A 563,675-nucleotide genomic window follows, 5' to 3' on the forward strand; every position below is an offset into this window, starting at 1 on the left:
TGAAGTGGTGTAATATTATCTGAAGATAGACTGTTAACAAATTAATAGTGCATATTATAAACCTAGAGCAACTACTAAGAAGTAAAATTTAGAGATACAGCTAATGAGTCAATAGTACAAATAAGATGGAATTACAAAAATTTTCAGCTGGACGTGGTGGCTCACGCCTGTAATCCCAGCACTTTGGGAGGCTGAGGCAGGGAGATCACTTGAAGCCAGGAGTTCAAGACCAGCCTGGCCAACATGGCAAAATGCCATCTCTACAAAAAACACAAAAAATTAACTGGGCATGGTGGTGCATGCCTGTAATCCCAGCTACTTAGAAGGCCAAGGCACTAGAATCGCTTGAACCTGAGAGGTGGAGGCTGCAGTGAACCGAGATCAGGCCACTGCACTCTAGCCAGGGTGGCAGAGTGGGACTCTGTCTCAGAAAGAAAAAAAAAAAACATTTGTCTACCCAAAAGAAGTGACAAAAAAGGAATAGATAGAAAGAGTAGCTGGGTGCCATGGCTCACATCTGTAATCCCAGCATTTTGGGAGGCTGAGGCGGGCAGATCACCTGAGCTCGAGAGTTTGAGACCAGCTTGGCCAATATGGTGAAACCCCATCTCTACTGAAAATACAAAAATTATCCAGATGTGGTGGTAGATGCCTGTAATCCCAGCTACTCTGGAGGCTGAGGCAGGAGAATCGCTTGAACCCGGGAGGCGGAGGTTGCTGTGAGTCGAGATCAGACCACTGAACTCCAGCCTGATGACACAGTGAGACTCCATCTCAAAAAAAAAAAAAAAAAAAGTAGAAGACAGTAAATGGTAGATTTAGGCCAGGTGCAGTGGCTCACACCTGTAATCCCAGCACTTTGGGAGACCGAGGCAGGCAGATCACCTGAGGTCGGGAGTTCGAGACCAGCCTGACCAACATGGAGAAATCCTGTCTCTACTAAAAAAATACAAAATTAGCCGGACATGGTGGCACATGCCTGCAATCCCAGCTACATGGGAGCTGAGGGAGGAGAATCGCTTGAACCTGGGAGGTGGAGGTTGTGGTGAGCCAAAATTGTGCCATTGCACTCCACCCTGGGCAACAAGAGCAAAGCTCCATCTCAAAAAAAAAAAAAAAAAGGTAGATTTAGCATGAATACTTTATAACTACATTAAATGTAATGTTCTAAAAACACAAACTAAAAGGGAGAAATTATATATTAATATATATTAAGCTAGCACTAACCAAAATAAATCTAGAAGTGGCTGTATTAATATTAGACAAAAGGAGCTTTCTTTTAAAAAAATTTTTTTTAAGAGAGAGGGTCTTACTTTGTCACCCAGGCTGGAGTGCAGTGGCATGAGCTCAGCTCACTGCAGCCTCGATCTCCTGGGCTCAAGTGATCCTCCCACCTCAGCCTCCTGAGTAGCTGGGACTACAGGCATGCACCACCATGCCCAGCTAATATTTTGTATTGTTTTGTAGAGATGGGGTTTTGTCATATTGTCCAGGCTGGTCTTGAACTCCTGAGCTCAAGCAATCGGTCCACGTTGGCATCCCAAAGTGCTAGGATTACAGGCGTGAGTCACGGCACTAGTGGAAATAAGCTTTCTTTTTAAAAATTTTCTTAATTTTTTAAATCGCTAATTTATTTATTTATTTTTTGAGACAGAGTCTCGTTCTGTCACCCAGGCTGGAGGGCAGTGGTATGATTTCAGCTTACTACAACCCCCGCTTCCAGGGTTCAAGTGATTCTTGTGCCTCAGCCACCCCAGCAGCTGGGATTACTGATGCATACCACCATGCCCAGCTAATTTTTGTATTTTCAGTAGAGACAGGGTTTCACCATGTTGGCCAGGCTGGTCTCAAACTCCTGACCTCAGGTGATCTGCCCACCTTGGCCTCCCAAAGTGCTAGGATTACAGGCGTGAGCCACCATGCCAGGCCTGAAATAAGCTTTCAAACAAGAAATATTACAGAAATAAAAGGAAGATTTCATAACGATAAAATTCAGTTCCCCAAGAAGATTTTAAAATCTTAAATGTGTATGTACCCAATAACAAAACTTTGAAAAACATAGAGCAAAACTGTTAGAACTTAAAGGAGAAATAGAAAAAGCCACATTTAGAGTTAGAAATGTCAACACTCAATTTTCAGTAATCAATAGAAAGTGGGCCAGGAGTGGGGTCTCATGCTTGTAATCTCAGCACTTTGGGAGGCTGAGGCAGGTGTATCGCTTGAGCCCAAGATTTTGAGACCAGCCTGGGCAACGTGAAGAAACCTGTCTCTACTAAAAATACAAAAAAATTAGCCAGGCGTGGTGGCGCATGCCCATCGTCCCAGCTACCCAGGAGGCTGAGGTGGGAGGAATGCCTGAGCCTGGAAGGTTGAGGCTGCAGTGAGTCCTGATTGTGCCACTGCACTCCAGCTGGACAACAGAGTGGAATCGTGTCTCAAAAAAGAACAAAAACAGGCTGGGCGCGGTGGCTCACGCCTGTAATCCCAGCACTTTGGGAGGCCCAGGCGGGTAGATTATGAGGTCAGGAATTCGAGACCAGCCTGGCCAATATGGTGAAATCCCCTCTACTAAAAATACAAAAATTAGCTGGGTGTGGCAGCACGCGCCTGTAATCCCAGCTCCTCGAGAGGCTGAGGCAGGAGAATCGCTTGAACCCAGGAGGCGGAGGTTGCAGTGAGCCGAGATCGCACCACTGCACTCCAGCCTGGGCGACAAGAGTGAAACTCCATTAAAAAAAGAAAGAACAAAAACAAAAATAAACAAACAAAAAAGAAAGTGGATGAAAAATCAGAAAGCATGTAGAAGACTTCGAAAACTCTGTCAAGGCTGGGTGCAGTGGCTCATGCCTGTAATCTCAGCACTTTGGGAGGCCGAGGCAGGTGGATCATGAGGTCAGGAGTTCAAGACCAGCCTGGCCAACATGGTGAAACCCCATCTCTACTAAAGATACAAAAAATTAGCCGGGCATGGTGGCGCATGCCTGTAGTCCCAGCTACTCAGGAGGCTGAGGCAGGAGAATCGCTTGAACCTGTGAGGTGGAGGTTGCAGTGAGCCAAGATCACTCCATTGCACTCCAGCCTGGGTGACAGGGCGAGACTCCTGTCAAAAACAAAGAAAGAAACAAACAAAAACAAAACCTCTGTCAGTCACTCAGTTTGCATTTATAGAATTTTTCACCCAACAATAACATAATACATATTCTTTTCATGTGTACATAAGATATTCACCAGGATAGAATATATTTTCAGCCATAAAACAAGTATCAATAAATTAAAAGAATTGAAATTATAGTATGATTTCAGATCAAAAGATAATTGTATTTAAAGAAACCAAAAAAATTATCCAGAAAACCCCCAAATACTTGGAAGTTAAGCAACACCTTTTTAAATATCCCAAAAAGAGGCCAGGCACGGTGGCTCACGCCTATAATCCCAGCACTTTGGGAGGCTGAGGTAGTTGGATCACTTGAAGTCGGGAGTTCAAGACCAGCCTGACCAATATGGTGAAACCCTGTCTCTACTAATACAAAAATTAGCCAGGTGTCATGGTGGGCACCTGTAATCCCAGCTGCTCAGGAGGCTGAGGCATGAGAATCACTTGAACCTAGGAGGTGGAGGTTGCAGTGAGCCAAGATTGCACCACTGCACTCCAGCCTGGGTGACAAAGCGAGACTCTGTCTCAAAAAAAAAAAAAAAAAAAAAACCCAAGGAGAAATCATAAGGGAAATTGGGAAATATTTTAAGCTGAATGAAAAAGAAAATACAACATATCAAAATTTGTGAGATAAAGCTAATGCAGTGATTAGAGGTAAAGTTTTTTTTTTTTTTTCGAGACTGGAGTCTTGCTCTGTCACCCAGGCTGGAGTGCAGTGGCACAATCTCGGCTCACTGCAAGCTCCGCCTCCCGGGTTCATGCCATTCTCCTGCCTTAGCCTCCCAAGTTGCTGGGACTACAGGCGCCCGCCATCATGCCTGGCTAATTTTTTATATTTTTAGTAGAGGTGGGGTTTCACCATGTTGGCCAGGATAGTCCCGATCTCCTGACCTCGTGATCCGCCCGCCTCGGCCTCCCAAAGTGCTGGGATTACAGGCGTGAGCCAACGTGCCGGGCCGTTAAATTATTACTTTCCTCCTCTACAGATTTTCCTGTTAGGGACATTTCACGTAAATGAAATCATGTATGTGGTCTTTTGTGACTAGCCTCTCAGCATTTAGCAGAATGTTTTCAAGGCTCATTCATACTGTAGCATGTATAAGTGCTTCATTTCTTTTTATGGCTGCTACTGTTTGAATGTGTTCCCCAAAAAGCATGTTTTGGAAACTTAATCTCTAATACAACAGTGTGGGGAGGTGGGGCCTAATGGGAGGTGTTTGGGTCATGAGGGCTCCACCCTCATGAATTGATTAATGATAATTACAAAAGGGCTTATGCCTGCAAGTGCAGTCTCTTGCTCTCTCATGCTCTCTTGCCCTTCTGCCTTTTACCAGGGGATGACACAGCACAAAGGCCCTTGCCAGATGTGAGCCCCTTGAAGATTTCCCAGTCTTCAGAACTGTGAGAAATGAATTTATTTTCTTTGTAAATTACCCAATCTGTGGTATTCTGTTTAGCAACACAAAGCAAACTAAGACAATGTCCAAACAATATTCCATTGTATGAATATACCCAAAGTTGTTTATCCATGTATTAGTTGATGAACAATTTGGGTTGTTTCCACCCTTTGGCTATTATGAATATTGCTGGTATAAATATTCATGTACAAGTTTTTGTGTGGACACAGGTTTTCATTTCTCTAGGAGTGGAATTTCTGGATCATATCATAACTCTATGTTAAAGTTTTATTTTATTTTATTTTATTTATTTATTTATTTTGAGACTAAGTCTCCCTCTGTCGCCCAGGTTGGAGTGCAACGGCATGATCTCAGCTCACTGCAACCTCCGCCTCCCAAGTTCAAGCAATTCTCCTGCCTCAGCCTCCCGAGTAGCTGGGATTACAGGCATGTGCCACGATGTCTGGCTGATTTTTGTATTTTTAGTAGAGACAGGGTTTCACCATTTTGACCAGGCTGGTCTCGAACTCCTGACCTCAGTTGATCCGCCCACCTCAGCCTCCCAAAGTGCTGGGATTATAGGTGTGAGCTACTACGCCTGGCCTGTGTTAAACTTTTTGAGGAACTATTAGATTATTTTCCAAAGTAGTGTCACCACTTAACATTCTCACCAGCAATATATGAGGGTTCTGATTCCTCCATATCCTCACCAACACTTGTTATTTTTAATCTTTTTGATTATAGCCTTCCTGGTGTGTGTGTAATTATATTTCATTGTGGTTTTGATTTGTATTCCCTAATGTCTAATGACATTAAGCATCTTTTAATGTGTTTATTGGCCATTTTGATATCTTCTTTGGAAAAATGTCTATTAAGATCTTTTGCATTTGTAAATTATCCAACCCATTTGTAAACTGTGTTCTTTTTATTATTGCTATATGAATTTAAAAAAAAAAAGTTCTGCTGGGTGTGGTGGCTCACGCCTGTAATCCCAGAACTTTGGGAGACCGAGGTGGGAAGATCACTTGAAGTCAGGAGTTTGAGAATAGCCTGGCCAACATGGCAAAACCCTGTCTCTACTGAAAATACAAAAAATTAGCCGGGTGTGGTGGCACATGCCAGTAATCCTAGCTACTTGGGAGGCTGAGGCATGAGAATCACATGAACCTTGGAGGCAGAGCTTGCAGTGAGTCGAGATCACACCACTGCACTCCAGCCTGGGTGACAGAGCAAGACTCTGTCTCAAAAAAAAAAAAGTGTTCTACAAGTCCCTTATCAGATATATGATTTGCAAAAATATTCTCCCATTCTCTGAGTCTTTAGTTTCTTGATAGTGTTTTTTGAGAACAAAAGATTTTCATTTTGATGAAGTCCTATTTATCTGTTTTTTCTTTTGTTGCTTATGTTTTTGGTGTCATATCTGAGAAAATATTGCCAAATCCAAGGTCGTGAAGATTTAGCCATATGTTTTCTTGTAAGAGTTTTATAGTTTTAGCTTTTTTACTTTTTATTTTTATTTATTTTTTAAACTTTTATTTTAGGTTCGGGGGTACATGTGAAGGTTTGTTACCTAGGTGAATTCGTGTCATGGGGGTTTGTTGTACAGATTATTTCATCACCCAGGTATTAAGCCCAGGACCCAATAGTTATATTTTCTGCTCCTCTGTCTTCTCCCACACTCCACCCTCAAGTAGACCCCAGTGTCTGTTGTTTCCTTCTTTGTGTTTATGAGTTCTCATCATTTAGCTCCCACTTATAAGTGAGAAGATGAGTTAATTGCTTTTTAGTACCTGTGTTAGTTTGCCAAGGATAATAGCCTCCAGCTCCATCCATGTTCTTGCAAAAGACATGATCTCTTTCTTTTTATTTTTTTTCTTTTTCTTTTTGAGATGGAGTCTCGCTCTGTCGCCCAAGCTGGAGTGCAGCGGTGCGATCTTGGCTCACTGCAACCTCCACCTCCCCAGTTCAAGTGATTCTCCTGCCTCAGCCTCCCGAGTAGCTGGAACTACAGGCATGTGCCACCACGCTTGGCTAATTTTTTTTTTTTTTTTTGAGATAGAGTCTCACTCTGTCACCCAGGCTGGAGTGCAGTGGTGTGATCTCGGCTCACTGCAACCTCTGCCTCCTGGGTTCGAGTGATTCTCCTGCCTCAGCTTCCTGAGTAGCTGGGACTACAGGCGTGTGCCACCGCACCCAGCTAATTTTTTATTTTTAGTACAGACAGGGTTTCACCATGTTGGCCAGGCTGGTCTTGAACTCTTGATCTTGTGATCCGCCTGCCTCAGCCTCCTGAGTAGCTGGGACTACAGGCGTGTGCCACCACACCCAGCTAATTTTTTATTTTTAGTACAGACAGGGTTTCACCATGTTGGCCAGGCTGGTCTTGAACTCCTGATCTTGTGATCCGCCTGCCTCAGCCTCCCAAAGTGTTGGAATTACAGACGTGAGCCACTGTACCTGGCCAATTTTTATATTTTTAGTAGAGATAGGGTATCACCATGTTGACCAGGCTGGTCTTGAACTCCTGACCTCAAGTGATCTGCCCACGTCGGCCTCCCAAAGTGCTGGGATTACAAGTGTGAGCCACCCACCATGCCCGGCTGATCTCGTTCTTTTTTTTTTTTTTTTTTTTTGAGACGGAGTCTTGCTCTGTCGCCCAGGCTGGAGGGCAATGGCGTGATCTCAGCTCACTGCAACCTCCGCCTCCCAGGTTCAAGCCATTCTCCTGCCTCAGCCTCCCAGGTAGGTGGGACTATAGGCATGCGCCACCATGCCCAGCTAATTTTTTTTTTTTTTTTTTTGTATTTTTAGTAGATATGGGGCTTCACCATGTTGGCCAGGCTGATTTCGAACTCCTGACCTCAAGTGATCTGCCCACCTCAGCCTCCCAAAGTGTTGGGAGTACAGGCGTAAGCCACCTCTCCCAGCCCATCTCATTCTATTTTATGGCTGCATATTTTTTATTTTTATTTATTTATTTATTTTTGAGATGGAATCTCGCTCTGTTGCCCAGGCTGGAGTGCAGTGGTGCAATCTTGGCTCACTGCAAGCTGTACCTCCCAGGTTCATGCCATTCTCCTGCCTCAGCCTCCAGAGTAGCTGGGACTACAGGTGCCCGCCACCACGCCTGGATAATTTTTTGTATTTTTGGTGGAGATGGGGTTTCACCGTGTTAGCCAGGATGGTCTTGATCTCCTGACCTCGTGATCTGCATGCCTTGGCCTCCCAAAGTGCTGGGATTACAGGCGTGAGCCACTGTGCCCGGCTTATTTTTAAAATTTTTATTAGAGACAAGGTCTCGCTTTGTTGACCAGGCTGGTCTTGAACCCCTGTCCTCAAGGGATCCTCCTGCCTCAGCCTTCCAAAGTGCTGGGATTGATTACAGGTGTGAGCCACTGCGCCCAGCCAATTTTATTTTTTACATTTAGGTCTTTGATCCATTTCGAGTTAATTTTTATATATCATGTGACATAGGAGTACAACTTCACTCTTTTGCGTCTGGGTATCTAGTTGTTCCAACCCCATTTATTAAAAACAATATTCTTTCCCCATTGTATAGTCTTTGCACTGTTGTTAAAAAATCAATTGAGCACAGAATCATGGGTTTATTTCCAGAATGTCAACTGTATTCCATTGAACTATATCCAGCCGTAGGATAAATGCACCTGGTAGCAATAACAAGCATAACCTTCCAATGAGCCTTTATAGCAGATGCACCTGAATGTGTGTTCTGAGCTAGGGAATTCAGGAATAGCCAACCTGGAGATTTGTTCCTTGTCTGTGAGTAACATCTACATCTCCAGCCAGTCTCATGGAACATGGGCCATACAGGGGCTTGAGGCCCTGAGTTATGGGTTAAATGAAGGTTGCCAAGTGGATTGTTAAGGGTAGGGTATTAAGTGCAAATGCTGTATAAATTACAAAGTACTTTTTGCAAGTGGTTGTGGTTTTCTTGTCCAGCCCACTGCCACTGGATTCTCTCCCCTGTATGTAATCCCCCTAATAAAACCCCATGTCTCATTTGCTGGCTCTGGGACTGTCTTTGGCCTTTTGAACCTGGTGCCTTCCCAACTGAGGTTAATAGGGGTTCACCACAATATCATCCATATGTCAGTACCACACTGTCTTGATTATTGTTGCTTTGTAGTAGGCTTTAAAATTGAAGTGTGGGCCTTCCAACTTGGTTCTTCTTTTTCAAGATTGTTTCATAATTTATTTTTAATTCAAAGCATTTTTTTAACCTTCTGTATACCAGGAAATATGTGAAGGGAACAAGACAAGAATGGTCAGTCAGGAAGGAGATGCACTTAAAAAAATTAACAATGTGGTGGAGATTCTGATAGGGGAACTATCGATGTTTATAACAACATCACAAGGGGATTTAGCCAAGTCTGGGAGTTGTAAAACTGTGACTGAAGAAACAAGACTGAGAGCTGCTGGGCGCAGTGGCTCACAACTGTAATTCCAACACTCGGGGAGGCTGAGGTGGGCAGATCACCTAAGGTCAAGAGTTTGAGACCAGCCTGGCCAACATGGCGAAACCCTGTCTTTACTAACAATACAAAAATTAGCCAGGCGTGGTGGCACCCGCCTGTAATCCCAGCTACTTGGGAGGCAGAGGCAGGAGAATCACTTGAATCTGGGAGGCAGAGGTTGCAGTGAGCCGAAATTGTGCCACTCCGTCTCAGAAAACAACAACAGCAACAACAACAACAACAACAACAAACACCGAGAGCTGGGAGAAGGAATAAGAGATAACCAAAAGAAGAGGTGAATATACCACACACCACATTCCAAGTAGGGGGAATAGCTTTCTTGAATCGTGGAGTTGAGGTATGGCTATAACAAGGGAGAACAGGGTTCAGAAAAGTTTTAGCAGAGAATGCAAGACGAGAGCGGTAAAAGTTCAGTCTGAAGAAGGAGAAGCAGAGACCTGCTTTTGTTTTGTTTTGTTTTGAGACAAGAGTCTTGCTCTGTCGCCCAGGCTAGAGTGCAGTGGCGCCATCTCAGCTGACTGCAACCTCGCCTCCCAGGGTCAAGTGATTCTCCTGCCTCAGCCTCCTGAGTAGCTGGGATTAGAGGCGCCCGCCACCATGCCTGGCTAATTTTTGTATTTTTAGTAGATATGGGGTTTCACCATGTTGGTCAGGCTGGTCTCGAACTCCTGACCTCGTGATCCACCTGCTTCGGCCTCCCAAAGTGCTGGGATTACAGGCGTGATCCACCACGCCCAGCCAAGAGACCTGCTTTTTATTGCGAGGACGATGAAGAGTCATTTTCAACATTTAAAGAATGATGGGGGAACATAATCATTTTACATTTAGAAGGGTCGCTCTGGCTGTAGAGTGGAAAATGGCTAGAAATGCAGAATCCTGAAGGAAGGGACACAATTAGGGGTCTTTTGAAGGAAAAGATGATGCAAGTTGAACTGTGATAGTGGCAGGAGCATAGAGAGGAGTGGGAACACTGTGAGACACTTCCTAGGAAGTGTTTACAGGACTTGATTATTCCCCAAAGGTGAGAGGTAAGAGAGAGAGGAATGGAAGCTGGCTCCTAATTTGTGGTAATATGAAACTTTGAGCATGTTGTAGCTTTTGAATAATGTAAGCCCCAGATTAACAAAATTAAAAATGGGAAAGTGGAGTCTTTTCTATTTTCCAAAAATCTCCCAGGAAACAAAATTATGCCTGTAACTTGTGTGGTCTTTAGCTATTGTGCATTTTTTTTTTAAACCACTTTTGAGTGATCCTTATAAACACACAAATGCCGGTGCAAACGGGGAACATGAAAACCAAGTGAGAGGTTGTGACTGCAGGCATTCCAAGGCAACCCAGATGGTGTTCCTGACAATAGAACAGTTTCTCTCCATCTACTGTTGTCTCCCACCTAGACTAGGAGAGCTTCGCAAGCAGTCTTCCAACTTCCAGTCTTGTCTTTTCCAATTGTTCCGTCCATCACTGCAGTGCAACCACAATAGTTTTTCAAAAAGGCATATCTCAGACTGTCATCCCCTTTATATAAAACTTTCCAATGGCTTCCTATTGCCATCAGGACAACATTCAGACACTCAACATCGTTGTTTCTGCATAATCTGGCGCCTGCCTGCCTGCCTGCTTGATCTCTTGCTACTCTCTACCTTACATGGTGCTCCAGCCACACTGAACTGTCCTCAGTTTCTCTAACAATCCGTGCTCGCTCTCTCACGTCTTGGTTCTCTTTTACTGCATCTTTCTTTGCCTACTATTATGCCTACTTGTGTTTCAGGTCCTGCCTTAGACATCACTTCCTCTGGAAAGCTTCCCTGACCTTTCAGATCTGCGTTAGCGACCTCCTTTTGTGTAGCATCGTTGTATGCCTTGTGTCAATCAATTTGATGGGGTCCAGCTTTCTTTTGGTCTGGTTTGGTCTAGGGATAGATTTTAGACTTTCAGAAAAAGTGAATGGACTGTGTTTCTGTAACCGAGTATCCCCATTTTTCTACGAGATAATTTAATTATTTTATTATTTTCTCTCCTCTTCCTTTTCCCCCTGTTCCCTGTAACCTACGTAGCCCTTTAGAAATGCAAATATAACCTTTCCTCTCCCCTCACCAGACATTCCCTGCAAGTTCATCTAACTGTGAGCTCTAAGAGGGGTCTCTCCTCGAGAGCTGACAATCAATTTGCAAAGTAAAGCATGCCCCCAGGGAACTCTCATCTCCAAGGGGTCACCTCGGAAGTCACACCCACTAGGAGGGGATGTGAAAAGCATGCCTACTTGGCCACTTTTACAACTCGCTTCTGCCAGGAAGGCGCCAACTCAACTGCCCGGTAGATAACTGCCTGGAAGCAGGGGCATCCCACCCTTGCTCATTTCCTCCCCTCCCTTATAAAAATGCCCGCTCTCTACTCTAAAGGTGAAGTGGCACGTTTAAAGCCAGGACGTTTTGTGCCCCTTTCCCCAAGCTAGCTTGGGAATAAATTACTTTTTTTGGTAACAGACTTCACTCTTGTTAATTGAACTCTATATGCAGCAAGTAACCAAGCTGCTTTTCAGTTACATGTTCTTCAAATAGCCCTGGAGGGATATGGATTCTCTTATGTGTTGGGTAATACAAAGCTGCTATATAGCAACTGGCCAGTATGTGCTCCACAGTGATTCTAGTTTGCCAAGAGGTGATTAGTCTGAAGACAGAGTTATGTACTTTTGTGATGGCTAAGGAAATGAACAGGGAATCAGATCTTACGAGAAGGCTGACCCACGTCCACTGGAGAGAGGAATGGATGGCCAATCTCCAGAGCTCCCATATGAAGTTCTACTCCATATTTTTAGCCTGGGATTTTTTTTTTTTTCATAGCCTGTGACATAGAAGGCAACCTGGACAATTTTTTCTTCTTCCTCCTCCTCCTCCTCTTCTTCTTCTTCTTTTTTTTTTTTGATACAGAGTCACACTCTGTTGCCCAGGCTGGAGTGCAGTGGCGTGATCTCGACTCACCACAACCTCCACCTCCAGGGCTCAAGCGATTCTCGTGCCTCAGTCTCCTGAGTAGCTGGGATTACAGTGGGATTACAGCCACACACCACCACACAGGGCTTTTTTTTTTTTTTTTTTTTTTTAAATAGAGATGGGGTTTCACCATGTTGGCCAGGCTGGTCTCGAAGTCCTGACCTCAAGTGATCCACCTGCCTCGGCCTCCCAAAGTGCTGGGATTACAGGCGTGAGCCACCGTGCCTGACCTTTTTTTTTTTTTTAGACGGAGTTTTGCTCTTGTCACTCAAGCTGTAGTGCGATGGTGCGATCTTGGCTCACTGCAACCTCCACCTCCCAGGTTCAAGCGATTCTCCTTACTCAGCCTCCCCAGTAGATGGGATTACAGGCGCCCGACACCATGCCCGGCTAATTTTTGTATTTTTAGTAGAGACGGGGTTTCGTGTTCGCCAGGCTGGTCTCGAACTCCTGGCCTCAGGTGATCTGCCCACCTCGGCCTTCCAAAGTGCTGGGATAACAGGCATGAGCCACTGCTCCTGGCCCCTGGACAATTTTTAAAGCAGCTATATCGAAACTTCCTTGTCAACAACAAACAGTTTTTAGTAAATCATTCATAAAATAACCCGCATCGAATAGCTCTACTTCCTGCCATTTTCTTTCAACACAAAATTTCTGCAAAATAAACTCCAAGATAGATAAATGAAGAAAACTGTTAGGTAAAATCGTTATTTATTTATTTATGCCCTATTAATTTTTTTGTAGAGATGGGATTTCGCCATATTGCCCAGGCTAATCTCAAACTCCTGGACTCAAGTGATCCGCCTGCCTCAGCCTCATAAGTGCTGGGATTCCAGGCGTGATTGACTGTGCCTGGCCTTGAAATGGTTATTTATACACCAGTAAAAAGTCACCCAACTGCTTATCAAAAGCAATAAACATGGAGAAAATTGAAAGGAAGAACAATTGAGATCTAATGCTTCTTTCTGGTAATAATTACCCAGTGGGCCAGTTATCTCTCTGGGCCACTGCCATTTGGAGAAAGTATTTGTAATGAAAGAACACCTGCCCTTCTGATCGTTTTAGAAGATAAGCATACATCACTCAAACTCATATCAGCCAACACATAGCTGGTTTAAAAAATAAATGAGGAGAAAGGAAAGGAGGAAGAAAACACTTTCTTCTATAACTTGCTGGAAACCCTTAGGATCTCCTCAAAGAGTTCACCTCTTTGATCCCAAATCTCATAATAATAGTGCTGTTCAGATTCTGTACAAACCTCAAGGAATGGTGCTCCCACTTGAGCACATGCAGTGTAACCTAAACATATTCCCAAACGCAAGGTCAAAAGCCCAGGCCAAGAAAATGCAAACCTCAAAAAATCCAATAAACTGTGTTCTCCATGAGATAGCAAAGGGTATAACAATGCCTGTGATGGAAGAAACACATTTGAGAAAGTCCTGCTGCTTCCTTGCTTCCTTATAAACACACACACACACACACACACACACACACACACACACACACACACTCTCACTTTCTTTCTAAGGGGCAGCGTTTTGAAGACAAGTCTGGACTGGGCTGAGCAAAGAGCTGGAAAGTACAATAAGATCCTGGAGGAATAACTCACCATGAGGATAGGACACAGGGCTGGTGGGCTGGCTTCTGAACTTCCACATAGAGGGGAAAACAGATTGTTGGTTCAGGGTCTTAGAGAGGGGCCTCTTGGAACAAATACAGTTGGCTGGCAAGCTTGAGTGCAGGGAAAAGATTTTTCAAGTGCATCTGAAAGCCAGTTCGATGAGAATCTTTTTTTTTTTTTTTTTTTGAGACAGAGTTTCACTCTGTTGCCCAGGCTGGAGTGCAATGGTGCGATCTCGGTTCACTGCAGTCTCTGCCTCCCAGGTTCCAGTGATTCTCCTGCCTCAGCCTCCCGAGTAGCTGGGATTACAGGCATGCGCCACCACACTCGGCTAATTTTTTTGTATGTTTAGTAGAGATGGGGTTTCATCATGTTGGCCAGGTTGGTCTCGAACTCCTGACTTCAAATCATCTACCCACCTCAGCCTCCTAAGGTGCTGGGATTACAGGTGTGAGCCAGCGTGCCTGGCCTTTCAATGAGGAGAATCTTTAACAGACTGTGACATGGAGAAGGACTACTGTGGCCTGCAGAGGAGTTGGCATAAATAGCATTAGCCACATTGACAGTAGGACAGGAGTATGAGCCACATGGCTTGAGTCTGCCTGGGTTTCAGCAGGCAGCTACACCAAGCCTCCTGCTTAAATATTAATAGCACCAACAATAGCACAGTGATTCCAGAGTCATGAGCTGCTGGGGCAGCTGTTGTGATACAGCCCTGTTCAGGGGTACTTACCTGAGTTCCAGCCCCACTGAGAAGACAAGCTACTTCCAGGACATTGTTGGGACATGTTAGAAGGACTTTACAGCATATTTCCATATGTATCAGGGAGAAACAATGTGCTGAAGGATGATTCTCAAAGGCGGAACTTCACAAACTTTTAAACATCTTGGCACATATTAAATAGCACATTTAGATTCTGCTCATAGCCAGAGATAGCCATCTTGGGAGCTCAGGCTGGTCCAAGCTCCATTTGATTATCTGAGGGCTGAGGGATTCAATATTGAGATTAGGGCAACCCATTTGGGCACATCAGTTAGAAAGCTGTGCTTAATGAACCCAGTAAATTCTTTGTGGGGAGACAAATATAAAAAAACAAGGACATTTTCAGCAAAGCATAGATTCTAAAATTTGTTTTAAAATTTTTTTTCGGAAACTCTACTTACCTTGGAAGTAATATTTTTTTTTTAAAAAAAGAGATGAGTAAAACATTTTTACAGATCAGTCTTAGCCATGTCCCCATATCTCAAGAACTTTCCAGGGTGGAACCATGGCTAATGGTTAGAAAATGAGAGGGGGCCTCTCCTCCCAGAAACCTGCCCTTCTACACCATTCTCAATAGTTAGATGGAGAGTCTGTCAAATGGAAAGAACCACCCAGCATGAGAACAATGGGCGCATCAAATACCCTTTAAGGGATGACCTTCACTGCAGCCAGCTTCTTCCAGGCCTCCAAGGTAAGAAAAGAGAGCTGGAAGTACTAACATCTAAGAGAATCCGGTGATTCTGCAAGTCAAGGAGGAGAATCATTCACAAAAGTGTAGAAATAACTGGTTTAGAAGTGGTGCCAAGAAGAACTTGGGTGCTTAACTTCTACTGCTCCCCCTCCTTTCAGAGCCTCTGAGAAGGTTCAACGCCACCTGCTTCCTGACCAGTGTCAAATCCGGGCCATTACAGTCCCTGAACAGACCCTCCTCCATGCTATCTCCACCCTCTGTCTTGTGGCCTGATATTGACATTTTTGCCTAAAATCCAACTGGAGTCCTTGGATTTTCTGACAAGCAAAATTTTAATATAAATACTAGATAGTATAACATGTCAATAACCAATAGTTTTTAAGCAGATGAAGTATGCTGTCCTTACCATGGAACTTATGGTCCTGAAGAGGCTTCACATTTGAGTTGCAAAATCTTCTTAGAGGAAATTCTCCTGAAAGAGCCTTGTAACTGCTCTGGGACATCTGTTTTCACAGGAGGCCAAGGGAGCAGGTGCATGAGCAGCTGAGAGGCAATGTCTTGTTTATAATGTAAACCCTCCATGGTTCACACTCCTCCAGACCCAGATTCTGGCCGAATAGCATGAAGATGAGTCATCAAAGAGGGATAAAGGAAAAACAAAGGGGAAATGAAGCAATATAATGGAGCAAAAAGAAATAAAATCAATACAACCAAAAATATCTAAAATGGACCCATAGGAGCCTAAAAGGATAACAGATTAGGATGGCTAGAGTCAATATTTGCCAATTCAACTTTAAGAATTAAAAAATGAGATATGTTGGAAGGCAAATTTCCAATGTCTAATAAAATTTAGAATACTCATACCTTTTGACCAAGAAATATACTTCTTAGAATTTATTAATATATACCTATGTAAGAGACACAGAGTATATTATTAATAAGATGAATGTATGGCCAGGCATGGTGGCTGAGGCAGGAGGATCACTTGAGTCCAGGAGTTTTGAGACCAGCTTAAGCAACATGACGAAACCCCCATCTCTACAAAAAAATACAGAGTTTTTTAATTTTTATTTTGTAGAGATGGAGGTCTTACTATGTTGCCCAGGCTGCTCTGGTTTAGAAGTGGTGCCAAGAAGAACTTAGGTACTAAACTTCTACTGTTCCCCCTCCCTTCAGAGCCTCTGAGAAGGTTCAATGCCACCTGCTTCCTGACCAGTGTCAAATCTGGGCCATTATAGTCCCTGAGCAGTCCCATGTTATCCATTTAGTTTCCTTCAATCAGGTTCTGTTTCTCAGACTTTCTTTGTTTCTTATTAACCTGTCATTTTTATGCCAGGCACGGTGGCTCATGCCTGTAATCCCAGCACTTTGGGAGGCCGAGGCGGACGTATCACCTGAGGTCATGAGTTGGAGAGCACCCTGGCCAAACACCAGGGTAAACACCATGGTAAAACACCATCTCTACTAAAAATACAAAAATTAGCCAGGTATGGTGGTGCTACTTGGGAGGCTGAGGCAGGAGAATCGCTTGAACCAGGAGACGGAGGTTGCAGTAAGCTGAGATAGCGCCAATGCACTCTAGCCTGGGTGACAGAGCAAGACGCCGTCTCAAAAAAACAAAAAACAGAAACAAACAAAAAAAAACCTTGTCATTTTTAGAGTACAGGCTACTAACCATTTAATTATCCCCTGGTTTGGGTAAGTCTGATGTTTCTTCAGGATGTATGCTTTTTTATTGCAAGGAATACCATAGAAGTAATGATGTGGTTTTCTCATTACATTACATCAGGGGCACAGGACTTGTACTTCATTATTGATGATAACTTTTTTTTTTTTTTGAGACAGGGTCTTACTCTGTTGCCCAGGCTGGAGTACAGTGGTACTATCATGTCTCACTGCAGCCTCAACCTCCCCGGGCTCAGGTGACCCTCCCAGGTCAGCCTTCCAAGTAGCTGGGACTACAGGTGCACACCACCACACCTGGATAATTTTTGTATTTTTTGAAGGGATGAGGTTTCTCCATGTTGCCCAGACTGGCCTCAAACTCCTGGTGTCAAGCGATCTGCCTGTCTTGGCCTCCAAAAGTGCTAGGATTACAGGCATAAGCCTCCAAAAGTGCTAGGATTACAGGCAGAAGCCACCATGTCCGGCCCTGATGATAATATTTATCACTTGGTTAATGTGTTCACCAAGTTTCTCCACTATAAAATTAATTAATAATTGCATTGTGTTCACTGATTAATAGTTAATTAGTACGTTGTAGTAATATGCCTTAATACTTTTACTATAAGGTAGAACATTCTCCCCATTTATTCATTCATTTTAAAATTTATATCACTATGTGTTCACATACATTTATTTTACTCTGAGGTTTAATCTGTAACACTTTTTTTTTTTTTTTTTTTTGAGATGGTGTCTTGCACTGTCGCCCAGGCTGTAGTGCAATGGCACAATCTTGGCTCACCGCAACCTCCACCTCCTGGGTTCAAGCAATTCTCCTGCCTCAGCCTCCCAAGTAGCTGGGATTACAGGCACATGCCATCACCCCCAGCTAATTTTTTGTATTTTTAGTAGAGACGGGGTTTCACTGTGTTGGCCAGGCTGGTCTCGAACTCCTGACCTTGTGATCTGCCTGCCTCAGCCTCCCAAAGTGCTGGGATTACAGGCAGAAGCCACTGCACCCAGCCTCAATCTGTAACTATTACTACAAATAGTTAAATATTGTCCAAATTGTCCCGGATTTGGCCAGTGGGAATTTCTTCAAACTGACTCCTATGTCCTTTTGACATGTACCCTTAAATCTTTTTGTTTTCCTTTTAGACACAGGGTCTTGCCATGTTGCCCAGGCTGGAATGCAGTGGTTATTCACAGATACCATCCCATTACTAATCAGCAAGGAAATTTTGATCTGGTCTATTTCTAGTCTGAGCCAGTTCACCCCTCCTTATGTAACCTGGTGGTCCTCTGCTCCCAAGAGGTCACCATATTGATGTTAAACTTAGCACAGTCACCTGATTGGCATAGTGCACTACAACTCAGAACTCCTGGACTCAGTCATCCTCCTGCATTAGTCTCCTGAGTAGTTGGAACTACAGGCACACACCACCATACCTGGCACCCTTCAGTCTTTGAGCTCTTCCTTACTTTCTGGCAAAACAAGATACGCCCAGGTCATCTTGTATTTTCCCTGTCACAGCCATAGAGACAGCCATTTTTCCAAGGAGTACTGGTTCTTTTTATGTGACAATGGTATTTAGAAACCAAGATCTGGATGGTAGGTGTGTTCACTACTACCAGTGTGTCATTCCATCTAGGAACCCTTTAGGAGGAGCCTGAGTGACAATCGGTTTTACCGTTACATTTCTTCATTTTGCTCAGTGATACCTCCAAGATTGCTGTCTATGCCAAATAGCTTCTATTTGCCCCACCATATCCAGTTCCAGCCTTCTCTGTGTTGCTCTCTGCCCAGGAGCCTGAATGGTATGGACCATAATGATCGTTGCCAAGTCCACTGTCATTCTGATTGGGTTCAGCCAGTGCAGAGCCTCAGTAAGAAAAAAAGAAGAAAGAGGAGAGGAAAGTCGGGGTATTTATCACCTTGCCTCCTTCCCCACCAGGTGTCTTTGAATTGGCTGTGTCCCTCGACTGGAAGACCCCATTTTTCTCAGGACCTCTAACTCTACAATGTTCTCTTCTCCCTGTTCCTGGTAACTGCACCCCAAACCCTACTTCAGGTAGTAATCTCCATGATTCTCCTGAATTCAAACCTTCGTAAATAAACCCTCCTCAAATGATCTGAGTTAAAATGGCCATCTGTTTCTATTGGGATGCAGACACCCTCTGGGTAAAAATATGAATACTCCAAAGTTGCTTTCCCTGTTTCCCAAGATATGTGGTGGGCAATGATTCAAAAAAAACAAGGCTTCTTGTGAAGCTGCAACTCTGGTATGAAAGCCTTCCTTTTTCAGGGCAAGGGTTGGCTAACTTTTTCTGTAAGGTTGCCAGACAGTAAATGGTTTGGGCTTTGAGAGTTATATAGTCTCTGTTGCAGCTTCTCTACTCTGCCATTGTAGTGCAAAAGCAATTACAGAAAACAGGTAAACAAATGGGCTTGCTCCTGACATACAAGGACCACTCCTGAGGTGTTCTAATTCAGTAAAATGTTTGTTGTAGGATTTTTGTTAGAGATTGTTTATACAATCAAGGAGCACATTATTTGTAAGCTTCATTTTACGGTTTGGGAAACTGAAAATTATTGAAGTCAATGGTTTGCCCTATGTCTTATAACTATGCAGTGGAAGTAGCAGTAATACTCGGATACCAAATTATTTGTTCCCATTACCATGAAGAATTTCTTTGAACAAGGTATTATGAAGGTAATATTATTCTGGAGAACAGTTGATAGAATAGAGATTTTTGAGGCTAAGAGGGTCTAAGGGTTTGTTGGAAATCATACCATCTATTGGTAGGCTTAGTTCTAGACAGGATGTATCATTATATGGTTGTGTATATTATAACAGTATGACCAGAGGAAAAAGTGAGACATTTTGATTGTCTCCCTAACTAGGTTCTTTGCTATCACAGAGCTACTGAATCAAATCATTCTGAAGGCTGCTCTACCTTTAAAATTTCCAGTTCTGTTATAATTAAATAGTTTGAGTTGGGCTTTCTGTCTTGCTACTGAAAGCATTCTAATAGACAGTCAGAGCTTCCTGCTGTTTATTGATCAAGAAGCCAAAAGAAAATATTTAGCAACCAGACGCTATTAAGTACATAATACCATAGATATATGCTTATTTTATCCTGATTTTTCTTTCTGAAATGCTATAAACTTTTCAGCTTAAAATCTCACAGCAAAAGTGAAAGTGTTTGTTTTGCATATTCAGGAAAGCTCATTAAATATTTTTAATTACTCAGATATTATTTAACTTGTAATATACTTGAGTATATGTGTTGCATGAAAACTATTCATAACTTAGAGTGAAAGCAGGATATATAAAATTATGTTGAAATATCTTTAAATGAATTTTATAGTCTCCCATTAATTTGTCCATCTAGGCAGTCATGAACTATTTATTGAATGTCCACTAAGTGCAAGCTAGAACCAGTGGAATTAGAGCAGGCAAAGTGTGCAATCCAAACACAGCAAGAAGCAGTGAAGCTCCAGTATGGTCATTTTATGACCATTTTATCACCTTCTTTTTAAAAAACTAGTATCTATTGGTGAAATGCTAACTTGTTATTTATAAAATGAATTTAGGAAGGGGATGATTGACAGTTGTCACAGCCTATTTTGTGCTGCTATAACAGGGTAATTTATAAAGAACAGTCATTTATTCTTACAGTTCTGGAGGCTGGAAAGTCCAAAATCAAGGCATTTGGTCTGGTGAGGGCCTTCTTGCTTTCCTCACACAGAAAGCAGAAAGGCAAGCTAGCGAAATGCTGCATGAAGCCTCGTTTTAAACGACCTTAAATCCATTAAAGATGGAGCAGCTCTTATGGCCTAATCACCTCTTAGAGGTCCCATTCTTCATACTATCACATTGGCAACACCTAAATTTTGGAGGGCACCCATTCAAACCGTAGCAATGGTCCCCCTCCCCCTTCCCCTCCCCTCCACTTCTCCCCTCCACTTCTCCCCTCCCCTCCCCTCCCCTTTCCCTTCCCTTCCCTTCCCTGTTCTTTCTTTTTATTCCTTTTTCTGTCCATACATGTTCTTCCACCACGTGGCTGCACTGGAGTCTCTGAGCCTACTGATGCTCAAAAGGCTGCCTGATTTAGGAATCATTCGTCAAACCATAGCAATGGCTTTTCATTTGTTTGCAAGCAAAGTAATGGCAATTCTTTTTTTTCTTTTCTTTTTTTTTTTTTTTTGAGACGGAGTGTCGCTCTGCCGCCCAGGCTGGAGTGCAGTGGCGCGATCTCAGCTCACTCCAAGCTCCGCCTCCCGGGCTCACGCCATTCTTCTGGCTCAGCCACCCGAGTAGCTGGGACTACAGGAGCATGCTGCCACGCCCGACTAAGTTTTTTGTATTTTTAGTAAAGACAGGGTTTCACCGTGTTAGCCAGGATGGTCTCGATCTCCTGACCTCGCGATCCGCCCGCCTCGGCCTCCCAAAGTGCTGGGATTACAGGCTTGAGCCACCACGCCCGGCCATAATGGCAATTCTACAGTGAAAATACTCTTGCAATTCCAATAAGAAAAAAGTGGAGGTGGGGGCGGGGAGGGTGGAAGTATTCCAAATGTTTTTAATGCTTTTCCTAGTCTGTTAAGTTTCTTTGTTTTGTTGGAATGCCTAAGTCAATGAATTCAGTATTGATTCATTTCAAAGGCTTGAAGGCTTGAAGCCTTGAGAGAATGAAAAGAAGGAAAGATTTTCCTCGACTGTAGTAAGCCTTGAGGCATAGAAACTGTAGTCATGAAAAGCACATCAGAGACATCTTTGTTCCTTGTTAAAACCTGTGGAAAATAACTCTATGGCTAGGGTTGAAAGGCATATTACTGATTAGTGAGAAGATTTATCATTTAAGCAGGATTTCTTAATCCCACCAAAGTAAACTAGACTATATCATGAGCATGCTGGAGCCCCACTGCTTCTTGCTGTGTTCAGTTTACACACTTTGCCTGCTCCAATTCCACTGGTTCTAGCTTGCACCTAGCAGACATTCAATCAACAACAGTTCATGACTGACTACCCAGACAAATTAATGGAAAATTGTATCATCATTTGAGGATCTTTTTAATGTAATTTTTACTGTAACACTTCCATCAGGCTTGTTAAGTATTTTAGTTCTGTGTTTTTTTTTGTTCAATTATAAAAAAATAAGTGGTATAGTAAAAAGGCACGAGTTCAAAGAGTGTTTTGATGCAGGGTGTGGTGGCTCATGCCTGTAATCCCAGAACTTTGGGAGGCCAAGACAGAAGGATTGCTTAAGGCCAGGAGTTTGAAACCAGCCTAGATAACATAGCAAAACTCCTGCTCTATGAAAAATTTTTTTAAAAATTAGCCGGGCATGGTGGCATGCATCTGTAGTCCTAGCTACGCAGCAGGCTGAGGTGGGAGGATCCCTTGAGCCCAGGAGTTCTAGGTTATAGTGAGCTAGGATCGTCCCACAGCACTCCAGCTTAGGCAACAGAGCAAGACTTAAAAAGAAAAAAAAGTGGCCGGGCGTGGTGGCTCACGCCTGTCATCCCAGCACTTTGAGAGGCTGAGGCGGGCGGATCACCAGGTCAAGAGATCCAGACCATCCTGGCCAACATGGTGAAATCCTGTCTCTACTAAAAATACAAAAATTAGCTGGGTGTGGTGGCACGCACCTGTAGTGCCAGCTACTTGGGAGGCTGAGGCAGGAGAATTGCTTGAACCTGGGAGGCAGAGGTTGCTGTGAGCTGAGATTGTGCCACTGCACTCCAGCCTGGTGACAGAGCAAGACTCCGTCTCAAAAAAAAGTGTTTTGATACTGCTGTCATTTAACACTTTACTTAATGTAATACATACCTCGCCAAAATAAAAGTTATGGCAGTAGCTGATAAAAATTGTAACATTTATTGAGTTGTTACTGTATGCCAGGCAACAAGCTGTATTCTTTGCTTGAAAATTTAAAATTCAAGCCTGGCCAACATGGTGAAACCCTGTCTCAGTTAAAAATACAAAAAAACTAGCCAGGTGTGGTGGCACATGCCTGTAATCCCAGCTACTTGGGAGGCTGAGGCGTAAGAATCGTTTGAACCCAGGAGGCGGAGGTTGTAGTGAGCTGAGATCACACCACTGCACTCTAGCCTGGGTGACAGGGTGAGACTGCCTCAAAAAGAAAAGAAATTGTAAAATTCATACCTACAACAACTTTCTAAGTAGGTAGTATTATTTTCCTTGTTTTATAGATGACAAAACTATATAGGTTATATTGCCTGTGAAGCTATATAAAATATATGCATTTACATAGAAGGACATTAATAAGGAAAATAAAGACATTAGACCGAGCGTAGTGGCTCATGCCTGTAATCCTAGTACTTTTGGCAGCTGAAGCGAGAGGACTGCTTGAGCTCAGGAGTTCCAGACAAGCCTGGGCAACATGGCAAAACCCTGTCTCTACAAAATACAAAAATTAGCTGGGTGTGGTGGTGCCTGCATGTAGTCCCAGCTACTCAGAAGGCTGAGGTAGGAGAATTGCTTGAGCTGAGAGGCGGAGATTGCAGTTAGCCGGGATCATGCCACTGCACTTCAGCCTGGGCGACAGAGTGAGACCTGATTAAAAAAAAAAAAAAAAAGTGTCACACTGAAGATTTTTCCTCTGTTATGGAGCAGGCAAATCCCCCGCACCCCACATCAGCTCTCAGTGGATTCCTCCTGAATGGCCAATGCATTGTTTAATCAGCTCAGTGGACTAATCAATATTTAGATTTTAAAGCTCTCATTCCTGACCAAATGTCAACAAACAGAATAGCAAAAATGTTTTATAAAGTTTCTCCTATATGATTTGTATTGATTAGCAAATTTCCATCACTTAATCATTTTTGACAGTAAAAGAAATCTTCAGGAAATGTCCAACAGACATTTTATTTTCAGCAGTGAAGCATGTAGGAAAAATAACATCTCGTTCATTACTCATCGTGTCGATGGTGCGTAAGGGAAGAGTGCTTCACAAACCAGTGTGGGCACTACGCAGTTGCTGGTACAGACACAAATAAAGATAAATCTTCTCAAAGGAAATTAAGTGAAGCCAGTGGGCCATTAGCTAATACTCTTGGAACACTTTATCCTAGTCATATAGAGAAAGGATTGAAAGATGGACATTTAAGATCTGGCAAGATACGCAAGGTAATCATCCAAAGTAAAGCTGTTTGTTACATCACTTCTCTATTTTTCTGTAGATTATATATTACATCTATTGAAATATATGAAGAGCTAAGCAAAAATTGTACCAGACATAAATTCCTTAATTGAATTATGAATATAGAATTGAAGTGTGGGATGTATATAAACAGGAACATCATGTTGGAGTTAAAAGCAGGACATTAATTATTTTTCAAGCCATAAACATGAAGGAGCTCAAGAAGGAAAGCCACAGAGAGAGACTGAAGCTTCGAATCAACCAGATGAACAAATAATGGCCTCAGTATTTGAACTGCACAACAGATGGAGTACTTTCTCTTTTTTACACATGGCCTTCCCTGACTGCTTCCTCCTCTGAGATATGTAATTTTTCCAGGGCTGAATCTTCCTAAGATGGCACTATCAGCAAAAACAGGGCAGCCCACTGACATTGACAGGGCTTACTTTTTCTCCCTGACATAAGGTTCTGTTGTTTGTTGTTTCCCCGAGTGACATGGTGACATGGGCTTTTTTTTTTTTTTTTTTTTTTTTTTTGAGAGGGAGTCTCGCTCTGTCACCCAGGCTGGAGTGTGGGCACAATCTCAGCTCACCGCAACCTCCACCTCCCAGGTTCAAGCGATTCTCCTGCCTCAGCCTCCCAAGTAGCTGGGATTACAGGCACCCATCACCACACCTGGCTAATTTTTGTATTTTTAGTAGAAACAGGATTTCCTCATGTTGGCCAGGCTGATCTCGACCTCCTGGCCTCAAGTGATCTACCCACCTCGGCCTCCCAAAGTGCTGAGATTACAGGTGTGAGCCACCACGCCCAGTGACACGTGATTTTAGAGTTCCAGGCCAAAGGGCATATTTTCATCCATGTCTGCATGTATTTCATCCACTTTCAACTGCAAGTGCGGTTTGAACTTTGTTCACATGTCCCTCTCTACTCCAGTGCTGGTGAAATGTTTTCACCAATTTCTAGTGAGAAAAATTAGAGGTATTTGCTTGAGCAGAATTTGTCATTGTTTCTTACATTCCTGTAAGTGGGCTTAAACTCCACACTTTAAATATTTAAAGCAAGAAATCAATCTCCATCAGTATTTTCACTGAAGTAATAATAATAAATAAGATATAGTAACCGAAGTAAGTTATTAACCCCTTGGCAAAAGACACATAAAACAGTTTCAAATTAATAAATGTGTTAACTGTCCTTCTCAGATGGGGCAGCAGTCCCCTCTGGTCTTTATTCCAACACATATAGTTTTGCATTTTCATACTGGTTTGTCTTAGAAATTCTCTCAGGGATAAAGAATTGGGTCTTTGTTTAATTATCTGTAACAGCTGGTGTAATGCCAAGTAGGTACTAAATTTGTCTTGAAGGTGATCAGTCTGACAATAGGTAATAAGTATGGCTGCTGGAGCTTGAGACAATGTACAAAATAAATCTATGTCTGATGCACATTTATCAAATGTGGTCACCACCATCAGTGTAATAACCATGCCCAAAACAAAACACATCTGTTCATACAAATTGGCAGTGTGTGCTTCTGGGCCCAAGGCTCATGTAGTAAAGGATGGAGGCTGCCATCTGGGCTCAAGACCCAGAACTCAGGTTCTAATTTACAAAGCGCGCAACTTGAGTGTTCATGCACCATGTGCAAGCCTGAATTCCCTCATATGTTAAATAGGCACGGGTGCTAGGCAGAATGATGACCTGCACCCCCTTCCCAAAGCCATGGACATCGTTGGGAAGTGGAGGCAGGTCATCATTCTGTCTAGCACCCGTGCCTATTTAACATACAGGATTCCCAAAGCCTGTACATATGTTACTTTGCATGGCAAGATATTTTGCAGTTTTAATTAAGGACTTTGCAGACATTATTAAGAATTAAGGATTTTAAGATGGGGAGCTTATCCTGGATTATCTGAGAGGGTTTAGTGTAATCACAACGGTTCTTTTTTTTTTTTTTTTGAGATGGAGTCTCGCTCTGTCACCCAGGCTGGAGTGCAGTGGTGCGATCTCGGCTCACTGCAACCTCCGCCTCCCGGGTTCACGCCATTCTCCTGCCTCAGCCTCCTGAGTAGCTGGGACTACAGGCCCCCGCCACCACGCCCGGCTAATTTTTTGTATTTTTAGTAGAGACGGGGGTTTCACCATGTTGGCCGGGATGGTCTCGATCTCCTGACCTCATGATCCACCCGCCTTGGCCTCCCAAAGTGCTGGGATCACAGGCGTGAGCCACCGCGCCCGGCCACAGGTGTTCTTATAATACAGCAAACAGGGAGGCAGGAGACCGACAGGAAATGCAATGATGGAAGCTCAGGTCAGAGTGATGCAGGGCCCACAAGCCAAGGGAGGTGAGTATTCTCTAGAAGCTAGATCAGGCAAGGAAACAGTCTCTCCTACAGCCTCCAGGAAGGCCATGCCATACCTTGCAGATCCATTTTAGACTTCTGATCTCCAGACCTTCAACAGAATACATTTGCGGTGCTTTCAGTCACTAACTGTGTGGTGATTTGTTACAGCAGCAGTGGGGAATGAATACAGGTCATTAATACTTCCTTGCAGGGTTATGTACAGATTAAATGAAAACAGCCATTTAAGACATCATACTGGGTTGGGCGTAGTGGCTCATGCTGTTATCCTAGCACTCTGGGAGGCCAAGGCGAGTGGATCACCTGAGGTCAGGAGTTCGAGACCAGCCTGGCAAACATGGTGAAACCCTGTCTCTACTAAAAATACAAAAAATAGCTGGGTGTGGTGGCACATACCTGTAATCCTAGCAACTTGGGAGGCTGAGGCAGGAGAATCGCTTGAACCTGGGAGGTGGAGGTTGCAGTGAACTGAGATTGGGCCACTGTACCCCAGCCTGGATGACAGAGCAAGACTCTGTCTCAAAAAAAAAAAAAAAAAAAAAAAAAAAAGACTTCATACTGAGCTGGTGCGTGCCTATAATCCCAGCTATTCAGGAGGCTGGGGCAGGAGGATTGCTTGAGCCCAGGTGTTCAAGACCACTGTTGGTAATATAGTCCCTGTCTCATGAAAAACAACAACAAAACAAAACACAGTGCCTAACACACAGAAAGTGTGGAATAAATGCCATTATCAGTTAATGAAGCTTTTGGCTCTAGTGACATAAAACATAACTGCAGATTTTCTGTCTCATCTATATATGTTGTAGTCTCAAATAGTAGAAAAGCAACTGTTTCTCTTGACTGCTTTATGCTGAGCTGTGTCGAAAACAAAATGAGGGCAGGCGCGATGGCTCACGCCTGTAATCCCAGCTCTTTGGGAGGCCAAGGCAGGTGGATCACCTGAGGTCAGGAGTTTGAGACCAGCCTGGCCAACAGGGGGAAACCCTATCTCTACTAAAAATACAAAAATTAGCCGGGAGTGGTGGTAGGAGCCTGTAATCCCAGTTACTCGGGAGGCTGAGACAGGACAGGAGAATCGTTTCAACCCAGGAGGCGGAGGTTGCAGTGAGCCGAGATTGCACCACTGCACTCCAGCCCGGGCAACAAAGAGTGAAACTCCATCTCAAAAAAAAAAAAAAAATAAAAGAGGGACAGGGTTACATAAAACATAACCCATAACCCCACAGAGCTCTTCCAAAGCTCCACACAAAAAATGTAAGGAAAAAAGGTAATGTATCTAAGAGCAGAGGGAGGACCTGGAATTCATTGAGCTACACACTTTACACAATGGAATGTCTGCAACAAGCCTATGAGGTAGGATTCCCTAAACTCAGAGAGCTTAAGTAACCTGCCCACCATCACACAGCTAGTAAAATGTAAAGTCCACATTCAAATTCCTGTCTGCCTGAATTAAAAGCTCATGATTTTTCTGGAATTCCTTTAGACTTTATAATAGAAAATGAAGCATAACTTCTATCTTGAAACACCTGTTTCTTTTTTTTAAGACATGTTAATATATCTTTAAAAAAATGTTTTTTACAGAGTCAGGGTCTTGCTCTGTTGCTCAGTCTGGAGTGTGGTGGCTTGATCATAGCTCACTGCACCCTCAAACTCCTGGTCTCAAGCAACCTTCCCACCTCAGTCTCCCAAGCAGCTGGGGCCATGGGCCCATGCCACTGCACCAGCTAATTAAAAAAAAAAAAAAGTTATTTTCTTTGCAGAGACAGGGTCTCACTATGTTTCCCAGGCTGATCTCAGACTGCTGGGGCTCAAGCGATCCTCCTGCCTCAGCCTCCCAAAGCAGTCTTAATGTCCCTTTACTATCATTTTGTGCAGAATCGTGTCCCAAGTTCATCATACAGTGCTATGGTGATTGATACGCTATTTGCAGGGCAAATAAGAGTAGTAGCAGTAGTAGTAATAATAATTCATTTCTTATTATAAAGCATTTTTACAGTTTTAAAATAATTTTTGAAACATATATCTTGATCTTTTCAGGAGTCTTATGACTCCTGACAGGCAAGTCTCACTATTGTTTACTGTTGATAAGAACTCTGAAGTTTGGCCCAGCACTGTGGCTCACGCCTATAATCCCAGCACTTTGGGAGGCTGAGATGGGAGGCTCACACAAACCCAGGAATTCGAGACCAGCCAGGACAACATGATGAGACCCCATCTCCTTAAAAAATAAAAAAATTAGCCAGCCATGGTGGTACGTACTCGTGATCCCAGCTACTCAGGAGAATTAGGCAGTAGGATCACTTTTGAGCCCAGGAGGTCAAGACTGCTGTGCACCGTGTTCACGCCACTGCACTCTAGTGTGGGTGACAGAGCAAAACCCTGTCTAAAGAAACAAACAAACAAACAAGCAAAAAAAAATCCTGAGGTTCACAGACTGCTTTGCCCAAGGCTCACATCCAAATGACATACCAGAAACACATACTCTGCTTCAAAATTTTATACCACATCCATTACACTGGTCTTGGGGAGTGGTTACTCCTTATGGTATGGAAACTGATTTGCAAACTATTTCCAGCAGACTGCCTCAGCTGTGGTCAGTTGGCAAGTATGCATTTAGGCAAACGAACCCACTTGCAGTGGGCTGAGCCCTGGAGTCAAAGCTGTATCTTCTTATGCTGAGAAGGCTTCTTCCCCAGAGGGAACTGGAGATTGCTTCCAAGGGGTTGAGAGTTAAGTTTTTCTGAAAGTCATTATGGGCTTGGTTTTGTTTTTCATTTTTTCCCATACCTCCCTCTTCACAGAAAAGTCATAGTGTTTTATAGCCTGCTTAAAACTCTGTGTTCTCTGTAATAGCTGTAAAGTCTTCACTTAATTATAGTAGGCTCTTCTATTATTTTTCAGTTGCAATGGTGTAAAAGAAAATAAGCCCTGTTTCCCTTTGAAGTTATTTTGTGCAAACATAGTAGTTTCTCCTCTCTCTCCAAGTTTGGTAGCTTGGATTCATTTGTTTCCAGGAATTTTTCTTTATACAATATAAATGTATGCCTACAGCCTTGAGCTAATTACACTGTAGCCAATTCCCTTCCTTTGTCATTATTTACCAGTCCCCTATCTTTTTTTCTAGAACATATATATAATTAGTTAAATAAGCACATTTAGTACTTTGCTTCTCATGTAAGTTCACGTTTTTCTAAAGTGTGGATAAATTGTTTAGAGAACTAATTTTGCGTTCACTTGTTTATGATTACAGGTGTTATTTTTGTGCCCCACCAATGCTTCTTGTATGTTTAAATCTTCGTTGTTGTCGTTGTTGTTGTTTTTAACTATTTGAAATTCACAACTCACTGAATTTTGTGTCTGGTTTTATTTTGAAAAAATACTCATATTTCCAATTTTTTCTTTCGCACCTATTTGTATGCTGAGCATTCATTAATGCAAACCATCTGATTTCTGAGCATTTTTATGGATAGAAATTTTGATTATATTGGTGATTTAAAATTGTAGAACCTGAAACAAATGATTTTTTTACTACACATACACACATTTTAGCTACTCAAAGTGATAATATACCATTAGTGAAGCGTGTTAAAAGTATGCTACTTACTTTATTCATTCCAGACCGACTTTTTTTTCACATTTTACCATCTCTGAAATTGATATGTGTCTTAAAATCAATGTGGCAAGAACACATGATTTAATTAACTGCTTCTTCTTTCTTGGCAGTATGACCTAAAAGAATGCCAAATTTTCAATTTGGTAGCATCTCAGATTTGATTAGATACAATATGTACCAAGACTACTATTGTACATGTTTTACAAAGTCTCTCATTTAATCCTCTAAAAAATCGCATGTCATAGACACAATTATTCTTCACATTTCACAGAAGAAGAAAATAGATGATGGAAGTTGCTGCCATCATGTATCAGCTACACCATCCTCTTGTAGCATGTTGATAACTATTAGCTCTCATGGGGGTGGAGGAAGCCTTGATTTGTAGCATTTGTTAATTTCCATGGTGTAAATACTCTCACTGTGGCCAATCTCAAGATACCAAGATGAAGTCACTGAACATAGCATTGGAAAGATAGGCATGCAGTTCACTGATGTTAAGCAGATGTGAGATGACTGCAGCATATCATATATGTTACGTATTTTTTCTGGGTTATCTCTCACAAATCCTTGTCTTTAGTGCCACTCATATGCCAGAAATGGCAATATCCAACTCTCTATTGGTCACCTCCACTGGGATGCCCTACTTGTTCCTCCAATTCAATGGATAAATAGTACCTTTCTTACTACCGACATTCTGCCTAAGAATCATAATTGAATGCAGGAAAAGGAAATCTAGAATTGTAATAATATGATGCCTAAGAGCTGTGAAGGGTGTGAGATTTTATTCTACTTGCAAGCTAACAAATTAGACTGCCTATTTTACGGATATTGTCACAACATTCCAGAATCAAAGGACTTTATTACTCATAGAAAAAGCAGTAGCCCTAGTATTGACTTTTTTCAGTAGCCTGAATCTCAATTCCTACCAGGTGATGCAAAGAGTGCCTGCATGTAAGATGGTGGCATTACAGGAGAGGAAACCAGAGTTCAAGGCACCTGAATCTTTTTTTTTTTTTAATTTTTGAAATGGGGTCTCGCTCTGTTGCCCATGCTGGAGTGCAGTAGTGCAATCATGGCTCACTGCAGCCTCCACCACCTGAACTCAAGTGATCTTCCCACCTCAGCCTCCTGAGTAGCTGGGATCACAGGTACACACCACTATGTCCCGCTCATTTTTAAATTATTTGTAGAGACGAGGTTTTGCTATGTTGCCCAGACTGGTCTCAAACTTCTAGCCTCAAGTGATCCTCCTGCCTCGGCCTCCCAAAGTGCTCAGATTATAGGCAGTGCCACTGTACCTGGCCCTGGCTGAATTTGTGAATGAACCATTTTTTTTTTTTTTTGAGACAGTCTTGCTCTGTCACCCAGGCTGGAGTGCAGTGGCACGATCTTGGCTCACTGCAACCTCTACCACCTGGACTCAAGTGATCTTCCCACCTCGGCCTCCTGAATAGCTGAGATTACAGGGCATGCACCACCATGCACGGCTAATTTTTGTATTTTTAGTACAGATGGAGTTTCGCCATGTTGGCCAGGCTGGTCTTGAACTCCTGGCCTCAAGCGATCTGCCTGCCTTGGCCTCCCAGAAGTGCTGGGATTACAGGCATGAGCCACCGTGCCCAGACTGAATAACCATTCTTGATTGAACTCTTTCCATTTGAGCAACTAAGCTCATTGGGCTCTTCTCACCTTGTTAGTCTTTGAGTTGATGTTGACCTGGGCACATATGACCCCAGGGTTACCTGAGCTATATCAAATTATACAAATGTTGATCAGAAACTCAGATGCTAAATCCTGGACAGAAAAAGCCAATTGAACTTATCCAGCAAGGTACTGAGGATTCTTCTTTCACAATAAACCGGAAGGTCAGAAAATGGCCCCAAAAGTTGGGTGAAGTCTCCTAATAGCCATACCTGATATACTTCCCATAAGAATTGATTGGATGGCCTGGTGCAGTGGCTCACACCTGTAATCCCAGCACTTTGAGAGGGAGGCTGATGTAGGTGGATTGCTTGAGCCCAAGAGTTTGAGACCAGCCTGGGCAATATAGTGAGACCTCGTCACTACAAAAAATACAAAAATTAGTCAGGTATGGTGGTGCATGCCTGTAGTCCCAGCTACTCAGGAGGCTAAGGTTGAAGGTTTGCTTGAGCCCGGGAGGCAGAGGCTGAAGTGAGCCTAGATCATGCCTCTGCACTCCAGCCTGGGTCACAGAGGGAGACCTCATCTCCAAAAAAAAAAATTAAAATAAAATAAAAATTAAAAAAACTAACTGGACCGTAACTCAAACATGTGGAGAATATGTATATTTGGGATAATGTAAAAAATATTTTTCAATAACATTTGAGAGCTAAGGAATGTGCAAATGTAACCGTGGCATGAGCAATCTAGACATACCCTTCGGATTTTAACTCCATGGGAACCTTCAAAACCCATTGCTTACTGCAGCCTCATCCTTGACCTGGTCACAGAAGTTTATCGCACTTATTTTAGGGCAATAGCTGTCACTGCAAAACTTGTCAATACTTCTCCTGAACTAGTTCTAGGCTCCCTATTTGACCTCATGTTTCCTCCTGCAATACAGACATTACTACTGACTGAGAACATACAGCAATTTCATCCAGACAATGAAGTGTTCTCGCTAAAGAAATAAGTGTGTGAAATAATGCATATGTTAAATATCTTACATATACCAAAACTTCACGTTGTACATCATAAATATATTTAAGTTTTGCTTGTCAATTTAAAAATAATAATAATAAATAAAATAAAACTCAGCAGACAACTTTCGCACTTGGTAGAGCTGGTCAACTAGGTACCAGAAGTACCTAATTGACCAACTAGGTTTGAGCATGCTTTGCAAACAAAAGATCTCGGATGGAATCCCCATCAAAAATGAAGAACAAATTAAGGAACTTTAGGTGCAGCCCTACTATCTGGAAAGGGAGCTACTATAAAGGTTGAGGCCCATGCAGAAAGAGAGACTTTGTAAGCTAAAGAAATGCTCCAGCAGCATTTCCTAATAAGAAGCCTTAATCAAGGTTATGATTCCAGGTAAACCCTCAAAAGATAAATCTCAAAGAGGCCATTACAAAATATCAATTTGTAGTTTCTTGTTTTAAAGAGGAAGAATAGAAAAAAATCTGGTTACACCCTTCACACACATAATCTCTAATCCTTCCAACCAGGCTGGTGGCCTCAGATGATTTCAAATGAACATTAGCTACATTTCTCCATGAAACTACTCCTTATGGTACAGAAAAATTGGTTACTATCTCAAATCAACATTGATGGGGAAAATTTTAAAAGATGGCTGAGGTTATTTGCAGGTCATGTGTCACCTGTCAACAACATAATTTTAGAAAAATTGTAAGGGTGGGGCATAGCCAGGAACCAAAGCTTCAAGGGCCCTTTGAGTGTCTTCCTGCATCTATTTCATTCTCTCCACGGAATTTGAATATATTTTAGTTATTTTGAATCTATTTTCAGGATGGGTTGAAGCATTTCTATTCTAAAGAGTTACAGCCCTTATTGTTGCTAAGGAAAATAAAAGCCCACTTGAGTTTAACCTGAGGTAAACCAAATTTTACATCGAGTGACTGAGACAAGCTTTACAGGAAGCATTGTATAAGAACCTCGTCAGGCATTACCTCTTACTCAAAAACTATACTCCTCCTACCACCCACAATCGTGTTCTCTTGTTCTGAGTTGAGCAATTGGGGTTCCTGGTTTTGAAGCATTTTACAGGTAATGTTAATTGCTCTTGTTTTTGTCATAGTGGTCATCATGCTGATCTACTGTATTCTCGTCAGAGTCTTAAATGTATCCATTCGGTCACTTTCTTGCTGGACGATCACAATGATGATACAACAAGTCAAGATCTCTCAATTAGCTATGGAGACAACTGGACAATCTCTAAGAAGTAAAAACCTGGATTTCCAACATTTTGTGAGCTGGGGAACTGCTCAAAAATGAGAGACCAAAATGGGACTGAGAGACTGAATATAGAAATGGATAGTGATCCGGCCGGGCACAGTGGCTCACGCTGTAATCCCAGCAGTTTGGGAGGCCAAGGTGGGTGGATCACTTAAGGCCAGGAGTTTGAGACCAGCCTGGCAACATGGTGAGACCCCATCTCTACTACAAATATAAAAAATTAGCCAAGCGTGGTGGAGCGTGTCTGTAATCCAGCTACTCAGGAGTCTGAGGCATGAGAATCACTTGAACCAGGGAGGTGGAGGTTGCAATGAGCTAAGAATGCACCGCTGCACTCCAGGCTCGGCGACAGAGTGAGACTCTGTCTAAAAAATTAAAAAAAGAAATAGATAATGATTAGACATCTATGATGAAGAACTCTGGCCCACAACCTGTTCAGGAAGCCAAATCACAACCTCTGCAGCAATCAGCACAGAACTGTCAGGACTGGGTCAATGACTGCCAGCTTCTGTTTTTTTTGTCCTCACTTCTAATTCATGACCAATCAGAGAAAGTCAAACAGACTGACCATATCACTCATGTGATTAAAACCCTTCACTTGTGACTACACATGACTTTCAAGGTTTAAATCATACTTCTTAGCACATCTTGTAATTTCTACTATATTCATCAGCATTTTTTTTTTTTTTTCTTTTTTTGAGACAGGGTCTTGCTCTGTTACTCAGGCTGGAGTTCAGTGGCACAATCACAGCTCACTACAGCCTCAACCTCCTGGGCTCAAGTGATCCTTCCACACCAGCCTCCCAAGTAGGGATCACAGGCACATACCACCGCACTAATTTTTTAATTTTTTGTAGGGGTGGGGTCTCCCTATGTTTCCCAGGCTGGTCTCAAATTCCTGGGCTCAAGTGATCCTCCCACCTCAGTCTCCCAAACTGTTGGTATTACAGGTGTGAGCCACCATGCTCAGCCATCAGTTTTCTTTTGATTACAAATGATAGACACTTAACTCAATGTAGCTTAAGTAAAAAAGGGAATTACCGGTTCACCTAACTGGGAAGAACAGAAGTGAACTATCATTCAGGCATAAGTGGATCTAGATGAAGCTAATAGGATTTGGCCATGGTTCAAGGTGGGGAGAAGCAGCTAATGTGATCTTCTGGGTGAGACCCTTGGGCCAGTTCAATGTAGTATTGTTACGGTTTCCACTGATGATGTATCACTGGGGTTGATGTTTCACATGGTTGTACTGAGAATGGTCATAAACTTCAGAGGGTCTAAGGTTTAAATTTTACAGTTGCATGCTGGTTCAAGGGCAGGATTGATGTTTAGAGTCAACTGATATTTTCAGGTCTTAGGAAAGTTGTTAGGAAAGGTTGGGGAGTCTGGATGTGGGGGAAGCGGAGGGAGGAGTCTATGGAGGGGCAGAAGGAAAGAGATCAGGAGGATAAGGCAGAAGAGGGAGGGCTGGATATAGGGAAGCAGCTGAGAACAAGCAGTGGGGAGGCATACTAGGGAAATGAGTCTAGATTGTTATTGCTTAAGTTTGTCAAATTCCTCATTAGCTTTGGCCATTTAGTTTTTTAGTGAACCAATTATTGAATCCAAATTTCATTCAGAGGCCTCCACATACCAATAAAAAATTACTGCCCATTGGACATGAGAAAGTTTATTTCTCTTCTTTTCTAAGGTTCCTCTCAAATGAACAATACTGCTGAAGTCAAATGTTTCCCCAGAGTGGCCATTGAAGGACCTTGGTGAAGTCATGCATTTAGAAAGAAGTCATAAGAATTAGGGTTATAATGAGAGTTCCAGTAAGAAGTTTTTCCTGGAAGAGGAGAAGACCTAGACTTACACAACCCCTGGAGAGGGGGCAACAATTACTTAAAAGTAATGGTTTTGCACTTTGTGTCTCAGGCCCCAACCTGACAATGGACCACCTCTGAATGCAGACCCCACAATCTGTGCCCCCTAGTATGCAGAAAAGCAGAGAGAAAAACAGCATTCTGTCTGGATCAAAGCCAAGCTCCTGGGAGAAAAAAATCATGACAAAGACAGAAGTGACTTATTCAGTTTTATTGGTAATCCACAACAAAATTTGTCTGAATAGCTACCATTTTGGTGAGAACCACAAATGCCCCAGTCTGTGAGGATGATTAAAAAAAATTGGCTAATAGGACCTATGTCTGGGCTATACCTTTTGATTCTCCTTTTATGTCAAATAATCCTTTTAGACAGCATAATACAAATTGAAAGCACAAACAAGAGCAAAAAGGATGAAAATAAATGGAACTGATTAGGGGCCAGGTGCGGTGGCTCACACCTATAATCCCAGCACTTTGGGAGGCCGAGGCAGGTGGATCACGAAGTCAGGAGTTCAAGACCAGCCTGGCCAACATGGTGAAACCCCCGTATCTACTAAAAATAAAAAAATTAGCCAGGCGTGGTGGTGCACGCCTGTAATCCTAGCAACTCAGGAGGCTGAGGCAGGAGAATGGCTTGAACACGGGAGGCGGAGATTGCAGTGAGCTGAGATCGTGCCACTGCACTCCAGCCTGGGTGACAGAGCAAGACTCCATCTCGAAAAAAAGAAAAAAAAAAAAAAAGGAAATGGAACTGATTCCGTGAAGGATGCCAAACAAATGGAGATGAATAAATAACCTGGGTACCAAACAGAATAAATGGCCAAAGAACTCAATGTAAAAGAGCAGAATGTAAGCCTAGTGCTGATTTACCATGTCATCATGGACTCAAAGGCCACAAGCAGCAAGACACAAGGGGCCTTCCTGAAGCCACACCTGACTGAAGGCTGGCATCTGCAGCAGCGGGAAGTGCAGCCTGTGTGTTGTGAACCTCCAGGAAAAATGTAGAAATAAACAAAGATGCCCAAATGAGAACAATCAGAGGCTGTTTATTCAGAGCCTGCTCTATCCAGGTTGTCAGCCACCATCATTTGTGTTTGGCAGAGACTCAAAGGCAGCCAGGAGAAGGGGAAGATTTATAATGAAAAAACAAAACAAAACAAAAACACCACCAAAGGCTTCCAGTATGATTTGGTTAGGGGTTCTTGGCATGGGGAAGCTGGGAGCAGGCCAATTAGCAGTGAGCATCTCCTATGATTAGTTTGAGGAGCATATTTGGCTTCCTCTGGTTGGTCCTGAGTTGGAAATAGGCAAAAAATAGGAAACCTGACAGTTATGGGCAAAGTCCTAACTATTCTGGGTTGATTGCTGCATAGGCTATGGTTTGGCTTTCTGATCTGGTTGACACAGGTTGTGGGACAGGGTTCTATGGTCATATACAGTCTGGCCATTGTCTGGAATTCCTGCTTCAGCCTCCCAAAATGCTGGAATTATAGGTGTAAGCCATCGCACCCAGCCTCCAATGTCCATTTGTATATTCAGTTTCTTTTCCTTTTTCTTTTTTTGAGACAGAATCTTGCTCTGTCGCCCAGGCTAGAGTGCAGTGGTGCCATCTCAGCTCACTGCAACCTCTGCCTCCTGGGTTCCAGTGATTCTCCTGCCTCAGCCTCCCGAGTAGCTAGGATTACAGGCATCCACCACCATGCCCAGCTAATTTTTGTATTTTTAGTAGAGATGGGGTTTCACCGTGTTGGCCAGGCTAGTCTTGAACTCCTGACCTCAAGTGATCCACCCACCTCGGCCTCCCAAAGTGCTAGGATTACAGGCGTGAGCCACTGTGCACAGCCTCAGTTTCTTAATAGTAATCTGACGCCCCTTAAACTCCACTGGGCCAGGCGTTGTGGCTCATGCCTGTAATCCCAGCACTTTGGGAGGCTGAGGAGGGAGGTCAGGAGTTCAAGGCCTAGGTGACATAGCAGGGCCTTGTCTCTACAGAAAATTAAAAAATTAGCCAGATATGGTGGCACATGCCTGTAGTTCTAGCTACTTGGGAGGCGGAGGCAGGAGGATCACTCAAATCTGGGAGTTCAAGGCTACAGTGAGCTATGATCACGCCACTGCACTCCAGCCTGGGTGACAGAGTGGATCCCTCTCTCAAAATAAATAAATTAAATGAAAATTTAAAACCTCATTGTCTACACAGAAGTCCACTCCACCTATTGAGCAAATGTCCCTTCCCGGGCTGCCTGAAACATGGCCAAAGTCAGTTCAAAATAGTCTGGCTGTTTCCTATACCACAAAGTAATTTTGAGGATTCAGGTTTGGTTGTCTCTTCCTCAATAACTATAAGCCCTGGGCACTTACTGATCCTCTTTGGACTCAACTCCTATTCCAAGAAAATGGACATAACAATAAAGTTATTTCCTTGAAGGCAAAGGACCAAACCAGATGTTCACATACAGAAGTTTCTAGCCCCAATTCACATGACTATTCCATAATTTTTTGATTCTAGGTCTGTCCTTTGGGATGGGACCAGGCTGCTGGGTTAAATAGGAAGTGTTCAGATGTGGTTGTTTCTTTCTCCTGACTGAAGCTGTGACAATGCATTAATTCACCCTCAGAGCCATTTTGTGGTGTAGTGAGAAGAGCTCTAAACTTGAAGGGAGATCTCTGGTGAGTTACAGTTCTGACATTTAAGAGGTATTTGATTTTCAGTAGGTTTCCTTATATTCTTTGTGTCGCAGTGTCCTCATTTGCAAGATGTCATTCTGTCGCCCCAAGGTTGTGAAGAGTCAGAATGTTAGTAGGTATCCTCACATTGATCTTTGGCTTCATTAAAATTGCAATATTGAATATAATGAAGTGTGAATTGGAGAAAATAATTCAACTTTTTTCCAGTGCAGAATTCAAAACCTTAAAGAAAATGTAGAGAACCTGAGGAAATATTTTTCAGGCAGTTCATCCATAGGCCAGCAAGTGTGATTTCCTAAGTCCCATGACTAATGGGGAGACCTCCGCTGGTTTATTGGTAGAGACTGGAGGGAGAGTATTTCTTTCCCATATCAGCAGAAGTAGCTCTCTGGTAGGTCATTTCACATCTGCATCTAGTCATTTACTTTATAAACCTCCTCCTTCTTTGGCGGTTTCCCTCGAGGGGAAGCAAGACAGAACATAATTGAGGGAAAGAGAGATTCTCTTTAATGATGCATCATTTTTGTTTTAATGTTTTCATAAAGAAAAAGCACTTATACTATTGTGCATCTTGGGCTTTAGGAATAAGCCCATAAAAGGACTTCAATATTTTTATTTTCCTTTTTTAGGGCTGGAGAAAAAGAGCTGGGCTTAAGCTACACCATGAGCAAAGCTTCCTTTGGAGCTACTTTGAAAAGATTTTGGTGACAGTGCCATAGTATATCATTACAGGGTCATTTGGAGTACATTTTTGGCTCTCTGAGGAGGCTCTGGGGTCAACGTCCTAACATGTGGGGAGTGGAACCTTTTTCTCCTTATTGTTAAACTCCAATTTCATTGGAAGGTAGGTTTAGTCTTTAACTTCCTGGTTGACACTCCTTAGTTCTATTCTGATTCATATGGATGATTTATGATACAGGTCGAAAAGCCCAGGAACGTTCTAGAACATATGATTGGCGAGGACCCTCAGTGGTGCCATCCACATCTTCTCTTCTGGACTGGGAATGTTGGCAGCTGATGACCCTCTGGGAAGTTCCTTGGTGAGACCTGCCGTCAATCTTGAAAAGCCACCTTGCCCAAGATCATTTCCTGAGGGCAGCCCACTTCCTAGGGTGGGTCAGCATGGGGGTATAAAGGCAGGGCCGTTTGCTTCAATTTGGGACAACTCTGAAGAGACACTGTGGCTCCAGAGCTTCTGGAGGAATGGGATGAGGCCTCTGTTGTGACTGCATCACACACAGTCCATTCTTCCCCCATTGAATCCTTCTGGCTTCTCTTCCCAACAGGTCGGATCCCAGGGTGCTCACCAATCCACCCCCAGCACTCAAATCTCCATCTCACAAGCTATGTGACAGGGACCCTGACTGCAACAATGGACAAAACATTTTGGCCAGGCGTGGTGGCTCATGCCTGTAAACCTAGCACTTTGGGAGGCTGAGGCAGACAGATCACTTGAGGTGACTGCACTCCAGCCTGGCGCGATCTTTTTTTAAATTTTGACTCTATCTCAAAATTAAAAAAAAAATTTTTTTTGCATAGGGGAACCATATTAGTCTATCTTTCTCATGCCCCTACTGAGAATCAAGCTTCCTCTCATTTTTATTTTTATTTTAATTTTTTAAGACAAGGTCTCCATCTGTCACCCAGGCTGGAGTGCAGTGGTACAATCAGGGTTCACTGCAGCCTCAATCTCCTGGGCTCAAGTGATCCACCCTCCTCAGCCTCCCGAGCAGCTGGCATCACAGGTGTGCACCACTGTGCCTGGCCCAAACTTCTCTTAAATTCATTTTCCTTATGGAACAACAACAGCAACAACAACAACAAAAACTTTTGAGAGAAAGTTAGGAGTTACATCCCACCAAGAGAGCTGCCTTCAGAAAATATCAATTGTTAGGCAATTTTACAGTATTCAGTGTCTTCTTCAAACTTAAAAAAAATTCTACAAATTATTTTTAAAATATAGAGATGGGGTCTATGTTACCCAGGCTGGTCACATCTTCTTTAAACTTGTTTGACATTTTTTCTGACCCTCTCAAACAGTTACCTGTTATTTATAATAATTAATTGGAAGCGAATAAAGGGCAAGTATTGGATAACTCTTTTTTGTTGTGTTGGTAACATATACACAAGATAAAATTTACCACCTTAATCATTTAAAGTGTATAGCCCAGTGGCATTTAGTACATTCACAGAACTCCAGAACTTTTTCATCATCCCAACTGAAACTCTGTACCTGTTTCTTTTCTTTCTTTCTTTGGTGTGTGTGTGTTTTTTGTTTTTTTTTGTTTTTTTTTTTTGAGACAGGGTCTTACTCTATTGCCCAGGCTGGAGTGCAGTGGGGCAATCATGGTTCACGGCAGCCTTGACCTCCTGGGGCTCAAGCAATCCTCTTGCCTCAACCCCACAAGTACCTGGGACTGCAGGCATGCGCCACCACACCCAGCTACTTTTTGTATTTTTTGTAGACATAGGGTCTCACCATGTTGCCCAGATTGGTCTCGGACTCCTGGGTTCAAGCAATCTACTTGCCTTGGCCTCCCAAAGTGTTGGGATTATGGGCATGAGCCACCATGCTCAGCCCGTACCTATTAAACAATGTAGATTACTGTTAATATGATAAGCTCAGTGTTAAAAAATATATCAAGAACAAACTAAAGAGGATAATAAAAATAATCTGAGCCTACCATCAAGAAGTAACTATTATTAACATTTGTCAATGTCTTGCCAGATATCTTTCTGTGCATAAGATCGAATATGCAAATCTATTTTTTCCAAAAATGTGATCACAATCTGCTTTGCTTTCTCATCACAAAGAATGTTTTGTCCATCTTCCTACGCACCATAGATTTTCAGAGCTGAAAGGAAAATTGGAAATAGTGTCAGTAAGGGTCCTTATATTTCACTGGAAATGTGTGGGGCTTGAGAGCTCTCTTCAAAGAACAAACACAGAGATTTCATGGCTACTTCAAGGATTCAGGGAAATAGCAAATAGCTTCTCCCTAAAAAAAAGTTTGTGCTACCTAGTATATTCATGCAACCTAATTTGTTTTTTTAACTTATTGTCTCACTAATTTATCAGTCTTTTTATTTTTACTTTCCAGTTTTTAGTTTTTTATAGTTATACATGTACATATTTTAAAGAGGCAAACAAGGATTTTTGCAAAAAAGCAAAAAACAAAACAGAAAAACCCAGCAGTCCACCCTCTTACCCTTTGCATTTTCCTCCTTGAAGGCAACCACTTTCAAATCAAAATCATTTAGGTTTTCTGTTTGTTTGTTTTTGACAGAGTCTAGGCTCTGTCGCCCAGGCTGGAGTGCAGTGGCGCGATCTCGGCTCACTGCAACCTCTGCCTCCCTGGTTCAAGCCATTCTCCTGCCTCAGCCTCCAGAGTAGCTGGGATTACAGGCACCCACCACCACGCCTGGCTAATTTTTGTATTTTTAATAGAGATTGGATTTCATTATGTTGTTCAGGCTGGTCTTGAATTCCTGACCTCAAGTGATCTGCCCTCCTTGGCCTCCCAAAGTGCTGGGATTACAGGCATGAGCCACCACACCTGGCCTAGTTTTTTTTTTTTTTTTAAATAACTTGCATATATTGATAATTCCAGTTTTCGGCATTATCCACCAGTTTTCCTCTATGAATGATGAGGATTCATCCTTTCTATTCACCCCTCAGTATTACTCATTCCTAACTTTCTTACCTGCTCCCATTCTGTCTTTTCAATCTAAGAAGAAAATAAGGTAGAAATCACTTTTCTTCAGTAAATTAAGCCTAATCCTCCATTGTCTTCTAGTTTTGTTGTCCATGACTCCAAACCCATTGTTATTCCTTTTACTTTGAATGTGACCATTTTTTTTCCATCTCTACAACTTGTGGGGTCTTTATCTCCAGTGTTCTGAACTTTATAAATTTGTGCTGTGTTCTCAGTGAGCCCGTTCAATCTGGAAATCCTTCAGTTTGGGGAAATTCCCTGAATTATTTCACTGATAACTTCTTTTTTTCTGTTTCTTCCATGTCTTTCTCTTAGCCTCTTTTTTGGATGTTAGACCTCTGGGATCAGTCTTCTGATTTTCTTATATGTTCCCCTTTATTTTTCATACCTTTGTTTTTTGGTCTTCTCTCTAGAAAATTTACTTTATACTCCAAACCAACCATGGAGTGGCTTAAAATAGCACAGAGGTATTAACTTATGGTTCTGAGGATCAGGAGTCTAACATGAGCCTCACAGGACTAATGTCAAGGTATCTAGGACTAACAAGGTATGTTCTTTCTAGAGGCTTTTGAGAAAAATTTGTTTCTTGCATATTCAGGTTGTTGCAATTCGGTGTCACATGATTGTATGCTAAGGTCCTGTTTTCTTGATGGTGGTCAACTAAGGGCTCATTCATCTTATAGAGGTCACCCGTACTCCTTGGCCCATGGTCCCCTTTTCTCCATCTTCAAAGCCAGCAAGAGTGGGTCAAGTCCTCTCATGCTTTCGAAACTCTCCTGCCTCTTTTTCTGTTGTGGCATCTCTCAGTCACAAGATTCTCAGCTCTTAAGAGCACATGTAGGTGGGGTGCAGGGGCACACACCTGTAATCCCAGCACTTTGGGAGGCCAAAGTGAGCAGATCACTTAAGCTCAGGAGTTTAAGATCAGTCTGGGCAACGTGACAAAACCCTGTCTCTACAAAAACATATGAAAATTAGCTGGGTGTGGTGGTGCTCATCTGTAGTCCCAGCTACCTGGGAGGCTGAGGTGGGAGGATTTTTTCGAGCCCTGGAAGTCGAGGCTGCAGTTAGCCAAGATCATGCCACTACATTCCAGCCTTGGTGACAGAGTGGGACCCTGTCTCAAAAAACAAAAACAAAAGAGCACATGTTATTAGAGTGGGTCCATCTGATAATCCAGGATAATCTCCCTCTCTCAAGATCTCTAACCTTTATCAAGTCCGTAAAGTCCCTTTTTGCCAAAGGTTCTGGGATTAGGACACAGACATCCTTGGAGATCTTTATCCCAAATGATACCTACCACAGGAGTTTTAATGTCTGCTATAATATATTTAATTTCTAACAACTGGTTTTTCTCTGAATGCTCCATTTTTTATAGAGCAAACTATTTTTGTCTCATGTTTAGGATATTTTCACTTATCTCTCTGAATATAATAACAATAGCTTTAAAGATCTGTTTGTTTCCTTCTCCTTGTATAGTTTGTTTCCTGTAAGTTGCCTTTTTATGGTGCTTATTTTGGTCTTTATCTTCCATTAAGGGACTTGTATTAGTTGGGTCCCACGCTGCTAATAAAAACATACTGGAGAGTGGGTAATTTATAAAGAAAAGAGGTTTAATTGACACACAGTTTCACATGGCTAGGGAGGCCTCACAATCATGGTGGAAGGCAAAAGAGGAGCAAAGTCATGTCTTGCATGGCAGCAGGCAAGAGAGAGAACATGTGCAGGGTAACTCCCATTTATAAAACCATCACATTTTGTGAGACTTATTCACTTCCACAAGAAAAATATGGGGGAAACTGCCCCCATGATTCAATTATCTCCACCTGGCTCCGCCTTTGACACATAGGGATTATTACAATTCAAGGTGAGATTTGGGTGGGGTCAGAGTCAAACCATATCAGGGTTTTTCTCTGGATCATGGCTGCCTGCCCTGAGCATGAAGCAGCTGACTGGTCTCTTTAGGTACATGGGCAAGACTTGTGACCACAGATTTGAGGGTAAGGTGATCTGGTTTATCCAATGTCAACATTTTTAGTTCTTTACTCTTAGGTTGGTTAAATTCCTGAGAGATGGATCTTTTGGTCTCCTGCTTTCACAGTATATGCCTGGCTGTTTGCATCCTGAGAACCAAGCAGAGCAAGGCTGGAGAAACAGCATTCATGATGTGAACTGCTAATGAATTTTTCTGCCTGTATTAGGAAATCCTCAGCCTCAAATGTACTTAGTCTTCTAGTAAAGAGATTGTCAAATTTCCCTCTCCAGAGAAGCCACTTTAGTATTCTTGTAGAATAGGGAAGGGGATGGGACCCAACTTCTTAAGTAAACTTTCAACCAATCCTCTTGTTTTGAGCCTCACTTTCTTTCTACATCCACAGATACCTGATGCCAAGTCCTGAGGTTTTTGGAAGTGCTGCAATGGAAATTAGGTTCTTCTTGGCTTTCCCCACTGCCAGTTTAGCATTTGGCCTTCTCAGATTCACAAGATCAATTATCATTACGTAGACACTCACATTCTCTTTGTCCTTGTGAGTTTATCTCTTTACTGTAATTTTAGCAGCATAGGGAGGAAGTAAGAATGAATCTATGTTGAGAATTTACAAGAACCTCTTAATTTTTTACTTCAGAAGGGTGAGCTTTATGGTACATGAGTTATATCTCAATAAAAAACATTTTAAAAATAAATAAGGCTGGATGCTGTGGTTCACGGCTGTAGTCTCAGCTACTCAGTAGGCTGAAATGGGAGGACTGCATGAGCCCAGGAGGTTGGGGCTGCAGTGAGCTGCACATCAGTGCAGTGAGCTGCATTGATCTTGCCACTGTATTTCAGTCTGGGCAACAGCTGAGACCATGTCTCAATCAATCAATCAATAAAAATGTGTCTGATATGCCATCTTTATCCTAAAGTATGACTCCATAGTTTAGAGATGAGGACAGTGAACCAGAGAAGCTTAAGTGAGAGGCCCAAGATAGTGATGTTTTCTTTTCTTTCTTCTTCTTTTCTTTTCTTTTTTCTTTCTTTCTTTTTTTTTTTTTTTTTTGAGGCAGAGTGTTGCTCCGTTGCCCACACTGAGTGCAGTGGTGCAATCTTGACTCACTGTAGCTTCAACCTCTCGGGCTCAAGCAATTCTTCTGCCTCAGCCTCCTGAGTAGCTAGGACTACAGGCACATACCACCATGCTTGGCTAACTTTTGACTTTTTGGTAGAGACAAGGAGGTCTTACTAAGTTGCTCAGGCTGGTCTCAAACTCCTGGACTCAAGCAATCCTCCCACCTCAACCTTCCAAAGTGCTGGGATAACAGGTCTGAGCCACCACACTCAGATCCATAGTGATGTTTTTGTTTGTTTTTGTTTTTGAGACAGAGTCTCACTCCATCGCCCAGGCTGGAGTGCAGTGGTGCCATTTCTGCTCACTGCAACCTCCGCCTCCCGAGTTCAAGCTGTTCTTGTGCCTCAGCCTCCCAAGTAGCTAGGATTACAGGCATGTGCCACCACCACTCCTGGCTAATTTTTGTATCTTAGTCGCCATGTTGGCCAGCCTAGTCTTGAACTCCTGACCCCCAATGATCCTCCCTCCTTGGCCTCCCAAAGTGCTGGGATTATAGATATAAGACACTGCGCCTGGCCAGATAGTTTAAAGTGATGGTTTAGATAAATCCACTCCAGAGTTTTCAGTTGTTTCTGGTCTTGCAGAGTTATATTTTGGTGACAGTGGCACAGAATTTTGCTCTTCATCAAAGACCCTGGGCACTTGCCATTCTGGCCTACACCATTTCTGCCAGAGGACCATTGGCATTCTGGAAAACTAGCTATCTTTGCAGGGGTGAAATGGTTTGTAAGACACTGAGTTGAACACCAGTGTAAAAATTTAGAAATATTGTTAATCACTTAATTGTTAAATATACATATCTCTAATGCATTTTATGCCCTGGAGTAATCTTAGAGAGAGATGAAAAGATTAGAACGGTGATGGTGGAGACTCCAGGAGAAAAGGGACAATGGCTCTCCCAGCACTCCCTTCCCTACCCAGTTCCCATATGTAATTTGATAAATACACAGAATCCAGAGTGGCTTAAAAACATACAAGAAAGATTAAGTGTCTATGGCTTTTCTTAATGTAGCCAAAATCAATAGTGTGAGATCGTTTCCTGTTAATGTTTAGGTATTTACGTGTCCAACCTCCATTAGTGTTAAGTACTCTTTCCTGCCAATACCTGTTTCTACACATTTTTAAAAGTTGTTTATTTCATATTCACAGTCAGTCTCTTACATGGCTAAGAGAATACAATAAGATGGCTATTCAATTATCTTAAGCAAAAAAATGTTCATTACCTGACATTAAATCAATTTTTCTCCAAAACTTGTTTTTGATCTCTTGGGCCCCCTAACCTTCATCCCTTTGTTTACTACCATGATTCAAGCAGGAAGAGTCTATCTTTCTCCTGGATGATGATATAATTTTCAAAATTGTGGTATCATATGCCTTCATTTGTTTGAACAATCAGAGAGCCAGAACTACCCTTTGACATAGGTAGGGTAGTCAGATTTAGCAAATAGAAATGTAAGACAACTTGCTAAGAATTTAAGATAAATAATAAATTTTAGTATAAGTATGTTGCAAATATTGTAGGGTATACTTTTTTGGGTTTTTTTTGAGACAAAGTCTTGCTCTGTCACTCAGGCTGGAGTACGGTGGTGCAATCTTGGCTCACTGCAACCTCCACCTCCCGAGTTCAAGTGATTCACCTGCCTCTGCCTCCTGAGGAGCTGGGATTATAAGCATGTGCCACCACACCCAACTAATTTTTTGTATTTTTAGTAGAGACAGGGGTTGATCACGCTGGCCAGGCTGGTCTCGAACTCCTGACCTCAAGTGATCCACCCGCCTTGGCCTCCTAAAGTGCTGGGATTACAGGGGTGAGCCACCACTCCTGGCCAGGGATATACTTACACTAAAAAATTACTTGTCATTTATCTGAAATTCAAATTGAACTGGGTGTCCTTTTCTCTTATCTGGCAGCAACCCTAGACCCAGGCTACCTGAAGCCCCTCCACTGGGCGCCCTGGGTCCCATAGAGACTTCCCACTTTTATTCTCCTTGATGAGCAGTCCCTAGCATCAAATATCTACCCCCTCTTTATCAACAGTGCATCTGATACCTATAACTACAGAATCTCTTGCCTAAACTGGCCAACATCTGTTGTCAAGGCTTTCAGCTTTTCTCCCAGGACAGTCCTTTTGAGTGCAACCCTAGAATGGAGGTATGGCCAAGGCTCGGCTGATGGGAAAGGGTGGATAGAGGTGGGATATGTCCTAAGGCATCCACGCACAAGGGAGTGGGCCAGCCTGGTGCAGGACAGAGTCAAAGTGAAAGGACAGAGCCAGAAGAGAAAGCCAGGGCCTCCATTTGTATCCTCGCCCCAGGCCCCACAAATATGAGGGGTAAGACTACAGAAAGCATCCCACTTGTCACACATTCTGTGTGATTTCTGCTGGCTATCGGTCAAGGAAGATACATACAACAAGGGCAGAGTATAGAGTTTTTCCACTTACATAAGTCGGTTTCTATCTATCCTTTTCAATACCTTCATTTGCTTCAATGCATTTGTTTCGGGGGAAGTTTACAATTTCTTGTAAAAATTTCACCAACAAATGAGTATTTTGAAAAAAGAAACTTAAAAAAAGAAACTTAAAAAAAAATCCACGTTCCCATCAACAATAATAACACCACAAAGTAAATCTAGTGTTTCTTTCCTGTACTGAGCCTTTTAAATGTGGTTCAGCTCAATGCACCCAGGTGCTCTGTTTAAGTGCTAGCCATTCTCCAGAGATTCCTCAGAGTGCTAAAACATAAGACCTGTTCATTTCAGAAATAACACAGCATAAATTGTAAGCACAGATTCTGTCAGAAGAAAACAAATGAAGTAGTACGAAGACACAAGAGAAAAGCAGGCTTTTGTAGAAATACATGTAGTAGGAAGATGTAAGAGAAAAGCAGGCTTTTGTGGAAATATCATGTACTAGGATATTTATAGTATGAACAGTGCTCATTTAACCTCAAAGAGAAAATTAAGTTAATCTATCTCTAAGGCTCAGGATTGCATGTATCCACCTACATGGGTGCATGCCAGAGTGCATTTTCTATATGGCACATTCTATCAGTTGGGATTGCATTTGGCTCCATCTAACAGAAAGCCAACTACAGTGGCCTTACAAAGTCAGGCATTTATTTTTTTCCTGTAAGAAGCAGGTCTCTGATGCCATGGATTCTTGGGTTCTTTCTGCCGTCCTTGGCTTGTGAATTTCTTCCTCGTGTTTGCAAAATGGCTATTGCCCCTCTAAGCAGGAATGGGAAGGGTGAAGGGCCAAGTAATGCTGCCAAGTCTGTCTTCTTTTTAAATGCTTTCTTGGAGATTCCAACTAGCACAGTTTGCTCACATCTCATTGGACATTAATGAGAGAGACCCACCTCCAGCTGCAAGGCAGTTTGAAGTGCCCAGTGTTTCAGCTGGGCACATTGCCACTCCAAACAATATTTAGGTTATCTTAGGAAGGAAAACAGGAAAGCTGTTTATCAGGTAGGCTATTTGCCATCTCTGCTGCATGTGAACTACTCTATAAGCTCTTCAAAAGACAAGACTTTTTTTCCTTTCAGCATACATAACAAGTTCATCACTATACAGTAAGTTAAACAGATACAAACAATAAATATTTGTAACGGACACTCATGTTCAAGTGCTATTTATTTGTCCACAGATTAGTACATTGAGAGATTGTCTCTCCAGATGTTTATCTCTATACAATAGATCTCAGCATCAGCTACTCAAAAATTCTTTACCACATACAGAATTTTCTGCTGATGCCAAAATTTACCTTTATGTTACATTAAAAAATTTAAAAAAAAATCATATTGCACCTTTTTGGGCTCAAGCAATCCTCCTGCCTTGGCCTCCTGAGTAGCTGGGTTTACAGGCAAACACCACCATGCCTGGTTTAAAATTACAATATTTATCAATTGCATGGTAGAATTAAAGGATGCAGAGATGACCAAAATAATCTTTGCCCACCTGGAACTTTTTTTTTTTTTTTTTTTGAGATGGAGTCTCACTCTGTTGCCCATGCTGGAGTGCAGTGGCGTGATCTCAGTTCACTGCAACCTCTGCCTCCCGGGTTCATGCCATTCTCCTGCCTCAGCCTGCTGAGTAGCTGGGACTACAGGCGCCCGCCACCACACCTGGCTAATTTTTGGTATTTTTAGTAGAGACGGGGTTTCACCGTGTTAGCCAGGATGGTCTCGATCTCCTGACCTCGTGATCCGCCCGCCTCGGCCTCCCAAAGTGCTGGGATTACAGGCGTGAGCCACCGCGCCCGACAATTTTTGTATTTTTAGTAGACACAAGGTTTCACCATGTTGGCCAGGCTGGTCTCAAACTCCTGACCTCAAGTGATCCACCCGCCTTGGCCTCCCGGAGTGCTGGGATTACAGGCGTGAGCCACCTTGCCAGGCCTGTTTTTTGATTTTTTTAATAGGCCATTTTAAGGACTTTACCACCTGGAGCTTGTAACCTAATAGGGCTGTGAAACATACACTGGTAGCATCCTGGCACCAGTGCTGGGGTGAGTGCCACAGGAGAGGAGCCAAGTGCAGTCAGAGTAGAAGGACTCAAATAGAAGAGATCACATCTGGTTGAGTCAAACAGTAAACGTCACCAGAAGACACTGGAAGATGCAGGCTGGAGAGAGCTACACTTTACATACAGCACGACAGTATAGAGATATTAATAGCATGGAGTCACTTCAGGTAACTACAAGTAATTTTAAAACATCTGAATAAGTGCTTCTTTGTTGTCTGTGGAGTGCTACACAATGCTTCGGCCTAAACGTCAAGCAACACAGAAAAGAAGCCCCACTTCATTTGCAGCCTCAGATGGCTTACGAAATTGAGACACCACCTGAAGACCATGACCCATACAATCAAAGTGACTTCATGGAAGACGAGTAACTGCAAAACCCTGTGAAAACAGATTGTTAACGCTACTAATGAAAAGAACTGGATTGTTACGGGAACCTCAAACTGTCCTTTGATCAACGGACATGACGCCTCAACACGCATTTTCCAAAGATCTCTGCTGATAATTCTGACCTTCGGTTAATTTAATTAATTTCATTTGATTTAATTCATTTTAGTGTTGTCCGCAGTCCCGCACTCAAAACAGATTTTTATTATATGAAAATCTTCCTAGCTTGTCACCTAAAAAATCCGCATTCTGTGGAAAAGACTATATAATTTTTCAAGAGATTCTTTGCAATTTTCACCTATGCTGGTTTATGACCTAGTTAGAGAAGACATCATAGGGCATTATTTAGGTAATAAAACACAGAGAGAAAAGAGCCACTGGCATTTCTAAATAACGTTCCTGTGTTTCCTACTGTAAGTATAGGAATATAGGAAAGTAGGTGTTCGCAGATGCAGAGAAAGGGCATCTCCAAGGCCTCGGAGGAAACTTTTGATTTTATAAATAACTTGATGGTGGAAGGCAAACGCCATCCCGGTTCCCAAGCAGGCTCCACGCAGCCTCCATGGCCGAGTCCATCTCCTCGCCGTCCTCTTCCCTCCTCCCGGCCGACTTCCAGCCGGTGCGGGAGTCGGGGTGCGCCCGGCCCTCCTAGCGCTGCGCCGCCCGCGCCGACGTGGCGGAGCGCACAGGTCGACCGGGTCAGGTGGTTGGGTGACGCCCCGGGAAAGCGCTCCAGGCCGAGGGCGGGCGGCGCCGCCGCGCCCGACGCCTCTGGGGGTGGGGACTTCGCGGGAGTCGCCGGCGGAGGCGAGGAGGAGCTCTACGCGGCGCGGCGGGCGATCCGAGCCGGGACGGGCTGCAGGCGGGGGTGCTGCAGAGGACGCGAGGCGGCGGGCTGGAGACATGGACCGCGGCGAGCAAGGTGAGGGCGCGGACCCAGCGGGCTTGGGCTCGGGCTTGGACTCGGGCTTTGGCTCGGCGCGGGGCTGAGCGCGGCCCGGCGGCTCGAGCAGGTGCCGAGCCTCCTGGGCCGGCGCCGCAAGTTGCATCTCCCGGATCCGGATCTGGCATCCTGGGGCCCTGGAAGGAGCGGCTCTGGCGGGGGCAGATGGGACTGCATGTGTGAGTGAGTGTGAGTGTGCGTGTGTGGGGGAGAGGGAGAGAAGGTTCTGGGAGGTGGCGAAGGGGCTAGCGTCAGGGGCTGGCGGCCGTGATGCGCTTTGGGTGGAAAGCCGCGTGAAGGGAGCACGGCGCAGCCAGCTCCTGTAAGTGACTGGAACCAGGAACAGAGGACAGTGAGTCGCTCTCGTCCCTCCAGGTGGGAAACCCCTCTCTCCCTCATAAATTAAGACTTTCTGCCTTCTTCTAAGTTCAGGTGGTTAAGATTTTTGGTGGCGTATGAGCCCATGGGGGGTTTGGGAGGCAGATATTTATCATACTAGAAACCCCCAAATTGTGGAGTGGTGTCTGTGGGTTTGAGGGAAGAGAGCTTTTCGTAGGAAGGGTGAAATCCCACAACACAAAACCTTCAGTCTAATTTACCATAGCGTTGGGTGCACTTGCTTCTGAAAACAGCTCAAGTGAAATTACCCCCAAATAGAGCAATAGTAGGGCATGGTTTTCAGATTTAAATAGTTTCATCCTAGAGATTTCTGCTGATCATAAGCCTGTGACTGTACACAGATGTGTGCGGCACGCTTTTAAAAAGATACATAAATGCTGAAAAAAGAAAACAAGGTAGGTAATCTTGGGAAGTGAGGATAGGAATCACTCCTGTTTTGAGCCCTGACACAAGTTTTCGTGTATTGCTTATTTTCCTCCAGTATGTGCCGTCATGTGTGCATTTTTATGTAAATCAAACCATATTCCAAATATACTATCTTGTACTTTATTTTTTTCAGACTCTGGTTGTTTTTTTGTTGTTGTTTTTTTGAGTCTCCACCTGTAGCCCAGGCTGGAGTGCAGTGGCGGGATCTCAGCTCACTGCAACCTCTGCCTCCCTGGTTCAAGTGATTCTCCTGCCTCAGCCTCCCAAGTAGCTGGGATTACAGGCGTGCGCCACCACAGCCCGGCTAATTTTGTATTTTTAGTAGAGACAGAGGTTTCTCCATGTTGACCAGGCTGGTCTCGAAGTCCTGACCTCAGGCGATCCACCCGCCTCAGCCTCCCAAAGTGCTGGGATTACAGGTGTGAGCCACTGGGCCAGGCCCGTACTTCACTTTCATTTACTTGTAAGATAGACTCCTTGGAGTCTTTCAACTCTTTCCTCGCTCCCCTTCAGATTAATTTCACACTTAACACAAGTGCTTACAAACATTACATACAATATGCTTTATATGTGTTACCTATGTGTGTATATATATATTATACATTACCTGTATAACGTATATATACACATACATATTATTATCTAAATTTTAAGCTTCTTGAGGTTAGAAACATTTCATCTTTGGTTGTCCTTAGTGGGGTAACATGATGACTTGCACATAGTAGACATGCAAATGTTTGAGTTAGAAAGCTTGTCACATGTCTTGTATATATTGTTAGCCGGCTTAGGGGCCACCAGGTAAGTCAGCATTATGTCTGTCTGGCTTTCAATGGGGGCGACGCAGGACGGGGGAGACATGACGACAAACATGCCCATGTGTATTTGTGTACAAATCTGTTACTAATCTGTTTTACACTGTCGTTTGACATAATGATGTTTTTAGAATAACTATGTTTGGTACTTGTCAAAGTAAATTAAATGGCTGTGTTTTACTTACGTGAGTGGAGTAACTAGTTTTAATAGTGTTTGTGTTCTAGCTTGGGTGGTAAGAATCAACAGTCATTGGTAGCACTGCAGTATTCCAACTTCTTGTGTAGTTTTTATAGGACTAGTTTAAGTGTCTAATTCTAAGACATATTTTTTTCAAATCTTTATCTTGTAAGATGAGTCTTGTCCTGTCTATAATTTTCCCATATTTTCTTTGGGTGAGGTGGAGGACTCTGCTCCGAATGAAAGAGGAGGCACTGCCTTGGGAGGATCAGTTCATTTACTCTGAAGCTTTGCTGTGTTAGAACAATGTGGCCAAGGCTGGGTGCGGTGGCTTACACCTGTAATCCCAGCACTTTGGGAAGCTGAGGCAGGCAGATCACTTGAGGCCAGGAGTTTGACCCCTGTCCAACAAGGTGGAACCCTGTCTCTACTAAAAATACAAAAATTAGCTGGGCGTGGTGGCACCGGCCTGTAGTCCCAGCTATTCAGGAGGCTGAGGCAGGAGAATCACTAGAAACCGGGAGGCAGAGGTTGCAGTGAGCTTAGATCAAACCACTGCACTCCAGCCTGGGCGACAGAGTGAGACTCTATCTCAAAAAACAAACAAACACAAAACAAAACCACCTGGCCATTCCTTACTCTTGCTTCCATCTGCCTACCTGCCTTTTCATCTTTATGTTACCAGTGCACACAGTAGGTGCTTAGAAATATGTGTTGACTGCCTAAGATGAGTGAGGAAAGTGTCCAAGAGCAGGCCCCAGCCATGGTAACCTCTGTGTCCCTCCAAATCCATCTCTTGTTTCCCACTTTCTCCTGTTCTATTTTCCCTGTCTATTCTTAAGAAGCAGAACTTAGCCAGAGAAAGTTGCTGATAAGGCAGTGCTGGGCTTGGAGGGTAACTTTACATGGAAGATCTTAGAACTAGTAGAGTGGATGACTCAGTCTTAAATGAATCTGGAGCAAGACTCCTGCCTTAAACTGGAAAAGGCAGAACCTGGGATTTTAAACCTGGTGTTCACTAGCAAACTGTGTTGGCTGAAATAAGGTTTATCAAACTCTGTGATTGTCTCCTGAATTGTGATTTTGGCAACATATTTAAAACCAAAGCAGAAAATTTTAGGATTTGTTGAACTTTTAATAGTTTTTAATGTACATGGAGTTTTCTTACATTTGTCCCTTAAAAAATCCCTAATGAAACTCTAGTTGCAAAATTAAATGCCCTACCTCTTGTCTTACATGCATTTATCTATTGAAAATCCCTCTTTCAACCTTCTTATGTGAAGTTATCAAAAAATCTGTTCTTGCTACTGATTGTACTTAACAGAGCTGTAAAGTTTTAAAATAAACACTGAGTTTTCCTTATGTTTTCAACCACGAGTATTCTAATGCTCCGTAGTATCAGGCCCAGATTCTGTTGTTTTTCTACTTTCTCTCATACCTAGGGCTTGAATACAATACTCTGCTTACAGTGAGAGTTCAGTGAACATCATATGATTTAAAATACGTTAAAATGCATAATGCCTTTCAAGAGTTTCCAAGCATTAAGCTCAGCGCAGCACATTTACTGTGTGTGGTATTTCCTACTTTGATAGAGCAGTGTTGCTAACTAGAGCATACATTGTGTAGAAAACCCTCCTGACTACCTTTTATGGAGCTGAATAAATATGTATACTTGAGTGCTCTCATGTTAGTCATAACCTTTAGTTTAGCACTGTTATATAGAAGTGACAGTCATGTAGCCCACTACACATTATACTAGTTTGAATTTAAACAAAGCAAAACAACTTTATAATTTTAAGGGGAAGAGGAATGGTTCCTGAGGCCAAAAAACTAGAGAGGAAAGGCTTCAAAAAAAGAATAACACAATAATATGTCACTATCATTTTAACATTGTAATTGTGCCTTAGAAATAAATAACAGAAATGTGGGGTATCATTTATTTAAAAATAAAGCAAATGTAGAGAATAATGGATAATAATTTTGAGGGTCTACTCCCAAGTCTCTGGGTGTGACCCACCCCACCCAGGCTGTTAATTTATTTGGTCAACAGTTTCTCGATTTCCATATGGTGCTGATGTCTTTGTTAGCTCTTCTTCACTTCCTGCATTTATTTTTATGTGGCAGGCTGCCTAGTCCCTAGGGGAAAAGCTGAGTGGTAGGAGGGGTTGTGATCTTTTAGCAAGATTTCAAAACAGAATAATGTATGCATGTAATAAAAACAAATACACTCACTCACAGTGCAAAACCAAAAAGAACACCCAAATCCCTGGAACTTCTGTGCTACTAAGTCTTTTGTTGTAGGCTAAGATTATTTTCCTTTTGGGGTTAATTATTTCTGCCTTAATTATTGACTGTTGTGAAATCTCTCTTCTGAGACATTCCCAAATTTTATTTAAACTAGTGGGTACCAGCTGTCCTGAAACCATAATTTTAGCCATGTATTTTTATTAGAAAAATGTTTCCAGGGGATTAAGGAATTTTAATATTTAGTGGAAGTTTTAAAAAAGTTAGAATGTAAAAATGCCTTTTGGAACCTAAGAATAGTTGTCTATTTTAGAAAAATCAGAAATATTGATGGAGAAAAAAGAAAATTACCCATAATCCTGCGCTGAGAATGAGAAATCATAGTTAGCATATTAATTTATACCTGTTCATGTATCTATGCTTTAAACAAATCACAATTTTATTATTTTTTTTTTAACGGTGTCTCGCTCTGCCACCCCGGCTGGAGTGCAGTGGCATGATCTCGGCTCACTGCAACCTCTGCCTCCTGGGTTCAAGCAGTTCTCCTGTCTCAGCCTCCCAAGTAGCTGGGACTACAGGCACATGCCACGACACCCAGCTAATTTTTTTGTATTTTTAGTAGAGATGGGGTTTCATCATGTTGGTCAGGCTGGTCTCGAACTCCTGACCTCAGGTGATCTGCCCTCATTGGCCTCCCAAAGTGCTGGGATTACAGGCGTGAGCCACTGTGCCCGGCCAACAAATCACAAAATTTCATATTGAATATTGCATTTTATAACTTGCCCTTTTAAAAAAACCCTAAATGTATTTAAAAAATACACTTTAATGGCCGCATGTGGTGGCTCATGCCTGTAATCTCAGCACTTTGGGAGGCCAAGGCGGGCGGATCACCTGAGGTCGGGAGTTTGAGACCCGCTTGACCAACATGGAGAAACCCTGTCTCTACTAAAAATACAAAATTAGCCGGGCGTGGTGGCATATGCCTGTAATCCCAGCTACTAGGGAAGCTGAGGCGGGAGAATCACTTGAACCTGGGAGGCGGAGGTTGCAGTGAGTCTCTCTCTGTTGCCCAGGCTGGAGTGCAATGGCACCAATTTGGCTCACTGCAACCTTCACCTCCTGGGTTCAAGTGATTCTCCTGCCTCAGCCTCTTGAGTAGCTGTGACTACAGGTGTGTGCCTCCACGCCATAATTTTTCTATTTTTTGTAGAGATGGGTTTCATCATGTAGTCCAGGCTGGTCTCGAACTCCTGGCCTTAAGTGATCCTCCCGCCTCAGCCTCCCAAAGTGCTGAGATTACAGGTGTGAGCCACTGTGCCTGGCCTAGAGCAGCTCCATTTTTAATGGCCATTTGTATGTATTTATTTATAGATGTAACATTTTATATACTGTTATAGACAATATTTAACTTGTTCCCTGTTGATGAACATTTACATTTTGCCTTGTAGGGGAGGAAAAATTTCTCCCTACCCTTTTAGGGTTTCTGGCGAGGCCTAGGAATTAAACCAACATGAGATAGATTAACAGGAGAAAAGCATGCAAATTTTATTTAGTGCTTTTTACGTATTACATACCTTTTACCCTCACAAGAGGAATGAAGACTCAAGGAAGTGGCTTGGCCTGATTGATTATATACTAGGTCAAAAAAAGAGTGGCAGTTGTGGAAAAGTAACTAGGAAGGTAAGGTTTAGTTTAGCAAGCTTTCTTTATGCAGATTTCTTTGGGCTTGGACTTCCTGTGATAAGAATGTTTCTTTCTTCCTGGTAGAGGGAGGACATCTTTCATATGGGAGCTTCATCTTCTGCTTTCAGGAAAAAGAGAGGAGGTTTGGGTGCCCTTCTTACACCTGCTGTTTTTCAAGTGCCTTTAGCCCAAAATAATCAGCATGCTAAAGTGGAATGTTGTGGGATGCTGTGTCCTGAACTCCTTCACCCTGATATTTTGCTGTTAAAACAAAGCTGCAGCAAATGTATGTGTATGCAAGTCATTCCATAAAAATGCCAGTGTGTCTGTAGGAAGAATTCTTAGAAGAATGTGGCTGTTCAATTTTGATAGTGCCAAATTCTGCTCCATAGAAGTGGTGCCAGTTATACTTCCACCAGCATGTGCGAGCGTTTGCTTTCCCTTGCCATGTGGCCAGGATGTTGCCACACTTTTCCATCGTTGCTTGTCTTATAGGGGAAAAATGGTTTCTCAGTATATGTCTTACTATATATATTTAATATAAAGGTAGTTTACTTCTTTTGATATGTTTACAATCTACATGGCATTTTCTGTGAAATATCTGGCCATATCTTTTGCCAATTTTTCTATTGTATTTTATAGAATGTACCCCCTGTTTATGAGATGAGTTGTTAATTTTTTTTTCTAGTTTGTTATGCCTTTTTTGACTTTATAGTGATTTTTTTTAACCAAGAAGAAATACTAATAGCTCTTTTTTTTTTTTTTTTTGAGACAGTGTCTCCCTCTGCCACCCAGGCTGGAGTGCTGGAGTGCTGGAGTGCTGGAGTGCAGTGGCATGATCTCTGCTCACTGCAACCTCTGCCTCCCAGGCTCGAGCAGTTCTTCTTGTTCAGCCTCCCAAGTAGCTGGGATTACAGGTGTGTGCCAGCATGCCTGGCTAATTTTTTGTATTTTTTAGTAGAGATGGGGTTTTGCCATGTTGGCCAGGCTGGTCTCGAACTTGTGGCCTCAAGTGATCTGCCCACCTCTGCGTCCCAAACTGCTGGGATTACAGGAGTGGGCCACCATACCCAGCCTAACTAATGGCTCTTTTCATTTATGGATTCTAGCTTTTGAATCATTTTTAGAAATGCCTCCCTCACTTTGAGTTTATGCTTTTATGGTTTTATTTTTTACGTTTAAATCTTTCCTCAATCTGGAGTTTGTTTTGATAATGAGATGTGAGGTATAAATCTTAACACCTCCACCTCCAATTGGCCACCCAACTGCCTAACACCATTGATTGACTAATGGCTTCTTCCTCTATTGATTTGAAATACCACTGTTGTCATGTACTAAATTCTTACATTCTTTTCTTTTCTCTTTATCTGTATGTTCATTGCCGGCAGCTAAACCTAGTTTAAGTTTTTGTAGCTTCATAAAATGTAAAAATGTCTGGAAGGGCTAGTTTGCTCTGATTACTCTATTTTTTTTTTTCTGTCAGTTTTTTTCTAGGTATTCTTGCCAGACTATTTCCAAACGAACATTAGAATCAACTTATCTAGGTGAAAATTCAACAAAAATCATGCTGGCAGATCTTTTTCTCCTTCTCTCTCCTCCCCCCTTTCCCCTTTCTGTCTGTCTGTCTGTCTCTCTCTCTCTCTCTCTCACAGTTAGAATTTGGTCTGTTTCTTTATTCAATACCCCAATGTATGTTCATTAGGGTTATACTGTATACACTACACATACAGTTTTGTTTTTTGTTTTGGATATTATTTGATAATAAGAATTTTACCACATCATTAAAAAAAGTTTCCCCAAGCTATAATTTTTGATGATTGCACTCTTCCACTATTCAAATGTTTATTTAACTCTTTCTCTCCTGGAGTAGGTTTACATTCCATTTTAGCTATGATACTGCTTTAAGAGAAATTGTTTTAAGATAAATTTCCATAGACAGGTCAAAGGAGGTGAATATATTTAAGCTTTTTGATGCCTGTTACTGAATCTCATTCTGGAAAACATAACTGTCAATGCCCTCTTTTTCTCATGGTAAAAAAATACATAACAAAATTTACCATCTTAATCGTTTTTAAATCTACAGTACGATAGTGTTAACTGTATGTACCTTGTGCAACAGATCTCTGAAACTTTTTCATTTTTCAAAATGGAAACTCTACTCATTGAACAGCAGCTTCCCAACTTCCCCATTCCTCCATCCCCTACCCCTGGTAACAATCATAGAAGCCGTGATTTTATGAGTTTGACCACTTTAGATACCTCATATAGGTGGAATCATGCAGTATTTGTCTTCTTGTGATGCTTATTTTACTTAGCATGATATCGGGGCTCATGCATGTGTAGCACATGACCCAATTTCCTTCTTAAGGCTGAATAATATTCCATTGTATGTATGTACTACATTTTCTTTATTATTTATCTATCAGTGGAAATTAAGGTTGCTTCCACATCTTGGCTGTTGTGAATAATGCTGTAATGAACATGAGTGTGCAAATATCTCTTTGAGAGGCTGTGTTCCCTTCTTTTAGAAATATACTCAGAGATGGGATTGCTGGATAATATGGTAATTCTGTTTTAATTTTTTCAGAACCTTCATACTGTTTTCCATAATAGCTTTACCAATTTACATTTGCACCAACAGTACACAAGGATTCCAGTTTCTCTCCATCTTTATCAACACTCGTTATTTCCTGTTTTTTTGTTTTGTTTTGTTTTGTTTTGTTGTATTTTGAGACACAGTCTCACTCTGTCACCCAGGCTGGAGTGCAGTGGCTCAATCATAGATTACCATAACCTTGAACTCCTGGGCTCAAGTGATCCTCCTGCCTCAGACTCCCAAGTGCTGGACTTACAGATTGAGCCATTGTGCCAGGCTGTTTTGCCTGTTTTTGATCAGATTAGTTGTTGAGTTGTACGACTTTTTTATATATATGTTCTGGATATTAACCCTTTATTGGATGTTTGGTTTGCAAATATTTTCTCTTATTACGTAAATTGCCTTTTTATTGTCTTTTTTTTCTTTTCTCTTTTTAAGAGACTGAGTCTTTCTCTGTTGTCCAGACTGGAGTGCCCTGATGCAATTCTAACTCATTGTAGCCTTGAACTCCTGGGCTCAAGGAGTCCTTCTGCCTCAGTCTCTCTAGTCATTTCCTTAAAAAAAAAAATTACAGAGCTTGTAGGCTTCAATTTGTCTGTTTCCTAGAGAGGTTATAGATGTTATTATCCATTTGTATTTCCTCTAGAGATTGTTACTTATCTACTTTGGGATCTTAGCGTGTCTTGCCTTCTCATTGTTCTCTGCCACCTTCCCTCTATGGCAAGTATTTACTTTTTCTATTTTGCTTATCATTTTGGTTATGTTGGATCTTTCAATGTTATTTTTATTAGCAAAATACAGTATTAGGAGCAAATATTTTCCAGGTGACATTTTGGGGGTAATTTGCATGGCTTTCTGTGGCTTTCAGTACTTCCTTCTTGGTGTCTTTTCTGTTTAGACACTTGTAATTGGTACTAAAAATAGTGATTTCAGACAGGCTATTAATTTACATGCCTTGGCTCATAATCATGGTGAGTGTGTTTTACGTTACAGCTATACAAATGTAAATGTCAGTTTTAAAAATTATTTAAGGCCGGGCGCGGTGGCTCACACTTGTAATCCCAGCACTTTGGGAGGCTGAAGTGGGCGGATCACTTGGGGTCAGGAGTTCGAGGCCAGCCTGGCCAACATAGCGAAACCCTGTCTCTACAAAAAATATAAAATTAGCCCGGCGTGGTGGTGCATGTCTGTAGTCCCAGCTACTCAGGAGGCTGAGGCAAGAGAATCGCTTGAACCCAGGAGGTGGAGGTTGCAGTGAGCCAAGATCACGCCTCTGCACTCCAGTCTGGGTGACAGAGCGAGACTCTGTCTCAGAAAAAAAAATATATATATATATATAAATGTGTTCTTGATAAAGTTTTGGATTGGGAACTTATTAACAGGATGAAATTTCACCCATTGTATCCTTAGTTTATTTGGAGGCATTGTGGTATGGAAAAGGAGCTTATGGTCCAATCAGGAGGGCTTAAGAAATAAAGATGATAGTTTATCCAACCCACTAGAATGTGTACTTGGCTAGAAATAGTGTCACTAGAATAGGAGACTGCCTTACATTTTATTCCCAGCTTGCAGTTCAAGTATGAATGTAGTAGGTACTCCATAAATATTTCTCATATTGCACATATATCAATCAAAAAGACTTCTAGCATTAATAGAGTCAGATGGGTTTGGATAGAAAAGACTAAGAATTAAAGAAGGAACATGGTTTGGCAGGGAGATAGGAATATATGTTCTAAATATGCTTATAGTCTTACATATAATCACTGAAAATCTGTCTGTGAATATAAGCTAAATTGGTACTTTGCTCCTAAGGCAGGTATGTAAGAATGTGTGTGTATACATAGGTAGAAGAGACAGTGTTGGTTAAATTTTTATTCTTGAAAGGATATTGGATATAGTGCTCAATAAATACTTCATAAACACATTTTCAGTGCTGTTCTATTGAAGTTAGTTATTTACTTCTTTTTTTCTTTTTCTTTTTTTTGAGACAGAGTCTCGCTCTGTTGCCCAGGCTGGAGTGCAGTGGAGTGCACTGCACTGATCACTATCGAGGCTCACTGCAACTTCTGCCTCCCAAGCTCAAGCAATTCTCGTGCCTCAGCCTCCCAAGTAGCTGGGACTACAGGCGTGTGCCACCATGCCGGGCTATTTTTTTTTTTTTTTTTTTGTATTTTTAGTAGAGATGGTGTTTTGCCTCGTTTGCCAGGCTGGTCTCGAACTCCTGAGCTCAGGCAATCCACCCTCCTTGGCCTCCCAAAGTGCTAGAATTACAGGCATGAGCCACCGCCCGTGTCCAGCCAGTTATTTACTTCTAATGCATTCTGAGCCTAGGAGACATGGATGGTCTTAGCACATGTTAGTAGTAGTTTTTAAAAAACACATTTGAGAAGGGCAAGCAGTATGTTGACAGTAGTGGAAAGTGCTTGCTACTAGTAAACCAGAACAAAAGTTCTGTAAAGAGGGAAAAATGGAAACATTTTGCCTGCCTGAGACATTTAGCAAATGGATGATTAATCTTCCATTTCAGTATGGAAGTTGGAATATTCCATATGGAAGTTGGAATATTAAGTATGGAATATTATTTTATGAGAACCCAGAATGAGAATGATGACGATGATACCACATGGCCTTTGAGAACTCTTACTAATTTTCTACATATTATCTTGTTTCAGTCTTTCAGTGCTGCAGGGAGGTAGGACTGGTACATTTTCATTTTATGTATGAGGAAACATAATCTGAATGATCACGACTTCCCCAGATGTACTCTGCTGGATGTGGAGAGCTCTACAAAAGCTTCATTCCAAATCTGTTGTCTCTAAGAGAATAATCTGGAGTCCAAGAAAAATTTAAACTACTTTTTTTTTTTTTTTGAGATGGGGTCTTGCTCTGTCACCCAGGCTGGAGTGCAGTGGTGCAATCATGGCTCACTGCAGCCCTGACCTTATGGGCTCAAGCAATCTTCCCACCTAAGCCTCCTGAGTAGCTGGGGCCACAGGTGCACATCACCACGCCTGGCTAATTTTTTTATTGTTTGTAAAGGCAAGGTCTTACTATGTTGCCCAGACTGGTCTCGAACCCCTGGACTCAAGTGATCCTCCTCCCTCGGCCTACCAAAGTGCTGGGATTACAGGTATGAGCCACTGCCTGGCCTAAACTACATTTTCTAATCAGTTTATAGGGCTAGGAACATCTCATACTTTTTAAAGAAATGTCTTCTTTCCAAATAATTGAAACAAAGTTGGAATCGGAAGTAACAGAGCTTCAGCTTTGCATTACAATTAAGTTTTCCAGCTGGGGTTTTACTGGGTCATTTTTAGTAATACAACTACTGTGGTTACCAGCAACAACATTTATTGTTTTCTGTGTGTCAGGTTCTGTCTAAATGCTTTTCATGTTTTATTTTTGAAAAATTTCAGAACATACCCTGTGAGCAGATGCTAACAGTATCCCTGCATTACAAATGAAACAGGGCATGAAGGGACAGAGTAATAACTTTTTCAGGGGCACACAGCTTGGTGCAGACAGATCTGGGATTTTGATCTGTGATGTCTGGCTAGAGAGTACATGTCCTTACCCAGCCTATACCTATACTACATAAAAGTTGCAGACAATCTTCCTTTTCCTTGCAAAGGTGTTGTTCAAAAGCACAGTACAGCTGTGGTAGGAGCCATGGAAAGGAGCACCAAGCAGTGTATCTATACCAGAGTCTGGCCTGTGTGTCTGATCTTATGCATCAGAATTAATTGTAAATTAGTTCAGAATACTGAACCTGAAGTCATATCGAGGTTCAAAATTTGGCTTCATCATTTTCTGGTTGTGAGACATTGGATAAGTCACTAAACTTCTCTAAGGCTGATATCTCACATATGCGTGAAAATTAGGTACAAATCTGTTACTAGTACTGGTGCTCAATAGATACTGATTTTTGAAGCTGAATATTAGATACTTCTGTAAAATGCTAACTCAGTGGTTCCCAGTTTAAACGAAACATTTTATTTCTTTAGAGACAAGTGTGATATTGGACATAGTGCTCAATAAGTACTTCATAAACACATTTTCGATGCGGTTCTATTGAAGTTGGTTATTTACTTCTTTTTTTTTTTGAGACAGAGTTTCGCTCTGTTGCCCAGCCTGGAGTGCAGTGATGCGATCTAGGCTTTGAGCCTGCTCTCAGGCTCATAGGCCATTCTGAAGAAACAAACATACAACTAGGCTGCTGTAGTAGAGTAGATGTTGTGAGAAGTTTATAACCCTGGCTGAGGAGGAAGTGAGCAACCCTGGCTGGGGTCTTCAGAAAAGAATTGCCAAAGTAGGTGACCTTTGAACTTGGACTTGAAAGCTGCTATTGACTGAATGTTTGCATCTCCCTCACCCCCATTATCCACCACTCTGGCAGTGGTAGATAATGCTGAAAGATTTGGGTTCCATGGATGGGGGTCGGGGGTGGAGTTGAGGAGAATTGGGGTGGGGTTGAAGAGGAGTGGGGTGGGGAGGAGGAGAATGGGAGGGCTGGTACAATGGATTCCAGGCCTGCGGGAATGGGGGAATGGTAAAGGGAAGGCAACCGGAAAGGGAGACTGCTCTTTGGAGAAGTCATGGGTGTTTTAAAGGGAAATTTGGATTAAGTGATGAGAATTTGCTTGGCTATTCCCAAGCAAATATTCCCAAGCAAATAGACTATAGATATTAAATTTGAATGTTGTTTTTAGTTCCTGAGTAGAGAGGATGAGTAGTTTGGCATTTGTGTGTGTTTGTAAAATGAGAGCAGAAACTAGAGGCAAGGGAGAATAACTGGATTTGCTATGCCTGTGGATGCCACTGGTTTTAGTTAAGATGCTTTTAATGCAAAATGTATTTTAATAGTGATATCGTAGAGTTTGACCTTCAAGAAGCTCAAGTCTGTAAGCAATAATTCACTTTAATGTGTAAGAGCCTTGCAGAGAATAAGAACATATTAAATATTTGCAGAATGAAAGTATTATACTTTCCCTGGGTGGTATGATAGCCAGAGAAGCAGTTTAGTCTAGAGGTGACATTTGGGTGAAATTGTAGTAATGCTGTGATTTTAGAATTTTAACCAGTGATTTCCAAGGGCCAACCTGAAGCTTGTTTTCATCGTGGAGTGTCTTGGCTATGGGACTGATTTGTGCAGCTTCTAGATTTGTTAACTATTCTCGCTCGGGTTTTTTTGAGAAATGATTTTCATTCCAGAACAGCAGTTCCTCGACCTGAGAGTCGGTCAGTGCTTTTCTTCAGGTCATTGTTGAGGGGGAAACCTATCGGCCAAGCCTGCCTCTCCTGGTGACTTTATAGTGGATTGACACTGCTGATTGTGTCAGGGATTCAGTGAAAATCCTGACTGATGGTAAAGAGGGCATGGCAGATTTCTCTTGGTTTAGGAGTTTTATTTTTCCCAGCATTACCATCCTTTCCCAAACTTATTTCCTTTTTTTTTTTTAGCCTTCAAGAGGGGCCTCTGGTTCCAGGAGACCTGTCTTCCCCTTGGTTGGGCTCTGTCTGGGGTTGTGGTCACTGCAGATGACATTCTCTTGACTGGATTATTAATTTCATGATGATGACTATAGATACTAAATTTGAAAAGTAGTGAAGTCTGATGAGGCAACCAGCTTTTCAAAGTGCACTTTGTGAATTCCCTCCAATCCAAAGTGGAGCGGGAACCTCAAATCACTGGTTAGACTTGGTATTATTAAATAATCAGCTCCATTTTGGCAAAGAGTAGTCTCCCTTTCTGGTTGCCTTCCCTTTACCATTCCCCCATTCCTGCAGGCCTGGAATCCATTGTACCAGCCCTCCCATTCTTCTCCACCCCACCCCACTCCTCTTCAACCCAACCCCAATTCTCTTCTACTCTACCCCAATCCACGGAGCCCAAATCTCTCAGCATTATTCACCACTGCTTCTTATCACCAAATCCAGTATCTACTCTTCCCTCTCAACCTGCTTGGCATCCCCACAGCCTTGGAAAGTCCAACACTCCATTTCTTAATTCGTACCTTCCTTTCCCCCTGAGATGTTCACATTCCATGCTCATTTCTCCTTGTTTCTCCTATTCTTTTTCCTGGGCCGTCTAAACAGCTTAATAGCTTCAAATATCACACGTCCTTAGGTCTCCTAAACCTTGATATCCTGCCCAGCTCTTTCTCTTAGAAATCCATATGTCAATCCTGAATCTACCCACATCAACATCCCACAAAGACTTGGTGATGGTTTTAAAACATGTTCACACATTCGTTGATACTCCTCCCTCCAAAACGTGTTCTGATTCCCCTCTCCTTGAATATGGGCTGGCCTTTGTGACACATTTCTAACTAATAGAATGAGACGGAAGTGACACCATGTGACTTCTAAGGCTAGGCCATAAAAAGCCACACAGCTTGTACCTGCCTCTCTTGGAACTGCTGCCTTGAGAACCCTGAGCAAACATGTAAGAAGCCTGGACACCCTGAGTCTGCATGCTGGAGGCCAGGCAGACAGAGGCAGGTGCCAGGAAACCTCAGTTGCTAGGTCTTCCTGGTGTCAGTAGCCCCTCATGTGAGCGGGTGCACCTTCAGATGCCCCCAGCCTCAGTCTTCAAGTCCCCCCAACTGAGGCTGAGTGGAGCAGAGAATAGCTGTCCCGACCAAGCCATGCCCAAACTGCAGTAGTGTGACCATAATAAATGCTGTTGTTTAAAACCACTGAGTTCTGGGGTGGCTTGTTACGCAGTATTGGATAACTGGAGCAGACCTTAAATATGATGTACCCCCCAAACAAATGCATCATCTCCATCCCTTCATCTGCTCTTCTTTCTATATTTTCTTTTCTTTTCTTTCTTTTTTTTTTTTGAGATGAAGTTTTCCTCTTGTTGTCCAGGCTAGAGTGCAATGGCACAATCTTGGCTCACCACAACCTCTGCCTCCCGGGTTCAAGCGATTCTTCTGCCTCAGCCTCTCGAGTCGCTGGGATTACAGGCACACGCCACCATGCCTGGCTAATTTTGTATTTTTTGTAGAGACAGAATTTCTCCATGTTGGTCAGGCTGATCTCGAACTCCCGACCTCAAGTGATCTGCCCGCCTCGGCCTCTCAAAGTGCTGAGATTACAGGCGTGAGCCACCGCGCCTGGCCCTTTCCATATTTTCTATCTCAGTAACTTCTCCATTCAATCTGAAAGATTTTCTCTACTTTTCCTTTTCCTCAGATGCCTCGAGTCCCCTTCCACTGCTCAACGTCTGACTATTCCAACCCTGAGCCTTGCAGAAGTCCAGCACTCACACCCCATGACACCCCCTACCTGGTTTGAGGATTCATAAATGCCTTTTTGCCCTCTCATACCTCCGCATTCTTGCACATGCTGAATCTTCTTTGTAAATTTCTTTCCTTGCTGTTCTCTTTATTCTCTCACCACCTCAAATCACTGGAATAGGGAGACCCAAGGAGAGGGAGAGAGATGGAGGAACGGCCAGTCAGTGGAGCAGTCAGAACACACACAACATTTATTGATTAAATTTGCTGTTTTATACAAGCATGGTTATGGTGCACGAAAGCAATTACAATAGTAACATCAGGCCTGGAGCAGTTGTTTATGCCTGTAATCCCAGCTACTTGGGAGGCTGAGGGAGGAGGATCGCTTGAGCCCTGGAAGCGGAGGTGTCGGTGAGCCAAGACTGTGCCACTGCACTCCAGCCTGGGTGACTGAGTGAAACCTTGTCTCAAAAAAAAAAAAACAAAAAACCAAAAACACAAAAAGCCAACCAACCAACCAAACAAAACAACCCCAAAAAACAGTTATAATAGTAGCCTCAAAGGTCTCTCATCACAGATCATCATATACATAATTTATGTATGATTTATATATTATATTACATTTTGTTCTACAGGAATAATAGAAAAAAACCCTGAAATGGATTTCCTACTTTGTTTATTAGTTAATTTCATTACTACTTCAAAGCTAATGTAGGTGTTGTGTGTGTGTGTGTGTGTGTGTGTGTGTGTATGTCATGATTCAAAGCATAGAAGAAACATTTTGAATTATTAATTGAGAATTTAAAAAATCATACTTCATTAGTTTAGCTATTTGAGTTTCTCTGTATGAATTTTGGGCTGAGGAGAAACATATAGAAGCCACAGCAGCTTTCCCTTTTCTTGATTCAAAGGTGTCATAATTTAAAAACTTTTTAGAAGATGAGGAGGACGTTTGATTTTTTGTTCTCACTTAAAGGGAGAGGGAAGTAAGCGGTGAGTCAATTGCAATTCAAATCCGGTGCCATCCCAGGACATAGACCTCTGTCGTATTGTCACGTCCACCTTGGGCTTTGCGCACTTAGGCCACCAGGGAGGGTTCGACTCCAGAGAGCCTCACCTGTGTCTAGAGCTTGGGGAGGCTGCGGGCTGGGCCTGCCTCTTCCACAAGAGTCCTGGGAGCCCTCCTGATACTCCCCATGGGGGACAACAGGGCCCCTTGCTTCTCTGTCTCTCTTGCTTCTCCTGACCAAGTTGCCTGCCCATGCAGTCACCCTTTAGCTTTTGATGATAATATTATTTTTTAGAATTTTAAAGGTGTGTTCATTTTCCCACCAACACTCCTACTTCATAACCTTATTTTGTGCAGTGAACAAAAGAAGATGTGATTGTGTCCTTCACAGTGGGGCAGGTTCTGCTCATCCTTTTTGTAGACGTTGGAAAAGGTGAGTGAAAGGGCGCATAGGGAGAGATGGGGATGGTTTGGGCCTTTCTGCTGTTGAAGAGTTTGAAATTCTTAGTTCTTTTCAACCAGTTCTATGTGGAAAGAAAGGTATTTTATTTGACAGTGATACTAACATTGAAGGAGTGTTTCCTAGGGCCTGGCTCCCGCCAAGCATCTATGGGCAGCAAATGCCCTGTTTGTCCCTCACATCAGCTCTGGGCAGATATATTTTCCCTTTTCCTGTTTTACTGATGAGGGAGCTTAAAGTTTAGGGAGATTAAGGACCTCCCCAAGATCATAGAGTTTATCACCAATATTTTACTGCCTCTCCGTAATATAGAGAGCTCTTATCTTAAATGAATTGGTTACAGATGTAAATTTGCCAAAATGGAGGTGATTTATTTAATAATACCAAGTCTCAAATGTTGGGGGTTTTAACTTTGAATTATTGAGTTAACCTCTAGTAGAATGTTATGATGCCAGTGTAGCCAAAAAAGAAAAGAGAAAAAGTCTTGCTTTTGTTGATTTTTAAAAGTGCCTGGGACCTAGGAGGGGAGAGGGTAATGATGAGATGTGGAAAGTGCTGGAAGGGAAGCATTCTGCTTACCCCTGTCCAGCCTTCTTGAGGGATCATTGCTCCCTTTGAGGAAATAGTTTTTCCTACCAAGGCAATACACTCTGCTTATTCCGAGGGAAGCCAATGGACAGCTCACCGTGCGGGCCACATGTCTTGGAAGCAACTGTGGTGCCATTAACTTCCTTCAGTTCCTGGAGCGTTGCAGTCAAAGCAGCTGTACTTAATGTAGTTCGTATTTTCCTGCACTTGAAGTAATTCTTTATCATTTTTTGCATAAGTTATATGTAACCTTAGTGGAGAAACCTGTGAAAGCATAGAAGTAAGACATTTCTTTGTAATAAAATCCTAGTAACCTCAGCACTCTCCTCCGACATTTGTTAGTGCCTAAGAGTCTTCTTTTATTTAATATACATATAAATTCAGGGTCAAATATGCTATCAGAAACAATTCTAACGAAGGTAAAAACTAATTTTATTCACAAATGTTTTGGTGTACCCTCCCTTTCTCCCCTCCCCAGCACACACCCCGTCAAGTTGATATTCAGGTTCTTAATCACAAGCATTTACTTGCCACATAGGCTGTCTTTGGCAGGCCTATCAGTTTCCTCAATTCGAAGGAAACCTGAGATCTGCTTGTGCCTGGCTTTTTTTTTTTGAGCCGGAGTCTCACGCTTTCGCCCAGGCTGGAGTGAAGTGGCGCAATCTCGGCTACTACAACATCTGCCCCCACCAGATTCAAGTGATTCTCTTGCCTCAGCCTCCCGAGTAGCTGGGATTATAGGCTTGCGTCACCATGCCCTGCTAATTTTTGTATTTTTAGTAGAGACGGGGTTTCACCATGTTGACCCGGCTGGTCTCGGACTCCTGACCTCAGGTGATCTACCCGCCTTGGCCTCCCAAAGTGCTAGGATTACAGGCATGAGCCACCGCTCCCGGCCGCCTGACATCTTTCATGTGAGAGATCTTTGGAGCTAGATGCACCAGTTACTCTTTTGGATATTAAATGGTAGTGGGTGTTTTTTGTTGTTGGGAATGAGTGTTGAGGAGGAAGGGTGTTTTCATTACAGCATTTCACACCTCCTTTGGTGCTGCCATTCGAGTTTGCTTCTGCCCATGTGATTCTGTCAGGTACTATCAAGGGTTTGGCCTGGCTTCTTCATCCTCCTGCTGAGGATATGGCTGGCCTCTCTCCCCGGTCAGCTCTCTACCTGTGGGTAGGAAAAGGTATTCAAGATTCACCTCCTGCTCCTGGGGTCGGGGGGCATGAAAGGCAGGTCTGATCTTCTCCCTTTCTCGAGCTGTTACTGGCTATTTAGAAAAGTCTGTTCTAGAAGGTGCGTCTAAAGCCTGGGTGTTGCCTTTCTAGCGTTGCAGTATTCTATTTTTGAAGTGATAGAGAGGTGCAGGGCTCTTGTTTATATTGAAAGCTGCTTACCAGGAAGTACTTAGGTCTCTTCTGACAAAAATCAACATAAGTGCGATTAACATTGTCTTGCTTTTAACTTAATTTGCTTTCTAATTCATTTAGCAATGGATATATTACTAAATGACCTTGTAATATATCTTACACCTGTCAAAAGACAAAATTACAACAAATTTAGTTATAGATCTAATTGGCATTTATTCATTATTTGGTAAGTGGGCAGCCTCCATTCTATAAAAGAGACTGAGCTTCCACTGGGCAATGTCAGAACAGTGCCTTTTATAAGGGAACAAAGAAACAGAACAATAGAAAAAAAAAGCTGATTGGTTAACAACAAGTTACTTCAGGTTACTTCTTTTAAGGGTTAAAGCAGAAGAGACTTTCTTATTATGCTGATTCTGGTAGTTTGGAATCTACTGTTTCCAGAAAAAACTGATCTTTTTTTGAGGATCTACTGCTTCTTTAAAGTTTCAATATGATTATGTGGCAGTAAGCATGAGTGACTCACTTTGGTGTGGTCTGGCTTTTGGGTCCTAGTGCAGGAACTTAGTCCAAAAACAGTGGCCTCCCATAATATTTGTTTAATATACTTTAAAAATCACTTTGTCTGTTTCTTCAAGTTTTAAGCCTATTCTTTTTAGAGGTAAAATATACTTTTGTTATTTCTCTTTCCCATTATAATAGTCTGTTCTCACATTGCTAATAAAGACATGCCTGAGACAGGGTAATGTTTAAAGGCAAGAGGTTTAATTGACTTACAACCTCACATGGCTGGGGAGGCCTCACAATCATGGCAGAAGGTGAATGAGGAGCTAAGTCATGTCTTACATGGTGACAGGCAAGAGAGAGCATATGCAGGAGAACTTCCCTTTATAAAACCATCAGATTTCATGAAACTTATTAATCATCACAAGAACAGCACGAGAAAGACCTGCCCCCATGATTCAGTTACCTCCCACCAGGTCCCTCCCACGACACATGGGAATTATGGGAGCTACAATTCAAGATGAGATTTGGGTGGGGACACAGCCAAACCATACCTTTCTTCCCCTGGCCCCTCCCAAATCTCATGTCCTCACATTGCAAAGCCAATAATGGCTTCCCAACAGTCCCCCAAAGTCTTAACTCATTTCATCATTAACTCAAAAGTCCACAGTCTAAAGTCTCATCTGAGACAAGGCAAGTCCTTTCCACCTATGAGCCTGTAAAATCAAAAGCAAGTTAGTTACTTCCTAGATACAATGAAGGTACAGGCATTGGGTAAATACAGCCATTCCAAATGGAAGAAATTGGCCAATATGGAGGGGCTACAGGCTCCATGCAAGTCTGAAATCCAGCGGGGCAGTCAGATCTTAAAGCTACAAAATGATCTCCATGTCTCACATCCAGGTCATGCTGATGCAAGAGGTGGATTCCCATGGTCTTGGGCAGCTCCACCCCTGTGGCTTTGCAGGTACAGCTTCCCTCCCAGCAGCTTTCACGGGCTGGCGTTGAGTATCTGTGGCTTTTCCAGGTACACAGTGCAAGCTATTGGTGGATCTGCCATTTTGGGATCTGGAGGATGATGGCCCTCTTCTCACAGCTCCACTAGGCAGTGTCCCAGTGGGGACTCTGGTAGGGGCTCCAGCCCCACATTTCGCTTCTGCACTGCCCTAGCAGAGGTTCTCCATGACAGCCCTGCCTCTGCAGCTAACTTCTGCCTGGACATCCAGGCGTTTCCACACATCCTCTGAAATCTAGGCAGAGGTTCCCAAATCACAATTCTTGACTTCTGCATACCCACAGGCTCAACACCAGGTGGAAGCTGCCAAGACTTGGGGCTTGCACCCTCTAAAGCCACAGTTGGAGCTGTACCTTGGCCCCTTTTAGCCATGACTGGAGAAGCTGGGACACAGGACACCAAGTCCCTAGGCTGCACACAGCAGGAGGGCCCTGGACCTGGCCCAGGAAACCATTTCTCCCTCCTAGGCCTCCAGGCCTGTGATGGGAGGGGCTGCCGTGAAAGTCTCTTGACATTCCCAGGAGACATTTTCCCCATTGTCTTTATGTTTGTCTAACGTTTGTCTCCTCATTACTTATACAAATTTCTGCAGCTAGCTTGACTTTCTTCCTAGAAAATGGGTTTTTCTTTTCTACTGCAAGTTTTCCAAACTTTTATACTCTGCTTCCTCTTGAGTGCTTTGCCACTTAGAAATTTCTTCTGCCAGATACCCCAAATCATCTCTCTCAAGTTCAAAGTTCTACCATTATCTCTAGGGCAAAAAGCCACCAGTCTGTTTGCTAAAGCACAGCAAGAGTCACCTTTGCTCCAGTTCCCAACAAGTTCCTCACCTCCATCAGAAACCATGTCAGCCTGGACTTTATTGTCCATATCACTATCAGCATTTTGATTAAAGGCATTCAACAAACTTTCCCACATTTTCCTGTCTTCTTCTGAGCCCTCCAAACTGTTCCAACCTCTGCCTGTTACCCAATTCCAAAGTTACTTCCACATTTTTGGGTATCTTTACAAGCAGCACCCCACTATACCAGTGCCAATTTATTAGTCTTTTCTCACACTGCTAATGAGGAGACATACTGGAAAGTGGGTAATTTATAAAAGAAAGAGGCTTAATTGACTCATAGTTCCACATGCCTGGGGAGGCCTCACAATCATGGTGGAAGGTGAATGAGAAGCAAAGTCATGTCTTACATGGCAACAGGCAAGGAGAGCGTGTGCAGGGGAACGGCCCTTTATAAAACCTTTATAAAACCATCAGATCTCATGAGACTTACTATCACAAGAACAGCATTGGAAAGATCCGCCCCCATGATTTAATTACCTCCCACTGGGTCCCTCCCACAACACATGGGAATTATGGGAGCTGCAATTCAAGATGAAATTCGGGTGGGGACACAGCCAAACTATATCACCTATGTAGTGGCAAATCATTTTTTTGTTTGGTTTTGTTTTAATAATTGGATATTTCTTTTATATGAGGCTGTAACAACACTTTTTGCTTCATCTTCTCTGTGTAAATAACTTAAGCTTCTTAATGGATACAGCTAAAAATTTGGCCTTGTTAAAGGAGGAAAAAAATAGGCTGAATAGTGGGAAGTGAGCAGAACTGTGTTTGCTTTTAGGTTAAAAAAAGAAATGATTTTTCTCTGTACAACGGAGAAACATGGCCCAGAAAGTGGAATGGCATACAGCTGTTTCTTTGTAGTTCTTCAGTCTTCAAGCATGGGCTTTTGCTTGTATCAAAATATAAGTGGGTTATGATGACCTCCCAGAATCCAAGAGAATAAAGCTTGAAATTGGAGTAACTGATGTTCCCCAAACCCCAGAGTGAGAATGTGCTTTTATTTAGCATTTTCTCTTCAGCAAAATCTGAAGAGTGCTTGTTACAGAGAGCAAAACTTTTACTTGATCTTTTGTCAGAAAGTTAAAGAATATCTAGGCTGTTTTAGATACTGGCTTTAAAACTGTTGTTTTGTGTTATGTCAAGGGTGATGCCACACACTGTTGACATCAAATCCACCAAAATCTCACTTAAAAACAATTTAGGGCCAGGTGTGGTGGCTCTTGCATGTAATCCCAGCATTTTGGGAGGCTGAGGCAGGAGGATTGCTTGATCCCAGGAGTTTAAGACCAGCCTGGGCCACATAGGGAGATTCTCTCTGTACACACACACACGCACGCGCGCGCGCGCGCGCACACACACACACACACACACACACACACACACACACACACACACTTAGCCAGGAATGGTGGTGCACTTGTAATCTCAGTTACTTGGGAGGCTGAGGCAGGAGGATCACTTGAGCCTGGGAGGTTGAAGCTTCAGTGAGCTGTGATTGTGCCACTGTTTTCCAGCCAGGGTGACAAAATGAGACCTTGTCTCAAAAAAAAAAAAATTTAGAAGTGGAAAATTTGTAAGTTTTAATAAAATACCACTTACTTTTTAGCTCTGGTTTGGAACCTGACTTACAGCAATAGTAGGGAGATTAATAAGGTTACCTCTTAAGGCAGTGTCTCAAATGAAAATTGAGTATAGTTATCTTATTTTTAGATTTATAGATGTCTATAAACCTTATTTTAAAGTGAGTTCTTGACTACTCTTGTGGCGTTTATTTTATCTTTACAAGCATTGGCAGTAATGGTTGATTTCACTTCTGATTATGAAGTTAGTAGGAAATAAAGTACAGGGGGTGTGGGGGGTGTGTGTGTGTGTGTGTGTGTGTGTGTATGTGTGTGTGCACATTTTCCAGGCCCCACTGTCTTGAAGAGGCTTGATTAGGGATTAGAATGGTAGTGGCTAGAGGGCCTCACTAAGGTTTGTTCCATAGGTCTCAGAGCTCCCTTTTTTGTCGCCTTTGCCCTGCTGCCCTGCTCAACAACCCCTGCAAATGTAAGGATGATGGTGGGGGCTGGGAGCTGGGGTGGCCGCTGCCACATGTAGTGCTAAAGAATCAACAAAACAGGACAGCAAAAGACTATGCAAATAGTTTAGCTTTCCCAAACAAGGTCTTCATTGTTCGTTCTTTTTCATCGTTTGGTAGCTAGCTGTCCTTCCTACTAGTGTTGACTGTTTGTCATGTACTCTCTCCACCAGAGTCACCAGTAAGACCAGCTGAACTCTGTTGAGAGTTTTGGAGTAAAATTCTGATTGGACGTGTTTTTTTGTGCTTTTTGTGATCGGCAGTGTTTCAGTAGCTCTTAGTTCCCAGAACCTCATTCTCCTATTCTGTCAGCGAGGTCTCCCTTATTTTTGCTGAGATGCATGGTTAACCATTTCCCCAGGCTCCTCCCTAGCACCTGCAGTATCTTAAAAATGGTACTTTTAACTTCCAGGAGCAATACATGAACACAAGAGAATAGATAAAGATAGGCAAGAGTGTAGATAAAGAGAGTTGTGCAGAGACCTCATCTGGTGCAAGTCTGGCCAGCCTTTTCTTAGTGATTTTTATGCCTGCCCATGTAGGCCAGTGGTTCTCAAGCTTGTTAAAACAAGACCTCACACCCTCAGAGCACTTGTTAAAACAGACTGCTGACCCCACCCACAGAGTTCTGGTTCAGTAGGTCTGCGGTGAGGCCTGAGAATTTGCATTTTTAGCAAGTTCACAGGTGATGCTGATACTGCTGGTTCAGGGACCACATTTGGGAACACTATATAGCATGGGATTTTTTTGTGTGTGCCTTTTAGAAAATCAAATGCTGTCATGCTTGTGTTTCTGTATTTTTCATCAGCTCCATGTCATGGAGCACTTTCTGTGCTAGTACATATTGATCACATCATTATTTTTAACTGCTACATAGTGTACCCACGTATAAATGTGCCTTAATTCTATTAATGGATACTTGATTCTTTCCAGCATTTTTTGTTAACTATTATAAATAAATCCTGCATTGAACATCTTTGTTTATTCCTCCTTTATGCAGCTATGTTTGTCTAGGGTAATATGGAGAAGTGAAATTGATGAACATGTGCACTTTTTGTTCTATTTTTGTTTTAATAGATAATGGGACCATCACTCTATGATGCTCACCACATTAATGCCCAGCCTTAGGTAGTTTGTTTTATTCTCTGCCTAAGCTGAGGCTAACCTGGAGTTGCTAGGAAAATCATAAATGTGTTTACTAGACCCTTTATAAACTGAACCTGAAATGGGCTTTGGGCTGCTAGCCAGTTTTTCTAAGTCTTTTTGTAGACTAACTAAAAGCAGTGATAGTCAACTGTTTTTTTTTCCCCTACCAGCACACCTGGTAAATAAGAATTGCCCTTAGCAACAATGGCTCACTTAGGTGAACTTCCAGGGGCTATACATCCAAGTATATTTTTTTGCACAACTTCAGTGCTAGACTTTTCCAATCTGGATGTTCTTACCTCATGTTAGATTCCGTGTATGTATAGCCAAATACAGCATTCTTTGTCCCCTCTGCCTTCTAAACCAGTTTGTCCTGTTTCTGTTCTGCGCAGTGATGTGTGTTAGGTGAGTTGGGCTGTAGGCAGGGCAAGTGGGTGTTACGTCCTAGCATTACCCTTTTTAATTTTTTGGAATTCATAAATTAAAATTGGGTGGGGGAGAGCTCACACTGAGTTGTCTACTCCTTGTTTTGCCAAGTTATTAAAATCAACTAACAAAAAGCCACCATGTTTTTATAGATATGAGATTTTTAACACTCCTCCTCCCCTTCCAAAAAATCAGGAAAAACATTATCTCAGAATAAAGGGCATTACTTTTAAATTTAGTTTCAGGAACATTGTGGGTTTTTTCCCTCCTCCTTTCATCTCGGACAAGTGAAAATGCTGCTATTGTCTAGAGTTGCCCTAGGTTGTAGAGAAACTGAGTCATTTCTTGAAGAAAAGATTTGATGTCTATATTACATATTCCTAATTAGTTCGCTATTAGTTTGTCATACTGCTGATGATGTTCCTGTCTAATAGTAACTTCTGGGGCATGAAGTGGGCCTGGAATGTGCAGTACTCCTGAAAGAAGAAAAATTCTTACGATTCCTTCAGTCACCCATTCCCATTCCCGGAGCACCTGCTATGTGCCCAGCACTGAGCTGAGTCCTGGATACAGAGAAGCAGGGGAAGGTGTTCTTGCATTTCGGCTGCTCCTTCATAGTCTAGCTTCTTCAGTAGCACATAGGCAACTTTCCCGTGAGAATGTGTTCGACCTTTTGTGGTGCAACTGCCATGCCCGCTCAAAGATCACCTGCCATCAAAATCTTCACATAGATTCATCACTTCTGGCCACATGCTGGGATTAAACAAGATTACTGTTATATCTTTGAGCCTTGTGGGAGAATCTGCTTTTCACTTAGCTGTTCATGCAGGGCAGGGTGAAGCAAAGAAATCCTTTCTCTTGTAAGGAAACTTTGATATCTCTTACCTACTTCTGTGCTTCTGCTTTGGGATGTGAAAATACTCTACTAAGTGGCAACAAAATTTGCACCAGTTTTTAACACCAGTGCTTCCCAGTTAAGAGTGACCCTCCAGGAGTTCTTCAGCTGAGCCTGAGTTAGTTGCTCATTTTGAACCTCATGTGGTGTGTAGAAATGAATTAAAAAATAACCCACAGAGTAACTCATTATAATCTTAATCCTTTCCACACAACCAGGATATAAGGGCTTATTAGGCTTTAAATAGATACTATGCTTATTAGATTTTTTTTTTTTTGGTTGTTATAACTTACTGGACAAGGTGCTACAGGGAATGAGATGACCTACAAATTTAGACAATCCTTGAGTTTGGTTAGAATGCACACCGAATACCATGTAAAAAATGCACACAAGAAGCCATGTCAAGGAGACAGTCCAACACCTGTCTGCCCCAAAGAACTGGTTGTGGTCTCCCTTTCTGGGTGTATTTCAGTGACTCTGATAGAAAAGGTGTTTTTGAAGGAGGGATGGGTGGCTGTGAGTTGTGTGTGCCTCCCATGAACTTCCCTGGGAAGACCACTATTCAGAAACCTAATAAATATTTAATGTAAGAGGAGGCACCTATCTGTTATCTTTCATAGCGCTGAAGGGCGTGCTGCAGTTGCTATGGAGAGGCAGGTGCTGGCTCAGCTGTGTGACAAAGATAGGCCCTCAGGAACAGGAGCAGGAGCAAAATGTCATTCAACCTCAGCTAGAAGTGCCTAGTTGGTTCTGATGAGTATTGATTAGTTTTTTTATGGGCTGTCCCATATTCTAATATATGTAACTTTTTAATTGTTCAGTGTTTTTTAAGGCACTGTTTTATTTTGTCAGAATTTGGCTTCTAATTGCACAATCCTAGCCTTGTATGTTGGTAATATTAAGATGTAATTTATGTACTAATTGGAATATTGTGATATTCTTCATAGTAGGAAAAAGAACAAAATATTATGATATATGTAATATTACAAAATATTACACAAATTTTTCCTGACAGAGATTACTTTCATTTGAAGAAGATGAAAGTTCTGGTTGATTCTCATTATACCTTCAACATTTTTAGAAGCTGATTACAGAATTTGTCATATAAAATTAAAATTTTTGTTGTATAAGAGGTATCCTTTGGGGAAAAAATTTAAATTTTAGAGTATTTTACATGGATTTCACCTTACAGATTCATCAACAAACAAACTAATGTGACTTTTGTGATAGTTTAAAATGTTAATTTTTATGTTTCATGAACATTACAAGAACATAAATGGCATTTTTCTGTAAAGTGTTTTGCATATTTGTCTGCTTTGATGTTTAATATGGTGGAATGTATTAAAATCTTAATAAATGTTTAGCTTCCTGTTGCAATGGAACTGTCAAATCATTAGTAAGTTTTTCATTGTTTCTACTTTCTTAGTTCCCTAAGTTAGGGTTATGTGATACTAAGTTCTAGAAATGATAATTTTTGATTGATCAGTTGGTCGCTTTTAAAATGATGGACATTTTGTTAAACTATGAAGCTTAAAAAAAGAGAGAAATGAATCCATGGCTCCTGCACGTAAGGAAGGTGTAGACAGGTGGCGGATGCTAGCATATGAGTTAGCTACAGTAAGCTATTAATATATAGGGTGGTGCTGTGTATAATTAGCTCACTGTGGGTGGCTTCCTGCCAAGTTTTAATGAGTTTTGGTCAAAGAGAAATGTATGTCCCAAAGGAGCCAAACTTTTAATTGGGGTTATATGTAAGTCTATCAGTGAAGTTGAGGGTTATGTTTTCAACCCTGGACCCTCATTCGGGATTTGTAGCAGTAAAGGCAAATAAAGATGACTTGACTTTGGGTCCTTATGTTAGGGTTTAGACCTTCTCATTCTGGATACAACTTCTCGAAGCTTGGCTCCAGAGAGGGGAAAAGAAGTGAGTGATTTGACAAGCATTGTTCTTGGTGGTATATACAAACTCCTAGATTGATCATATTTCATCTTTTCAGCAGTTGCCTTAATAATTTGTAGTAATTTTCAGATGGGAGATGTGAGAGTCCATGAAGTAGGTACTTTCCTCCTAGTTCATATGGTTCATAGTGGAGTCAAGATCCAGACCCCATCTATTTAATTCCCAAGTTCATGCTTTGTGACCATGGTCACCAGATACTTAAGACATGGCAGCTGATTTGGAGGGTGTTGCTCTGTTGATTGGTGAACTACCTACTTTTACCTCACTTCCCCTGAGTGTGTGCATCCTTGCATGCACATGAGGATATACATGAATGTGTGTGCGAGGTCCTAGCTCTTGCTGGATTCTGGGCACAACAGTCAGCAGTGTCATCAAGTCAGAGTTTCTATAGATTATTCCTCCTTCCCTATTCTCTTTTAATGGGACTGTAAGGGAGAGTGTAGGGGTAAGGAAGGGAAGGTTGAGTTCTGCCCAGGACCAGTCTGACTGTGCTTTGTTTTTGTGACAGAGCCTCACTCCGTTGCCCAGGGTGGAGTACAGTGACATGATCTCCACTCACTTCAACCTCCACCTCCTGGGTTCAAGCAATTCTTGTGCCTCAGCCTCCTGAGTAGCTGGGACTACAGTTGTGCGGCACCACACCTGGCTTATTTTTGTACTTCAGGCTGGTCTCGAACTCTTGGCCTCCCAAAGTAATCCAAAGGGATTATAGGCATGAGCCACTGTACCCAGCCTGATTGTAATTTTTGTCTTCCCCTTTTTGCTGACCCGCTTTATTTTCCAGATGTGGTCCTTGACTAGAGACAGCCTCTTCACAGTTAAGCCTTTATTACTGTGGACCAGCCCAACCTTAATTTAATGTCCAACAGGATCACTTCCCAGTTTTTCCTGTACACAGGTGCGGGGTAGATGAGAATCTCTGATATGACTAGGCTAACTGCTCTCCATGAGAAGATACAGACCCGATTTGTGCCTTTGGGAGCTCATGGTTAGTATGGAATGCAGGCATATGAGCCTTAATTGCAACACATGACAGAATAACGTCACTGTTAGAGACTGACCCATGCCATTTAAGAGAAAGAAGTGATGCTGGTGAGTGAGATTCCAAAGCATTTTCATAAAAGACAAGCCACTTTCCTTGGATCTCAACTTTTCAGAATTTTGATAGGCCTAGGGAAGAACATTCCAGATGAAGATGGTGTGGCTATTATCTTAGTATCTATTGCTCCATATTATCCCGAAACTTAGCAGCTTAATAAAATATTTTTTTATTTTTATTATTATTATTTTTTTGAGCCAGAGTCTGGCTCTGTCGCCCAGGCTGGAGTGCAGTGGTGCGATCTCAGCTCACTGCAACCTCTGCCTCCCGGGTTCAAGTGATTCTCCTGCCTCAGCTTCCCAAGTAGCTGGGACAACAGGCCCGCACCACCATGCCCAGCTAATTTTTGTATTTTTAGTAGAGACAGGATTTCACCATGTTGGCCAGGATGGTCTCGATCTCCTGACCTTGTGTTCCGCCCACCTCAGCCTCCCAAAGTGCTGGGATTACAGGCGTGAGCCCCCGCGCCCAGCCACATTTATATCTCACAGTTTCTGCAGGTCAGAAATCTGGGGCTGGCCAAGAAAGTGGTTCTGGCTCTGGGTCTTCCATGAGGTCGCAGTAGAGTTGTTGGCTGGGGCATCAGTCATCTCAGGGCTGGAGGATCTCCTTCCAAGCTTACTTGGGTGGTCATTGACAGCAGGTGCCAGTTCCTTACCCCAGGGACCTCTCCATAAGGCTGTTCACAACGTGGCTTCCCTCAGAGCAAATGATGCAAGAGAAAGAGAACCCAAGAGCTGTATTATTCTGTTGGTCACACAGACCAACCCTGGTGCCACGTGGAAGGGGCCTACCCAGAGGTGTGAATGCCAGTGATATTGGGGGTCATAGAGATGACCCACTGGGTAATGAGTAAGGAAAGGTACAGGGCGTCTGTAGCTGGAATTTAGGGGATTCGGAGTGATGTCTGGGAGGTAAGGCTGATGTGTCGTGAGTTGTATGGAGTATGAATGTGATGTGGAATTAACCTTCAAACAGCTTAGTCTAGTAGTGGAGTTACATTTTGTATGTAACTGTGGGAAGTGACACATGCACAGAGCCACAGATGATCCACGTGTTGCTAACACTGGGTGGTGTGGTTCATCCATGCCTCATAATGTCATGATTGATACTCTTTCTACACACACACACACACACACACACACACACACACGAGTTGTATTGCCCCTGAAAATGCTCCTCTTGGTCTGTTCTTCCTGCCGGTATGACAGAACTTCCTGAGATTGTTGAGTTTAGGGTTAAATCAAATCTGAGATGAGCCACTCGTTAGTTTGGTAGTGTTTCCCCATCGTTTTCCTGTTGCTAAGTGGTGCAGGAGTAGAAGCTGGTGCAGTAGTTTCCTAGAGTGCAGTGCAGCTAACCCTTTTATGTACATCGTATTGTTTAGAATTTGTTACCACCTTCAACCAATTCATATAAAAATAGATTACATGTGGGAGTTGTATTTGTTTGTGTGTGGTGTGCATCCAAGTCAGTGTTAATTTTAAGTGAGTGTCCTGCACTCTGGGTGTTTTTCGTAGCTACAAGGAAGCCTTAACCGTTGTTACTTACAATGGATTACTTTTCAAAAGTTGTTTAATCTCTTTCAGGTCATTAATGGCTTGGAGACTAATAAGCAAAACCATTAAATACTACTTTATGTCTGAAAAAAGAGTTAATGTTCCTGTAAAAGCGAGCTGTTTTCTTTAGTTAACAAGGTGGAGCTGGTGTTCCCAGTGGTTCCGGTTCTAATAAGACTTGATGAGTTGGAAATGATGTTATTCTGGAGACAACTGTGGAGTAATTAGAATTTTACCTCATTTTAATTAAAAGATTCTAACTCTAACCTACCTTCCCAGGCATTTGGGAAAGGCGCAGGTAGGTCTCCTTGCCAGTGAGGCTCCACTACTCACTTCTGGGGGTGACATCAGGAGAACCCAGGACTTGGGCCTTAGTGAGGTCTCACGTTCTCACCACTAAACAAAGAGAAAGCATTTATACAGGCATCGAACCAGCGTCTGTGTGTCACAGCTGGACTGGTGCTGAAAAAATCACCAGGGCCTTAGCATAAAACAAAGGCTGCTTTATTATGTTGAGAGCATAAATAGGCTTCTTTTCTTTTTTCAGTCAGATATGAAATTAGAGTTGCTTACTGCTAACATGGAGCCTGCTTGATTGAGCTGTTTTGCTCACTTCTGCCAGATAATCAGAAGAGCCGGGTGGGGTCCCCTGGCTGGGTGACTGGAAGTCAGGCATCCATCCCCCGAACATCAGGCTCCCCATTTGTAAATGTCTTGTATTCCTGTCAAGATGGTTAGGAGGATTGAAAAACGCCATTGTATTTTATTTGATTTTGATAATACACTTAACATGAGATCTAACCTCTTAACAAATTTTTAAGTGTATGATGCAGTATTGTTAGCTATAGCGTTCGAGTGCATTGGGAGGCGCTATCCAAACGCAACCCCTTCCCTGCCCTCCTCCCCACCCCCCGTTTATTGCTACTTGTTATTTTCATGGTTGTGCTGAATTTTTCCCCAAGGCAAATCTTTACCTCTGCCCTTGAAGTTGCATATGCCCCAGAGTGGGTAATTATTAACTGTATTAATCTGGACCATATACTGTACAGTCTTTGGATAACCTGGGCAGTTTATAATTTTAAATGTTTTAAAAGTTTGCAAGTCTGAAACTCGGAAAATTTTTTTTTTTCATAAAAATACTAGCCTAGGCTGCTGATGGATGTGGGTTTCTTTTTGGGGTATGAAAATTAGATTGCGGTGATGTTTGCATAACTCTGTGAATATACTAAAAACCAGTGAACCATACTCTTTATAAAAAAATAGTGAATTTTATAGTATGTGAATTATTTCTCAAGCTGCTATTAGAAACAAAACACTGTCCTAATTGTTACTGTAAAAATACCCTTATTTTCTCCCCTCCCTGCCAGTGTCTTAGGCAGAACAGCCATTCAGTAAATACAGGTGGCTGAGTGTTGAATAATATAGTTGAAATAATCCACGTGGCACAAATAGATGAGAGTGGAAGTGGGGGCTGCAGTGTCAGTTGTAGAAATCTCGCGGGAGGGAGACTCATGGGGTGGCTGAGACGGTGGCTCCTTTGTCAGTGGAGGCACTGGAGGAAGAAGACCCCACTAGCAGGAGAGGCTCTGGGTCGGAGGGGCTGCCATGATCCTGGAAACAGGTCATCTGGTTGGCTCATGTTTGAAAGTTGAGAATACTAATATTTTATGGTCCAAATTTTGGTTACCTTGGCCTTGTAAATCAGGAAGCCGTCTGATGACAGGGTGAGCCTAAGGTGGAGAGGGGAGGATGTGGTGAGCCACAAGATCTCAATGTTCAGAGAGCCAGTGTCCTTAAATAGTGAGGTGAAGAGCTCAGTTAGGAACCAAAGCCAAAAATGAGCTGAGGCAAGATGGTAGAACCCAGGCCTGGATCTGAGCAGTTGTCAAAAGTCTGGTTACAACATTTGAGAGTGTGGTGTTCAGCTACCTTTTTGGATTCAGTTTTAGTTTTTTATTTGCGTATTCTTTTTCTTTTTGATAAATCTCTATGAGGACTACATTTTCAACTCCCTAGATGCATATAGTCCTGTACTCAGATATAATGTATCTAATCTCTTCCCAGATTTATAATAGCAAACCATAAGCCACTTTGAGTTGTGTTCCAGCACCTGCCGAAGCAGACGACTAAATGATATGAACCCCATTTTCTTCCTAAGAGGGCATTCAAATTCTCTTCCTCTTGGATTTTATGAAATCAGATTTCAGATGGAAGATTCTGTCACTTGGCCTCTTATTGTCAAAGACAGGCACCTTTTAACGCAGACTTCTACTGAGAAATAATTAGAGACAGGGTCTCATGGCCAGGCGCGGTGGCTCATGCCTGTTATCTCAGCCCTTTGGGAGGCTGAGGCGGGCAGATCACCTGAGGTCGGGAGTTCGCCACCAGCCTGACCAACATGGAGAAACCCCGTCTCTACTAAAAATACAAAATTAGCCGGGCGTGGTGGCACATGTCTGTAATCCCAGCAACTTGGGAGGCTGAGGCAGGAGAACTGCTTGAACCTGGGAGGCGAGGTTGCAGTGAGCCAAGATCGTGCCATTGCACTCCAGCCTGGGCAACAAGAGTGAAACTCTGTCTCAAAAAAAAAAAAAGAGAGAAGAGACAGGGTCTCATGGTCTCATTCTGTCGCTCAGGCTGGAGTGCAGTAGCACAATCATGACTCACTGCAGCATTGAACTCCTGGGCTCAAGTGATCCTCCCGCCTTGGCCTCCCAAAGTGCTGGAATTACAGGCCACCCTACCTTGCTGAAATATTTAAATTCTGAAGGACCAAACTATCCCCTTCTCAAAGAACAATATGAACTAGCACCGTTATAAACTTGGTACTGCTGTAAGAGTCCTACTCCTGAGGGCTTCCACCCATCTTATTTTCATACTTATGAAAAATAATACATGTTCAAAGCAAATGAATCCAAACAGTATGCAGTTAAAACTCAAACTCTCTTAGCCTAGACCCATTTCTCCCAGAGCGGCTGTTATGATCAGCCTCTGGGTGTCCTTCCAGAAATGTTTAGGCAGGTAATGTATACAATCACTTTAAAAGTTCAAATGGGAACATGTCATACACATTATTCTGTACTTTGCTTGTTTTAACTGACATGTATCTTGGATATTTAAAAAAATCTAACATATAGATAGTTTCCATTTTTTTTAAAAAAAGCTTTATTGATATATAATTTGCCATAAATAATCACCATATAGTTTACCTTAAAATTCACTTGTTTTAAATGTACAATTCAGTGATTTCTAGTAAACTTACAGAGTTGTGCAGTGATCACCACAATCTAATTTTAGAATATTTTCATCACCCTGTGTCTATTTACAGCCACTCCACATCCGTGCCCCCAGGCAAACACTTATCTATTTTGTTTCTATAGATTGATTTTATTACTCTTTTTAATAGCAACCTGTGGTCCATTTTGGAAAAGTACAAACATGTATTTAATTGTGCTTTATCCAAGCACATTTAGCTTTTGCTGATGTTTTATTTTGCTGCCTGCCTACTTTAAAAAAAATTGGAAAAGATTGAAATTTTGTCTTTGAGCCATACTTGTTAAGAGTGATAAGGGAGTTTTAGCTGAAGTTGTTTGTAGATTTTCCAGTCATTACCTGTGGAACTAGGAGAATTTTGGGGCCTGGATAATTATTTGTATTTGAATAGAAACTGCCTGAGGTTGTTCTTGATTAGATGAAAGCCCCAGCATTTATTGTGTATTTTATGGATGTGGGTGAAGTGGAACTAAGTATTTACACATGATTGGGGTGAAGGGGGATTTATTATTTCAGTTTTTTGCTTTTGTCTCTACCTAGGAGGATTTTAGGAGCTGTTGAGTGTTCAGAAGTATGTCTTAGGATATATTCTCCATACTGTTTCTTGGGACCTTTTACTGCGTTGTGGATTTTGACCAAGTGTTTTTTTAAGAAGAACAAAGTAGTAGAACAGTATGAGACCAAAATGTCCTTCATGTTCTAATGGTGAGCATTGTTTTCTTTTCTTTTTTTTTTTTTTTTTTTTTTTGAGACGGAGTCTCGCTCTGTCGCCCAGGCTGGAGTGCAGTGGCGTGATCTCAGCTCACTGCAAGCTCTGCTTCCCGGGTCCGCCATTCTCCTGCCTCAGCCTCCTGAGTAGCTGGGACTACAGGTGCCCACCACCACGCCCGGCTAATGTTTTGTATTTTTAGTAGAGACGGGGTTTCACCGTGTTAGCCAGGATGGTCTCGATCTCCTGACCTTATGATCCACCCGTCTCGGCCTCCCAAAGTGCTGGGATTACAGGTGTGAGCCACCGCGCCCGGCCATTGTTTTCTTAAACGTCAACTTTTGTTTAAATGTGTGTGTGAGTGTGCTTGTTTTTTTCTTTTTTTTTAACCTCAAAGACTGAAATTTTTTTTTTAATTAATTAATTTATTTTTAATTATACTTTAAGTTTTAGGGTACATGTGCACATTGTGCAGGTTAGTTACATATGTGTACATGTGCCATGCTGGTGTGCTGCACCCACTAACTCATCATCTAGCATTAGGTATATCTCCCAATGCCATCCCTCCCCCCTCCCCCCACCCCACAACAGTCCCCAGAGTGTGATATTCCCCTTCCTGTGTCCATGTGATCTCATTGTTCAATTCCCACCTATGAGTGAGAATATGTGGTGTTTGGTTTTTTGTTCTTGTGATAGTTTACTGAGAATGATGATTTCCAATTTCATCCATGTCCCTACAAAGGACATGAACTCATCATTTTTTATGGCTGCATAGTATTCCATGGTGTATATGTGCCACATTTTCTTAATCCAGTCTATCATTGTTGGACATTTGGGTTGGTTCCAAGTCTTTACTATTGTGAATAATGCCGCAATAAACATACGTGTGCATGTGTCTTTATAGCAGCATGATTTATAGTCCTTTGGGTATATACCCAGTAATGGGATGGCTGGGTCAAATGGTATTTCCAGTTCTAGATCCCTGAGGAATCACCACACTGACTTCCACAATGGTTGAACTAGTTTACAGTGTGCTTGTTAAGTAGTAATTATCAAAAATGTTGGAAAACCAGTGCCTTAAGAGTAAGGGTATATTCAGGCTTCCTCTTTGTCAGAGCTCTAACTCTCCTGGGGGCAAGTAGGCTGGGGCAGATAGGGTGAGAAGACTCAGGTAGTTCACCGAGATAAAACTTTGTTGAGGTTGGCTGGGGAAGTGAGCCAGTTGTCTTGGGAAGTGGGAGGTGAAAATGAAACTCCCTGTGTAACCACTTTTCTCTATCAAAAATAATAAATTATTTCAAATGTTCTAAATAAGGAGGCTTTGGATAGATTTTAGTCAGCTTGTTAGCTGTTCAATTCTGGCAACAACCATGTGTACATCTAGACTAGGGAGAAGTTTACAATTAAATTCACTGGGTCTTGTGGTTGGAAGTAACCTGAAGGGATATCTATGCAAGTTTCCATCCTGTGTGTGCATCCCTTCTGTAATACCTCTGCCTGGCCGTTCAGCATCTGCACTTGCGTACGTCTCCTGGAAGGGAATTCATGAACTCTCTTGGGATCCCAGTTCTTGTCAGCTTCTTCATGTTGAAACCCTCAGGCTTCATATATCTCAGGGTTTGGATTGGCATTAGTTATCTATTGCTGTGTAACAAATTACCTCATCATTAAGGGGCTTAAGGCAACAAATATTTATTATGTCAGGAACAAGTCAGGAGTCTTGGAGCAGCTCATCTGGATGGTGTGGCTCAGGGCCTCTCGTGAGACTGTGGTCAAGTTGACAGTTGGGGCTGTCGTCATTTGGAGGCTGAATGGACTAACGGATCCACTTTCAACACGGCTCCTGCACGTAGTTGCTGGCAGGAGGCCTCAGTTCCTACTGTGTGGACCTCCACTTGGAGCTGCCTGAGTGTCTTCATGACACACTCTCTCTCTTGGATCAGAAAGGAGACATTAGTAATGCCAAGGATACTCCTTTACTCCCTTCACAAGTGGGCACAGATATGGTCCTTTTTCCACCAGCTCTAGAAAGAAACATGCAGAGATGTTTGAAGGCAAGAAGACAGTGGCCTGCATGACTTGGAGCTTTTCTTAATTGTAAGTCAGAGATAATAATTAATGTCATGCCTAGTTCAGAGAATTATTGTGTGACTCAAATGAGATGATAAGCATTAAGACATTGGAAACTTTAGGTACTATATGAATGTTTTCTTATTGGGGCAAACCATTTTCCTCTTGTAAAGGTGAGCCCAGGGACATGTCTCTCCCCCATCTCTATACTATCAGTTCTGATCTTTGAATGATTGCAGTGCCCCTCATAGGGTTGGGTAAGGACCAAGGCAGAGAATATGTAGATAATGCAGCACAGTACCCGGCACATAGTAAGCATTCAGTTAACAGCTACAGTTACTGGTTTTGAAATAGATATGCCAGGCACTAAAGAAAATCAATTGATAAATGAAATAACTACTGCTCCTAAGCTGTGGCCATGGATTAGAATCACTGTGTCTGCCATGTCACTGACTCTACAGAATATTGTATATGGAAAAATGGTTTTTATTATTTGTTATTTTCTATATTTGGATGACATTTCTGATCTGAATTTCAACCGTGACTTCTAGTCCTCTGTATCTTCTTCTTATTCTGACTTGCTACAATATGAACTTCATCCTTTAAAAAAAAGGTGACCCTATTATTCTTCCTTGTGGTGTTTTGAATATCCTCCCCCTCCTTGCCCAGCTTCCCTCAAATGTGCCAACAAGTTTTTTCTTTTCTTTTCTTTTCTTTTTTTAGCATCAGTGGTACCATCAAGTTCCTGGACTCTTGAACTTGATGAAATTGAGATAGTTTCTGTAGGGCTCCATTTGGAATTGAGGAGCAGGTGTGGTCTAGACCTAAGGTCCAGTGGTGGGAGGAATGGAAAGAAGAAATGGAGCCAAAGGAAACTGAGGGAAGGATTGATGGTTCTCTGGCTCAATGAGTGGATGGGTCAAAGAAATAAAATGTTCGTAATTGGTTTTAAGCCTGGGCAACTGGAGAAAGTGGTGGTAGTGTTAATAAGAGACCAGGAGGAACACAAAGAGGAAAGAATATCTGGTTTTGGAGGGAAGAAGGAAAATTCAGTTTTGATTCTGAATTTGAGGGGGGTTGGCATCCACCAGACAGCTAAACATGGAATACGGCCCATGGGTGGCGGTAGCAGTCCTTGCTGCTATTCCTGGAACCTCTCAGAGGGTCAATCACAGGCTGTCACCGTTTGCCTAAGTGGTATCCTAAGAAAATGTCTGAAGTGGTCCAGGAAGAGGGGCCTATAATTATTGAGTAAAGGTAAAGGGAACAAACATTATTAGACTGGTGCTTTTGAATGTCATATTTATTCTTAATAGCAACTATATGAGTTATATGTGCATACCTGGTTTTACAAATGCAGGAAAAAAGGACCAGAGTGACCAGGTAAGCTATCCAAGGTTATGCAGCTAAGAGGTGTTGGAGCCAGGATTTGAACTCTACACTCAGTTTTCATCAATGAACAAATTTTCCTTTTACATCAGCATCAGAAGGCATTATGGCTGGCTGACCTGATAGAGAACTAGCAAGTATGGACTCAAAAGTGGCATGGGGACCCCTTAGTAATTAATTACTGAGGGTAACTAATCTCCAGGTAACCTTTTGCCCCTTCCTTTCTTCCAGCCATTGGAAGAACGTCCTCATGTGGTACAGTGTCAGGCAGGAGACTCATGTTTCTTTCTCTGAATCAATAGTGGGTGGCACAGAACAACAAAAGGACGTCTGCTTTTAGATCCTGGGCTTCCAAATCTTCTGGCTCCATCAGCTCCCCTTCCCTCTTGGGACCTCTCCTGTCCTCACCCCGGTATATTGTAAACCCAAGAAATACTATTCTCTGGGTCCACCTGCCCATAGGATCCTGAACCTTCACACAAACAATAGTAGTCACAATTCTAACAACCAATTGTGGAACATTTACTATATACTGAATGATTTGCAAACATAGAAAAGTTAATTTTCACGGCAACCAAATGAAATAGATTTTCGGCCGGGCATGGTGGCTCACACCTGTAATCCTAGCCCTCTGGAAGCCTGAGGTGGATGGATCACTTGAGTGCAAGAGTTCGAGACCAGCCTGGACAACATGGAAAAACCACGTCTCTACCAAAAAATTTTAAAAATTAGCTGGGACTACAGGTCCTGGTATATTGTAAACCCAAGAAGTGCTGTTCTCTGGGGCCACCAGCCTATTGTATTATGTTGGTGTGGAGGAGGGAGGATTGGTATACAGATAAATTTGCCCATAGGCTCCTAAATCCTCACACAAACAGTAGCAATCACAATTTTAACAACACAACTTTAACAGGTGCTACAGGTGCTACCTGTAGTCCCAGCTATTTGAGAGGCTGAGGTGGGAGGATTGCATGAGCCCAGGAGATTGAGACTGCAGTGAGCCAGGATCACACCACAGCACTCTATCCTAGGCGATAAGAGTGAGACCCTGTCTCAAAAAAAAAAAAAAGAAAGAAAAATAGATTTTTATTATCTTATTCTCATTGATGAGGAACTTCAGGTTCGGTGAGTTGAGATTTCACCATTTCATACATCTAATCGGTAGGAGAGTTGGGTTTGCATCCCTAGTTCTTCTGACTTGACAGCTGCGTTCTTAACTAGGATGCTGAATTGCGTCTTCATAGAAAATCTGTCTCCAAACCAAAACCTTTTCCACCCACATCTATTAATAGTTTTACGCTATTCAGTATAGATGGCTGCCACGTGGAGCACCTGTAAAGGGATGTGTGGCTGTGACCGGCCACTGAGTATCTTAAAGTGTGTGAGCTCATAGGTATTATTGTAGGGTATCTGGTCCCAAGGTATCTTGGAAGACTAAATGTGGCCAAATTTCAACAATGTTGGAATGGAATGAAGGGTAGAGGAAGTGAACTATTAGTAGTGGCCCAGGACTCTTGCTACAAAAGCCACCAGGCATAACTGGTTCCACCTATAACTGGGAAATTCAGCTGGAGTCTTGCCAAGGAGTAGCTAGAGTGGAGGGATTGGAAGACATACTGATTTTTTGAAGATACCTGGATACAGTTGATACCAGATTAGCACTTAAAAGGGAGTCAGTATTCCTCAGAGTACCAATTAATATTTGAGAGTATATAATATGCTAGGTATTTTCCTTTGAAATATGTATACAGTGATTAATAAAGCAGATTTATTAGAATAATAGTTTATTAATTCCTAGTAGAAGTATAACAGGCAGATGGAATCGTTGGACTGACTGGTCAGTTTGTTTCTCTTCAAGTAGCTTAGCCATTCTGGATATTTCAAAGAGTTGTCTTTGCTGATTTTTTTCTCCTGATCTCAATACCAGCCTTTCTTCTTGGCTCTCCTCTCTATTCTGACCACGCTGGCTCTTTAGGTCACCTTCCTGAGGACCAAAGCTTTAAATACCGTTCAGTCACTGACTCCTGAAGCTAAACCTCTACCCCTCACCCCACCCACACTTTAACAATTTCCGGAAGTCACTGTGTGAAAAATAACCCTATGCACTTGAGAAAGGTCTGTGTAAATTACTTTCTTCCTAGATTGTTCTCTTTAAAAATTGGTTTTAAGCATTTGGGTTAAACAGTAATTTTGTTTGAATGGTGAAAATAGTTTAAATACGTTAAATGATTCCCCTTTTTGTTAACGGAGCCCTGAAATCAGGTATTTTATTTCCCAGCCTTTAGTTGATATTGTAGTGCATTGAAGACTCTTACTGAACAGAAAATGCCAGGATTTATATTCCTGGTGAGTTGGATTGAGGGAAGGTTGGTCACCAAACAGTCCAGCTGGTAGCTCTGCATCTTAATATCTAAGTCACGCCGCAGAATGTTATTTTAAGCTATACACTTATGAAATATATTTTCTAGTATCTTGTTGTGATTTCTTGACTCTGTCTTGTCCATCTCAATTTAAGATCCAATTTAACTAAAAATTCCTGCTGTGGGCAAGAAGAGTGCTCTGGGTGGAGGGCACAGCATATGAAATGTCCTGAAGGTTAAGTAGCTCTTTGGAAAACTGCTCATCAACCAGATGGTTACCATGTAGAATATGATGGGACTGGTATGCAGAAATCAGAGGGCTAAAAAATCTGCTACATTTAGGAGTAAACGTGGTCCTAAGAGCAATCGGTCCTTAAAACCACTGAAGGATTTTAAGCCGTGTAATGACATGATTTGGGTTTTGTCTGCAACCAGACATTGCAAAGTAAGTTAGAAGTTTTTAATGGTGGTTTCATCAAGCCTCAAATACTGACTTCTGTGATTTTGTCTGTGTCTGTTCCCTTTTTCATCCTTTCCACCCCATCTCTATTCCAAACTTGCAAAACTTTCCCTCCACCTCCTCTTCATCTCAGCAGATGCTCTTGTCTTCTCTCTCTCAGCAATCTGAGCAATTCGGTGTGACCTCTTGGGCTTCTTGTCACTTTCCTTCTTCAGAATATAAAACTCGTGACCTGGCTGACCTCTTATCCAGGATGATCATTTAGAAACAAAGGAGAGTGGCCGGGAGCAACAGCTTACGCCTGTAATCCCAGCACTTTGGGAGGCCAAGGCCGGTGGATCATGAGGTCAAGAGATCGAGACCATCCTGGCCAACATGGTGAAACCCCGTCTCTACTAAAAATACAAAAATTAGCTGGGTGTGGTGGCGTGCACCTGTAGTCCCAGCTACTCAGGAGGCTGAGGCAGGAGAATCGCTTGAACCTGGGAGGTGGAGGTTTCAGTGAGCTGAGATCGCGCCACTGCACTCCAGCCTGGGTGATGGAGACTCCGTCTCAAAAAAAAAAAAAAAAAAAAAGAAATGAGAGTTAGGATTTGAGAGAAGTCGGGGGAGGATGCCACGGTTCTCCTTTCTAATTGCTAAAGTCAGTGAAATCAGCTAAACAAACTATGGAACATACATTGTGGTTCTCAGGGAAATGTAAAACAACAACATGCAGGTAGAATACAAGAGCAAAGAAGAGTGATGAGCACTTAGCTATGGCTCAGCTGACAAATTCCAGTGCTGACGTTGCTATCCGGCCAGCATTCTACGTCCCGTGTAGAAGGATTTGTTGTTCATGTCAATGTCTTAGCAGATTTGTAATGCTTGTATGGGAATTTTAAATGTAAATTTCATGAGCATACAACTTTTAATATAATCATGCTGTTAACTTAATGTAAATTTTAATACAAATTGTATGCCTGTGTAAATATACTATTTTATAATTAAACATTTGTTCAATACTTTGTGACTGGTTGTGATTTTTAAAATAATAGCAATTATTTTTTAAAAATTTTAAAAAGAGCTTATGTTCTGAGGCAAGCAGATATGAATAGTGGGGAACAACCAATAATTTTTTCACTATTAATAAATTCATGTATATCTAATATATAGAAGATGAGAACTAGGAAGTATCAAGCTTGAATCTTGCTTATCCACCAAATTCTTGAAAATAAGTGAATGACTATGTCAATCAAAATTTACCTTCAAGTTAGAAGACATTCAAGCAAACTTCAAAGGCTTAATGTTTTTAAAAAATCTTGTAATTTATATTTTTGTAAATAGTTGAAATGTAACATTACAGAGAATGAAATCATTCTGGTACTAATCTAGCATTTCTTCCTGAAAAAAAAAAATCCAGATGCAAAAATGATCAAGAGAAATTTAGAAAACATGAAACAAATGAAGAAGTGAATTCTTTAAAAATTACTGCAAATTTTGATGGAAATGGTAATACTGTCTGATACAGTATTACATCTTAATATCTAATATTACCAGTATTAGTATCTGTCTGATGCTGTTTATTAATTTTTTTAATACTTAACATTTAAATTTATTTTATTTTATTTTATTTTATTTTATTTTATTTGAGACAGGGCCTTGCTCAGTTGCCCAGGCTGGAGTGTGGTGGCGTGATAATAGCTCACAGCAGCCCTGACCTCCTGGGCTCAAGCAGTCTTCCCACCTCAGCCTCCTGAGTAGCTGAGAAGTATGGGTGTGTAGCACTATGCCCAGCATTTTTTTTTTTTTTTTTTGTAGAAACAGGGTCTCCTTGTGTTGCTCAGGCTAGGGGTCTTGAACTCCTGAGCTCAAGCAGTCTTTCCACCTCGGCCTCCTAAAGTGCTGGGATTATACGCATGAGCCACTGCTCCTGGCCAATGATAAATTATTATCTATTCACTCAAGACAGACAGAAAAATAGAATGTACTTGAAATTTTTAGTAAAATATCTTACTTATTAAGGAAAGAGTTTACCATTATGAGGTGATATGTTGTTTTCCTTCTATGAATAAAAGTAAAAATCAGAATAAAAATATACAAAAATAAATTTAAAAAATATACAAAATGAACAAATTTCAAGTGAGATAATAAAGGTTGAAATGGACATTATGAGATAATTGTTTCTTTTGTTTACTTAGTAATGTGATAAGACAGTCTATCGTACTGTGGACAGCTGGCAATTTAAGATAGCCTTTGACATTTTCAGCAGCTATCTAATTTTCATTAGCTGCTTGTTAGTAAATGTAAAAAAACAAAACAAAACAGAAATACAAACCAAAACCAAGGAGCACAGAAGAGTACAAAGTGAAAAACAAAACCATTGCTATCTACTTCCCTGATTTTTGAGTCCTATTTTTGAGAGAGAACCACCATAATGTTTTAGTATTTACCTTTATATTTATTATGTATCTCCATGTATGTGTGTGTGTGTGTGTGTGTGTGTTTATTTAGAAATCACAAGTGGGACCTGTATTTGTCAGATTCTAGATTATAGGATAATTCCTGTAAAAATCTCAAAATTTCTGTTTCTTTGCATAATAAAATTTGAACACTTGCTGGTCTGATTTGCAGTGTCTTTATTTGGGTTTTTCTTCTTGGCAGTGCTCCATTAAATGGAAACTCAGGAACCCAGGATCTGTCCACATGGTGGCTTTACTCCCACCTGTTTGGATGTGAAAAACAGAATTCGAATTATAGAATTAGAGAAAAAGAACCAAGAGCTCTATAGCCAGGCTGCCATCTTTACCTTTTGAGTTTCTAAGTAATTAAATTTGTGAAGATATGAACATCCTGTCAATTTTTTGTCATTCTGTCAGTTTCACTCTATAGTTAACATTCATGCATTTATACAATGATTGTCAAATTATCAAAATATACATGAATGTGAACGAAGTGAAGTTATAATACACAGGAGGATGATAATCCATCAAAAATATTCAGGCCATCAGTTTGGATGAGAGAGCTGGAGAGTGTTGAAATGTTTCAAGTTGTATCAAAAGATTCTTTACATTTATAGTTAGCTGATGAGTCAATTGGTTGTTTGACAGTGGTTTCTAAACCTGAATTTCTTTTGTACAAAATTTCTTTTAACATGGTATCTTTCTCTTCTTTTTTTTTTTTTTGAGACATCATCTTGCTCCATTGCCCAGGCTCTAGAATACAGTGGCATGATCTCAGCTCCCTGCAGCCTTGGCCTCCTGAGCTCAGGCGATCCTTCCACCTCAGCCTTCTGAGTAACTGGGACCACAGGTGTATGCCACCATGCCTGGCTGTTTAAAAAATTTTTTTGTAGAGACAGGGTTTCTCTATGTTGCTCAGGCTGGGCTCAAGCCACCCTCCCACCTCAACCTCCAAGTATTGGGTTAAAGGTATGAGCCATTGTGCCCTGCCTGATATGCTATTGTAAATGAAACTGTTGTAAATAATTTAAAATCAAAATTATGAACTTTTGGCTGGGCGTGGTGGCTCATGCTTGTAATCCCAGCACATAGGGAAGCTGAGGCAGGTGGATCACTTGATGTCAGGAGTTCAAGACCAGCCCGGTCAACGTGGTGAAACCCCATCTTTACCAAAAAATACAAAAATTGGCTAGGCATGGTGGCGTATGGTTGTAGTCTCAGCTACTTGGGAGCCTGACGTGGGAGAATTACTTGAACCCAGGAGGTGGAGGTTGCAGTGAGCTGAAATTGCGCCACTGCCCTCCAGCCTGGGTAACACAGTGAGACCCTGTCTCAAAAAAAAAAAAAAAAAATTATAAACTTTTATCTTCAAAAGCAAAAGCATTGTTTACTGTTTCAGTCAGAGAGAAATGATGAGTAATTAAAATCCATTTGTGATGAACAGAGAATGTTTGCAAAAAAAAAAAAAAACCTCAATGAGTATTTCAAAATGAAAAGAAAAATAAAAAAGCAAAAATATTTTTCCCTGTGAAAGAAAAGAATAAAACCAGAATAAGTTACAGAATTTGAGATAGTACATTTTCCCCCTTGCTTTCTCAAAATAGTATGTAATTCATAATCTTATGCTTGAATACAAATTTATGCTTAGTTTTTCAGAAATTAATTGGAGCAAAATCAAAATAAATGAAACAAAATATAGATATTAAAGCAAAGATCAAATATGCAGGTGAATTTTACAGACTCCATAAATCTGAGTGTGGACATTTATACAGACTGCAGCTTATCTGTGATTGTGTCACCATATTAATGCTGGCTTCTTATTTCCCTGAGTGAACATACACCCCTTGCTGTGAGCATTCAGGACAGCCTGTTGAGAGTGCTCACGTCCTCCTCACATACTCACTTAGGCCGTGTGTGATGATTCTGGGGTGGGATTTCATAACCAAAGTGTTAGAGCCTACAGCTGTCAGTGGTTTTATGTACAACTTTGTTGCGTTACCTTAGAGACTGACAAGGTTTAATAGTTTATCTCTAAAAATTGTATTCTTAGGTAGCTGAATTGTCATATTTCCTATTTAAATTTTAATCACTTAGGAGTCTTTAGGACCTTAAAATTGGGTGTGATGTTGACACTATTGGGTTGACATAATGAATGTTAATGAATTATAAAAATACTGTATTTTATTGATTCTATAATCAAGACACATCTTGTAGTAAGTGGCATCTTAGGTTGAATGAACTGCAGTAGTCTCTCTTTTTTTTTTTTAAATCAAAAGGCCAAATTAATTGTGAAAAATGTTAACTTAAAATTTCTCAGAACTTTTGGCTTCTTAATTGCCACTGGAAAAAGAAGTATCAGTATCATCGCCAGCTGTGCAAGGCTTGCATGTTTGTTTGTTTGTTTGTTTGTTTTTTAATGGGACAGTGTCTCTCTGTCACTCAGGCTGGAGTTGAGTGGCAGGATCGTAGCTCCCTGTAACCTCAAATGTGCCACAACACCTGGCTAACTTTAGTTTTTGTAGAGAGGGGGTCTTGTTATTAATATTTTGGTTAGGCTAGTCTCTCCAACTACTGGCCTTAAGCAGTCCTTCCACTTTGACCTCCCAAAGTGCTGGGATTATGGCATGAGCCACTGTGCAGGGCTGAGGCTTGCATCTTCATATCTGTTGGACTCTGTAGTCCTTCATGCTCTTGCTCCTTGGCTCCCTCTTTCTTGAATCTCCACTCTTCCCATCTTGATAAACCATTACCTCTGAGTCTAGTGGTTTCTTAACTCACTTGCACATTAGAATCATCAGGGAAGCTTTAAAAAAAAGAAACTGATGCTGACTGGGTGATAATGATGTGTCAGTCTAGGTTTATCGATTGTAGCAAACATTACTGTGGCATGGGATGTCAGTATGAGTAAAGGAGGTTGTGCATATATGGGGACAGGGGCTATATGGGAACTCTCTGTACTTTCTGCTCAATTTTGCTGAGAACCTAAAATACTCTAAAAAAGAAGGTGGTTTTTTTGTTTGTTTGTTTGTTTTAATGGTCAAATGGTCCTGGGATCAGAATACGTGCTAAGCATGGCAAAAAAGATGATCAACATCATTTATATAGCGCTATTCTTAAAAAAAAATTCTTTCTCCCCTAGAGTGTTGTTATTTTTATGCTATTGAAATTCATATAAATGTACAGCTAGCATATATCATCTAATTTAAGACACTATCAATTGTAAGCCACACTACTAAGATAGAAAATTGCTAATTAAACTATGCCATACTGTGTGTGTATGTGTATGTGTAAACGTATGTATACACACTACTGATGTCTGGGCCCAGACTAAGACCATTTCCTTTAGTCTATGAAACTTGCCAGGCTGGGCAGGGTGGCTCACATCTGTAATCCCAGCACTTTGGGAGGCCGAGGAGGGTGGACTGCTTGAGCCCAGGAGTTCGAGACTAGCTTGGGCAACATGGCAAAACCCCATCTCTAATCTCTACAAAAAATACAAATATTAGCCAGGCACGGTGGTATGCACTGGTAGTCTCAGCTATTTGGGAAGCTGAGGTAGGAGGATCACTTGAGCCCGGGAGGTCGAGATTGCAGTGAGCAAAGATTGTGCCAGTGCACTCCAGCCTGGATGACAGAGTGAGACCCTGTCTAAAAAAAAAAAAAAACAAAAAAAGAGAGAGAGAGGGAAACATGCTGATAACCCCTTCTTTGGCTACAGGTCTCTCTCTAGTATTGCCTAACATGTTACCTCCCTTTTTCCTGCACAGTTCTCCAAAGAGGGATGTGTTCTCAGTCTTCACTTTCTTACCTTTTAGTCATGTTCAGCTCAGGTAATTAGGCTTTTCCTTTGTGAGTTTCCTGACATGCTGTCGCTGATAATCACCAGTAACCACCTGCTTGCCTTTCCTTCCTTACTAGACATTCTGTTGCACTGGACGCTGTTGTCCATTCCTTTTCTTGAACCTCTATTTCCAAATCTTTCCAGATGTTGAACTCTCCCAGTGTTTCTCATACCTCTTTGACCAGTACCAAGAATGTAGAACCAAGACTACATTCTTGGTCCATGCTTTATGACAGTTTCCCTGCCTCTCTGTGCCCTCCTTCAGAGAACTTATACATTTTCAAGTTTTCAGCTACAATTCTGTGCTCATGATTTATAAACCGTTTCTTTGGTTATTCCCGCCAGCATCAGAATCTTATTTCCAACTGCCCACGCAGCACATCTACTTGGATATCCCATAAACTTGACCGAGATGGAATTATTATTAGTATTTCTTTTCATAGAGATGAGGTCTTACTGTGTTGCCAGGCTTGTCTCCGACTCCTGGGCTCAAGCAATCCTTCTGCCTTGGCCTCCCAACTGTTGGGATTACAGGCGCAAGCTGTTGTGCCCAGCTGGAATATATTTTTCTTTAAACCTACGTTCTCTTTCTTGGTCGGAGGTACCATCTCCCACCTTGTCTTGAGAGTCATTTTTCCCTTTTTTTCAGCCTCTACATACACTCATTTAATAAGACCTACACATTTTATTTTGACTATTTCTCAGCATTTGCATTCCCCTCTAAGACACCAGCGTCTTAGCTCAGGACCTCATTTTCACATAGATTCTGCAGAGCCCTCCTGCCTCTTCTTTTGGCCCTTTCAAATTGGTCCTCCACAGTCACCAGAGAGACTCATCTAAGATGCAGACCTGAACTGTCACCTCTCTACCTTATCACCAGCACTTACCTCCTTTCCTCCCACTCCCACTGTCCTTGTCTCAAGTCAGCTGGTGCCTTTCTGCTCAGAGGACCTCAGTAGTGCTCCTGAGCATGCTTGCAGTTCCGGCTTTCTTCCTACTCCCATGCCCCACTGCTGACCTGCTTCTGCCATGGCATGCCCTTGCTGTCCTAGAGGCAGACGTCAGAATTCTCAGCCTGGCAGTGAAGGTTTCCCAAACTATTGTCTGTGGAATTGCCATGTCCTTGTTCATTACCATGCATTCAGCCTGAATCCTGCTTCTGACTGAACACCTTCTTCCCTCTGTGTACTCCAACTGTCACCGGATGGTGCCGTGCAGTTCCAGGCTCTTGGTGTCCTGAACAAAGAATTGGGCGTGACACACACAAGTAGCAAAGCAAGCAGCAAAAGTTTATTAAGCACTGTATTACACTGTTGGAGAGAGGAGAGTGGACTGATCTCTGCGAAATGAGATCAGCATCAGTTTGATGTACTTTGGGTATTTGTATGTGTTTTTTTTTCTCTTCTCTTCCCAAGGCTGCCTAATCTTTAGCCAGACTCTGCCATTTAATTGATAGGTGGACTGCTTACTTTGGCCCTTATGTGCTTGTGTGTTGCCTCCATCCCATAATATACAGTCCATATGCATGAGCTTTAATGAGCTGATTATCATATGGGGTCATGTTAAGGATACTTTTTCTCTCTGATGCGCATGCCCATCTCTGAGGAGCCAGCCATGGGGTCTCTTTACTCACTTTTCAATCTTGTTTTTGTTTTGGCTGCTCAGCTTCTGCTCATGTTTCTTACTCACCTACCCATTCACCTTGCTTCTGCTCTCTGCTTTTACTCATTCTGCCCTTTATCCAACTTCCAGTTCCCTCTGTTTTCCTGCATCACAGCTTGGTTTGTCTTACTTTCTATTTTGTTTTGAGATGTGATGTGTCACCATAGAGAAAGCGCTTATGTAGTAAGACCTGATTCCTTGTTCTCTTGAGATAACTTTTGTGAGATTTTAGCTAAATTAAATAATTTGATTTTACCTTTCTCATCTATAAAATGACAATGATAAAACATCATTGCACAGGAGTTTTTTTTTTCTTTTTGAAGGCTTAAGTAAGCAAAGCAAAGGGGAAGTAGAAAAAAATGTAAGGTAGAAGTAATAATGATAAACATAATTTCTTTATTAATTACGTAATTATAATTTTTGAAGAACCCTTTTACTGTGTCTTATTACTACTAGCTGTAGAAACTCAGCTGGAAATCAATGAAAAAACCTTGTAAATGAATAAAGAAAGGGATAAAGCCAGACTGGAGCCCTGGTTTATAAACCAGGCTACCTGTGGATGAAAGGAGATAAAAGGGGACCATCTGATGCAGGTTTTGTGTCGTGAAGGCCACTTGGTTAGGCTTGGGATTGGATTGTTTTGGAATTAATTCCAGGCATTTGCACTAAGAATGTAATCACAGTAGGAACTCCCTGTAACAGATGTACAGAGTTTTGTGGGAGATAATTATATTAGATTTTCCATGTGGCTCCTGAGGTTTCAGGGGATTAGTTTGGATGGTCTGTTTGGGCTTGACTACTTTTACACAGTGTAGTTGTTAGTTTGCTGTACGGTATTCATGGGGATTAATGGCTGCATTAAGTAAGAGTAACCCTAAAACTCTCTGAGAGCTCGTTATAAAAACATTCAGTCAAAATCCTGTCTCCGTGACCATAATCTTTTAATTGAATTGAATAATGTGGCCTCTTATCCTGCACGGAGAAGGGTCTTGTCACTTTCATGTTTACTGGGGGCTCCTGTCACATCTTGCCTTTGCTGGGGCTGTGAAAGGGTGGCAGTTTTGCTGTGTTCACCTTAAATAACCCTTAGTGTTAACATGATTATTTGTTCTTGGTGGAAAATGGTAGAGTGTTGACTTTTGATGTCTTGATAATGATCTTGGATATGTTCACAAATTTCTGTGGGTAGAGGACGGGAAAACCAACATAAATAAGTTTGTATTTCAGGCTGATTTTTTCTTTTTCCTTTTTTTTTTTTTTTGAGACAGAGTCTCACTGTCGCCCAGGCTGGAGTGCACTGGTGTGATCTCAGCTCACTGCAACCTCTGCCTCCCTGGTTCAAGCTATCCTCCTGCCTCAGCCTCCCAAGCAGCTGGGACCACAGGCACATGCCACCATGCTCAGCTAATTTTTTGAATTTTTATTAGAGATGGGGTTTCGCCATTTTGGCCTGGCTGGTCTAGAACTCCTGGCCTCAGGTGATCTGCTCACTTCAGCCTCCCAAAGTGCTGGGATTACAGGCCTGAACCACCCCGTCCAGTCTGATTTTTTGTTTTAAATGACAAATGAATATTATCTCTATGTTAAAGGCAACTGAAGAAAGCCTGCTTAGTGTGAAATATTTATCTTAGATTTTTTTTAGCCGAAATGATTTTAGTAAACATTCTGTTTATATTGCTAACGGAAGAAGGCCAAATGACAATGTTGATAAAAATGCAAGCCATTTCAAAGATTAAAGCAGCACTTCACTTCTATGCATATATTGTGTTTTAGTCCCATCAATAGCTTTTACAGGATCAACCTGTCATTCAACCCATCCATTCTTTTCTTTTTCTTCTTTTCTTTTTTTTCAAACAGAGTCTTGCTCTGTCGCTCAGGCTGGAGTGCAGTGGCAGCTCACTGCAACCTCCGTCTCCTGGGTTCGAGTGATTCTCGTGCCTCACCCTCCTGAGTAGCTGGGATTACAGACGTGGACCACCATGGCCAGCTAGTTTTTGCATTTTCAGTAGAGACAGGGTTTTGCCATGTTGGCTAGGCTGGTCTGAACTCCTGACCTCAGGTGATCCACCTGCCTCGGCCTCCCACAGTGTTAGGATTACAGGCATGAGCCGCCGCGCCCAGCCTATTATTTTTTTTTTAGAAATATTCATTCAATTCCAATTTTGTTGTTCTTAGATACCATCTACTGAGTCCTTATATATATACATGGTACAAGGTATGTAAACCTCTGTCTGTTGTAAATATTTTCTCTCAGGCTGTCACTTGTCTTTTAACTTGTGCTATTCTATCATAACAGAGTTTTAATAGTATATAGTCAAATTTGTCAGTCTCTTCATAACTTTTGAGTTTTTTATCCCAGAGAGATCCCATCAGTACCCAAATTATTAATGTTCTGTAGTTTTTCTAACATTTTAATTGTGTATATTTTCTAATGTTTTCTGCTATAGCTGTTTATTTCATCTGGAATTTCTGGCTTGAATTAGGGAAAGATTTATCTTTTCTCCACTCATATAAAATGTAACTATTTTCATACATTAAATTCCTTTATATTTGTGGATCTATTTCTGGACTTGTTTCAAATGTTTTGTTTATTCTTATGCCAGTACTGTGTGGTTTTAAAGGCCATATATTCTTTTAATTTTAAAGAAGCTTATATTTTCTTTCACATGGTGTGAAACAAATTTTACATGAACAGCAAGGTATAAAGTAAAAAATTGAAATCCCTTTTTCTTGAACTCATTCACCATAGTTTCCCTTCCCAAAGTAAACTACTGTTAAATTTCTTGACTTTTTTTCCCCCAGAAAACTGTCCATGTACTAGCACATACACAAAGCCACGGGTAGAAGTTTACAATGGGATAGTATACACATTATTCTTTGCTTTGCTTTTTAAAAAAAATAACATCTTTAAGATATAATTCTGAGAACCATACAGCTCAATCTATAATTCATTGGTTTTTAGTGTATCCAGATACTTGTACAACATTCACCACAATTTTAGAACATCAACCCAAAAGGATACTCCTTACCCATTAGCAGTCACTCCTCATTCCTCTCCCCACTTCCTTACTCCCAGCCCTAGGCAATTACTGATCTACTTTCTGTCTATAAATTTGCCTATTTTGGATATTTCATATAAATGGGTTTATACATATGTGGTCTTTTGTGTCTGGCTTCTTTCACTTAACATGATGTTTTCAGGGTTCATCCATGGAGTAGCATCTGTCATTACTTAATTTCCTTATTGCTGAATAATATTCCCTTGTATACATATATCATATTTTATTTATTCAGTCATCAGTTGATGGACATTTGGGTTGTTTTTACTTTTTAACTACTTTGAATACTTGTGTATATTTGTGCATTTTTTTTGTACAGACATATTGTTTTCATTTTTCTTAGATATTTACCTAGGAGTGCAATTATGGGGTAATACAGTAATTTCTATATTTAACCTTTTGAGGAAATGCTACACTGTTTTCTAAAGTGACTGTACTGTTTTACATACCTGTTAGGAGTGTATGAAGATTGTTGTTTCTCTGGATCGTCACCAACACTTATTATTGTCTTTTTGATTATAACCATTCTAGTGGGTGTGAAGCATGAGGTGGTTTTGATTTGCATCTCCCTGATGTCTAATGATGTTGGCCATCACTGTGTGTGCTAATTGACCATGTGTATGTCTTCTTTGGAGAAATGATTTATTCAGATTCTTTGCACACTTGAAAATTTGGTTGTCTTTTCATTATTGAATGGCAAGAGTTCTTTTTATTTTCTAGATACAACCCCATCATCAGATAGATGATTTTACAGTATTTCCTCACATTCTGTGGGTTGTCTTTTCACTTCGTTGATGGTGTGCTTGAAGCATAAAAGATTTTAATGTTGGTGATGTCCAATTTATCTATCCTTTTTTGTGCTTTTGGTGTCCTGTCTAAGAAACCATTGCATGATCCAATGTAGAGTTATATCTGTGTTTTCCTCTAAGAGTTTTATAGTTTAAACCCTTACATTTAGGTCTTTGATTCTAAGTGTATGGTTTGAGGTAGGGGTCCAGTTTTATTCTTTTGCATGTGGCTATCCATTTTCCCCAGCACCATTTAATGAAAAGACTATTTTTCCATGTCAGACTGTCTTGGCACCTTGTCAGAAATCAATTAACCTTAACTGTGAATGTCTATTTCCGAACTCTGAATTCTATTCCATTGACCTATATGTCTATTCTTATATCTATAACACATTATCTTGATTACTGTAGTGTTGTAGTGAAGTTTGAAATTAGAAGGCTTGAGTCTGGGTTGGGTGCGGTGGCTCACACCTGTAATCCTGGCACTTTGGGAGGCCAAGGTGGGCGGATCACGAGGTCAGGAGATCGAGACCATCCTGGCTAACATGGTGAAACCCCGTCTCTACTAAAAATACAAAAAATTAGCTAGGAGTGGTGGCACGCGCCTGTAGTCCCAGCTACTCGGGAGGCTGAGGCAGGAGAATCACTTGAACCTGGGAGGTGGAGGTTGCAGTGAGCCAAGATTGCACCACTACACTCCAGGCTGGGCAACAGAGCAAGACTCTGTCTCAAAAAAAAAAGAAAAAAAAAAGAAAAAAAAAGAAAGCATGAGTCCTCTAAGTTGTTCTCTCTTTCAAGATTGTTTTGGCTACTTTGGGTCTGTTAAATTTCTATGAGAATTTTAGGATCAGCTTGTCAATTTTTGTCAAGAAGTCAGCTGGGATTTTGATAGGCATTACATTGAATCTGTAAATTGATTGAGAGGTATTGTCATCTCCACAATATTAAGTCTTCAGACCCATGAATATGGATGTCTTCCCATTTTTTTAGACTTGCCATTTATTTAAATGTATTTAATTTCTTTCAGCCATATTTTGTAGTTTTCAAAGTATAAATTCTCTTATTAAATGTATTCTTTTCAATGCTGTTGTAAATACAATTTTGTCTTAATTTCAATTTTAGGTTATTCATTGAAATTGTATAGATACGTGATAAGTTTTGTGAATTGATCTTATAAGCCTGCAAACTTGCTGAACTCATTTATGAGTTCTAATAGTTTTTTAATGGATTCCTTATTATTCTATACATGAGATTATGTTACTGCAAATAGAAGTTGTTTTACTTTTTCATTTCCAAAACGGATGCCTTTTAGTCCTTTTTCTTGCCTAAGTGTCCTGGCTAGAACCTCCAGTTCAATGTTAAATAGAAGTGATAAGAACAAATACCCTTTCTGTTCCTGGTCTTAGGGGAAAAACTTTCGGTCTTTGTTAACTAAGATGTTAGCTGCGGTTTTCCATAGACGCCCTTTATCAAACTGAGGAAGTTCCTTTACATTCGTAGTTTGTTGAGTGTTTTGATCATAAAGGGTGATGAATCTTGTCAAATGCTTTTTCTATGTCTCTTGCATCTATTTTGATGATCATATGTTTTAGTCCTTTATCTATTGATATGATTACATTGATTGATTTTTGGATGTTAAAACAAACTTACATTCCTGGGATAAATTCTACTTGCTCATACTAAATAAACTTTTTTTTTTTTTTTTTTAACATTCCTAGATAATGGTTTGCTAGTATTATGCTGAGGACTTTCGTGTCTGTATTTATTAGAAATACTAGTCTGTCGTTTTCTTGTGATATCTTTGTCCGATTTTGGTAGCAGGGCAATACTGGCCTCATAGACTGAGCTGCATAGCGTTTCCTCCTCTTCTATTTTATGCTGAAAGTATTTGTGAATAATTGGTATTCATTCTTCTTTAAATATTTGGTAGAATTCACCAGTGAAGCCATCTGGGAGTAGGCCTTTGCATGTGGGTGGTTTTTGAATATCTTTGCTTGTTAGAGGTCTTTTCAGATTTTCTGTTTATTCTTGAGTCAATTTCAGGATTTTGTGTCTTTCTAGGAATTTGTCATTTCATCTAAGCTAACTAATCTGTTGGCACACAGTTGGTCATGGTATTACTTTATAATCCTTTTTATTCTGTATGGTTGGCAATAATGATTGCTCTTTTAATTCAGGATTTTAGTTCTACCTTGCTTTTTAATGCTTTATATTTTAGAGATCTTTATGTAAAAATTGAATTCATCTTTTAGTGAGCACATAGTATTCCATAACTAACCTATTTATGGTCATTAATGTTATGAATAATGCCACAGTTAATATCTTTTGATATATTGTAGGGTACTTTTGGTGATAGTGTGTTTCTGAGGGTAAATTCTTAGCAGTTGATTTGTTAGGTCAAAGGGATATAATGTTCAATATTAGTAGATATTGACAAATTATCCTTTATAGAGTTTGCACTATTTACATTTATTTTTCTATACTATGATATCCTCTACTTCTTTGTCTTTTATTGGGTTATTTATTTTAACAAGTTTTTGTTATATTAAGAAGAAATTAGCCTTTGTCATATGTCTTCCAAATATTTTTTCCTTGTTTATAGTTTCTTTTGACCTTGTTGAACATTTTTTGCCATACGGAAGTTTTAAAGTTTTGTGTGGTCAGAGTTATCCTCCATTTCCATTCTGGCTTCTGGACTGGTATCACTGCCATGTATCACACGGTATTACTGCCATATAAATAGGCTCTGTTAGGCTTCAAGAAACAAGTGATGGATTTTACTGAATTCGTAGAGAATAAGAAAAGTAGGACTAGCCACACGGTTAAGTTTATGTTTTGGGGATACAGCAGTCTTCCAGGAGTTAGTCTGTAAGGTCTGCTCTCTGCAGGGAGCTTGATTGAAAATCTAGTCGTTGGCTGTTCAGAGATGACATTCCGTTCCTCTCTTGCCTCCCTTCCTTCTCTCTAGGTGACATTCTACTGTTATGGTTCTGCTGCCTTTTCCGCCGCTTGTATGACTCTTGATCTTTCTTGTTTATCGAAGCCTTATAGCTTCTGCTCTCTTGCTCTGCTTTTCGTCATCTCTCTGTAGGTCATTGTGGCTTCTGTGCCCATTGGTAAGTACTGACTCTTGGTATCTCCACTTTAGACTCCTGTTCAGAGGAGAGATCAGATTGGTTTGTCAGGTCACTGTTTTTTATTCATTGTATACCACTGCAGACGGGCGGAGACTTTCTGCCAAGCCTGTCTTCAGTCTGCAGATTGGCTGCTCTTTGCACTCTCCAATTGGCCTGGGCTTCAAAAGTGGGCCTAAGTGGTCGAATGTAGGGCAGCCCTCTGTGTTTAAAAAAGTCAAAAAGCTTAAAAAGGTGCATGTGGCAGAAATTTTCAAAAAACAAAAGGAGCATTATAAGCAACAGGCCCCTTCCATTGTCTGACTTGTAAAATGTGCAACACAATAGGCAGCTATTCTTTCTGTACAGATGTACCTCAAATCCCAGGCCATCAGGGCCCTCAGTTAGCTAGCGTCAGTGGAGGGGTACGACTCAGACACAATTAACCACAACATATGGAAGCATGGAAGATGGCACTTGGCAGGAACTAAGCCTTAGGAGTGGAGCCTGTCACGCCACTGAATTCAGGGATGTGTTTGAAACAGACACCGTTTCAGAGACCTTGGAGAGTAGTTTCTCATTCACGATAGGCATCACGTTGATAGATAAAGATATTGTGGTATAGGCAAGGCAGCCAGAAAGGGCTACATCAACAGAGGCACAGGGGCAGGAAAGCAGGAAGTAAGGAAATGTCAACTCTTGGACTTCTGAGTCTGACTTAGGAAAAATTAAGGATGGAAAGGTCAGTTAGGGCCTAATTTTGGAGTGTCCAGATTCCCTGAGAGCATGCTTGGATTTTATTTGATTAGTAGTGGGGAGCTATTGAAAGTTTTGAGCTGGACAACGACATTAATTAACTAATTAATTCAACAAATATTTATGTGTGTCAGGCACTGTTCTAGGCATTTTGGGGTATATCAATGAGTGAAATAAACCAGAAAAAAATTCCTGCTTCTAAAACTTATGTTTTAGTTGAGGAGGCAGTCAATATTACTATGTGTAATAAGTATATCATATAGTATGCTAGGTAATATATTCTGTTGAAAAAATTTAAAAAGTAGGGTAATGGGGAATGGGTGTATAGGTGGAGGTTTAGGGGGAAAGGCAGAGTTGTGATTTTATTTTATTTTTTGAGATGGAGTCTCACTCTGTCGCCCAGGCTGGAGTGCAGTGGCACGATCTTCACTCACTGCAGTCTCCACTTCCTGGGTTCAAGCAATTCCCCCACCTCAGCCTGCTGAGTAGCTACAGGTATATACTGCCACACCCAGCTAATTTTTGTATTTTTGGTAGAGACGGGGTTTTACCATGTTGGCCAGGCTGGTCTTGAACTCCTGGCCTCAAGTGATCTGCCTGCTTCAACTTCCCAAAGTGCTGGGATCACAGGTGTGAGCCACCATGCCCGGCCTGTGATTTTATATATGCCTCTTATTTTTATTTGACACATAATTGTATATATTTATTAGATACAGAATGATACTTTGATATCAGATACAATGTGTAATGATCAAATCAGGGTAATTAGCATTTTCATCACCACAAACATTTATCATTTCTTTGTGTTGTGAACATTTAACATCGTCTCTTTTAGCCTTTTGAAGATATAGAATAAGTTATAGTTTCTACTCTCTACTTCCATGAGGCCCCATTATTTTTAGCTCCCACATATGAATGAGAGCAGGTGGTTTCTGTGTCTGACTTGTTTTGCTTATCATAATGTCCTCCAGGCTCATCCATATTGCTGTGAATGACAGGATTTCATTCTTTTTTATGGCAACATAGTATTCCATTGTGTGTATATGCCACATTTTCTTCATCTCTTCATCTTTTGATGGATGTTTAGGTTTATTTCATATCTTAGTTATTGTGAATAGTGCTGCAGTAAACATGGGGATTCAGGTATCATTTTGAAATACTGATTTCCATTCCTTTGGATAAATAGTAGTAGGGTTGGTAGATCATATGGTCATTCTATTTTTAGTTTTTTGAGAAACCTCCACACTGTTTTCCATAGTTACCGTACTAATTTACAGTCTCACAAACAGTGTATATGAATTCCCTTTTCTCTGCATCATTGCCAGCACTTGTTTTTTTTTCTTTTTGACAATAGCCATTCTAACTGGGGTGAGATGATATTTCATTTCATAGATGTGATTTTAAATAGGTGGTCAAGGTAGGGTTTAGTGAAAAGGTGCCAGAAGATAGAACCTGCTGCAGGTTGAGCATCCCTAATCTGAAAATTTGACATCTGAAATGCTCCAAAATTTAAAAGGTTTTGAGAGCTGACACCACAAGTGGAGACTTCCACACCTGACCTCATGTGACAGGTTGCTGTCAAAACTTGGTTTCATGCACAAAATTATTAAATATAGTGTATAAGTTTACCTTCAGGCTATATGTATAAGGTGTATATGAAATATAAATGAATTTTATGTTTAGACTTGGTTCCCATCCCCAATATATCTCATTAGGTATATGCAGATATTTCAAATCTGAAAAAATCGGAAATCTGAAATACTTCTGACCCTAAGCATTTCAGATAAGGGATATTCAACCTGTAGTTCATTAGGGAGAATATTATAGAAAGCCAGGTCGAATATTGTTGAATGGGGTTGGGGGGTGCTGATGAAGAGTCTAGAGGCAAGAAAACCACTGAAGATTTGTATGAACTGATAAGTCGCTTCAGTGTTGGAAGTGAAATTTTTTTCCATTTGGTTTATATTTTTCTACCTCAGCAAAGAAGTCCAGCAGTTAACTAGTCCAATAAGCTCTACATTGTTTTTTTAGACTTGCGAGATACGATTTCTAAACTATTGGTATTCTTTACTACTAAGAGTCTTGTGTTTCTTTATTTATGGACTACTCATACCAGAATCACTTGGGGGTACTAGTTAAACATAGAGATGCCTGGGCCCTGCCCCAAATCTTGGAGGAAGAGCAAGATAGTGGCCAAGAACACAGGCTCAAGGTAATCAGTCTGGGCTCAAATCCTGGATCTGCCCTTACTTGACTGGGTGGTCTCGAGCAAGATACTTACTTACCTTTTCTGTGCCTCAGTTTCGCCATCTGTAAAATGGGAATAATGATAATATCTACTTCATAGAATTATTGTGAAGATTAAGTAGATTAATTTATGTGAAGTGCTAGAGCACTGCTTATCACCTGGTACACACTTAGTGTTAGCTACAGTTGTTTGTATTCAATCATAATCTCTGAAGGTGAGGCAAGTAATCTTCAAATTCAACAGTCACCCTGGGTGGTTTATTTGTCCTTGTGCTGTGGGAAAAACTGTTATTACTTCTGGAGCCATGGTGAATTCTGTGAGTGGTCCACACATCAGGTATGGTGACTTAGTTAGAATATGAGCCAATTAATGTTTTGATTTCACACATATGAAATGGTTTATTTAACAACAAATGCCACTGTTTACTGTACATATTGCATGTTAAGCATATTCTGTTGCCATTCACAACAACCCTATGATGTAAGTAAATATTAGTCAGATTTTACAGGTGAGAAAACTGAGGCTTACACTGATGAAAACTTTCCCTAAGTGACACAGCCTGTGAGCTGTGCAGTTGTCATTGATCCTTGGCTCTGCCTGACCCCAGAGTACTTGTTCCTTCTATATCTTCTAGTTATTCAACCTTTTTATCTTGCAAACATATATATTTTATAGTCAGATGCATTTGTACAAATTCTTTACCACTATTGGATAAAAACCTCACTGGGCATGATTTATTAATGGTAAGCTAGTCGCATCATTCTATATGATCAAGATCTTAAAAAATTTTGTCTTTGTAAGTGTAGAGATATAGGAAAAACCAAAGTTCTTTTCCCATTCTAACATAGTCACTCAGTACCGCACAGAATGCTTCTGTTACCAGTACATGGGGGTTTTTCCCTACACACTAACCAAACAGTTCTGCAGCAGACATCAGCTCTGGTGTCTCCTCTAATTCAATTTAATTCTGACTCTATCTAGAGGTAGTGTCAGATCCCACTGCTTGAGAGCTCAGTCCCATAAGACTGTCCCCCACTTCAGATGCCAATCACAAGTCAGGGCCTCCAGAATATGGAATTTCTGACTGACCAGTGGTTAAAGAAAAACTTAAGCACTTTTAAACCATTTATTTTTATTTTTTACTTTTATTTTTAGAGACAGGCTCTTGCTCTGTAGCCCAGGCTGGAGTACAGTGATGATATCATAGCTCACTGCAGCCTCGAACTTTTGAGCTCAAGTGATACTACCACCTCAGCCTCCCAAGTAGTTGAGGTTACATGTGCACACCACGATGCCCTGCTAATTTTTATGTTTTTATTTTTCATAGAGACAAGGTCTCACTATGTTACCCAGGCTAATCTTGAACTCCTGGCCTCAAGTGATCCTTCCACCTCACCCTCCCAAAGTGTTGGAATTACAGGCGTGAGCCCCCACACCCAGCCGAAACAGCTTGAGCATTCAGCAGTTGATGGATAGGGTAGCAGCAGACCACAAGGGAGTGTCACTCCTCCAGGAGGGGCAAGAGGGGAAACTTTTATGAAGTATTTGCAGAAGCAAGACAAATAAACCAATTTTGATTGGTTAGAGTGGAAAGTTCCTAGTTAGAGATTAGTTGGTAGTTTCTGATTGGTGCAGTTTCTGGTTTTAATTTACTGTTTACATTGGGCTTTGGTTTGTTCGATTAGGGATTTAAAGTGACAAGAGCTACCCTACCCTAGTCTAATGGCCTCTCAATTGGAATGTTTTTTTTTAAGTTTCCTCCTTTTTTTTTCATTTATTTATTTATTTATTATTATTATAAGTTTTAGGGTACATGTGCACAATGTGCAGGTTAGTTACATATAAGTTTCCTCCTTTTGGTCAGCCTCTCATTTATAAACTTGGACGTAAGTGCCACTCTCTGTCACCATCATGGCTAGGTTGTCTTTGTCTCAGTGTGGAACTCATAAATCATGACAACAGGCTCAATGAAAAACAATTCCTTTTGTTGTTAATCTCATTTTTTTTTCTAATCACAGTGAGACAATCTGGTATGCTGTTGATGTTTTTGAATACACATTTAAGACCCTTGAGAGAATACAGTGCACCAGGAAGATTATAATGATGACTACCAGGAGGATAATACTGAGAGACTTAGCTTCTTAGTTAAAGTCCCCACGAACCAAACTAACTAATATTTCTATGGAAGCAAAAGAAAAACAAAGCTTAATGATAAGAACAAACCATAAATTTGGTCTCTGAGTCCAGAGGGTGATTAGTCAGGAAGATTTCTAGATTTGAGCTCTAAGCATATTTTCCTGGTTTGCAGTTTGAATGCCCCTAGTTATGGCAGTGGGCATTTTGGTGAACTCCCTGAGTGGTCCACACATCAGGCATGAGGGTTGTCCTCTGAACTTGTATCAGGTGTACATCTCCATCTTGCAGGGTTTCAGGAGCAGAGCAGTTCTTGTTCAGAGTGATTCCAAGTCAGAAAAGTGAGAGAAAATTGGATGGAGGAACCTAGAAGAATTGAGGATTCAGTGCAAACTACAGGTAGATAATAAAACTTGAAAACAGTTAATAGGGCTGCAGTCTAATAACAGGTGTACTATTGTTTCTTTCTGAAACATAATTTTCTCTCTGTAGTCATCCTTGTTTCTACCAAAGATAAATGGGCCAGGCATGGTGGCTCACACCTGTCATCCCAGCACTTTGGGAGGCCGAGGTGGGTGGATCACCTGAGGTCAGGAGTTCGAGACCAGCCTGGCCAACATGGTGAAACCCCGTCTCTACTAAAAATACAAAAATTAGCCAGGCATGGTGGCAGGTGCCTGTAATCCCAGCTACTCAGGAGGTTGAGGCAGGAGAATCGCTTGAACCTGGGAGGCGGAGGTTGCAGTGAGCCGAGATTGCACCATTGCACTCCAGCTTGGGGGACAAGCTTGAGACTTCGTCTCCAAAAATAATAATAATAATCAGTGTAAGACTAATTTGATTGCATAATAAATTTTATCTCATCAGACTTGGCCTGATTATGTAAGTGCAGTAAGAATAGTGATTGACCGCACAGGTTCTTTTTAAAGTTTGTTTTGCTGGAACTTTTGATAGGGAATCGGATTGGACTTTTAAAAAAACCTCTTAAATCTAGGAAGCCAAACCAAGGCAAATTTTAGACTTTGCCTGCAGTACCTATATATTTGGGTGAATTCTTCTCTTCTCGTAAGGTCCCCCAAATATCTTGAGGTTCCTGGGTCTGCTGGGAACTGATAGCTTTTACTCACTCACTGTGAGACTGGGAACACTTTTAGCCAGGCATTCTATGCACACTGTCAAATATGACCCTTGGTAATATAACCAATGTTTCCAATTGTGTCTTGTTATAAAGAGAACAGATTCTTTCTGAACTTATGCAAATAGTTATATTGCCATAAAAAAAATCTTCACAAGTAGCTTTCCAAGTTCCCGAGGATCAGGTAGAGAGGAAAAGTAAATACTTCAATCTTTATTCACAAAAGTATACTTTTCCAAATTGCTGCAAGCAGTAGATAGCTTAAAAGGTAAAATGTTTCTTAAAACTTTAAAGAACCGGCAAAACTTCCACATATAAAGTCATAAAAACATTATTTTCATCAGTTATTCAGTCCTATGTAATTAATTCTTGTTCTGCATGATCTCGGGATAGCAGTTTCACAAACTCACCAGTTTCTTTATTAGAGTTCTGAGAATTCTTACCCACTTTCATGGCATTATCTTAATTTAAAGTTATCAGAAACCTGTATATCCAGAGTACTTGTCAGAGTTCTTTCCGTGAATGTCTTTGAAGAAGAAGCAATTTTGGACTATAGCTGATTGCAAATGCTTTTAGAGAAAAATCAAAACAATAACTGCCTGTGGATGACAAGACTTAAGATGGCCATAGTTAAATTCTAATGAGGTTTCATTATAATAATGCAACTGACAAAAAAATCTGGTTATTTTCTGTGACATACAACATTTTAAGATAATAATCAAGATTATGACTGTAGACATTTTATAAAACATAATTTCAAAAAGTTTTAAACTTTTATTCCATTTATATTTAATTCACTCCTTCTTAAACAAATATACTTGAATTGCTCATGAAAAATGTCATGAGATATTGAACAGAGTTAGCCATTGAAAGAGTTCAGGAAATGCCACCCCAAAATTTACTGCTTTGGAATATTGATTGCTTTGAGCCGAAAGCATTTGAAAAATAACAAATGCAGGGAGTGGCTTTTTGGGACTCCTTTGTCTGCCTAAAGACAGGTCCTCCAAAGAAATTCAGCTGTCATCCATGCCTTCTCCCATGCCATCATCTTAATGTTATTTAATTTTTCTTGACAAATCAGGCAGGTATCACAGTTTTTTACTTCCATGACTGACGTGCATCAAGATCAAGCAATTCATTTTTACTGCGCATTTTCCTCTTAGGTTGGATTTATGGTTTTATGATCTTAAACATCTAGCAGAGCCAACACCAATCTGTCTAACCAGCAACCCAGGAAAAACTTGACAATTCTGAGAAACTCCCATTTTATTTTACCGACAATTTAAAAACTAGCTTTATTTACCACAGACTTATATAAATCATGTGAACTTATTAAAAAAAAACACACATTTGGGTCAGTGTCTACATTTCTGAGAGTTTTAGAAATAATTTACATGTATGCTCATTTATCCCCAAGCCAATTTGAATAGATCTCCATTAAAGGATTTTATAAATTGGTTTAGTAATACCATCTGAAAATATCACATATGTGGGTATATATATACAGACGCACACACACACACAAACATTCATACAAAGACAGACAGAAGGAGATAACATCTGGTTTGAGTCACTTATTAAAAGTAGTCCAAAGGTCCTTCTTGGTTGTTGGTTGCTCCGCAGTTGCTATAATTACAAGGCCATTAATTTGGAAACCTTTTGTTTCTCATCTTGCTCTGAGGTCCTCAGCTAACTTACTTAACCCTGTAGCTTCCTTATCCTATTCCTCTCTCTCTTTCTTGTTTGGTAATGTTGTGGGGAGACTCCATTTGCAAAAAGGACAGCTAGGATTAGCTGAATTGATGGAATGCTTGGAATGCTGTAGGAAAAACAAAAGGTCCAAGTGGGCTTTGAAATTGGTAACAGATTCATTTTTCTTTTGTCTGCAGGTCTGGTTTAGTGCAGGTGGGAAACACTTCAGGAATGGCTTTCAAAAGCTTATTTATGGCCGGGCACGGTGGCTCACGCCTGTAATCCCAGCACTTTGGGAGGCTGAGGTGGGCGGATCACGAGGTCAGGAGATCTAGACAATCCTAGGTAACATGGTGAAACCCCGTATCTACTAAAAATACAAAAAATTAGCCAGGCATGGTGGTGGGCGCCTGTAGTACCAGCTACTCGGGAGGCTGAGGCAGGAGAATGGTGTGAACCCGGGAGGCAGATCTTGCAGTGAGCTGAGATCACGCCACTGCCCTCCAGCCTGGGCGACAGAGCGAAGCTCCGTCTCAAAAAAAAAAGGTTATTTATGTTTTTTTTGTTTTTTTTTTGTTTTGTTTTTTTGCTTTTTATGGTCTATATATGAACCAAATTGGGTCTCATGGCCACAGATATCATCTTCAGAGTGATACCCTTCTGCCTTTTGCATCCATTTTGGCTTTCCTCATGTCCTATCCACATGAGTTTACTGGGTACAAAAAAAAATAGAACGAGTAAGACCTACTATTTGAGGCTGGACACAGTGGCTCATGTCTGTAATCCCAGCACTTTGGGAGGCCGAAGCGGGTGGGTCATGAGGTCAGGAGATCGAGACCATCCTGGCTAACACGGTGAAACCCCCTCTCTACTAAAACTACAAAAAATTAGCCGGGTGTGGTGGCGTGCACCTGTAGTCTCAGCTACTCTGGAGGCTGAGGCAGGAGAATGGCGTGAACCCGGGAGGCGGAGCCTGCAGTGAGCCAAGATCGCACCACTGCACTCCAGCCTGGCGACAGAGCAAGACTCTGTCTCAAAATAACAACAACCACCACCACAACAACAATAAACCTACTGTTTGATAGCACAACAGGGTGACTACAGTCAACGATAACTTAATTGTACATTTAAAAACAACTAAGAATATAATTGGATTGTCCTTTGTGTTATACAAAGGATAAATGCTTGAGGGGATGGACACCCCATTCTTCATGATGTGATTATTATGCATTGCATGCCTGTATCAAAACATCTCATGTACCCCATAAATATATATACCTGCTTTGTACCCAAAAAAGTTAGAAAAATCTAAAAACTCACAAAAAAATAGGAAAAAAATCCATGTTTACCTAGGTTGCCAAGTTCAGAGCAAAACCCATTCATGAATAGGGCAGACAAAGCATTTTCTCTGCCAGACAGGGATACCTTTTATTATTGCTCTGAGGTTAAGATTTTGATCAAGACATAAGGGTACATGGCGAAACCCCATCTCTACTAAAAATACAAAAGTTAGCTGGGCGTGGTGGTTAGCACCTATAATCCCAGCTACTTGGGAGGCTGAAGCTGGGGAATCGCTTAAATCCGGGAGGCAGAGGTTGCACTGAGCCAAGATTGCACCACTGCACTCCAGCCTGGGTGACGGAGCGAGACTCCATCTCAAAAAAAAAAAAAAAAAAAGCAGACCTAGGATGGGTGTGGTGGCTCACAGTTGTAATCCTAGCATTTTGGGAGGTTGAGACGGGAGGATTGCTGAAGTCCAGAAGGTTTGTAGCAGGACGAGCCGCAGACAAAACCCCTCAGACACCGACTTAAAGAAGGAAGGGCTTTATTCGGCCGAGAGCATCAGCAAGACTCATGGCTCAAAAACCGAGCTCCCCAAGTGAGCAATTCCTGTCCCTCTTAAGGGCTTACAACTCTAAGGGGGTCCACATGAGAGGGTCGTGATCAATTGAGCAAGCAGGGGGTACGTGACTGGGGGCTGCATGTACCGGTAATTAGAAAGGAACAGAACACAACAGGACAGGGATTTTCACAGTGCTTTTCCTTACAATGTCTGTAATCTATAGATAACATAACCGATTAGGTCAGGGGTCGATCTTTAACTACCAGGCCCAGGGTGTGGTGCTGGGCTGTCTGCCTGTGGATTTCATTTCTGCCTTTTAGTTTTTACTTCTTTCTTTGGAGGCAGAAATTGGGCATAAGACAATGTGAGGGGTGATCTCTTCCCTTAGGTTGAGGCTACAGTGAGCTGTGTTCATGCCTCTACACTCCAGTCTAGGTGACAGAGGGAGACCCTATCACAAAAAGAAATGAATTAAGTAAAAAATTTTCTTTTTAAAAATTTTTCTTATTTTTTATTTTCTTGAGACAGTGTCTTCCTCTGTTGCCCAGGCTGGAGTGCAGTGGCACATCTCAGCTCACTACAGCCTCTGCCTCCCAGGTTCAAGTGATTCTCCTACCTCAGCCACCCAAGTAGCTGGGATTACAGGTGTGCGCCATCATGTCTGGCTAATTTTTGTATTTTTAGTGAAGATGGGGTTTCACCACGTTGCCCAGACTGGTCTTGAGCTCGTGAGCTGAAGTGATATGCCTCCCTTGGCCTTCCAAAATGCTGGGATTACAGGTGTGAGTCAGCACGCCCAGCCTAAAAATTTTCTATTAAAAAGAAGCAGACCTGGTTAATCTGAGAACCTAACTATAAATACTCATTTAGTTCTTTTTCCTTCAGGGCATGCAGGTAAACAAGCAAAAAAAAAAAAAAAAAAATCAGCAGACTCAGAGTAGACAAGAGAGGTTAGAAACCTCTACATGCCAGTAAAAAATACTTCTCATTTCTGGTTTTTTTTTTTTAAATAGAGATGGGGTCTTGCTGTGTTCCTCCGGCTGATCTCAAACTCCTCAGCCTCCCAGAGTGCTGAAATTACAGGTGTGAGCCACCGTGCTTGGCCCTTCCCACTGTTTCTGAGATGTTCAAGATCATGTGTATGTAGGTGAACAATTTTGTTTAGGTAAAAACTTCCACTTTGTAGCCACTAAAATTCTAAATTGCTTTTGGTAAGATTTGCCCATTCTTTTAGAAGAGCTTAGGTTCTGAGATGCTATTATGAGAAGCACTTGAGACTATAACATCCTTCTCCCCACACCCCCAAACTGGGAAGGAGCTGAGAGACCAAAGAATAACTTGGATAAATCTAGCTTGACGGCTAGATGAGTTTGTTAGGACTTAACCTTCAGGACACTCCTGGATGGTGGCTGGACAGCTCTAGAGATCCACACCACCTCCCATTTCTAAGCTGCTTTTAAGTTAATTTTCTGGCCCTTTGTCAATTTTGTGTGGTTTTCCTTGATATGTCCCCAGCTATGCCCCAGGATGTTTAGGTTCTCAGGGACACGTGGTCCTTGGCTGGGCGCAGTGGCCTTGGTTCACTGCCTAGCATTTGGGGTTCAAGCAATACACATACACTCTTAAGTAACCTGGTAGGGGACCAGTCACACTATAGATGGAGTCCCAGACTCTGGATTTAAATAAACTCATTATTTCCAGTCTTTGTGGAACCTTTCCTAGTGGAGGTCTTTTGCTTAACCCAGTTTGGTTTTTGTCTGACCTAGTTGGACACCTGAAGCCTCCCTGCAAAACCCAGTCTTGTTTCTGCTGTGACTTCCAAACCTAGTCTGGAGCAGAAATGTTAAAATGAACTTGGAGAACTTGACGCCAGTGTTAGAACGCACGTATCTAAGTCTGCTTACTGGTGATGACCTCCAAATGTGCAGGGAGTAAGCACAAGGGGCTCTTTTGGGTAACTGTATCTGTTTGCTTGTTGCTCCCAGAGGTCATTATCATGTAGTGTCCATTGGATCCCACTTCTGATATCAGATCTGATAAAAGAAAATCTTAAGCACATTTACATTTTCAGCAGTTTAGTTGAGCATTCAGCAGTTTGTGAATGGGGTAGCATCAGACCACAAGGGGCTAGCACTCTGCCCACAGGGGCAAGAGGGGAAACTTTTATAAAGTATTTGCAGAAGCAACACAATGAAACCAATTTTGATTGGTTAGAGTGGAAAGTTTCTAGTTAGAGGTTGGTTGGTGATTTCTGATTGGTGCAGTTTCTAGTTTCAGTTTACTGTTTGCATTGGGCTTTGGTTTGTTCACACACGAATTTAAAGTGACAGAGCTAGTCAGTCAGACTCAATTAGAATTTTTTTTTTAACATTGCCTGTAAATTGGGGTTTCCATGACTCCCCTCCTTGGGTTTGATCAGTTTGCTGGAGAGTGGTTCACAGAACTCAGGGAAACACTTTACTGATGTTTACCCATTTATTAAAAAGGATATGCCAGAGGATAAATATGCACAGTTTGATGGAAGAGGTGCATAGGGCGAGGTGTGGGAGAAGGGGCATGGAGCTTCCATGTCTCCTTTGAGCATGCTGTTCTCCAGGAACGTCCATGGGTTCAGCCATCTGGAAGCTCCCAGAACTGTTTTGTTGTTGTTGTTGTTTGTGGAAACTTTATTACATAGGCATGGTTGATTAAATCATTGGCTGTTGGTTAATCGATTCAACTGTAAGCCCCTCTCCCCTCCCAACAAGTTGGGAGTGGGACTGAAATTTCCGGCCCTCTAATCACATGGTTGGTTCCCCTGGCCACCAGCCCCCATCTTGAGGCTATCTAGGAACCCCCAGCTACTAATCATCTCATTAATACGCAAAGACACTCTGATCACTCTGGAGATTCCAAAGATTTTAGGAGCTCTATGTCAGGAAACGGGGACGGACCAAATATATATTTTGCAATATCACAACACGATGTTCTAAAAGGCCTTTTCTATTTGCGAGGTATTTTTCTGCTACCCTCTGTAGCCAGCCTCCAGCATGGTTTGTGATGATCTGGTCTTCACACTTGTGTAGTTGCCTCCCACGTGTTACCAGGTTTAGTCTGTGTGACCAGTAGAATATAGCAGAAATGATATGTCACTTCTAAGATAAAGGACAGTGGCTTCCATCTAGGGGTCTCTTTCTCTGTCAACCACTTTCTCTGGAAAACCAGCTGACATGTAGTGATCAGGTCCATAAAGAGGTCAACATCGGGAGGAGAAAAAGCCTCCTCAGTAGCTACCTGAATGAGCTTGAAAGTGAGTGAGCTTGGAAGCAAGCCTTTGGAGATTACAACCCTGCCTGAGGGCTTGCCTGCAACCCCAGGGGAAATCCGGAGCCAGAACCACTCAGCTAAGCTGCTCCCTCATGCCTGACCTTCAGAATCTGTGAGATGGTAAATGTTCAATGTTTTAAGCTGCTGAGTTTTGGAGTAATTTGTTTTAGATAACTAGGACATGCTGCAATTCCTATTGTGAGTCGAGTTGTACTCCTTCATTCCCAATGCCCTGGAGCCCCTCAATGCGTGCACACAGGCTTAGTTGCATGCGCTCTCTTTCTGTGTCTGCCTTCCTCCTTCTCTGTTTCTCTTTCTCTTTGCCTCTCTCCCACACACACAATTTCACCTGGTTGCTGACACGGTTTGGGTGTTTGTTCCCTCCAAATCTCATGTTAGAATGTGATACCCCCCGGTGTTGGAAGTGTGGCCTCATGGGAGGTGTTTGGGTCATGGGGGGGATCCTTCATGAATGACTTTGTGCCCTCCCCTTGGTAATGATCGAGTTCTCACCCGGTTGGTTCACATGAGAGCTGGTTGTTTCAAAGAACCTGGTCCCTCTCTTGTTCCTTCTCTCACCATGTGATGCGCCTGCCTTCCCTTCACCTTCCGCTATGAGTGGAAGCTTCCTGCGACCCTCACAGAAGCGGATGCTGGTGCCATGCTTCTGTACAGCCTGCAGAACCATGAGCCAAATATAAGCCTATTTTCTTTATAAATTACCCACTCTCAGTTATTGCTTTTTAATAATGCAAACAGATTAACACAGTTGCTTCTTTTTTTTTTTTTTTTTTTTTTGAGCTGGGAGTCTCACTCTGTCGCCCAGGCTGGATTGTAGTGGTGCCGTCTCAGCTCACTGCAACCTCCACCTCCCGGGTTCCAGTGATTCTCCTGCCTCAGCCTCCTGGGTAGCTGGGATTATAGGCACGTGCCACCACGCCTGGCTAATTTTTGTATTTTTAGTAGAGACGGGGTTTCACCATGTTGGTCAGGCTGGTCTCGAACTCCTAACCTCAGGCGATCTGCCCGCCTCAGCCTCCCAAAGTGCTGGGATTACAGGCGTGAGCCACCGTGCCCGGCCTTAATTCTTTATTATGTTTATCTGTTATCTACATTATTTCTCTTCTCATACATCTTTTCTTCTCTTTTAAATATCTTGTTGTCTAGGTCCCTGCTGCCAATACGTTCAATAGTAAATATCTCACTGTAACACTTGGTATGGCAACACTCTGAGCTCAGGAATGATGTAATGGTTAAATGTATGTGTGTACTTGACTGTGCCATGGGGTGCCCAGACATTTGGTCAAATATTTTGGGTGTGTCTGAGGCTGTTTTTGGATGAAATCAACATTTGAATTGGTAGACTGAGTAAAGCAGATTGACTTCTCCGAATGTGGATGGGCCTCATCCTATCATTGAAGGCCTGATTATAACAAAATGGCTGGGAAAGAGGGAACCTCTCGCTGACTGTCTTCCAGCTGGGACATTGGTCTGAGTCTCCTGCCTTTGACCCAGGCTTGAACTAGAATCTAATGCCACAGTTTCTTCTGGGTCTCCAGCTTACTAACTGCAGGTCTTGGGACCTCTTACTTAGCCTCCGTAATTGTGAGATATGAGAACCCTGACTGTACAAATGACCTAATAAACTTTGGCTAGCTAGGTGACTGGAAAGTGCTGACTTAGTAAGTAACTTCTGAGATGCCACCTGCTGAAAAGTCCTTTATCCAGCAGCCAGTATGAACCTGGTTTCAGGTAGGGTTTTTCAGTGAGGCAGATTCTAGTTTCTGTTCCGAAAACAATTGGTTTTTAGAGAGAAATGCTGAAGGTGCTGTTGCCTTTTTGCTTCTCTTTGTCTGCTTGTTCATAAGCAGCAGAGTACAATCTGTAAAGGGGAGTATGAATAGTGTTTCTGTTTTTGTTTAAGAGTAAGAAATTGCCAGAGAAAATAATTAGGGCTTGGATCAGCTTATTTAAAGCAATCATCTTCACACTAAGATATTACTTTGGTTTATTTCAGAGCTTGTTTCTGTGTGTCACTTTGCCCCCTTCTGCATGTGCCCTTTGATTTTCAGTTCTTAAAATTTGGAGGCGAGATTTCCCCAGAGGATTATCTTTCTAAATCAAATCCTCTTTATCAAGAATCTAAATTTAAAATTGCATGTTTTGATAAACATGCAGGTTAAATGTTTAGAACACTACTTAGAGAAGATGCTGGGGTCCACGCCTGCCTTCTTAGAAATCCACAGAAAGGAACTAGGGCTGCCAGTATTTATTGTATCATTGGGCCATAATAGGTTTGTCATCTTGATAGGCTGTTTTCACCAAACATTTGCCAAGAAAAGAGACTTTAAGAATTAAATGTAGGCCTTAAACTTGTTCTACTTCTGCATTCGATAGATATCTGTTTCTGTTTCGTTTTAAAAAGATGTTAGACCAGCTGGGCGCACTGGCTCACGCCTGTAATCCCAGCACTTTGGGAGGCCGAGGTGGGTGGATCACTTGAGGTCAGGAGTTCAAGACCAGCCTGGCCAACATGGTAAAACCCCGTCTCTACTAAAAATATAAAAATTAGCTGGGCGCGGTGTCACGCTCCTGTAGTCCCAGCTACTCAGGAGGCTGAGGCAGGAGAATCACTTGAACCTGGGAGGCGGAGGTTGCAGTGAGCCGAGATCACACCACTGCACTCCAGCCTGGGCGACAGAGTGAGACTTCATCTCAAAAAAAAAAAAAAAAAAAAGATGTTAGACCACCATCCAGTTTTGTGAACCTCCTTCACCTGTGGTGGAAGGTTCTTTGCAGATGGTAATACCCTCCCATCATTTGCAGCATCTCTAGCTTGGCCAGATATTCAAAACACTATGTTTTTTGTTTGTTTGTTTGTTTTTTCATAAATGCCAAGAATTTAGCTACAGTTGGTCAGGCGATTGTCTACTTTGCATTAATAATGGCATTTGATATTATAATAGGGCCGTTATTTCCTTTATTATGAGCTTAGCCTTTCCACTGGAACTGCTGGAATACCTTGGGAGATATTGTGGGTTTGATTCCAGACAGCCATAATTAAAGCAAATATAGCAATAAAGCGACTCACACACATTTTTTGGTTTCCCAGTGTATGTAAGAGTTATGTTTACACTATACTGTAGTCTTTTAAATGCACAATAGGCATTATGTCTAAAAAGTTGTGTATGTACCCTCCCCCCCCCAAAAAAAAACAAAAAAACAAAAAAATTGTGCACTTACCTCAGTTTAAAAATACTTTATTGCCAAGAAATGCTAACGGTCAGTGAGTCTTCAGTGAGTCCTAATGTTTTTTGTTGCTGGAGGTTCTTGCCTCAATGAGAATGGCTGCTGACTGATCAGGGAGGTAGCTGCTGAAGGTTGAGCTGGCTGTGGCAATTGATGGGCTCTTCCTTTCACAAAAAAATTTCTCTGTAGCATACAATGCTGTTTGATAGCATTTCGCCCACATTAGAACTTCTTTCAAACCCGGAGTCAAAACTCTCAAACCCTGCTGCTGCTTTATCAACTAAGTTTATGTAATATTCTAAATTCTTTGTTGTTATTTCAACAGTGTTTACGGCATCTTCACCAGGAGTAGATTTCATCTTTGCTCATCTATAAGAAGCAACTCCTCATCCCTTCAAGTGTTATCATGAGATTGCAGCGATTCAATCACATATCCAGGCTCCACTTGTAATTCTGTAATAGTTCCCTTGCTATTTCTGCCACATCTGCAGTTATTTCCTCCACTGAAGTCTTAAGCCTCTCAGAGTAATCCATGAAGGCTGGAATCAACCTCTTCCAAACTCCTGTTATACTATGTTTTAACCTCCTCCCATGAAACATGAACTTTCTTAATGGCATCTAGAATGGTGAATCCTTTCCAGAAGGTTTTTAATGTACTTTGCCCAGACCCACCCGAGCAATCTCTGGCAGATTGGCCACAGTAGCCTTACAAAATGGATTTCTTAAATAATAAGACTTGAAAATAGGAATTACTCATTGATCCATGGTATGCAGAATGTATGTTGTATTAGCAGGCATGAAAACATTCATCTCCTAGTACATCTCCATCGGAGCTCTTGATGACTAGGTGCATTGTAAATGAGCAGTAATATTTGGAAAAGAAATCTTTTTCTGAGCAGTAGCTCTCAACAGTGGGCTGAAAATATTCAGTAAACCATATTATAAACAGATGGGCTGTCATCCAGGCGTTGTTATTCCATTTCTAGAGCACAGGCAAAGTAGATTTATTTAGCATCATTCTTAAGGGCCTTAGGACTTTTGAAATGGTAATGAGCATTGGCTTCAACTTAAGGTCACTGGCTACATTAGCTCCTAAGAAGAGAGTCAGCCTGTCCATTGAAGCATTGAAGCCAGGCATTGACTTCTCCTCTCTAACTTTGCAAGTTCTAGAGGGCATTTTCTTCCAATAAAAAGCTGTTTCATTTACATAGACAATCTGTTGTTTAGTGTAGCTACCGTTTTAGTTTGTTCTTGCATTGCTGTAAAGAGCTACCTGAGACTGGGTAATTTATAAAGAAAAGGTTTAATTGGCTCACAGTTTCACAGACCGTACAGGAAGTATGGCTGGGGAGGCCCCAGGAAACTTAGAATCATGGTGGAAGGCAAAGGGGAAGCAGGGACGTCTTAGATGGGTGGAACAGGAGGAAGAGAGCAAAGTGGGGAGGTGTTACACACTTTTAAACAATCAGATCTCTTGAGAACTCACTATTGTGAGAACAGCAAGGGAGAAATCTGCCCCTATGATCTAATCACCTCCCAGCAGGCCCCTCCTCCAACACTGGGGATTACAATTTGACATGAGATTTGGATGGGGACACAGATCTAAACCATATCAGCTACCTTCATAAATTATCTTAGCTAGATCTTCTGGATAGTTTGCTGCAGCTTCCCTATCAGCACTTGCTGCTTCACCTTATACATTTATGTTATGGAGATGGCTTCTTTCCTTAATCCTCATGAACCAACCTCTGCTAGCTTCAGACTTCTGCAGCTTCCTCACCTTTTTTAGCCTTCATAGAATTGAAGAGCGGTAGGACCTTGCCCTGGATTAGGCTTTGGCTTGAGGGAGTGTTGTAGCTGGTTTGAACTTCTATCCAGAGCATTCAAACTTTGTCCATATCAGCAATAAGGCTGTTTTTGCCCTCTTATCATTCATGTGTTCACTGGAGTAGCACTTGTAATTTCGAAGCTTCAAGAACTTTTTCTTTGCATTCAAAACCTGGCAGGTGCAGGTGGTCTGGTTTTTGGCCTATGGAGACTATTGACATGCCTTTCTCGCTAAGCTTAATCATTTCCAGCTTTTGATTTAAAGTGAAAGATGTGGTACTCTTCCTGTCATTTGAACACCTAGAGGCCATCGTAGGGATATTAATTGGCCTAATTTCCATATTGTTGTGTCTCATCAAATAGGGAGGCCTGAGGAGAGGGAGAGAGATGAGAGAATGGCCAGTTTGTGGAACAGTCAGAACACAAACATTTATCGATTGAGTTTGCCATCCTGTATGGGTGTTGTTTGTGGCATCCCAAAACAATTACAATAGTAACATCAAAGGTCACTGATCACAGATGACCATAACAGATATAATAATAATGAAAAAGTTTGAAATAATGAGAGAATTAGCAAAATGTGATGCAGAGACACGAAGTGAGCATGTGCTGCTGGAATAATGGCACTAATAGATAGACTTTCTGGACACCGGGTTGCCATAAACCTTCAGTTTGTAAAAAACATACTGTGAAGTGCAATGAAGTGGAGTACAGTAAAACAGGAGTATGCCTGTACATGTAAACATGCTTTCTTTGGTGCTACTTCAGATACTTAGGAAGCCTTGACCATAGTCCAAGCAGATGAGTTTTGGTGCTTGAGTATTTTACCCCAGGCAGACTAGGAGAAGTTTGTGTGTGTGTGTGTGTGTGTGTGTGTGTGTGTGTGTTTAATTGATAGTCTTTATTTATTTTGAGACAAGTTCTTGCTCTTGTCACTCAGGCTGGAGTACATTGGCACAATCACGGCTCACTGCAGCCTTGACCACCTGGGCTTAAACAATCTTCCCACTTCAGCCTCTTCAGCAGGTGGGACTGCAGGTGCACACCACCATGCCCAACTAATTTTTGTATTTTTCATAGAGACGGGTTTTTGTCATGTTACCCAGGCTGGCCTCAAATTCCTGAGCTCAAGCAGTATGCCTGCTTTGGTCTCCCAAAGTGTTGGGCTTAGAGGTGTGAGCCACTGTGCCTGGCCGATAGTATGTATGTATGTATGTGTGTATGTAGAGATGGAGTCTCACTCTGTTGCCAGGCTGGAGTGCAGTGTCGCGATCTCAGCTCACTGAAACCTCCACCTCCTGGGTTCAAGCGATTCTCCTGCCTCAGCCACCTGAGTAGCTGGGACTACGGGCGCATGCAGCTACACCCAGCTAATTTTTGTATTTTTAGTAGAGACAGACGGAGTTTCACCATGTTGGCCAGGATGGTCTCGATCTTTTGACCTCATGATCCTCCCACCTTGGCCTCCCAAAGTGCTTGGATTACAGGCATGAGCCACTGCACCCGGCCTAGTCTTTGTATTTTAGGGCAGTTTTGGGCTTACAGAAAATTGAACAAATAGTGCAGAGTTCCTTCACGCCCCTAGTTTCCCTTATTATTAACACCGTAAATTCATATGGTACATTTGTTACATTTGGTTAATGCTGAGTCATTATTATTAACTAAAGTCTGTAGTTTTTATTAGTGTTGTCCAGTTCAATGGATTTTGACAAATGCATAATATGTAGCCACCATTGCAGTATCATACAGAATACTTTCACTGCCCTAAAAATCACCAGCACCCCAACCTAGTCATTCCTGCTTGCCTCCCCCTCAGCCCTTGGCATCCATTGATCTTTTTACTGTCTCCATAATTTTGTCTTTTCCAGAATGTCACATAGTTGAGATCTTACAGTATTTTGGCTTTTCAGATTGGCTTTTGTCAGTAATATGCATTTAAAGTTTCTTTGTGTTTTTTCACAGCTTGCTAGTTCATTTCTTTTTAGTGCTGAATAATGTTCCACTGTCTGGATGTACCACAGTTTATTATCCATTCACCTACTGAATGACATCTTGGTGGTTTCTTGTTTTTGGTGATCATGAATAAAGCCACTATGACCATTGACTACAGGGTTTTGTGTGATCATAAGTTTTCAGCTCATTTGGGTAAATACCTAGGAGTGCAATTGAAGGATCTGCAATAGACTTTTGACCAGGTGATATATTCCTGGTCCCAGCATCTCTCCTCCTGCTGAAAATTACCCTCCTTATTGTGACAACCTAACCAGGCCTGCCTCTCCCAGGGCTTCCTCTTCTTCACTTAGAGCATTTTCTGAACAAGTCTGGACACAAAGGTCTTGCTTATATTTTCAGGAAAGAGTATTTAAAATACTTCTTAATCATGGTTCCAACTTATTTCAACTCTTATAATTAAGTGATCTTTTTTTAAAATTGTGGTAGAATATGTGTATATAAGATACAATTTGTGATTTTAACCATTTTTAAGTATACAATTCAGTTGTATTCATTATATTCACATCATTGTGTAACCATCGCCACTATCTGTTTCCAAAACTCTTACCTGGGGATATGATCATTTTAAAAGAGGAATTTGAAGAAATACATCTGAAGCTATATTTGGCAAAATGTTTCCATCAATAACTCCCAAAATCTCAGTGGCTATTGGCAACAATCTTTATGTCTCCCTCATGTTTTATATATATATATATATAAAATTGTCTTTTGTCTAGAACTTAGTCACATGGCCACATCTAACTGCAAAGGAGCCTGGGAGGTGTAGTCTAGCTACCTATGTAAGAATAAGAACAAATTGGCTTGGCGATTTGTTAGCATTCCTGGCCATATTAAGTAAGATTATTAAATCATACGCATTGTTAACTTGATCTTTCAGAGATGACATGACAGTAATTGTATGGTTTCATAGATCTGGCTGTGTTTCAGGAGAGCATTTTTCCATCCCATGCTCTCTTTCCATCTAAACTTTAATTATCTTATCCTTTTAACACTGAGAGGGCTTCCTGGAATAAATAAAATTATATGCCTATTTTGATAAATACCTGTTTGATAGCGATGTTTTATAAAACTCTGAGAAAAGTCAACAAGGAGCCTTCACAGTGATTAATACAGCAGTTATTATGGTCAGATGTTAAAAAACATCTCATGTCTTCAGTCTTGTGCCAAAAGGCAAAGAAGCAGTTTTGAAGCTTTCCACACACTGATTTGGTTTCAGGATAATGGGCTACTATTGAGTTTACATGTAGCATTGGTCTTCTGCTATTGTCTTTATAAAGGAAAGTATGTGAAATTTGGAATTGGAAATGTCATTTCTTAACCAGAGTAGCAGGTTCAGATGGTGATGCTATCACTTCTGGCACAGGACTCTTGTTTCTTAATAAAATTTAATGAAAAATTGACAAGATTTGTGCAGTGTATTTTTTTTTAATGGTTGACCCACTGAATGCATCTAATTAGCTTATTACAGTTTAAAAGCAAGTTTAGCTGCCTAAATGTATGACTTGGTATTTTGATCTTGTTTGTTAGGTCTCAGCTTGCTGATGATAGAAGTTTGTGGTCCAATATTAATTTTAAATAAGTGCCTACTGTTCTCTAGAAACTCCCATTCCCTTAAGGAAAAGTGTTTCATATGAGCCTCTCATTGCCAGGAATAGCTGTGTAAGCATTGTGGAAGTTTTTTCCACATTAAAATGTAGTCCACCAGTTCATTTATTCCTTTTAGGGTTGTGACAGTCGCTTGTGTTTATGCACCCCTGTAGAGCTGTCTTTAAACTCACTCAGCAAATTGGAAGCATTTAGCTTTGATGACACCTCTTTAATCTTCCAGTAATCTCACCATAGAGACCACTGTACTCTCAAATACACTGTTAATACTTTTAGTAAGAATGGCCTGCTTTCATTCTCTTATTACTGAGCCATTATTCTGGACTTTGTTTATTATTATTATTATTATTATTCCAGACTCGAAATAATTATCCCGTTGAAAAGACCAAGCATGTGCACACCCTGTTGTGACACAGACAGTTTTGTCCTATCTGAACTTGCCTGCTTTGTGAACTGTTAGGGTCTCAGAAAAACAAAAAGCAAAATCTTTTATTTTTAACATGTAATTTTTTATAGTTTTTATATTTTTTAATTGAGACAAAATATATGTATATAATTTACCATCTGTAGCATTTGAAATGTACACTTCCTTGGTAATAAATATATTCTTTATTCCCCCTTCCACCTTTATTCCATCCTTTATTCCTACCCCCACCCCTGCTCAACTCCTCCTCTTCCCAGCCTCTGGCAGTAATTTAGTTTAAAGTGTGAGTGACAATCTCACCTCTTATAATTATGTGATCATTTTTTTTTTTTTTAAATTGTGGTAGAATGTGTATAACACGGAATTTGTGATTTTACTCTCTCTTCACAAGATCTACATTTTTTAGCTCCACTTGAGTGAGAACATGTGACAGTTGTCTTTCTGTTCCTAGCTTATTTCACTTAACATAATGACCTCTAGTTCCACCCATCTTGCTGCAAATGACAAGATTCATTTTTTTATCGCCAAGTAGTAATAAATTGTGTATATATACCACAATTTTCTTTATTCAACTATTAATGAATATATAGGTTGATTCCACATCGTTGCTATTGTGAATAGTGCTTCAATAAACATGCACGTGCAAATATCCTTGACATCTGATTTCTTTACATTTGGGCAAATACCCAGTAGTAGGATTGCTGGATCTATTAATATGTTAATTCTGTTTTTAGTTGTTTTGAGAAGTCTCCACACTGTTTTTCACAGTAGCTGTGCTGGGAAGATGTGTCAGTGGGTGGGGGGAGGATAAAACAAGGTTAGTTAATGGTTACAAACATACCTTAGAAGGAATAAGTTCTAATGTTCGATAGCAGTGTAGGATGACCATAGTTAACAACAATGTATTGTATATTTCAAAATAGCTAGAAAAGAGGACTTGGAATAATGCCAACACACAGAAATGACGAATACTCGAGGTGATAGATGCCCCAAACCCCTAATTTGATCATTACACAGTGTAAGCATGTGATAGAGTATCATATTTGTGCCCCCATATACATGTACAAATATTTGTATCAATAAGAAATATATACAAAAAGCCAAACCTTTTTAGCTATAAAATCTGTCTCTTATGTTCAAATATATATAGTTAGAAAGTGCTTGAGTCCTGTAACATCAGTATTCAGAGTTTACTCAAGCTTTCATCCTCAGGCAAACTTAGCAGCTGTTATCTAAAGCCAGACTTGCAGCATCAGAAATCACCTGGAGCTTGTCCAGAAAGCAAGAGTCTTGGGCTCCACCCCAGACTTTCTAACTCAGAATCTGTAGTTCCACAGGCTCCCCTGGTGGCTCTGGTATGTAATAAAGTTATTTGAGAAGCACTGGCTGGAGATCTTTTACCTGAGCCTGTAATCATGGAATCACCCATCAGTATGTGGAGTGACCATAACATTTCAACTCAAACTCTATTTCTAAAATGAAAAAATCTGTCTATTGTATCTAATTACGTATATGACAAATATCAAGCTCTCTTTCCACTATTTTCTGGTGTTCTCATGATCTGACAATGACAGTGGCAGGAACATGTACTAAGATGACCGAAGTGAAAATAGTAACGCTCTTGTGTATTTTTTTTTTTTTTTTTTGAGATGGAGTCTCTGTCGCCCAGGCTGGAGCGCAGTGGCGCGATCTCGGCTCACTGCAAGCTCCACCTCTTGGGTTCACGCCATTCTCCTGCCTCAGCCTCCCAAGTAGCTGGGACTACAGGTACCTGCCACCACGCCCAGCTAATTTTTTTGTAATTTTAGTAGAGACAGGGTTTCACCGTGTTAGCCAAGATGGTCTTGATCTCCTGACCTTGTGATGCCCGCCTCAGCCTCCCAAAGTGCTGGGATTACAGGTGTGAGCCACTGCGCCCAGCCTCTTTTGTGTATTTTAGAATCCAGTCTGTGACTCCTTGTGATAGAGAATTCAGGCATTCTTGAGACTTCTCAACAGATTCTGACTTTCCCAGGTACAGGCTTATCCAGACGACATGTTTGGAGATAGGTTGAGAGAGGGAATGACATCTTATCCTTATTATATGTCACTCTTGCTCTTCAGTATTTGAAGGAAACACTGTGTGAAGAACAAAAACCTTCTGTCCTGGCTTCTGACATTAACTCAATTTTAGTTATTTTGAGAGGGCAGAAGAATATTCTAAGTAGACTGTTAGGGGTTCCTAACAGGTGAGAATTTCTTTGCAAGTCAGTGGGCCAAATAAACGATTTCTTTAAAAATACAAATCCATTTTATCACTTAAGAGTATTTACATTTAGTTCCAAATAATTTGTATATGCCTGCTAGGTTATGCCTTTTTATTCTAGAGAAGAGGCTCCAAAGAGGATAGTTTTTTTTTTTCTTTCTTATAATACTGTGCTATAATAGTCTTTTTTCCCCCATTGGGATGGAAAATAAAGGAGAAAAGAAGTGGCATTCCCATAGGGAATATTTCCTAAATTTCTAATGCAAAGTTTCTAATCTGAAAACTGCCACATATTTTTAAAAGAATGCCAACATGATTTAATCTAGTTTTATTCAGTTTAGGAACTGAAGTGCCCCTGGGTGAGGGACAGCATCCCTGAGCCTTCGTTTGCCCCGGTCCGCCCCGCCCCTCCCCATCCCCACTGTGCTTCCTCTTCTGCATTGTCTTCTTTGCTCTTAAACACACACATTTGAAAACTTTATTTATTTTTTAAAGAGATGGCACCATCGTAGCTCACTCTAGCCTTGAACTCCTGGGCTGAAGTGATCCCTTCTGACCCAGCCTCCTGAGTAACTGGGACTACAGGTGTGCACCACTGTGCCTGGCTAATTTTTATTTTTTATTTTTTTTGTAGAGCCAGGGCCTCGCTTTGTTGCCCAGGCTGGCCTTGAACTCCAGGCCTCAAGCTATCCTCCTGCCTCGGCCTCCCAGAGTTCTGGGATTATAGGTGTGAACCACCATGCCTGGCCTAAAATACTTTTTAAAACTTCTTTTCATTCGCTTCTTCCCTTTCCTTTCCTCCACTGCCTACCACTTCTGCTTATCTGACATCCACCATCACTCTCACTAAAACTTCAGTGCGAGATCACCAGACCCCAAGTCCTGTGGCTTCTTCTTGCGTCTCTTTAGCATTTGATCTTATCCACTTTCTCTCCTCCCTTGATTCCTGTGACATTGGTCACTCAAGGTTTTCTTCCAGATGTTTTGCTTCTTGAGAGCAATGGAATTGGAATCCTAAGTTTTACCACTATTCTAGCTCTGTGCCTAGGGCAAGACACTTAACTTTGATGTGCCTCAGTTTTGTTGTAAGATAAGGGTAGGGAAAAACTTACCCCATAAAATTGATGCAAAGTGCATAGAAGAATGTCTGGCACATAGTGAGGGTTCCTTAAGGATAAGTCATACTTATTGTCATCATTAAAGGTAATTTCTTGCCCTTTTTAGGCTCTTTGGCCTGCATGCTGATTGTAGGTGTTCACTAATTTTTCCACTCCTTTTCATAGGGCCTCTCTTCTCTTCAAATTTTTTTTTGACGATCTCTGGGTTTCCCACATTTTATATCTTAGCCCCTAACTTTTTCCCTGAGGGTAGGAGTTTAGTTTCTAACCTCAGGCTGGCCATTTACTCCAGAAGTCTTGTGAGCTCTATTAACCAAATCTGCCAAAATGCAGCTCATTCTCTTATCACCTAAAGTCTCTTCTCTCTCTTCCTCAGTCCTGCCTCTCTTTTGCCACCATCTTCATTAATGCTGTCACTGTCCTTTACAACTCCTGCTGGGGTATCACACGTTGGCTTCTCATTGCCCGTCACCCAGGTCCTCCAGTTGATCTCCAGCATCTGTTGATTGTCTGTTCATGGTGTCATGCAGTGTGTCTTTGCTTTGCTGTTCCTGCTTCTGTTCCATGCAGGGCACGTGCCTTTTGTATTAGTTGGTTTGGGCCGCAATAACAATACCATAGAATAGGTGGTTTGAACAATGGAAATTTATATTTTCACAATTCTGGAGGCTGAAAGTCCAAGATCAAGGTGCCGGCAGGGTAGATAGGTTTCTGGCGTGGGCTTGCTTCCTGGTTGGCAGACAGCTGCCAGGCGCGGTGGCTCACGCCTGTAATCCCAGCACTTTGGGAGGCCGAGGTGGGCGGATCATGAGGTCAGGAGATCGAGACCATCCTGGCTAACACGGTGAAACCCCGTCTCTACTAAAAATACAAAAAATTAGCTTTGTCCTCCCTGGCCTTTTTTCTGTGAAAAAGGCCTTTTGCGTGAGCATCCCTAGTGTCTCTTCTTACTAGGACAGCAGTCCTATTGGATTAGGCCTCACCCTATGACCCTGTTTAATCTTAATTACCTCCTAAAGACCCCATCTCCAAATACAGCCATATTGGGAGTTAGGGCTTCAACACATGAAGCTGGGGAGACACGATTCAGTCCAGAACACCCTTGGCGCTGTTGCTGGGTAGCTGTCCTGACTTCCCTCTCCCCTCGGCAGTCCAGCTTCAGACAGGGGTGAGAATGATCTTTCTGACACATGGCTTTGGCCTCTCCCTCCCATTCCTAATTACTCGACTTGGCTCCCCACGGCCTAGATGCAGCGAGAGGAAAATGACCACTGTAGGGTCCTTCATTTCCCAGTTCCTTACGCTCACTCCTCTGGAAATTGGAGATAACATGACTAACCTCGTGTTATTGAAGGATTAAATAAATTCTAATGAAGAATTGTTGCTTTAATCTGATGATAACCAAATTCCTACTCTCCAGCCTCCATTCGAGTTCTTCCATCACCTTGTTACTCCAAGTGTGATCCCATGTGGTTCCAGGGCCAGCAGCCTCCCATCACCAGGATGCAGACTCTGCATCACAGCAAGATCCCCAGGGCCATTAGATGTGACGGACTGGCTTATCCTTACTGCCTGGCTCTAGGCTACAGCCACAGGATGGAGAGGACAGGGACTTGGAGGCATGTACCAGGCTTCAAACTGCAGCTCCTTTACTTGCTAGCTCTGTGCCCAAAGACAGGTTTACAGGAACTGTCCTTGTCTTGTTTCCCCTCTGAAAAATAGGGAGAGGCAGAGGTTTACCTCACAGAGGTTTTGAGGATTGGCTGAGAAATTTTGTAAATAAGAGAGCACCTACCCTTGTGATTTTAAATTGAATTTCATACTTAAAATCAAGTACTTTTTAGTTGGAGTCAAGGTTTGTTTATTGTGGCACAGTGTCGGGGAATGAAGGGGTGTGGGGTGTTCATTAACCTCTCAGCCTCTCTGCCGTCTCACCCTGTGTGACAGGGTCCCCACCGGTCTCCCTCTGGGAAGATGTGACCAGCATGGGATATGATGGGGAGACTTCTTTTCTGTAGAAGGTAAACCAACTGCTGCTTCAGTGGAAGGTGGAGAGAGCCCTTCCAGCTCTCAGAAGGGGCCGGGAGCCGGGATGTGCCTGTGTGTCTGTGGCTGGAGCCCAGTCCCATTAGGCCCTGCCCCCGTGATTGCTGTGAGAGGTGGTTGCCACACCCTTTCTCCACAGCGCCCTCAGGGCTGCTGAATCTAAGGCAGAGGAGTTCTTGTTTTTTGTTTTTGTTTTTTAGCCCTTTTCAAATTTACAGAAGGATTGCAAGAATAAGAATAGTGTAAAGAATACCTGCTCCTGTGTTACTTTGCTGAAGATAACGGCTTCCAGCTCCATCCATGTCCCTGCAAAGGACACGCTCTTGTTCATTTTTATGGCTGCATAGTATTCCATGGGGTATATGTGCCAACAACACAGGTGTGGGGGAGGGAGAGCATAAGGAAGAATAGCTAATGAATGCTGGGCTTAAGACCTAGGTGATAGGTTGATTTGTGCAGCAAACCACTATGGCACACACTTACTTATGTTACAAACCTGCACATCCTGCACATGTACCCTGGAACTTAAAAGTTGATGGGGGGGAAAGAAGGACACCTGCATTCTCTACTCAGAGTCACTGTTAACATTTAGCCCCATGCGGTTGACCAGTCTCTCTGTGTGTGGATGTCTGTACACATGCATACTCTTATTTTCTGAGCAATTTGAGAGGAAGTTGCATACATCATGACGTCTGCCCCTGAATACTTCAGTATGTATTGCCATTGCCTAAGAAAGGCAATATTCTCAGCACAGTTGTCAACGTCAGTAAATTTGATTTTTTTTGTTGTTGTTGTTGAGACAGAGTCTCACTCTTGTTGCCCAGGCTGGGATGCAGTGGCACGATCTCAGCTCACTGCAATCTCCGCTTCCCGGGTTCAAGCAATTCTTGTGCCTCAGTCTTCTGAGTAACTGGGACTGCAGGCACGTGCCCCCCCAACCAGCTAATTTTTGTATTTTTAGTAGAGACGGGGTTTCACCATATTGGCCAGGCTGGTCTCGAACTCTTGATGTCAGTTGATCTGCCTGCCTTGGTCTCCCAAAGTGCCAGGATTACAGGTGTGAGCCACCAAGCCCATCCAGTAAATTTGAAATTGATACAAGACTTTTATCTAATCTGAGGTCATATTCCAGTTTTTTCAATGGACCTAGTAATGCCAGTCTCCTTTAATGTGGATTTTCACAGTCTTTGTCCTTTATGACATTGATGTTTTTGAAGAATGCAGCCCCTCCTCTTTTAAAAACTAGAACCTTCCAGTCGGGCTCGGTGGCTCACACCTGTAATCCCAGCACCTTGGGGGACCGAGGCGTGTGGATCACGAGGTCAGGAGATCGAGACCATCCTAGCCAATATGGTGAAACTCCGTCTCTACTAAAAATACAAAAATTAGCTGGGCGTGGTGGTGTGCGCTTGTAGTCCCAGCTACTCAGGAGACTGAGGTTAGGAGAATCACTTAAACCAGGGAAGCGGAGGTTGTGGTGAGTCAAGATCACGACACTGCACTCCAGCCTGGCAACAGAGTGAGAGTCCGTCTCAAAAAAAAAAAAAAAACTAAAAAAAAAAAAAAAAAGCAAAAAACCCCGAAGCAACAACAAAACCCCAACAAAAACTTGTTTTGGATTTGTCTGATGTTTCCTCATGATTCGATTCAGGTTCTGCATTCCAAGCCTGAACACTACGTAGGTATTCAGAGCGGTCCATCTGCCTCTCACTGGGGTATGGCCATCTCTATCCTTCAGTCAGGGTGGGGCTTTTCTCCATTATACTGTTACTACACTTGATCTCAGCCAAAAGGCCAAGAAGTGATCTCCACTCTATGTTTTTCCTTCTGGCAGCTAGTTAATCTGTGGAGAGGCACTTTAAACATCATTTAAATATCTTCTTCCTCAAAATTTCTCCCGAGCTTTAGCATCCAGTGATGATTTTTGTCTGAATCTTTACAAGGATGGTCAGGGTGGCATTCTTCTGTAGTTCTTCCTTCTCTCTATTTATTACTTTCTTGGACTCTTGGATTCCTGTTTTTTCCAGTGGTTTATAATCCATGACTGTCCCTAATTTTTTTGGCGGCCTGATTGTCCCATATTGGCTAGTTTGAGCCCCTTCCAGCCAGCTGCTGTATCACCATGACACATCTGCATTCCCCAAGTATCTGCGGCCTGCCTCTCCTGGTGGACAGCCACATTGTCTCCCTTTGACGTGCCCTGCAAGTAAATATTGTGTTTCATAGCTTTTAAATCAGACTGTCCTTTATATGTCTTTCAAGTTTGTGGAGAATTTACACTGACATATTTGAGTGATGAGTTAACAGGCAGACAGAAACTTAATTTTCTTTATAGTCATTTGTACCTACTACCATTTCCGTTTGCAATGACATGAGTCGTCTCCGGTTATTACCCTGCAGTACGTACGCACTTTACTGGCTGCACCGAGTTGACTTCTGAACTGCCCTTGGGCTCCCTCTGCTGGCATAGCAGTGCGTGAGCACTTTTCTGGGGTCATGGAATGGATTTCTCTTTCTGCCCATTTTCTTTCTTTTGGTTTGTGGTTTTCTCTCTCATAAATTATTACACAAACATGGACCATACAATACAACCTGCTTTCAAACCTGATTTGTTTGCTAACTGTATCAGTATCTTTCCATATAAAATTCATAAATATTTTTATATAATTATGTCAGTGTTACCATATTTTTCTATTACATGAGTGTTCTTTTTAGCATTTAAATAATCCATTTTTAGTAGGCATTTGTATTGCTTTTTTCCATTTCAGGTAGCATCTAAAGTGAATGTCCCTTGCATGTATACTATTCATATGTGACTTAATAAGTAGAGCTTGCTAAATGGGTAGGAACTTACAGGAAAAGGGGAAACTCTAGTTTGAGAAAATTGTCTGGGCTAAGTTTAGGATGTGTTCAACAAACAGGAAAGTCAAGTTTGGCTAAAACATGGTTGAGTAATAGTGGGAAATATGGTCAGAAAGTAGGTATGTTAGGACTCTTTCTACTGAAATGATGAAATTCAACTCCAGCCACAAGTGGAGCAGAACAAAATTGTGTTTGTTTTAATAACTGGGAAGCCCAGGGTAGCTGGAGGCAGGGGCTTAGATGCTGCTGCCCCATCCCTTACCTGTCTGTTTCTGTTTCTCCTTCTGTCCCTTCCCAGTCTCAGCACTGAGTCTCTTGCCCATTGGCCTGGTAAGGGAAGGAGCTGCCAGCCCCACCCAACAGCTCAGGTTACAGAGAGAGTCACTTTCTTCCATTACTCACAGAGTAAACATCAGGGAAGGCCGCTGATTGACACTGTCTGGGTCAGATGTCTATCTTTAGGCCAGTCCCTGTGAACAAGGGGATGGGGTGTCTGCGTGGAAGAGATCTGAAGCACAGGCCCATGCCTGGGGCCAGGGGGTGGGAACTATGGACCTCTCTCCCCACTGAGAACCCCAGGGAGCAGGTGAGGTGAAATTCCTCTAGGGGAAGAGGGGCAAAATTGACAAGATAGCAGATGTCTACCATACTGCAGTGGGGCCTGGTCCCTCCCAGAAGGAAAAACATAGTAACAATAGAGTGGGTCTCACCCTCCACCTGGGTCTCAAGTAGGGTGTGGATGAGGACAATGGAAATGAAGGAAAGGTTAGAAGGCCTGTGGTACCAGTTGGTAGAAAGCTCTTGGTGCTTTCTCCATATGGAGTGAGAGTGCTTGGATGTGATTCCTTCAAAGTCAGGTCTAGGAGACTCAGGATGCCTAATCTAGAGGTAAGAACATTGTGAGGAAAGCCAGTGAATTCAGTCTTGTGCATGCTGACTTTGAAGTACTTTTGGAAGAGCCAAGTGGAATTATCCACAGGACAGGACCAAATCTTACCTGGTTCTTCCCCAGGCCGACTAGTCCACAGCAGGAAATAAAGAGTTGCCCCGATGCCAAGGTGTACTAATCCATTCTCACACTGCTATGGGAAATACCTGAGACTGGGTAATTTATAAAGGGAAAAGGTTTAATTGACTCACAGTTCTAGATGGCTGGGGAGGCTTCAGGAAACTTACAATCATGGCAGAAGGCACCACTTCACAGGGTGGCGGGAGAGAGAATGAGTGCCCAGCGAAGGTAGAAGCTCCTTATAAAACCATCTGTTCTCCTTATAAAGATCTCTTAATAAAACCATCAGAGAACTATCTCATTCACTATCAGGAGAAGAGCATGGGGGAACCGCCCCCATGATTCAGTTTACTCCACCTGGTCCCGCCCTTGACATGTGGGTGTTATTACAATTTAAGGTGAGATTTGGGTGGGGACACAGAGCCAAACCATATCACAAGGCTTTCTCCTCCTTGCTGGGATTGTACCCTTAGCCTCTTTCTGAGTCTGCTCTCTTTTAGCCTCTTTATGCCTGCAGTGCATCCTTATACCATTTCTAGAGTCATCTTTATAAAACTTATACTCTCCGTATGACTCATAAATCCTCAGTTTTTTTTTTGCACAGTATATTAAGTATAAAATTTGTTAAAGTCTTTAATGGTCTGCGCCCAAGCTACATTTCCATTTTGTATGTCTTTCAGTTCCCTTCTACTTTGTATTTGGCTGTTGAGTTAACTGAATTTTTGCCATTCCATTAACCCATCCCATGCTTTTCCCACTTCTAGATTTCACTTTTCTTGTAGGCTAGAATGTCTTGACTGGGATCTGACTGGAGATAATGAGAACAAAAAGTGATTCAAAGAGCCAGAATGTTGCATAAAAGTCCTAAGATTGTATCTAAGCAGGTAAAATAAAAATTTTAGGCAATTACTTAAATTTGAAATGCTCACATTTATTAATAAGGCATGTAACATCTACATGAGCCATCATTTGCTTTTTTAATTCCACATTGGTTAGGAGCCAAACCTTCAGGGCAGGTATCCGGTAGAGCACCCTGGAGAGGCCCTGGACAGGCACAGGCGCCTGGCAGGGGGCTCTTCACATGCTGTGTGCTGCTGCTGGGAGAAGAGGGGGCCAGAGACTAGGGGGCTTCTAAGAAGAGGTGGCATTTCTGCCTCAGTGTTGAAGGATGAATAACTTTGACAGGCTGGAAAAAGGTGACATTTCAGGTAGAGCGTGTCGCATGGATGTAAATACCAAAGGTCAAGGACATGGGTTTGAGAGATGGTGAGAAGGATGGAGGTGACTGTGGCTTGCATTCTATCCATATCACTATTAATTACCTTCTAATGCCTTTGGCTCTAGGCGGTAGAACAAGTAAAGTAATGGAGAAATACTTTTTCTACCAATATTTAGTGACCAAATGCAGAGTTATGGAGAGGGCCAGGGACCTCATGAACCATACTCTTTCTAGTCTAGGGACATAACTCCAATGCCTTTCCTGTCCCAGTAAGAGGCCATGGATTTCAAGAAGCCAGACAATCCATTCTTTCAGATGATGATAAAAAAGAAACCATTTATTTTATTTCTAAGTATAGAATGAAACATTTATAGTTGCCCAAATTTTGGTACCTTTTAGGAGAAAAATACAGATTTTTTTGTTGTTAAAAATAAACTTAAAAAAAAAAAAAAAGACTTACCATAGTCTGGGCACGGTGGCTCACACCTGTAATCCGAGAACTTTGGGAGGCCGAGGCAGGAGGATCACCTGAGGTCAGGAGTTTGAGACCAGCCTGGCCAACATGGCGAAACCCCATCTCTACTAAAAATACAAAAATTAGCTGGGCATAGTGGGTGGTGGGTGCCTGTAATCCCAGCTACTTGGGAGGCTGAGGCAGGAGAATCACTTGAACCCAGAAGGTGGAGGTTGCAGTGAGCTGAGATTGTGCCATTGTACTCCAGCCTGGTCACAAGAGCGAAGCTCTGTATCAAAAACAAAACAAAAAAAGACCTACTGTAAATAGAGTACAACATGAGACTAACAAAAATAACAAATAAAATCATCCAGCATATATTCTGTATGTAAAAAAAAAATCACAAGATGAATACAGACCATCTTGGTGCATATGTATTTTATACACTAGACACATACTGATGCTTTTAATGCTTAAAATATATTAGGTTTCATACTTGCTTCCAATCCAAGGAGAGTATATCTGAGCTCTTTTTTTTAGATTTGAAAACCGCCCTTTAGATTAGATTAGAACACTGCCTTTTTTTTGTTATGCAGTAACAGATCATTGCCCACCTGAAGGCGAGTCACCTTTATTTTTACCTCCTTAGTAGAACCAGCAGGAGCTGCAATTGCTGTTGCTTGAGCGAAGGCCACAGTCAGCATAGAAAGGTTCTGCTAAGAGACTGTGTTAAAGGAAATAAATTTGGTGACTTAGTTTTGTTTTACAAGCTAGCTGTGGCCCAGTCCTTCTGCAGGGTGGGCATGCAGGTTTATTGCAGCTCTGCAGAGCCATGGCCTTAGACAAACAAAGAAGGTGTGGGAATACCCGGGAGCTTTCCATTCAAAGTAGATTCTTCTCCTTTGAGTGCATGTAACTGAAGCACCAGCTTTCTAAAAAAAAAAAACAAAACAAAAAAGAGAGAGAAAAGAAAAGTCAGTCTGAAGTTTTTGTGACACTCAGCCAGACTCCACATTAGATAAAGTAATCATGGAAATACAGCTTTATTTTTATACCAAGTTGTGCTTAGAAAGCTGATTGCTAAACCAGGAAGCTTGGCTTTCAGAATTTTACTGTAATCCAGGGTGGAAAAAAAGTATCACCCAGATGGCATTTGTGGGAGATTACTGACTGGTAATCCCTCCTTGTCCTGGAAGATTAAGTCTGCCCTGGTGTAGTCATGGTCAGCTGATTTATTTATTTATTTATTTTAAATAAATTGTAGTTTCTTGTTGTAAGTCAGCCAGTGTCTGATGTTTGCCTGAACTGTTTGTACATCTGGGCCATATTGCAGAACCCTGCCCTTCTTTTGTTGACTGAGGAAAGCTCGCTCCCTGCCCAGGTTTTTCATTGTTGATCGAAATTAACACCAGGTGGTGAATAGAGCCCCTCCTAAGGTTGCTCAGGATAAATCATTTATTAAATAGGTCTGCTTATCAGGAGGGGCATGAAGGCTCCCAGAAGGAAATGCTGGCACCTGGGCCCAGAAGCCAGGGCCTCTTAACTCCTGGGGTTGATTTCTTCAGTGAAGTTGCACCCTACAAAGGGAATATGGCCAAAGCGGCACTCAACTGAAGGCTGATATCAGGCGATTAGACAGCCATGCGTTCTGCGTTTGTCTGGAATGGATTGTAGAGAGATGGACTTATATGAGGACTACCAGTCTCCGTTTGATTTTGATGCAGGAGTGAACAAAAGCTATCTCTACTTGTCTCCTAGTGGAAATTCATCTCCACCCGGATCACCTACTCTTCAGAAATTTGGTAACTACTAATTTTGTAAAGTTGAGTTTGCTTGGAATAAAACCTAGACATAACTTGGGGTTTGCCTGGCTTTAAAATTGTTAGTGTAAAGATGTACCAGGGTGGTGTTGGGTTGTAACTAGCTAATAAGCTATTCTAGATTCAAAGTACAGAGATAGATGGCTCATTAAATATTTAGAATATGTGTATACTTAGAAGTTAGATTTTAAAGTTAGTACTATTTATACGATCACTAGACTTCTCCATTGATAGATATTCCAAGCTCACTTTGAGTTTGTTGAGCTGGTAAATAACAAAAAAGGAGGAATCTGAAGTCCTTGGTTTCTAGTTGCTTAGGTAATTTACGACAACTTTCCTGATTTTTCTCTTTAGTAAAATGATGGTTAAGCACTGACTCAGTTCAAGGTCTTGCTAATGACTGTCCTGGGTTTTGTTATGGAATATTGAGAGCAACTTACAGAAATTGCTAGGCAAGAGATTTTTTTTTTTTTTTAAAGAAAAACTAGAAATTGCTGTACCTTTAGAAGCAGTTATTCCTTCATACTTACCAGTATGAGATTGCTTTGAAGGCCAGGAGCACCATCAGGGAGGCCCTTCCTTTATTGGCACAAGGCAGCAGAAAGCCAGAAGCAGCTTAGCCATCCTCCCGGCTGGGTCCCTCATCTCATAGCCAATGCTGGAAACTGGTTAAATGACCTTCTCTGTAATTTGCCAAATAAGCAATCAGGTTTTTCCAGAAGAAGTTAATTTTTTCCTTATTAATGAAGAACAGGTCACATTTTGTTCATTTTAAGCTGAAAAAATGGGTAACCTAGAAAAAAACATGGTAAAGGTGACAGCATGAAACTTAGTTTTAAGTATTTTAGGTTTGTGTATTTGCCGACAGTAGGGATGTGTGAAGCAGCATTCCTCTCTTGGTTGCACCTGGTAGCCATCTTTCCCCAAAAGTGGCTGGGATTTCCAGGAACAGGAAAATGTTGAATATAACAGAGAAGGGGTAGAGCTGGTCTGTAGAAGTTGGGGGCAGGAGGCAGCAGCTTGATGTCTGCTGGGGGATTCTGATTGCCAGGAAACTTTCTCCAGTGCTGACCTTGCCTTGCCCAAGTGGCCCCCCTCGGACCTCTGTAATAAAGGGGCCTGGGCTCCCCCTTTGCCCAGCCCCCTTCTAACTTATAAATTTTATATATAATTTAATAGGGGCCACACAGAATGGGGAAGTTAGAGCTTGATAATGGACTGAAGCTCAAGTGACTTGTGGGGGAGGGAGGGAACCTTTGAGAAGCTGGGGCTGTGGTTTTGTGACTTCAGGTGGACCTTGATCAGTGTGCAAGCATCCAGATTCCCAGGAAGATTGACACTGCTTGCTTCTTTTAGTTCCCTTCTACCCTTCTTGTCTCTTGGTTTCACCTCCTTTCATTTTCCAAGTTACGGTCATGGCTGCCTTGGGATGTTTTCTGTCAAAACCAGGGCAGTTGTAGGGTTGGGTGTGCCTCTAGGCAGATTCTGAAAGATTATCTTCACAATTCCTGTTAGCTGTTCGAAGGAACCTGGGGTTGTGAGATTTAAAAAATTATTAAAATCTAATGAATAACAGTAATGAAAAACAAACTCATGTAGCTAGGTTTAGTAGTTTGCATTAATTGAAAGAAAAGAGGGTGAACAAGCATTAAAACAAGCAGAAACCACCCTCAGCAGTCATCTGTAAGAACACAGTGATTCTAAAATGGCCAAATAAAAGTGGGGGCCTGGAAGAGTGATTACTCATCTCTGTGCCCATGACCCCTCAGGGCATAAGAAGTCTGCACACCTGTCTGAACATCAAACATGGTTGGTCGATGGAATGAATAATGTGTCCTCTGTGTGTTTGCACTCTTTGTATTTCTATGTAGAAGCTCTTAGGACCAATACATTATGAATCCATTAAAAGTTCTTGTGGCTTTTGGCCACTATGTATTTTCTTAATCGCCAGACAAGTAATACAGACAAGAAGGACTGATATAAAAAGGGATCCTACCCGGAGAGGTTGGGAATACTGGTTTGAAAAGAATGAAAAATATCTCTGATATTTATCCAAAATGCCATCATGGGACAAATGGGAAAGTAATGAGATTTTATCTATGGGCAGGATGTTCCTAAGAAGTAATTAAAGCGAAGGTGAGGATGAGGACAGTGGCTGAAACAAAATGAAGCCTTTTATTAGGGAGTTTTAAACTCCTTTGACACAACCAACCCATATTCAGAAATGCCTTATACCTCCTTACCCGCAATCCTCACAAATATAAGAATCTATCAATAACTGATGCAAAATTTGATGAACCAGAACTTCTCCTTACTATGTGTGATGTACTCTGACATTTTATACTATTTTATGCCATTTCTTCTTTTAAAGTGCTCATCTGGTTCTGCTAACTGGATTTTACAACCCATAGTGTGAAAACACCAATTTATAATAGTTTCAGAATCTGGAACATAAGCTTTGTTTGTCTTTTTAGTTCACCTCTGTTTCCCCAAGCACCAAGAATAGTGCTTGACATTATATGGCTCAAAAACTTTGTGGAATGCATGAATGAATGAATGACACTGGTAAGGAGTCGTTCACACTCCAGTTCATTTTACGGATGTGAAGATTGAGGCTGAGAGACATATGTGATGTTCTCAACTCACAAAATTTAGTTAGGCTAAGATAGGACTAGCACTCATCTCTTAATTCTTAAGCTAGTGGTTTGGTTTTTTGTTTTTTTTAGACTGCAACATCTCAGCCTCTCTGGTAATGGATATTATAGAACAGATTAACTATTCAAGGCTTAAGTTCTCCTTTGGTCAAGTGTTTTACCGTGGGAATAATTTGTTGATACTTTATACGCCACTTGGATCTCAACATTCTATTCCATCTTTGGGCTGAACATTATGAGGACCAGGGTCTCACAGCTGGGGTCTTTTGTTGCATTATCTCTTCCATTCTGTGAACACCCATAAGGATAATATCCCAAATGTTATTTACATAGCATCTATCTTCCTCTTAAGAATTTTTTTTTTTTTTTTGAGACGGAGTCTTGCTCTGTCGCCCAGGCTGCAGTGCAGTGGTGCAACCTCGGCTCACTGCAACCTCTGCTTCCCGGGTTTAAGCGATTCTTCTGCCTCAGCCTCCCAAATACCTGGGACTATAGGTGCGTGTCACCACACCCTGCTAATTTTTGTATTTTTAGTAGAGACGGGGTTTCACCATATTGGCGAGGCTGGTCTTGAACTCCTGACCTTGTGATCCGCCTGCCTTGGCCTCCCAAAGTGCTGGGATTACAGGCGTGAGCCACCGGGCCGGGCCAGAATTTTCTTTTTTAAAAAAAACTTTTGGCTGGGCGCAGTGGCTCATGCCTGTAATCCCAGCACTTTGGGAGTCCGAGGCGGGCAGATCACTTGAGCTAATGAGTTTGTGACCAGCCATCATAGTGAAACCCCATCTCTACCAAAAGTAAAAGAATTAATCGGGCATGGTGGCACACGTCTGTGGTCCCGGCTACTTGGGAGGCTACTTGGGAGGCTGAGGTAGGAGGATTACTTGAGCCCAGGAGGGGATTGCAGTGAGCTGAGATCACACCACTGCACTCCAGCCTGGGCGACAGAATGAGACTCCATCTCAAAACAAACAAACAAAAAACCCTTTTATTTGAAGTTCAGGGGTGCATGTACAGGCTTCTTATATGGGTAAACATGTGTCATAGGGGTTTGATGTACAGATTCTTTCATCATCCAGATACTAAACCTGATACACAGTAGTGATTTTTTTTCCCCTTTTTTTGCTCCTCTTCCTCCTCCCACCCTCCACCCTCTGGTAGGCCCCAGTGTCATTGGTTCCCCTCTTTGTGTCCATGTGATCTCATCATTTTGCCCCCACTTATAAGTGACAAGGTGCCCTGTTTGGTTTTCTGTTCCTGTGTTAGTTTGCTAAGGATAATGGCCTCCAGCTCATCCATGTTCTTGCAAAGGATAGGATCTTGTTCTTTTTTATGGCTGCATAGTGTTCCATGGCATATATGTACCACATTTTCTTTATTCAGTCTATCATTGATGGGCATTTAGGTTGATTCCATCCTTTGCAATTGTGAATAGTGCTACAATGAACTTATGCATGCATGTGTCTTTGTGATAGAATGGTTTATATTCCTTTGGGTGTATACCCAGTAATGGGATTGCTGGGGAGAATTTTCTAATGTACAGGAAGATGCAGACTTGGCTTATGGCACCTTTGGTTATTTCTATTGACTTAAGGAAATATGAGCAATGGAAAAATCTGACATTTTAGTTTAACACGATCATATTTGAAACTCTAGAAAGACTGAAAAATCAAACTGAAATTCCTTAGCTCATAGTTCTTTTCATTCTGTTTTACCCTTTTTGATTTTCACTCTGTGTCATTCTCACTTCTTTTTAGAGAAGTGGTTACCACTTCTTAAAAGTTTTTCATGATTGCATCAGTCTTAAATAGCAAACATGGCTATGGTTTACAAAATAAAAACTGGAGTCAAATTGAAGAGATGTAGAATTTCCTTATTCCTAGAGAGGAAATTTAAGGATGGAAGAGACTTCCTCTCTGGGGATTCTGAGATTTCTGCATGGCTGATCTTTGTCACTCTTTTCTGGAATGTCCCAGTTACTAGTTTTATACTCAATTTTGGGGCAGAGGAGCAGAGCAGTGGGGAGAGGAGATGGCTCTGAAGAAATTGACTGAAGATTTTTTCTTTTTTAAAAAAAAAAAATGAAAGAGATTTAAGGGTCCATTTAGAAATACCTGGAAGGACCAAGTAAAGCATTTGCAAATACTGTGTTTTACCTTGAGGATCGTTTCTTCTTTGTACACTCTTTCTGTGAAGTGAAGCTTTGGGAGGTGACCTTCTGTCTTGGGTGGGGACATTGACCACTGTTCGGGGTCCTGCTTTCAGAGCTGAGTCCCAGGAGCACTTTGCACCCGATGTGGCTCCCCAAGCGCTCCTTTCCCTTTTTGTCTTAGTGCAGCCCCTCCCCTCCTGCTCTGTTTCCTTTACTCTTTAATAACCCAGACATTGGCCAGGCGTGGTGGCTCACGCCTGTAATCCCAGCACTTTGGGAGGCTGAGGCGGGCGGATCACGAGGTCAGGAGATTGAGACCATCCTGGCCAACATGGTGAACCCTGTCTCTACTAAAATACAAAAAATTAGCCAGGTATGGTGGTGGGCGCCTGTAGTCCCAGCTACTCGGGAGGCTGAGGCAGGAGAATTGCTTGAACTTGGGAAGTGGAGATTGTAGTGAGCCAAGATCGCACCACTGCACTCCAGCCTGGTGACAGACCAAGACTCCATCTCAAAAAATAAAAAAAATAAAAAATAACCCAGACATTGTCCCCTTACGCTTGTGAGGAGCTTGGGTCTTCCCTTAAATGGAGTGGATCAAGTTTTCTCAGCCTTTTTCTTCCCTGCTACCTTGACTGCAATTACCCAACTCATTTTCCCCCTAAGGTTTTACTGTTCTTGCCATGGGCACACATGGGAAAATTCCAGCCTTAAGAATCTAAAGTTGTCACAGCCTGAGCTGCTGCATCCCTCTCTTCTGAAGGCACTCAGTGGCAGACAGCAGGTACTGGCTGTCGTGTCCTCTTAGATGCTCCCTCGCCTTAAGTCAGTGGTTCTCAACCACAGTTTTGCCCCACTGTGGGCATTTGACCATGTTTGTAGATACTCTTTTGGTTGTTACAACTGGGTGTGGGTGTGGGGCTGCTACTGACATCTGGTGAGTGGGCCTGAGATGCTAGGCAGGAAGATGCCCAGGGCAGTCCCCGCCACAGTCATCCACCGCATGACGCCCGTGGTGCCGTGCCTGAGAAGCGCTGCCTTAACTGGATGCTTAATCTTTTGGGTCTCCCGAAGACAACCATTGTGGTGTGGGGACTTGCAAATATTCCTCCCACTTCTGGGATTTTATTACATCCAGAAACAACAAGGCACAGAGAATGGGAGCCCCAGGCACGGACTTAACATGGGGAAAAAACATCCTGTGATCTTTTTGGATGTTACCACTAAAGATACTTTGAATTATATGTTTAAATCTCTTTTTATGCCTCTAGGTTTAAAAAGGAGGATGCATATTTCCTCTTGTTTGTGCTTAAATAAAACAGTCATAGATACTGAAGTTTCTTACCGCGACTCCGGTCTTAAAGTTATTGGTCCTGCTTTGAAGACTTGTGTAGGAAAGGCGTGTGCAGCTTTATTTTCCAGAGATGCTTCCAGGGCTCAAATATATGTTAACAGATTCTTTCTTGGGTAGGCAGTGTTAACATTCAGGCTAAATAGCAGATATCTTAGACTCCATTTTGGCATCTTTTTCCCTCCCAGTTGAATTTTTTTGGGGGCAGCTGACATATTCTTTCTGTGATATCATTTTTGTCCCACCTATGTAACCATGGTACTTTTGACTGCACACTCTTTTCCTGTAATATGAAGGTAGGTGACCTGCGCCCAAAAGTGACAATCTTTGGACAGATTATGTATGAGATGGAAGTCATATTTCTTTAGGAAAGTGACATTTCACATCTGCTTTAAATAGAAAAACCTTTCTAGGTAAAAACAGTGAAGTGAGAATGCAATATATAAAATAAAAAGCTCGAGATAAAAGGAGAGAGAATGAAGGGAGACTGGGTTCTTATCTTTCCTTCTAACTTGACTGTATAACTTCCTATAATCCATTTATCCACAGTGTTGACACACGTCTGCTGTGTGCCAGACACTGTGCATCAGAGACCCTGCTAAGGCTAAAGACACAGGATTGGAGCATGAAGGCCAAGTATTGCCCAGCTGCAGTCTGTATTCTATACAATAGACTGGACCGTAGGTTCTTATTCCCAGAGCCAAGAACTGTTTCTCAGCCAAGGTCACGGGGTCCAGGGGAGATCCCCCAAGAGTAGGAGACACTTTTGACTTATTTAAGTGAGTGGGACCTGGAAATAGGGATGGAGTTTCAGGCAGAGAAAATAATACGTGCAAAGACACATGAAAAATAGTGTGTTTTAGAGATAGCAGAGATGGTTGTACAACATTGTGAATATAATTGATGTCACTGAATGACACACTTAGAAATGGTTAAAGATGATACATTTTTGTTGTGTATTCTACCATAATAAAAAATTAAATGGGCCAAAAAGTATGGGAGGTACATTTAAACAAATTTTTTTTTTGAGTTAATACCTTTATTTCTTTCCTTCTTTCTTTCTGTATTTCTTTCTTTCTCGCTCTCGCTCTGTTGCCCAGGCTGGAGTGCAGTGGGTGATCTCGGCTCACTGCAGCCTCCACCTCCCAGGTTCAAGTGATTCTTGTGCCTCAGCCTCCCAAGTAGATGGGATTACAGGTGTGCGCCACCACACCTGGCCAATTTTTGTATTTTTTAGTAGAGTTGAGGTTTCACCAGGTTGGCCAGGCTGGTCTCGAACTCCTGGCTTCAAGTGATCCACCTGCCTCGGCCTCCCAAAGTGCAGGGATTATAGGCATGAGCCACCACGCCTGGCCAAGTTTATATATATGTGTGTGTGTGTGTGTGTGTGTGTGTGTGTGTGTGTGTGTGTGTGTGTGTGTGTGTGTGTGTGTATGTGTATATATATGTGTGTGTATATATATGTATATATGTGTGTGTGTATATATGTATATGTGTGTATAGATGTATATATGTGTGTATATATATACACACATATATATGTGTACATGTATGTATACACATACACACACACACACACACACACACACATGTTTTTTAGATGGAGTCTCTCTCTGTCGCCAGGCTGGAGTGTGGTGGCGCAATCTCAGCTCACTGCAACCTCCACCTCCCAAGTTCAAGAGATTCTCCTGCCTCAGCCTCACGAGTAGTTGGGACTACAGGTGCACACCACCACACCCAGCTAATCTTTGTGTTTTTAGTTGAGATGGGTTTCACCATGTTGGCCAGGATGGTCTCGATCTCTTGACCTCTTGATCCTCCTGCCTGGGTCTCCCAAAGTGCTGGGATTACAGGCGTGAGCCACCGCGCCCGGCCTACATTTCTTAAAAAAACAAAAAAAGCATGTTTTTCTGGAGGAACTGCAGGTTGGAGGGTATAGTGGGAGTGTTGTGCTGGTGAGGGCAGTAGCAGGAGATGGGGCAGGTGCTGGGGAGTGGGGCCAGATTGTCCAGAGTGAGGAGCTTTGCAAGAAGCTGGGAAGCCATCAAAGGACTTAAAGCATGGGAGTGGCGTCGTCAGATATGCACTCTAGAAAGCTCTTTGTTGGGGCAGGTTGAGGAATATTTGCAGATGTCAGAGACTGGCAAGGAGCTTAGGGGTAGGAATCTAAGCAACACATAGTGACAGCTCAAACTAGGCAGGAGGGCAGGATTGGAGGCAAGGAGTGAAGTGGATGTCCAGAGAGTGAGATGGAGCCATGACGTCTCAGAGAGGTAGGAAGAGAAAAACCAGGAGGGAGGAGAGGAATGGAGATTTCAGACTGAAGTGCAATGTCAGATGGCCTTGGCGTGGCTAGATGAGGGTAGTGACCCAGAAATGTCCTTAGTGGAAGGGAGGTGGAAGGGGCAGCAACAAGGTTGCAGGGGGTTGAAGAGTAATGGGCAGTGAGGAAGTGAGACCTGAGAGCCAAGACTCAGGGAGGACGAAAGGAGAGAGAAGCAATTGCCAGGACAAGTTATAGGGCATGGAACCTGGGGGAAACAGCAAATCCTTGTGTGTACCCATTTTTTGCAGGTAAGGGGCTTGGGGCTCTTTGAAGATAAATGTGATTAAAGAAGATCAACCAACTAGTCAATGGCTGAATCAGTGTTTATGCCCCTTTCCATCGGAATTATTCTCCTGGGGCTGCGGTAGCCATTCTGGGTGGCTTATCACCCGGTTCTGGAGGTTAGAAATCTGAAATGAAGGCGTTGGCAGGGTCTTGCTCCCTGTGAAATGTGCAGGGCAATGAATCCTTGCTGCCTCCTCACTTCTGGTGTTTGCTTGCAGACCTTGGTGTTCCTTGTTCTGTAGTGATGTCACCCCAATCTCTGCATGTTCTCTTGTGCTTTGCGCTCTGTTATCTTCACATAATCTCTTCTCTGAGTCTCTGCGTTCAAATTTCCTTCTTATAAGGACATGAACCATTGGATTAGAGTTCACTAATCCAGTGTGACCTCATCTTAACTTGATTACATCTGCAGAAATCCTGTTTCCAAATAAAGACACATTCATTGTTGTCAGGGGTTAGGAAATTGAAGACATCTTTAAAGGCAGCAGAGTTCAACTCACAACGCCATCTAATTTCAAAGCTCATCTTGTCTTTTCCTATTCTTGTAAAAATCTGTCCTCAGTTTTCTCATCTTTATATAATGAAGCATTTGACTTAAACCAGGGGTCCCTAACCCCCAGGTGGTGGACTGGTACCCATCTGTGGCCTGTTAGGAACCAGTGAGTGGCAGGCTAGTGAGCATTACCGCCTGAGCTCTGCCTCCTGTCAGATCAGTGGTGGCATTAGATTCTCGTAGGAGCATGAACTCTATTGTGAACCATACATGCGAGGGATCTAGGTTGCACATTCCTTATGAGAATCTAATGCCTGATGATCTGAGGTGGAACAGTTTCCTCTCAAAATCATCAACCCCCAACCCCCGTGGAAAAATTGTCTTCCATGAAACCAGTCCCTGGTGCAAAAAAAAAACACTGGGGACTGCTGACTTAAACGATTCAGAATTCTTTCAGATCTAAAATTGTATGACAATGGCCAAAAAGCTTTTAATCAATAATCTTAGAAAGTCTTGAAGCACTTAGTCATAATTGGAATAAAAGTCAAAGATGAAGAACTAGAGGGAAGAGAGCCATTTAAGTGGGTGCTCCAAAGGGGGGTTGGGGCTGCACCCAAGCAGAGAGAGGTGCTCCTCAAACTCTTATTTTTGGCTTAAGTGTAGGTTCTACATTTTTAGTAAAAATGCTTTTGCTGCTTTCCCCGGTTGAAATTTGTGAAAGTATGTGGCAAATGGGTGGTTATGCATGGGAAAGTAAAGAGAGAGTTACTTTAATTAAATCTTTAAAGAATAATTCAGTTCAGATGCAATATTAACATTGACTGTTCTAGGCACTGTGAGTTCTGAGATGGAGAGATAAGAAAGTGACATCAGGACTTTATAGTCTAGAACTAGAGATGTGTTCAGGACTAAGCTCTTACCGGTTCTTGGCCACTCTGCTCTGCCTTTCCCTGCTCTGACCACACTCGCACACACACATTTCCACTTCGTCTTCCGCACATTATTCACAAGGACTCTGAAGTCTTGAAGTGTTGTATTTCATCAAATCCAAGACACCACAGATTGTAAGATGTTACTATTATTTTTTGTTTCATTAAGTATAAAATATGCTAATAGTTAAACTAAAAAAACCTGCTTTATCATAACTTAAATTTTAAATCTTTTTTAAAAATTATTTTTAGTAGAGATGGGGTTTCACCACGTTGCCCAGGCTGGTCTTGAACTCCTGGCCTCAAGTGATCTGCCCGTCTCTGCCTCCCAAAGTGCTGGGATTACAGGTGTGTGTGAGCCACCATGCCCAGCCCCCTAAAAATTTTTATTTAAATTTTTGTTGTTGTTGTTTTGAGACAGGGTCTTGCTCTGTTGCCCAGGCTGGAGTGCAGTGGCACGATCACAGCTCATTCAGCTTCAACCTCCTAGGCCCAAGCGATCCTCCCGCCACAGCCTCCTGAGTAGCTGGGACTACAGGTGCAGGCCACTATACCCGGCTAATGGTTTTTGAGTTTTTGTAGAGACAGGATCTCACTTTGTTGCCTAGGCTGGTCTCGAACTTCTGGGCTCAAGTGATCCTCCCACCTTGGCCTCCCAAAGTGCTGGGATTACAGGTATGAACCACTGTGCCTGGCCAAAATTTTTACGTTTATTGAAGTTCTTTTTTAGATTTATTCAGACGTTTACACTGATCATAACACTCCTGTGCATATTTTCTAAAATAAAAAAGAACATTTCCTAAAATGTCTTCATACCCATAATCTAACTTATTTGAATTGCTATTCAACTTGGAGTAATCTATGTCTATTCTATTGATTTATTTTCCTCACATAAAATGTCTGTGGTGCAGCCTTTCTTAAGAGACGTCTGTAACCGGACCTGGCATTTTCTAAGCCATTTTGCAAATTTTGAAGCATGTTTGCAGGTGATAACCATGTCACAATGACTGGCTGATTAATTGTACAGTGCATCTCAAAGATGTAAAATGTAAAGAGTATCTTCAGATTGATGGGATGTGTCTCTGCTTGTCTTCTCCATCCTTACCCCTGAGACACTAGAACTCTCAGCTGGGAATCAGCGAGATGCATCGCCCTGCCAGTGGACTACAGACCCTTCCCAGGGGAGGCCACCCAATACCCAGCTTGCTGGAAGGACTGTTCCAAAGACAAGTCTAGACTTGTCACTCCCCCACCTAAAGCTCTTCAGGGATCCTATGGATGGAACTGAAGACAGGCTGACAATCCGTTTGCACAGCTAGATGAAGAGAACTAAGGCAATGGCTAAAATGTTAATAACCTGATGGAAGAAATTATCACTCATTTTCAGTCACTTGTGTTTGATAATGTTATCTGTGACTTTCAAACCAGGGATCCCCACAGGTTCCTAGACCCTCAGGAAAGTAAAACGTTTCTGTGGAGAAAGACTAGGCCCTGTTTCCTTGTCCTGCCATGATCATTGATATTTCTCTAAGATGTTCGTGATGGAGTTGAGTCGAGAGACAGAAAGACCCGAGTATTAATCCTGCCTCTGTAACTCTGGGCAAATTATATAGCCTTAGAGGACCGCAGTTTCCTGGTGGAAAAAAATACTCCTCTCGGATGGTGGTTATGGGGTGTTTTTATTTTTATAAGATAACATGTAGACTTCCCCTCACAGCGGCTGGTGTAGTAGATGTCAGTAGATATTAATTGTATTTTCCCCACCATCTTTGTCTTTTAAAAACAGCTTTCCATCAGATTCTGAGAAAAAAAAAAACAACATTAAAACTAATGAACAAATAAGTTTTGGATTATGGTTTTCAATAGTCTATACTTTTAAATGTTCTTATTTTCCACCTTTCATGTTGTGAATGAGAAATTAATCTTTTCTCCCAAAAGCCAGACTCTTATTTTCATATTAAATACTATACCATTACTGAACATACAAGAAACAGGATCATATCTAGATGAATATATAAGGCAAAATTTGGATTCCCAGGTTTGGGGAAACTTTAGTTGGAATTAATGAAGACTGCTTTTGATGTAGTCTGCCAGATTATTTCACTTTTTAGGGTCTTATTATTGCTTCTAGATACCTTTCAGGTCTGACCATCAGCCTCCTACTTTTGTCTTTGTTTTCAGATCAGTGATTTGAAGCATTTGTTTTTACATCAGACCATCTAGGTTTAAAATCTGACCTCCACCAAAGATTTAGGTGTGTTAACCTGGGCAAGTTGCTTAATGTCTGTAAGCTTGAGGTTCCTGATCTATAAGTGGTGACAGGGATCCCCACCTCACAGAAGTGTTGCACATAAGTATTTAAAACACTTAATTTGGACTTGTCTGTAAATGGAATGCACTCTGTCATGGTGGCTGTGGTTAATAATTTTCTCAAGGCATGACTGTGATGTTTTGCTGGTGATTTTGGTATCTACCATTCTGTTCTTCCTTGGTGTTCTTTAATTTCTAATTTTTTTTCCAGACTGCACCTTTTAATTTTAATGATAATGATTTGCTGCCACCTATGGGCTAATGTGGAAAGAACAGAACATGTCATTACCAACTTTCTTAGATGCTGAATATAAAATCTCAAGGTCATCCTGGCAGACTTGAAGCCAACTGGACAACCCGTCATCGTCTTTTCTGAGATATTTATTTTCCTTGATAGCGTAGCCGCATACTTGAATAGAACCAGAATCCCCTTGGATTCTTTTTGGAATTGGGCAGTATACATAAAGCATTGTTAGCAGTCAGATACTGTATTTTTCCCCTTGTTTGAGTAGATTTGCAAAAGAGTGTGTATCAAAAAAGCATGAAAGAGTCTTTGCTATTTAAGTAATGGTTTGGTCCCTGAGTTTTGCTTGTTTTGTTTTGGAGATCTGTTCTAGTTGGAGAACTTGGGAGTTCTGTACAAAACATTAAAAATAAAATAACGTTTAACAGGTAGCTCTGTTATGGTTCTTACTGTGTTACCTTATATGATTGTTACTTGAATGCTTGACTCTCAGTTTCAATCTCATACAACTTTCTTCACATAATCTGACATAGAGGGTAGATTTACAAGCACACACAGATGCTGGGAAATGGTTTCTGACAGTACATAGTACAGCACGTTGTTCACGGTGTGATTTGGCAGGAGTTGGAGTAAGAGGTGCCAATGCCAGCTAGCAGGAGATGGGTCCAGTAAGGGCTACGTGCCAACCTCAGGGGTCACACTTTGCTTTGAAAACAGTAAGGAATCACCAAAGGATTTTAAGCTGAAGAGTGATACAGTCAGATTTCTATTATAGAAATATTATTTGGGCAGTCTGTTCACAGATATTTTAGAGGAAGACCTGCGGAAGCAATTATGCATTGAGCTTTTCTACCTGCTGATTGTACCTATTAAATATTTTATATGCAGTTAAGAGCTTAATCATATTTTTTGCCAGTCCGATTTGTGGTTTTTGAATTTTTTGTGTTACTTTTATGCCTTTAACAGTTCTGTGCTTTCCAGGTAGGCACTATTTTGGTGCTGCCATGCTGATGATTATTATTATAATTATTAACTGCTATTAATCAGTGAGTGTACAGTAGAGCCTGTACCAAGTGCCTTTGTAACTTGTACACCGTGTACATAAGCATCATCTCATTGATTCATGTAATTCTCTAATGTTTGCTGTGACGCTGGCTGCTTGTTCCACAGTGTGGTTATTCTCCTTCCTTTTTCTTCCGTGTCTGCTCCCTGGCGCCTTGCATTGGGCAGGATGCCACATTGCTGCTGTGGCTGAACTGGCAGTTCTCAGAAATGGTCCTGGGGGGTAGCAGGGAACAACTGCAGTGGCTGTGATGCTCACTGGCAGGAAGAGCAGGCAGAGGAGTAAACCTTCCCCTGGTTTCTTTGCAAAAAAAAAAAAATCTGTTGCCAGAGGAGACTTTGTAATCCCAAATCTGTAAACTGAACTGAAGCCTAGGGTAAGGCAGCTGAGGCCAGGAATGGGGTGACAAAAAGCTTAGTCGTCAAATAATATGCAAATACAATATTTTTAAAAATTAATGTAAAAGAAAATCATGAATAAAATATCACAACTTTAAATAAAGATGAGATTACCAATAGTGCTGTTCATGCAGAGCCATTTTGGAGTTTGAGACAAAGTATCAGCAATACTGATCCTTCAATTTAAAATTTTGGCATTTTTGTTCATCATGGGTTCTTTGAATTTGATTTTTAAAAAATACTGCATTAAGATATTTATATTGAGTGTTTTAGTGGCCTCTTCAATTTTGCACCCAAGGTTGGGGTGCCTTTCTGGCCTCATCTTAGCCTGTGGGTGAGGGTTGGGCAGGAAAAGAGGGGAGATCTGAGGGGCAGCTGCCTCCTGGTCACTCTCCAGTCGTTCTTCCTGACAGGCTCCGTTCCAAGGGGAATGGGTGCGGCATGGTTGGTCTTCAGTAGTGTAGAATGTCTCTATGTGGCTGTTGGTCATGTCTCTGAACATATACCTTAGTATTCTTTTATAAGGGTATCTGGATGATATATATGTATAGATATATATAGATATATAGATATAGATATAGATATATAGATATAATCATATGTATCATCATATATATATGATGGCTTGAAGCCAGGAGTTCAAGACCAGCTTGGGCAACATAGTGACACCCTGTCTCTACCTCCTAAAACAAACAAACAAACAACAAAAAAAGAACTTACAAGAAGATGTTTTCTGCCTCCACTAATGGAAAGAAACAATAAAATTTACTTAGGACATTTAGTTCATTCAGTGGTTACTCCTTTACTGAGTTTTTGAAATGTTGGCTTTGATTACCACAGCAAGTTGAAGAGATATGCAAACTCCTGCCCTGGGTTACTGGGAAGGAGCTAAAATCTTTCATCTAATTTATACTGATTTACTTTTGCAGCAATTTAAAGTCTCAGCAAGATCTCATTTTGGGCCTTTCACTCTTCTGCCATAACTATATTGTGACTGAGACTATGAACAGAAGCTAAGAGAATGCTATATTTTCTAAATTCATATTTTGGCAGAGTCTACTTGGTAGTTTCCGGTGGTTAGCTCAGATTTTCTTTTGTCCTTTGCTGAGAAAGCCAGGTCATTTGAATGTCCAGAGATGAGATGTGTGGATCTACTCTAATTGGCTTTATTCTGGCTAGGACAGTGGAGGAGCTTAAATAAGGATTTTACTTAGATTTTGCACTTTAAAAAGTTGTTTAAATCCCCAACCAGGTCTGCTGAGAACAGACCCAGTCCCTGAGGAAGGAGAAGATGTTGCTGCCACGATCAGTGCCACAGAGACCCTCTCGGAAGAGGAGCAGGAAGAGCTAAGAAGAGAACTTGCAAAGGTAAAGAACCATTCCTTTTGCAACTTTATTTTTGCACTTAAAATGTACTCTCATTTGTGATTCTAAAGTACATGGTGATATGTTTATAGTTAGTTCCAGGGGAGAGAAAGCATATGTGTTTACTTCTCCAGCAGGTCTTGAGTAGGGGAGAGGAGATAGAAGAGGGTGACGTCGGTTCATTTTTATATGAGAAAAAAGTATATATGGGTAAAATAGATGTGAAAAGTAGAGTGTGAAGCAGGAAATGAATGAGAGGAGTAGTAGTGAATGTCTTCTAAGGGATTTCACTGACATCTGATACACTTGCTCTTCAGTGCATCAATGACTTTGTTCTACCCTTGGCTGTGTTGCAGAGATGGCCACTTTCCAACTTCCTTCCGCCTTTCCTTCCTTCCAGTTCCCTCCTTCCCTCCCCTCCCTTCCCTTCCCTACCCCGCCTTCCCTCCCCTCTCTCCCTTCCTTCCTTCCCCTCTCTTTCTTCCTTCCCCTCCCTCCCTTCCCTCCTTCTTCCCCTTCTCGCTTCTCTTTTTTCTCTTTCCGCCCCCCCTCCCCCTCCCTCCGCCATTCCCCCCCATTCCTCGTCTCCTTTCCCTCCCTTCTTACTTTTTTCTTTCCTAACTTCTTCCATGAAATTCATTTAACATAAAAATTAACCATTTTATTATATTTTATTTTTCGAGATGGAGTCTCGCTCTGTTGCCCAGGCTGGAGTGCAGTGGCACAATCTTGGCTCATTGCAACCTCTGGCTCCTGGGTTCAAGCGATTCTCCTGCCTCAGCCTCCTGAGTAGCTGGGATTACAGGCGTCTGCCGCTGTGCTCAGCTAATTTTTGTATTTTTAGTAGAGATGGATTTCGCCATGTTGGCCAGGCTGGTTTCGAACTCCTGACCTTAAGTGATCCACCTGCCTTGGTCTCCCAAAGTGCTGGGATTACAGGCAAAAAATTAACGAGTATAATTCAGTAACATGTAACATTCACAGTGTTGTGCAGCTGTCACCCCTTTCAAGTTCCACACGTTTTCTTCACCTCCAAAGAGATCCCTGTATTCATTAAGCATTCAATCCTGACTACTCCCCTCCTTCAGCCCCTGGCAATACCTAATTTGCTTTGTGACTCTATAGATTTAACTATCGTCTGGTTATTTCATATAAATGGAATCATACAATATGTAACCTTATGTATTTGGGTTCTTTCCCTTCGTGTTTTTGAGGTTGATTCATGGTGTAGCACATATCTGTGCTTCATTATGTTTAATGACTGAATAATATTCCATTACATGTATCTATTGTATTTTGTTTATCCATTTATCCATTCATAGACATTTGGGTGATTTTTCACCTTTTGACTATGGTGGGTAGTGAGTTAGGAACATTTTATGAACAAATACTTGCTTGAGTACCTAGTTTCAGTTCTTTTTCATATATGCCTAGATATGGAATTGCTTCATCATGTGGTAGTTCCATGTTTAATGTTTTAAAATTTTTTTAACTTTTTTTTTAAGATACAAGGTCTCGCTCTATTTTGTGGGTTGGTGATTGTGCAGTGGCATGATTATAGCTCGCTATAATGTTGAACTCCTGGGCCAAGCAATCCTCCTGCCTCAGCCTCCTGAGTAGCTGGGACTCCAGGTACATGCCATTATGCCTGGCAAATTTTTTAATTTTTATTTTTCATAGAGATGAGATTTTGCTATGTTGCCCAAGCTGGTTTCAAACTCCTGGCCTCACGTGATCCTCCCACCTCAGCCTCCCAAAGTGCTGGGATTACAGGTGTGAGCCACCGTTCCTGGCCCATGTTTCAAGTTTTTTTGGGAAGCACCAAACTGTTTTCACAGTATTAACACCATTTAATATTCCCATCAGCAATTTCCCCACATCCCTGGCAACATTTGTTATTTTCTGTGTTGTTGAGTATAGTAATCCTAGTGGGTGTGAAGTGATATCTCATTATGGTTTTGGTTTGTGCTTTTGGTGTGATATCTAAGAATCCATTTCTAAATCCCAGATCATGAAGATTTACCCCTATGTTTTTGTCTAAGACTTTTATAGTGTTGGCTCTTAAGATTTAAGCCCTTGATCCATTTTGAGTTAACTAGCGTATATGGTTTTGGTAGGAATCTAACTTCATTCTTTTGCATGTGGCTAGTTTTCCCCAGTGAATGCTCGTGGCATCCTTGTTAAAAAAAAAAAAAATCAGTTAACCATAGATGTATAGGTTTATTTCTGGACTCTGAATTCAGTTACATTCATCTATATGTCTTTTCTTTTGACAGTATCACACTATTTTGATTACTATAGCTTTGTAGTAAGTTTGAAATCCAGAAATATGCATTATTTACCTTTTTCTTCTTTTTAAAAATTGTTATTCAAGCTTCCTTGCAATTCCATATGAATTTCAGAATCTGCTTTTCCACCCACACAAAAATGCTATTGGCATTTTGATAGGGCTCGCATTCAATTTATAGATTGACTTGGTGAGTATTGCCGTCTTAACAATATTAAGTCTTCCAGTCCATGAACATGAAATGTCTTTCCATTTATTTAGTTCTTAATTTACTTTAGCAATGTACAAAACATTTTTCTATGTACGAGTCTTATACTTCCTTAGTTATATTTATTCCTAAGTGTTTTATTCTTGTTGATGTGATTGTAAATGGATTTTTTTTAAATTTTCTTTTCAGGTTGTTTATTGCTATTATATAGAAACATAACTGAATATTATATCTTGATCTTATATTTTGCAGCTTTGTTGAATTTATGAGCTCAAATATATTTAAAAAAATTTTTTTGAGACAGGTATCACTCTGTCACCCATGCTAGAGTGCAGTGATGTGATCATGGCTCGGGGCAGCCTTGACCTCCCAGCTCAAGTGATCCTCCTGCCTCAGCCTCCTGAGTAGGACTACAGGCACTTGCCACCATCCGCCTGGTTAATTTTTTTATTTTTCAGTAGAGGTGGGGTCTTGCTATGTTTCTGGACTCAAGTGATCCTCCTGCCAAGGCCTCTCAAAGTGCTGGGATTACAGGCATAAGCCACCACACCCACTTTTGAATAGATTTTTCTGTGGATTCTTATTTTTTTGGGGGGGGCGGGGATGGAGTTTCACTCTTGTTGCCCAGGCTGGAATGCAATGGCATGATCTTGGCTCACTGCAACCTCCACCTCCCAGGTTCAAGCGATTGTCCTGCCTCAGCCTCCCGAGTAGCTGGGATTACAGGAATGTGCCACTACGTCCAGCTAATTTTGTATTTTTAGTAGAGATGGGGTTTCTCCATATTGGTCAGGCTGGTTGCGAACTCCCAACCTCAGGTGATCTGCCTGCCTCGGCCTCCCAAACTGCTGGGATTACAGGCATGAGCCACTGCACCTGGCCTTTTTTGTGGATTCTTTAGGATTTTGTATATATGAAATCATGTCATCTGTGATTAAACATCGTTTTACTTTTCCTTTCCAATTTGAATGCCTTTAATTTATTTTTCTTGTCTAACTGCTTTGGCTAAACTCTTCAGTACAATATTGTATAAAAATGGTAAAAATGGGTATCCGTGTCTTTTTTTCTGATCTTATGGGGAAAGCTTTCAGTCTTTGACCATAAGTATGATATTAGCTGTCATTTTTTTCACAAATGCACTTGCGTTGAGGAAGTTCTCTTTTATTCCTAGTTTTAGTGGGTTTTTTTTTTCATGAAAGAGTGTTGGATTTTTATGAAATGCTTTTTTTTTTTACCTATTGAAATGATTGTGTTTTTCCCCTTTATTATATTAATGTGGTATATAACACTGATTGATTTTCATGTGTTGAATCATCCTTGCATTCCTAGGATATATTCCACTTGGTCATATTTTATAATCCTTTTAATATGCTGCTGGATATTCATAGGAGATATGGGCTGCTGTTTTCTTGTGCTATCTTTCTCTGGCTTTGGTAAATAGGGTAATGCTGGCTTCTTAGATGAGTTGGAAAGTGTTCTACCATCTTCTGGTTTTTTAGAAGAGTTTGAAAAGGTTGTCCATTCTTTAAATGTTTGGTAGAATTAACCATTGAAGCTATCTACTTTTACACTTTTCTTTGGGAGATTTTTGATACTTGTACAATCTCTTTACTTGTTCAGATTTCCTCTGTTTTGTTGGGTCAGTTTAGTCATTTGTATATTTCTATGAATTTGTCCATTTACTCTAGACTATCTAGTATGTTGGTGTACAATTGCTCATAGTATTCTTTTATAATCCTTTCTGTTTCTGTAAGGTTAGTTAATGTCCCCACTTTCATTTGATTTTAGTTATTTATGCCTTCTCTCTTTTTTTTTTTTCGGTCAGTCTAGCTATAGGTTTGTCAATTTCACTCATCTTTTTCTTTTTCTTTTCTTTTTTTTTTTTGAGATGGAGTCTTGCTCTGTCACCCAGGCGGCTGGAGTGCAGTGGCAGCAGTCTTGGCACACTGCAGCCTCTGCCTCCAGGGTTCAAGCAATTCTCGTACCTCAGCCTCCCTGGTAGCTGGGACTACAGGCGTGCACCACCACGCCTGACTAATTTTTGTATTTTTAGTAGAGACGAGGTTTCACCATGTTGGCCAGGCTGGTCTTGAACTTCTTTTTTTTTGTTTGTTTTGAGATGGAGCCTCACTCTGTTGCCCAGGCTGGAGTGCAATGGTGCCATCTCGTCTCACTGCAACCTCTGCCTCTCAGGTTCAAGCGATTCTCCTGCCTCAGCCTCCCGAATAGCTGGGATTACAGGCACGTGCCACCACTCCCAGCTAATTTTTTATTTTTGGTAGAGACGGGGTTTCGGTGTGTTGGCATGACTGGTCTCCAACTCCTCACCTCAGGTGATCTGCCCGCCTTGGCCTCCCAAAGTGCTGGGATTACAGGCATGAGCCACTGCGCCTGGCCATCTTTTTCTTTTTTTTAACCCTTAATGTACTGTTGATCTTTTTAAAGAATGAATTTTTGCTTTTATTCATTCTCTCTATTGTTTCCTCTTGTCCATTTTATCTTTAATATCTAATCTCTTCCTTATTCCCTTCCTTCTCTTAGCTTTGGGTATAATTTGCTATTTTTTAAATTTTTCTCTAATTCCTTAAGGTGTAGAGTTAGGTTATTGAGATTTTTTTTTTTAATGTAGGCATTTATAACTATACATTTCTTACTGACAGTGCTTCAACTGCATCCCAAAAGTTTTAATACACTGTTTTTGTTTTCCTTCATTTCAAGATGTTTTCTATTTTCCTTTGTGACTTCTTTTTTGGCCTATTGGTTGTTTAAAGGTGTGTGGTTTGATTATTACATAGTTGTGAATTTTCTGGTTTTCCTCTTGTTTTTGATTTCCAGTTTCATGGTGGTGGTTGGAAAAGGTGCTTTGTATGACTTTAAGTTTATTGAGACTTGTTTTGTTGCCTAACATATACTCTGTCCTGGAGAATGTTTCATGTGCATTTGAGAACAGTGTATTTCTACTAATTTGGGGTGAGCTGTTCTGTACATATATGTGTTAGGTCCAGTTGATGTATGGTATTGTTCAAGTCATCTCTATGATCTTCTGTCTGTTTGTACTACTCATTTTTTCGCCTAAAGTTTTATAAACAAGGTGGGGATAGAATGGATAAGGCAGATGGGTGATAAACCATTTGTGTGGTTGTTTTTTTGTTTTGTTTTGTTTTGTTTTTTGAGGCAGAGTTTCACTCTGTTGTTGCCCAGGCTGGATTGTGGTGGCATAATCTTGACTCACTGCAACCTCTGCCTCCCAGGTTCAAGCGATTCTCCTGCCTCAGCCTCCTGAGTAGCTGGGACTACAGGCGTGTGCCACCATGCCCAGCTAATTTCTGTATTTTTAGCAGAGATGGGGTTTTGTCATGTAGGCCAGGCTGGTCTTGAACTCCTGAACTCAGGTGATCCACCTGCCTTGGCCTCCCAAAGTCCTGGGATTACAGGCGTGGGCCACCATGCCCAGCCATATATTTTTATATTTGTAGAGGGCATTAGAATACAGATAACCTTTTCCCACTTAACTGATTTTCAAAAACATTTTTATGCCAATATACTCTTGTGCAACCTCATTTTAAATTGCTGCATAGTCCATTTTGAATTTCCGCAAGCTCATTTTTAATTTATATTATTTATAAACATTTGGATTGTTTCCATTTTTTGCTATTATGAATAATAGTTTGATGAAAATACCTTCATGTAAGTTTTTATGCACTTCTTTAATTAGCACTTTAGGATAAAGTCCTGGAAGTAGCATTATGCCTGGGTCTAATGGTTTTTAAGAGTATATAGCAACATGGCCAAAATGCTATCCAGAATATTTCTTACAGTGTTTTGAAAGAGCATTTTTTTCCAAATCCTTGGCAGTTCTCAGTATTGTTTTATTATCAACAAAATAAAAATAATAGTAATAGCACCTAATGTCTATAGACTACATGCTGTGTGGGAGGCGTTAAGCTGAGCTCTTTACATGCATTATTTCATTAATTATTACAACAGTCTTATGGGGCAGGTGCTATTATGATTGATGGAAGAGGAAACATAGTCTTTATTTAACAAATGAAGTTACCAGCTATATGATTTGTAAATATTTTCTCCCATTCTGTGGATTTTCCTTTTCATTTGCTTTATAGTCCTTTTAAAACATTTTTAAACTTAAATTTTTTATTTAAAAAATTTTAGATTCAGGGGGTACATGTGCGGGTTTGTTACATGGTAATGCCTCATGATGTTGAGGTTTGGGCTTCTAATGATCCTGTTGCCCAAGTAGTGAACATGATTTTTCGGCTCTTTCCCCCAACTCTCCCTCTCCACTTCTGGAATCCCCAGTGTTTGGTGTTCCCATCTTTGTGTCTGTGTATACCCAATGTTTAGCTCTCACTTATAAGTCAGAACATGTGGTATTTGGTTTTCCATTTTTGTGTTAATTTTATTAGGAAGATGGCCTCCAGCTGTATCCATGTTGCAGCAAAGGACATGATTTTGTACTTTTTAGGGGCTGCATAGTATTCCATGATGTATATGTACCACATTGGACAGTGGGCAGCTGGGTTGGTTTCATGTCTTTGCTATTGTGAATAGTGATGCAATAAACATATGAGTGCAGGTGTTTTTTTGGTAGAACAATTTCTATACCCAGTAATGGGATTGCTGCCATTGAATGGTAGCTCTGTATTAAGTTCTTTGAGAAGTATCCAAATTGTGTTCCACAGTGGCTGAACTTTAGGACTGTTATGAATAATGCCACTGTAAGCAACTGTGTACAGCTTTTTGTATGGATGTCTGTTTTCTTTTTATTGTTGCTTGTTTGTTTTTTGAGACAGAGTCTTGCTCTGTTGCCCAGGCTGGAGTGTAGTAGCATGATCTCAGCTCACTGCAACCTCTGCCTCCTAGGTTGAAGTGATTCTCCTGCCTCAGCCTCCTGAGTAGCTGGGATTATAGGCACGCCACCACCATGCCTGGCTAATTTTTGTGTTTTAGTAGTATGGGGTTTCACCATGTTAGCCAGGCTGGTCTCAAACCCCTGACCTCAAGTGATCTGTCCACCTTGGCCTCCCAAAGTGCTGGGATTACAGCCGTGAGCCATTGCACCCAGCGTGGATGTGTTTTCAATTCTCTTTGTTATATATACCTAGGAGTGGAGTTGCTGGGTCATATGGTAGCTCTATGTTTAACTTTTTGAGGAGCTGTCAAACTGCTTTGCTGCCAAACTTCATTTTACATTCTCACCAGCTGTGTCTGAGGGTTCCAATTTCTCCACATCCTTGTCAACACTTATTAATCTCTGTTTTTTTAAATTATAACCATCCTAATGGGTATGAAGTGGTATCTCCTTGTGGTTTTGATTTGCATTTCTCAAATTACTAATGAATGGTGTTAAGCATCTTTTCATGTGCTTATTGGTCATTTGTATATCTTGGGAGAAATGTCTATTTAAGTCCTTTGCCCATTTTCTAATTGGATTGTCTTTTTATTGAGTTGTAAATTTCTTTATATGTTCTAGATACTAGACTCTTATTAGGTATGTAATTTGCCAATATTTTCCCCATTCTGTTGGTTGTCTTTTACTTTCATGACAGTGTCGTTTGAATCACAACCTCTCGGCATCCTCCCTTTCCCAACCTCTTAACACCCACAATTTTACTCTCTACTTAGATGGGTTCAAAGTTTTTTCTTGGCTTCCACATGTGAGTAAAAACATGCAGTATTTATCTTTCTGTGCCTGATTTATTCTGCTTAACGTATTGTTCTCTAGGCTCATCCATGTTGCTGCAAATTACAGGATTTCATTCTTTTTTATGGCAGAATTGTATTCCATTGTGTATACCACATTTTCTTTATCCATTCACCTGTTGATGGACACTTGGGTATTGTAAATAGTGCTGCAATAAACATGGGGGTGTAGGTACCCTTTGATACACTGATTTCCTTTCCTTTGGATAAGTAACCCAGTAGTGGGATTGCTGGATTATATGGTATTTCTATTTTAAGTTTTTCTGAGAAACCTCCATACTGTTTTTCATAGTGGCTGTACTAATTTATATTCCCAGCAACAGTGTATAAGAGTTTCATTTTCTCTGGATCCTTGCCAGCATCTGTTATTTTTTGTTTTTTTTTGATAACAGGCATAATAACAGGTGTGAGGTGATACCTCATTTTGATTTTGATTTGCATTTCCCTGATGATTAGTGATGTTGAGCATTTTTAATATATTTGTTGGCCATTTATATGTCTCTTCTGAGAAATGTCTATTTAGATACTTTGCCCACTTTTTAAATGGGATTGCTTCTTTGTTTTGCTGTTGAATTGAGTTCCTTATATATTTTGGATATTAGTCCCTTGTCAGATGAATAGTTTGCAAATGTTCTCTCCCATTCTACAGGTTATCTCTTCACTCTGTTGATGATTTCCTTGGATTTAGTCCCATTTGTCTATTTTTGTTTTTGTTGCCTGTGTGTCTGAGGTCTTAGCCGTAAAATCTTTGTCTAGACCAATGCCCTGAAGTGTTTCTCCTATGTTTTCTTCTAGTAGTTTTATGGTTTTGGGTCCTTAGTCCATTTTGAGTTGATCTTTGTATATAGTGATAGACACATCAGAGATTCTTAATCATGCTCTTTATTCTTTTAAGGTCACTCTGTTTACATGTATATATTGAATTAAGGAATCGGCAGCCATGATGTGCTGGGCTAGGTGTGTTAGCAGCACAAGCTAACCAACAAAGGTGGGGAATATACTGTGTTGTGCATTGTTCAGAAAGATTTAGAGTGGTTTGTCTTTGCAGCTTTCATTAGAGGAAGTGAGTACCTCAGAGAAGTGCTAAAGGGTGGGAAACTTACCATTTAAGTCTATTCTTAGAAGTGTCTGAAGCTTTGGAGCTTGAAGTAGAGACAGAGGAAGTGGGAAGCTTAAGAGAGTGTACATGAGAATTCAGCCAGTAAACTGAGACGTGCATTCAGAAAACCTAGATAGGAATTCTGGTTCCTACATTATTTGTTTGATGACTTTGGGCAAATCATTTAATTTACTTAATTTTGAACCTTATTCTTTCCTCTTTTTTTGTCCTTTTCTTCTCGTATTCCACTTCATCAATGTACATCTTAAAATGTGACTTACAAAACTGGGTCCAGTACTTGTGACTCTGACAAGCACAGGGGATTATTTATTTGTTCTGAGGGACCTCTGTTCCAGTTAATCTTATCTGAGAGTGGTGTTGTAGGTTCTTTTTCTTCTTTTTTTTTTTTCTTGGCAGCTGCATCACATTTGATTTATCCTTTTCTCCGTTGCACTAATTTTCTTTGTTTTGTGTTCTCTAAAGATTTAAACATCTGTGAAAACATTTGACTGAGCAATACTCTATGTTATTTTTAAAGGGCATGTTGTCTTTGAAATCATAGAAATACCGTGCAGGTCGGGGCTGAAAATATGGCTTTGTAACAAGCCAGGAGACGCATTTCTCTGAGGGTCTTGAATGTTAATGGATATACTTTAGGGACCTAGATTTTCAATTTCCTGGGACCTAAAGTCTCTTCCACATGGTGTCTATTTCTCTCTGAAATAGGCAGTCCACCCTTTTCCCTGTTTCTGAAATAGAGAGTCCACCATTTTCCCTGTTTTCCTGGATTAGCCTTTTGTTCTACTCTGTCCGTTTTTTCCTTTTCTTCATAGCTTCTGCTTACAGTTTTAGATTCCTCAAGCATATTTAAGCTTTCCATACCTTTCATAATCTCACTGTAGCCTACCTATACCTCAAGGCTTCTTCAAGTTTTTTCAGCTTCTACTCGCAATGTCATCTTACTTCTCAAACTAGATTCCTGAGTGAGAGAGACGAATAGTTGAGCACCTCTTTTCACACTGGGCTCATCCACTGGCTCTTGATGGGTGGCTGTCCATGGGTCAGGGCCCACCTCTAACCACCTAGTCAAGTCTGGGCAGTCAGCATCAAGGGGTTCACATGAAACCCTTGAGAGCAGGGCTCTCCTGAGGAGGCGGTTTGATTTATTATGGCCATGACTTTGCCAGACACAGGGACTGAGTATATGTATCCAGTATATATACTCATATCAAATATACAAGGAGATTAGATTTGGGTTTGGTTTGGTTGTGTGTGTTTTGGTAGGGGATGGAGATTATTTTGATTTAGTATACAAATACAAGTTTTGTAGGCATTCAAATAGAAATGTCTAGGCTGGGAAGGCAGACCCACAGGTCGGGAGAGTGGATGTTAGAGTGCTTTATTAAGTATTATCTGTGTAGAAATATGAGTCCTAAACCTACATGAGATAGCTGAGTAAGGAAGTATAGGGAGAGAGGAGAAGGCCAAAAACAGCTTAAGATGGGATTATAAAGAGCTCCCATGGAGGAGGAAAGATAACTCTACAGGAGAGATCAGCAAGTAACCAGTTTACTCAACAACATTATACATTGTTTTTAGAGAGAAAGATAAATGATTCAAAAAAATGTTTAATGACTGGAATTTTGGATGTAGTTCCGTGGTAATAATCTTAACTTACTGAATGACTTTTGCTATATTCTTACCCCAAACCCCTTCCTCACAGGTAGAAGAAGAAATCCAGACTCTGTCTCAAGTGTTAGCAGCAAAAGAGAAGCATCTAGCAGAGATCAAGCGGAAACTTGGAATCAATTCTCTACAGGAACTAAAACAGAACATTGCCAAAGGGTGGCAAGATGTGACAGCAACATCTGCGTATGTTTCCTTGATCATACACTTTCCTTGGGAATGTAAAGGACACTGTTGTGCCTTTTGTCTGGAGAGGGGAAGAAAAAGAGGATAAGGATGCTTCAGCAGCTTTTCTTTGGACGACACGGCACCCTTTTTTTCTGATTTTCAAGCGTGCCTGCCTTTTTTTGTAACTTCGATTTTTCCAGACCACTTATTCTAAGGAATAGAAAGAAAGCTAGCCAGTTGGAGAAATAAAATTCAAATTCCATAAGTGTTGTGTATTGACTTGCCACAAATATGTACATTTTGTCCTTTAGTCCTCAGAATAACCCAGTAAGAATGGGTGGCAAGATAACCCTGGATAAGGAAACAGGCTCAGACAAATTAAGTTTTCATGTCACAAACCTCTCAAAATGTGGAGTGGGAATTCAAACTCAGGTCTGGAGCCAGTCATTATTATTATTAATTTATTTTTTTAACCTTGCTCTGTAGGTATCATAAGATTCTCAGGTCATAGTCTCAGATATATGCTCTTGGCAGAGGTCAATCCCTTAGGCTTTTTGTCTTTTTGACCACACATGCTATACCATTATCATAATGCAGTTTTGTTTCCCGGCACAAGGAGGAGCAAGCTTCTAGCAGCAGAAACCGAACTGCTCTGTCTTCTGTATTGAGAGCCATCTGCAGAGCTGGTGAGCGCAGAAGTTGTTTTACAATTTAACTGTCAGAAGTGAGGCCAACTGCATTTAACATGGCAGTACTTGAGTCCCCAATCTTTTGGCATCTAAGTTGGCAGTGGGAAAACATACAAGAAACTATTTTTTCAACAGTATTACCATGAAACATGTTTTTTATTGGTATTTGATCTTGACAGGGTAAGTAAAAATGCCTGAGCATTCTTTCCCATAATGTGGGAATTGTTTTGGTAGGTACGATATTATTTTGTTTTTTGTTGTTGTTGTTGTCGTCATTTTTTTGTTTTTGCTTTTCTCTTCTCTAATCTCCAGGTAGCTGGGAAGGAGGTGGTAAATTATAGCTTTGCGTGATAGCAGATACCACACTAGAATAATTTTAAGCATTGCATATTTTACATACTTTGTTGAAAGTCCATCAAGTCCGTATTTGGTAGCTCTCTAAAGACATGCAAAAATTTTTAAAAAGTATGCCCATAAAATGTATTTGGATAATAAAATACAAATGGGTCCTACTTACACCAACTACTAATTGCTTCTGGCCCCTTTTTAGGAAATCAAGTTGACAAAGGCATCTGAGGAATTTGATTTCATTTTTGTTTTGTTTGGATTATGTGAGAAAAGAACAAGAGGTATGGGTTCTTTCAGGCCCTTGCTTATTTTCATCTTGGTTTGATGATTATTTTTAGCCCTTACCTTGACTTCTTTGGCCCTGCCTTTATAGGACTCTGTCTTTCTGGCTGGACTAGGGCACTGCAGAAGATTGTGCCTGAGCTTAGGGTTGAGCATACGAAGATGTGGTGATGCCGCTCTGCTGGTTATGAAGGATTTTAGAAGTTCTGAAAAATGTTTTCTCTTTTTGAGAGTTCTCCAGCAGGTGGTGACCACTGCGCTTGAAACAATTGATATTAGAAAAGATGAGCTGATCCTTCTTTTGCCCTGTGTGTTTATAATTTAATATAGTTACAAGAAGACATCTGAAACCTTATCCCAGGCTGGACAGAAGGCCTCAGCTGCTTTTTCGTCTGTTGGCTCAGTCATCACCAAAAAGCTGGAAGATGTAAAGTATGTCCTCATTTTTCCTTGCTCATTAAGTAGCTGACGCAAATTAAAATGTTATTGTTGCATCTGTTTCCTGACCTTGGCTCTAGTTGATGCTAGCTACTCCTGTTAGAGTGAGGGAGGGCACTCCTTCAAACCAGTACCTGGAAGGCTCATCTAAGGTCTTCTAGGCCTAGCATTCTAACATCAAATGATCATCTGATGATCATTTAAGGTTGTTGAAAAATTCTGGTTGTGAACTTCTTTGTCTTTTTAGTTCTTCATGATCATGCAGGGTAAGTATGTCTTTGGTTGCAAATTTGTGATTGTGGGCAGAGCCTGGTGTGTTACTAAGGATGACTACAGGAGCACTGAAGTGCACGCTTCGATTCAGATTTGGCTTCACATTCTATATGTGACATTTTATATCACAGTGTGATTACAACATGCTCATTTGTGCACTGTTTTATTCTAACTGGTAAGCTGTAACTATGTTCATGCTTAGGCCAAAATCTTGATTTTGAGTTGTTGCTTTTTTTTTTTTTTTTTTCATTTAGATTAGTCTGCAGAGTTTTGCTTGCCATTTTTATAAAACCACTTCACAGTGCTTTTGTGCCCCCCCTTCACTCATGTGGATTAGGACAGTGATGAAAATGACAAATGTGGTTTAAGTTAGCTGTGCTTCTGTTGGCATGCAAGATTTGTGTTTTAAAAAAAATGCTCAGATTGCATGGCTTTGTGTTTTGCATTTGTGGGGAAAGTGTATCTTACAACCAGAATTTCTTGGTTGAATAGATTTGGTCAATTTATGTGTTATACTTTACACCAAAAGAACAAATTCCTCGCTCATTATATTTAGACTGTCATTGTCTAAGCATAGTGTAATAAATATAGCTTTCTTGAACTCTTTTGACAATTATGCATGTATCTATTAGGTGTTCATTTTCTCTATGCTGACTGAATTGTGTAGCAGTTTAGAGCCCAGGGAAAACATTATATGTTTAAAACTTAGGTTATTTAATTGTTTTAGATTTATCAGAACCTCTTTCTTTTTTAATGCTTACTCTGGCTTCTTACAGATTGCAAGCCTTTTCACATTCCTTTAGGTAAGGAGAGTTTGAACCATCACTGCAGTCCAGCAGTTGTATAAGAAAAGTGTGCTGAGATTAGATTACCATGCTACATTGGATGATCGTGTTTGTCCAGTACATAATTTTCTTGCGTTTGGAGTATCTTTTTCTCTAGTGCATTCCTAATTTCAAGGGAGGGTTTCTTGTATGCCATGGGTAGTTGATAAATTAAAAGAAGTATTTGACACTGTGGTTCAAGGGATATGGAAATGATTTTGACATTTCTTTTTTACTTTTTTCTTTGGTAAAAAGAAGCAGCTTTACCATGGCATGCAAAATTCCTCCCTTTTAATGTCTGACTTTGTTTTGATGCTTTTGTTTCTTTGGTACTTTTGTAAGGATGTTGGAATTCTTCACCTGGGTTTCATTACACAATTGTAACAGACTGCATATGTACTGCCTCCTGATGTTAGTCTTCCATCTTTTATTGGTTACTCTACCTTTTTTTTTTTATTGTGGTAAAATATACATAAGGTAAAATCTGCCACTACTCTGCACTTTTTAATACTTGTTTTACTAGCTTATAGTTTTTATGATTTTATTCTTTCTTTACACTTGTTATATTCTTTATGTACACAAGGCAGCTTCATGGTTTGAAAAAGGGAAAAGAATATTAAGCTAAAAAAAGCACATTAAAAAGATGTTAGCTCAAACCATGCCTTATAGAAAGAGACTTTGTGATGTTGAGGAAACCTTTCTCTTTCCCAGGCAGACTCTTTGATTATCTAATTAGTTGTTGGAGGAAACTAAGGTGGAGGAAAGTCTTTAGAGTATAAGCAGGAAGGATGATATAGTAGTCTTCATCTCTGTTCCTATGGATGCAGATTATTTTCTTAAGCAATCACTCATGGTAGTCTAGCTGCTTGCCTTTTTAAGTAAGCAAACAGGTACTTAAAGCTCCTATCTTGGTGACACTTCCCCTGGAAGTCAGAGTAAATTATAGGGATATATAAACTCTAAATGTTGAACTATTTAAAGCTAAAATTATGCTTAAAAAATCAAGTAACCAATGATAGGTGATTGTGTATCATTGGCATTCAGTTAAAAAGTGCTATAAGTAACTGAATACAGAGCCAGTCACATCACCCATTCTGCTAACATTAGAGTGTCTACTGTGGACAGGTTCCATGGGCATAACCATAAAGAACGCATGGCTTTTATTAGAACGAAGCTTAAACATCTTAGAGTGGAGTAGGGGAAGAGTGGGGACTTAGGATAAGTTAAGAATGGAAGAGCCTTATCAGTACTGGTTATAAAATGTTCGATGTGATGCAAACATCAATGTAAGATATAAAAGTAAGGGCTATTGAGGACGATGTTTCTTCAGTACATATCACTAGACTTTTCTATACCTTTAAAGAATACCTTTCTATACCTTAAAGCCATACCTAGATATGGCTCAGTGTGTGCTGTCTTATTAATTCATCAACAACAAATTATGTTTTGCAACTCTTTTCTAGCTCCTTTCACAGTCACTTTGTCCATTTTATTTAAAAAATATAATTAAGATTATGCTGTACCATTTTCAGTCTTGTTTTTAATAAATATTAAGTTTTTATGAATATTTAATTGCCCATCAGTATGTAGGGGTTAAAGTAAGGCTTTTGATTAAAATTTGGAAATGAAAGAAATGAGATTATCTTTTGAAAGTTAAACTTCGTAATTCTTGCAAATCACAGGTTAGGTAAAGGCATTAAAAAAAATAATTTCAAGGCCAAGAAGTCCTGATTGTGTTCTGATTTAATGTGTTGACACATATAAAGAAAACCTACATCTTTTAGATTATGTGAGTCACAGAGGCAAATATTGGCCACGTTCCCTCAAGAACTACCCAAGGAAAGGGAGCTTAGGCTGTAGATTTGAGTGTTACAATCCCAGCAATAAGTCCTTTTCTCCCATGGAGGTGGATACAGTAGGCTCCTTTTGCTAAGTGCTATGAAATAGGTGGTTAGTCCTTAATCCCACTCACTATTTGTTCTAGGTCCATTTTACCTGGCAAACTTATGCCAGTGATTTTACTCCTTAATGTAATTATGGATATAGAAGGAGAAAATGCAGCAGTTTTGCCAACCTGAATGTGTTAGACTCAGCAACAGTTTTTATTTTACATAGTCAGTTGATAAATCAGCACTTGGGATTTAGATATTTGCCTTATGCCTTGGTTGAGGAGAGGGAGATGTATAAGGAAATAGAGAAGAGAGAGAGAGCTGCTTTTGATGTCCTGAGAATGAGATGCGGTGGTAGCAAGGCCGAGGAGGACGTGGTCATGAGTGCTGTCCTGGGAGGCCCTCTGGGGCAGCCTGCTTTTCCCTCAGGTGATATGCTTATATTTCCCCTCTGTTTGCATGTTTTCTATGCCTATGTGAAAGTATTGACTCATGCCTTTAGCATTTTGAGGGAAACTTTAAAAGAACCTTCTCATTGCAGTCAGTGCCAGGGTTAAACATAAAATTTTAGTGTTATTAAAAGCATACTATAATATTCAGTAGACACATTTGTCTAATATTTTTGGTATATTTAAGAGGAAGTGCTAATTAATTTTGCCTTTATTTCCAAAGAAAAGTTCTCCTTTTTAAATGTGTGTTTCTTCATGTGCCCCTGTAGATATTTATTTGTTTTGGGCTCATTAAAGTCCTGCTAGACAATTCCCTTTTGCTGAAAACTTCCACCACTTAATGGGAAAAGAAATGATCTCTTTCCTCGTGTCAGAAAAAGAATATCTTTTGATTAGAATTTGAAACACTTTAATGAACTTTTCTCTGTTTCATGCCCATATTCCCAATTTTAGTTATCAAAATTGTTTATTCATTTATTCATTCATTCTTTCACTCAAAAGTATTTATTGAGTGCTAACTATGTGCCAGGCATTGCTGTAGACTATAGGGGTGGAGCTAAAAACCAAAATAATGCTGAAATTTGAAAGCTTCAATGTGAAATTTGAAAGCTTCAACGTGATATGCTTATATTTCCCCTCCTGTTTGCATATTTTCTATGCATATGTGAAAGTATAATATACAGTAGATGCTAATTCATGTTTCAATTAAAGCATGTGTTATAATAATAATTAACATTTATAAGCCCAGCGAGACAATAGTACCTCAGAAGCAGATGCTATTGTTTTTGATATTACAGATGAGGAAACTGAGCCATAGAGAGATTAAGTGACCTCCCCAAGGTTGCACAGCAGGTATAAGTGGCTGATGGTCAGGACTGGAACCGAGCACACCTAGTCCTGGAGCCTGCACTGTCCTCCTGGGCCTCCCCAGAGCAGTGGTGGTTTAAGACAGTGCCCCTCTGGGCACTGTCCAGCACTTTGAACAATAGCTGCTGTGATCACCAACATCAAAAGATTGTGTGAGGGCAAAGTGGAATAATAGTACATCAATAGCTGTGAAAAGCATACATGGTATATAGTAAGCAGTCCAACATGTTAGCCATTAACTTTCCCTTCTCCTCCTCCCGCTGCTGCTACTTCCTTCCTTATCCTCCCTCTACCCCCTCCTCTCTTATTATTATTAAGCATGAAAGCATCAGATAACTGTTAGAAACAAGGGATATTTTTTAAAAATCAATTCAGCTGTTTTAAAAAAATGACTTTTTCAAAGTAAGAGTAAATGCAGTGTGAGATTGAAAAGTACTTAGTGAGAATCAGATTATCCTGATTTTTTTTCAGTGTTTTGAGGAGCCCATGTTTGCATTCCTAGTTTGATTACAGATTAATGTATTTGGGGGTTACAAATAAGATGCAACATTTTTAACAAAATGTGCCTTATAGATGGTAACCGATTCTTACAACCTATCTATTAGAGATGATTCTGGTCCCACAGCAACATGACTTTTTACTTTTGAAGGTTTCCATATTACATTTAAGCTTGAATGAAATTGAAAATGATGAGCAAGTTGAAGCTTTGTGTAACTTGCCATAGAGAAGCCAGAAATGAAAGAACAGCCACCCTATAGTTAGATTACGACTAGTTACCAACAAAATTGAATTTCTTCTAACTATGGATTATGGGGAGGATCCAGCAACCAGATAGAATTGAAGCTGATGTGTGCTCCTTTTCTTCCTACTAAAATAGCTACCATAAAAGCAGAGAGACCTTGACTTTGACTCTGTTAACTGATTTTATTCTGTTTAATGGGTATATTTATCTTCAAGTGTGATATAATGCATACAGAAAAGTGCTCAACACCAAATTCATTTCAGTGATTTTTTTCACAAAATAAACAGTCTAGTCACTTCCTTGCCTTTCCTTATATATTACCACTGAAACATATTTAGTAGGTACGTGCTAGGTAAAGTGGTATAGAGCCCAACCGATCCACTGCTGGAGGAAGTGATATTTTACATGGGTTCTTAGGGACAGTGACTAGAATTAGCTGTGAAATTCTGAAATTTGCACTTACTTATCCACCTGTTTCCACATTTTGTTGATAATACCAAATTCAATGTGTGGGTCCCCGGGACAAGGAATTTATCACATATTTGGCCATTACCTTCTTTTTCAGCGATTTCTGCCAAAATGAATGTCCTAATGAAGAGTTTTGATTATTAGGAACAGAAAGCTATGTAACTTTTAGCTCACCTAAAAAGAAGAATGTGTTGCACAAATACAAAGTTTTTTTGTAATTCAAGGAGAGAAAAGGAAGCAAGGCCAGGCTCCACCCAAACCAGCTCCATCAACTGGGAAATTGAAGTAGCTTCTATTATTGAAACCAAGAAACCTATTCCTCTTCCGTCCTGCTGGATTCCCTGCGTGATCACCTCTCCTGACCTCATTTGCTCTACCTCTCTCTGTGCTTATATTCTATTCTTTCTTTGGGAACTGGTTTCCTCTGCGTTCTGTCAGCTTTCACCTGGTCCCACCAGATCCTTTTCAACATCTAAGTGTCCAGCAGCTTAGTGTCCTAATTACAATATGCTAGGATAAGAGTCTTAATTGTCTTCACTCCTTCATTTTTCATACATTCCAAACAATTTGTAGGCCACTGGGAGGTTAGCGGTGGTGGGTGGCGCTCCACTGATCCACCTATCATATCAGTTGTGGTAGAAGGTGGTTTGTGGCAATGTGACTATTCCAGGCAGCTTCAGCAGAAGGGTCTGAGGAAGAACAGGTGATATTTAGAGTTCTGGTGTTGTAAATTTAGAGATTGGGACCAGCACACTTTGATAGATCCAAAGTAGGAAAAGAATTATCAAATTCCTCCCAGAATAGATTACTATAGTCTTATACCCTAGGTATTGACCACCATTGTAGGATAGAGAGAATACTGAGTTACATGCATCTTTTCCTGTTACGTAAGACATCAAGTACAGAGATGTTTAAATATTTCATTGATAATCTTGATTACACAGATTGCCAGCATATTTGACGTATATCACAGTCATTCTCCATGTTATCAGATATTAATGCAAAATTAGATTTGAGGACCTACATTGAAGACACATTATCATTTGTACCAAATGAGTCTTTAAGAAAAGGAAATCATGAGCACACAAAATATTTAAATATAACTGAGAATTAATACCTTGAACCTATACACTTTACCCAAAGGAAAGTTTATTTACCAAAGTCGTGCCAGTGGTCAAACTATTATAAGCATAGTAACAATATTAGCAGAATACAATCATTTTACGAGCCTAGGAATGAAGGCACTCTCATCTCATGAGGTGGTCTTTATGGGAGATGGCTAAGAGTAGACAACCTTGAACCTGAGTGGTCAGTGAACTGCATTGTCCTTGAGTGGGCAGTTGCCTCCTTGTCTTACTAAGAGCCCTTCCCTGGCCTTGCTTGTGTGTGTATATGTGTATGTGTGTGTGTGCATGCTTCATTTTTGAGGGGAGGCGATAAACATTGAATTAGACCCGAGTTCTATTCTTGATTCTGCTGTGACCTACGGTAACTCATTTAACGCCTAGATGCCTCACAGCTCCAGGTGAAAGCACTTTAGTTTTCAAAGTGCTATAAAAATGCAAGGTGGTATTGTTAGCTCTAGTAACTCCTGGGAATTAATTGGCTCCTGAATAAAAGTAAATTATGTTGGAATAACTTTGATCCCCTCCACCTCAAAAAGTAGGTAATTCTTCATGGCGCCAAAAGAATAAAGCTCCTGGGAAGCTAAGTTTTGTCAGCTTTTAATAATGTCGAAGCACCACTATACTAACCTTATTTCTATCTCTTTTTAATGCTGCCTCTTAGTATACGTTCCATTCAGCATTCAATTAGCATGCCTGCTATGAGGTAAAGTATATTTTTATGAAATGTAGTTGGTCTTATGCTTTATTTTTCTTTATTTAGATGTTTAACTTGAACTGTTCTGAATTAGGGAACTAGAATTCCCCTTGAAACAAGCTGTGTGTTTAACACTCTATCAGTTTTCAGCTACACTTCCTCTGATGTTGGGATGGGTGCAAGAGATCCGTTAAATGTTTTGATTTTGTTTTTAAAAAAATTATTTCTATTTTATTTTGTAAAACCTTTGTTTCCTGTCTGAAATCTGTTCACAAAGTGAGCACTACTTGTTAACAAACCTTCTTTTGTCCCACCTCTGTCTGCATTCGCTTTAGTTACATTCTCCTTTTCTTCATCCTTCCCATTTTCACTTCCCCCATCCCATTGTGACATTTGGAGCCAACTATGATTTAATTCTACTATCTGCTTTCATTAGCACTTGCAAGTGATATTACCTCACCTAACCTCTCTAGAGAGGTAGAGGATTTTTAACAGTCTGTGCTTGGCTTAAACTTAAGTGTCCATCAAAATCACTTGGAGTGCTTGTGAAACCCCTGCTTGCTGGGCCCCACCTCTAGAGCCTCTGATCCTGTAGAGTTGGGGTGGGACCTGAAAATTGGCATTGCTTATGACTTCCTGATAGCTGCAGCAGCAGCTGGTCTGGGGCCCACACTTTGAGAGCTGTTGGCTTAACTGTTCTGCCATCACCACCGTGGGAAGGAAGAAACCCCTTTTCCTTTCTTTGCATTTTTCATCTGGTAGTAGGAAGGATATTCAAGGTCAGTTGGATAGGATAACAGCATTGGAAACCCTGTTTCCAAAGCGCCTTTGTGAGAGACAAAGGCGCTATGATCCTCCTTAATTAATATGGATAGATGTGAATGTAACATGGATGAATGAATGTCCTGTGGGCTCAGCGTGCTCTCCTCATCCTTTGGGACAGAGTTGTGAAGTAGGCAAAGCCGTTTCTATGCTTCTCCCCCTTCTTTTTGGTCCCTGCTTTCCCAGTCTATTATGCTGCTCCCTGATATTGAACCTCATAAGCTTGTCCCACTTGGGTGATGTGTGTTCATGTAGAAATTCTGCCAGGGAAGATGTGAATCAAAATAGGGATTTTAGAGCGTAGTACCTTAACCAAAATTAAACTGATCTAATGGTGGCATTTTCTTGTACCATGACAAGTTGGTTGGGGAAGTGACAGAATTGCTATTTTACCCGGCTTCGTTACCTCTCCTTACACACGTACTTGACCATATCTATATTATGTCTGAGACTGGCCCTGTTCATGGAATCAAATGCATACTCTTAAAATATTAGATCAGAAATTGAGAATCTTACATTATAAATACTTGTATGTACCTGCACATATGTGAAACAGATAATTATATCTGTTCTTTTGCCAATTGAGAATAATGTTGAAGAGGAATCAATTATATTTTCAAACTAGTTGGATTTTTTTTTCAGTATTTGTATTTACCATTTGTTTTTCTTTTCTCTCCATAGAAACTCCCCAACTTTTAAATCATTTGAAGAAAAGGTCGAAAACTTAAAGGCAAGTAGAGAGATGAACAGGGTCTTTTTGATACATTGCCTGGTGTCTTAATTAACTTTGCTGTGGGAAAATCATTGACATTAATATTTCTTTCTAAAAATACCTAAAGAATGTAAAGAACTTTACTCCTTATGTTACTAGTGGACATTTAAGGTGTTATGTACTCAATATCTTTTTAGTGTATGCTGTAGCGTGGCAGCATGCCACATGCTGAAAGGAAATGTACAATTTACAAAGAAATGGCACTTTAGAAATTTGTGCTGCTTTTTGCTTTATTCATTTCAAGTACCTTTGTAGGTGGACAAAATTTAATATAACTTTCTTGTCAACAATTAACAAGAATATAGGAAGCACAAGAAAGAAAACAAAAAATTGGTCCTACCATTCAGACAGTGATATATGTATGTGCTGTTATGCTGTTACGCTTTAAAAAAGAAGTAGCCATACATCATAATCATTTTCCTGTATCAGTAAGTATTCTCTTTCAATATTATGTGCAATGGCTGCTTGTATATTACTTTTTTTTTTTTTTGAGATGGAGTCTCGCTCTGTTGCCCAGGCTGGAGTGCAGTGGCGTGATCTTGGCTCACTGCAACCTCCACTTCCTGGGTTCAAGCGATTCTCCTGCCTCAGCCTCCTGAGTAGCTGGGACTACAGGCGCGTGCCACCACACCCGGCTAATTTTTTGTATTTTTAGTAGAGATGGGGTTTCACTGTGTCAGCCAGGATGGTCTCGATCTCCTGACCTCGTGATCCGCCCGCCTCGGCCTCCCAAAGTGCTGGGATTACAGGTGTGAGCCACCACGCCTGGCCTGTATTACCTTATAATGGATATTATTTGTTCAGTCCTCAATTGTTAGACATTTTTATTATTATAATGATGCCATGATGATCGTTTATGATTCAGTTTTTATTTTTTGATTTCTTTGATTTTAGTGGAGGTGAACATTTCCCCATAATAATGAGCTTTATTGATTTGTAAATTATATTATCTTTGAGATTATATTCAAAGCTATAAAATCATCAACTCTTAGGATCACAGGCAACCTCAAAAGTTGTCTAGTTCCCATCTATTCCTCGACCCTCTCTACGGAGTTTGTATAAAACCCATATTTTCATTACTTCCTAACTCTGATAATTATAGGGGATATATTTTAAGGATTAAAACTAGTATCTTAAATGTTTTTATATCAGTCAGTTTAAAAACTAATGTTCAGTTTAGTGTTTCAGAACTTTGAGTCACGAAATGCATCTTTAAAAGCAGGGTACATTTATTGAAATAAAACACTCCACAGTGATCTGGATCATTTTTTTAATTTAATTTTTTTATTATACTTTTAAGTTCTGGGATACATGTGCAGAATGTGCAGGTTTGTTACATAGGTATACACGTGCCACGGTGGTTTACTGCACCCATCAACCTGTCATCTACATTAGGTATTTCTCCTAATGCTATCCCTCCCCTACCATCCCACCCCCCGACAGGCCTTGGTGTGTGATGTTTGGATCGTTTTTTTCTTGAACATACAAACATTAGTACACACCTTTTCTGTTTGTATGGAGACATATGAATGTTTTTTCAGAAGAGGAGTTACACTGTACACACACAGTCCTACAGCTTATTCATTCAGCCCTCACTAACAGGGTGCTTTGTGAGCCATAAATGCAGGGACCTGTTCTTTTTGGTCACTGATACTTCTCAAAGGCTTAGAACAGTTCTTGGCACATTGCTCAATATGCATCTGATGAGTAAAAATATATATAAGACTCATTCTTCTATGTCATTTCAAGAAACCTGCTTTATTTTTCTTAGTGCCAAGTCATATATTTGAAAGCAAACTGTAGTTGCAGGAAGTCAAGGATTACTAAAATTCAGTTCTCAATATTGTTAGGACTGTTATAGCCTTTCCTTGAAATCTGCCCCAAGCGTTAATTTTTGAAATGGCAAATTGGAAAACCAGGAATCTTATGTGTTTTTGACATTGGACATGAGGAGAAACTTCCAGGTCATTCACTATATACTCTCCTGAATATATTTAGATTCTATAAATAGTAATGCAATCTGCTTTAAAATATGACTAGGCACCATTCAGATTAAAAAATGTAATTTAAAAACATACAATATGTTGGCTGGGCGCAGTAGCTCACACCTGTAATTCCAGCACTTTGTGAGGCCAAGGCAGGCAGATCACTTGAGTCCAGGAATTTGAGACCAGCCTGGGAAACATGGCAAAACCCTGTCTTTACCAAAAACGATAGAAAAATTAGCTGATGTGTTGGCATACACCTGTAGTCCCACCTACTCGGGAGGCTGAGGTAGGAAGATCGCTTGAGCCTGGGAGGCAGAGTGAGCAGCGATTATGCCACTGCACTCCAGCCTGGGTGACAGAGCCAGACCCTGTCTCAAAAAAAAAAAAAAAAAAAAAAAAGCATAGTGTATTAAACAGATACCCCAGGTATCCTAAGGAAGCTGTAAAATTACATGCTGGGGATATAATTTTGTTAAATTACATTTATATTTAATTAAACATGAGGTCCATTTAGATTTTGGGTTGATTCATTCATCTGTGATTACTGAGCATTGGCCATGTGCCAGTCAATCAGTATTAGGCACCAGAGTTACCACAGTGAGCAAGAGAGACATGGACCCCTTCTGCAAGGTGTCTAGACAATTAAATGGCCAATGAAACTAAAGTGAGGTAAGGGTTCTGACGTGAAAAGCTGAGGGTGCGATGAGGACAAGTGGCAGAAAGTTCACCTGGCTTGGTGGAAGGGAAGGTCAGAGAAGACCTCTTAGAGGACTCAGTAATGTCCATTGAGGATTTTAGGTTGAAGGGAATGTTTGAAGTTTGAGGGCCCTTTTGAGGACCACCAAGAACTTCACTGTGCTGTAGGATATTGAGCAGGAGGTGAAGCTAGAGAGATGTGTAGGCCACATTGCAGAGTTTGAACTTGGGGCAATGGGAAGCCATTGAAGGGTTTTAAACAACCCAAGTGGTGCATTCTTCTGTAAATGTTAGAGAGATCAGTGGCTGCCCTGCACATCAAAGGGGAGAACGATTGGAGACAGGCAGATTAGATGGAAGGACGGAGTTGTACTCCAAGCCAAAGATGATGGAGAGTGAATTAAGTTAGTGCAATGGGACCAAGTCTAGAGCTATTTAGAAGTGAGAAATGACAGGGAAAAAAAAAAAGATTGATTGGATGTAGAACAAGTTGGGTAAGAATCAAGGACAACCCCAGGTGTCAGGCTGGGGCAGCTAGGTAGGTGCTACTCCCATATAAAGTCTTAAAAAAGAATAGGGAAGGGGCTAGTTCTGAGGGGAAGGAGTTCAGTTTTAGACATGTTGAACTGCAAGGAGATTTGATACTATAATTAAGGAATGTGTTTTAATAAATTTAATAAACAATGAACACACATTATTCACATTTCCCAAACAATTTGGATGGTAGATCAAAAAGAATGAGAGTGAAAATAAGGGGTCTGTGACCACTCAATTAAGATTGAGCTAAGAGCAAGGTCAAGTTCAAACCCACTATAAGCTTCTTGCATCCATGGTCACTGACTGTTTTCTTACTGTTAGCTGTCCTGTTGGACAGTGTAACAGTGAGAGAGCATATACAGATTAGCATTGAAAAGGATAGAGTGACATGTGTAAGGGTTTTGAAAAAGTATTATACAAATGCAAGGCAGATATATTGAAATAAATGCTTATTGGCAAAATTTCAGGCCGGATAGGTTGGAGTAGTGCTTCACAAACTATAATGTGCACATGAACGACTCAGGGATTTTGTTCAAGTGTTGATTTCAATTCTGTAGCTGGAGTTGGGTGGGGTAGAAAGGATATCTGAGATCCTGCATTTCTAATAAGCTCCCAGATAATGTTGAGTCTGTAGGTCCTTGAACCACACTTTAAGTATTAAAGGGTTAGAAAGCTTATACTGTAACTGAGAAAAAAACATATATTTCTTTCCCATGTTGTATTCAATATTTCTTGAATGAGTGTAGCTAAATGAGCAATTCGATGCAACACAAAATGTTATGCAAGTGTAGAGACAGACAGTTCACTAGGTACTTTAAAATAATAGACCTTACAAAGTTTTCTAGACAGACTTCCTGTGAAGAACAAGGAGCAGGGGGAAAGGAGAAGGGGTAGAATTTACCAATCTGAATATTTCAGCGAGGGAGAATGCATGAGTTTTACTATAAAACCACACTGAACATTGCAACAATACTAAATTCCATACATATATAATAATCAGTAAGCTATAAGGTTGCTGATGTATTTGTTCTTGAAAGTAAATTAGGGTTATTTTATGCAGAATCAGCTAGTTTTATGTTTCATAATGTCTTTCCCTTTTTTGAACTTTTTTTTTAAGTCTAAAGTAGGGGGAACCAAGCCTGCTGGTGGTGATTTTGGAGAAGTCTTGAATTCGGCTGCAAATGCTAGTGCCACCACCACGGAGCCTCTTCCAGAACAGACACAGGAGAGCCTGTGAGATTCCTACCTTTGTTCTGCTACCCACTGCCAGATGCTGCAAGCGAGGTCCAAGCACATCTTGTCAACATGCATTGCCATGAATTTCTACCAGATGTGCTTTTATTTAGCTTTACATATTCCTTTGACCAAATAGTTTGTGGGTTAAACAAAATGAAAATATCTTCACCTCTATTCTTCGGAAACACCCTTTAGTGTACATTTATGTTCCTTTATTTAGGAAACACCATTATAAAAACACTTATAGTAAATGGGGACATTCACTATAATGATCTAAGAAGCTACAGATTGTCATAGTTGTTTTCCTGCTTTACAAAATTGCTCCAGATCTGGAATGCCAGTTTGACCTTTGTCTTCTATAATATTTCCTTTTTTTCCCCTCTTTGAATCTCTGTATATTTGATTCTTAACTAAAATTGTTCTCTTAAATATTCTGAATCCTGGTAATTAAAAGTTTGGGTGTATTTTCTTTACCTCCAAGGAAAGAACTACTAGCTACAAAAAATATTTTGGAATAAGCATTGTTTTGGTATAAGGTACATATTTTGGTTGAAGACACCAGACTGAAGTAAACAGCTGTGCATCCAATTTATTATAGTTTTGTAAGTAACAATATGTAATCAAACTTCTAGGTGACTTGACAGTGGAACCTCCTATATCATTATTTAGCACCGTTTGTGACAGTAGCCATTTCAGTGTATTGTTTATTATACCACTTATATCAACTTATTTTTCACCAGGTTAAAATTTTAATTTCTACAAAATAACATTCTGAATCAAGCATACTGTATGATCAGTAGGTTGAACTGTGAACACTGTCATCAATGTTCAGTTCAAAAGCCTGAAAGTTTAGATCTAGAAGCTGGTAAAAATGACAATATCATCACATTAGGGGAACCATTGTTGTCTTCATTTAATCCATTTAGCACTATTTAAAATAAGCACACCAAGTTATATGACTAATATAACTTGAAAATTTTTTATACTGAGGGGTTGGTGATAACTCTTGAGGATGTAATGCATTAATAAAAATCAACTCATCATTTTCTACTTGTTTTCAATGTGTTGGAAATTGTAAAATGATACTGTAGAACCTGTCTCCTACTTTGAAAACTGAGTGTCAGGGCTGAGTGAATCAAAGTGTCTAGACATATTTGCATAGAGGCCAAGGTATTCTATTCTAATAACTGCTTACTCAACACTACCACCTTTTCCTTATACTGTATATGATTATGGCCTACAATGTTGTATTTGTTATTTATTAAGTTGTGATTGTTTTATTATTGTTTATGCCAAATGTTAACTGCCAAGCTTGGAGTGACCTAAAGCATTTTTTAAAAGCATGGCTAGATTTACTTCAGTATAAATTATCTTATGAAAACCAAATTTTAAAAGCCACAGGTGTTGATTGTTATAAAATAACATGCTGCCATTCTTGATTGCTAGAGTTTTTGTTAGTACTTTGGATGCAATTAAAACTATGTGCTATCACATGTGAAAAGCTTAATAAATTCCATCTATCAGTAGTATAGGTCTCAATATTTATTATGAGACCAGTGGTCTGGAAACAGCTTGTTGTATTACAGAATCAACTGGAGTCTATGCTTAAAAAAAAAATTTTTTTTTAACCATCCTTAAATTATTGCTTAATGGTATCATATTAACATATTCTAAATAAGGGCTTTAAGGCACAGGCTGTTGAAGCATTTTCTCAGAGGAGTGGATCTGTAGAAGTCTGTCTTTCTATAGAAATATTGTGCTTACTCAACTGTTAAATTATTTTTTCTATGAACTAGTCTACTTCTTAAAATTCAAACATATTCTTTTGATCACATTGTTTCTTGAGCATCCTGCCCTGCTACTAACTTTTCAACAAGGCAAAATGGAGTAAAGTGGCAATTTCTTTAGTTGAGTGAAATACCCTCAAGTCTCTTTTCTGCCCAAAAAGGGAAAAGTGATAGAAATGGGGGTGGCAAGTGGGGTGAGTGGATGAAGGTGGGTATTGGGGGTGGCTGTGAAAGAAAATAATGGAGAATCACTTTTCTAGACATCTACCTATACTTAATCTAAGAAACAAAGTAATCTACTGTAAAGTACTCTGCCCCTTGAAAGAAGTATTAAAAAGAGTGAGGATGGATTTAGAAAAAAACATGAATTTAGAAATATTCAAAATGGTTTTTGTGGCAGATTCAATATTATGAATTCACAGATATTTAAGGAATGAGAAACATAGTAATTAGTAGAAATGCCAGAAACAGTTCCTGGTTCCTCTTGTGTTTGACACTAAGAAAATAGCAAGAGTGTGAAATCTCAGATACTTATGAAATCTCACAGATGTAAGGACTCAAGTGTAGAAGAAAATATCCCCTTCTTACAAAAAGAAATGTCAATTTATGGAGTTTGTGGGAAATAGGGCAAGAATTCTTATGCTTATGAGAGCCAAGTAGTCAGTGGAAGAGAGTAGAGCTCAAAACTGGATTATCACCTTAGCAACTTAGAATAGTTTGAAATAGAAAAAAAGTATTTAATTTGGATCTGGATCTGTTAAGATATGCACAGTCTATTTTTTGTATAGTATTGGAAAATAAAAATGCTATAATTTGGGTATGGGTTCTTTTGTATACATTACCTGCCCATTGAGGAAAGGGGCAAGTCCATTATGCAACTTCTCTCCAAACCCTTCATATTCTGGATATGATACTTAAAGAGCCATGAGCAGCTACATTCTGCCTATCAGAAGGCATTTATTAAATGACTGCTTGCTGAAGATGTGCCCAAAGAGATCCTACATAAGGTCATTTGTCAGAATGATGTTTTTGTTTGTTTAGAGTTGGCTGACCTCCAACTCCTGGGGTCAAGGAATCCTCCTGCCTCAGCTTCCCAAATAGCTAGGACTATAGGCATGCACCCGGCCATGTGTTTTCTTTATAGCTCTTAAAGCCCAGATGAAGAAATCACATTTTTGCCCATAGTGAAGAAACATTTGGCCATTTATTAGTCCTTATTTTCAGTGACTGTCCTGTTTTCATTAGATTAGAGAGACCCTGTGTGGGCCACAGTTAATATAAACCATTATCACTTTTAAGTAAACCTGCACATCTTAGATTTCATAATTTCCTTATTGTTCTGACTCAAAATGAACCAAGAGCTTTTCACTTTTTGTTTGTAAGTTCTCAGAGGGTAGGGTCTGCAAGTGCTTTCGCCTGCCAGGATTCTGTACTTAAATAAATGCTATCTGGCAACTAAAATTCTTGCCAGCTCGCATGTAATTTTGATGTTACTGAGGTTGGTTGGTAGTTTATTTTATTAATTTTGTGGTTCTTCTATCATACAGAAAAAGCCAAATGCAGTTTTGTTTGAATATTTGTAAATGGACGTGATCTTTCACTTTACCACTCTCCAGCATGCTTTAAAGTTTCTCCTTGGTTTCTAGAATTGATTCTCTGTTCTTATTTTCCATTTTGACTATTTTTTAGTATTAGAATTCTTCCAGCTCCTAAATGCTATTGTCTATCTGTTGTTATCTTCTACATGATCCCCTTAATGATCTTATCCATTTCTATGGGTGAAATGACTATTTTTAGAGTGATACTAATAGCTTCCCAACCGGTATCTCCAGACTTGTTGATGGTGGTGGCCCTCCTTGAGCAGCTGCTGCAAGGACACCAGCTGCAGCAAGGGAAGCATGGCTGGGGGCTGCAGGCTCTGCAGAGGTGGCAGGGGCCGGCAATAGGTGATCCCAGCAGGAGCCCTGCCTTACCATGTTGGCAGGGCAGGAGCTTGTGCTCCTGGGCGCAGCTGCAGCCACCCAGCTGCAGCTCCAGATCCAGGCATCTGTGTGCTCTCGGGGGCCTGGGAAGTCCCCTGCCCATGCAGGCCTGGAAGTGCATGTTCCAGTTCGGAGCAAAGTTGTGGCTGAGCTTGGGTGCTGTCACAACCTGGCCAGGTGTGTGCAGGGTGGTGCTGACATGTCAGGTTCCTGCTACCTCGGCCCCCTCCCAACTTTGGGCACCAATGAGCATGGGAGGGTGGCCAGGGGCTGAGGGTAGCTTGGTGTGGACAGCCTGGGTGCTCTGGATGGCATGTTGATGGTGGCAGGAGGCAGGTTCCTAGGAGGGAAGGGGTGGGTCCCTGTTGAAACCCCACCCTCAAGCCAGGGACAGCCTGAAGCCTGGGGGCCAGGCTGCCAGTTTTAGGTAGAGCCCACAACCCAGAGCAAGAACTCTATTAATGCATTTCGGCCAATCGGATGGTGTTTTTTCCAGGCCCACCCTTCCTCCATTCTGAGCACATAAAAACCCCACACTCAGCCAGACTCAACGCTCATCAGGAGAACCTGCCTGCAGAAAGGACCACTTTGGGTCTCCTGAGTGCCGTTCTGTCACTCAATAAAGCTCCTCTCTGCCTTGCTTACCCTACGGTTGTCCATGTAACTTCATTCTTCCTGGACACAGGACAAGAACTCAGGACCTGCTGAACAGCGGGAGCAAAAGGAACTGTAACATGTTCCTAGCTGGCTTGCCAAGCTGGGGCGGTGACACGCTCCCAGACTGCAGGAGAGAAGAGTGGTGACCCTTCTGGGGACCCAGACCTTGGGATTCCCTGAGCCAGAGCTGCTATAACATTATAGCCTTCCCACCTTTCACCGGCACCAGACAGCTGCCCCACATGACAGGAGGCAGCAGCAGAGCCAGGCCAGCTGAGGAGCCATGGGCTGGAGTGGGGTGGTGGGACTGAAAGAGCTGTAACACAAACGGGCTGAAACAACCCCCCAACAATGTCCCCCCCTCAACCCCCCTCCCCGCCCCGCCAGTCACCACGCTGCAGGCAACGAGAAGAGTTGAGCCCTTCTGGGAGCCCACACCTTAGGGTTCCCCAAGCCAGGGCTGTGACATGCTGTAACACCCTCTTTGGGACTCTGAGGTTCCTGGCATCTCTGAGCTTTTGGGTTTTACCACGTTTCCCTTGCCCAGACACTGGTGCCTGCAGCAGAAGCTGGTTGTGGTCCATCTGGTCCAGCTGCAGCCTTGCACAGAGCCGGTGCCTGTAGCTGCCCACCGTGCTGCAGCAGCTGGTGTGCCTGGCTGGGCGCAGTGGCTGGAACCTGCACTCACTTGCTCACACACCCCTCACCAGCCCATGCCTGGCTCACCCTTGGCAGGTGTGGGATCTGGGCCAGCAGCACAAGATGAGCGCAGCCTACTGGGCAGAGTGGGCAGAATGAGCCCAGCAGGCATGAGCAAAACTCCAGCAGAGGCGCTGCAGGCCATGGAAGTTTCCAGCTGGTGAAGCGACATCCTAAGAACTTTGTGACACTATCCTTTCTTCTAGGTTTGCACACATGGTTGAGGTATGAATTTCTAGTAAACTCATGGTCACCTCCACCTAGCCGTCAATAGCTACTATTCATTAAGTGCCCAGGCATCTTACACTCATCACCTTTAACTCTTTACTCAGGCATGTGGCAGTGTCACCATTTTATAGATAAGACCATAGCCAGTAGCTGTAAAGTATTAGGCTTGAACTTAGCAGTAGAATGCAACTATTTTCTGTTCACTTTCCTTGGCTTTTTTAGGTGGGGGGTCTCACTGTGTTGCCCAGGCTGGCCCTAAACTTCTGGGCTCAAGTGATGTTCCCGCCTCAGCTTCCCGAGTAGCTGAGACTCCAAAGGTGTGCACTGCTGCCCAGCCAGGCCTGTATTTAATAAAGCAAGGAGTGGTTACAGCAGGATCAGAATCCTTAAGATGGCGTATGTGAAAACATCACTATTACAGAGGATGCTACTCTTGGCACTTGTATAGGCAAGGAGAAAGTTATGCAGACATCCCCCTATTGACTGGTTCAGTTCTTTACAGTCCCTCTCATTTGATGCTTCTGATCCTCTACCAAAGACAGAACTAAGGCCAAATTTGAAGTCATTTGATACAAACTTACTCTTATTATTTTTTTTGAGCTGGAGTTTCGCTCTGTCACCCAGGCTGGAAAACAGTGGTGTGATCTTGGCTCACTGCAACCTCCACCTCCTGGGTTCAAGTGATTCTCCTGCCTCAGCCTCCTGAGTAGATGGGATTACAGCCATGTGTCACCACGCCCAGCTAACTTTTGTATTTTTAGTAGAGACGGGGTTTCACCATGTTGGCCAGGCTGATCTCAAACTCCTGACTTCAGGTGATCTGCCCTCCTTGGCCTCCCAAAGTGCTGGGATTATAGGTGTGAGCCACCACACCAGGGGTGTGTTTTTACAGATACTTCAGTTTTGCACTTTTCACCCATGCTGGAGTGAAGTGGCAGGAACATAGCTCACTGCAGCCTCAAACTCCTGGGCTCAAGTGATCCTCCTCCATCAGCCTCCCAAGTAGCCGGGACTACAGGCATGCACTACTGCACCAGGCTGATTTTTCTATTTTTTGGTAGAGACTGGTTCTTGCTATGGCCCAGGCTGGTCTCGGACTCCTAATCTCAAGCAATCCTCCCTCCTCAACCTCACAAAGTGCTGGGATTACAAGTGTAAGCCACCCTGCCCAGTCAGACTGAGGGTTCTTGAAGGCCACTGGCCATGCTCTTTACAATTTACCAAACTTTCTCCTGAAAAAAAGTGGAAGTAGCACCATCCGTAGAAAATAATGCAAAACTGTTCTAGGCAAGAGTCCATTAATAGTCTTGGGAGATAAACAGTTTTAACTGCCAAGAGGGAGAACTCACCTGGAAAATTTATTGTAGGCCCCTTAATGAATTTGTAAGGACTACCATACAGTTAGCTAGTAATAATTTTATGTGATTCATACAATTGTGCACCATTCTGAGATCAGTGTACTTCGTGTTAACACTATCTGTACCATTAGAGAGCATCAGAAAAGCTTAAAACCCATAGTCAAGGCATTCTTAAAATAGGGTCTGTGATCATAAAAATTCTTTCTCTCGAAGTACTTGCAAATGAACTGGAAAGGTGTGTGCCCCCAAAATAAAACTAACTGTGGATTAATATTAAACTGCTGGGTCAAAGATAGACGGACAACTAATTAATAAACACTTTCTCAAGAATGATGTTAGGCTCAGTTTTGAACAGGGTGGGTAAATTTTGGGAATTAACACTGCAGGAGAAAAGGGAAAGAAAATCCAGAGTGAGGGTGGGGGCCTACGGCGGTGCAATACTTAGGGACATTCCAAAACTTCTGAACTCCTAAGTTAGATAATAGGTATCTAGAGGTATCAAAACATTTCAGAAAAACTATTTTTGTGGCGTGAGTGGACTGGCTGCAGAAGTGGCAAAGGACAAACTTGGATGCAGGGTTTGGCAAATGTTGGGTGAGCCCTAATCTGTGCCTGGTGCTAGGGACCCTACAGCAAAGTTCCTCTTTTCAAAGTTTAAAAAGTTGGGAGTAGACACTAAATATTATTAAATATTTAATATTAATATGTGGCATATTAGAAAGTGCTACATGATACTAAGAAAAACAGGTGCCAGAGAGTCTGCATTTGGGCTTCCACTTCTAAATAGGGTAATCAAGGAGACCCTCATATTTGAGTGAAGACCCCAAACTCGAGTGCTGGCGGCCATGCAGGGGGGACGGCAGGGCGGGAGAACGAGCGTCGCGTTAGCAGAATTTACAGTACAATGGGGTCCAACGGATGCCCAGGGAGGCGAAATTGCTGCAAGTTAAACGCACTTCCAACGCAAACCTTAACCAGGCCCCTTTCCAACTATTTACCCACCAATTTTAGCTTAAGTCTCTTCTTCCCCACGCCACTCCCAAATGAAAGGAAGACACGCCCCGTCGGCCTCCAGAGCTCTGCGGCCAGGGGGCGGACCTCTCATAGCTCCGCCCCGTGACCCGCGCGCTTGCGGAGGGGAGGTCAAAGGTCAGAGGTAAAGAAGTCATGGCGGCGCTGTGTCGGACCCGTGCTGTGGCTGCCGAGAGCCATTTTCTGCGAATGTTTCTCTTCTCCAGGCCCTTTCGGGGCGTAGGCACTGAGAGTGGATCCGAAAGTGGTAGTTCAAATGCCAAGGAGCCTAAGACGCGCGTAGGCGGTTTCGCGAGCGCGTTGGAGCGGCACTCGGAGCTTCTGCAGAAGGTGGAGCCCGGGCAGGTGAGAGGGAGTCGCGGGAATTACGCCAACGACGCGGTGGGCGGGGTCGGGAATAGGGGCGGAGCCTGGCTTAGGAAGGGGAGCTGAGGGCCGGGGCCCAGTTTTCCGGAGTTGCGGTGCGTTGTGGCTCAGCCCTCGGCCCCTAGAATCTGTGCTTGGTGTTTTTCTTCCTTTCGTTGTCCTTTTGTGTGGCATTTGCGTACTGGGCCGGGTCTGTCCATAGTGCGCTTGTTTTCCTGGGATTGAATGCTGGTGGGAGGGTAACCAGCGGGGAGCGCTGCTGGGGAGGCGATCTAGGGCGATTCCTGGGACGCTGAGGAGAATGGGACTCACACGGAGAGGCAGGGCTGTGCTGGGTCTTGTTCTGAACAGCAGCTCTAGCATGGAGCTTGCTGTCTGGAGTAGAAGGCCCTTCATAAACATTTGTTAATTTAATGACTGGGTGATGAATCACTTTCTGAACTTGGGCAAGTGATTTAACTTGTCAGCGCTTCACCTCTCTTTTGTAAATGTCTTCTTTTTTTTAAAAGTAAAATAAAATCTCCGTTTGTCTCAGCCAGTACTTTTGTAAAATACCATAAATTTATAGATAAATGAAATGGAAGAAATAAAATTACAAGCCTAAGTTTTTAATAATTAAACTCAGCAGACATGAAATTGAATTATATACAAATAAACTCTCAATTTCTCTATTTTTCTTCCTAGGGAGTAGTACCAAACAGTTCACAAGACTGGCAGTGTCCTAGGTTATAGGGTCATTTTAGTAGCAATTACTGATGTCATAATTTTTCTGAAATCCAAGGACTAGAAGAAGCCTGGTATATTAGTTTATTATTTTCTGTTGTAACAAATTACTACAAATTTAGTGGCGTAAAACACAGGAAATGTGTTGTTCTTAGGGCTGTGAGAAGTCAGATGGGATCTCACTGGTCTAAAATCAAGGTGTTGGTGAAGTTATGTTCTTTTCTGTAGCTTCTAGGAGAATCTCTTCCTGGCCTGTCTTTTCTGCCTCTGTCTTCTACTTTTTTGTTTTTTGGATTTTTTTGTTTGTTTTGTTGTTTTTTGAGACAGGGTCTCCCTCTGTCACCCACGCTGGAGTGTGGTGGCATGATCTCAGTTCACTGCTAAACCCCCTGGGCTCAAGTGATCCTCCTGCTTCATAGCTGGGACCGCAGGTGTGCACCACCACTCTCGGCTAATTGTTTTTTTTTTGTAGAGATGGGGTTTTGCCGTGTTGCCCAGGCTGGTCTTGAACTCCTGGGCTCAAGTGATCTTCCTGCGTTGGCCTCCCAAAGTGCTGGGATTACAGATGACAGATGTGAGCCACCTGGCCTGGCTGCTGACCCCGCCTCCGCCGCCCCCCCCCCCCGCCCCCGTCTTCTGCTTTTGAGATCCCTGTGATTACATTGGCCTCCCCAGATAATCCAAAATAATCTATTTTAAGATCAGCTGATTAGCAATCTTAATTCCACCTGCGAAGTTAATTCTCCTTTGCCACGGAAGGTAACATATTCACAAATTCTAGAGATTAGGTTGTGGATGTCTGTGTAGGGGGAGGGGGCATTATTCTTTCTACCATATATGGAGAAGTCATAAAATACTAGCAGAATAGCGATGACTGACCTGAAGCCACCTAAGGGATGGATTTTAGATCCATCCTTAAGGTAAGGCCATAAGAGTTAAGTGCAGTAAGGTTGGAAACATAGAGTTCAGTGCTCCCTTCCAAATATTTGTATAGGAAAGGAGTTTTTCTATTTCTTACCTAATATTTCTCACTCACGCGTCGCTCCCATTCACACCCCATTCTAAGCCCCTTCGGAAACCCCCCAAAATAATTCTCAATTGCTGAGTTAATTGTGGTAAGAGTGAAAATTGTAGCATCACATGTATAGTAAGTTAAGTGTTTGAAACTAAAAATGTACTGTTTATTTAATGAAGGAAATAACTAAGGTGTTTTAGAGTCCCCAGAATTCCCTTTCCTTTCCTTTTCTCTTTCCTTTCCTTTCCTTTCCTTTCCAAGGCAGTTCTAATTGGGCTGTTCAGTTTTTCCAGGAGGAGGCTGGGGTGTTTCCTGGCAGTCCCAGCACATCCGTTAGATTTTCTCAGTCCATCTCAGGCTGGACTGTGTTTTCTAACACAGTGTAGAAAACATTATTCTACTAGATGATGGGTAAATGTGTTTGGTTGTGATGTACAGTTCACCAATTTCTTATTCACAAGTCTTTGACATCTTGGTTTAACGGAAATAAAATTCCCTGGGGAGGAGGATATCAGGAGGCTGTGTTGTAGTCTCCGTTCAGCAAGTTCTTAGCTTTGAAGCATTTGAAGTTACGTGAACCCCTTTACTCCTTCTTAATTGATACCACTGACTTCAGTTGCTCCCTGGTTCAGGTCATTACACACACTGTGGACCAAGTTATCTTCCTAAAGTTGGGCTCTATAATCAGACTTAATGAGGTTATTTATTTATTGCTCTCCTTGAGAATCTTCTAAACCTCCATTCACACTGCCTGCAAGATTAAATATACAATGGTGCATCTCTCTACTGTGGCTTCAGAGGCCTACCGCCATTCAAGACCCTGCTTGGGTTAAAAGCTTCGGCTCAGTTCAGGCTTCCAGTTTCTGCCATCTTTCAACTGAGTGACCTTGGGCAACTTACTTAGCCTATCTAAGTTTGCTGTCTTATCTCAAAGTGGAGATAATGCTTCAACTGGAGTTACTGGGAAGTTTATGTGAAATAATACATTTAACGTGCTCTCAGTACATTGACTGGTACAGAGTAAGCTTTATTCAGTGCATTTTAGCTTTTATGTGGCCCCAGCCGTTTCTTCTCCAGCCTTCTGCCTTCCTGAGAATAGTTTCACAGAGATGCTTCCACAATTACACAGTTCTTTGAAGTCCCATTGTTTTCTTAATAATGAACTTTAATTTATCAAACCATGTAGATTCATCTCTTGTAACTGATGTACCGCTCTGGTGGGGGATGTTGACAGTGGGGGAAGCTATGTGTGTGTCAGCACAGGAGGGGTATGGGATATGTCTGTACTGTACTCTCAATTTTGCTGTAAACCTAAAAGTGCTCTAAAAAATAATTTTTTTGTTAATGAATGAATATAAAATGCTATTTAAAAACATAAGGCGGTATATGCTCTAACTAGAGGTTGAGCTGTGTCATTCAAAGAGACAATAAAATTAAGTTTTTCGTGGCAAAAAGCCCAAAACCAAACAAAAAACACCAGAAAACAACCATGCACATGCCATTTTATTTAATCCCAAATGTAAGGACATTCGTCATCACTAATATGTTAACTTGTGGTGCCAGAGTAACACATGACACATCAGAATAAAATTTTTACTAACTTTTTTCCCAGTAGAAAATGTTTCAGGAGGTCAGAGACCTTGTCTTTCTTATTCTGTTGTATTCCCAGTGCCTAGCACAGTCCTTGACCCATAGTGGGCACTCGGTAAATATTTGCCAAATGTGTGAATGAATGAATAGTACATGTAGTGCATATTTGAACTTCAGTTATACCTGGCCTGTCGTTGAATTGTAATATATGTGTGACTGTCCACAAACAATTGTACGAATAAGAATAGTACAGCCTTGAGCATGTCAGTTGAATGTGCCTGTCCAGAATAATTGAGTAAAAATAATTTTAAGAGTAGTAAGAAATTGAAAATACCACATTAGTTTTAGTTTTAGTATTTACTGGAAGTTTTCAGTGTTTTTCTAACATATTTATGGTAAGGAATATGAGGAGTTGTTGGGTATTGATAGGAATTCAACTTGTGAAAAAACTTACTTTACCTCTTTTGAACTTACTGGACCTATTTAATTGAACAGTATCCTGAGATTACAAGATGAATAAACGCCAATTGTGTATTCAGGGTTTTTGAAAAAATATTGTTTACAAATTTTATAAAAGTAATATTTGGTTACTTTAGAAAGAAAATTTAAATAGCCCTGCAGGTTATTATGTGAAATGTAAAAGTCCCTTTTTCTTACTTTCTCAAGGCTGGAGAGTGTGTTTTTTATGCATAGCTGCAGAGTTTTATATTACACACATGTAAGTATAAGCTAAGTATTGCTATATATATTTAAAAACATTAATTGGTTCGTAGTATGAATACTGTTCATACTACGTAGTATGAATATATTACAGTTAAAGAGTGTAAATTCTGCAGTCACGCAATCTTGGTTTAAATCCTGGTTCCTCTACCATTTACTAGCTGTGTTGCCTTGGAAAATTACTTAATATCTGTGTATCTCCTTTTCCCCCTATGTCATGAGATTTTTATGAGATTCAATGAATTCATTATTTAAAACACTTAACACAAGTGCCTGATACTTAATAAGCACTTAGTATGTTTTAGTTGCTGCTGCTGAAAATTGCAATTTTTACCTAAGTATGACTATTTTTCCTTATCATTACATAATATTTGCTTGGTATTGCATGGTGTGGATGTAGCATAATTTATTTAAGCAGGAAGGCCTTAATTATTGAACTTTTAGGTTGTTTCTGTTTGTTTTTGTTTTCTAACACAGTGTTGCAGTGAACATTTGCATTTTTTGCGTAATTACAAGAGTGTATTTGTAGGTTATATGTTGGGTAAAAGTGTACACACAATTTAAGTTACAGCCTGTTTGTACTGAACTCCCACCTACAGTGCATGACAATGTTTCCTCACCCCCTTATCAACACATGGGGTGTAATAGGTGGATTTTCTTGATATTCGACAATTAAAGCAAAATATAGAAATTGGAAACTGGGGTTATCATCTTTCATTCCTGATTTCAGTTTTTGATTTTTATCATAACTTCATGTTGACAGTTTTTGACTTTATAGTAAGTGCTATCAATTTGAACTCATAAAATGCACTTAAAATAACAAAATACTACATTTACACTATGTATATTGGGATTGTATGTAAGATTTCATTTGTAAAATGGTTTCTGCTTAAAATATTCTTTTTGAAGATGAATTTTGCTGTTCCCTAAACAAATCATTATTTCTTTACCTTTTACCCTGGAATTAGCTTCCCTGCTGCAAATTTTGTTGTAAAAATCACCTCCTCTCTTAGACCTTTGTGATCTCACCAAACAGATGAAACTGTTTTTGAATGTTCTGGAGTTTTGTGTTTTACTACCTTTATGGTATACCCACAGCTCTCATAGTAAAGTCATTTACAAACCTGTTTTATCCTGTTTTCTAGCTGTAGTTCCTGAAGAACAAGGGGCCATTTTCAGTCCACCCTCTTGATCCTTTGCATAATGCTTTACACTTAAGTAGGGATTGAATATATATTTGCTGATTTAAGTTGGAATGAAATTTAAACAGTTTGATGGTTGAATAATTACAAATGAAAAATAGCATCTCAGATGGCCTATTATTAGACTTAAAAATATGTATATGGTGAAAGTCCAAGTTTTACCTATTGATTTAGTTCTTATAGTCATTGAAGTGTAGACTTACTTATAAGTGGACCTCAGAAATAAGCCCATACACATTATCCTTACAAAGAACTTTCCCCTGCAGCCAGGAATTTAATCAAGGGCAATGCATCATGAAGTTCTTATCCTATTACACACTCGGGTTACTAGTTAAAGGGAACCGAAGTTAAATGGCGTTAAGTGTAATGCCATTGTTCTGTATGGAGGTTGTAGATTCCATACTCATCCCATGCTCACTTACCTACCTTTCTTTTACTTTGCTTCATTAGCTTTAATATTGGTTTATGCATCTTTCCCTTCAACTGGCTTTGTTTTGTTTTTAGAGTAGCAACCAAATCTTTTTTTTTTTTTCCAGACAGGGTCTTGCTCTGTTGCTGAGGCTGGGGTGCAGTGGTGCAAACTTGGCTCACTGCAACCTCTCTCCCTTGGCTCAGGTGATTCTCCCACCTCAGCCTCCTGAGAAGCTGGGACCATAGGTATGCGTCACCATGCCTGGCTGATTTTTGTATTTTTTTGTAGAGATGGGGTTTTGCCATATTGCCCAGGCTGCTCTCGCACTTCTGGGCTCAGGCAATTTGCCTGCCCTAGCCTCCCAAAATGCTGGGATTACAGGTGTGAGCCACCACACCAGGCTGTCCCATTTATTTTTATAACCATTTAAGTCAGGTACCATTTTCCCTCCATTTTTAAAACCTTAATCCTTCTTATGTCACTTAGACAATATAAATTTGTCGAATCTGTTAAGGCAATTGGGAGCTGTGCTATGGCATATAACTCATCTCATAGCCACAAGGTGGCAATAGTTGAGCAAAGAATTGGTTTTTCTGCTTTATGACTCTTCTTAGCAGTAGAGGGTGGCATGCTACTTTTCAGAACATTGGAAAAAATGTTTTTCAGAGAGTTTTGGGGCTGCACAGTAAAAATTTTACTCAAATTTTAAATTTATTTAAAATACTGATGTTACATGACAGTTTATAGTTTTACCTTATTTAAGCAATATATTAGATTTCATGCAAATATTTTTAATGTAATTTTTTACTTTTTTGTGAATATTTTTATTAGTATTTTTTTATTTCAAAATATTCGAATATTCCAGAAGACAGAATATCTAAAATCAGATGTTCAATCCTTTCAGAATACTGGAAAAATAAAAATATATAGATTTAAAGGGCTTATTTCAATATAATAGGGAAATTAATTTATTTTTAGTATAATTTTTAAGTCCACTAAATTCATATACTGTAATAGTAAAATTATATAGTTTTACTTAACCCTTTGTTTTCTTATCAGTTTTACTGACAACTTTAAAAATTATACCAGTGTTTTAAAAACTATTTGATACGTAAAGGAATGATGGAAAATGTTTCTGGTTTTAACGATGGTGCCAACCTGTTTTTACATTATAGAATTCTAGGAGAATTACCTCTGAGTAATAAAAATCTTTTGAAATGTTGTATGTCTCACATTTTCAAAGCATGTTTAGAGGAAATGACCAGTTAATATAAAAACAATGAAATAGTGAAGAAATACATAGAATTCTCTGGGGAAAGTAGGTTTTTGTTAACACCTGTAACATGCTTATAAGCAGTACCATACATTTCTTAAAAGAAAAGATGTATATGTTCTGTATGTATTTTGTTTTTGGGTGGTCATATGATCTGATCATACCCAATCAGACTCATGACTTCCCAAGCCAACCTTAGTTTTTTCACTATTTGGAGATTGTAACTCTCATTTTTACTCAGAAATTTCACTTCCATCTTTTAATGTGTCTAAGTTTGCTTCTAAGGCTACACTTAAATTTTTCTCTTTTAATCACTTTAATTTTTATAACCTGATTATGGCCCTTAAGTTTTTTATCTATTGGCATTAAATATCAGGAAATAAGAGCAATTAAGCACATTCAAGTGGAGCCTGGTTTGTTGGGATTTGGGAATAAAACTAAATAGTCTTGATTCACTTTGGGTTTTGCCTACCTTTTTAAAGCTTTGGAGATTCCATTGTTGACAACTGCCAGGAAATGAGTGGTGGACTCAGTCTAGGAGTTGGCAGCTGAACAAGTTGCCTGACCTCTGGCCAGCTACCCAAATTGAGATGGTTGGATTCTCTGAAGGGACATAAATGTACACTGAGAACTGGGTGTCACTGGGACACACAGTATTTATCCCAAAGAAATGAAATGTTCCTAACAGCTTCATTTGTAAGAGCCAAAAACTGAAAGCAGCCTAGATGTCCTTCAGCTGTTGAATGGTTAAACAAACTGTGGTACATCCTTACCGTGGAATACTACTTAGCAGTAAAAAGTAATGAGTGTTTGATACACAAAATAATTTGAATGACTCAAAGGAATTATGCTGAGTGAAAAAAAAAAAAGCCAGTCCCAAAAAGTTACATATGGTGTGATTTCATTTATACAACATTTTTGAAATGACAGAATTATAGAGATGGAGAACAGGTCAGTGCTTACTAGGAGTTAGGAAGGAGGGAGGTAAAAGGGATATGTGGAGTTACAAAAGGACAGCACAAGGAATCCTTGTGGTGATGGACTTGTTCTGCATTTTGACTGTGATGGCCAGTACAGAACCTTTACATGTAATAAAATTGCATTGATGATTACATGTATAACTGGTGAAATCTGAATATTGGTGGATTGTGTCAATGTCAATTTCCTAGTTGTGATATCATACTATAGTCTTCTAAAATGTTACCATTGGGAGCCCTGGGTAAGGGTGCAGGGGCTCTCTACGTATTCTTGGTTACAACTGCATGTGAGTCTACAATGATTTTTAAATAGAAAGTTAATTTTTTTTAAAGGGAGCATTTCACTAGTCTCTCGGGCCCAGCACTGATAAGACCATTGAATTCCATAAACATGTGACAATTATCCCACATTATTTCCTGTAAGGTAATTTTTTGTTGTTAGAAGCAATGCAGTGTAGAATACCAGAAAAATCCAAGAATAGTTAGAAGTAAAGTTCCACATGCCTACCTGCGTACCTTAGCCTTTAGTCAGACAACTTCTGTCTTACTAGAAACCTTAAAAGCATCCCTTGGTCCCAGTCTATGCATCTGTCAGCATCTGGCTTACAGCTCTGCTCATAAAATGAGAGAGACTGACTGTCCAGTCTCCTTTTGTAACTGTTTTTCCCTATCTAGCATAATGTTTCTCCTGCTCCCACGATATACCACTATTACAGAGATTTCTAAACTTTTTTGATCATGTCCCTTCATTAATAAATTTTTGAGCACATGTTCCAGTATTTACTTAAAAAATACATTTGTGGCTGGGCGCAGTGGCTCACACCTGTAATCCCAGCACTTTGGGAGACCGAGGTGGGTGGAACATGAGGTCAAGAGATCAAGACCATCCTGACCAACATGGTGAAACCCTGTCTTTACTAAAAATACAAAAATTAGCCAGGCATGGTGGCTCATGCCTGTAGTCCCAGCTACTCGGGAGGCTAAGGCGGGAGAATTGCTTGAACCCGGGAGGTGGAGGTTGCAGTGAGCCAAGATTGTGCCACTGCACTCCAGCCTAGCGACAGAAAGAGACCCAGTCTCAAAAAAAAAAAAAAAAGTGTGTGTGTACGAATATATATATTCGTACTGTAGTTTCTTTTGTTATATACATTTTAAAGCATTTACACATAAAAACATTTTGAAGGTGAAGTTAAAAAAAAAATAGAAATTCCAGTGTTTTCTTCTTCTGTCCTATGGGTTATGATAGAGATCACTATTCTTTGTTACAACCTGACCTTTTTCCTTCAGGCCTGCTCTGTAAATGTGTGTTCGTTGGCCACAAATTTCCTATGTCTTTTTACGAACAATCTCCCCTTTAACCTTCTCTACAAGTATTTCTTGCTTGCTTTCTTGGTTTCCCTTGATAACACTGCTTCCCTTCTGGTCTTCCCTAGTATAGATTGCAACGGGTCTCAAGACTAGGAGGAGAAAATGACTCATCTTGGTTCTCGTTTCTCAGTACCATTTCAGACTACTGTTGTATCAGAAATACTTTAAAAAGGCTCCTTGATAAAAATCTTTTCAATTCTTTCAATTTTTCATCAGCATCTGGCTCACAGCTTTTCTCTTTTCTTCATACTTACCATTTTCATTGACCAGCATTTACATTTGTAAACCAAAAATAAAATTCTAAAGCCCCCTCAACCATCTGAATGGACCCCTCCTGTCAGCCAAGGGCATTCCAAAGTTAACCTGAAAAACTAGTGCAGGCCGTGATGGGAAGGGGGAGCCAGACGTGCCTCATTATACCTCCCTCCTTTCAGAATTAGTGATAGAAATGACTCTTTAAGTCTAGTAAGAAACATTTACAATCTGTTTTCTCTGAAGCCTGCTACCTGGACGCTTCCTCTGCATGATAAAACCATAGTCTCCACAATGCCTTATGGTCACACAGACATTCCTTTCTATTGATAATAACCCTTTCAACCAATTGCCAATCAGAAAATCTTTAAATCTACCTATGACCTGGAAGCCACCCTCGCAACCTGCTTCTAGTTCTCCTGCCTTTCTGGACTGAACCAATGTAACCAATGTACATCTTACACATATTGATTGATGTCTCATGTCTCCCTAAATTGTATAAAACCAAGCTGTACCCTGACTTCCTTGGGCATGTGTCTCAGGACCTCCTTAGGCTGTGTCATGGGCGTGTCCTTAACCTTGGCAAAATAAACTTTCCAGATTGATTTAGACCTGTCTCTTGGTTTACACATTAATGACTACCAATACTTTGGCCACATAGTTTTTTGTATATTAACCTTATATTGTGTAATGTTGCTGTAATTACTTATTCCAGGAGGTTTTTTTCTTGTTGATTCTTTTTGATTTTCTACATAGGTCATCATGCCATCCATGATAAAACACAGTTTTATTTCTTCCTTCCCAATCTGTGTACTTTTATTTTTTCTTTTTTTCTTATTGCATTAGCTAGGACTTCTAGTACAATGTTGAAAAGAGTGATGAGAGGGGACATCCTTGCCTTCTTCCTGTGCTTAGTAGGAAAAGTTTCAAGTTTCTTACCATTACATATGTAGGTTTTTTGTAGATATTCTTTAGGAAGTTGAAGCTTTCCTCTAGTTTTCTGAGAGTTACTATTATGAATGGGTATTGGGTTTTGTCAAATGCTTTTCCATTTGACGAAATGAAATATGACCATGTGATTTTTCTTCTTTAGCCAATTGATGTGATGGATTACATTTTTTTTCTATTTTTAATTTTTGTGGGTACATAGTAGGTGTATATGCTTAGGGGGCACACGAGATACTTTGATACAGGCATATAACATGTAATAATCACATCATAGTAAATAGAGTATCCATTCCTTCAAGCATTTACTCTTTGTGTTAACAATCAAATTAAACTCTTTTAGTTATTTTTAAATATACAATTAAATAATTATTGCTTATCACCCTGTTGTGCTCTCAAACACTAGGTCTTACTCATTCTTTCTAACTAGTCTTTGTACCCATTAACCATCCCCACCCTCTTATATACTATAAGTTTACTATATCACATATAGGGGAGTGGGGATGGTTAATAAGTACAAACCCCCAGTACCCTTCCCAGCGTCTGGGTGACCATCCTTCTACTCTGTCTCCATGAGTTCAATTGTTTACATTTTTAACTCCCACAGATAATAACATGTAAAGTTTGTCTTTCTGTGCCTGGCTTATTTCACGTAACATAATGACCTCTGGTTCTATCCATGTTGTTGCAAGTGACAGGATCTCATTCTTTTTTATGACTGAATAGTAGTACTGCATTGTGTATATGTACCACATTTTCTTTATCCATTCATCTGTTGATGGGCACTTAGGTTGCTTTCAAATTTTGGCTATTGTGAACAGAGCTACAGCAAACATGGGAAATGTCTCTTCAGTATACTGATTTCCTTTCTTTGGGGTATAAAACCAGCAGTGGGATTGCTGGATCATATGGTGGCTCTATTTTTAGTTTTGGTTATTTGTTTTTTGTGGAACCTTCAAACTGTTTTTCAGAGTGGTTGTACTAATTTACGTTCCCGCTAACAGTATATGATGGTTCCCTTTTCTCCACATCCTCATCAGCATGTATTACTGCTGGTCTTTTGGATAAAAGCCATTTTAACTGGGGTGAGATGATATCTCATTGTAGGTTTGATTTGCATTTCTCTGATGATAATGATGTTGAGCACTTTTTCATAAGCTTGTTTGCCATTTGTATGTCTTCTTTCGAGAAATGTCCATTCAGATTATTTGCCTTTTTTTTTTTTTTTTTTGAGACAGAGTGTTGCTCTGTCTCCCAGGCTGGATTGCAGTGGCACGATCTCAGCTCACTGTGAGCTCTGCCTCCTTCCGGGTTCATGCCATTCTCCCGCCTCAGCCTCCCCAGTAGCTGGGACTAAAGGCGCCTGCCACCATGCCCTGCTAGTTTTGTTTTTGTATTTTTAGTAGAGATGGGGTTTCACCATGTTAACCAGGATAGTCTTGATATCCTGACCTTGTGATCCGCCCACCTCGGCCTCGCAAAGTGCAGGGATTATAGGCGTGAGATTATTTGCCTATTTTAAAGTTGGATTATTAGAATTTTTTTCCTATAGAGTTGTTTGAACTCCTTATATATCCTGGTTATTAATCCTTTGTCTACATTTTGATTTTTGAATGTTAAACCTGGCGTAAGTCTCAGTTGTGGTATATAATTTTTATATGTTGTTGGATTTGATTTGCTAATATTCTGTTGAGGATTTTTGCATCTACATGCATGAGAAATATTGGTCTGTAGCTTTCTTTTCTTGTAATGTCTTTGTGTGGTTTTGATATTAAGATATTACTGTCCTCATAGGATAAGTTCCACTCCTATCTTCTGAAAGAGATTGTAGAGAATTGGTTTGATTTCTTCTTTAAATGTTTGGTAGATCTCACCAGTGAACCCATATGGACCTGGGGCTTTCTGTTTTGGAAGTATATTAATTACTGATTTAATGTCTTTAATAGACATAGGCCTATTCAGATTATCTATCTCTTCTTACTTGAATTTTGGCAGACTTTGTCTTTCAAGGAATTAATCCATTTAATTTAGGTTATCAAATCTGTGGGTATAGAGTTGTTTATAGTATTTCTTTAATGTCCATGGGATATGTAGTGATGTCCTCTCTTTCATTTCTATTATTAGTAATTTGTGTCCTCTCTTTTTGTTTTTCTTAGTCTGGCTAGAAGCTTACCTCAAATAACCAACTTTTGCTTTTGTTGATTCTATTGATTTCCTGTTTTCAGTTTCATTGCTTTCTGTGCTAATTTTTATTTTAGATAAGTTGTGTTTTCATTTTCATTTAGTTCAAAGTATTTTTAAATTTCTCTTGAGATTTGTTTGACTCATGTTATTTAGATGTGTATTTGTTTACTCTAAGAATTTTGGGATTTTTGAGCTATCTTTCTATTCCTGATTTCTAATTAAATTCCATTGTGGTCTGAAAGCAGACATTGCATGATTTCTATTCCTTTAAATTTGTTGAGGTGTGTTTTATGGTCCAGAATGTGGTCTGTTTTGGTGACTGTTTCATGTGGCATGAGAAGAATATATATTCTGCTGTTGCTGGATGAAATTGTCTACAGATGTCCATCATATCCAGTTGATTTATGATGTTGTTGAGTTCAGCTATATCCTGAGTGATTTTCTCCCTGCTGGATCTGTCCTTTTCTGATAGAGGGACATTAAAGTCTCCAACTGTAATGATTCATCTATTTTTTCTTGCAGTTTTGTCAGTTTTTGCCTCATGGTTTTTGACTATTTTTAGGCATGTACACATTAAGGATTATTCCGACTTCTTCAGATAATTAACCCTTTTATTATTAGCAAATTGTTTAACATGAACAAACTGTTCATTGTTAGATCAATTAATAATTAAAAACTTAAAAGTTTTAATTTTACCTTCACATATTCCTTCTCTGTGTTCTGCCTTTCTTTATGTAATATAGATCTGAGTTTTTGACTTTTATAATTTTCTTCTTTCTAAAGAATTTCTTTAAACATTTCTTGCAAGGCAGGTCTACTTGCAACAAATTCCCTCAATTTTTATTTGTCTGAGAAAGTCTTTAATTCTCCTTCATTTTTGAAGGATAACTTGTCAGGGTACAGAATTCTAGGTTAGTATTTTTTTTTGTTTCCTCTTAACACTTTAGATATCTCACTCCACTGTTTTCTTGATTGCATGATTTATGAGGAGAAGCTGGATATAATTTTTATCTTTTCTCCTCTGTAGGAAAGCTGTTTTCCCCCCAGGCTTCTTTTAGAATTTTTTCTTCATCTTTGATTTTTCTGTAGTTTGAAAATGATACTATATGCCTAGATGTAGTGTTTTTGGTGTTTATTCTGGTTGATGTCCTCTGAGCTTCCTGGATCTGTGGTTTGGTGTCTGATATTAATTTGAAGGAAAGTCTTAGTCATTATTGTTTCAAATATTTCTGCTGTATTTGTCTTTCTTCTCCTTCTAGAATTCTCATTAGTTTACACCTTTTGTAGTTGTCCCAAAGTTCTTGAATATTCTGTTCAATTTTTCCCTCAATCTTTTTTCTCTTTGCTTTTCAGTTTTGGCAGTTTTTATTGAGGTATCTTCAGAGTCACAGATTTTTTTTTCCTCAGCTGTGTCATCTTCCTGTAAGCCTATCAAAGGCATTCTTCATTTTTGTTACAGGGCTTTCGATCTCTAGCATTTCTTTTTGATTCTTATTTAAAATTTCCATCTTTCTGCATACATTGCTTATCTGTTCTTACATCTTATTTCTTCCGTTAGAGCCCTTAGTGTCTTAATCAATTTGTATTAGATGCCTGGACTGATAATTTCAGTATCCTTGCTGTGTCTGAATCTGGTTCTGATCCTTGCTCTGTCTCTTCAAACTATGTTTTTTGCTTTTTTGTCTATCTTGTAATTTCTTCTTGATAGCTGGACATAATGTATTGGGTAAAAGGAATGGCTGTCAATTGGCGTTTAGTAATGTGGTGATAGGGTGTGTAGGGAGGGAAAGTGTTCTGTAGTCTTATGAGTGGGTCTCAGTCTTCTAGTGAGCCTCTGCCTCTGGACTGTGAACTGCACATTTGCTTCTCAGTGTTTCCCTCTCTTTTGGTAGGACAGAATGACTAGCGCCAGCTAGAGTTGGTTATTTCCCTTCCTCCAGGACACTTAGGCTCTGACAAGTGTTTAGGCTTTGGTTGAAGAGTTTCCTTGAGGACACACGTCATATGCATGATAGTTTTATATATGTGCTTAATGTATATTAAAAAGACAACACCTGTTTGATAAATGAATTGTTGAATAGGAGAGCGTGCTCTGATGTATTTCAAAATAGTTCTATTCCCCACAGAACTTGCCGTCTGAAGTACAAGGGGATTTTTCTCCTATATTCACTGTAAGGACCAGTTTGAGCTCCTGGAGATAAAACTCACAAAAGTGTGAGAGTCCCCAATAACCGAGTCTCTCTGGAGTTTTTAACTTTCAGACTTGTCCACACTAAGCCGCCACCAATTCACCAGTTACAGCTCGGGTTTCCCTACCTCGGCACTGGTTCCCACAGAGGTTTCTTCTTGGAGGCTTCTTTTCAGTAGTTCTCTGCGTTCACTTGTCTCTCCACATTTGAGAACAGCAGTTTTCCCTGTGACCCCCACCTCTCAGATGGATCTAAGAAGAGTTGTTGATTTTTCAGTCATGACAATCAAACACATCTCCAGACATTGCCAAATGTCCCCTGGAGTGGGGGTGGCAGGGAGGAAATCATCTTGGTTGAGAAATACTAGATTAGTCAATAAAACTTGATGGTGGTGACTGAGTCTATAAGAAATTAATTTTTTAAAAAGCTAAAGTTTTTGACAGGGTCTGTTTACCTTCAGACACTATTTGAGTGCTTTACATATGGCCACACATTTATTCCTTACAACAATCTTGTAAAATAGATAGATATAATTACAAACCCCATTTTATAAGATGAGTAAACAGCAGCACAGAGATTCTAAGTGCACAGACCTGTCCCCAGAGCTGGTAAGTGGTAGAGCCAAGGTTCGAGCCACGTGGCCAGACTTCCCAAGCCTTCCTTTGGGAGCCCTCATATTTGAATCATCACAAATTGTTCATATGCTTGCTGCACAGCTGTCATTTGGAGTCTTTTCTTTGCTGCTTCTGTAGGTTATAGAAACAGTATAAGTTACTACTGCATAACAAACCATCCCAAACTTGGCTCTCCTCTGTACAATTTGTTTGATTTTTTTAAGGGAAGAGAAAAAATATATTTATTTTTGACAGGATAATACATGCCTATTACCAGATATTATGCACTTGAGGAATTTTGTGCTTGACAGAATATTGACTGCCCTGCCTCTGTTGTTTTTAGTTATTCTCCTTGTTTTCAGCTTGTCTTCTCACTGCAGCCTGGCATGACTGAGCTCCATACCTTTATGGAATACTTTAGGATAGAATAGCTTTTTTTTTTCACAGCTTCTTCTTCTTGAATTTCACTCTGCTTCATTAATTATCACTCTTCCACATGCTTTCTGTCCACTAGAAAGTATGTTTGTATACTTTTGTTCTCCATCTCTTCTCTTCAATATTGAGAGTTTATAATTTTTACAATTTTTTAATTTATTATTTTACCATCATTTAATGGGATTTCAGGAGGGAGAGAGATAAATGTAAGTACCTTATCACCTTGAGCCACCAATACGTTTATTTCAATAAAAGAATTTTGTTGCGAGCGTAACATTTATTGGTTAGTGTTAAAGAAACAAAAGTTATTATAGCACGGTTAATAGAGGTGGGTCATTTTTGGAGATGCATGTTGAAATTTTTTTCTTGCTAACCAGTATGAAGTAGTTAAAGTATATATACGATTTCATTACTTTTATTGTTATTGTTTTTTTCTTTTTTCTTTGGTTTTTTGTTTTGTTTTGTTTTGTTTTGTTTTGTTTTTGAGATGGAGTCTTGCTCTTTTTGGCCAGGCTGGAGTGCAATGGCGCAATCTCAGCTCACCGTAACCTCCACCTCCTGGGTTCAAGTGATTCTCCTGCCTCAGCCTCCTGAGTAGCTAGGATTACAGGCATGCACCACCTCACCCAGCTAATTTTGTATTTTTAGTAGAGACAGGGTTTCCCCATGTTGGTCAGGCTGTTCTCGAATTCCGGACCTCAGGTGATCCACCTACCTCAGCCTCCCAAAGTGCTGGGATTACAGGGTGAGCCGCTGCACCCAGCTGTTGTTATTGTCTACATTAAAAGAGGTAACTGGGTAGGATGTTGTCTCCCATTTCTAATTTGTATTGTTTTATAAAATCCTTTTTATATTTTAGAATATTTAAGAATTCCTACTACCTTATAGAATTGGAAGAAAATTTATAGTTATCCAATACTTTAATTTACAAATGAGAAAACAGATCTAGAGAAGTTAAATGACTTATTCAGGATTTTTTTTCGCTGTTTATTGGCTGAGTTGGTCATAGAAGTCAGGTTTCGTATTTGTTATTCTTCTGTACTGTTTTCTTTTAAGTTTGCTATAATGTTTTTATCTATTTTCTATCTTCTGCAGCAAGTTTTATTTAAGAACCACTGTTCAGTATCCCATATAACTTTGAATAGCATGTATGGTACTCATGTATAACTTGAGGTAGTTGGATTAGTTGATGTCTCATATTCTTTTAGCACTAGTTGCCCCTGATTCCAAGCTGTATATTAAATGGTCCTCATATGCGTGATAGGTATATATATGCTTAATATATATTAAAAAGACAACACATGTTTGATGAATGAATGAATGCATGATTGAATAAATGAAAGTGATACTGTTCCATATGTCTGTAATTCCTTTACCTTACTCCTTTCTACCTTGATGGTCCTGTCAACTTTCAGGCTTCAAAGGAGAAAATAGTACAGCAGAATAGCAGGAGATCTGATCTCTATGACCAACTGTTAAAGGAAATAGTCAACTCCAAGTTAGTACCTGTGACAGCTCAGTTAGTGAGCTTTATTGTAACATTTTCCAGGGTTAGGCACTGAGCTCTATGATACATATCCAGCGGTGACAGTATGCTTCCAGTCTCTGCAGTCTGTATCAGCATGAGAGGAGCTATCAATGTTAGTTTAGAGACTTTATAAACAGGACTCCCTGTAGTGAACATGGATTGTGGGAGTTGCTACATTTACTGTTTTTAGAAGTCATTTGACAAGTAAATGAGCACATTTTGGCATAAGCCCTAGGATTCAGAGATGGTTCTAGACTATGATTTTTGAAGCAAGGGTTTGTCTGATTGTTTGATGTAGCTTCCCAAAATCAATGATGCAATATCAAAAATCAAATGAAATAATGAGCTACAATTTAAAAGCAAATTCAGGTGTTAATCCAGGGTTCTTATGCTTGTGGTAAAATTATTTCACTCACCGAAAACACTGACTTCCTTGCAAAATATAATAGAGGCAAAAAATAATGGAAGAGAAATGTTCTACTTCCACTTGATTTTAAAGTTACCTGTAAAAAAAAACTATAACTTTATAAAGTTTATAATGTAATAAATATTTAACTACAGACTTACTAAAAATCTCAAGAGAATCTTTTTAAACAGTTGAGAGCACTCAATAATTTTCTAAAACCAAGGGGAAAATACCACTTACTATTATACTAATCTTAGCTCAAACATCTCTTCACAGTTGAAAAAGGACGTTGTGTTATTTTAGGAACAGGTCCTAGTGATGGCTGAATTATCTCCAGTAAAAGTTTAACTACTGGATCTGCTACTACTGTATCTTCGTGTCATCTGGTTTTTTGTTTTGTTTTGTTTTTTGTTTTTGTTTTTGTTGTTTTTTTTTGAAAGTCTCACTCTGTCGCCCAGGCTAGAGTGCAGTTGTGCCATCTCGGCTCACTGCAACCTCCGCCTCCTAGGTTCAAGTGATTCTCCTGCCTCAGCTTCCTGAGTAGCTGGGATTACAGGCACATGCCACCATGCCCGACTAATTTTTGTATTTTAGTAGAGACAGGGTTTCACCGTGTTGGCCAGGCTGGTCTTGAATTCCTGACTTCAAGTGATCCACGCACCTTGGCCTCCCATAGTGCTGGGATCACAGGCGTGAGCCACAATGCCTAGCCCCTGTCATTTAGTTTTAATTGGACTATGGCTTCAATTGAAAGTCAGCCAATTGAAAAAAAAAATAGCCAAAGCGAAAAAAGAAGAAAAAGAAGAGAGGAACTCTGGTAGATATCAACCATAAAAGTGGAGTAATGGGAAAGCAGATCATAGGGAAAGTGGGCAGGACCTGCCCTGGTTACAAGCAGAGACCCCCAAGTTGATACTGTTTGCTCTTCTCTTGAGCACTGCTATTCTCATCTGCTTTGGTGGCAGCTACTATGGATGGAATAATGGCTCCCAGCAAAGGATTATGTAGCTGCTCTTGTCAAGAATGGCTTACTTAGAATTACTCTTTTACACTACCTCTAAGGGGCAAGTCAGCTGTGTCTGTGTTACCTCTGTAGGATTTGTTTTATCTCTGGCTCTGCAAGAAAGAACTATTTTCAAAGTGCTTGTTTAAGGACCTTTAATGTTGTATTTTATGGATTTATAAAACTAGTATGATTGCTCAGGGCATACATTCCTGGTTACCTTTTTAGCTCTAGTTGGCCTCTAGGCCTACTGACTTGTCTTTAGTTTAGCTTGACCCTTTTGTGCTGAGGATTTTTTCCCTGTGTGTTTCAGTTCACCAAGTAAATTCATCATCATACCCTCCCTCTAGCACCTGAGGGACTTGGCATAAGCCAAATGTCTTGACTTTCTTTTTCCTGAAGCAGAGGTCATAAACTTGTGGTTCGTGGGCCAAATTCAACACCTGGATGTGTTTGGCCAGGTTTGTAAAATGGAAAACTTTATCCCCCTGCATATAAGTATTTAAAAATTGGAAAATTTACATTAATATGTGGATTTCTGGCTTTTCTTGGAAAATTAAAACATTAAAAATTAAAACATGGGGACTTGAATTGCAGCTGCAGCTGGAGCTGAGTAGTGTCTACACCTTTTAAACTTGGGCACATATCCTGATTATCAAGCCCTCACCTGGCCTGGCATTTGAGTTTATAATCTTTCAAGTAGTACATGCATTAAACTTAAGTCACAAATATGGTTGTGTAGCTTTAAAAGTAAATGTGCTTTACTATTGAACTTTTAGTAGTTCTCCCCGAACAACAAATGTAAAACTCATTCCAAATACAGCATTTAGGTTGTCAGATCAAATTGTTAATGTCCTTCCGTGATTTGCTCTCACAGATAGAAACTTAACACTTCCTTTAGTTTGTACCTAATTGCACACACCACTCCATACACAAAAATGAGTAGAAGGCACAAATCTGTGTTCACGGATTTGGAAAAAATGTGTTTGGAAAAAATTTTTGTAAGAAAAAAGAATAATTAGTCATACCTCAAGTGAATTCAATATGTAAAAAGACTCCCAGAAAGTGAATAGCACAAAACAAGCTATTTTTCTTTTGGAATTTACTTTAGGAAAAAGAAAAGTATAACAAATTCAAGTTGTTTAAAAAGAATTATATATCAGGAACTCATATTCAGACTGATCATTGTGATGAAAGGCTCTTAATTGTTTTTATCTTAATGTATATTTACATTTGTATTAAAAGAATAGTCACTTTCACTAAACTTGATTTAGAAGGCATTTTTTTACAGATGGTCAGTGCTAGGAATAAAGTCAATTGCTTCTTGGATGCCCTCCTCACGTGCTCGTACTCTGACCACTAACCACCCCCCACCCCATTCTCAGAGACTTGATATACAGGCACTCTTCTACTCTCCCTACCCTGCCTGGGCTCTCGAGACCTCACCCTGGACTATCACATCTCTGTCATCCTCCGCCAAGTATAGATGCCTAATTTCTTTCTTTCTTTTTTCTTTTTTGAGACAGTTTCGCTCTTGTTGCCCAGGCTGGAGTGAAATGGCGTGATCTCGGCTCACCATAACCTCTGCCTCCTGGGTTCAAGTGATCCTTCCTCGGCCTCCTGAGTAGCTGGGATTATAGGCATGCACCATGATGCCTGGCTAATTTTGTACTTTTATTTTTATTTATTTATTTATTTATTTTTTATTATACTTTAGATTCTAGGGTACATGTGCACAACGTGCAGGTTTGTTACATATGTATACATGTGCCATGTTGGTGTGCTGCACCCATTAACTCGTCATTTACATTAGGTATTTCTCCTAATGCTATCCCTCCCCTCTCCCCCCACCCCACGACAGTCCCCAGAGTGTGATGTTCCCCTTCCTGTGTCCAGGTGTTCTCGCTGTTCAGTTCCCACCTATGAGTAAGAACATGAGGTGTTTGGTTTTTTTGTCCTTGCAATAGTTTGCTGAGAATGGTGGTTTCCAGCTTCATCCGTGTCCCTACAAAGGACATGAACTCATGCTTTTTTATGGCTGCATAGTATTCCATGGTGTATATGTGCCACATTTTCTTAATCCAGTCTATCATTGATGGACATTTGGGTTGGCTCCAAGTCTTTGCTATTGTGAATAGTGCCACAGTAAACATATGTGTGCATGTGTCTTTATAGCAGCATGATTTATAATCCTTTGGGTATATACCCAGTAATGGGATGGCTGGGTCAAATGGTATTTCTAGTTCTAGATCCCTGAGGAACTGTCACAATGTCTTCCACAATGGTTGAACTAGTTTACAGTCCCACCAACAGTGTAAAAGTGTTCCTATTTCTCCACATCCTCTCCAGCACCTGTTGTTTCCTGACTTTTTAATGATTGCCATTCTAACTGGTGTGAGATGGTATCTTATTGTGGTTTTGATTTGCATTTCTCTGATGGCCAGTGATGATGAGCATTTTTTCATATGTCTGTTAGCTGCATAAATGTCTTCTTTTGAGAAGTGTCTGTTCATATCCTTCACCCACTTTTTGAGGGGGTTGTTTGATTTTTTTCTTGTAAATTTGTTTGAGTTCTTTGTAGATTCTGGATATTAGCCCTTTGTCAGATGAGTAGATTGCAAAAATTTTCTCCCATTGTGTAGGTTGCCTGTTCACTCTGATGGTAGTTTCTTTTGCTGTGCAGAAGCTCTTTAGTTTAATTAGATCCCATTTGTCAATTTTGGCTTTTGTTGCCATTGCTTTTGATGTTTTGGACATGAAGTCCTTGCCCGTGCCTTTGTCCTGAATGGTATTGCCTAGGTTTTCTTCTAGGGTTTTTATGGTTTTAGGTCTAACATTTAAGTCTTGAATCCATCTTGAATTAATTTTTGTATAAGGTGTAAGAAAGGGATCCAGTTTCAGCTTTCTACATATGGCTAGCCAGTTTTTCCAGCACCATTTATTAAATAGGAAATCCTTTCCCCATTTCTTGTTTTTGTCAGGTTTGTCAAAGATCAGATAGTTGTAGATACACGGCTTTATTTCTGAGGGCTCCATTCTGTTCCATTGGTGTATATCTCTGTTTTGGTACCAGTATCATGCTGTTTTGGTTACTGTAGCCTTGTAGTATAGTTTGAAGTCAGGTAGTGTGATGCCTCCAGCTTTGTTCTTTTGGCTCAGGATTGACTTGGCGATGCGGGCTCTTTTTTGGTTCCATATGAACTTGAAAGTAGTTTTTTCCAATTCTGTGAAGAAAGTCATTGGTAGCTTGATGGGGATGGCATTGAATCTATAAATTACCTTGGGCAGTATGGCCATTTTCATGATATTGATTCTTCCTATTCATGAGCATGGAATGTTCTTCCATTTGTTTGTATCCTCTTTTATTTTGTTGAGCAGTGGTTTGTAGTTCTCCTTGAAGAGGTCCTTCACATCCCTTGTAAGTTGGATTCCTAGGTATTTTATTCTCTTTGAAGCAATTGTGAATGGGAGTTCACTCATGATTTGTCTCTCTGTTTGTCTGTTATTGGTGTATAAGAATGCTTGTGATTTTTGCACATTGATTTTGTATCCTGAAACTTTGCTGAAGTTTCTTATCAGCTTAAGGAGATTTTGGGCTGTGATGATGGGGTTTTCTAAATATACAATCATGTCATCTGCAAACAGGGACAATTTGACTTCCTCTTTTCCTAATTGAATACCCTGTATTTCCTTCTCCTGCCTGATTTTCCTGGCTAGAACTTCCAACACTGTGTTGAATAAGAGTGGTGAGAGAGGGCATCCCTGTCTTGCACCAGTTTTTAAAGGGAATACTTCCAGTTTTTGCCCATTCAGTATGATATTGGCTGTGGGTTTGTCATAAATAGCTCTTATTATTTTGAGATACATCCCATCAATACCTAATTGCTTGAGAGTTTTTAGCATGAAGGGCTGTTGAATTTTGTCAAAGGTCTTTTCTGCATCTATTGAGATAATCAAGTGGTTTTTGTCTTTGGTTCTGTTTATATGCTGGATTACATTTATTGATTTGCATATGTTGAACCAGCCTTGCATCCCAGGAATGAAGCCCACTTGATCATGGTGGATAAGCTTTTTGATGTGCTGCTGGATTTGGTTTACCAGTATTTTATTGAGGATTTTTGCATCAATGTTCATCAAGGATATTGGTCTAAAATTCTGTTTTTTTGTTGTGTCTCTGCCAGGCTTTGGTATCAGGATGATACTGGCCTTATAAAATGAGTTAGGGAGGGTTCCCTCTTTTTCTATTGATTGGAATAGTTTCAGAAGGAATGGTACCAGCTCCTCCTTGTACCTCTGGTAGAATTCAGCTGTGAATCCGTCTGGTCCTGGACTTTTTTTGGTTGGTAGGCTATTAATTATTGCCTCATTTTCAGAGCCTGTTATTGGTCTATTCAGAGAGTCAACTTCTTCCTTGTTTAGTCTTGGGAGGGTGTATGTGTCGAGGAATTTATCCATTTCTTCTAGATTTTCTAGTTTATTTGCGTGGAGGTGTTTATAGTATTCTCTGATGGTAGTTTGTATTTCTGTGGGATCGGTGCTGTTATCCCCTTTATCATTTTTTATTGCGTCTATGTGATTCTTCTCTCTTTTCTTCTTTATTAGCCTTGCTAGTGGTCTATCAATTTTGTTGATCCTTTCAAAAAACCAGCTCCTGGATTCATTGATTATTTGAAGGTTTTTTTGTGTCTCTATTTCCTTCAGTTCTGCTCTGATTTTAGTTATTTCTGCGTTCATTTCGTTATGTACCCAGCAGTCATTCAGGAGCAGGTTGTTCAGTTTCCATGTAGTTGAGCGGTTTTGAGTGAGTTTCTTAATCCTGAGTTCTAGTTTGATTGCACTGTGGTCTGAGAGACAGTTTGTTATCATTTCTGTTTTACATTTGCTGAGGAGTGCTTTACTTCCAACTACATGGTCGATTTTGGAATAAGTGTGATGTGGTGCTGAGAAGAATGAATATTCTGTTGATTTTGGTTGGGGAGTTCTGTAGATGTCTATTAGATCCACTTGGTTTGGAGCTGAGTTCAATTCCTGGATATCCTTGTTAACTTTCTGTCTCATTGATCTGTCTAATGTTGACAGTGGGGTGTTAAAGTCTCCCATTATTATTATGTGGGAGTCTAAGTCTCTTTGTAGGTCTCTAAAGACTTGCTTTATGAATCTGGGTGCTCCTGTATTGGGTGCATATATATTTAGGATAGTTAGCTCTTCTTGTTGAATTGATCCCTTTACCATTAAGTAGTGGCCTTCTTTGTCTCTTTTGATCTTTGTTGGTTTAAAGTCTGTTTTATCAGAGACTAGGATTGCAACCCCTGCCTTTTTTTGTTTTCCATTTGCTTGGTAGATCTTCCTCTATCCCTTTATTTTAAGGCTATGTGTGTCTCTGCAGGTGAGACGGGTCTCCTGAATACAGCACACTGATGGGTCTTGACTCTTTATCCAATTTGCCAGTCTGTGTCTTTTAATTGGAGCATTTAGTCCATTTACATCTAAGGTTAATATTGTTATGTGTGAATTTGATCCTGTCATTATGATGTCCTTTGGTTGTTTTGCTCGTTAGTTGATGCAGTTTCTTCCTAGCATCCATGGTCCACAATTTGGCATGTTTTTGCAGTGTCTGGTACCGGTTGTTCCTTTCCATGTTTAGTGCTTCCTTCAGGAGCTTCTTTAGGGCAGGCCTGGTGGTGACAAAATCTCTCAGCATTTGCTTGTCTGTAAAGGATTTTATTTGTCCTTCACTTATGAAGCTTAGTTTGGCTGGATATGAAATTCTGGGTTGAAAATTCTTTTCCTTAAGAATGTTGAATATTGGCCCCCACTCTCGTCTGGCTTGTAGAGTTTCTGCCGAGAGATCCGCTGTTAGTCTGATGGGCTTCCCTTTGTGGGTAACCTGACCTTTCTCTCTGGCTGCCCTTAACATTTTTTCCTTCATTTCAACTTTGGTGAATCTGATAATTGTGTGTCTTGGAGTTGCTCTTCTCGAGGAGTACCTTTGTGGCATTCTCTGTATTTCCTGAATTTGAATGTTGGCCTCCCTTGCTAGATTGGGGATGTTCTCCTGGATAATATCCTGAAGAGTGCTTTCCAACTTGGTTCCATTCTCCCCGTCACTTTCGGGTACACCAATCAGACATAGATTTGGTCTTTTCACATAGTCCCATATTTCTTGGAGGCTTTGTTCATTTCTTTTTACTTTTTTTCCTCTAAACTTCTCTTCTCGCTTCTTTTCATTAATTTGATCTTCAATCACTGATACCCTTTCTTCCGGTTGATCGAATCAGCTACTGAAGCTTGTGCATTCGTCACGTAGTTCTTGTGCCGTGGTTTTCAGCTCCATCAGGTCATTTAAGGACTTCTCTGCATTGGTTATTCTAGTTAGCCATTTGTCTAATCTTTTTTCAAGGTTTTTAGCTTCTTTGCAATGGGTTCTAACTTCCTTCTTTAGCTTAGAGAAGTTTGATCGTCTGAAGCCTTCTTCTCTCAAGTCATCAAAGTCATTCTCTGTCCAGCTTTGTTCCATTGCTGGCAAGGGGCTGCATTCCTTTGGAGGGGGAGAGGCACTCTGATTTTTAGAATTTTCAGCTTTTCTGCTCTGTTTTTTCCCCATCTTTGTTGTTTTATCTACCTTTGGTCTTTGATGATGGTGACATACAGATGGGGTTTTGGTGTGGATGTCCTTTCTGTTTGTTAGTTTTCTTTCTAACAGTCAGGACCCTCAGCTGCAGGTCTGTTGGAGTTTGCTGGAGATCCACTTCAGACCCAGTTTGCCTGGGTATCAGCAGCAGAGGCTGCGGAACAGCGAATATTGATGAACAGCAAATGTTGCTGCCTGATTGTTCCTCTGGAAGCTTCGTCTCAGAGGGTTACCCGGCTGTGTGAGGTGTCAGTCTGCCCCTACTAGGGGGTGCCTCCCAGTTAGGCTACTCGGGGGTCAGGGACCCACTTGAGGAGGAAGTCTGTCTGTTCTCAGATCTGAAACTCAGTGCTGGGAGAACCACTACTCTCTTCAAAGCTGTCAGACAGGGACATTTACGTCTACAGAGGTTTTTGCTGCCTTTTGTTCGGCTATGCCCTGCCCCCAGAGGTGGAGTCTACAGAGGCAGGCAGGCCTCCTTGAGCTTTGGTGGGCTCCACCCAGTTGGAGCTTCCTGGCTGCTTTGTTTACCTACTCAAGCCTTGGCAATGGTGGGCGCCCCTCCCCCAGCCTCGTTGCTGCCTTGCAGTTCGATCTCAGACTGCTGTGCTAGCAGTGAGCGAGGCTCCGTGGGCATGGGACCCTCCGAGCCAGGCGTGGGTTATAGTCTCCTCTTGTGCCGTTGGCTATGACCATTGGAAAACCGCAGTATTAAGGTGGGAGTGACCCGATTTTCCAGGTGCCGTCTGTCACAACTTCCCTTGGCTAGGAAAGGGAATTCCCTGACCCCTTGCGCTTTCTGGGTGAGGCCCTGTTTCGGCTCACACTCAGTGGGCTGCACCCACTGCCCTGCACCCACTGTCCGACAAGCACCAGTGAAATGAACCCAGTACCTCAGTTGGAAATGCAGAAATCACCCGTCTTCTGGGTCACTCACGCTGGGAGCTGTAGACTGGAGCTGTTCCTATTCGGCCATATTGGAACCCCTAATTTTGTATTTTTAGTAGAGACAGGGTTTCTCTATGTTGGTCAGGCTTAGAACTCCCGACCTCAGGTGATCCACCTGCCTCGGCCTCCCAAAGTGCTGGGATAACAGGTGTGAGCCACTGCACTCCACCTTGATGCCTACTTTCTTTAGCTCCTCTTCGGGAAGGAAAGGATGGAAGAGGAAGTTGAAGAGCATAACTGGCATTTTAAAGCAAAATTCCACATATATTTTAAAATTATTGCTACAATAATTGACTTTAAGAAAATTTCTTTAAGACTTTATTGTACCTTCATGTTGAGTTATATGTGTATAAATATCTCTTTTCATATTTAGGGTTCTCCAAAAAATGTGGAATCCTTTGCATCTATGCTGAGACGTTCTCCTCTTACACAGATGGGACCTGCAAAGGATAAACTGGTCATTGGACGGATCTTTCATATTGTGGGGAATGATCTTTACATAGATTTTGGTGGAAAGTTTCATTGTGTATGTAGAAGACCAGAAGTGGATGGAGAGTAAGTAAAATCATTTCCAAGTACCTTAAGAGTATTCATAAAAGTTGCGATAGCGCAAAAGTATTGTTGAATGAAAGGTGATTTTTTGAAAAGACAGAAAACATATTTATTTGTCTTGATAATGCTGCAGTAAAGTCTGAAGTGCTTTAAAAATACTTGTTGGTCATGTCAGGCCAGACTTATATCTTCTCAAAGCAGTGAGAGCAGTTGTTAGGAAGACTTGAACGTTCATCCTGATAATAAGCCATTCCACACCATAAACTTAAAACCAACTTTGTAATAATGCATGTTGCTTAGGCTATTTTGCCTGGAACCATTTTTTTGTCTCTTCTCTCTGTTCCATAGTCTCTTTCCACTTCTCCTTTCTTTTCTTATTATTTTGCATCTATTTTTAGGATTATTTTTCCTAATAGAGTTCATTCTGTTGTAGTTTATGTAGGTAAAGATATTTATGAATATAAATAGGCACTGGAGAAAGCACTAAGTTGGGAGATCTAGGAGTGGAATATCAAGAGTCAAGGAGAGGTTGAACTAAGATTCTGAGATGGGAAAACAATAGAACAATAGTAAACGAGATAGAAGTGATTTTTTTCCCCCATCAATTTCTAATGTGTATTTTTTACTTTTCACTATTTTTGATATCAGGATGCATGTTACAGTTGACAGTATATTAAATTAACTGGCAGTGTTTTTTTTTTAATCATATATAAAACAATAGTGAATCTAGTAATCAATGGTATTTTAGATAGGATGAATTACAGTGTTTAAGAAGTTTTTGGCATATAAAAATTGGTCATATTGTGGAAATGAAAGGCGAAGAGTCTACTGTAGACCTAGGAGAGCAATTATGAGAACGAGTTGCCTCTCTCCTGAGAGCTGGATATCTAAAGATGCCATTGATAATTGGTCTTACCCAATTTAGAGACATAAGCTTGTTCTACCTGAATCTGAATAGGGTCTGACAAACTTAACAGAATACACATTTCCTCAGATTAATGATATATGAGTAAATATTTAACAACTAGTTGATTAAAAAAAAAAAAAGCCCCGATTTCTGTAATGTGAAATACTCCCAGCATGGCCAATGTCAAGTCACCAACATGATGTCACTGAATGCAGAGTTGGGAAGATGTGTGCACAGTGCTTCTCACAAGCTGGTATTAGCTGGCTGCAGCACACCTCTACCTTAGATAACCAGAAGCTGAACAGTGTTTTAACAAGATGAGTGGTATAAACCAGGTGTCAGCTGAAAGACTGTGCTCCCTGGCATGAGAGGATTGGCTTGAGCATGACTTGAATTGGTGTATCAAATATCATACAAGCTTAGTTCAAAAGTAGGGAGACTCAAAGAAATTTCTAAGTAGGATGTGTCTGTCAATCCAGATTTTAATACTGTAATCAGTATCTGTTACGTAAACGGCTACTGAAGGAATTCAATTAGTTATTGTGTCTAAAAATTTAGAAAAGTGATTGGCATATGGTAAACAAATGCTACTATTGTTATTTTCATTGCATTGTTATTACTAAGATCCTGGTGACCTAATGATGACATCCCTAAAGAATTCCTTTTAAGGAGGGTTTATGAAGGAGGCAAGTAAGAAGATATGTGATACAAAAGTTACCCTTTAAGAGAGGTATCCTCAGCTCTTAGGTACTATCAGCAGAAGCTGTAGCAGATCATTTTTTCATTAGTAGAAAATATATAGTAATTATAAAATAAAGTGCTGTTTTATTTTACACAAAGAAATCCTTAGTCCCCTCCTTACAATTGATCATCTACCATGGATGTTGTCCATCGCAGTGCCTGTCTTATTCTTACAAGCTGACCTAACATGCAACTGGAGAATCAGGTATTGACTTTATAAAAAGATCTATTTTATGACAACTCTGCTAAGATATTTCTCAGCAGATATTCAACTGCTTAGTCAAGTTTATTATAAATTACAAATACTAGTCATATACTTTTTTTATGTATGAGGGTGCAATTCTGTTAATCATATCTCTTTCATGGATATTTATTTCTTTGGGGATATTCTTTTGTCGGCACTGTTCTTTTTTCTCATTGAATTAAAAATTTAAAACACCACTTTTGTGATTATGTTATATTCTTGAACATAATATATTCAGAATGCCTTAGAGATCTAGAATTAAATTGCCCCAGCTGGACTTGAACTCCTGGGCTCAAGCAATCCTCCCACCTCAGCCTCCTGAGTAGCAGGGACTTACAGACATGTACCACCATGCTTGGCTTTAAGTCACAGATTTTTAAGTATCAGATTTGCGATTAGTTTTCTAATGAGTAGTATAGTCTGATTTTAATTTGTTTTATGTGTAGTATAGCTTTAAACGGTTAAATACTGGCATCTATTACAACATTTATTAGATCTTGATTTTTTATTTAAAACTAAATATATACCACATATGCACACGTTCTGTTATATAAATTATTTTCTTGAAACCTCCATCTCTGTCTGTTCTTCCCCCAATGAAGCAGTCATAAAAGCTTTTTGAGGGGAGAGGGGGTGGCTCTTAGTAATTTTGCAAGTAAATTCTCTAGTCTTTGGAGCAGTCACTATATTAGAGTCTTTTTAAAGGTACTTAGGAGAGTTATATGCCTACATCTCTTTGTTCTGTAGTTATCTGTAGTAATTTCTCTATTCCTGCTTCCATGAAACCACCTGCTTAATATCCAGTTACTCTTACCAGAAATACCCATTTAAACTTCAGAGGAGTCACAAAATAAATACGTTCATGAATGAGGATCATCAAGAGGGAGGAGCCAAAGTGCTACAGGAGTTGGTTTGTTCATTCATTGATTCATTCACTCATTCATTCAACAAATACTTACTAGACCTCTTCAATTTGCCAGGTACTGTTGTAAAGACTGGTAAACCAGACAGACTAGTTCTCTGCTCTCTTGAAGTGCATATGCAAATGGGGGAAGGAAGCATAGATAGTAAACAAGTACATGAATCAATTTAAAATATTGGTAATTACATAAGTAAAAATGGATAATATGGTGACAGAGTGCCTGGTGAGTGGAAAATAACAGTAGTCAAAAAAGGCTTTTGACTTCTAGTTCTAGTTCTGTAAGTCTGAAATGTCATCAAAGTGCCTTTAAAAAAAAAAAAGATAAGAGTCAAGGCTTCAGCTATCTCTGAAGCTCTCTCTCTTCAGCTTCCTCTTTGGTCCTACAGACTGATAATGTTATTTCTAACTGTGCCCAATCTTCAGCCAAGGTTTAACATCAGTAGTTCGATTACTTATTTTCTCTACCTACATATCCTATGTACATACCCTTATGGCTATGTAGATAACAACTCCAGCTCTTTATCGACATACATTGTTTTTTGGAGAGAAACTTTTTAACGTAGCAAATTTCATGTTCTCCAATTTTTAATCTGTCATGAAATGAAGGTTTATACTCTTCACAGAATGATTATTAGATCTTCATTTGTACATGTGGAAATGCCTAGGTTCTTTCCAAAACCCTTCTCTAGGTTTCTTATAGCAATCTGTCACTTATGCTTTGAAAATATTGTTGAGAATTGTCAGGTCAGCATAATTACTATTTTGGTTACTGATTACTCCTACTTATATCTAAAACAAAATTTGTGGGTAGGAACCTACTTTATTCAAATGTTTGCCTGTTGTCTTTATCACTGAACAAGGAAGTAATGAGATCCAGCTCAGTTGTTGGTGGTCTTCCCCTTTTTGTACCTGTACGTTTAGATTATATGACGAGGTAGAACAGCTTATTGGGCTGGACACATGTTCTCTGCAGTTATGCTGTCAGGCCTCTGACTGAGCAGATTCTAGGAGGCTGAATCTCCATAATGGCAGAGCTTCCTGCTTTGGTACATTTTAAATTGTTATAAATAAGAGAAATATTTACATAATCTGTTCATCATTTATCAGCCTTCCTTTTTTTTTTGATCCTTTTAGAGAACTATTTTCTTCTCTTCATTCAGACTTCTGTGTAGTTGAATAATGCTACTTTAGGACAGTTTAAAGATTAATTAAGTACAATGAAAAATAACTAATTGAAATATCCAGTTTAGCCAAATGTTTTAATTTTTTATTGTTTCTTTTAATAAGTAAGTTTGGCATTTCAGACTTATAACAACTAATAGGGATCAGAAAATATTTTGATTAATGAATATTCTAATTAGCTAAATAATAGCCTTTTAAGTTCTATAACTTTTGTTTTAATGTTCATTTTTGATTATAGTTTAAAGGAGCAGTTTTTAGTCTTTGTACCAAAACGCCCTAGAGTTTTGCAGAAAAGCATAAGATATTGCTTATTGGGGATAAAGGGGCAGTTGGGCCCTACTTTCAGAGCAGCCCTGCATTTATCTGTTTTATGTATTATAGCTCTGGGACAATTTTGTTTAATGTACGTGATGAGTATTTCTACTGTAAATAAGAAAAGTTTGAAAAACACTTGGAAAGGAAGAAACTAATTTTAGAAAGACATGACCTTAATAGTAGCATTCAGAATCTAAGCTATAGTACTTAAGCATGAACAATAGTAATTTGATCTACTTAGAATGAGTTGCAAAATAGACATACGTATATTTAGAGATTTTGAGACATGCATGGGACCTTATAGTACCAGCCTCAAAAGTTATAATTATTATATTTTTCTTTTAAATCAGCTTATGACTTGAAGTCAGAAATCACATATGACAAATCAGAATGACTCAGAATGGCATTAACTTCTTTGGAAGTTATCATTTAATAACTGATTTGTCAAATCAATTGACATCATCTTTTTCTTTTGTAAAGCCCACTGACAGATACCAACACCACATGGAACATTAGAAATTAGTAGTCCTGTACTATACCTAGGCACTTTGGTTTCTTCCAGTTGAGGTATATGTTTAGCAAAAGCTCAGTTGTGCTTGTTTCTTTCTTTCTTTTTTTTTTTTTTTTTTTTTGAGACAGAGTCTTGTTCTGTCGCCCAGGCTGGAGTGCAGTGGCATGATCTCAGCTCATTGCAACTTCTGCCTCCCAGGTTCAAGCAATTCTTGTGCCTCAGCCTCCTGAGTAGCTGGGATTACAGGCATGTGCCACCATGCTCAGCTAATTTTTGTATTTTTAGTGGAGACAGGGTTTTGCCGTGTTGGCCAGGCTGGTCTTGAACTCCTGGCATCAAGTGATCCGCCCATCTCAGCCTCCCAAAGTGCTGGGATTACAGGCATAAGCCACCATGCCCGGCCTAGTTGTACTCATTTCAGAACGTGTTTATATTAAGAAATTTACTTGAATATTGTACAAATTAATAAAATTTGAATACAGAAAGGGTTTTTGTTCTTATGAATGCTAACTTTAATGTTTTAGAAAGACTCCATAACAGAAAACTTTGGTTTTTTTGTTTTTTTTTCCCCGTCTCTGCTGCTTGAATCGGAAAGGAGAGAGTTTTTTGTTTTTAAGAAATTGCTATTGAATTAGATTGTGCAAGAAAACTGTAGATTGAAACAAAAATTATAAAAACATGAAAGGTATTGCTTTCCAGTTGTCTTTCTGTTCTTGTTCTACTTTCACATGACTGGCCCTGGCAGTCACAGACCTTGCAGTGTGGGTATTGTTATGTGAGGAAGAGCAGAGCTTCAGTGAGTGGACCCCCTACTGAGAGAGAACGCCTTGGCCCCATATTAGAATATTTGCATTAATCTGCTTTAAGTTAATATTTTTGCTGTGTACATGTATACTTTTTTTATGAGGCTTTAACCTAATTTACCATGAACCTTTCTATGAGTCAGAGGGCTTGTATGGTAATTTAAAAATACAGAGCACTTTTCCCATCATAGGAACCTGTATACCCTTGTTTTTAGACATTTTTTTCTGTCATATTAATGCAGCAAACAGTTTCACAGACTTGATTGTTTCCTTTCTATATTCCATCTGATTTCCTTCTGATAATCTTAACAGCTTTTTAAAAACCTACACTGGTATTTTATGTATATTGTCTTATATATTCTTCACAACAAACATAGATAGTAGGTATTATCCCCATTTCCCAAATGAAGAAAATGAGTCTCTGAGCATAAATAATGTGCTGCAGTCACGCAACTAGGGATTAACAAAGCAGGGATTCAAATCTAGGGCTGTGTACATCCAAATTTTCTTTTCACCCCGCTGTGCTTCACTCTAAATCATACAATATATAATAACTCAAGCATCATGAAGACTTCCTAAAACAGTCTTACATATGAAGCAGTTTCATGTCAGGGACCCTGAAGGCAGTGTGGCAGTGAAGCTCTGTGGAGGTCTGTTAAAAAATGAGAGGTAGTCTGTTATATCTTTGGTTATGGTGTCCGTTGTTGCTGTGGTCTGAATGTTTGTGTCCCTGCAGAATTCATTTGTTGGAACATAATCACCAGTGTGATGTAGTTAGGAGGCTGGGCTTTTGGGAGGTACTTAGGTCATGAGGATTCTGCCCTCATGAGTGGGATTAGTGAATTGGCTAGTTAGTTAATCTATGAACCAGAACCAGGTCTTCATGACACTAAATATGCTTGTGCCTTGATCCTGGACTTCCAGCCTCTAGAACTATGAGAAAGAAGTTTCTGCTGTTTATAAGATACCCTCATTTATGGTGTTTTGTTATTCAGATCGAACAGACTAAGAAATAGTATGGTAAGTTTGAATAGTGTAACCCCCAATAAGCTAATAACTATCAGGTCTAGGCTTTGTTTTGTAATGGATCTGTATCATAATTGTGGTAAGACCTCTAGTCACAGGACCTGGTTAATATCAGTATGCCTCATGTTATTTGGGAATGATGTATTTCAAAAAAGTTTATTGTGTAAATAATAGAAAATTGGCTATTTATACCTAATATACTTAATTTTTAATTGTTTACTGGTTCTTTTAATAAAATGTATTATATACTTTCTTTGAACCTTGTTAGACCTAAAATAGTTGAACCTTTTTTTGTTTTTGCTTTTGATGACCCAGGGTCATAATTATAAACATTAATTTCTATATTGTATCATAATAAAAATATACAGAATTATTGCTGCATAACCATATAACCCTCCAGTTCTGCAGTTTTGTGTTATCTCTCCTTTACTGCTGTTATGCCCTTGTCTGCTTTTTATAGCTTTCTCAGACCTCCTAATTTTCCTCTTCCAGTATGCCTATACTTGGGAGATCAGTCATCAAATTTGTTGTGCTTAAAATAAGAACAACTAGGGTTTGAGTAAGGACCTAGCAGCCTCTTCTGTGAGTAAAGTGTGGGTACTTTAGTGTATGGACTTCAACATGTATTCTGACAGCTCCTAAACTCCTTCTGTTTAGGTCTCACTGGTCTGTGTAGCTACTTGATGTCACCAGATAACTAACTTCCTGATAAGTGAAGTGTAACTGGGTTGGAGTTTTGCCTGTGTCGACTGCCTGTTCACTGATGCCCTTGATAGGGATTGTCACATATCAGAACAGTGTTTGTTGAACCAATCAAGGTGCCGAGTGTTTTGGACATGAGCATTTATCATGGTTGAGACTTTAACACCTCCAGTAGGGGCAGTAGCAAAAATAAGGTGGAATTATTCAATCCGAAATCCTGCTTGAGATGGTACCAATTCTTATAGTGAATTTGCAAATCAATGAGTAAATTTCTTAAAACTCTTGTTAAGCCCAAAGAATTGCTTTATAGCATTGATTAGTTTGGAAGCCTTGTAATGCACTGGTAAAACATTTTATCAATCTCAAGAAATAAGCTGCTTGTTTTATTAATTTTATTTTTAAATGAACTGGGCATGATAAGATTTTTCATTGAGTCACCAAACTTTTAATGAGCATCTGTTATGTGCTACCTGTGTATTTAAGGCTAGTGACATACAGACTAATGACAATCCCTTCTTCCAGGGAGTTGATCTGGTCAGGGGGATAGAGAAGTAAACCAATAAATATAACATCTTATAAGTTCTGTTCACTGTATTCTACAGGAATGGAGAAGGAATCGATGGTTCAATCTGCTTGTGTCAGAGAAGGCTTCCCAGAGGAACTAACAATAGAACTGGGTTGCAAAGGATGGGTAGGAGATACTAAGTGCCGAAAGTGAGAGTGTTTCTGGGTGAAGGAGCAGCACTTGAACAAGTTTTAAATGAGAGAGAGGCTGCCTCTTCTGGGAATTCAAGTGGTTTAGTTGGCTTAAGTTTAGGAGGAGTGATGGGAGAGTGGGGAGATGACCAGGAGCCAGATTTTCAAGGAATTTACATATTGTCCTAAAAAATTGGGATTTTATTTTCAAAGTAGCAAAGAATCATTAAAATATTGTAACAAGGAACGTGGGTCAACTTTGTGTTTCAGTGAGATCATTCTGGCAGAGGTGTGGAGCATATTTCAGAAGAAAGATGTGAGAGGGCAGTTAGTAAGGAAGCTGCTGAAAAAAATGATGAGAATATGAATTAAATCTGAGGGTGGAGAAAGACACATTTAGCAGTTTAGGAGGTGGAAGAGACAGGTCTTGGTGACTGAATAGTTGTGGTTTGTGAGAGAGAGAGAAAAATTTTGAATAATGTTTCATTTTGGACATGAACGACTGGGTAGTGAGTTGGGTTGTGTTGGGGAGGTAGAGAAGGGGAGTGTGTTATTGATATTATTGCCTGCTTTAAAAACAAAAATTAAAATGCCCGGATGTAGATCAGTTTTATTCTCTTATTTCCATTCAAGGTCATAATACTTGTGATTAGTGTTAGTCAGGAACATTCTCTTTTTATAATATAATATTGTATATATGTGTATAAAATCCCTGTGGTTAAACTATGCTGTTGCTTTGGTCAAAGAGCCAAATTCTCCAAATATTTTCATTTAATTAAGTTGTATTTTAGTTTTGATTTTTCAAGAGTTGTAAACATTTCTGTAAAATCTTCAAGTCCAGTTTTATAAGTAAAGTCCGTTTAGTAATGTGTTAATGAGGATTGTGTCTTTTAAAGCATTATCTCTATGCTGGCTCTCTATCGTAAAACACAGGATTGACAGCTCTGAAAATTGAAGGGTTTCAAAACAAGCATGATTGGCAGCTCTAAGGTAACTAGCACGTGCACTGAATCTTATTTGTACTTTTGTTTGACACTAAGGTGGAATAAACAAGCTAATTTTCCCATCTTTGTTTCTATTTCAGATTGCGTGATATGTAGGGTCAGATAAAGAGTGGAATGTATGTTGGATGTTTCAAAAACTAAAGTTTTCAAGGTGTATTGGTGGGGAAAAGAGAAAATAAGAATTTGAATTAAGTGGGTCATTTTATTGCAGAGGACATGGAACACATTAAAAAAGCATGCATGTTTTTATATAGGTTGGCGATTTAAAATCATTCCACTAGTTTTTCTTTAACAGATCTCTTCAGTCTTTTTTAGGATAGAAGAGCATCCGTTATATTTAGCTTTTTAATAGGAAACCTTAAAATATGTTCAAATATGATCAAATTATAAAGTATGATCTTAGAGATGTTCCAAGTTCATGAAACTCATGTAATTCAGACTGAATAACATTGGAGGGGTTTTTTCTTGTTTGGATACATGCCATAACAAAATTCTTTTGGATTGATTTGTTCTATTGGATTGATTGTTCAATGGGATTCTGTTTTAATTGACATGCAAAATGGATTTGCTTTATGTAGCATATTCACATATGTATAGCTCTATCATTCCAGAGATTGTCTAAATTTACATCTCTAGGAAGTTTGGCTTATATGCCTTCTCAGGACTGTGAAGGTCAAAAGTGAATCTGGAAACTACTTTGGTAGCTGCATGTTAAGGAATGCAAGCAATTAAGTGTTCCCACAAAAGCTTTGAAGGTAATATCTTAATAGGACAGAGAGGAGAAAGAATCAGGGCTGCAGTCCTACAATTGGTTCAGGCTGTAGTTCTGGTGACCTACAAGTGGATTTTTTAAGAATTAAAAGCTATTTTAAAAGAAGGTCTGAGTTCTCTTTTGAATTTTGTCTTAACTTAGATTGCTACTTGATAACATCTAGAGACTCATAGGGACTCAGAATTTCAGCACATATTTTGTGATTTGTAATTAATTATAAGAACAGTAATAGCTAACATTTGTTGAATACTCTATGCTAGGTACTTTGTTAAGAGGTTTGCATGCATTATTTTCTTTAACCTTGTTATTACTCTAAGATACTGTTAGAATTCTCATTTAAAAACACTGAAGAAACTAAGGCTTACAGAGATACTTTAAATAACTTACCCAGGGACAGCAGCTAGTAAGTATGCAGATGTGAGCTAAAGTAGCTTCTCTATATTGTTAACCACTACTTTATGCTACTTACTGAAATTACACTTTCAGGGTATGTGTCTATAAGTGTGTGTGAGATTTGTTAATTTTATCAGCAAATGTTTATTGAGTACCTTAATCATAATGTGCTTAATGCAGTTTTTAAAAACTGTATGACATCTTCATCTTTAGGAGGAAAGATATAAACGTATAGCACAGTAACACAGAGGAATGTATGAATAAATGACAAAATGAATGATGTGGTCAAGCATCTGGCTTCTTCAAAGGAGAAGCCAGAGAAATGAAAGTTGAGATGGTTTCATAGACAAAAAAGTGCCTCCCAAAGACATGAAACTTTAGTTAGATACCGAAGGATAGAGATGGAGTGTTGGGATGGATAATGAAAGGACACCTCTGGGCAAAATGGCATGAGGAATGGCACAGAATTGAGAATGAGCTTTGTGTGACTGTTATCTATGTCTGTGTAACAAATTACTTCATAACTTAGTGGCTTAAAACAATAAACATGTGTTATCTCACATAATTGCTGTGGGGCAGGAATCCAGGAATGCCTTAGCTAGATGATTGTGGCTCAAAGTCTCACATGAAGTTCAGTCAAGATATTAGCCAGGGCTGTAATCATCTGAAGGCTTGACTGGGGCTGGAGGATTTGCTTCTGAGGTAGCTCACTCATATGTCTGGCAAGTTAGTGCTGGTTATTGGCAGGAGGCCTCAGTTCCTTGGCACATGAATCTCACCATTGATGGGCTGCATGAGTGCCTTCACAACATAGCAACTTCCCCCATAGTAAGTGATGAGAGAGAGAGAGAGCGAGCGCAAGGAGGAAGTGGTGATGCCTTTTATGACCTATTAACACATTGTCACTTCTGCCATATTCTGTTGGTTAATAACCAAGTGAGTCACAAAGCCCAGCCTGTACTCAAGAGAAAGGGAATTGGGCTTTGCCTTTTAGAGGGAGGTGTACAGAGTTCGTGTATGCATTTTACGTATTTAATTTCTCTGTGTGAACAAAGCTTAACTTTTAATACAAAAATTTAGTAACTATAAAAACATAAAATATATGACAGCAAGATTTAAGAAAATGGAAACATCTTTCTCTCTTTGCTCTGCTTTCAGTGTTAAAAATATTTTCATCTCTAATATATTATTAGACACTACTTAAACCTAGATTTTCTGTATACTTCCAAGGTAACCTTTATTTTTTTCTTTCCTACTGTGATTCTAGGTATCTAAAATTCTTGACTCCTTACTTATCCATACATTGAGTCAACTGCTAGCAGCTTTGAGCTACTTCAGTAAACATTTATCAAGTGGCTACTCTTTGCTAGGCCTAGTGCTAGCTTTGGCTTTAAAAGTCCATACTGCTTCTCTTTCTGTCTCTATTAATTCAAATCTGGCAAAAGTTCTTTTTTTAAGCTGCTGACACTCTGTTTTCTTAAGTACTTATTTCTATCTCATGCAAGAGAGCCTTGCTAATTTCAGACAAATTTCAAACTATTTTTTATTTTGGTTAATTGAATTACACTCTATCCAGCCACATAGTCCAGAAAGCCGAGAGTCAAAATAGACTCATTTCTCTTCATTACAACCTTCTTCCTGCATCCACTCAGTCACCTGCTTTCCTCTTAATTATCACTGAAATCTGCCCTTTCCTCTGTCTCTACCATTAGGGCTTTTCTCTAGCCAGGGATATCTTGTACCTTGTACCTGAATGTGCCACAGTTACTTTTTTTTTTTTTTTTTGAGATGGAGTCTTGCTCTGTCGCCAGGCTGGAGTGCAATGGCATGATCTTGGCTCACTGCAACCTCCACCTCTGGGTTTCAAGCAATTCTCCTACCTCAGCCTCCCAAGTAGCTGGGACTACAGGCGCGTGCCATGCCCAGCTAATTTTGAATTTTTTTTTTAGTAGAGACGGGGTTTCACCATGTTGGCCAGGATGGTCTCAATCTCCTGACCTCATGATCTGCCCGCCTTGGCCTCCCAGAGTGCTAGGATTACAGGCGTGAGCCACTGCGCCTAGCCCACAGTGACTTTCTCCTAATCATTGTCTTTGTTTCCATTCTCTTTGCTCCTCTATTCTATTCTTTTTCTTCTTCCATGTATGCATTTAAAGTGACCACAGTGGTCAAGATTCCATGACATGGAAGTTTTAGGGAGTGGTGAAATATTTGCTTTGCTAGATAGGCTAGGATCCTTATAGATAAGTCTGAATTTCAGGGTGAAAAGTTATGATGGTGATGTTTGGGGATTGGCATTTTTGTATGCTGACATTAGTAGTGATGTGTGAGATGGAGTGGACACCATAAGACCAGTTCTGAGACTGTTGTAATTCAGACAGGAGGTGATTAGAGGCTGGACTAGAGTGGAAAGAGATGGGAACAGAAAGCTAGAAGAGCCTGTTCAGAGAAAGACTGATAGGACTCGGTAACTCATGCTAAAGGTTTCTAGCCCAGGTGACTAGAAAAATAGAGGTCACAACAGTAGGGAAGTGGGGTAGAGAACTGTTCAAAGGGCAGGAGTTCTGTTTTAGACATGTTGTGGTTATTCTATCTTTATTTATTTATTTTTGAAACAGGATCTCACTCTGTCACCCAGGTTGGAATGCAGTGGTGCAATCTCAGCTCACTGCAACCTCCACCTCCTGGGCTCAAGCGATTCTTGTGCTTCTGCCTCCTGAGTAGCCAGGACTACAGACGTCTGCCACCATGCCTGGCTAATTTTGTTTGTGTGTGTTTTTGGTAGAGTTGGAGTTTTACCATGTTGCCCAGGCTAGTCTTGAACTCTTGAGCTCAGGTGATCCACCCACCTCAGCCTCCCAAAGTGCTGGGATTATAGGTGTGAGCCACTGTGCCTGGTCATGTTGTGATTTTTCTGTAGGCATTTGGTGACATGGGATTGGAAATATGAGAAATAAGGTTGTGGAATAACAGTAGACCTGGGATTATAATAGCAACTTCATATTAGGCTCTAAGTGCCTTGATCTTCTGCCTTTATCAGCAAAAACAAAACAAAATATAAAGGCAACAGCATCACTGCAGTTATGTTTGTACCACATTAAGTGAGAGTGCCTGCCTTGAAGAAATGTTGCAGTGTTCATGTTCAGGCATCCTATTACAGAAAAAAAGCTAAATTTCTAAAAGTGAAATGCAAATGTAAAAATAACAGGATCCTTTTAGAAAAACAGTGTAGCTTTGCCAAGTATATTATTCTTATTATTCAACTTCAGGACTCTAAAATTCTTTCATTCATTTCTCGTAGATTTCTTATTACTTTACCTACTTCACTCTTAGGCATCTGTTCTTTGCTTCTGTGTCCTTAGAAGATAACCTTATCTCCTTTCTTGAAATCAAGTTTGTACCTTAGTTTAAACCGTATAAAATTGCAGTTTTTAATGTCAGAATAGTTGAGTATCTGAAATTTCAACTGATTCAAGCTAATACTCCCTGGATTTCCTATTTCTTACCTTAAATTTTTTCTATATCATTTTTTCTAGATAGTTTGGTAAGATTGGAAACATTTTAGCATGTTTCCCCTTAAAGCTATTGTACTTTTCCCATTCCCAAATTACCGTTCATTCATCAGTTCAGCCCACCAGGCTCTGCCCTCACCATTATACTTGTTGAAAGCACCCTCTTAAACCATCAGGGACATCTGGTTACCTGCCCACTAGTTTCTGCTTAACTGCTTTGTATTATTCAATAATATTGGCTATTCCCTTCTCAGAAATTGTCACATACCTTTATTTTCTTGATTCTCCTTCTACTTCTCTGTTCTTTTTGTATATTCTTCTAGGAAGTGCTTTATACAATTTTAGAGGGTAAAAATGGCAGGAAGGAGATACAGTAGTTTTTGGCATGTGCAAGGAAGTCAAGCAAGACAAGTAACAGGAAGAACATAGGAGTGGAGGGCAAGAGATCTAGGTTCTAACCCTGTATCTGTCAGTGTGTACAGTAGAAATTCATTTACCCAGGAGTCTGATGAACAGAGTTGTTCAGAAAGGCTTATTTTGGAGCTGTCTGTTTTAAAAATCACAGCACTATAATAATTAAAGAATACTTTTATGTGTCTACAAATGACATTTGTGTTTTTTATGTCTCCATTTATACGTATCCATTTTTCTTTTATTGAATATATTAGGAATTATTTAGGTTCAACATTGTCCTATACTTGAAAACATGATGCTTTGTTCTTACCTTGTTTTAATTTTTAATAAAATATTTTTCCATAAATATATCACAGTTAGGTTTCTTTCTTTTCTTTTTTTAATTTTTTTTTATTTTTATTTATTTTATTTTATTATTATTATTATACTTTAAGTTTTAGGGTACATGTGCACAATGTGCAGGTTAGTTACATATGTATACATGTGCCATGCTGGTGTGCTGCACCCATTAACTCGTCATTTAGCATTAGGTATATCTCCTAAAGCTATCCCTCCCCCCTCCCCCCACCCCACGAGAGTCCCCAGAGTGTGATGTTCCCCTTCCTGTGTCCATGTGTTCTCATTGTTCAATTCCCACCTATGAGTGAGAATATGCAGTGTTTGGTTTTTTGTTCTTGCAATAGTTTACTGAGAATGATGATTTCCAGTTTCATCCATGTCCCTACAAAGGACATGAACTCATCATTTTTTATGGCTGCATAGTATTCCATGGTATATATGTGCCACATTTTCTTAATCCAGTCTATCATTGTTGGACATTTGGGTTGGTTCCAAGTCGTTGCTATTGTGAATGGAGCTTCAATAAACATACATATGCATGTGTCTTTATAGCAGCATGATTTATAGTCCTTTGGGTATATACCCAGTAATGGGATGGCTGGGTCAAATGGTATTTCTAGTTCTAGATCCCTGAGGAATCACCACACTGACTTCCACAAGGGTTGAACTAGTTTACAGTCCCACCAACAGTGTAAAAGTGTTCCTATTTCTCCACATCCTCTCCAGCACCTGTTGTTTCCTGACTTTTTAATGATTGCCATTCTAACTGGTGTGAGATGGTATCTCATTGTGGTTTTGATTAGCATTTCTCTGATGGCCAGTGATGGTGAGCATTTTTTCATGTGTTTTTGGCTGCATAAATGTCTTCCTTTGAGAAGTGTCTGTTCATGTCCTTCGCCCACTTTTTGATGGGGTTGTTTGATTTTTTCTTGTAAATTTGTTTGAGTTCATTGTAGATTCTGGATGTTAGCCCTTTGTCAGATGAGTAGGTTGTGAAAATTTTCTCCCATTGTGTAGGTTGCCTGTTCACTCTGATGGTAGTTTCTTTTGCTGTGCAGAAGCTCTTTAGTTTAATTAGATCCCATTTGTCAATTTTGGCTTTTGTTGCCATTGCTTTTGGTGTTTTAGACATGAAGTCCTTGTCCATGCCTATGTCCTGAATGGTAATGCCTAGGTTTACTTCTAGGGTTTTTATGGTTTTAGGTCTAACGTTTAAGTCTTTAATCCATCTTGAATTGATTTTTGTATAAGATGTAAGGAAGGGATCCAGTTTCAGCTTTCTGCATATGGCTAGCCAGTTTTCCCAGCACCATTTATTAAATAGGGAATCCTTTCCCCATTTCTTGTTTTTGTCAGGTTTGTCAAAGATCAGATAGTTGTAGATATGCGGCATTATTTCTGAGGGCTCTGTTCTGTTCCATTGATCTATATCTCTGTTTTGGTACCAGTACCATGCGGTTTTGGTTACTGTAGCCTTGTAGTATAGTTTGAAGTCAGGTAGTGTGATGCCTCCAGCTTTGTTCCTTTGGCTCAGGATTGACTTGGCGATGCGGGCTCTTTTTTGGTTCCATATGAACTTGAAAGTAGTTTTTTCCAATTCTGTGAAGAAAGTCATTGGTAGCTTGATGGGGACAGCATTGAATCTATAAATTACCTTGGGCAGTATGGCCATTTTCATGATATTGATTCTTCCTACCCATGAGCATGGAATGTTCTTCCATTTGTTTGTATCCTCTTTTATTTTGTTGAGCAGTGGTTTGTAGTTCTCCTTGAAGAGGTCCTTCACATCCCTTGTAAGTTGGATTCCTAGGTATTTTATTCTCTTTGAAGCAATTGTGAATGGGAGTTCACTCATGATTTGGCTCTCTGTTTGTCTGTTATTGGTGTATAAGAATGCTTGTGATTTTTGTACATTGATTTTGTATCCTGAGACTTTGCTGAAGTTGCTTATCAGCTTAAGGAGATTTTGGGCTGAGACAATGGGGTTTTCTAGATATACAATCATGTCATCTGCAAACAGGGACAATTTGACTTCCTCTTTTCCTAATTGAATACCCTTTATTTCCTTCTCCTGCCTGATTGCCCTGGCCAGAACTTCCAACACTGTGTTGAATAAGAGTGGTGAGAGAGGGCATCCCTGCCTTGTGCCGGTTTTCAAAGGGAATGCTTCCAGTTTTTGCCCATTCAGTATGATATTGGCTGTGGGTTTTTCATAGATAGCTCTTATTATTTTGAGATACATCCCATCAATACCTAATTTATTGAGTTTTTAGCATGAAGGGCTGTTGAATTTTGTCAAAGGTCTTTTCTGCATCTATTGAGATAATCAAGTGGTTTTTGTCTTTGGTTCTGTTTATATGCTGGATTACATTTATTGATTTGAGTATATTGAACCAGCCTTGCATCCCAGGAATGAAGCCTACTTGATCATGGCAGATAAGCTTTTTGATGTGCTACTGGATTTGGTTTGCCGGTATTTTATTGAGGATTTTTGCATCAATGTTCATCAAGGATATTGGTTTAAAATTCTCTTTTTTGGTTGTGTCTCTGCCAGGCTTTGGTATCAGGATGATGCTGGCCTCATAAAATGAGTTAGGGAGGATTCCCTCTTTTTCTATTGATTGGAATAGTTTCAGAAGGAATGGTACCAGTTCCTCCTTGTACCTCTGGTAGAATTCGGCTGTGAATCCATCTGGTCCTGGACTCTTTTTGATTGGTAAGCTATTGATTATTGCCACAATTTCAGAGCCTGTTATTGGTCTATTCAGAGAGTCAACTTCTTCCTGGTTTAGTCTTGGGAGGGTGTATGTGTCGAGGTATTTATCCATTTCTTCTAGATTTTCTAGTTTATTTGGGTAGAGGTGTTTATAGTATTCTCTGATGGTAGTTTGTATTTCTGTGGGATCGGTGGTGATATCCCCTTTATCATTTTTTATTGCGTCTATGTGATTCTTCTCTCTTTTCTTCTTTATTAGCCTTGCTAGTGGTCTATCAATTTTGTTGATCCTTTAAAAAAATCAGCTCCTGGATTCATTAATGTTTTGAAGGGTTTTTTGTGTCTCTATTTCCTTCAGTTCTGCTCTGATTTTAGTTATTTCTTGCCTTCTGCTAGCTTTTGAATGTGTTTGCTCTTGCTTTTTTAGTTCTTCTAATTGTGATGTTAGGGTGTCCATTTTGGATCTTTCCTGCTTTCTCTTGTGGGCATTTAGTGCTATAAATTTCCCTCTACACACTGCTTTGAATGTGTCCCAGAGATTCTGGTATGTTGTGTCTTTGTTCTCGTTGGTCTCAAAGAACATCTTTATTTCTGCCTTCATTTCGTTATGTACCCAGTAGTCATTCAGGAGCAGGTTGTTCAGTTTCCATGTAGTTGAGCGGTTTTGAGTGAGTTTCTTAATCCTGAGTTCTAGTTTGATTGCACTGTAGTCTGAGAGACAGTTTGTTATAATTTCTGATCTTTTACATTTGCTGAGGAGAGCTTTACTTCCAACTATGTGGTCAATTTTGGAATAGGTGTGGTGTGGTGCTGAAAAAAATGTATATTCTGTTGATTTGGGGTGGAGAGTTCTGTAGATGTCTATTAGGTTCGCGTGGTGCAAAGCTGAGTTCAATTCCTGTGTATCCTTATTAACTTTCTGTCTCATTGATCTGTCTAATGTTGACAGTGGGATGTTAAAGTCTCCCATTATTATTGTGTGGGAGTCTAAGTCTCTTTGTAGGTCACTCAGGACTTCCTTTATGAATCTTGGTGCTCCTGTATTGGGTGCATATATATTTAGGATAGTTAGCTCTTCTTGTTGAATTGATCCCTTTACCATTATGTAATGGCCTTCTTTGTCTCTTTTGATCTTTGTTGGTTTAAAGTCTGTTTTATTAGAGACTAGGATTGCAACCCTTGCCTTTTTTTGTTTTCCATTTGCTTGGTAGATCTTCCTCCATCCCTTTGTTTTGAGCCTATGTGTGTCTCTGCACGTGAGATGGGTCTCCTGAATACAGCACACTGATGGGTCTTGACTCTTTATCCAATTTGCCAGTCTGTGTCTTTTAATTGGAGCATTTAGTCCATTTACATTTAAGGTTAATATTGTTATGTGTGAATTTGATCCTGTCATTATGATGTTAGCTGGTTATTTTGCTTGTTAGTTGATGCAGTTTCTTCCTAGCCTCGATGGTCTTTACAATTTGGCATGATTTTGCAGTAGCTAGTACTGGTTGTTCCTTTCCATGTTTAGTGCTTCCTTCAGGAGCTCTTTTAGGGCAGGCCTGGTGGTGACAAAATCTCTCAGCATTTGCTTGTCTGTAAAGGATTTTATTTGTCCTTCACTTATGAAGCTTAGTTTGGCTGGATATGAAATTCTGGGTTGAAAATTCTTTTCTTTAAGAATGTTGAATATTGGCCCCCACTCTCTTCTGGCTTGTAGAGTTTCTGCCGAGAGATCTGCTGTTAGTCTGATGACCTTCCCTTTGTGGGTAACCTGACCTTTCTCTCTGGCTGCCCTTAACATTTTTTCCTTCATTTCAACTTCGGTGAATCTGACAATTATGTGTCTTGGAGTTGCTCTTCTCGAGGAGTATCTTTGTGGCGTTTTCTGTATTTCCTGAATCTGAATGTTGGCCTGCCTTGCCAGATTGGGGAAGTTCTCCTGAATAATATCCTGCAGAGTATTTTCCAACTTGGTTCCATTCTCCCCGTCACTTTCAGGTACACCAATCAGACATAGATTTGGTCTTTTCACATAGTCCCATATTTCTTGGAGGCTTTGTTCGTTTCTTTTTATTCTTTTTCCTCTAAACTTCCCTTCTCACTTCATTTCATTCATTTCATCTTCCATCACTGATACCCTTTCTTCCAGTTGATCGCAACGGCTCCTGAGGCTTCTGCATTCTTCATGTAGTTCTCGAGCCTTGGCTTTCAGCTCCATCAGCTCCTTTAAGCACTTCTCTGTATTGGTTATTCTAGTTATACATTCGTCTAAATTTTTTTCAAAGTTTTCAACTTCTTTGCCTTTGGTTTGAGTTTCCTCCTGTAGCTCGGAGTAGTTTGATTGTCTGAAGCCTTCTTCTCTCAACTCGTCAAAGTCATTCTCCATCCAGCTTTGTTCCGTTGCTGGTGAGGAGCTGCGTTCCTTTGGAGGAGGAGAGGCGCTCTGCTTTTTAGAGTTTCCAGTTTTTCTGCTCTGTTTTTTCCCCATTTTTGTGGTTTTATCTACTTTTGGTCTTTGATGATGGTGATGTACAGATGGGTTTTTGGTGTGGATGTCCTTTCTGTTTGTTAGTTTTCCTTCTAACAGACAGGACCCTCAGCTGCAGGTCTGTTGGAGTTTGCTAGAGGTCCACTACAGACCCTGTTTGCCTGGGTACCAGCAGCAGTGGCTGCAGAACAGTGGATTTTCATGAACTGCGAATGCTGCTGTCTGATCGTTCCTCTGGAAGTTTTGTGTCAGAGGAGTACCCGGCCGTGTGAGGTGTCAGTCTGCCCCTACTAGGGGGTGCCTCCCAGTTAGGCTGCTCGGGGGTCAGGGGTCAGGGACCCACTTCAGGAGGCAGTCTGCCTGTTCTCAGATCTCCAGCTAGGTGCTGGGAGAGCCACTGCTCTCTTCAAAGCTGTCAGACAGGGACATTTAAGTCTGCAGAGGTTACTGCTGTCTTTTTGTTTGTGCCCTGCCCCCAGAGGTGGAGCCTACAGAGGCAGGCAGGCCTCCTTGAGCTGTGGTGGGCTCCACCCAGTTCGAGCTTCCCGGCTGCTTTGTTTACCTAAGCAAGCCTGGGCAATGGTGGGTGCCCCTCCCTCAGCCTCGCTGCCACCTTGCAGTTTGATCTCAGACTGCTGTGCTAGCAATCAGCGAGACTCCGTGGGCTTAGGACCCTCCGAGCCACGTGTGGGATATAATCTCCTGGTGCGCCGTTTTTTAAGACCGTTGGAAAAGCGCAGTATTAGGTTGGGAGTGACCCCATTTTCCAGGTGCTGTCTGTCACCCCTTTCTTTGACTAGGAAAGGGAACTCCCTGACCCCTTGTGCTTCCCGAGTGAGGCAATGCCTCGCCCTGCTTCGGCTCACGCACGGTGCGCTGCAACCACTGTTCTGCGCCCACTGTCTGGCACTCCCTAGTGATATGAACCCGGTACCTCAGATGGAAATGCAGAAATCACCCGTCTTCTGCGTCGCTCACGCTGGGAGCTGTAGACCGGAGCTTTTCCTATTCGGCCATCTTGGCTCCACCATCTCTTTCTTTTCTTTTCTTTTCTTTTTTGAGATGGAGTCTCACTCAGTTGCCCAGGCTGGAATGCAGTGGTGCGATCTTGACTCACTGCAACCTCTGCCTCCCGGGTTCAAGCAATTCTCCTGCCTCAGCTTCCTGAGTAGCTGGGATTACAGGCATCCGCCACCATGCTCACCTAATTTTTGTACTTTTAGTAGAGACGGGGTTTCACCATGTTGGCCAGGCTGGTCTTGAATTTCTGACCTCAAGTGATCCACCTGCCTCGGCCCCCCAAAGTGCTGGGATTACAGCCATGAGCCACTGCACCCTGCCCAGAACCTTAACTTTGGACCTAAAATAGAATACTTTGTGTTCCTTTAGAAAAATGCAAATTAGATATCAAATAGGTATAATTAAATCCTTAATTAGAACTGATTGAGCATATTATAATGTTCATGTGGATTTTATGCTACTGCCTGTCATTTTTGAATTTATTAAGCAAACCAATCCTTCCTTGATGTGATTTCCTTGAAAGCATTTCTTTTATATCTACTTATAGTAGTGTCAACTCTTTGTTATCCTATACCTTTCAGTGTGGAAGATACGATTTGAAGTTACTTGGCTTCCAAAATATATTGCTGTAAATGTACATATTTTCAGACTCAGCATTTTTACTAGAGTTAGTCTTACCTCAAAACTTCTGTTTTACTCACCATTCTGTTTCAGTTTTTATTTTACTTTTTTTTATTTACTAGAATGATAATACATCATATTAGTTTGAAAGTTAACAGCTAAACACAAACTCTTTAAATCTCAAAATCTATTTGAGAAACTAAATATCTTTCCTAACTGCAATTGCAAATATTTTAGTTTGCCTGTTTCCTGAATGTAATTTATTTAGAAACTTTAATTTTGAATTTAGCTTGTTTTTTAAATACTGTGTCTTCAACATGTTTTTGTTTTTGTTTTTTAAGACAGGGTCTCGCTGTGTTGCCCAGGCTGGAGTGCAGTGATCACAGCTCACCACAACCTCCACCTCCTGGGTTCAAGCGATTCACCCACCTCAGCCCTGCAAGTAGCTGGGACTACAGGTGCATGCCACCATGCCCAGCAAATTTTTGTATTTTTTGTTGAGACAGAGTTTCACCACGTTGCCCAGGCTCGTCTTGAACTCCTGAACTCAAGCAATCTGCCAGCTTCGGCCTCCCAGAGTTCTGGGTTTATAGGTGTGAGCCACTGCGCCCGACCCAGCATGAATTTTTAAAGCTCTTTGTTTCATTTATTTCACTGATGAGGACATCTGAAGTTTGAAGCAAAGCATTCCAAAAGTAAAGTTTAGCATATGTTGATTTGTGATATGAATTCTATGTCTATTATTAATAGTAATGGCAGTGATGGTGACGATGGTGTTGATGACTGGTAGCAGCAGCAGCATCTTCCTAATGTTTTAAATTGTTATTAAATTTTCCCTCCAAAGGAATCTTAAGTCACTTTAAGAAAATCAACATGTGCTGCATATTTTGGAGAAAATAATTTTTAAATGTCCGGCATAGTGCCTTGCAGAGTATAAGTTCACAATAAATACTCATTGCTTACTTTTTTGATGGACAAGAGTCACCAAGTCATTTACCTATCAGTAGGGTGTTTCAATTATTGGTTGAATATACTGTTCTTAGTTCTTTTGGTGTTACAAAGGGATGAAGTTAACCTCCAGTGAAGAGGCTGTAGTAATCTGTTTTAGTGAAGAAATGAGAGCCATTTCAATTTTAAGAAAAATAAAATCAATGTCAAACAAAATCAATGTCAAATTAAATGAGAATTTATTGTTTTCTAGATTTGAAAACTATAGGGCATTTTCTACCTGTTCTTGTCTTCATAGTTGGCTATGTTATCATAATCGTTATAGCCAACATTTATTAGCTGTTAAGTCTTAATTGTACTCAGTCACTTTTCTAAGCATAATACTAGTTAAGATCATGGCCTTGGAAATATTTCTGGATTTGAATCCTGGCTCTACTCCTAACTAATTGTGTGATCTTAAGCAAGTTGCTTAACTTTGGAGCCTTACTTTTCTTGTCTTTAAAGTGGTTGAAGATAGTACTTACCCCCAAAGTGCTATCAAAGTACTGGTTGGTGTGAGAATTAAAGTTGTCATCATTATCACAACAGCTGGCATTATTGAACCTTTTCTATGTGTCAGACAGATACTATGCTTTACATACGTCTTACTAGCATCACCCTTATTTAATAGATGAGGAAGGTGATTCTCAGAATTTGTGACTTTCCAAATCATTTAGACTTGTGTCAATTGCAAATAGCAGAAAACTTGTCTACTTGTGGCTTAAAAAGATAGAGACTTTTTTTTTTTTTTTGCATGAGAATCCTGAATGTTAGTGGCTACTGGGGTTGTTTTAGCAGCTTGACAATGCTTTATGCTTTAACATCAACATGAGGCTTGGGGCTTCTTGAGTCATGGTACAGTAAGGCTGCTGATTCTATAGACCACATGTCTGTGTTTAAGGGAGGAAGATAATGGGAAGGAAGAGATTGGGGAGGGCAGGTAGTTTTCATAAGGGTAGTTAAAAAGCAGACCTGGGATGAGTGCAGTGGCTCACACCTGTAATCCCAGCATTTTGGGAGGCTGAGGCAGGAGGATTTCTCGAGTCCGGAAGGTTGCGGCTGGAGTGAGCTGTGTTTGTGCCACTGCACTTCAGCCTGGGTGACAGAGTAAGACCCTGTCTCACAAGAAGAAATAAATAAGTAAAAAATTTTCTTTTAAAATTTATTTTTTTTTTTTTTTGTCCCTTTTACCAGGAAAACAAAAGCTGCCAGACTTCAGTTTTCATGTAATTGGTCAGACCTATACAACATATCTAGCTTCTCCCTAACTGCAGGGAAGGCTCTGAAAACCAGTGTTTAACTTTTTCATTGTGGCTGCTTCAGGTGAGAAGGAGACTGGGAATATAACTCTTGTGTCACCTAACCAGTGGGTTCTGCTGCTGTGCCTGAGCTCCCACCACTATTAAGGGGCAAAGCTGGAATTCTAACTCAGATTTCTCTTCCTCCAAAGTCCTAATTCTCCAGTTCTGCCTCTCAAAGAATAAAGGCTCCCGTATTATAAAGATGTGAATGAACATTATCCAGCATCTACAGATAGGTACAGTTTTTTTCTTGAAATTTTTCCCTTTTCAAAATAAAAATTATTTACCTTTTTAGGCTGGCTGTATTTTGAAAGTATAGGTTATGTGTTCCTGTCTTCAACTAAAGATACAAAACAACACAAAAAATTAGTGACTGAATGTATTTTATATTAGAAATGACTACTAAGATATGTTTGTTTCAGGGAATTTCTGATAACATTTTTCAACTTTCAATAGTGAAAAAAATACATAATTAAAGTAATACGTTCTTGCCTCTTTCCATTCTGATTACTATGTTTTAACTCATGTAAAATGAGTTTGTTCTATGCTCATTTCCTAAGGGGTGGTTATCCACTGATTTCATTTTCTGGAAAATAAAATTATGTCACAATTCTTGGAAACTGCATATTTATTTATTTATTTTGTTTTGTTTTTGTAGAGATGGGGGTGGGGTGAAGAGTGGGTAAAATTAAGATCATAATCCAAATTCTCTTTTCAATTGTCAAAAATATAACCATAGCTTACTCTTATATCCTGTCTTTTTTCAAGGATAAATATAGTAATGCTCTAAGTTAGGAAACATTATCCACAGTTTTTAGACAAGGAAACTGAGACCTGGAGAAGGTATGAAATATATGCAAAGTCATGAGCTAGTACACAGTAGAGTTTTGTATTGAAGCCTGATCCGATCCACAATGCGTGGTGAAGATGAAATCCTGATCAGTCTGTCACTTCGGACAGATTCTTATCTTCCTAGTTCTTTTAAACTACTTAGATTACATGTTTATCAGGGGAAAAAAAAATACAACTGTCACTTTCTAAAAATTTTAACATCTTTTTGTTGCAATAATCTTTTGTTAAAGAATTAAAAAACATTAAGTATAAGCCTAGTTCACCTTAGCCCACACTTTGCAATTTGTTTCACCCTATCACTTTACTGTTAAGTATTATCAAGTAATATTTAATTAAGTTCACTTAAATTCAGCCACACCATTGTCAACCATAAGCTGTGACTCTCTAATAAATAGATGGACTGTTCTTATATTGTCTTTCCTAATCTGAATTCCAAAGCATGTCTTTTTAACTAATTACATTATGATGTGATCTGTCTACATTTCTATTTTCATATTTATTTTTTTAAATTGGATAATTAACCAAGCAAATAGTTCTAGTTGCATTTTTTATAAGAAAAAGGGAAATAGGAAAAAGAAGTATTTATATATCATAAATATAAAATATGGTGTTTTTACATTAAAATTCTATTTATGCAAGTGTTTCTTCCTATACATATATCTTTATGTATTATTATTATTATTATTTGAGACAGTCTCACTCTGTCATCCAGGCTGTAGTATAGTGCCGCAATCTCAGCTCACCACAACCTCCGCCTCCCGGGTTCAAGCAATCCTCCCACCTCAGCCCCCCCAAGTAGTTGGAACTATAGGCATCCGCCACCACACCTGGCTAATTTTTGTATTTTTTGTAGAGATGGGATTTCGCCATGTTGGCCAGGCAGGTCTCGAGCTCCTGGTCTCAAGTGATCTGCCTGCCTCGGCCTCCCAAAGTGCTGGGATTGCAGGTGACAGCCACTGTGCTTCGCCTGTATTCTTTTGTTTATTATAAAAATAATTTATTGATCAAAGGAAACTTAATTAATTCTGTTGGTCTCTTCATTTTAGATTAAAGCTTTAAATCATTTGTTTATTCTATGTATTGATCACTGAGCTGTCAAAGTTGATATTTTTCAGTGATCAAGCCAAATTAGTAAAATTGGATTTATGTCGATATTTCTGTTATTATTATTTTCTGGTTTCAATTTGTAAAACTAATGTATTTTCATAAAGAAGCTGTGGGAAATTCTCTAAGTATTTAAATTTTAAAATACTCATTTAAGTGAGTATTTAATGAGCTCCACCACTCATTTTAGTACATTTGCCTCCAATCTTTTCAGCTACAGATTTCTGTTTTGTTTGTACCTAATATGGTTTTAATCATACTCTCTATAATTTTGAATATTGAGCTTCTCACTGAAGTTTATTGTGTAGCATTTTTTTAATTACGAAGGATGCATTATATATCATTGAATATATCATAATTTCTTCAGGCATTCCTGTTTATTAGGTAGGTTGTTACTACTTTTTCACTCTTACAAATGACACAGTCTGGAACATCTCTGTGGTTAAGACTTCTAGGATTATTTCCTGAGGAAAGATTAAGTGGAGTAAGTAGGCTTAAAGGTTATTAATATTTTTCAGGTTTATGTAAACAGATTGGGCATTAAGATTGTTCATCTTTTTATTTGAAAAATATCATTGTATTTTAAAAGTAATTTAAGCTGATTGCAAAATACAAATTCAAATGAAGGAAAAAAACAATTATCACCAAGTGAAACATTTTCTTTTTGTTTTTCTTTTCCTTTTGTTTTGAGACAGAGTCTCACTCTGTTGCCCAGACTGGAGTGCAGTGGCGCGATCTCAGCTCATTGCAACCATCACCTCCCTGGTTGAAGCAATCCTCCCACCTCAGCCTCCTGTGTAGTTGGGACTACAGGTGCACGACACCATGCCCAGCTAATTTTTTGTATTTTTAGTAGAGCTAGGGTTTCGCCATGTTGCCCAGACTGGTCTTGAACTCTTGGACTTAAGAGATCCGTCTACCTTGGCCTCTCAATGTGCTGGGATTACGGGCATGAGCCACGGAACTCAGCCAGCATTTTTATATATATGTTTTAAAAAAGGTTCTTAACAAGGCCGGGTGCGGTGGCTCACGCCTGTAATCCCAGCACTTTGGGAGGCCGAGGCAGGCAGATCACCTAAGGTCAGGAGTTTGAGACCAGCCTGATCAACATGGAGAAACCCTGTCTCTACTAAAAATACAAAATTAGCTGGGCTTGGTGGCACATGCCTGTAATCCCAGCTACTTGGGAGGCTGAGACAGGAGAATTGCTTGAACCCGGGAGGCAGAGGTTGCAGTGAGCTGAGATTGCGCCATTGCACTCCAGCCTGGACAACAACAGCAAAACTTGGTCTGAAAAAAAAAAAAAAAGATTCTTAACAACAACAGAAATCTGCCAGTATTTTTGCATACTGCCTCATAAGTAGGTCTTCCCCCGCCTTCCCAAATAAACATATGTCAGGGCCAGCTAACTATGTCATAAACAAAATTGTTAAAGACTGCATAGCATTTTACTACTACAACTTCTTTAACTAATTCCCTTTTAACATATATTGATGTTGTTTTCAGTTTTTATTATTTTTATCTGTATACAGATTTTGGTATAACTATCTGATTATTTCCTTATAATAAATTTTTTAGAGTGGAGGAACTGGATAGGTTGTACATTCTTTAAAGATTTATACACATTCTCAAATTTCCAAAGTAACTGTCTCTCTCCAACACTAGGTGTTTTTTTTTCATCTTGCCAGTCTAATAAGCAAAAGTTATTACATTATTCATTTAATTTGCATTTTCGATGACTAGCAATGGTGAACGTTTGGCCATTTATTTCATTCTTAAATGAATTTTGTACTCCAGAGTCATTGGCCTGTTCTGGTTGCTCATTAGTCTTTTGTATTTATCACTTTCTTGTTAGTTTATACTCTTTGTTGTAACTGTTAGAAACAATTTACTCCAGTTTGCTGTTGATTACTTTGCCATACAAAATTTTTATATTATGTAATTCATTTGCCTTTTTCTTTTATAATTTCTGGTTTGGGTACCATACTTACATACTTACAAAGGCTTTTGCCTTTGTAAAAATAGTGGTCTGTGTTTCTCTCTAGTATTTTATAGTTGTATATTTCAGTGTTAATTAATTAATTATCTTTTCCAAGGCAGGGTCTTGCTCTATTGCCCAGGCTGGAGTGCAGTAGCATGACCACAGCTCACTGCAGCCTCAACCTCCCAAGCTCAAGTGATTCTCCCACCTCAGCCCTCCAAGTAGCTGGGACTACAGGTGCATGCCACCACACCTGGCTAATTTTTGTACATTTTTCTGTAGAGATGGGGTGGGGGTTGTCTCATGTTTCCCAGGCTGATATTGAAATCCTGGGCTCAGCCAGTCCTCTTGTCTTGACCTCCCAAAGTGCTGGGATTATACGTGTGAGCTACTGTGCCTAGCCTTATTTATTTGAAATTACTTGAAATTTATTTTAGAATTAAGTCAGGATTCCTACTGCCCTCCAAAATAATAATAAAAAATGTAATATTTGTGAACTAATATTCATTTATTGAGCTTTTATTACCTAATTTTGTTGACTATGAGACAAACTTTTTTTTGTATTGTAGCCTGCCCTACCTCTTTGAAATTACTATTGGCCAGGTGACACTTAGGATGTAGTTTGTCATTGCCTGCCCGTATCTGAAGTTAGTCATGGTTGATTATATTATCATCATTTCTTAAGACCTTTATCCTTGAAAAACTGCACATCATAATTTATTGGGCCATTTTCAGCTTTTTTAAAAAATATGAAATAGAATAGAAAATATTAGGCTGTACCAAAATAGCAAGACTAGTGCTTTTGGGGAACATTTCATTTGTTTTTTTTTGTTTGTTTTTTTATTTTGTTTTGTTTTTGAGACGGAGTCTCGCTCTGTCGCCCAAGCTGGAATATAGTGGCGAAATCTCGGCTCACTGCAAGCTCTGCCTCTCGGGTTCACGCCATTCTCCTTGCCTCAGCCTCCCGAGTAGCTGGGACTACAGGCGCCCACCACCACACCTGGCTAATTTTTTGTATTTTTAGTAGAGACGAGGTGTCACCATGTTAGCCAGGATGGTCTTGATCTCCTGACCTTGTGATCCATCCACCTCGGCCTCCCAAAGTTCTGGGATTACAGGCGTGAGCCACCATGCCGGCCTCATTTGTTTATATGTATATGTTTAGAAAGATTTCTATGAGGGTGCTAGTTATGATATAAACTGTTCTTTCTTTGGTGTACTGTCAAAAAGTTCATCAGCCACCATTGTCTGGAGATTAGTAAAGCTAAAGACAATTCTGGAAGATTTTAACTACCACTGAAAAGAAAGGGCAAATTTGCTGGTGCTGAAAATGTGATAAAAATTCAGATTTCTAGGCCAGGTGCAGTGGGTCATGCCTGTAATCCCAACACTTTGTGAGGCTGAGGATCATTTGAGGTCAGGAGTTTGAGATCAGCCTGGGCAACATAGCAAGACCCTTATCTCTAAAAAATAATAAAATAAGAAGTTTAGATTTCTATGCATGACCTACTTGTATCTTCTTAGATTCTTCACTTTCTTTCTTTCTTTTTTTTTTTATTAATTTATTCCTGGCACTTTTCTGTGAGAACTCGTTTTCTTTCTGTTTCTGTTCACACTTTCCTCTTACCCACTTGTCTACCTGCTGCTGTTCCAAAGTTCTAGAGTCTCTGATTGGCAGAAACACCCATGGGAGTTGCTGATACTTGGCCAAATTTTCTTTTAATCTCGACTTTACACTTACTAGTTGCCCCAACCTTCCTTTGTAGAAAGCACACCCTAGCTGGGCGTGGTGTTGCAGGCCTGTAGTTGTAGCTACTCAGGAGACTGAGGTGGGAAGATCTGTTGAGGCCAGGAATTTGAGGCTATAATGTGCTGGCTTTTTAATTTCATTATTTATTTATTTGGAGATGGGGGTGTGTCTTCATATGTTGCCCAGGCTGTGCTCAAGGGATTCTTCCACCTCAGCCTCCTGAGTAGCTAGGATTTCAGGCACACACCACTGCTCGTGGCTGAGGGTATGGTGTGGTATGATCAAACCTGTAAATAGCTACTGCACTCCAGCCTGTGCAACACAGTGAGATCCCAACTCTAAATATATATACACACACACACACACACACACACACACTCACGCACACTCTCTCTCTCTTTCACTGTGTTGAGAGTCCAACTCTAAATGTATATATATGAAGCTTATCCAGTAAATGGAAGCAGAACCCCTTGACATCCAGAATGGACAGTTGACTGCATTGTGTATAAAGTTGTTGTTCCCCAAATTGCTTATCATAAGCCCATTTGGACGATAACTCTTTGTTGTATGGTTATAGTGGCTAGCTTTCATTTTGTGTTCCAAACCAGTATACTGCATTTACTTTGCCCTGTTGAATACCTATCAATTTTGTATCTTAAAAATGTTTGTTTTCCTTCCAATGACTGAAAGTATGTAAAAGTCACCTGGCAATAGATTTTAATTTGGTTTTTGAGAGCATTCAATCAATTTTTCCTTTTTAATTTATATTTAAGATCTCCCAATATTTTGAATGTTTGACATTTATCTATAGCCCTTGTGTGATATTTTGATATGATTTCAGCAATTAAGGAAATATTCACTATACTGTAATCCTTTGTAAAATAGCAATTTAAAGCTATCTTTCTCTGTTTCGAACTCTGAATCTGAGTTTTGTGTAGTGATAGTATGTGGTTTTTAAAAAACGTGTGTCAGTATTTGGGTTTTTTCTTCAGTTACCTATTAACAGAAACTGAGGAATTTGTGATCTGATTGTTTTGATTTTAAAAGCAGGAACTTTTCGATGAGTGTGAATGTAGAATGGTGCAGTCATTTTCAAAGACAGTTTGGCAGTTCCCCAAGTGGTTAAACAGAGTTACTATATGATCCAGCAATTCCATTCCTACATATATGCCTAAGAGAAATGAAATCAGATGTCGACTCAAAAACTTGTACACAGATGTTCATAGCAGCATTAGTCACGACAGCCAAAAGGTGGAAACAATACAAGTGTCCATCGACTGCTGAATGGATAAACAAAATGTGGTATAGGTATCCTCAGTACCTGTGGGAGGATTAGTTCCAGAACCCCACAGACACCAAAATCCATGGTTGCTGAAGTCCCTTTAATAAAATGGCATAGTGCTTGGGTATACTTACACACATTCTCCTGTATACTTGAAATCGTCTCTAGATTATTGATAATACCTAATATAAGATAAATTCTATGCAGATAATTTTATTTATATTTTGTTATATTTTTATTGCCTTTTATTCCTGAATATTTTCTATTTGTGGTTGACTGAATCTACAGATGTAGAAATTGCAGATGTGGAACTTGCCTGTATGGAAATTGCAGATGTGGAACTTGCCATACAGTGGAATATTATTCAGCCATTAAAAAGTAATGGGGCTGGGCACAGTGGCTCACACCGGTAATCCCAGCACTTTGGGAGGCTGAGGCGGGCAGATCCTGAGGCAGGAGTTCAAGACCAGCCTGGCTAACATGGTGATACCCCGTCTCTATAAAAATACAAAAATTAGCCAGACGTGGTGGCATGTCTCCCACCTGTAGTTCCAGCTACTTAGGAGGCTGAGGCAGGAGGATTGCTTGAACCCATGAGACGGAGGTTTCAGTGAGCTGAGATCGCACCACTGCACTCCAGCCTGGGTTGCAGAATAAAACTTCATTTCAAAAAAGAAAAAAAGGTAATGAAGTACTAAGACATGATACAACATGTCTGAATCTTGAAAACTTTATGCTCAGTGAAAGAAGCTGGTCACAAAGGACTACATATTGTATGATTCCTTGATACGAAATGTGCAGAATAGTCAAGTATGTAGAGACAGAAGATGGATTAGTGGTGACCTAGGGATGGGAAGATGGGAGGCAGTGGGTGGGGTAGGGGACATTTAAGGGAGTGATAGCTAAGGGAGTTTCTTTTGGGGGTGATACAAATGTTAAAAAATTGTGATGATGAATGCACAGCTGTTTTTAGTGACTATACCAAAAGCCATTGAATTGTTTATTTAAGTTAGTGAATTGTAGCACATGAATTATATTTTAATTAAAAAAACCTTTCTGTGTAAGAAAGATAGCTTGATAAGGGAGTCAGGAGACTCAGTTCTTTCTTTCTGTTCTGTTTGGTGAACTTGAGCAAGTCATGCACCCTTTTTAGTCCTCAGTCCCCATTGTCTGGTTGGTCTTAAAGAGCCTTCCCAACTCTAAAATCCATTATTTAAATTTTGAGGAAATGATCTGATTACAGCTGTCAACAAATATGCATTTAGACACACTGATTGCTCTTATTCAATGGTTTCCCAAATTGCTGGCATGCTGATTTGGTAGTACAAATCCTGCCGTCCTCCTCTCCCTTCTCATGGCTTCTAAAGGAAAGTCCATTGTTTGTTTATATTAAAGGCGGCATTTTTCCAAAGTTACTATACAGTGCAATTCACCTAATTTCTTAGCCCAAACAATACATGTGGTGCCACTGAGTCTACTGTCAAATAGCTTTAGTTATTTCTTTATAAAACATGCTAAGAGTAACCCTTGTTACTGCAGTGTTAGAGCATCTCAGCAAATAACCACAGACTTTATTTATAGCAATGTATGTTTTGGATTTATAACATTTTATCTCTTTGAGACCTAGTATATTATTTGCTTGGTTACTTTATAATTGTGATAGTTTCATGCCACCCACTGTAGGTTGTTCTGCAGTGGTTATTCCAACCACAAATTAAGGAGTTATTTTTCTGTGGTTCAGTAGTGCACAAGGATTATATTGCAAAAGTTGCTGGAGCCCAAGTTCTGTAAACAGTTTTTTTGGAAGAAGTCTTTGTCTAACAGACTGACTAGATTGTTGGTATTCAAAACAGGAGAGGACAGAATTTAGATGAGCAAAACATAACTTCTTGATGATAAAATTGTTGAACATTGTGCTATAAAATGTCAGGTAAGGAGTTTACCAACTATGCTCTGTGTTGGTATATGGCAGCAGCCTTTTCAGTAGGACAGAATTGCTCAAATAGCTAGAGAATTTTCTACATGTAGAGCAGTGATTTTTGAAAAAATACTTCTTGGGGTCTTGGGCCCCTGGAGAATACAGTATAGGCATGCAGTATTAAGGAGTTCACAGATTTCCCCCAATATACCCATTAACCTTTAGGTATCCTTGAATCTAGGTAAAAAAACCTGTCATCTGGAGGTCAGATGATATGGAAGCAAAATAGATTTACTCTTCTGGAGTCACTAATGGTGATAATTTGCAGGTGGAGCCATATGCACCTTATGTCAGTATAAAAGGTATACAAAGTATCGTGGAACTTGTTGGAATATCGATGTTGTTCACATGATAAATACTGTAGGAATGGCATCACACTTGAATGACTCTTTTGTTTATTGCTATATCCAAGCATGTATAATATTAGTTGCTCAATAAATACTTGAGTGAATGAATGTGTCCAAGGAGAAATGTGTTCTGCAGAAGAGCTGACTCCTGTTACCAGATTTCACTATATTTTGTTTCAATAGCTAATATTTCCAAAGCAAAATAAGAAAAACGGAAAATTACAGAAGATGCTCACTTTATATCTGAGCACCAATTTAGTTTTCCTATTTACTTCTTACCTTACATAACCATAATTTGCTTTCCTTTATTATTTTTATTTTTTTATTTTATAAATTTAAATTTATAGTGGGGTTTTGCTATTTTGCCCAGGCTGGTCTCAGACTCCTGGGCTCAAGCAATCCTCCTGCCTCGGCCTCTGTTTTCTTTTGTTACAGATGACCAGGTTTTTCCGTTACCCCATCTTTTCCATTTCAGATATGACTTTAGAAATAAAAGGCAGGATTTATAAAAAGTTTTTATTCTATTTCTAGTCATGTTAAAAGTCTACAGGATTTCTTGAGATATATTTTTGGCTAAAATTTTGGTTTTATAATAACAGGAATTTTGTTCTGTGAGATTTCTTTCTAGATTTTTCAGTTCTTTATACAGTTTTAATAGCCCAGAGCTATGTTTAATATTTTCTTTCTTCATTGAAATTCAAATAGTTGTCTAAGATTTCCAAATTGTTTCTTCCTGTCAAGTGAATGACTTAAAAAGATAACCTAAGCCCTTCTCACATAAATGGCTTTTTTTCTTAAATAGGTTTAGTACATTATCCTCAGTCATCTTTTGAGGAGATGAAAATAAGTTCTGTTAAATTATTATTTTTTTCTTCATTTATGGTACCACAACTAACAAGGGGAACTCTTAAATTGACTGGCTTAATATAATAGACTTGTTCATAGTCTAAGGGACAGGAATAACTCTTAAACAGGAAGCTAATATTTAAGGATCATTTGCTAGGGTCTGAGCAACTGCTTTTTGTACATTAACTCATTAACCCTTAGAATTTATATTGGACACACACTGTTATTATTCCCATTTTCAGTGAAGGCAACTAAGGCACAGAGACCAATTAACTTGTCCAAGTACACATGTTACTCACTGACTTATTAGAAATTATCAGAGCCTAGATTCAAACATTTGCAATCTAGTTGCAGAACCTGTGTTCTTGATGGCCACACTATACTGTCTCTTCAACTCTGTAATCAAGAGGGAATGAATAAATGCTAGAGGCAGTCAAGGAAAGCTTCACAGAGTAGGTGACAATTGAACTGATTCTTTTTTTTTTTTTTTTTAGACGGAGTCTCACTCTGTCCCAGAATGAGTAGAAGTTCCCTAAGGCGAGAGAGGAGAAGAAGGCAGATATGTAGATACCTGACAGTCTTAAAGGGCATAATGTGTTGTGAGAAAGGTTGAGAAGGGAAAGTTGCAGGGGCTGAGCCTAGAAAATGGTTGGAATCAGATTGTGAATTGACTTGTGTTCTATTCAGGGAGTCTGGACTTTATATTATAGAACAGTGGCTCTGTAACACAGATACAAAGATTGATGCTGGACAGGTTACTAGAATCAAATGGGAAGTTTGTTAAAAAGACAGATTTCTAAGCCCAATTCTAGGAGATTCTGATTGAGAAAATCTAGGATGAGGGCCAGAAATGTATGTGGTTCTGATGTGCACTTACGTTTGGGACCTCTGCTGTAGCCTGTGAGGAACTTATTAGAGACTTATAAGCAGGGATGTGACAAGGACAGGATCTTGCTTTAAAGTAGAAATTATGGAAATTGAAGCTAGTACAAAATATATTGGAGATTTAGAGGCAGGGCAGTCATTTAGGAGGCTACTGCAAAAATTTAGAAAAGAGATATAATAAGACAAATTAAGACTGTGGTATTGTTGGTGAAATGGAAGGAACCAATTGAAAAGGTATTTTGGAGTAAGAATTGATAAGTAAATAAGCAGGAAGGAGATAGGGAAGAGAAAGGGTTATGCTAGAATTTATAGGTTGAGCAAATGGGTGGATTAATCATGCATTATTTTGCCATACTCACTTTTGATTATTTAAATCTGTACATTCAAGATAATGTAAATAGTATGTATCAGTTATATGATATATACACATATATTACTAGTATATATACATATACTAATAGCATGTATCAGTTGTATACTTGGCAGCTTCTGTTCAGATGTGACCCGTCAGCTTCTTGGGGCAGTGCTGGCCACACATCTCTTTGCTGTACAGTCTTTTGCTACTTGAGGAAATCTACCCTCCACACCTTTGTCCAGTGCCAAATAGTATCACTTTCCCTACACAAAGCCCCAGGCAATGCCGCCCTTCTTGATTATTCAACTTGACACCTGTCTAACAGGCATAGGGTGGTGTTAGGATTCCATCAGAAAGCACATTGCACACACGTAGCACATGTTGCTTGCTGATACACCTATGCCATTTCTTGCTCACAACAAAACCTTTTACTACCCCTTGCTACCCAAGCAGTGGTCAGTGGGAAACTATGTGGCCTTTTCCACCTAGCCACAGCTGATTAGACGAGAACAGACATCTGAACAAAGCTGGAACCAATCCAAGTCCCCTGGAATTGGGAATTGGGAACAGGATAAAGAGAATTAGTCTCTTAACATGTCTGGGGCTTTAACTTGTAAATTTCAGGGCTTTGAGTAGCCATATTATATGCCATGCAGACTAGAGAACAGAGAAAGCTGATCCAAAGAAAGAAGAAGCATGCAGACATGTGGAGAGAAAAGAGCTGAGGAGAGTGAGTGAGTGAGTGAATGAATGTCATTGTCTGTGTTTCTTTTAACTTCTCAGTTTCTAGGAGCCAAGACTCAATATCCATACACTAATACTTCCTGCTCTCATTCTCTTTCTTGCCTGTTGTCAAAAGATGTGCTACTAGGATATGTTGTTAGCCATACTAGGCCTACAATTTTTGAGGTGTTTGACCTTAGGAACTACTCAAATCAAGATTGCTTTTAAATGTGAGTATGCAGTTACTCAACAGTTTAAAAAAATGATATGTGAATTGGGGTCAAAGAATCATAAATACTTTTAGGATGGAAAATTTTAAGATGTCAAAATGACTCAAACAATTTATACCTTGGAATAGCCCGGCCAGAGAAGATTACTCGTAAGTATAAAGTGAGATAGAGCAGGTTTATTATCATGAAAAAATACTGGTCACTTTTTTATACATAGCATACATGATTATGAACTGTGCTAATTGAGTATTCTATGAATGACAAAAGCACTAAAGCCAGACCAACTACAGGCAATTAAATAAATTAATTCACAAGAATTAAAGTGCTTTTTTAGATTATATCATGCTGTTATATTGTTCATGTGAAAAACTGTGCCAATTTTTCACGTACTTTTTCATACCATTTTCTAGATTCCATTAGTTTTTGACTGATGAGTTACATAGAAATATCTTTTAAATTTTCAAAGAAATGAGAATTATTATTGATTTCTAGCATAATTGTATTGAGAGCAGAGAAAGTGACTCCAGTTTTTTAAATTTGTTAAAACTTACTTTTTTGACCAGTGTTTGGTCAACTTGTGTAAATGTACCATTTATAAAATCATTACGATGGTGGATTTGTCTTTGCTGCTAGTAATTATTTTAATTTTTGCTTTTATATATTTTGAGGCTGTTTTACTACTTTCATACAAGTTTAGAGTTTTCATATTCTAGGCAACTTTATTCTGCTTTTTATTATATATTGACCCTTTATATATCTATAATGTTAAAACAAGCTCACTCAAGTTCTGCAAAACCCAGCTTCAGTGTTCTGTTTATTTTTTGATTTGTAGCTCTCTTCTTTTTTCTGCCTTTCTATAATCATTCCTAAACTGCTGACTCAATAATAGAATTAAAGAAAATATTTTTGTTATTTTAACCATTATGTTTCTTTCTTTTTAGGAGAACCTTTGGTCAATTTAGTCATTCTAACATACTGCTAGATATGGAAGTCTGTTACCTTTCTTTTTTAAAATCAGGATCATTCATGAATACTTACATATGTTCAGAAGCTCAGACTTTTAAGAACAAAATCAGAGCCTTATGAAATGAACTTTTAAAGAAGTACAAAATTTTACTCAATCATCTGACATTGTTCTTGCTTGGTATTGATATTTAATTGACCAATACTGTGGAAGATTTAAGCATAGAGAGACATTCTGAAAGTTATCAAAACAATGGACATTTTTTCTTCCTGTTATCACTTATATGCTTAAAGCATCTACTCTCAAAGCAGTTATTTTTTCATTAATTAATTTCTTTGCATTCTCAGAATCATTGCAGATATAATTAACATGTAAGATAAAATTCATAAGCATGAAACTAATTATAGCTGTGTAGTGATGAGGATTTATGAAAGCAGTTAAAGCATTTTACTTTTTGACTCCTACTAAACCAGATATAGTCAGCCACAACCTATTCTTCAAAAAGGATAAAAGGACATACCTTAAGCATATCATAATTCCTAATATATTATCATTTATGAGACTACTGTGGATATATGGGTTGATTCTATGCCAGATCTTCTAAGACAGTGACTTCTTTCCTTTGCTAAGCATAAGAATAAGGATAGTACTACTTAGCAAGTTGTGGTAGATGCTTTCACAGGAATATTAACGAGACAGTATAGTGTTATATTTATGACAAGATCTGAAGTCAAATTGCCTGGGTTTGCTTATTTAACAGTGTCATCTTAAGTGAGTTACTTAACACTATCATTCAATTTCCTTCCTGTAAAAATAATAGTACTTTAGAGAAATCACTTAGTAGAATATCTGGCCCCTAAAATAGTGAGCAGTTAATTAATGTTTGTTATTGTCTTTTCTCCCTAAGAATAATTATTAGGCTGTAGATTGATTTAAACTTGGGGGAAATTTCAAATTACTTACCTTTTAAAAATGTTAATATTAATACATTTGTGTGTATTATATATGGCTATGTCACATATACAACATCCATAAAGCTTGAATTCATCTACTTACTAGAGACCACTAAAAACAGCCTCTGGGTAAATAGTATATCTTCATAGACTCAAGAACAGTGATCTTGATCATCTGGCAAGAATGTTCTTGTAGTCATGAATATGGCACTTCCTTCGCTGTAGGGCTGGTGATGGTTCTGATGTTATTAATAGTTGTAGAATCATGGCAGTGGTCATAGTGTGAGTGTTGGGGCTAACACTCATAGGTAACATTTATTGAATGCTCACATGGTGCCAGGTCTTCTAGGCACCTCCCATGTATTCACTTATTTTACCTTCACAGCATCCAATGAAGTAAGTGCTAGTATTATTATCTCAGTTATTTTTTTTTAAATAAAGAAATGGGCGAGCATTTCATTTTTGCAGATGAGAAAAATCAAGACACCGGAGGGGTTATGTAAGATCATACAGCTAGTAATTGGTGGAACCAGAATTTGAACATAGTCTAATTCCAAAACACATATGCTTAAATACAGATGTGATTCTGCCAAGATGTTTCTGGCTTAGGGAAATGACATTTCATTTAGCAATTGAGCTTGTACTTTGCTCTAACTAGGTTTTTTTGGCCAGATCAAGCAAACCATTTTAAGCCAGTGGAAGTATCTGTCTGTTTATAGTCTCCGCTGAATTGTGTTAGAATTTTATTTTATCCCTGGCTTGGGCTCTTTATTGTTATACCCCACTACTTTGGGAAGTGGGTCTAAAGAGAGATGTGTATGTGCTTGGGACAATATGATGTTAATATACACACAACAAGCAAAGCCACTGCCCACCCTTGCTGATGCTTCAGACTCCAGACCTGGATATTGCCTCACCTGCTTTCTGGCCCTACTTCAGCAATCTCTGTTGAGTAATGGCCTACATTACTTAAGTTCCCTACTTTAAGCCAATCCTGATTTCTCTTTGTGCCCAACCTCTGAAAAAGGTTGTATAAGTGGCCATAAGAGAAATATGACAGAAAAGAGAAAAACAAAAGAACAATAATTCAGTCAATAACTCTATAAATATCAAACTAATGGTGACTTTTCTATTTTACCTTTTTTATATTTTAACTCAGAAATTACTTCACTCCTGTAAGCTTGGTAGGAGAGTTTCATCTAGTGACTTTCAGTTCTCACTTGACCTGTCATGTGCATATGGATACAACTGCTGGCCACAGGGACGAGTGTGGAGCATTCTTCCGCCTTCACTTCCTAGGCTCTTTAGCCCCCATTGAGCTGCGAACAGTGGCTGAGGACAAAAGCTGTATACACTGTACAAACAGAGCACCAAAGCAGCAGTACACTGAGTCATTCTTCGCTCTGTGTGAGAACTGAGGGGGACTCTATTCATTTCCTTTGTGCTGGTGTCTGTCAACAGTGCTGTTTGAGGCAAGGCCTATTGTACTGGCCAGTGTTTCTTATTGACCTAAGTCTGTGCCTGCTATGTTCCCAGGGTCGAAGTTGCGAATGAGAGAATGTTTGGAAAGGGGGTAATCATAGGCTAAATGCATTTTGCTGCATTGTCATCTAACCTATTAAATCTAAACTGTGGTCTATGTTAATGCAAACAGGTAATTATATAGTCACAGCTGCAGCTATTGACATCTGGTTACCGCCCCCATGGAAAAAAATACGTGGTTTTTTGTTGTTGTTGTTTTTGTCCTGTGTCTGGGTTCATATATGGTGGACTTTAATGATTTTTAACTGAAAATACATAGTAGGCTAAGAAGACTAAAAGATCAACAAGATGGATACTTTAAAATAGCCTCTGCCACAGATGTTTGCGTATGTTTTTCTTTGAGAATACGGTGCTTTTCCTTGACTCCAGCATGAATAATCTTGATTCAGTTTTAGATTTTAAGTAGTGTAAGGTAAAGATAATTTTGTATTTCTATCCTGTACAATCACATCATCATACTAAGTCATTTTGAAAGGGCTACCCCTCGTAACGTAATTTTCCTTGCTTGCCTACGGGTTTTATCCATTGTGTTTCATTGCCATGCTCTTCCAATGCAGGACAGTGTTTCCAAGAGGTCTGTGTTCACCAGGCATGGCAAGTACATCAGAGTGAATTGAGGCTTATGGCTATCAATTATGTTAATAAGGCCTATCCTTCCTAGTTTCTTTCAGTGATCTAAGGAGCAAACATTTGAATAAATTAGTCCCAGTGCATCACATTCTAAATGTCCTGTGGAGAAGAATCACTTTTATACTAGTAAAAGAAAACATGTTTAGAATTGCGTTCCAACTAACCGTGAAAATCCCTTTACCATTTGAGCACCCTACTTTCATATTTTCATTCACTGCTGCAATTCATTATTTCACAATATTTATTGAAAACTTAGTAGATTCTGTGCTAGGTATTAGGGTACAATTTTAAAATAAAAATCTATTGGATTACTTTTTCTAATTCTTGCTGTCACTAGTGGTATTATGAAGTATATCAGGAGTGAAACTGTTGTAGGACATAGACGAAAAGTTTTAAGACCTCGTAACCTAAAGGTTTTTCTAATTTTTTGATACTTTCTGTCTCTTGAATGTTTGGAGGCGTTATCTTTCTAAGTGGATGGTTACAAATCCCACTGGGACCTTGATGAGAAAGCACTCAGGATGCACACTGGCCTGGATTATTTTGCCCTTTGAACCAGAGTCCTGTAAGCAGGGCTTACTTAGCTCATGCCCCCTTGCCTTGTGCTTCTCAGAGTAAGCTTGGGTGGTTGCACTGGGCTCCTGTAGCTTCTGGTGGTTATTCAAAGCATGGCCATTCAGGATCACCTCTTGTATCCTCAGTACTGGAAATACAACCACGAATAATATAAAACTACTACCCTCTGGGAACTCAGGTTACCCTTCTCCTTTTTTTTTTAACCATCCTCACTACAAGCGCAGTTTTGAAAAGATGGCACAGTGATTGAATTTAATACACAAAATAAGATAAAAAATTAAGTATTAAATATGTTCTACCTTAGAAAATGTGGGCCAATAATGAAGAAATATTCGTTCCACTTAAAAAATAATATTTAACATTAATGTTCCTAAGTAAACTTGACATCTTCTACATGGAACAGTATGTGGAATAAAAATAATATTTACTCAAATGGCATGCTGGTCGGTATTTTAATCCTTAGAAATGAAAATTATTTTCAAACTTAAAGTGAAATCATCTTGCATAAATAATACCTTCTTTCATTTTTCAGTGCTGGTGTTTCACATACAGAATTATTTTGACAGATACTAAGTGTAATCACTTCAAAAGGCTTTTCATATTTGTAAAAAATAACAAACCATATGTCATCTTGCAGAAGCCCTGATTTGGAAAGAACGTGGCTCTTGGCCAGCAATTAATTAAGCCACTCTTTTGTTTTGGCCATATTGTGGTGGTGCATAGGTGTGAAATACTCTGTCTTCACTAAATAGAAATATTCCTGTGTATCCATGATAATTTTAAGAAAACCTTTCAATTTTGGTGTTATTTTCCTATAAAGTAATAGGAGTTGTAAGTGCAAGTAATTGAAGCATGAGAAGAATGGAGAAAAGTTATTGGGATAAAATGAATTTGGCATTTGGGTAGCTGAAAAATGATTCCTATCATTTTGGTCCATAGAAAATTGCATCAATATTAACAGGAAGTTGGAAGCTGAACATCTGTAGCAGGTCTCTTGTTAGAGAATAGAGAAAGAGAAAAGATTACTTAATTATGTGTTGTGTATACTGGGATATCCTATTGTCAAAAAGGGAAAATAATTAGCCTGACTAATCAATTTCCTGCATTTCTCCTGAATTCCAATTTAGATATTCTTGAATTATCTTCAAGTAGAGATCTCTGATATCAGATTATATGGGCTCAATTAGGTTACTCAGTGTTCCTCTCATCGTTCAGCTTCACTTGCCTCTCATTAGAGTAGAATTAACTTTTTATTCAGGATATAGTAGTTAAACAGAGTTATGGGCCTTGGGTCTAAAGATTGAAATCAGGGAAGGCCGGCCTCAACAGAGAGCTTCCTTTCACCCATTTTGACCATTGTCACTGCTTCCCCTCATTCATCCTCATTGCTGTTGATCTTAGCAAGAAACCCAGAGACACTATTGCCTTGCTTACAAATAAGGTTTTATGTTTGATCTTTTCATTTTGTAAAAGATAAAGCACCTAAATCTTAAAAGGGTGCTTTCTTTTTTTAATGAACAGCAGCGGCTCTGGGAATTTCAAAAGCTCTATAATGTTTTGTTCCTGTGGTAAAAAGGATTCACAACAGACATTGTGATCTAAATCTTGTTTTCTTTTTCTTTTAATGGAAAATTATTTCCCTGAGATTAAGCATAATTAAAATGTAGAATTCTTCTGCACTTTTCTCTAAATCCTAACTAATAAAACTAAGCCACACATATATTTTGGAAGGTTTCCTGAATGCTAGCCTTCACAGTTGAGCTTCTCTTTCTTTACAGTAAGTACATACACTGGTATTAAGTACTAGCCTGTGCAGTACCTGCATGCACCCACCCACATCCACGCTGCTATACATTGAGACAGTCTGGTACACATATCTTTGGGAAAAGTGAAAGCATATCGAAGTGCTTTGCAAATAATTGTAGATGGGTGCAGAGAGGGTTAACCACCAGCATTCTCAGTGACTTAATTAGGCTCTGGCATAGAGCCAGGATCAGTAGAAAATGGGTCTGCCTGGGACAACTGTAGAAACCAGTGGGTTTTAGCTTCTTGGCAAGGTCTACAGCCTGCAGCAGCATTCTATGCTTGTGCCTACCTGTTGTGGGAAAGTGAGGGGCTGTGCAGACAAGGGACAAAGCAGCCAGGCATTTTCCCATCTAGCTTTCCTATTTGTCTCTTTAAAAAGGAAGCAAGAGTACCTGTCATGGCAGGATTTCTGTAGTGATTCACTCCACAGTGCTTTGCTCTGTTCAAGGAAAGACCAGCCTAAACCCCAAGGAAAGCCCTGTGGTCTCTCTGAGACTGCACCATGTGGAAAGCAGTCACCCCTGTAAAACAGGATGTTGTCAGGATTTGAGGTTTGGGAATAATCCGTGGGAGATTTGGCAGTGTTGAGACGTTTAAATCAATGTTTAGCCTCTGTGCTTTTTCAAGAAGAGAAAGTACATAGTTTTATTGTTGCTTTCTTGATAAAATTAATATTGGCTTATAAGATTATGAGCCTTTGAAATAAAGCATTGTTATAAGTGTTTTTTAAATATATATACTGGTTTTATGAAGTATACAGCTCTTAAAAGCCTAGGATTATAATCTAATATTTTCTACTTATCTTATTAGCTAAAATAAATAGATTTGCTATTTGGATGGTTGATAACTCAGTTTTTTAGGACTAAAATTTCTGTGGTAACCTTTCTTTCATACCCAAAACCCATATTGTAAATGTGCTTACATTTCTATTTGCCGCAAAGTTTTTCTATGTAAAATTATATTTCAGGTAAGGGAAACCATTTTGTATTAGAAATCTCCTTGTCTCCCTTTCATTCAAAGTTGTACCATTCAATCTTTCAGAATGAAATCTAACTTTTAAAAACTATGTGTATACAACAGATATATAACATAAAATCTTGTAGTTCTTAGAAAAAGCTTCATTACAGTCTTTTTATTTAGAAAAGCCAATTTTCCTATAACTATTAAAAATAGGTAGAATACCTCCCTGGGAATAACAATTTGAATTTTTTTTTCATATTTTATAGCTTTTGTATAATAAAGATCTCTAGCTCTCAGCTTGTGAGAAAGAACAGGTTCTTTGAACATTACTTAATACAGCACTATTTCTGTGTCATAAGAATATTAATAACAGTATTTTGGAGCTGATTTACTGCTATTATTAAAGTCGGTTAGCAATAGAATGTCATTAGTTCAGTAATCTTTACTGCAGTTAAAATAACATAATTCCTCTACAGTCTGGTGCTTTACAAGTTCACACTATGAAAGAGGGAAGGATTTCACTTTAAAATCTGTTATGTAGCTCTAGTTGAATATATATAGTGTATGTTGTGGTTGTCTATACCACTCATTTATAGATAATCTTGCATTGTTTCTTTAACTCATATAGTCTCCAAAACTAGATTGTAACCCCGTGTCTATCTTTAAGGCAGTGTTGGTACAAGACTCACAGTAAATTCTTACTAAACTCAGTTATATAATTTGCTTAATTTAAGTGAATTGAGTAAATCCAAACTAATTTTTATATACGTGGGGGTTAAATGTGAAACATTTCTCACAAGACATAAGAAAAACTCACCCTGACACTTCATACCAGCAGAATCCAGTGTTTGTTGTGTTGAGCACACATCACATTTGTTAGTATTTTAGCTGTGTTAACAGAACAGAATATCAGGGCAGTGGTCATTCACTAAATCGCTAAATCACTTTGCGTTGATATATGCCTATCAACAAAGGCACAGGACAGCCCTTTTTACATTAAAGAAAAACTCAACAAAATCAATTAGTGACTCTCTTTCTTAATAAATGCCTTTTAAAAAATTGTTAGTGTACCAAATAAAATTAGCAATAAAAATTATTTTTAAAATAGCTTGAGTTCTTCTGAATCTCAACATTTTCTCCTTCACTCAGGAGTCCCATTTCGTGTTATGCTGTTTGGAGGAGATTTTCACAAGTGATGATAACATGTTTTTCTTTCAACTCTGACCTTGGAAAACATTGTAAAAGATAAAGAAGTTGTAATACAACATGGATGAACCCTGAAAACATTATGCCAAATGAAAGAAGCCATTCACAAAAGATCATATATTGTATGATTCCATTTATGTGAAATGTTCAGAATAGACAAATCCACAGAGACAGAAAGTAGATTAGTCATCCCCAGAGGCTAGAATAGGGGAGGGGGAGAGATTGCTAATGAGTACAGGGTTTCTTTTTTGGGGTGATGAAAATGTTCTAAAATTAGGTTATGGTAAAAGCTGTACAGCTCTGAGAATATATTCGAAGTCACTGAATTATACACTTTGGGTAGATTTTATGATATGTGAATTATATCTCAATAAAGCTGTTAAAGTTTTAGTATACCTCTTTAGAATAGTAAATATGTTACATGTGGACTAAATCATTAGCCTAGCTTCATTTTAATAGGATGTAATATCCACACTGTAATATGTGAATCTATACAGCTCTAAAAGATGACTGTTTAAGACATTTGTGTCTTCTTCAACCACATGATCAGCAGAGTTAAAAATGCACTTGTTCAGCAAAGATTTGTGGATTTTTCTAGTGTATACTGGGTACTGTCTTATATGTTGTTTAATTTGTTTGTTTGTTGTTGCTGTTGTTTTTGAGACAGGGGCTTGCTTTGTCTCCCAGGCTGTAATGCAGTGTGGCACAATCATGGCTCACTATATCCTTGACCTTCTTGGCTCAAGTGATCCCCTTGCCCTCAGCCTTCAGAGTATCTGGGACTACAGGCACTTACCACCATGCCTCACTAAGTTTTTTTTTTTTTTGTAGAGACAGGGTCTCACTGTGTTGCTCAAGCTGGCTGGAACTTATGGCCTCCAGTGAACCACCCCCTTCTTGGTCTCCCAAAGAGCTGGGATGACAGGCATTAGCCACCACGCATAGCTCTGTTCTTATATATTAAACATACAGAGATGACCAGATTATAATTCCTGCCCTCCAGAGTCTTGCTATTAGTAGAGTAGATAGACAAAAACAAAAGTATGCCAAAAAATGTGGCAGCATGCTACATGATGTCATAAAGGTCTGACCTTTTTTTTAAAAATAGCAGACCAGACTTTGGGCCATGGGGAAAGAAAGTGCTGTGTTCTACCCCAAGATATTATGGAAGATTCTTAAGAATGGGACTTTTAATCTAAGAAAAAAGAGAATGTGGCAGGGAGACTAGGGCCTTCTAGGCAAAGAGAATGAATAGCTTATATGAAGGCACAGGGGCAAGGGGAGAACAAACAAAACAAGCATAGACTGTTCAAGAACTTCAAGTGACTTAGGTGACTCCTGAGCTCAGAATTCATGCGGCAGGAGCAGCAGCAGATGACTCTAGAAAGCTGGACTAGGAAGGTACCAGGAAAGGCCTTGTAGGCGTTACTAAATTCGTTAATGGACAGTGCTGAGAGAACTGTTCATGTGTTAATTAATCTCATTAATATATAGTCACCCAGTGTAGGTGCAGAAAAGGAATTAAGAAATATTCATGCAGCCAAAAAAAGAACGAGATTGTCTTTTGTGGTAACATGAATGGAACTGGAGGCCATTATTCTTAGCAAACTAACACAGGAACAGAAAACCAAATACTGCATGTTCTCACCTATAAGTGGAAGCTAAATGATAAGAATTTATTAACACAAACTAGGAAACAACAGACACTGGGGTCTACTTAAGGGTGGAGTGTGGGAGGAGGGAGAGGAGCAGAAAAATAACCATTGGGTCCTGGGCTTAATACCTGGGTGATGAAATAATACGTACAACAAACCTTGGTGACATATGTTTACCTATGTAACAAACCTTCATGTGTACCCCTGAACCTAAAATAATAGTTAAAAAAAGCATTTAAATGATATTTTGTAGTCTTTGGTATCTTAATATTTGTGCTTTCTTGAGTAAAAGGCAAAATAGTAACAGTATAGCTTGTTTTATAATTATAATAAAGTATAAGAAATAAAATCTATTCAAAGTTAGCATTCTACCAGATGAAACATTTTATAATGCCACGTATAATTTTGATATAAAATATTTTAAATACATACTCAAAAAGGAGTATTTATTTCATATAGTATTAACTTGTCTTAGGAACAACTCTGCAATTGTAAGACAAGATGAGCAGTAATAAAATGTAATACACCTGGATTTAAGAGGCTAGCTATTCATAACAGCAAAAGCCAACAAAAAGTTGTTTCAAAGGCAATCAGGCATCAAGAAAATTTAAAAAAATAAAAAAAAATTCAGTCCAGCCTTTCATTTTTTAGATGAGGAAACTAAGGTCCAGAGAACTTTGACCCAAAGCCTAGAACTCTTGGGTCCCATTCCAACAGTTTTGGTCCTATGTTGCTTGCCTTTGGAAAATCGGAAGCTAAAGGGTTTAGTAGCACTCAATAAATGTTAGCTATTCTTAATTTTTGGAAACATTTTTAGTACTGTCCAGTGATAACTAAGAAGTACTAAAAAATTGCTATTCTTACTCATAGAATGTCAACTTTACACATAGAACAAATGTTTCATTCAACCAAAACCTTTGTTTTGAAATTTGATTAGAATTGTAGATTTATAAACTATTTTTGTTTTAAGCCACTAAATTTGGAGTAGTTTCTTGCATAGCGCTACATAACTGGCACAGATTTTATGAAGTACCTGGAAGTGGAATACTGCCATAAAAATAACCTAAAACATGTGACACTGGCTTCCATCCAGGTAGTGGATGGAAGCTGGAAGAATCTTGAGACTGTTAGCAGAGGCCTAAAGGGTATTGAGGAAACTGTCAGCACAGGCTTTAATGTTATTGGAAGTTGAGGGTAAGGATATGCTTGTTATATAGTGGAAGAAAGTTTGGCAACATCCTCATCTGTAATAATATGGAAAATAGAAAATGTACCTCATGAACCAGAGGATCTAGCTAAGGAGATATCCACGCAGAAGTCAAAGGTACTCTTAATACCTGGCTTCTACCTGCCTAAATAAAATGAGAAGAGAGACAGCCTAAAATTCGAGAAGTTAAATATAAATCAGTCTGGACTTGCTAGGTTCAGCAATAAATTTATTTTCTCGTTCTCAACCTGGAATCATCACTCCGCATTGCAGATGGTTCTAAAATTGGGCAATGGCTTGTGAGCAAAGGTGAAATCCAAGGGTGCAGTCAGGAAAACTGGGTCTATAGAAAGGCAAGACCTCAGAATAACTTAAAGCAGTACCTTATAGACTCTTTTAAACAGACAAAAAGATCTTAAGGGTGTGCTTCACAGATATTCTTTCATTAAATAGGCATTAGATGGAGCTTCCAATATTCTTTTTTTTTTCTAAAGAGAGTCTTGCTCTGTTGCCAAGGCTGGAGTGCAGTGGTACAATCTCAGCTTACTGTAACCTCTGCCTCCTGGGTTCAAGCAATTCTCCTGCCTCAGCCTCCCAGGTAACTGGGACTACGGTGCACACCTCTGCACCCAGCCAAGCTTCCAGTAGTCTTAAAGGCATTATTCCACTGCATATTTCAAGATAGAGAAGAGGGAGAAGGGTTTATTTCAACAAGATTTGTAGGTGTGGCTTTGGTTTAATGAAGTGAACTCTGCTGTGATTTACAAAAAGCCCACAAAGTTTTCAAGAGAATTGCAGTGGAGGAAACACTGCCAGCTGGACTAAAGGGTACAGAGATACTCTTAAAATGAAGAGGTATTTGAACCCTGGATTTCTATGGAGAGGAGCAGGCTGAGAAAACTAATACTTGCAAATGCAGGCTATATTTGATGGAAAAGGAAGGTTAGTTCAGAGGATAGAACCAAGAACCCAGAAGGCAGAGAAAAGCCCCAGGGTATCTTTCTCAGACAGTAAGACTAAGCCCTAATCAAGCAACTGGTAACATTGGCTAGATTTCAGAATCGTTGCAGAATACAGTCTGTTATGTGCCTCCTGTTTCCCCCTTTTTGGAACAGAGTTTCCATGAGTGTGTATGTGTGCATATATAGATATATCTATATATGTAAAATTGCTGGTCATAGGATATGCATATGTTTAGAAGATAATGCCAAACCATTTTCCAAAGAGGCTATATTTTTTCTGGTTTAATTTTTATGTTTTAATTTTTAATTTTTTTTTAGAGGTGAGGTCTCACTATTGCCTAGGTTGGAGTCTAGGTTGGACTCCTGGGCTCAAGGGATCCTCCTGCCTCAGCCTCCCAAATAGCTGAGAATACAGGAGCATGTAGTGTGCCTGGCTTCAGGGATATAGTAGTTATATTCCTACCCAGGAATGAATGCGAGTTCCAATTACTTCACACAGTTGTTACTGTCAGTGTTTAAAAAAATATAGCCATTCTCCAAATCCCCCTCTGCGAGAAACACCCAAGAATGATCAATTAAAAAATATATATATATAGCCATTCTGGTAGGGCATTATTTTATTGCAGTTTTAATTTGTATTTTCTTGAGGTTGAGAACTTTTCATGTTTATTGTCTATTTTAAAATCCCTTTTTAGTGTATATGCATACATACAGAAAAATTTAATTGCCCATTTTTCTGTAGGATTTTCTTTTTAAAAAAAGATTCACTTGTAGCATTTCTTTATATATCTGGGTAGCGACCCTTTCTTGGTTACTTACATTTTTTCCCACTCTATGGCTTGCCTTTTCACTCTTTTGTGGAAGCTTGATGAACAAAAGTAGTAATTCAATATATCCATCTTTTCCTTTATATAATACTTTTTGTGTTCAGTTTAAGAAGGCTTTACGTATCCCAAAGTGTAGAATATGGTCTTAATACATATTTTAGAAGTTTTATTGTTTAACCATTTATATTCAACTCTAAAATCCACCTGGAATTGATTTTAGTATATGGGATGAGGTAGAAGTCAAATTTCATTATGATTATCCAGTTAGTCTGGAACAATTTATGAAAAAGACTGTCCTTCTTTTACTGTTTTGCAGTGCTACCTTTTTCCGAAAATAAAGGCCTATAAATGGCTGTTTCTGGTATCTCTATTCTGTACCATGTCTTTGAACCAATATCGTATTATCTTAAATATTATTGTTTTGTTGGTTGAAACTTACTTTATTTGCCTAGAATGTGAACAGCATAGACAAATGTTTCATGTACATTTGAAAAATACATGTGTATTTTTTACCTGTTGTATGTAGTGTCTTGTGTATGCCAGTAGGTTCAATATTGTTAGTTGTGGTGTTCAGATCTTTAAGTCCTCAAAAATGATTAGTTTTTGCTGCTTGTTGTTAGTTACTCATAAAATTTGCCACTATGATTGTATATTTGGCCATTTCTCCTTTTAGTTCTATCAGGTTTTGATGTACATATTTGGGATTGTATTATTAGGTGCCTAAGAATTTAGAATGATTTTCTTCCTGGTGGAATTGATCCATTTGTCATTATGAAGTGTTCCTTTTGTTTCATACCCTGAAGCTTTAACTCTTTATTAATATGGCTACACCAGCTTTATTTTAGTTAGTGTTCACATAGTATATCTTTGCCTGTCGTTTTACTTTTAACCTTTCTGTGTTTGTATTTATTTAAAGTGTGACTCTTGCAAACAGCATTTAGTAGGGCTTTATCCAGTCTGCCAATCTTTGACTTTTAATTGCTTAGTTCCTTTATATTTCATGTAATTACTGATATATTTGTATTTAAATCAGTCATCTTACTCTTGGTTTTTCCCCCCCATCTTTTCTATATTTAAATGGAAATATAGAAAGGCTCAACAAAGAAAGGAGACAAATTTCCAGCAACCTAGAACATTTATTTAACCAGAGGGCTCCATTCTTCAAGGCTTTGATATAATTAAGGTTTGTTGTATGTATCTTCATATTGTATTTTCAAGAAAGAAAAATACACACACACACACACACACACTATATAAACATATATTCCACCTGGAATTGATTTTAGTAAATGGCAGGAGGTAGAAGTCAAGTTTCTTTTTGTTTCATATGATTATCCAGTTAGTCTAGGACAATTTATGAAAAAGACTGTATAGTGCGCATGCATGTGTGTGTGTACTTTTGTATACTTTTATGTATTATATTTATATACATTCTACTTTAATTAGTATCAAATGTAGCAAAGGATACCAAGCAAACAGGAAAGGAACTTCTTCTGTGCAAATCTCCAGCCAGGGGAATATCCAGCTGAGGTATGACAGTAAGGAAAGGAAAGCTGCCAGTCATGAAAGGTTAAAACCTTGATCACAGTTCAGGTAATGAACTTAGTCCCCATGAGACTAAGGAGAGGGAGTTTGTGTGCTCCTGAGCCTCTTGTAGTGCCTGGAATCAGTATGTGGCCGTGATAGATACCCAGCATAGATTGGAGAATTTAGGGTTTCCATTTGCAAAATAGAAAAGTTGGTGTTACCATCTTTATCAGTCTGTTCTCCAAAGAAACAGAACCAGTAAGAACTATAGCTATAGCTATAGATGATTTATTTTAAGGCACTGGCTCACCTAATTGTGGGGACTGTTAAGTCTGAAATGTTCAGGGCAGACTGAAAACTCAAGCAGGAGTCGATACTGCAGTCTTGAGGCATAATTTCTTTTCCAGGAAACCTCAGTTTTTGTTCTTAAGGCCTTCAACTGATTAGATGAGGCCCACTCACATTATTGAGGGTTATTGTAGATGTTAACACCATCTTCAAAATAATTTCACGGCAACACCTAGATTTGTATTTAATTAAATAACTGGGCACTATAGCCCAAGTTGGTACATAAAACTAATCATTACATCATCTGTAGCATCAAATAATACAGAAGAAGCAAAGCCACAGAGAGATATTTTTAATAGCAGTGCTGCCTCTGTGAGTTAACAGAAATGATCCCTCCAGGGGAGATAGCAGCAAAACCTGGGAAAGAGTTCCATGGAGCAGCCACTCCAGGTCAGGCATTGTAGGGGGTGTGTGTAGTTATAGCAGGAAGAATTAATAAGCACACAAATTCCTTTCTTTTTCACCATGAATTTCCCATCTTTGTTCCCCATGTATAAAAGAAAAGGATCAGAGAAACAATTAGCAGTGTTACCACTAGGGAGATGTGACTCAGTCTAATACTGTTGCACAAATGACCACCCCAAAATTAAAGGAAGTTATTAGCATGTTTCTATTGTGCTTCTCTATGTCAATGATCTTTATGTCTGTCTATATCTATCACTCTTTCTCTCTTTATATGTATGATTTGCTTGCTCTCCCTCAACCATTCTTTTATATTTATTTCTTTCCTCAAATGTTCTAAAATGAAATTTAAATGTTACTTTTGTATAAATGAGATAAAAAATTTTTAATATTTAACTTCCTAGAAAAAGGGCAGGTGTAGCATTGTAACCATATTCTATAACTATATACACCCATACAAACACATCCAGCTCCAAATTCTGGAGAGTTTCTGGTAGACCCCTCTGCCTTTGACAGCCATGTACTAATGAAGTTAAAAACTCTCTGTCCTCTGCAGCAACAGTGAGAACTGTACACGCCCTTGTGTCATGGAATACGCAACTGGAGTGGCATTGTATTTTTTAAAAAAGAGAGAAAACGGCTGCAGCTTGCTGAGCTCAAGCAGCTGCTGCTTGATGTCTTCCACTGTGAGAGCACCTTTCTGACAGGTTCTCAGGCTCGACTCTGAGGTCAGAGCAGGATTAGGACAGGAACCCACTTTGCACTGACAGCTGCTCTGTTAGTCAGTGCACTGACTTCAGCTCCATGGCTTCTCAAGAATGTTTAATTAATTTTCTCACTACTGAAAGTTATCTCTAAAAATGTTATAATCTTGTGCTTTAACTGGTTTTGTTTTTTGCAAGAGATTATGATTTTCCCAAAATCAGATGAAATTTGTGTTCTTTACCTGCTCTTGGATGCTTTACATGACACAAAGTTATGAAATTATAAGTGTTACTATCCAGTCTTCTCATTATTATTATCTGAGAATAGATAGTTTCCTTTGCAGAACTAGGTGGCTCTCAAGAGAGGCCCAGTCAGCATATTAAACAGCTGGCTCCCTGTAGCAGAGAAGCTACCCATGGGAAATAAGGAACTCTGTTGATGGTGTGGGACTCTTTCCTGTAATAAGGACCCTGATGTTGGGGGGTAGGTAGTAAACAGGGATGCATCTGCTAGTGTGCTTTCTATGATTGCTATTTTGCCATGTGGAGAGGAGGTTCCAGCCCATTTGAGGGGCATAGGTTTTGATAACAGAATGCTCTCATAAGAACATCGCTACCTCTTCATGACAACTATTTACATCGTTCTCTTGCCAAATAGAGTGAGGCAACATTTCTACTCTTGGTGTATTTTTATGTTCGTTCTTACTCTTCACTTACATTATTTTCAGCTAATGATGATCTACTTAATTTTGGAAGGTTAGGGTAGGAAGAAAGAGAAAGTAGGCCCATTAAAAACTTAATTTTCTTTCTAATATTCCTTGTTAAATCTGTCATAATAGTACCTCTCAATCGATATGAACAAAATTGTTTCTCTCTACCCGTATCAAGGAAACAACTGAAAATATCCTAACAAATTTTGGAAGGGAGTGTTTTTAAATGATTTGATTTAAAATATGGGCTATGTAAAACATGAAATCTACTTGGAGGAAGGGGGATTCAAGACATCTTAAAGGAATGGGCATTCTTTTCCGAAGGTGATAATAGGCTCTATGAGATATTACTCGTATTGAAAGTGCGCCGTCATGTGTAATGAAGATGCTTTCAGTTGCAATTGACAGAAAACTCTACCTTAACTGTTTTAAACAATAAGAAACTTACCAACTCACCTAACAAAGAACCCAGAGGTAAGACAGTTGTGATTGTGTTGTGATAAAAACCGTGGATCCTCCTTTTTGGAATTTTTTATTCTAGTCTGGCCTTTTTCCCTGTATAGGTTTTATACTCAGGCTTGATCCCATCATGGCTGCGAGGTGGCAGTAACAATGCTAGGCATAATATCCAGAATTAATTTACAGGTACAGGAAAGGGGGCATCTCTTTCGTGTGTCTCTTTTAAGAGTAAGAAAATTCTTGTAGAAGTTTCTCTGCATTCCTTCATATACTGTTGGCCAGAATTACATCACATGCTGAGTTGTGAAGCAGTCATTAATGAGGGTGAGAGCACATGATTGATTCAGACTTATCAAGATCTGCCGGGGCTGGCTGCATAATTCCCAGGGCCCAGTGCAAAATGAAAACTCAGGGCCCAAGGTAGGGGTGGGGAAGTTAATCTTCCTTTGTCATGGGCCCACCATCTCAACCCACAGTGGAGGACAACCCAAGGGATTGCTGCCTGTGTGCCAGGATGCACAGAGGCACCTAGATGATGGATGGGCAAGAGGCTACCACTGGTTTGCCCTTATAACACACCTTGGCACCATCAGTTTGGGGATGGAATGGCCATCTTCTCACTTTGCAGTGAGATTCTACAGAGTAATGCCCATCCCCTAACCTGGTGGCTGAGAACCTGTCCTTGAGGGATCGGGACCATGTGTGAGCCTAGACTAACAAGCCCTGGGTGCATGCGCCATTGTCCCGTCCTACTTCACTTACAAACTCAGATGCAAGGATAAAATTATTAAGAGTTTCAAGTCAGTGACCACAGATTAATAAACCCAAGTAATGGGCCCTTCTGTGCATGAGGCCCTGAGTGACTGCACTGGTCACATATTTATTCTTTCTCTGGGATTAGGACTGCAGCCAGCCTCTCCTGAAAAATATCAGGGTGGCTACATGAATAAAATGGGGCATGCCAGGAAGAAGGAAATGGAGGTGGGGGGGAGTGGTAGATATTAGGTTGGGAATCAGCAACATCTGCTATAGATACCATGACCAGAGAAAATACAGTGGTTTGGAATATGAGTCCTAAAGTGAAAGCTACAGGGCATATGCTCTGACTTCACATCTGACTCCAGGATGAATAGCAGCAGAAATTTATTCATTTGATATTGGTTAAGACTTGTCCTCAACAACATCTTAAAGGTCAGCTGGTGTGATGTAAAGTAAAGCTCTGAAACTCAAAGTTTTACTTCAGATGGCAAATAACATTTATTCATTAAATTAGCTATATTGATAAAGATGCTTTTAGAAAGTTATGGAATTATTTTTATTTCTAGTCATCTATCCAAAGGCATTTCGTAGTTGTGCTTGTGTGTGTGTGTGTGTATATGTGCGTGTGTTTGTGTTACAGTTTAAAATCTTACTGTATTACCTACATCATTGAAAGAATCATCGCGCAGCCTTTCTCAACAAAGGCTTATCTAGAGAATTATACCCTAATATCCTAAAGTATATTTAATGAATTAATAAATATTTAATGAATTAAATTACTCATTCCTGGGAGAATTGAGAATAGAGTCATTCAAATCATTTTCTATGGGGTTAAATTCTGTGGCTGAACCCCAGTTGAGAAAGGCTGCTAGAGAATGCATTGAAGACCTAAGACTTGGTTACTGTTTATGCCAAACTTCTTAAAGATTACCACCACCATAAAAACAAAAGAAAGAAAAAATTAGTTAAACATTTGGTTTATTGTTACGCAAGAGAATACTTTTGACTTTTAATGAATATTTTGTTTTACTAGTTAAATAATCTAGAAATTCCCTGCAATCTAAATCTAGAAACTAGGGGGGAAGCTGGGGTTTTTTGCTTGGGAGCTTTTTGTTTTTATTTTTATATTTTCATGTGTTTTTCTTTACTTTTTCTGAATATGACCTGAAATATAGCTTAGTGATTTTTCTAACTAACAATGCAATACAAATATTATTCATGATATATTTGTTCTAGGGAAGAAAAGTTTATTTAAAGTAACGAAAACCTTTTTAGTTGTCCTGTTGGAGTTGAGGAAAGGGATATAGAAGACGAAATACAGAAACACTACTCAAATTTTATAATCATATCCAATATTTTATTTTTAGTTGGTGATTTCATTAATTGAGCTTCCCTTTGTCCTGTTTCAGAGACTTGGTGTTCATTGACAAATCCTTTTTCATCAACAAATTGACATCTAAAAAAAGTTATTTTTTTCTGTCATATGAGGAAAACAATTATTATGAACTCATGTAGATATACCGGGAACTGTAATGTACATATTAATTATACTACATAATATCTGATTATAGGAGATATCTGGAAAGGTAGAATGCAAGTTCTTGTAGTTTGATTGCATGCTGGAAGCAAAAACAGGGCCTTAAAATTTTGCTTAATGGGAATCATCCTGTCACCCACCATTATATTTTATTAAATACTAGGCTTCGCCCAAAAGCAGATTAGTTTGTTTTTTGTTTGTTTGTTTTTTTTTTGAGACGGAGTCTCACTCTGTCGCCCAGGCTGTAGTGCAGTGGCACAATCTCGGCTCACTGCAACTTCTGCCTCCTGGGTTCAAGCGATTCTCCTGCTTTAGCCTCCCAAGTACCTGGGATTACAGGCGCCTACCACAGCGCCTGGCTAATTTTTTGTATTTTTCTTAGAGAGGGGGTTTCACCATCTTGCCAGGCTGGTCTTGAGCTCCTGACCTTGTGATCCATCCGCCTTGACCTCCCAAAGTGTTGGGATTACAGGTGTCAGCCACGGCACCGAGCCGCAGATTAGTTTTAAAAGCAGAAGACCTGTGAAAGAGACTGAGCTACACTGAATCATTAATGTAATCATTAATGTAATTTTTTTACTCTATGAATAATTGTCAAACAGGAGTAAACACACACCATCCCACTCGATTTCCCACTCTTTATTGACTCATAATGATAGCAGAAAGTAAATATCAGGAATCAGTATCAAAGGTGTCATAAGAAAAGAGAGCTGTAGACCAATACACCTTATGAACATGGATGCAGAAGTCTTTAACAAAATGGTAACAATCAAGAAATAGCTTTTGAAAAATGTATAATACATCATGACCAAAGTGCAGTTTATCCTGGCAATGTAAGTTCGGTTTAACTTGTGAAAAAAAATCAATGTAATTCATCATATTAATATAAAAAAAAGAAAATCCATATGATCAGGAAAGCAGAAAAAGCATTGAACAAAATTCAGTGTTCATTCATGAGAAACAATTCAGCAAACTAGGAATAGAAGAGAACTTCCTTAAGCTGATTGAGGTCATTTAAAAAAAAAAAAACTTAAAATTAACATCAAACTCAGCTGTGAAAGCCTTGATATTTTCTAAAATCAGAAATAAGGCATGGATGTCCATTCTTTTTAACTTTTTACTCTTCATTATACTGGATGTCATAGCTAGAGTTGTAAGGCAAGAAAAAGTAATAAAAGATACACAGATTAGAAAGGAAGAAGTGGAACAGTCTTTATTTGCAGATGGCTGCAAAAACTTATTAGAACTAAAAGTATATTGAACAGAGTTTAGGGATACATAGCCAGTATAAAAAACAAATGTATATCTACATACAAAGCATGAACTAGTAAAAACTGAAAAATTTGGCTGGACACGGTGGCTCACACTTGTAATCCCAGCACTTTGGGAGGCCAAGGTGGGTGGATTGCTTCAGGTCAAGTTCGAGACCAGCCTGGCCAACACGGCGAAACCCCGTCTCTACTAAAAATACAAAAAATTAGCCAGGCGTTGGGGTGCACATCTGTAGCGCTAGCTGCTCAGGAGGCCGAGGCAGGAGATTGACCTGAACGCAGGAGGTAGAGGTTGCAATGAGCCGAGATTGCGCCACTGCACTCCAGCCTGGGTGACAGAGTGAGACTCCATCTCAAAAAAGAAAAAAAAAAAAAAGAAAGAAAGAAAAATTTAAAACTATATATAATAGCATAAAAATACTTAATATAGGCCAGGCGCGGTGGCTCATACCTGTAATCCCAGCACTTTGGGAGGCCGAGGCAAGCGGATCACGAGGTCAGGAGATCAAGACCATCTTTGCTAACACGGTGAAACCCCGTCTCTACTAAAAATACAAAAAAAAATTAGCCAGGCGTAGTGGTAGGCACCTGTAGTCCCAGCTACTCGGGAGGCTGAGGCAGGAGAATGGTGTGAACCCAGAAGGTGGAGCTTGCAGTAACCTGAGATCGCGCCACTGCACTCCAGCCTGGGCGACAGAGCGAGACTCCGTCTCAAAAAAAAAAAAAAAAAAAAAAAACCAATATATTTAACAAAAGATATGTAAGACCTCTATGCTGAAAACTACAAAATACTACAACAGGAAATTAAACAAGAGCTAAATAAGTGGAGAGATGATTAGAAGGAATCAATATTGTTAAGATGTCAGCTTTCTCCATATTAGTCTATAGATTTAATGTAATCTCAGTCAAAATCATAGTAGGATTTTAAAAAAGAAATTGGTAAGTCGATTTTAAATTTCATATGAAAAGGTAAAAGACCTAAAATATCCAAAACAATATTGTTTCTTACCTGATTTCAATACATATTGTAAAATTGTAACAATACAGTATGGTATTGGCATATGGAAAGATGCCACTATAGATCAGGGCTTTACAGGGCTTTTTGGTTGGTTTCCATGAAGCTCTCGCACATATTTTATGTTTATTTTAAGGTGTTTTATCTTTTCATTGTTGTTGTTATTGCCAGTGTTGGCTGTATTTTACTGCATCTTCATACTAATTTTTGCTTGCGTATATGAAGACTGTTGGATTTTTGTGAGTTAGTTTTGTATCCAGTCACCTTACTACATTTATGGTTTGTTATTACTTTGACTATTTTGGATTTTCCAAGGAAACAATCACCATCTGTAAACACTGAAAAACATACCTCTTTCCAATTTGTATTTGCTTCTTATTTCTTATGTTTTCTAAATGTAGTGGCTACAGTGTTACTTTTTGTTATTATAGTGTAAGACTACGAAGTTACTGATTTTCTTTTTTGTCTATTAAGCTGATTTTTAATACTTAGGCAATATTCTGAAATCTTAAATTGCAATGATTCTTTATAAAATACAAACGCTTGTTATTTTAGTTAGAAAAATAATCATTTTGCAAACCTAGAATTAATGACTTGCTGAGAAGCGTTTTTTTCCATACTGAAAAGGTTAGGAAAATTTAGAAATTACTTTAGAAAATTTACTTTAGAAAATTTAGAAATCACACAGGAGTGAAAAGAACAAAATCCTACCACTCAGAGATAATCATTGTAAATATAATGGTTTATTTGTTGCATTCTAGAGATTTTTTTCCCCCAAGTAAGCTATCTTGAACAGAGAATGTGTGTTTTAACATGTAGTGGGTGATGTTTTTAATAACTAGCTCTAATTTTGGCAAATTGGTTCTTTTTCTATAAGATTTTAAACCCCAGAGTGAACATTAAATTGGATTCCAATTAAATAAATCAGACTATTTTGGCTAGGAGGGTTGTTTGTACTTTCATTAGTACATACAAGAAAAAAGCATATGTTACAGCATCTATTTCTTCTTTACTTCAAGTATATACATATTAATAGTGATTTAAGAGTACTGATTATCAGTTGGATGATTTTTAGAAGGATGAGATGAGCCCAGAAGAGAGATAACAGATTATTTCCATAGTCAAGATGGGACATTTTGATTATTTAGCTTTGGGCAGTGACATTGGGGATGTAAAGGAAGGAATGGGTTCATGATATATTTAGAAAATAGTAAGCAATGGAATTGGTATTTTATATGGAGCATTGAGATCAAGGAAGGTTTTTAGGTTTATGTCTTAAGGACCTTGCATAAGCAAAAATTGGTCTTGAAATTATGTTAGTTTTTTTTGGATTGGTCCCTAACACAAATTAGTGGTTTTTAGGATTTCTCAGTAATCTCTTTCTTTACAGTATGTACCTTATAGGGTTGTTGTGAGGACTAAATGGGTTAGTATCTAGAATAACAACTTAAAATAGTATTTGGCACGTATTAAATGTTCAGTAAATATTAGTTGTTTTTATCCTAATTTGCACAGGATTACTTGAATGGACTTGCTTACCCTTTTTTTTTCTCATAACTTTTTAGATTATACATTTTCTTATACAGTTTTGTAAATTTTGAAGTAATTCATTATGTTAACAGTTAATGAGGTTTTACATTTATGAAAATAAATATTACTTAATTTCTGTAACATATCTGCCACGTATTGTTTTTATTGTGGTAAAATACATATAAAACTTACCATTTCTGCCATTTTAAATTCAGTGACATTTAGTATTTTCAAAATGTTTTGCAACCATCACCACTGTCCAGTTTTTAGAACATTTTCATTACCCCAAAAGGAAACTCTGTACCCATTATACAGCTTATGTTACGTTTGGTTTGCTATGGGGGTCTAATCTCTTTCTTCTGGATGTAAAGCCAGTTTTCCCAGTGTGATTTGTTGAATATATCTTCTTTTTTTCCACAAACGTAAAATGCTGTCTCTATCATCTGGTGCCTATGTGTGCTGAGGTTTGTTGCAGGGCTGTTTATTCTTGTCAGTTCTATTGCCCAGGGATTTTAGGAAGTAAATTTATATTTATAAATACATTGCCTTATGATGCATCCCTTTGGTTGTTCTCTCTCTATAGTTATTATATATGCATATTTTCCCTAATAAAGTATAACAGATATCCAAAGGCTTTTCATGTGACTAGGTTGCCAGGACTTTCCAAAATTATGTACTGGCTTTATTGAAACTTAGGTTTTATGTATTGCATGTAAAGTCATATGTTCCTATGTAGATCATTCTAACTTGATATTTTAAAATGCGTCTTGATAATAATAGTCATATGTTGAATTTGAAGTTTTGTGTTTAGAAAAATTATAGCTTTAGGCTGGTTGTGGTGGCTCATGCCTGTAATCCCAGCACTTTGGGAGGCGGAGGTGGACAGATTGCTTGAGTTCAGGAATTTGAGACTAGCCTGGACAACATGGCGAGATCCCATCTCTACTAAAAATACAAAAAAATAGCTGGGAATTGTGGTGCATACCTGTGGTCCCAGCTACTCAGGAAGCTGAGATGGGAAGATTGCTTCAGCTGGGGGTGGAGGTTGCAGTGAGATGAGATTGTGCCACTGCACTCCAGCCTGTGTGACAGAGTGAGACCTTGTCTCAAAAAAAAAAAAAAAAAGAAAAAGAAAAATTATAGCTTTAAATAGAATTATTCTTCAGTGTTCAATGCATATCTTACTACTACCACATTGACCTAAGCCAGTGTGGCTATGCCCTACTCTTAGGTTCTTTTTGGTAGATAGTGGTAGCCTCCAAAGAAATTTGAAAAAGATAAGGGCTAGCTATTTCTTACAACCTCATTATTAGGGTCTCATGAAAGCAAATCTCAGACCAAATTTTGTTGCACATATAGACATAGCATATAGAAATGTATTAACTAAATATTAATAAGCAGGCACAGGTAGTTCTTGTAACCTGAGGAAAGCCCATCCTTTAGTCCTAAGAGAGGCTCTGACCAACACCTTGCAGGAAAGGGGTCATGTAAGGGAGAATTCTGCTTCCTTCATAGCCTGCAATAGGCAAACAGTCTTCCACATATCACAGTGGGATATTGGAATATTCAGCTTAAAGGAAGGCATCATCCATAAGGAAAAAACATCCATGCTCCACTGCATTCTGAAAGGATGAGTCAGATCTTTAAAATACTTTTTAACCAGATCATATTTCTTAAATGCTTTTTATTTCACAAATGGAACCCCATTTTTATATTCATTATTGTAGTTATAGACCACTGTTTTCACCAATGAAATTTTTTCTGATATTCAATATGATGATTAGCAAAGGGTCAGTTATCTGTTGAAATACAAATAGTAGTGGCACTTACGGTGGCCAAATCTGGAATGTGGATTTTTCTTATGGCTAAAATGAACTATTCCCTATATTGTGTCTTTGTTTTTTTTTGCTCACATCACACTATCACACTGGTATATTTTAAGTATTTCAGAGTAAATTGCAGGCATCTTGATCATTAAGTATAGTCAATTTTTTTGGTTAATGTAAAAACATTTCCTAAAAGAGAAATATTAACATCAATTCTGCTTATAATCTCTATTTAGACTTTGAATTCATATTGAATGTATGCAGAGAGGGGAGGGGCATTTTATTGAAACAGAAACACTCTTGCTTGCAATTGTTAGTTTCATCAAATTACTGTCCTCTTCAAATTCAGTTGTATGCTGGTATGAGTCTCAGATTATTCTGAAGTAAAAACACATCAAAACGTTATAACAGTGTTTAATATGAAAACATTATAACAGTGCTCATGTTAGAAAATCAATTGCTGTTTGTGACTTGAATTATGGAGCACAAATCTTCAAGATTCTTTATTGCTTAATTTACTGAAACTAGAAATCAGCATTGTTTACATAGGAGTAAGGTTTTGTTTCTGTGTGTAGAATGCTGAGGAATCTAAAACTAAAAGTATCAAAAACAATGCAATATTTTGTGATGAAAACAATTTGGAAATATAATGTATTACTGTTAGAAATTAGTTGTATTCATTCTTCGGCTCTTGTAGCAATTGTCACATAGTATACTCTGAAGTATGACAGGCAAGCAGCTGCCTTCATAGCTATTGCCAGTACTAAAGATTTTTCTAGGCTTTTAGCACTCTTCTTTCATCTGTAAGGACAGGCAAGGCAGCTGTCTTTATATATTGGTGTAGGATTGGCATGGTTTGCTAATGCAGCTGCTGGACTGACTTCACAGCTGGGGGAAGAGCTCTTGGTATTAACAACAAAACTTAACAGAAGTATGAAAAGGCAGTAGGGGGGGGTGGCCTTTTAATCTTAGATCCTGACCACTTGGAGTGAAATACAATGATTGATTCCTCCTAAACGTAGTTAATTAATGGAAGGATATTGAAGTAGTTTTGACTGAGTTTGCTTCAACCTTTTTTTAAATTTATTTTTTATTTTTTAGAATTTTCCCTTCTTGGGGCCACATATTCAAAATTTCTTTTATCTGTAGACAACATGTATTTTTTTCTTATCTTAGCTATAGTTGTAATAGCCTGTTAGAGAATTTTAAAATATTTAATTTTTATTTAGTATTTAAAAAGCAATCTCAAGACCAGTTTAGTTAACTTTAAATGATAAAAGTGCACAAATAGTAGTCTACCATTTCCCAGAGATCAACTGTGATCAAGTCAATGAAAACACTGGTATTCATAAGAACTGTTGGGTAAATTCACACTGACCCATAACAACTCTGACTCCAGACTTCTAGAATTGGACTTCTCAGCTTTATTTATAGAAATGTCATGAAATAAGCTAGTTTTATGGAATCACATGGATACAAATATTGCCTGAAGTTGGGTCATTTAGTCAGAAATTTGGGGATAAAATTCTGAGATTTTGAGACTCATCTTCAAAATCCCAAAGATGTCATCATGCCTTCATTTTGAACATAGTTCTTGAAACAGCCATCTTGAGGTAGCTATAAAGCACTGTTTTATGCTAATGGCAATTTTTGAATCTCTTGAAATTGTGACTTTATTTTCACTCCAAAGTACTGTGCTGCTTCCAAGTGTATCACTCCCTTGAATGCAGCCTGGATCAGCAATGGAGAGTCAGTGCAGTCCTGGTTGCCATCTATTATTCCACTTTCCTCTTGGACTAAAATATTGCAGTGAACCTGCTTGAGCAAGTCAGAAGTGTTCTTTTTTTACCCTGCAGTTTTAAGTTTATTGTGTTCAGTTGTCTTGTCCCCTCAGTAAGAGACTTTGCATGCCACTAGGGGATCTAAGTTGAGTCTCAGATCTCCAGGTACCTTATCTTATTTAGCTTCCTTAACCTCATCAACAAATTCCCTTACCATCTGACTACATTAAGTTAAGTTAAATGCACAAACTATGCTTTACCTTTCACAGCAACTGGTCACAGTAATCAGTAGTATGAGCATGAACATAAAAAACCATTTTTTCATCTTAATCCTTTTCTCCCTAATTTACAATATTTGTCACAAATTCTTATGATGGATACTGCAGTGGAAAGTATACATACCTACCTTCTCTTTAGATCTAAATAAATTATTGAAACAGTTTTCTCTTTCATTACAACCAATTTGTCTTTGAGAGTGAATTAAACTTTTCAGCATTTAAAACCGAACTTCTCAAATTCATTTCCAGCTCATTAGTTCATGCTAGCTAATTTGACTAAAAAATAATTGAACATAAAATCTTGAAAGAACTCTATTTCATTATAAGCAGCATGTTGATTGAGAAGGACTAGGGACAGGAAATTAGACTATGTGACTTCTCAGAGACCTCTGAGAATATAATTTTTATACTATACTTTGTTTTGTTCTGCAGATATCTTTCTTATCAATAATTATTTAAGTAGGGGAAATGAGCTGAAACTCTCTGGCTTTAAGATGGTACAAAACAAAATGTTATATACAGAGAGTATCGAGGATAATAGTTACATCTTTTTGCCATTTGGAGCACTTTCTTCAGTTGGTGATCAGGAAGAATAGCAGGAGACTGAGCAATGAATGGATCAAGATGTTGTAATACCACATTTGGAATCAAGGAAGGTCTAGAAGATTTGAGGATTTTCATATATCCTTTCAAATGATTATATGTCTCACCTTTTCTTAAAGACAGATCTTTCCTAGAGTTGAGACTGGAGTCTCACTAATCTGATTTAAAATTTTAATTTTTATTTATGTATTTATTTTTAATTTTGTGTAGAGACATGGTCTTGCTGTGTTGCCCAGCCTGGTTTCAAACTCCTGGCCTCAAGTGATCCTTCTGCCTGGGGCTCCAAAGTGCTTTTATTTTTAAGCATAGGCTTAATATCACTAGTTTGTCTATTGGTGAGAAAAAGGAATTATAATTATTTTTAAATGATGGCTTCCTTTTAGGTATTTCAATACCTAGGTCCAAAAAATAATGAAATAAAAATCAATGTTGCGTGCTTCATTGCTTTTTCATGTGTGAGAAAACTCTTTTAACAGTGCTTTCTACCCCAGGGGTACTATAGATTGCTTGTTCTGTCAATACTTTTCTCCATTTCTTTTGTCTAGTACAATACACCTCCTTGTCCCTTTTTTCGGGAGTGGTGGTAGAATTTCACCCAGCATTTAAAATGTAGATGATGCATTGTTTGGAAAAGTTGGCTTTGAAAAAAGTAGTTTAAATCTAAGTGAGTTATCACCTAGGTTGTGTGTATACCTAGACAGCAACCGGATACTGTGGGAAAGCTACAAGCCACCTTTGCAGATGGTGAAAAAAGAAAGATTCTGCTGTATAGTTTCCTTTGCTGTGCAATAAAGGCAGAACTTCTTAATCATTTGTTCTTTCCAGATTTGGAATTTATACTCCAGCCTGTAAGACTAATGTCAGAAACAAATTTGGTAAGAGAAACTTTTAAAAATCATTTCCTACCAGCCCTCACCATACTTCATTTCCTGGAACAGTAAAGGAGTTCACTTCACTCGCAAATGCATTATGAAAAATGTTTAATGATTTTAAACCAAAGTACCAGATGATATGTACAATAATGCCTCATTTATCTAGGATAAGAATCCTATAATAACAGCTCTCCAGAACAGGGCAGAGAACCTGAAAATAATATGGAGTTCTGAAAGCAGTGGCCATGAAACCTGTTTTAAAACCTAATATCTTCTTACCAGAGATTTTTGCTCAATATGCAATTCATTAATCTTACCCCTAATATAAGTAATCAGAATATCTGGGGATGAGGCCCAGAAATCAGCTTTCAACATATCCCCCGGGTACTTCAAATGTGAAAAATGAAGAAACATTGCTTCTAGCCCTCATAAAGAGCTTCATCAGCCCTTATTGATATATATTTCTTTTTTTTTTTTAATTTGAGACGGAGTCTTGCTCTGTCGCTTGTCCAGGCTGGAGTGCAGTGGCGTGATCTCGGCTCACTGCAAGCTCCGCCTCCCGGGTTCACGCCATTCTCCTGCCTCAGCCTCCCAAGTAGCTGGGACTACAGGCGCCCGCCACCATGCCCAGCTAATTTTTTGTATTTTTAGTAGATACGGGGTTTCACCATGTTAGCTAGGATGGTCTCGATCTTCTGACCTCGTGATCCGCCTGCCTCGGCCTCCCAAAGTGCTGGGATTACAGGTGTGAGCCACCGTGCCCGGCCAACATATATTTCTTAATAAGATTATTTGGCTTCTCAGCTAAGAGGAGATTAGAAGTGGTTTTCTTCTAAAAACCATATCGGAAATTGAGGCAGGTACTAGGGAGGCAAGTACATTGTAGAAAGAGACCAGAAAACTAAAAATTACACTCTTTAAAAGAAATTTCTGTATTGGAATATTTAATAGTAGATTTTTCTTAATGGATGATTGAGACCAGGCTGATTTTTTTTTTAATCACAATATGGCTTGTGCAGTAGCTTTTAAAATGACCTTAACAAGGCAAGGAAGTATGTATATTATAGGCAACACTAACTAGGTGTATTTTCTGCTTTAAAACCACTATGCCAGAAAAGGATTAAATAATGGGCTGATTGATGACTTAGAAAATGTTTGATTGCATTACTGCATCATGATAAGACTTAAGGAATCCATGTGCTCCTTGGCAAGCAATGACTTTGTCAAAGGAGTGTTGGTCCTGCTTTCAAATGAGTAAGAATGTGATGTGACCACTAGAGATGTTTTTTCAATGTGAGCAAAATCATTCTGAAGGGAAGGATGAAAATCATTAGTGAAAGTTGGGTGAGGTAACTAAACCCAGTCTTAAGGAGTTTGGAGAGAACCTCTGCCCTGATCTTTCAGTAGGTATCTCTGAAACTGATTGCTAGTGCATATTGATAGAAACTAGAAGCAAAGCTGTCACCTTCCTCTCACTTCCATAGCCAGCTCAGCACATCCAAGGAATCCCCCATCTGTAGATTTTATGTTAAATGTTTGATTTTACTTAATAAATATTTGTAAATGTGTGTGAAAATTTTGTGTTGCTTTTTCATTTATTTGTTTGATCAAATTGGGGCTCCCTCAACAGAGAACTCATTTATAAAACTGAACCTATAGTCCAACTTCTCTAGAAAGCAATTTGGTCTGTATATTTGACAGTCTAAGGTAGCTTTTTGACAGACTTGCAACAGAATTTTCCGTTATGTACAGATGCTCTTCTGTGGAACACTTGGTTTGGCTCTAACCTTCTCTAAACAGATGCACTTTGCCAGTGTCTTTGAGGGGAGGGAAAATACTGGCAACAGTAAGGTTCTTTTTTGTTGTTGTTGTTGTTTTTTAATCTGGTGGCATTCCCTACCAAAACTTCAACCATAAGGTATCTCAATTTTATTTTTTTACCAAAAAGAATGAGCTTTAAAACCTTAATTTTAACATTCAGTTTTTCTACTTTTCTTGATTCAATAGCATGGTTTGAAAAAAAAAAAAAAGCACAGCCCACAATCAGAGAGAACAGGGTGGAATCCTACCTCTACTGTTTACTAGCTTTATGGCTTTGGGAAAGTTTTTCACTTGGAAAATGGTGATAGTAATGCTTCTTCTAAAGTTGTTTGTGTGAGAAGAAATGAAATAACATGTAAAGTGCAAAACACGATGTGTGGCAAATAGGAGGAGCATGCCCCCCCACCTATGTCTTTTTAATGTAGCACTCGGATTTCACTTGATAGGTGAGCACTTCCCCGAAGTATGTTTATTTAGCAATTGAATCAGAAGCAATCTGTGCATCCTTCAGAAGTTGCCTTATTTGTTGACAGGTCTTCACATACTGAGTTTACTCTTCTGCCTTAAGTTTTATTTATGAACAATGGTTGTATGTAGACCAGCGAGCACACACACCTCCCCACAAAAAAGATGAATTAATCAGGTTCTAGGAAAATACTTCTTTAAAAATATAACATGAACTCTGATTGTGTAAGTGAGGAGAAATCCAGATCACAAACCAGGACACTTTTTATTGCTTTTTCAGTGAACCTTCTTAAATACCATGTAGTGAGCTGGTGTCACTTAATAGAGTACAGTCCTGTGTCTCTCATTTATTTAACAGCTGCTTTACAAACATATACAAAGTAAAGTATCGGAGAATACCTTTTCATTCTTTAAAAATAAAACCAGAAAGTGATTTCCTTACTAATCCAGTTTGGTGGTGTAAGGTAGTATCAAACTATGAAAGGTAAAAAGAATGTCTGCATTGTCTTTGATTTAAAAAATAAAAACTTCATTATTTTGTATTTATTCCACTTCTACTGATAACTGCACACACAATTACACAAATTTTAGTTATTTGTTGTTTATATTGTTTCAACCTTCTGAAAATTAGAGGTGTATTTCATATGATGTGTTTTTTCAGGCGTTGAAAATCAGTATCACTAAGCTATAGCTATATCTTCATGAAACTTTTTGAGCTGTAATTTTGTGGTTGCCTACTACAACTTAAAGTGATAAATCTAAGATTTTTCTGCCCCCAGTCGCTCAAATTATTGTACTGACCACGTCTTCGTATTTGTTTCTTATTACAGTTTTTTGGTAAAATTTTACATGATTTTCAAGGGAACAAGTTTTGAAAACCTAGGAAAATATTAATGTAACTTTTGAGAAGAAATGAGTTATGCTTTACTTCCTCAATGATAATAAATTCCTGTCTGTTCTAAGAGGCAATAATGCAGGGTTTTTTCTCATTATAAAACTAAGAGCTTGTGGCCAGGTGAGGTGGCTCACGCCTGTAATCTCAGCCCTTTTTGGGAGGCCAAGGCAGGAGGACCACTTGAGGTCAGGAGTTTGAGACCAGGCTGGCCAACATGGTGAAACCCCATCTCTACTAAAAATACAAAAATTAGCGGGGCGTGGTGGCAGGTGCCTGTAATCCCAGCTACTTGGGAGGCTGAGGTGGGAGAATCGCTTGAACCCAGGAGGCAGAGGTTACAGTTAACTGGGATAGCACCACTGCACCCCAGCCTGGGCAATAGAGTGAGACTCCTGTCTCAAAAAGAAAAACAACAAAAAAAAAACTAAGAGGTTGTTTATTAAAAAATAGAGAAATATGTTATCACACCATCCTGAGATAGTACTGTTAATGTTTTTCTTTTCTCTAAGCAAGCACAGATTTTTTTAAAAGGGTTGCCATCATATGTCATATTTTGTAACCTAATATTTTTGTTTATTAACTATATAGTGAACATTTTGTTACATATTAAACATCTTTTGGTTGTGTAGTATTCCTTGTAGAGACATCATAATTTATTTAACCAATCCCCTATGGTTGGATATTTAGGTTGTTTCTAAATTGTTTCTGTTTTAAATAAAGTACAGTAAACATTGTTATGCCCATCTCTTTTTACTTGTATTGGATAAAATCCAATGAGTAGAATTTATGAATTTCTGGACAAATTGGTATAAAACATTCATATTACTAAATCATTCACTTTTAGAAAGGTAGTGCTAATTTAAAATCTCAACTAGCCCATTTCTTTGCAAACATGGGTAGGTTTTTAGTTTATTAATTTTTATTTTTATCTTATTTTTTATTTTTTTGAGACAAGATCTTGCTCTGTCACCCAGGCTGGAGTACAGTGGCACAATCATAGCTCACTGTATGAACTCAAACTCCTGGGCTCAAAGTATCCTCCCACCTCAGCTCACAAGTAGCTGGGACTGCAAGAGCATGCCATGATGCTTGGCTAATTTTTAAATTTTTTGTGTTGCCCAGGCTGATCTCAAACTCCTGGCCTCAAGCAATCCTCCCACCTTGACCTCCTAAAGTGCTTGGATTATAGGCATGAGCCACCACACCTGGCCCCTCTATTTTTTTTATAATTAATATTATATTTAATATTAATAGCAAAAGTATGTGGGTTTAATTTGCATTTTTGTGATTATCAGTGCACTAGAGGATTTTTTTTCTTTTGTCTAGGGAGCAGATTAAGGTTGAATGTTTATAATGAGTCATTTTTCTCTGGTGAATTCCTAGTCATCTCTTTGTCCATTTGGCTCTTATGCCTCCATTTCTTTTACTTCTTTAAGCAAAATTATTACTTTGAGTAAACATACCAGAAAAGTCTTTGTTGGTGTAAAATACAAAAATGTAATATTTGTATAGAAATACTGGCTTACATTGTAAATATTCTACAGGGAACATTTAGTTTATAACTTCTTTACTCTCAAGAATTATATTACCATTTTTTAGTGTTTTGTTTGGATTTATCACTCTACAAACATAAATGACATTCTAGACTATTCTCAGAATTGGATAGCTCCTTTTTATTAATATGCCTTTAGGAGTCTTCATCTTTAAAGTCAACACTCTTCAGCTAATCACAAATCTAAGCTTATATGAAATCTGAAAATAAACTTTGCTGTGTTTTCAGGGTTTGGCCTTAAAGTAATGGTGGATGGCAGATGTAGTTGTTTGACTGTTGTGTTAAACAAACAAACAAATAAAAGGGAAGAGGAAGAGAATGAAAGACCATTTCCTTACCAAGCAATCACACAGTTTATTGTCTAGGAAATAAAAAAGAAGAAGAAGAAAGAAAGGAAAAGAAAGAAAAAAAGAAAAGAGCCAGTTTTGTGTACTGTTGAGCACACAGATGTTCCTCTTGGCAGCCATACAGTACTAGTCAGGATTGGGGTTTCTGCAGACGTAGAATGTGAGGCTTCTTTGTTGGAGACAAAGTGTTGCCTGTGGTGGGAATTGCTGCAGTGATGGGAAAGTATCGTAATGTATTGTTGGATTACTGTGATTTTCAATAGAGACAGTACATTAAAGTAGCTTTGTGGGCAGTGGATTGTTTCAGCCAAGCCTGGCTAATAACACACTCATTTTGGCAAAGTCTATTTAAAAGGTAGAGCTGGCATAGTTTTGTGGTCATGGAGCCCGTCCCATACTTGGGCATTAGAATTACTTTTGCAAGCACTAGTTTTTAACAACCAATTTATTTAATGTAATTCAACAAAAGAGTTTGTGACTGTAAAGTTAAAACTGTAACCACTTTTCAAATGGAACCATTTTTTTTAATAATTGCTAAACTAGTGTTTTTCAGAATTGTTATTGAAATATTTTAATCAGGTTGTTTCTTAACCCACTTGTTCATTTAAGATAAAGTTTTGTTACAAATTAGAAAGTGCTGATTTACATGCTTTACATTTGAGCAGTCTGTGTAAATCTGGAGTGCTTTTTTGTTTAAATATAAATACTATGTTGTGAAATGTTTAACATATATATAAATCTAATCACCAGAAAGCAAAGGTGAGTATTCTTTAATTGGCTTGCCAGTATTATCTGTTCTTGTCTTCCATATAGTTTACTTGAACTAGAACAATTAGCTATGTTGTACTGGATGTTAGCCTAGATGTTAACTGTATTTTAAGGTTAAAATGTAAACTTTAAGGATTGAAATTGAATGTTTTTTAGTTCGTCCCTCCTGTCTCCCTTTTATGTTATATAATATTGAATGAATTTTTATGGCCTTTTAATTGCTTACATAAAATTCAAACAGGAAGGGAAAGGAGACTATAAAAATTAGTAAAGGGTGGAAACCTTAAGATCAACCCTAATTAATGGGGTTGCTGAATTAGAGATTGAACTAATATGTTCATGAAGGTTTAGACTTTGTAAGAACCATAGATATCTAGTCAACCATCTCTTTTGACAAAGTAAGATGCAGAAAAATTAACCAGTAATAACCTGGTTACGAGGAATTGAAACCAGATTACCCTGCTCCTAATTCTCACAGCTAAACATTCTCTTTTATTTCCTTCAATTTTGTCAAATTAAACCAACATTCATTTACTGATTTACTCTGTCAAAGGATTCATCAGATATTCACCATGGAAAAACCTAGTTTCTAGTTAGTAAACAAGAAACACAATCATTAAAAGGTGTTGATAACAAAAGACTTCAGTCGTAGTTTCAGGCAACAGTGAGAGTCCAATCTCAGAGCATTACTTCTTTAGTGGCCAAATGAACTGTGCAAACAATAATTATTCTTGAAACTCAGTAAAAGAATAAATATCTTCAGGCTAAGATAGTCAAAGGAACACCTTTTTCACAGTTTATATTTTGGGGTGGGTCTGAATTTTCTTGTCTGCCTCACTGGTGACTTCCAGCTTATTCTATAAAATTTAACGTAAATTTCAGCTGTTTTCCCAAGAATTCCTTGATACTTCTTTCCTAATAGAATTTCTTTACATTTACCTATACCACTAGTGTATTTCATTTCATCATGGTTGTCTTTCCTGCTAGACTCTAACCTCATTAAGATCACTGACTTTTTCATCTCCTGAGCATCTCCTTGGCACATAATGTGTGACTAATACATATTTCAAAAAAATTGAACATTTGCGTGCAAATAGGCATTCATATGATAATAACACCTTGTTATGTACAGAGTTTTATCCCCCCAAAATTTATATGTTGAAGCCCAAGTTTCCAACGTGACTATATTTGGAGACTGAACCTGTAAGGAAGTAATAAAGGTTAAGTGAGGTCTAAGGGTTGAGGCCCTAATCCAGTGGGATTGGTGGCCTCATAAAAGGAGGAAGAAATGTGAAAGAACACTCTGCACGTGCATGCAGTGAGAGAGGGCCACGTGAGGTCACAGCCTCTGCAAGCCAGGAAGAGAGCCTTCACCAGAAATTGAATTGGCCCGAGCCTTGGTCTTGGACTTTCAGCCTCCATAACTGTGAGAAAATGAATTTCTGTTGTTTAAGCCACCCGATCTGTGGTATTTTGTTATAGCAGCCCAAGCAAACTAATATACACATATATAAACAAGCAAATGTAGGAGTACACATTGTTGTAGAAAATAAAAAAGGTCTTGCTTCCCCAGATCCCACCGCACATCTTGAAAACTTTGTCAGCTGCTTTCTGCCTTCATAAGAATACAATCGTGCCAAGTCAGTTTACCCACCCAGACCACCTTACAGCCAGACCTCCATCAATTCTGATAAGAAGGAGTGGTTCTGTTCCTGAATGAACTGTTTGTTAAACCAAGAAGAATGCGGGCAGTATAGCAAAGCTTGACTCTACCATGGTCCTGAGTGAATTCTGACCAAGACAGACAGCTTTATCAGTGGTGTTAGATCTGGCTGCCAGGAATGTGGCGTGCCAACACAGCCTCTCTCTCTTGCTGCAGTGCCTTTGTCCACAGATAAGTTTCCTGATTAGCACTTCACCCTCCCTGCCCAGTGTCTTTCCATCCTTGTCCCTTAGAATTCATTCTTACACAGAGCAGCCAGAGTGATCTTCAAAACAGAAATTCGATCATTCACTTCCCCTCCATAGGCTTTCCAGAGCACCTAAAAGAAACCCCAAACCTTTTACTTTGGTGTATGAAGCCTTACATGGCCTGGCTCCTGCCTTCCAGTCTGACCTGCTAGTCCTGCCAGTACTTTCCAGTCACACTGGCCTTTTGGTTTTGAACGTACCGACTTTACCCTACCGTGAGCCTTTGAACCAACGGTGCTGCTGCCTGAAAAGCTCTGCCCCCATCTTTGCACAGCTGGCTCCTTTTCTTGTCATTAAATGTCCCCTCTTTAGAGATGCCTTCCTTCACCACCCAGTCTACTGTTGTTCCCTAGTCCTCTCTAACATATCACTTTATTTTTATTTTCTGTACAACACTTACTCCTATTTGATTTGGTTGTTTTTTGGTTTATTGTCTTTCTCTTCTAGCAGAGTGTAAGCTCTAAGAGTACTGGAACCCTTTCTTTCTTCTGTACTTACTGGTTATTGCAGCATCTAGAGCAGTATCTTCCACAGATGGGCCTCTAAAAAACATTTTTGAGTAAATGAATGAACCAGTGAACAAACTGGTAGGCTGGAGCCCCAGGGCCAGGACAAGTACTCCTCCAGGGCCCATCTTTCTCAAGACTCATATTCTTTTCCCATATCCTCAGTCACTTGGGCCCTGCTGTCAACAGAAAGGCCCTCTACGGCCTAGAGACACACTTTTTCAAAAGTCCGGATGCTGTTGCTTATCCAGTAGATTAGAAGCCTTTAGCTAATTGATACCCACCAAAGTTAAGCTTAATTCATTGAACACAACATCTTTGAAAATTTCCCTGTCAACTGTTGTCTACTCCCAACATAGACAGTCCTCCTGCTAGTCAATTAGTCAGCTCCAGTAAACCTTAACAGCCAGACCTACTTTATGACAGAGAGTAGCTAGTTCTGTACCTGAATTATTTCTTTGTTAAATCAAGGCCTATCCTGACTGGACTTTCATTGAGGATTTACTAAGTCTTTTATATGCATTATTTCCTACAATCTTCCCAGCCATCCTATGAGGTAGGAACTACAGTGATTCCTCTTTTACGGTAATGATTGAGGAGCTGAATACCTTGCCTAGGGTTACATAATGATCATAGAGTTGTTCACCTACAAGGAGTGTTCTTAAACACTGTCCGTTTGTTATCCTAGTTTTAATTAGTTCCCACCAGTAAACTGGCTTTCTTTACCGATTAATATGGTATGTTACATGCTCTCTGTACAGAATTCTGCTTTTTCTTCATCTTTTCTTAGAAAGTTAGAAAGCTCCAAGATTTTGAGATCTTTTTCTATGTCATAACCACTGATTTAGGAAGTCCAAATGGGCAAGGACAACTAGATGCAGATAACCTCTATAAAATAGAATTTGATAGGGGAAATGAATGCTTATCAAAGTTAGAGTTTCTATTAGGAACTACTAATTCCTTCTTAATGGTGAAGACAAAAATAAGTCACTATTCTACCCTGTTTTGTCTTACTTTAAAGGCATAAGAATTATTCAGAGATACTTATATTATTCAAAATATGCCTAACACTATTTTTTTGAATTTTATTATTTGAATGTTTTTTCCTGGATAGTAAAAAGTTTAAAATAATGTCATTGTCTAATCTCCAGGAAATTGCCTCAACATCCTATTTCCATCAAAATAAAAACAAAAGCAAACAATAAAGCTCTTATTTACAATTTAAATCATAAAGAGATGGTTTGATATTTTTTATTCAGAAATTCTGAAGTGTGTACTTTTTTTGCAGAATTTTATTTCAAAGATATTTGACAATTGATGATATTTAGAATAAGATATTAGCATTTAGAACAAAGTCACCCTAGAGATACCAATCTGCACAAAAGCAATTTCTTTTCTCAGATTAGAAGCAAAAATATCATCAGCTTGCATCCTGATCACTGTGTAGTCACACTCCTGTTTTGACAGGAATGACCCAGAGATTAGGGAATACTTGGAACATTCTAAGTAACACATTGTCAACACCTATGCTGCTCCTCAAGATTTAAAATAAGTGAATGCAGCTTTGAGATTGGAAGCCAGGTTAAGGAGCACATATGGCAGGTGGTGGAATGCAGACTTGTCCAAAGACTTCAGACCCCCAGTTTGCAAAACAAGTTGCAGATGTGTTATATAGCATTTGAAAGTACATATTTACTAAAATCTTCTACAAACATGTAGAATGCTTGCTACATATAGTGTTTAGTGTAGTGCAGTGTTACAAAGTGGAAGTTCAAAAGTACAACACTGACAGAGATTAAAGAGTAACACGGGAACAGAAAACAGTAGCTCCATGTGTCCTCATATAGGAGAAAAGGGTGATTTAGAACTTGCCTACCTAGGGAAGTGATTAATATACTAAAATACCTGTGTTGCCTAGTTAATTAAGTGATCCTCCTATCTGAAACACAACTTAGCTGGCCATCTATCCAGGAAATCATGTCCACAATAATCTTTAGCTTCAGATTTGAGTCAGATAAAGAAGCTAATTATGCATAATGGATATCTTTATCTGTAATAAGTCAGAGCACCTATGGATGTGGTAAGTCACTGAGAGTGTTGTACTTCATGGTCTACCAGAGTTAAATGATGATAGGTAGACTGAAAGATAATCAGATCTTAAATTTGTTACTGTACACCTGACCTACCTTCTGACTGTTTGGCTGACTGCTCTTTTTTTAATCTGGTTTCCAGCTTTCATGCTTTCTGGTGTTGGAGAACTATTAGGCTTTCTGGGTCACAGAATCATAACTTTTAGAAATGGAAGGATCTTGAAAGTCATCTAATTCAACCCTTACTGAATTCAAACTCCACCATTACCACAAAGGTCATCCATTTTGAAAATTGCCTGTGATTTCCATCATTAATACACAAAAAAACAACCTGTTCCCTTTCCAACCAGTTCTGTTAGAAGTTCTTTCTCGTATTAAACTGCTGTGAATCTGCCATCCTAAAGCTTCTACCCATTTGTCTTATTTCTGCTTTTGAGGGGGTGGGGGCATACAATATATAGTCACATAAAATAAGTACCGTCACCTTTTTAATATTAAACCCTTGCAAATTCAGACAGGTTTAGGGTCCTCTTGCTGTTTTTTTCCAGTCTGCTAAATGCCTTCCTTCCCTTCAATTCCTCATTCAACATAATACAGTATTCTTTCAGCGTCCTCTTCTTGATAGGTTCCGATTATCAGTGACCCTGTAATTGTGTTGCACGGAGCAGGTCACAGTAGTCTAGATATGGTCAGAAAAGTGAAAGGAGATTGAGATTATTATGCAGATTATACATTAGAGAATAGAATATATACTTCTAATTCAGCCTAAAATTACATTAGCTTATTGGGGGAGCAAAACTACATTGTTGATTCTTATTGAGCTTGTGATGATCTAAAACCACCTTCTCACATGAAGTGGCTTTAAAGTGCTTGCTTTTCTGTACTTATGTAGTTGATTTTTATTTTTAATTTAACAGAATTTTCTAGGCTGCAGTACCCTCAGTTTTTAATAAAGAGCATGAACTGTAGTGTTTTTTTGTTTTGTTTTGTTTTTTGTTTGTTTGTGAGACAGAGTCTCGCTTTGTTACTCAGGCTGGAGTGCAGTGGCAAAATCTCGGCTAACTGCAATCTCCGCCTCCTGGGTTCAAGCAATTCTCCTGTCTCAGCTTCTCAAGTAGCTGGGACTACAGGTATGCGCCACCACGCCCAGCTAATTTTTGTATTTTTAGTAGAGACAGGGTTTCACTATGTGTTGGCCAGGCTGGTCTTGAACTTCTGACCTCAGGTGATCCGCCCACCTCAGCCTCCCAAAGTGCTGGGATTACAGGCGTGAGCCACCATGCCTGGCCTGTAGTGTTTAATTAATGTACTTAGGCTGGGCATGGTGGCTTATGCCTGTAATCCCAGCACTTTGGGAGGCCGAGGCAGATGGATCACTTGAGGCCAGGAGTTCAAGACCAGCCTGGGCAACATGGTGAAACCTCATCTCTACTAAGAATACAAAAAATTAGCCAGGTGTGGTGGCACACACCTATAATCCCAGCTACTTGGGAGGCTGAGGCACAAGAATTTCTTGAACCCGGGAGGTGGAGGTTGCAGTGAGCTGAGATTGTTTCACAGTGTTCCAGTCTGAGTGACAGAGACTGTGTCTCAAAAAATATATATATATATATATATGTATATATACACTCCAAATTGGGGGTGCAAAGGGCAAATATCAAACACGACCTATGGTCAAGTCACGAACTCTATTCTAAGCCCTGAAAGTCTCTTTTTGTTTTTAATTTAATTTAATTTTAGACAGGTGCTCACTCCATTGCCCAGGGTGGAGAGCAGTGGCGTGATCATGGCTCACCACAGACTTGAACTCCTGGGCTCAGGAGCTCCTCCTGCCTCAGCCTCCCCAGTAGCTGGAACTATAGGCACTCACCACCACACCTGGCTAATTTTTAATTTTTTTTTATTTTGTAGAGAAAAGGGCTCGCTGTGTTGACCAGGCTGATTTCAAACTCTTGGACTCAAGCTATCCTCCTGCCTCAGCCTCCCAAAGTGCTGGTATTATAGGTGTGAGCCACCACGCCCAGCCGAGAGTCTTTTTCAAATCTACTTAACATAAGCCTGGTCAGCATGGGATAGTAGTCTTTGTGCTCCACCCTTTCCCCTTCTGCTCCCTCATTGACCCTGGTTCTTGTCCTACAGAAAAGGCTATTTAAAGCACTCTGGATTGCGTGGAATCTGCAGCATGGGTCTGATTCTTTTATGAAAGATTTTTTCCTCTCTCTGACCATTGCCAACCTACATACTCTACTGCAATAACAGTCTCTTAAGTATTTGGCTTTCCAAAAGGGATCCATGAAGTCTCATCTCTTGTTGAAAAGACAAAGAAATCACGACAGACCTAAAGTAGTTCTTCCCACTAAGGGAATTAGTGGAATACGACTTTTCCCTCCATCTTTGCCTCCTGGGGTTGAGAGGAGAGGAGAGGGGATAGTCTGTCTAATTGTTGTTGGTATCCTCTTACTTCATATAGGTATTGAACAAGTGTTTATTGAAAATTCAACAATACCTAATTAATAAGTAACTAATTCAGAGAGACAGAAACAAGATTTAACCAAACCTGAAAATAGGTGGTACAACAAATTTGAAGTTTTCTGTTCTCTTAATGTAGTCAAAAGTGCAGGGGATTAGGAATCTGGAGACAGAGGTTTTACCATGGAAGGACATTATTAAGGACATTTTAGGGATGAGGAAATCAGGAAATAACATTTGCCATCAAGCAGTTGTCAAGCCAAAACTTGACTCTTGTGTATGGAGCAAGTGTTATGTTCTTGAGCATTGTGCTAGTGATTTTGAAAATCTTACGTCTTTTGGTCATGAAAGTACAACCTTAATGACAGTAAACCTTATGTAGCCAAGCTAAAATGATTCAGCCTTTTGTTTAGGTGAAAATACCTGTTAATCTCTTTAATTTTCATAATGGAAAAACAATTTTGCCCTGTCACAGCTGATATTTAAAACACATAGTTCTAACTTTGACCTTCTACATAATGTCTAAACTGCATGCACTTGTAAGGAAATTAAGGCTTGAAGTAAGCAAGATGCAGCCTGGCCCCAAACTACCACAAACCATTTGGAGAATAGCTGCTGAACGCATTAATCAGTGATTTTGTTGAACAGTCAGGAGACCAGACTCATATGGGAAGTGTTTTCCCAAATGTGCGTGAATCTCTAGCTCTACCCTATTGATTTTGCTGCAGCAGGTCTGGGTTGGACCCCAGGCCATCAGTATTTTCTTTTTAAGAAAAACAACTTTAAAAATATTCCACAGATATTCTGTGATAGCTCCCAGCTCAGGCTCCCCACAGATATACCAAGTCTGTCACTGTAAACTACAGAGTAATCTCTGGACCTTATTATCCCCTCCCTCTGCCCCAAATCCCCAAACTCAAAGAATGCCTTCAATGAGTTTTGCTCTCCTGTCATTTATTTTATATATGTTGAAGGTTGCTACTAGACTTGTCCACTTGAATAGTATTCTAGTATCTTTAGTAAAACCATATTTGAAGTGACTGTCCTTTTGGTTGCCTATTGTACTTTATAAATAAGTATTGATGTGGTGAATTACGTAAGCTCCTATTTATTTTGTATTTATTATGTGCCATGCACTTTTCATACCTTAATGCCTTAAGCCTCTTGTCAGACTTGCAAGGTGTTGCATATTGCAGATGACTAAACAGCCCAGAAAAGGTAGGTTTCTTGTACTTGGTCACAGTCAAACCTCTGTGCTACACTGAAAAAACTTGTTTCAGTCAATAAACGTATATATTTTCTTTTCTCTTAAAATAAAAATTGCATACTCCAAAACGTATCCCTTTTTGCTTAAAAGTCATAATACTCCTGCCAAGTTTGATCCCAGTTTTAATCATCAGCATATTTCAGGTACCTGAAAGCATTTACTCCTTCTGTTTCTTTGGGGTTTTTTTTTCCGCTTTCCATATGTATGTATTCATATTTGACTAGCAAAAAATATTTAGTTTTTTAATAAAAATAGACTTGATATGATGGTTGTTAAGTGACAGGGTTTTCCTTTTCCTCTTTTCTTTTCTTTCTTTTTTTCTTTTTTTTTTTTTCTTTTCTTTTCTCTACAGGGTCTTGCTCTGTCACCCAGGCCTGAGTGTAGTGGTGTAATCTTGGCTTACTATAGCCTCGACCAGCCAGACTCAAGCAATCCTCCCACCTTAGCCTTCCAAGTAGCTGGGACCACAGACGCCTGCCACCATGCCTAGCTAATTTCTGTATTTTTTGTAGAGATGGGATTTTGCCATGTTGCCCAGGCTGGTCTTGAACTCTGAACTCAAGCAGTCCTCCTGCCTCGGTCTCCCGAAGTGCTGGGATTACAGGCGTGAGCCACCATGGCTGGCCCTCCCTCATTTCTTGACACATCTTCCTTTGTAACTTGAGAAAAAATTATAACTGTCATAATTGATACCATTTATAATGTATTATATGCATATTCCACATTATTAAAAAATGAAATCATTTACTAGACATTTTTAAATCCTCCATTTTCACATTTTATAAAATAAATCAATGCTTGAACAAGAGACAAAACTTCTGTTTGTGGTGGCACAAAATACTAGCCCGGCAAGGTTAAAAAGAACTTGAAAATTATATATTCATAGTAGAATTTTAGAACAAGATTAAAATCTTTATCCAGGATAATTGCAGTCTGAGGAAATGTGTTTTGGTATATGAACAGTATCTTTTGCTCATTGCTGTGAGAGTATGTAGATTTCCAACGGGCCAGTTATACATATTATTTGGCCTCATGGTAGGCACACTCTAGATAGTATTTTTAAGTGATAATCATTAGTTTTTTTTTTTCAGAGGACTTTTGGGAATAACTCAGGTAGCAAAAATTATGATTATAATAATTTTTATATCTCAATTTACATCTTCTAATGGCCTGGGATAATAAATTAGGACTTAAGATGTGTGCTGTATTTGAAATTTTAATGATGACTAGAAATATTGGAGAGGAGTAGAACTTTTTGAACACTCATGTTTATTTTGTTAATCTTGGCTTCTGTGCTTGATGGTGTACAGTACAGATAGTACAGTGATGAACAATATTAAAACACGTAGCAATACTAAAACACATAGTTTAAATAATTAGCCACTTATTCAATAGATTGTCTAGAAATAAGTTAGAGGTTATGTAATGTTACATGCTTATGATCATCTAGGGAATAAAAACAACAAATGAGAGACTCTTTATAGGCATCTTACAGATTGAATGGAAAGAAGCAATAGACTTAGACAGGTCGAGGGAACATGGCAGATGGTACTTTGAAAAAGTGGGGCAAACCTGAAATAAACCAAGTAGTCTGCATATAAAGATTCATTTGTTAATTGAATGTTCAAGATTATTACAGTGTTTTATATAGCTAATAAGGCTTAAAAGTTTGCATTTTGCGTATACAATCAATTTTGCATGTAATATCACTTTACATTGTATCAGTTGTAATTGATACAATTGTTTAAAAGTAGAATAAAGTCTTCCAACTGCAAAAGATCTAAGGTCTTTTCTGACCCTCTGCTTTTTAACAATGATGAAATTGAAGCCCAGACAGTTTATTTAAAGAAGAAAATACACACGCATTCCTACTTACTCACACACATACACACAGGGACGTGGCTGCTAACTTCACATATAGATTGGTATGACTGTGAGCATTTGTATGAATTAGAAAAATAAACAAATTGATGTTAATTAAACCTTTAGAAATGTTTTTCTTCCTCTTGAAAAAAGAGAAAATGGAAACTTTTCTTCTGTAGTCTTAAAACTCTAATTAAGGAATTGTGAGAAAGCCAGAAAAATATCTGAATGATTTTAACTTAGTAGGATGAAAACATAGATGGTTAATGATTTCAAAAGAACTATTTTAAAACTTCTGAGAATTATGATTACAGCAAGACAGCTAATTTGACTAGCAAAGTCAGAATTCCTCACAGTATTCTCTTTGGATACCGAGGTTCAATCCAAGCTTTGTATTTGTTGGCTTTGTATTACTTAATATGTTTATATCAAAGAACTAGTCAGAGAGATTCTCTCTATTTTAAGTCTGTGAGAACCATCAGTAGCATGCACTGACAGATGTTAAAGAATGTCTGTGGAAAGAATGTCAGAAACCTCTCCAAAGGAAAGTCTTTAAACCATGCCCTTAATACAGAAATGCAAAACCAGATTTAATTGCCCTTTTCCTATACAGCTCAGACATGCAGTCTCGTTTACTGCAGCATATGGCCTGAGAAAGTGCACAGTGGAAGAGAGCAGTCTTGGTAAAGGCTGAGATTGAATCCATTTAGGCTGGAGTTCACAAAGATCAGTCAGAAGCAAGCACTTGAAGTTAAAAGAAACACACCAAGCAGTAAAAACACAGGCTATTTTCGTTTTGAATGTGCTCAGTGGAGACATCCTATTTGCCTTTCAAGACAGCAGTATTCTTTGGTTTTAATAGGAAATACAAGATTTCTGAAAAACTGCTGCCTGGGGGGCTTTTTCCCCAATTAAAAAAAATGTAAAAAATAACATTGCATGAGGCAGTAGATATTGTTTTTAATGATAATTTATTTGAAAGTAGCCATTTTTCTAATGGATAATATTAAAATAATGAGTTGAATAGCAGCAATATGGCTTATATTTTACTTCATAGGAAAGACATTATAAGACTCTATGGAGTGATAAATTCTTACCACTCCTAAAGGGATTATGTTTACTGTTCTTTCAAGAGGTCATAGGTAATTGAAAACTTGAGGAGCAGAAGAATCTGTGAATCCTCTTACACCACTGTGTGGCATTAGGCCAGTAGCTTTACTTCCGTGTACCATAATTTTTCTATCTGTAACATGGAGGATATCTCTAGTTTTTTAAAACAAAGACACAAAATATTACCTATGATGTCAAATACACATATATACATATATGCATATAAACATATAGAAGGACTAGAAAATGTGACTGACTTCATCATTTTCCAGATTTTACAAAAGGACATTTATTTCTAAAATCAGAAAAAGTAGCTTCTCAAAAAAAGCTGAATAGCCTAAATGTTTACTTGATGGACCATACGTAAATTTCTTCAGAATACCCAAATATTATGTGGAGACTATTCATATGTAGTCTACCAAAATTATTTTCCAGTGACTTTTTTGAGAACTTTGTTTCTTCATTTTCTGTTTATATAAAGTTATTTTAATTTTAAAATTAAATTAGAATATATAAAGTATATATTTAGACTGTTAAAGATTTGTGATTTTTAACCAGCAGTACTTCCACTCTTGCTATTCTATAATGTTGATGTTTAACTTTTAAAATAATTGATTGAGGAAAAATGGCAAATGGGTATCAGTTTTCATTTGGTATTATAAAATACTTGAATATTTTATTGACTAAATTGAGTCATCATATGTTATGGCTGGCATTACATTTTCATTCATAATTTATTTTTTAACTAATAAAAATTGTACATATTTATTGGGTATAACATGCTATTTTGAAGTATGTATACATTGTGGGATAGCCAAATCGAGCTAATTTACAAATGCATTACCTCATGTACTTAATCATTTTTGATGATGAGAGCACAAAATATACTCACGTAGCAATTTCCAGGTCTACAACATATTATTAACTGTCATCACCATGATGTACAGTAGATCTCTTGAACTTACTGCTCCTATCTAACTGAAATTTTGTATCCTTTGACTAACATCCTTTGACCTGGTAACCACAGGAGCTGTAGTTCTCTCTACTTCAAGGTGTTCAACTTTTTTAGATTTCACATATAAGTGAGAGATCATGTGGGGTTTGTCATGCTGTGCCTGGTTTATAAAGTCCTCCAGGTTCATCCAACTGGCATTACATTTTAATAACAATGCAACCAATCCCAAATACTGAGTACTTTACACTTAGACGTTTTTCCATTTTGCTTTCATAAAATTTTACTTTAAAATAAAGTTTTAGCAGATCAATAAACGTAATCCAGCATATAAGCAGAACCAATGACAAAAACCACGATTATCTCAATAGATGCAGAAAAGGTCTTTGACAAAATTCAGCAACCCTTCATGCTAAAAACTCTCAATAAATTAGGTATTGATGGGATGTATCTCAGAATAATAAGAGCTGTCTATGAAAAACCCACAGCCAATATCATACTGAATGGGCAAAAACTGGAAGCATTCCCTTTGAAAAGTGGCACAAGACAGGGATGCCCTTTCTCACCACTCCTATTCAAAATAGTGTTGGAAGTTCTGGCCAGGGCAATCAGGCAGGAGAAGGAAATAAAGGGTATTCAATTAGGAAAAGAGGAAGTCAAATTGTCCCTGTTTGCAGATGACATGATTGTATATCTAGAAAACCCCATTGTCTCAGCCCAAAATCTCCTTAAGCTGATAAGAAACTTCAGCAAAGTCTCAGGATACAAAATCAATGTGCAGAAATCACAAGCATTCTTATACACCAATAACAGACAGAGAGCCAAATCATGAGTGAACTCCCATTCACAATTGCTTCAAAGAGAATAAAATACCTAGGAATCCAACTTACAAGGGATGTGAAGGACCTTTTCAAGGAGAACTACAAACCACTGCTCAACAAAATAAAAGAGGATACAAACAAATGGAAGAACATTCCATGCTCATGGGTAGGAAGAATCAATATGGTGAAAATGGCCATACTGCCCAAGGTAATTTATAGATTCAATGCCATCCCCATCAAGCTACCAATGACTTTCTTCACAGAATTGGAAAAAACTATTTTAAAGTTCATATGGAACCAAAAAAGAGCCCGCATCGCCAAGTCATTCTTAAGCCAAAAGAACAAAGCTGGAGGCATCAAGCTACCTGACTTCAAACTATACTACAAGGCTACAGTAACCAAAACAGCATGGTACTGGTACCAAAACAGAGATATAGACCAATGGAACAGAATGGAGCCCTCAGAAATAATGCCGCATATCTACAACTATCTGATCTTTGACAAACCTGATAAAAACAAGAAATGGGGAAAGGATTTCCTATTTAATAAATGGTGCTGGGAAAACTGGCTAGCCATATGTAGAAAGCTGAAACTGGATCCCTTTCTTAACACCTTATACAAAAATTAATTCAAGATGGATTAAAGACTTAAATGTTAGACCTAAAACCATAAAAACCCTAGAAGAAAACCAGGCAATACTATTCAGGACATAGGCATGCGCAAGGACTTCATGTCTAAAACACCAAAAGCAATGGCAACAAAAGCCAAAATTGACAAATGGGATCTAATTAAACTAAAGAGCTTCTGCACAGCAAAAGAAACTACCATCAGAGTGAAGAGGTAACCTACAGAATGGGAGAAAATTTTTGCAATCTACTCATCTGACAAAGGGCTAATATCCAGAATCTACAATGAACTCAAGCAAATTTACAAGAAAAAAACAACCCCATCAAAAAGTGGATGAAGGATATGAGCAGATACTTCTCAAAAGAAGACATTTATGCAACCAAAAGACACATGAAAAAATGTTCACCATCACTGGCCATCAGAGAAATGCAAGTCAAAACCACAATGAGATACCATCTCACACCAGTTAGAATGGTGATCATTAAAAAGTCAGGAAACAACAGGTGCTGGAGAGGATGTGGAGAAATAGGAACAGTTTTACACTGTTGGTGGGACTGTAAACTAGTTCAACCATTGTGGAAGTCAGTGTGGCGATTCCTCAGGGATCTAGAACTAGAAATACCATTTGACCCAGCCGTCCCATTACTGGGTATATACCTAAAGGATTGTAAAACATGCTGCTATAAAGACACATGCACATGTATGTTTATTGCGGCACCATTCGCAATAGCAAAGACTTGGAACCAACCCAAATGTCCAACAGTGATAGACTAGATTAAGAAAATGTGGCACATATACACCATAGAATACTGTGCAGCCATAAAAAATGATGAGTTCATGTCCTTTGTAGGGACATGGATGAAGCTGGAAGCCATCATTCTCAGCAAACTATTGCAAGGACAAAAAACCAAACACTGCATGTTCTCACTCATAGGTGGGAACTGAACAATGAGATCACATGGACACAGGAAGGGGAACATCACACACCAGGGCCTGTTATGGGGTGGGGGGAGGGGGGAGGGATAGCATTAGGAGATATACGTAACGTAAATGACGAGTTAATGGGTGCAGCACACCAACATGGCACATGTATACATATGTAACAAACCTGCACGTTGTGCACATGTACCCTAAAACTTAAAGTATAATTAAAAAAATAAAAGTTTTAATTTTAGAAGGAAAATGTATCTGAAACTTCTTTTCCCCTTGATATTCTCTGACTTTAATTGACAAATTAAAGCAAACACCAGTTTTAAGAACTGTCTTGCTTGAATTTCCGTTTACTGTGGTTTTAAAATCTTTAAAGGCAACTTTTAAGATGAAAATTCTAGAGCTGGCAGTGACTCACACCTGTTATCTCCAAAATTTAGGAGGCCAAGGTGGGAGGGTCACTAGAGGCCAGGAGTTTGAGACCAGCCTGGCCTGGGCAACATAGAGAGACCCTGACTCTGAAATTAGCTGGCCGTGGTGGTACATGCTTGTAGTCTTAGCTGCTTGGGAGGCTGAAGCAGGAGAGTCGCTTGAGCCCAGAAGTTTGAAGTTACGGTAAGCTCTGATTGCGCCACTGTACTCCCGCCTGGGTAACAGAGTGAAACTCTGTCTTTTTTTTTTTTTTTCAAAACAAAAAGTTGGGTGATGGGGGCTTTTCTGATACTATCAAATTACTTTTATGTCAAATACAGCTTTTTCTAAGATACCAGTGTTAACTTCATCTTGAGCTAACACAAATTAAAATTGGAATTTGGTTGTTGTTATTAAACTAGTTGTTCATGTTATGATATTCAGAATTAATGGATTTTTTTTTTTTTTTTTTTTTTTTTTTTTACTATTTAGGAAATACCAGAAAGGAACCAGGGTCCGGTTGCGGCTATTAGATCTTGAACTTACGTCTAGGTTCCTGGGAGCAACAACAGATACAACTGTACTAGAGGCTAATGCAGTTCTCTTAGGAATCCAGGAGAGTAAAGACTCAAGATCGAAAGAAGAACATCATGAAAAATAAATGAACTTTGCTTAGTGGATTGACTCCTTTGCTGAAGTCAGGTATTCATCAAGAATGCAATTAGACTAATTGTGAATAAATGATTGAATGAAGATATAATAAATAAAAGCTATAATTATAGATAACTCTTATTAGAATTTTCTTTAGCAATATTCCCACCCCCCACCCCTTGTTTTGCTCTTAATGTTTTTTTCCTTTGGTGGGGATAGTATACACTGTACTAAGAAATTGTCATTCAATAAATACGTTTTGAGTGCTGTCTATGTGCATGGTACTAGTTTAAACAGCAGTAAACAAATTAGACAAAATTGCCTGCCTTTTGGCCCTTACATTCCACTGGGGATAACAGGCAATAAATAAGTGAAATATATAGTATGTTAGACAGTGATACACGGCTAAGGAGAAAAAGGAAGCAAGGAATGGGGTTACAAGGTGTCTGAGTGACAGATTGCTAGCTACATGGGTCTCTGAAGAAGAGTTTTCCAGCAGAAGGAGCGACTAGTGCAAAGCCCCTGAGACACAACTGCACCTATCCAGATTAAGGACCACGGAGGAAGCCACTGTAGGAGCACAAAAAAAGTAGGAGATGAACAGAGAGGTGAGGGAGGCTCCGTAGGTCCTAGTATGCACTTTGGCATTTATTTACTGATTGAGATGGCAGGTCATTGGAGGATTCTGAGCAGAGGAAGGATATAATCTGACATTTTAGCAGGATCCCTTTGAGTAAGTTAGCTGCGTAGACCTAAGATGAACAAGGACAGCCACAGCAAGACCTGTAAGGAGACTATCCTTGTAATCTAGGCAAGAGATGATGGCAGCTTGGACCAGGGTAGTAGCAGTGGAATTGATGAGAAGTGGTTGAAATCTGGATATATTTTGAAGATGGAGCCCGTGGGATTTCCTAACACATTGGATATGGAATATGTGAGAAAGAAAGGAGTGAGGATGACAATAAGGTTTTTGGCCTGCACAACTGGAAGACTTTCATTGCCTTTAACTGAGGTAGGTAAGAGCAGGTTTGAGAGAACTATTCAGAACTCAATTTTGGACATGTTAAATTTGAGATGCATATTAGCCATCTAACTGGAGATGTTCTGAAGGCAGTTGGATATATGACTCTGGAGTTCATGGGAGAGCTCTGGATGAAAGAAAGATACTTGCAAATCATAAACATGTAATCATACTTCACAAATGATGTAGGTCAAGAAACAGGCGGGGTTCTTGACCTGGCTTGGGCAATTTCATTTCTTATGGTATCAATTGAAGTCACCTGGCTGGCTGCTCTAGTAGAGTCCAAGACAGCTTCACTCACATGTCTAGTACTTTGGCAGGGGTGCTTGAAAGGTTAGGTTCAGCTGGGACAGTCAACCAGAGCACCTACACATGGCCCGTCCAGCATGGCAGTCTTGGGGTAGATGGCTCTCATGATGCTGGCTTTCCCCAGAGGGAGCATTCGATAAGAACCAGGCTGACACTATCTGACCGAGCGCAGGAAATCACACAGCTTCACTTCTACCCAGTTGGTTATAAACAAGTTATAGGGTCTGGATTCAAAGGGAAGGAATAAGACTCCACCTCTTAGTGGAGGTGTGACAGTGTCACAGTGTAGAAGGTCAGTGAATTCATGATACTGTGGCAAAAGAGTCTGCCACACCACCCCTTCCCAGGGTCACACCCAATAGCCACCTCTGCAAAGTCTCAAATCCAGATTTTAAGCCCTGCACTCACTATCCTTCCTGCTCCCTTAATTTTGTGTACCCAATTGAGCACTTTTTCAAAAATCTTTGAGACTCCAATCCCCTTTGACTCCCAATTTTTTCACTCATCATCATGTTCTCACTATCCTCTTCATCCAGCTTTAGAGTCTGGGGCACATCACTATGATGACTCCCTTGCAAACAAAACACCGTTGAGTCTCCTCCCTCCCTCCATTTTTCACCTGGCATAACTTCAACCCTGATTAAATGTCTACCTGCTTCATTCCTGCACCTGAGCTGCTCAGCATTACAGGAGAAAACCTTACAACTACATTGATTGGTATCACTTTAAATCTGGAATTTCAGGTTAAGATGTCAGGTTAATACATACATCTAATTTTATTCCCTCCAAAGCCTCACTAAAATTACAACAAAGGGAGATGGACGGATGAATAGGAAGATAGATGATTGATTGATTGATTGATTGATTGATAGAGACACATGAATACCCACAGCAAAAAAAGTCAAGTATGAGAAAAACAGGAAGAGAACAAAATTTTGCAATCTGAAAATAGATGGATGAATAGACATTTACATAGCAGAACAGAGATAGACACATTCTTAGCTGTCAGCGCAGAAAGCTGAAAACCAACCTGATTTACTGCAGAATCCTCAGAATATTCAGGAACTGGCAGAACCAGGTACTTCTAGATCTCAGAGTGAAATGGGGTTAGGGAAGGTCAGAATAAAGAGATTTGGCGTCCAGCCATGGTGGCTCACGCCTGTAATCCCAGCACTTTGGGAGGCCAAATTGGGCAGATTACCTGAGGTCAGGAGTTCGAGACCAGCCTTGCCAACATAGTGAAACCCCATCTCTACTAAAAATACAAAAAATTAGCCAGGCCTCGTGGTGCACACCTGTAATCCCAGCTACTCAGGAGGCTGAGGCAGGAGAGTCGCTTGAACCCAGGAGGTGGAGGTTGCAGTGAGCCGAGATCATGCCATTGCACTCCAGCCGGGGCAACAAGAGCGAAACTCCATCTCAAGGAGAAAAAAAAAAAAAAATTGGGGTAAAAGGTAAAAAATAACCTAGATTCCTTTCCCCATTCCACTTAAATGATGTGGCAGCCCACTTCCACCCAAACTGGCTGTTTCTCTCCCTTTCCAGCATGATTCTGGCAATTTAGTATTTGGACTTTGCTATCTGCCTTCCTCTATAGAAACAATTGGGGGTGGGGCGGTAAAGGAGTGGGCCAAATGCACATACACAAATGCACTAAACTGGATACTTCACTGCTCTGAAGACTGGAAGCCAAGGAGAGTATTGATTAAGTAATATCTTTTTTTTTTTTTTTTTTTTTTTGAAATGGAGTCTCGCTCTGTCACCCAGGCTGGAGTGCAGTGGCACGATCTCAGCTCAGTGCAACCTCCGCCTCCCAGGTTCAAGCAATTCTCCTGCCTCAGCCTCTTGAGTACCTGGGACTACAGGCACCCACCACCACACCCAGCTAATTTTTGTATTTTTAGTGGAGACGGGGTTTCACCGTGTTAGGATGGTCTCGATCTTCTGACCTTGTGATCCACCCACCTTGGCCTCCCAAAGTGCTGGGATTACAGGTGTGAGCCACTGCACCTGGCCTGATTAAGTAATATCTTAGGAACAGTGGTCAGGAAAGAAGACAGAGTCTATACCTTCTGATGTTTCAGATCTGCAACAAGACCCTATATTCCTATTTTCAAAGTCTCACCACCAGAAAATTCTTCCTCGTCTCTTATGACACCAATCTAAAGGCTTCTTTTTAATCTAAAGTTCCCAGGTGTACTGGGTTGAATAGTTCCCCCACCCCCCAACCTTCTCCCATATTCATGTCCATCTGGAACCTGTGAATGTGACCTTATTTGGAATAGGGCCTTTGCAGATATAGTCAAGATGAGGTCATGCTGGATTGAAGTGGGTCATACTGAATGCAGTATGACTGGTGTCCTTAGAAGAGGAGGTAAGCTTGGACACCGACACACAGGGAGAGTGCCATGTGGCTTGCGAGGGAGAGATGGTGAGTTCTGCTGCCACAAGCTAAGGATTGCCAGCAGCCACCAGAAGCTAAGAGAGTTGCATGGAACAGGTTCTCCCTCTGAATACTTTAAGAAGCAATCAGTACACCAACACCTTGATTGCAGACTGCCGGCCTCTTGAACTGTGAGAATAAGACTTTTTGTTGTTTTAAGCCATCCAATATGTAATATGTTAGGAAAGCCCTAGAAAACTAATTACACCAGGCATCTCTAAGACATACGATGTCTAGTCAGGGATTGATTTCCCAGCCTGACTCAGCAGCTATCCATCTCTCCCAATACCTTGACTCCGTGATTGCCATTTGCAGCCCATATTATATCTCCAGTTTCCTGTGCTCCATTCTTTCTTGGTTTACTTTTATATTTTGGTCCAGCATTGCCCTCTTTTACAGCCTGAATGAAAACATCAGTGGGTCCTCCAGCTATATTCAATCTAGTGAAACCAGCTCCCCAAACCCCAGTTACCTAGTTCAGGTCAGCCAGGTTGAGATAGCCTAGAGAACCAGTTTTCAGGGAACAATCTTCATTATTTTAATATTATTAAAGTAGGGCAACTATTTGAATCAAGCCAATACCTTTTTTCTAAGTCAACATGCCAAACAAACAAAACTTATAGTGTTTCTGTGTCAGCTCAGGCCCTCCAGGAAACAGACACCAAGACAGAACTAGACGTGCAATTCTGGGAGAAATGCCAGTGAAGGATAAAGAGGAGAGGGAGCAGGAGTAGACGGGAGAGCCTCAAGCTGTGATGACGATCTGACACCTGTAAAGGGAGGTTAGGTAGGAAGAGTGTCCGGACTGCAATGCAGCTCTGTGAAATTCTCAGCCAGGTTAATGGGGAGTGTCAGAGCAAAGATTGCCCATTAGAAGAGTTCCATAGTAGGCAAGAATGGCCCATCTCTCCTACTCCCACCGAGCTCAGTCATTGGAGAGACCCAGGGAGTGTCACCTCAGCATGACACTGCTGGATTCTGAAGGTTCAGCAGCTGCAGGCTGTCTGCACACTACAATCCTTGAATCAGGCTCTCTCTCTTTTTTTTTTTTTTTTTTTTTTTTTTTTTGAGACGGCATCTCACTCTGTTGCCCAGGCTAGAGTGCAGTGGCGCGATCTCGGCTCACTGCAACCTCCGCCCCCAGGGTTCAAGCGATTCTCCTGCCTCAGCCTCTTGAGTAGCTGGGATTACAGGCACCCACAACCACACCTGGCTAATTTTTTGTATTTTTAATAGAAACAGGGTTTCACCATGTTGGCCAGACTGGTCTCAAGCTCCCGACCTCAGGTGATCACCTGCCTCGGCCTCCCAAAGTGCTGGGATTACAGGAATCAGGCTCTCTTAAAAGGAGATCTAAGAGTGTATTCCTAGGGTTACTGCAATTTTCAAACATACAAGTACTGACATATGAAGACTACTGCCATTCTGATTTGTCTCTTGGTTTTCTGAACAAGAATATAAGCTTGAAATAAGTGGATTTTCTTCCGTCATAACAGGTTTATCATGTCTTTGTAGGAGCCTAATTTTCTTTGAAATATAGATGTCATAAGAGTTTTTTAGCCCTTCCTAATTTCATTTTTATTCGGCATAAGATTTCATTATTAAATATGGTCAACCCTTTACCCATTATGGTGGAGAAGTACAGTGGTGTAGATTATCCTAATTATTTGTGGTTAACTTTAGAATATATTTTTTCTATGAAGCAAATTTTTTGTGATAAAATATGCCACATAGGATAACATAAAATTGATAAGACTATAGGTGGCTAAAAAGAAGAAAAAATAAAATGTGCCATTTTAGCCATATTTTAAGTGTACAATTCAGGGCCTTGAAGTACATTCACATTATGCAAACATCATCACTATCCATCACCAGAACTTTTCAATCATCCCAAACTGAAACTCTGTATCCATTAGACAAGAACTCTTTATTTCTTCCCAGCCCCTAGTAACCACTATCCTACTTTGTGTCTCTATGAATTTGACTATTCTAAGTACCCCATGTAAGTGGACTCATACAGTATTTGTTCCTTTGTGTCTGGTTTATTCCACTTAGCATAACGTTTTCAAGATTCACATGGTGGTAGCATGTATCAGAATTTTATTCCTTTTTAAAGGTGAATAATATTTCATTGTGTGTATATATAATCATTTGTTTATTCATCTAGAACATTGAGTTGTTTCCATCTTTTGCTATTATGTATAATGCCACTGCAAACACTAGTGTACTACAATATACTTTTGAACTTACAATTGAACGCATCTATCTTGCTTGAGGCATGCAAAAAATTTTTTTAATCCCATAATAAATAATGGGCTAATTCTGAATATGCTGGTTAATTGTCCAGCATCCTCATTCTTCCTTCCCTGTACTCCTTCCAGGTGCTTGATGAAATATACAACCACCCTCAGTGCCTGCCAAACAGGACTGGCCTCTCTATACTTACTGATTTACCCCTTACCCATGCAAATATTCTATTTCCATGGTGCTCCAAAAACTAGAGATTTTAGAAATCCTTTTGGTCAGGAACTTAAAATATTTTTAGGCATAGAAACCCTTCTTCACATAAAATTTATATAGTGTGATAGGTTGAATAATTGAACTCAGTTCTTTCCTCAAACGTAGTGATATTGTATATCCATATTCTCCACATGATCTCATGATGGCAAAATACTTTCCTGCGCCTTGACTTCGGCCTTGGCCATATGACTTGCTTTGGTCAGTAGGATTTTAGTGTCTGTGATGTGAACAGAGAAGATGCTTTTGAGTGTGGCCTTGCTTTCTGGCATAGACCCTCAGACTAGAATAAACCAAATGGACTCAGCCTGAAGCAGAGCCACCCTCAGATCTGTACACCACAGGGTGCAATAAGTGCTTATTGTTGTAAGGTGCTGACATTTTTGTGGTTGTTTGTTAAGCAGCAATCGCTGACCAATAGAGAAATTAATACCTAGAAGTGGCATTGGTTCTGGGATTGGGTGGTTCCAGTGTTCAATTGAAATTGTTCCAACGTTCTCTTAACAAAAGAGCAAGAAGTATCATGGAACAGGAAGGGCCTCTGAGAAAATAGAACCAAGAGCAATGGGGAAAAGTGGACTTGAGAGCTATACTCGTGGAGCAGAATGGGGATCTAGTAAGGAACATCCTTGCCTTGGGGTAGAGGGACCTCACTATGTTCATAAGAGGGACTCCCACAACACTTACCTAATGGGATTTCAGAATTGTTAGGCCAATGATTGTGATGTGCCTCCAGTCTTTTTTTTCCTTTTTTTTTTTTTTTTGAGACAGGGTCTCACTCTGTTGCCCAGGCTGAAGTGCAATGGCACAATCTCAGCTTACTGCAACCTCTGCCTCCCAGGTTCAAGTGATTCTCATGCCTCAGCCTCCTGAGTAGCTGGAACTACAAGTACACACCATCATGCCCAGCTAATTTTTGTTGTCACTGTTTGTTTGTTTTTGTAGAACTAGGGTTTTGCCATGTTGCCAGGCTGGTTGCAAACTCCTGAACTTAAGCAATCTGCCCCTGCTCAGCCTCCCAAAGCGTTAAGATTACACCCAGCCCAGTATTTACTTTTTCAAATGGGAGTATTTATTGTAGTTATCCTGTCCCTGTTCCACCATTGTACATTAGATGTACTAATTGTCTACTGCTAATTAATTATCTATTGCTAAGTAACATCCCCAAAGTTTAGTCACTTAAAACAACAGAACACATATTTATTATCTCATAGTTTCTGTGGGTCAGAATTCCAGGCACAGCTGAACTGGATTCTCTGATTCAGGGTCTGTCATAGGCTTTGTTCAAGTTGTCAGCCAGGGCTTGGGGTTCATCTGAAGGTTTGACTGGGGAAGGATCCACTCCCAGGCTCACTTACATAATTGCCAGGATTCAGTTCCTTGATCAGGATTCAGTTCCTTGATGACTGTTAGACTGAGGCTTCAATTCCTTGCTGGCTATTGGCCAGAAGTCACCTTCAGTTCCTTACCTCGTGAGCCTCCTTAGCATGGTACCTTGCATTATCAGAGCCAGCAAAAGAGACAGTCTGCTAGCAAGATGGAAGTCACTCTTATGTAACCTCTTCACAGAAGTGACATCCCCTCAATGCTGCCACATTCTAGAAGCAAGTTGCTCCTAGGAAGAAGATAACACAAGCCCACAAATACCAGTGGGCAGGAACCATGGGGACCATCTTAGAAGCTGCCTACCATAGGTATGTAGGAGGTAGATAATTTGTATTTAGCTTATAGGTCTTTGGATCTAAGTAGCAGCATTTGGATTTATAGATCACAAGATCATAGGATTTTGGCAGATGCCATGACTGGATGAGGCCTTGGGGTTGGCAAGAGATGTCACAAGATGGGGATGGGGGAGTTTTGCATGTGGGAGGGATATGAATAGTTGTAACCAAGAAAATAATTGTAGGCTGGGCATAGTGACTCATGCCTGTAATCCCAGCACTTTGGGAGGCTGAGATGGAAGCTTGCTTGAGCTCAGGAGTTCAAGACTGGCCCGGGCAACATAGAGCCTATCTCTACAAAACGTGAAAAAAAAAAAAATTAGCCCAGCATGATAGCACATGCATAGGCTTCCAGCTTCTCAGGAGGCTGAGGCAGGAGTATTGCTTGAGCCCAGGATGTTGAGGTTAAAGTGAGCCATGGTCATACCACTGCACTCCAGACTGGGCGACAGAGCGAGACCCTGTCTCAAGAAAAAGAAAATAATTGTAATAGATTGAATTATCCATCCCAATTCTTCATCCCCTTGTAGTAATATCCTTTCTATGGTCTCATAGTAGATAGGATATAGTAACCTCACCATTATGGTACTCAGTATTTCTATAGTTGATATAAGTTAGAGATATAAATAAGTTCAGGAAAGGTTTTGATGAATCTCTGAATGGTAAATTCAGATTTGAGTATTAAAGGAAACCAGGGAGTTTGAAATACATCCCAAAACTTCTGAGGTCGACATTAATGGAGTACTATGAAACTTTGAAACCACAGGCTGGTTAGACCATTGGGCTGACCCAGTATTGCATTTCTTATATTCATATCATTTGGTTTTTAAAAATAAATACACATTTTAGTATAAATTCCTAAGGGAAACATGTAGTTTATTTGAAAAGACTATAACTTTTTTCATGTTTCTTTTAAACTAATTACAAAGAACTCAGAGATGCTCTGAGCCAAAGGAGGAAGGAAAGGAAAATTCTACAAAAGACCGTGTCTTATTTTAAGTTCTTATACCTGCATTCTACATGTGGAAGACGGAAAACAAGATTTTGAACATAGGTTTTCAGCTTCCAGGTAAGAAATTGTATGAACCCTGAAATTGTCCTGTGAACAGATGAAATCTTTAGAAACCAAAAAGTGGCTCAGATTACTACCATTTTCTTCACAAAATTGCCTCTCTGAAAAAACAATCCAACTGTTTTACCATACTCTATAAGTCTCAAATCATTATGGTTTGGGAAAAATGCACATGAGACTGTGATAGCAATAATTACTTCAAATGAATGAATAAAAGAAAGCAAGATATTGTGTTTTTTCCAGGCAACACTTAAATGCAGAATCTTTCATTTTAGATGCAGTAAATACCACAGAAGCCAGTAGATAAAGACGATGTCCCAACTCTCAAAACCGTACCAAAAGGAGTGGGAATTCCACTCAGGCAGGCAGCTGAGACAAGGATCATGGGTAAATGCTACCATCTTTATTCGTGGGAAATAATGCTATGTCTGAGCTATGTTGCTGCATAACTGTCTTATAGATATATTTAGCAATGCCCAATATACTAGTAAATTTTTAAAATAGAGCCACAAAATGGATGACAATTTAAGGTAATCCCCTATAATTTTGTCTAAAAAAAAAAAATCTCGTCCATTAGTCATTTCAATCTTTGTTAACACCTCTCTTTTTCCCACTCAGCCTCTGGTGTGGGTATTAACAAAATCTGAAAGGACTAATGGACCAGAAAAAGTCCTGGAAAATCTACTAAGGGCATAATATTATCAGCCTCCGTGTAATCTAATGTACATGTCACTTGATAGGTGTAGATGCAAGAACTAGAAAAACTAGAAAAGACATTATTCCTCAAAGAGCAAGAAAGAGAATGATTATAAAGTTGGATCCTCTGGTAAGCCAGAGATTAAAGTCTTACTGATATGAGGTGAATTAACATTAACATGGCTATCTCCTAAATGATTCTCTAAGATTGCTTCGAGAGGTAGGAAGTTCGTCACAGCTGTTTGCAATGTGAACTGGATGACCACTTGAGAAGAGGCTGTAAGGTGCAGGAAGACTCTGCAAAAGTTCCATGGTTATTAAAGGGAAATGGACATAGAATTCACCTGTCACTAAGAACTCTAGATAATGAGATCAGGCTTGCTTATCCTTACAAGACCGCTGGATGTGTTTTGGCTTTGTTCCTTCCCTCCTGCCCCAAGACAGATAACAGCTTCTGCTTTCACCGGGGTGCTCCCTCAGCATATCTAGACAGCTCCAAGTCAAGGCCCAGGAAAGTGAGGCCCAGGGAAAGCAAGGCATTCTCTCACCCACCTCTGTAAGGGCCTGTTTGTCAAGTTTATTTTTTATTCCAGTGCCGTTTTCCTCCATATGAAAGATAGGGACTCTTCACAGAAGTGTGGCCCTTTCCTGGGGCCTGAACAGGACATGCCTGTTGGAACAAAACACTACAGTCTTCACATCTATTAAATAAAGACAGAGACATGGGGTCGTTTTCTTATACTCTACCAACGCTATGACTCACTCATAGGGTCCTGCCTCTCTGTACCTTCCACCACAGAATCTCTGTGCAGTCAGTTTATACTTAGCATTAGTGAATGTGTCAAATCGCCACATACCTTCATGCTATTTCTACTGCTGTCACCTTCCTCCGTATCATCTCTCCATCTACATAAATTCTACACAAAATGCTTTCCCTAGAGTAGGCCAGATTCAGTGTATTAAAATAATTGTAGGAATATATGGAAAAGATAACCTACTATTTTCTCTAATGAAACTTGGTTGATAGTTATTAGAGAAAGTTTTTCAAGGAGCATTTTCTTGATCAAAGGCACTGTAAACCTCTGATTAATCAGGGAGATTTCAGTTCCTAGGGAATAGTCTACACAACCAAATGTTGCCTGTAAAACCCTAAAATGCATTACATAGTCTCCTGGCCCCAAAACATTTCCTGCTTTTTAAAATAGAGAATACTGACAGGATTTAAAGTTTTCCTTGATGACTCAGGGCCACCATTATGAAAAACAATTTTGTAATGATGTGATTTCCCAGGGATTATTAAGGTGGGTAGAGCTGCTAGCTCCTACCAAGTGGTTCCAGACCATTTGTGCTCTTTGAATTGTTTAACTGGTTACCTACAACTTCCCTTACTATCAGCTGATAGTTTTTACTTATGCTAATGTACCTACTTCTAGTAATTTCCTGCTTGTCTAACAAGTTGCTCTTGATCTAATTGCGGGAGCTTTATGCCTATGTATAAAATGACAATAACTATCCTTCTTTAGTTCTTTTGTTTGCATTAAATATTTTTCCATCTCTATTCTCTAAATTGTGACCTTTATTGGTATCAGTGTGCTTTTCCGCTTCTGATTTATAAGCTTGTTTTACAGTAGTCTGGAAGAGGCTTTGAGGCCAATTTTGTAGAACTGTAGAACAATGCATGAGTTTTGGGATATCTGTTTTCTATTTCACAGCCTTTGTCCCTTATTTTCAGAAACACAGCTGTGTGTCATGTCAAAGGTTGTTAATTTCATTCTGTCATTTAAAATTAAAGGTTTTAGAAAAGAAGATAAAACTAGTAAGAAAATTGATATTTTTTAAAGCAACTTTAAAGACTGTCCTGATACAATCTCCTAGACCTTAAGTATCTAAGTAAATAAGTGGGTAAATGGATATGAATTAATCAGTTACTTCTGCTTTGAAACGAATTCACGTACTTTGTAGATTAATCCCCTAGGGAGTTAATGTATACGTTCTTAATAAACTGTAGAAGTGTCAACGATGGGGAATTGAGTTTTAGTAAATTTCGTATCTTCTTTTGTGCCAGCACCGTGTTAAAAACATAGAGAATACTCATCAATATTTGTTGAATGTATTTATTTGATTCAGTGGCTATCATTTTACAAGATCTTCTGTCAACAGAGAAAGAGAAAATGTTCTGCAAACTCTGATTCCCAAGGAAGGAAGCAGACATTTTTAGCAATGAGATTGGTACAGATAATCTCCTGGATTTCTTTCCCTTTCACTCCTCCTCTTCCACAGTCCCCTTCACCTCACCCCCTCATCTCTACCACCCCACAACCCCACAAAGCTTTCTGCCTAAATGATGTTTCACCACATTTTGTTTTAGAGACTTAACAGAAATAAAAAGATCAAGCTACATGAACAGATTTTGCATGTCAAGATTTCAAGTATTCATCTGAGTCTGGCTCATCTCTCCTGGTAATTTTCTAGAAAATAGCTGGTTGCTGGGCCCATGTCTCCATGTCTAGCATTTTGCTGGCCTATGGGGCAGGGATAGGGGAAGTAACTGTGTAGGACTTTAAAGGATGTCTCATTATTTTATGTTAACTGGGCTCTCTTACTTCCCTGTTGGCACAAACCTTGAAGTGTTCACTATATTCATTGCAACCAAGGAAGAATCCCTTGAGTCTAAAGGCTGTGGAAAGTTTGAGGAAACTGAAGAGGGGAGGGCCCAGAATTCCATTGTTTTTGAGCACTCTGGTTCTTTCATGAATTGTATGCAGTCTGTAAGACTTGCAATGCTCATTGCTTTCCTGTCCCTGAGTATTTTTCCTTCCATCACTTCTAGATATTGTTTACCCAAGTGTTGACAGGCAGCTTTTTTCTCAAGGGTACTGGAAGGATGGTTACATTGAAGCTAAGCATTTGGCTGTCTGTTCAATACCACAAAAAGCACACAAGGAATGCCTCTTAATCAACTTTGTCCTCACAAAGAGATAATCTCTGCTCCTTGGTTTGAGAACCACTCATATGCCCCATTGTCATAGCAAATGATGGCTTGTTAAACTTTTCTATGTGTATATATACAAAACAATGTCACTCAAACACAGTGAGTATCACACTGTCCACACAGTAAAACCTTCATTAGTTCCATCTGTGTTTCTTCTAGTCCAAGTGCCGCAGATTAAACTGTAGTATGACTGGCGAAATAGTTCTACTATTTACCTAAAGAAGAAAACACAAGCAATGCAAGAAGCTCAGCTAGACTCAAAAGTTCTACCATAGGGCAGGCTTCTTTTTTTTTTTTTTTTTTTTTTTGAGACAGAGTCTCGCTCTGTCTCCCAAGCTAGAGTGCAGTGGCGTGATCTCAGCTCACTGCAACTTCCACCTCCCGGGTTCAAGGGATTCTCCTGCCTCAGCCTCCCGAGTAGCTGGAACTACAGGTGCATGCCACCACTCCTGGCTAATTTTTGTATTTTTAGTAGAGACGGGGTTTCACCATGTTGGCCAGGATGGTCTCGATCTCCTGACCTTGTGATCCACCCACCTCGGCTTCCCAAAGTGCTGGGATTACAGGCGTGAGCCACCGTGCCTGGCCAGGGGCAGGCTTCTTATACATACTTTTGTGGGGAAGTTGAACGGAGTTACTCGTTTACTTACCTACTAGGACTTCAGAACAGAGAGGCAGGATTGTTCTGTGCTGTGTTAATTCCAAGTCATAGTTGAAACAGAGACAACAATAGAAGCCTTTTTGAGAGCTCATGGACTGTTTACTGGCACTGATAAAAGGTGTATGCTGCATCCTACTCATTTTTCTGACCTCAACTTCAGCTTTATGAGCCTGACTCCCCAGGAGGTAGATTGGGTAGGCCACAGCACACCTTGTTCTTGTGGACTTGAAAGTGGCTTTAAGTATAAGGTCACAACTTCTGGATGGGTATTCTGGCCCCAACACATTTTTAAATTTTTTTTTTCCAATAGGAATAGTGTTCAAAAATATTTCTGTTTCTGGCAAAGGCAGTATCTCCTCTCTGGATTGAAACCTATTTCCCCTATTATAGTGATATAGAAAGTACAAAAGCATCCAATTATCTACCTTTTGTTTATTAACTCATATCTCTGATATTTTCTGGTTAATTCTTTATGATGGATTACTTCTGGTGAATAATTTATCAGTAACCTTTCAAAAATTATTTTCTAAAAGTCACTGAAAAGTATTATCCATTTTTAAAAATGTTATTTTCTCACAGTACTTTTAGGATGTTTTGGTGTATAAAAACCAGGAAAAAATAGATAAATAATATTTTTCCCTCTTAGAGCAGGTACCTCTCAAATAATGAGTAAGTGATTAGTAAGATAATTTTTATCCCCCCTCCACATAGTCTACTTTTAATTTTATTTAGTGACTTAAAATCTTAATTTATTTTGAATTTATGTCCTAATTTCAGTAAAAAATGAAGCAGCTTGTAAAATTACTACCTTGAATTAAATAAATGCTGGGTCAGAGTTTTATTTATTCACTAGAATTCCTTCTATCTGGCTCCTTTGGGACTCAGGTAATCTGGATATATAAGCACCCAAATATTCCAGAACCCCTGTCTCTAGCTGAGCAGCTATTGTAGCCTCACAGTTTGTAGCCTATACCTGGAAGTGCAGCTTCCAGTTGACCTCTATCTCCCCATCTCTCGTATCCCACTTTCTGCCTCCACGTGTTTCAAACCCCAGACAGTGTGGATAAACAAGACTTCCTCATAGGCAGGAGTCATTAATAGGCATCTCCATCATAGTAGTCTTTAAAGAAAAGAAGTAGAATAGACAGCAAACAGTAATTTTCTAAGCAGGCATTATATTTTCAAATTTTCTTATAACTTGAACTTCTTTCCAGTTTTTCCTGGTCTTCTCATTTGAGTTGGTGCATGTTTTAATATTCTCAGAATAGCTTGTCTTGAAATCTTGCCTTCAGTTTTGTATAGAACCCAGAAGGAGAATGGTGCCTTTCTGAAATGCCAAATAACCTGGTGTTATATTGTCACAAACAGAACATTTACTTGGGAGCAACGTATTACCACAGTTAAATGCTCTCCAGATGCCTGCTTTGCCACAAGGGTATAAACAGATATTTTCCAATCTGTATTTACTTCTGCAAACTGCAAGCCTTAAGAAATATTATATAAGCAAGCATTAAGATATTCTTACCTTTAACTGTGGTCAATCAGTATTTTGGCTCTGTTTAGGGTGACTAAGAGGGATTACAACTTGGCCTGTCACCCTTGGAAACTCTATTGATTGGCGGGACAGCCTGGAAGTTTGCCCAGACTGCTTTGTGGAGCCTGCCATCCCTGGACACATTCGTTGTTCCCCAGAGGCTTACAAGGAGAAAAAATAAAAAATAAGAAACAAATAGAAAAGCTTAAACATTTCAATTAGCAGAATCCACTATGGACAGCATCTCTGATCATGTCTAGATTCTATCAGTCCCTTGAACAATAGCATCCCACTTGAACTTTCCAGGGGCTTCTCGAAAGTCAATGTGAACATAACATTCCAGCTGGCACTTTTCTCCTCTCAGGACCAGGACAGGCTTGAACACAACTAACACAGCCCCTGACCTCATAGAACTTACAGTTCAGTGGGAAAACATGTTATACACATACCCTCAAAAAGAAATAGGTATGTATAAAGTGCAGTAAGTTTCAGAAAGAAATTGTTCTGTCTGCATGAGAACATAACTGAGTTACTTGGTTTAGACTGGAAGATTCAGGGAAAGCCTTTGCAAGGAGGTGTTTGGCAAACTGGGGATGGGGTAGGGAGGGCGGGTAGCATCTAGGCAGAGGGCCTGTCAGACATGAAGACCCAAAGGTGTGTGAGAGCAGGTCCAGTTAAAGGGACTGGAAAAAACAATAAACAGAAAAACACCAATGTGCAGAAGCTTCAGGATTATCATGTGGTTATTATTTTTTCAGAAGATCAATAATGATGCTGTTTATAAATTTGACAAATTTGAAACCACATCTTTGAAGACAATGAACAAATTTTAACAATTAATACAACAAAATTGTTACTTGGTTAGAGATGATCTAAAAATATTTCTGTCTGGGCATGGTGGCTCACGCCTGTAATCCCAGTACTTTGGGAGGCCAAAGTGGGTGGATCACCTGAGGTCAGGAGTTCGAGACCAGCCTGGCCAACATGGTGAAACCCCATCTCTACTAAAAATAAAAAAATTAGCCAGACGTGGTGGTGCACGCCTGTAATCCCAGCTACTCAGGAGGCTGAGGCAGGAGAATCACTTGAACCCAGGAAGCGGAGGTTGCAGGGAGCCAAGACTGTACCACTGCACTCCAGCCTGTGTGACACAGCGAGACGCCATCTAAAGAAAAAGTAAAAATAAATAAAAATATTTCTGTGAGTTGTATCGATCGGGCATTGAGTTCAGCTGCATGTAACAGAAAACCCAGCAGCAATGGGTCATGCCACAGAGGGGTTTCTTTTTTTCACACAAGTACAGAACTAACCAGTGGCTGGTTGTTCAGTGGTTCAAGATCCCTTTTGACTATCTGGGCCTTTTGGGTGAGTGTAGCAAAAAGCATTTCCACCCATAGAGTGGGCTAAAAAGGGTTGCAAAAACAGCTAATTGCCCATCCAATATCCAACCTCCCCTTTTCCCTTATTTACAGAACCCAATTTTGATAATCAGCTTTTAAAAAAACTCCCCACAGTGGCTCATGCCTGTAATTCCAGAGCTTTTGGAGGCCAAGGCCAGAGGATCATTTGAGCCCAAGCATTTGAGGTTGCAGTGAGCTGTGATGCCACCACTGCATTCCAGCATGGCCAACAGAACAAAACCCTGTATCTAAAACCGCGCTCCAGCATGGGCCAAAAGAATGAAACCCTGTCTCTAAAATTTATTTATTATTTATTTATTTACTTATCTATTTTTGAGACAGTCTTGCTCTGTTGTCTAGGCTAGAGTGCAGTGGTGGACTCTTGGCTCACTGCAACCTCCGCCTCCTGGGTTCAAGTGATTCCTGTGTCTCAGCCTCCCAAGTAGCTGGGATTGCAGGCGTGCACCACCTCGCCTGGCTAATTTTTGTAGTTTTTAGTAGAAACGGGCTTTTGCCATGTTGGACAGGCTAGTCTGGAACTCCAGGCCTCAAGTAATCCACCCGCCTCGGCCTCCCAAAGTGCTGGGATTACAGGCGTGAGCCACCATGCCTGACCTGTCTCTAATTTTTTAAAATTTTAATAACAAATTTTAACAACCTCCCCGTCTTCTCTGACAACTTGGAATGACCATGTGACACTGTTCTGGCCAATAAAATATATGTGAAGTCTGCTGGCTGGCAAGTTCTAGGGTTTTCTGTTCTGATATACACATTACTCCTATGTTTTGTGTCCTGCCCTTGCCTGGAAATTTGGGGACAGTGACTGGAGCCGGAGGATCCACGCTGCAGTCATGACTCTGGGGCATGTGTTCATCATCCTCTAAGACTCTGAAAGTCTGGAGGAGCCAGTTGCATTGTTAACTGGACTTAAAACGAATCTTGTCCTTGTGATGAATGTGTTCAATTAATGTTCATGTCCTGGAAGTTGTATGATTCAAAATAGAGTCACTTGTGTCAAACTCTGGCCATTGGGGTCAGAGAATGCCATGAGGGGAGGGCTCTCACATACAATTTGTCTGACAAAAGGAACTATCACAAGAAATTTTTTCAAACTGCAGCTAGCAGCACAAGGAGAGATAGCCACTTATATAAGAACATTTGCCTGTTTTAAAAACTGTCTCACAAGCCCAATCAAAAACTATAAGCGTGGCTCACGCCTGTAATCCCAGCACTTTGGGAGGCCAAGGCGGGTGGATCACCTGAGGTCAGGAGTTTGAGACCAGCCTGGCCAACATGGCGAAACCCCGTTTCTACTAAAAATACAAAAAAAAAATTAGCTGGGCATGGTGGTATGCACCTATAATCCCAGCTACTTGGGAGGCTGACGCAGGAGAATCACTTGAACCCGGGAGACAGAGGTTGCAGTGAGCAGAGATTGCGCCACTGCACTCCAGCCTGGGCAACAGAGTGAGACTCTGTCTCAAAAAAAAACCCAAAACAAACAAACAAAAACACCTACAAGTGCCTAACCGTAACTCCAAGGTTACAAGTCCTACCTAGCAACTACTGACATTCACCAGTCAGAACTCACCAGCACTTGTAAGACACTGCTAGTACCAATAAGCTTTCTTTCAAAACAACTTGTGTAAACCTCCTCTTTCCCCAGTGGGCCCTAATCGTTTCCTTTGTTTTCTGGACATTTCAGAGGCCACCATGATCTGCATGTATGTATGTATGTCCCAGACGGCAATCTTACTTCTTGTCTATTATTCCCAAATAAAACCTTTATACTTAGAGATTCATTTCTCTATATTTTTCATGTTGACAATGTTTTACACAGGTTTGTTTGCTTTACGGTAATGTTCTGTTCCATCAAGCTGCAGCATCTGACCTGTTCTCTTCCCCTGTTGAAAGGCAGAAGACAGTCATGTGTTGGCTTCTGCAGCCTGCCTGTTGTAGCTTTGGAGTAAAAGAAAACCAAGAAATAAACTTCCTAAATGATTTAATCAATCCAAGATGTAGGCCATTTTCAGATCATTTGTTGTACTTGTAATTTTAGAATTCTAGATCAGCTTTGCACCTCAGTATTTTCTGAGATCTTCGTTTAATTGCATATCCTGGGTTCAACTTGAGGAACCAAGGAAATGGTTGGGTCTGAGTGGTGGAAAGCATGAAGGAGGCATAGCTGGAACAGGCATCTGGAATACCATGACTCACATCCTTTAAACTTTTTTTTATTTTATTTTTTGAGACTAGATCTGGCTCTATTACCTGGGCTGGAGTGCAGTGGTGCAGTCTCGGCTCACTGCAGCCTCCACCTCCCAGGCTCAAGCTATCCTCCTACCTCAGCCTCCCAAGTAGCTGGGACTATAGGTGCACACCACCATGCCCAGCTAAGTTTTGTATTTTTTGTAGAGACTGGGTTTTGCCGTGTTACCCGGTCTGGTCTTGAACTTGTGAGCTCAAGCCATCCACCCACCTTGGCCTCCTACAGTGCTGGGATTACAGGTGTGAGCCACTGCGTGCAGCATGACTCACATCTTTGTGGACTCATACATTATTTCAGCCATGTCAGGGTTGACAGTTCTGTGCAGGTTTTGGTACATTTTGTGCTGACTATGACCCTTGCACACATAACCTATGTGGTAGCCAGGCCACATGATGGCCCCAATTGTCTCCACTTCCTGGAATTCCCATTCTTGTGTAGTCCCCTTCCCACATTTCATTGGGGTTGGTCTGTATGACCAATAGCATAAATACTATTGGTGAGGTCAAAAGACATGTGGCTTCTGCCTTGCTCTCTCTTGAATCATCGATTCTTTGAGAAGCTAGCTGCCACACAGTAAGGACACTCGAACAGCCCTATGGAGAGGCCTTTGTGACAATAAATAAGGCCTACTGCCAACAGCCAGCGAGGAAGCTGCCATGTGTATGGGCTCTCTTAGAAGCAGATCCCCCAGCCGCAGTCGGGCCCTCAGGTGATGGAATCTTGCGTTGATGTCCTGACTGCAACATCATGAGGGACCCTGAGCCAGAGTTTCTCAGCTGCTCCGACATCCAGGCTCACAGAAACTGTGGAGGAATCATTGTGATTTTAAGCCACTAAATTTTGGGATGATTTTTTTCTGTAGCAATGGATAACTCATACATCATATATTTTTGTTTTCTATACTGGGTCACCACAGACTCTAGGAGGGTTGGCTTTGCTCAAGCATATGCATAGATCAGGAAGTTAATACTCCTGGGAATAACCTTTGACCCATGGGAAGGGAACTGATGAATCCATGGACCTGCTTCCTAGCTTTCAAGAGAATGGTTCAAGAAGGCATTAAACGGGCTTCTCAGGTGGTCCTGGCAGAATCAAGCCCTTATTTCCCGTAGTAGTGCATTTCCCTGCCTTGCCATCTCACTCTCCCTGCTCTCTCTCTCTCTCTCTTCTGCCCTAGGACCACCTCCAAAATTCTCTATCTGCACAAAAGCGCTGGCATCAGGCTCTTCCTTCAGGGAAAACCAAGCTAAGACAATAAGAGTGTGATAAAATTCCTGCAGGAAGGAAGAAAGGAGAACATGACTTAATGGATGAGAGCAGCAGGCTGAGCTAAGCTTAAGTGGAATATACAAATAAGAAGCTCATTTTATTGGAGGACTTCTTTAGTTTTTTTTAAAAAAATTTATTATTTATTTATTTATTTTATTATACTTCAAGTTCTGAGGTACATGTGCAGAACATCCAGGTTTGTTACATAGGTATATGCGTGCCATGGTGGTTTGCTGCACCCATCAACCCGTCATCTACATTAGGTATTTCTCCTAATGCTATCCCTCCCCTAGCCCCTCACCCACCAACAGGCCCTGGTATGTGATGTTCCCCTCCCTGTGTCCATGTGTTCTCATTGTTCAACTCCCACTTACAAGTAAGAATATGCGGTGTTTGGTTTTCTGTTCCTGTGTTAGTTTGCTGAGAGTGATCGTTTCCAGCTTTATCCATGTCCCTGCAAAGGACATGAATTCATCCTTTTTTATGGCTGCATAGTATTCCATGGTGTATATGTGCCACATTTTCTTTACCCAGTCTGTCATTGATGGGCATTTGGGTTGGTTCCAAGTCTTTGCTATTGTGAACAGTGCTGCAATAAACATACATGTGCATATGTCTTTATAGTAGAATGATTTATAATCCTTTGGGTATACACCCAGTAATGGGATTGCTGGGTGAAATGGTATTTCTGGTTCTAGATCCTTGAGGAATTGCCACACTGTCTTCCACAATGGTTGAACTAATTTACACTCCCAACAGTGCAAAAGCATTCCTATTTCTATTGGAGGAATTCTTTAGCAGTGTGATGATAAATTATATTTTCATTTCCTTCTCTTTTAAATAAAACATGAGTGTTTTACATAGTGTCAGCTTTGAAAGTTTCCTAATTAGACATTTACATGTCAGGACCCTTACAAGCCCTTTCTCCTGGCATTAATGAGGTATAAAATAACTTCTGAGAAAAAAGGTAAATTGTGCATATTGCGTTCCTCCATTCTCAAAAAAAGAAAGCTCATTCTCCATAGGCATGATTGCCAAGTTCAGGCACAGTTGAGAAATTGCCAAGGGCTTTGGGGTCCGCAAAGAGAGTGTCCCCACCTGCTAGCCTGCCAGCTGGTCAGCTAGAATAGTGAGGGCTCACTGGAGAAATATTTTCTTAAGGAGAAGGAATTCAAACTTCTTTTACTGTGTTGGGGCATTATTGTTGGTCTCTGCCCACATAAAATAGTCTCATACAAGGAATGTTTTAGGAGGAACAGTGAAAAGAGTTGTTTCAATTTTGCACCAGCCATGGAGCTCCAGGAGAGTGGGAGACAAAGGCAGCCCTTTTAACAGGTATTTTTTTTTTGTCTCTTTTTAATGAAAGGAATTGGCATTATACACTAGATTTTCTTTTTCTTAGTTCAGATAGTTATCTTGCATTAGCCTAATTATATTAACCATTTGAAGTCTGAAGTCTTAAGGTGATGTCACTTTAAAGTCAGGTGACAGCAAAAATTAAGGGAGTTTGATGGCTGGTTCCTTTGGCTATGATGCCATTCTTTACCTGCCTGTGAGATGGTTGACAAGGGGAAGGCAGAAAGCTTCAGTCCAAGTCCAAGTTCAAGTTTCAAGTTCATTTCCAATAGACTGAAACCTAGGCTTACATGGCATCCAGTTACTTTTTGTAGCCTCCAGACCCCCTTACAAATTCAAATTCAGAGATGTGGTAAAGACAAAACCTATTCTGGTCATGGGCACTGTTTTACAATAAATCTGGGCTTCAACCTGAGAAGTACAAATGAGGGAAAATCAAGTGGGAACTGGACAGAAATGTGAAACACAACAGAGGATGGTAGACACTGGAATCACAGGAGCTGGAAACCTAGTGAAGGGCTGTAGGTCATTCATTCAACATTTAGAATACCTACCTGGTGCCCTGCACAGTGCTGAATGTGTAAAGACGATGATGGCACTGACCCTATCCTCAAGGAGCTCCACTCAGTGAGAAATATGACTTTGTTTTTTAGAAAATAAATGAGATTCCTAGCTGGTGTCATTTTTGACATTTTTGCAGTGCGATATTTGCAAAGACCCTTCTTAAAGTCAGAGATTGATGTAATTGTGACAGTGACCATGACTCCTAGTCCAACTTCTTCTTCTAAAATAACTTTCAAGATAACGTAATTGAAAGCTTTTCGGAAAATGCCTGACAAATAACAAGTATCTGGCAAGCTAACTGCATATAATAACTCAAGGTCCCTGTTATAGTTTGGATATTTGTTCCCTCCAAAGCTTATCTTAAAATGTGGTCCCCAGTGTTAGAGGTAAGGCCTGGTAGGAAGTGTTTGGGTCGGAGGGGTGGATCCCTCATGAATGGCTTGGTGACCTCCCTATGGTAATGAGTGACTTCTTGTTCTATTAGTTCACACAAGAGCTGGTTGTTTAAAAGAGCCTGGCAGCTCTCTTGCTTCCTCTTCGCCACATGACACACCTGCTCTACCTTCACTTTCTGCCATGAGTAAAAGCTTCCTGAGGCCTCACTAGAAGCAGATGCTGGTGCCACGCTTCCTGTCCAGCCTGCAGAATCATGAGTGAATATAAATCTCTTTTCTTTTTAAATTACCCAGCCTTAGGTATTCTTTTAGAGCAATGCAAAAAACTGATTAATACAGCCCCTGATTCCAACTCAGTTCTTTTCCCTCCAGACACCAAAGCCTACTTTCTTGGGACTTGCTCTCTTCTCCACATCACACAGTCCTTTCCTCACGACCCCCGCTTTTCCTTGATGGGGCTGAGGGTAGGGGTGAGAGGGCTGTACTGGAGCTTGCCTGTGAACTGAGCCCCATTGAGAGCTGATCCTTTTGACCAAAGTATCAAAGCAATCCAGCTGCGGATTAAGAAACAGAAGGCTCTGCAGCTTTGGTTTAAGAGTCGGGTCATAGAGCTCTTTGAAGAGCTTGAGCTCTTGGAGGAAAAAAATAGTGTGAGGCAAGTTCCAAAATGCACATACATTGCATTTCGATAGAGGAGGCAGCAATATAAAGTACAGCAACAGATTCTTTAGCAAATATAATGGGGCATATTTATCTTAAGGAGTGTTGTCTTCTTCAGTGCAAGTTACCATAGTAGACAAAACACTTTTTTCTACTCTGCTGCTATTGCTCAAAGCAATTTCCTTTTGGAATTGCCTTCAAAGTTGGCATGGTATTCTTTTGCATATTCTCAGAAGGCACTTTATCCTTTAAGAGAGGATTTAATTTTTTGTTAAAGAGTCAGAAGCCATTTAAAGCCCAATATGATGAAAAAAGCTAGTGATCAAGCTGAATGGTGTTTGTGACTGTAAAGTAACGAGGCTGATGTGGGTGCATGGGCTTACGCTGTTTCTGAGACAATTTCAGCAAAAGCACCCTTAGTCTTTTGTACTAAGTTGTATTACTTTGACAGGGCTGCCATAACAAAGTACCACAGACTGGGTGGCTTAAACAACAGAAATTTATTTTCTCACAGTTTTGGGGGCATGAAGTCCAAGATCAAGGTGTCGGCAGGTTTTGGTGTCTCTGGAGGCCTCTCTCCTTGGCTTGCAGATGGCTACCTTCCCGCTGTGTCTTCACATGGCTTTTTCTCTGCGTGTACCTCTGGTGTCTCTTTGTGAGACCAAATTTCCTCTTCTTATAAGAACTCTAGTCACATTGTATTATGACCCAACTAAAGGGCTCGTTTTAATTCAATCACCTCTTTAAAGGGCACAATCTCCAAATACAATCACATTCTGAGGTTCTGGGGGTTAGGAATTCAACATATGAATTTTAAGGGAACACAATTCCCCTAAAGAGCCAATGACACAAGTCATCACTGAGTAAGTATAACTTCTGAAGTGCTCTATTCTGAAGGACAGCATCATTTTTATGTGTAAGTACTGGTGTGCTTTTTAAAAAGTAATTACTTCCATCGATGGATAAATGGATAAATGAAATGTGTATGTACATATAATGGAATATGATGCAACCTTTAAAAGGAAAGAAATTCTGACATGTTACCACATGGATGAACCTTGAAAACATTATGTCAAGTGAAATAAGCCAGACACAGAAGGATACCTATTGTATGATTCCACTTATATAAGGTAGAATAGTCCATCACATACAGAAAGAAAGTGGAAGAGTGGTTCCCAAAGGCTAGGGGTAGGGATAGGGAGTTAATGTTTAATGGGTAGAGTTTCCATATGGTAGGATGAAAACGTCTGGTGATGGATGGTGGTGATGGCTGTACATCAATGTGAATGTACTTAATGCCACTGAACTGTACACTTAAACTGATTAAAATTATAAATGTTATGTTACATATATTTTACCATAATAAAAAAAATTTAAGTAATCACTCTGTAGTTGTTGGTCAAGAAATAAAGCCTAAGTTTTTCCAGCAGATATGGCTTAATATGCCCTATTGAATTAATATGGCCTGTTTCTATTGAAACAAAAGATAAATGTATAAACCCAGGGGTATAAATAGTCCAGGAAAGTTGAATTGTTATAATTTAGGATGCCGTGTCTTAATTATTTCTGAGCAAAAGTTGTCTCAGTCACAAATAATAACAGCAATTTAGTAACTTTAATTTTTGACTTAATAGTGTGGTGATGGTCCACATGAGCTTTCCTACCAAGAATGGGCCATGTCTGCAGGTCAGGGTAGGAGGTGGCTGCCCATGCCTAGGACCTAATCTATTTAAACCATAAAACAAATTCAGTCTGGTTCCTGATTTCCTTTCTATACCTCTTCTCCGTCTGCTGAAATCTTATTTCCTCTTCCCACTGAGCACTAAGTGCCTTCAGTACTGAAGTTTTGAAGCTCTAATCCTCTTGCCATCAATTCCCCATCCCAGCCCTAGGTCCACCATCCAGGAGGCCAGGCACAATTAATCGGAATTATCCCTACTTTCACCTCTTGCTCCATCCCATCAAACCTTCCAATGGTCTAATAACAGGCTTTCAGAAGGGGTGTGGATCATGAAAAGAAATACTATTTACTATAAAACATTTAGTGATTTGCAAAAGAATAAACTGTGGAAAAATGTATTGATTCTGTCTCTCACTTAAGAGGAAAGCAAATTCATACTAAGATGTACAGGACTGAAGGATTTACTGATAGGTGGCAATTCTTTAGGCCAGTACTATGGCTGTCACTTCTTGTTGTGCTTGGCTACTCTGAGTAAAGTGCATCATTTTTCTTTTGCAAGATTGAAGTGTGAGAGGAATTTTATTAGAACTTGGCAGTCCCCTTTCCTAGCTCTTTACCACAATCAACCAACCCTACACAGATGTCACTAGAAAGCTACATTGCTTCTGTTAGCCATATGCTTGACCAAGATAAGCCTCCTCAACAGGATTATTCTTTTTTCATATATGGAGAAACATAATCAGGTTCCTGATTAATCTGGCTTCCCTGGACTTGCTTTTGAAATAAATGAAACACCATACCAAAATGGCATTCCACTGATGTCAGCTTGGACCAAAGCTGCTCTATTAAATAAATGATTCTAACCCTGTAAAAATATTTGTATAAGTTGCTTCCAGTTACAAGGGAATCTTTCTCAGATATAACTCTCTATAAAAATGACTCTTCTTTAACTTTCCTGAAGTCTAGTTTTTGAAGTGTCACAAGGCATTGTGATACAATTCCATCTTGAAGATGGTCTCATGGGATTAGACCCTGAAGATGCCAGCGAGCTTCACTTTATAATATATGCAAAATAATGAATATCAAGCCAAGTATTCTAAATTGTAAAACTATTCTTAGGGCAGCAACAAGGGCATCACTTTGGTTCTCTCTTACTCCATTGCCATTAATATCAATGCATTAACCAATATCTAATTGTTGCTGTTGAAGCTATCACATCTTTGAATTCTGGAGCCGTGCTGAATTTTTAGCATTTCCCATATCAGGAGTTTCACGTTAAGTCCAAGGAGTGAGGAAGGACAGCAAGCGTCTCACCATGGTAAGCATCTGACTTTTTCTGATGCTGGTGAAAGTATCAAGGCTGTGAGGAAATCCCTCAGAGGTAAAAGCTAAGGCTGGGTCCCTCCAGTAAGAATGCGAATGCCGCTTCTGCAAACTGACTTTCTGAACTAGTATCTAACAAAAAGTAGAATCCCTTCTCAGGTCCCACTGCCCTTCTGCCTTTCTGCTGCTTTTTATCACACCCTATTGATCCAACTCTGCCTAGCCCGAGACTGAGGAGCTCTTGAGATCATGGAGTCAGAAACATCTGCCACCTATGAACTATGAGGTTCGGGCAGATTTCTGAACCTCCCTCAGCTTGTTTGATTACCCATAAAAGAGACCGTTGTGAAGAGTAAACAAGATAATAATAAAATCCCATGGAAAGTACCAAGCGCTGTTACCTCGTGCTTGTTAGTAGGCCGCACAGAGCGTCTTCCGAGGCCCTCCACTTGGGAGCTGAGCTGACAGTCACCCAGGTCTACACGCAGCCCGGTTCCGAGGCCATCACGCAGATCAGGAAGCGAGCACTCAGCAATTAACTGACCGGATCAGGGAGGAATGAGTGTTGCCGACAGCGGCAAGGGCCTTCATGTCTTTCTCAAGAGCTCAAGCTCGCTCTCTGAGGGAGAATAAAGGCCATCATTTTTCAGGGATTCCTTCAGGGATAAACTGGAAGTTTTGGCAATTTACTGATCCCTAAACTGGGAGAAGTAGTCCAGATCAGAGCAGAATTGGGTTGGTCAAACTGCTCCTGCTCAGATGACTTCAGCTGAGAGAACTTTAGAGGAAGAGGTTGCTGTCTAATTGAATGGGGAAGCAGAAGGAATCCCCTTGGACTTACACATTAAATAAAAGGGAGAATCTAATGATTAACAAGAAGAATTTAGTTATTTTAGAGATCTGATCTGGAAGACTGTTTCGGATTCTCCTCCACGGTTTCATCTTCACCTCTGGGTTTCAGAGATGTTGAACCAAACCAGGAGACCGCAAGAGCCTCTGATATGGGGCAGGGGCCCTTGAGGCGCCCCGGCAGGAGGTCGGAGGCCGCGGGAGCCCCGGGAGGGGACGGGAGGTCACAGGCGCCCCAGGAGGGGAAGGGAGGCCACAGGCGCCCCGGGAGGGGATCAGAGGCTCGGGCGCCCCGGGAGGGGAAGGGAGGCCACAGGCGCCCCGGGAGGGGATCAGAGGCTCGGGCGCCTCGGGAGGGGAAGGGAGGTCGCCAGCCGCCTGCAGGCCGCGCAGGGTCTGGGGCTGTGAAAGAGCAGCGGCTGCCGGCCGGCCCTGCGCCCCGGCTCGCAGCCACCGCCGCCCCACACACGCGGGATCACAGGGGAGCTGACGTTTCATTTATCGACTGAGCGACTCTGAAAAAGGCCCCTGTGCCCAATTACCGCGGCGCGCCGTCAGCTCGGCGGCGGGCTGAGTTGGGAGGCGCGGGCGCCCAGTGCTGGGGGTGGAGCGGGGGGCGGCCTTCGAGGGAGCTGTGGCGAGGAGGATTCCTGTGTGAAAAACCAGCCGCCACCAAGCCCGCAGCGTCACCTCCTCACCCCTGGCGGCCTGGGAAAGCGGCGGCCGCGCGGGGGCCCGCCCTCCGCACGCCCCCGAGGCCGAGCCGCCAAAGGGCGCTGGTCTTCCCGGGCCCGAGGTTCAAGCGTCCGTCATTTCTCAGGACCTTTTCCTCTCTTATTTTCTTTTTCTTTCTTTCTTTCCTTTCAATTTTTTTAAAAAGAACGTGCCGGTGGCATTTGAGAGTACAAAAAAAAAATGCTAATAACAAATAGGGCTTGGTTTTCTGTCTCGCCCGTCCCGGACTCTCCACGAAGCCGTCCCCAGAGGAGGCGCTGCCCCCTCGGCAGCCTTCCAGGGGTGCCCCGGGCCGCTTGGCTTCTTGACAGGGGCCCCGGGCTGCCCCCTCCGCCTATGGCCAGAGTGCATCTTCTCCAGTTTTATAAAGGCAGTCTTTGAATCTCTAGCTTTATCGATTTGTACTCAAAGATTTTCGTATTGACAAGGAAAAGCTCCTTTCCGCCACTCATTGCACGTAGGCGGGAGGCCCCTAATCAGCGATCAGTTAACCTGTTTACCAGATACCTGACAGGAAGGTGGCGCGGTGGAGTGCAAAGGACAATGGCCCGTGCGTCAGGAGCCCGGGGTCATGTTTCCAGCTTTTGCGAGGACTTCACCACCTCTGCCCGCCGTGCCTCACTTTCTCCTAGGAGAAAGGCTGGATAAAGGCGCTTTGAGAAAGCTCCATTGAGGATTAGTGAGATAGTATCTGTGTAGAGCTCTGCGGTTCTGGAAGGAAAATGCTGTGTAAACAGAACTGGCTGAAATCAACGCCCTGCTCACCACTATTAATCTTGACTTCCCTTCCTTGTCTGTTTTGGCATCACTGTATAACCCGATATGTATATGCGTGTGCCTGCGTGTATGCGTGTGTGTTTGGGGAGGTGGGGTGGGATTTGGGTTCAGAATAAAAACCAATCCCTTAAAAACTATTAAAGCCAGGTACATTCCAGGCTGGGAAACCCCTAATGCTTGACAGATGAAAGCACTGTCTTCTTTCAACTCTGTATTTCACATTTTTCTATCTGTGCTACATTAACTTTCTGAAGTTTTATCTGAATAATCAAAAGAAGCAAAATGAAATTCAAGAGGTTGTTGTTGTTGTTGTTGTTGTTGTTTGCTTTTTTGCTTTTTTGCCTGCTTGCCCACATCCACATGTCTATCTTTGGAAAATTGTAAGGGACTTGAGCAAAATTTAATGTAAGAAATAAATAATTGCAGTGAATGAAACTAATAGTTCACATGACACTACCTTATGCCTTGTGGACAACAAGAAGTTAACCAATTCTCTCTGTCCAATGCTGAAAGTTTAGTGTGGAGCTGGGTACAATGAGACCCTCTGATCCAGATGCTACTCCACTCAGCCTGGGAGAGTCACGGAAGGGCACTTAGAAGTTCCCCTGCTTTCAGCCGTCCTCCCACTCCTGTAACCTGGGGTCCTCCCACCCATCCACAGCCCCAAATCTCTCACATCAGAATGGCCAAGGGTAAGGCAGAAACATCTGAGCTGATAATGCCTTTAGCATACTACCCTGCAGAGGCCTATGTGGCTCATGCTTGCGTTAAAACAAAATATATAGCCTGATAAATCTGTTAATTGTAGATACTGCTTCACTTCTAACAAAAAACTTTGTGTACTAAAGATTTAGGCTAAAAGAGCTGTTGATTTGTATGCGGGATTTTACTCTCCTAAAAATCAAGTAAATCAACTTAATGCCTTTTATGTATCAGGTGGAATTATAGACACCAGACAAGAAACATCCATCTATCTCCTTTCATTTTGTTACGTATTCTCAAGGGGCCACATGATTGGCAGTAACTTTCATTTTTATAAATTCTAAACTGGGTTTCTACCGCCAAATCCCAGGTGGTAGAAAAAGGCATCCTGAGGCATCCAGGCCATTAGGGCAACTGAAAAAACTCTGCCTTCTCTTTCTAGAAGGCTTCCCTCAGTCCTTCCATTTATAAAAAATCATTTAGAGACATCACTAAATATACTATCATTATAACATTTGATTTACCAAAAAAAATACTCAATTAAAAATTCAGTTAAGTTTAAGTCCTATAGATCATGATGAGTTTACTGAATTGATCAGAGAAGTTAAAAGATGAAACTTCTGTATCTGGTTCTACCCCTCGTGTTGCTGGCCTTCAATAAGTCACTTCACTTGTCCGTTCCCATTACTAAAAACAGGAAAGCAGGACCTGTCATAAAACTGCCTGGGAAGTGATGAGAACTAAATACTTTTTTTTGTGTTTTTTTTTTTAATAAGGAAATGCTCTGGTGAGGTAACACTTGACTCAAACAATGACTCCCAACGTTAACTCTCAGACACACAACTATCAGATTAGAAAGCATTTTTTAAAAAAGACTTATATGGCCATGCACTGAAGGTCATATACCTTGTTATTAGGAGATTCCCACAGACACCCACAGTTGCTTTTTCTTGAAGCACAATCCTAATAGTATTGGTTTGTTGTTGTTTTTTTAAAATCCACCTCACAATAGACCATTAGAATGGAAAAGATAGAATACTCACTGTAACTGATAACCTGAAGAGAGTTTCAGACTTCAGACAAGAAGTGCCAAGTAATTTAAAAAACAAATAGGTTCATATGGAGTCGTTGCATGTGTAAGCAAACTTCCCTTTCCAAGCCAGGCACGGTGGCTCATGCCGGTAATTGCAGCACTTTGGGAGGCTGAGGTAGGCAGATCACTTGAGCTCAGGAGTTCCAGACCAGCCCGGGCAACACGGCGAAACCCTGACTCTGCTAAAAATACAAAAATTGCCCAGCTACTCCGGAGGCTGAGGCATGAAAATCCCTTGAGCCTGGGAGTGCAGTGGTTGCAGTGAGCCAAGATTGCACCACTGCACTCCAGCCTGGGCAACAGAGCGATACTCTGTCTCGAAACACCACCACCACCACCACCAAACCTTTCCTTTTCAGCACAAAAGGCCATTAATATTCTCCATATAAATGACAATAATTATGAACTTTAATCCTGAAGACAAGGTGAAATTACACTTATTGCACCGTTTAGAAAGGCAAGTATAAGGATTATAAGGATTTTGATTTAAAATAGATTTTAGCACTTAAGGGAATGAGCTTTAGTTAGTTGTGAAATAGATAAGTAGAATTCTTCATTCCTCAAGAATGTTAGGTAAATGAAGCATTTTAGTAGAAAAATTAACAGCAGCTTAGTTTTACGTGTTACTCCAATGGATGCGCTCCAGTTAAACCTCAGACTATAAGGGGTGGTTGGCTCTGTGCTGATTGCAGGAAAGATTATCATTCAGTTTACATCCTCTTTCCCTCGGATTTTCCATCCAAGAAGAGTTGAGGCCTGGTTTTGCTTAGTCGTGAGATCCCAATCCAGAGGAGGCTGGCTAAAGACCATTCAGCATGTTAGATTTGGGTCAAATTCTCTGTGTATGTCATTAAGAATTGGGAGGCAGTTTGATAAAATTACAGAAAATATCTGGGAAAGGCAAATTCAGAATTGATCACAAGGATTACATGGAAAATTACACTAGAGGTGCACAGGGCACGTCAGACCACTGTTGGTCATGGTCCAACAAATATGAACAAAAGAATATCTGGGTTTCTCTAGAGAACACAAAAATAAGGAAACAAGATCATAACAACTTGGTTATTCCTGAGACATACAAAGAGGAAAAGAATTTATGTAAATGGAAATAGAGCATCAGAAATGAAATTCCAAGATTAAGATTTCATTTGTCTTAGCTCAATTGCAAGGATAACTGGTAGATGTTTCCAAAATTGATTCTAATATTTGAATTTGCAAAATCCTGGAAATTTCTAAAATCTGAGCTCTCATTAAAAAGTTTTAAAAGCTCTTATCTTTCCCTGGAGTAATAATTATAAAGCTACATTAATAGATTTGACAGTGCCAAGACTTTCCTTGCTTTAAGGAAGGATGATGCATATCACAATATAAAATCACTTGAAAAAAAGAACTGTGTGCTTTCCCTGTATTATTTGATGTCTATTTCAAAACACACTCAAAATATCTCCTTTCTTCAGTAACTATGGTTGAGTCTATTTCTCTGCATTGCTATTTAGGGGTATCACATTTGTTGAGCACTAGCGCTGTTCTAGGTGCTTACCTAAGTTATCTCAGTTAATATTCACAACAATCCAATGAGGAAGGCATTTATTATCTTCTTTTTCTAGACAAGGAAGCTAAAAGCTTAAAGTGATAAGGTAACTTGCCCTTGGACACACAAGTAATGAAAATGATGGAATTAGTCTTCAAACCCAGTCTGTGTTTTTCTAAAGCAGGTGCCCCTCCCATATGACTTCCCAGAGGAATGAGATTCCATTTGCTGAACTGGCTCGTTTGTTCCAAGGTCTGAATGCACAGAAATCTTTAGGCATCTACAAATTTATGGAATATGTTTTGAGAATTTGAGTATCAGTGACATGTCAGAAATTTGGAATTCTTTTTACCCCCTTTTCAGTAAAGATTCAAACTTTTCAAAGTATCAATCTAGAAATTGAGTCAGAGGTCTGCATCTCATTTATTATTAGTAAGTGGCTTAAAATGCATTTAGAGCTGCCTGATGAACATAAGTGCCAGCTAAGAAACATGAGTGTGTTCTTTCTGCAACTCAAAGAGAAGAAGGCACAGTCCTGTGTAATTGGACTAGAGGCTGGTATTGTGTTCTGACATAGAAAAAGGATTTGGAGTCTTTTGTAGCTGTGTACTTTCTACCTCTTTGTTTAGAGGTTTCAGAAATTCTGAGAGGTATAATAGGATAATAATACAAAGATGAGGTATGTGAAAAAGAAAATTAGGAAGCACTTAACTCATGGTATCAAATTTCCCTATTTTTTTTCAAAAAAGAAAATCTACATTTCCCATGATTTCTTTCCAGATAATAGTGTTTGTTCCTCAAATGAGCTACCTAAAAGACTACTATTTGCTTCCCACCTCTCTCTCCTCTCAATGTGTGCTGGGGCTGGACTTGGGGGCAGTCAGACAAAAGCTCAAAACTTTTATTTAATATAATTTTCATATTTTAAAAATGTTCATGGTGTTAAGACCTCAAGAGTCAAGCATAAATACATGAAAAAATACATTTTAAAAGGCCTCATTTGAAATAAGGGAATTTCTGGTTTTGCTGACTTTAGAGCTCAAGATTTCCATGTATTCTGTGAAGAATCTAGCCAAAGATCATTGCATTGGTTTCTATCTTTCTAAACAAAAGTGAACAGTGTCTTAATTGCCTGGATAAGATAAGTACATATCTTGGTGTTCAAGTATGCATCTTGCAGTTGGGCATGACAGAACTGCCTGGCTCTGGGAAATATTACTGAAGAGATCAAGTAATGCCCCCTCTCCATTACTCTCAAATATTTTACCAAAAGCAAAAGAGAGGAGGCGTGATTCCAATATAAGGCCCATAAGCCCAACAGACAATTTTAGCAGCCAGTTCTGAGGTGACTTTCTATAAAAACGTAGCGATTGCACAGACAGTTACAGAAGCTGTTGGCTTCGTGCAGAAGGAACCCATTAGAGGGGCCCTAGTGGAGCTTCTGAATGTTACCTTTGGAGAATATAATGTAGAAAATGATTCAAAACATGCAAGCATGTTTTCACTGCTCATTTTCCCTGTATCTTAAAGTTGGAGTACCTGGTAATCAGTCCTTCACACATATTATCTTCTCTTATCTACACTCACTGCTTAAGTGATTTGGATTTGTAGCCTGAACTTTTCCAGAATTCCAGACACACACACACACACACACACACACACACACACACCCCTTTACTTAACATCGACTCCAGTAGGATGTCCAGACAGTGTTGCAAAACTTAGTATCTCCAAAATAAACTTCTGATCCCCTTCACCTCCCACTTTCCACAGACTTCTGTCCCGACTCTGGCCAGTTGCTTCGGCCAAACATTTTGGAAATCACCCTTGGCTCCTCTCTTTCATGTATACCCCATTTCTGATATCTTCGTAAATCCTTTGGATCTACCTTTAACATGGATTCAGCATTCAACTGTTTCTCACCATCTCTACTTCCAACACCTTAGCCCAACCCCTCATCACCTCTCACCTGAATTACTGTAGTAGCTTGCAAAGCAGTCTCCTTGTTTGTAACTCTGTTCCCTGATAGACATTCTCAAAACAGAAGCCAGAGTGATCATTTAAAAACCAAAGCCAAACTGTGTCATTTGTTGGATCGAAATGCTCCATCTAATTGAGGATGAACACCAAAGTCCCTAGAATGGCCGAAAAGGCTCTGCCCAATCTGCCCTGTATACCACTCCCTTAGCTCCTAAACTTCACTCATAGTATTTTCTCCAGCAATCTCTCCTTCCAGCCATACTGGCCTCGTTTTTCCTGAAATCCCCTCAGCCCACTGCCCTCAGGGCCTTTGCCTTCACTAGGTCTGCTGCCTGGAATGATCCTTCCCCCTCCCACTTAGCCTGGCTCCTTCATTTCCTCAAACGCACCTTCTCAAGGGGTCCTACTGAGACCACAGAATTTAAAGTTGCAACCCCTTTCTCACAATCCCCATCCCCTTGTCTGTTTTAGTTATCTCCACAGCATTTATGACCTATTATATTATATCATATTCTTGTTTACTTTGCTTATTGTCTATATCCCCCCACCCCTGGAATGTAAGTTCCATGAGGGCAGGGTTTTTTTGTTTTTTTTTTTCTTCACTACTTTTTAAAATTCACTGCAGTATCTCCAGGGTTTAGAATAGTGCTTGGTACATAGTGATGCCTAACAAATATTTGTGGAATGGATGAATGTTTTAGGACAAATAAATTCTGATAGCTGGGGACAATACCAGCCCTTCATGACAGATCTGTAATTGTTCTCAATGGCCTTCTTCAAAGTCAATCAGGTTACTCAAAAAGACCTATGAGACTAAATTTGTTATGACAGTAGAGAGTCCTCTAGAAAAACAATGATTACATTTTTGCCAGAGTCCGACACTGAAAACATCTTGTGGCAACCATGGTCATCAGCCATTCAGCAAATATTTAATAGACATCTACTAGGTGCTTTGGTACATATAAAAAAGAAAGTAAGGAGATTGCCCTTCAAGGAGTTTGTTTTTGAGTAGGATTGTAAATATCTATAATTCTCTATGAGAGATATGCGCAAAAAAGAGTCATAAGAACATTTAGCTCTCAGAGTGCATGGAGACAATATTTCCAATAGCAGTGGTCAAGAATTCCAATTACAGAGACCAGGCGCAGTGGCTTACGTCTGTAATCCCAGCACTTTGGGAGGCCGAGGCGGGCAGATCACCTGAGGTCGGGAGTTCCAGACCAGCCCAACCAACATGGAGAAACACCGCCTCTACAAAAAACACACAAAAATTAGCAGGGCATGGTGGTGCATGCCCATAATCCTGGCTACTCGGGAGGCTGAGGTAGGAGAATCACTTGAACCCGGGAGGCAGAGGTTGCGGTGAGCTGAGATTGCACCATTGCACTCCAGTGTGGGCAACAAGAGCGAAACTCTGTCTCAAAAATAAAAAATAAAAAAAAAAAGAATTCCAATTATAGGTGTGCTGATCACACCTGTAACACCAGCACTTTGGGAGGCTGAGGCAGGTGGATTGCTTGAGCCCAGAGTTTGAGATCAGCCTGAGCAATATAGTGAGACCCCCATCTCTACCAAAGAAGAAAGAAAGAAAGAGAGAGAGAGGGAAAGAAAGAAAGAAAGGAAAGATTAGCCAGGTATGGTGGAGTGTGCCTATGTCCCAACTACTAGGGAGGGTGAGATAGGAGAATTGCTTGAGCCCAGGAAGTTGAGGCCGCAGTGAGCCACAATTGCGCCACTGCACTCCAGCCTGGACAACAAAACAAGACCCTATCTCATTTAAAAAAAAAAAAAAAAAAGATACTTAAGGTAGGCCTTGAAGTGTGGTTAGGATTGGTCAGGGGGAGACAGACACTGAGACACAAAGAAGCTATTAGCTGAATTTGTGGAAGTTCATCATCCTTAGAGAGTTTTTCTTTGGTAGAGGAGGAAGCAGTTTTGCTATGTTTCAGCTATTTTTGCTTTATGCTAAGTGCAATTTGGCTAAAGGGGGTTATCTCTCCTGAAGAGAAAGCTTTCCAGTAAGAGGAGTAAGGTTACTTTACAGTAACACTAAGTATAAAATAATACATTCAGAAATTCAATTCCACAAATACATATGCCATGCCTAATTCATATATGCTGTATAGAGATGATTGCTGGGAGAAGTTGGAGAATGAGGAATGCACCGGAAGTCACAGGATTGGACTGTTTGCATTTAGCAAAAGGAAGTGAAGACCTTCTGCAGAGTGGTAAGAGTGCAAGACAGACGGAAAGCAATCAAATGGTGAGTGAACAGTGTGGAAGGAGAGGCAAGGAGGGCAGACAGATATTCCCAGAACTATGCCCATGAGGGGAGAAAAGGGGTTTCAGGCAAACTGGTAACCAGAGTTAGTTGGGTTCGTTGGAAGCATTTATTTCTACATATATTTTCATAATATAATATTATTTTTTATATGTTATATGTAGTATCACAGACAAAGAGAGAGAGAGGGAAGAGGGCAGGAGAGGGAGAAGGGGGGAATGGAAAATGCAGTATCTTACAGGATCTGCTGTTAGAGATTTCCTACCTTCCTCTGTAGTTAGTAACGTCACTGCTAAGGCCAGAGAGGAGGTCAGAGCAATGACAAAATATGTCAGAAGCTACAACTTGATAAGAATGGTTTTTGTCATTTCCTGGGGAATAAGCATCAGAGCCTTCTAAGATTAGAAGAGGTATTAGAGACCACTTAGTCGGATCCCCTTCTCACAAGTAAGGAAACTGAGGCCACAGGTAAAGAAACTTTTCCAAAGTCAGATGGCGTACTCACTAGAGTAGACGCCTGTCCTCTCTAGTGGCCCAGTGTTGTCTCCACTGTGCTACTCCACAAAATCTGTAAGTATCACTTCTTTTTTTTTTTTTTTTTTTTTTTGAGACAGTCTCATTCTGTTACCCAGGCTGGAGTGCAGTGTCATGATCCCGGCTCACTGCAACTCCTGCCTCCTGGGTTCAAGCGATTCTCGTGCCTCAGCTTACCGAGTAGCTGGGATTACAGGCATGCGCCACCATGCCCAGCTAGTTTGTGTGTGTGTGTGTGTGTTTTTAGTAGAAACGGGGTTTTGCCATGTTGGCTAGGCTGGTCTCGAACTCCTGACCTCAAGTGACCCACCCTCCTCGGCCTCCCAAAGTGCTGAGATTCTAAGCATGAGCCACGGCGCCCTGCCTCACTTCTTACTTTTCAAAGCCATGCTAACTTTGCATTCTTCTTCATAACATATATATTTTTGCTTTAGTATGAAAACAATATTAGTACTACTTTAACCAGAAAAACTGATGTTCATGAAGGTTTCACATAATTGCAACACATTGTTTGCTTTAGGCTACAGTTTGAGGCTCATGTAGCTCTATACCAAGACAGTGCTTCCTGTTCTGCAACTAGAATTGTTTCTTTGTGGTCCAGGAATGTAGGCTCTCCATGAAAATAAAGAATTTTCCTCTCCTTGTTGAAATTTCAGTTTTCATTAAGGCCTCACCTTGCCCTTATGGGAGGAGAGCCTCCTATTCTCCATATAGGACAATCTGTTCCTGAACATTCACTTTTCCATTCAGCAAGTACTTACTGAGTGCCTACTATGTGACAGACATTGTACTGTGGTAAACAAGACAGCCCCATGGGCCCTGACCCTATTAAGAGAGACGGAATAAACTATAAGCAGACATTCCTGCCTTTTTTTTTTTTTTTTTTTTTTTTTGAGACACAGTCTCGCTGTGTTGCCAGGCTGGAGTGCAGTGGTGTGATCTCGCCTCACTGCAACCTCCGCCTCCCAGGTTCAAGCGATTCTTCTGCCTCAGTCTCCCAAGTACTTGGGACTACAGGCGTGTGCCACCATGCCCGGCTAATTTTTGTATTATTAGTAGAGACGGGGTTTCACCATATTGGCCAGGCTGGTCTCGAAGTCCTGAGCTTGTGATCTGCCCGCCTTGGCCTCCCAAAGTGCTGGGATTACAGGCATGAGCCACCGCGCCCAGCCACATTCCTGCCTTTTTAAACTTTTATTTTAAGTTCAGGGGAACTTGTGCACGCTGTGCAGGTTTGTTACATAGGGGTAAACGTGTATCATGGGGGTTTGTTGTATAGATTATTTTATCACTCGGGTATTATGCCTTTCCTGCCTTTTCATCTCACTCTTCATAAACTCTGCATGATGAAAATAGTAGTAAATCCTCTGTCTAGGAAATTCAGTTGGAAAGCAAAAGATGATTCAAAAAACAAGACCCTCAACAGCAGCTTATCAATCTGGATGTAATTTTGACTCTGCCAAGGTAATGAAGGCTAAACTGAACTGTGAGATGAGACATTCTACTCCATTCCATCCCATTTTTGGAAAGATGAGGTGAGTCACTTGTACAAGGTCACTTGGCCAATTAGTGCCAGAACTAAGATTAGAAAACAGGTCATCGGATTCTTCTCTGCAATCTGCCCTAGGAATTCTATGGCCAAGTGTTGGTTTGGGGCACCCAGAGGACCCTGCACGAACTTCCTGCAGCCTCATACGTGGGGCTGAGGAATGTGCCGATTTCTTAGGTGGGGCTGGCGAAGTGTCTACCGTCTGACTTCATGCAGCAGGAAAACGTCCTCCTTAGAACTAGAATCCGAGCTGCTGCTGCTTTTGAATTTTGAATCCCTGCCTTGTCCTCGTAAAGAAAACAGAATTCGGTGGTGTGTCTCTTCTATGCTGTGTTAGGTGTAAGCCCATCACCAAGAATAAACAGCTGCAGTAGGTGAAGTGGGATTAAGATAGCCCAGGCAAATCCGGAGGTTGGGCACTTTTGATGGGGAACAGAGAAGCAGAAGGGCAAATGCGTTGCCAGCGCTGTGATAGCTGCTTAATGCTTCATCTATAGGCTCAATGCTTATCTTTCCGTCTCACCGCGGAAGATCAGAGTCTCCCAGCACAGCGTACAGCCTGTGCCCAGACACTCAAAGGCCACTTATTGTTGAAGATTATGTAAAAAGGCTTGTTGGGAGCTCAAAAAAAAAATCAAATCACAAAGTTCTGTTTGTTCCTGTTGTCAGACTGAGATATGAGCCAGGGAAAGACGGAAGGAAAGACTAAAACCCTGTCAGATAGCACACGAGTGCACGTGTATGAGCCAAAACCTCCTGATCTTTTCATTACAACGGACCAAGCTACTTAGAGTGTTGCTGCCTAAGGGGGCTGTGTTCTCACTGTGTGGTGAGGGCAGGAACTGGCGGGAGATTTTCACACTGGTTGTTATGCACTTCCTGGCTGGAGAAGGAGGTTCTCTTCTATGTTTCTGTTTTAGTCAACAGCATCCTGTTCACTCAGTTGCCCTTTGGTGACTCAGCTTCTCCCTCCACTCCCATATCATGTCCATGATCTGGTCCTGTCCGTCCTTCCCCCTAAAGCTCTCCAAATCCATCTTCTCTCCATCTCCAGTGCCACACCAAGCCACATTCACCTTCATTCTCAATTTCTGCAATATTCCAACTAGTCTCCCAGCATCTGATCTTGATGATGGCACCCCACCCCTCCCCATCCGACAATCCACTCTCTACTCTACAAGCAGGGTATCTTTTCGAAGCGCAGATCTAATCTGTTTAAAACCATCAGTGGCTGGCCAGGTGCAGTGGCTCATACCTGTAATCCCAGCACTTTGGGGGCCCAAGGCAGGCAGATTGATTGCTTGAGCTCAGGAGTTTGAGACCAGCCTGAGCAACACAGTGAGACCCCATCTCAAAAAAAAACCTTTTTTTTTTTTTTAAATCAATTGCATTTTTTTGCTCTTACAATAAAAACCAAACTCTTTAACATGACTTACAAAGTGCTCCCTGAGGTCAGGTCTACCCACCTCTCTATGCTCACCCTGCTGTGTTATTCCCCTTGTTGTGCTGTGCCACCCACCCTGCCATCCTCCCAGTTTCTCAAATGCCCCATTTTCTACTGCTTCAGGGCCTTCAGCATATACTTCTGTCTACTTGGAAGGCTCCTCCCACCACCTAGCCTAGGTAATTCCTTACTATCCTTTAATTCCTCGGAGAGAATTTCTCTGATCCCTCTGCTACGTCTCTTATATGCTCTCTTAGCATTGAAACTTTTTATTTGTAGTATTTATCAAGTTTATTAAATAATTGGCATTTGCTTAATATCTGTCCCTTCTAATATATGCTTACAGTGAGGGCATGTACTGATCTGTCAACAGCATCAAGGGCAAGTTACTTGGCATGTAGTAGCACCCAGACTTAGCTAAATGGGAGGAAAGATATCTTTCACTGTGTCTTTTTTTTTTTTTTTTTTTGAGACAGGATCTCTCTCTCTCTCTCTCTGTTGCCCAGGTTGGAGTGCAGTGGCACCATTGTGGCTTACTGCAGCCTCCATCTCCCAGGCTCAAGCGATCCTCCTGCCTCAACCTCCCAAGTAGATGGGACTAGAGGCATATGCCACCATGCGTAGCTATTCTATTTTTAGTAGAGAAAAGGTCTTGCTATGTTGCTCAGGTTGGTCTCAAACTTTTTTTTTTGAGACAAGGTCTGGCTCTGTCGCCCAGGCCGGACTGCAGTGGTGCCATCTCGACTTACTGCAACCTCTGCCTCCCAGGCTCAAGCAATCTTCCCACCTCAGCCTCCTCAGTAGCCAGGACTACAGGCGCATGCCACCACACCCAGCTCTTTTTTTTTTTTTTGTATTTTTAGTAGAGACAGGGTTTTGCCATATTGCCCAGGCTGGTCTCAGACTTCTGGGTTCAAGGGATCCATCTACCTTAGTCTCACAAAGTGCTGGGTTTACAGGTGTGAACTATTGCGCCCAGCCTCTATTTCTTTTTTAATAATCAAATTGCTCAAAAGAATTGTCCACTGCTACTTTCTTTATACTTTTTCACTCGTGTACTCATTGCAGAATTGTTTCTGACTTCTCCACTTCCATAACTAATAATAAAAATACAAAGAAGATCCACAGTGACCTCAACATAGCTAAATTCAGAGAACATGTGTATGTGATACATGTTGTATATGATATGTAAGGGTTCATACTGGGTAATCAAACAGGTAGAGACATCATTCCTGCCTTCCTGGAGCCAAGCGACAGGGGAGCTAATGAGTGTCTACAATACAGGAAATCATTGCTTTATGGAAGTACACATAAAGTGTGATGAAATCACACTGCTTCTCTAGGCAGTCTGCTAGAGGAGATGACAATTATTTTTCTAGTAAGTCAGCTGAACTCTTCAGCTAAGAATTGCAGGAAGAAAAGGAGACTGACAAAGTGAAAAATGCTGAGTGCTTAAGAGAGAAGAGCACAGGTACAGTGACAAAGGGAAGCAAGAGAACTTCCAAGGGATGTGGAAAAGAGAGTTGCTCAGGGGATTTGTGAACAAGGTGATACTTGATCCAGATGCTGAAACATGAATAAGATGTGGACGTTTTGGAAGTCAGATGGCTAAGAAGCTGGAAGGATTCCCTCTCTAAAAGACTGCAATATGGAAGGCAAGAAGGGAATTTCATCTCCAAGTGGGAAGGCCCCACTGATTTTAAGGAATTAGGGGTAAAATGGCAATAGCACCTGTGCAAACACTGAGTGATGTTTCCAGAGGATTGTCAATTAGGTTATTTTCTACCTTTAATCACATGTATTGTGTTTTTACTGAGCGGGAAGCCCAGAAGCAAAGGGTAGGGGGAACTGTAAGTGTTAGTTCGTCCCTTGCAAACTATCTCCATCTGCTCCGTGCTACTTAATCTGTTCTAAATGAGGGAGGAACAATGTAATTGAACGGGACTTTTTCCCTCTGTTTCTATGAGTTTAACTCAAAAAAACCCAAGCCATTTTGTATACCCTTTTCCTGCTCTACTCCTTAAACTCCCCTCTCTACTCCTCTTTGGGTCTGTTGGCAGAAAGAAAGGGAACAATATTCCATTTGTGAGTGAAAAGAGGACACACGATAGAATGGTTTAGAAATGGAAACAATGCCCCACATAAAGGACTTGTTCTTGGCTTCTCCCTCCATGCACCCCACTGAGTTTTTCTGAACTGTGTCAGGACACTTCCCTCCATCCATTGTCCCAGGGAGCCAGGAGTGGTTTCTGTTGACTGGTTTTTAAGTTTCGGCCAATGTCACTATCAATTGGAACATCACAAATTAAAAAGCATGATGGCCCTAGGATACAGATACAGAAAGCGAACATACAAAGAAAACAGAGAGGAAAAAAATAATTTGGATTTTTGCTTTCTGGCTTCAGGATCAAGAATGTGAGTGTTGGGGAGGGTTGCTGTTTTATGAGCCATATTGTGGCGGCTCTAGGATCAGTAATGAAAACATTACAGAGTGATGAGTGAGGCCTAGTCCCTAGGGGGGTAGTGCAGAGAGGACAAGGGCCTGCCTTGGGCTGGCAGCAGCAGATACACAAGACAAAACAATAAACAGTGAAGGTGAATGAGGCAAGGAGGAAGAACTTAGTAACCCAGAGCTGTTTTGCCAGAGAACAGCCCCTTTCACAGCCGCCTGGTAACTCCACTGGAAGTAGTAGGAAGGCAGGCCAAAAGAGGTTCTTTACGCATTAAAAGCCTCATCCCAATTATGAAGTTTACAGGCTTCACGGGAGACATTTTGTTGTGTGTCATGCCACATGCTGTTTGAACGAATGAGACTCCACAAATACCTTATAATTTAGTTTCCCTAATAATCTCAGTGGGGCAGTATCTTTTATCCTCAACTCTATTGCAAACTTTGTGAGAGCAGAGATAGAGTCACCTGGTCTTTTGTGTGCATACGTTCTATTAAGGCATAATTAACATATATTGTCATTTACAGATCTTCGATGTTCAATTTGATGAATTTTTTTTTTTTTTTGAGACAGAGTCTTGCTCTGCCGCCCAGGCCAGAATGCAGTGGCACGATCTTGGCACACTGCAACGTCTGTCTCCCTCCCGAGTTCCAGTGATTCGCTTGCTTCAGCCTCCCAAGTAGCTGGGATTACAGGCACGTGCCACCATGACTGGCTAATTTTTGTGTTTTTAGTAGAGGTAGGGTTTTACCTTGTTGGCCAGGTTGGTCTCGAACTCCTGACCAGCCTCGACCTCCCAAAGTGCTGGGATTATTGGCATGAGCCACTGCACCCGGCCACTCTATTTGATGACAATTATATTGCGCCTGGCCACTCAATTTTTGACAATTATGTACATTAATGTGACCACGATCCAAAATAAGATATAGAACATTTCCATTATTCCAGAAGGTTCCCTTGTGCTCCTTTTTAGCCTTCCCCATTTCCCATCCCCAACAAAACAGCTGGCTTTCTGAATTCTATCGCTGTAGATTAGTTTTGCCTGTTCTTGGATTTCATATAAATGGAATCAGATGGTATATAGTTTTTCCCTTAACATGATGTTTTTGAGATTCAGCCACATTGGCATGTGTATGAGTAATTCGCTCTTTTGTGAGTAATATTCCATCGCATGAATATATCACAATTTATCCATTCTTCTGTTTATCTCCTGGTGATAGACATTTTGATTGATTAATATTTGTCTACTACAAATAAGGCTCTCTGGAGTGGGGCATATGTTTTCATTTCAATACCTAAGAGTGAAATCGCTAGTTCATAGTATCAGTGTAAGTCTACCATCATAAGAAAATTCCAAACAGTTCTCCAAAGTGGTTGTAACATTTTGCATTCCTACTAGAATGTATGAGAATTTCAAGTATTCTACATCTTTGACCACAGGTAGTGTTGTCAGTCTTTTACAGTTTAGCCATTCTAGGGGTGTGAAATGGTGTATCGTGGAAGTTTTAATTTGCAACTCCCTGATAATATTGCTGTGCACTTTTACACTGCTTTCTTGGTCAATCATATTTCTTATTTTGTGAAGTGTCTATTCAAGTCTTTTGTCCATTTTTTAAAGTATTGTTTGCCTTTTTATTGGTAATGCATAGGACTTTATTATATATCTGGGTTTTTTTGTTGTTGTTTTTTAAATAGAGACAGGGTCTCGTTATGTTGCCCAGGCTGGTGTTGAACTCCTGCCCTCAAGCAGTCTTCCTGCCTTGGCCTCCCAAAGAACTGGGATTAGAGGTGTGAGCCACTGTGCTCATTATATATTCTAGATATAATTTTAAAATTAGGTTTATGTATTCAATTACCTTTCCTACTCTGTGGTTTGTCTGTTCATTTTCTTAATGGTGCTTTTTAATGAACAAATTTTTTACATTTATATACATATATGTATATTTTTTGAGATGGTATCTCCCTCTGTCACCCAGGCTGGAAGACAGTGGAGCCATCATTGCTCTCTGCAGTCTCGAACTCCTGAGCTCAAGTGATCCTCCCGCCTCAGCCTCCTGAGTAGCTGGGGCTACAGGTGTGCACCATCACACTCTGCTAATTTTTAAATTTTTTGTAGAGATGAAGTTTTGCTATGTTGCCAAGGCTGGTCTGGAATTCCTGGCCTCAAGCTATCCTCCTGCCTTGGCCTCCCAAAGTGCTGGAATTATAGGGGTGAGCCACCATATCTGGCCATGAGCCACTGCGCCCGGCCATTATATTTTTAATTTTACTGCAGTCTGGCATAATTTTTTTTTTTTTGGTTAGTGTTTTTTGTATCTAGTCTAAAAAACTTCTGTCTACCTCAAGGTTGTAAAGATATTCTATGTTTTCTTCTGGATGCTTCACAGTTCTCGGATTTATATTTAGGTGTATGATCCATCTTGAATTAATTTTTGTAACAGAATAAAAGAGGGATCACAATTTATGTTTCCTCATACTGATTTTCATCTGCTCCAACAAATATTTCTTGAAAATACTTTTCTTTTTGGATTATTTCTGGACTACTGTGTTTCATCGATCTATTTGCATAGCTCGATGTTATTATTGTGTGTATGTTTCAAAATTCAGAATGGCAACTCTTTACACTGCTTGCTTCCCCAAACCCAAGCATACAGTCATTAATAGTGTCTTATATTTGCTTAGGACTTGATACTTTTCAAAGTCTGTAGTTGACTTACAGTAGTATGTTAGTAGTATTAAATGCCTGTCATGTACCAGTATTGCTCTCTGCTCCTCCTTTATGTTATTCATTTAATACTTATTAGCTCTTTCACATAGGTATTATCTTTATTTTATTGATGAAGAAACAAAGGCATACAGTAATTAAATAACACCTGAGATCACACAGTCAGTCAGTCCTAGAGGTGCAATTCCAAACCAGCTCTAATGGGCTAAGAGTTTATACTCCTCCCTCTGCTATGGGGACAATGTGGTAATGTAATCTACTTTAAGCCAAAAGGTGCTCCTTGGACAATTTAGAAGGTATATTGCTTTAAGGTAAAATCTTAACTGTATATTTACTTATACAGCTAGTGTTTGTGCTGTTGTTTTTATCAGTATATTGATAGAAACCATTGAATCTGAAGGAAAAAAAAACAAGACATGTTTGATGCTGTGGGAAGAAAGTATTAGAAGTGAAATCTAATCGTTCATGACATAGAAGGCATAAACAAAGCAGCAAACTGAGGAATTGGGGGAATTGGGGAAAAGGTGAGCACTATGTGCATTCTCACTGATCTGGCTTTTCCGTGGTTCAGGGTGTCTAATAAAATGAATACATGCTCAGAATGCTGCCCCCCTGCCTTTCTTTCTTGGGTCCATAAATGACTCTAGTGAGGTGGGAGGTAGACTCTTCATTGTTTCTACTTGGAGCCACTGACTTTTAAGTTTTAATAAAAAAAAAATAGAGCACAAAGACATTTTCAAGAGAAGCCTTATGTTGCTTCTGAAAGCATTACAATATAATCAAGAGTTTGCCTCCTTGAGTTCTTTGTAAGTTTGGTTGCCTAGAGAAACAGCCTGGCGGCCTCCAGGGTCATCACTGTGAACAAACAGCAGCTCCACTGGGATGGCTCACACCTCTTAATCACTTCCAGCGCCAAGAGCGCAGGAGTCAAGTGCACGGGAAGAAAAGAGCCAACCTGGTCAAACTAGTTTGACTTTTAAAATGAACCTGAATCATACGTTTCTGTTCACTTTGAAAATAGTACTGGACTATCATTTAAATGCCACCTTACACTGAGACAAGTCTTCTGAACTACCAGATGTTTAAAAAAAAAATAGATCAGATTCTGGTTCTGAATTTTTTCAGCAGCAATCACAAGAGTTGAATTTTTATTCATTTGTCTGCTCATTCATTCATTCATTCATTTATTCATCTATTCATCACTCAACAGGCATTCATTGTGCTAAATTCCTTGTGCTAAATTCTGCTTGGTGAATATTTGCAATCTTCGTATTATTGTTCAAGTGATTGCCTGTTTTTTGAAAAACAACAAACAGAAAGAAGATTATGAAGGCCAGGCACGGTGGCTCACGCCTGTAATCCCAGCACTTTGGGAGGCTGAGGCAGTTGGATCACCTGAGGTCAGGAGTTCAAGACCAGCCTGGCCAACATGGTGAAACCCCGTCTCTACTAAAAATAAAAAAAATTAGCTGGGCATAGTGGCAGATGCCTGTAAACCCAGCTATGAGGCAGGAGAATTGTTTTAACCCAGGAGGCGGAAGTTGCAGTGAGCCGAGATCGTGCCACTGTACTCCAGCCTGGGTGACAGAGACCCTGTCTAAAAAAAAAAAAAAGATTATGACTTTGCATAGAATTCAGTCGGGGGATGGAGAGGAGACAGAGTGGTCAGGATATTTTAACTGTAAAATATATAGGGCTGGATACGGTGGCTCACGCCTGTAATCCCAACACTTTGGGAGGCTGAGGCGAGTGGATTGCTTGGGCTCAGGAGTTTGAAACCAGCTTGAGCAACATGCCAAAACCCCATCTCTACAAAAAATACCAAAAATTAGCTGGGTGTGGTGACCCATGTCTGCACTCCCAGCTACTTGGAGGCTGAGGTGGGAGAGTGGCTTGAGCCCAGCAGGCATAGCTTGCAGTGAGCCAAGATCATGCCACTGCACTTCAGCCTCGATGACAGAGCCAGACTCTGTCTCAAAAAAAGAAAAAAAAAGGCGTGTGTGTGAATATATATATATATATGGCAGAATATAATTATTCTTATGGTTCTGTTTCAATGGTACATTACCTTGGAATATTAGTCCCTAGGCTTTGATGATATATTTGCTTTTATAACTCATCAGTATTTTTTCACTGTGTAGATCAGTACCTTTTGGGTGGTTTTGAGTACATTATAATATTGTAGTTTACTTTTTGTGATGTACTGAGTATTTGAGGGTACTGCAAGGTGAGTATTTGCAGATACTTCCTTTTTTAGTTTAAATATTAATAATATCCCCAGTTTCATAAGCTGGTTATGAATGTAAGACTGACTGATAAACAGATCTGACTTTTTCTGGAGGGGGCCTGGGCAGGAGCGGTATTAAAACTTTCTGCAAAGTTTCTCCTAAATTTCACCAAATAACAGAAAGCTGTGTCTGTTGGTCAGCATTACTAGTTTGTGGAAGTTGGGTCAGCATTACTGGTTTGTGGAAGTGGCTTTACCCTCTCATATTTGCTCATAGTTATTTTCCAAAATACTTTTAGGTTTCTAGTTAAAGTACTGTTGCCATGCCAGGCCCCTGAATTATGGCGGACATCTGAGGCCAGGACCAGGAACTGCCAAGGCTAGGCTGGGAATGGAACAAAAGGAGAGCCAGACCCGGGAGCTGGCAGGACCGGGGAGTGCTTAGAAACTAGCGGTTAAAGATGGAGTCTAGGGAACAGTCGAGAGTCACGCAAACGTTAGAGGTGCCCTTGGCCTCATGAGTGGTCGGTAGAAGCCGGCTGCAAGGAGCCTTTGAAATGGTGCCGAGTTCTTCCTCTGCCAGAAAGCCTTTCCTCCGCGCTGTGTCAAAGGCTACTCCCAGGTGTGCTGAGCAGGGGAGCCGTGTGGGGGGATGGCCATCGAGTTAACCTCTAGAGAGGGGACATGTGTGGGCTGCACAGGATTCTGGGGGGCTGACCTAGGAGGGGCAGCAGTGCAAGTCCTCTTACTCCTGGTCCTGTGCTCCTTTTAATACGCCACGCTGCTGCTGCCTCTGATCTGGAAAGCTTTTCTGATACAATGGCGGCTCCTCGTCTTCTTCCATCTCTAAGGAGATTAGTTAGTTACAAGGCAGGAAGTTGAATAGCGTCAGGCTTTAATCTCCTGGTTATTCTGAGGCTGTTTGATGTTAGCTCTTCCTTCAGACCAGGGCTTTGAAAGGGCTTATTTTTTTTCTGTGACAGAGAAATGACCAGGACATAGCCATATATTAAATTCCAAGGGCCCTCACATCTATTTGCTTTGTGTATTTTGTGTACAAATATACATGATGATTTTTAGAGAATATTGCTCTCTTTTTTCTCTCTCTCTTTAATGCATTTGTTTCTTGCTCCTGTTTCCTCTTAGCTCATTTTTATTCCATTAGGTTGTAGCTGGGCTGATTCTCTGAGTGTGCCTTCTCAGCCTGTGGGGTGAATACAGGATTAAGAACACAGACAGAGCCTGACAGCCACGTTAATTGTTTACTTACTTACTATTTAACACATAATATCAGGCTTGATTCTCTGTTTCCTAGCAGCTGGAGTGAGATATCCTCCTGCCCCACCGTAAAACCTTCTGCTGCAGCCTAAGTTGACATATCCAGCCTGAATTTTAGATTCTTACAAAACAAGTTCAAATTTAATGTTTTGAAGAGCATCCAACTAGAGTAATAAAATACTATTTAGAACGAGTTTTTAGAGGATCTGTTTTACTAAAAAGAGAACAAACTTCATAATTGCCATATCAACTATTCTTAAATGGCATATCAAATAACTTCACAACACTGAAAACTTCATGTTTTTACTTGTTTTATAAATTCTATAATCAGTTTTATGTTATTTGTTTGTTTAGTAAATGCTTGTTTTTAAACCATAATACAAAAGTAAAAGACACTTCTGTTTCTATATACATTACATAAATGTCGATTGTAAGTGTAATTGTGTTGTTAGTTCCTATGTGGAATATGGGCTACAGTACGTGGGCTGCACCCATCACCAGTCGAGGTTTCCTTTACTAATAGGTATAATGATCTTTTTGTGAACAATCATACATTCCTGCATAATTAATTGAATCTTTGTGTTGTCCAAGAAAGACAAACCCAGCTTTAGGACCTTAGCTTGGCTGAGCAGAAACAGTACAATGTTTTGCTCACGGGCTTCCAAGTTTGAATGTGGTATCATTTTTTCAAGAGATAATGGGCTTATAGTTCTGGGTTTGATCACCTCTGCCATGTGATATTTTCCTTTGATTTTCAGAGCACTCCAATCATTGTTCAATGGAAGACTTAAAAGAAGCCCTGTGACTCGGGCTCAAATCTGAATAAGATAGTTTCGAAGGAGAAGGAAGAGAAGTTAGATAAAGATGAGAATTCAGAGGCGGAGAAGTAAGGTGAGAGTCTGGGGCAACATGCCTGCCTGGTGTGTTCTAGAGAACCCAGCAAGTCCCATCACAAAAACCTCCAATTAAGCCTCAAAGCACAACAAATTTTCCTCTTATCCAGAGAGAATATTATATCTTTCTAAAGAAGCAGCATATGGGAGCTGCTGGGAAGGCTTTCCAGTGCAATTAAAAGGCAGATAGATCAGAGAACGCAGGGCTCCTGAAGCTGTCTGATCTCTTGCCTATGATTTGTCTCAAGTGCAATTGACAGCCCCAACTAGCAATTACAATGCAGAGACTGGTATAGCTGGAGACTGGTCCAACAGGGAGGGAAGGCTTGACCATTTACATGCAGTTAATTATTAAGGGCTGTCAGATGTCAGAATGGGAATTGGTAATATTGTGGTTAAACGCCCACCACATGTCTAATTTGAGTTGTGCCCACTACCTCCAGCACCAGTTCAAATTAAGTCTACATTAATGTCTGATGACTCACAGCTGTGCAGCATGCAACTCCGTGTACTCCAGGGGTGGGAGGGGAATTTGCATACCAGTTAGTGCCAGATAATGATTATGAAAGATGTGCATTTCTCTTTGTTGGAATAAGTACCATATAAGCCAAAGCGATAGTTACTGTTTTAAAACCATCTTCATGCTTAAGAAAATGTTGATCTGTAAATTAGCTTCTTGGTGCAATGAATTTCGCTTAAGAGAGGCAATTCCAGGTGAAACAATTTTCGTGTTGTCAATGGGTGCCAAATAGGCCCCAAAGAGATCAGAATATGGCCAAATGAGAATTGAAATAAAACCTGTCTTTATAATAATTCTCTATTAAGCTTGATGAGAGTTTATGTTTCGGGCTGCCAAAATACTCTTTTTGTTTTTTTTTTGGATGACAATGATTTTGAATGTAGTGCTCCAAGTGGGCCCCTGGAGCTGTGGTCATGGTGCCCACCTGCCTAGCATTTGGTGAAGGGAGTTTTCTGGGGGTCTTCCACCATGCCAATGATCGCACAGCAGGTTTCTACCCATCCAGACAGGCAGAGAGCAGGTGTCACTCGGCTCAGAGGTGCACTCTGATGGTGGCCAGGGACTTCGGAAGCTTTGAGAGCGATGGCCGATTTCCAGCAATCCAGAGGGCTGTATGGGGAACCCCTCATGCAGAAATATTTTGGGGTCCTGGGCAAACATATGGTTTTGTGATATGTGGTAAGCAGAGGGGAATGGAAATTGGTGGTGGGAGCCAGGTGGGCATATTGGCATTCCATGCTCTTGGCCATTCCATGGGCTGGCTTGCTAGAAACTACATGCTTAGAAGGAAGCTGGTGTTAGGCACTATTTATTATGAAAAAAAAAGCACTTCTGAGAAGACCAAAACAGGAATCCTTTGTTTATAAAACAGATGGTATAGCCTGTTCTTTCATCAAAAATCATACCATTTTGCCCTTTATAAACAAATTGATAGGAAATCACTTCAAAAACCAAGTCAAAGCTTAAAAAATCATGTTCACTCTTGGCACTAGAGGTCTTTTGTTTTCTTTTACTTAGCTAAAAATAAAGATATATTTAATGACAGACAGATGAAGGAAAAATAGGACTTTGATAAGGTTTAAGCATTTTCAATGATGACCACAGAAGCATTTAGAAAACACAAGAGAATGTGAATGTGTCACATGCTTGGGTTTCATGCTAAACAGACAGCAGGAGCTATGGAATGGAGACCTCACTTGGGGCCAAGAGACTATCTGTTTCCATTGAAGTTCCTAAAAAAACCCTTTGTGGGGAGGCGGCCTCCAAGCGGGAGCAGAAGGCCAAGTGCAGGCCTCAGCCTGGTCACTCTGGTTAGTGTTCTCTTTCTGTCCTCCAAGTGGGTGATTAGAAAGCCCAAACATAATGATCTGTTATGGACAGAGATCACAGTGCCTGCGGTTTCCAGAAGCTGCTGCTGACATGGTCTTGACAAGAGCACCAGCTCAGGGGTCACTAGAGTTGGAGCTATGGGCTTGGCGCCGTGAGAAAACTTCAGTACTGGGGACCGTTGAGCATCACACAGAGTGTGAGGTGGCTTTCTTTCATCAGGTGTTTGGTCTGAGCTAGACTACTGCTTCTCTCTGCTCATCACTTATTTCAAGTAGAGTTATTTCCTGATGGTACCCAGAGACTTGGTCATGACTATTGAAACCATAATGCTTCCTAAATAATAATCAGGCATACTGACTGTACAGTAATAATTCTGCCATTCAGGGCCCATCTGAAACCAACAAGTGTGCAGTATGCCTGCAACACTTGTATGATAGGACACCTGTTTGCAAACTCATTTTTCTTTTTGGTCTATTCCTCTGATTTCCTGTTTTCAGAAACACCAAATAGCCTGCCCTTCTGCTTTGTTAGCAACTTCTCTATCTTTCAAAACTGTCAGTTTGATGAGTTGTTCTAGATTTAATACCACACTTCTTAAAGGGCCTGACTTCCTGGGTGGTAGATGCCGTATAAAGACTGGGATAGAAATTACATTTGTGTCCTAATGTCTACTGGGTCCTATGAAAAATGGTACCCAGGAAAGGATAAATATTTGTCCCAAGATGATGTAAGTTGATAAATTTTACTACATTGGTAAAGGCAGCCTGCAGGAGCCACAGAACATACCAGTCAGTTTTGCTCTGGTGCTAGATATGGTCCCTTGCCTGGAAGTGAACTAGTTCCCCAGTCCTAGAGAATGAAGTCCACTGGGGGTGCTGAGGGGGTTGCATTCTCAGTTGGGAGGGATGGAGGGAAGCTGCCAAGCTTGGCCCAGCCTTGCCATTTCATCCTTTGCTAGCTGGCCGGCCTTGAGCAAGTTATTTAGCTCTTTAGAATCTCAGTAACTTGCTTTGCAAAGTCAGGGAAATAACACCCTCATAAGTTTGTTATGAGAAACCAGTGACACAGACCACATGGGCATTATCCCAGTACCAGACACATGGCAAGAACTTGACTGATGTGCCTTTCTTTCCTCTGTCTTTTTCTCATTACTTTATATTATGGTTATCTTAATAACAATATCTTTTCTTTTTAGTTATTACACAGAGTTTTCATAACAGTTTCATGCAGATCATTATTTTCGATAATGTATTTCTTACTTTTTTAGCACTTACCAAAAGTGCCACCAATGTAGTTGTTATGTAACTATCTGTTTTATGTTTGTCTTCTCCTTGGTATGTAGTAGCTCTTTGAGGACAGGGCCCATGCCTGCCTAGTTCATTTCGGTATTCTTGGTGCCTCCTATTACCCGGCACAGAGGACACACTCAAAACCTTTGTTGGGTAAATAAATCAATTCTTTTTTTTTTCCTTTTCTTTTTTTTTTTTTTTTTTTTTTGAGATGGAGTCTCACTCTGTCACCCAGGCTGGAGTGCAGTGGCGCAATCTCGGCTCACTGCAAGCTCTGCCTCCCGGGTTCACACCGTTCTCCTGCCTCAGCCTCCTGAGTAGCCGGACTACAGGCGCCCGCCACCATGCCCAGCTAATTTTTTTGTATTTTTAGTAGAGATGGGGTTTCACCCTGTTAGCCAGCATGGTCTCGATCTCCTGAACTTGTGCTCTGCCCGCCTCGGCCTCCCAAAGTGCTGGGATTACAGGCATGAGACACTGCGCCCGGCCTAAATAAATCAATTCTTACAAAAACCCAGACTCACGTGGGGTAGGGGAGAGAGTCCCGTTGGAAAGATGGGTGCTTGATGGACAAAACAACAACAACAACAAAACCAAACAAACCTGTAGCTGTCCAATCTCCCAGGTCTTCGGATTTCTGCTCTAATAGCCAATAAACCTTGTTGCTTCTCAATGGCACTAGGTTTTCTCTGGCATAGTCTTGTCCACTACTTAGGTACCTGAGCTGGGGGTCAGTTTGAATGAAAGGATAGTAAGAACAAATAGTGAAAAGTTCATTAAACTACAAGCCTTGTAATTTCTGCTTGGAAAACCTTGGGACAAATTAACCATGTGCTTTAATTATCAGCCTCATCTGGGTCATGTCTGCTCTAGGCTTCAACCCTACTGAATTCTCTCTCATGTCAGGTTTTGTGTACATGACATTTCCTTTATCTTTATCCTCCATTGACACACACACCCTCCTCTGCCTGCCTAACTCCTGTTTATTCTTCAGAGCTCAGCCCAGGGGCCCCTCTCTGTACCACACAAATTTAGGTTAGGTCCAGTTTTAGGTGCTTCCAAATTGCATATTTCACTCTTTATCTAAAGTGTATCATGCTACATTGTAATTTCCTTACTTATCTGTGTTCCTTTCCAAACCTTAAGTCTCCAAAGAGCAAGAAATAGGTTTATTTCGTATGCTCAGGACCCGGAAGACTGGCTGGCATAAAATAGTTGGTGCTCAAAAAATGTTGTCAACTGAAAATATAAGGTAGAAGGAGAAAGTCTCGTATAAATTCCTCTCCCTCACTGATAACCACTTTAATTTTTGGCAAGACAGATTAAATCAACAACATAAAGACAATATAACTCTGTGTGTCACATAGACAATATAGCTATACGAGGATTAGAGAAAATATATTAAAATGATTAAAGACAACAGACTTTTCAATTTCACTTGCAAACTAAGCCATTTATTTATCTTCCCCACTATGGATTGGCTTTTTGAAAATTAGATAAATGAAATTGGTCTGACCCCTCTGGAATTTTTTATTGTTTCTACACTGATTATTTGAATTGCATGTGTCTCCATAACTTTGGTTCCATTTGCAAAAGGAAATGAGGCCCACTGTCTTGGATACCTACGTTTTTCTCTGGTCTCCAGTACAGGTGAGCAGCACAGCCCTCGTGCATCAGGTCTTAGATAAGTTCTTTAGCAGCCTTTCAGTTAAGTGAAGTATGAGAACTTTCAGGGTTTCCAGGATCTAAGCAACCAGGAACAATTCCCCACTGTTTTCAGCAAGACAAACAGAAAAAAAAGAGGGGAGGGGAGAGAAAACCCTGGTCTCTGATAAATAACCTTTCCATATGAAGTGCACATCAGTCTGACACAAGTAATTAGCTGTCAGGTGCTGGGCTTTGCTGTCAGAGGCCAATTTTCAGATTAGTGTTAATTGCAGCACCCCCCCCCCCGCCCCGCCCCCCGGCCTTCAAGGGCCTTTGCTCCCACCCCTCAGCCCTCAGCAGGCTCCCTTCCCCAGCTTGCTGCCAGTGTGACTGCAGCCTAGAGTAATGGAGCTGGCAGGGTGGAATCAATTACTGGCCAGTGAAGATTTTCCCACAGGTCTGGACTTGGGAAAGGAGGGCTATTCCTGCTGCCTAGACAGCTGGCCTGACTGTCCACTGGGAAAGGAGCCTACCCAAGGAGAGAAAGGGGCTTGCTAGTGATAAACCGCTGACAGCCCATACATTATTGACAGGATTTGGCAGAGAGGGGCCTCTGCTACCTCTGCTCGTCCTGGTTCTCTCTGAGTTTTGTGCTTGCACCGACTACTGCTTTATCCCAACATCTTGCTGCCCACATGAAAGTACACACACAGAAAAACCCAGTTCCCATTTGCTTATGGGTTTCAGTCCAAGAGGAAAAAGAAAAGGAAGATGGGATGGGGTTATTACAGTCTAACAGCAATATTTGGAAATAAATTATTTGTGCAATTTTTCTATTTAATCTTTTTCTTTTTTTCGAGATGGAGTCTTGCCCTGTGGCCAGGCTGGAGTGCAGTGGCGCAATCTCGGCTCACTACAACCTCCACCTCCAAGGTTCAAGTGATTCTCCTGCCTCACTTAGCCTCCTGAGTAGCTGGGACTACAGGCACCTGCCACCACGCCCAGCTAATTTTTGTATTTTTAATAGAGACGGGGTTTCACCATGTTGTCCAGGATGGTCTCGATCTCTTGACCTTGTGATCCACCTGCCTCGGCCTCCCAAAGTGCTGGGATTACAGGCGTGAGCCACTGCGCCCGGCACCTATTTAAATTTTTTTGTCATGATGAGAGTCATGCTTTATGTCATTTTGGTTCAGTTGTATTCACCCCATGTAATTCATGATGGAACCTGTGCTGGGGCCACCTGAGTTTTATGGTCACTTCCAAAGTTTTGAGATATTTTGAATTTTAGTCAGAGGATTCATTTAGAATTGCACTTAAACAATCCTAAACTCAAAGTTTTGAGACATTTTGAACTTTAGTCAGAGGATTCATGTAGGATTGCACTTAAAAAATCCCCGGCCAGGCATAGTGGCTCATGCCTGTAATTCCAGCACTTTGGGAGGCTGAGGCGGGATTACGCTTGAGCTCAGGAGTTCAAAATCAGCCTGGGCAACAAGGTGAAACCCCATCTCTACAAAAAATACAAAAATTAGCTGGACATGGTGATGTACACCTGTAGTCCCAGCTACTCAGGAGGCTGGGGTGGGAGGATCACTTGAGCCCTCCCTTAAGCAGGAAATTGAGGCTGCAGTCAATGCACTCCAGCCTGAGTGACAGAGCAAAACCTTGTCCAAAAAAAAAAAAAAAAAAAAAAAATTCTTGCCCCTTCATGTTTTCTGCTTAGCGATAATAATAAAATCTTCATGAAGATGTTTTGCTTTCAATTTTCCGCTATCGTTTATGTCTTTATCTGAAATTTTGAGCAAGAATAACCACTTGAATGTAGGCAAACTAAAACCCCACAGCGTTTTAATAATACCACTGACTATTCAAGAGCAGAGAGTTCATATTAAAGTACCAAAATCCATTTACAATAATATAAACATTTCAGAGAAACTTTCTTCTTTGAAAGATGCATTAAACTGTTTAACTTTCCATAAAATAGACATTAAAATAAGACAAGAAAACTACACTGAAAGAATGATATAAAAACTAATGCCACATTATAACAAATTAAAACATTTATACAAGAAAATCTTTTCTTAATAACCTCTTAATTGATTTCCCTTTTATCATATGTTGTTTTCTTTTAGGAAAGTAATACCAGGTTGAATTTTTTTTTCTTTCTGTTTTGCACATAAAATGTCTATGGATGTAAGAGAAAGTTTAACTGTATAATTGGAACAGTCTTTGATTACAATCACTCAGTTCAAAATTAAAGTAGATAAATAAGCATGGGTCTGGAATGTTAAGAAAAAAAAAGTGGGCTGTTGCAATAAAACAGGTTCATATCCCTTGAGTGACAAGTTTCAGATGCTAGGCCTAAAAGGTCTCTTGGAAACCTAACAACTGGGATGAGAAATGCAAGTTTGAGATTCACTAGCCATACCTCCTGTAATCAAAGAAAAATGATCATGCAGAGTTCCCCTAGCTCTCCCTTGCAAAAAGTGATTCCCCGATCTTTGCCCTGGAAGAAGGCTGGAGGTTGGGGGGCATAGGAGGTGGAATTAAGAATCAAGAATGCTCCCACCTGTTCTGTGCACAGAAGGGGAGGGCTTATAGGTGACTTCTTTCAAACCACACCTGTGACAATGTTAAATGATTCTAAATCCCGGAATGAGGGGTTTGTGACCAAAGTTCTGCGGTGCAATGTCCTGGTTAAACTCTATGGAATCTTGAATCCCTGGTGACTGAAATTTAAAATGATGTCATTAGTGTCCTTGCTTTAAAAAAGTCCCTATCAGATGCCCTCTCTCAGCACTCCTGTTCAACATAGTGTTGGAAGTTCTGGCCAGGGCAATCAGGCAGGAGAAAGAAATAAAGGGTACTCAATTAGGAAAAGAGGAAGTCAAATTGTCCTTGTTTGCAGAAGACATGATTGTATATCTAGAAAACCCCATTGTCTCAGCCCAAAATCTCCTTAAGCTGATAAGCAACTTCAGCAAAGTCTCAGGATACAAAATCAATGTGCAAAAATCACAAGCATTCTTATACACCAATAACAGACAAACAGAGAGACAAATCATGAGTGAACTCCCATTCACAATTGCTTCAAAGAGAATAAAATACCTAGGAATCCAACTTACAGGGACGTGAAGGACCTCTTCAAGGAGAACTACAAACCACTGCTCAAGGAAATAAAAGAGGATACAAACAAATGGAAGAACATTCCATGCTCATGGATAGGAAGAATCAATATCATGAAAATGGCCATACTGCCCAAGGTAATTTATAGATTCAATGCCATCCCCATCAAGCTACCATGACTTTCTTCACAGAATTGGGAAAAACTACTTTCAAGTTCATATGGAACCAAAAAAGAGCCCGCATTGCCAAGTCAATCCTAAGCCAAAAGAACAAAGCTGGAGGCATCATGCTACCTGACTTCAAACTATACTACAAGGCTACAGTAACCAAAACAGCATGGTGCTGGTATCAAAACAGAGATATAGACCAATGGAACAGAACAGAGCCCTCAGAAATAATGCCACACATCTACAACTATCTGATCCTTGACAAACCTGACAAAAGCAAGAAATGGGGAAAGGATTCCCTATTTAACAAATGGTGCTGGGAAAACTGGCTAGCCATATGTAGAAAGCTGAAACTGGATCCCTTCCTTACACCTTATACAAAAATTAATTCAAGATGGCTTCAAGACTTAAATGTTAGACCTAAAACCATAAAAACCCTAGAAGAAAACCTAAGCAATACCATTCAGGACATAGGCATGGGCAAGGACTTCATGTCTAAAACACCAAAAGCAATGGCAACAAAAGCCAAAATTGACAAATGGGATCTAATTAAGCTAAAGAGCTTCTGCACAGCAAAAGAAACTACCATCAGCATGAACAGGCAACCTACAGAATGGGAGAAAATTTTTGCAATCCACTCATCTGACAAAGGGCTAATATCCAGAATCTACAATGAACTCCAACAAATTTACAAGAAAAAAAACAAACAACCCCATCAAAAAGTGGCTGAAGGGTATGAATAGACACTTCTCAAAAGAAGACATTTATGCAGCCAAAAAACACATGAAAAAATGCTCATCATCACTGGCCATCAGAGAAATGCAAATCCAAACCACAGTGAGATACCATCTCACACCAGTTAGAATGGCCATCATTAAAAATTCAGGAAACAACAGGTGCTGGAGAGGATGTGGAGAAATAGGAATGCTTTTACACTGTTGGTGGGACTGCAAACTAGTTTAACCATTGTGGAAGTCAGTGTGGCGATTCCTCAGGGATCTAGAACTAGAAATACCATTTGACCCAGCCATCCCATTACTGGGTATATACCTAAAGGATTATAAATCATGCTGCTATAAAGACACATGCACATGTATGTTTATTGTGGCACTATTCACAATAGCAAAGACTTGGAACCAAACCAAATGTCCAACAATGATAGACTGGATTAAGAAAATGTGGCACATATACACCATGGAATACTATGCAGCCATAAAAAATGATGAGTTCATGCCCTTTGTGGGGACATGGATGAAGCTGGAAACCATCATTCTCAGCAAACTATTGCAAGGACAAAAAACCAAACACCGCATGTTCTCACTCATAGGTGGGAATTGAACAATGAGAACACTTGGACACAGGAAGGGGAACATCACACACTGGGGCCTGTCGTGGGGTGGGGAGAGTGGGGAGGGATAGCATTAGGAGATATACCTAATGTAAATGACGAGTTAATGGGTGCAGCACACCAACATGGCACATGTATACATATGTAACAAACCTGCACGTTGTGCACATGTACCCTAGAACTTAAAGCATATAAAAAAAAAGTCCCTATCAAATTATTCTGCTTTGGCCGGGGGTGGTGGCCCACACCTGTAATCCCACCAGTCGCACTTTGGGAGGCCAAAGTATGACTGTCACTTGAGGCCAGGAGTTCAAGACTAGCCTGAGCAACACAGTGAGACTTCATCCCTACTAAAAATTTAAAAATTAGCTGAGTGTAGTTGTGCATGCTTGTAGTCCTAGTTGCTCAGGAGGCTGAGGTGGGAGAATCCCTTGAGCTCAGGAGTTTGAGGTTGTAGTGAGCTGTGATGATTTCCACTGCACTCCAGCCCGGGAGACAGACAGAGGCCCTGTCTCAAAACAACAAACAACAATGACAAAAATCAAAACCAAATTATTGTGCTTTGTATCTAACCTGGAACAGTAGTTCTGTGATGTGATTCACTAATCCAATTTCTGTTTTTAGAACATTTGCCAACTTTGTCCCATGATTTTGTTGCCTGCAAAATATTATTCTCCTTATTTTGAAAAAAATGGAGATATACAGCAGGGCTAGGGGCTGCTCTTCTGTGCCATTGTAGTGTCCTAACAAACCTATTAGACCATTTATTACATTCTGAGGTTCCCAGACACTCATCCGCTCCATCAGAGGTCCTGCCACCCACTGGGGCACTGTTTGAGGTGGGTCAGGTCTGTCGAGCTACTCATAGGACAACCTTCTCTAAATTTCAAATGATGGGGTGATACTGGGGGACATCTCCATCCCCTTTCTTTCTGAGATCAAGAGCTGTCACTTACTTCCAGGACTGTTCTTCCATTAAGGAGGAAGGAGAAGTTACCAAATACTCCAGTCTTCTGTTAAGATGACATGGTGCTGCACAGAGAGAGGCAAGAAAAAGTTGTTATCGAAAATATTGGGCAATTTTGATTATTGGGAAGCATTTTGAAGCTAAAGTTTTTGGATTATATATTTACAGAGGTCATTTACACTTTGGTCATTCAACTCTATAATAAACATACCTATGAAGCAGGAGTATCTTTTGCTTTTTTGAGATGGAGTCTCGCTCTGTCGCCCAGGCTGGAGTGCAGTGGAGCAATTTCGGCTCACTGCAAGCTCCACTTCCTGGGTTCACACCATTCTCCTGCCTCAGCCTCCCGAGTAGCTGGGACTACAGGCGCCCACCATCACACCCGGCTAATTTTGTTTTTGTATTTTTAGTAGAGACGGGGTTTACACCACGTTAGCCAGGATGGTCTTGATCTCCTGACCTCGTGATCCGCCCACCTCGGCCTCCCAAAGTGCTGGGATTACAGGCTTGAGCCACTGCGCCTGGCCGCAGGAATATCTTTTATAAACATTCAGTTAATGCTTTTGAATTCCCTTCTTTGCATCTCCTACCACCTGATAGCTTCCCACCCCTAAGAAGCCAAGTGAGAAGGGCAGATAGGGTGAGCCCTTAACAGTGAGCTTGGCTGGGCGCAGCAGCTCACGCCTTTAATCCAGCACTTTGGGAGGCCGAGGCTGGCGGATCACCTGAGGTCAGGAGTTCGAGACCAGACTGGCTAACATGGCGAAACCCTGTTTCTATTAAAAATACAAAATAAATTAGCTGGGTATGGTGGCAGGCACCTGTAATCCCAGCTACTTGGGAGTCTGAGGCATGAGAATCACTTGAACCCACGAGGCAAGTGAGCTGAAATCAAGCCACTGCACTCCAGCCTGGGCGACAGAGTGAGAGTGCATCTCAAACAAAAAACAGGCTTTAAAACCAAGAAGAAAGGGGTATTGTTGTAGGTTCTTTTGGCTCTTCATTAGTCCCTCGAGAGCCAGCTTGTCCCATCAGATTATAAAGATTGCCCCATAGTTTAAACTCCTGTCCAAAAGACCACAGTGTTAAATTCAGAGAAAGGTTGCCTCTTTGAGCCAGTGGATTTGGGGAGGAGAAGGAAAGAGGGAGGAATGGGATAGGAAGAAGAGTGAAGATGGTGTTCCTTTCCGCCCTCTGTATGTTTCAGTCTGAGAGGGATAGATAAGTTAGATAAAGTTGGGGACCACCAAGGTCTGGGGTCTCTTTCCCTGCTTCTCATCTGGGACTTGAAAACAATTCACTTTGCTGGGGCCCAATACCACCATTAAGCATAGTTCAGTCAGTGGTGCAGTGTGGTTAGATGGAGAGAGGGTCCAGGGTGCACCCGGAGCTGCCCTTGGGAGTCAGTGAGTCCCCAAGAGGCCTGCTGTGGGAGGGTGAGGGGGTCTTAGAGCAATGACTGTGTGAGACTGGGAAGCCAGGTGGAGAATGGGGCAGAAACCTGGGGGAGCCAGTGGCCAACAAAAGCCAAGGGGAGGTGGATTCAGCAGGGAAGAGTCCCTACGCCCTGACTGGCTGAGAAAGAATAGACTGCAAGTTTATCAGCTGCAGGATATTAGCAACGGACACCAGCTGAATGCTCAGGAACCACTCAAGCCAATGATTCCCCGGCGGACCTTGGAACAGCCACTGTGCAGCTGGTCTGGAGAACAGCCGGCCAGTCCCGAGGCCCAGTCACCCTGCCTCCACCAGGTCAGGGGGCTGCTCAGTACACAAGCCACCCTTCGGGGCAGGACTGAGGGAGGAGAAGCAAAAAGGGAGAGGCTAACCTAACGAACTGGTTAAGTGCATTGCACTGAATTAAAGCTAAGACGGAGATTTAGTTATTGTTTTCTCACTTCCTAGCCACTGGGGCCAAATCAAATCAAATGCAGAGGAAAAATAAACACATTTCTCTGTATGTCCGAGGTGCAGTGTGAGTATTCGTGGTCCCTCTACCTCTGCGACTGTTTTCTCAGAAACTTAAATCCTCTAAGCCTGGATCACGCACATCTACGTGGATTGGCAAGGTGAGCAAGGCCTCCACTGCTCAGGCTTCTGTTTTCTCATGTGTAAAATGACAGCAGGTGTTAAGATGTTCTCTCATGTTTTTATACCCACAAAATTCTATAAATAGGAAGAGGAAAGCATGCTCCATGGTCCTGGGTGGGATGTGGTAGTGCTTTTCAAATCTTTCCACCAGTTTTCCAGTGGCAGAGAAGAGAGAGATTGTGCCTTCCAGGGTTATTGTGTATGTGGCTTAAAGCATTCCCCTGCAGGCAGGAGATTTCTTTATAGTTCTGTGTTTTATTTTTTACTTTTATTTTTTGAGATGGAGTCTTGCTCTGTCACCAGGCTGGAGTGCAGTGGCGCAACCTTGGCTCACTGCAACCTCTGCCTTCCGGGTTCAAGCAATTCTCCTACCTTAGTGTCCTGAGTAGCTGGGTCTACAGGCGCACACCACCATGCCCGGCTAATTTTTGTATTTTTAGTAGAGACAGGGTTTCACCATGTTGGCCAGGATGGTCTCAATGTCTTGACCTTGTTATCTGCCTGCCTCAGCCTCCCAAAGTGCTGGGATTACAGGCGTGAGCCACCGTGCTCGGCCAGTTCTGTGTTTTATTTTAAGAAATTCATATATGCCTTATATTTCATAATATATGTGTGTTCGTTTTAATACAAAAACAATGCTTTAAATTACGCACCATTGACTAAAACTGATGCACTGGAAGATATACCAAATTTTATCCTATGGCTTCGATTACTTTCTGGCATGCTGCTCTAACCCTGGGGAACACTAGTGAGAAGTCCGGGTTGGGAATGCCATGAGAATTCACCTAGGCTGGCATATTTTTCAATGTAGAAGTTCAAGTCCTAGACCTAGTGACCAGAAAGAAGAAACACTTCCCGCAACCCCCGCCACTCACCTTCACCTCCTACCTCCTTATGGGGCTTCAGTTAGGGTAGCCCTTGAAGAAGAACAAGCAGAGATACTGGTCCAGGCCTGGTATTTTCATTTTTAGAGACAGGATCTCGCTCTGTTGCCCAGGCTGGAATGCAATGGCACAATCATAGCTCACTGCAGCCACTGACTCCTATAGGCTCAAGTGATCCTCCTGACTCAGCCTCCACTGTAGCTAGGACTACATGTGTGTGCCACCACACCCAGCTAATTTTTTAACAAATAACTTTTTGTAGAGACGGGGCTCTCACTGTGTTACTCAGGCTGGTCTTGAACTCCTGGCCTCAAGTGATCTTCCTCACCTCAGCCTCCCAAAGCATTGAGATTACAGGCATGAGCGTGGGATTACACAGCACCTGGCCATGGTGGAATTTCATCACAACCCTAATCTGCTCCCCTTCCCCACTTCTCCTATCTCCATAAACCCAGAGGACATGGCTCTGGCCCCTCTTAATAGCTCTGGCCCCTCAAAGGTTTTAAAATATGTGTGTGCTGTCAAAGGGGGCCGGGATAATGACTTGTGGAAAACCGCTGCCAGTTTTGCTTTTTGCATTTCACCATTTCCAATTTTCTTGCCTTGCTTTTGTTAATTAAATTCTAATCACTTAAAAAAAATATTGAGGATGATAGTAAACCAACACAGGAACAGAAAACCAAATACTGCATGTTCTCACTTATAAATGGGAGCTAAATGATGAGAAGACATGGACGCATAGAGGGGAACAACACACACTGGGGCCTGTCAGAGGGTGGAGGGTAAGAGGAGAGAGAGGATCAGGAAAAATAACTAATGGATACTAGGCTTAATACCTGGGCAAGGAAATAATCTGTACATCAAATCCCCATGACACAAGTTTTCCTAGGTAACAAACCTGCGCTTGTACCCTTGAACTTAAAATCAAAATTTAAAAAATAAATCCATATTTCCACTAAATGTAAATGTAAACATCCAATTTCCTAAAGCAGAATGTGCTATACGTATTTGCCTCAAAAAAAGTAAAATAATAAGGCAAAAAAAAAAATCAAGGATGAACAAGAATGAATATAACCTTCCAGGATTCTTTTGGGTTGTGTCCCTGTCCTGATTAGTGACGCTAGGGAATAAATGAATGTGTGTACACGTGTGTACACACAGGCGCTCAAGTTGCTTGCTCACACACAAACACACATTCACCCTCACATGCCCCAACCACCACTCTAGTCTCACCCCACAGCAAACATGATGAATTCACATCCTGAGGGGGTGTACCATCAACAAAATCTGACCGGAGGAAACAATTTCAATTCAATCAGAGGCCTCCTGTGGTTGAAGTTTACAAGGAGTGCTGCCAAATCCCACTCTTTGGCGGACAAAGTGTGCAGACATTGGGCCTGTTGGGAGGGTGAGGCGAGTTTCTTACTTTTAAAAGAGGGTCAATCCAAGATGTTTGTATTATTTCAATACTGTTTTTCCTATGGAGCCAGGGGTTTGGTGGGGTGGGGGTGGGAAGTTCTTTCCTTGTTCCTGATATTTTCCAGAGATCAAAATTAAAACACAATGCGCTAAGAGTAATCAGCAAGCCTTCAGAAGAATTGCATGTACTTTTGATTTCTATAAAAACCCACACAACACTTCTTTAACTCTTAATTATGTACAGAGGTGCGCAGCTGAGCCGGGAGATTTAGATCTCTGCACATATATCAGCTTCCTAAACCTTCTGCGTATTTAGCCGGTAATTTGGGGGCCACAAACACCAGGAAGTGTTTTTCCCTTATCTGTTAGCATTTGGTCCTGAAGAGTTAATAGAAGTCAATTTGTGCTCTTTGGAAAGTTTCTGTGTGAGACCCACAACATGGACATGGGCTTGTAAGACTTTTGACTAACCATGCATCCTTTTACTCACTCAAATAGCAAGTAAAACCCCCCTCTGTGATCCAGGCACTGTGCCTGGTACTAGGCATACAGAATGATAACAGAAAAAAGTGCCCTCAGGGAGCTTTCTGTCTGGAAGGGGAGGCACAAGCAGAGAATGAAATGCAGATTGTTAAATGATAGGAGAGGTGGTGTCTTTAGCTTTTCCTGGGTAGCAAGGAGCAGAATGCCACTCAGATAGCTCATATAAGGGCAACAGGAATCACGTGGAACCAGGATCAGTTTTCTTGACAGGTCTCTGGGGAAGTTGAAATACCATGTCAAAGTGGAAAAGAGGTGTAGGGTCCCAGGCAGTTTCATTTTATTTTATTTTTTTGAGACAGAGTCTTGCTGTGTCTAGCAGGCTGGAGTGCAGTGACACTATATCGGCTCACTGCAACCTCAACCTCCCAGATTCAATTGATTCTCCTGCCTCAGCCTCCTGGGTAGCTGGGATTACAGCCGTGCACCACCACACTTGGCTAATTTTTGTATTTTTAGTAGAGACAGGGTTTTCCCATGTTGGCCAGGCTGGTCTCGAACTCTTGGCCTCAGGTAATCCGCCCGCCTCAGCCTCCCAAAGTGTTGGGATTACAGGTGTGAGAGCCTGGCCTGGGCAGTTTTAATAACTACTCTTCACTCAGCCACACCTGTTGTTGTGACTCAGCTCCTCTCTGCTTTTCCCACTTCCGCTTCCTAATCTCACTCTACCAGAGTAACTTCTCTATGGCATGGCTCTGACTTACTCATCCTGGCTGCTCACTCGTGGCTTCCCCTGACTGCCTTGGGAGATCTGAATACTGTCTTCTCTCTTATGTATTTCAGCTTTTCCCCCTGATACCAAGTATCCAATCTGATGCTCCAAATGAGAGGATACTATAGTCTAATATAATCAACTCATGTCTTTTAGGCAAAGTTTTTATTCCTGCCCACTGAGAGGCTACCAATAGATCAAATCTCCTTGGCTTCTGATGAATGCATGGTCCTGTCTGCTGTGGCCACGGGGCTGGGCATCCCCCATTGCAAGTTATGAGAGGCACACAGGGTGACTTCCCTGAAGGGAATTCTTGGACAGACCCCTAGAAGAGGGGACTGTGGTCAAAGCAGTCGGTGTGAATATGGACATAAACACAGAGGGTTATGGGAACACAGAGGAAGGCTACTAACTCAGACAGGCAGCTCAGGAACAGCTTCACAGAGGAAGCTATCCCAACACTAAACTTGAGGGAGGAGAGGAAGTTGCTCCAGAGTGGGCCGCAGGGTGATGGGGTTGGAGGTGGAATAACGGTAACCCCAGCAGAGTAAACTTTAGTGTGAATGTCGTGTGTGTGTGTGTGTGTGTGTGCGTGCGTGTGTGTGTGTGTGTGTGTGTGTGTGTGGTGTGGTGCTATTATAGTTGTTTGTTTGGTTTGGTGTTTTTTTTTCCTTAGCTCACTGCAACCTCCGCTTCCAGGGTTCAAGCAGTTCTCCTGCCTCAGCCTTCTGAGTAGCTGGGATTACAGGCACCCGCCATCATGCCCAGCTAATTTTTGTATTTTTGTGGAGAAGGGGTTTCCCCATGTTGGCCAGGTTGGTCTTGAACTCCTGACCTCAGGTGATCTTCCCGCCTCAGCCTCCCAAAGTGCTGGGATTACAGGCATGAGCCACCATGCCCAGCCTGTTTGGTTTGGTTTGAACTCAAGCTGAGAATCTCTGCCTTTGCTTTGTAAAATTAGTAACCTATTCAAATTTATTATGACTACTGGCACCCTTAGATTTATTCCTACCTCTTTTTCTATAATTTCTATTTTAAGTCAATTTGGACATTTCAAATATAGTAAGGAAAAAAAATTTTGGACTATACTTTGTCCTTGTCCTTATCTTCATTTTACAATGTGCTATCTTTTACTAGGCACAACCCTGGAACCAAACAAAGATTATGAAAGGCCATAAAATGACTCAGGGGGAATGGCTGGAGTTTGAGTCCCTGCAGAAAATAGGGCATTATGAAATTAACTTGTAATGGAGGATTGAAAGGCTTGGACGTTTGGTTTTGAAAGTACATATTGTAAGCTTTTATTTTTTCCAAAGTTATACATACTTGTAGTTTAAAAGTCAACTAGTTCAGCAAGGTCTGCTGATAAAAAGTCTCCAATCTCCCTTCCCTATTTTCCCCTTCCCCAAATGGAGCCACTCTCCTCTCTCAGTTGACTTTTTCTGTTTGCCTCCATGACTCTAAATAACGTGATCACAGAGCTACATTTTGATTCTTCCTTCAGTTTTAAGAATTGAATATTGGGCCAGGCACGGTGGCTCACGCCTGTAATCCCAGCACTTTGGGAGACCAAGGCGGGCGGATCATGAGGTCAGGAGTTCGAGACCAACCTGACCAATATGTTGAAACCCCGTCTCTACTAAAAATACAAAATGAGCTGGGCGTGGTGGCATGCGCCTGTAGTCTGAGCTACTTGGGAGGCTGAGGCAGGAGAATAGCTTGAACCCGGGAGGTGGAGGTTGCAGTGAGCTGAGATTGTGCCACTGCATTCCAGCATGGGCAACAGAGCTAGACTCTGTCTCAAAAAAAAAAAAAAAAAAAAAGAATTGAATGTTAACTTCCCACTATGGAAGATAAAGATTTAATGCTCTTTACTGCACCCCACCCAGATAAATTTTCTATTTCCCCATGTCTAACTTTCTCAAAATGGTAATATTGCACTATAATTAATGAATGTGTATGCTATTCATAGTAGAGCCATTTAAGAAGACCATGATTAATTTTCTACACAATTTATTGTTTTCTCTGGTTAACAAGTGTTTTATTTTTCTTCATTGCATGGATTTGTTTCTTTTTTTTCCATAGATTTAGGAATTCAATCCCAGAATCTCCATTGTTTAATTGCCTCTCGAGATGTTCATTCTCTCAAGTCCATCTTCTTAAAGAAGTTTCTCCTGGAGCCAGACCTGCTCCTTCTGGGCTGGTGCCCTCTGTGACGGTGCACAGCGGCCATCTCAGATCTACCTTTCCCTGGATACCCATCGCCTCTCAATGTTGAGCCTCCTGTTTTCCATCTCCTCTTTTTCATTTTGTTCTCTTGCTTTGCTCCAGAATACTTTCTATTAGCTTCTTGAGAAAGAGTAAGTGGGAGGTGAATTTTAGTAGAGCGTGAGTTTGCTTTGGCTTTGGGCTGCCATAGCAAAGTACTGTAGACCGAGTGGCTTAACAACACAACTGTATTTTCTCACAGTGCTGGAAGCTAAATGTTCCATATTAAGGTGGCAGCTGATTCAGTTCCTGGTGGAAACTGTCTTCCTGGCTTCTAGACAGTAGACAGCAGCCTTCTTGCTGTGTCCTCACAAGGCATTTCTTTGGAACATGTGCCTGGGGAGGAAGAGAGGGACAGAAGAAAGACAGAGATAGAGACAGAGAGAAGAAAGAAAGAATTTCTCTGCTGCCCCACTTTTTTTTTTTTAAGACAGGGTCTTGCTTTGTCACCTAGGCTGGAGTGCAGTGGAGCAATCACAGCTCACTGCAGCGTCGAACTCCTGGGCTCAAGTTATCCTCCCGCTTCAGCCTCCCTGGGTAGCTGGGACTACCGGTATGCCAAACTATGCCCAGCTGAATCTCTTCTTATAAGAACACAAATCTAACTTCATTTAAAGTTAACTGTTCCTTAGAGGCCTTGTCTCCAAATATAGCCACACTAGGGGGGTTAGGACTTCAACATATGAATTTTGGGTAGACACAGACATTCAGTTCATAATACATGTGTTTTTTTTTTAAGGACAGCTTTATTCTATTTAATATTTTCTTGTTATTTTGACAAGGTATGCAGTTCTAGGTGAGAAATAATTTTCTTTTGGAATTTAGAGGTCATCACTCCATTTATTGTTTTGGGTTGCTTGCCTTGTTCCTATTGAGAAGTTTGAAGTCATTCTGATCTGTAATCATTATTACAAGAACTGTTTCTCCACATTGCCATTTGTAAAATGTTTGTCCTCAGTCTAAAATTTAACTGTGATATGTTTTCTTGTGGATTTATTTTCATTCATTGTGCTGGCACTTAGAGGCCTTTCTCAACCAGAAACTCAGATAAATTTTGTTGAACTCTTTCTTTGATTATTTTCTTTCCTTTCCTCTGAAGTTCTTTTATTCTAGAACTTAAATTTTCACATATTGTACCTCCTGGGTTGATCCTTAATTGTCTTCTCTCCCCACTCCCTGCCTTTTCCATCTTTTTTAATTTTTGTATTATTCTGGGAGATTTTTATAGCTTTAACATCTAAACTTTCTACACAGTTTTTAATTTCACATGTTTTAAACTTTTAAATTCAAACTTTTTTATTTTTAACTTGGGAAATAAAAATTATATATATTTATGGTATACAACATGATGGTTTTGATATATGTATGCATTGTGGAATGGCTAAATCAAGCTAAATAACTTCATATTTATTTAATTTCGAAAGGCACATTTTTGCTTTTTGGATGTTTCTTTTTGTTGTTATTTTATATCATTTTGCTCCTATTTCTCAGATGTGATTTTTTTAAACTCTTAGAAGATATTAATCTAAAATGTTTAAAGTCATTCAAAATTTTTCTTTGGCATGCATAGTCTTGAGTTCCTCTAAGACACTTTTTCTGTTTGCAGACTCTGAAAGGATCTGGCTCTCGCCTCTCATCCCCACCCCGTTTTGGGTGCACAGACCACCCTTTTAGAGCCACTGGCCTAATTGCTGTGGCTGCAGTGAGGGCAACGTCAGTGGAATGGGTGGTAGAGGAAGCAAGAGTGCAGAGGGGAGAACTAAATGGAGAAGTGATGAAGATAAGGAGGGCAGGCCTTCCAGGGCACTTGTTCATAGCTCATAGAGATCAGCAATTACAATTGGATAATTACTAATTGCAAATTACAGACATTTATAAGAAAGTAGCTCAATTTAGAATAAGGTATAAAGAAAAAGATACAATTTGATATCTCCCTGAAATTCAACTATCAGTTAACCTTGCCTGTTCTAGCTCTATTTTCATCTCAGATGCAGAAGAAACAATCCTTCCTGACTCCATCTTTTCTGAGAATCAGTGCCTTTTAGGACACATGAGTTCTCTGTCTCTGGATTCAGAGATACAATGTTGCAGGGTACTTGGTCAACAAAGAGCTGGATTTATGGCTTTTTCCAGCCTTTACTCATACAAAACCTCCTGGAAATAAAAGGCACTCTTGTGCCTTGTGGGCATTTCAAATTTGCTGTGAACATTCTTTACTGACTAAGAGTACTTTTCTGTTTCATAAAGGAGAAAGGGCTTTCTGCTTTATGATATGAGAATTGGAAAGAAAAACTACTTTGTGTTTGGTTTTTACCTATTATCTTGTTTAAAAAAACTTTTAAGTTCATGGGTACACGTGCAGAATGTGCATGTTTGTTACATAGGTAAACGTGTGTCATGGGGGATTGTTGTACAGATTATTTCATCACCCAGGTGTGAAGCCTAGTATCCTTTAGTTGTTTTTCCTGATCCTCTCCCTCCTCCCACCTTCCACCCTCTGATAGGCCTCAGTGTATGTTTTCTTCTTCATGTGTCCATGTGATTCTCATCATTTAGCTCCCAATTGTGAGTGAGAACATGCCATATTTGGTTTTCTGTTCCTGCATTAGTTTGCTAAGGATAATGGCCTCCAGCTCCATCCATGTCCCTGCAAAGGACAGGATCTCCTTCTTTTTAATGGCTGCATAGTATTCCATGGCATATATGTACATTTTCTTTATCCAGTCTATTATTGATGGACATTTAGGTTGATTCGATGTCTTTGCTATTGTGAATTGTGCTGCAATGAACACACGCATACATGTGTCTTTACAATAGAATGATTTATATTCCTTTGGGTTATACCCAGTAATGGGATTGCTGGGTTGAATGGTATTTCTGTCTTTAGGTCTTTGAGGAATCACCAAACTATCTTCTAGAATGGTTGAACTAATTTACACTCCCACAAACAGTGTATACACATTCCTTTTTCTCCACAACCTTGCCAGCATCTGTTATTTTTTGACTTTTTAATAATAGCCATTCTGACTGATGTGAGATCTCATTGTGGTTTTGATTTGCATTTCTGTAATAATCAATGATGTTGAGCTCTTTCTCATATGTTTGTTGGCCGCATGAATGTCTTCTTTTCAGAAGTGTCTGTTCATGTCATTTGTTCATTTTTTAATGGGGTTGTTTGTTTGTTTCTTCTAAATGTAAGTTCCTTGTAGAGTCTGAATATAAGTTCCTTGTAGAGTATATAACTGGATTTAAGTTCCTTGTAGAGTCTGTCAGATGAATAGATTGAATAGATCTATTCTGTCTAAATAGGTCTAATAATCTGTCAGATGTAGATTAAGTTTCCTGTGGAGTCTGAATATAAGTTCCTTGTAGAGTATATAACTGGATTTAAGTTCCTTGTACAGTCTCTCAGATGAATAGATTGCAAAAATTTTCTCCCATTCTGTAGGTTGTCTATTCACTCTGTTGATAGTTTATTTGACTGTGCAAAAGCTCTTTAGTTTAATTAGATCCCATTTGTCAATTTTTGCTTTTGTTGCCATTGCTTTTGGCATCTTCATCATGAAATCTTAGCCCATGCCTATGTCCTGAATGGTATTGCCTAGGTTGTCTTCCAGGGCTTTTATAGTTTTGGGTTTTACATTTAAGTCTTTAATCCATCTTGAATTAATTTTTGTATATGGTATAAGGAAGGCGTCCAGTTTCAATTTTCTACATATGGCTAGCCAGTTATTCCAGCACCATTTATTGAATAGGGAATCCCTTCAATAAGGATGGTTTTTGTCAGGTTTGTTGAAGATCAGATAGTTGTAGGTGTGTGGTCTTATTTCTGGGTTCTCTATTCTGTTTCATTGGTCTATGTGTCTGCTCTTATACGAGTACCATGCTGTTTTGGTTACTGTAGCCCTATAGTATAGTTTGAAGTCAGGTAGCATGATGCCTCTAGCTTTGTTCTTTTCGCTTAAGATTGCCTTGGCTATTTGGGCTCTTTTTTGGTTCCATATAAATTTTAAAATAGTTTTCTCTAATTCCGTGAAGAATGTCCGTGGTATAATGGGAAGAGCATTGAATCTAAAACTGCTTTGGGCAGTATGGCCACTTTAGCAATATTGATTCTTTCTTTTTTTTTTATTTTTTATTTTTTATTATACTTTAAGTTTTAGGGTACATGTGCACAATGTGCAGGTTAGTTACATATGTATACATGTGCCATGCTGGTGCGCTGCACCCACTAACTCGTCATCTAGCATTAGGTATATCTCCCAATGCTATCCCTCCCCCCTCCCCCCACCCCACAACAGTCCCCAGAGTGTGATATTCCCCTTCCTGTGTCCATGTGATCTCATTGTTCAATTCCCACCTATGAGTGAGAATATGTGGTGTTTGGTTTTTTGTTCTTGCGATAGTTTACTGAGAATGATGGTTTCCAATTTCATCCATGTCCCTACAAAGGACATGAACTCATCATTTTTTATGGCTGCATAGTATTCCATGGTGTACATGTGCCACATTTTCTTAATCCAGTCTATCATTGTTGGACATTTGGGTTGGTTCCAAGTCTTTGCTATTGTGAATAATGCCACAATAAACATACGTGTGCATGTGTCTTTATAGCAGCATGATTTATAGTCCTTTGGGTATATACCCAGTAATGGGATGGCTGGGTCAAATGGTATTTCTAGTTCTAGATCCCTGAGGAATCGCCACACTGACTTCCACAATGGTTGAACTAGTTTACAGTCCCACCAACAGTGTAAAACTGTTCCTATTTCTCCACATCCTCTCCAGCACCTGTTGTTTCCTGACTTCTTAATGATTGCCATTCTAACTGGTGTGAGATGATATCTCATAGTGGTTTTGATTTGCATTTCTCTGATGGCCAGTGATGATGAGCATTTTTTCATGTGTTTTTTGGCTGCATAAATGTCTTCTTTTGAGAAGTGTCTGTTCATGTCCTTCGCCCACTTTTTGATGGGGTTGTTTGTTTTTTTCTTGTAAATTTGTTTGAGTTCATTGTAGACTCTGGATATTAGCCCTTTGTCAGATGAGTAGGTTGCGAAAATTTTCTCCCATGTTGTAGGTTGCCTGTTCACTCTGATGGTAGTTTCTTTTGCTGTCCAGAAGCTCTTTAGTTTAATTAGATCCCATTTGTCAATTTTGGCTTTTGTTGCCATTGCTTTTGGTGTTTTGGACATGAAGTCCTTGCCCACGCCTATATCCTGAATGGTAATGCCTAGGTTTTCTTCTAGGGTTTTTATGGTTTTAGGTCTAACGTTTAAATCTTTAATCCATCTTGAATTGATTTTTGTATAAGGTGTAAGGAAGGGATCCAGTTTCAGCTTTCTACATATGGCTAGCCAGTTTTCCCAGCACCATTTATTAAATAGGAAATCCTTTCCCCATTGCTTGTTTTTCTCAGGTTTGTCAAAGATCAGATAGTTGTAGGTAAGCGGCGTTATTTCTGAGGGCTCTGTTCTGTTCCATTGATCTATATCTCTGTTTTGGTACCAGTACCATGCTGTTTTGGTTACTGTAGCCTTGTAGTATAGTTTGAAGTCAGGTAGTGTGATGCCTCCAGCTTTGTTCTTTTGGCTTAGGATTGACTTGGCAATGCAGGCTCTTTTTTGGTTCCATATGAACTTGAAAGTAGTTTTTTCCAATTCTGTGAAGAAAGTCATTGGTAGCTTGATGGGGATGGCATTGAATCTATAAATTACCTTGGGCAGTATGGCCATTTTCACAATATTGATTCTTCCTACCCATGAGCATGGAATGTTCTTCCATTTGTTTGTATCCTCTTTTATTTCCTTGAGCAGTGGTTTGTAGTTCTCCTTGAAGAGGTCCTTCACATCCCTTGTAAGTTGGATTCCTAGGTATTTTATTCTCTTTGAAGCAATTGTGAATGGGAGTTCACTCATGATTTGGCTCTCTGTTTGTCTGTTGTTGGTGTATAAGAATGCTTGTGATTTTTGTACATTGATTTTGTATCCTGAGACTTTGCTGAAGTTGCTTATCAGCTTAAGGAGATTTTGGGCTGAGACAATGGGGTTTTCTAGATAAACAATCACGTCGTCTGCAAACAGGGACAGTTTGACTTCCTCTTTTCCTAATTGAATACCCTTTAGTTCCTTCTCCTGCCTGATTGCCCTGGCCAGAACTTCCAACACTGTTGAATAGGAGCGGTGAGAGAGGGCATCCCTGTCTTGTGCCAGTTTTCAAAGGGAATGCTTCCAGTTTTTGCCCATTCAGTATGATATTGGCTGTGGGTTTGTCATAGATAGCTCTTATTATTTTGAGATACGTCCCATCAATACCTAATTTATTGAGAGTTTTTAGCATGAAGGGTTGTTGAATTTTGTCAGAGGCTTTTTCTGCATCTATTGAGATAATCATGTGGTTTTTGTCTTTGGCTCTGTTTATATGCTGGATTACATTTATTGATTTGAGTATATTGAACCAGCCTTGCATCCCAGGGATGAAGCCCACTTGATCATGGTGGATAAGCTTTTTGATGTGCTGCTGGATTCGGTTTGCCAGTATTTTATTGAGGATTTTTGCATCAATGTTCATCAAGGATATTGGTCTAAAATTCTCTTTTTTGGTTGTGTCTCTGCCCGGCTTTGGTATCAGAATGATGCTGGCCTCATAAAATGAGTTGGGGAGGATTCCCTCTTTTTCTATTGATTGGAATAGTTTCAGAAGGAATGGTACCAGTTCCTCCTTGTACCTCTGGTAGAATTCGGCTGTGAATCCATCTGGTCCTGGACTCTTTTTGGTTGGTAAACTATTGATTATTGCCACAATTTCTGCTCCTGTTATTGGTCTATTCAGAGATTCAACTTCTTCCTGGTTTAGTCTTGGGAGAGTGTATGTGTCGAGGAATGTATCCATTTCTTCTAGATTTTCTAGTTTATTTGGGTAGAGGTGTTTATAGTATTCTCTGATGGTAGTTTGTATTTCTGTGGGATCGGTGGTGATATCCCCTTTATCATTTTTTATTGTGTCTATTTGATTCTTCTCTCTTTTTTTCTTTATTAGTCTTGCTAGCGGTCTATCAATTTTGTTGATCCTTTCAAAAAACCAGCTCCTGGATTCATTGATTTTGTGAAGGGTTTTTTGTGTCTCTATTTCCTTCAGTTCTGCTCTGATTTTAGTTATTTCTTGCCTTCTGCTAGCTTTTGAATGTGTTTGCTCTTGCTTTTCTAGTTCTTTTAATTGTGATGTTAGGGTGTCAATTTTGGATCTTTCCTGCTTTCTCTTGTGGGCATTTAGTGCTATAAATTTCCCTCTACACACTGCTTTGAATGCATCCCAGAGATTCTGGTATGTTGTGTCTTTGTTCTCGTTGGTTTCAAAGAACATCTTTATTTCTGCCTTCATTTCGTTATGTACCCAGTAGTCATTCAGGAGCAGGTTGTTCAGTTTCCATGTAGTTGAGCGGCTTTGAGTGAGATTTTTAATCCTGAGTTCTAGTTTGATTGCACTGTGGTCTGAGAGATAGTTTGTTATAATTTCTGTTCTTTTACATTTGCTGAGGAGAGCTTTACTTCCAACTATGTGGTCAATTTTGGAATAGGTGTGGTGTGGTGCTGAAAAAAATGTCTATTCTGTTGATTTGGGGTGGAGAGTTCTGTAGATGTCTATTAGGTCCACTTGGTGCAGAGCTGAGTTCAATTCCTGGGTATCCTTGTTGACTTTCTGTCTCGTTGATCTGTCTAATGTTGACAGTGGGGTGTTAAAGTCTCCCATTATTAATGTGTGGGAATCTAAGTCTCTTTGTAGGTCACTCAGGACTTGCTTTATGAATCTGGGTGCTCCTGTATTGGGTGCATATATATTTAGGATAGTTAGCTCCTCTTGTTGAATTGATCCCTTTACCATTATGTAATGGCCTTCTTTGTCTCTTTTGATCTTTGTTGGTTTAAAGTCTGTTTTATCAGAGACTAGGATTGCAACCCCTGCCTTTTTTTGTTTTCCAGTTGCTTGGTAGATCTTCCTCCATCCTTTTATTTTGAGCCTATGTGAGTCTCTGCACGTGAGATGGGTTTCCTGAATACAGCACACTGATGGGTCTTGACTCTTTATCCAACTTGCCAGTCTGTGTCTTTTAATTGGAGAATTTAGTCCATTTACATTTAAAGTTAATATTATTATGTGTGAATTTGATCCTGTCATTATGATGTTAGCTGGTGATTTTGCTCATTAGTTGATGCAGTTTCTTCCTAGTCTCGATGGTCTTTACATTTTGGCATGATTTTGCAGCGGCTGGTACCGGTTGTTCCTTTCCATGTTTAGCGCTTCCTTCAGGAGCTCTTTTAGGGCAGGCCTGGTGGTGACAAAATCTCTCAGCATTTGCTTGTCTGTAAAGTATTTTATTTCTCCTTCACTTATGAAGCTTAGTTTGGCTGGATATGAAATTCTGGGTTGAAAATTCTTTTCTTTAAGAATGTTGAATATTGGCCCCCACTCTCTTCTGGCTTGTAGGGTTTCTGCCGAGAAATCCACTGTTAGTCTGATGGGCTTCCCTTTGAGGGTAACCCGACCTTTCTCTCTGGCTGCCCTTAACATTTTTTCCTTCATTTCAACTTTGGTGAATCTGACAATTATGTGTCTTGGAGTTGCTCTTCTTGAGGAGTATCTTTGTGGCGTTCTCTGTATTTCCTGAATCTGAACGTTGGCCTGCTTTGCTAGATTGGGGAAGTTCTCCTGGATAATATCCTGCAGAGTGTTTTCCAACTTGGTTCCATTCTCCGCATCACTTTCAGGTATACCAATCAGACGTAGATTTGGTCTTTTCACATAGTCCCATATTTCTTGGAGGCTTTGCTCATTTCTTTTTATTCTTTTTTCTCTAAACTTCCCTTCTCGCTTCATTTCATTCATTTCATCTTCCATTGCTGATACCCTTTCTTCCAGTTGATCGCATCGGCTCCTGAGGCTTCTGCATTCTTCATGTAGTTCTGGAGCCTTGGTTTTCAGCTCCATCAGCTCCTTTAAGCACTTCTCTGTATTGGTTATTCTAGTTATACATTCTTCTAAATTTTTTTCAAAGTTTTCAACTTCTTTGCCTTTGGTTTGAATGTCCTCCCGTAGCTCAGAGTAATTTGATCGTCTGAAGCCTTCTTCTCTCAGCTCGTCAAAATCATTCTCCATCCAGCTTTGTTCCGTTGCTGGTGAGGAACTGCGTTCCTTTGGAGGAGGAGAGGTGCTCTGCGTTTTAGAGTTTCCAGTTTTTCTGTTCTGTTTTTTCCCCATCTTTGTGGTTTTATCTACTTTTGGTCTTTGATGATGGTGATGTACAGATGGGTTTTTGGTGTGGATGTCCTTTCTGTTTGTTAGTTTTCCTTCTAACAGACAGGACCCTCAGCTGCAGGTCTGTTGGAATACCCTGCCGTGTGAGGTGTCAGTGTGCCCCTGCTGGGGGGTGCCTCCCAGTTAGGCTGCTCGGGGGTCAGGGGTCAGGGACCCACTTGAGGAGGCAGTCTGCCCGTTCTCAGATCTCCAGCTGCGTGCTGGGAGAACCACTGCTCTCTTCAAAGCTGTCAGACAGGGACATTTAAGTCTGCAGAGGTTACTGCTGTCTTTTTGTTTGTCTGTGCCCTGCCCCCAGAGGTGGAGCCTACAGAGGCAGGCAAGCCTCCTTGAGCTGTGGTGGGCTCCACCCAGTTCGAGCTTCCTGGCTGCTTTGTTTACCTAAGCAAGCCTGGGCAATGGCGGGTGCCCCTCCCCCAGCCTCGCTGCCGCCTTGCAGTTTGATCTCAGACTGCTGTGCTAGCAATCAGTGAGACTCTGTGGGCGTAGGACCCTCCGAGCCAGGTGTGGGATATAGTCTCGTGGTGCGCCATTTTTTAAGCCGGTCTGAAAAGCGCAATATTCGGGTGGGAGTGACCCGATTTTCCAGGTGCGTCCGTCACCCCTTTCTTTGACTTGGAAAGGGAACTCCCTGACCCCTTGCGCTTCCCAGGTGAGGCAATGCCTCGCCCTGCTTCGGCTCGCGCACGGTGCGCGCACCCACTGGCCTGCGCCCACTGTCTGGCACTCCCTAGTGAGATGAACCCGGTACCTCAGATGGAAATGCAGAAATCACCCATCTTCTGCGTCGCTCACGCTGGGAGCTGTAGACTGGAGCTGTTCCTATTCGGCCATCTTGGCTCCTCCCCCCAATATTGATTCTTTCTATCCATGAGCATGGAATGTTTTTCCATTTATTTGTGTTATCTCTGAATCTTTGATATCTCTGATATCTTTGAGCAGTGGTTTGTAGTTCTCCTTGTAGAGATCTTTCACCACCCTTGTACTGTTACAATACAGGTATTTTATTATTTTTGTGGCAATTGTGAATGAGAATTTGTTTGTGATTTGGCTCTTGGCTTGACTGTTGGTATATAGGAACATTAGTGATTTTTGCACATTGATTTTGTATCCTGACACTTTGCTAAAGTTGCTTATCAGCTTAGAAAGCTTTTGGGCTGAAATGAGGGGGTTTTCTAGATAATAGGATCATGTCATCTGCAAAGAGGGATAGTTTGACTTCCTCTCTTCCTATCTGAATGCCTTTGTTTCTTTCTTTAGCCCGATTGCTCTATCCAGAACTTTCAATACTATGCTGAATAGGAGTGGTGACAGAGGGCATCCTTGTCTTGTGCCAGTTTTCAAGGGGGATGCTTCCAGCTTTTGCCCATTCAGTATGATATTGGCTGTGGGTTTGTCATATATTGCTTTTATTATTATGAGGTATGTTCCTTCAATACCTAGTTTATTGAGAGTTTTTAACATGAAGGGATGTTGAATTTTATTGAAAACCTTTTCTTCATCTATTGAGATAATCATGTGGCTTTTGTAGTTCTGTTTCTGTGATGAATCACATGTATTAATTTGTGTATTTCAAACAAACTTTGCATCCCAGGGGTGAAGCCTACTTGATCGTGGTGGATAAGCTTTTTGATGTGCTGGTGGATTTGGTTTGCCAGTGTTTTGTTGAGGACTTTTGCATCAATGTTCATCAAGGATGTTGGCCTGAAGTTTTTGTTGTTGTTGTATCTCTGCCAGGTTTTGGTATCAGGATGATGTTGGCCTTATGGAATGAGTTAGGGAGGTATCCCTCCTCCTTAATTTTTTGGAATCATTTCAGTAGGAATTGTACCAGATTTTCTTTGTATATCTGGTACAATTCAGCTGTGAATCCATCCGGTCCTGGACTTTTATTTGTTGATGAGGTATTTATTAGTGCTTCAATTTCAGAAGTTGTTATTGGTCTGCTCAGAGATTACGTTTCTTCCTTGTTCATTCTTGGGAGGGTGTGTGTGCGTAGGAATTTATCCATTTCTTCTAGATTTTCTGGTTTACATGCGTAGAGGTGTTCATAATATTCTCTGATGGTTGTTTGTATTTCTGTGGGGTCAGTGGTAATATTCCCCTTATTTCTGATTGTTTATTTGAATCTTCTCTCTTTTCTTTTTTTATTATTCTAGCTAGTGGTCTGTTTTATTTTTTTTTTTTCAAAAATCACTCCTGGATTTGTTGATCTTTTTAATGATGTGTTTGTGTGTGTGTGTGTGTGTGTGTGTGTGTGTGTTTGTGTGTGTCTATCTCCTTCAGTTCAGCTCTGATTTTACTTATTTCTTGTCTTCTGCTAGCTTTGGGATTTGTTTGTTGTTGGTTCTCTAGTTCTTTTAGTTGTGATGTTAGGTTGTTAACTTGAGATCTTTCTAACTTTTTGATGTTGGCATTTCGTGTTATAAATTTCCCTCTTAACACTGCGTTAGCTGTGTCCCAGAGATTCTAGTCTGTTGTATCTTTGCTCTCATTAGTTTCAAAGAACTTCTTGATTTCTGCCTTAATTTCATTATTTACTCAAAAGTAATCGTGTAGGCTGGGTGCAGTGGTTTGTGTCTATAATCCCAGCACTTTGTGAGGCTGAGGCAGGTGGATCACTTGAGGTCAGGAGTTCAAGACCAGCCTGGCAAACATGGTGAAACCCTGTCTTTACTAAAAATACAAAAATTAGCTGGGTGTGGTGGCGCGCGCCTGTAGTCCCAGCTACTTGGGAAGCTGAGGCACAAGAATCACTTTAACCCAGGAGGCAGAGGTTACAGTGAGCTGAGATCACACCGCTGCACTCTAGTCTCACCAACAGGGCAAGACTCTGTCTCAAAAAAGAAAATGTCATCTTATTAGTCTGTTCTCACATTGCTATATGGAAATAGCCACCCAAGACTGAGTAATTTATAAAGAAAAGAGGTTTAATTGACTCAGTTCAATATGGCTGGGGAGTCCTCAGGAAACTTACAATCATGGTGGAAGGGGAAGCAAACATATCCTTCATATGGTGGCAGCAAGGAGAAGTGCCAAGCAAAAGGGGGTAAGCGCCTTATAAAACTATCAGATCTCATGGTGAACTCACTTACTATCACAAGAACAACAGCAGGGGAGTAACTGCCCCCATGATTCAATTATCTCCCACCGGGTCCCTCCCATGTCATGTAGGGATTATGGGAACTACAATTAAAGATGAGATTTGGGTGGAGACACAGCCAAACCATATCAGTCAATCAGGAGTGGGTTATTCAATTTCCATGTAACTGTATGGTTTTCAGTGAATTCCTTAGTCTTGAGTTCTAATTTGATTGTGCTGTGGTCCAAGAGACTGTTATGATTTCAGTTCTTTTGCATTTGCTGAGGAGTGTTTTACTTCCGATTATGTGATTGATTTTAAAGAAGGGTCATGTAGTGATGAGAAGAATGTAAATTCTGTTGTTTTAGGGTGGAGAATTGTGTGGATATCTATCAGGTCCATTTGATCCAAAGCTGAGTTCAGGTCTTGAATTTCTTTGTTAATTTTCTGTCTCAGTGATCTGTCTAATATTGTCAGTGGGATGTTAAAGTCTCCCACTATTATTGTGTGGGAGTCTAAGTCTCTTTGAACGTTTATAAGAACTTGCTTTATTAATTTGTGTGCTCCTGTGTTGGGTACATATATATCTAGGATGGTTAGCTCTTTTTTGTTGAATTGAACCCTTTACCATTATATATAATGCCCTTTTTTGTCTTTTTTGATCTTTGTTGGTTTAATGTCTGTTTTGTCAGACTAGGAGTACAACCCCTGCTTTTTTCTGTTAAAGTCTGCTTTTGTCAACTAGGATTGCAACTCCTGCTTTTTTCTGTTTTCCATTTGCTTGGTAAATTTTCTTCCATCCTTTTATTTTGAACCTATGTGCGTCATTGCATGTGAGATGGGTTTCTTGAAGACAGCATACCAATGGGTCTTGGTTCTTTCTCCAGCTTGCCATTCTGTGTCTTTTAATTGAAGGCATTTAGCCCATTCACATTTAAGGTTAGTAGTATTGTTATGTGTGGATTTGATCCTGTCGTCATGATGCTAGCCGGTTATTTTGCAGACTTGGTTATGTGGTTGCTTTACAGTGTCACTGGTCTATGTACTTCAGTGTGGTTTTGTAGTGGCTGGTAACAGTTTTTCCTTTCCATATTTAGTGCTTCCTGCAGGAGCTCTTGTAAGGCAGGTCTGATGGTAAAGAATTCCCTCAGCACTTGCTTGTCTAAAAGGATCTTATTTCTCCTTTGCTCATGAAGCTTGGTTTTGGTGGCTATGAAATTCTGTGTTGGAATTTCTTTTCTTTAGGAATGTTGAATATTGGGCCCCAATCTCTTCTAGCTTGTAGGGTTTCTGCTGAGAGGTCCACTGTTAGTCTGATGGGCTTTCCTTTGTAGGTGACCTGGCCTTTCTCTCTGGCTGCACTTAACATTTTTTCTTTCATTTTGACCTTGAGGAATCTGATAATTATGTGTCTCAGGGATAATCTCCTAAGGGAGTATCTTACTGGGGTTCTCTGGATTTCCTGAATTTCAATGTCAGCCTGTCTAGCTAGGTTGGGGAATCCTCATGGATAATATCCTGAATTACATTTTCGAAATTGGTTCCATTCTCCTCATCTCTTTCAGGTACACCAATCAGTTGTAGATTTGGTCTTTTTACATAGTCCCATATTTCTTGGAGGTTTTGTTCATTCCTTTTCATTCTTTTTTCTCTATTCTTGTCTGCCTGTCTTATTTCAGAAAGACAGTCTTCAAGCTCTGAGATTCTTTCCTCTACTTGGTCTGTTTTTCTATTAATACTTGCAATTGCATTATGAAATTCTTGTAAGGTGTTTTTCAGCCCTATCAGGTGACTTACATTCTTCTCTATACTGGCTATTTTGTGTGTCAGCTCCTGCACTGTTTTATCACGTTTTTTAGCTTCCTTGCATTGGGTTACAGCATGCTCCTTTAGCTCAATAAAGTTCATATTTATCCATATTCTGAATTCTATTTTTGTCATTTCAGCCATCTCAGCCTCGGCCCTGTTCTGAACCCTTGCTGGAGAGGTGATGCAGTCATCTGGAGGAGAGAGGGCATTCTGGCTTTTTGAGTTTTTAGCATTCTTGCACTGATTCTTTTTCGCCTTTGTGGGCTTATCTACCTTAAATCTTTGAGGTTGTTGACCTTCAGATGGGGCTTTTTTTCTTTTAACAGTCTTGCCGCTTTTCTATAGGGCTGGTGCAGTTTGCTGGGGGTTCACTCCAGTCGCCAGTCACCTCAGATTTTCCAGTACCTGGAGGTATCACCGGTGAAGGCTGCAAAACGGCAAAGATGGCAGCCTTCTCCTTCCTCTGGGAGCTCCATCCCAGGGGGTATGGACCTGTTGCCAGCCTGAACACACCTGCAGGAGGTGGCTGGAGACCCTGGATGGGAGGTCTCACCCATTCAGGAAGAATGGGATTGGGGACTTGCTTGGAGAAGCAGAACTAGCCATGCTTTCATAGAGCAACTGTGCTATGCTGAGGTTCCACTTCTGTCCCTGGTTGGCTTGGGCTCTCCAAAGGCTGCAGGCTAGAATGTCTAAGTTGCCCAAACAGCAAAGATGGCAGCTCACTCCTTCCTCTGGGAACTCCATCCCAGGAAGAAATCAAATATCTGTTGGGCTGGAGAACAGGGGCAGGGGTGGCTGGAGGCCCCAGTTGGGAGGCAGTTCCACCCAGTGAGTGGGGACAGACTGGGGACCTGCTTAAAGTAGCAGTCTGCCCACATTTTGGTAGAGCAGCTGTGCTGTGCTGTGCTGGGGGATCCCTTCTGCCCCCAGGTGGTTTGGAATCTCCAAAACCCACAGGCTGGAATGGCTGGATCATCCAAACAGCAAAGATGGTGACCTGCCCCTCCCCCAGGGAACTCTGTCCTGTCCCAGCTAGCCACAACACTGTTGCCAGTGGCTGGCTACAATTCCAAGCCAGTGAGTCTTATCCTGTGAGACATCATGGAAGTGGAGCCCACAGATCATCACTTGTTGGCCCTTGGATTCAGCCCCCTTCTTAGGTGTTGGTATGGAGGTCCAACCTCCTGCCTTGCCTAAGTTGCAGTCCCCTTTGCTGGGGAGCCCAGAGCCAGAGTATGTAAAGCTCCTGGGTCTCTGTGCATGCCTGAGCAGCTGCTCCATGTAGCTGTGTGTGTCAGACCAAAGGCCCTGGTGGAATGGGCTCATGAGGGGATCTCCTGACCTGAGGGTTGCAAAGATCCGTGGAAGAAGCATGGTTTAACAGGGTCGCACATTCCCTTACCACTTCCCTAGCCAATGGGAGGTTCCCTTGGCTCTGTGTCACTCCCAGATGAGCTATTGCCCTGCCCTGCTTTTCTCAGTTCTACATGGGTTGAGCTGTTTCCCTGATTAATCCCAATCCAAGTACCTGGATATTTCCATTGAAGGTGCTGTATTTACTCACCCCTTTCGTTCCTCTCCATGAAAGCCTCTCCATGAGAGCCTCTCTGTAGCTGGTTCTAGCCAGCCATCTTGGCCCTGAGTGTCTACCTTTTGTCTTGCTTAATCCACACACAATCCTCTGAGATAAATATTTACTATTACTAACTCCATTTTACAAACAAGGAAATGGAGACTCAGAGAGGTCAGATTACTTGCCTAAAATCACACAGTCATTGCTGTAACCAAATGTGAACCCAGGTCTGTCTGACTCTCAAGACCTATTGATTCTGAGTCATCTTCCTCTATACAGCTGGAAGCAAGAAACCAGGACCATCCCTACAAGTTTGTCTTAGTGCAGTTGAGCTACTATAAGAAATTACCATACCCTGGGTGGCTTATAAATGACAGAAATTTATTTCTCACAGTTCTATAGGTTAGAAAATTCAAGATCAAGGTGCTGGCAGATTCAGTGTCTGGTGAGAGCCCTCTTTCTGGTTCATAGATGGCATCTTCTCACTGTGTCCTCACATGGCAAAAGAATGAGGGAGTTCCCTGGAGTCTTTTATAAGGGCACTAATTCTATTTGTGAGGGCTCCACCCTCATGAACTCATCATCTCCCCAAAATCCCAGCTCCAAATATCATCACATTGGTGATTAGGTTTCAACACTTGAATTTTGGTCTATAGCAATGTTTATGTCCCAAATCCTCTTAACTGTCATTTTTTCCCCCAGTCTCTTCCTTCTAGAACGCCTCTGTTTTGAAGCTTGATCTTATCTAGAAATTAATATTGAATTGCTTAACTAAAATTTATTCATGTCAGGTAGGTTTTTAACATAGTGTTTTACAAGCTGAAGGTCACAACCGATTAATGGGTCATGAAATTAATTTAAAGTATGACACCGGCATTTAAAAAAGAATAGAACAGAAAATATTTCTATTCCTATGACTATTTATATGCATATCCATTGCATGTAGGAAAGGGTTAGTACTGTTACACACGTGTGTATTTGTGCACTGGGTCATGACATAGAATGTTATTCCTATTCCGGGTTATGGTCAGAAAAAGATTCCTTACTCATTACTAAATTGTCTTTCATAAATAGCCCAAGCCATTTTTCAGAATATATATTTTTAAAAACATATTTTAAACAAAATATACAGTGCCCGTGGGATGAAAATCCCTCATAGGCTGACTCCTGCTACCTTGTATAGTCTTATTCCAAGCCATTTTTGTCCATAAATACTTTCTATTTTAGCTCTACCAAATTAATTTTACAAAAAAACTTTATTGAGTAATAATTTGTATCCAATAAAATGCACTTATTCCAGGTGCTTAGTGTGATATGTTTTGTATACATCAGTTTAACTACCATCATAATTAATACACACAACACTTTCATCACCCTAAAAGACTCCTGTGTGCCCCTACCTGCCAACCCCAGCCCCAAGCAACCCTTGAACTGCTTTCTATAACAATGAAGTAGTTTTGCCTTTTCTAGAATTTTATACATATAACATATATAATGTTTTTGTGTGAATTTGTTCACTTAATATGATGCTTTTGAGATGACAATGTTCTGACATGTATCTGTAGATATTCTTCTCATTGATGAATAGTAGTCTATTGCATGAATGTAGCACAACTTGCTTATTATTCTGAAGGTAGATGTTTGGCTTGTCTCCAGTTTTTAGCTATTATTAACAAATGAACATTTGGGTAAAATAATTTGTGTCACATATATTTCACTGTGGGTGGAAAATATCTAGGCATATAATTGCTGGGTTGTATGGTAGCTGTATGTTTAACTGTGTAAGAAATTGCCAACCTGTTTTTCAAAGTGGTTATGCTATTTTACATTCCCAGTAGTGATGCATGACTGTTCTAGTTGCTCTATATCCTCACCAACACTTGGTTATATAAAACTTTAAAATTTTTAGCGATTCTAATAGGTGTGTGGTAGTTTCTCATTGTGGTTTTAATTTCCATTGTCTGATGACTAAGAATATTGAGCATCTTTTTATATACTCATTGGCCATTTGTTTATTTTCTTTTGTGAAGTTTCTGTACAAATCTTTTGCCCATTTTTTGCCTGTTTATTATTAAGTTGTGTTTATATGTTCTGAATAGCAGTCCTTTGTTAGATACATGCATTGCAAATATTTCCTTCTGGTCTTTGGCCTGTCAATTCATTTTCTTGGTGTCTTTTGAAGAGCAAACATTTTGAATCTTAGTGAAGAAAATTGTTATCATTTTTTATGGTGCTTTTTGTGTCCTCAGAAATCTTTGCCTATCCCAAGGTTATGAAGGTTTTCTCCTAGACATTTTATAGTTTTAGACTTTATATTTTGATCTATGATTATGATTGATTTCTAGTTAATTTTTTGTGTATGGCAGGAATTTTGGATTGAGGTTCATTCTTTCTCATATGTATATACAGTTGTTTTTGCACCATTTGTTGAAAAGTCTACTTTTATTCCCATTGAATTATTCTTATACTTTGTCAATAATTAATTACCCATACATGTGTAAGTCTGTTTCTGGGTTTTCTTTCTTTTCCAAGCATCTATATATCTGTTCTTACACCAGCACCATACTGTCTCGACTACTGTAGATTTATGATAAGTCTTGAAATCAAGTAGTATAAGTCCCCTAACTTTGCTCTTCTTTTTAAATATTGTTTTGGCCATCCTAGGACCTTTCCATTTCCATATAAACTTAGAATCTATTTGTCAATTTTTACCAAAAACCTGCCAAGATTTTACCTGGAGTAACTGATCTGAACCTGTAGATCATTAGGGGAGAATTGATGCTTTAATAATACTGATCATTCAGTTCATAAACAGGGGATATGCCTTGATTAATTTAGCTCTCTACTTTCTCTTTTTTTTTTTTTTTTTTGAGATGGAATCTCACTCTGTCACCCAGGCTGGAGTGCAGTGGCACAATCTCAGCTCACTGCAACCTCCGCCTCCCAGGTTCAAGCAATTCTCCTGCCTCAGCCCCACGAGTAGCTGGGAGTACAGGCGTGTGCCACCATACCTGGCTAAATTTTCTATCTTTAGTAGAGATGGGGTTTCATCATGTTGGTCAGGCTGGTCTCGAACTCCCAACTTCAAGTGGTCCGCCTCCCTCAGCCTCCCAAAGTGCTGGACTTACAGGTGTGAGCCATGGTGTACCAGGCCTTTACTTTCTCTTGGGCATGTTTTATAGTTTTCGGAATACAGATATTGCACTTATTATATTTATCCCTAAATATTTCATTTTTACACAATTATAAATGGTAAGAAAACATTTTCACCTTGTGATTTTTTAATAGACATTATGTTTTAGCACAGTTTTACATTGACAGCAAAATTAAGCAGAACGTACAGAGATTTCTTATACATCCCCTGCTCCCACATACACACGGCCACACTACTTTCAAATTCCCACACCAGAATGGTAATGATAAAATCAATGAGCCTACAGTGACACATTACCACCACACAAAATCCATAGTTTATTAGGATTCACTCTTGGTGTTGTACATTCTGTGGGTTTTGACACATGTATAATGATATGTATTCACCACTATAGAATTATACAAAATAGTTTCACTGCCCTAAAGGTCCTCTCTGTCCTGCCCATTCATCCTTCCCTCCTCCCTAATTCCTGGCAACCACTGATTGTTTTACTGTCTCCATAGTTTTGCTTTTTCCAGAATATCTTATAGTCAGAATCATACAACTTGTAGCATTTTCTGATTGGCTTTCACTTGGTAACATGCATTTAAGTTTCCTCCATATCTTTTCATGGTTTAATAGCTCATTTCTTTTTAGTATTTCATAATATTTCATGGTCAGAATATACCACAGTCCACCCACTTACCTACTGAAGAACATCTTGGTTACTTTCAAGTTTGGGCAATTATAAATAAATCTGTTATAAACATTCATATGTAAGTTTTGGCTTAGACATAGGTTTTCAACTCATTTGGAAGCACAATTGCCAAAATCATATGGTAAGATTTTGTAAGTTTTGTAAGAAACTGCCAAACTATCTTTTAAATTAGCTGTACCATTTTGTATTCCTACCAACAGTGAATGAGAGTTCCTGTTGCTCCACGTCCTCACCAGCATTTGATGTCGTCAATGTTTTGGATTTTGGCCATTCTAATAAGTGTGTGGTGGTATCTTGTTGTTTTAATTTGTAATTTCCTAATGATATAGGATGTTGTGCATTTTTTTATATGCTTATTTGCCACCTGTTTATATCTTCTTTGGTGAGGTGTCCAGGTATTTTGTCTATTTTAAATCAGGTTTTTAAAATCATTGAATTTTAAGAGTTCTTTGTATGTTTTATTAGTGTTTCATAAATATTTTCTCCTAGTCTGTGGCTTGTCTTCTCATTTTCTTGACAGTACCTTTCAGAGAAGAGGCTTTTAATTTTAATGAAGTCCAGCTTTATCTATCTATCTATCTATCTGTCTGTCTATCTATCTATCTATCTATCTATCTATCTATCTATCTATCTATCTGTCTATCTATCTATCAATCATCTAGCCATCCAGATGGGGTCTCATTATGTTTTCTGGGCTGGTCTCAAATTCTCAAATGATCCTCCTGCCTTGGACTCCTAGTGTTGGGACTACAGGCATGAGCCCCTGTGTCCAGCCTTATCAATTTATTATTTCAAGGATTATGCCAATTTTTTTTGCTAGTGTATAAAAATATGCAATTGATTTTAATATATTATCTTACTACACTCAGTTATCAGCTCTTTTATTATTTATTTTATAACATTTTTGTAGAGTCCTTGGGAATCTAGACAACACAATGATGTCATGTGCAAATAACAAGTTTTACTTCTTCCTTTACAGTCTGCATGGCTCTCATTTTTTTTTCTTTTGTCTTATTGCATTGGCTAAAACCTACAGTACAATATTGACTAGAAGTGGTAAAAAAAGACATCCTTCCATTGTTCTAAACCTTAGGAGAAACACATTCAGTCTTTCACCATTAAATATATCGTTAGCTCTAGATTTTTTTGTAGACATCTTTCATCAGGTTGAGGAATGTCCTTTCTATTCTTAGTTTCTTGCGATTTTCTTTTTTTAATCAGGAATAAGTGCGGAATTTTGTCAAGGGATGACTGTCATTTTTCTTTTTTGATTTGTTAATATAGTAAATTATATTGACTGATTTTTCAAATGTCAAAACAACCTTGCATTCCTAAGAAAAATCCCACTTGGTCATGATGCATTATCCTCTTTATACATTGCTGGATTCCATTTGCTAATATTTTGTTACAGGTATTTGTGTCTATGCTCATGAGAATATTAATCTGTAACACTTTGTGTGTGTGATATCTGTCTTATTTCAGTGTCAGGGTAATTCTGGACTCATAAAATAGTTGTAAATGTTATCTCCTTTTTTATTTTCTAAAAAGTTCATTGTTTGTATACAACGGTTATAATTTCTTTCTTAGATATTTGGTAGAATTACTAATGGAGCCATCTTGACCTGGGGTTTTACTTTGGGGAAAATTTTTAAATATTAATTCCATTTCTTTAATAGATATAGAACACTTTACATTAACTATTTCTTCTTCAGTGAGCTGTGATAGTTTGTGTCTTTCAAGGACTTTGTCTATTTCACTGAAGCTGTGAAATTTATAGGCATAATATTGTTCATAATATTCCATGATTACCTTTTAATGTCTGTAGAGTCTGCTCATACTTTCATTCTTGACATTGGTAATTTTTGTCATCTCTTTTCCCTGTTTAGTTTCATGAAAGATTTTTCAATTTAACTGATCATTTCAAAGAACCAGCTTTTTATTTATTTTTATTTATTCATTTATTTTTTTTGAGATGAAGGCTTGCTCTGTCGCCCAGGCTGGAGTGCAGTGGTGCCATCTTGGCTCACTGCAACCTCCGCCTCCTGGGTTCAAGCAATTCTCATGCCTCAACCTCCTGAGTAGCCGGGATTACAGGTGCACACCACCACACCCAGCTAATTTTTTTTTTTTTTTTTTTTTTAGTAGAGATGGGGTTTTGCCATGTTGGCCAGGCTGGTCTCGAACTCCTGACCTCAGGTGATCCGCCCGCCTCAGCCTCCCAAAGTGCTGGGATTACAGGTGTGAGCAACCACGCCTGGCCTAGCTTTTGATTTTATTTTCTCTATTGCTTTTGTGTTTTTGATTTCCTTGATTTCTGCTGTTACCTTTATTATAATGTACTCTGGGTGAGTTGGGTTTATTTGTTCTTTTTCAAATTTCTTAAGGTAAAAATTTAGATAATTTCTGAGACTTTTTCTGTTTTTCTAATATAAGCACTTAATGCTATAAATTTCCCTCACAGCACTGTTTCAGCTGCATCTCATACATTTTGATATGCTGTTTACATTTTCATCTACTTCAAAATACAGAATCTATCTTATGATTTTTTTCTTTTATCTGTGAATTATCTAGAAGCATTGCTGTTTAATTTCTAAATATTTAGTAGTTTTTAATATAATCTTTTGTTATTGATTTCTAATTTAATCCCAATTTGACTAGAAATTTTTTTTGTTATTTATTCCCAATCTTCCTATCCTTTGCTAGAAAAATATTTTATTAACTTATTTATTATTGCTTCCTTTCTTTCTAAAGCAATTTTGCTTAATTCTCTTTTTCTTTCTGGGCTGACTTGTTCTGCTTCAGAAAGTTCTAGGCATAAAAAGACCGCTCCAGCCCTGGCTCTGAGTGACCTCTCAGCTCTGGGGCCCAAAACCAGGTAACCCCTGGGTTCCAATTCTAAATTCCCAGAAGAGTGTCTGATTTGATCAGCGTGGGTCGGGTCCAACCCTGGGAAGTTGCTGGCACATAGAATTAACAAGGTCTGGTCTATCCCTTTAACAGAGCTGTGGACAAAAATAGATTTTAACAATGACACATGGACTGGATAGCACCTCAGAAGTTCAGTATACTGGCTGGGCGCCTTGGCTCACACCTGTAACGCCAGCACTTTGGGAGGCCTAGGCGGGTGGATCACCTGAGGTCAAGAGTTCAAGATCAACCTGGCCAACATGGTGAAACCCCGTCTCTACTAAAAATAAAAAAATTAGCCGAGCATGGTGGCGGGTGCCTGTAATCCCAGCTACTCAGGAGGCTGAGGCAGGAGAATCACTTGAACCTTGGAGGCGGAGGTTGCAGTGAGCTGAGGTCCAACCACTGTACTCCAGCCTGGGTGACAGAGAAAGACCCTGTCTCAAAAAAAAAAAAAAAAAAAAAAAAAGTTGAATATACTTATTTAGTAGAAACACTTGTCAGATTTTATAATTGATAAAAAGAAAAAGCCTTAAAATAAAATTGGGACCCTGGCCTTCAAAGAGCATGGCTCTTTTCATGGTTCCTTTGATGGTTACGTTTGATTTCTCAAGCTGGAGTATGCAGTGGTATTACAGGGGCTTTTGAAAGTCATAGGATAAACATCGTGCATCTTCTTGAAGCATCCATTTTACAAGACGTTTTGGGGAAATTTTATGTTAAAACAAACATAAATGTATGATGGAATAGACTGCAAAACAGCTCAAGATTTTTGAAGACATGGAACAGAACTTGGATTTCACAGTGGTGGATAGATCCTTTGTGAAAACATTCCTGTAGCTTCCTTGTAAGGAGCCCTGGAAAACTCAATGAAAAATGTCAAAAATCTTATTTAGAATCATAATCTTCACGCTTGTTGGCATTTAAGTAATATTTCAATCTGTATCACGTACAACTTATGTGTGTGTTTTTCATTAATACTAAGCCAGTTTCTCCAGGGCATCTATCCATAGGCACCGAGGAAGGGATACCAATTATGGGATTAATCTCAGCATGCTTATTGCACATCTATGACATGCTAGGTCAAGTATGTCTTCTGAACATAGTTTCTTTTGTATTTATCTTGCTAAGGTAAATGGGAAGGAAGTGGGGAAGATAGAGGTGAAGGTAAATGGAAATGACAAAGCTATTTCCAGTCTTGAAAGAGGGAAGGATGGGGAAGTGATAAGGAAGTGAGATAGTGTTACAGAAGCAATGCCTGGGACTAGACATGTTGGTTCTCTTGCAATTGAATTAGGACACCCAGGGGAAATGACTTGACAATCATCAAGGAGAGTAAACACAGACATCTCTTGGACCCAAGCCCATGTCCATGACCTTGCTCCACACCTTTAGTCCTTCCTCCTGCTCAAACTTATAGTTGAGCCATCACTAAATTGGTGACAAAATACCAAGAACAACTAGAAAAGGAAAGGAGAATTTCTTATTAGCCTCAATTTTCTTCAAGGGAAATACTGCAGATTACTGCACATATAAGAGGAAGCCCTAAATTACATGGTGAATCTGGTTATGACATGCACACTGTACAGTAAGTAATACAATGTAGTCACTTCAGATGTTTTCCTTTCCAGTCATGAAGGCATTAATATTGAAAGGAGTTTAAGAGACAAGGAAGCTTTGTAAACACGTCAGACCTCTGTGATGTTGAAAGGAATGTATTTCAGAATACTCAGCCTCATAGGTAGCTAGCCTATAAACACCTGCTCTGTTGTGCAGTTGATCCCTAATGCTCTGCTCTTATCGCTGGGTTAGCTTGATTCTTTGAACCCTGTTAAAATGTAAATATCTCTTGGAAAGGTATTAATTTTTCTTCATTATAGTATAGTTGTGAAAGCAGAAAGGAAAGAGGAACACCACAGATGATCTTTGTTCTAGTTACAGCTCTACCACTGGATTTCTGTGACCGACGGGGATAGCCCTTCTTTCAATCTCCATGACCTCATCTGAACATAAAGGGGCTGAACTAGAAGATCTCTAATGTCTTTTTTTAGGTTTAACTTTCTGTGAGTCTATGAGAAAAGACAATATGGGTAGGACCATTTTTGGGATGGGTTCTGAGTGAGCAGTTCTCTACGCTTGAAGCAAAGGGCCAGCAATGGGGATATGGGCACCCAGTGCCAAACTTTTCTCAGAGTCTACTTCTGTCAAGGGAAACTCCTAGGGCTGTATACCTAAGAGATCATAACAGTGATAAAAACTATTACAACTTATCTCGACTACTCATGATTCAGAATTGCTGATATGTAAGACCATGATGCACACATTCTTGAATCAGCTTCTAAATCCTTTACATGTCCTTAAGAACCAGTCAATACAAGTCTTTACTTCTGTTGTGAGATGGGACAGATGTGTTTGTGATTATTCATCCTATTAGTCTTACTTCGTCTCAATAACTTGACAAACAGAAAAGGTGACAACAGACCTGCGTCTGCAAGAAAGTGAATTTGTTCACAAACAAATCGTTTACAAGTTATGGGATAGCCAGGTGGATATTTCCAGCGGGCAATTGGAAATCCAAGTCCAGGGCTGAGGAAAGAGCTGGATTTAGGAGTCATTTATGTTTAGGAAGTTGTTGATACCTAGGATTTCTGCCTTTTTAAAAAAACATAATAATGCATGTGTATTTATATTTCTTATCTACAGCACAAATTAGATGACATGACACAGGATTTAAAAACTTTTTGAAGGGTTTACATATTTTCAGTGTCCTAAATGTGACTATGTCTTGTCAAGTGGCCAGGGAGAAGGTGAAGGCTGAAGTCAAGGTCAGGTTTAGGCTCTGGAGACAGCAGTTTTTGGTTCTGATTGTGTTCCTAGAGTATCTCTCCATTTCTAAAATAGGGACACTTTAGTCTCGGTCCTATTTCTATTCAGACAGAGCTCCCTAGTCAGTGGCAGGTTTGGGGAACGTTTTCAGTGTCTATGGGATGTAGATTCAGGGGTGAGAGGCAAGCAGGATGAGGGGCTTGGTGCAGCTTCTGTCTCCTGCTCAGAAGTTTCCTCCCCCCACCCCTGGCCTTTCCTGGTCGGCATCAGTGACCTCAGGGTCTCCTTGCAAGGGGGCTGGGCTCTCTGACTAGAGGCATGCTGCTGACCTAGAGATAATTTACTGATAGTTTCTACCACGACCTGCTGACCCCTTTATAGGAACCACTGTAAAGATAAAAAGACTTTCTGTTTTCTTTTTTCTTAGCATCTCCGGTGCCTGAAACCTTCACAGTCATCATGCTATTTCGTGTTTATCATTAATCTTCCTGTTGAAAGCATCCCCTTTTCTCCCCTCTTGTTCCTGCCCTGGCCCATTTGCAGTTCAGGTGATTGACCCTCTCAGAAAATGCTCCCTGTAAAGCCAAAATGTGAGTGAGTTAGACTGGGCCATTTCCAGCACGCCCCTCGTCACCCCGTGCCTGTGCAGTGTCACCTACTTCTGATAACAGCCTTGGACTGAGGGCACAGGAGAGGGTGGTTTTATGCCGCAGATACTTCATTCGTCAATGCTGTCTTCCAAATCTTTCTCCTCATGTCCATTATCACAGGCCTAGAACAATTGTTTTTATTAGACAGTTTAATACATTGCCTCTTAGACCAGCAGGAGAACCCGAGCATCTTTCTGACTCCTGTGCTGTCATTAACATGCTTCTTAATTCAGAACAGCTGTTCCTCCTCCCCCTCCTCCTCTCTCCCAATCTTTGCTCCTTAGACAAACTTTGCTTATTCAGAAACTTTGGGGAAAAAGATTTTTGAGTAAATGAGAATTCTGGAAACATAAGGATTTGTCTCTTTCAGCATGGACACCTTTTAATTTTAAACATTTTGATGAAAATCTTTCCAAAATACATTGTTTAGTACCTTCTTAAACAGAGAAAATGGACGAAATTTAATTTTTTTCTTGATGCCTTGGGATCATGACAGTGAACAAGATTTTGTTACTCTGCTGCAATGCAATAGGGCACATAAAGGGTCCCAAATTTTCAGATTCTGAAGTTATTTTGAAAACTTTTAAATATACTCTCGTCTCCCTGCTTTTCATCAGTCCATTGACCAATCACTCTGGTTATCAATGCACCTATTTTCAGAAATTCTTCTACCCTAATTTTCTGATGTTCAGTGTTTACTGTGAGCATAGAAGACCAATATAGACACACACTTACACGTGTGTGCATGCAGATGTGCATTAGAACTGTGTGTAAAGAGGTGTGAGGAGGTACCTGAGAGTTTCCTATGAGTAAATGGAATATGTTATGAGTTCTCTATTTTGGTTTTCCAGAGACTGCTTTTGTTAAATTTTTTGCTCATTTTAGGAATAGAAAGTTGCAAGACAAATTGAGTTTAATAATGATGAAAAGCTCCCAGATTTCTAGGAGCTATCTATCTTTCTAGAAAGTTCTTCCTCGGTTCATTTTTTTTTTTTTTTTTCACTTAATGCAAGTATAGGCAATGGTTACTAAAAGGAGATTCCTTTTATGAGAGGCCTGTCATTTCATTATCCCAACTTCACATACAAATGATTTCATTATCTTTAAAAATGTTGTCGTGATATTCTCAAACTATTGTCATTTAAAAAAAAAACCCACCAGGTGCAAAAACAAACTGCAACCACAACAGCTAAATCTGTCTCTTTCCCTCATTGTCCTCTTTGGCAAAGATCTGTGGAAAGCTGAATAAATGAACAGGGCCATTTGACAGAGTGTAACCCACACCAGCCCTGTTGTGCAATGCCTTGAACGTAAGGCCTTTTCAACTAAACGGAGGTATATTTTCTTTTATATTGTTGACTTTGACCCTGAAGCTTAGCAAAGAACACTTGTGCAACATTTTCTGGATCAATTTATCATCTGCTCAGAGCAGACATGCATTTTTTCTCATCATTAAAGGGAAACCAAACCCATCAACATAATCCCCCATTCTGCTTTGTTTCTTCCCAGTCCTTCACATTGTAGATTCTGAAATATTAATGAAGAGATGTGAAAGTAATGTGCTCTATTCTCACACCCAGCCCCAGTGGGAGGAAGGATATGGCCAGGGAGTAGGAGAATGAGAAATGTCCTCGTTTTGCAAAACAACATTGCTCAAAGTCAGGTTGTTGGATTCTATCTCTGAATATCCCAAAGTGGTGATCTAAAATCCAGATTTCTGGGCTAATCTATACGTATGGAATCAAGATTTCTGGAGGATGAGGCTTTGTCATTTACATTTTAAATGGATGCATTTAAAACTGATTGGACTAGATGGTGTCCGAGCTTTTTCCTTACTTAACAAATTCTATGCCGCTGGCTCTTATGTGAATACTGATAATAAACTGCTTACAGGCTGGGCATCATGGATCATGCCTGTAATCCCAGCTATTTGGGAGGCCAAGGCAGGAGGATCGCTTGAGCTCAGGAGGTTGAGACCAGCTTGGGCAACATAGTGAGAACCTGTTCCTATGTAAAAAAATTAAATTAAAAAATGTACTTACAGAATACTCATAATGAACTTTATTATTGTAAGAATAATAACTTTTGACTGTATAGCAGCATTTTTAACTTTTCAAAGTGTTTTCCTATTTTCCTATATATAACCCCCCAGAGGGGGGCAGGGGAGGTCTCATTACCTCCATTTTAGAGATGTAATAAAGTCCCCGAAGCTTAATGACTTGTGCCAACTACATCATAACTTAGTGGTCAGGAGTCAGGACTGGCACGCAGGTCTTCTGACCTCATTTCACTGTACATTTGGTGTTCTAAGATCCAAGACACAAGAGGAAACTTTATTAAAGTGTCCTTTAAAAATGGACTTGAGCCGAAATCAGCGCCTTCCAAGCCTCTCCACATGCTGTTGAGTGTGCTGTGCATTTGCTCCTGAGAGACGAAAGCACAGATAAAGATGCCCTGCACACTGGGAGAGAAATGGGAATCTTCAAAACAAAGGAATCTCATTCCTCTTCTGTTCATCCCCTTCAATTTTCTGATCCTTTCCCTCCACTCCCTCTTTCTTGTAAAGACTTAAACTCTGAAATAATTATATGAAATTAAGTCGGTAAAAGCCAGGCTCGTTTCCTTAAGATTGATGTGTTAACATTTGAGGCAGTTTTCTCAGGACTCAGGGAGACGATTATTTCTGAGGTTGGCTGCGGGAAGCTTCCTCTTCTCTAGGGAGGGGTGAGGCTCCCTCCCAGGACACCTCCCTCCGTGACACAGCCTAACTGTTAGCAGAAGTTCATAAACAAAGTTGGTTGATGTTTTTAAGTGCTGGAGACTTTTCTCCTTTTAATTCCGGTCATAACTACCCACTGTCCAAAAAAAGGAGACACAGCAGGCTCTAAACTCTCTCTGAGACTGAATGCAAATTGAGTGTCTGGGAGTCTGAGGGAGGTGCGGGAAACACTTTCCAGCTCCACTGTCCTGTTTTTATCTGTAAGATCAAGATAAGTGAGCGGGTGGATTGTTAGCAAAAAGGAATCTCTTCATGCAAATTATAATTCTCTTAAAAAAAAAAATAAGCATGAAGGTGTGACCCTGCCTGTCACTTATCAATGTGTGCAGTAAAACTAATGGAAGGTTGGAAGACTGGGATCCTTTGCATTGGACAATGGCTTGAGTGCCCGTGCTGAAGCCATGCTGAATTTCCTGTGTTCCTGCAGCAGCCTGGGAGGAGACCGGCAGGGTCACATTCTAGTGGTGCCTGCCTGCCCTGACACATCATTTCTAATTATGACGCCTTTGTAAACCCCTTCCCTTTTGCTTCATAGGGCTTGTAAAAGGTACCCGCAAACCTCTGCCTTCCTGTGCCTCTCTGCCCCGAGGTAGAAATCCTCCTCTTGCAGGAAGTGCAAAGCAAAGTTCAAAGCTTTCTTAGTCAAAAGAAAGTGCGCCTGATCCAGGATAACATGATTAGGCAACAATTAGACCAGAAAAAAAAAAAAAAAAAAAAAAGCCAGGGCCCTGCATCACTGGCCAGTGCTGGCCTTCTGCAATCTCTGCTCTTCTAAAAGATACTTATTATTTCCTTGTTCAGTATGAAGATGCAAACCCAAATTAAATACCATTTAGGGTCAAAGCCACAAGCAGCTTTGGGCTGTCAAGGGATGGAGAGCTCTGATGAGTCTGTGATGGAATGTCCCCACCAAACACAGAGGCTAAGGGATGGAGCTTAAGAGAGGGATGACAAAGAAAGGAAGCAAGGGTCCACAGACCCAGGGCAGGCCCTGTCACTCTGGTGACTTTCTGAATGACTGCCAGACTTGTTTCCCCGCTATAAGACAAGCCCAGTTCAACCCACGTTAAAAGGGGGTTAAAAGAGGTCATAAATCTTTCTGGGCACTGAAGATCCATGGAAAACGTGGCCTGATGTCTCTGACATCTGTTTTGGGTTCTCAGCCTCAGCTGGCCCCACTGCCCTTTCTCCTGCGATAACTCACAGGCCCCATTCAGGCCACCGAGTGGCAGGTATAGAGTGTCTCCTCTCGGAGTACTGGGGATGAGGGGTGAGCGTCCGGGCAGCAGGCGAGCCCCCAAGGGTGGCCCGCTGACACCGTAAGTCTATACCCAGGGGCTGGTGGAGGGAAGGCTGTGGGATTGATGGTGTAAATGGGCAGCACACACAGCCTGCAGAGGGGAGGCTGGCGGTGGGTGGGAGAGCGCTGGCTGAGGTTGGTCACACGGAGATTGAATTTCAGCTGAATTAGATCAGAGCTGTGGGAAACAGCACCTCCTTCACACACACAGCCGGTCTCATAGGAAGATGTGGGAGGGCGGCTGGGGAGACAGAGGCAGGCAGCTGCGATGAAATACCGAAGTCCGCTCACAGCAGCTAACAGCTAACTTAATTACTCTACTACCTCTCCCCAGCGTACTGGCCAGAATTCGCAGACCCTAGGGTTTTAGACTGAAACGCTCCATGGTGCCAGGGAAAGATGGGGTGGTCAGCATTTAAAACACACCATGGTTTGGGAGTGAGGCTGCGTGTGTCTCTAAAGGAGGAAAAGCGTGATTATGAAAGTGAAGGAAAGGCAGGGAACTTTTAGATCCACAGCTGCAGAAGGCAAACTCCGGAAAGGACTTAACGTGGCTTTCACTGCTACCTTTAGGGTTTGATGTTTTATAGCATTTTATTAACATGCAACGCAAGCTCCCAATACCATAACTGTGTTCGCTGCTGCTGCTAGGAACTGTTCCTCTAATCCCCTTTCTCTGCTTAATAACCTGACGCCATTTCAGTGACCCAGAATACCAGCTTTTCTTGGGAGGCCTTGGAGGAGTGGAAAATTGGGAGAAAGTTTTAGAATTAAAATGGGAACACTTGCAGTCCTATTAAAAAGGGCAAGAAGTCAGCTGCTTTGAAATCCACCCCCTCAGCAGGGGTGGGGAAAGCCTTTCCAGGAGACAGTGGGAACACATTTGTTCCCTAAGCTGGCACCAGAGTGGCTTTCTCCAGGGCAGCCAGGGCCTGGCATTCTGTATACGCCATTTGAATCAGGGAGCCTTCAAATGATCCTTTTTTCTCTTCCTGTCACTCAACAACAGGCTGGCGGCAAAAATTTCTACAGCAGTTTCTCTTGAACCAGGCAGAAAACAACCCCTGAGGCTGCTCGGTGCTCCCTAGTCTCCTGGTTTGCATTGCACATCCATTTTGAGCCTGCTGCTACTGATGAGAAAATGACCTCAAACAACTGCCCACTAAAGGTCCCATGTTGTCACGATGCCGGGGGCTTTCTGCATAGCGCTCCGCTTCTCGGACTGAGCAGCTTCTGGAGTTTTGTACAATGCCTGGGCCTGAGGAAACCTGCCAGGATATTCCTGGTAGGATGAATGATCATCCCCCCGTAACAGACAGAGACACCCAGAGCAGAGACAGAGTCCACACTGTGGGATCTGATTCAATGTTTGAATTCTTAGGAGCTCACCACTTCATTGGATTTCTCATGACTGAAAAAAAGAGACCACTAGAATCTGGATGAGATGAGAATTTAGGTGCTGTTTTAGATTCCCCTAGATTAGGTGGATACCCAAAAGAGTGTGTGGAAAAACTGCAGGGAGGGCCGGGCGCGGTGGCTCATCCCTGTAATCCCAGCACTTCAGGAGGACGAGGCGGGCGGATCATCTGAGGTCAGGAGTTCGACACCAGCCTGACCAACATGGAGAAACCCCATCTCTACTAAAAATACAAAAGTACCCGGGCATGGTGGCACATGCCTGTAATCCCAGCTACTCTGGAAGGCTGAGGCAGGAGAATCGCTTGAACCCAGGAGGTGGAGGTTGCAGTGAGCCAAGATTGCACCACTGCACTCCAGCCTGGGCAACAAGAGTGAAACTCGGTCTCAAAAAAAAAAAAAAAAAACAAACCTTCAGGGAGTCTGAGTCCTCTGAAATGGGATGAAAAATTTATATGTAAAAATTGTGTATATTTCCTCCAGCCCCAGGAAGAGAGCCCTGTGTATTCTGTTGAACAGATCTGCTGATTTTCAAGATTCCAAGACTCCTCCAGACTTAAGAACTACTGTTTTATATTAAATATTTTGCAAAGGTAATTTTAAGAGGGAGCATTGGTTTCCCTCAATCACAGGCTCTGCAAAGTACAATGCGCTGTCTACTGTATACTTTGCCACATGGAGCCTGGCTGCTTGACTCATGTAACTCAACGTAAACAGTAACTGGGAGAGGACACACACGAGCAGGCAGGGTATGCCCACAGGGTCACTGCTTGACATGGCTATGCTGCAGCTAGCGTATGGCTCTCCCTTGGATGGATCTATTCTGTTAATACCTCTGTCCCAGAATGTGTAGTCCCAAAGTGGTGCTCTGGGAGGACGTATTAACGAAAAGAAAGAGCATAAATGAGAACCTTAAAGAGTTTACAGGGTTCAGGCTTGATAAACCTCTTGGGTAAGAAAGGTAGGTAGATATAGAGCAAGATTTGCATCCATCACATTGGGAAGAATGTACGCTGGCCTGTGGGTACAAACCGCTTTCTGCCAGGTAGGGAAGGTTCTTGGGGGAAAGGTGGTTGTCATAATACATCTTAAACAATAAGAAAGATAACAGAATCCCATAGTTTCCCTTTCTGGAGTTGATGTTTGGATGCAAATTACAGGCATGTTTTGCCTTAAACAAATCCAGTGTTAGGCCAGCGTGGTGGCTCATGTCTGTAATCCCAGCACTTTAGAAGGCCAAAGCAGGCAGATTGCTTGAGCTCAGGAGTTCAAGACCAGCCTGGGCAACATGGCAAAATCCTGTCTCCACAAAAAAATACAAAAATCAGACCAGGCACGGTGGCTCATGCCTGTAATCCCAGCACTTTGGGAGGCCAAGGCAGGTGGATCACAAGGTCAGGAGTTCAAGACTAGCCTGGCTAACATGGTGAAACCCTGTCTCTACTAAAAATACAAAATTTGCTGGGTGTGGTGGCACGCACCTGTAATCCCAGCTACTTGGGAGGCTGAGGCATGAGAATTGCTTCAACCCAGGAGACAGAGGTTGCAGTGAGCCAAGATTGCGCCGTTGCACTGTAGCCTGGGCAACAAGAGCAGAAACTCCATCTCAAAAAAAGAAAAGAAAAGAAAATCCAGTGTTGATGAGTTGATTTCCCAAAGCAGATGAACTGGGAAGTTGGGTGTGGTGATTATTTACATTAAATAGTAGCTACTGGTGGTCAGCGTGGTGGCTTACACCTGTAATCCCAGCACTTTGGGAGGCCAAGGCAGGTGGATCACAAGGTCAGGAGTTCAAGACCATCCTGGCTAACACGGTGAAACCCTGACGCTACTAAAACTACAAAAAAAATTAGCTGGGCCTGGTGGCAGGTGCCTGTAGTCCCAGCTACTTGGGAGGCTGAGGCAGGATAATGGCGTGAATCCGGGAGGTGGAGCTTGCAGTGAGCTGAGATTGCGTCACTGCACTCCAGCCTGGGTGACAGATCGAGACACCGTCACAAAAAAAAAAAAAAAAAAAAAAAAAATTAAATAAATAGTAGCTACTGGCTGGGCACGGTGGCTCACGCCTGTAATCCCAGCACCATGGGAGATGGAGGCGGCTGATTGCTTGAGGCCAGGAGTTCAAGACCAGCCTGGGCAACATGGTAAAACCCTGTCTCTACAAAAAAAAAAAAAAAAAAAAAAATTCGCCAGGCATGGTGGTGTGCACCTATAGTCCCAGCTACTCAGGAGGCTAAGATGGGAGGATCACTTGAGCCTAAGGAGGCTGAAGCTGCAGTGAGCTCTGATCGTGCCACTGCACTCTAGTCTAGATGACAGAGTGAGACCTTGTCTCAAAAAAAAAAAAAAAAGGAAAAGAAAAGAAAAAAAGTAGTGTAGCTACCACTGATGCAGGACCCACATGAGCAGAGATTTATATACGTTATCTCGAGCAATTCTGCTGACAACACAATGAAATGGGTACTATTTCCCCCATTTTTCAGATGAGGAACTTAAGGTTTAGAGAGCTTAAGCTCCTTCCTGAGGATTACTTTTCTACCAAGTGCCAGAGAGAACCAGCACTGAAAGCCAGATCAGTCTACCTCCAAAGACTATGCTCTTAAATTCTCCATTAGTCAGCTCCTCAGTGCAGAGGGATTTGATGCTTTACCAGAAATATCAAGACCCTTAATGCATCTTAAACACAATTTGATTTTCAAAGGTAGAAAAAAAAGAGAATGAAGTTTGACCAAGTGCCTATTGTATCCAGATAGTATGTCAGGGGATATGACTATGTCATTTGGTAAAAAATTAAACTTTATAAAATATTCAATTCTTGTGGAATATTTTCAAAATACACTTGTCAGTTAAAGTTAGGTACACACATGCAAATCATCCCCCTCAAGTAGTCTCACAAACTAGCCAAAACTTTCCCAGGGCAGAGGGCAGATTTTGCTCCCTATTTTATCCCCTTTGTGCATGGAATATTTGTCTTAGGCTGATAAATAATTAATAAATTAGTGTGTAAAAATATGAACCTATTTTGAGGACAGCTATCAGAAAGCCTTATTTCTTAAAATGGAAGTGGCTCACCCTGGCAACCAGACATGGAGATATGGGGATTGCTCAATATACACCCAAAGTAGGTCTTATGCAGAAGACTAAGAAAGATGAGAGCGAAAATAAGACAAGGATATGGAGATACTGTTTTTGAAACTTGAAAAACTATACTTTGTTTTTCTAATGTTTAATTGTTCCTATTCAGATTGGGGAAATTAAAAGCTCTTACTAGTTCAAAGTTTTACCCGATGAACATTACACCTACCCCTTTCAGAGATCTCAATGAATGAGTCCGTCTGTGATTTTTTTCAGCACTGTGATCCAAAAGATATCCAAACATAACATCCCCCTCCTACCCCAGCCCCCTCAGTGCATGTGTGTTTGGTAAACGTTAATGTGCCTGGGGTCTTTGGTATTGGGAAGTTAATATTCATTTTTTTGGTTGGAAATGCAAATAGTTCATCAAAATGTAATGCTTTTGGTGAACCAGAGATTGAAAGAATGAACCAATTCTGAGGACAGTAATCATGGACTTGATTTGCAGCTTAAGAAAGGTCATTTCTGCTGAGTAGTATCCTGAAGCAAATACTACCAAGGGACGCTACAGACTTTCTAGACTCGATAGTCTTAAAACTATGGATAAACATACCTCTTGAGAAATGCAGGTATTCACATGCTTAAAGAGAGGTTTGGTACATATGCTATCTTTTTTTTTTTTTCTTGAGACAGGGTCTTACTTTATTGCCTAGACTGGAGTGTAGTGGCACAGCCATAGCTCACTGCGGCCTCAGCCTCCCTAAGTGTTGAGATTACAGATGTGAGCCACTGCGCCTGGCCTGCCGATACTATCTTAAGGGTGCTTGCAGGCCTCTGGTGTGGTCAGATCTCATGGGTTGTAAAGTCATAAATAAGTTAACTGCTCCATGTTTCTAGCTGAATCTCTGTCTGCCCTTATGTCTTTAGGCCAATAGCAGAGAGCGGTAGCCTTGGGAAGAGGAAATAATCACTGGGCTCAGAGTTCTTCACTGCCTGCTCCACACATTACAATTCAGTATCCCAATTAGATTGTTCCAGGGACACTCCCTCCCTTCTTTCCTTCCTTCCACTGACTCATTCATCCATTCATTCAACAAACATTGATGGAGCCCCTCCTATGGCTTATAGCAGCCCCCATCCGGTGAGAGGAAACACACAAGTAAGCCCTTAGAGTCCAGTGTGCAATCGAGGGTTAGAGCTGTGCACAGATTTTGGAAGAGCAGAGTGGAGGGACACCTGGCTGTTGGCAGTCAGGGACAAGGAGATTTTCCTAGAGGAAGGGAGCTTGAGCTGAGCCTTTAAACTCTTTTTTTTTTTTTTTTTTGAGACAGATTCTCACTCTGTTGCCCAGACTGGGGTATAGTGGTGCCATCTCGGCTCACCCCAACCTCTGCCTCCTCAGCCTCCTGAATAATTGGGATTACAGGCATGCGCCACTACCGCCCAGCTAATTTTTGTGTTTTTAGTAGAGACAGGGTTCACCATGTTGGCCAGCCTGGTCTTGAACTCCTGACCTCAAATGATCCACCCACCTCGGCTTCCTAAAGTGTTGGGATTACAGGCGTGAGCCACTGCACCCAGCCTGAGCTGAGCCTTTAAGAATACAAGAAAAGTTTGCTAGGAAGAAAAGAAATGGTAAAGCTGTCCAGGCTCTCACACCATGTGTGAAAGCATGGGTGTGGGGGTAGAGAGGAGAAGTAGGCAGGGGAAATTGTGGCAGAGGCCAAGAAGGGAAGTAACCCTGCTTGGACTCCAGGCTGTGTGCAGAGCTATGATGGGAGATAAGGTCAGATAAGAATAACAATTGCTAACATTTATTGAACACCTGCTATTTTCCAGGCACTGTTCTAATGGATTTATGTGTTTTGACTTAGTTAATCATGGCAACAGCCTTATGAGGTGTATATAAATATTACTACTGTTTTTCAGATTCACAGGGAGATCAAGTATTTTGCCCAAGAGCACACAGCTAGAGAGTGGAGAAGTCCGGATTCAACCCAGACAGATTTGACTCCAGAGCGTGTGCTATTCGTGGCTATGCCAGAATGCCCTGATGGCCTCAGGTTTGCCTTGCCAACTGACAAAGGCGACTGTTTCCTACCCATTGGCTCAGGTTAGAGGTTACCATGACTGTGGAAACAGTTTTCTCGTGCCATTCTCTCCTTCCTTAGACCACAGGGAATGAAGCTGCACACACTGTTTAATACAGAAAGCCAACATAGAGGGTAGGAACCATATTGGTTTTATTCATCAACGTAAATTCAGTACCAAGCCCAGTGCCTGGTACACAGTAAGCACTCACTGAATATTTATGGAAGAAACAACAAATGAATTCATTGATTTTTATCTATTAATTATATGGAAGTGAATTCAGACTTCTTCAGGGTTATGCTTACCTTTACTTTTGAGATGTAAATTAAGAAAAACGAGATTCCACTAAAACCTTGTCACATATATATATTTGGAAATCTGTGAAATGGTCAACCCCAAACCAAAACTTACATAAGATTAACTTATTACTTTCAAATTTACAACCGATGGATTGTGGTGTGTGTGTGTGTGTGTGTGTGCATGTGTGTGTGTTCCATTTGTAGCATGTGTAGTTGCTTTATCTAATATGTACATTCTCTAATTCACAGATGGTTCCAGCTTCCTACCCTTCCAGTTAAAATAAACAAAAAGGAGGGTCTTGAGTGTCTATGATTTTCATAAGATCTATGGCGTTTCTTCTGCAGATGATCAACAGTTGCCTGCCTTGGACTTTGGAGTTCCCAAGAACTAGGTAGGTAATGGAATTAGGTCACACTGACATCCAGGGATGGAATTTGCCCAGTGACATTAATGCATTGATTGCTTCCTATATATTTCAGTGTCATAAACAAAGTTGCTCTTTCCTTTGCAAGAAGAAAAGAGCACGGTGGAAACAGAGAAGTGTGTCTTCTGTTTGGTCAGCAAGGCAGGAAAGGCCTTGTGTGCTCTGTCCGTCAACACTGATAAGCTGTGACATCGGGAGGCTGGGAGGATCCCCAGCTGTTCCACCTACACTGGGTCCCAGGGCGCGTGATCCTGCTCAGGAAGCAAGGGGAGCTCAAACAGGGAAAGATGAGCACCATGAACACAAATAGTCTACTCGGAGTTTCTTAAATTATTTGAGTATCCATATATTTGACTTCAAGAGACCTTTATTTTCTGGGTTTCTACCTTGTAGCTCAAAGAGTATGTGTTTTGAACATTTCAGTTGGTGCAGCCCCTCTACAAAAGCCTTCCTCCAAAAGAGTCAAAATCTTAAGGAATCTAGCAAAACTAGAACAAGATGCATCATAATTGGTTTCTATAAATTAAGAAACAATTGATTTTTAATTTCTTAAGTATATTTGTGGTTAAGTATAATGGTATTTGATTTCTTAAGTATATTTGTGGTTAAGTATAATAGTATTTGGTGCATTTTATTCTATTGTGAAGAGTATTAATGATTATAACTAACAAGTTTTATGTGCTTTACGTTTTCAAATGCCTCCTACAAAGTTTATATTTGTTCATTTGGTTCTCTTTAGCCCTCTCTGAAATGAAGAAAACTATCACTATCCTACTTTTACAGATGAGGAGACTGGAGTTCAGGGAACATGCTAGGCTAAGGATTTTGCCTTAGAGGCAGCCTGTGAAAAGTAAAGGAGCAAGAAGTTGAACCTAGTTCAAGTTCCAAAACCCATTCTCCTCTTATCCACTCAATGGATAAATCAAGAAAAGTGAGAAACTTATTCTTGAATGTCCAACACAGGCTAGGTAATTTTATACATACGATTTCATTTAGAAACTACAGGTCAGGTACTATTATCAGGGATAGAGAAATTAAGATTCCAAGAGGACCAATAACTTAACAAATGCTTGGTAAATGATTGAGCCCTTTTAGTGAAAAATAACAGGTAATTCTAGGAAAAAAGATGTTCTTGAACTAGATCAGCTTACTGAAATTTGTTAGGAGTGCAACCCTAGGCAGAATATCTCACAAAAGGAAGCTTATTTGTAAAAAGTGGAGTTCGGTTGGGTTTTTTTTTTTTTTTTTTTTTTTTATTCTGAGGAATATTTTCTTTTCCTTTTTAGAAAATCCAGGTCAGGAACTGTATCTTTGCTCAGCCACCTGCAAACAGACTTGAGAACAATGTAAACCACCCTCTGCAGGATATTGATTCTGATGGAGTAAATGTTGATTAAGCAGAATGGTGTTTTTTTTTTTTTTAAACTGGAGGAATTCCAGATCTTTCCTTAGGCCTGTCTCTCCAGGGAAATGAGCTCTAGCCTCAAAAATCTACAGAAAACCTGAGTAAGAATGAAGATTTATGATGGGAGACGCTGGGCGGAAGACGGCTGGCTATCTGGTGGGCTATCTAGAAGCTCATCTTTGTGTTATTAGAGAAACACTCCCGCTCTTGACAGGATATGGTCTGCTTATCACATAATCTTCTCAAGTTTCATTCCCATTCTGCTTACAAATGCCCCAAATATAAAGAGATGCATTTCATCAAGACAGCCTTTTAAGAGGCAGTTGATCCCAGCTGTTGCCGTCTATCTTAAACACCTACCTTTTCACCCTAGTGTGGAGTTTACATGTCGATAAGAGATGTAAAAAAGGGAACTTGAGAAATCTCAGCAGAGGAAAAACACCGAGCCTGTCTCTGGGGATTGGAGTAGGAGTAAAGAGCTCAGGAAGCTCTAAGTTCCAGAACACCCCTCCTTTTCAGAGAGGAGCCCTGGGGCGATGTTGGCCTGCCCCAGGCCTTGAGCTGATCTCAAATACCAGGGACTGGAAACCGTTTTCCAGGCACATAAGCTGAGGGATTCATTGCCTGCTACTTTGGCATTTTCTTGTCAAGAGCTGGTGGTAAAATAGTAGTGAAAGATGCAGGTAGGAACAGGAGAGCCAGACCTGGAAGGTTTTGGCTCACCCATGGACCCTCCGTCCTGGCATTGTCCATGCTCATCCGTGATGAATTCTCAATACCTGATTTCATGACACACATATGTAGACCTGGGATGCATTCCCAGACGGCCAAGTGGGATATGCTGGCAAATGACCTGCGAGTTTTCTCTCACTCCTGAGTCTGCAAGCTCAGAAAGCCAGGGGCTCTTGGAGGTTGCTAAGTCCGGAAGACTTTTATGCAGAATACCGAGGGAGGAGGTTAGAATTAAGTATTAAGTGGGCAAAACAGGAGGGGTCATTTCAGAGTCCTGCTTGGGTCCTGGTGCAGCCTGTTGTAGCTGATAGGGGTGGAGGCGGGGAGGTATCTCCTTTGTTGAAGAAATAAACCTGTGACTGTGAATCCAGTCTGCTCCCTCCTAAAGACTGGGCTGCAGTGTTTGAAGTCGGAACTGGTGTGTTTCGGGAAGCTGGCTGCATCAGGTTCCCATTAGCCCAGGCAGCTGCACCAGTGGGTTCACACCGTGACATGGTAACAATTAAGCCTTCTGCTACTGGTCCTTACCCTGGGGTGAGGCTCTTTTCTTTTTTACCAATGTGACTTAAAGTTGCCCTGGTTTCCTTGTGGCTCGATTTCCTGCAGATTCCCGTTACTTTATGTCTAATCTTCTGAGATCACTCATTAGACCACACAAATTGTAACAATTGTCTCCAGCACACAGATCCTGTTCCAGACCCTCAGTGTACCTAGGAAAAAGACTATCTCTCTGAAACGTGAGAGTTACTTCCTGTGTAAATAGACGAATTCCAAAAAATCAGAGGCAAAAATATTAGGGAAAATAAACTAATTATACTCCCATACCCTGAGGCATTCTAAAATTATTTTCTTCCTTTAAAAAAAAAAGCAGTGGGTTAGAACAATTATTTCCATTTTCAGTGATGAGAGAGATAATACAAGTACAAATGACTGTAGTATGAAGCAGAAAAACGAAAAGATATCATTAAATTCTATGGTTTTTCCAAGCAAGAAAAATATTTCTTTATAGAGAATAAGCCTGATCAGAGAAATTGCCATTTGAGCTGAAACTTGAAAAATAGGTGGAATTTGGATATATAGAAGTTGGCGGAAAGAAGAAAGAAGCATTTAGGAGAGGGAACAAAAGCAACAAAAATGTGGGCATTTTCATAGGACTTACTGTAGCTTAAGCACTGATAGACGCTGTGGGAAGTAAAATAATGTATAGATGCCTCTCGATTTACAACGAAGTTACGTCCTGATAAGTCTATTGTAAGATGAAAATATTGTAAGATGAAAATGCACTTAGGCGACGGGCACGGTGGTTCATGCCTGTAATCCCAGCACTTTGGGAGGCTGAGGGGGGCAGATCACCTGAAGTCAGGAGTTCAAGACCATCCTGGCCAATATGGTGAAACCCCGTCTCTGCTAAAAATACAAAAATTAGCTGGGTGTGGTGGCACATGCTTGTAATCCCAGCTACTCAGGAGGCTGAGGCAGGAGAATCGCTTGAACCTGGGAGGTGGAGGTTGCAGTGAGCCGAGATGGCACCACTGACTCCAGCCTGGGCTACAGAGAAAGACTCCGTCTCAAAAAAACCCAAAAAACAAAAAAACAAAAACAAAAAGAATGCATTTAATACACCTACTCTACTGAGTATTATAGCTTAGCCTAGCCTACCTTAAACATGTTCAGAACACTTCCATTAGCCCATACTTGGGCAAAATCATCTGGCAATGCAGTGCACTGTAGAGTGTCAGTTGTTTACCCTCGTGATCCTGTGGCTGCCTGGCAGCTGTGGCTTACTGCCCAGCATCGAGAAAGAGAATCACACTGCTTTCTACTGCTTTGTACCATTGTAAAGTTGAAAAATCTTAAGTTGAACCATTGTAAGTTGGGGACTATCTATAAGACATAGGTCCTGCCTTCAAGAGGCCTTCATTTGAATCGATGTGATACAACAAACACAGGATAGAAATAACTTAGAGAACAATGTAAGACATGTATGACCTTAAATCACTGCAGACCTAGGTAACATTTAATTGTGGTATGTAGGTGATAATAAATATGATTTCAAGTAGGGAGTTGTCAAAGTTTGGTGAAATAGCAAGACCAGATTTGAGGGGGGTGATGTTTAGTTAGATGCGTAGGGCTGAAGGAAAGTCATTAAAACAAAGGAGAAAGTGAATGAATTGAGAATAAGGCAGGCCACATGCTGCAGACTAGTGGTTCTCCAGCTTCAGCGTGCATCAGACTCATCCAGAGAACTCGTTAATAACATACATGTCCCTGAGCTCCACAGCAGACTTTCTGATTTAGTAGGTCTGGTATGAGGTGTGATGAGTTGCATTCTGGCAAGCTCCCTAGTGATGCTGGTGCACCTGGTCTGGAAACTCACACTTTGTGAACTGCTGTGGACAGATCAGCATGCCCAGAGCACAAGCATTTACTTGGGGGAAATAGTGGGAAATCAAACTGTACAAGGGAAGTCCACCAGAGAAGTATTAAAAATCAGTTTGCTGTTAACTCTCTTCATTTTCCTGATTGTTGATTTCTCACCTGAACAAAACCATAAACACTCTTGACTTTTTCTATTCCCAAATGGCTTCTTGGTTTAGCATGAATTACTGAGAAAGAAGAAAATCATGGTTTTATGCCTCCAGAAGAAACTACCATGGTTAAAGCTGGATATCATTTCAGAAGACAGGTTCCATGAATCCCTCTGCAAGACGCATGTTCTTAAATAGCTTTACCCCTTCCAGGAAGTGTGATCTGTTATGGGACTGGTGTTAAGGAGCTTTACACATTGAACAGCCACTGTCAGAGCCAACCCCCTTAAAACCCAAGTATTAAAAACACCAACCAAAGAGACATAGCAAAATGATGCACTATTTCTTTGCTTTCCTAAGAGATCCACATCACTTATTATCTCAAATGTTTTATAAATAGCAGTTATAACCCTTATTACATTATCTTTTCGCTTTTGCATATTTAAATAAAAACTTATCATTGTTTCCCCCTATTTTTACAGAAAAAAGAAGTAGTCTGATGGGGGAAAGATGTCCAAACTTGAAAACTTTTTTAAAATGTCTTTATTCTGTTTGAAGTAAAACAACCTCATAATCTTCTTTCTACTCCATAGGGTTTTTAAAATGAGTTTCTCCTGGAGTTTGTTAGCTTGATGGAGGTGGAAATGTTTTACTGTAGACAGTTTCTTACAAGTGTTTAAAGATCAAGCTGTAATATCGTATAGTCTTTAGACAGAAATGTGCAGTGCACTCTCCAAAATTTTCTTCAGTCCTTTGACTATTGAAGATAAGAGTTGCGTAGTATGCAAATGACAGTGATTAGAGAATATCACAATATACACAGTTAATAGCATGATTCATATTTATGAAGTACTAATTTCATATAAATACCAAAAATATATACTGATTATACTGTTCAAATTTTGAATTGAGCAAATAAAACAAACTACCTAGGAAGAGAATTTATTTTATAACAATGAACCACATTTATCATTTATTATCTTTTCTCATGATTTAATGGGTGAAGGATAACTAAAGTAAATAACTTTTAAAGTATTTCTTGATGTAGAAATAAATGACATATTTCAGTTCCATAATGAAATTAGGACTGATACGGTTTGGCTGTGTCCCCACCCAAATCTCATCTTGAATCATAGTTCCCGTAATCACCACATGTCATGGGAGGGACCCAGTGGGAGGTAATTGAATCAGGGGGGCAGTTTTTCCCATGCTGTTCTTGAGACAGTGAATAAGTCTCATGAGAGCGGATGGTTTTATAAAGGGCAGTTCTCCTGCACATGCTCTCTTGTCTGCTGCCATGTAAGAAGTGCCTTTGCTCCTCTTTTGCCTTCAGCTATGAGATTGTGAGACCTCCCCAGCCATGTGGAACTGTGAGTCCATTAAATCTCTTTTTCTTTATAAATTACCAAGTCTTGGGTGTTTCTTCCTGCCAGTATGAACATTAACTAATACAGGGACTAAAGGTGCTCATTGCAGTGCTTAGAAAGGGAATTTTGCAGCACAGGTGAGAGATAAGAAACCGTTACATGCGTTGAGAGCTGGACAGGAAGTTTCAGGGGCTGGGTTGATTGTGGCACCTGCCTGGAAACCCATAGTTGCTTAATGACAGGGTGAGGCCAGAATCCCGGATTTGTCAGAATTGCTGACTCCTTCACTGGGACCCTCTCTAGACTATACTAAGGAGCAGCTTCTTTTTAGAAGAGAAATTTTTTTTGCTAAATTTATCTCAGATTTATTACGTACTGACATTTGTTACCTCCCTTACACATTAAGCATCTTAGTAAAAAATAACATCTTGAGTGAAAATAAATTGAATACAATAAAGAAAATTTGATTTATCCTCTAACCCAATATCAAAGATGATGTTTTGCTGGGCGCAGTGGCTCACGCCTGTAATCCCAGCACTTTGGGAGGCCAAGGCAGGCGGATCACCTGAGGTTGGGAGTTCAAGACCACCCTGACCAACATGGAGAAACCCCATCTCTGCTAAAAATACAAAATTAGCCAGGTGTGGTGGCACATGCCTGTAATCCCAGCTACTCGGGAGGCTGAGGCAGGAGAATGGCTTGAAGCCGGGAGGCGGAGGTTGCAGTGAGCTGAGATCGCGCCACTGCACTCCAGCCTGGCAACAAGAGTGAAACTCCATCTCAGAAACAAAAACAGAAACAAAAACAAACAAAAAAACAAAGATGATGTTTTAATTTTGTTTTCCTTGGCCATGTGTATTTTTCTGTGAAGAAAATTTATTTAATTGAGATTAGGTTTCCTTTTTTTTTTTGAGAAAGAGTCTCACTCTGTCACCCAGGCTGGAGGGCAGTGTCCTGATCTCTCTGCTCACTGCAACCTCCACCTCTCAGGCTATAGCGATTCTCCTGCCTTACTCTCCTGAGCAGCTGTGCTCAGGATCACAGGCACCCGCCATGATGCCCGGATAATTTCTGTATTTTTAGTAGAGATGGGGTTTCACCAGGTTAGTCAGGCTGGTCTCGAACTCCTGGCATCAAGTGATCTGCCTGCCCACCTTGGCCTCCCAAGAGCTGGGATTACAGACAGACTTGCGCCACCATGCCTGGCCAGGTTTCCATTTGTTTTTGAGGTACGGCACTTATTTTCAGTCTCATGTCAGTGCATTTGTATATTATGTTTGTGAGCTGCAGACATGGGATTCTCCAGCATAATACATAAAGTTGTTAGTGCAACCCATGTCAGGTATCTGTCTGAAGGAAGAAGACTATATTTTAAATAAATATATCAGTTGATTCATTCAGTGACTGTTCTTGTTTTCTGTACTCACGTGGGGAGAACATACTCCTATTTTACACTGTATTGCTCCAAAGTCTTCTAGAACCCCTCCAGTATTGGTCCTCAAGCTAGCTGTTGAGTTTCCTCAAAAATCTGGTCTCATGATTTTATTGTAATTTTATTTATTTTTGAGACAGGGTCTTGCTCTGTCTCCCAGGCTTGAGTGGAGTGGCGTGATCGTGGCTCACTGCTGCATCAACCTCCTGGGCTCAAGCGATTCTCTAACCTCAGCCCCCTGAGTAGATGAGACCGCAGGTGTGCATCACCATGCTTGGCTAATTTTTAGTTTTTATGTAGAGGTAGGTCTTGCTATGTTGCTCAGGCTGGTCTCAACCTCCTGGCCTCAAGTGATCCTCCCACGTTGGCCTCCCAAAATGCTGGAATTGCAGGCGTGAGCCACTGCACTCAGCCTTGTCATTTTATTCTTGACCAAAAATACATTACTCAGTTTGGTCAGCTACTTCATTTATAAAACAATGCCTTTTAAACCTTTTTTATTTTAAGTTCCAGGGTACATGTGCAGGATGTGAAGGTTTGTTACATAGGTAAACAAGGGCCATGGTGGTTTGCTGCAGTTATCAACCCATCACCTAGGTATTAAGCCCAGCATGCATTAGCTATTTTACCTAATGCTCTCCCTTCCCCTTCTCCCTTCCAGGACCCAATGTGTGTTGTTCCCCTCCTTGTGCCCATATGTTCTCATTGTTCAGCTCCCACTTATAAGCGAGAACATGTGGTGTTTGGTTTACCGTTCCTGTGTTAGTTTGCTGAGGATTATGGTGTCTAGCTTCATCCATGTCTCTGCAAAGGACATGATCTTTTTCCTTTTTATGGCTGCATAGTATTCCATGGTGTATATGTACCACACTTTCTTTATCCACCTTATCATTGATGGGCATTTGGGTTGATTCCATGTTTTTGCTATTGTGAATAGTGCTGCAATGAACATATATGTGCATGTATCTTTGTAATAGAATGATTTATATTCCTTTGGGTCTGTACCCAGTAATGGCATTGCTGGGTCAAATGATATTTCTGGCTCTGGATCTTTGAGGAATCACCACACGGTCTTCCACAATGACTGAACTAATTTACATTCTCACCAACAGTGTAAAAGTGTTCCTATTTCTCTGCAACATTGCCAGCCATCTCTTGTTTCTTGACTTCTTGCGGTTTGTTTTGTTTTGTTTTGTTTTGTTTTGAGACAGAGTCTTGCCGTGTCACCCAGACTGGAGTGTAGTGGCACGAACTCGGCTCACTGCAACCTCTGCCTCCCAGGTTCAAGCGATTCTCCTGCCTCAGCCTCCTGAGTAGCTGGGATTACAGGCATGTGCCACCATGCCTGGCTAATTTTTATATTTTTGGTAGAGACAGGATTTTGCCACATTGGCCAGGCTGGTCTCGAACTCCTGGCCTCAAGTGATCCACTTGCCTTGGCCTACCAAAGTGCTGGGATTTTAGGCATGAGCCACTGCACCCAGCAGTGTTTCTTGACTTTTTAATAATTTCCATTCTGACTGGCGTGAAATGGCATCTCATTGTGGTTTTGATTTGCATTTCTCTAATGATCAGTGACGTTGAGCTTTTTTTTCATATGTTTCTTGGCCACATGAATGTCTTCTTTTGAGAATTGTCTGTTCATGGCCTTTGCCCACTTTTCAATGGTTTTTTTTTCTTGTAAATTTGTTTAAGTTCCTTGTAGGTTCTGGATACTAGATCTTTGTCAGATGGATAGATTGCAAAATTTTCTCCCACTTTGTAGGTTGCCTGTTTGCTCTGATGATACTTTCTTTTGCTGTGCAGAAGCTCTTTAGTTTAATTAGATCCCATTTGTCAATTTTTGCTTTTGTTGCAATTGCTTTTGGCAATTTCGTCATGAAACCTTAGCCCGTGCCTATGTCCTGAATGGTATTGCCTAGATTTTCCTCTAGGGTTTCTATAGTTTTGGGTTTTACATTTAAGTAAGTCTTTAATCCATCTTGAGTTAATTTTTGTATAAGGTGTAGTATGGAAGGGGTCCAGTTTCAATTTTCTGCATATGGCTAGCCAGTTTTCCCAACACCATTTATTAAATAGGGAATCCCTTCCTCATTGTTTTCTGTTAAAAGAAAAACTTCAGCCGAATCAAACAATGCTTACTGGTTTTTGTTTTTTTCCAAAAATCAAATCCATCAACTTCAAATCTACACAGAAAGAATAATGATAGGCTGGCTGGGTGTGGTGGCTCTTGCCTGTAATCCCAGCACTTTGAGAGGCCAAGGCGGGTGGATCACTTGAGGCCAGAAGTTTGAGACCAGCCTGGCCAACATGGCAAAAACCTATCCTCTACTAAAAATACAAGTGTTAGCAGGGTATGGTGGCACGGGCCTGTAGTCCCAGCTATTAGGGAGGCTGAGGTGGGAAGATCACCTGAGCCTGCGAGGTGGAGGTTGTAGTGAGCTGAGATCATGCCACTGTGCTCCATCCTAGGTGACAGAGTGAGACTCTGTCAAAAAAAAAAAAAAAGAAAGAATGATGATATGGCACAACTGAGGAGATGTGAAGGAAAGTGCCAAGAGAAGATAAAAAAAATATTGGGGATAACAGCTGCATCCTTGGAAGAGATGTAGCCTCCCAAGAAGACTCCAAGAAATAAATGTGGCCTCCCAAGAAGAACTTACATATTGGCCACATAAGTTCTGGTGCTTGTGTAAAAAGGTACATTCCCTACTAGTCATGCCTTGCCCATGATGTCTTCTCATAGGCTGATCATGAAAGTTGCCACAGAACAAAATTCTGCCCATGCTTCATTTGCTTAGAAGTCTTCATTTAAAGTATCTGAAGCCAGGTGTGGTGGTTCACGCCTGTAATCCCGGCACGTTGGGAGACCGAGGACCGTGGATTGCTTGAGCCCAGGAGTTTGAGAACAGCCTGGGCAACACGGCAAAACCCTGTCTCTACAAAAAATACAAAAATTAGCTGGGTGTGGTGGTGGTGTGTGCCTGTCATCTCAGCTACTCAAGAGGCAGAAGTGGGAGGATTAATTGAGCCTGAGAGGTTAAGGCTGTGATGAACAGTGGTCTTTCCACTGCACTCCAGCCTGGGTGACAGGAGACTCTGTCTCAAATAGAAATAAATAAATATAAAACATCAGAGCCTGGGCAACATAGTGAGATCCTGTTGCTAAAAAAAAAAAAAAAAAAAAAAAAAAATTAGCCAGGCATGGTGGCATGCGCCTCTAGTTCTACCTACTCAGGAGGCTGAAACAGGAGGATCACTCAAGCCCAGGAGCCCAGGTTACAGTGATTTATGATCTTGCCTGTGCAGAGCCACTGCACTGCAGCCTGGGCAACAGAGCACGACCCCGTCTCCAAAAAATATATAAATATTTTTAAAAATCTATACAAAAAGATAAAAAGGAAAGCTCTAGTAAGGAACTGACAATGGCTATTGGAATGGGATCCTTCTCAGTCCTAGAAACCCTCCCTGTTTCTCCGAAGCCTTCACTTCCTTACTCTATTCACGTCCCTAGCCTGGTTCTCCTGCTCAGTCCCTTCAACATCTCTCCTAACTCTTGGTTCTCTGATCTCCTTGACTTTGCCCCACACCCAGCCCCCGCTGATTCCCATGACCAGCTGCCTTCTCCACCCCCCACCTCTGCTGTGGAGCTTTCCTGGACAGAATTGTGCTGCGTGTAGGTGGTGACTCTTCTGCTGTCATTTTCTTGTCCTTAGTATCTCTTCAAATCCCCAAACTTGACAACTACCCTCAGGTCTCCGACTCCGCCACCTCCGCTTGCATTGCATGTCACAGAAAGAAATAAACATTAAAAAAAAAAAGGAAGGAAAAAGAAGAAAAAGAAAACAAAACAAACAAACAAAAAAACAAGGCCTGCGGCCTTTGGTGTTGCAGCACCTGCATCTCCTAATCTCTTCCCTTTAGCCCTCCTACACTTTCACATCCGAAGGCGTCCTGCATTCTTTCCAATGCTGACCTCACTGCCCCAAACTCTCCCCGCCCAAGCAGGCACTAAATCCTAGGCCTCTACTCTCCTCCACGACCTTTCTTTGCCAACTATCTTCTTTCCTGTCTTCACTATTTTCCTCCTTCCTCCCTTTGACCTACTTATAATTTCTTTTTTCTTTCTTCCTTTTTTCTTTTTTTTGAAATGGAGTCTCGCTCTGTCGCCCAGGCTGGAGTGCAGTGGCACAATCTTGGCTCACTGCAACCTCTCCCTCCCAGGTTCAAGCAATTCCCTGCCTCAGCCTCCTGAGTAGCTGGGATTACGGGCACCTGCCACCACGCCCGGCTAATTTTTGTATTTTTAGTAGGGATGGGATTTCACCATCTTGGCCAGGCTGGTCTTGAACTCCTGACCTCATGAGCCACCTGCCTCAGCCTCCCGAAGTGCTGGCATTACAGGTGTGAGTCACCGCACCCGACCTTCACTTACAATTTCTAATCTTCCCCCTCTTCAAAGATAAAAGCAACTTCCTTCACCTTCCCTTTCTTCTCAGGCTGCTGTGCTAGTTCTGTCCTTTTGATTCTGCCTATGTGTCTTGAAAAAGGAGCTGCACTTGCTTGTTGTGCACCATTTGCTCCACACAGCCTCAATCTATGTCCACCCGCTGCTTGACCACACTTGGTCTCAGTTACAGAATCAATGAGGGAGAACCACCCGGGCGTGCATCCGGCTGTCCACCTTGCTAGATGTACAGCCTTGGACAAGTTACCTCCCTCTCTGTGCCCCAGCCTCCTCATCTGAAAAATGGGGATAATGATACTTTTGCTTCTTAATCAACATAATAATGAAATAATAACAGAATGATAATTTGATTAGATTCTGGTAAGGTTAATACATAAGAGGAGGTGCAAAGAGAGTGAACTAATAATAGACAAAAATAAAAAAGGATTCATTCCATCTCTCTGGAACGCCCTTATCTCCCATCTGATACCCAGTAGGTCCCAGTGAGTCATTCTCATCCCAGTTTACAATTGCCTTCTTCCTCAGATCTCTCCTGACTGTCCACCTCCACCAACGTGAATGGTGTCTTTATCCCTGGTACTTAGGGAATTTAACCTTAGTGCTTCTCACGTGGTGCTGTCTTTGCCCTGTCTTGCTCGGCAGTTAGTCATAAGCGTGTCCCATGTCTTCCACATCCCTGTGACATCTCGCAGGCCAAGGGTCTGTTTTACTTGTATAGTAGTGTGCTAGAGCAGCCATCACAAAGGACCACAGGCTGGGTGGCAAAAATTAATTTTTTCACAGTTCTGGAGGCCACAAATCTGAGATTAAGGTGTTGGCAGGGCTGTTTTCTCCCATGGACTCTCTCCTTGGCTACAGATGGCCGTCTTCTCCCTGCGTCTTCACACCATCTTCCCTTTGTGTTTGCCTGTGTCCTAATCACCTCTTCTTATAAGCACACAGTCAGACGGGATTAGGGCACACCTGTATGACCTCATTTTCACTAAACTATCTTTTTTTTTTTTTTCTTTTTTTTGAGACAGAGTCTGGCTCTGTTGCCCAGGGTGGAGTACAGTGGTGTGATCTTGACTTGCTGCAACCTCCACCTCCCAAGTTCAAGTGATTCTCCTGCCTCAGCCTCGCAAGTAGCTGGGATTATAGGTGCCAGCCACCATGCCCAGCTAATTTTTGTATTTTTAGTAGAGACAGGGTTTCCCCATGTTGGCCAGCCTGGTCTCGAACTCCTGACCTCAGGAGTTCGCCCACCTCGGCCTCCCAAAGTGCTGGGAATACAGGGGTGAGCCACCGTGCCCGGTCTTACTTAACTATCTTTTTAAAGACTCTTTTTGGCCAGGCTCGGTGGCTCACGCCTGTAATCCCAGCACTTTGAGAGGACGAGGTGGGCAGATCACGAGGTCAGGAGTTCAAGAACAGCCTGGCCAGCATGGTGAAACTTCATCTCTACTAAAAATACAAAAATTAGCTGGGCATGGTGGCGCACGCCTGTAATCCCAGCTACTCAGGAGGGTGAGGCAAGAGAATCGCTTGAACCCAGGAGGCGAAGGTTGCAGCGAGCCAAGATTGCTCCACTGTACTCCAGCTTGGGCGACAGAGCGAGACTCCATATCAAAAAACAAACAAACAAACAAAACAAAAACAAAAAAAACTCTTTTTTCCCAAATACAGTCACATTCTGAGGTACTAGGAGGTTAGGACATTGGCAGATGAATTTGCTGGGGGTGGTGTCACGGTTCAGCCCACAACACTTATTTTTGATAGCACACAGTATGTAATATGGTGCCAGCCACATTGGTGTCCTTAATTAATTAAACAACCTGGGAAGAAACCAGGGAAGGGGAAACAAGTCAGGAAGTACAGAAAACTAATCCCTAAAATCTTTCCCATACGATCTTGGGGAAATAGTGGAGAAAGCAAGAGAGGTTATTCTTCACCTCTAATGTTTTCCTTTCAGTCACACATCCTCATACAAGAGGATTATTTCATTAGACTTGGGTTTCCTTCTGCTTGCAAAATGATACCCCTGGGAAGGATGACATAATAAAAAGACAAAATGGAGCAAGGCAGATTCTGCTTTTGTTGCTCACAACGATGATACCTTTGTGGCCTGGCACATAGTACATGTTAGTGATTGTTGGTTTTACTCTTATTGTTATTACCATGACCATGATTATTATGGATTCTAAGTTCTATGAAGACAATGATATTTATTTTTTCATTGCTGTACTCTCTGGCCTCACACAGTACTTAGTAAAAAGTAGAAGCTCAACATATTTGTTAAATAAATGGACATAACCTCTGAGGTTCTCTTTCCTCATCTCTAAAAAGAACCAATATTTATTGAGCAATTACTATATGTGAGGTCTTGTGCTACCTGTTTTAGATGGATTATTTTATTTAATCCTCATAGCAATCGTCTGAGGTAAGTACTGTTTTTATTCCCAGTTTTCAGATGAAGAAAGTGAGGCAAAGAGAGTTAAGTAACTGGTCAAGGTCACACAATTAACAAGCTGTGAACTCTGACTTTGTTGTACTCAAACCTGAAGTACTAACCAATATATTATATTGCCTCCATTTCTGTAAAGAGGATAAAAATTCCCACCTCACAGGCTTGTTGAGAGGAATTAATGGGAATTTGTAAAGTGTCTAATATGCAGTAGGAGCTCAATCAATATCAAACCCTCCGCTTCACTCTACACAACTTATGTTACTGTGTAGACAAGTGCTGTGGGATCTGTCCTCTAACTAAAAACTCTCCCCAAATCCTCTATTAACCCAAACACCCTGCAGCTGCTGCCCCATTTTTCTTGCTTCCCTTCATAGCAAAATTACTCTGTACTGAAGAGATGTCTGTACTTCCTTTCCTCATCTCCCGTTTGGTCTTGATCCCACAAAAATGAGAGTTCTGCTTCTCCTCTCTTCTGAAACTGCTCTTAGCAAGATAACCAAATACACCCAACAAGTTCAATCCAACGGCTCTTTCCTGTTTCTTTTTTTTTTAACCTCATAGCATCATTCAACAGAACCAATCACTCCCTCTTTCTTAAAGCTTCTTCTCAAAACTCCCTGATTTTGTTTTACTTCCCTGGATGCTCCTTCTTTGTCCCCTTTGCTAGTTCTGTCACCTCTGTTCTAAGTCTAAATGTTGAAGTATCGAAGTATCCCAGGCCTCAACATATATATATATATATATTTTTTTTTTTTTTTTTTTTTTTTTTTTTTTTTTTGAGACAGGTTCTTGCTCTGTCTCCTGGGCTGGAAGGTAGTGGTATGATCATGGCTCATTGCAGTCTTGAACTCTTGGGCTCAAGCTCTCCTCCTGCCTCAGCCTCAGGAGTAGCTGGAACTACAGGTATGCACCACCACACCCAGCTAATTATTATTTACTTTTTGTAGAGACAGCATCTCACTATGTTGCCCAGGCTGGTCTCCAGCTGCTGGCTTCAAGCAGTCCTCCCCACTCAGCCTCCCAAAGTGCTGGGATTACAGGAATGAGCCACTGCACCTGGCCTCAACTTCGTTATCTATATTTTCCAGCCAGGAAATCACATCCAGACCCATGACTTAAATGGCATCTGTATGTGGATGGTTCCAAATGTCTTGTCTCCAGCCCTCATTTCTCCCTGGAGCTTCAGATTCATGTATCCAGCTTCCCATATGACACTGCCACTTGGAATTGTAATGGGCATCTCAAACGTCACATAAAATATAATTGATTTGGCATTCCCTTCCTTTTCCCAACCTGGACCTGCTACATTCTTCCCCACTCATGCAGTGGCTCCATCTTCCACACAGTTTTTCAGAACAAAGATCCAGGAGTCACCTGTATCTCCCTTATTCTACATCTGCTCCATCAATGAGTCCTGTTGAAGGGTTTACTGCCAAAACATATCTCAAATCTATCTATCTCAAATCTCCTCCTTGGTATTAAAATAAAATTCAGAGTTTTGGGTAGGTGTAGAGGGTTCCCCAAGGTCCATCCCCCTCCCTCTAGAGCCTTCACCATGGTTGAAATCCCCCTCATTCATGGTGCTTCAGGCACATCTCTGTTCCTTGAATATGGCTGACCTATTTCTGTCTAAGGGCCTTCGCACTTGCTATTCTTTGTGCCTGAAATTCTTTTCCCCAGATCTTTACATGGCTGGCTGCTTTTTATCATTTAGGTCTCAACTAAAATGTCATCTCCTCAGAGAAGACTTCCATAATCACATTGGTTAAAGTAGCTTTTTTTTTTCTTTTGAGCTAGAGGTTCGCTCTGTCTCCCAGGCTGGAGTGCAATGGCGTGATCTCGGCTCACGGCAACCTCTGCCTCCCGGGTTCAAGCTATTCTCCTACTTCAGCCTCCTGAGTAGCTGGGATTACAGGCACGTGCCACCATGCCCAGCTAATTTTTGTATTTTTAGTAGAGACGGGGTTTCACTATGCTGGCGAGGCTGGCCTCGAACTCATGACCTCGTGATCTGCCCACCTCAGCCCCCCAAAGTGCTGGGATTACAGTCGTGAGGCACCACGATCGGCCTAAAGTGGCTTCTGACCCACAGCTGTACATCTCTCTAGTAGTTAGTAAAGTATTTGGCTGCAAATAAGAACAAACTTAACAAAGGCCTAAATGGATAGAGCCTTATTTGTCTCAAACTGATGAAGATGTCCAGGGTAGTTAGGTGAAGGCTCTGCAGGGCTCAATAGTGACAGCGGGGATGCAGCCTCCTTCTTGCTTCCTACTCTGCGGTAGTCATTAACATCATGACATTCTTCCATCTGATGATCACTCCATGATTGCAAGATAGCTGCTGTGCCTCTGGGTATTATATCTTTGTTTCAAACAAGGAGAAGGGAGAGTTTAAAGGATCAAAGTCTTTTCTTATGTGGCTCTGGCTCTGCATTTTATTGGGCAGGAAAGTGCTCCTCAGGGTATTTTGTTTGGAGCCATGGATTTGTGTCAGGCTGCTACTCTCTTAGCAGTAAGGGAGGTTGGGGAAACAAGCATTTCACCTTTCTGGCATGTACTCTAGAAACTGCAAGGGACAAGGGGGATGTGAATGACATAGGCCAGCAAATCCCAGCCACCTTTTGTGTCAGATTGTTCTGCGTAATTTTTTCACCAAATTTATTTTTTATAATTTTTTCATAAAATTTAGCTTTTAATTTTTTTTTTTGAGACAGGATCTTGCTCTGTTGCCCAGGCTGGAGTGCATTGGCACCATCTTAGCTTCACCTCCTGGGCTCAAGCAATAACCTTCACCTTCACCTCCTGGGCTCATAACCTTCACCTCCCAGGCTCAAGCAATCCTCCCGCCTCAGCCTCCAGAGTAGCTGGGACTACAGGTGTGCACCACCATTCTTAGCTAATTTTTTCATTTTTGTTGTTGGGGGGGTCTCACTATGTTGCTAGGGCTTGTCTTGAACTCCCGGGCTCAAGTGGTCCTCCCATTTTGGTCTCCCAGGTGCTGGGATTACAAGCATGAGCCACCACATCAGGCCCAAAGTTATGATTATGTGAAATTATCTTACTATTTAACTGTTTTCTTACCTATGGAATGCTCTTATTTATGGTAAGCTACAGAAGAATAGAATACAGAAGAATCTCTTTTGTTTGAGGCTGTGACCAGAAGTCCCTGGCACATAGTAGGCATTCTATAGCCATTTGTTGATTTTCAGATAAACAAGTGAACAAACAAAAGAGAAAATGTGCCTCCATGTTGCAAATAGATTTCTGTAATACACAATACATCCACAAAGCACTAGATAATCAAAGTTTAATTATGAACATCCTATGCAAATTGCTGGCATGCCATGAGGATGCTGTTGAATGTGCTGTCCTTTTGATCTAAGGAATAATAGTGGTCCTGTTCACCACAGTTGCATTGGTAAGAGTGACGATGGTATCTTCTGTGAGGTCCACACTGTCTCTTCAAGTTGTCTTTGTGACAGAGAGCTTGACTAGCAGAATGTTCATGGGTCAGAGAGAAGCACAGTGTCTTCCCACAGGATTTAGCCACTGGCCATGTCTGGATTCATGGTCGAATTCACTAGACTTCCTGGACACATACAAGCTCTAGAATACGACATAAAATACCAATGACATATACACAGGCTTGGTCAGGTACATGCCAAATTTCTATGCCAACCCAAAGCTCTATTTATAAGAAAGGATTTTGTAGTGGCTTTCAAGCTCAAGGTTGAACATGGTCACTGTTGGAATCTAGACAGCCTGGTAATGGTTAGTGGGCTAAGAGAGTAGACTCCTTTGCAGAGGGCACTGAATAGCCTCACGGGAGCGCCTCAGCCTAAGGAAGAGGTGGCCTACTAAGTTCAGCTAATCCGAATGTCTTGGTGTCCAGCAGGGAGGAAGGAGAGAGTCTGAATACTGCTCCTTGTCCTCAGATGAGCTCTTCCTGTACTCATGTCTGGATCCGGAGGAAATAAGACATGTAAGTAAATATGGGAAGTATTTTCATTACAAAACCTCCAACTACAAAGCACAGTGTCATACTGCTTTGGTCCTGTGTGACAAGAGGTTATACAAGGCGAGAAGGAGGTGTTCTTTCCCTTTCTTCATGGCTTACAGCCATGGCTGTGATGCACAGAGGGCTTCGGAGAACACAGAACCTCCTTAGCTTGTTGAGGTTTCCAGTGCGGTAGCCACATCTTTAGCACTTGTTCCTGAGCACACCGAAAACATCTCCAGGAATGCTCAGAAACAAGCAGGAGAGACCTGGAGGGGATGGAGTTCCTACAAAAGTGAGTAGGAAGGAGAGCTTGAGATGTTGGTTTCATTGTTTGTAACAGGAACCCATTTTAAACATTAGCTCCCATCCCCATCTCAGCCTAATGAAGCCCATAGAAAATGGGCTCATACATTTGTTGAACAAATATTTATTGCCAGGCACTGTACTAGATGCTGAAGATAGAGCAAGGAACAAAATAGACAAAGTCCTTACTTTCATAGAACTTACGTTATACAGGGAGAGTCTTAGTCTATTTGGGCTGCCATAGCAAAATACCATAACCCGGATAACTCATAAACAATAGAAATTTATTTTTCCCTGTTCTGAGGCTGGGAAGTTCAAGATAAAAGTGCTGGCAGATTCAGTGCCTGGTGAGGACCCTCCTTCCTGGTTCATCGACACTGTGTTTTCTGTATACTCACATGGGAGAAGAGATGAGGGTCTCTTGGGGGCCTTTTTTATAATGGCACTAAATCAGTTTGTGAGGGCTCTACCTTCATGACCTGATCACCTCTTAAAGACCCCACCTCCTCATACCATTATACTCGGGGTTTAGGATTTGAACAAATGAATTTTGGGAAGACACAACATTCAGCCCACAGCAAGGAGAGATAGAAAATTAACAGACTTTGATGATAAAATTGCTGGAAGGACTAAGAATTGGATATAAAAAGAAAAATTCATTCAGAATATTTCATCAAGAGTCGAAAGAAAAGTTTGGGGAGAATTAATCATAGGAGGAAGATATCAACTATTCTCCATCTGCACTTAAATGACTGCAAGTCATAACCAGCCTTTCTGTGAGCTACACCAGACCTTCCAAGGCCAACCCTCTTTGTCCCCTCTCTGCACACCTAGAGCCTCATGGCCTTTGCCGCACATGTGGCCTGGCATTGTGATTTATGAGTGTGTTGTCTCTGTGGCAGAACTGTGAGTTCTGCAGCACCTCGTGCAATGACAAGCCCATTGCAGGGCCTCCAGAAATATCTGGTGACCGTCACTCTGGTGACAGAGTGAATGAATGGAGTCACGTTGCAACAGGTGAGGTTTAGGTCAGACGTAAATGCTTCTTGTCAGGCACATGAAATGCTAAAACAGCTGTGAGGGGGAGGTTGTGGCTCACCCCATGTCAGGCTTCAGCTCAGGGAGGATTAACCCCTTGGCTGCAGAAAGTTGCTGGGAGTGGGTCATTCTCAGCCACTGCACATACTGGAGGGTTGTGAGGTCAGTCCAGCTCACTGTCCACAGAGGACCTGTGCAAATACACAGGGTTTTAGAAGCCTAGCAATAGAGGGTGTCACGATGCATGGGACTCTGATGAATCTCAGGCCAAATCCTGAAAACCACTTACTACCTTGACCAGAAAAAGAAAAGGTGTGAGTGATCAGTTTGTTAAGTTCTGCAAAATGCATGGAATTTTCATGAATGACTCTCATTTTACCCAGGCTGTTCCCATCCTAAAAAGTAATATATGCCTTGCAATCACCCCTTCAAGGCAGGTAAAACCCTGATGGGTATGCAGAGGCCATTTGGTATCTCTGGGTAATATGAATGCAAGGGAATGAGAATGAAGCACACTGTTTATTTGGCAGCACTGAAAAAGAAGAGTTAAAAAAAAAAGTGTTAACAGCTCTTGCAGAATTTGTCTAGCAGGCTTTCCAGTTTTTTCTGGAAAGCCTCATTGAAAAAAATAAAAAAGAAAGAAAGAGAGGACTAAATAATGAGAGCACACCTTAGCCATTGTCTGTCTACTTTGACTAAGAGCATAGTAGAAATGCATTGTGTATTATGATCCAGCCCACAGTAATGATGCATCACCTACCTACCTGCCTGAACTAAGTATTTCATAAAACAATACTTCATGATGTGCAATGTACTCTAATATTTTCTATTATACTCTTTTCTTATTTTTAGAAAACACTGGTCATTTCCTATTAAACTGAGTGGGCAGTGGCTGTCAATTTGCAATACACTGCCCCAGGTGACCTTAGAATGATTTAGTGATATGGTTAATTGGAATTGAAATTGCATTCTGTAATGTGGGTTGCTGGAACATCTCAGAGCTTCAGCCTGTGCAGAGAATGTTGACGTTTGTTTTTGTACTGCTCCAGGCAGGTTTAGGAGCCTGTTAACCCGGCACGCCCAAGCCATCTTTGGTGAAAGGTCAAGAGTCTGCGTGAGCAGAGTCACCTCCTGCAAGTCCCTCAGCCTCAAGGAGTCTTCCCTGTCTCCACCCACAAAATAGAAATCCATCAAAATCTCATTGATTCAGACTCTGTGACAGAATGAAATTTATAATTTATTTAGGGGTTATTACAAATGCTTGTCTCAGAAATGCAAATTTACTCAAGTAATCATTTTTGAATTCCTACACAGAAAATTTCAGAATCTTCCCTCTGTACTCTAAAGTGCTAACTGAGGTTTGGGCATTAAGAAAATGAAACTCCCCCCACCCCCACCACTACTCTTACCTCCCTCTGTCAGGTAGAAGCTGTATCCAAAGAATCTGTAGTGGCCATTTCCTTGGGTTATTTAGAGAGTGAACACGAAGTGTTTGAGGCTAGTGGCCTCAAACTAGCCAGAAGAAGCCCACTGCACCCCCAGGTAAGAAGGGCAGGGCTAATATATAAAAAATTTCTTTTACCAGTAACATTAAGCTGAGAAAAGGGAATGTTTTGAGTGTCAGATATTAGTGTTAATGTTGTCAAGGCAGAGATGCCCTTAAGATCCACTAGTGAGGTCTGGATCTCTTTTGGTGAGAAGCTTAAACCCAAATGGAAGGATTCATCCTCACCTTTGCTCTGGGACCTGGGCAGGCAGGACCTCTTTTTGTTCACCAGTGTATACTTAGTCATGAGGGTCTGGCTTAGTCTGCATACTTAAAAAGCAGATATGGGACAAATGACAGAGATATGTTGGAGTCAATCCCTTCATGGGAGGTCTGTGCCTTGGAGCTTTCTCTTTATGTGGCATGAGGGCAGGTGACAGGAGCCAGAAGGTCTATGCTGTCCTCTGACACTGTGATTCTCCCCCCAGATGGTGCCAGCTCCCCAGCATTGGGCTTTGTGTGCACACTTGCCAGGCCATGTGGTGGTCAGGGGTGGCCAGGGCAAGGGGCAAATGTGTGCCCAACCTCTTTCTTTCCAGCCTCTGATGTGGGCTCTGACGTGGAATCCACTGGAATCCTGCAACTAGAGGTGCAGAGATTGAATAGAGAAAGACTCAGCCCTTTGATAGCACCAGGGCTCAGCAAAGGCACCCCTTGAGGAAGGAAGATGGGGTGCAGTAACACCTGCATTATGATAATGCCGAGGCTTTGGCGAGATCTGCTCTTAGTCGTATGGTTATTTGGCTGATTTTTACTTCCAGTCTGGTATAATTATCTTTAGGCACCCATTCATCTACTGCCTTAAAGACAGAAAAATTCCCGGATTTTTTAAATAGCATTTCCACTGTTGAAATTTTTTTGTTTTTGTTTTTTCCCCCTGAAATGCTGGCTGTGCTTTCAGGAAATTAGACCTTATTTAAAGCCCCAATATGTCTAGTTCTTTATGTTAGGGAAGACATGATGTTTGGAACATATGTAGGAGATTGGCTGAGATTTATATCTGTTTGTATCTATAAGATCAATGCCTGCTGCCTGGAGTATAGCTCCTACAGGGCCGGGCCATGCTTTCTACTTGTGAACTACATGAGGGTCAGCAATTGTGCACGATACAATACTTGTGAACTACAGAATAGACTGACAGATCTTGTTTTTGGGGTAGAGTCACTGTGAATCAGAAGAGGCTTCTTACTGCTAGGACTTACGTAATTACCAGGGATCTAAAATGAAACAGTCATGCAGTGTTAAGAGTAAAACCAACTATATCTTCTCAATAAGGGATTATAGCAAATGGACGGCCCTATTTTCTGCAGATTTACAAGATCATTAATAGGCATAAGGCCTATAAGAGGTCTAACCATACATTCACTTTATAGAGGATTTCAGTGTCAAAACTGTTAAAAAAGTGAAAATGAAATAATTTCCATGACTATAAATTGCCTTTTTTTTCTTTTTTCTTGAAACAGAGTCTTGCTCTGTCTCCTAGGGTGGAGTGCAATGGCACAATCTGGGCTCACTGCAACCTCTGCCTCCTCGGTTCATGTGATTCTCCTGCCTCAGCCCCCGAGTAGCTGGGACTACAGGCACATGACACCACGCCCGGCTAATTTTTGTATTTTTAGTAGAGATGGGGTTTCACCATGTTGGCCAGGATGGTCTGGAACCCCTGACCTCAGGTGATCCACTTGCCTTGGCCTCCCAAAGTGCTGGGATTACAGGCATGAGCACCGCACCCCTCCTGGATTGCCTTTTTAAATAAAAAATAAAAAATATATATATATATATTTTTTCCTCTTGCAATCCTTCAAAAGACTTATGAGTATGTTTGCTTTTTAGTTTTTAAAAACTACATTTAACAGATGAGGAAACTAAAATAGGAAGAATTTAGAATTCAAGATTGTTACTTTCCATTTTTGAATAGTTTTCAAAACGTTTTCTCTTAGATGATCTCATTACATTGTCATGACAATCCTATAAGATGGTGTTATTAGGATTAGTTCTATTGAGGTAGAAAAAGATTAGGAGAAGCTGAAAGCGTGAAGCGCCATACTGCCTTGCTTCTGTCCCCAGAGACATGTGCTAAAGCCAAGGCAAAGTCTTTTGCCCCTGAACCCGGGGGCATGCCCGGGAGCCAGGCTGGACTGCTTGTAGGGCTCCTCGTGACACAGCAGAGGCAGCAATGTGGTAAGTAGGCCCCAAGCTTTACTTGCCTGCCACCAAGCTTTACTTAATTCTCAGCCCTCTGTTTTTAAGCCCTGAGTCCAAGGAGAGGCTGGTTCAAGAAAATATGAGATTAGCAAAGGAGAGGAAAAGGAGATTCTTTCTTTTTTTTTTTTTTTTTTTCTTTTATTATACTTTAAGTTTTAGGGTACATGTGCACATTGTGCAGGTTAGTTACATATGTATACATGTGCCATGCTGGTGCGCTGCACCCACTAACTCGTCATCTAGCATTAGGTATATCTCCCAATGCTATCCCTCCCCCCTCCCCCCACCCCACAACAGTCCCCAGAGTGTGATATTCCCCTTCCTGTGTCCATGTGATCTCATTGTTCAATTCCCACCTATGAGTGAGAATATGCGGTGTTTGGTTTTTTGTTCTTGCGATAGTTTACTGAGAATGAAGGAGATTCTTTCTAAGCCTATAGCAGGCCTGGCTTATTTTACTTCATCAGAGCAGAATAGCTCCTAGGCTGGAGTAGCCCAGGACCCATCCTGAGTTACTAGCCATGAGGGATTTGCAATTCAAAGAGATTATAATTCTTTAGAGGGTGAGACCACACTACTCACCAGTTGGCCCAGGAACAAGCCCTTGATTCATCCATGTCAGCCCTCATTCTCCTTAGGGAATAAAGGAGAGGGGATGAAGGAAGAATATAAGATAGACTTGAGCCCCTTATGGGCTAAAAATCATTCCTGTATTATAACTGAAGATACCAAGGTTCAAAAGGTCAAGTGGCTTGTCCCAAGTCATGCAGCTGAGCACAGATAGGCTGCAAACCTGGTCCTCTCACTCCAAGCCCAATACAATAATGGTATCCATCCTAGCCTTCTGTTTGACCTACAGAATTTCATTGTCTGTTCTCCCACTCCCCATTTCCTGCTGAGTCTGGACACATGGAACAGATTGTACACACTGGGCCATTGCCACTAAAGAGCTGTGAAATAGAATGGAGGGAATATATGTGAGTATAAGTTCTTATGTGCAGAGGAATGAAAGGATCTGATATATGAAGAAAGATTTAAAGGAGCTAAGTAGGTGGAACTGAGTTGCTTGATGACTTTGAGGGATATGACATCAGGCTGTAAACATGTGAAGGACAGAAATACCTGGAAAGATGAACTATTTAGTATGAAATATGGGATATAATGAAAGAATGAGCAATAACTAATGGAGGTAATTCTCTTTTCCTTTTTCTTTTGAGATGGAGTCTCGCTCTGTCACTCAGGCTGGAGTATAATGGTGTGATCTGGGCTCACTGCAGCCTCCACCTCCCAGGTTCAAGTGATTCTCCTGCCTTAGCCTCCCGAGTGGCTGGGACTACAGGTGTGAGCCACTGCACATGGCCTCTTTTCCTTTCTCTTAGGGACGAGAGTAGTAACAGACTTCAGGTACCTGATACAATCTTAGAAGTTATTTTTTTTCAAACAATCCTTTATTCTAGTGGGATTAAATAAAAGAAAAAATGAAGCTTTCAATCCCAGCTAAATTTAACAGCCCATTTTAAATAAGCTTTGCACAAATGCTTCTTCTTTCAAGTCTTCTCTGTCTACTGTCAACTCTTTAACTCCTGCCTGCAATGATTCTCACTGGGCATACTGCAGTGGTCTCTAGCCATCCCCTTGCTTTGGGATTTGCCAACCAATTTACCCTCCATGTGGCCAGGGAGTAAGCTTTTTCAACCACTTACCAGAACAATGATTTAAAACCACACATCCTGGCCAGGCACAGTGGCTCACACCTGTAATCCCAGCACTTTGGGAGGCCTAGGCAGGCGGATCACTTGAGGGCAGGAGTTCGAGACCAGCCTGGCCAACATGGCAAAACACTGTCTGTATTAAAAATACAAAAATTAGCTGGGCATGGTGATGTGCGCCTGTAATCCCAGCTACCTGAAATGCTGAGGTGTCAGAATTGCTTGAAGCTGGAAGGCAGAGGTTGCAGTGAGCTGAGATTGTGCCACTGCACTCCAGCCTGGGTGTCAGAGTGAGACTCTGTCTCAAAAAACAAACAAAAAACCCCCCACACATCCTACTATTGAAGACTTTACAGTGCAAGCAACAGAAAACCTGACTCACACTGCTTAAATAGAAAATTTACTTTCTGGGCACAGTGACTCATGCCTGTAATCCCAGCACTTTGGGAGGCTGAGACACACAGATCACTTGAGCTCAGGAGTTTGAGACCAGCCTGGGCAACAGGGTAGAACCCTGTCTCTACAAAAAAATCAAAAAATTAGCCAGGCAAGGTGGCATGTGCCTGTAGTTCCAGCTAGGTGGGATACTGAAGTGGGAGGATCGCTTGTGCCTGGGAAGTGGAGGTTGCAGTGAGCCATGATCACGCCACTGTACTCCAGCCTGGATGACAAAGTGAGACCCTGTCTCAAAAAAAAAAAAAAAAAAAAAAGTGCTTTCCAGGTTCATGTAAAAGGAAGGTCCAAAAATGGGATAACTGGCTACAGGATGGTTCAATCCAGTGGCTCAATGATGTGACCAAAGACTAAGTTTCTTTGTCTCCCTGCCATGCCTCCTCAGGTGCCTGCTTCTTTCTGTACTGAGGCTGGCTGGTCCTGTACTTGCAAGGAGGCCACAGCTTGTGGACTACACACCCCACACTTTCAAAGGGAGAGAGAAAAAGAGAGAGAGAGTTCTGTCCCAGAATGCTGGGAAAGAGTCCTAACATTCACTTGATTGGATAGGGCTGGGTCGCAGGCCCAACCTCAAACCTATCTTGTGGCCAGGGGAATGGAAAATGTTGATTGGCTTAAGCAAATCAGGAGCTACTCTGCACCTGGGTATAGGGTTAACTTCGCCAGAAGTACCCAGGCTGATTAGGGATGGAAGATTACAGAACATTTATGAGGATATAAGAGGGATTGAAAGCTGGGTGGGCCACTAGCGACCCTCCACAATTGAGCTAGTGACCATTTGCCCAGTCATAATTCCCATCATACCCACTCACTTAATTCCCACTCTACACCCAGGGTGTAGGCATGTACAACAGCCACATGTGGCTATTTGTTTTTCCCTGAAAATCCGCTTCTGTGTCTTACTCAAGCTATTCTGTAATCTAGAATATGCCACCCACCCCCCAGCATGTTGAATACCTACTTCACCCTGAAGGTCTAGCTCAAAATCCATTTTTCCATGATGTGATGCTTTTTCAGATCCTTCATTAAACAAATACCTTCCTCCTGCATTTTCAAATTTATCTGCTTCTTCACACCGCCAGCTGTGCAATCCTGGACAACATATTTAACCTCTCTGAGCATCAGTTTATTCTGAAAAGTATAGATAATACTAGTACATATTTCAAGAGTTGTTGTGAGGATTTGATAAATTAATACAGTAGTCCCCTCTGATCTGTGAGTGATATGTTCCAAAACCCCCAGTGGATGCCTGAAATCTTGGATAGTACTGAACCCTATACATATTGTACTATGTTGTTGTCATCTGATGAAGTGACTAACAGGCCGGTAGCACGTGGATAAGCTGGACAAAGGGATGACTCACATCCTGGACGCAATGGAGCAGGATAGCATGAGATTTCATCATGCTACTCAGAAGAGTTTGCAATTTCAAACTTTTAATTGTTTATTTCTGAAATTTTTCAATTAATATTTTTAGAATACAGTTGACTACTGGTAATTGAAATCATGGAAGGCAAAACCGCAGGTAAGAGGGGAATATATATAAAGCCCTTAGAAGAGGGACTTGAGTCTAATAAGCATCAGTACATGTTTTTATTTTGCATTTTATATACCATTGAGCCTTGTGGTAAACTATATTCATGTTTATCTCTTCAATAGGTTGTGTGTTGCTGGAGTACTGACTAACACATATTCACCAATATATCTTTCTTTGACTCGTTTAAGAATTATTTAAATTGATACGTAGCAGTTGTACATAGTTTAAGGGTACATGTAATATTTTGATACATGCATACAATGTGTAATGCTGAAATCAGGGAAATAGGGATATCCATCATCTAAAACATTTATTATTTCTTTGTGTTGGAAACATTCCAAATGTTCACTTCTAGCTATTTTGAAATACACAATAAATTATTGCTAACTATAGTTACCCTATTGTGCTATGGAACACTAGAACCTATTCTTTCAATCTAACTGTATGTTTTTACCCATAAACAGCCTCTGTATCCCCCAACATCCCCTTTATCATTCTACTCTCTACCTCTGTGACATCAACATTTTTAGCTCCAACATACGAGTGAGAACATGTAATATCTGTCTTTCTGTGCTTGGCTTATTTCACTTTTTATAATGTCCTCCAAGCTCATTCATGCTGCTGCAAATGATAGAATTCCATTATTTTTTATGGCTGAATAGTATTTTATTGTGTATATATATATCGATGTGTATACAGATACACATAGATACACATTTTCTTTATCCTTTCATTCATTGATGGACACGTAAGTTGGTTCCATATCTTAGCTACTGTGAATAGTGCTGCAGTAAACATGGGAGTGCAGATACCTCTTTGACTTGATCTCCTTTCTTTTATATAATATATATATGTATTTTATATAATATATATGTATTTTATATATATTTTTCTTTTACATTATACACACACACACATATATATATATATATGTATCTCAGTGCGATTGCAGGATCATATGACAGGTGTATTTTCAGTTTTTTGAGGAACTTCCATACTGTTTTCCATTGTGGCTGCACTAATTTACACTCCCATCAACAGTGTATTAAAAAATAGACAAATGGGCTTATATCAAGCTAACAGGGTTCTGTGCAACAAAGAAACAATCAAAAGAGTAAAGAGACAGCCTAAAGAATGAAAGATTGCTGGCCAAGGTGGCTTATGTCTGTAATCCTGGTGCTTTGGGAGGCTGACATGGGAGGATTGATTGAGGTTAGGAGTTCAAGACCAGTGTAGGCAACATAATGAGACCTCATCTTTACAAAAATAAAAAATTAGCCAGGTGTGATGGTGCATGACTGTGGTTTTAGCTACTTGGTAGTTTGAGGCTGCAGCGAACCATGATTGTACTACTGCACTCCAGCTTGGGTGACAGAGACCTGTCCTGAAAAAAAAAAAAAAAAAGGGACAAAATACCTGCAAACTGCCCAACAAGGGTTTAATAACCAGAACATATAAGGAACTCAAACAAATCAGTAGCAAAAAACTAAGTAACCTGATTTAAAAATGGGCAAATGATCTGAACCGACATTTATCACAAGAAGACATACAAATGGCCAACAGATAAGAAAAAATGCTCATCACTAACCATCATGTAAATGCAAATCAAAACCAAAATGAGATATCATCTCACTCCAGTTAAAATGAATATTATCAAAAAGACAAAAAATAAAAGACAAAATGAGCGGGGCGTTGGTGGCACATGCCTGTAATCCCAGCTACTTGGGAGGCTGAGGCAGGAGAATCAGTTGAACCTGGGAGGCAGAGGTTGCCTCACACCATTGTACTCTAGCCTGGGCAACAAGAGTGAAACTTCATCTAAAAAAGAAAAAGAGAGAGAGAGATAAAGAATATGGAAGGATGATGCTATGACAAGCAAAACAAGATTTAACAACAAAAAATAAAAAATGCCGAGAATTGCTTGAACTCGGGAGGCAGAGGTTGCAGTGAGCCATGAAGGCACCACTGCACTCCAGCCTGGGCAACAGAGTGAGACTGTGTCTCAAAATAAAAATAAAAATAAAAAATGCTAGCAAGGATGTGGGGCAAAGGGAACGCTCATTAACAAACAGCTTTGGGCCGGGTGCGGTGGCTCACGCCTGTAATCCCAGCACTTTGGGAGGCCGAGGCGGGCGGATCACGAGGTCAGGAGATCGAGACCATCCTGGCTAACACGGTGAAACCCCGTCTCTACTAAAAATACAAAAAATTAGCCGGGCGTGGTAGTGGGCGCCTGTAGTCCCAGCTACTCGGGAGGCTGAGGCAGGAGAATGGCGTGAACCCGGGAGGTGGAGCTTGCAGTGAGCCGAGATCGCGCCACTGCACTCCAGCCTGGGCGACAAAGCAAGACTCCGTCTCAAAAAAAAAAAAAAAAAAAAAAACAGCTTTGAGTACCACTAGAACTATGTGTTAAATATTGGGTATTTAACTATGTATTAAATACTGGGGTACAGAGAACAGAATATGCTCACTGTCTGCCCTTTTTAAGGCCTGGCACATTCCAAGCACAGAGTAGGCGATCACCAAATACTTGTAGAGTCTAACTGAAATCAGGACTGATGGAAATAACTGTATTTCCTACCAAGGTGGCCCCGGTGTATCCAAGTGAAGCCACACCATAAAAGGTTGGTCCTAAGACTGATGGGAATAACTTGGACTCAACTGAAGTTGCCTTCATTTGGGATTACTGCCAAGGCAGCAAGCAACCAGTGCAAAGGATGTCTCAGAGATAAGGATACGAATGAAGTGATATGACCACCATGAGATGGTTCCAAAAGCCCACTCAGTAGAAGATCCATTAGGTCAGAGGAGTTGAGAGTGGAGGTTTGTGTCTTTTAGGATGAACTGAGGAATGGTGTCACTCAAATTTTGCCCTATGACTAGATAAGGAAATCTTGTTGTGCTTGTCATAGCATCATCCTTCCACATTCTCTCTCTCTCTCTCTCTTTTATTTTTAGATGAAGTTTCACTCTTGTTGCCCAGGCTAGAGTACAATGGTGTGATCTTGGCTCACTGCAACCTCTGCCTCCCAGGTTCAAGTGATTCTCCTGCCTCAGCCTCCTAAGTAGCTGGGATTACAGGCATATGCCACCAACGCCTGGCTCATTTCGTATTTTTAGTAGAGGTGGAGTTTCACCATGTTAGCTAGGCTGGTCTTGAAATCCTGACCTCAGGTGATCCACCTGCCTCGTCCTCCCAAAGTGCTGGGATTACAGGCATGAGCCGCCACGCCCGGCCGATGTTTTTTCTTACTTTGTCTTCAGGCCTACTCAAATGAATCAAGGCATTTTGGAATTAGTTAGGAGACTTGGGAGTAATTCAGATGAGAGACCTCATTGGTAGCCTGAGCAGGATCATTATTAGTAATGGGGACGGAGAGAGGTGTATAGGTTTCAAAATACTTAGGAAGGAGAGTAGACTGGTAATATGGTTTGGCTCTGTGTCCCCACCCAAATCTCATCTTGAATTGTAATCACCATAATCCCCCTGTGTCAAGGGAGGAAACTAGTGGGAGTTGATTGGATCATGGGGGCAGTTTTCCCCATGCTGGTCTCGTGATAGTGAATAAGTCTCACAAGATCTGATGGTTTTAAAGAGGGCAGTTCCCCCGACTTGCTCTTCACTCCCTCCTGCTTCCTTGTAAAGAAGGTGCCCCTTTGCCTTCCGCCATGATGATAAGTTTCCTGAGGCCGCCTAGCTGTGCTTCCCGTTAAGCCTGTGGAACTGTGAGTCAATTAAACCTCTTTGCTTTATAATTATCCAGTCTCAGGTAGTATTCTTTATAGCAGTGTGAAAAATGAACTAATACAACTGGACTTGATGATTATGTGAATGTGCAAAATATATCAGTGAGAGTGCTTTCTGTTGCAAAAAATTGAAACCCTTTCTTGTGCTGGCAAAAACAAAGAAAATGTATTATCTCAAATAACAGATTTACCACTGGGAACAGCTTCAGGGCTTATGGGTTCATCAGCCCAGCATTCCTTGTCTCTACTCTGCCATCCCCAGCATTGGCTTCATCCTAAGGCTGGTTTTCCCATCAAATCAATTCGTGGCCACCCCCAGTGACATTTTTTGTTGTTGTTGTTCAGATAGAATAGGAGGGAGAAATTAGCCTCTTTCTCTGAGAAGTCTGTGGCAAGTCTCTCCTCATGCTTCATTGGCTAGACTGACTTGGAGCTGCCCACCTCAACCAATCACTAGCAAGGAAGATGATATTACCGTGGTGGCTTGGGGAGGATGGATACTGGGACAGGCAATCACAGTGTCCAGTAGCTTAGGCAACTAGGTAATGGAAGTGCCATTTACTGAGTAAAGGAATCTGGAAGGAAGAATTTGTTTGGGGAGAAGAGGATGAGCTTATTTTTAGACTTGCATCATGATGTTTGTTTTCACTTCATATAGGATTTCAAAGGGTACTTGGACCTTTGGAGAATTTCTGAGGACATAATTCTTGGCTAAAAAGAATATGGGCCCAACAGGCTATCCACTCTTTTAGGAGTCTTCTTCCATTGCCAACCTGGATTCTATCCTAGATGTGGCAAAGACAGTCCTGCCACACTGTGAAAAAGCCATGTGTGAAAATTTTTCTGCTTCCAAGGGAATGCTCAATTACTCCTTACAAAATCTTCTCAACCTTATGCTGGAAGCTCAGATGAAATACTGAATGTGTAAAGTGCCTGTGACATTTGTTATCATTTGGTAATTTCAGCTCTGCTAATTCAGTCTTTACTGGACTTTCCCACTTCCCAAATGCTGCTTGTGCAATTATTATGCTATTATGAGGAGATCGCAATGCACTGCAAACATTTGCTCCAAATGCAAGGTTTAATTTAAGGTGTGTTTGGAATTCACAATTACCTAGCAAAGAACAATCTTAGATCTCGAGAAGCAACATAGTGTAGTGGTTAGGAACACAGATGATGGAGTCAAACTGTCTGGGTTCAAGTCTCAGCTCTACCTGTATAAGCTGTATGACATTGAATCAATTACTTAATCTCGCTCTGTACCTCACTTTCCTCATCTGCAAAGTGAGGATGATTGTGATAACAGTAGAATCTATTTCACGGGCTTATTAGCAAGTTAATTATACATGAAATGCTTAATAACATATCTGGCACACAGGAGGCACTCTTTGCTAGCTTGGTTGCTGATTATGTTTAAAGAAATAAATCCTTAAGGTAAAAACTCTATACTGTTCTTCCTTTTATTAACACTTTCTAAACCCAATCACATGCTCAGGTTTTGATTAGAATGTTTCTTTTAGCACAGCCCTGTAACTTGATATAGAATCAAAAGCCCATCCCAGAGGGTGGTGCTGACCTTTAGGGCTGCTTAACACCAAAGCTGCCGTCTCTAGGACTTGGCTCCATCTCAGCCACAGGTGGCCTTGTTTAACTGATTACATTCAATTAAAGAGAAGGTCTTAATTTGTCTTCCTAGCACTTAGAATTGGCTAAGATGTTTGACATCACTTCCTGAAGCTAAGATCCCCTGCTTCCTCTTTCCCACAGAAGAAAAGCAAAAAGAAACAGATTCAAACGGAGGAGGAATATTCAGTCTTTAAAAATGTTTACTGGAAGATTATTTCTCCCTCTTTTACCTTCGATATATTTATAAATCACTTATATAATAAATAATACTGGGGAACCAGAAATACCTGCTATAAATATTTTAGAATATTTTCTTCCAGGTTTTAAAATTGTATTTATAGACTGTATTTGACACAGTTGTAATCAACGTATAGATACACTTTTGTATTCTGAATTTTATTTCATTTAACTTCATAAGTATTTCCCATGTTGCTATCAACTTTTTGTAAAAATTTGTAATAGTTTTGTGGTATTTCACTATATTTAATTATCTATTTTTCCAGTATTGAACACTTGGTTTTAAAAGTATATCTAGGCCAGGTGCAATGGCTCAGGCCTGTAATCCTAGCACTTTGGGAGGCTGAGGTGGGCAGATCACTTGAGGTCAGGAGTTCAAGACCAGTCTGACCAACATGGTGAAACCCTGTCTCTACTAAAAATATAAAAATTAGCCAGGTGTGGTGGTGGGTGCCTGTAATCCCACCTACTCGGGAGGCTGAGACAGGAGAATCACCTGAGCCCGGGAGGTGGAGGTTGCAGCGAGCACTGCACTCCAGCCTGGGTGACAGAGTAAGAGTCCTTCCCAAAAAAAAAAAAAAAAAAAAAAAAAAAGTATGTCTAATGTCTTCATTTTTCCCCAGTATTTTTGGTTTCTTATTTAGGACCCATTTTAGGCAATGGAATATCTAGGTAAAGGGTGTGAACTTTTTTTTTTTTTTTTTGAGACAGTGTCCCTGTGTCACCCAGGCTGGAGTGCAGTGGCGTGATCTTGGCTCACTGCAACTTCCGCCTCCTGGCCGCAAGTGATTTTCCTGCCTCAGCCTCCTGAGTAGCTGGGACTACAGGTACGTCACCATGCCCGGCTAATTTTTATATTTTCAGTAGAGATAGGATTTCACCATGTTGGCCAGGCTGGTCTCGAACTCCTGACTTCAGGTGATCCTCCTGCCTTGGCTTCTCGAAGTGCTGGGATTACAGACGTGAGCTGCCACGCCTGGCCAGGTATGAACACTTTGAAGGTTCTTGTTTCACACTGTCCATTCTAAAATGTCTGCCCTAACTTACCTCCCCAGCAACAATGGGTGAGAGTGCCATCAGCAGAAGAGAAATAGATTTTATCCTAGTACTGTTCAGAGGCAGCTGGTAGGGTTATCACCTTCCCTCCTTAATCCCTTCCCACCCTTTATTTTGATTAACTTAAAAACAACATGTAACATAAACGTTACCATTTTAACCATTTTTAAGTGTACAGTTCAGTAAAGTATATTCACATCGTTGTGAAACAAATTTCCAGAACTTTTTCATCTTGCAAATCTGATACTCTGTACCCATGAAACAACACCCCTTTCCTCCTCCTCACAAACCCTGGCAAGCACCACTTTGCGCTCTGTTTCTGTGAATTTGACTACTTTTGATTCCTCCTGTAAGTGGGATCATAGAGTCCCACTGAGGCGCTTTTGGGGCAGCATATCTAGCAATTACAGCAAGTCCTTGAATAACAACATTTTGTTCAACGTTGTTTTGTTATAACATTAATGAGAAAAAAATGATTCCTGGCTGGAGCCACTGTGTGTGGAGCTTGTGAATTCTCCCCACATCTGCATGAGTTTTCTCTGGGTCCTCTGGTTTCCTCCTGCATCTAAAGATGAGCATATTAGGTTCATTGGCAGGTCTGAACTCTCTCCGTCTGAGTGAGTGCGGGTGTGTGTGCGTGCACCCTGTGATGGATGGTGTCCTGTCCAGGGTTAGTTCCCGCCTTGTGCCCTGAACTACCTACCTGGATGGGCTCCAGGGGCCTGTGACACTGAATTGGAATAACTGGGTAAATAATTATCTTACTAGTGTTTGTTTATCTTTCTTTTTATTTTTTCTCCCTTATTGCCAACAATATTAATCTTTCTTAGATGTATGTGTAGCTCACATTTATTTGATGTTTACTATTACAAGTACTTTGGGTCTTTATTTAGAAGTTTGTTGATGTTTTTGTAACCAGAAACATGCTGTGGAAACTTAACTCTTGCTTATATCAATCAGCCAATGGTAAAACTGGCTTCTTTATACATTTCACTTGAAGTCGCAGCTTCCAAGAACCTATTGATGATGTTAAGTGAGGACTTACTGCATTTGCAAAGTGGTGGTCACACAGGTGAGCAACAGGCAAACTACACCACCTTCCTATCTCTTATTGCTACTGATTCCATCTCTGGTCCCACCCCTTCCTATCTGAGCTCCATATACATATATCCACATTCCTCTTAGATATCCCTATTTGGATACCTTCCAGTCACTTCTACCACAACATGGCCCGAACTAAACTCATCATTTCACTCCAAGTCAAGCCTATTCTTTGTCTTCCAGGTTGCTTATCCCAGTGAATGCCATCATCATGCATCTAGGTGTGCAACTTGGAAACCTGGAGTCATCTCGCATTTTTTCCAGTTGCTTACTGCCAAAGTCAAGTTGGTCCCCATGCTCTGTCAGTTCCACCTTCGAAGTATCTCTTGAATCGGGCTCACCTCATTCTTCATTTCAGTCTCTTATAATATCTCTTATTGCTGAATCACTGGGTTAGTCCCCAGTACCCTCTCCCCGCCCTAGCCTGAGACCCTTCAATCCCGCCTCTAAATTGCTGCCCAAGTAATCTTTCTAAAAGACAAATTTAATTATTTTGCTCCTTTGCTTTAGGTCTGTTAGGATAAAGTCCAAACTCCTCAACAAGACTTTTCATGGTTCCTGTCTCTCTGGCTCATCCACGCCTACCCCTGGAGCCCTGTGCTGCCGCTGGGCACACCTGCTTGCAGAGTGCCTCATACTCCGTCACTGACCCGGTGGCCTTTTGTACACTCTGCTACTTCTCTTTTTGGAATGCCCTTTCCTCCCTTCTTCTCTTGGACAATTGTTACTTGTCATGTAAGTGTCAGATAAATGAATCATCCCTTCTCCAGAAAGTTTCCCAAATTTCCCTGCCTGGGTCTGTGGCCCTTCTCTGGCCTCATAGTCTCAAGTACAGACCTTCATTTCTGAGTCATCCTTAATTGTTGCTCTGCATACATACCTGTCTCCTCAACTAGATTTGTAAGCTACTTAAGGATAGGTTCTGGATGTTTTATCTCTCTGCCTCTAGCCCTAGCCCAGTGCCTAGCGCATAGGAGATGCTCAAAGCATCCTTGCTAAATGCATGTTGAATGGAGTTACTCTTGACCTCATTCCTCCACCACTTTCCAAAAGAAAGGACAAAATCTCCTCCCTTATTGCCACCACTTATAAGGGAGTTCTTATAAATGCCCACTTTCCTCTCATTTGTAGGGAAGTATGGATATCATGGTATCTTCAAAGTAGAGACTTCCATAAGGAGAATCAGAGCCTTCCTAAATCTTGCAGCCCAACAAGAAGCCAAAAAACATAGCACCATTTTCTTGTAATGGGCCCATGTATATTTTTCAAACTTACTACCATCTTCTGTTAGTCTCTGACACTTCACTGCACCCCTTCTAAAAGTGTAGTGCCAAAATGAATAGAACTCAGAAGCTTAGGTCCAGGGGCAAGTCACTGACTCAAAAGTCATGACTTGCTTCACTTTTTTTCTCTTTTCCTAGTGTACCATGATGCTTGTGCTTGCTTTACTCAGAGGGTAAAGACAGATTTTTAAAAACTGAACATGAATGGAGGAAATGAAAAAATTCCTCCATTATCCCAATCTTGACGAGATTAACTGATCAAAATTGTGAACGGCATTTTGTAAAGCATTAGAGATCTAATGTGAATCTCTCATTTAATCCTGTTTTTTCCACTATTCCCCGCTCTTACTCTCCCCCTTCCATTCCCCAACCTACCCCCTAACCCCAGCTTTTTGGTTGTTATTGCAATTCAGTGGCATTTGTTCCGCAACCAGCATTTCTTCCCCTTCCCTTCCCTCTCCCACCCTCCTGGGAGGCCAAGAAGGAGGCGCAGAGGAGGAGAGAAAAAGAAGCCCCAGTAGTATTCAGCCTGCCCGGCTCCCTACAGGAAGTGATCTTTCTGCTTTTAGGCCAGCCACACGCCTCCCAGCCAGCCAGCAGCTCTAACTAATTAGCACACGTGATGGGAATTGGAAACAAAGTCGCCAACAATAGGAGCGTGGGAACCCGAGCTGCGCTGCAATTACAGCGCCCCCCTCACCCCGCCCGGATCGGCGGCGGGCGACGCGCCACCCGCCCGCCCAGGGAGGGCCCGCCAGGTCCGGGCGCCTGCAGCTCCAGGCCGCGTCCGTCCAGTGGGTCGCGCCGCTCGCCTCCGCCCTGTGGGGGTCTGCACACAATAGGGGGAAAGCGTGTTTAGGGAATCTCAGCGCTGGCCAGGTCACGCGAGAGGTCAGTTACCCTTTGTTGGGAGAGAGCGAGGGAAGAAAGACGGTCATCAAATATCCTCCTTGTGATAGTTTAGGGGCCTGGACAGATCAGGAGCCCGCGGGCCCACCGTAGGGACTTGGGACTCTGCGGGACGTCTGCCTAAGGGCTCTCGGGGCGCCGCGGGGAACGCGCTTTCTTTGTGGTATATACGAGAGAGAGGGACCCTGCCCTTTCCGCGCCCTGCTGAGAGGGGGCTGTTGCGGGGGCGCCAAAGAGCGGCGATAGCGGGCAGGACAGCGAGGGCCAAGAGCCGGGCCCTTCTAGCCTGGGCGCCTCTAACCTGGGTTCACCCTAACTAGCTGGTGGCTGCCCCGTGCGCATGCGCCTGGCGGTCGCCTCGGCCAAGGTGATTTCAGAGGTAGGCTGATGGAAATTTGCGTCTGAAGTTTCCCAGCACGCTACACTCCGATGATTTTTTTTTTTAATAACAGCTTTATTTAGAATTCACATACCACACAATTTACCTATTTAAAGTGTATGATTCGGCTGGGCTTGGTAGCTCACGCCTGTCATCCCAGCACTTCGGGAGGCCAAGGCGTGCTGATCACTTGAGGTCAGGAGTTTGAGACCAGCCTGACCAACATGGGGAAACCCAGTCTCTACTAAAATACAAAAATTAGCCGGGCATGGTGGTGCGCACGTGTAATTCCAGCTATTCGGAAGGCTGAGGCAGGAGAGTTGCTTGAACCCGGGAGGCGGAGGTTGCAGTGCGCTGAGATTGCGCCACTGCACTCCAGCCTGGTGACAGAGTGAGAGTCCGCCTCAAAAATAAATAAATACATAAATAAAAATAAAAATATTTTTAACAGTGTGTGATTCAACGGTTTTTAGCATATTTACAGATACGTGCAACCATCACCAGTCAATTTTAGAACATTTTCGTCCTCAAATCCCCCGTAATGCTAACCTCTCCCATTCCCTAGTTCTAAGCAACTACTAATCTATTTTCTGTCTCTTTCAGATTTGCCTATTTTAGACATTTCATATAAATGGAATCATATATGTCATCGTTTGTGTCTGGTTTCTTTCAGCATGTTTTCACGGTTCATCCAGGTTGTGGCATGTATCCTCAGTTTTCCCTTTTTATTGCTGGGTATAAACAAATTTTGTTTATCCATTCATCAGTTCATGGGCATTTGAATTGTTTCCACCTTTTGGCCACTATGAATAATGCTGCTATGAACATTTACATGCAGCATGTATGAACATGTAAACGTGTGAACATGTTTTCATTTCTCTTGGGTAAATAGATAACTTAGGAGCAGAATTGCTCAGTTGATGGTAAATTTATGTTTAACTTCTAAGGAAACTGCCAAACTGCTTCCAAATTGGCAATAAATTCCCAGTCATGAGGTTTTAGTTTTTCTCCAGCTTCCCACCAATATTTGCTATTGTTTGTCTTTTTGGTTATAGCCACTCTAGTGGGTGTAAAGTCAGTCCTAAACTATAAAATTAGGAGATTTGATGAGCCCTAAGTTCTTTTCCAGTGCTAAATTTCTGAGGCATAAGAAGTGGACCTTGCACAGTATATTCTAGCAGGGTCATGAATGGCAATTTACTAAATCAGCTGCCAAAACACAATAGTATCACTATTTTCTGTGAAAACTGAAGTAGAAATAATTACTTACAAACATGTATCTAACTGATATCATAGAGCTGTCCAAGAAAGCCCCAGTTAAAAGCCAACTCCTTTTGATACTCTCCCTGCCCACACCCCAACTCCACTCCCAAATCTCAGCCTTTACTGTCTGTAGCAGACAACTTATTTCCATACTATGTGATTAAAAATGACCCTGTATGTTCAGAAACATCAAGTGGCAGTAAAACGTTACTCTAGGTTGTGTTGTCCAAACCCAGAGTTATTTTCTTGGGGCTAGGGTGTTTGATCAGGTTTCAAGTTTATTTAGATATAAGCGTAATTTCTCATTTATAGGAAACTACTTTTATAATAACAGTTATAATGTTTCTGTTTACATGATTGGCTGCAGATCACCAAAGGGGTGGGTTACCATGTAACATTAAAAAAAAATTCAGATGGTATGTTGCATTTATAGCAATAAAAGGGGTGGGGAGAATCCCCTCCTGGCTTAACCTAGTCTTTTCCTTTCCTTCCTTTTCCCTTCCTTTTCTTTCTGAGATAGGGTCTTGCTCTGTTGCCCAGGCTGGAGTGCAGTGGTACAAACATAGCTCACAATAACCTTGAATCCTTGGACTAAAGCGATCCTCCCACCTCAGCCTCCTGAGTAGCTGGGATTACAGACATGAGCCACTGTGCCTGGCTCTTTCTTAAATTCAGAAATGACCCTCATGATCTTACATTTATTTCAATGTAGTATATTTTTTCAATAAAGATACTGCATGTAGTGGTTGAAATATATTCTGGTTAGAATAGGTCATTTTAAATTCAGATGACAAGCAAACATGACAGGTGATACATTTACTGCGTCTTCACCTTGCTTGATTTTGCAGTGATTCCAGGTCTTGGCTGCATATTAGAATCACCTGGGAAGCTTTAAAAACATACTTATGCCAGACCCCAACCCAAACTAATTATATCCCAATCTGGTTTTCTTTTGTTTTTGAGAATGGAGTCAACTTCAGTATTTTTTTGCCAGCTCTCCAGTAGATTCCAAATACAGCCAGGGTTGAAGTTGGTCTTACCCAGTGGTTCTCCAAGTATGGTCCCAGGACTGACTGCATCATCTGGGAACTTGATTGAAATGCGAATTTTTGGGCCCAACCCAGACGTACAGAATCAGAAACTCCATGAGAGGGGCCCAGCAATCTGTATTTTAATAGTCCTTCAGGTAATGTGTGCTGAAGTCTGACAACTACTAACATAAGTAGAAATTCTCCACTTTGGCTGCACATGGGAGACACCTGAGAACTTCAAAAACTACTGATGCCTGGGTTCACACCCCAAGAGATTGTAATTTTAATTGTTTTGAGGTGTGGCCTATGAATTGAAATTTAAAAAGCAAGCTCCCCAGATAATTCTAGTATGTGGCCAAGTTGTGAACCATAGAGCAAAAACAGCAATTCCTAAAGTATGGTCCCACACATCCAGCATCAGCATCATCTGGGAATTGTTTGAACTACAAATTCCTGAGTCCACTGAGATCTACTGATTCACATACTCTGAGGGGGAGGGGGACCCCCAAATCTGTCTTTATTATTAAACTCTCCATGTAATTCTAATGGTCACTAACAGTTGAGAACCACTGGTTTAAACATTGCAGTCCTAGGGTCTGAATCAATATTCCATTTTTGGGGATGGATCATTGTGCATTACAAAATTTTGAACTACAGGCCCTGGAGGAACACAGTTTCTCTGTTAAAATAATTTATATATATTCTTAAATTCTCTTATTACCATTGTAATTTGCACCTTTTTTTGGATTATTTTGTCTTTGTAGATTTGAAGGCTGATCTCATCTATGCTTTTATATTTATTCATTTATCTAGGTTTCAGAGGTCTGAACATTTCATTTTGACATAGAGGAAATAATGGCTTCCTTTCTTCTCTATGGAGCCCTTCCCTTGGGAAACATTTTGAGAGTTCATGGTTTGTCAAGATAAGCAGCAACTGTCTTAAACATCAAACCATTACCATCAACAACAAAACCACCTAAAAATTCATATTGCTCAATTTAGGAATTTAACATATATCCTGAATTAGTTAGGAAATTGCAAAATTCTTATGTAAAAGAGCTTGGCTGATTTGAGAGATACATAGCTGAATACTGTATAACTCACTGTGATCTTTTGATGGATAGCCTTGAAGTCAAGCAACTCCTTTCCTCCTCAGTTACCTTCTATTAGAGCCAGGTTTCTCCATCAGCAAAGACAAATGGTTTTCTAGAGCAGTGGTTCTCAATGTGTGGTCTCTGGGCCACCACCAGCAGCAGCATCTCCTCCTCCAGGTGATTCTGATGCCTGCTAAAAGTTGAGAACCAGGTTTAGAGCAAGAAAACTGGGAATGATTTTTGACTCATTACCTATCAGGGCAGTATTTTCTCCATCCAATAATATGCCAAGTATTGCTCAATATTTTTTCATAATTCCTTTCCCTTATTCTTTCCATTCCTGAAGCCATAGGCTCAATCCAGGTTCATTCCTAGCAGATTCCCAACTCCAGGACTTTTTCCCTCTATGTGGGTATTCTTTTTGTATCACCTCAACTGTGTATGATGAACATTCAAAGTCTCCCCCTTCTGTTTATAAACCTAACTAGATTGTCTTATTCCATTTCATGTTCTTTGTCCTCATGGGCTTCATAATCACTTTCCAGTGGGCCATCCCACTCCTGCCCTGTTTTCTTATGAGGCCCCCTTCTCCTCAAGTATAAGGCACAGACCACCACGACCCTCTCCGGCTTTCTGTCTGAACTCCATGAATGCTACAAATAAAGGTAATGGGGAAAATGTCAACAAAGTGCTCTTGGTCCATTGTACTGAAGTGTCTAATCCTGCACAATTCTTTCTTCAGTCATCATCTGTGAACATATTCCTTTTTTTTTTTTTAAGACGGTGTCTCACTCTGTCACACAGACTGAAGTGCAGTGGTGTGATCTTGGCTCACTGCAACCTCTGCCTCCCGGGTTCAAGCGATTCTCCTGCCTCAGCCTCCGGAGTAGCTGGGACTACAGGTGCATGCCACCATGCCCAGCTAATTTTTGTAGATGTTTTTTTAAGTAGAGATGGGATTTCACCATATTGGCCAGGCTGGTCTCGAACTCCTGACCTCATGATCTGCCCACCTCGGCCTCCCAAAGTGCTGGGATTACAGGCATGTGCCACCGTGCCCAGCCTATGAACATATTTTTACTCTCTGTCTTGCACTAAAAAATGTGGGCCCCAGAGACCAGATACCATGAGTAAACACATGAAAGAAGCAATATAAAAACTATTCCTAGAGATCAAGATGGAGAATCAGAGAGAAAATGCTGAAGAAGATGACACTCTAATGTGCTGTGGTTCAGTGTTCTCTAAGGCTTTTGATATGTGCATACATGTGGGCCCAAGAGTGTTTAATTCAAGAAGGCAGAGTATTTACAGTCTCCAATATAGTGCCCGTGTAGAAAATATTAACAGTCATAAAGCAAGATCATGTGTTTTTGTGTGTACATGTGAAATTAAGAAATCAATTCTAGTCAAATTTCAAGGAAAAAAAAAGCTCAAAAACTGTTGCAAATGGGCAATAAATAGTACCAGGACAGTAAGATAAGTCTTTGTGTTTTAAACAAAAAATTTTAGAAGAAACAAAAGTGGTTTGAATTAAGTACTAAAAAAATTTAACATGAACTGATAGCAGAGTAAAATTTTGGTTAGTGACCAATTTAAGGAACACCTATTAACATTTTCAGATTTTTTAATACCAAAAAATATTAAACCAACTCTTAAAACTGGGTATCAAAATTATTTTATATATATTTTACAGAGAACAAAAACTTTTAACTCAGAGCTGCGAATTCTCAGAAAACTATGCTTGAAGGTTCAGTATTTTTGATAAATGTTTTCAAAGGCCCTTTAAATATTATTGTGCTAATGAGCATGGACTGAGACAATAACATGTGATGGCACATATAAGCAAAGACAAATCAAGCTGTCTTCAAAACTGAATATATTTTGCTTTTTAAAATTAGGCCAGGTGTGGTGGCTCATACCTGTAATCCCAGCATTTTGGGAGGCTGAGGCTGGTGGATCACTTGAGACCAAGAGTTTGACCTGCCTGGGCAACATGGAGAGATCATTGCTGCACAAAAATGTAAAAATATTGGCTGGGCATGGTGACATGTACCTGTCATCCTAGCTACTGTGGAGGCTGAGGTGGGAGGATCACTTGAGGATAACTCAAACCAGCAGTTTGAGGTTATAGTGAACTATGATTGCATTACTTCAGTGTGGCCTGGGCAACAAAGGGAAACCCCCTCCCCCAACCGCCCCCCAAGAAAGAGAGAGATATTATGGCATGTATTTGAAAAATTCTACCAACTCATCTTTCTGTCTCTATTACTTTCTTTCCTCAGCGGAAAAATACATTACTTTTATTCTATATACTATGTATTATAATTACTAAATACAGTGTTACAAACATAAAACCCAAACAGCCAAATTATGGAAGTATTTTTATAGTGTTTTTAGGGGGTAAAAGAAAAGGTGATTCAAGCACACAGTCTACTGAGATCCAAGGAAATGAGTTGTGGTCTTCAGCGTGTACTCTGAGGGAGGATGAGCGTGCAGCCCGCTGCACTTGGGAAAGTTGTTCATGGAGGGACAGTTGCAAGGCTGGTGAAAGGAAACCCCAGGAACAATGAACTCGGGATTTGGCCTGAGAGGTAGATGGGTTGAAAGCCTAAAGGGGTCCTAGGCTCATGTGTATTGTGCATTGGTGATAGGGTCGATAGGGCCAGTTTTTCACAGTGGGAATTTCCGGCAGAGACAAACCACCCCTGCCTTTCACTGTCACTTGACAAGAAGCTCAAAAAGGACAAGAACAGGAAAGAAAATTACAGACTGAAAATGCAAGCTCCTCTTAAATGGTGATACTTACCAGGAATACCAAGCTCTTTGTCATTTATTTGGAAATTTGTCTTATTTCTTCAACTTATCATCTATAATGGATTTGAAAAAGAAAAGTCATGAAAAATAGAAAAATATATATTGCTCTAAAAATAGGGCTTTTTAGGTGGCAAAAATTTGTATTTTTTATTTTGCTCCTTCAATTACTGGCAAGTAAAATAGAATACATTCTAAAAGCTGGGAACTAGAACACTTATCTATAACAAAAATGCCTACTTACAAAGACATTAAGATTTTATAAAAGTTTTGAAGTAGGAATTGTCTTAGCTCAGGCTGCCATAACAAAATGCTATAGACTGTGTGGTTGAAACAATAGAAATTTATTTTCTCATAGGTCTGGAGGCCGGAGGTCCAAGATGAAGGTTCCAGCATGGCCAGGTTCTGGTGAGGGCTCTCCTTCTAGCTTGCAGATGGCTGTCTCCTCACTGTGTCCTCACATGGGGCAGAGAGGGAGAGAGAGAGGGAAAGGAAGAGAGAGGGAAAGGAAGAGAGAGGGAAAGGAAGAGAGAGGGAAAGGAAGAGAGAGGGAAAGGAAGAGAGAGGGAGAGGGACAGAAAGATGGCACCGGGAGAGAATGAATTAGCTGTCTGGTGTCTCTTCTTATAAGGGCACTAGTCCCATTGTAAAAACCCCAGCCTCATGGCCTCATCTAAACCTAATTATCTCCCAAAGGCCCCAACTCCAAATACTATTACATTGGGGGTTAGTGCTTCAACATATTAATTTTGGGGTAACACAATTCAGGAATGATAACTAAACATGTTTCACTTCTTTCATGTCTTATAACTAGAATGTTACCTGGCCCCACTAGCCTTTGACTACAAATGAGGTCACATTAATGCCTAAATTCCAATGATTCTTAACCCTTCCTGCCAGACTATAGGACTTTGGCCCCTTTCTAAGTTCTCAGCCCCGCCTGGGTAATGCCTTGTTGATGTTCAATGCTGTTTGTCAGTGACATCTCCATCTTGAAGGCCTGTGCACTGCCTCTATAGCTAAGTCCCAGTCATCACCATGTACCCTCAGAGTGCCATTTGGCAGTGTGTATGCACATGTGTGTGGGGGGCATGGGGTGGTGGCACAGAATTAACCTGTCCCAGTTCTCCGCAGCATACTGTCACCTGGGTGCTGATGTAACATTATTATTGTTGTTACTTTTTACCAGAATTATCTCCCATATAAATAACTCCTTCAGCTTTTGGTGCTAAGCCTTTTCTCTAATGTGACTCAAAAATCTATCCTCTCAACATAAAATATTTGCAAACTATGCATCTAACAGGGAACTAATATCCAGAATTTACATGGAACTCAACTCAACAACAACAAGAAACAAATAACCCTATTCAAAAGCGGGCAAAGGACATGAATAAACATTTTTCAAAGAAGACATCCAAATGCACAACAGGCATATGAAATAATGCTCAACATCACTAATGATCAAAGAAATGCAAATTGAAGCCACAATGAGATATCATCTTACACTAGTCAGAATGGCTATTATTAAAAAGTCAAAAAATAACAGATGTTGGTGAGGATATAAAGAAAAGAGAACTCATATGCTGTTGGTGGGAATATAAGTTAGTACAGCTATGGAAAACTCTATGGAGATTGCTCAAAGAACTAAAAAATAATGACCATTTGATCCAGCAATCCCACTACTAGGTATATATTCAGGAAAAGAAATCATTACATCAAAAGGATAGCTGCACACATATATTTATCACAGTACTATTTACAATAGCAAAAATATGGAATCAACCTAAGTGTCCATCAATGGATGACTGAATTAAAAAATGTGGTATATATACACAATGAAATACTATTCATTCATAAAATCATTACATCAAAAGGATAGCTGCACACATATATTTATCACAGTACTATTTACAATAGCAAAAATATGGAATCAACCTAAGTGTCCATCAATGGATGACTGAATTAAAAAATGTGGTATATATACACAATGAAATACTATTCATTCATAAAAAATGAAATAATGTCTTTTGCAGCAATAAGAATGGAACTGGAGGCCATTCTCTTTAAGTGAAACAACTCAGAAACAGAAAGTCAGATGCTTGTTCTCACTTATAAATGGGAGCTAAATCATGTGTACACATGGACATAGGGTGTGGGATGATAGACAAGGAGACTCAGAAAAGTAGGGGAACAGAACGGGGATGGGTGATGAGAAACTACTCACTGGGTACAATGTACATTACTTGAGTGATGGATACACTAAAAGTCAAGACTTCACCACTACACAATATAGCCATGGAACAGAATTGCAGTTGTACCCCTTAAATTTATACACTTCAAAAAAAAGGAAAAAAAATCTGTTCCCTCAATTCTTTTCTCCCTCCTTTCTGCCCTGTGCTCCTGAGTCAAAAGGTAAAAATATAAAACAAAACAAAACAAAACTTTTCAACTTAAAACCAAAGCTCCAGTGTGTATCAGTTCAGGCAAACAGATCACTTAGTGGATTAGCAGCCTCTAGTTTCAAAGATGTAGAGTCTGTGAATTCCAGTTTGGGGCTCACATGGAACTTTCTGCTATACTTTGAAGTTTTTTTTTTCTAGTGGTGCCAAAGACATATACTTTAAATTTTAATAATTTAAAATCATTTTGGATTTATTTATAATAAATATCTAAGAACATAAAAAGTAGTAAATTATGAAATACTTGAAAACCAAATCCAAAGATGTCATATACCCCAACTGTTGCAGTATTATTTCAGCATCCAGGCTACCTAGGAAACAAGGCTTCACTTCCACTAAATGCAACTTGGTACAAAGTCCAGGGAGTGATATTCTCCAGCTTGCTTTAGGACACCCTAAGATTTATCTCATTTATATCTCGAGCTGTCTTGGACGTGTAAAAATAAAAACTAGTTGAATTATTTAAAGTATGAAAATATTCTGCAAATTACTATTTTAATTAGCTTAATTGAGAAAAGTATGCTGTATATTAATGTTTGTATCATTTTAACTGAGAAAAGAATACACTGTAAATTATTCTTTGAGGGAAAGAGGCTGTCATGGAATCAAACCAATGGCAGAGATTCAGATACAACTTTGGGCAAATCTCTTACTTCCTTTTGCGTAGGCTTCCTTTTCTAAAACTGGAGAAAATAATACCTCCCTTTTCCTGGGTTGCTGTGAGAATTCAATCAGTTATATGTAAAGTTCTAAAAACCGTTTCTGATGTATGGTGCCATGAAGTGCTGTGAAGGTGTTTGTTATTACAAGTATTTAAAAGGTAATATAAATTAAAGTAATTGGTCTCTTTGATTAGTCAGCAAAGAACTTTCAGAAATAGAAAGTCAGATGCTTGCTCTCACTTATAAGTGGGAGCTAAATAATGTGTACATATGGACACAGACTGTGGAACGATAGACATAGGAGACTCGGAAGAGTGGGGATGGGAGGGGGATGGGTGATGATAAATTACTCAGCAAAAGTTATATTTCGGCGCTTGACTTAGTAATAATTTGTATTAAGTTCGTTTTCACTTGTGATTAATTTTTTTGTGTGTCAGTCATCTTTAACCAAAAGCAAAATGCATCCACCCTTATGCTATGACAAGTTCCCAAAGTGTGTTCCTTGGTATGCCGTTTCAATGGAATATTAGCACATGTTATGTGAAGAAAAAAGATGCTGTAACTGGTGAGTTTGGGAAGTGCTGGGTTAGACAAATGTAAATAAGGCTTCTTTACTAAGAATGTCTCTGAGCTTTTCATGCTGTAATGTGCCCCGAGATCTTACAGGTGGTTTTCCAGATGTATCTGGAAGCAGATTCTTTTATTTACAAAGCATCTTGAGAAATTAATGTTTTGTGAAATGCATGTTGGTATTTTAAATATATATATATGTATATATATGTATATTTTAAAAGATGGAGTTGCTCATTGTGAGGGAATTCACTGGCAGGCACAAGAGGTTCAGGAAGGCTCAGGAAGAAGGCCAGGAGTTCCAGGCTTGATGGTCCAGCAAGGCTCAGGAAGAAGCATCCCATATTCTTCACATCATCATCATCATCACCATAACTTAAAAGCATAAGGCATAACATTTGTTTGGCACTTGAAAAAAATGCTTTGTCTCATCTTATCTTTCGATAAAACAAAATGAATGCTGAGCTATTATTTTATGGATGAGGAAACTGAGGTTCAGAGGGTAAAGGTGTGATGACAAGCTCAAGGTCACACAGCTAGTAAAGAGTGACTTGAACCCAGGCAGGTGATTTGAAATCCCTGCTTTTTCCACTGTACCATACCACTGCCTGTTAGGGTTCCAATTAAACAATTCCTTCAAGGCAAACACCAAGACATCTCACATCTGACCTCAATTAGGAAAGTTGATAGTGGAAGTGCACTTTTGCATGGCATGACATGCCACAAAGCAATCTGGTGTTTGAGATGCTGCATGTAGAGAAAGCAGCAAGCATGAGGAACAAAGGAAAACTGTCACTTAGTCAAAATTCCTTGTGTTCTCGTGAAGGAGCCATCTCTGAACTCCATGAGTACACTCCTTACTTATACATGTATTATAGCACTACATGCTCAGGAGATGTTTCTTAGATTCAAAAAGCAAAACTTTCACTAATAATGAATAGCAGATGCTTATATTACTCAAAATAATCTAGTGCTCTTAACAAGAAGCACTGTTTCCTTCTCCTGATGTTAAAAGGATATTACTTTCTAGAGATTCTGTTAATATATCCAATTACTACATAATTATTTATACTGCCTTTCAACCTCATTAGATGTGTAACAGAGTATCAGAAGAAAACACAAAAGTAACTTAGTGCTCAGAGTTTATATACTCATGGGCAGAGAAGGTATATTAAAAGCCAATAATAGCAGATGCTGTTTATTGGGTGCTAACTAGTGGCCAAGTATTGTTGTAAAGTGCTTCATATAATTGATCACATTTAATTTGTGACATTGGAAAATAACTATTATTAATATCACCATTTTTTTTTTTGAGACGGATGGAGTCTGGCTCTGTCACCCAGGCTGGAGTGCAGTGGTGGGATCTTGGCTCACTGCAACCTCTGCCTCCCAGGTTCAAGCGACTCCCCTGCCTCAGCCTCCCACGTAGCTGGGATTACAGGTGTGTGCCACCACGCCCGGCTAATTTTTGTATTTTTAGTAGATAAAAATATCTACGAAATTTCACCATATTGGTCAGGCTGGTCCTGAACTGCTAACATCATGATCCAACCACCTCGGCCTCCCAAAGTACTGGGATTACAGGCGCGAGCCACTGGGCCCAGCCAATATCACCATTTTACAGATAAGATTATTGAGGCTTAAATGTCATGTAGCTAAGAAGAACTTGTGAGCAGCTTGATAGAGATTGTGGCTTTTCAGCCTGATTGCTCTAGCTGGGCTCAGTGCCCAGCACAGACTAGGGGCTTTATACAAATTTGTCAAGCAAGTACATAAGCAAGCAAGCCCTAAAGGTTTCAGCCAGCCACTGGCTAGCTTTACCTAAAACTTGTTTTGACAAAGACCTTTGCCTCAGAATGGTACAGCAATTAGACTAAGAGGTTAGAGACAGCGGCAGCCCCTTCTTTCTCAGAGCTGCAGGTGTAGCCTCTGGTCCTCCTGAGCACTATGTCCCATGCCTGTTCAATTCAGATCACCTGCACCCACCAGCAAACTGACAGAGACAGGGCCTCATGAAGGGTATCCAAGTAGGGACCTCCACAGCGGCCAAAGCTCTAATGAATGAATAATTGACAATTCGGGGCTTCCTCAAGGCCAGTCTCACACCCAGCTACTGGTTGCATCCCTTCCAACAAGCTGGCCACCCTAAGCCTCGTTCATAGAGAAATGCTGCAGCTGGAGTTTGAGGATGAGCTGTTCCTCCCTGGAGGTTCTACCACTTTTCCTCTGGGGAGGCCCTCACCTGGGCCTGGCCTTTCGAGTGAATTCCTAAATCTGGAGTGTCTCTCTCTTCCAGGACATCTGGAGTATCTCTTCTGCAAGGGAACGCAGATAAAAGCAGCCTGCAGAACGGTAAGTTAAGTAACTGAACCCAGACTCTACAAACCAGGCAAGAAAATATGCCTTTGAGCAAAATAAAAAAGGGTGATTCTTCAGGAGAGACGAATTATAAAAGGCAACACTTGCCCACTTCCCCACCCCCAAATGGTAAAAGGTCCTTTTCCTGAGGGGCCAGGCCTGGGCAGTCCCATTTAAGTTGCAGAAGGGGTCAATTTGCAGGACGTACCTTTCATTCAGGGTAGCAAAGATGTTTAAAGTCGTTCTTCACTCAAAGCCTTCAGGGGTAAATCCCTTCTACATAGCAGATGGGAGAAAATTGGGCCTGGTGCCCTCAGTGTTAACTCTCTCCTCTGATCCCACCACTCAAGGAAGAGGTCTCCGCCCCTTCCTTCCTGGTTATTACTGAACCACCTAGTTCACCTCTTCTTGATCTTAAGTCCCTTCCAAACTCAGAACAGGCCTTCCCAGACCTCATAAAGAATCCTCACCCCCTCGTTTTTCCTTACCAACAAGTGCTTCCAAGCTCTGGAGCATCCATAACTACTTTACTGTGTATTCTCTGTCTTCTCCCTAGGATGTGAGTTCTAGGAGTGCAAGATGGATGACTTTTGGGTCACCTTTGTGTTTTCAGGCCCTAGCACAGCACATGGCACACAGAAGAATACGTATTTATTGGAAGCATTGAAAAATCAGTCAAAGTTAAGAAGCAAGACAACCTCATTTGTAATTTTTTTAGAGACAGAGTCTCATTCTGTTACCCAGGCTGGAGTGCTGTGGCATGATCATAGCTCATTGTAGCCTCGACCTCCTGGGCTCAAGCCTCGGCCTCCAGAGTAGCTAGGACACAGGCCACCATGCCCGGTTCATTTTTAAATTTTTTCTAGAGATGGGGATCTTGCCGTGTTGCCCAGTCTGGTCTGGCACTCCTGGCCTCACGCAAACCTCCCACCTCAGCTTTCTACGAAGCTAGGACTACAGGTTCATGCCATGCCTGGCTAATTTTTAATTTTCTTTTTCAAGAAATGGGGATCTTGCTATGTTGCCCAGGCTGATCTGGAGCTCCTGGACTCAAGCAATCCTCCTGCCTCGGCCTCTCAAAGTGTTAGGATTACAGGTGTGAGCCACTGCGCCTGGCCGTAGAGAACCTCCTTTTTGACATAAAAGTAATCATGAACATGTGAGCAATATTTCATTTGGATGCCAATGTAGAGTTAAGCATCCCTAACCCCACCCGGTCTCGTCTCACTCAACATCTGCAGCTTGTCCACGCCTCTCCACAGCAGCAGAAATGAGCCAAAGCAGGAAAGGCTGACTCATTGTAGGTGCCAGAGGCTGGGAAAATTTATAGAGCCAGAGGGGAAGTAGACACATTGGTTCTGGGGAAGGGTGGCCTGTCACTTTGGGGAAAGAAATGGAAGGTCAGAGGGACTTCTGGAAGGCAGAGGAGAGCAGGTGGGATGGTTTCCTATGCCTGGACCATCAGTTTCTGGGAGGGAAGAGGCAGGAAGTAGTGATGGATGCCCTGGACTGAAGACTGGGAGGGCCAGGAAGGAGCCTTAAAATTTGCACTTCCAGAGAGAAAGCCGGGTGGTGGGATTGACCTCGGACTGACAACTAACAGGCAGCATGCGGTGGAGTTTCAGGCAGCCAGAGGTCTGGGGTGCCAGCAGCAACAAACCCAGGCTGGCTGATGGAAGGGCCCAGCCTAGACAGGGAAGCAGAGGGGCTGCATGGAAAGGCTGAGGGCTGGAGGTGATGTGAAGTGGAATAAGCTTCAGTGGGAGCCAGGAGGTTGTATTTCCCGTTGGGGGCGGTGGTGGAGGGATGGGGGTGCCCAGAGAGGAACTATGGATTAGGCCCAGGCCGGCCACTCAGAGTGCTTGGCATCCAGGGTGTGTTAAGATGGCATTGAGGCCGAGCGCGGTGGCTTACGCCTGTAATCCCAGTACTTTGGGAGGCCAAGGCAGGCGGATCACCTTTGGTCATGAGTTTGAGACAAGCCTGGCCAACATGGTGAAACCTCGTCTCTACTAAAAATACCAAAAACAATTAGCTGAGCATGGTGGCGCGCGTCTGTAATCCCAGCTTCTGGGGAGGCCGAGGCAGGAGAATTGCTTGAACCCGGGAGGCGGAGGTTGCAGTGAGCCGAGATCGCGCCACTGCACTCCAGCCTGGGCGACAGAGTGAGACACCATCTCAAAAAAAAAAAAAAAAAAAAAAAGATGGCATTGAGATCAGTAAGGAAGTCTAGAAACCAGGAAGCTTTTTGCAAAGAGAAAACGCCTTTTGTTATTCTCACCGATGGATATTAAGCTTTCCCTCACAGACAGGACTACAAGCTTCAGAGTGGATCTGAGACGAATGCGAATTGCTCTGTACCTTTGTAAGGGACAGAAGACCGGATTTTCAAATTTAAAACAACCATTCTGTTTCTGGAATCAGAAATCAGTTTCGAGATTTACAACTGTATTTAAAAAAAAATCTGTCTTCTTAGTGGACTCGGGGGAGACTTCACGTAGCACCCAGTACACGCCACGCCAAGCCGCCGAAGCCAGAGGTGTGTGTCTGGGGCCAGAGACGTGCATTCCCTCAGCAAGGCCGGCCTCAGACGCAAACGCCAGCACCGCCACCCTGTCGCCCGCTGAGAGGATCTGGCCGCCGGGGGGGAGGGGGCGGGGGGGGGCGGCGGGGGAACAACAAAAAATCCCAGCATAATGATTATTCCCAGGGACCATAGGGTTTTTTTTTTCCCCAAGGCGGCCGAGAAAACAAGTGCTCCACTTCCCCGGAAATGAGATGCACAGGGGTATTCATTCCATTCCGCGGCTGGGAAGCCCCTGCGGAAACGAGTCTGGCTGCATGTGCGGCCTCGGTCCCAGAAATCAAAAAGAGCGTCCCCTGAGCCCACAGCTTGCTCCTCCATGTGACCGGCCCCTGGGCTGGTGGCCACTGTGGACGCGCCCGGCGCCCCCTCTCCCGGCTCCCTGCGGGTTCCGCGGAGCCGCCGGCGCGCAGCCGGGCCAGGTGCACCCGGCACGGCCCCACCAACAGCGCGCGCCTCCAGCCGCCGGGCACTGGCGGCCACGCGGGCGAGATTTACGGTGGCGCTAGGCGGCGGCTTCCGAGGCCGGCCGGCGCCCAGGCTCCGATTACAGGTTCACACTGGGGGCCCGGCCGGCGGCCGCCCAGCCCCCGCCGGCGCGCCCTCGCGCGGCCCGGCTCCCCGCCTGCCCATTCTTCTCCATTCATGCGGACGCCCAGCGCCGCCGCCGCCGCCGGCCGCCGTCGCCGTCGCCGGCCGCCCGGATTGGCTGGCGGCCGCGGCGCCGGCACTTTCCCACGGCCCGCGGCGCGTGCGGCTCACCGGAGGCGCTGCAGGCTCGGCCCTGGCGCGCGGCCAGGCCAATCGGGGCGCGCGGGGCGGGGAGGAGCCGCGGCCGCCGGCGGGCTTGTGTCCCGGCCCGGCCTCCCGCGCCTCCCCGCCGCCCGCGCCTCCTCCTTCCCCTGAGTGCAGGCCGGGCAGAGCCCCCACGGAGCCGACGCACCGCCGCCGGGCAGGGGCGGGCGCGGAGGGCGGGGGCGCGGTCCGCTAGCGCCCTCGGCCTCGCTCCCGCCCCTCCCCGGAGCGGCTGCCAATCAGCGGCGCGAGAAACCGGATTGGCCGGGGGGCGGCTGTTGCCCTGGAGTTGCCGCCCCGCCTCTCCGCCCCCTCGCCCGCCTTCCCCACTCCCCCGCCCTCCCCAGGGCCCTGGGAAGGGGCTCAGCGTGGGAAAGGATGGTTGAGTTTTAACCAGAGGCAAAGCGTGAGCGGGATCAGTGTGTGCGGAACGCGAGCAGCCGAGAGCGGAGAGGCGCCGCTGTAGTTAACTCCTCCCTGCTCGCCTCGCCGACCCTCCCCTGGATCCCCCAGGCAGCCAGCATGAAGCGAGCTCACCCCGAGTACAGCTCCTCGGACAGCGAGCTGGACGAGACCATCGAGGTGGAGAAGGAGAGTGCGGACGAGAATGGGTGAGCTGGCGGCGGCGGAGCGGAGCCAGAGCGGGAGGCGAGCGCAGGCCTGCCGCGGTGACAGCGGGCTAGGACCCTTGGCGCGCCGGTGCCCTGCGCTGACCCCCGCGCGTCGCGGGCTGGCGGCAGCCTGCGGCCAGGGAACCCCTAGGCGCCTTCCAGCCCAAGTGGCAAAAAAAGTCTGAGTGCGGGGAGGGCGTGGGGGCGACCTCTCAGATCACCTCTCCTCGTTTAACGGCGATTTCAGTTTTTGTTTGTTCTTTTTCTCTTTTCAGAAACTTGAGTTCGGCTCTAGGTTCCATGTCCCCAACTACATCTTCCCAGATTTTGGCCAGAAAAAGACGGAGAGGAGTGAGTCTCTTTACACTCTCCTTTTATTTTTGTTATTGATTAACGGAAATAACCACCTTTTTTTGGTCTTTGAAATTTACGGTCGTTATGGTAATGCCTTCCTTTGTTTTGCTTGCCTTCTGCAGATAATTGAGAAGCGCCGACGAGACCGGATCAATAACAGTTTGTCTGAGCTGAGAAGGCTGGTACCCAGTGCTTTTGAGAAGCAGGTAATGGAGCAAGTAGGTAAAGCTCTCAGCATAGCTATCTGCACCTTTTGAATCTTCCCCCCATTAATCTCATCCGCCTTGGAAAATAGCTGTGTTGCTTGTGCCTAGATGAATTCGTACACAGATGCCAGCGTATTTTGTGAAGACAACTGATTTTGCTTTAGTCCATGCTTTACGATTTACAAAGCATGTATCTTTGTATATATGTTTGCATATTTTAAATTGTTCCCCAAAGGAACTTGTGCCAAATCAATCTTTTGCCATTCTCATCTTTAGGGATCTGCTAAGCTAGAAAAAGCCGAGATCCTGCAGATGACCGTGGATCACCTGAAAATGCTGCATACGGCAGGAGGGAAAGGTACATCTCCTAGACCTAGTGGGGGCTCTGAGTGGTTGGCATAGAGTGAGCAGCGGCTGAAGGCCAGGATTGGTGCAGTAGCTGCCTGATTTTTCTTTGGGGGTGGGGAGAGAACGGTGTGTGGTGTGTGCAGTTCCCTGTCAATACATTTTCAAATGCACATAGAATCTTCTCCAGTGAATTCACCACCCCAGCTCTCTGCAGATTGAGCTAGTGCATCTTTTGGAAAAATACCTATTATTTGTGAGGTTTTCAAAAGTTGTGACAGCCCTGATTCAGATCAGGTAGCTTTCACATTTGTCCATTGCTATTTTGAGAAAAAGCATTTAAAAACAATATGTGGTCTTATTTTTGGTATACGGGATTTAAAAAAAAAAAAGGTGCTGCCACATGCCTCTTGAGGAAAGAAATGTATTCTGGTTAAGTAGAGGAAACCTAACAGGAGACCAAGGTCTGTGTGTCTGTCTCTCCAGCAGGAAAATGCTTTACTGAGGTCCAAGTGCCTAAAAGCTCCGCGATGATAACTTACATCTGTGTGTCTAATGAATTTCACTGCTCTGTGGTTTCTCTGCCCTTGATGTATTTTTTGTTGTTGTTGAGGGAAAACATTAAAGGAATGAACATAGTTTCATCTGCTGGTAGGGTATAATTCCAATTTCTGCTCTGCAGCTTCTAATTGGGCTTTGAACTTGCATTAGCAAACACATTCTGCTTATGTTGATTAATGCAAAGATTTTTGTTGATTCCAAAGTATTTAGACTTTCGGAAGAACCCCTGACTGTTGTGTTTTAAGGGATGCAGGTATGTGCCAGGAAGGGCTGTCTCTGGGACTTAAGAAATGAGGGAAACGGGCAAAGCCCTGAGATTTTTCTTTTGTTCTTTTCCTTAGGTTACTTTGACGCGCACGCCCTTGCTATGGACTATCGGAGTTTGGGATTTCGGGAATGCCTGGCAGAAGTTGCCCGTTATCTGAGCATCATTGAAGGACTAGATGCCTCTGACCCGCTTCGAGTTCGACTGGTTTCGCATCTCAACAACTACGCTTCCCAGCGGGAAGCCGCGAGCGGCGCCCACGCGGGCCTCGGACATATTCCCTGGGGGACCGTCTTCGGACATCACCCGCACATCGCGCACCCGCTGTTGCTGCCCCAGAACGGCCACGGGAACGCGGGCACCACGGCCTCACCCACGGAACCGCACCACCAGGGCAGGCTGGGCTCGGCACATCCGGAGGCGCCTGCTTTGCGAGCGCCCCCTAGCGGCAGCCTTGGACCGGTGCTCCCTGTGGTCACCTCCGCCTCCAAACTGTCGCCGCCTCTGCTCTCCTCAGTGGCCTCCCTGTCGGCCTTCCCCTTCTCTTTCGGCTCCTTCCACTTACTGTCTCCCAATGCACTGAGCCCTTCAGCACCCACGCAGGCTGCAAACCTTGGCAAGCCCTATAGACCTTGGGGGACGGAGATCGGAGCTTTTTAAAGAACTGATGTAGAATGAGGGAGGGGAAAGTTTAAAATCCCAGCTGGGCTGGACTGTTGCCAACATCACCTTAAAGTCGTCAGTAAAAGGAAAAAGGTACACTTTCAGATAATTTTTTTTTAAAGACTAAAGGTTTGTTGGTTTACTTTTTTCTTTTTTAATGTTTTTTTCATCATGTCATGTATTAGCAGTTTTTAAAAACTAGTTGTTAAATTTTGTTCAAGACATTAAATTGAAATAGTGAGTATAAGCCAACACTTTGTGATAGGTTTGTACTGTGCCTAATTTACTTTGTAAACCAGAATGATTCCGTTTTTGCCTCAAAATTTGGGGAATCTTAACATTTAGTATTTTTGGTCTGTTTTTCTCCTTGTATAGTTATGGTCTGTTTTTAGAATTAATTTTCCAAACCACTATGCTTAATGTTAACATGATTCTGTTTGTTAATATTTTGACAGATTAAGGTGTTGTATAAATAATATTCTTTTGGGGGGAGGGGAACTATATTGAATTTTATATTTCTGAACAAAGCGTTGACAAATCAGATGATCAGCTTTATCCAAGAAAGAAGACTAGTAAATTGTCTGCCTCCTATAGCAGAAAGGTGAATGTGCAAACTGTTGGTGGCCCTGAATCCATCTGACCAGCTGCGGGTATCTGCCAGGACTGGCAGTTCTGATTTAGTTAGGAGAGAGCCGCTGATAGGTTAGGTCTCATTTGGAGTGTTGGTGGAAAGGAAACTGAAGGTAATTGAATAGAATACGCCTGCATTTACCAGCCCCAGCAACGCAAAGAATTTTTAATCACACGGATCTCAGATTCACAAATGTTAACATGGATAAGTGATCATGGTGTGCGAGTGGTCAATTGAGTAGTACAGTGGAACCTGTTAAATGCATAACCTAATTTTCCTGGGACTGCCATATTTTCTTTTAACTGGAAATTTTTATGTGAGTTTTCCTTTTGGTGCATGGAACTGTGGTTGCCAAGGTATTTAAAAGGGCTTTCCTGCCTCCTTCTCGTTGATTTATTTAATTTGATTTGGGCTATAAAATATCATTTTTCAGGTTTATTCTTTTAGCAGGTGTAGTTAAACGACCTCCACTGAACTGGGTTTGACCTCTGTTGTACTGATGTGTTGTGACTAAATAAAAAAGAAAGAACAAAGTATTCTGTGGTGTATGTCTTACATACCTTGGCCTTTCCCCCTCTTGGCTAAGAAAAGATAAACTTTCCTTGGTTTTCATTTTGCCTGATTGGTTTGTATGTTTACCAGTTTCATTATTCTTGGACTTCTAAACTGTGTGAATTCGTGCCGTTGAATAAGGTGACTTCATTACAATGCAGAGAGCTTTGCCCTGCCTCCTACAAGGGGACATAGCCCTTTTGCTCTTATGTCAGATGATCTGGCCCTAAACTGGCCATCTGTGGATTAGGAAAGCTGAAATCAGACTGAGACTTACAGGGGTTGAAAGGAGCTTGGATGAAATATTTTAAAACCGTAGTTGACTATTTGACAAATATTTACTGAGAGTACCTACTATGTGCTCATTTCTATGCTGAGAGAATGGAAATTTATTTCTTTTATTAATTTTTTTAAATGGCAAAACAAGAAGACCCAAATGTAGGGGCTCAGGAATCTGTGGCCTGATGAGCAGTGGCAGGCTGTAATTCTGCACCTGCACAGCTCCAGAAGTCTTCACTGGTCTTATTTCCAAGGAATTTAACTCTTTAGTTGCACTGGACTCCTGAGCTGTGTAGTGAGGAAGCTGACATATGCTTTAGGTTAGAACAAAACACTGCCAGCATGGAGGGCGTATTCTGGGCCCCAGGGGAGAGGAGTGTCTTCCCATTGCCTTAAAAATAGCCCTCTGCCAATTAAGGAGTGCTCCTAAGGAGTTTGTCTTGATCCTGAGGGCGGTGGGGAGGAGAAGGAGAAAACCCATGCTGGCAGATGATAAAATAAAGCCTTCCTTTGCTTTGCCCAAACACGGAGCCCCTCCTCCCATCTGGTGAAAAAACAGAGTCAGAAGGCAAAGAGAAGTTTGGAGTTTGAATTTGAGCTTCAACTTCTGTGTCCCTGTGAAGGGATGGGAGACTGCGGCATTTTTGTGATTGTGGGTTTCCAATCCCTTCAAAGCTTTCTCTGCATGGCCTCAGACGTCGATCCCTCTTGTGATGCACAGCTCTGCTCTCAGCATTGCCTGTGCCATGCAGACACTCTTTCTGTCATAAGGCTGTGATGGAAAGTGTTATGCTAATTTCTGCCAAGTGTCAGTTTAATTTTAGCAACCGCGATTTCCAGTGACATTACAGCATTACTGAACAGCATTGTACTTCGACTATCTCTTACTGTTACATAGGTTTAGATGGCTGCTAATGTGGTAAGAAGTGAAGCCTCTCATTTGCTGGCTCTGCTGAAAGAGCTGTGGAACTGTAAAACATGTAGCATGTTCCACTTGTCTCATCAATGATCGCTATATCTGGTTAGCGGGAGGCGTGGCAGTTCATTTCCAGATTACATACTTTTCCATGGAAATATTCTGGTTTCTTTTCAAGCCCTTTCAAGGTGAAAAGTATCTGAGGATGGTGCAGGTGGAGTGTGAGCTTCCTAGGAAGCAGGATGGAGTATGACTATGTACCAATAGTGTATAGAAAAATTAATTTAGGAAAATTCCCATTTCTATTCTGTTGATGCAATTAGGAAAAATATAACACCAGGGTTATCAGGGCCAGCATATTTTTGTATTATATGTACATTTATAATACATCTACCAGTGTATAAACAAAATTTTTTCAGAGAATGAATAAGTTTACCTTATAAGGAAAATAAATCATTGGTTATAAAGAATCTTGAAGGGCTTCAATAATTACTCATCTATTTTCATTTAATGTATTACCATGAATTAATATGATGAAGTAGATAGATGGGCAGAATTCTTGTATTTAAAAAAGCCTCTAAAAATCCAAGGAATAATTGTTTCCAATTTATTCAGTCTAGTTAAATGAGGATGTGATTTTTATCCAGGTTTTCATTGCCCCACTCTGTGACTCACTAAAATCATGATATTTTAAATATAGATTACTTAAATTTGAAATCCCTCAGGAAATGTTTTATCTCCTAGTTATACTTTTCCCCAGCCTTTCCCATCTATACCAGTATCACAGCTTTGATGCCTTCATTAGTTTCTGGTGATGATTTATAATTAAAATCACTTCAGAGCTAATATCATCTGAAACACTGCTTCAAATGTAGCCCAATTTCATTTACAACTGGAGTCCCAGGGAATAAGAGCATCTTGGAAAGATTTTTGGCTCCTGCTTTTACCTAATTGGGTGACACTGGATAAGTCATTATGATTCTCTGAACCCCACTTTCCTAATCTGTCAAATAAAGTGGCTGGACTGGGTGAGGGTCCCAGGTGCATGTGACAGGGACAGGCACTACTGGGGAGGAATGCAGTGGTATCAGGTGAGTGATGACCCAGGGAGCACGTCACATTTTCCCAGCACCCATTTCTGTCTCCGGGTCTGGCTGAGGAGTCGCCGATTGTTCCTATGCAGAAATTTTAGTCCAGTGTTAGCAGATCTTTCAAGTTTCCAAAGGCATCTCCAAATTTGGATTTTTTATGTGAAATTGTCCAATTTTTATTGGTTAGTCACTAATTCACCAAAACCTGTCTTCCAGCAAGACTGAGCCATGGGCAACAACTATTTCTCAGCTTCCAGGGCTCTAATCTGAATGGCTCTCTGGAGGGCTGGAATTTTCTAATATCTTTGTCATCCGTGCTTTGAATATGCTACAATAAATGGGTAAACATAAGCTAAAATAAAATCAACACTGCAGTCTTTAGGCAGCTGTAGGTGATATTATGTAAAGATTACGTGCAGAGTTTTTTAAAAAATTACTTCTGGGCTGTCCAATTTCCTCAAGGTAAAATAAAGCAAGGAGAGAGGTTTCTGCTTCACAGAAACCTCTTCTAAAGGTGTTCTCAACTGGGTCCTTGCATTCCCTTTACCATGGAGGAAGACGAGTTCTCAGCCTGGCAGCCTGAAATGAAAGAGCGAGTGTGTAGCTCGCTTGTGACTCAGCACGCTGAAGTACTAAAAGGCACCATCTGATTTCAGGAAGTAAGACGTCTCAGCAAAAAGCAAGCTGTTTTGAACTTCAACTTGAAATATAATGCCTGCCTTGATCTTGATGAGCTGCAGGGTTTTTCTCTCAGATCCTTCAGTGTTCTGCTCTGGGGCGGGGGGTGGGGAGAGGTGAGAAGAAAGCCAAGGAAAAAGAAACCCAGGCCTTTCTTTTTGAGCTGTCTGTGGGTATTGACAGGCACTTGTCACAGAACTGTTCCCCCAAGCCTGTAAATCCCAGCAAAATTCAAGGTAAACAAATGTCCCTAAGAGATGAGTCTGAGGAACACAGACAGGTATCTGGATTTTGCGTTAATCCACTGCCACATTAGGCTTCTTTATAGTTTGGTTGTAAAATTTCCCATTGAATTTACTCCTATGTTGGCATTTTTTGTTACAGTCAAGTTAAAAGACCATGCCTAAATTTGAAAACTCTTAATCATAGATGGTTGGTAGGTTATCTATGGCTTGATGTAGCAGAAGAGACTTGAAAACGTTATATTTTAGCCAGAAAGAGACTGCCGTTTACCTCTGATAGAGTTGATACCTAAACAGTTTCTGTAGCTACTTTTAGTATTGTTTGTTTTTTTGTTTTAAATGCCTCCCCTGGGCATGGTTTTGTTTCTGGTGCTTAGGGATGTTCCATAAATGCAGCATTGAATCATAAAATTAAAGAATGACATATCTGAGGCTTTGATCATCCTCTTTGACCTCATTTCCTACCACTAGCCCCTCCTCACTGCTCAGCCACACTTGCTGTCTGCTCTTGTGGGAACGTGCTCTACATGTTTGCATCTCCAGGCCTTTGTGTTGGCCGTTCCCTCTGCCTGGAATGCTTTTCCCCCAACGGTCTGCTGACCTATCTGTAATCTCTACTTGCGGCTCTGCTCAAAGGTCACCTTCCCCACCAGGTCTTTCCTTGCAACTCTATTTAAAACAATCATCCCACTCTCAGTCTCTCATCCCCACATCCGCCTCTCCCTACCTCCCTTTCTTCTTTTGTTTATCTCCACTGTACCCAGAATTATCTGACAGAATAGATACTTCATTGACTGTTTATTATCTGTTTTTACCTGGTTTGTTCACTTCTACAGTTCTGTCACTTAAAATTGCCTAGCACATTAGAGGCTCTCAGTAAGTATTTGTTGAATGAGTGAATGAATCCTATCCACCCCCTTGGTCTCCACTAAGAAGCAGAGCAGCCGGGCAGGGTGGCTCATGCCTGTAATCCCAGCACTTTGGGAGGCAGATGCGGGCGGATCACCTGAGGCCTGGAGTTTGAGACCAGCCTGACCAACATGGAGAAACCCATCTCTACTAAAAAAAAACAAAAAACCAAACAAACAAAAAAACAAAAATAGCCAGGTGTGGTAGCACATGCCTATAATCACAACTACTTGGGAGGTTGACTGGAGAATTGCTTGAGCCCAGCAGGTGGAGGTTGTGGTGAGCCGAGATTGCGCCGTTGCACTCCAGCCTGAGCAAAACTGTCAAAAAAAAAAAAAAAAAAAAAAAAAAAAGCAGAGCAAGAGAGAGTCAGACAGGCAGGTCTTTATCCTCCAGCCCCCACCTTCAGTACTCCCAGGGAAGATAATTTTATGTTTCACTTCAGTACTTCCTCTTCACTATTATAAATTTCTGCTTTTATTTATTTTAATTTTATTTATTTTTATTTTTATAGAGAGACAGGGTCTTGGTATGCAAACTTCTGGACTCAAGCGATCCTCCCACCTTGGCTTCCTAAAGTGTTGGGATTACAGGTGTGAGCCACTGCATCCAGCCAAAATTCTGCTTTAAAAAAAAAACCAAACTCAAACATTCTTCAAGTCTATTTCCTTATTTATTTATTTCCTTATTTATTCCCACTTCTGTGTGCCTAGTGGGAATGTAGGGATATTGGTCACCTTTCTTTCTTTTTTTTTTTTTTTGGAGGCGGAGTCTCGCTCTCCACCTCCCAGGTTCAAACAATTCTCCTGCCTCAGTCTCCTGAGTAGCTGGGACTACAGGCACCTGCCACCACGCCCGGCTAATTTTTGTATTTTTAGTAGAGACGAGGTTTCACTGTGTTGCCCAGAGTGGTCTCGAACCCCTGAGCTCAGGCAATCCGCCCACCTCAGCCTCCCAAAGTGCTAGAATTACAGGCATGAGCCACTGCATCCAACCACCTTTCTTATATTCCCCACAAAAGCCCCCACTCTCCTCTGAAGACATAGGCTTTCAATTTATCTTCACTTCCACCTTCTCTCCAGTTAGGGTGTCTCAGTGTTTTTGATCTTCCCCCATTTTAGTACAACCTTTGGGATGGGGATGGGGGAGCACAGCAACTGTATTTTTATTTATTTTATTTTATTTTATTTTATTTTATTTTTTGAGACAGTTGCTCTGTTGCCCAGGCTGGAGTGCAATGGCACGATCTCAGCTCACTGCAACTTCCACCTCCCAGGTTCAAGCAGTTCTCCCACTCCAGCCTCCTGAGTAGCTGGGATTACAGGCATATGCCACCACGCTCAGCTAATTTTTGTATTTTTAGTAGAGACAGGGTTATGTCATGTTGGCCAGGCTGGTCTTGAACTCCTGACCTCAGATGATCCACCCACCTCAGCCTCTCAAGGTGCTGGGATTACAGGCATGAGCCATTGTGCCCAGCTAAGTGTATTTATAAAAATGGAGAGAAGAACAGAAGTTCTATTATGAGAACAGAGTACATACCACTTAGGGTTTATAGGACAGCAACACAGATGAAGCGTTTAGACTAAACCTGAAGAAGTTAAAGAAACTGAGCTATAGTCTGTGATAAGTTGGAGGCTGAAGGGCGACTAGGAAACTATTCGTTTCCATATATAAAGACACGGTCTTATGAAAACAGAGGCCAGAGGTTCTCAGGTGGAGACCCACATCCTCGCACAGGGCAGAGACCCGTGGGGTTGAGATGCGGAGGGGCCTGCAATTCTGACCATGGTTCTGGCCATGAAGCAGCCATGGGTTTGTAACAGGATTTTGAGTACAGCTTTTTCTGTTGTCCGGTAATAAGCTGAGTGCACAGAAGTGGTAAGTACCTCATATTCTAAGGAACCCAAATCAACTTGGGACCCAATATTTCTGACAGGATTTTTTAATAGGAGCCTAAACTATCCTTTCCATGTTCAGCAGTAGTCCCCATAGCTGAACCTCATCCCAGCTCACATAAGAAGATGGGGAAAGGGATGAGAAAGGAGATCATGGACATGATGAGGAGTGGCCTAGCTTCTCCCCTCCCTGTAGGGAGTAGGTGAGTTGAAAGTTTTATGAGGGATTGCAGTGGCTGCATGAGATTCCAGGATTTATAGAAAGTGGGTTTGAAGCTTGAGCTGCTGTCAGAGCTGAAGGGAAACAGCTGCCTCCTTCTCTTCGCAGGGTGTGGTTCTTGGAAACGCAGGGGATTAGGATGAAACTGAACATCTCCCCTAAAATACCACGCACATCACCCACTTGGAAAGCATCACATCAGCAGAGGCCTCCGGCAGCAGATGGAAAACAGAGCCAAAGTGAGAACGCAGGTTCCTGGCAGCCTCCCCCAACTTATGTGGGAAGATGTTTCCTTCCCTCTTTTCTCTTCTCCCGTCCTCAATGCTAGCGTAGTTAACGTTGGGAAGGGAAGGCATGGAGGAATACTAGACTCAGAACTGGCCTAGAACATGAATCCCCACCCAGACCCTCCGAGGTGCTGGAGGAGGAAGAAGAGCTGAAGGGTAGACAATATCCCTTCCTGCTGTCCCTGACCCCCAAGTCCTCCTCCCACATTTTAGCTGATGACAGGATGGGGAAAGTTTTAAATGAGAAAGGAGATTGACATGTTGAAATAGACTGAATTTTTGTTTATGGAAAATGACAAGGAAATTCTTTGGTCTGCCCAAGACATGATTAAGAGAAAGCAAAGGGATATTTGTCAGAATATGGTTGAAAGCAGTTATTGTAAAAATAAAACAACCCTCAAAAGACCCACTATTTCTTATTCCTCACTCAGTGGAGAAGTGCATGTTTAGTCCAAGAAATGACACCCAAGCAAATGGAAGAAGCTTGTGCACAGGATTGTCATATCCGCATTGATAATTTTGGGGAATAGTGAAACATGGAAGAGATAATGGACGAATGAATTTTTGAAAGAGAAGGTGGATTTTTTATGCTATTAACCAATGAGTTTAATGTTAATACAGGGCAAAGTTTTAAGATGAATTATTAACATGGTCACCTGGAGCATGTATTAAAAAAAAAGTGATGCCCAGGCATGGTGGCTCACGACTGTAATCCCTACACTTTGGGAGACCAAAGTGGCAGGATCGCTTGAGCTCAGGAGTTTCAGATTAGCCTGGGCAACATGGTGAGACCCTGTCTCTACCACCCCCCCACCAAAACAAAACAAAACAAAACAAAAAACAGTAGCTGGACATGGTGGCATGCACCCGTAGTCCCAGTTACTGGGGAGGCTGAAACAGGAGGATCCCTTGAGCCCAAGGGTTCAAGGCTGCAGTGAGCTATGACCACGCCACTGTACTCCAGCCTGGGTGACAGAGCAAAACCCCATCTAAAAAACAAACAAATAAATAAACAAATAATAAATAAAAGTGATGAAAACCAGCAGCTAACAAGAGTTCACAAAGAATAAGCCATGCCTTACGAACTTCCATTCCTTCGGAAAAGGCTTACTGTGCTGGGCTATGGGAGGATACTGCAGAATAGTGTATCTGCACTGCTGTGAAGCATTTGACTAAGTGTTTTACCATTTCCTGGAACAGTACTAGAAATGTGAGCTGCATGATGGGACAGTTAGAAGGCTCAGGAATTAGTTAAATGACAGTAATTCTTCATTTAGTGTTTGTATCACGCCCCGCATTGTGCTGGGGGCTTTTCACACATTATCTGTAATCTTTAAGAATGGTTACTCTGAAAGGTCAGTGTTATCATTTCTGTTTACAGATGAATAAACTGAGATTATGCAAGATGATGACAGTCATCCAAAATCTTCCAACAGTTATGAAGCAAAGCTAGAATTTATTGGCAAATATAAAGTCCACACTTTAAAAAACTTAACACTCAAATTTAACTTATCAGTTGATTGATTTTTCACTTGGCAAGAGTCTCCTGTGATATTTTCTAATGATTACAGTAGCCTGAAAGCGAAACAAACTTCTTGGGGAGAAGATGAGTTCCCTGAGATACAGGATATTGAAGCAGAGTTTGGTCCACCCTGAATGTTGTGAATGGGCTTCACTAGAGGTTCTAACCAAGGCTTTCCAAGGGTGATGGATACATGGATACAGATGTTTTAAAGGCATCAATCTCTAGATGTTGAATTACCACATGTATGCAGTTCTTGACTTGCCAGTTCAGCCTCCCCACTGCTATGCTCACAGGCAGCCTTTCCCCTTAATTATAAAAGCCATACCCTTCACCCATCCCAAATCTGCAGACTCAGAAACTTACAGGATGCCAGACAAAGGGACAATTCTAAAACTTGGTTTCAGGAAAATCTTCCTTAATGATCATTGAGAAACTTTAATCTCACCATTGGCTTCCTGTTTATGCCCGTTTTACACATATTTTTGTTATGGATGAAACATGGATTAGAAAACAAGGTATTCAAATGTTCTAAATTTAGAAATATTGAAGAGAAGCGTGGTGGGAATGATAGCAATGATCATTTAATAACCTTGCCTCTTCTATTTTCAAAACGTTGTCCAAGACTGTATCTTTCTCTAGAGTCAGTAAGAACAAAGCAAAGACAGCCTCAGTCAGAAATGTGAATGCCAGAGGGGAACAACACACACTGGGGTCTGTTCGGTGTGGCATTGGGAGAGGAAGAGCATTAGGAAAAATAGATAATGCATGCAGGGCTTAATACCTAGGTGATGAGTTGATAGGTGCAGCAAACCACCATGGCACACGTTTACCTATGTAACAAACCTGCACATCCTGCACAAGTACCTCAGAACTTAAAATAAAAATTAAAATAAAAAAAAAAAGAATCCTGAATGCTTAAATGACTTCTTTTCTCCTTTCATGTAGGTAAACTGAAGCAATTCTTTTCAATTAATCTCAACACATTCTTTAGGTCTTCTAGGCAGAAGAGAAAGTGGTATAACTAAGAGTTCCTTTAATAAGACTTGGTAAAAATTTTTTTTTAGCATATTTCCCAGAAATTGAGAAAGAAACTGACTAGTGACTATGTAACAAATATTTTTGAAAATTAGGTACTTTCCAATTCTTTGCCTTTGTCAAAATGAAGATCATCCTAAATTGTCAGCTACTAGAACATTACTAATAATTTTGATTATGGGTTATCTAAATATGATTATTGGCAATATTAATTAATTTATACATGAACTACTTGAGAGGGAGCCTATTCATTTTAGTAAGAAGATATGCACATTCAATAACATTTTACTCTCTATAATAGTTATCAAAATATTTTATTAATTGTATAGTAATAATTATAATAATAACTCAATCCAGAACCTACTTTCCTTCCTTCCTTCCTTCCTTTCCTTCCTTCCAGCCATCACTTAGAACCTTATGGTCTTAATAAATAAAAACTAAAAAAATTGAATTTATATGCAAATCTGTATCAGAGAGAACTATAATTTGTGATCAAGAAAATACTTTCAAGCATAAAAATGTGTTACTAGGATAAAACTCAGTAGGAACATGAAATGGCAATAGGAATTCAAAGACAAAAAAATGATGTAAATTTCCCACTATCCAAGAGGAACTTGTGTTTGTATTTTCAAGAAGAATAATGGCTGTTATCAAATCATTATGATATTTAGCTTTCATTGGATGCCTTTAACATTTTATTAGATGTCAACATTAAACCCTAAAAAGTGCATTTTTTGGCCACCATTTAAACTTTAGAAAATATTTTAAATGTCAGTTTTATTTTGTTGTATTTTTAGCTTTATCAGGGTATAATTGACAAACACAAACTGTATATATTTAAGGTATATAACTTGATGTTTTCAATGTATGTATATACATTGTGAAATGATTATCACAATCAAACTAATAAACATGTCCATCACCTCACATAGTTACCTTTGTGTGTGTGTGTGTGTTGAGAACACTTAAAATCTACCCTCTTAGTGAATTTTAAACATGTAATGGAGTATTATTAACTATAGTCATGACGCTGTACATTAGATCTCCAAAACTTATTCATCCTGCATAACTGAAACTTTGTACCCATTGACCAACATCTCCGCATTTCCCCCACTGCCTCAACCCCTGAAAACCACTATCCTGCTCTGTTTCTATGAGTTAGACTATTTTAGATTCCACATATAAGTGAGATCATGCAGTGTTTGTCTCTCTGTGTCTGGTGTATTTCACTTAGCATGATGTCCTGCAGATTCATTCATGTTGTTGCAAATGACAAAATTTTCTTTCTTTTAAAAGGCTGAATAATATTCATATATATATATTTAATCCATTCATCCATTGATGAACACTTAGGTTGATTCCATATCTTGGCTATTGTGAGTAATGTTGCAATGAACATGGATTGCAGACATCTCTCTGAGATACTGATTTTCCTTTGGATATATACCCAGTAGTGGGATTGCTGGATGGTATGGTATTTTTTATTTTTAATTTTTTGAGGAACCTCCATATTGTTCTCCATAATGGCTGTACTAATTTACATCCCCACCGACATTGTGCAAGGGTTCTCTTTTCTTCACAACCTCACCAACATTTGTTATTTTTTGTTTATTTTGTAATATCCATCTTAACAGGTGTGAGGAGTTAACACATTGTAGTTTTAATTTGTATTTCCCTGATGATTGGTGATAAACGAACATTTTTTTTCCATATACGTGTCAGCCATTTGTATGTCTTCTTTTGAGAAATGTCTTTTCAAGACCTTTGATCATTTTAAAACCAGGTTGTTTTCTTGCTACTGAGTTGCTCGAGTTCCTTATATATTTTGGGTATTAACCCCTTGTCAGATGTATAGTTTGCAAATACTTTCTCCCATTTAGTAGGTGCCTTCTTCACTGTTTTGATTGTTTCATTTGCTGAGCAGAAGGTTTTTTAGTTTGATTCAATCCAACTTGACTATTTTTGCTTTCGTTGCCTTCACTTTGGTGTCATATTAAAAGAAATTGTCCACACCAGTGTCAAGAAGCTTTTCCCCTATGTTTTTTCTAGAAGTTTATAATTTCAGGTTTCACATTTAAGTTTTTAATCCATTTTGAGTTTATTTCTGTGGATGGTGTGAAGTAAGAGCCCAATTTCATTCTTGTGCATGTGGAGATCCAGTTTTCCCACCATCATTTGTTGAAGAGACTATTCTTTCCCCTTTGTGTGTTCTTGGCAGCCATGATGAAGAATAGTTGACTGGAGATGCATGGATTTATTTCTGGACTCTATATTCTGTTCCATTGGTTTATATGTCTGTCTTCTTCTTCTTCTCCTCCTCCTCCTCCTTCTTCTTCTTCTTGTTCTTCTTGTTGTTGTTGTTCTTCTTCTTCTTCCTCCTCCTCCTCCTGTTCTTCTTCTTCTTCCTCTTCCTCCTGCTGCTGCTTCTTATTTCTTCTTTTTTGCTAGTACCATCCTGTTTTAACTACTGTAGCTTTGTAATATATTTTGAAATCAGGAAATCTGATGTCTCCAGCTTTGTTCTTCTTGCTCAAGATTGTTTTAGCTATTTGTAATCTTTGGTGGTTCCATATGAATTTTAGGATTTTTTTTTCTGTAAAGAATGCCATTGGGATTTTGATAGAGATTACACTGAATCTGTAGATCACTTTGGGTAGTATGGACATTTTAACAATATTATTTTTTTCATTTTTCTTTGGAGAGGGGGTCTCACACTGTCACATAGGCTGGAGTGCAGTGACACAATTTTGACTCACTGCAGCCTTGACCTCCCAGTCTCAAGCAATCCTCCCACCTCAGCTTCCTGAGTAGCTGTGACTGCAGATCCATGTCACCATGCCTGGCTAATTTTTGTATTTTTCGTAGAGATGGGGAGTCTCCATGTTGCCCAGGTTGGTCTTGAATTCCTGGACTTGAGCCGTTCGCCTGCCTTGGCCTACCAAAGTGCTGGGATTACAGGCATGTGCCACCACGCTTAGCCAACAATTAATTCTTCTAATCCATGGGAACATGGAATGCCTTTCCATTTAGCTGTATCTTCTTTAATTTCCTCATCAATGGATTTTAATTTTCAGTGTGCAAGTCTTTCACTTCTTTAGTTAAGTTTATTCATAAGCATTTTATTTTTTACTTGTTTTGGTTGCTATTGTAAACAGGATTGCTTTCTTAATTACCTTTTTGGATAGCTCATTGTTTGTGTATATAAACACCACTGATTTTTTTATGTTGATTTTGTATCCTGCAACTTCACTGAATTTATTAGTTCTAACAGTTTTTTAGTTGAATCTTCAGGGTTTTCTACATATATGATCACATCATCTGCAAAGAGATAATTTTACTTATTCCTTTCCAATGTGGATGTTTTAAATTTCTTTTTCATGCCTAATTGCTCTAGCTCAGTCTTTTAGTACTATGTTGAATAGAAGTGGTGAAAGTACCAAAGGAACTTCAGCAGCTCAGGGGCCCAAGCCTGACTTGATGGGACCCACAGTAGCTGTAGTTCTTCTTGTCATGTCTAGACTCATAAAATATTGTGCCATGAGACCTGAGACAGGGCTTTCCCAGCACCTAATAACACAACTCAAAATGTGGGAGTTTAATGCTTAACAGACACACTTAGAGTAATGAGAGTCAGGAAAATGGAATGAACCAGCAGATAAACTCCATTCCTTTCCTTCTACGTCATACTGTGTTGAGTAGCAAGAGTTTCTTATGACCTGCTTGGAAGACCTCCTTATTGACTGTGAACAATATGTAATGCTTTCTTCTGAAACTATGGCCTTCTGGGCAATTTGCCACCTTTTCTCCTTCAAGGACACATTTATTTTTCCTTCACTTTTGCAACTCTGGCATTGACTCTCCCAATAAAGTCTGAGGACTTAAGCTTTGTTGCAGGTTCTATTCTTATTGTTATTATTTTGTAGAGACTAGGGTCTCACTATGCTGCCCAGGCTAGCCTTGAACTCCTGGCATTAAAGCGATCCTCCTGTTCACGCCTGTAATCCCAGCACTTTGGGAGGCCAAGGTGGGAGGATCACTTGAGTCTAGGAGTTTGAGACCAGCCTGGGCAATGTGGCAAAACTCCGTCTCTACAAGAAATACAAAAATTAGCTAGGTGTGGTGGTGCACACCTGTAGTCCCACCTACTTGGGAAGCTGAGGTGGAAGGATCGCTTGAGTCCAAGAGGCTGAGGCTGAAATGAAGGAGATTGAGCCACTGCACTCCACCTTGGGTGATTGAGTGAGGCCCTGTCTAAAACCAAAAAACAAAAAACAATGCCCCACATAAAAAGAATTGTAAGAAAAAGGATCTCCTTAATGCCTATAAATTAATATCATTCAGGAGAACATCCTACTTTTCTCATAGCTCCGTGCTATGTAATGCAAAATACTAATTTAAAAAAAATCTCAGGCAAGACTAGTGTAGAATAATATGATAAAAAGTATTTTTTAAAGAAATACAAGAAACACATTAGTTTACTTTAGCATGGAAAATATATCTTATTTATTTATTTATTTTGAGATGGAGTTTAGCTCTTGTTGCCCAGGCTGGAGTGCAATGGTGTGATCTTGGCTCACCACAACCCCTGCCGCCCAGGTTCAAGCAATTCTCCTGCCTCAGCCTCCCGAGTAGATGGGCTTACAGGCGCCAGCTACCACGCCCGGCTAATTTTTGTATTTTTAGTAGAGATGGGGGTTTCACCATGTTGGGCCAGGCTGGTCTCGAACTCCTGACCTCAGGCAATCCACCCGCCTTGGCCTCCCAAAATGCTGGGATTACAGGCGTGAGCCACGGCACCGGGCTGATCTTACTGTTTATAAGATCTATTTGTTGTTTCTTCTTTCAAATAAATTTTATTGAGGTATAATTGCCATACAATAAAATGTGCCCATTTAAAATATACATATCAATGAGTTCTGACAAATACCTCTACCCAGACAAATAACTGCCATCACAGTCCAGATCTAGAATGTTTGCATCACCCCCGAGCAGTTTCCTCATGACTTTTTGCAGCAACACTTTCCCACCTTTAGCCCCAGGCAGCCACTGGCCTCATCAGCTTTCACTTTGTCATGATAGGGTAAGTTTTGTGTGTTCTAGAATTTCATATAAATAGAATCATCATCTGATGGATGTGTACACACACACACAACATCTAGCTTCTTTGGTTTTGAGATTCATTCATCCATTTGAGTGTACAAGTAGTTTGCTCCTTTTTATTGCTGAGTAATGCCATTGTATTAATATGCCACATATTGAGGGACATTTGCATTGCTTCTAATTTTTGGCTATTACCACCAAAGCTGCTATGAACATTCATGCGAATGAAAAAAAAGAAAACAAAAGTGGTAAGAGTGGGTATCCTTATACCACATCTTAGTGGAAAATCTATCAGCTTTTCCTCATTGATTATGATGTTAGCTGTGGGCCTTTCATATATTGTCTATATTGTGTTAAGTTCCTTCTATACTTTTTTGTTGAGAGTTTTTTTTTTAATCATGAACGAATATTACATTTTGTCAAGTGCTTCTTCTATTAAGTGGATGTCAGTTTTACAATGTAGAGGTAGTTCCTCCAAATTGTCCTATGGAATATGCCATCCAAAAGCTTTAGTGTCCCTGATCTAGATGGCCATAAGCCTGAAACCCTTTTATTACGAAGAAGTGTCTGGAATTCATTTGGTTTAATTCCAGGTTACCAGCTAAAACACTGGGCACGTTACTTAAGTTTTTTAAGCCTCAAAATACTTACGTATTTTGAGAAATAGGATACGAACAGAGCCTTCTTCATGGAGTTTTTGTGAAGTTGAATAGGGATAATGTGTCTGAGGTATGCAGGCTTGCCCCTTAGTTTTGTTTAGGCTCACCAAAAGCTCTCTTCTGCAAGGGGGTGGGGGTAAAGTGGTGGGTAGGGAAGTAGGGGAGTAGGGAACTGGAGCACAGACAAAAGATCAGGGAATGGAGGCTCCTCATTGTGGGATGTTGGGAGGCAGAGGGTTCCCTGTGCTCTCCTGTCCACTTTCTCCAGAGCTGGTGGAAGGAAGGGTTACCAGCTACCCAGAGACCCCGGAATCCTTGCTGTAGTACTGGAATTCCTAGCAGGCCAGAGCATCCAGAATGTTCCTATTGATGTTTTAGCTGGACAGTTAAACTACTACCAGATGGAATGTATTTTGGATGACATAGCCTGCTTTTCAGGTTCCTGGCTGGCCAACTACAGAGGTTCATGTGGGTCATTTCATTGACCTCACAATAATTTGCTCCTGCAGTTTTTGGGGCACTACTTACCGTATTATGACAGAGTTTTATATATCAGAAATGCTAGAGTTGGGGGCAGGAGGACAGAGAGGGGAGGAAAATGACCTTGAGGGGAGGAGAGCGGCCCATGGGGATAAAATTAAGCTGCAGCTGCTGTTAATCTCTCTTTAGGAAGACTTTCTCAAAGGAGAGGACTGACTACAGGATTTTTATTTATTTATTTATATTATCATTTTTAAATTTTTTTAGTGACGGGGTCTCATTATGTTGCCCAGGCTGGTCTTGAACTCCTGGGCTCACGTGATCCTCCCATCTTGGCCTCCCAAACTGCTGGGATTATAGGCATGAGACACTATGCCCAGAGGGATTTTTTAAGGACACAAATATTTAAAATTGATTTTGAAGTTGTTTTTCACCTTCTGCCATAATTATGCCTTTGCAACCCTAAATATACAAAAATGTGCTGTTAACAATGCTTCAGGACAGTAGCTCTCAACTGGCTTGCATATTAGAGTCACCTAGGGAAATTGAGATAATCTCGAGGGCCAGTTCACACAGCAGACCCATTCAATATAAAGCTCTAAAAGTGGCATTAGTATTGTAAAAAATCTCCCAGGTGATTTCTAATGTGCAGCCAAGGTTGGCAACTGCTGCTTTAGGAAAATGAAAGGAGAGTCGTGTTGAACAAAATGTTCATGCAACCAGGGAGAAGCCGGTTGCTGAAAATGAGGTTGGTTTTCAAGCTGATCCTGAGTACAGCCAAGCAGGGCCTTTGGCCCTTTCCTTCTTTCCCCAGGAAGCTTATATTAAAAGCAGCAGATTCTGTCCAGCAATTAAAGAGAGTGGGTAGGAGATAAACTCTGGTCCTCACTGATTTTCACTGTTATTTCCTCTGAGTTGATCTCCCTGTTATTTTTCTGTGGAGTTGGAGCTTGACTTCTTTCCAAAGACAATGAAATCTGGTCACCGACTCAGCCAGCTGGGACACTGCCCTCTTGCCCATCTTTAGGCACATGGTTTCCAGACATCTTCCCGGGCAACGGTGGTTGATAGCTGTGAAGGAAACACAGGGGTGAAGCTGGCTGTGTGCAACTGAGCCCTCGCTGGAGAGAAAGGCCATTCTAATGAGAGCTTGGTTAAGTAGTAAAATGGCTAAAGAAAAAGTCATATGGGATTAGTCCAATGCCTAATAAAAAGTCCCAACTGCCCTAGGTCCTGCAAAATCCAGCCTAGAAGCCTTACCTCCTTTCTTGTGTCCTCCAGCCCAGTGACTTCTCTCTGTTTTGTGCTCCTGTCTCCCTTATGTTCTGGATCATTCTCTTGGTCACCGATACAGTTTGGCTGTGTCCCCACCCAAATCTCATCTTGAATTGTACCTCCCACAATTCCCACGTGTCATGGGAGGGACCCCGTGGGAGGTAATTGAATCATGGGGGCGGGTATAACCCATGCTGTTCTCGTGGTAGTGAATAAGTCTCACGAGATCTGATGATTTTATAAAGAGGAGCTCCCCTGCACAAATTCTCTCTTCCCTGCCACCATGTAGGATGTAACTTGTTACCCCTTGCCTTCCACCATGATTGTGAGACCTCTCTAGCCATGTGGAACTGTGAGTCAATTAAACATCTTTCGTTTATAATTATCCAGTCTCATGTATGTCTTCATTAGCAATGTGAGAACAGACTAATACAGTCACTTAGCTGGAAACAGGGATGTGTGACTTGGCTAATCAACCACTTCCAGTGTGTACACTTTGTTTTATCACTAGACTGAAAAACTAATTTTCTGAGGACTTGGGATTTGTAAGACCTCCAAAGTCGATGAAATCTATTTACTGATAAATATTTTGTACTCTTTTCATTTCTTCTTTTTCTTCTCTTTCTTCTTCCCTTCCTTGCCATAAACATAGCTATTACCTCCAAATGTTTTCTCCTGCCCTCTTTATTATTTTATGACAAGAACACCTAACATAAATTCTACCCTCTTAGCAAATTTTTGTTAACCATAGGCATCATGTTGCATAATATATCACTAGGACTTATTGCTTATGTAATTTTAATTGTCACCTGCTACATTGGTGACCTTCAGACTCTTTGGCTCTGATCCGCTCCCCTTTTCTAGAGTCCCATGTTCTGTAATAATAACAATATCAACAACACTGACATCTGTAGCAAAGATCATTGTATGCCTACTATAATACTCATTCTCTCCTTTTTAAGTGAGAGAATCTCAATATTTTATACAGGGCAGCAACGCACCCTGTCTTTGAAGCCTCTGCTTCATTTTAGGTATGATTATGGCACTAAATTCTACCTGGTTAGCTGTCATCAGAAGTGCTTTTTGAAAGTGGAGGCAGAGAGGCACTTTAATGCCCTTTCTGCTTCTTGCATACAGGTGTGTTGGCTGAAGCTCCAGAACTAGGCTGGATCATGAGGCAATGAGCTAAGGATGGTGGAGCCAAGGGAGAAATATCTGGATGTCTGATGTCCCCAGCACTGCCCTGGACTGATCGCCTCTGGAGTTTTATTGCACAAGAGAAAAAGAAACATTTATGTGTTTAAGCCATTGAATCATTTTGGCTTTTTAGTTATTCTAGCTGAATCAAATCTTACAATTGGTGATATTATTGACTAGATCCTAGGTGTCAGGCACCATGACTCTTTATATATATTTTCTATATATATATAGAAAAGCTCTTTATATTTTTTTCTAATTTAATCCACTAATCTTTTAAGAGAGATTCTATTATTAGTCCCATTTTATAGATTTTAAACATTAGGCTTAAAGACGTTAAGTCACTTGTTCAAGATCCCTCAGCTGGTACATTCTGGGGCAGTATTTGAACTTAGGCAGGCAGAGTTCAGGAATCTGACCCTCATTTCTGGTATCTTGAAGACATCACTCTTTTAAGTTGTTCCCTTGATATCAAGAGCTAAGAAGATATATTTTCTTCCTAAATTAACCACAACTCTGTTTTCTATTTCTCTGTTATTATTGATAGGGCATAGACACACCTGCCAAAAGATTTTAAAATCTCCCCTCCTCAACCCTCCTTTCTCAGGAGATGCAGGCTGAAAGAGAATTAAGGAAATGATCCAAGGTGATGCTCCTAGACTTTCGAATTAAAGGACTAGGTTTTTGGTTTTTTTTTTGTTTTTTATTTTTTCAGGTGACTCTATTGATGTAGAGTTTATAGCCTTATTTTTCAAAGTAAGAATATTAGTAAACTGCAATCTGCCATGAACATCATTTTACAAAAAAGTAAATTTTCAAGAGAGAGAAAATGATATAATTATTAAAAAGAGCAGTTCTTTAAGCCAATTAAATTAAATTATAAGGTTAGCATTTTAAATACACTGCATTATCTTTTTATTTCTTCTTCTCTCATTTTTCCAGGGACTAGTGTAAATGCCATCAGGATTTAAGAAACCTTTATTTAAGATTGCAAAGGAGGGGAAAGTGCTAGAACAATTGCCTCAAATTGCAAACCAGGCCAAACGATGAACAAGGGTGGCAAGATTGCTATTTGACACCAATATCCATTCTCCTTTTCTTCCTTAGTAAAAGGACCCTGGCTTTTATTTGGGGCAATATGCCCAGTTAAAAGAATATGTATACTTTCCTGCAGGTAGGTCTGGCCAAGTGACTAAATTCTGGTCAATGAGATATAAGCAACATATTAAGTAGGACTTCTAGGACAGCACTTAATTGGGCTCAGCTGCAAAGGGGACCCACTTGTCTTCCCAGGCTTTCTCTCTCTGCTAATCTAGGAGAACACTGTGGCTGGCATGGTAGATTGCATCTATCATGGAGTGAGGATGGCATTGCTGAAAGGTGGCCTTCCGTGTCCCTGATGACACCTTGGAGCCCTGAAAATAACCTGCCTTTGGACTTCTTTTACGTGAGAGGGAATTTCATCTTGTTTAAGATACTATTCTCTTCTTCCTCCTCTTCTTCTCCTTCTCCTTCTTCTTCTTCTCCTTTTCCTTCTCCTCTCCTTTTCCTCCTCCTCCTCCTCCTCCCCATCCCCCTTCTCCTTTTCCTTCTCCTTTTCTTTTTGTTTTAGAGATAGGATCTCCCTATGTTGTCCAGGCTGGTCTTAAACCCCTGGACTCAAGAGATCCTTCTGTCTCCACCTCCCAAAGTGCTGGGATTATAGGCGTGAACCACTGTGCCTGGCTTTATTTTTTTCTTGTTACTTGTTTCTACTGCTAACCGACATAAAGAGATAAATGAAAATCCATTTTGGACAAAGCAATCACTGTAGTGTTAGAAAGAATTCAAGAGATCAACTGTTTCATTTATTGGGAAGAAAATCAGAGCCAGAGCCGCGAAGTGACTTGCTCAAAGTCACATCATTCAACATTCCTGCTATAAATATTTGCTGAGTGTGTCCTATGTGTGAGGCTCTTTGCCACAAGCTGGGGTCACAAAGATGAAGCAGGGCATGAATCTGGCTATACCCAGACTCACAAAATGGGGCTAGACAGGCTGACGGCCTTTCTCCCTGCATTGTGCACCCAGCACAGTCTCTGGGGTGGGCTTTATGGTAGGTTCTGTCCAGTGACCCCAAACCAGGGTCTAGGGCCTCACTCTGGGGAAAGATGGGTGTGGGTCAAAGAAGGAGGGTCAAGGAGCCAATCACCTGGGGCTGTCTTGTAAGTTGGAGAAAAGCAAAAGGAGCAAGAAAAGAAATTATAGCATTTACTTTTGTTGTATTCAAGACTAAAGAAAATGCATACAGAAAACCACACAGACTTCCATTTCCCCTGAAGTAACATGCACACATGAGTGTCAAAGCACCTCCAATCACAAATGCACACTCATAAATGCACATATTCCCAGGAAACCTTTGCAGGATTACGTTTCTTTTGCTCCTTTAAAAACATCTCGTGTGTTTGGGTGCATGTTTATGCGGTTTATGTGGAAAGGGGGTGGGGTGGAGGCAATAAAACAATACAGTTTCTGGGGGCCCCTGGGGAGAATTTCTGAATTCCCTGGGATAGGAAGTTCCCTAAGAAAGCAGGAGCCACTTAAATTCCCACCAAACAACAAAGCTCATGCAGCCAAGATAAAAGGAGAGTGGGGGAGGAGAGAAAAAAAAAACACACAAAACACCTCGCTCTGGTTTAGGGAAGCAGGTGCACCCAATACAAACAATATTATTTCTTCTATTATTTGTAGAGTTTAGGAACAAAACAAAACAAAACAAAACAATACTCAACTCCTCCCCTCCAGGGTGGGTGGAACCTCCAAAAATGCTCAACGCAACAAGATAAAAAAGGCCGTTTCTCACCATATGTAACAGCAAAGAACCTAAATTTAAAACTAACAAACACAAAGAAAAGCCCCAGACTACCAGACAATTAAGAGCATTGGGCTAAACCAAGTTTAAAGGACACGACATTTTACCTTTTTGTGTGTTTGTGGTCAGCCTCCCATACTGTCATCAGGGTTAATGAAGCTTAAGTGGCGCATTTCCCTGCTACTTACAGGCTATCTGCAGCTTTAAAACGATCAACTGAAGTTCTGAGTCATTTCTGTTTGTATTTACATGGTGCTTGCTGCAAGTATGTAATGCATCAGGGGAATGTGGCCATCAGGAACACAGGTAAAATCAGAAGCAGGTGTACAGTGGGGCTCCAGGGCCCCCCAGTTGCACGGACTCCTTCTGAAGCCTGGGAGGGCTCTGGCAATGTGCCCACTGGTCATATATTTTTGTACAATTTGTAAAAATAAATTATTTTTTCTTGGAAGGTTGGGGGAGGAAAGCATCAGGATAAATAGCTAATGTATGTGGGGCTTAATACATAGGTGATGGGTTGTTAGGTGCAGCAAACACACCACCACGGCACATGTTTACCTATGTAACAAACCTGCACATCCTGCACATGTATCCCGGAACTTAAAATAAAATGGTGGTTCATGCCTCTAATCCCAGCACTTTGGGAGGCTGAGGCAGGTGGATCACGAGGTCAGGAGATGGACACCATCCTGGCCATCCTGGCCAACATGGTGAAACCCCGTCTCTACTAAAATACAAAAAATTAGCCGGGCATGGTGGCTGGCGCCTGTAGTTCCAGCTACTCGGGAGGCTGAGGCAGGGGAATCACTTGAACCTGGGAGGTGGAGATTGCAGTGAGCCGAGATTGAGCCACTGCACTTCAGCCTGGTGACAGAGCGAGGCTAAAAAAAAAAAAAAAAGAAAAATCAAGAAAAAAATTATTTTTCTGCACTTTATGTGGACCCCCAAATTGTATCAATTTTAAGGGCTAGAAAACCTGGATCTATCCTGAGTGGCCTTTGTTCAAACTTCCACAAAAAGCTTTTTCTTACTGAAAAATAAATCCCTTCAGTTCTTAAGGTGCAGGAATTATAATGACATATGAACAGTGTGTATCCAAGGCTGGAGGTCCCATCTGACAAGCTACCCTGGGACAAAAAGTTGGGGAATGAGAAGATTGAAGAACTGTTACTTGGGGAACTCGGGTGAATTTGGGTGAGAGGTCCCCTTGGATAAAGGTAGTAATGTTGGAGGCTTGGATCTTTCACCTGCTAAAACCCTCTAATTCTTGTGTAGGGATCTGGGCTAGCTCTTTGGCATTTTATCACATAGTATTTTAATAATATTTTAACCCAAAATTTCCGGCTTGAGGAATTGCTCTTCATTTCTGCTGCAGGGTCGGGTGGGGACAAGAGACCTCAGTCAGATAACCCCAGCTGGCTCTGCCCAAGCATGCAGGCAGGGGAAGCAGCCGATTTATGGAAAGGACTCAGGCACCTTCCGGAAAGCACTCAAGAGAAGAGGGAACTGAGAAAAACAAGGACAAGCAGCCTTGGAAAACGAGGCGTTGTTTAGAATACAACCAGTGTCTGTTGTTTAGATTCTCTTCCAGCTCAGTCCCCAAGGACGCATGCCAGGGCCTTCAACAAAGAAGGCCCAGAAAATTTAAAAGGCATTTTACTAGGACCATATGGTGCTGCGAACCCCAGGCTGAACCACAACCTAATGTGATCTGAGAGGAAAGGTATTTTCTCCACAGGTCACTCTCAAAGCTGGGTGGAGATTGGAACAGCCTAGACCCCGAGAATGGAGTCTTCTGAGCACAGAGGATCTGGAAAGGATTCAGGGAGGACAAGACACCCCTGTGGTCTCTGCAGCTTTGAGGTGACACAAGCAGTTTGGTAGCAGCTGCTGAGCAGGAGAGGAGAAAAACATCATCTTGAGGCTAGAGGAACATGTGAGCTGTCCCTGGGCCACTAAAAGAAACTGACCCAGAAAAATCGGGCTTGAGAGTAACTACCACAACTGGCACAACAACATCGTGATGATGATAGTTTAATAATCTATACCATATCATAATGTAATCATTCATAACAGTATATGATTGCCATGGGCCAGGCATTAGGTCAGCTCGCTGTATCCCTCATCTCCTTTAACCTTCCCTGAACAGTGAGGTAGGTTCTGTTATTGTAGCTGGTCTACAGATGAGGAAACCAGAGAAGGCAAGTAAGTTGCCTAGAACTAGCACACACCTAGTAAGTACTGGGGCTGGAATTCTAACCTGTATGTCTCAGTCTTGAGCCCACCTTCTTAACTGCTGTTTACATGGTAGTGGGAGCAAATGAAGCCAAAGAAATAGTGTTTCGTTCTGCTTATTGCGAATTTATTTTCACCACCAGACTGCTGGTATGACCTGGAAAATATTTAATATTACTATAAAAGCTAATGTGATCACACATCTACTCATTCAAAAACATTTATTGAATGCCTATAACTGAGCTCTGGCCTATGCTGACTGGTGGAAACTCTGGGCTATCCTTCCACTTTAAGGAGTTCTCATGTTAAAATTCTACAAAATCCATGTGATAGCTGAGCTCTTAGATGTTTCCTATTATGAATTTTTTACATTTTCTCCCTTCTAGGCATTTTTATTTTCCCATAGCTTTTGCCCAATTCAATCTGAAGTAGAAACCACCTTCTTCATTGGGTATGTTTAAGCAATTGGACCAAGGGTAACCTTAGTTTATTTCTAGAAAGGCAGGCCAAATTGTGAAGGTTGAATTGTGCCTCTCTGACTGAAAGGAGGAAATTGAAAAAATGTTCTGCCAAAACGTGCTTACTGATTAACTGCCGTTGTATATATAAGAGTCAAGGTTTATTGTCTGCTTGGAGAACTCAGTCACATAAAACTAAAAGTCATCAGCCTGTACAGGTAACTTATACTGATTAGTGAATATTGCATCACTGTTCTAGCAAAGAGGAACTGATTTTAACTTCATGAAGGCTGAGAATTCTTTTCTATGTACCATCCCTGCTGATAAGATAGAATCTATTGAAAATGTAATGGTTGCTCCAGAATTTCCACAATTCAAAACGTGATAGCTGGTGAAGGTTTGCCTGCTGAGTGAGAACATAGTTTGGCATTTAAGTTGTCCTATTGTTTATGACTTATTTCACGGAAACATTGACTTTGGAAAGGCACAAGCTGTGATTCTGACCATTAGGGGTGGGGGAATCAAAAGTTTAGGGGGAACCTATTCTGTTCTGGATAAAAATAGTCCTACTCACTCTATTGCTTTGCAAGGAAAACATCAATTAGATTGAACAATGTTCCCTGCAGAACGTAGATGCCGCGTTGTCTCTGGATAACTCCTTTGAATTTGCTTTGGACTGCGTTATGTCTTCTGTTGGGAGGAAATTATCAACAACAAGAGGAAATCCTGTACTAGTATTGAATAGTCCTTATTTTAAAGGTACTTCCCTTCTTGTGGGAATTGTATGTAATCAGAACAACACTATAAAATGTCTGAATTATTGTACAAGGTTTGACTTTCAGTCCTATTTTTTTTTAAAGATCAACTTATTGTGCTTGAGATAGAGTCAATTGTTAGGCTAGAGAGCATTCTTCTCAAGCGGCATGAACCTCACCAAGGTGGGGTGGAGGTTAAAGCAGCGGCCGCAGGAAGCAGGAGGTCCTTAGAGACACTCTTGTATTCTAGAGCACACGATGACTAATAAATGCTAAAATTACTCTGGAAAGAGCCCTTTGAGTCACAAACATTTGCCCCTTTCTGAGCAGAGCTGACATAGCTTCAAGCTGGGGGAAACTGGGTAAGGCTGCCTATGATTCTCTAGAGGCCTTTTGGTTTGGCCCAGCCAAAGAATGGGGGGATTTGAGACAAATGGGTCTTGAAGACCTGGGGTAGAAAAAAATTTCATTTACTTTTCTCCTTCTGAGAGTAGCTAAGTATTACCTGTGGGCAAGAAGCTGCTTAGAAACAGAAGGAGCCCAACCAGCAATTCCACTCCTGGATATTTATCCAAAGGAAATGAAATCCCTATGTTGAGGTATTCCACACACCCATGTTTGTTGCAGCACTGTTCACAATAGCCAAGATTAGGAAACAACCTAAGTGTCCATCAGCAGACGAATGGATAAAGAAAATGTACATATAGACAATGGAGCGCTATTCAGCCATGAAAAAGAATGAGATCCTGTCATTTGTAACAACATGGATGGAACTGGAGGACACTATGTTAAGGGAAATAACAGGCACAGAAAGACAAACTTTGCATGTTCTCACTCATTTGTGGGACCTAAGCATGAAAACAATTGAACTCATTGAGACGGAGAGTTAGAAGGAAGGTTACCAGAAGCAGGGAAGGGTGGAAAGGGGTGGGGATGGTAGAAATGGCTAATGGATATAAAAATATAGTTGGACAGAATGAATAAAATCTAGTATTTGATAGCACCACAGGGTGACTATGGTCAACAATAACTTATTGTACATTTAAAAATAACTAAAAGTATAACTGGAATGTTTATAACACAAATAAATAATAAATATTTGAGGTGATGGATACCATATTTATCCTGATGTGATCATTATGCATTGTATGCCTGTGTCAGAATATCTCATATGCCCCACAAATATATACACCTAAAACGTACCCATAAAAATAAAAAACAAAAAATAAAATTATATAAAAAAGAAGGAACCCACGAGAATAGTCTTTATCTCAAAATCTTACTTCTCTGGTTCATGAAAGTGATAAGCAGTGTATAAGGGAGATGCCTGCTACCATGGTCTGGGTGCTGCCCCATAAGCGTAATGCTTCTTGAACTTTCCTGCTGAGGCACTCCCAGCAAGAGGAGGATAAACTGGTACACTTTGAGGTACACTTGGCTCAAAGCAGCCAGGTATAAGCACAAAGTTCTTTGAGTTTTGTCTCTTATCTTAAAATTCATGAGGCTCTGGTATTCCACTGTATCGTATATCAATGTTGACTTCAATATAAGTTCAATAAAGCTTCCTGCAATGATGGAAATGTTCCATATTTGCACTGTCTGATATGTAGCCACTAGCCACATGTGGCTATGGAGCACTTGAAATGTTGCTGGAATAACTGAGGAACTGAGTTTTTATTTTAATTAATTTAAATTTGAATAGCCACATGTGGCTAGTGGCTCCTATAGTGGACGGCACAGCACAAGTGGATACATTTAGCCTCAGATTTCTTAGTTCAACAGTTATCTCCCAGGATAAGTACTGGCCTAACAGCTCAGTCATGGTCTGCCCATGGGTAGATCTAGAAATGCACAAGCCAGTTGCAATGCTGACTACCTTGCCTTTTCCCCTTGTGGCTCTTGGACTCCAGACAGAGGTGAACACCCACCTGCTTGCAACTTCTCTGTGTGTTGGTCAGCTCAACTCTTTCCTCCGAATCACCTCCCAAGTAGCAACCATGTAATTTCAGGAAACCCAAAGCAACTGTTAAGAAGGGCAACGTGAGTGATCCTTGCACAGGGTGCTGACCTGAAATCTGAAACCTCTGTGGTCCTGTTTTTCATTTCTCAGGGTGAGGGTGCCTTGCATTTCCACCAGGGATTCCTGAAGAATAGTTCCTGCTGCCATTGTCCTCTGCAGAGAGCATCCTGCAGTTCCCACAGCAGGACTGCCGCTGCACTTAGGGCTTGCCAACATTCTTCTGACTTCCAACCTGTCTTCAGCGGCGGGGGTGCTGGTTTCCCTTCATATTCTTTGCTCATGGAAAGACCTAACCTGACTTATCTGTAGACTGGGCCATTCTCAGGTACTCTTGAGCAGTCTGCCAGATTTCTTTTCTTTTTTTTGAGACAGGGTCCCACTCTGTCGTCCAGGCTGGAGTGCAGTGGTGCGATTTTGGCTCACTGCAACCTCTGCATCATGTGCTCAAGTGATCCTCCTACCTCAGCTTCCCGAGTAGCTGGGACTACAGGTGCGTGCCACCAGGCCCAGCTGATTTCTTTTTTTGTGTGTTTTTAGTAGAGATGGAGTTTTGCCACATTGCCCAGGCTGGTCTGGAACTCCTGGGCTCAATGATCTGCCCGCCTCCACTTCCCTCCCTGCTGGGATTATAGGCGTGCTCCATCGCTCCCAGCCTTGCAGGATTTCTTTCTCTTCTTACCAGTCTCATGAATTCTGTTCTGTAACTCCCAGCCCCCACATCGAAAGGGTAAGCTCAGAGCAAGGAAGCCTAGAGGCGTTTTATACCCCCCCACATTCTGAACAATTCTGATGACTATATAGTTAACTCAAAAGCATCGGGGAATAAAGCATCCTGATTAATAGACAATTTTAGCATACTGAAACTAACTATACCTGCCAAATGTAGGTTAGCCAATTTCCAGAGAATTCAGCACAATAAAACAGTCTTAACAAGGAAGCTATGCTAAATGGAATGCAATCTTTCTTTGGTGGCTTAGAAGGCATTCTGGGGTCTTGCAATGCCTTAGAGTCCTCATTATGAACAGTAATTACCCTTCAATTGTGCAGCATGGAATAATTATGTTTATCTTAGTTTTCCAGTGGGTTGGATTCAAGATAAACAGATGTTTGCTGCAAATAAAACAATTTCTAATATTATTTCTAATACTAATTACATTTTAACTGTTTGGGCCCTATGCGAATTAAAATTATTATGTTACATTACTAACATTAATATTGTTCATATGGAACATTTTAAAATTTACTTATATGTTCTAGGAATTAAGCTAAAAATGTGAAAACACTCCTTTTAAATAAAGGTGTTTTTCTGGCCAACATGGTGAAACACTGTTTTCAAAGTTTTACAAAAAATTAGCCGGGTGTGGTGAATCTCCTATAATCCCAGCTACTTGGGAGGCTGAGGCAGGAGAATCGCTTGAACCTGGGAGGCAGAGGTTACAGTGAGCCCAGATCACACCACTGCACTCCAGCCTGGGTGACAGAGTGAGATTCCAACTCAAAACAAATAAATAAGCTAAACTAAACTAAACTAAACTAAACTAAACTAAACTAAATAAAGGTGTTTTGATGCAACAGGTGCAATCTAGAAAGTTGAGTAGAAATCAGGCTTTTGTAGAATGAATCATGTATAAGAAAATGTATTTTTTAAGATGATGAAAATAATGTGTTCATCATAATAAATATGAAAAACATTGAAGCAATTTTTTAAAAGATCTGTAATCTCATCACACAATAAATAACAACTGAGTAACAACTGTGTTTATTTCTCCCAGTGCTTTTACTATGCATGCATTGTAAACAGGTTTTTATATTTTTATAAAACAGATTTATATGAAATATACTTTTTTTTCTTTTCTTTTTTTTTTTTTTTTTTGAGATGGAGTCTCGCTTTGTCACCCAGGCTGGAGTGCAATGGTGTGATCTCAGCTCACTGCAACCTCTGCCTCCTGGTCTCAAGTGATTTTCATTCCTCAGCCTCCCGAGTAGCTGGGACTACAGGGTGTGTGCCACGACACCCAGCTAATTTTTGTATTTTTAATAGAGGTGGGGTTTCACGACAAGTTGCCCAGGCTAGTCTCAAACTCCTGACCTCAAGTGATCCACCCACCTTGGCCTCCCAAAGTGCTTGAATTACAGGCATGAGCCACTTCCCCCGGCCATATGAAATATACTTTCATATCATACTTATTTTATGTAAGATTTTGCCATGTCATTGAAAACCATTTTAAATAGAAACAGTGTAATTTATGTAACCATTTCCCTTCTTTGACTTGTTTTTTCACCTTTCTCACTATAATGTATAATGATGCTGTGAACATCCTGTTCGTACATTTTGGAGTACATCTCAGGTTATTTTCTCAGCATATATTCTTAGAGATAATATTTGCAAATAATGTGAACATTTTTAAAGCCCGTGACGTGTCTTGCACAATTGCTTTCTAAAAAGATTGTACTAGTTGACTCTTCCAGCCACTGCATGTGATAATGTCTCCTAGCACCATCTGCAGGACAGGAGACAGTATACCTAATGGTCACAGCTGAAGCAATGGAACCTGAGAAGTTTGGGTGGGCTGGCCTCTACCATTTTCTAGCTGTAGAACCTGAGGCAAGTTATTTAATTGTGAATCTCAGTTTCTCAGCTGTAAATGAGTTGACAGGACTAAATGAGGCAATGATAAATCACTTAGTACATTATTGGATATATAGTAAGACTTTATATTAGGTATAAGAATTATTGGTAGTAGGCCGGGTGCGGTGGCTCACGCCTGTAATCCCAGCACTTTGGGAGGCTGAGGTGGGTGGATCACGAGGTCAAGGGATCGAGACCATCCTAGCCAACATGGTGAAACCCTGTCTCTACTAAAAATACAAAAATTAGCTGGGTGTGGTGGCGCATGCCTGTAGTCCCAGCTACTCGGGAGGCTGAGGCAAGGAGAATCGCCTGAACCCAGGAGGCAGAGGTTACGGTGAGCCGAGATCGCGCCACTGCGCTCCAGCCTGGCGACAGAGCAAGACTCTGTCTCAAGAAAAAAAAAAGAATAATTATTGGTAGTAAAAAGATCTATTCTGCCATTCTAATGGACAAAATGATATCTCATATCATTTTATTTTGTATTTAAAAACCTTAAAATTAATAATAGTATTTACTTTTATATTATTACAAAAGCAGTCCTAGAAAGATTAGGAAATACTAATCAGCACAAGAGGGGAAAATTCATAATCTTTAAAATCTCAACTTTTTGCTATATTTGCATTGCACTTGCTTTTTAGAGGATGGCGTTATTTTATGGACAGCTTTCTTAATCTATTCCACAGTTATTGTTCCATTCTTTTTATGTTACTTTTCCTGTGTCAATATCAGTAATTAAATTTTCCTAGACAAACACTCATTTTATAGAGACTTCAAAATTATCTAGTATGGAGGTGTACATAGTATTCTCTTTAAAAGACATCTCATAATGGCAGGGCTATTTTCTCATAACTTGCATTTATGACCTGATGTTAGAGAGCAGGAGGGATTGAAATCTTCCTACCTTCTTTCAGATGGGCAGGTTTACTCTGTTTTAAGTGGCTTTGCATTTGTGGGCCAGGGAACATGTTTCTACATCCAGTTCCACTGGTCTTGAAGTCCTTGAAAATGCCTCCCAATTCTGGTGGTCACTTGCATGTGGCCCCCATCTTCAATATGCAATGCTTTCCTTTCTTCCCTACCTTCCACTGGCTTCTTCACCTCCACCCCCATGACTCACCTCCCACTACTTTTCTGGGAAGTTGGGAGACGCTGTCTCTAACTGTTAACCTGATTCTGTGTTTTACCAAAACCCAGAATATATCTTGAAAAGATATTTTAAAAAGGAAAGAAAAATGATATTTTTCTCTGTTCTCTTATCTAGGTTGACTGCATTTTACTATGATTAATACATAGGGAAATTTAAAAAATTAATCTTCTTAAGAATTTTACAGTTTACTGAAAAAAGAAGACACATATACACATAACTGTAATTCAATGAAGAAAGTGTGATGTGCTATAAGAGAAGATGCTAGGTGATATAGTTTGGCTATTTGTCCTTGCCCAAATCTCATGTTGATTTTTTTTTTTTTTGAGAGAGAGGGTTTCACTCTGTCTCCCAGGCTAGAGTGCAGTGACTGTGATCTTGGCTTACTGCAACTTCCATCTCCCAGGCTCAAGCCATCCTCCTACTTCAGCCTCCTGAGTAGCTGGGACTACAGGCACATGCCATGGTGACTGGCTAATTTTTGTATTTTTGTATTTTTTTTGTAAAGATGGGGTTTTGCCATGTTGCCCTGGCTTGTCTTGAACTCCTGAGTTCAGGTAATCCATGCACCTTGGCCTCCCAAGTGGGATGCCTCCCATATCATATGATATCATGATATGATAGTTCATGATATCAGTTATGATATCATAACCCAGGCAGTTCTCATGAGATCTGTTTGTTTAAAAGTGTGTGGCACCTCCTGCACCACCCACTTTCTCTCTTGCTCTTGCTCTACCATATGAAATCCTGCCTCCCTCTTCTACTTCTGCCATTAATGTAAGCTTCCTGAGGCCTCTTCAGAAGTAGATGCCAGTACCATGCTTCCTGTGCAGCTTGCAGAACTATGAGCCAATTAAGCCTCTTTTCTTATAAATTGCCCATTTTCAGACACTTCTTTATAGCAGTGCAAGAATGGCCTAACACAGAAAATTGGTACCAAAGAGTGGGACATTGCCATAAAGATATCTGAAAATGTGGAAGCAGCTTTGGAACTGAGTAATGGGCAGAGGCTGGAAAAGTTTGGAGGGCTCAGAAGAAGACACGAAGATGAGGGAAAGTTTGGAACTTCTTAGAGACTGGTTAAATGATTGTGACCAAAATGCTGATAGTGGTATGGACAGTGAAGTCCAGGCTGCCAAGGTCTCCGATGGAAATGAGGAACTTATTGGGAACTGGAGCAAAGGCCACATATGTTATGTCTTAGCAAAGAGCATGGCTGCATTGTGTCCATGCCCTAAGGATCTATGGAAGTTTGAACTAAAGGGTGATGATTTAGGGTGTCTGGCAGAAGAAAGTTCTAAGCATCAAAGTATTCAAGATGTGACCAGGCTGCTTCTAACAGTCTATGCTCAAATGTGGGAGCAAAGAAATGACTTAAAGTTGGAATTTATACTCAAAGGGATGCAGAACATAAAAGTTTGAAAAATTTGCAGCTTGGGCATGTGACAGAGGAAAAAAAAGCTTCTTCAGGAGAGGAATTTAAGCAGGTTAAGGAGCAACCACTTGCTAGAAATGTGCATAAATAAAAGGGAGCCAAATGTTAATATCCAAGACAATGTCCCTAAAGGCCTCGAAGGTGTTTCAGAGATCTTCTCAGCAGTCCCTCCCATTGTAGTTCTAGAGGCCTGGGAGGGAAGAATGGGTTTATGGGCCATGCCCAGTGATCCATTGCCCTGTGCAGCCTTGGGACACTGACTCCCACACCCCAGCCACTCCAGCTCCAGCTGGGGCTCAAAGGGGCCCAGGTACAGCTTGAGCTGCTACTTTGGAGGACACAAGCCATACAGTTTGGCAGCTTCCACATGGTGTTAAACCTGTTGTTGCATAGAGCACAAGAGTGAAGGGTTGTCAGCCTCCACCTAGATTTCAGAGGATGTGTGAGAAAGCCTGGATGTCCAGGCAGAAGCCTGCCGCAGGGTCAGAGCCCTCACAGAGAACCTCTGCTAGGGCAGTGCTGAGGGGATATGTGGGGTTGGAGTCCACACACAGGGTCTCCACTGGGGCATTGCCTAGTGGAGCTGTGGGAACGGGGCCACAGTCTTCCAAACCCCAGAATGGTAGATTCACTGGCAGCTTACTGGCTGTGCCTGGAAAAGTCACAGGCACTCAACTCCAACATGTGAGAGCAGCTGTGGGGGCTGCACCCTGCAAAGCCAAATGGGTGGTGTGGCCCAAGACCCTGGGAACCCATCCTTGCACCAGTGTGCATTGGATGCAGGATATGGAGTCAGAAGAGATTATTTTGGAGTTTTAAGATGTAATGACTACCTTGCTGATTTTGAACTTTCCATGGGACCTGTAACCCCTGTCTTCTGGCTGATTTCTCCCTTTTGAAACAGGAATATTTACCCAATGCCTGTACCTCCATCATATCTTGGAAATAACTAACTTATTTTTGATTTTAAGGGTCGCAGGTGGAAGAAACTTGTCATGTCTCAGATGAGACTTTGGACTTTTGAGTTAATGTTATAATGAGTTAAGACTTTGGGCAACTGTTGGGAAGGCCAACAGTTAATTGCATTTTGCAATGTGAGAAGGATATAAGATTTGCTAAGAATCAGGGGCAGAATGATATAGTTTGCATATTTGTCCTTGTCCAAATCTCATATTGAATTGTAATCCCCAATGCTGGAAGTGGGGCCTGGTGGGAGATGTTTGGGTCATGAGGGTGGATCCCTCATGGCTTAGTGCTGTCTTTATGATAGTGAGTTCTCACAAGATCTGGCTCCCACTGTACCATATTAGATGCTGGTCCCCCCTTCACCTTCTGCCGTGATTGCAAGCTTCCTGAGGCCTCCCCAGAAGCAGATGCCAGCACCATGCTTCCTGTACAGTCTGCAGAACTGTGAGCCAATTAATCCTCTTTTCTTATAAATTACCCAGTCTCATAGCAATGCAAGAATGACCTAATACATTAGGGGAATTTCAAGGGAGAGCTTATTTTCAACTGTAGAGATTAAGTTTTCATAAGAATTGTCATTTGTGCTAAACCTCAAATGATGGATTGGATATGACAAAGCTGTGCATGGGGCAGGAAGGGCATGCCAAGAAATAATAGCAGGTACTAGGTCCAGAGGTAGCAGTGAGTGCTGTAGGTGTGGGAGATATTTGATGGTTCTTCTGGGGAGGTGTGTGATGGTTCCTCTGGAAAAGTGTTTTGTGGTTCCTCTGGGGAAGTGTTTGGTGGCTCCTTGGGTAAGTGTTTGGTAGTTTCTCTGGAGAGGTTTGGTGGTTCCTCTGGGGAGGTGTTTGGTGGTTCTTCTGGAGAGGTGTTTGGTGGTTTCTCTGGAGAGTTGTTTGGTGGTTCCTCAGGAAAGGTGTTTGGTGGTTCCTCTGGGAGATGTTTGGTGGTTCCTCTGGGGAGGTTTTTTGTGGTTCCTTGGGGAGGGTTAGTGGGTCCTCTTGGAAGTGTTGGGTGGTTCTTCTGGGGAATGGTTTGGTGGTTCCTTGGGGAGGTTTGGTGGGTCCTCTGGAGAGGTGTCTGGTGGTTCCTCTGGAGAGGTATTTGGTGGTTCCTCTGGAGAAGTGTCTGGTGATTCCTCTGGGAAGGTGTTTGGTGGTTCCTCTGGAGAGGTTTTGGTGGTTCCCTGGGGAGGTTTAGTGGATCTTCTTGGAGGTGTTTGGTGGTTTCTCTGAGGAAGTGTTTGGTGGTTCCTTGGGGAGGTTTGGTGGTTCCTCTGGAGAGGTGCCTGGTGGTTCCTCTAGAGAGGTGTTTGGTGGTTCCTCTGGGGAGGTGTTTGGTGGTTCCTTGGGGGAGGTTGGGTGGTTCCTCTGGGGAGGTGGTTCCTTGGGGAGGTTTGGTGGTTCCTCTAGGGAGGTGTTTGGTGGTTGTTTGGGGGAGGTTTGGTGGTTCCTCTGGGGAGGTATTTGGTAGTTTATTTGGTAAGAATGTAGGAAGTATAAAGTACATGCTTATTATAAAATACCTTGATGCTAAGGAGGCTGGTTCCATTAAAGGTTTTGAGGGAAAGAAATGGAACTTTGTTCTAGAAAAATCAACGGAAAGGCATTCCCATGTTAGACCAGGGATGGGAGAGCCTGGAGCTGTATTCTATCATATAGGCTTGCCTGGAGCTTCCAGACAGGCAGTGACTGACTGAAGCTGGCTGGTGGTTTGCTTATTAAACATGTGGGAGTGAATTTTCTTTATTGTACAAAGAAACATTCTCTCTCTCTCCGTTTTCTTGAAATGCATGGCCCTCTCAATCCATCCCCTCACCCTTAGTTTTGAATAAAGACATGGATTTTAAAAGCTGACACTAATTGTACCCTTACTTTGTGCCAGACACTCTTCTAAGTGCTTCTAAATCTTTTTTCCTCAAAACCACTCCACAAGCTTTGTACTGTCCTTTAACAATGATGTTTTGAGGCACAGGGAGGTGAGTGAAGCTGGCTGAGGTCAAACCTGTGATCAGAATGGTGGCCCAAGGTTTGAACCCAGGCAGTGTCTGGCTCCAGAGCCCTTTGTTTTTCACCATTGCATGATGTGATTGAGGGTAGAAAAAATGCCCAGATTACAAGTTAATCAACTGAGCAAGCACAAGTTTAAAAGGCTGCTTACATTTGCCGTCAGTGTCCTGAACCAAGCTGGAGTTGGGGGGCTCATGGGAGGCTGGAGAAGTTATGCCCCAGCTGGGAGGCACCCTTGCCTCAGCTCTAGCTGGTGGCTGCCATGTAGGAAAACAGGCCACTGTCACCAAAAATTTCAAATTTTGAAAGAAGCTGGAAACCTAGATTTTCATGTGAAATCTCTTGATTGTTAAATGGTGGTTGAAATGAGTTTAAACATAATGATGTTATATAAGGTACAATTCGTGGGAAGTAATTAAGTGTTGTCATGAGTTGTGATTGATTCCTATGCCTCCCTCCAATTCATTGCCAATTCTCCTTTTCTTTCTTTAATTTGGCTTTAGCTGTCTTTTGTGCATTAGGATTTCAGTTAGACAAAGTGATAAGAACCATAACATTACATTGCTTATAAGGAATGACTGATGCTTGATTTCTTTGAACAGCAGAAGATGAATATTAGGAGTAGTTTTATATTAGCACACTGTATAATTGTAATTTTAAGGTACCATTATTAAACTATACAGTGTGAGGGAGTGGTGTGATTCAGAAAATTCTCTTAAAATTGTTATCTCAAATTAGAAAAAATAACCCCCTTAGGCATAGCCTTCAGCATTTTTCCAGTTTGGGACTGTATTAGTCCATTCTCTCACTGCTATAAAGAAATACCTGAAACTGGGCAATTTATAAAGAAAAGAGGTTTAATCGACTCATGGTTGTGCAAGCTGCACAGGTTCTGCTTCCCAGGAGGCCTCAGGAAACTTACAATGATGGTGGAAGGCAAAGGCTTCTGGAAGCAGCCATGTTTTACATGGCCAGAGCAGGAGGAAGAGAGTGAGGGGGGAGGTGCCACACACTTTTTAAACAATCAGATCTTGTGAGAATTCTATCACAAGAACAGCACCAAAAAGGGAAATCTGTTCCCATGATCCAATCACCTCCCACCAGACCCCGCCTTCAACATTGGATTACAATTTGACATGAGATTTGGTGGGGGGGACACAGATCCAAGCCATATCAGGGACTATGGTAATACCCTGCTCTTCATTCAAGTATCCCCTCACCCCTGCCTCTCTCCTCTGGCCTCCCCTTCCTTTTGGTCCAGGGCAGAGGGCATCTGGTGTTGGACATCTGGTCTCACTATCTCTTTCCATAGCAGAGAAGCAAAGGATTCTTTTTCCTCTTTTATTTTTTGGGTGGTGTTGCCAATGTACCTTAAACTTTCTATGTTTGTTCTGCAGGAGATTACAGGGTCCAGGTTGTGGGAGCTTTTTGTTGGAACACATAACATTTCCATCAATAAAGTTAGCTTCCTATAAAACAAACAAACAAACAAATAATCCATACTAAGATGGCCAAATAAGAGACATTTGTGGACTGGACTTGGCCTGCAGATCATCGATGATTATCCCTATGTGAGGGTCAGGGAGGCCAGTTCAGAGGCCACCATAGTGGCCCAGGCAGGGGGTAAGGAGGGCCTGGGCCTACATCCTGGCTGTGAGAAGTTAGGAGAGCTCTGCTGTATGTCAGGAACCTCCCTCTTTTTCTTAGCATAAAAGGAAAGGCAGGCATAATTATACTGGTTCCTTGTGAGATAAACCTTTTCTGACACCCTGGTATAGCTGAGAAAATCCTTTTTCCCCTGTCAGATGTCATGTTAACCCAACTGTTCAAAGCCCGGTCCAGGCTCACTGGAAGATGGACATGGAGAGAACGGAGACTGCACATTTATATTTAGCATCATGTTCAGAAGCACCAGTGAATGGGAGTTTGTATCAGTGATTGTATCTGCGGGATTTAAATTTATCATAGAGGTGATTGAGTGATGATACTCATCAGAGGCTAATACCATTGAAAGATTTTCATTACTTACATTTCCTAAAGAAGGGGTACAAGGAAGGGGCACACCATACCACGCAGAACCACATGATGCTATGGACTGAATGTTTGTGTCTTCCCCCAAATTCATATGGTGAAACTCTGATCTCCAAGGTGAAGGTATTTGGAAAGGTATTTGGTCTTTGGGGGATAATTTCGTCCTGAGAGTAGAGCCCTCATGATGGGTTTAGTGCCCTTATAACAAGAGACAAGAGAGAGCTTGCTTCTTTTCTCTTTTTCTCTCTCTCTCTACTGTGTGAAGATACAGCAAGAAGATATCCATCTGCAAACTAGGGAATGGGTCCTCACCAGACAGTAGATCTGCACCATGACCTTGAACTTCCCAGTCTCCAGAACTGTCAGAAATATGTTTTTGTTGTTTACGCCACCCAGCCTATGGTATTTTTGTCACGTAGTCCAAGTGGACTCAGACACAGGATTGTTGGTCAGCAGACAGAGAGGAGTGAGGGTGAAGCACAAGCCAGAGCCTCTATTGTGTTTTCTGCAGGAAAGGCAGGGCAGCTGGGAGCAACAGTTTAGGATTGGCTGCTTCCGATACTTCCAGTGGGTGTTAGGAATGAGGCTGTCCTTAGTTGTCTGGTACCTGGCTTTTGGTGGATTTTGGGCAGGGGGAATATTGACTTGACATGTGAGGTCAAGGAGGTGGTTGTTGGGTAAATAAAGGAGGTGGCTGTAGGGTATGGACTCAGGACACTGTTTGCATATGAAGGGTGTATAGTAAGGCTAGTTTACTATCTTGGAAATAACTTGGTCATGGGAGGGCAGTCTCTCCCTGACCAGCTGGGCCCTCCAAGATGTGAAAGTACTATAAAATATAGAAAATAAAAAATATTGGCCAGGCGCAGTGGCTCACACTTGTAATCCTACCACTTTTGGAGGCTGAGGTGGGCAGGTCGCTTGAGGCCAGGAGTTTGAGACCAGCCTGGCCAACATGGCAAAACCCCGTCTCTACTAAAAATACAAAAGTTAGCTGGGTCTGGTGGTGCATGCCTGTAATCCCAGCTACTTGAGAGGCTGAGGCAGGAGAATTGTTGAATCCAGGAGGTGGAGGTTGCAGTGAGCCAAGATTGCACCAGTGTACTCCAGCCTGGGCAACAGAGCAAGACTCTGTCTCAAAAAAAATATGATTAATATAGAGTTCCATCAGGATTTTTGCACTTCCAATAGAAGCATGAATTAGTTAAAGGGGTAACTTCTTTCTTTTAATAATTGTTTTCTTTTAAAAATGGACATTTAACAAGCAGCAGTGAAAAGGGCTAACTTTGAAAAGAGACCTAAGCATGTTGTCTATCTTGTAGGTCTTGCTTCATTTAGATGAGATAATGAGAATAGATGGGAGCTTGTGCAATTTGTAGTCAGCTTCATTTCCTGGTTCTCACACACCAGCCTGACATTGTTGTGTTTGGATTCACAACATGGCCAGGGGATGTTTACATCCCCACCCAGACAGCTGTGCTCATTGAAATAGAAGGAATGATGATGATGATGTTTATTTCCGGAATGGTAAAACACTGAAACCCTTGGTCTCTAAAAATAGGTCACTGTTTTACTTAGAGGTGAACTGGCATTGTTTACCTAAATGCAGAAGTGTCTGACAATGGTTCTCCAAAGTTAGTTGAAGTTGAAAAAGGTCTCATGTTACTTCGAAATTGTCAGAAATGGTAAGTCTTTGAAATTCTGCAGATTTTTATTCCTGGCATAATCAGAAAATTTGGAATCACAATTACAAGACTGTTTGCATGTATTTACTCTAAATTGGCCAAGTTTGGGAAATCATGAATGTAGCTGGTTCTTAAGAGTTCTGTAAATCAGAACTGCTTTGTTGATGCCTGAATGCTGACCCTGAAAAGTTTCTAAGGCCACCTCAACCCTAGACTTGACTGGCCCATTTAGGAATAAAACAAAGTGTGCAGAAGAGTCCACTTTACCAGTGACAGTCCTTTTCTTGTGATTCTAGGGAAGCCAGATAACTCCGTGGGATTGCCTTTAAAAACATTACAGAAATCTCCATTCTGCAAATCTAAAGATAAAACTTCATTTTCTGGACAAGCTGAGCTCTCATGCAAGAGTGCAAGGTTGGTGATTATTTGCATAACAGCAACACTGTTTTACTGTTTAATGGTCCCTGGACCTAGCATCAATGTCCCCAACCCCTATAGCTGTATTTCTCACACTGAATATATTGCCCTCACTATTCCAAGAATTTATATTGGAAGTATAATGAGAGAAGAATTTGACAGGCCTCAGGAAATTTAATATAAATGCAATAGTCCTTTTCGCCACCCACCTGCATTGATTATTAGTGGTTCTCCCCCTTCTAGTCCCTCTCATGTCTGAGCAGCCCATGCACTATTACCAGGTCAGTGTTCTGAGACCCATTTCTGCTCCATGAACTTGCAACAGGCTGGCATTTCAGACACTGAAAGATCTGCTCAGTCCTTTAATCTCCAGTGTCATGTTCCAGCACATCAAAACCTGAAGTGTCTCTGTGAAGTCGTCTCACCTTCTTTCTGGGTCTCCCAGTTCCATCCTTATCTGGAGTGTGCTGGATCAGTTGTCCACCCATGTAGACCTACAAGGCCCACTCAAGCCCACTGCTTCCATCAACCCTTTCTCAGCTGCTCCTGCTTTCCTCCCCATGAACCTTGCAATTTAGCAGTTACTTATTGTTTTATATTATTCTCTGAAGTATGGAAGTTTTTTCCCCCAATTCAAAGAGCTGGTTTCATCTGTGTTAGTCTATGTCAGAAAGAGTAGGAGCAGATTTCACCAAAGAGCAATGGCAGGGTGTTTCAGAGGTTCAGAGCTCAGGAAAGATTTGTAGGATATCTCTCCAGCTGCTTATACAGAGGCATTGCCTAGAGGGACTTTCCATGGCTCAGAGTCAAACCCTCAATCTTGCGGCTCAGAAGCTTAATTTTATTCATTTGTTCTCTCAGCAGGTTCAGTCTCAGAAGGGCAGACTGATAGTAACCGAGCTCATTTGTAAACTGAGCAACCAAGCCCATTTTTAAGATCCAGAACCACTGAAGAAACTCAAGCAGTGCTCTTGGCTCTTGGCTGGTGCACTCTCCCTCTGGGGGCCTACAGGAGGTCCCAATTATCATTAGTGGTTGCTTGGTAAGTTAAAAAATCTGCATGTTTTATGCCCTTGAACTATAATCAGCTGGATGCACCTATCGCCTCATAGGTCGTGCTCAGTGCAGTCACCCTTTCCCCTTGATGTGCTGGATGGTCATTACCATAGTCTTGTGGCTGGTTGACCAGCTGTGCTACGTCCCCACTCAACACTGCAAATGATTGACATATTCATGGAACTATTCTGACTCTTAAGGTGACTTGGCCTATTTTTCCAGGCACTGATTTTACATTTTGTCTTTCCAAGCTCAATCTTGCTTCTTTTATTTTAAGATGAGGGTGGCTTCCAGACGCTTCTGAGTACTGACAACAGTGTGCTCTGCTGCCAAGGCATCCTGCCTCCCTATGGAGAACATGGAGTAGTCATTTAATACCTGCCACCCAAGGGACTGGATGGAAGAAGGGCAGGCTTCAGAGGATTTATACTCTGAAGACAGTTATGTTTGATCTGAAAATGAAAAAGTGGTGAGTATTTCTTAGGTTGTCAGTCAATCCTAAACTATTTGAGTTGAAAAGGGGACCTATAATAATGTTCCCTCCCTGGCTATTTTATTGTGCTGGGAATCTCCTCTTTATGCTCTAAGCCAAATGTTCTAGATCATGGGTCAAGAATGAAAGAGCGCCAGCCACCACCTCTTGGACTATTGCATCCGTGCTCGGCTCTCAGGGGAAGGCTTTGCAGAAATGTCTGCAGTAAAAGAAACACATGACTTTCAGCAGTTGACCTGGAAGTGGTTAGCAGTTTCTTTAAAGGAGTGAGAAAGAGAGACTTGTGGGTTCAAGCCTCAGTCCCTGGGCTATGAAGATGGAACTAATGTAACCTCTTTGGCTAGAGATCATGGCAGCAAGGTCTCTGCAGGAGAGGTAGCACTCTGCTCTCTTTTCTTGTTGTTGTTTCAAACAGGACATGACCTCCAGTAATTTAAAGGCTGTTTTGATTTCTTCTTCCTTGAGACAGCTCATCCTGCCTCTAGCTGGTTGCCTGTGAGGAGGAAGAGAGAGGAAGGAAAATAACGAAAGAGGGAAGGAAGTTCCTCCCCCACATTGAGTGACCCGGCTCCGGCCCCAGGACATTCAGGGATTTATTTCAGCATGTTCTCCCCACCCCCACCTCCTTTTCCATTTCCCCTTACTCAGCCTCTCCAGTTCATCACAGCTGGCCACGCAATCTCCCACCTGCAGCCTGGGCCCAGCCTCTTTCCCAGACCAATCTGGGCTTGAGGCAGGAAGCAATTAAGCAGACCTATCAAGTCCCTCCTTACTTCCAGACATCCTCATGGATCTGCTTGCTAACCAAGGATGCATGTCCCTCTGCTAATGCTTGAGCTGCTGCATTGCACTGGGGATGGCAACAAGCCCTCCTTGTCCCCCTGCCTCCTGTCTGCTGGGACAGAGCACCTGCAGCTGAATTCTCCAGCCAGAGCCTGCCCCGTGCAGTGTGTTCTGGTTTCTGAATGCAGCATTCTGCTTTGGGATGACCTCAGAGAATTCTGAATCCAGGAAACTTCTTGGTCCTGCAGGCTTTAGCTGTCCTCTCAACTATCCATGGTATCCCTATTTTTTGACACGGATAATCGACATTTTCTCAGTCTTGTGTAGAGTATTATGCAAATACAGCTTCTCTAGTTCTTTTCCAACCAAAATGCTCCCTGTAAGTTCTTCCTATATTGAAATTCTGCAGCCACTACTGCCAGTGCCCTTCTGACTGGGACTTGTCTCATGGTGTCCTTGTGGATGTCCTTAAACCTCAGCCCTGATTGCTTTCCCAGATGCTACTGGCCTGCTTGCCAGGGCTTCTGCTGTAGTGGACCCTGCTTTCCCATTGCTGGGCTCTGCCCACTGCTGTGATTGCTCCTGTTGATCAGCCCTGATGGTTTTCCTGAGCTATTCCTATAGCGCTCTATTTGCCGAGACTCAGTAACAGTTGCCTGCAGGGGATGGGGGCCAGGAGAAGGATAGGGATTTGGCATCTCTTAAGCCGAAAATCTTTTTCTGTTTTTAAACACAGGGTCTTGCTCTGTTGCCCAAGCTGGACATCAGTGGTGCCATCTCGGGTTTCTGCAACCTCTGCCTCCCTGGATCAAGTGATCCTCCCACCTCAGTCTCTTGAATAGCTGGGACCACAGACGTGTGCCACCATGTCTGGCTAATTTTTGTATTTTCTGTATAGATGGGGTTTTGCCATGTTGCCCAGGTTGCTGTCAAACCCCTGAGCTTAAGCATTCCACCTGCCTCGGCCTCTCAAAGTGCTGGGATTACAGGCATGAGTCACTGTGCCCAGCCAACAATTTCTTTCTTTCTTTCTGTTTTTTTGGAGATGGGTCTTGCTATGTTGCCCAGGCTGGACTTGAACTCCTGCACTTAAGCCATCCTCTTGCCTCAGCCTCTGGAGTAGCTAGGACTATGGGTACTTGCCACTGTGCCTGGCTAAGCTGACAACCTTTAAATCCTGTTCAACTCTTATTTAGTGGGGGTAGTGACAGAATGAGGGAGAGTGTTTTCTAATTTTTACTTCAGAACTTTGTCTTCTTTTGTGGAAAAGGGTCCAGATCACATTTTGACCACTCTGTAATGAGCTCTGTGTAGTGATCTGAGTTAAAGTGGGCCATGCTCTCAGATATGGTTCAGTAAGATTTCAGCATTCCTTGTAGCTCCAGACAGCTAAATGGGGCTCTGGGCCTCTCCAAGAATCCCTGGCACCTGGGCATGCCTCTCCCATCACGGAGCTCTCTGCAATATGTTGTGCCAGCCTCTGTCCGTGACTCCAGCTATTTCAGTTTTCCTGTTAAAACACCTTGCCAACCCACTAGTTGTGAGATACAACAAGCACTTTACAAAAGAACGGTAGCTGTTAGAAATGCGGAAACATTCAGACATCTAATCTGTCCCTTGGGGATCAGTAGAGTTTTTGGTACTGATTTCTCCAGGGCTTTCTCCAGTTCAGATTAAAATAATCCTTCAAATGAGCCTTCCATTGCGCCCCTTGGGATATGTTTCTACTCTCATAAATTTTACCACAAAGACAATTTGGGGAAAAAAAGTCATTTTTGTTTCTTTTCAAGAAAATTGATTTTGACATTTCTGTCCTTATGGGAAGCTTCTGATGGAAGAATTGCTGTGCAGCTGAAGGACTCTGATGTGGAGTGGACTCAAAGGCCCTCAAGAAAATAAAAGTGGCTGAAGTCCTTTGAGAGAGGATCTGTTTTATGATAGTCTTTGAAAACAGCATAGATACAGATATGACTGGTTTCAGTGGGTCCAACAGGGTGGCCTAAGGTGGCCAGTTGTGTTTGGAATCTTTTCACACTGAATGCAAGGTGGGGAGCCAGACTGATCATCAGGCCCTTTGGTGCTCAAGGACTCCTTCAGTAGGACATGATGCTGAAAACGGGGGGCCCTGGGATCAGACAACCAGCATCTGCATCTGACTCCACTAGGAAAATGTCCTTTGTTCTGTGCTCCCAAAGCAGTCTGTCCAACCTCAGTTAGAACAGGTATTGCATTATATTATAAGTAGGCATTTGCCCTTTTCTTCTTCTTTAGACTATGCGCTGTTTGAGAGCAGTAACTATTTCTTATACAACTGTCTAGATCGTAACAGGCACTTGTAAATATTTGTTGGCCAACCCTTGTCTCTGCACATTAATAAGTTAAATTATTTAAACTCACAGCAGTTTTATGAAAGAGATATGATTAGCCCCACTTTACAGAAGAAGAGACTAAGGTTTAAGTTAATGAGTTACTTATCCCAAGTCCTGCAGCTAGTAGGTGGGAGAGCCAGGTTAACAACTGTCAGTAAGTACCCAGAACATGATCCCCAAATCAACTTGACACCAAAACTCAAGGTCTTAAGCCAGATGCTGTTTTCCCTGTCTAATCACGAGCCGTGCTTGGCAGGCATTCAAATCTTGCTGTTGACTGATGTGATGTGCTTTTTTGTCAAGTTTGGCTAACTGGGTTTCCCCTACTGTTTTCTAACTTCTCTGATAATAAAAATATATTCCTTCCATGCTGCTGTTATCTGAGGTCCAGAGATTCCCTCCGCCATCAAATCTGTCTCTTTCCCAAGGAGTACTACGTTTCCTAGTAAAGGACATTTAGTTGTTTTCTACTTCTACTTTTCTGATCATACATTTAAAAGTTTCTTTTTTGGAGTATTTCATATCAGTTTTGGATAAAAATAATACGTTTCCTGAGAAATACGAAAACGTTGGCCCCTATGGGAAAGTGTGATTTGGCTCTAATTGGTGTCTTTTATGGCCTCCAGGGAGTGCTAACGTGGGAGGCTGCATGGGCTATGGCTCCACTGCAGGTCAAACCAGGCTCAAGTGGCAATAAGCATGACCTTATTGTTTCCAGACCTTTAGGGACAGCTGGTGTGCCCTTATTAATGGGATCTAGTTGTGTTGTGAGTTTAGGGGACAGTAGGGTGTGGGGAGCCAGAGTTGTGGACACTGGAGAGCAGGGTTAGTAGACCCCAGTTGCACATCTATTTTAATGAGCTCAAAAGATTTCAAACTCTCTGGCTTTGTGTGCTGACACACCCTGGGGTGAGGTGTGGAAAAATCATCATGGCTCAGCAATTGAGGATTTCAGAGGTAGAATGAGAGGCATGAGCCTGCTGACTGGGATCCCAGTATATCTGGAGCTGAAAGATGTGACTGGGCCAAAAGGGGCTGGTGTGCATGAAGTCTGGGAGATCGAGTAGAGAAATCCGCCACCTGGTTAGTGAGTCCAGCACTTCTCACTGGTTGACTCATTAAAATTATGTTAGTCTTGTCCAATGGACCCACTTGCCTTTTCTGCTAGAGAAAGTTCACAGCCTCCATTGATGGATGAGAACGTGGGAGAAAGGAATGCAGAGCCAGGAAGCCCAGTTTACTTGTAAAAAAAAAAAAAAAGAAAGAAAAAGGAAGGCTGGGCGCTGTGGTTCAGGCTGTGGCTCACACCTGTAATCCTAGCACTTTGGGAGGCTGATGTGGGCGGATCACTTGAACTCAGGAGTTCAAGACCAGCCTGGCCAACATGATGAAACCCTGTCTCTAGTAAAAATACAAAAATTAGGCATGGTGGAGGGCGCCTGTAATCCCAGCTACTGGGGAGGCTGACGCAGGAGAATTGCATGAGCCCCGAAGGCTGAGGTTGCAGTGAGCCAAGATCACACCACTGCCCTCCAGCCTGGGTGACAGAGAGACATTCTGTCTCAAAAAAAAAAAAAACAAAAAACAAACAAACAACAACAACAACAACAACAACAAAAAACAAAAAAGGAAAAGAAAATAGAAAAAGGAAGGTCAGTGTTGAAGCTACCTGGGCAAATCTGTGAAGAGAGAATTTAGTCAAGGGACTACTAAATTAAAAACAATAGTATAACACATACACTTGGGCACACACACATGCATGCACACAACCAAGCCCATATGCTGCATGTTGAAGCCTGAAATCACTGCCGAATTTGTGTCCATGTGTAAATTATTTTACTGTTTACAGTAATTGATTCAAACCTCCAGCATTCTTAAAGTGTGTAGGATCTTCTTCCTCTCCTTACTTGAGTCTCATTGGATTGCTGCTGGTACTAGTCGGTTAGCTATTTGCTAGCTGGTCCCCAGCAACTGGTTTAATTTTTATTCTATTGATAGTGTGAACTGTTTAACTGATGACTCATATTAAACATTTGCTGAATGTAAGGTGTTCTGCTGGAGAGTTGACTTGTATAGTTGACAGCTCTGAGAGTCAGGTATTATCATTCCCATTATATAGAAGAGGAAACTGAGACTTAGAATGTTCAATGACTTGCACTCAAGGCCACACAGCTGGTTAGAACTGGGATTCAAATATAGGCTTTTCTAACTGCAAGTTCTTCCATGGGATTGATACATTTTCCCTGACCGAGGTTTCTCTTCTGTATTGGCTGCTAGGCTTCTGAAGCCAAAGTCATAGCCTATTTCTAGCAAGTGTGAAGCACTTGATGAGATGTATTAAATATATTGAATTAAATTCTGGTTTTATTTTCATTACCCTTATTTCCCCTTTCCAAGATTTATTTACTTATCTGTGTCTTATTAATATCTATCTATCTAGCTACACATTTATTTATTGAATAGACTGTCTCAAATTTTTTGGACAAGCTATTTGGTGGTGTAGTAGTAAATAGGAAGAAAATACCTATGTAAAGAAATAACTTTTTAGACCTAATAATTTCTAATAAATTTTCCATAGAGTCATGAAATCTAGCATATCTCCCATTTCCTATTTCTTTACTACCTTGCTTATCTCTCTGTTTTTCTTTCTTTCTTTTTGAGTTGTAAAAGCCTAAAGCCACAGCCAAACTTTTGGCTATATGCAAATTATTTTCTTATTTGATTGACTCAGACCCAAATATTGCTAAATAAATATTTGGGAGCTTTTTCCATTCCTTATTCTAGTGTTATTAAAGTTCAGCTGGTTTGGTTATAAGAGTTTCAACAGTTTTGTAACAGGTCATTTGCCTATTTTCATTGCACAGTGTCAAATAATACGCATTACATGAAGCTTGTGAATGATATCATTTTACCTCTTTGTTGAGAGAAAAAAAATGACATTCTTGGTCACTGTTGGGAATTCCTGTAACCAGACACATTCTGTAGCCTGGAGATAGACTCAAGTCCTTCAGATTGAAGAGAGAGCCTAACTCCTTCCTAAATAATCAAATAGTTATATCCACCAGTTTTTGGAAGATCAAAGGCTTAGCCCACCAGCAGGCTCAGTGAGGATGGTGGTTTCTGATAGGTTCAGCAGTGAGAACTCAAAATGAGTTTAATTGGCACAGTGTGAGAACTTTTTTTTTTTTCAAGTTTGAGTATTTTAGTATTATTAGATGTATAAGCACATCAAATGTGTTATTTTAAGGATATAATTCCTCGGTGTAAATCTAAAATTTTATAAATGTGTTATTTTTGAGAAAACATGAAGTAAATTAGCAGTACACAGTGAAAAATTTATTAAGGTGATAGGCTAAAAACTGAAGTGTTGGAAACTTTAAATAAGGGCAATCTTTCATGGAGAAACATGAGATGAAGGATGCCAACTGCTGGATACCTGGAAATTCTGTAGCGACTGGGGTTACCATTCATTGGAAGGTCCTGATGCCTTTTTGCCCTTCTTCACCTCTTGAACTTTGTTAAATGTGATCTTCTTGTGCTGAATAAAGGTCACTTTAATTTGTGTTGTTGGTGTACTGTTGGTAGATGTCCTGCTTATCAGCTTCTTTTTATTGCAGCAAATTCCCTTTACATCTCTTGGATCAGAGTTTTTCAATTTGAGCATCAGTCTTCAACATTTTATTTGTATCCCCATTAACCGAATTGGAAACATCGAACAATTCTAGCATTTAAATAGTTACTAGCCTTTTATATGTATTGACAATTAGCAGAAACTGATGTATCACTCATTTTGATGAACCCAGAGGCATATAATCCAATGGAATCATGACCCATTTAAAAATGCATAAATAGGTTCTTCTATATCAGTCAAATATTTTACATCATTCTTTTCTCTCCTAGAACTTGTATCTCTTTTCTTTCTTTTCTCTAATAACTTTATCTTAATGTCATATACTTTTATGCTTGAAAGTTTTCTGTTGATCACACTATTGCATTTCTCTGCAACATATGTGTATTTTGTTCCTATGAATAAAAGGCGTTAAGTGTTTTTTTTAAAAAAGACCTTTTATATTGGATTATCATTATAGGCATTATTGCAGTTAAATCAAAACAATACAAATAATTTAATAACTTTAAAAATTTAATAAAACAAACAAAAGCAGGTATTCTTTAGAAATACAACTTTTAATGAGTTGACTCTGTTGTATACTTACGGCACCCTGGTTAAAATAATTGTCTGACTATCTCTTTATTTTAACAGTTTTGGGTTATACAACATGATTAGATGCTGGATAGGTAAGAGGTAAGATTGTTTTGAAATGAGCCAAAAAATGTTCATGAAAGGGAAGGTGGGAAAGGATGACTTCTACCATGGGGGCCTTCCCTGACAAATCAGTTTTAGAAAAGTGGACATTGTGATATGGAAGTTGAATCCCTTAGAACTACCCATGGCCTATAGCCCTTAAAAAATGTAGTGGTGTGAAGGTAGTCACGAAGTGGTGTGAAAGTAGTCATGAAGTGGTGTGAAGGTAGTCATGAAGTGGTGTGAAGGTAGTCATGAAGTGGTGTGAAGGTAGTCATGACATTAGCAAAGTCATGAAGAAGGTCAGCTTCACAGGTGTACGAGCTGTGCTGTTGCATAGGTCCGAGGCTCACAGGGGTCCCGAATTTGGTTTAATGCTCTGCGTTCACAATCTTAAAATTCTTAGTGATTTTTGAACAAGGGACTCATATTTTAAATTTTATTTTAATGAGGGCCAGGAAATTATGTGGCCATTATTGGTCATGAATGTTTGATATGGGAAAACCTTGGCAGAGGAAATAAGATGGTAGTTCCAGAGCCATCTGGAGCTAGCTTGCACCATCCTGTGAGAGCTGATTTATTAAATATTTGGGAATTACGAGAGCCAGTCATTAAACCTACCACTTCAGGAATATTTACACTGCAGATAAAGCTCAAATGTTACAAATCAGGCTTGTCCCTGAATGTTACACCACTGTTTATTAGTTGCTTAAAGGAAAGGTGAAGTAATGTAACAACTAAAAGTTGACTGGTCATACTTTGTGATTGACAACTAAAACAGTGAGATTAAGAGAAATAATTACAATAGCTAAAATTAGTTGATATCGTAATCATCAGGTACAATGCTAGATGCATTAAAAAGATTATTTAAACCTCAAAAACCCCTATGAGGTGTGCTATGGTGTGAATGTTTTTGTCCCCCCTAAATTCATATGTAGAAATCCTAACCCCAAAGTGATGGTGTTAGGAGGTGAGGTCTTCTGGGAGGCAATTAGGTCCTAAGGCAGATCCCTCATGAATAAGATTAGTGCACTTATAAAAGAGACCTGAGGACGCTTGTTTGTCTTTTCCAGGTGGGGACCCAGCACAAAGGCACTGTGTATAAATCAGGAAACAAGCCCTCACCAGATACCAAGTCTACTGGCACCTTGATCTTGGACTTCCCATCCTCCAAAACTGTGAGAAATAAATTTCTGTTGTTTATAAGTCACCCACTCCATGGTATTTTGTTATGGCAGCCTGAACAGACTAAGATAAAATATGACTTCCCATTCTACAGATAGAAAAGCTGATGAGCAGAGAAGATAATTAACTTGCCTAGTGGATACCTAGCTAGTAAGAGAGAGTGAGCTGGGACTTAAATCCAGAGGCTGTGTTTCTGACATCCCACATTAAAAGCTATTTCCCATGTCTCCACTCCTGACCCCAGTAAAGCTATTTCCACCCATATCTTTTCCGCCAGACAATCTCATAAGCCTCCTGACCATTAGTTTTGCACCACAAAATCTTCAGGTCTGTTCAATGTCTCTTGGGTTTCCCTGAGGCTTTAGCACTAACCCAGTGTATCCATAATCATTGCAAATCCTAGCTGAAGCATTTTTATCCGAACTCATTTTTGGTGTCTGGGCTATTACCAGCACTTGTTCTGATCCAGCCTATTTCATGTAGGCTAAACAATATGTATTTACTTTGACCTTCACATTCACAAATAACCCAAACAATGCCAAATAATAGTCCATATTGTACGTTCATTAGTGTTATGACTATAAAAATCCTAGAAAGTGTACATTCCACATTCATACAGACCTAAGTTCAAATTCTAGTCCAGTCACATATTAGCTGTGCAATTTTGGATGTTACCACTATCTCTTATGTGTCTAATGAGTATTTTAATAGTCACCACCTCATAGGATTGTTGTGAGGATTAACTGAGATAATGTAAAAACATACAGCTTCATAAACACTAGCTACTATTTTTCTCATTGCTAAAAATTAAAATAACAGAGACAGAAATAAAGAAGAAAATTAAAATAATTTACAAACACACAAACCTGAGATATTATGAAGATTTTAACATATTTCCTTTCTGTTTATTTTATTTGTAAAACTTGAATTATATATTTGCAGTTTTGTATCCTCCTTTCACTTAATATGATAAATATTTCCTTTTTTGTGTGTTTTTGAAAAGATTTTATTTTAATTGTGGTTAAAAAGCATATAACATAAAATTACCATCTTAACCATTTTTAAGTATATGGTTCAATAGCATTAGGTACATTCACATTGTTCTGCAACCAATCTCCAGAAATGTTTCATCTTGCAAAACTGACTGTACCCATTAAACAACTCCCCATTCCCCTCTCCTTGCAGCCCAGATGTGATTTTTTTTCTTTTTTTTTTTAATTATACTTTAAGTTTGGGGATACAGGTGCAGAACCTGAAGGTTTGTTACATAGGTATACATGTGCCATGGTGGTTTGCTACACCCATCAACCCATCATCTACATTAGGTATTTCTCCTAATGCTATCTCCCCCCTAGCCCCCCACCCCCCGACAGGCCCCAGTGTGTGATGTTCTCCTCCCTGTGTCCATGTGTTCTCATTGTTCAACTCCCGCTATGAATGAGAACATGCAGTGTTTGGTTTTCTGTTTCTGTGTTAGTTTGCTGAGAATGATGGCTTCCAGCTTCATCCATGTCCCCGCAAAGGAAATGAGCTCATCCTTTTTTATGTCTGCATAGTATTCCATGGTGTATGTGTGCCACATTTTCTTTATCCAGTCTATCATTGATGGGCATTTGGGTTGGTTCCAAGTATTTGCCATTGTGAATAGTGCCACAATAAACATACATGTGCATATGTCTTTATAGTAGAATGATTTATAATCCTTTGGGCATATACCCAGTAATGGGATTGCTGGGTCAGATGGTATTTCTGATTCTAGATCCTTGAGGAATTGCCCCACTGTCTTCCACAATGATTGAACTAATTTACACTCCCACCAGCAATGTAAAAGCTTTCCTATTTCTCCACATCCTCTCCGGCATCTGTCATTTCCTGACTTTTTAATGATTGCCATTCTAACTGGCATGAGATGTTATCTCATTTTGGTTTTGACTTGCATTTCCCTAATGACCAGTGATGATGAGCTTTTTTTCATATGTTTGTTGGCCGCATAAATGTCTTCTTTTGAGAAGTGTATGTTCATATCCTTTGCCCACTTTTTGATGGGGTTTTTTGTTTTTTTTCCTGTAAATTTAAGTTCCTTGTAGATTCTGGATATTAGCCTTTCGTCAGATGGATAGATTGCAAAAATTTTCTCCCATTCTGTAGGTTGCCTGTTCACTCTGATGATAGTTTCTTTTGCCGTGCAGAAGCTTTTTAGTTTAATTAGATCCCATTTATCTATTTTGGCTTTTGTTGCCGTTGCTTTTGGTGTTTTAGTCATGAAGTCTTTGTCCATGCTTATGTCCTGAATGGTATTGCCTAGATTTTCTTCTAGGGTTTTTATGGTTTTGGGTCTTACGTTTAAGTCTTTAATCCATCTTGAGTTAATTTTTTTATAAGTTGTAAGGAAGGGATCCAGTTTCAGTTTTCTGCATATGGCTAGCCAGTTTTCCCAACACCATTTATTAAACAGGGAATCTTTTCCTCTTTGCTTGTTTTTGTCAGGTTTGTCAAAGATCAGATGATTGTAGATGTGTGGCATTATTTCTGAGGCCTCTGTTTTGTTCCATTGGTCTATATATCTGTTTTGGTACCATGCTGTTCTGGTTACTGTAGCCTTGTAGTGTAGTTTGAAGTCAGGTAGCATGATGCCTCCAGCTTTGTCCTTTTTGCTTAGAGTTATCTTGGCTATAGGGGCTCTTTTTTGGTTCCATATGAAATTTAAAGTAGTTTTTTTCTAATTATGTGAAGAAAGTCAATGGTAGCTTGATGGGGATAGCACTGAATCTATAAATTGCTTTGGGCAGTATGATCATTTTCAGGATATTGATTCTTCCTATCCACGAAGATGGAATGTTCTTCCATTTGTTTGTGTCCTTTCTTATTTCCTGGAGCAGTGGTTTGTAGTTCTCCTTGAAGAGGTCCTTTACATCCCTTGTAAGTTGTATTCCTAGGTATTTTATTCTCTTTGTAGCAATGGGAGTTCACTCATTATTTGACTCTCGGTTTGTCTGTTGTTGGTGTATAGGAATGCTTGTGATTTTTGCACGTTGATTTTGTATCCTGAGAGTTTGCCTAAGTTGCTTATCAGCTTAACAAGATTTTGGGCTGAGATGATGGGGTTTTCTAAATATACAATTATGTCATCTGCAAACAGAGACAATTTGATTTCCTCTCTTCCTATTTGAATACATTTATTTCTTTCTTTTGCCTGATTGCCCTGGTCAGAACTTCCAACACTATGTTGAATAGGAGTGGTGAGAGAGGGCATCCTTGTCTTGTGCTGGTTTTCAATGGGAATGCTTCCAGCTTTTGCCCATTCAGTATGATATTGGCTGTGGGTTTGTTGTAAATAGCTTTTATTATTTTGAAATATGTTCCATCAATACCTAATTTATTGAGAGTTTTTAGCATGAAGGGGTGTTGAATTTTAGTGAGGGACTTTTCTGCATCTATTGAGATAATCATGTGGTTTTTGTCATTGGTTCTGTTTATATGATGGATTATGTCTATTGCTTTGTGTATGTTAAACCAGCCTTGCATTTCAGGGATGAAGCCAACTTGATCATGGTGAATAAGCTCTTTGATGTGCTGCTGGATTTGATTTGCCAATATTTTATTGAGGATTTTTGCATTGATGTTCATCAGCGATATTGGCCTGAATTGTTGTTGTTGTTGTTGTGTCTCTACCAGATTTTGATATCAGAATGATGCTGGCTTCATAAAATGAGTTAGGGAGGAGTCCCTTTTTTTTTTTTATTGTTTGGAATACTTTCAGAAGGAACGGTACTAACTCCTCTTTGTACCTCTGGTAGAATTCGGCTGTGAATCCGTCTGGTCCTGGGCTTTTTTTGGTTGGTAGGCTATTCATTACTGCCTCAATTTCAGAATTTGTTATTGGTCTATTCAGGGATTCGACTTCTTCCTGATTTAGTCTTGGGAGGGTGTATGTGTCCAGGAATTTATCCATTTCTTTCAGATTTTCTAGTTTATTTGTGTAGAGGTGTTTATAGTATTCTCTGGTGGTAGTTTGTATTTCTGCGGGATCAGTGGTGATATCCCCTTTATCATTTTTTTTATTGTGTCTATTTGAATCTTCTCTCTTTTCTTCTTTATTAGTCTGGCTAACAGTCTATCTATTTTGTTGATCTGTCAAAAAACCAGCTCCTGGATTCAATGAATTTTTGAAGGGTGTTTTGTGTCTCTATCTCCTTCAGTTCTGCTCTGATCTTAGCTATTTCTTGTTTTCTAGGTTTTGAATTTGTTTGCTCTTGCTTCTCTAGTTTTTTTAATTGTGTGTTAGCGTGTCGAATTTAGATCTTTCCTGCTTTCTCCTGTGGGTATTTAGTGCTATAAATTTCCCTCTAAACACTGCTTTAGCTGTATCCCAGAGGTTCTGGTACATTGTGTCTTTGTTCTCATTGGTTTCAAAAAACTTATTTATTTCTGCCTTAATTTCATTATTTGCCCAGTAGTCATTCAGGAGCAGGTTGTTCAGTTTCCATGTTGTTGTGCGGTTTTGAGGGAGTTTCTTAATCCTGAGTTCTAATTTGATTGCACTGTGGTCTGAGAGACTGTTATTATTTTCGTTCTTTTTCATTTGCTGAGGAGTGTTTTACTTCCAATTATGTGGTCAATTTTAGAATAAGTGTGATGTGGTGCTGAGAAGAATGTATATTCTGTTGATTTGGGGTGGAGAGTTCTGTAGATGTCTATTAGGTCCGCTTGGTGCAGAGCTGACTTCAAGTCCTGAATATCCTTGTTAATTTTCTGTCTTGTTGATCTGTCTAATATTGACTGTTCTAATTTTATAAAATGTTACTTTAAAACATACTTTCTGGCCAGGTGCAGTGGCTCACGCCTGTAATCCCAGTACTTTGGGAGGTCGAGGTGGGTGGATCATTTGAGGTCAGGAGTTCAAGACCAGCCTGGCCAACATGGTGAAACCTTGCCTCTGCTAAAAATACAAAAATTAGCCAGTCGTGGTGGGTGCCTGTAGTCCCAGCTACTCGGGAGGCTGAGGCAAGAGAATTGCTTGAACTCAGAAGGTAGAGGGTGCAGTGATCCGAGATTGTGCCGATGCACTCCAGCCTGGGTGACAGAGTGAGACTCTGTCTCAAAAAACAAACAAAAACAAAAGGAAACAAACAAACAAACAAAACCCATCTCTTTTTTTTGAGACGGAGTCTTGCTCTGTCACCCAGGCTGCAGTGCAGTGGCATGATCTCGGCTCACTGCAACCTCTGCCTCCTGAGTTCATGTGATTCTCCTGCTTCAGGATCCCGAGTAGCTGGGGCTACAGGCATGCACCACCATGCCTGGCTAATTTTTGTATTTTTTAGTAGAGACGGGGTTTCACCATATTGGCCAGGCTGTCTTGAACTCCTGACCTCAAGTGATCCGCCCTCCTCGGCCTCCCAAATTGCTGGGATTACAAGCGTGAGCCACCGTGCCCAGCCAAAAATAACCGTACTTTCTAATGGCTGCGTAGTATTTAGTCTTTCAGTGGACCACAATTTTGGAATATTTAGGATGTTTACATATTTTGGTACTATAAGGAATGCGGAGATAAACGTTCTTGCTCAAATCATTCTTTGAATCTGTGATTATTTTTTGAAATAGAACGCTAGGAGTATTTGATGAGTTAAGTGGTGTGAACCATGCCAAAAGTTTTCAATAAATAGCATTGACTTGGTTTTTTAAAAAAGTTTACTATTTTACATTTCTATCTGTAGAATGAGTGTTAATATTTGAACAGATCTTTACTAACCCGATATGCAGGAATAACATATCTCTGCCCATAAGTGGACTTCCTTCCATCTGATAGCCTCTCTCTTGTTCTGATTCTGCAGTAAACCTTCCCTGTGAAAGGCTAGATCCAATCCTTTTCTTTCTTCCTTGGCCACACAGTGTACACACACAGGGGAAGGTTCATTAAGGGAATGTTTCAGATTGCTTATGGTAAATAACTTGGCTTTTCTAGCTATTTCCAAAGTGAGGGACAAAAAGAATCTTGGTCCTAGAGAAAAGTGTGTTAGTTACTCTTTCCTGTTGCAGGGGAGACAGACAGTTTTGTGTGTCAACTTGATCAGGCTACGGTACCCAGCTTCTTCATCAAACACTAATCTAGGTGTTGCTGTGGGTAGATGTGATGAACATCAAACCTTTGGCTGTGGGAAGGGGTAGTCATCTCTTTCTGCCACATTTGAGTGAGTTTGCATATAGCTGTAGATACTCGTCACAGTCCTTGAGTCCTTGAAGAAAGCCGGCCTGAGATGAAGCTAATTCACAGAGCATGGCAGAACCAAGACTATTATAGAGAAATTGAGTTTGATTCCTGATAGAACTGTGCCTCAGCCTACTCTATCTCTGGATTTTTACATGAAGCAATGTATCTATTTTATTGTTTAACCCACTTTGAAGTTTGAAATAAACTTTCTAAATAATACACTAAAAAAACCAAACACCTAATTATGACTTTTCCTGATTTGAAACTTTTTAAATATCTCCTATTGTTCTCAAGATAAAGTCCAGAATACTGCCTCTCCAGCCCTATCCCACACTGCCGCCTCTATTTGCACCTTACCTTGAACTACTTGGAAATACATTTATTTCCCAGGTTGTATTACACTGTCTGTCATTTTCAGACCTTTGCACACATTGCTGTCTTTGCTTGGCATACCTACACTTTTTCCCTGACTGATAGCTGTTTGTCTGTGGCAGTCATTGTTGATGCATAAAGTCACCATCTCCCATTGCCATCTCCCACTCTAGAAGTTAAATTATTTAATGTTTATACCCCCAAGTTTCCCCAGTGGCTAAGGAAAGTCATGTAATCTTATTATGAGCCATAGATGATATCAATAAATTTATTGGGGAGGTGCTTCTGGGAAAGATTTTTATTAACCTGATGAAAATGGGACAGATGTAGCTGACTCAGTTCTTTCCCATGCTTCCTTGGTGTGATGCCTGGAACTGGGGCAGCCTTTCTCGACCACGTGGCAACAAACATGAAAAAAAGGTCAAGAAACACACAAGATGGCCTGCAACACATTGTCAACTTCTCACCAAATGTAGCAGCTACTTACCTCCAGAATTCTTACTATTTGTTAAAGCTGCTGTAAGTTAGAGTTTCTGTTACTTGCAGCTGAAAGCATTCCTAAATTCAGTATATCTACTTACACAGCATTTCCTCTTCCCAGGGCCCCAAGATGGGTTTAGGACTCTTTTCTGAGCTCTTATAGCAAGCTCTGCCTACTTCTACCATACCACTCATTGTTTACTTGTTCTTTTTTTCCTCTTGATAGATCATAAAGTCCCCAGAGACAGAAGTTGTGTTTAATACACACTTATATCTTCAGCACTTACACAGTAGATGCTCTATGATAGTTATTACACAAGTTAATAAATGTTGTTTATCAACATATTCCCTAGAGGAAAGGTAAAGCAAAAGTTGGAGGACATCTCTATATATCCCTTCTCTGTAGCCACACTCTCCTTTATAGCTTATTTATTAAGGAAGTACCCTTCAAAAGGGAGATCACGACTTCCACGGGCCCTTGAGCAGAGGAGTCCACCTTTGCTCCGGCAGCCCGAAACTGACCTGAAATTTTTTCATGTAATTTAAATCTTGCTTCAAAACCTTTACTGAGTCCAAGTCTGCGATCTCATCACCAAGGTGGATCTTGCTTTTAAAGTACTCAACTGTTCTGCATCTCAACCCCAACCCTGAATACTAAAACTCTCATTGCTGCCTTTTTTGATTACTAGTGCCCCATCTGGTATAAAGTGTTTGCATCTTTTATACTGTATTACATGTCTGTTGAGAAGCCTGATATTTATCTATAAACCCATCTTAACTATGAACTAAGATAACTTAAAATGGAAAACTCAAAATGGTTTCTTGTTTAAAGCTTTATTTTGTTCCATTCTGTCGTAACATGCAGAGGAGTAAGAAGAGGAAATAGAATGCTGCTGACAATTCTGCGAGCATTGAGTGACATGCTGAGTCACCAGAGAGAACGGAATTTGCAAAGTAATGTGTCACCCCTGGGGGCTCATTGGGCATTGCTACTCTGCCTTGGGCATCACTGACTAGACAGCATTATTTGACCCATTTTATGATAACCCATATTTACCTTAAATAATCCATTCTGTGATCTTTCAATGGAAAACATACTGCGATAGAAGAATGAAGACATGCATTAGTTTCAGTTGGGAGAGGGCAACACCTTAAGTATTTCTGCAGTTTCTGGTCTGGTAAATGTGTCATGGAGTTTATTTTTCAAAAAGTGACACATAAAACACTTAATTCAATTTAACAACAAAGTTTGGCTTCTAGGCAGTTTCTCGTGTGTGACTTCAACAGGTTTTCTTCAGTTGACTACGGGCATTTCTAAGGGGTATTGCATGAATTAATGATGGTTGCACGGAGAAAATTAAGTGTTACCTTGCTATTTATATTGCTATATCCCTTGGTGCAAATCCCAATGGAAGACCTGCTTCTCCATGAGCTATTCCTAGCAGAATATCTTTCCAGTTCCGTGATACTAGAGACAGAACTTAAAACATATGAGGGAAAAATGCATACTTGGGCTTTTCGTTCTTTATTATCTCAGTGGAGTGGTCATGCTCTCCTTTTTCCAAAGCCATAAAGCTTTTGCTGCAGTGAAAATCCTTCCTGCTAGGTTGCTCAGCAACAGCTGCACTTCAGCACATGAGAACTATTTCATGCTGGTTACAGAGAAAATCCTGTGTAGAATGGGATGGTGCACTTAAGAATCTTCTATTTCTTGTGTTTATTCAGATTAGTAGCTTCAGCTTGGCCCTGGATTATTGGGAGGCAGAAGGCCCTGGTATAGTCTGGCCTGATCTCTAGCTCTGACTTGATTGAGGTGGGACATATGTGGGAGCTTGGTCAATGCTACCTTAGGAGAAAAACTGGGAAGTGGGCTGAATTTGTTTTCAGACCGGATCTGTTTTAATTTGTGATCTTGTCTCAAAATTAATTTTTAATTGTATAGTAGTACCCAAATACATTCTCCTTATGAAAATGAAATGTTAGGATGAGTCTGAGGTCCCTTTAATCATTCTTCCCAGGTCTCCCCACTCCCAGAGGTCACTGTTATCATCCGTGCATTGAGGACCCTTCTGAAAACATTTTGTGTGCATTTACATACGTGCATGTGCGCTTTGGGACATCACTTTGTGTGTATGTACCTTTGTTTGTTTTACAAAAAGGAAGATTATACTATCTGTTTTGCTTGGCCACTTGCTTCTTTCAATCAACAATATTTCCTGGAAATACATGTATATAATATACATGTATTCATTCCTTTCTTTTAAACTATTGTGTTGTTTTCTTGGTGTGGTGTATATACAATGGTTGACTTAGCCCTTCTGGCTTCGATGATCAGTTATACTGTTTCTAGTTTCGTTCCTCTCTCCTACCTCCTGAAGTTGGTCACTAACCACTGCGTACTAACCACTGCTATCCTGGTACCCACACATTGTCCCTGCAATGCCATAAAGGACTAAATGAGCACACTTGGGACACCTCATGTCATGGAGATCTTCCCTTCCATCCAATGGAAGAAAAACATCAGATTAAACTAACTTATTGGGGGGTCTTTTTCCATTTCAGAACTTGTGATGGCTCTCTGCTTTCTGCAATAGTGGTTCTCAATCTTTAGTAAACATAAAAGTTGTCTGAGATGCTTATTAAAATGCAGATTCCCAGGCTTTACTTCCAGGAGGTCTGGAGTGAGGCCCAGGAATCTGCATTTTAACACATGCTTCAGGTGACTCTATTGTAGGTGGCACCTACATTTTGAGAGCTAATGTCCCAATTACAATTTCTTCTTGATTCCTACCCTCTCCCATGAGGCCTACCCTGTCCCTCTTCTCTGCTCACAAATTAGACTCCTCTCTCCAGTCTGTAGATGAGCTTATGCTTCTGAACTTAGCTTATTTTGTTTCCTCTGCTTGGATTTCCCTTTTCATTCCCCCATTCTCAATTCCACCTGGTAAATTTCTACTCATCCCTCAAGGCCCAATTTAAATGTCACTTTCTCCACAAAGTCTCCTTCATTCTTTCCCAGTGATCCCCTTTCCCTTGGTTCTTTATTCTGTTGCTAATAAAACGTGTGCTTGTGCACATGCATGCATTTTTAATGTACAGTTATACAAGGTCCCCATATGTGGCTGTTAAAGCTGTGCACTGCACAAGCCTGGGGGGCATCATTCATATAAATAATGATTGTATATTTATTTTGAAAATTTCTGGCAGATGGCAGTAAATTGTCTTAGTCAATAATAACTTAATTGTACATTTTAAAATAAACGAAAGAGTGTAATTGGATTGTTGTAACACAAAGGATAAATGGTTGAGGGGATGGATACCCCATTCTCCATGATGTGATTATTATGCATTACATACCTGTATCAAAACATCTCATGTATCCCATAAATATATACACCTATTATGTACTCACAAATATTAAACATTTTTTAAAAAAAGTCTTGAAAAAGGGACAGCTTTTTCAAATTTGCAGTGTACCATTTGGGGTGGCCCCAAAGCTGTTTATAGAGTCTATTGTCTTCCTAGACTGTGAGCCCTTCAGGAGAATAATTAGGCTGGCATAATGATCTGTGAAGATCTGTGAAGAATTGGGCTGGCATAGCCACTGGCACACAGAAATAAAAGTCAACACTTACTGAAAATTTACTATGAGTTAGACATGTTCTAAGGACTTTTCACTATTTAATTTATTAAAGTTATTTAATTCTCATAACAGCCATATGAGATCACTGCAATTGTCATCCCATTTTAGAGATAGCCAAACTGAAGCACAGGGAGGGTAAGTGACTTGTCTGAGGTCACACAACTGGGATTTAGCCTAAGAAGCCTGATTCCCTTCCCAAGCTCTTGACTATTCAAATATGTTTATTTGAATTATTGTTTCTGACTCCAAGCTAACTTATTTACTTTTATAAGGTAATACTTTTAGGCATTTCACTATGTTGGCATTCTTAGGCATGGTGGAGGAAAAGATAACTTAATACTAACAGATATGTGTATAGCCTTGTACACAATTACAAGATATATTTACATATAGTGACTGATATGGCTTGGCTCTGTGTCCCCATCCAAATCTCATCTCGAATTGTAATCCCCGTGTGTCAGGGGAGAGACCTGGTGGGGGCGATTGGATCATGGGGGCAGATTCTGCCCTTGCTGTTCTCGTGATAGTGAGTTCTCATTAGATCTGATGGTTTAAAACTGTGGCACTTTCCCACCTTACTCTCTCTCTCCTGCCGCCATGTAAGATGTGCCTTGCTTCCCCTTCACCTTCCACCATGATTGTAAGTTTCCTGAGGCCTCCCCAGCAATGTGGAACCATGAGTCAATTAAACCTCTTTCCTTTATAAATTAACCAGTCTCAGGTAGTTCTTTATAGCAATGTGAAAATGGACTAGTACAATGACAAAAATAATAGTGGTTTCCATTTGTTAAGTGCCTCCTATATGCTAGGTGTCTCCCTACAAGATTCTTTATATGTGTTCATTATTCAATTTAAAAATACAGTTACCTACAAAAATAGACAGTATTAGTTTCTCTGAACAGTGAAGGAAACTGAGGCTCAGTGAGGCTAAGTGATTTGCCTAAGGCTATCAAATGCAAGTGCTGGCTATGACCCCAAGCTTCCTGACTGGCCACCTTTGATTCACATTACCCATATGATAGAGGTGGAAACTGAAGCTCAGAGCAGCTGAGAGCCTTATCTGTGTCTTATGGTTCAAAAGCCCATATACTTCGCACTATAGCATGTTGACCCTTAGAATGGCTTACTATTGAAACCAAACTCCTCCAATTGCTGTATTTTTAACTCTGAGTTAGTTGCAAAACTTAATCATGATCAAACTATATCTTACAAATGAGGAGTCTGGAGTTTCAATGACTTGCCCAAGATATATCTAATAATTGGTTAAGCAGGGACCTGAACCTAGGTAGTCTGACTTCAAATGTATCATCAACAGCTTACAACCCAAGTTTTAGACTGCAGATAGCCCCCTTTCCTCCTGAGCCTCACTACAGAATCACCCCAGAGCTGCTATCTCCATCTATGGCCAGTAACCCACAACACTACCCAAAATGTCGGAATCCTTTTTGTATTTCAGGTGACAAAATAAAGAGATACATGTTGCTTTTCACCAGACTAGAATGCAGCATGCAGCTGGCTGAGATTCATCTGGAAAACTGGAACCTTCTGGTGGAGGTGGAGGGATCTAATCTGCACATAGCAGGGTTTCCTGGACCCCAAGAAGAAGTGAATTCACTGTTGGTTGGTGGCTGAAAGCATTTCTTCACCCTTCATATGGTTGTACTGATGAACTAAAGAATATAATCCATGGTAGGAAACTTCCCGTGGGCCTTTGCTATTAAAATTACCTAAGTTACCCCTGACTCCTCTATTGGAAAATGTATTGCCAACTCAGTGAAAATCTTATGTCATAGGCAGTTAAGCAGTTTTTTTTTTCCCCTATTTTATCATGGGCAGAGACCAATTTGGAGATACATACATTTGAGTCACAAACAGCACTCCCAGCCTGAGTTATTCATGTTCAAATTCCTCAATGTCTAATAACAAAAATGTCTCTTCTCATTAGGAATGTCAGAAACAAAGAGTTTTCCCCTGGGAGTCTAAATAAAATCACACATCTGGATTGGAAATTTAAAAAAATTGTCCAGATACTTCTACATAGTTGGAAGTTTAGCATAATACAAACATTTAGAGTGAGCTTTTCCCCTCCAGTCACAGAGTTATTCCTGTTCCTTTGTAGATAAATGATTAAATGCTATTACAAGGTAGAAACTCCAATTGTGAAGATGAACTCTGAACTATTAAGCCTTCAAGACTTCATTCTGTAAGAGTCAATTCTAGAGAGTTCTTGATGATCAGGTTGTAGAGCAATGTATTCAAAAACCATGAAGCAAATATTCAAAACATTCTGTGGCCTGGCTATATCCAGGATCAATTATTCACAATATTGGGAGATACTACTGCATCAGTAATCTTGTAAAAATTCATAAAGCGACTTCAGCATGCAACTGAGGCTGGGACCCACTGTAGTCTAAGCCATGTTACATGTGTGGTGGGGTATTGATCTTCTCAGCTCTTAGGGGGCTACAGCCCCTGTGCAGGAGCAGGTCACCTCTAGCCCTCAATCCTGCTTATCTGGGTTATGAAGAAATATGATTATTTTCTATGTGAAATAGGCTGAGAACACCTGGTGGTTTAAAATCAACCCTTTCATTTATAGAAAGTGCTATGGTCTGAATGTGTCTCCAAACTCATGTGTTGGAAATTTAATTTCCAATGCAACAGTGTTAGGAGATGGGACCTTTTGGGAGATGTTTCAGCCAGGAGGGTTCTGCCCTCATGAATGAATTAATGCTGATATAATAAGGGCTTGCAGGAGTGGGATCACTCTCTCTTGCCCCTTCTGCCTTCTTCCCTGTAAGGACACAGCAGGAAGACCCTCACCAGATGCTGGCACCTTGATTTTGGACTTCCCAGCCCCTAGAATTGTGAGAATTAAATTTCTGTTATTTATAAATTGCCTAGTCTCAGGTCTTTTGTTATGGTGGCACAAAATCAATTAAGATGGGTCATCAGCCCGAGTGCCATGAAGTCAGTATAGGCAGCCATTAGGTCAATCAGGTAAGCTGGTGGCTTCCAACAGAGGGTGCCTACTATGGATGTGCTTTGTTTCTTTCTCTCTCCACCACCCCCTATCACTTCTCTTTTCTCCTGTCTGCTGGCCTGCTTACCTGTTATTCAATTTACTTACTTATATTATTTTGCCAACAGTTTTCAGAGGAGAGTCTTAGGAAAACATTATTATAAATCTTTAATAAGTATAAGAGATGAGCGATTGTTTGAATGAACTTTACACTGTTGCTTAGACACCTCCTCCTCTGGATTTACCTATGGAAGTCCCTTAATCTGGAATTCTATTTTTCACACACTTTCTTGTGTTTTGGGATTTACTTACTTGATCTCTCACTGGAATCCTCTTATCTATATTTCCCCATATACACACCTTTCCCATACTTCATGATTCACTTACAAATGCTGTCTTCTCTGCACACCCCTGCAATCAGAAATATAATCTCTTGCATTTTTGAACTGTTTTAGCACTTTGCATGCTTTTTAATTTTATTATTATTTTAAACTGACAAAACTATATATACTAATGGTGTATAACATGATGTTTTGGCATATATATGTATTATGAATCAAGATAATTAAGATAATTAAGCTAAATTAAGATAATTAAGCTAAGCATTACTTTTCATACTTACATTTTTGTGGTTGCATCTTATGCCTTAAAGCACCTATCACTTTGTACAGCAAGCAGGTGGGTGTTTGTATACAGGACTTACCTACTGGTGATGAATATTTTTGGTGGCCTATCAAGCTCCCATTTTCCTTGTGGCAGGTTTCATGTTCCAAAAGAAGTTGCAAGAACAATTCCAGTGTCACATATTCTTCCAGAACCTTGCCACTGAGCAAGGAAAATTCACTTTTCCTCTTTTCTATCACAAGGTCAAAGGGTAATCCTGTCCCATTTGCTACTGATTGTTTCAGGATTCAATTCAGATCCAAATGCAAGAGGACAGGTTTTTTGGGGACTCCTTAATTTGTTTTCTTTTTCTGGGAAAAGTTCTGGAAGCAACTTTTACCCTCTTCTTTTAGATCTTGTCATGTGCAGACATAGGGTCTAGAACCACTACACCTATATCATTACCAGTCTGAGATGAGTCTTGCTCATGGAAGAGAGCAGAGGCCAAGAGTATTGCAGAGGAATGGAGCTAGAGTTACTGGAGCACACCTTTCCCAAAGCCCACCTTACTGCAGTTCTTCCCATCATGTGAGTATGTCATTAGGGCCAGGCTTCAATGTGAGTCATGTGGACCTAAAATAACAATGACTTAAGTGGAATGGATGCTTAATTCCTTTTTCATGTAAAAGTCTGGAGGAACTCAGAGCAGGGCTAGTGTGGCAGCTCCACTTGGTAGAGTCCTCACGGACTCCGAATTCTTCCAGATCATCACTCCACTATCCCTAGGATATGACCTTTATCCTAAGGTCCAAGATAATGACCTCTGTTTTCCAGGCAGCTAGAAGGAGGAAGACATAAGAAAGAAGAAGGTGAAGTGTATGTGCACCCTGTCTCTTGAGGAAGATTCTTAGAAGCTGCCAAATAGACTTCTATTTATATCTTATTGGCTAAAGCTTAGTGTGAAGGAGGCTTGGAAAAGTAGTTTTTATTCTAAGTGGCCAAATGCCCAGGTAATAATTAGGAGTTATATGATTATGAGATATTGGGGGACAACTCAGTCTCTGAAACGGTGAAGCAATAAATTTCTTTCCCATTTAAAATTAGTTTATATTGGACTTTCTATTAACTTGTAGCCAAAGGTCTTGATTAATATACCCTCTTTCTAGCACATAATCTCGAATAGTTTTCCTCTTCCAGTTTGTTGACCCAGTTCAATTCCAGGATCCTGGAATTTACAGACAGAGTAGTTGTGTGCTTTCCTTCTCTTATCTTATATCTTTTAATAGACAAATTATAATAGCACAAGATAGTCTAAGTTAGGAATGGGAAAAGCTTTCGTATTAAATGCCAGCCTCATTTCACAAGCCCTCCAGGAGGGCAGGGACCAAATTCTGTATTGTCTGCTGCTACAGCACAGCACCTATGACAATGCCTGGCACATTGTAAGTGAGCAATAAATATTTGCTGAGCAAATGAATAACTAGATAAACTCTGATTGATTCATGTAGGTTTCCTAACGAGTTGTGTTGAGGAGGGCTCCAGGGCTTTGTCTGGGCTGAGCCATGATCCATTCCTGGTATCTGCTGTGAGCTCAGTGTGGGGAATACCAGGTATTTACTGGTGCTTGATGGAGAAATACCTCTAGTGATTCTTTATCGTAGGTCTGTTCTGTGCATCTTACACCTTGTATATAGACGTATATTTCAATTAACAACCATCTTTTCCCATAAAATTACATTTTTTCCACATAGGAAACCTGCCATAATAACTTGCATATGGTAGAATCAATAAATATTGAGTCTCCGTTGTGTTTTTCAAAAACAGTGTTCTGCATTCACCGAGCAATCAATTAACTGCCCAGATGTGTTTTAATTAAATATTCCTACAGATGCCTTCATGCGTATTTACTCCAATTAGCACCTTTTAATCCTCAAAAAAGAAATATAATCAGTACATCACAACTTGCTGGTAATGCTAAACTGAAGGAGAAGCAAATACTAGTGAAGGACTTGAACCAATCAAAACCTGTGTAAAGAGGGTTTTTGTTTGTTTTCAAGGAAAGTAATTCAAAGTATATATTAAGCATCTAGGCACGATGACAACAACAGAAATGTCAAAATAGTCATGGTGAATGAAATGCTAACAAGACCCATGTGTGTAATGTGACTTCCTGGTGGGAAAGGGCAGGGCTATTTTGGCTGGAATGTCTCATGGAGGAGGGAGAGCCAGTCCTTCTCTTGAGTCTTTTAGGTACAATTGCATTGAGAATGCCAGGTCCAGTTTTCAGACTCATTTGTCCCTATCCTCAAAAAATGATCATATGGGTGGAATAAAGAGAAATGCACATAGATAATAATAGTCAATAATAGTCGATATTGGTAGAGATCTTTGTATGTGCTGGCTGCCACACTATATACTTTCTATTTATGCTTAATTTGGTCCTCAATACAAGCTCTTGAGGTAGCTGCTAATACTTTAAGGAATTAGGGATTGATTTATGATGAGAAATATATGGAGAGAATCATGCATAGCTCAGCTGGGAAGGAACAAGAAAGATGTCAGCAATAAGACTAAGCCAGGAGTCACTTGTATTTGACCTAGAACATGAAGAGAGGAGATGTATTTCAGAAAATGAACTCAGGCTGCAGGCTGACACAACACTTTAATGGTAGTAGGATAGCTGAGATTGGGCCTCAGAGTCATCCCCTTTTGAGATGCTAGACTGTATTGGCATGGAAGGGATGGCCAGCTCAGTGGGTGTTGCCTTCTTCAGTAGCAGTCACATGCAGGACGTGGACTCTTGGGCAGGAAAATGGCAGAGGACATGTAAGTACAAGTGTAGTATTCTTTGAGGAGATACTTTTCTGTTTTTTTGAGACAGGGTCTCGCTCTGTCACCCAGGCTGGAGTGCATTGTTGCTATCTCGGCTCACTGCAACCTCTGCCTCCAGAGTTCAAGTGATTCTCGTGTCTCAGCCTCCCAAGCAGCTGGGATTACAAGCGTGTGCCACCACACCCAGCTATTTTTTTTGTATTTTTAGTAGAGAAGGAGTTTCACTATGTTGGCCAGACTGGTCTCGAACTCCTGGCCTCAAGCCAACCACCCGCCTTGGCCTCCCAAAGTGCTAGGATCACAGGTGTGAGCCACTGTGCCCAGCTGAGGATATATTCTTTATGCTCTTTCTAACACTTAGAGGTTATAAATTTGTAGATTAGGAAATCTCCAACTCTGGGTATTTTAAAAAGATGCCTCCATCTCTTCTTTTTCTCCCTCTCTGCTATAGTTTCTTCCTTAGAAATAATTAGATTACAAGGACAGATGCGGTGGCTCATGCTTATAATCCCAGCACTTTGGGAAGCTGAGGCAGGAGGATCACTTGGGCCCAGCCTAGGCAACATAACGAGGCACCATCTCTACAAAACAACAACAACAACAACAACAAAAACAAATTGGCCGGGCACCTGTAGTCAAGCTACCCAGGAGGCTGAGGTGGGAGGATTGTTTGAGCCCAGGAGGTCGAGGCTGCAGTGAGCCGACATCACACCGTTGCATGAGACCCTGTCTCAAAAAAATAAAGAAGCAAAGACAGAAAGGAAAAAAAGAAAAAGAAAAAGAAAAGAAGGAAGAAAGAAAGAAAGAAAGAAAGAAAGAAGGAAAGAGAAAGAAAGAAAAAGAATTAGGGCCGGGTGTGGTGGCTCATGCCTTTAATCCTAGCACTTTGTGGGGCTGAGGTGGGCAGATCGCTTGAGGTCAGGAATTCAAGAGTAGCCTGGCCAACATGGTGAAACCCTGTCTCTACTAAAAATGCAAAAATTAGCTGGGTGTGGTGGCGGGTGCCTGTAATCCCAGTTACATGGGAGGCTGGGGCAGGAGGATTGCTGGAACTCAGGAGGTGGAGGTTGCAGTGAGCTGAGATTGTGCCAGTGCAATCCAGCCTGGGTGATAGAGTGAGACTGTCTCAAAAAAGAAAAGAAAAGAAAAATTACATTACAGTGCTGTGAACAGCAATGGGAGAAATGAGCATGTCAGACAGATGCACTATGGCTATTTTATAAATTTTTGTGGCCTATGAGTTACTGGGAAGGGCCAGAATGTTGCAGGAGAGTTCGCCAGAACTTTGTCTCAGTCATTGTGACAAAGTGGGGAGAGTAGTAAGTAGTGAAAAGAGTCTCATAAATCCCCTCATCACTAGTAGCTCTTTCATTGCCTTCAGACTCCATATGCCTCGTTATCTTGTCATTTTTCTGCCTGGAAACTTCATGGGGAACTCAGAATATATTATGAGCAAAGCTATAATACCAAACTCTGTGCTGGAGTACTTCTGCCCAACAGCCTGGGAAAACTCCTAACATGATTGCAAGGGTGGGGCAATACTTGCAGGGTTTGTGTCATCAGGGTTGAGGTGTGATTAAAGGCGAGGTAGAGGTGCTGCCTGAAGCCCAGTTGTCTTTCCTAGGGAGGCTCTGGGTTACTCCGGGCCAAGGTCTGCAAGTCATTTAAGAGTATCTAATTCAGTGCTGCCCACAGGATGTTAGATTGTGGAGGAAACTCTGGAGAGCAATTTCAATGGTGGAAGAAAACAAGGCATATGTAATGAGGAGTAGAGGAATCACATAATATTGAGGAAGTAGAACATGGGGTAAGAAGTTAAACTCTGACTGGATGCGGTGGCTCACTCCTATAATCCTAGCACTTTGGGAAGCCAAGGCAGGAGGATTGCCTGAGTCCAGGAGCTCGAGACCAGCCTGGATAACATAGGGAGACACTATCTCTACCAAACAAACAAAAAAAAATTAGCCAGGAGAGGTGCCACGTGCCCATAGTCCCAGCTACTCGGGAGGCTGAGGCAGGAGGATTGCTTGAGCCCAGGAGTTTGAGGCTGCAGTGAGCTATGATTACACCACTGCACTCCAGCCTGGGCAACAGAGCAAGAGCTTGTCTTAAAAAAAAAAAAGTTAAATTCTGCTTCATCCTTGACCATTTCTCTTCAGTGTCATAGCACCTGCTAAACTAACTAACCAAATAAGGGATGTGGGACCCTCTCATGATAAGAACTGATGGGTTTTCACTTGCAGATATATATATATATATAAAACATAATGTGGTATTTGTTCCATACTCTCATAGATATTTGAACTAAAATTTCTATACAATGAGAGTGGTTGAACAATTAATGCTTTATGAGATTCCTAAATAATTAAAGGGTTAGATTTGATGCTAACAGGAGTTAGTAACACAGAGGGGATGGAAGTTGGAGCCGAGAGCTGCAACAGTGCCTCCTGCCACATCATGTGAACTCAGGAACCCTATGAGTAAACAACTGGGTGCTTACATGATTTGCCAGCCACGAAACACACATTGGGATCTCTTCCCCCTCTGCTTGTAGGACCCCTGATCATTCAAGATCAACATTTCCAAAGAAAACAAAATCATTCATTGACATTTAGGACTCTGTGGCTCTGTGCCCACTAGTGGTATTGTCACCAAAGACTAACAATGATCTTTGGCGAATAGTCAAGACTTTGATGAGCTCCTGTGCTCAGGTGCCAATCTGCAAACCTGAATGCTCCGAGGGTAAGAATTCAGGAGGAGTTAGAATGGCCAAAGGATTCAATTTTGGCAATGAAAATTCTTCCATCTCCTGGAGTTTTTACTCTGGAGTTCTTGTATATTTCAGCAGAACTTTTTTGTGACTTGGACATTGGGAATGAAATCAGATCTTGGGATCAGCAGTGTTTTGCCCAGTGATCTCAGTCCTATGCCTGAGTCCTTCTGCCTCTTCATTCTTTCTCTTGCCCCTCCTTTATCTTCAGGGTCAGTGTAACACAGGCATTTTAATTTTAGGAATACTCAGCCTGCGTAAACTGGACTGATGTGTGAAGTGTCAGGGTGCCCAGGAGGAGAACTAAGTGCTGATTGATGGCCGGCTTGCAGCCCGAGCTGCAGCCTGACCCTGCAGCAGCCTTCATTAACAGAAGCTTCTTTGAAGAGCTTGATGTGCTCACTTCCAGATTGTCCCTTAGGCCCAGCTATGGTTCTTCAAAGTCTAAATGTCAGGGCTTGTTCTGCCTCTAGCCACGTGCTAGAGATGTTTTCTGTTTTCCTCAGTCTGTTTTGTCTCTGGTGCCATGGAAATCCTCAACTCATTCAACCAGGAATTTAGTTTCTCATCCTCTTTTTCAGTCATGTGGTTGTTAGGTTTCAAACAGGATTAATACAGCCTCTGAGTTTAACCCGGTTTCCAAGTTGAAATCTGACACTGATTCCATCATACAGGTACAGAAGCAAGGGATGGGAGGCCGCTTCTGTGGACAAACTCAGGGACGGAGAGAAGTAATAATGAGTTTGGAGCCTGGGACTCCTTTAATGGGAGGAAAGAGCTTGTAACTTTGACGACGAAACTACTCTGGCTCCAAAATAAGCAGAAACATGATCCAGTGACTTCATTTCTTCTAAGAATCAATAGAATTAAAAAAAAAAGAATTGATCCCATTTTCAAAACAACAGAAAGGTTTCTTTTTCTTTTTTTCTTTCTTGTTCTCTTCCCTCCTCTGCTGCCTCTCTTTCTTCTTTTTTTATTTTAATTCTCTTATATCCTAATGTGAAAGCTCCAAGGAAAGTTATTTCTTCATTGAAAAGTAGATCTGTGCAAATTATTCATTACGCTTTATGATGCCCTGAGTGCTCTGTTTATACTGCATTGCTCTTTTATGATTCTTATCAAAGATTATGGATCTAGGGATGAGGAAAAACAGTGTTTGGCTTTTATTCATTTCATAGCTATGCCATCCACTGCCTTGGGTGGCGCATTTGATAGGCAAGAAATAAAACTTGGAAAGATGTGGTGTACCAGGTATTTAAAACTAAATGTAACCATCCATGGAGACCCTAAAGCAGAAGTTTTGCCTAATACGTTTTCATGCCCTAGAGTCTCACATAGTGTCTTATATAGAGTGGATGCTCATTCAACTTTAACAGTGGACATAGAAGATATTAGTTTCAACTACTGGTCTCCTTCGACCTTCAGTGACCTCCTGGAAGAAAGGAACTGTGTTTTAGAAAAGCAAACAATCCCGAAAAGAACAAACAAGCAACCCCTCCAAAACTTTAGGTTCCACATACTGGGTACAATGTAGCAAAATAATTAACCCATAGTACATGTCTTGGGCTCGATAAGCAATGAAAAGGTTGATTTTTATGTGTATAAACACCTCTGGGTTGCTTTTGAGTGTGTATGTAAGTACAGAGTCATAGAATGTCAGGTAATCTATTCTACTAAAAAATTTTTTTTTTAAGTAACAAAAGGACCCTTACTGTGCTTAGGCTATAACCATCTAAATGTGTGCTACTAGTTTGGGTAATATTTTAGTTATAATCCCATATGTTAGAATTCAATGTCTGTCACTTGTCAGATTTTTTTCTGTAGAATGCCCAAGAAATCTTTGAGCTGTGAACACGTAGCATCAGAACGTCAGTGTTGAATGAGCCTCTGTGTGCAAAGCCCTGCCTTATATGCCATGTGTGAGGAGTGGGCAGGGCAGGAGAAAGAGCAGACACCAAATAGACCATCACAAGAAAGGTTTTTTTGCTTCAGGAGTTTACCACATTGCTGGGTGAACAGGAAATGCACACAAACCCATCATCTCTCAACACCTATGGTATATATGGTTGTTTACTCATTCTTAGCTTTTCAGTAACCCCAAAGAAGGTGTTTTGAGGCTGTTACTATTTGTTTTCTGGAATCAAGGAAAGATAAATGAAGTTTCCTTAATGGAACTGGTATCTATCTGCATGACTGTATTTTACACACACACACACCCACACACACACACACACGGTTTTTTTTTTGGTTAAGGTGGATCCCCTTTGGCCTTGGCCTTGGTTTGTCACATTCTTTCACACAAACCTGACTACTAAAGATATCAGGGTTTTCTGACAGCTCCTGGCACCCAACAGCTTTCAGCAGGCGTGGTTTCAATTTATATTTAGTCTCTTAGACGCCCTTAGCAGGCTTATTCGCACCATGAGGTGAATGAGGGTGGAATGGCCAGGCCGTAAATCATCTTCCTGAACATGTTCTCAAAGAGTCACTTCTAAAGGAGCAGGATCAGGCGACCTGTGTACTACTTTCTACTAACAAGTTCAAAGCTCTCGTAGACAAAGGCCAACTGATCTCAGCACACTTTCTCTTTGGAGGAAGATAGGGTATCCCATTTAGAGAGAGGGAAACTGAGACACAGAGGTGAAGTTACTTTCCTGAGGTCATGGGGAGCTCGTGGCAGAAAGGAATAGAAGCTTCCATCTGGCTGGCTTCTCTGTTACAGCCCCCTGCCCAGCTTGGGTACAGTGAAGCTAATTTTGATTCAGATCGGGTTCCCCTGATCTACTCTTTATCCAACAATGGGAGTGAGTTCTCCGTATTTCAGCCTGCTTCCCTTGGATGCCAGAAGGAACTTTTGCACTTTGGGGCTTCTGCTAAATGAAATACAGAGGTTTAATCCGGGAGAGCTGATTGTTGGGCCATCGTGGCCTCTCAGCAGCTGTGTGTCTTGGGAAAGTCACTTTATTGTCTGTGATTTGGTTTTCCTATGTGTAGAATGGGAAGGTAATCCTGATGACAGGGACGGGTTCCTGTGAGGGCCAAACAGGATAATGCACCAGAAAGCCTTTTAAAGCTTTTAACAAATTATTGTGTGCATTTTTTTCTTTTATTTTTATTTCTTTGTGTGAAATCTCCCACAAAATATGTGTTTATTTTCATAAAATGGAAAACTTTATGCAAACAGAAATATACATATAAAGTATTCAACCCCCATGGGAATATTAACTTTCTGTAAGAATCTGTCTACTACTCACTTCTTTTGGAATATTTTGAAACCAGGATTCTTCCTGCTGTCTGTTTCACCTACTGAACCCCACTCTCCTAAGGAGCTTTCTAAAGAGCTTTGTCTCCTTATTGCTATGGCCAGTGGCTTTGTCTTTGTGTTGAAACTGCTTTTACAAGGATTATGACAGTGAGAGAAGTCTAGCATGGCTAACTCCATCTTGCTTCTAGCCTCACAGGTCAGCTACTGTGCTCATTCCTGGGCCTAGGCCAAGCTAACCATGGGAGGAATTTAGTTGATAGTTTAACTTGAAAATGAGGATAATAATAGTCGCTCTTTAAAACGAACCCCCTTCTTTCTCAGGGACCAAAACTGCCTTTGTAAAACTAATGAAAGGCCATGAGATTATGGGAGGGCGTGAATTTTACTAAAATGTAGGTGTAGTTTCTCTGATCCCTTACTGCTCAGGAGTCATGTGGCCACAGGTCACAAGATTTGTAACTTCCCCAGTTGCTCCTATAGATAACATCAGTATTGTAGAACCGAAGACTGGTCTTTTGAGATATTTTTCAGACCAATTCCATCTGGACTTATGACTCAAATGGTCCTGTGGTCACTCTCCCACCTAGAGATGGGCTCAGTGCATGAGGACCGTTTTCCACAACCCTGTGATTGCATCCCCAACCCATCAGCTGCACAATTCCCTAGTCCCTTGCCCACCAAACTGTCCTAACCTCTGAGCCTTCAGGGAGACGGGTTGAGTAATAACTCCATCTTCTATGTGGCCGACCCAGATTTAATGAAACTCTTTCTCCACTGCAATAGCACAGTGAATTGGTTTTTTCTGTGCACTGCACAGGAAGAACCCATCTGGCCATTACAGTGTGCATCCTTCTAGAAGAATGTGCTTCTGATACTTTTTGCATCTTCTTGATTACCGTTACTTATTTGGATCTTACCAAAAAACCTATGAAATGTATGTACACAGTGACAGATCAAACTATATCGAGAAGTGTATAAAGAAAAAGTTAATCAATTTCCCTTCCCCTCCAATCCTGTCCCACTTCAGTAATCAAAGTTACTAGTTTGGTGGTATGCTTCCACTCTTTTATCTGTGCTCATGCAGATGCATTTAACTGTGCATGCATAAATATGGGTTTCTCCCCCTTATTTTTTACAGAAAGGAAATCATATTATAAATATTACTTTGCAACTTACATTTTGCTTTAAAAATATAGCACATCCCTTCAGGTTAAAACATATATTATTTTTAATGGATACACAATATTTCATAGTATGAATATACCATAAATTATGCAATTATTTTCTTATCTGTGACTTGGGAGGTTTTTCAAAGCTGAGGTGCATCATTGGGTCAATATATTTTGGAAGCATTAGGTGCCACAAGATAACTGTTAAAAATAGATTGCAGCCATTTCCACTCCCACCTGCAATATATTAAAGAGCCTGACTCCCCACACCCTGGCTACCACAGATGCTGTCAATACTTCTGATAGGTTTTAATTTACATTTCCTTGATTATGGAAGATTATGAGTATTTTTTCAGATGTAAACTGACTGTTTTCAGTTCCATTCCTGTGAATTACTGTTCATAGTCTTTGGTCTTTTTGTATGGCAGATTTTTTCATATTAATATTAACGCATCTGCTCTATGTAGTTTAGATGTGTTATGGTCTGAATGTTGGTGTCCCTCCCTGCCAAATTCATTGTTGAAACATAATCCTCAATGCGATAGTATTGTACTGCAAAAGGTTGGGACTTTAGAAGGCGATTAAGCCACGAGAGCTCTGTCCCCATGAGTGAGATTAATTCTCTTCTAAAAGAGGCCCAAGGAAGACTGTTTACCCTTCCACCACGGAAGGACACATAGAAGGCACAAGGAACAGGCCCTCACCAGACACTGAAGCTGCTGGTGCCTTGATCTTGGACTTCCAGCCTCCAGAACTGTGAGCAATAAAGTTCTGTTATTTATACATTATCCAGTCTAAGGTATTTTATTATAGTAGCTCAAAAGGACTAATTCAAGATGTTTTCTCCCAGTATACTGTTTATCTTCTATTATTTATGGCATCCCTTGCCACATGGGAATTTTTAAGTCAATTGCTCTCTCTTTTCAGAAATCTTTTTATTATCTGTGCTGCTTCAATATTTCTGTTTTCCCCCTCTCTCCTGCACTCTTCCTTTTTCATTTATCTCCTGGTTTCCTCTTCTTTTTTTTTTCATGTTATCCAGTAGCTATGAGTTCTGTCCTGTTGGTATTTTTTTCTTCTCTCAAAATTTGGAACAATTCTTTGTCATTTCTCACCTTTATGCTGAAGACATCCTTGTCTGTAACTCTAGCACCAACCTCTAGTCCTAGGTGTTCAGTTCCCCATGAGGCATCTGCACTTGGATCTTTCTCCCGCACCTCAGACAACTTGGGTAAGAGGAAATTCTTTGTTTAACCCCTTGGCAAAAGCACTTCTTCCCACCAGCTTCTCTTCTATATTCTTTCTCAATATAATTAGTTATCTGTCACCTGGACTTGTGATTTTGGGTTCTTCAATTCTTATCCAACTCACTTAAGGGTTTTCAACCCAGTCCTTTCCTCTCTCTGCCCAATGCCTCCTCCCTGGTCTAACACCTGGCACTTTGTGAGGAAATACTTCCATTTTTAAGGTGTGTGATTCCTCCTACATGGACACAATGTTTGGTGCAGTGTATTAGGAAGTGCTCTGTTACTTGGAAGAGTTAAAAACCTGGTTCAAGGTGAGAGTTGTGGGCATGGGGATCCTGGACAGGAAACCTCACTAGAAGAATGAAGTCATGTGTGATGCCAGTCACCTGGGGAGCAGGTGAGTCCTAGGTACGTCCAGGGAAATGAGAAAGAACTTCCACTAAGAAGGATCTTCTCTAAGTCAGATATCCAGATAGTTGCTCCCATTTTGCATGTTTTAAAGATGGTTTTACCACATGAAAAAGGCTGGAAGGTGAGGGTATCAGGCAAGAAGTATTCAGGGATATCAGACCTTGGAATGAGTAAAGTGTTCTGAGGAGATCATGAGGAACAGGGTAAGCGAGCTAGAAAAGGATTAGACATTTATGTTTCATAAGTCGAATTGGTTTTCTTAGTATTCTTCCTGTGTTTCCACTCTATTCTCATTTATGAGTTTTGTTTTTTTTTTTTAACAAGTTTTGGCTTGTGTCAGCACTGCTAAGGGGACAGGGCAGCAGACTGCTACTGGGATCATCATGGTAGTGTTAACAAAGATGCTGATGGATGAGCTCAAGGAAAAAGGGAAGGTACGGAGTGAGAGCAGCTAAGTACTTGGGAGGCAATGCAGTGAAGCAATGGAGGATGCAGGCAGCACAGCTAGGCTCTGGCTCCACCACCTGCTAGCTGTGTAACTGATATGGTCCCTACCCAAATCTCATCTTGAATTGTAGCTTCCATAATTCCCACATGTTGTAGGAGGAACCCGGTGGGAGATAATTGAATCATGGGGGTGGTTTCTCCCATTCCCATACTGTTCTCATAGTAGTGAATACATCTCATGAGATCTGATGGTTTTATAAGGGGTTTCTGCTTTCGCTTGGCTCTCATTCTCTCTTGCCCGCTGCCATCTAAGACATGCCTTCCACCATGATTGACAGGCCTCCCCAGCCACGTGGAACTGTGAGTCTATTAAACCTCTTTTTTTTTTTTTATTAAACAAATTACCTAGTCTTGGGTATGTCTTTATCAGCAGTGTGAAAATGGACTAATACAGTAATCTTCAGCAGGTCTCTGAACAATTCTGTGCCTCAGTTATCTTATCCATAGATGATAATAATAATAATATCTACTTCATGGTTCCTGGGAACATTAAATGAATTAGTATGTCAAGTCCTTAAAATACAGTGACTAGCATATAGTAAATATTCAGAAGTATCATTATTATATCACCTCTCCTTTGTAATAGGAGACTATGCTTTGGGTACTTAATTTTGGAGACTGTGCAGTTTACTCTGATAAGGAAGATGACATTCTTTTATATCCTTCATTCCCTGAAAAATATACTAACCTCCCATTTGTCACCCTCGCTAGATTTTCTAGGCTCTAAACCAAGCTTGTCCAACCTAACTTATTTTGTTGCTGTTGTTCTGGTTTTTTGTTTGTTTGTTTGTTTTAGGCTTTAAGCAGCCTGAAGCCATGGTTTATAGTTTCTGTCTCTAGTGATAAGCAGAAAAGAGGGATGAGGAAGGGGCTTTACTGGCCCAATTGGAAGCAGAAACTAAGAACCCATGACTGTATTCTCTCCCTTGGACACCCCTGCAACCATAGATTGCATCTTATCACCAGAATATCCTTCCTCAGAGTGTGCTTGACCCTGGATTCATTCTGTCTGTGAACATCATCTTTTTTCCTCACAATTTGCTTTGTTGAGGTTGGTCTCATATACAATCACTGTTTCTACCTCTTTGACTTCCTTAAGAATATAAGAATATTCCTTTACCTGGAATGTTCTCCATTGCCAACCACCCTCCACCTCCACCTCTGCACCTCCCTCTACAAACGCTACCTATTCTTCCAGGCCTAGTGTAATCCAAACTTTTCCAGAAAGTATTCTATGGCTACCTTAGTTTTCAACTAGTGGGTCACCTCTACCAGATGTTTTGCTGGCACCTTGAGCGCGATGTGTTTAAATCTGAGGACTTTAACCTCCACTTTTCCCATTCATTTTCCTACAGTTTTTCTCCTATTGATGCCAACCAGGGTGTGAGTTGAAGACACCCAATCGAGATCCGGTAGAAATTAAGAACACCCAATAGAGGTACATTGTCCTTGACACTTCTCATCCCATATTCTCAACACTAATTGGCTATCATGTCATCTTGGTTCTATATCCTAAGTAATTACTCCATCCCTCTCACTGGCTTTTGTTTGGACTATGGAAATACATTCCTAATTATCTCCTTTCCTCTAATCATGTTCCATGGCAAACAATCCTCCTTGCAGCAATTAAAATGGTTTTTTGAAGATGCAAATGTGACTGAGTCTCTTTTGATATTCAAAGGCTTCCTATTGTGTAAAGCTGAAATCCCCCTCCTTTTTGCTATCTGGTCTCACCTACTACTGTGATTATGTCCCATGATTGCTCAACTTTGACTGTGGTTCAGCGATGACTGAAGCACGATGCCATTTCCTCACTCTGTATTTTGCACACTCAGTTCCTTCTACCTGGAAGACCCTTCATTTATGAGTCTACTTGGAAAACACCTTCAAGACTCTCTTCAAATGTCACCTTTTTTGTGATATTTCTCCTAGTTCTCATGTCCACCTTAATGACTATTATCTATCTATCTATCTACCTATCTATAAACAAATAGTCCAATCTTCACTGTTGTAAAATTATATGTGTGTGTATATATATAAATTATTTTTTTCTCCTCCTCTACCTCCCTGTAAGAATATATGTATATATAACTACACACACACACACACACACTGCATTGAAAGTAAATGATTTGTATTGGACGCGGAGGCTCATGCCTATAATCCCAGCAGTTTGGGAGGCCAGGGTGGGAGGATAACCTGAGGTCAGGAGTTTGAGACCAGACTGGCCAACATGGTGAAACCTCATCACTACTAAAAATACAAAAAATTAGCTGGGAATGATGGTGCACCTGTAATCTCAGCTACTCGGGAGGCTGAGGCAGGAAAATTGCTTGAACCCAGGAGGCAGAGGTTGCGGTGAGCCAAGATCGAGATCGTGCCACCGCACTCCAGCCTGGGTGACACAGCAAGAGTCTGTCTCAAAAAAAAAAAAAAAAAAAAAAGAAAGAAAGAAACTAAATGGTATGTTTATAGGTCTGCCAGTCCCCAACCAGACCATGAGTTTCCTGTGGGTAATTGTGGGTTATTCATATTCTTCTTATCTAGCATGTGCTTTACACATCGTAGGTGGTCCATTAATATTCATTGAATAAGTTAATAAACAGAACAAACATACTCTTTACAACTGGAGTATAAAGTCTGCAAGGGCAACCACAGTGCCTTTTCCATACTTTTCATCTCACTCATGCTCTTCACTTAGTAGGTGATCAATAAATATTTATTGACAATCTCTGTGAAATTCTGCCACACAGAAAGTGTTTTATAGTATTTGAAAATGTTTTAATGCATATATGCCATGCTCTCATAATTAGATTTACATTCTTTTAGGATAGGTGCACTTTATTTATATGAGTGAGATGGAGTCTTGCTCTGTTGCCCAGGCTGGAGTGCAGTGGCATGATCTTGGCTCACTGGAACCTCCACCTCCTGGGTTCAAGCGATTCTCCTGCCTTAGCCTCCCATGTAGCTGGGATTACAGGCATGCGCCACCAGGCCCGGCTAATTTTTGTATTTTTAGTAGGGACGGGGTTTCACCGGGTTGGCCAGGCTGGTCTCAAACTCCTGGTCTTAAGTGGAATCCCCTGCCTCGGCCTCCCAAAGTGCTGGGATTACAGGCATGAGCCACCGCGCCTGGCCAAGAGCAATCTTTTATACGTTGCTATCCCCACGGTTACTCATGCAGTGCTGTTGAATGAATGGCCTCTGATTGAATAACCAGGTAGCAAAGCCTGGATTATTTCCTTCCAACTTTTATGACATTTTACTTCCTGGAACAGTATCTGGTCTGTCCTATTAATGGTTTCTGGTGAAAATGTTGCCAAGGCCTCTGGGAACACTCCTTTTTGGGCCCAGCACAGGCTCTAAGCTCTTTATACAGGTCCCGATGTGCTCTGACAGGAATAACATCTCTAGGTGTCTCAGATATCACTCTGAAAGCACCTGGTCATTGACTTTCTCCAAGAAATGGCAGTGCTCCAGGGCTTGCTCATTTTGGCTGGTGGTGAATCAAAGGGATTCCCAGGCAGCCTGTCGAACTTGGGTGGCCATGTTCAATTCTGCCTTAACCAGCAGAGAGCTCTTGCGTGTTTCCTTATCTGCCAAACAAAAACGATAATTGCCTGTCATCTATCTCAATGAGTTATGAGGAAGCTAAACAAGACTATTCAATATGAAGGAAGCACAGGTTGGAAGTGCTTGAACAGCATAAGTACTGAATAAAAACCAGAAGATTCCTTCTCATCCAGTATTAATACCTGCTGTGACCTATAGCTGAGTGATGGGAATTATAAATGATTAGGAAGTGGAGATTTGTTCCATTAGATAAGGATACTTAGAGAACTATGAATATGAAAAGCCTTTTTTTCTTCCATTTTAATTCATTTAAATCCAAACACAGTATTTGTCATCTTCAAGGATTTTATATTTATTAGTAATGTAAAAAAATGAATAACATTTTAGGTCTGAGTCCTCTATTTCTTAATACAGGAGTGCCTCCTTACAAAATGATGGCCTGAGTCAAAACTGTGGTTGTCACCTGTGATCAAATATTGCCCCCTGGTGGTCAAAAGTGATCTCACATTTTTCTCAAGAAAGGGAATCAATCCAAAGGAAACAGACCAATCTCTCTCTCTCCCTTTTTCTCCCTCTCTCCCCTTTCTCTGCCCCACCACAACTTCTTTTCCTACTTACTGTCCTTCCTATATCCACCATGTTCTTTTACACCATCATATCTGCCCTGTACACTTTTATCATTCGTTCCTGAATAGACTTACTTGTTCAGTTTATAGTCAAGGAAACATTTAATGAGTACCTACTATGTGCCAGGCATTTGTCACCACCTCAGACGGGAATTTTTGGTCCACTTCATCTTAGCTGATTTCTCCCTTTTCTCTCTAACAGAGCATGGTTCTCATCATTTTCATGGTCATTTCCCCAAGTTGTGTGAACGTTTATACTTATTTGCTGTCCACCTCCCCTCATCATTTGACGTCTATGAAAGCAAGGAGCATGTCCATTTTGATCACTATTGTGTACTGAGCACCTCGACAAATATTTGGCACTTAACGGTTCCTCAATAAAGTTTGTGGAGTGAATGGGTAAAACCTAAATCATTTCAACTGCGATGTGATAACTGTTGATAGAGGCAAACACAGAGGGTAACAGGAGAGCGGAGAGCCAGCCAACTTGGGGAAGTGGGGGAACATGGAGGTGTGTTCAAGACAGGTTCCTGAAGGAGGCCGTTGGATGTCTGAGAAGCAGGAGGAGGCAGGCAAACAAGGAGGAGGAGCAAAAGCATCCCAAGCAGAGAGGACAGCATGAGCAGAGGCACGGGCCTGAGGAAGAGCATGGAGTATATGGGAGCTGTGAGTATTGTTTGGTAACGTGGGAGGGTGAAGTTTGAGGGAGGTATGGTTGGAGGTGAAGCTGGCTAGGAGGACAGAGATCAGGTTGTGGAAATTCCTGTATGCCATGCTTAAGACTTTCCAATGAGTAACTGGAAACCTTTGTAAGAGCATGAGATAGCTACATTTGTTTTTTAGGTTTGCTTTTTTGCAGATCACCATCTGCGTGACCTCAAAGCTGAGGATCAGGTTCTATTCATTTATGTGCAGGGCCTGGCATGCAGGAAGCACTACACACATGTTGAATGCAAACATGAATTAGAAAGAAAAGGAGTGTCTTTTTTTTTGGTAGAGATGGGGTTTCACCATGTTGGCCAGGCTGGTCTGAAACTCCTGACCTCGGGATCTGACTGCCTCGGCCTCCCAAAGTGCTGGCATTACAGGTATGAGCCACCGGTGTGATGGCAGGTGCCTGTAATCCCAGCTACTCGGGAGGCTGAGGCAGGAGAATTGTTTGAACCCAGGAGGCCAAGGTTGCGGTGAGCCGAGATTGCACCATTGTACTCCACCCTGGGTGACATGGTGAGATTCTGTCTCAAAAAAAAGAGAAGGAGTGAAATAAGGGCAGTTATGAGGGGGATGGTATATTGCAAGTAGAAGATAAGAGAATGGGCACATGTTTGTGTGTAGAAGAAAGAGCAAAGGATAGGGGATGAAGGTGAAAGTTTTCTCCCAATGAGTAAACTCCATGGTAGATCCTCAGTGAATGTTTGTTGAATGAATCAATGAACCTTAGAACTAGTTACTAGAGAAATATGGAGCTGAAGTTGTTGCAATGAAATTCTACAGATTCTGCAAAGTTTGCTGCCTGCCAGGCACAGAGCCAGTTGCATTAAACAAGTTCTATTTTTGTTCTGGGCTTGTTGTATTGCTCACTCTGTAGAGTCTTATTATATATGCCATTTAAAGACCTAGACCGTTGATTTGCTTAGGTTTAACTTACACTTCATAAGGTTTCAACTATGAAATAAGTAAGGGAACTCTTCTGAAATCTGGGTATCTCTCCCAGAAATTGGCCCCTACCTAAAAATTTACAGGTTTTGTTCTTGGTGTGCTATTATGAAAATTAAATTTTGGCTCATTCATGGGGTAGAATTTTATCTTAAATTTATAGATAGAACAAAATCCATTTTGGGGTAGTTTTTGCATGTTTTTCTCTTTGTAGAGACATTGAAATTCATGGGTTTTAAAATAAATATATTACATAAGAGTAAGTTTCACCGTGTGGCAAAAACCTTTCTAGATTTCATTGCAGTTGCTGGAGGACATGAAAACTTAAGAGTCCAGCACAAAAATTTACAAATATTCTGGATTTTGTAAAACTCTTGAGGAATGATCTGTTTTTAGTGAGGTTTCTTATATTTTTAAGTGTATTGAATTCTTTAGTGATAACAGAGTGGGAGGAGCCTGGTATGAGGCTTGAAAATAAGTCTGATTTGAATTTAGACTCCAGAGTTTCTCTTTATGAAAATAATTTTTGGGTGGCATTTAAAAAAATTCCTAATAGTTATGGCCTTTAAAAAGATGATTAACATGGCCAGGTGCGGTGGCTCATGCATGTAATCCCAGCAATTTGGGAGGCCAAGGTGGGTGAACCGCTTGAGCTCATGAGTTTGAGACTAGCCTGGGCAACATGGAGAAACCCCATCTCTACTAAAAAATACAAAATTACCTGGGTGTGATGGCAGGTGCCTGTAGTCCCAGCTACTTGGGAGGCTGAGGTGGAAGGATTGCTTGAGCCCAGTAGGCAGAGGTTGACAGAGTGAGACCCTGTCTCAAAACAAACAAATAAATAAATAAATAAATAAATAAATAAATAAGACCATTAGCAATCATGATAATGTCAGAAACTACTCTAATTATGCCAAACAGAAAGAGATTAGAAGAAATTAGGTGCTTTACTAGAACTTTGGAAGTGCTGAAAGAGTGAAAGTCAGAAGGCAACCACTTTAACTGTGATCCAGAAAATCAGGAAGTTCCTGCTGCCACCCAGGAACCAGGAGATGGTAGGAAAGGCCACCGCCATGGCACAGTTGTGCTAAAGTGACAGGTTTTCAGGGAAACATAACTACCTAAAACAAGCTTGCCCAACTTGTGGCCCATGGGCTGCATGCGGCCCAGGACAGCTTTGAATGCAGCCCAACACAAATTCATAAACTTTCTTAAAACATGATGAGTTTTTTGCATGATTTTTTTAAAGCTCATTAGCTATCCTTAGTGTTAGTGTGTTTTATGTGTGGTACAAGATGATGATTCTTTCAGTGTAACCCAGAGAAGTCAAAAGATTGAACATCCCTGACCTAAAAGACCATGTTTGCTGAAATCCACACATTCACTGCCAATTACGAGAAAGGCCTCTGCTCCCCTTCCATCTTCCAGATCTGGTGCAGGTACATGGCATTGCAAGAATCTATAGAGTATCAGAAACTCCAGTAGCAAAGAAGACAAGGAAATGCAGCTCACAGACTTTTAGTCCCTGGGAAGACTATGGGAGGAAATGGAAATGATGCATTTAGATAATATCTGGCATATTCATCAATAATAATTAAAATAGTTATAAATTTATAGATTTTTTATATTGACACAGTATATCCTTGACTAATTTTTCAGAAATTGAAAAGTAACTTTTATGAGTTTTATATGTCAAAAATATCTTTATTTTGAACTCACATATGACTGATTATTTGGATGGAAACAGGATCTTAGGTTCAAAATTATTTTCTCAAGACTTTAAAGATACTACTCCATTATCCAGTAATGGGATGGCTGGGTCAAATGGTATTTCTAGTTCTAGATCCCTGAGGAATCGCCACACTGACTTCCACAATGGTTGAACCAGTTTACAGTCCCATCAACAATGTAAAAGTGTTCCTATTTCTCCACATCCTCTCCAGCACCTGTTGTTTCCTGACTTTTTAATGATTGCCATTCTAACTGGTGTGAGATGATATCTCATTGTGGTTTTGATTTGCATTTCTCTGATGGCCAGTGATGATGAGCATTTTTTCATATGTCTGTTGGCTGCATAAATGTCTTCTTTTGAGAAGTGTCTGTTCATATCCTTCACTCACTTTTTGATAGGGTTGTTTGTTTTTTCTTGTGAATTTGTTTAAGATCTTTGTAGATTCTGGATATTAGCCCTTTGTCAGATGAGTAGATTGCAAAAATTTTCTCCCATTGTGTAGGTTGCCTGTTCACTCTGATGGTAGTTTCTTTTGCTGTGCAGAAGCTCTTTAGTTTAATTAGATCTCATTTGTCAATTTTGGCTTTTGTTGCCATTGCTTTTGGTGTTTTAGACATGAAGTCCTTGTCCATGCCTATGTCCTGAATGGTATTGCCTAGGTTTTCTTCTAGGGTTTTTATGGTTTTAGGTCTAACATTTAAGTCTTGAAGCCATCTTGAATTAATTTTTGTATAAGGTGTAAGGAACGGATCCAGTTTCAGCTTTCTACATATGACTGGCCAGTTTTCCCAGCACCATTTATTAAATAGGGAATCCTTTCCCCATTTCTTGTTTTTGTCAGGTTTGTCAAAGATCAGATAGTTGTAGATGTGTGATATTATTTCTGAGGACTCTGTTCTGTTCCATTGGTCTATATCTCCGTTTTGGTACCAGTACCATGCTGTTTTGGTTACTGTAGCCTTGTAGTATAGTTTGAAGTCAGGTAGTGTGATGCCTCCAGCTTTGTTCTTTTGGCTTAGGATTGTCTTAGCAATGCGGGCTCTTTTTTGGTTCCATATGAACTTTAAAGTAGTTTTTACCAATTCTGTGAAGAAAGTCATTGGTAGCTTGATGGGGATGGCATTGAATCTATAAATTACCTTGGGCAGTATGGCCATTTTCACGATATTGATTCTTCGTATCAATGAGCATGGAATGTTCTTCCATTTGTTTGTACTCTCTTTTATTTCGTTGAGCAGTGGTTTGTAGTTCTCCTTGAAGAGGTCCTTCACATCCCTTGTAAGCTGGATTCGTAGGTATTTTACTGTCTTTGAAGCAATTGTGAATGGGAGTTCCCTCATGATTTGGCTCTCTGTTTGCCTGTTATTGGTGTATAAGAATGCTTGTGATTTTTGCACATTGATTTTGTATTCTGAGGCTTTGCTGAAGTTGCTTATCAGCTTAAGAAGATTTTGGGCTGAGACAATGGGGTTTTCTAGATATACAATCATGTCATCTGCAAACAGGGACAATTTGACTTCTTCTTTTCCTAATTCAATACCCTTTATTTCTTTCTCCTGCCTGATTGCCCTGGCCAGAACTTCCAACACTATGTTGAATAGGAGTGGTGAGAGAGGGCATCCCTGCCTTGTGCCAGTTTTCAAAGGGAATGCTTCCAGTTTTTGCCCATTCAGTAGATATTGGCTGTGGGTCTGTCATAAATAGCTGTTATTATTTTTAGATATGTCCCATCAATACCTAATTTATTTAGAGTTTTTAGCATGAAGTGCTGTTGAATTTTGTCAAAGGCCTTTTCTGCATCTATTGAGATAATCAATGTAAATCATGCTGCTATAAAGACACATGCACATGTATGTTTATTGCAGCACTACTCACAATAGCAAAGACTTGGAACCAACCCAAATGTCCAACAAAGATAGATTGGATTAAGAAAATGTGGCACATATACACCATGGAATACTATGCAGCCATAAAAAATGATGAGTTCATGTCCTTTGCAGGGACATGGATGAAGCTGGAAACCATCATTCTCAGCAAACTATCGCGAGGACAAAAAACCAAACACCACATGTTCTCATTCATAGGTGGGAATTGAACAACGAGAACACTTGGACACAGGAAGGGGAACGTCACACACCGGGGCCTGTTGCGGGGTTGGGGGAGAGGGGAGGGATAGCATTAGGAGATATACCTAATGTAAATAATGAGTTAATGGGTGCAGCACACCAACATGGCACATGTATACATATGTAACTAACCTGCATGTTGTGCACATGTATCCTAGAACTTACAGTGTAATTATATATATATATATATATATATACATATGTATATATAAAGGGAAAAGAAAGATACTACTCCATTATCTTTCAGCATTTAGAGTTGCCAAAAGTTCAGAGGCAATTTGATCTTTAGTACTTCATAAGTAAGTTATTTTTACCTCTGTTGAAATTTAAAGGATTTGAAGTTTCAAACGTGAGCATTTGTATGGGTATAGTCTCTTTTTATTCACTCTGTTTGGCACTTGGTGGGTTCTTTCTATTCTCTGACTCACACTAGTACTAGAACATTTTCTTCTGTTATTTCTTTATTTTGTACATGAACTTCCCCTCTCCAATCTAAATGATCTAGAAGAGCTTTTAGATGAATGTTGGAACCCTCCACCCATCCTTCTTTCCTTTTAGCTTTTCTTTTAATGGGAGTGACATGCTCTGTTCTTCATTTGAGGATATTAGCTATTCTTATTTCAAAGCCGTCTATTTTCTTCATTAAGCCAATCTCAGATTTTCTGTTCATTTGTTTTTGTTTCTGTTTGTTTTATTTTAGTGTCTCTATTTTATGGCATTTGCTTTTCTCAAACATTGTGATTCTCTGTGGCATGCTCTTCTTTATTTCTGAGCTTTTGTTTGCAGGCATTTGAATGCCGTTTCTATTTAGCATAAACTTCACGCGGTGAATATAGAGAGGGGGAGGGTGTGCGGCTGTAGAGGGAGGGTTTGTTTGTGGGTATGTGGACTCCTATGCTTCTTTGGCGGGAATAGCTATCTGAGGCACTACTCTGCCTCTGTGTCCTTAGGGCTTATACTCTTAGGACTGCTTTAGTGTGAGTCCAAAGAGTGATTGCTGCCCAATGCTCAGCAAAACCTGGAAAGGGGAAAGGAGTCAGTTGGACTGGATGCTCAAGAGACATGTTCTCAATTAAATATGCACTCATATCTGATTGCTTTAGCATCTGTTACCTCTTGACTCTGGGCTTAGGGCTCCCCCAAATTGCATATACCTCTGCAATACATGGCTTCCACCAGCTGGGTTTCTCTATAGATCTGAGTCCATCTGTCTTTCGGAGGTTGCTCAAAATTTCTGGCCTGGTTATAGAAACTTTGTTTTCCATTACTGCAGTGGAATTATTTTATCTTTAAATATCTTTGATGCCATTTCGCAGGTTTTGAGTAGAGGCAGTGATACATGAATGTATCCAGCCCTACATCTTGATCCAACTGGTGACTTCCCAGTTATGATTTTTAAAAACTTTGTTCCTTAAATCATTTATAGTATCACTGAAATGAAAGGAACTCACCATTGACTTTAAACATTTTAATTAAAAAATTAGATTTCAAAACATGTGTATTCACAATTATCATCCTTGGTTTATAGCACCAAAATTACAAAGTTTTTATTCTGTCTGCAGTCACGTGCAGACCTGCCCAGTGACTGAAAAATCAACTTGTTAATCTGTTGAAATTACTTTTAAATCTGAGTTTTTAATTGTTTTGATTTTTACTACCCAGACACTTAAAAAAAGTTGTCATTGACTATGGTTGTGGGCTATAGCTATGAAAAGAGAAGATGAATATCAAAATCATTTAAAAAGTATGTGTTCTCTTTATTTTATCCATTCATTTTCATTCATTCATTCGCTCCATAAGTATTTATAAGACTCCTGCTGTAAACTAGGCACTCTGTTAAATGTTAGGAATAGCAGATCACAGTATTTTCCAGAAACCAAAGGAAATGAGGCTGCTACATAGGTTATGAGGCTCTGGTAAGAGATGAAAGCAGTGAGATCACAAGTTTGTAAATTATGCTACAGAATTTAGATTATCTTAAGGGCAATGACAATCTCCCAAAATATTTTAAGTGGAGAAGTGACACAATCAGATTTCAGTTTTAGACACCTCCCTCCCTCTTTGGTTAGAGTGTGTAGAACAGATTGGAGGTGGGTAATTTTTTTTTTCTAAAAGACCGCCTTGTTTCTAGCACTTTTTTCTTGCTCTTCTCCTACATTTGGTGTTAATATCATTTTACAAAAATGAAAACCTAGCCAAAAAATATAATCTAGTTTAATTAAGAAGGTTGCATTTGATTCTGTAATACATATTCTGTAACAGTAGACATTGCTCATGTTTAATAGATTTTTTCCCATCTCTTTTGTGGTAATATATAACTATGCTTGGTTTATAGCCTTGTACTAGAAATTATGTTCCTTTCTTCTGTAACCATTAATTTCATATTGAATGTGTGAACATTAACAGTTTCCAAGATAGATATTACTCAAGATGTGAAACTTTGGGAGAATCCTTGAGTCATTCTGTTACTCCCACTATTTCCTTAGAGTATATAATTTACCATTAATCGTTCATCTCCCAGTAGATAATGAAAGAGCTATAGAAGCAAAATATTGTTTCCGAGTGAGTGCTTGTTAGTGAGTAAGTAAATGAATTACATATAGAAAGTTGTTGACAACAGTTTGAGGTTGTAACTGATTCTTACGTTTTGTTGGGTGATATATTCCTTCACCAAAGTAAAGGTATGTGACTAATATGTTTGCTCTTTGTGGCCACAAAAATTGTGAGAATAAATATGTTTATTTATACCTTACTATGTTCCCAAAATGGCCACACACACACACACACACACACACACACATATATAGGTTCTCATTGCAGGCAAATATGTGTTTGAAAATTAAATCTCTAATAAAACTTCTAAGAGAATGTAAGTTGTCTAGGTAAAACTATAAAAATTCTTTTGAATAGCTATTTGGAATGAGTTTAAAGTTCATGAAAGAAAAGTTTGTATCTCAGCACTATTCCTATCAAGCTACCAATATCATTTTTTCACAGAAAGAGAAAAAAACTTTTCTAAAATGCATATGGAACCAAAAAAACAGCCTGAGTAGCCAAAGCAATCCTAATCAGAAATAACAAACCTGGAGGAATCACACTACTCAACTTCAAACTATACTATAAGGTTATGGTAACCAAAACAGCATGGTACCGACGCAAAAACAGACATGTAGACCAATGCAACAGAAGAGACAACAAAGAAATAAACTGCACACCTACAGCCATCTGATCTTTGACAAAGTCAACAAAAATAAGCAATGGGGGAGAGGACTACCTATTCATTTAATGGTGCTGGGATAGCTGGCTAGCCAGATGCAGAAGAATGAAGCTGAATCCCTACCTTTCATCATATATAAAATTAATTCAAGATAGATGAATTAAAGACTTAAATGTAAGACCTTAAACTATAAGACTCCTAAAGGGAAACCCAAGAAACACCATTGTGGACATCAGTCTTGGGAAAGAATTAATGACTAATCTTCAAAAGCAACTGCAACAAAAACAAAAATTGGCAAGTGGGACCTAATTAAACTAAAGAGCTTCTGCACAGCAAAATAAACTATCAATAGATTAAACAGACAACCTACAGAATGGGAGAAAATATTCACAAACTATGGATCTGACAAAGGCCTGATGTCCAGAATCTATAAGGAACTTAAACATTTGAACAAGCAAAACACAAATAACCCCATGAAAAAATGAGCAAAAGACATGAACAGGTAGTTCTCAAAAGAAGACATACAAGTGGCTAACAAACGTGAAAAAATGCTCAACATCACTAATCATCAGTGAAATGCAAATCAAAACCACAATGAGATGTCATCTCATGCCAGTTAAAATGGCTATTTTTAAAAAGGCAAAAAATAACATGCTGGTGAGGCTGCAGAGAAAAGGGAGCACTTATGTACTGTTGGACTTACGTACTGTTGGTGGGAATGTAAATAAGTTCATCCACTGTGGAAAGCAGTTTTGAAATTTCTCAAAGAACTTAATACAGAGCTACAGTTCTACTCAGAAATCCTATTACTGGGTATACATCCAAAGGAAAATAAATTCTGCCAAAATGCTGAGTGTGGTGGTGGTGGCTCATGCTTGTAATCCCAGCACTTTGGGAGGCTGAGGTGGGAGGATCACTTGAGCCCAGGGGTTCAAGATTAACGTGGGCAACATAGTGAGACTCCATATCTACAAAATTTTTTTTAAAAAATCAGCTGGGCATGGTGGTGCACCTCTGTAGTCCCAGCTACTTGGGAAGCTCAGGTGGGAGAATGGCTTGAGCCAGGAGTTTGAGGTTGCAGTGAGCTGTGATTGTGCCACTGCATTCAGCCTGGGCAGCAGAGTAAGACTCTGTGTCAAAACAAAACAAAAAAGCAAAAAAAAAAAAAAAAAAAAAAAAACCAAACACCCTGTATTAGTTCATTCTCACACTGCTATAAAGGACTGCCTTGGAGTGGGTAATTTATAAATAAAAAGACGTTTAATGGACTCACAGTTCCGCGTGTCTGGGGAGGCCTCACAATCATGGCAGAAGGCAAAGGAGGAGCAAAGTCACATCTTACATGGTGTCAGGCAAGAGAGCTTGTGCAGGGCAACTCCCATTTATAAAACCATCAGATCTTGCGAGACTTATTCACTACCATGAGAATCATGGGGGAAACTGCCCCCATGGTTCGGTTATCTCCACCTGGCCCCACCCTTGACATGTGGGGATTATTACAATGCAAGGTGAGATTTGGGTGGAGATACAGCCAAACCATATCGCCTTCCCAAAACCCAAAAAGACACATGCACTCACATGTTCATCACAGTACTATTCACAATAGCAAAAAACATGAAGTCAACCTAGGTGCCAGTCAGTGGTGGACTGGATAAAGAAAATGTGGTACTCATACAACATGGAATACTATGCAATCATAAAAAATAATGAAATCATGTATTCTGCAGCAACATGAATGTAGCTGGAGGCCATAATCCTAAGCAAATTAACGCAGAAACAGAAAACCAAATGCCACATGTTCTTACTTATAAGTGGGAGCTAAACCTTGGGTGCCCATGGACATAAAGATGGCAGCAGTAGACACCAGGGACTAGTTAGACATGGGTGGGAGGCAGGGGGAAGGGCTGAAAAACTAAATATTGGGTAGTATGCTTAGGACTTGTGTGACGAGATCATTTGTACCTCAAACCTCAGCATCACATGGTATACCCATGTAACAAACCTGCACATGTACCGCTGGATCTGAAATAAAGTTGAAATTATATTTAAAGAGCTTGAATCTCAGTTCCTTTTAGGTAAAAATAACAAAAAGAATGAATACTTTATACTTTGTGAGTATAATAGTATGTACGATTCACTAGGGGTCAGACATTGCTTTCAGTGCTTTAAGTTGCTAATACATTGAATTCTCACTAAACTTTATGAGGATGGTACTATTATCGTCCTCCAATTTACATCTGAGGAAACAGAGGCCAAAGGGTTTAATCTATTTGTTTATTGTCACATGACTGCTAAGTAACAAAGGTGGGCTTTGAATCCAGCATTTTGTTCAAAAGTCCAAAGTATTGTCTAGCACATCATGCTGTTTCCAAATAGCTAGGAAGCTATTTCAATAATCCAAACAAGAGATAATGGTAGATTAGACAGAGGTGATAGCGTCTATATCTATATTTCCATCTAGATAGGCAGATTTTGAGAATAGAGGCAACAGAATTTTCTTATGTTTGTCTGTGGGGCATGTAGAGAATAAGGGGAATCAAAGATAGTACAAGAATTTTGGCTGAGCAATTAGAAGAATGAAAATGCAAGAGATGGGGAGGGAATGTTGGGAGTATTGTTTTGGATGTGTTTTGAGATGCCACTTATGTATACAAATGAAGATGTTTAGGTAGTCAGTTCGTCACATGAGACTAGTTCAGGGGACAAATCTGGAAAAATGAGTTTGGGAACTAGCAGCATATATATGATGTCTGAACTGCAAGATGGGTGTAGATCACCCAGTGAAGTAAGAGTAAGTGTGGATACAGAAAAGAAGGAGACCAAAGACTGATCCCTGGGGCATGCCAACATTTAGAGTTTGGGTAGAAGAAGAGGCAGCAAAGGAGATAGAGAAGCAGCAATACTGAGATGACAGGAAAGCGAGAAAAGTGTGGGGTAGGAAAAGACAAGTGAAGAAAGATAGCAAAGAGGAGAGTCATCAGTTATGTCAAATAATAGGTAGAGTAAGATGAGGGCTGAGAACTTACCATTGGATCTAGCACCATGGAGATCATTGGTAACCTGACAAGAATAGTGTAGCTGCAGTGGAATGAAGGTAAAAGACTTATTGGAGAGGGTTTATGAGAGAAGGAGAGGCAATAAATGAAAGACAGAGAGTGGAGACAATGCTTTTGGAGTTTTGCGGTAAAGTGAACTAGAGAAGTATGTCAATAGCTGCTGGGAAAAATGGAATCCAAAATTTTTTTTAAGATGCAAAAAATAACAGCATGTTTTATGCTGAATTTGTAGAAAGAAAAAATGATGAAATGGGAGGGAGAGAAGATAATTTCCAGAGCAATACATCTGAGACAGTGAGAGGAGATGGGATCTAGTGTACAAAAGGAAGCACTGGCTTTAGATAGCTCATCTGCAGTAGTAGTCGGAAGGCAGAGCATAAGGGTGGTAGGTGGGTTGATGTGTTGGAGGGAGTCTATGGAAACTATCTTCTAATTGCTTCATTTTCCCAGTGAAGTAGGAAGAAAAGTCATTAGCTGAGGATAGGAGAGGAGGTGTTGGATGCTTGAGGAGGTTTAAGAGAGTATAAGACTAGAGACATATAGTGTGATTGCCAGGAAAAATTAAGGGCTCACGTGAGGTTCATGTTCATGAATTTAAAGAGATACCAGTAAGCATGGCTATTTGATTTCTACAATTATGTTCATCTATATGGGTACAGGCATAGATTAGGTGGAGAGTTAATTTAGCTAGCATTGTGGGTTTGACCTTCTGAAAACAATACATTAAAAGAGAGAGTTATTGGGTTATATGAGAGAGATTACAATAATGGAATGATTAGAATTTAATCTGGGTAAGGAGGGAAGACTAAAGATGATAAGGGACATGGAAAGCTTCTATAAATGGATGGAAATCCCAGTGAGGTTGAAGGTTAGGGGTCAAGCTACTGAAGAAATTTAGCTGGAAAGACAGTAGATGGTGGTCAGAAAGTGGCATGCATGGAATGGAGATAATGGAAGCATTGTGATACTTAGTAGTGAACACCAACAAAGAAGTGAAGTGGTTGAATAGATTGGAGACATGAGCTTCAAGAGTGAGTGTCTTAGAAAGGACTAAGAATGATCCAGAAGTCACATATGAGAGCAAGGACGATACTCAGCATACCTCCTTGAGAAGACTGCAGATGGGGCAGTGTCTTCATGGGAGAGACAGGAAACACTCTGTTTACCCCTCAGGATTCTCTCTCTGCTTTTCTTCATCCTGCTTGGCCTCAGAGGCTGAGTTCTACACACAGGACAACTGGCATCCCTTGCCCTCTAATTTCTGGTTGGATTTGGCCAGTGTGAAACCTTGGCTAGAGATTGAAGGGTGAGGGAAGAAACATATTTAGATATTTATTCCCAAATCCTTCTTTGCTAGGCTGCATTTGTTGGAGGCTGAGTTCCTCTCCTAAAGGTCATAACTTCTCGTCAGGCAGTGCTTCATCATCCTTTGTTGGTTTCTCTTAATCTGCCAACACCCTGATATAGTTTGGATGTTTGTCCCGTCCGGATCTCATGTTAAAATGTGATCCCCAGTGTTCGAGGTAGGGCCTGGCAGGAGGTGTTTGGGTCATCAGGGTGGATCCCTCATGAATGGCTTGGTGCCCTCTTCATGGTAATGAGAGAGTTCTTGCTCTATTAGTTCATGTGTGAACTGGTTGTTTAAAAGGGCCCGGGGGCTCTCTTGCTCTTTCTCTCACCATGTAACATGCCTGCTCCCCCTTTGCCTTCATGCCTTCTGCCATGAGTGAAAGCTTCCTGAGGCCCCATCAGAAACTGAGCAGATGCTGATACTATGCTTGTACAGCCTAGAGAATTGTGAGCCAAATGCACTTCTTTTGTTTAGAAGTTACTCAGTCTCAAGTATTCCTTTACAGCAACACAAAATGTACTAAAACACACCCTTTTAATATAATTGTCATTCAATTCTCATTATTTACTCCTTTTTACTGTGCCTTCTGTTTCCTGCTAGGATCTAAACCAATATGGTGATCATAAAAACTTAATGACTCTTGGGTCCCCAGGTTTGGTGGACAGCAAACAGGCCGAGAAATCTGCTTCCAAGGAGATTCAGATTCCAAGGAGGCATATTTCTCAATGTCCTTGTAATGTGACCAAGGAGAATAAAGAAATAGGAAGATTTGCTTAGAGAACAGAGCCAAGAGCCATGAAGAACACTGGACTGAGGAGCTCCTCTCTGGGAGCATAATGGAGACAGAGTCAAGGAATGTGCCCTGTCTCAATAGTAGAGGGCCTCACAATGTCTGGCCAGTGGAATGCCAGAATTTGTATGATCAGTAAATGTGGTGTTGCTCCCATTCTTATCCTTTAGAATGAGCATATTTATTGTGATTATCCTGTCCCATTTTGCCATTACATATTGAATATTCAGGGAATGATGACTTGTCTTTTTAATTTATTTGTTTCTCAGGTTGAAAGAACCCATGTCTAAATGCGTGTGTGTGTGTGTGTGTGTGTGTGTGTGTGTGTGTGAGAGAGAGAGAGAGAGAGAGAGAGAGAGAGAGAGAGAGAGAGAGAGAAAGAACTGTATATTACCCAAGACATGGAACTTGATGCCATGACCAAATGATACTTGGAGGTTTTATATCTTGGGGACAATGTGAGTGTACTTTACATGGAGGAAGGAGAGTGAGCTGAATATTTAGTTACCAGTGGGGTGACAGTCATTGTTATGACTCATCAAATAAATATTTCTGACTTTCCTCCTGAACTTATGATGAGACTGCACTTTTCTCCCTATTTAGAGTTAAATGGGATCATATCACTTGCTTTGGCCAATGAGATGTGATGTGTGCTACTTCTGGGTAGAAGCTTTAAGAGAACCTGTGCATGATTTGCCATGCATGTACGTTCCCTCTTCCACAGTGACCAGCAACATTCCAGATAGAGGCAGCTCCATCGCATTTGGCTCCAGAGTGAGGCACAACATAGAGAAGAATCCACGGTGAGCAGGTTGGACATGTAGCAGGAGTAGGAAATAAAACTTTGTGGTTTTAATTTACTGAGATTTGGGGGTTTTATGACAGCCTGACTTAGCCTTTCCTGTTATACTGTAGTGAAGATAATTTCATACAGAGTACAAGGTGTGTGTGGAAGCCTGAAATGTCATGTCATTGGCACGTCAGAGTGAACTGTTTGGGGTTCAATGAGAGTAGTGTTTGTTTTTTTTTTTTTTTTTTGAGACAGGGTCTCTCTGTGTTGCCCAGGCTGAAGTGCGGTGGCACAATCATATCTCCCTGCAGCCTCGACAACCTGGGCCCAAGCGATCTTCCTGCCTCAGCCTCTTGAGCAGCTGGGACTACAGGTGCATACCACCATGACCAGCTAATTTTTTTTTCTAATAGACTTGGGGTTTCACCATGTTGGCCAGGTTGGTCTTGAACTCCTGAGCTCAGGTGATCCACCTGTCTCGGCCTCCCACAATGCCGGGATTACAGGTGTGAGCCACCATACCTGGCCAGCTAATTTTTAAACTTTTCATAGAAACAAGTTTTCGCTATGTTGCTCAGGCTAGTCTTGAACTCCTGGGCTCAAGTGATTCTCCCGCCTCGGCCTCCCAAAGTGTTGGGATTACAAGTGTGAGCCACGGTGCCTGGCCGAGAGTAGTGTTCTTGAGGAAAGAGAGATGGTGGAACACTTTAATGTCATGTAGAGGAGTGCAGATTGCATTCTGCTGATAGAGGGGACGGGCAGTAGAGTCCTGGAGAGACTTGGTCACTATGTGTGGGGGCTGTGGACTGGAGCAAAGGAGACTTGTTAGAAGGCTGCTGCAAGTGTCTGCCAGGACCCAAACTAGACGGTGGTTCTGGAAGTAGAAAAGAAGCAAGGAATGCAGGACAGTGTGGAGGTCAAATTGACACCATTTGATATTCAACTGGAGGTGGGTGGTGGGGGACAGTGAGGAATCCAAGACGACTCAGGTAATGTGCGGGAGCTTGGGGGCCTTAGCTTTGTTCTGGGCTCTGTGCTTGCCTTAGCAGTTTCAGCAAACTGCCTGATTAGACGTCAAGGATGTCTTGTCCAGGGGCTGGGAACAGAGAGATGATGTGTTATTTGGCTGCTAAAGCCACAGAAGTCACGTCTCCCCCTTTTCATCGTCTCCCTCAGTAGGAGGAGGGTAGATGGGCCACAATACGCCTATTAGCACTTTTTCCCCCATTGTTTTCTCCTCTCAGGTGTTGTGAAGGCTGATGAAGAGCCCAAAGGCGAGACTCTTGCTACAAAAGAGAATGACCTTTGTCAACATTCAGTTGTTCCATACATTTTTGGGTGTAGAAGAGATAGGGGAGGAGGGTGAATCATCAAACTAATGGAACTTTGTGAATTTTCACAGAACATTTCAAAGACATTTATGCAATTTAAACACAGTACTGAAGAAGCCAAGACTCTGTAAAACAAACAAACAAACAAAAAATCTGTAACTGGAACCAGGCTAACAAACTGGGTAATTCACAGAATGGCAAATCCTTGCAAAAAGCACTCAGTTCATCTGTTAAAGGGTGGGGAGTGTCTTCAGATTTTTGATCCTTACTGAAATCATGTTGTATGAGAGATGCTGAGTCATTGGTACTCTGATTCCACCTTAGCTCTATCCCAGCCCCTGGCTGCACGATTGCTTCCATTGTTTTATTATCCTGCAAGGCACAGCTGTTTATCTTGCTTTTTTCTGGATTCCTCTGCATCCTCCCACCCCCGAACTTCTTTGAATAAGAGTGAATGCATTTCTCTTCTTGCCCTGCCTCCAATGGAACATGCCCTGATTGAAACGGATTCCCTCAGTGTGGCAGCCACAGAGAATCCACACACCTGGATCAGTTGCATTGTTGACAGCAGGGCTTCTCAAGTGAGGGCTGCAGACAAGCAGTATTAGCATCTCCTGGGAATATGTTAGAAATGCACATTTTCAGGCTTCCAGAGACCTCAGGAATCCAAAGCTCTGGAGGCAGGACTCAGCAATCTCTTTTTAACAAGCCCTTCACATAACTTGGAAGCACACTGACATTTGAGGCCCCCTGGCCTCACTGGTCTGGAAGGTTTGGAGGTGTTCTTTTATTTATTTATTTATTTTTCTTTTACAATTTTTTTTGCTTTTTTATTTCTATAGGTTTTTGGGAAACAGGTGGTATTTGGTTACATGAGTAAGTACTTTCGTGGTTATTTGTGAGAGTTTGGTACACCCATCACCCAAGCAGTATATGCTGCACCCAACTTGGAGATGTTCTTCTGAGGACCTCAAATAAGGGAAGAAGTCATGAGATGTGGGCACTGTGGTCTGGAGCCAACCACTCACCTTTCCCTCCTCTGCTTTTTCGCTTTCTTGTTTTTTTTTTTTTGAGACATGGTCTCGTTCTGTCACCCAGGCTGGAGTGCAGCGGTGTGATCTCAGCTCACTGCAGCCTTGATCTCCCCAGGCTCAGGTCATTCTCCTATCTCATCATTTCAAGTAGCTGAGACTATAGTTACTCCCCAGCATG

General features: G+C 40.7%; 2 protein-coding genes, 2 long non-coding RNA genes and 1 other non-coding gene across 12 annotated transcripts; 4 read left to right on the plus strand and 1 right to left on the minus strand.

Annotated features, from left to right (window-relative positions):
• The first annotated feature begins 50,895 nt into the window (after positions 1-50,895).
• TPD52 (tumor protein D52) lies at positions 50,896-305,377 on the plus strand. Of its 6 annotated transcripts, none has more exons than XM_004047187.5 (8): positions 50,907-51,063; positions 157,243-157,358; positions 168,394-168,542; positions 170,174-170,275; positions 171,331-171,357; positions 177,582-177,623; positions 179,118-179,166; positions 183,547-185,191. In XM_004047187.5, the coding sequence occupies exons 1-8, from the start codon at positions 51,045-51,047 to the stop codon at positions 183,664-183,666; spliced, it is 624 nt and encodes a 207-aa protein (XP_004047235.1). In that variant the 5' UTR covers positions 50,907-51,044; the 3' UTR covers positions 183,667-185,191. The 6 variants fall into 6 exon arrangements, with proteins under 6 accessions (XP_004047234.1, XP_004047235.1, XP_018887990.1 ...); XM_055349564.2 differs by lacking the exon at positions 50,907-51,063 and adding an exon at positions 51,070-51,263; XM_019032445.4 differs by lacking the exon at positions 171,331-171,357.
• Positions 305,378-427,955: 122,578 nt separating this feature from the next.
• On the plus strand, positions 427,956-462,057 carry LOC109027963 (uncharacterized). The gene is made up of 3 exons (XR_008668089.2): positions 427,956-428,103; positions 459,437-459,492; positions 461,975-462,057. It is a non-coding gene; the product is annotated as an uncharacterized lncRNA (long non-coding RNA).
• LOC115935673 (U7 small nuclear RNA) lies at positions 430,019-430,081 on the plus strand. The gene has a single exon (XR_004071293.1). It is a non-coding gene; the product is annotated as a U7 small nuclear RNA (small nuclear RNA).
• A 984-nt stretch (positions 462,058-463,041) lies between the features above and the next one.
• HEY1 (hes related family bHLH transcription factor with YRPW motif 1) lies at positions 463,042-467,049 on the plus strand. Of its 3 annotated transcripts, none has more exons than XM_004047185.4 (5): positions 463,042-463,488; positions 463,764-463,839; positions 463,965-464,048; positions 464,325-464,406; positions 465,296-467,049. In XM_004047185.4, the coding sequence occupies exons 1-5, from the start codon at positions 463,400-463,402 to the stop codon at positions 465,877-465,879; spliced, it is 915 nt and encodes a 304-aa protein (XP_004047233.1). In that variant the 5' UTR covers positions 463,042-463,399; the 3' UTR covers positions 465,880-467,049. The 3 variants fall into 3 exon arrangements, with proteins under 3 accessions (XP_004047233.1, XP_018888431.1, XP_018888432.3); XM_019032886.4 differs by having other exon boundaries at positions 463,056-463,488; positions 463,965-464,060; XM_019032887.3 differs by lacking the exons at positions 463,042-463,488; positions 463,764-463,839; positions 463,965-464,048; positions 464,325-464,406 and adding an exon at positions 464,415-464,857.
• A 40,225-nt stretch (positions 467,050-507,274) lies between these two features.
• On the minus strand, positions 507,275-507,972 carry LOC129524316 (uncharacterized). Its single transcript, XR_008668090.2, has 2 exons — positions 507,817-507,972; positions 507,275-507,536 (listed from the first exon to the last, which is right to left on the minus strand). It is a non-coding gene; the product is annotated as an uncharacterized lncRNA (long non-coding RNA).
• Positions 507,973-563,675: the final 55,703 nt, after the last annotated feature.

Source organism: Gorilla gorilla, chromosome 7, assembly GCF_029281585.2.
Source record: "Gorilla gorilla gorilla isolate KB3781 chromosome 7, NHGRI_mGorGor1-v2.1_pri, whole genome shotgun sequence".
NCBI lineage: Eukaryota > Metazoa > Chordata > Mammalia > Primates > Hominidae > Gorilla > Gorilla gorilla.

What these genes read in the sequence shown, in the direction of transcription:
- HEY1 (XM_019032886.4), top strand. Translation starts at nt 463,400, where the DNA reads ATGAAGCGAGCTCACCCCGAGTACAGCTCCTCGGACAGCGAGCTGGAC. An exon ending in CCAGAAAAAGACGGAGAGGA is followed by an intron (nt 463,840 to 463,964) that starts GTGAGTCTCTTT and finishes TGCCTTCTGCAG; the next exon opens with ATAATTGAGAAGCGCCGACG. An exon ending in GCATACGGCAGGAGGGAAAG is followed by an intron (nt 464,407 to 465,295) that starts GTACATCTCCTA and finishes TCTTTTCCTTAG; the next exon opens with GTTACTTTGACGCGCACGCC.
- TPD52 (XM_004047187.5), top strand. An exon ending in TAAGAAGAGAACTTGCAAAG is followed by an intron (nt 157,359 to 168,393) that starts GTAAAGAACCAT and finishes CCTTCCTCACAG; the next exon opens with GTAGAAGAAGAAATCCAGAC. An exon ending in GATGTGACAGCAACATCTGC is followed by an intron (nt 168,543 to 170,173) that starts GTATGTTTCCTT and finishes AATTTAATATAG; the next exon opens with TTACAAGAAGACATCTGAAA.